The sequence below is a fragment of the Epinephelus lanceolatus genome, chromosome 12 (genome assembly GCF_041903045.1).
Source record: "Epinephelus lanceolatus isolate andai-2023 chromosome 12, ASM4190304v1, whole genome shotgun sequence".
NCBI lineage: Eukaryota > Metazoa > Chordata > Actinopteri > Perciformes > Serranidae > Epinephelus > Epinephelus lanceolatus.
In genome coordinates, this window is record NC_135745.1 from 13,435,559 (window position 1) to 14,002,345 (window position 566,787).

At 40.9% G+C, this 566,787-nt stretch overlaps 11 protein-coding genes and 1 pseudogene across 19 annotated transcripts; 2 read left to right on the forward strand and 10 right to left on the reverse strand.

The window, feature by feature from the left end:
- Window positions 1-1,833: 1,833 nt before the first annotated feature.
- Window positions 1,834-5,694, reverse strand: LOC117272435 (gap junction delta-4 protein-like). Its single transcript, XM_033651361.1, has 2 exons — window positions 5,528-5,694; window positions 1,834-4,404 (listed from the first exon to the last, which is right to left on the reverse strand). The coding sequence occupies exons 1-2, from the start codon at window positions 5,583-5,585 to the stop codon at window positions 3,263-3,265; spliced, it is 1,200 nt and encodes a 399-aa protein (XP_033507252.1). The 5' UTR covers window positions 5,586-5,694; the 3' UTR covers window positions 1,834-3,262.
- A 1,554-nt stretch (window positions 5,695-7,248) lies between these two features.
- Window positions 7,249-37,044, reverse strand: LOC117272516 (cyclin-Y-like). 2 transcript variants are annotated; one of them, XM_033651481.2, is made up of 11 exons: window positions 36,522-36,977; window positions 16,530-16,604; window positions 13,793-13,810; window positions 13,449-13,483; window positions 13,006-13,100; window positions 12,860-12,895; window positions 11,902-11,959; window positions 11,564-11,683; window positions 10,862-11,028; window positions 10,281-10,443; window positions 7,249-8,810 (listed from the first exon to the last, which is right to left on the reverse strand). In XM_033651481.2, the coding sequence occupies exons 1-11, from the start codon at window positions 36,673-36,675 to the stop codon at window positions 8,694-8,696; spliced, it is 1,038 nt and encodes a 345-aa protein (XP_033507372.1). In that variant the 5' UTR covers window positions 36,676-36,977; the 3' UTR covers window positions 7,249-8,693. The 2 variants fall into 2 exon arrangements, with proteins under 2 accessions (XP_033507372.1, XP_033507373.1); XM_033651482.2 differs by lacking the exon at window positions 13,793-13,810 and having other exon boundaries at window positions 36,522-37,044.
- Window positions 37,045-45,544: 8,500 nt separating this feature from the next.
- LOC117271519 (cAMP-responsive element modulator) lies at window positions 45,545-62,793 on the reverse strand. 2 transcript variants are annotated; one of them, XM_033649701.2, is made up of 8 exons: window positions 62,536-62,793; window positions 60,847-60,964; window positions 60,536-60,658; window positions 55,594-55,682; window positions 55,337-55,479; window positions 54,349-54,537; window positions 47,978-48,137; window positions 45,545-47,362 (listed from the first exon to the last, which is right to left on the reverse strand). In XM_033649701.2, exons 2-8 carry the CDS (start codon window positions 60,952-60,954, stop codon window positions 47,218-47,220), a joined length of 957 nt encoding a protein of 318 aa, XP_033505592.2. In that variant the 5' UTR covers window positions 60,955-60,964; window positions 62,536-62,793; the 3' UTR covers window positions 45,545-47,217. The 2 variants fall into 2 exon arrangements, with proteins under 2 accessions (XP_033505592.2, XP_033505593.1); XM_033649702.2 differs by lacking the exons at window positions 54,349-54,537; window positions 55,337-55,479; window positions 55,594-55,682; ... (1 more) ...; window positions 60,847-60,964; window positions 62,536-62,793 and adding an exon at window positions 50,229-50,497.
- LOC144465030 (E3 ubiquitin/ISG15 ligase TRIM25-like) lies at window positions 52,605-53,497 on the forward strand (annotated as a pseudogene).
- A 639-nt stretch (window positions 62,794-63,432) lies between the features above and the next one.
- Window positions 63,433-67,826, reverse strand: LOC144465071 (tripartite motif-containing protein 16-like). Its single transcript, XM_078172978.1, has one exon. The coding sequence runs from the start codon at window positions 67,689-67,691 to the stop codon at window positions 66,018-66,020; it is 1,674 nt and encodes a 557-aa protein (XP_078029104.1). The 5' UTR covers window positions 67,692-67,826; the 3' UTR covers window positions 63,433-66,017.
- A 1,287-nt stretch (window positions 67,827-69,113) lies between these two features.
- On the reverse strand, window positions 69,114-71,375 carry LOC144465070 (tripartite motif-containing protein 16-like). The gene has a single exon (XM_078172977.1). It carries the CDS (start codon window positions 71,298-71,300, stop codon window positions 69,624-69,626), a length of 1,677 nt encoding a protein of 558 aa, XP_078029103.1. The 5' UTR covers window positions 71,301-71,375; the 3' UTR covers window positions 69,114-69,623.
- A 2,257-nt stretch (window positions 71,376-73,632) lies between these two features.
- On the reverse strand, window positions 73,633-75,665 carry LOC117271518 (tripartite motif-containing protein 16-like). Its single transcript, XM_033649700.2, has one exon. The coding sequence runs from the start codon at window positions 75,511-75,513 to the stop codon at window positions 74,317-74,319; it is 1,197 nt and encodes a 398-aa protein (XP_033505591.2). The 5' UTR covers window positions 75,514-75,665; the 3' UTR covers window positions 73,633-74,316.
- Window positions 75,666-90,987: 15,322 nt separating this feature from the next.
- On the reverse strand, window positions 90,988-93,392 carry LOC144465072 (tripartite motif-containing protein 16-like). Its single transcript, XM_078172979.1, has one exon. It carries the CDS (start codon window positions 93,308-93,310, stop codon window positions 91,634-91,636), a length of 1,677 nt encoding a protein of 558 aa, XP_078029105.1. The 5' UTR covers window positions 93,311-93,392; the 3' UTR covers window positions 90,988-91,633.
- A 2,255-nt stretch (window positions 93,393-95,647) lies between these two features.
- Window positions 95,648-98,135, reverse strand: LOC144465073 (tripartite motif-containing protein 16-like). Its single transcript, XM_078172980.1, has one exon. The coding sequence runs from the start codon at window positions 98,001-98,003 to the stop codon at window positions 96,321-96,323; it is 1,683 nt and encodes a 560-aa protein (XP_078029106.1). The 5' UTR covers window positions 98,004-98,135; the 3' UTR covers window positions 95,648-96,320.
- Window positions 98,136-100,364: 2,229 nt separating this feature from the next.
- Window positions 100,365-102,878, reverse strand: LOC144465074 (tripartite motif-containing protein 16-like). The gene has a single exon (XM_078172981.1). It carries the CDS (start codon window positions 102,718-102,720, stop codon window positions 101,044-101,046), a length of 1,677 nt encoding a protein of 558 aa, XP_078029107.1. The 5' UTR covers window positions 102,721-102,878; the 3' UTR covers window positions 100,365-101,043.
- A 1,247-nt stretch (window positions 102,879-104,125) lies between these two features.
- LOC117272299 (E3 ubiquitin/ISG15 ligase TRIM25-like) lies at window positions 104,126-106,392 on the reverse strand. Its single transcript, XM_078172982.1, has one exon. The coding sequence runs from the start codon at window positions 106,313-106,315 to the stop codon at window positions 105,725-105,727; it is 591 nt and encodes a 196-aa protein (XP_078029108.1). The 5' UTR covers window positions 106,316-106,392; the 3' UTR covers window positions 104,126-105,724.
- A 12,897-nt stretch (window positions 106,393-119,289) lies between these two features.
- Window positions 119,290-408,345, forward strand: pard3ab (par-3 family cell polarity regulator alpha, b). 7 transcript variants are annotated; one of them, XM_033651213.2, is made up of 26 exons: window positions 119,290-119,660; window positions 169,023-169,124; window positions 226,666-226,849; window positions 234,413-234,600; window positions 234,821-234,964; window positions 261,689-261,780; window positions 263,903-263,986; window positions 267,309-267,434; window positions 269,784-270,199; window positions 274,045-274,184; window positions 274,712-274,840; window positions 278,659-278,694; window positions 282,423-282,470; window positions 293,853-294,041; window positions 295,362-295,532; window positions 301,273-301,426; window positions 312,479-312,665; window positions 314,366-314,517; window positions 315,514-315,558; window positions 323,497-323,727; window positions 324,776-325,019; window positions 335,536-335,664; window positions 343,847-344,128; window positions 393,649-393,772; window positions 402,005-402,147; window positions 406,739-408,345. In XM_033651213.2, the coding sequence occupies exons 1-26, from the start codon at window positions 119,541-119,543 to the stop codon at window positions 407,133-407,135; spliced, it is 4,257 nt and encodes a 1,418-aa protein (XP_033507104.2). In that variant the 5' UTR covers window positions 119,290-119,540; the 3' UTR covers window positions 407,136-408,345. The 7 variants fall into 7 exon arrangements, with proteins under 7 accessions (XP_033507104.2, XP_033507106.2, XP_033507105.2 ...); XM_033651215.2 differs by lacking the exon at window positions 315,514-315,558; XM_033651214.2 differs by lacking the exon at window positions 278,659-278,694.
- The last annotated feature ends 158,442 nt before the right edge of the window (window positions 408,346-566,787 follow it).

Below are 566,787 nucleotides of genomic sequence, written 5' to 3' on the forward strand. Positions count from 1 at the left end.
AATATGTGTGTCTTTGAGTTATATTTGTGTCTTTTTGGTCAATTTGTATCTTTTTGTTGTCATGTTGTGTCTCTGTAGTTTCTTTGCATCTTTTTGTGGTTATTTTGAGTCTCTAAAGTCATTTCGGGTCTCTTAAAAGGTCAATTTGTGTCTCTTAAAAGGTCAGCTTGTGTGTCTTTGAGATATAGTTTTGTCTTTTTGGTCAATTTGTGTGTTTTTGTAGCTATTCTGTGTCTCTTTGCAGTTCCTTTGCATTTCTTTGTGGTCATTTTGAGTCTCTTACCAGTTGATAGTTTGACTGACATTTTGCAGGTGACACTTTGGGCCCCTGCTCCTGAGCCCTGTAGCCCCGTTCTTTAATTCATCCATGCATGTGATCTCTCTTTATTCAGGCTTTTTTTTTCAAACCTGTGAAACATGCCAATAAAAAAGTCCTACATAATATATATACTGTGTAAACCTGTGTCTTCAAGGGTAGGTGCAAGCAACATGTCCCATACAATCTTATTATAGACCGCACAACAAAGCAGTGCCTTAAACATGACTGACATCATTATTGCACCATGTGTTAAGACAGACATGGGGGCTGAGGTTTTGCCAAGGACACATATCTAGCAAAACTGTTTCTGTGTGTGAGTATTGTGTTGACAAGTTGCAGGAAGGTCAACAACAACAGATATATATTGTCACCTGTTTTGTTTCGATCGGGGTTGACGCATGTGCGGGGTCACTAGGTTTGCTTGTCCAACCCCTTGACCTCCACTAGTGACAGCAGAATCCTCTCTGCGCACCTGACCAGTTGCTGGCCACCCTGCTGGTGTTTCTTTACATCTTAGCTGCCCCAAATACCACAGCAGAAGAAGAATGAGAAGGGTATGTGGCATGTGTAGGGTCATGGCTACACTGGTCTCAGGGGTTGTGTTGTTGCATTTATTATTGTTTAGACCGGACAGGAGTGTCAGTTACTGGCTAAAGTTGTAATTTGTATTCCAGTAATTACAACAATTATTTAAGATGAGAGTTTTTTGGTCCCAGGATGATGTTTTGGACGCTTTTGTAAATAGAAAAAAACCATAAAAGCACACAGCTAACTGTGATCGCAAAGAACTCCCAACAGTGGAGAACTAAAAAAACAGTTTTCTTCCATGGGATAAACAACATAAGGATGCTGAAAAGAACACAGACAGGAAACATTTTAGTCATGAGGCCATTACAATTTTTTGTTATGTTCACATGACCCAAATGGTTCTGATAATACAGATTTTAAGTTTTCCATTATACTAGCCTATGGCTCCTTTTCCTCTTCCTGTTTCCTGTTTTTGAACCTTTGCACCCCAGACAATTTTTAATAACAAAATATCCTGAACACAGCATTTTATCAGCCGTCAGGTCATTGTGACTGTGATCATAAATCACTTTCTGTGTCACATAGGTAATGGTAGGGACTTTGCTAGCATGCTGAGCTAATGTTGAATGATGGCGGCGGGCGGGCTGAAGGTCTTATGTCATCAGAGGCTTTAGTCGGGTCATGGCTGAGTCACTGAGCGAGGTCAGGGGGTCGGGTCAGTGTGTCTGTTGTGGCTGCTAGCACTCAGTCATCCAGACAACAGCTGAGCACTGTAACTGCCTTGTCAAGGTCAGCCTGTATTTCTGTGAGTGACACATTTTCTTGTGCAGAAACAGCTCAGGGTGTTAAGCAAACATGCCTCAGACGTTAGGTTACAAAGTAAAACAGTGTGAATCAGCTACATTTTACTGAATAAGACAAAGCCTTTTTGACCAATTTAGTAATTTTATTATTACCATTTTTTACAAAAAAAAAATTAGCATTTAGGAAACGTGTATGGAGAAACACGTGAAACCAAGCCTCTCAAAACAAATTCAAAGACTGAGACAAGATGGCTGATTTTCAATCTGTTGTTGAACATATGTAAAGCAGCTAGAACTGTCTTTTTGTACAAAGATGAACATTTTGCACATGTCGAGTTACTTTTATATCCTTTGAACCTTTGAGTTTCTGTGATAACTAAACTGAAATATGTTCGGGTTTTTTCAAGGCTGCACTAACTGACTTTGAATGAAGCGGAAAACGCTAAATCTGACTTAAAATCATCTTGGTTGCTATGGCTAAAAGCAAACCGTTGACTATCTGGCTAACAGGGTGCAACATTATCATTCATTAGTTTTCTAGCCACCAGATGAAGGTAAGTCCAATATCCACACTCCTCTCAGGTCTATTTCAGTCTCCATCAAATCCTGAGAAAAATATCTGTCTTCTTAGCTTGCCATTGCCAGATGTTTAGCTTGCTAGCTAATTATCTTGCTTAGCTTGCTAAAAGCATTTAGCTTTCTAGCTTACTACTGACATGTTGCTAATTTCCTGCCATTTGGCGCTGGGCTGGTAGGCTGCAGGTTCAAGAGAGCTTAGATTTCTGAAAATAGCTGGATTGATGAGAATAGAATTTTGTAAAACCAAAACAAGTAGCTCAAAGTTGCTAAAATGCAATTATTATGTGGGGTTGTCACTATTAGCAGCATTTTTTCACATCATACATATCTGTCTCTTTAGCTCTCTTTAGCCAGATATTTAGTTTGCTGTTTAATTATGTTGCTTAGCTTGCTAAAAGCATTTAGCTTTCTAGCTAACTAGTGAGATGTTGCTAATTTTTTGCCATTTGGCACTGGGCTGGTAGGCTACAGATTCAACAGAGCTTACATTTCTGTAAAGAACTGGGTTTATGAGAGGAAAATTGCCAAAACAATGAGCAAAAATGCTTTTTCTCTGTGGGTCACTATTAGCAGTATTTTTTTACATCATACATATCTGTCTCTTTAGCTCGCTAATGCCAGATATTTAGCTTGCTAGCTAATTATGTTGCTTAGCTTGCTAAAAGTGTTTCTAGCTTACTAATGACATGTTGCAACTTTTCTGCCATTTTGGCACTGGGCTGGTAGGCTACAGTGGGTTTCTAAAAACAGCTGGATGTATGAGAATAGAATTTTGTAAAACCAAAACAGTGAGCAAAAAGTTGCTAAAATGCTTCCCTGTGGTGCTGTCACCATTAGCAACACTTTTCACATCATACATAGTTATTTGTGTCAGAAAAAATATCTATTGGTGGAGGGTTTTTTTTCAAATCACCCATCTCTTTCAGTGAATTCATGCTAAAAAATAATAGTTAAATCAAAGTATCTGTGCCCTTTAGAGGTAGATGTTCAGCAGTTCTTGTCCAATTACAGCAATAAACGGACACCCAGTCTATTACACCCATGCCCTCTTGTCTGGAGATTCACTGCTATCAGAGTGTTGGCCTGAGTTTGCCGCAGTTGGAGTGTACTGGTCCAGCTTTTTGACACCCACAGGTGTTGGCATCCTGGGGTTTGGCGGTGGTTCTCGAGGGGATAGTGGAGGTCTCAGGTGGCTGTTGAGGACAAAGTGAGTTGGTACTGGAGTGCTAATGGGAGTGGGCGACTGAGACATCTCCACCTTAGCATCTTTGCTTTCTGGCCTCTTGTCATTAGTGGATTCACCAGTTTTAATCGGGATTCCACCATTCACCTTTGCATGAAGAGGGTCAACATCTGGAACAACAGCAGGAGCATGTTTCTCATCTTTGAGACCATTCTTTGAACTTTCACTCGGACTGAATCTTCTAGTTAAAAGAACATTGCTGTCTTCAGTCGTAGTTGTCGATGTAAACATACTGCTTTGCTCTCCTTTACTCAGCTCCTCCATCAGCATCTCCCTTTTCCTCCTCCATCTCACCATCGCCTTTATGGAGCTCACCAGGTCAACCAGACTTAGCAGAATGGACAATGAGGAAACACCCAGCATGAAGTTGAGCATTAAGGTCTTCTCAGTTGGTCTGGAGATGTAGCACTCAACACCATTTACGCAGGGAGCCTCGTAACAGAGGAAGCTCTTAGGAATGGACAAACCAAAGAGAAAGACCTGGCCTGCACCGAAAACCCCCTCTAGAAGGATCCGTAGAATTACAACCAGGAAGTAAGCACAGTAGAAACGTGGCGCTCCCCATTCACGTGGGAGGTCTTGAAGTGGAGCTTTATGCAAGGACAGTTCTCTTGAGGACCTTGAGTTCTCAAGGTTGAAAGGTGAACCTTCTTGAGTCCTGTCGCAGTAAGAACCTCCAAAATAGGGATATGACAAAACTTTATGCATGACGTAGGTTGCAAACAGCACATGGGGAAGACAGAGAAGAATGAGGTGGAAGAGCCAGAGACGGAAGACGGATACGGGAGCAAATGCATCAAAACACACATTAGAGCAGCCTGGCTGGATGGTGTTGCAGATAAATCTTTCCTGCTCATCACTGAAGAGGGTGAAGCCGGCCAGCAGGAGGACTAGCAGGCGTAGAACCAGCATCAGCATCCACCAGGTTTTGCCTGTAATCAAAAAGAGATGATGAAGTGAAGTCTCAAGTCTTTACACTCAAGTCTCAATTTAAGACTGAGGAGTTTCAAGTCATAATGCGCTCTTCACCACATGTAATGCCACTTAAACAATCATTTAATAATGTATTAAATTTACAAAAAATCATGAATGTTTTTAAAACTTTTTATTTATTTGTTGAAACAAGTTTGTCGAAAGTTGTTGCTCTTTATCTGTAATTTTTGACCCACATGTTTTCCATACTGCAGTTTGTTTCTGTTGACCGCCACATGCCACGCAAACCTTATCTTTGTTATTATTTTTACCAACTGCTGTTCAATAATGCGTTGTTAGTTCTTTTGGTTTTGCTCCTGCAACTTCACTGCATGCTGTCGGATTTGTTCAAAGTGGATCTAGGGGGAATTACGTGTCGACTTGTTAAATATTAATAGCAATGATCTTAGCTGATTTAGGAAATTAATTTATTTTTTGGCAAACTTTAAATAACATACTTTTTAATCATTGGTCTTGGGGGAAGGTATCAAGTATGTATAAGTCAAAAGGTTCAAAGTAAAGTCACAAGTCATGGCATTAAATTCCAAGTCGTGTTGCAAGTGTTTTTTCATTTTGTCAAGTCAAGTCTGAAGTCATCAAATTCATGACTTGAGTCCAAGTCACGTGACTCGAGTCTAAACCTCAGGTGTTAGATAAACTAAAGATGAAGCTGGAGTGACCCCAGTGGGGTAAATGGGGTTGTCGCAACAGATAATTATAAGTTAGGTTGAAGAGAAAAAATCAAATGTGTCAAACATGACAAGCTAATTTGTGAAGAAACTCCAGAAAAAAAAACAATAAATAGATTAAGTACTCTTAGTTGAATAAAACAAGCATGAAAATAAAACCAAGAGCATGACAAAATTACAAAAAAGAAAAACACAAATTCAGACACTGATCAGCCTCGGATTAAGAGAATATTAATATTTTTTTAAAAAAAATTCCTATTTGTTTAAATTGACAGCACTTAACATTTACTCTTTGTTTGGGTTACCAGATGTGCAATTGTCATCCTATAGTAAATACACTGATATAGTAACGCTGCTTTATTCTAACAATGTGAACTACGAAAGAAAAACTTACCCATAAAGGAGACACTGTGGCTGATAGTGATGAAGAGTAGATCTCTTGCTCCCATCATCCTTATTGTTCAGCGGTAACCCAGATCCCATAAGAAAACAAGACGATACTGTCAAGAAATGCTCCTTTACACTAATCCAAACCAGGGAGACGGTTGGGACTTGCTGTCCCCTTCAACACTGCTCCAGAATAACACTGCCGACCCTCACAGCTTGACACTAAATACAGACACCTCAAACATTTTCTTACTGCTGCTCACTGTTGTCTGCGGAGGCCAGGACCTGTGGAGAGAGCTATTCTTACCAGGCTGCCATCAAAGCATTGTTGGGATGTCGAGGCACTGGTCAACCTTACTGGAAACTGACAATCATACGTAGGCAGGCTTGTAATAGACAATTGTAACCTTAAGTCAGACAGCAAAATGGCCTTGGATCAATCTCTGATTCACATTAAGGTAACAATCATGCCACAAGACAAGTAATGATTATTATTTTAGGAGACACTTAAAAGCTAAGGGCAGCTTCATTTTAATATCAGCACTGTGAAACAAAATACTCCCCTTGTCACAAATTTATAAAACCTGCAAATCACACCAGACAAGAGCTTTCATCAAAAACACAAATTAACACATAAATAATTCACAACTGGCTTGTCTCAGTTTTTTTGAACTCTTTACACATTATACAAAGTTAATTTGCAAAATAATTATATTGAAGTGCTTTATTTTTCAGACAAATGAGAGAAAGACAAACATGAAAACCTGATCAGTCATTTGCCAGTAGCAGTTATGGAAATTAAATATACAATGGAAATACAAAAGAATTAATTTGTTAGCAGTTTCAACACATTTAAAAACTTGGCTCAGCAGTCAGGGTTTATCCTAATAAAATGAGTGTCATTGAAAAGTGTACAATAAGCTTCTGATTAAACCAGTGTTGGTGTGTACAGTATATTAGGGTTTGGGGGTTTAAATGGAAATGAAAGTATACTGCAGTGATGACTTCTTAATACTGGGGCATAATGTAGGATACTTTCTGTTAAGGACAGATCAACAGGACACACTGATGTTGTTGGTCACACGTTAGAGAAAGCAAATCACTGGAAGATCAGCTTGAGACAGCTAAAGGTTGTTATTACATGACTGTCTTTCCAACAATAAACCAACTGCTGGAAACAAAAGAAGACTCTTGTAAGACTTGTGATCCCATGAGACAGTTAGACCCACATTTGTTTAGTTTTCTTTGGTCCAGACTATTGTTGAAAAGCTCTGATCCCTTTTGCTCAGCAAGGTGTAAATCTCTAGACTGTGAACTTCTCAGGAACTAACAGTGCAGTTCCACTATACGCAGCCAGAAATTCACTCCCATTCATTGTGTATTGGAAGTGACGAATTATGCCATGGTACCTGCAATGTGGACATGACCATTTGAGAGGACATGACCATTTGAAAAATTCAAACGTGCTCAAATCAAGATGCGGCCACAAGCAACCAGCACCACTGGGTGGACATAAGTTTATGCACATTGGTCACATATAGTGGGGCTGCACCATGTTCCTAGATCTACACTCATGCATTTTTAGTCATTAGGTTTTAAAAAATAGGGAAAGCTGTAAAAATCCCTTAACTCAGAAACAACAATCAGCATCAATCAAACTGATTGACTATGAAGGGGTCAGCTGTCAAATAAAGACACTGGGGTAAAAGCCACTGAGCGTGAGACTTATGAGACTGGAGATTTTTTATTTATTTATTTATTTTCCAATGCACTGTAGATATACTGTTATCTTGCTCTGTAATACTAAATCAATAACAACAAAGCAGTGCTGTGTGGCCTCTTCACACCCTCTACTGACCAGCATCTACTGCAGAGTGTGCTTGTCAGACCAGTATACCCTGTTGGCTGTGATTATTGTGTCGGTTTGAGGTTGAAATTTCAGTTTTACAGTAATAGTGTATTTTGGTGCTGAATAAATTTGTAAGGTGCAAAATAACCCGGCATCTTTCTGCCATCAATAGAAGCCTCAATTCCAGAACATACCACTACAAAATTGGAATTGGGGTGAACTGACCCTTTAAATCAACACAAGGTGAAATGATAGTTTTGTCCAATACTAAAAATATCCATTAGATGTCATCAGCGAGGTGTGCTTACTCTACTCAAACCCTCTTTGGGGCTTCTTAAATTTGGATTGGCTCGTGGAAAAATCAGCCTGACAAAGTCATGTTCAGATAAAACCAAAGTCTGATGAATACTGAATCAGAACCTCTGGAAAACATGCTCATGTTATGTAGTCTGAAAGAAATGTGATAGCAATTGTTTTTATGTCCCCAAAATATAAATGTATCTGTTCCTGCTCCTTCCATCTTCAATTTGTTTGTCACTTGAAGTTTCAACCCTCAGTCTATTCAAATGAGGAGCATCACAATAAATCAAAAGGTAAAACAGACTACCTGAGTATCGAGAGGTGCGCTAGAAATATTGTAAACCTTGAATACAAATATTTCCAAAGGAGAAAACTTCCTAACACTTTTATTATTCTACGACTTGTCAAAGGAAATAAATAACCAGTAGAAATTCCAGTGCTACACTACTGTTGTTGAAATTCTGCAGGTGCTATGGGTTCAGGCAGCTGCAACTGTTCACGTGAGTTCACATAATCATAGTAAAATAAATAATATGCTTCACTGTGGAGTTGCAGGGCCATCTCAAAGGCAGGTTATGTCAAATTGTTCATATTAGGCCAGACACAAAACCAGAATACTGAGTTCCGATACATTAAGACAGGTTCAGGGTGCCGTGTCCTTGGAAGTTTTTGAGGGCGCCTTGTCCAGGACTTTCTTGGTTGGCCCAAAGCTAGATTTTCCCTCACAGATATAACCAGGAACTTCTCTCCTTCATGAACAGAAGAGATGAGGCACTGTGAAGGCATCGACCTCTCTGGCGTTCACCTCAACTCCCAAAACTACAGCTGTGGCTTCACTTTGTTGTCTCCAGTTTAAAGATGTGAAATCCAGAGGCTGATTTCGGGTTTGGATCACTGTTCCACCGACTTCTACATATTGGTACCCAAAGTGAAGTTGGTCTGTTCCCACTCATGTGTTTAGAGTTTTCTCATCCAGCCAGTGTAGCCTGATGCCAGTGTTCAGTATATGGCAGATTAATAGTGGTTAGGAGAGGATTGCAGGAACCCATCTGATCCCACATAGATTGTCTGTGCTGGCTGAGCGCTTTCTCGCAGCTCTCCGAACATCTTTGTACTTGTCATCACAAAGCCTGGAAATAGCCTGAAGAGAGGACATAGAAAGGGTTTTAATGGCAGAACCAAAATTCTACTTTCAATATCCACAGTATTTGTCTGTGTGGCGCAAACGTGTTCTCCCTGTGTCAGTGTGGGTTTTCTCAGGGTACTCCGGCTTCCTCTCACGATCCAAAGACATGCACAATTGGTGACTCTAAATTGGCCGGAGGTGTAAATTTGAGAATGTCTCTATGTGTCAGCCCCGCGATACTCTGGCATCCTGTCCAGGGTGTACCCCGCCTCTCACCCTCTGTCAGCTGGGACTGACTCCAGCACCCCCACAACCCCTAACAGGATAAGCGGTTACTGAAATGAAAGAGTGAATGAATAGTACAGCCACTTTGTGGAATATAAAATGTATATATAACATTAAATGATTCTGTTTGTGTGAACTTTGTAGCCCCTTTTTGACCAATAATGTCAGAAATGAAAGCACCATAGGAAGTAAATTCAAGACTTTTTGTACACATTTCCACCACTTCTGAAGATCTGTAAATATTAGGCAAATTAATCTGCTGAACCATTTAAAAATGCAGATACCCAAAAATGAAAACAGCAACACGGAGGCACCATGTTTTTCGTTGCAGTTTATTGTTACAAACTATAAACTCTATGGCACATGTGTAATGTAGCAATAGATGTTGCAAAGGGATACTGAAAACACTACAAGCACAGAATGCCTGTTTCCAAAGTAGCGACAATCTGCCCAGTGTTCTATGGATTTATTTCTGCTAACCACAGTGCATAAATTAGAAAATAAAGTTAAGAGTTCTGTAGAAGCAAAGAGGCACATGCATTGCTTTCTACTACAGTGTCTTTCTTGATACTACCACTGGGGGTGCTAAAGCAAGAGTTCTTCAAACAGAGTGCATCAGGGACGACGTCTTTTTGTAGGCCGACGCAGTAGCTAGCGTCACCCTGGCTCCCTCGTCAAAAAGTGTAAATGCAATTGGCAAAATTGAAAGACCTAACTTTAGGTGATAACCCACCTACACTGTGAATAGTCACGACTTCATGTCTCCACCATAATGAGGCTGTAAATCCTTGTTCAGCGTGATAGCGTTCTGTAGTCTCATTTAGCTACTTGTTAGCAACCGCCTTTTTAAAGACACCTAAAGGCCCTAAAAGTTTACGAATGGGATATTTACTGACATATTTTATGTCGTAAAAGAAAACATAAAAGTCTCTTCAGCTTGTGTTAACCACAAACCTTATTTCGATAATCCAACCAGAAGCCCATTCACGAAACCCATTGACTTAAAGGCGAGGGAACCAGGTGTGCAAACATGCTAACTCCTTTCCAGGTTTCAGGACTCATTCTTGCACCACTCTATTCTACACATAGCAGCTTTACATATATAGGAAGAAAAATAAAAAGGAAAGAAATGAAAAGCAACATAAAGACATACAGAGACAAGAGACTGAGTGAATGGACGGCTGAATGGAGATGCCTCACCTCTAGTTTTTGAGCCTTGTCTCTGCTGAGTGGCTCCAGGGGGAAGCTGAGGTTGTTGGACTCTGAGAGCGATCGCAGGTCAAAGTAATACTTGGCGTAAACACTGGACGGCACATTGATGTTGAACTGTAGCAGTTCCAGAAACTGGCGCTCCAACTCATTCCTGTTAGAGAGGAATGAGCCGGAGGTTCATTCATGAAATCAATACGTAAAATATACACAGAATACCAATACAAGTCCATGCCTTTTAAGCAGACATTGAATCTGGATCTTGAATCACATTCATGCGGCTGCAGCAGTCTGCTGTTGACCACTCAGCAACAGCTGGGCAGAGTGATTTTCATTTCCTTTACACACTGATTTAACATGTCCAAGAATTAATAGCAGTGAATCCAATCTTTTTAGTATCCTGTCCCTGCTGTGATGAAATCTTGCATGTAAGGCCAAATCTACCAGGAAACAATTCTGAGGGATTCATCTTCATCATCTGAGCTCACCCCAAACCTAATCCTAATTTGAATCTTCATTTTGAACCAAAGTCTTAAACATAAAACCAATCCCATTTCTTGAATGAAACTCACATGTCCTCCACAGTGATATCCTTAAGGATCTGGCAGTAGTCGACGTTCCAGACGGCCTGGTCGTCCCAGACCTTGGAGGCCAACAGGATAGCACCCAGAACGATCCTCTTCCAGTTACCTGGACAGATGTCAATCTCTGCATAGGTCAGGAGCCTCTCCAGGTAGACCTGCACGACAACACAGAAAAAGGAGACAACACCAACTGGGCATGAGGGTAAGGAAGTAGGCAATGATTTATATAGTCAAAAAAATACCAATCATATTGTCAAAAGCGATGGACAACACAACAGTTACACATTTAGAGCGTTCCTAAAATGGTGGATGATCTAATCTGTCTAACTCATTTATGGTCACGCTCAGCTCAGACATCTTGCATTCATCACTGTTTGAGACCCACAGACGACGCGGTATTTTGTGTGCACAGTCTTTTCACCAATTTACACACATCCCTGGCTTGTCTCAATACATCAGGGTGCGCTTTCCCCTGGGGCCTAAACAGAAACTGTGTGTGATTATGAGTGTGTGAGGGCAGAGTTTAACACAGGTCGCACCTTCATGGGAAAACTTTGTTAAGAAACTTGCGAATGCTTTTTCTTGTTTGTTTCCGTGAGATAAGCCACCCAGGATGTACACTTAGGTTGAGTGTTTTATATTATTGTTCACAAATTTAAAAGGAGGATGGTGGAGGTTAAAGAATCTTACCAGTGTGACGATGGCACACTCAGCAGTGAGCTGAGCGGCACTGAACAACGTCCTGACAAACCGGTAGATCTGCTTCTGCTCTGGGTCGTGTTGGTCGTAGTCCAGTGGCACCTCTGATTTCTGGAGGAAGATATGGAAGAAAAGAGGTAAAGAAAGGAGGGGAAGATAAGGGAGGGTTAAGGAAAAGACATACATGAGGATATTTAAAAGCACAATAATTACACTATCACCTTACAAAGAAAAAAATCCATACCTAATACTAACAAGTTAAATGGAGGCAAATTAAATGTTTAAAAAAAGAAGACATTTTTGTGTTATGAGAGCTGATGACGTCGTACTGAAAGAGGATGAAGCTTCTCATCGAATATATCCAGCAGCATCCCTCCTTCTGTGTCCCTGGAGGGAGAAAAAAAATACAAAGGCGAATTAATTATTAGAAATAACATTCTTATCAGCTGAAAGTCTTGCATTAATAATTACATATGATTATAGCTGATAAATGTTTTTAATTGCTGTTGATTTATAGATTACATTAATTTAATTTATATTAATTTAATAATAATAACATTTTTTTGTTTCATAATGATTAAAAAATCATTTTACTTTTTAAAATTCTCTTTAAGAAATTATAGCCTGTAGATTTTTTTTAACATTTATTTATTATTTATTTTATTTTTAATAATGTATTTTGGTTTTTGGTAGTGCAAGCAAGACTACATATCCCATCCTGAGCCATGATGAACACATTTTTATTTTTTTCTTTCTTTTTTTTTTGTCCACATCTATAATTTTGTGCAAACAATCCAAATTTGATATTACAGTTACTAAAGTTTAAAGTTTAAAAACTATACAGAATATTCTTTAGCACGTCAGCAGAGCTGCAACTATTAGTTGATTTATCAATTAGCTGATCGAAAGTAAATTAATCGGCAACTGTTCTGATAATTGATTTATCATTTCAGTCATTTTTCAAGTAAAAATGTCAAATATTTGCTGGTTCGAGCTACTTAAATGTGAGAACTTGCTGCTTTTCACTGTGATTTATGATAGTAAATGAATAGTCTTTGGGTTTTGGACTGTTGGTTGAGCAAAAGAAGCAAGTTGAAGGTGTCACTTTCGGTTCTGGGAAATTGTGAAGAGCATTTTTCACAGTCTTGTGACATACAGACTAAACAATTAATCAAGAAAATAATTAGTCAGTAGTGAAAATGATAGTTGTAGCCCTTTACATAAGTGTCTGCATTTATGTTTTGGGATTTACAGAGAATACTCTTGAAAGTGGCTGAGAGTCCCCACCTGTTTTTTATATGGTAGTAAATCGCCAGTGCTACACTGTAAAGAGGAAAAAAACACAAATTAATATGTTTAAATATGACAGATCTGTAGATAGTTAATAATGAATATTTTGTATATGTGTAGATCATGTTTAATTGTGTTTTTACCATTTGATGGTGTATTTGAGGTTGGGCTGGCTGACTGTGTTGTCGTCTAGGAAGATAGTAGAGCAGGAGCTGTATTTCCGCCTTGACGTTCCATGCTACATACATACACCCACACATACACCCACACACACACCCACCCACACACAAACGCAGTCAGTGAGTGTTATTAGAGTGTACATGTTTTTGTCTGACCCACATAACGCCTGCCAGGGTGTCGTACAAAGGGGTAACAAGAATCGGCAACACGCCACCTATGAATGTTCCAGTTTGCATTTTCAGCTTCCCCTGTGTACAGCATTTAGTTTTTTACAAAATAACCCAGATGGCAGCTGATTTCAACTGGGAAAAAAATCCCTGGTAAATTTAGGTCTAACATACATGTTTTAGATTTGTTGGGAGAAACAGAAACAAATTAATGCCATAGAATAAAAGTAGAAACTTACATTATTGATGAAGAGGCTTTTTCGTTTATCTCGCACTACAGAAAGAAAGATAAGTTCATCAACAAATGTCATTTATTCGGCACTGACAGCAGCAAAAACACAGACAATACAAAACCCAGCAGTTATCAACCAGCAATGTACGCTGTTATCACACAAAGCAAACCAAAGCAAAGAGGTAACACACTTCACTATGCTGATTATAACACAGAACAAAAGCTATAAGTGCTGAGAGGTCACAGTTAAATGTTGAGTTAGAAAGCAGAAAGATTAGAGCTTCAACACACAGAAACAAAAGTGCTGTCACACCACTAGAGGGAGACAAAGTCACACTCGGGACTACTCACCATTCCTGCAGGGCACCTCTGAAAAAAGAGGAACCGAAAACCTTATTCTGTTTGCATCAGCAGACTCTCATTGTCACTGTGACAGCAGCAGGGTGCTTTTCAAATATGCTGTACTTCAGCAACACTTATAGATCTTTGCTAATGTCATACATGTTATACAGCAACATTTGAGGGTGAGGTAAAAAAGTTAGATGCCCGAAATTCTAATTGAAAGAACACAGATAAGTATTGGCAATGTCAGGGAGGGAGGAAGAAAACAAAAACATCATCAACATTTTTCAAAGAGCTTTGTCTCTTTGGGGTCTAACAACTAACCTAAACTGAAATATTCTGAGTAGGGAACATCAGTTCTTGGTTGAAGGCAGCCACAGCCTGAGATGAGGAGTCAAAAGTATAGACTGTATATGAAGATTGACAACATATCTCCACTTCCTCCCACTCTACAAAAATGAAGCCAAAACATCAAAAAATACTGGCACTGCCATGTTGCGCTGATAACGTCATGCCGAGCCAGAGCATGTGCAGTACCAATCGGGAAGTGAAACCATGGTGCTCCAGGGATGGAGAATGCAGAAGTTAGCATCGCACTCGTTCCATGGTCGAGAAACCAGTCTGACTTTTCCATTGAATTTTTTTTGACTGTTGCAGAAAATAAGCTCTGTGACAAATAAACATTTATGATATTTACATTGTTTTGTCACTATTTTGTTGAGCAAGATAATCTTCACAAATGAACACCGCTTTTACGATTTTTAAAACCTAAATTCAATCACCAGAACTAAAAAGCTAACATTTAGGCAATGAACAAACAACACTACGGTCGTATAACTTTACATTCCTACAACAAGGAGGCTGTAAAGCAGTGTTCAGCGTGATGGCATTCTGCAGTCTCATTTAGCCCCTTGTTAGCATCTACTGTACCTTTTTGTTTCTTTAAGGTCATTTTTTTGGCCGTTTTTTGCCTTTAATGGAGGGGACAGAGTGAAGAGTGTGAGGTGGAGAGATAGAGAGAGAGAGAGAGAGAGAGAGAGAGAGAGAGAGAGAGAGAGAGAGAGAGAGAGAGAGAGAGAGAGAGAGAGTGGCGGGACGACATGCAGCAAAGGGTTGCAAGCCAGAGTCGAGCTCGCAACCGCTACAGTGAGGCATCAACTCTACACATGGGGCGCCGGCACTATCCACTAAACTACCCACGCCCCAGCATCTACCTCTTGTAAGACACCATTCATCTGCCCCAACTCAGTGCCATTGGCCCAGACTCACTCGCAAGCACATCGAATGACACACAGCTGTCAATCATGTTGCCAAACCCCTTTTTCATAGCATCGAACAACTTATTAAAAAATAAACTTATCAGAGAAACAAACACTTGAACATACATCAGTGTGATAAGAACTACCTAAAAGGACACAAACCATCTACCATGGGAAAAATTTATTGGACGTGTGCCTTGACTTTTTCAGTTTGGCCCATGTCCTACACGCCAACATGGAGGGGCGAGGTTTATGACCTGTACTGCAGCCAGCCACCAGGGGGCAATCAGGATATTTTGGCTTCACTTTCGCAAGAGGTTGCTGGGCTAAAAAGGGTCCCAAGTCGAACAAGGTGGACAGTGACTTACAGGATAATATTATTATTATATGATATATTTCATTATTACTAACAAATGAAAATACATAAACCAAACCTATATAAACCAACATGAAAACTTTATTTACTCATATTTACCACCACCCCTTTTTCAATAAATTCAGCTCAGAGCGCTTTACATTATGAGAAGGCGTGTGTGCTAAGTATTTTTTAATCACTGTGGAGCTCAATGGCACAGAGACAGATCAGGCTGTTACTACACAGACAATATTTGCTCTTAGGATTCATTTTCTGCTGGTTTTGGTCTCTTTGGGGGATTTGTTGATAAAAATAAAAAGGCTTGAATAACGTCAGCTTTATCCTTTAAAGCCACGAGGAAGAGGGAGGGTGTATCACCGACATGTGATTTTTTTTTCCTCAAAAAAGAGGTCTAAATATTGCAAAAACAAAAACACTAATCACGTCTTTTCATCTGACAGAAAATGGAATGCTCATTCATTTATCCCTCACATGTCAGACATCATTCATGCTTTGGTTTTGTTTTTTGCAGCTACCTAAATATTATCATATGACACAAACTCTCTGAATGAATAAGTCCATAAGCCCATGCGGAAAAAAGGATTTAATATCAAATATGAAACACCACATCTAATATCTGTATGATAGTAAGGATTACATTGATCAGGAAAAAGCATTTATTACATGCAGTCTTCATCTTCTTCACATCACAAAGCTTGTATTGTCTCGCTGTTTGTTCCCCAGGCCTCGAAGAAAAACAATAATCTCATGCTGTGGTGTTTATGGCTCTAAAAAACATGTTAATATTTCCTCTGTCACAGTGTGACCGAACCCCCCACAGGATGCTGACACTTTCAGTCAGATGTCCCCAGGCAACGGCATACATTAGCGAGACATTGGCGAGCCACAAAGAAACTGCTCTGTGATCAAAGGTCCTACATTTACATTATTTCTCCATTAGCCTCATTATGTTGATTATATGTCATGATCATATTAAGTGTGTTCCCTATGATACATGTGAAACTAAGTCAACTGTGTTTAGACAGACTAACTTGATGACACTTCGAATGTAGTTTGGATTAAAAGGACACATTTATAAATCAGTCAGATCTGATGAAACAGAGCTACTCACCATCGTTCTGGGATTTGCTGAGGAATATGGTGCTGGCCCGCGGATGGTCTGATGGATTGTACTCCATATTCAACTCTGTCAAAACACAAAGCATGTTTCATTGTGTGAAAGGACAACAATGATCACAGACACACAACTACAGTCATATACAATGTTCCTTCAATGCATGTAGGCTTATAGCAACATAACTTATGTACTGTATTATATGACAGTAATAGGGCTGCCCCCTAATAGTCGACCAAACATTAATCAATCGGAAAGGTTATTAATCAGCAAGATTTCATTGGTTGCTTAGTCGCAGAAAAGCAAACAAACATGAAACTTTATTAGGAGCTGCACCTTGTCACAATACATCAAAACCTGTATGTCTGGACCATGTGAGAATTTAATTTAAAAGGACAGACACAGGAAGTGGCCATGCTCAGCAGCCAGACAGGAGTCAGGTTAATTTACAGGGCTGGTACCTGTGGTTATTACACAGGCTAGTTAATAACATGTCGGGCAGGAAATCCAAAGTGGCGGATCATTTTGAGAAAGTGAAGGACGAACACAAGGTGATATGTAAACTCTGCAGGCAAACGTTTGCCTATCATTTGACAACTACAAACATGACGTATCATCTGAAACATGTAGGTAGCTACATGCCCATTAGCCACAATCATTACTGCTTTGCCAACAGCGTCATTAACAGGCGGCCCGCTCAGTGTGTGACGTGCACTTGTAGATAAAATATAGGCCTATATTAATGAAGGTTCATTAGTACGATGTTGTATTTCTCTGAAATGTAGCACAGTGTAAACAATGTTACTGATACTATTCTTTCTCAGAACTTGAACTCAAACCATTGTGTTGCCCCGCCCAAAATATATCCTTTAATAATTCAATTAATATCGTAAACGCGCAGGCACCTAGTCTACAAATGGTCCTGAATGATGATGGCCCTTTTTAGATAGAAGTTGTGCAAATTTGCAGGAAAGCCCAATCAGTCTTTTTTCAGCATTGGCAGTATAAAAACAAAATCGAGGAGTGCAACAAAATGCCGCCTATCTAGTTTTGTTTATACGGAATGCGCCTTTTTCAGGGCAATGGGGGGCGTGAGCAAGTAACAAAATGTGTAGCTCAGCGAGTGACATAAACAGTGACGTGGGAGGGAAGCCGCAGCTAGTGAGTCCTCCGGCGATTCTCTTGTAAGTCGGCCCGTTGTTCGCCGTCCTTGTCATCCGACGGCTAATGACCTCTTTGTTTGCGAGGGCAAGGAGGGCGCGCAATTCCTTGTCTCCCCAGTTGCTCATCTTTACAGTGTCTGTCTGTTTGCGTTTCCCTCTTGGTACTAGCTGCTCGCTAATTCCTGCTATCAGCTGTTTATCCACCGCCAGTGGCTCGCACGTGCGGCGTCATCAACAGCTACTCCCACAAGTCTTCACCAGCCCCTCCCATTGTGGAAGGCCGCCTCTGTCTGTTTAAACTAAAAAGGTTCTGCCAATATGACTACCTTACGAGGTGGAAAATTGGGCACCTCGGATCAACTTGCCAATCCGGCTCTGTGTGTCTAAACGCTCTCAGCTTGCCGGCAAAACGGCCAAAATTTCGCAGAAAATCTGGCAGTGTAAAAGGGGCTGATTATTGGTCAACTAGGAAAATTCTTAAGTCAGGGGCAGCCTTAGACAGTAGTGTACAATTTTTACTGCCTCATTATCACAACAGCTGACCATGTTAAGTCTGGAGAGGGTTGATAAGACTGTTGATAAATACATGGACACAATTTTGTCACCTTCAAGATTTCAAAACATAATGGCTGTAAAATTTGGTACAAATAACCAAGGTCCCCATAACATGAATAACATAGGCCTACTTTCATATCAAGACATATTTATTGTCATATACACAGCAATTACAGAGAAGCAATTGCTGGCAATGAAAATCTTGAATCTAAGGATTCTCTAACAATGCTCAAACAATATATGTAAAAATAAAAGACAAGGGTGAGAATCTAAAACCAAAAAGTCCTAATAAAGCCTAGGAATAAAATATTACATATATAAAATTCCCATTAGCCTCAGCTTTGTGTCTAGTGCTAATTAGCAAATGATAGCATGCTATCATGCAAAACTAAGACAGTGAAATTATATTCAGCATGTTAGCCTTATGATTGTGCGCAAGTTAGCATGCTGACCTTAACATTTAGCTCAAAGCAAGGCTGTGCCTCTCACAGAGTTGCTAAGTTGCCTGTAGACTATAGCACTTGGTCTAAAGTGCATGGCGTAAGTCCATTTAGGGTAATCCAGCCACTTTTGCTACTGAAGTGGTGCATACTCTGAGTGCAAAGTAAGGTGCAAAGGGCAAACAGGTTGTATTTAGTCCCTTAATCAATCATAGGTGTGTTTTGGTTGTAACAAGAATTCAACCAATCACAGTGTTATTTCACCCACCCGCAATCCATCTGTGTGTCCGTTTGTGCAACAAGCAGAGTGTATACACATTGATAACCTGCCTACAGAGGCACATCTTACTGTCTGAATAATGTGCCATTTAAATAGCAAAAAAATACTTCACCATTGACTTTAGACCAGGTTTTTGTTGGTCAATGGATTTCAGCTGCCTCAAATAGCAGTGCAACTACAATATGCCTGACCGCACCTCATTTTAAGACCTACACACAGTCATGGGCGCACAGATGGGCACAAATACATTTGCTGCTTTCACAACGTGGGCGCTGGCCATGAAAATGACAACTGCGTCAGTATGAAACTGGGAATGGCAGCTGGGCCACAGTGTTTGCTGCTTTGTGCTGGGTGTCAGATAGGGGGCCCTTAGCTTTGCTTATAAATGACAAAAAAGGAAAGTTGTCTTTGTGTTCATAAGGGTTGTCTGTAAGGACTGTTGTTCCATTTGTGTCCTTTTTGTAGGGTTCTATGCTCATTTTTTGTTCCGCTGCGCTCACAAACACATTCAGGCATGATTCATGTTCCCATCCAAAGCTAATCTGCACTGCATCATGGCCTGAGGGCACGAGCCACGGACGTGTCTGTCTGTGCACATCTTATACAGCACGAGTGGAAACTCAAAACATGAGCCCTCATCATGCATGCTAAAATGCACCTTGTTTCCTTGCAGATAGTTGCTACTTTGATAAGGGAGACAACGGCTGGTATGAACTGAAAAGGCTTTATCACAGCTAGAACTCATATGAAACAAAAAAGTGTTTAAGAAATCAATTTACTCCACTGAGATCTAGCCTTAGTATTCTGCACCCATAGCCTGAGCTTTGCATTTTGAGGACTGAAATCCAGTATGGCTCTCCATCAACATCTTTTGGTGAAATCATCATTAAAAAATGCCCGGCATGCAATCTGCACTGCCAAACGCTCTGACTCCTACGATATGACTTTAACAGGCCCAGATTAAGATCGAGGCTATTTGATTACAATGCAGGCGTTGGGAGAGCGGCGCTGCCGATCATCTGTCTCAGTGACAGCAGCTGCTGTGGGACAACTGACTATGAGACTTTGGGAATTAAAATAATATCACTGCTGTTAGCTGACAGAAGGGGTGCTAACCAACAGGCCTCTCTTTGTGACCAGCAGATCACCCTGCAGGCTGTATTCTGCTGAACCTCATCATGGCTCTGCGTAGCGACAACATGTTTTATGACCTTTAGGGCTCAAAACATTCAATTAAGTCATGATAATATTTCCAAAACTGCTTGGTTTCTAACTCATTAACTACAAAAGATTATAATTTTCAGATTAGAATTATACTTAAAAAAATACTTAAATCAGCTACATTAAAACAGTTAGAATAATCTGCTAGATCTACCTTGTTGTTTATACTTTCGTCACCATTCATGTGGTGTCTTTTCTGACTGAGAAAATTCATGTGAACGCCCTCTCAAGTCGGAACAATTACTCAGAAAAGCTCTGAAAATGCTAGACCAAAGTAAATGTTCAGTTGATGGTAATAAACTTGAAATATTGCGTGTCAGTTTTTTTGCTCACATGTAAGTTGTACTGAATTAGGATGTAACCGTTAGCTGCTGTCCGTAGAGAGACAGCAGCTAACGGTTACAAAGTTATAAAAGTTGCGTATTAGCATTAGTCAGCAAAGTTAGTTAGCATTAGGTAAAGCAAAATTGTTTTAGTTTTAGACCTGCAGCACAAAGTCTGGCACAAAATCATCTTTGTAATATAAAGCTACAAACTGTTTTCAGCATGTTGTATAAATGCTCTGAGCAAGATAAAATACAACAACACTTCTTTGTAGCATCCATGCTGTTCCACATAATGACTTAAAGCTAATGAATGCAACCTAGTCCATAGTCCTGGACCATCCCAGAAGGTCATGAATGAAGTCTTAATTGGTTAGGTCAGTGACGTGTGTGTCAGAAACCAAGGTTATTCAAGAAGGCTGGGATATGCTCTTTGACCTCATGGGAGCCATTGGGTATGATGTTGGATGTGATGTTGGAGGGTTGAAGCCAGGCCTCGAGGAACACCGCTCAGCTTTGCAGCCAGATTTACCCAGTGGCCACTCGTGGTATTGCAGCGAAAAAATACCCTATGGCCCATAAAGCATTTTCCCCACCATTATAGAAGAGACGTCTGTAAAACTGTTGACAGGACACCTCAAACTGCAAACAAGGTCAATTACAACTCTTTCTATTATGAAAGTTTCATCTATGGAGCCGGGCCGGAACATGCAGGCAGGGCCTACAGGACAAAGACTCCTGCACATATTCAGTGGGCCACATATTGTGGAAGTAAACAAGAAACTTTTTTTGGTATTCACACCAGGCAAGCCACTCCATTGGAATGAATAGGCACCATTTTGGGGACCAGTATATGGGGTACTATTGTTATAGCAGATGGCACAAGAAATAAAAACATGGTGTCCACTCAGGTGGTCTTTGGGTGCATTCTTTTTAGCCTCCTTGCGCTCAGCCTGACAGAACTTTCTGGATACACTCAAATAAATGTACAATTAAAATACATATAGGAAGCATTTGTTTTTAGTCTTTAGCAACTTTTTCAACATTTACAGAATTATAATCAGCACCTATATCTTTATTTATCGTACAAAAATATTCCAACCTGAGGCTAACTGCAGATGCCTCAGTGATGCAACTCAATCACCGTCCATGTCCTATGATAGTGCCAGTGATTGAGCTCATCAGGAGGTGCAGACCAGATTTTGCTGCGCATGTGTTGTACCCTAATGGTAAGATGTGATGTGACGCTGTGAATTCTCTTTTTAACCTCCTCATAAGGAACACGGACGTGTTGTTTTGAGGGTGATGAAGTGTTAAGAAGAGAAAAGAAAAAAAAAAAGAAGAGTAAAATGCTGCTTAAGAAAGTTATCCATCAGCTCCCAACTGATTGTTCTTAATAAGAGTGATCCAACCACTGCACATCAAACCCTCCTGTTACACTCATGGATGAGTTGTAGACAAATATAAACGCTGTATATAGAATGTAAATGTGTGTGTACTCTTGTTTAGTATTATAAGAATGTTGTCCTGTAAGACTTCCAGTGAGGCAACTCTGAGGACACCTGAACTAACTGACTGATGCTCATTGTTGGTGAAGGGTTACATCTGTGAATTTCACTCCACTGAAAAATATAATTAAATGACCAATCAGATCGATTTTGATGTGCACTCTCCTTGTGTATACTTGCAAAACTCATTTGAACAAAAGGCCACTTAGCCCCCTGCCAGCAAACCCCCTGCTGGATGGTTGGCCGGCACCTGAACACAGTCAACTCTGTTAACACCACCAGGCTGAATGGACTGAGCTTGGATTAGATTTGTGACAGTTTAGCACCTTATGCAACAGTAATCAGGGGTATCGCTGCGTCCGGCTGATTTCAACACGTTCACATATTAGAGCTTAAACAGAGGCTGAGCTGGTGTTGAGTGTGAGAATATAAACATAGGATTTCAGATTTAACGACACACTGTGAGGAATTCTTACGTGCTGATCAACAGTTTTCTTCTAATGGATGCACAAACACACACTTCCCGTCACTGTGGAATCATTTCTGACAGGTGCCACTGATGTGTCAAATATATGACACAGATGTCAAACAAGAGTCAAGGGCTGCCAGTCACACAGAGCTGACCTAGCGTTCCACTTCAGTCTACAGTGGAAAATGTCTGTGAAGACTGTGTTTTAAGTCTATCTGGAAAATAAGAACCAGGCAGTATTGATCAGAGAACCTGTATAACAATGGCAAGGCTGGACTTTCATATGTTTACTTTCAGTTGTTTTCAACCAGGGTCAATTACCTAGAACATTTTCAGCCATGACACAAAAATATCAAATGTTTTAACAATTAAAAAATAGTATAATGCTCAATTCTCTCAACAGACTTGTCAATATCCTGTCAATATGCAAATCTAGGCCTACATAGTGGAATTCCCAGAGTGCCCAGCAGCTGGTGTCGAGTGTTGAAATGTGATATTCAGCAACTCAAGTAAACTTTAACGAAGAGTCGCGGTCGGCATCTGCACAGTGAAACAAGAGACGCTCGGCTAACCTATCAGCTGGCAAGCCTACCTGTCTGCCTTACTGCTCTTACATAATGAATTAACAACAGGCGCACCCTGCTCTTAACAGCCCAAACCATAATTGCACTATAGTGTTTCTTATATTGTATTTACTAATTTATCTTTGAAACTGTCCTTGAACCTTTTTAATCAGGCAGCACAGGAGGCTGCCGATGGACAAGTGTTGGATTTTGCAGTATGTGGTTTGTATTCTGTGTCTGCTTCTCTCAAGCATCTCGCTGCGTCAGTGTCTCTATCCTTCAATGTGGCAGTCTCAGCAACATGGTGCTGCTATCAGTTACCACGATTTGTTTTGTTTTGACGATACATCAGTCTCATCCATTTTCCCCAATTCTTTGCTTAAGGTCTGGGGCAGCTCACAGGATGTAGACTGTGGGTGTAAGCCTGTCATTGGCCACCTACTTCAGATGGAAACACGCTTCCTACATGTTACCACTGTCAAAATCCCCATTACTACGTGAAACAAGTCTTGCATAGCCAGACCTATTGCCACTCTTTGTTTTAGTGCTGTGCTTGAAACAAAAACAAGAACCTCAGAGACAGCAACCTACTCGCTAAAACGTCTTGTTTTATGTGCTATTTTCTTTTGCAGGGATTTAGCTATTTTAATGCCAGGGTTCACCTCACCACCAAAACAGTTTCCCTCTCAACACTTTTTTGAAAGGGCACCTCACTGTATCCTTGGTTTAGCCCCACCCAAGACGATAATGATTACAAACAAGCCAGGGCATTTTTTTTTTTTTACCTCAGTACGGAATTAAGATCAGCATGACCTTTCTCCAGCGTTGGCAAGGCACAAGATTAGACTGCCTATGTCAGACTACTTTAGGTCTGACCATTGAACATCTTTCAGGGTTTTGATTTTCAGATCATGAAGTTGAAACTGAAAAGAACAAGTCCAATATAATATATTCTTCAAGGGCTCAAAGGGCTTTCAAAGGAATTTCTAAAGATCCCTACAAGTGTGAATCTGTCATCTCAAACTTTAAACAATGCTTTTGCTTTTCTTAACTGAATCTGCCTCTTTTAGCTCATTGTTTTTGTCCCAGCTGCACATCCAATCTATGTAAAACACAAACTATATGGCTCATCTGACAATTCTCGAATAGAAAAACCATTTTCTAAAAACAAGCTCAGACAAGCCGAGGCAAACTGTGCACACCAACCTGGCAGAGAGGCTAAATAAACAGTTAGCTAGTAAAGAAAATGGACCCTCTCACATTTAAAAGCCACGTTTTACTCAGAAAAGCAAAATAGGGCTCAAAGGAGATCAAATGTTGGACTTATATTCATCAGGGTGGACTGAAACACAACCCCACAGGCAACTGTTAGCGAACATATTGGCCATAACTTTTTTTTAAGCACTGTTTCCGCCACTCTTACTATTGGTTTTCTCTACTATAACTTGTGATGAACCTCTATGTTAGCTAGTTAGCCCAGGTAGTCTAGCTTTGTAAGTAAGATGACTATAACAGTCATAACTCAAAAACCAAGTGGCAACATCCTTGGCTGAAAAATTAAGCCAAAAACTGCAGTTCCCTAAATGACCACTTGAGGCTGGCTCTAGAAGCAAGTCAATCCCCATAGACCCCCATGCTGAAATGCCCAACTTAACAGTAGAAATAAACATGTTTACAACCTGGTACAAAACGCAGTTTAGATCTCTGTAGCTGATAACCTCATTCCTGACAACTGTTTGTGGAGTGAATTTTTATACATCTTATTCAGTTACATTTTATTAAGGCTTAAAATTATGCAAAATTAAGGGTGGGCCACTTTGAGTGACAGGCTGTCTGAGAGGCGTCAAAGCAATCTATAAACCAGATCCATCCCTTTCTCATCCACAGCTCCACCCTCTTATCCACATATGGTCACTTCTGGCTCCAAAAATCCAAGATGGTTATGGCCGAAGAAAGTCCATAAACCAATGGGCGATGTCATTATAGCTACACCCATTATTTTATACACTCTTTATCCAAACCTTGTTGCAACAGTGCTGTTTTAATTCAAAGTTCAGTCTTTTTTGTAATGAAATTATTAGATTCCACCCACTAGGATTATTTCCAGCTCAGGAGCAGCTCTGCCTCTGAGAACAGTTTGAGTTACTTCTACAATGTGCTGTGACACGAACGTGATCCAAGTGTTTTTGTTGGAGTCCGTGGTAGCATGAGCCCTAGGTTGCTCCCATGCAGTCAATGAACATGTTCACTGTTCAGTCATGCTTATTAATCTTTGCTGGGTTCATTTTACAGAGACGTGTGGATTACTTTCAAATGTGCTACACATGAATGTGTGTAATGCTCAATGTATGTTGAGGGCACTGATATTTCCCTTAGTTACAGAATGACCAGTTTGAATTTCTAGAGGTCTGGTTAGATGGCAGTGGTTGTAACTGTGCAGGATTCAGGCAATTTATGATCTGAATGTTGGAATGTTAATACATTTAGGTCAAAAGGAGGTGGACTGTTAACCCCTACTGCTAGTGTTGCACATTATCATGTCACCCATCAAACAACAGGAGGATGTTATCCTAACCCCCTTTATAGGCTACTGTTACAACAACACCACACACGTACTGGCCGTAGGCCTTGAATAGTAAAAGGTCCAGCTTAAACAAACAGAACTGACCTGCACACGCATGCACATGGCCCCATATTCCTGCGAGAGAAAGGGAGAGCTCCCTGGGAAAACACGGACATATACATGTCTCCTACTACCATTACTACTTTTGCTATCACCTTTATTAGAGCTTACAGTAATAATACTGCAATACAAAAAATGGGTAAAAATCTGCTTATAAAGATTAATCTTTATTTTAAACGTTATCTAAAGATTCTATTATTTGCATGTAAAATATTTAAGGAACCACAAAGCAGGGATAGAGACTTTTAAAAACTGTTTTACACCAACATTAAATGCCAAAGTGAAAACTGGGATTTTTGCATGTTCACGATTTTTCATTCCTACTTTGTAAAACATGGTAGGATAACATAGAAGGAAATAAAACCAGACATCAGACATGATTAAACATCAGCCAGAAGATGTGAGTAAGGGTGTACTGAACTACTGGGGATTCAACCTGCATTTGACCCTGGCTGGGAGGAGGGTCTTGAGGCCAGGTCAGAGGACTCATGTTCAGCTGTGTCAGCCTGAAAGTGTTTCTGCTTTTGATGGGTTTTATAAACAGAACTGACACTCCTGTAACACATAGTCCTTACTGATGTAAATCACACTGTCTTTTAAGTGTTTTCTGCCTCGACAGCTCAAAGCCAACGCGCCTTTCTGAAGTGATAGTTATTGAGATGAGGTGGTCTGGGTTTTGACTAGGGAGTGAATTAAACTCTCATTTATAGTCAATAAATCAAACAAGGACCCTCTCCTGTGAATATTCTGACCCTGAAAGGAATAATCCATCACCAACAGAGGGGAGAGGAGGGAGTAAGTCTCTCTATTCTGGTTTCTGCTCATCATTTTTTCGCTATATTTCCAGCTTTAACCTTTAATAGAGCTGTTTCCTCTTTACCAACGTGGCAAGCCGAGCCAGTCATCTGCCCGTGGTGAAACACATGGCTGCTGCTGTTAAATCAGTAATGGGACTTGATGTGGCTTCTACAGTGGAAAGAATTGGATGTATTGCGCTACTTCAGCAAAGCTGTTATATTACTTTATTCCCCCTAGGCCAAACTTTGTAATTGCTATCACAGCCTTGAAACCACACTGTTAAAAAACAGCAATGTGATTAGTTTTTTTAAGGTAATTTGAGAAAGCAGGAAACCAAACAAAGAGAAATGAATCTTTGTTTCATCTCTTCACATACCTTATAGCACACCCTGCTTGTTAAAAGGACTAAAGTAGTGTACATTTCTCATGCAGTAACATACAGTTGTGTACTCAGAGTCCTCTTGCTGTGATCTTGATGAAAAGGAAAACCACGCAGGACCTGACATGTTATTTGTTGCACCGGCTCTAAGCAGATGCAGAGCAGCTGATTTTAAAGGATAGAGGTGGGGGTGGTGTACTGTGACGTATGAATTAGACAATGAATGAAAATGTCTTGCACGTGTGTGTTTGCATACATTTTAAGAATGAGAATATGTTCATCTGTCATGACAACATCTGCTTTGTCCTCCTCTCTTCTCTCCTTTGACAGTTTTTCCAAGTTCCACACCTCAGCTCATCACTAAGGTTTTGTGATATTCATCTTTAATCAACTGTAATTCCCCTGCACTCTAACTACAATGCAGGACTAACATCTCCTGCCAATTAAAACCATACGATTCCTCACCTGCTCATCAGGTGAACCTGACCCATCGTCTGATCAGTCACCTGTCTACACACCTGCTCCCTATTAGACACCAGTGCAAGTACATATACTTCCCCAGCCAAAATTCACTCTTTTGCCAGTTTGCTTATAATGCTGCAGCTTTCCAGTCTTTTGCCTGTCCAGTTTTTAAACATCTGCCTGCATTTGTACCTTTAAGGTTGTTTTCAAATTCTGTCTTCTGTCTTACCTGCTGAAACTGCTTGTTAGTAGGGCTGTAGTCAACCAAAGAAAATCTCAGTCGACTAAAGTCGTACATAATCTTCAACTAATCGATTAGTCGTGGGAAAAAAAATCTGCACGTTATTTTTACTCCCTTTGAAAGCCTAAAACATTCTGCGTTATATTACATAACAAATTAAATGATAAACTCCATTCAGCAGCATCAGCTTCAGCACACACAGGTATTGGTTCTAAAATAAAGTTAGACATTTACCAACTCTTAATCCAGTCCAAATTACTAAGTAACTATCACAACACAAGGTTCACCAAACCAAACAGGCTCTGCCCTAAAACACTGTGGAGGCCAGTATCCTTCCACTCCTTCCACTGTACCTAAATATAAGACCATCAGCTGATGCATGATGCCTCACAGAGACAACAGTCATCTTCAGAGACACAGCAGGCTTTGTCAGAGAAAGGCAGATCATATGACTGCTTTGTCTCTCTTTCTCTCCATCTATCTTCCACCTTCTGGGTGCGTAGTCAGTTGTGTTGGTGTCTCTCAATATATAAAGTTTCTTTTCAACTACAGTGCACTGTATGTGTTAACTTGTCAACTTTTAAATTTACATTTCAGAGCTTCCAGCAGTTTTTTTTTAGTTTTACCCTCTATGTTCACTCATAGGATTACAGTGGAAATGTGTAATTATCCTGGACCACTTTGTTTTATAACAGTAATCATGTATATACTGTAGTCAGTGGCGCCCCCAGATTTTTTCCTAGGAGTGGCCAGATGGGGCCACTGAAAATCTTTGTCAATGCCAAAAGCTGTAACTGAATTTCTTGGGTTCTATTAGGGCCCATACACATTATACACATGGCATATCATTAACCACCTGGTCAAGGTGAGGTCGGGCACTGGGCGTCACTCCTGTTCCAACTTTCAAGAGCATAGGCAGGTTGCCAATGAGGTTTCTAAGCGACCATAACCAGCGCCATCATAGCCTAGGTACCAGAAGTCCTGAGTGCAGGGCTGATCTTCTTCCAGGTGTTGTTTTGTAGTATGTGTTAGGCCTAACATGTTGTCTGTGGGGCAGATGTAAAGCTCAGGGTAGCCCTGCACTAAAATGATCTACTGCTTCTCTATATTTACCACATGCTGGTATTTATGGAGAAGGGAAAGATATCTGCCGACTGTGTTTTGGTTCCTTGTCACATGACATGTGGTGCATGGTGCTACGGTCCAAAAGTTGAACTCTTCTTATCTCAGAGCTTGGCTGTCACTCACTGAAAAATAGGCACTGGGGAATGCTTTTGAGAAAACAATAGATTTCAGAGAACAAAAAACGCAGCATGTGTACGGCCCATTATGCTGTATGTATATAGGCTATTTGAGAACTATGTCAATATTAGAGTTAAGATATTGCATCCTGATATACTTTGGTTTCTTATTTTACAGCTAATATTACTATTATCTGATGTGCATTGACTGGTGTAGTTAGCATTTTCAGTTCCACAACAAACCCATTTTAGTGCGCTGTGTATCAATACATGTTAGGCGATTCAGGTTGGGTGTCCAGACAAATATATAGCTTTAATCTGAAGGACTTTGTTAAATATAAGTTACAAAACATTAACAGGAAACAAGCCTCCTTTTAGGGGAGACTTGTGGGTACCCATAGAATCCATTTTCAATCAGATATCTTAAAGTAAGACTTCAACAGACCTTTTCAAAAATGGCAATGCCAGTTGTTTTCGCCAACATTTAGCCTGACTTTGGAACAGTATTTAGCCCCCTTCCCAACAAGCTATGCCAACACGTTTGCTAACAGTGGATGTCTTTGGGTTGTTTAGTTTAACAAGATACCACTACCTTTATACTAGCTTTTAAAAAGCAGGCCACAACCTCTTAAAGACAGTAATATTAGTCTCCAATTATATTTGCCTGTCTGGGCCACTGGAGGGGGCAGCAATTGTATCAGGGGGGCCATGGCCTCCAATGCCCTCCTTGGTGTTTCTTAAGAAGACTTGGAGGGAAAAGGGAGAGGGAAACTGGCATTTTCTGACTTTCTGAACTCCTGTGAATCTATTCAAATGCATTTTGTCTACATCTGTATCACCACACTGCCCAGATATGTGTTGCAGCAGAATTAGTCTAAGGCCATGTTTACACGAAAACGATCCACTGAAAACAGAATCATTTCTCATTTTCGTTTGAAAAAAGTTCCCAGTTTAGACAACAACGTTTTAACAATCGCCTGCACACGGATCCGCAAAAATGACCAAAAACGCTGCAGTATACATGCCAGGCCAGTAGTTGGCGGTGTGGCGCTTACGCTTCCTTCTACAGAGCGGCAATGTATAAACAAACAAAATGGCAACCGCACGAACGTTTGTCTGGACAGACAACGAGGTGCAGTTGCTACAGTAAATCTACACTATGATGGGGAAGCATTGATAAATTCAACAGGGTGAGCAGCACAAGCAGAGCTCAGGAGTCCGCTATTGTTGCTGTGATGGTCGACTTTCTCGCGCATGCCTAGTGACTGGAAGCGTAATGCGCATGTGCGAAAAGTCACCGTTTTCAGAGGAACTGCATATTGCAGGTTTACATGACAACGGAGACTATGCCGTTTCCAAAAAATTGCACTCTGGAGCCCGTTTTCAAAACGCTGCGTTTTCAGGCACCCAAAACACTGCTGTCGTGTAAACGGTTGGCCAAAACGCAACTAAAGTTAACCGTTTTCTGTTGAAATTGTTGTCGTATAAACGAGACCTAATATTTGGTAAAAGAGCTTGTGACCAAAGACACAATCAAGCAAAACAGTGCACATCTCTAAGATCTTCACAAAAGCACTCGGCTTCAGATAGCTACAAAGGATGATGCTGACAAAATCTCCCTCCAAAATAACTGCACCTCTCCATGAAAATATGAGAGCCATGCAAAACAGCAAAAACCTTAATTCTCCCAAACTAAGCTCTTTTCTGAAACTCTATCCAGCGGTTTACCTATGGATATGCTCCAGGGCCCCAGGCCAGTGAAATGATGGTGTTATGTAGTGAACTGATTATCTGTTCTTAAAAACAGAGAGTGCTGGGAGGTCATTTTAGGACTCCAATAGCTCCAGCAGTGACATAATAGCCCACACTGAGAGAGACACAACTGTCTGCTATGAAGGCATGATGAGAAAACATCTGTCAAGGTTCAGTAAGGTGATGTTTTACTTTTTTTTTTACTTTAACCAACTGTTGAGAGTGAGGGTGATATTGCAGTTATCATTTCCCTTCAATAAATAACAAATTCCAGTGCCAACACAAAAACTTAATTTACTCACCAAAGTCATTAAAGGTTTATCTCTCTCTCTTATATCTTATGTAATGCACCTTTTTGATGACATTTCCAGGCAAGGAAATGTCACATTCTGCAATCTTTCCAGGTTTCCCATGACTCCTTGAACTATATAATCCTTTTTATGTGTGACAGCTTGTCCAAACAAGAAATGGTAATTCCCTACTAAGCAGCTTGTAAGACTCTGATCAAACCCGAGGCAGCACTTACACTGCACATCCTCACTCGACCTTTTTGCGTCAGCACACGGTTTTCAAATTCCAGTCATTTTGTCCTGGTTGTTCTCATCCCTGTGGGCAAACTGTGACTTATTTTTGTTCATTAATGTGCATTTTAAGAGCATGACATCACATTATCATAATAAACAAACATGACACACATGTAAGAAATTATAGTTAGAGTTATAAAGTATAATAGTGAGCCAATGGGGATACCGCTGTATTGTGTAAGAGCCAAAAAAAAAATAGATGAGACCTACACAGTTGTACAGGTTGTTTGATACAGAGGCAAAAAAATAAGACACTTTATCTCTTAATAATGGGTTTCTATCTTGTAATTATGACGAGATTAAGATCTTGTCATTATGAGAAAAGTTAAGGTCAATTGTTGTTAACCTATGGCTACATGATAAGCCAGTGGGCAATGATGGTGCTAATCTGCTTTTATATCCTTCTTGATATGAGACACTGGGAAATTTTAAATTTACTTAATGTGGATGACATTAAAATGAGTATTTCAACAATGCACAGGCATTCTCAAATTGCTGGGATTGTTCACGCGTAAAGCCCAGTCTGACCTGCTGGAAGTCACTCTCTTTCTGTAGGAGCAGTTAAACCAATACAGGATGCTCTATGGATTTAATTTATTTATTGATAATGACATCCTGCAATAATCTTGCAATTATAAGATCTCTTCTCATAATTACAAAATCCTGATGTCATAATTATGGAATCTTTTACTTAACTTAATATTTCCTTGTAATTACAAGATGGGAACTGCCCATTGTTTTGACAGCCCATTGGTTCGACATCCCATTGTTCCGACCATATTAAACTCATTGTTCCGAAGTCCGTTCCGAAATCATCATGATGCCCTGTGGTTAAGGTCTGGTTAGGTTTAGGCACAAAAACCACTTGGTTAGGGTCAGGAAAAGATCATGGTGTGGGTTAAAATGAAAAAGAAAGTGACAAACACATAAGCCGTGAGCCTGCTCCGCCTCGAACCAATGGGCTGTTGAACCAATGACATGGACCCTTACAAGATAAGGTGTCTTTTCTTTTCTCTCTTTTCATCTCAATAAAATAACTTTTTAGCCTCTTTTACACTACCTCTTCAAGGTGGGAATTTAATGCTGTTAGGCCGCCTTGCTGTTCTGTATAAAGGGTATAATCGTGGCATGGGCAGACAGAGTTGTCTTGCCTTTAAGCCAGCGTTGAAGGTAGTAACGGTGCGGAAATTATGTCCGTATAAATGGGACAGCCAGCAGGAAGGGATCATGGGCGACATGGGTGTGATGTTTTGATGACGTGTTATGTGTGCAACCCACCGCAAAAGTAGCTGTTAGCAGTTAGCAGCTGACTCAAAGAAGAACAGCGGCCAAAAATGTCTACAAACATACAGGCACAGTAATGAATGCTATTGCCATGGTATGCCATTGTTAATGTTTAGGCTGACACTGTTGTGTTACATGTCATGCCCATCACGCCTCTTCTGATCCCGCAATGACGGCGTGCTGTCTAAAATCACACACTATAGCAGAACAATGCTGCTGCTGTTTGGTTCTGTGTAAAAATGCAAAGGCAGCATGAAGAAGTGACTTTGTAGCGGCCCTATAGAGCGATCACTGCGTAAAAAGGACTTGTGACTCTTAATAATGAAGTGAAAACAACCTACTGCACTGACTACAATCAGGAGATACTTGCAGAAAAGTACTACTCTGTCAAAGTTATTGTGTCAAATTCAGCTCTATGGTCATTTTTTATGGTTGTGGTTGTTGGTATTTTTGAAAGGGAATGCATTTTTAATTAATGATATTTTATTAACTTAGTAATTGATAAATTAACTGTGTTTATGTAGGACCTACTCCTGCCATGCTTTGGCCATGACTAAATAGGTCAAATGTAGAGGACCCATTCCAGGTATGTGTTCAATATCCAATTGTACTGCATCACAGCACACTTCAACTTCAGTGTTACAAACTTTTTAATACACAAAAGCCAGCCCATTCAATTAAAAGCAGATGATGTCATTGAAAGCAATGCGTCACGCTCTAAATTGAGGCGTTAATTCTTGGCAATCACATGTCCCTGGTGGCTTCTCCTATCTGCTCTGACACAGGCTCACAGCTGCCTCTCTGGGCTTTCCTTTGGGGGGTGAAGACTTTTTTTTTTTTCTGATGGCGCAGATCATAATGAAGCCCACTAATCTCCATCATACTGTCTGTGAACTCATAATAGAGCCAACGCATTAGACACGCTCCGGTTTCAATCACCGCACCACCGAGACAGACGGCCTCTCAGCACGAGTGGGTTTTATCCCCGTCAAGAAGTGCTGGTCGACTGCCAATCATCTGTCTTTGAATCTTCTTCATGTCACTTTTTTTACTCTGGTAGGAGAGCATCTGGCTCCACACTCAGACGGTATATGCATCCCATCAAAGTAATGATCCAAAACATTTATTAGATGAAAAGAAATTCCACTTTGTTATGCTATGTTGCCAATGATACAACACCGGCCCTGCCAGAGATACTGGAGCCATAATAACAATATAAACACCCACCATAATGCAAAGCACTCCAGTTAATAGCAATCACAAATGGCATTCAGTGTGTAAGTGGCATACACTTTTCAAATTTACAAGAGGAAATGACATCACTAATCAATAAAAAGCAGGTATTCCACCATGCTGACAGAGCAATTAGAGGGATCCATTCAGTTTGGCAATAGATAGTTAAGACTGGAAGGCTTTCCTACAGCAAAGAGCATCAACTACTATGAATTACTATGAGCTCTAAGAATCTTTATTCATGTGTACTCTGGACTGAAGGACAGCTAGATGGTGGCCAATGTTCACCTCTTCTTTTTCTTATTAAAAAGACTAAAAGCACATCTTTAGAGTTTTGCTCCAAAATGCCATCCAGACCCATGAAAATCTTGTAGTGATTCGACATCTGTTTGGAGGTTTGAAAGTAGGTGTGAACCTTTCTCTCAAGCTTTATCTTTGTCATTTTTTTGTCCCTTTACTTGTGTATATCAAGAGCAACACCATGAATGCCTTCAAGGAGAGGCTGTTCAAGGGTGTTCCCGTCATTCCCATTTGTACAAAGTTCTTAAAGAGATCGGGTAGACAGTGAGATGCAGCCAGCAGGCTTTTCACACAACATTCACCTGCACATATTTGCTACTGGGATGAACTGGACAGAAACACTCTTGCTTTTAGATGTGGTCAGAGAACATGTTGTACGACTTTGTTCATTTCAAGCAGAAAATGCTAAATACCTGCACCAAATATGCTCAGTTTGAATGTGGAAAGGTGCAGCTGACAATGGATTCCAAAAGAAAATTTAATTTTTATTATTAAATCTATTTCAGGAAAAGCAATATCTGCACACTACTTCATGCCACAGAAAGTGTGTGCAAGCATTGCTTTTTACTCACTTACGCTGCTTTGCCCTCATGCTGTCACATAAGACAGGCACTAATATTGGGATTTCATTCTAGGAACAACAGCTGAATAAATAGATCAGAAGATTCACGTTTCTCTTTACCTAAGAAAGGTATTTACAAGTCTGTCCACACTTCAGCTTCATTAATACATCAGCCCCTCTTAAGACTGGGATGTGGCAATCCACTGATTAACAGACCTTTAACAATGGATACTTAGACTACATCCCTGGTGTGATAACATCTGACACCTTAGAGCCATATATATTTGAGGTTACCTTGTGTTAATAGCAGCCTACACCCTCAAGCTGTCAGACCTATGACCCAATGAGTGGATATGTTGATGCAGTTGCTGAATACAGTATGTGTCCAGTAACTGTTGGCCTAATATAGGCAGACTTTCTGATGGCGTATGATGCACAACGATATTTCAAATCATGCTGGCCTGTGAAAGACTCTGCACAATTTCTGCGGGAAAAAGGGGGTCTTATACAGTTTCTGAGAAAATCCATTCATATGTAATGGTTGGCTGCAGGCTGAAAATAAGCAACCCATTTAGTAGACACTTTCCAGTGTGAATGGGTCAATTGTAATGCATATTAGCATGTCTCAATGGAGGGGGCTGTGCTCCATAGTTGCAGTTTCTTTCATGCACAGGCTGAAAACAAAGAACAGCACAAAGGAGTCTGCCCTCATGAACAGGATGTTGTCTGCTGCGCCATATCGCTCTGGAAGGACACACGGAAGTGTAAAATGCACATATGACTCCTCCATGTGCCTGGCTCTACTGGTGACTTATATATTTCTGCCAGTCGTCCAATATTATTGAGAGATGAGGGTGAACAGGGGCAGCAGCTATTTCTCCAGGATATGAGAACGGTGTGGATGTAATAGAGATCTCAGAGGAGGTCAAGAGTCATCATCCAAGATTTAAAAAATGACAGTCTTATTTTGAAGGCTACTGTGGCCCCATTTGGAACCATACTCTCTGTCCCATAGTATATAGTGTCACCAGGATATGCTTTCTTTAATATTCCCATAGTGTTTAACAGGATATTCAATATGGAGTTTAATTTAACTTTTTTTCTGTTGTCATTATTTTATGGTGCAATTTGGACAATTTCCAATATTGTGTTATATTTCATTATTTCATATGGCCACAGCATCAGTCTATATAATGTTTATGTGGTGTTTAGTAGCCTCTCTGTGTGGCTCAATTATGTTACAGTGGCTGTATTTTATGATACTGTTGCAAGGCAGTTTATGTGATATATATACATTTTTAAAAATGGCTATGTTATGACAGGCAACTACGCACCCGTGTCTGCAATAATCATTAGCAAATGTAATCATAATCATAAACAAACTCAACAAAATACTGTTATCATTACTACTAGTAGGTGTGCTGCACTTCTGCGTGTGTAGTGATGTTGCTGCACCCCATCAGGAGACGTTGCCATCTTCAGTCAGTGGGAACAATAAATGTTCAACACTTTTCTGTATTAAAAAGTGGGGAACTTGAATGCAACATGTGAGTGAATGAGTGTTAAAGTGTTAATTATTTATGTTGCTCTGCATGAGTAATTTATGTAGAGGGTAGTGGCGTTCATGTCTGGCATATTTCATATAGCTACTGTATGGCTGTACTTGGTTAGGATAAATAATATAATACGAAATTTTGCTGGGGCATCTGGAGGTGGACCCCAAAGCCCCCAGCAAAACTGCCCCCAAATGTTGACTCCATGGCTACGGCCCTGTGTTGTTGGTTGGTTTTCATTTCCTGTGGTAAAATTATAATAATCTCCATAATACTATTCCTTCTGTAGGCACTGGAGGGTATTCAAAAAACAATCACCATATAACTTATTACTGTGTTTGGTTTCTCATAATCGTCACGTCATGTTGACCTCCTAAACACTGATAATGTTTTACCGTCGACGTTCTCCCTGTCGCTGATGTGCTGCAGGTTGCATCCCGTCTCCTCCCTGCTCAGCTCCGACTCCTGGTGGTACGACTCCAGCCTGGAGTGGGCATTTCTGCGGAGCTTGGGGCTGGCAGACACGCAGCAAGAGGTCGTGCTCCCCATCTTTTCCTCCTTTTACCGACCCTAGAGGTAGGGAGGCTGCGTTAACGATCCTTCCCCGCTGATATTAGGACCGTGAAACGATGGGTCACCAACTCCACCGAGGCGAGCCGGATAGATCACCAGAGCGCGTTGGGTGCATCCGTGTAGCAGCAGCGCCCATGGATCCTGTCAGTCGTCGGCGTCCACGGGAAGGCTGTCACAGAGGATCAATGTGTCACTTGCACCGGTAGAAGCCGATGTATGTAACGGGCCGACATGCCGCTGCTATCCCAGGCATCGTAACGCAGGGCGCATCCTGCTCCAGGCACAGTGGTGTGTGTGTGAGTGTGAGTGTGTGTGTGGATCGGTGTTGTGGCTGGCTGTCAGGGCGATAGACCGACAGGGAGGGCTGCAAACCCCGAGAAAAGGTTCCGGTTCAAGTGGGTGGTTACAAATGACAGAGCAGAGAGATAAGAGGAGGGGGACAGGGCTGATTCATGATGCATTCATGATAAGGCTGGTATACACTGATCTGGTTTTGTCTTTGAATCCCGATATTATTATTATTATTATTATTATTATTATTATTATTTTAGGCAACATAATTTTTTTTTGCTATGACAGTTAAATGAATGATTTATACTTATAGTGCATTTCAATTAAAATGTAGCTAATACAACTTATATTAATCGACAAGCAATGTGTACATGTGTATGTATGTTGATTTTGAGAGTCAAAACAACATGGCTATAGCCTATTAAAGGGTACGTCTGTCCCTATAAGGCCTCTATAACAGATTCAAGATTTGGTTATGATTAGGGTCAGGGTAGTCTTGCCACCAGACAATCAGAGATCTCCGCCTTCTGATAGTCTGGGGACACTCCTTTCTAAAGTGTGTTTAACACACCGCGAAAACGCAACAAAACAACGCCTCTTGCATTTTTGAAAAGGACACGTCTTCTCGGAAATGTGCGCTCCCCCTTTTCTCGTCCGCAAGGAAACAAACACACAGAGAGCTTGAAAATGGATGCTGAGAGATTTAACTCCGTTTTATCAAACGTGTGTTCATCCATGAAGAAAATATTTTTTCCAGCGGATGTCTAAGTTACAACATTATTGAGCTAACTGGAGTAGTTTCATGTCGTATCCGAGAACGGGAGGCTTTTAACAGATGACGTCCTGATGTTAGCTTTGCTGCTGCTGTTAGCTGTCCCTGTCAGCTGCAGCCACTGATGCTTTCTAGACATCGTGATTTCCCAAAACTGAATAAATACCACACATAGCAACACAAAACTGCTTTGCTAGCTCAATCATGTTGTAACTAAGATATCCGCTGGAAAAGATTTTTTTTTTCACGGACCGTTAAATGAGTTATTACCTATTATAGACACTGCTAACAGGGCTAACAGGGCTAACAGCTAACGGTTAGCCCAGCTAAACGTGCATACAGAAATAGTAATGTTTGTTCAATCATTGTGTTTATAGACTTTACAAACATCGGATTAGTCTAAACGGTGATACAGTGATGTGAAAAATGTGATATATAGGCTATATATATAGCTAAAAGCTCTGCTGGTTTTCTAAGTATTTGTAAACAACAAGGCGATTCCCTCTAACGTTATAGTCCGGCCAGATGGATGAGTCATGGCCTTGTAAAAGATTATGTTTGTTTCTTTTAGTTGGCGAGAATGTGTCACCGCAAATGCGACAAACATCCACTAACTTTGACGGCGTTTTCTGCGAGCACGGCTGAGCCATTTTGTACCGCTACACGTGTTTCTAGTCGGACTATGTTTACAAGCACAAGAGTTCAGCGAGCCACCGAAGAACTGCCCTGCAGATTTACTATTGGTTCTGTGATGTAGGGAGTTTTTTAAACTCTGAAATTGTATCCGCCCATCTAAACACAAAACCAGGGAGAAAGTCATCAGTCTTTAGTTAAGCAAAGCGTCTAAAGACTGAGTTGTGAGTCTAGGGTCAGGGGTATATTGATAAGAGGAAGATTGTGGGGGGAAAAAAGTGGGCATGTTCTTTTGTTTTTAAAGTGCCTTAAGAGATACTGTAGTGGTGAAATAAATCTCACTGGTCAACTTTCAGTGGGTGGGCTCAAAGAAGGCATCCAGTTGGCAAAAGTAAAAAAATAAATGTTACAACACCCATGTTTGGTTTTGCTTTATAATGTACAAAGCAAGAAATAATCTGCTTCCAGGCAATATTCAAAACATGTTATGTGACAGGGAGGGGGGATAGAATCTAAAAAATGTTCGTACATCCTTGAAAAGTATGTGTATTTCAGTGTGTGGGGTGGGTTTGTGGAATGGGTTAGATGAGGCGTTAAAGGGAAGCACAACTATAGAGCACTTTAAAAAGATGTACGGACACAGTATATTTAGGAGGTATGCAGACAAAGAGGGACGATGCTGATGGGTTGGTTTATTTATCTATCTGGGCTCGGTTGAGATGGGGTTTGTATAGCCCATTTAATATCTAAGACTGTTGTTTATTTATCTATATTAATGGTTGTAAATAAGTTTGGGACAGTTGTTGACAATTTCCTTTTCAAATTAGACATGAATACTGAGAAAGGGGTAGAATTAAATAGGTGTACACTTCTTCCTACTCCTTCTTGGGCATGTGTTGTTGTTTTTTTTATTTTGTTCAAAATACAAATACATACAAGTTGTGGATTTCACAATATTGAATGTACGATATCCGATTTTGGAGTATTAAGCTTCCCAAGTAGCTCACTTAGGTAGTTGAGTTATGGCGGCCTAAAGATGCCAAATGCAAAAGAGAAAAAAAATGAAGGAAATGATAACCCTTTGGGGTCAGATGGAAAAACGAAGCGCCCACAGGAAGAATCCCAACGTGAGCTGTAGGCCTATTTTAAATAAACCCCCATCAAAATATAGGTTTGCATGGACTTAAATGTGCATGACTTAATTTTTCTGAAGCAGTGGGCCACACTAATCCATTTGAGCTGCAACAAACATTGTGAGAAATGCTTTTTAACTTTTTTTAAGTCATACCAGTGTTTTATATTTTATTTTATTGTATGTTACATAATTTATGCATCTACTCATGAGCCAAAGTAACGAAATCTTGTTTAATATGTGCACCGATGGTGTATTTGTTGAATGACAATAAAGCGAGTCTAAGTCTTAGTCTAAGTCTTTTAAAGCATTTAATACAATTAAAATAGTGACATCTGCTGGTAAATATGTGGTAATGCATTTGTATGGAGACCATGTGATGGCAGAGAGTCAAAATACAGTATAACTGAACTCATGTCTTTCACTAAGTCTTGGTATTTTCTACAGTTAAGGATATATTATAACAACTAAAACCTTTTAAAGGGGAACTAATGTTTTTTTCAACCTGGGCCCTATTTTACAATCTACTTTTGTCTAAATGAGTGATAGGATGTTCAATATTTGACATTTCTCCAGTACGAAGCTTGGGCTGACCTGCCTGCAGCCCGTGAGCATGTGCTATATTAAATAATAGGGCACTGGGACAGCATCAAACAACGTCAAAATACGCCCACTAAAAGTGCATTTTTTTCACACAGATAGGCTCAGATTGTTAGTATAATTATCCGACAACATAACAGAAAGGAGAAATGAATGTCTGTGTTTACCTTTAGCTGGATTCGGACATGTTCCTCTGTCTGTTGCTGCTCCCTCTCTCTCCTCGTCTGCTCTTCAGTTTCTATGAGTTCTATGTCCGTGTACGTCTGTGTACTCCGTGTTCAAATAAATATGGGCGGTCATCAAATTCAAATGGCTCATCCAGATCCAGTTGGTCAAAATCGGGTAAAAATTCGGATATGTTTGTTGTGGCAAGTCAAAACACTCACTCAGAGAGTGAAAGTCTGGCTCTGAAATCTTACGTCTCACGAGATTTGAGTTGTTGCAGGAAGTTACCGCTGGAGTGACCTTACAAACGCGAGGAGTAGTTATGGTTGAATTTTTACCCGATTTTGACCAGGGAGCAGCAACAGACAGAGTTGTTGTTGTTTGTTCAGAGTCTGCAGCTAACCTTATGTAAGTGCTTGGCTTCATCTTGTAGACACATATTAACATACTGGTCAACTTTCAGTGGGTGGGCTCGAGAGAAAGCACTGAGTTTACAAAGCACTATAGCTCCACTAAAAAAAAGGTAGAACTTGTTTGTTTTGTTTCAGGGTTTGTTTGGGGTTTTTTTTTCATTCATTCATAACGAATACATAAGTTTGAGTATTTCACAGTTTTGGATGTCCATGATTATTTAACTTGCCAACTGGCTCACCTAAACAGATGTGTTATGGCGGCCAAATGATACCAAACACAAAAAAATATTTATTTTAGGAAGTAGTAAGAGGTCAAACTTCTAGGGTCAGATGTATAAACAGTTAATTTCTGAGGATGCACACAACCAATACTTCAAAGGAACGAAGGACACATCACCTTTGTGAACAAATATATCAGCACTCTAAAGTGGTAAAAATGTGTATACTTAATCCTGTAATCCAAATGACCACACTCGAAGGTAGGATGCAAAGCCTGTTGCCATAGCCTCCTCCTGGTTGCCTTCCTGTATTCCTTGACTTGTCCATGTCTATGTAGTCTAACACCAATGAATCGTCTAAATAGGGGTCATGGCACACACTTCTGAGCTGCCAAGTGACAGAAGTAGCTGTGTAAGGAATGACAAATTGAGTTTGAGAAAAAAGGTAAGACCACGCCTTGGATGCAGGTTTCAGATACACTTCATTTGAAGCGTAATGAGGCCTTATTCATGCTGGTCACGTGATTTAAGGCAGGTTGAAGTGAGACTAAATACATCATCAAACCAGAAGGTTGGTCAAGGTGAGAGTGGAGTGGTTATATTGTGGATGAAGCACAACTAAAACTGCTTCTACTGAGTTAACATTTTAAGCTGTGAAGTCAATCTGATGTTGTCAGTATGGCACAAACAGTTAATTTAACACAATGCCTTAAAATGATCATATTTTCATGCAGTCAGTATTTTATTCATACAGACCATTCAGTATGAGTTCTTTGGTTTGTATTTTTAAGGCAGCAAGGAAACCTGAAAGATTTAGGTTGGGGGTTTGGTCTGACTATCAACCCAAGGTGGACTGTATGTGACGACCTAAAAATGAGACTCAGCAGTCAACTATCTTTCTCCGGAACTGCATACTGAGCCTTTAAGTCGTAACAACTTGACATTTTACAGTCATTATTTTGTTTATTTAGGAAAAGAATGTGAGCTTTAATGTTGCAGTAGTGTGTGCTGAACAGCAGAGGTCCTCCTTCACTGCCTCTATGAAGCACTGCTCATGTTGTCAAGGTAGTCGGCTTCATCTCACTGCTTGTAGGCGGTTAGGCTTTAGGTGGAAATTTCCACTCCAGCCACTGGACCAAAGGCCATGAAGATGTTTGAGAGGCAACAAAATGAAACATTACAGAGCCTCCCACACTGCAGCTTTGGGCTGCGAAGGGGAAAGATTATAAATGCAGCGACTTAAGAGGCTGGTTAAATATTTATGAAAATAAAATTGTGCCTTTTTTAACAGTAGTAGTTTAACAGTAGTGAAATCCTTATGATGTATTTGGAATTTTCAAGTTAGCTTGAATGAAATAAATGTGAAGTTAAATGATCCCAGTTGACTAATACTTGACTCATACAAGGTGAATAGTCTACAAAATATGCAATCAAGACTTTAAATGTCAGCTGCAACTAATTTATGTCACATTTTTGGGAAAAAAAGCAGAATGTTGAAGAGATAAGACAGAGGCTTCAGCGTTGGGAAGCGGCAAGGTTTTCCCTTCATAAACAGCAGTTTCAAGATTTTCCTCCTTTCAGCAACCTATTCACCACTTTCTGTGTGTGTGTGTGTGTGTGTGTGTGTGCGTGTGTGTGTTAATTGGAGCGACAAAGTTACTGTTTATGCAGTGTGTGTCTGTAGGAGATAAAGCAAGATGCCAAATTCCTGTTTGTTGGGTGAGTTGTCATTGTGAGAGAAAACTCATATTGCAGTATATATCTCCTTATGCAGAGAGGTTTTGTGCGCATGTTAAAGAGAGAAACACATAAATGCGAGGCAAAAAAAACACTTCCACTTTAATAAACAAAACAAAAAAACAGATAGAATTAGCTCCACTTTTATCACCACCAACCCCTTCGAGGTCAATGCTATATCGGCAGGAGTTGCCATGGAAACTATTCATTTTTAGTGCGCATCCCCTTTTAAAAAGTAATTTCATTTTACTGGCTCCTGAAATCTTTGGGGGTTTTTTTTTATCACGTTCAGTGAGATCTGTAGGAAATGAAGACATTTATTACTTAGCAAAGGGGAGCTAACCTTTGGTGCAGACTACCAAAATAAAAAAAAACGTAGTTTAGTCTCTTTTTACATGGACATTGCATAATCTGTGACCTGCAGGGACCAACCACCCCTGATAAAACAAGTTATGGACAAACCACTCCTCCCATTATCTTGAGCTGCAGTGGATTAAAAATTAACTTTAACAAAAAACAAAGTAGCTATGCCTTCACATAGGGGAAGACTAAATTAACTGCTAGCAATTTCTTGCTCATAGTGCTGTCCTTCATCACTGATATTTTGTCTAACAATTAGTAACCCTTTCAAATCACCACAAGGATAGTTTTGGGTGGGGTGGGGGGGTAAAGTTGAGACTGTATCCAGAGAAAAGCTAGAGGCTGTCACTCACACTCAACATAAAACAGCGCATAGGCTTTTTTCCCCTACTATGTCGCAATATTTCACACCTAGAATACAAAGAATACAGGGGCTAATGGAAGTATCATGTGTGCAGTTAAATTACAGTGCTTCCACATAATTCATTTGTGATTACAAAGTGTCTTGAACAGATATTGCACTGCTGCCTCAGGCGACACATGGCTGCATAGCTACATAGAAACAGCTGAAGGTATGCAGTAACAATGTTGTACTTTACCCTTGACGTTAGTTTGTGTGTATCCTATGTATATTGCGGCTGTGGCCTGATTTCAACGTTTTATTTCACAAGAGGTTTGACATAAGAAGTGCTGAATGAGTGACAGAATGAATAAAGTGTCAACAAAGTGAAATGGGGGGTCATATATCTACATGTTGTGTACTATGTTTCTGCACAGACTGTTACACTAATGTTATGACTATGTGTTGGCTGATTTATTCATTTCATTCAAAAGCACATATTATTCCTCTTACCTGTGGTGCTGTTTATCAGTCTAGATTGTTGTGGTGTGAGTTGACCAGTGTTGGGGATATCGACCATATGTCTGCCAATATAATGGAACTAGATGGCACTCGGTTTGTGGTGCTCAAAGTGCCAAAAAATACATTTAAAAAACAGCAACTTGACAACCTTGTCGCCATGCAGAAGGAAGCGTGCATCCACTGCTAGTTCACCTATAGAGCTAACTAACATTACAGCTCAGCCAAAGACTATAGCCCCTTTTACACTGCCAGATTTTCCGCGAATGTTGGGCCAGATTGGCGAGTTGATCCAAGGTGCCCAATTTTCCGCCTCGTAGGGTAGTCATATTGGCAGAACTCTTTTAGTTTATACAGACTGAGGCGGCCTTCCGCAACAGGAGGGGCTGTTGTTGACTTGTGAGAGGAGCTGTTGATGACGCCACACGTGCGACCCACTGGCCGTGGATAAACAGGAAACAGCTGATAGCAGGAATTAACCAGCAGCTAGTAGCAAGAGGGAAACGCAAACCTGACAGACACTGTAAAGATGAGCAAATGTGGAGACAAGGAATTGTGTGCCCTCCTTGTCCTCGCAAACGAAGAGGCCATTAACCGTCAAATGACGGGGACGGTGAACAACGGGCCGGCTTATGAGAGAATTGCCAAAGGACTGACCAGCCGCGGCTTCCCTCCCACGTCACTGTTAACGTCACATGCTGAGCTACACGTTTTGTTACTTGCTCACGCCCCCCATTGCCCCAAAAAAGGCGCATTCTGTATAAACAAAAGTAGGTAGGCAGCATTTTGCCGCACTCCCCGATTTTGTTTTTGTACTGCCAATGCTGAAAAAAGACTGATTGGGCTTTCCTGCAAATTTGCACAACTCCTGTTTAAAAAGGGCTTCTGCCATTGATGTTTACATCTTGCACTGTCACATGTACAAGCCTCTCGTCCATGAGTAGATGCACACTTCCTTCTGAGCAGTGATACGGTTAGCGAGTGTAGTTTTAATAAAGAAAATAGTTCCTACATTAAACTGCTCACAGCAAGGCGTGTAGATTATCTTGAGTAACCGGGTCATGATTTCTGGAAAGAGACATTGCTGTTGAGTTTTTCAATTGTATTTTTTTGCCGCTTTGAGCACCACAAGCCGAGTGCCATCCAGTTCCATTATATTGGAGAGAAGACAGACACCTCTGTGGTCAATATCTCTGACACTTGGCAGCTCACACCAAAACAATCTAGATTGATAGCACTACAGGTAAGAGGAGGAAATGTGTATTTTCGATTTTGGGGTGTTTCTCTGGGAAGGTATAGTGTAAGACAAATATCTACTACAGTGGAAAATATAGCTGTATTGTAATACCAACAGTATAAGTATTAGAGAAGTTTTTATCACTCGAAATCTCTGCCTGAAGCTTTAACACAAGACACCATGCCATCTTATTAAAATAAAATGGTTGATTTATGAAAAATAAATAAATAAATAAAACCTTTTCACACACATTTTTTCCCCTCTTTTGTCATTTTTATAAAAAAAATTATACAAAATATTGAAGTATTTCTTAGTACCAGATGGAGGCATCAGATTTGATTTGTGCACCTTTCCCTGCACCTACATAGAAAGCTGGACTTGAATCCTAAAGAGGGGGAAGTAGGATGAGCAATATGTCACAATCCATGTCACGTTTGAATATTTTATTAGATAAACAAAAATAGTTTGGGTTTTACAATTCAAACAAGGAAGTACACTGAGAAAAGAACACCTTGTAACCACCATTTCATACGGCAAAAAAAAAAAAAAAGATACATGCAGTAAAATTGAACTCAGTTGATATCAAATAAAACGTTTATTACCGTCTTTTGGTAGAACTTCACAGAATGGTCATTCCTCTGTGAATACAAACCATGATGGGTCATTTGGTTGGTACACAACAAGACAACCACAGGATGAATCATGCTGTTGTCACTGAGCTACACAGTAGTTAAATACCTAACTGTGACTTAGAGAGCTTTGGCAGCCGTGAGAGATGGTCTGTTACCTTTCGGTAAAATATATTCAGTGGAACAAACTCAACAACTACATGAACAGAAAGAGGAAAAGCAAGCCGTTTCAAAATCACCAGAAACATTATCACAAGATATATTATCATTAAAATAAAATGTCTTTACATTAAAAAAAAGAAAAAAGAAAAGAGAAAATAAATTGGCATCACCCTTTAAACAGAGCATTTTAGTAACTAGCCATAATCAAATACAGTTTTATACCACAATGGATATCCATCATTCAGAAAACAAAACTGACGCCTGCATGACAGTAAAGCACAACAGTTATTCTTTTTCATTTTAAGATGCTGGTTTACAAAATTTTGGTTCTTCCATATAGAATATATAAATTAATTTATAGCATGTTGACGACTAGATAATAGAATACATTTGCTTTGCTGAGATATAAACCTGTGGAGTGAAATTCTTTCAATAAAGGTAATAGAATATAAATCCTGCTAATATCCACATGGACATTTTGATACTTTCTGTGCTTTGACTTCACCACTCTTAGTGGTGAAAAATAACTTGCCAACCAAGTTCTGATTTAGATAATGCTGCTCTACATTGGCTTTAAATAAATTCAGAAAATCTGCACATAATCTTAAAATGGAAGAGGATTTTCATCTTGAATTCTTCTTTCTTGAGAGACCTTTCTGACCAAATCGAGAACTCCAATTCAAATCTGAAAACAAGTTGATGAACTCCAGAAAATCACCTTAATGACAAAAGGCTTGAAGATACTGTGTTTTCACATGAAGGAATGCATGAAACAGCCAAAAACAGAAGCGTAAATGACGCACATGACATCAGGCATACACGGCTGAGTTGCCTTGTTGCAGCTGGTGGTGGATCTGCGAAGCTTGGCGTGCACCTCGACTGACCTCCGAGAGACTTGCTGGTAACTGGACCTGGCTGAACCCGTCAAGGCTTTTTCGTAATCTCTGTACTTGAGCGGCACATTTTCAGGAAGCACCTGTATTTCCCCTTCCTGTTCCTCTTCTTCAGCTGGCTCTGATGGGCTGGCTTCGCCCGCGCACAAAAGCAAACAGCAAAGCAAAGTGTGTACGACACTTGAGTCTTCACATGCAAAGAGCACAAGATTAGAACAAGAGAAAAAACTGGCAAGCTCAAGCTGTTCGAATTCCTCGGGACACTTCTGAATTCAGCGTAAACCAGGCCTGAGTGAGCAGAGACACAAAGACGGTCAAAGCAGTTTTTGTTCCAGAGTCTTTTCTTTCTTTTTTTTGTTTTGCTGTAGCAGTTTGTAAACGGCACTGTCTTCAGCTCCTGACCACAAACGCCCGCCGCTACTCAGCTTTGTGGCAGTAAATGTCCTTCAGTGCTTTCAGCTCTTCAATCAGGGTCTTGTTTTGGTTTTCCAACACAGCCACGCGGTTTTCCAGACATTTGACGTACTCTTTCTTTTTCCTGCGGCACTCTCGAGCTGCCTCCCTGGAGAGGAAAAGAGGGGGGAAAATCTGTTTGAGTCGCATGATGAAAATGTAATTTAGGCTGCAGACAAAATGCAAGCTATGCACAATCCAAGGGAGCACATGTTTTTATGGCTGTCAAGTTCCTCTTCTATTGTTAAACTGCTTCCACATTAATGCCCATATTTTCCTTGATAACTATTCATTTACCTGCTGCAATATTTCCCTATCAATCATGAACAATCAAGGGGCACGGAATGATTTGCGCACTCATAAAGGCAGCATGCTGCAGCTTTGACCTTTGCACTGCTTTTGACTTGTCACTTTGGCAACAAAAATGTGTGTATATCAACCTCCAGACTGTTGGAGCCCTGGTTGACACTTTTAATTTCAGTGCATGAATCATTTAAATCACAGTTGTAGATGGTAACTTGCTGTTTTATGGAAACTTTTAACCGTATTTAGCAGTAGAACAGCCGTTTTTGAGTCAGGACTATGTGACTGCAGGGTAGAAAATAAAACTCAGACAATTAAGGTGATTAGCAATCTAAATACTCTTGCTTGATAGCATCTTTGTGACTTAATTTTTAAATTCTGTCCAGTTATTTCCTCTCCGTTACCAACTCTTGGCACCTACCTGTTTTTCATCAGTCGGACCTCCCTCTTACGGGTGATCTCTTCGGCGTGCTGTGGCTGGGGATTCTGCATGGTGCCCGGGGATGCAGCCATCACGATGCTCTGAGCCAGGCCCGAGTTGGGTGACCGCAGCTGGTAGGCAGGTATATCTCCTGTGGCAGCTATAGGGGGAAGATGAACAAAAGTGTTAGGACTCCAAAGCCTGTAACTTTATGTTATTTATTATTCTCCTTTATAATAAAAATGTGATCCATGACATGCCTTTTTTCAGATTTTTCCAATTCCATTAACTGTCTACTCAATCACAAAGTGTGTTTCTTCACATTTTCACCTTAAATGGACAGTAAACACGAATGTATTTCACCAGAGGATGTTAGACAGGCACTTCAGCCAAGAGAGCTTATCCGCTTTCCTTCCTGCCTGAAAAGATGAATTTCCTGTGATCTCAACTGTCCTTGTGAGCAGGTATTTGCTCTTAAATGACCTCATTTGCTGGGGGAAAACTGCTCCATTTGTGTCTCTGTCAGATGTTATTTTAATGCAGGTGCACCACACAGAGGTGCAGAGTAAGTTGACAAAAATAGTTGTACTGTATACAGCTTATACAGTTACAGGGCAGCAATTAAGATCTTTGGAAAACACAAGGCAGGGTCTGTGAAATACACTCATCATTAATTATAATAATGTCTCCTTTTACTTGATGCATTACCGAGCAAGAAGCAAAACTCTTGTCAAAATCTTACATGACTTACACCGCAGTTCCTCTAATGACCACTAGATGCTGGCTTAAAAACAAACTAAAACAAACCCAGAGACTTCTATTTTGAATAAAAAGTATTTTTTGTCATATTAAGATCTTAATGTAGCACAGTAGGTGTCAGGAGTACTTGTGTGCGCTAATTAATAATTTCTGCTCTTGAATTATTTCATTTGTGCACACAAATTAGTAATTAATGATCTAGGATTAGTCTCAAGTGGCTGAAACAGTAGAAACTCAAGTCACTGGTTTCTGTGGCTACTCTGATCAGTTAAAGAGGAGCTCCTGAGTGTCAGCAGCAGACTCCCAGCTACTGTTTTGGAAGTGATGTGTTTCCAAATACTGAATTGATTCCATCACATTAACACATTTCCTCCTGAGATTTGCCATATAGGTTTTAATAGGTTCTTTCAGTCGTGCTGGTGAGGTGTCGCTGTGTTTACCCCAACGTGTGCTACTGATAACCGATGTTTTATTGCCTTTGTCATTAAAACTGATAGTGCTTCTGGAGGAAAAAAACAGGCTTCTGGTTGTGGTTTATGTGCTGTATGAGTTGAGTCATCAATTAGATGAGTCAACTGTTAACTGCTCTGCCTGCTGTCTCTCGCCATTTCAGTTTCTCTTCTTCACTTTGTTCCTGAGAAGTTTCTATCTTCCCTCCCCCTTCTCTCATGTCCACACACACAGACACACACACACACTCATTCAAAAAGAGACACAGCAGGTGTAAACACACACACACACACACACACACACACACAGTGTCTCTCTCTTTCTCTGTCATTATGATAACGGAGTGACTCGCGCTGTGCTGACGTCAGTGTGTGCGTCTCACTTGCCCGTTTTGCATTCTCTCTTCCCTGCCTGGCCTCTGTTCCAGGAAACTGGAGTGACGTCAAACAGACAACTATCTTGCCCCCCCGCTTGCCTTTCTGCCTGACAGCCACTGGAGTGGTTCAGAGAGCAGACTTTTTGTGTACGTGTGAGTGAGTGAGTGTATGCGCATGTGTATGTATGCAACAGAGGGATACAGACTGACAGGAACATACCGTAGTTGAGCAAACTAACCCTACGCTGTTTTCGCCTTTTTTTCTTCCTTTCTTTTTTTTTTACAACACAACCCTGACCTGTCATAGTGCTTTTCCTGTGGTGAAATAGGAAGGACAGCTGTCCAATCTGTAGCATGTTTCCTTCTTCAATTTCACAATACATGCAGTAAAAGTGATTTAAAAGTAAGCAAAATTTCATAAATCTTTATCTGTGAAAAAAAAGTTTGGCTGTCATAGTTGGATAAATAAAAGATTTTCTCTTACAGTTAGAAAAATAATCTCCAAATACAGCATATTCTTCTCGCTCTGCTTATTTGCAGGTGTAACCTTGGCAATACTTCCAAATCCTCATTGCTGACAGCATATGCAATACACGCATAAATACCTCAAGAGTCAAAGAAAAGTGACTTTTGCACATATGAAAATATTCATGAAAGAAACTCTACCTGACTCGGTCTCATCCCCAGTTACAGCCATCTCTTGTTTCCAATAATCCAGCACCACGGCAATAAAACACCTCAGCAGAGAAACACTCTTCTACCCTTTTTCCTCCTTGCTTTACAAGCACCTCTCTTTCTCCCTTTTTCCTCTCAGCTCTCTCTGCATCCGAGTGGTCACTCGTCAACTTTGCAGCGCGATTACAATTACAGGCATTGACATCACAATGACATCACTCCTGCCCGCTGAAGTCAGTAAAACACCCTGGATTAGAGTTCCTCCCACCCTCCCCCCTCCCCCCCTGCGGATCAGACGGTGAAGTAGAGAAACACAATGTGAGCCGGGCAGGCTGGCAGGCAGGCAGGGAGGGAGGGAGGGAGAGAGAGAGAGAGAGAGAGAGAAGGAGGGGGAGCTGAAGGGGGGGGGGTGGTAGTGGAGGGGTTGTATTTTTAGCACTAGTGACGCAGCTAGAGAGACGCTCAACAAACAAGAGGATATTGTGTCCCAAGCGGCTGCCGTGCAAACTGTTGAGCACCCTGATTGGAGTTATTTTGTGTGTCCTAAAACACCAGAGGAAGGATGGCAGAGAGAATTAAGATAATTGTGGTTTTACATTATTTGTCTGAAGTGATCACAAAATGTTCACAACTCATATTACTGAATTTTATAGCATAATAGTTATTTAACAAAGCCTATGAAAGATTGTATTTGTTGTTTAAACACTCGGTTGCCTGGTGGGTCTTTGCTGGTGTAAATCCTCTGCCACACAGGAAGTCATGCCTTTTGTGTTTCGGGTAATTGCGATATCCTTTTTTTAATGAGCAGGCAAATAACTGGGTAGTTAACAGGGTGGGTGTGAGCTGCCATGGCTGAAAAAGAAAAAAGGAAAGCTACCTACAGACAGTTAAACATAAGAGCTAATGTGGTGAAAGCCATTGGTGCCTTTGGTTACAATGCAAAACCACCACAGCTGCTCGAAAGACATTGTCAAAAAACATGGATGCCAGGCAGGTCGGTAGTTTTCATCCATTTTGTGACAATCCAAATAAAAGAAAGAAAATAACTTGCATAGTATTAAAAACTGGCTTTGGTAATGAAATCATAAGCCCCTTTTACACTGCCAGATTTTCCGCAAATGTTGGGCCGTTTTGCCGGCAAGCTGCAAGCGTTTAGACACACAGAGCCGGATTGGCGAGTTGATCTGAGGTGCCCAATTTTCCGCCTCGTAGGGTAGTCATATTGGCGGAACCCTTTTAGTTTAAACAGACCGAGGAAGCCTTCCGCAACGGGAGGGGCTGTTGAAGACTTGTGGGAGGAGCTGTTGATGACGCCACACGTGTGAGCCACTGGCCGTGGATAAACAGGAAACAGCTGATAGCAGGAATTAGCGAGCAGCTAGTAGCAAGAGGGAAACACAAACTTGACAGACACTGTAAAGATGAGCAACTGGGGAGACAAGGAATTGCGCGCCCTCCTTGTCCTCATAAATGAAGAGGCCATTAACCGTCAAATGGCAGGAACGGTGAAGAACGGGCTGACTTACAATCGCTGAAGGACTGACCAGCCGCGGCTTCCCTCCCACGTCACTGTTTACGTCACACGCTGAGCTACATGTTTTGTTACTTGCTCACGCCCCCCACTGCCCCGAAAAAGGCACATTCTGTATAAACAAAAGTAGGCAGGCCACATTTTGCCGCACTCCCTGATTTTGTTTTTATACTGCCAATGCTGAAAAAAGACTGATTGGGCTTTCCTGCAAATTTGCATAACTCCTATCTAAAGAGGGCTATAGTGTACATGATTCCATGTACATTTGCACTGACTGTGATTTGACATTTTCCGTGGAAACTCTAGCCCTGTTTACACCTGAGGACACATTGGATGCATTCCCACCTCTACTTAAAGCTGTCCAATTGTGATCCAATCACCCAAAACACATGCTAACACCAGGAGTAAACAGGGCTTCAGACCCGTAAGAGAAAAAAAACAGAGAAAAAAAAACTTGTTGATTTGGCTGCTTTTCCTTTAGCTTGGAAAGTCAAAAGCATAACTCAGTAGTTTTATGTTTCTAGTTAGCTTCTGCGTTAGCATAGTGCAGTATTTGTGACGTAAACTGATGGTGCACATACTGCTTCTTTAAAATTGCTTTTAGTGTAATAAAGCTTTACTGCCTAGTCTTCCTGGTTTCTCAGGTAGACCAACTTCTTTTGTGCTCAGACGTGTCCTTGTTCCCACCCCTTTCTGAGTACTGCCAGTGAAAAAATGGGTGTACACAACAAGGAATGAAAGTGCAAGAGTAGACAAGCCCATTCACAGCTGATCACCGAACACATATGAGAACAGAAGCAGCAGGGTCTCTTCTGTTGAGTGAAGCAATCTTCCAAATGAAAGAGTAAGGAATACATTTGGACCTAGAAATACTTTGCTCTGTGATCTGTCTGGATCTACTGACGGATCCAGTGGCTATTCCTTGTGGACACAGCTACTGTATGAGCTGTATAAAAAACCTTAGGGATGAAGACAATCAGAAACAATCCACAGGTACCCTTAATGTGAGCAGACCTTCACATCGAGGCCTGTACTGTTAAATAAAACATCAGGTTTGCAGGTTTAGTGGAGGAGCTGAAGAAGACTGGACTCCAAGCTTATCACTCCTATGGTGGACCTGAAGATGTGGCTTGAGATGTCTGCACTGGGAAAAAGCAGCAGGCACCCAAGTCCTGTCTGAGTTGTCAGGCTTCTCACTGTGAGCTGTGAGAAGCATCAAGAGAACATTTGCTGTCATCATAACAAGATGAAGAGTGTTTTCTGCCGTACTGATCAGCAGTGTGTCTGTTATCTCTGCTCTGTGAATGAACATGAAGCCACGACACAGTCTCAGCTACAGCAGAAAGGGCTGAGAGACAGAGACAGCCTGAGTTGAGTCAGCAAGATATCCACCAGAGAATCCTGCACAAAAAGAAGGGCATGAGGGTCCTTACAGGAGGTGAAGGATCTCAATGGCTCTGCTGATAAAGCAATAGATGACAGCAAGAGGATCTTCACTGAGCTTATTAGCATGACTGAGAACCAAAGTTATAAGGTGGGGAAGCAGATCAGAACTAAGCAGAAAACTGAAGTTAGCCCAGCCAAAGAGCTTCAGGAGAAACTGTAGCCAGAGATTACTGATCTGAGAAGAAAAGACGCAGAGTTGGAGCAGCTCTCACACACAGAGGATGACACCTATTTTCTACAGAGGAAGCCTTCAGTCACCTGTTTCAATCAATCCACAGACTAGAACAGGCACTGGCTTAGACCATATTCTTTTCATAACACAGTCTGCGGCCGGATGGAAAACATGCAATCTGGCTACTGGTGTTATTTGGTTTTCTTCTTTTTGGTCTCCATACTACCTATATTGTCCTTGAGATGTTGCCCTGTAATCATACAATCAATGGGATAACTTCTGTGGCCACCCATGAGTCCATAACTACCTCACAGTCTCTAAGAATGATGTCATCATCGGCACTCGGATGGTGACAACTCACATGTATGAGTCATTGGTTTGTAAGCTCTGCCTGCATTAACTGCCTGTGACGGTATTACTCAAATGACATCAATTAAATCTCGCTGATTCAATACATATTTTGATAAAAAATGGTGTACGGCATCAAAAGAGTTTAATTCAAGAGTTTATTTCCAAACAAAGATACCTTAGATTTAGAACACCTGTTCTTACAAAGTGATTCTTGCTAGTATAAAAGTCTACTTTGTTAAAGTCCCTAATCTACTGGCACTAATTCAAATCTACAAGTGAATTTCAAAGGTTTTCCAGCCCAGGTGGCAACGTACAGTACTGGCCCCAGAACAGACGGTTCACTATGGCTCTTAACACTCAGGGTTGTGAGTGTGTACCATGTACATTTTCGTTTACACAGTCCCACATGTTCTTCTAGGTCGTAATCCCATGATTTCAGTTGAGGATTATCATATAAAATAGGATTTACACAGATTGACATTTCAGCCTTAATTTATGCTATGTCACTGTTGAGATGAATGTTATTCCCTTGAGTCTCTTCTATGTTCCTTACATGATTCCAAATTTTCTCAACATGTACACAGGAAATTTCCAAATCAGCTGAGCCCTACCTTGGACGAGCACCTGTCCTCCCTGAATGTAGAACTGCTGTGGGGAGTCTCCGGGTGGAGCTGCACACTGCAGGATTGTGGCTCCGGGCTGCGGGGTGGGAGAGCTGGCCACCGTCAGGGTCTGGGCTCCCTGAAGGGTTTCAACTCCGGGACTGGTCAACTGGATGGCTCTCCCCTGAGTGATCGCAACTGTGGGGGGTTAAAGTTCGTCAATAACAAGGCTGCAGTCTAAACGAAGTGAAGTAGCTGTGTTGCCAGGTATCTAGCAAAAGTTGCATTCAAGTTCCTCATAGAAAATGTGAGATGAGTGAAAGTCGGAACCCTTGTAAGTCTTCAATGGAGGTGACACCCTCGTGGTTGAATCTTTAGTTTTTAAAGTTAGTTCAAAGAACTAGAAAACTGCACTTTAAAATGTAACTATCACCATTTCGTTTCAATTCATGCCTTCTATGTTCAGTTCAATGTTCAGTTTGTTCAATAAAAGAATGTTGGAAATCATTTTCTTTAAGTGTTTTAATTCATCAGCCAATTTGTTGTATTGACGCAGTGTATTGAGAACAGCAGAAATGCACTGTACTATCTACTTATCGAAAGTAATATCATTATTGCAATTGTCAACAACCTTATTGCATATCACATATTTTACTCATATTGTGCAGCCCTAAAGGCAGCAGGACATATTTAGTCACAAGGCTTAAAATGTAATTTACAGCAAATGCAGCAACTATGATGCAAAGCTTTTTGAATAAGCTTGGATTTCTGCTTTGAGTTGTTCTCCGTGGCAACAGCAGCGAGGCACCTGGGTACTGTTGTATTTTAAGCCGTTTACCACACTTAACATCATGTGATTTAGTCCAGTTTCATCCACTTTGCGACTCGGTAGAGGACATAAAATATTCGCATGTACACAGTGACACAAGTAGACTGAGAGGGTGGATAAACTACAACCTGACTGGTTCAAATTCAGCGTGTGTGTGTGTGTACTGACTATATTGTCCTGAGCTGGTCTGATAGATGGAGGTCGGCGCTGATGCTGAGGCAGCACTGGAGACTGGCGCCTCCTCTTCTGTCTTCTCCTCATCGATTTTAGGAACTGCCGGCGAATCTGATGAAAGCTCATTGAGAATTTTTCTGCCGTAGAAAAGAGCTCCATGAAGTGATGCCACGCAGACAGTTCGATATTATCTGATTTTACACACTTTATGCTGTTTATCACGCTCATGTTTAATATTAACGTCTTCTCACCGGTAAGACGGGCGCCTGGAGAGGAGCTCCCGTCTCTTCTGGGTGTCTGTGACTGAATCGTCATCCTCCAGCTCTGCTACAGTGGCAATCTGTAGAAAACAATTTGAAAGTGGTGAGTGATCCAAAAATATTGTTTGGGGTTTTTTAATTATGGCAATATCTTTGGTGTTGCCGTCTGTACACAGACTTTTGTGAGTAAACTTGAATGTGTTTGAGTCAACAAACTGTGAAAGAGAAGGATGACGTCAAAAAGGGATTTGAGCAGCATTTTATTATCTCTGCAACCCATCACACGTCTCAGCAGTCTTTAGTGCTCTATGCGCTGTATAATTATCTGTGAATGTCTGAGTTAACACCCTCTTTTCTCCAGGCATGGTTTCATTGCAGCATGAATAAACAGGTTTACATTTTTGACATACCCCGTGTCGGAATAATAACAAACATGAATTTGACCTGGTTATATGTCATCAATCAGTAAGCTTTTATGACTCACACTGGTGCGTTACGGTTGTGTGTTATCAACACAAAGGCTGCTTCGGCCCTATTAGAGGAAAATGTCTGCACCAGACAAAGGACAAGTCTGATTTATGCCAAGTTAAACAGGGGCGTTTCCATGTTCATTTATTGATAATTATGGAAGTGAAAGTTAGGCCTACACTTTTTAGGCTTACACTCGTGAAGCAGAAGTTCCTCAATGTATGAAATGACTTCTTTTGTCATATTTCTGCTGCAGTGCACCCAGCCTTCAGTCTTGAATCTGTCTCCAGATGTTCAGAGAAGCAGATTTAAGCTCTTAATAAACTCAATCCGAACTGTGCTTTAAGAATTACTGACACAGGAGTTTCATTTCTAGGACAATGTAATTATTACATTGAAAGTTAAGCCAGTACCACAATTAGGTCAAACTTGTTATTGATGAAAGTCACTGATATTAAGCACCAAGTACTTTGAAATGAGCTACCAAAACCACTTTGCGGCTGACATCTGCTGTTTCGCTGTGCAGCTCACAGCTTTGATCTCCTTCCTGAACAATTTCCTTGTAAAGATACTTTTCACAAAATAACCAAGTAACCTGCGCTTTGCAAATCAAGCTGCACGCTAGAAAATCTGCTGCAACATCTTATCTGATCAGACACGAGGTGAGCGAGCATTATTTAATTTCCTGTCTACAAAATGTGTCATTCAAGTGCTGAATACCAAAACATCTGTGAGTCTCCACCACATTATTGGGTGAAACAGTCCCGTTGTGACTTTTGGCCGGTGTCACACAGCTGCAGCCTACAGGTCAGTGCAACTGACGTGTCTGCAGTTTGTGGAGCTGTCATGCTGCCCAGACCAAACAAAAACATCTTGTGAATGTGAAGGTTAGAGTGATGAGCTTAAATCTCAGCTCCTACTGCTCACAATCCTATTAACAGATACACTGCATTAGACCTCAGGCACTCCAGAGTACCTCCTACACATGGCACCTAAATCCTCATTCACACAACAACACACTAGCTCTCACATCATCATAACTCCATTTTTGTTTACAACAGAGAGCTTGACATGTCACTTGTTCCTTTGCTTGAAAACTTCATCATTCATCATACAGAATTAAGACTTGACTTGGAGTTGTCTTGTATGGGGACGGTTATCACTAGGATTTTATTGATACTGATCCCGATACTGCCTGTCAATAACCACAGTGCTGTCATTTTAGTGTAAAGCATCAAACTGGATTTACAAAGGCACCTGATGTCTAAGGGATTATTTAGGAACATAAATTAAAAGTGCTTAAAGACGATGCTCACTGTGTCCTGAGCTACTAACTACTGACGTATTAACAATACCTTGTTATTGTTATAACAATAACAAGGTCGAGGCAGACGCATTTTTACTCTGGCAAATCCCATCAGCGTGGGAGTCAGGAGGTTGACACAAGTGAGATGTACAGAATGCTGTAACTGGAAGTGTTCATGAGGTAGTTGGTGTTACCAGCTTTACACAGCCACTTTTATAAATATAATGCATTTGGCTGCATCTTCATTAAATTCAGTAAAGTGAGCCCACACTTTTAAACATTTTGCCCTGTCAGTCATGACTGGAGAGCTCAGAATGTAAACACACAGTTAAACAATGTCAACATAATGGCATGACGTCTGCAATTTCGTCATCGATAGGGGTCATTTTGGGGGTCAGTTTGAAAATGCTGGCTTTGTTGGAATGGATTAGCAATTACATAAATACTGGCAGCAGTTTCTTCAGGAGCTTATCCATATTTCGGTAAAGGCCAAGTCAGGAACTGGCAGTTCTCAATATCCATTCTTGTCTGCATGTCTTGCCTTTAGACTTTTTCTGGCAGAATAAAGACTTGTCTAGGACTTGATTTTAATTACTGACTTGACTGGAAACTCTGACAGATTTGACTTGGAGTTGCCTTGAATGACTTGAGATCAACTCTAACAGACTCCAGACCTGGCTTAGATTTGACGTGAAAGACTTGAGGCTCAGTTTGTCAATGGCTTTAAAAGGTAAACGATGGTCTGTAGATAAGATTGGAGCGGAGGTTAAATTACTTCATGTAAGCCTTTATTTTGGTAGTCCCCTTTCCTTTTTTTATATTATAGGACCTTTATTTTGATGCCTTTTCCTGGTGGAAACAGGATATTGAGGCAGTAAAGTTTGAGTACAAAGGAGGGAAGACCATGCTACTTTGCTCTGCATAATCAAGCTCTTGTTCTTGTATGTTTAAGCCCCAGCTCAAATGGGAATAAGGTACTGTGTCCTGTAATATGTTTCATGATTATGTCCACTGATGTGTTTTAATTGACTCTAAAGTAAGCAAGAATGTTAAAATTAAATGTATCGCTGTCGCAGCAGTCATGCTAAAGTTAGCTTTGGGCTTAAAGCGACACTTACCTTTCTGGAAATTTTTTATTTTTTTAGGTTAAAATGCTATCAATAAGCTGATGGCATGCTAAAATGTAAGTAAATTACACCAGAGATAAAAACTCATAATTATACCATTCTCATGGTTCTAAGAAAACTAAGACCAATCATTGCATTCGGACCGAATGCAATGATTGGCCGAGCGTCCTGTCTGTCTTCCCCACGTGGAGGCCTCCGACTGACGTAACTGTAACATTCCCCCCAGCCTCTAATGTAACATAGGCTATCACGTTATATGACAACACAGCATCCAGCTGCTAATGGCTAACGTTAGCCTACCGTAGCGTAGCCTCTGAAATATTAACGTTATCTTCCTTGTGCGTTTCCACTTACCAGTAACGTTAACGGTACTATATAACGTTAGCACTGTAACTTCATTCTAAAACTCATCAGTCATCACTCACTCCGGTTGAGTTTTAAAACTCCGGGGTTGTGTTTGACTGTCTTTGTTGTAACGTTACACTCGCTCTCCTCTTCCATGCATCTAACGTTACCTTGCCAACGCCTACGTCTATCATAGACATAATGAGGACGTAATGGAGGAGGGGGGAGTAGGCCTTTAGAGCGAGGTGGAGTTGCAGGAGGAGGGGGATGGGACTTCAGAGGGAGGCGGGAGTTGTGGATGTTCAAATTTTTTCTAAGTGCTGTGTAAGAGTAGCTTTAATTGAACACCAGTAATGCCACAGTAACACCTGCTTTTTTGCTTAAAGGTAAAATTGTAATTTTATGCTCATGTATATTTCGAGATTCAAGATTCTTGAGACCTGACCTGGACTTGTCTTCAGTGACTTGAGTCTTAACCTGGAATTGTCTTGAATGACTTGAAAGTTGTTCTGACAAAACTGAAACTTGACTTGGACTTGATTTGAAAGACATGAGATTCGACTCATTTAAACATTCGACTTAAACTGACTTGAGTATCGACTTGGACACCAAAGGACTAGAAAACAGTTCACGCTGATAGGGGAGACTGGGGTAAGTTGAGCATAGGGACAAGTTGAGCCACCCCTTATTGCTAGGAGACCGTAAATAAAATTGAGCATGTGACCAAATATTTAGGAAGAAGGCATCATTTCATGGAGTCTGTGAAGGTAAGAACCACATGGGTTAAGTGGTTAGAGATTTATGTCCAAAAAAGCATTTTTCACTCATTAAAGTGAATTTAGTCTATCATAAGTTTCATGGGGATTGTATTTAGACCTAAATAGATCATTTTTTATTTGTTTTATACATCAATTGTGGTATCTATTAACTACAAAATGAGGTAGTACAGCTACCATGAAAGTGCACCATTTTAGCTGTGGGGGCTAATGAAGTCAATATGGTAGCTATGGGGTAAGTTGAGTAATTTGAACAGGGGTAAGTTGAGCCACCGGCTCACAGAGTTGGTGGCACAGCAAGGAAGTCCCGGCAGTTTGTATTCCCCTGCAACCTGGACAGGTGGAATATTGAGTAAAGGGGCAGGTGGGATATGGATGGAAGGAGGGAGGGGGGTGGATGGAACGAGAGTAAAATGGAAGGAGGAGTTTAGAGAGGATGAAGGAGGACATATAGAGGAAGGATGATGAGAGAATGAGAGTTTTCATTGAGTATGCTCAAATGTGTTAATAAACAAGTTCAAATTATTATAATACCTTAATTTCCACAATTAGCCCTCCTGTTAGCAAGGACACCAACTTAAGCTGTGCCGCGAAACCACTTTTTTTGGACATGCTATATTATCAAAACAGTTATGTTCACACTCATTCTGTTTGTTTGTAGGGATGCACAACATCCTGAAATATATGCACATAGTATATTAGTTAGCAACAAAACTATAATATCTTTGATGTAGTGATCCTGAATATGAAAAGAGGCTCATCTTACCCCGGTCTCCCCTACTGATATTTCTATGCATGCGCCCTGTAGCTGATATTCAGTACTTTACAGACCGACCTGCCATCAGTTTCACAACAGAAGCCAAAGCTTAATATTAGTATGAATCACAGCAGAGACCATCTCATGCTCTTACCTGGACAGTCTGGACCTGTGGTGACTGTATGACAGAGGTCTGGGGGGCCTGGATGACCCCTTGGACCTGACCGTCACACAGCTGGACAACAGTCACACCAGGGGACTCCGTTGCCACCGACACCTGCAGACACAAATCAAGCCAATCATACCGAAATCCACAGAGGAACATTATGTGACATGTAAAAGAAGACATTTTTAGGGATTTCAACATCTAAACACTGGCTAATGTCTATGGATGCCCCTCTCTGTCAGTTTAACTTGTTGAACACTTTAAAAACAAGGTGTGTGTGTGTGTGTTTGTGTGTGTACCTGAGGGGGGGCTGCAGGAGATGGACTGTCTTCACTGTGGTTCTCCTCTCCATCTGTCACTGTGTCGTTTAAAGTGCTGTCCAGCTGAGGCGAGACTGAGGAGTCCATAGTCAGTCACCTAGACAGATAGACAAGCAGATCATTAATAGTAGTGCTGAGGTTGACACAAGCCTTTCTTATATTTTCCAGAACTATTATCAAAGATCACAAACACATGATTGTCTGTTCCTGTGATACCAAACTTGCCTCTCCAGGGACTAATTACACACAGTATATCCCCTTTATTAAACAGGAGCTCACCTCTAACAAGATTTTTTTCTGACCATAGCTACATAATAAATGTTTTTTTTACCTGCTATAAATTTAGATTTATTTTGTTTTCTGAGCTGTTTGTCACCTCGAAGTATAAACACGCAAAATTAATGTCGGGGAATGAACACTCTCCACAAAACTATGTTTTCAGAGTAGCTAAATACAATGAACACACTTCAAATTCAGTACAGGAGACTCCATGGTTTGCTTGTGAGTCAAAATGATCTGTCTGAATATGTCTGTTGATTGTTTATCCAACATGCAGGCACAAAAACTCAACTATCATTTCACCATGTTGATTCTTTATAGTTAAAAAAGGGGCCAAATAGCAACAGAGAGATGACTTAAAGAACTGAATAGGACTTTGAAATTTTTATATACACGTAATATACATTAATTCAGATGCCTGCTTGAACGATGAACAACATAGATGTAAGTTTAAAGGCTGACGATCGCAAAGACTTGACTGATGTCAACAGCCTCCAGTACAATGTAAAATTTCACACCAGGGAGCTTCATGCACAACTACAGGGCCCCTGTTTGATAAAGGAACGTTTCAAGCACTATCTCAAGTTAATGTCGTCAAGTATCTGCAACTCAAAGAGTGACTCATCAGATTAGAAAGTTTTCTTATTGTGCAAATATGAAATCAAATCAAAGACATTTAAATTAAAATAATGCATAATCCAAGAACTGTAGGCAGTGGAAACCCTCAGATCCAAAATTTAAGGAGAATTGTTGCAAACGGGTCAAAGCAGGTTTTCATTTTTTTGTAAATGTAACCCCCAACATGTAAAACAAGTTCCACTTTTTGCTTTATTGGCATATTACAAGTGGTATAAAGCACACTGTGAATTATCAGGTTGAACAAACTCAATTCTGAAAAAAAAAAAAAGTTCTTAAAGGCGAATGTGACTTCCGCTTTTTGCAATTCAAGGTCATTTTTAGCTGTAGTTTGCGGTAACTGCCCTTACGTGTTTCATTTTAAAACTTTATTTTGAAGGATATAACCTTTTATCAACGCAATTAAAATAAGCACAAGCAGACTTTGTAAAAAGAAATTTAAAAAAATGAAGCACTGATTCAATCTTAATATAAAATATTTTATTTTGAAGAGACGTCTCTCGCTCAGTCTTCCGGCATCCATCTTACTCCGCCTGGCTTGACGCAGCTCTGTAAACTTAGACAGAAAGGAACTGCTACAGCGGAGCCGACTGGGAGCATTTTTTTACTCCATGTTGGTCGGCTAATTCGCCATCCTGTTCGCACAGCAAAGTTTTAATGAAAAGTTTAGCACCGCAGACGTGTTTGCACATCGTCCCTCGACTCTGCCCGACCGGCGCTGAGCAAAAATGTGACAGCTTTGCAGTGACTTACCGAAGTTTTACGTAGTCTGACTCGTCACTAATTACAGTATGGGTGGACGGCCTGTGCCTTCGCTCACGTAGTCTCACGTCAGCGCTGATGATGCTGTGCCAAAAATGTCGACCGACGAGTCAGTTTAACGTCGAAGAGTGTCGAGGTGGAGCGAGATGATTGTCTGGTACCTACTTCCGCGTTCGCTTTGCACAGCGTAAACGACAAGTGGCCAAAATCACCTTCTGCGTATTTAAAACGGGATATAAGTAAGATTTTTTTTCCCTATGCACAGCACAAACGATTACAATATATTGTAATTTATTGCTTTAAATACCGTTTCTACTCTTTTCTGGACCAAACCTCGTTGTTTACATAGCCTAAATAAATCTGAAAATTAAAAGAGATTACATGATAAAAAGGTCTCACAAGGTGTCTGTAAAACTAAAGGTAGGACATTTCAAAGCTAATACACAAACAATTTCAATTCACACAACAAAATGTGATTTGAAGTTTGCAGTGACATAAATTAGATGATAGATGAGCAATTTTCATATTCATTTTTGATACTTTTCAGTGTTTGACTGTGACGAGTCACACCGTTTTAGACCAAAGTAATGTCGCCATCTACTGGCTGAAAAAAGCAACAACACTTTTTACTGACGAAGAGCACAAATAAAATGTTATCAGTAAGAAGGAAACAAGTGATAGAAAACTCTGCTCATTTCTCTGTGACAAAGCTGTTTTAGTGAGGAAAGCTGAAAGGACAGAGACTGACTGACAAATGTTCTTCTGCTCTGAACATGAACTCTGTACTTTGTGCTGTTTCAGGAGGAAAACTGTCTCAGTTATACTCTCATATCAGTTTCACATTTCCTCCATCAGCTGAGTTTGATACAAATGACGACAAGAAGAAAGAAATGTTTATGTTTGTTTATTAATCATGTAAACCTTCAGTTTGTTCTCACATCCCATCAGTACAGTCTGGTACATGACTGTTGTTCAATGATTTAATGTACAGATTCACTTCATCCACACGACCACTCTTTATAATACATCATAGCACTTCATTTGGACAACAATAACAACAACAACAACAACAACAACACTTGGTTTGCCAACAAAATAAATGTAAATGTAGTTAAAGATCTGATTACAAATTTACAAAACAACAAAATATCTATGATAAAGTATGTTATGGTGATTTTTATCTGAAGACCCATGCAGTGGAGGAGAAACAACAACATGCATCAAACAAATATTGAACAAACATTTAGAACATAGAGACGTTTACAATTTCACACAGAGAAATATCAGTTGAGGTAAAGAAACATCATCATGAGCAGTGACAGCCTCCATGGTTAAACAGACACAGGAAGGAGCGCCACCTAAAGAAACTCAAACATTTACAGCACAACTAATGAGAAGATGTCAAAGTACCAGCCATAGTGTTTGACTGACAGCTGATCTCTGTGCAGTGAAGACATGAAAAGAAAAATCAGCTCTCAGCAACAATGATGGAGAAAAAAATACATTTCAGATCAAAAACACAGAATTTAATCCACTGTTTCTTAAATGACTTCTGTTTATTTGAGTTTACAGAACTCAGCAGTGTCTCCAGAAAACAAAGAAAGCCGAAGTCCAGTCCTGCTCTGCTGATATTCTTGTATGTGACTGCTACATCAACTCCTCCTCCTCTCCACTCCACCTCCCAGTAACAACGTCCAGTCAGACTCCCTCTACTCAGGACCTGCCAACATTCAGTGAATCTGTCTGGGTGACATGAATAAGATTGTTTTTTACCCATTACTGTTGCTTTCCTGTTCCCCTCAGATAATAATACACAAATAATTTCAATTTACACAACAAAATGCGATTTGAAGTTTGCAGTGACATAAATTAGATGATAGATGAACAATTTTCATATTCATTTTTGATACTTTTCAGTGTTTGACTGTGACACACCGTTTTAGACCAAAGTAATTTCGCCATCTCCTGGCTGAAAAAAGCAACAACACTTTAAAAACAGGTATGTGAGCAACAGGACATTTTTATTTGAAATTGCAGAAACAATATTAAGTGTGTACAGGGAAAAAAAAGTTAAAAACAAATCTCTATCTCGTTGACGATAGCAGCAGTAAGCATTAAAGATTGCAAAGTTAATAACTGACACCAGACCCCTGTAGTAAAAGGTTTAGGTCCACAAGCATAGCCTGTTTATGTGTCATCAACAAAAAGAGAACTTGGTCTTTACTTCTGGAGAATGCTAATCCCTAAACACTACATGGCTGCGGCATTCAATTCAAAGAATGTCTCTGTATGTTACAAACCTATCATTCCTTATTTAAAGAGCAAAACTGGAATTGGTGAGGCAAAGTTTAACCCTGGTTCTGATACAGTTCATGCAGTAGCTGTGTCCACACACAGTCGTCACTACATCCTTCAGTAGATCAGGACCACAATGGAAGTAAGCTTTTAGCATTTACTGTGTTTAGTGTGGGATGTCACATATGTAATGACTGCAGTACAGAGTTATGTGTGTTTTTAATCATCAAAATCAATCAGTCATATCCAGACTGATCAAACATGAGAAGGTATATTTGAATGTTAGATGCATTTCCATACAAATATACTATACAAATATGAGCTCTGTCAGCTCACAGTGTGTGTAATATTACATGTCTATGTAATAATCCTTTTTACTGACTAAGAGCACAAATAAAATGTTATCAGTAAGAAGCAACAAGTGATAGAAAACTCTGCTCATTTCTCTGTGACAAAGCTGTTTTAGTGAGGAAAGCTGAAAGGACAGAGACTGACTGTCTGACTACACTCATATCAGTTTCACATTTCCTCCATCAGCTGAGTTTAATACAAATGAAGACAAGAAGAAGCAAAATACATGACTGTTGTTCAATGATTTAATGTACAGATTCACTTCATCCACACGACCAGTGTTTATAATACATCATAGCACTTCATTTGTACATCGCTTTAGACAACAACAACAACACTTGTTTTGCTGACAAAATTAATGTAAATGTAGCCTCATTAAAGTGCTTATTACAAATTTACAAATTGTAACAAAATATCTATGATAAAAAAAGCTCTGGTGATTTTTATCTGAAGACCCATGCAGTGGAGGAGAAACAACAACATACAAATGCATCAAACAAATATTGAACAAACATTTAGAACATAGAGACATTTACAATTTCACACAGAGAAATATCAGTTGAGGTAAAGAAACATCATCATGAGCAGTGACAGCCTCCATGGTTAAACAGACACAGGAAGGAGCGCCACCTAAAGAAACTCAAACATTTACAGCACAACTAATGAGAAGATGTCAAAGTACCAGCCATAGTGTTTGACTGACAGCTGATCTCTGTGCAGTGAAGACATGAAAAGAAAAATCAGCTCTCAGCAACAATGATGGAGAAAAAAATACATTTCAGATCAAAACACAGAATTTAATCCACTGTTTCTTAAATGACTTCTGTTTATTTGAGTTTACAGAACTCAGCAGTGCTTCCAAAAGGGAAGTAAAGCCCAAGTCCAGCATAGAGAGGCTGAGTGAATGTGGTCTGGACTCTGTGGAGGAGAGTCATGGTTTCAGAGACGCTGTAGAAGGACAGAATACCTGCACTGTGATCCAGGTACACTCCTACTCTGGAGGACTGAGGACCTGAGACAGGAGTGCTGATTTTGTTGTACCAGAACTGATAACAGGTTTTTCTACAAACCAGCACCCAAGATTTGTCTTTGTTTCCAAATATACTCTCAACCCCTGCTCTGCTGATATTCTTGTATGCGACTGCTACATCAACTCCTCCTCCTCTCCACTCCACCTCCCAGTAACAATGTCCAGTCAGACTCTCTCTACTCAGGACCTGCCAACGATCAGTGAATCTGTCTGGGTGACTTGAATAAGATTGTTGTTTGCCCATTAATGTTGCTTTTCTGTTTCCCTCAGATAATAACAGGTATGTGTTTGCTGTGTTTGGATCCAGTGTGATTTCACGTGAATATTTTAAGAATCCAGCTCTGGTCTTGGGCTCTGGTTGTGAATTTGACAGTAAAACATCCACATCAGTCACTGTCTGTGAGATGTTTGTCCATTTCTCTCTCAGAACGTCCTGTAGTTTATCTCTGAGCTCTGACACAGCCGCTGTCACATCCTCAAAGTACCTCAGAGGACGGATATTGATGCTGGATGAGTCTGTAGATTCACTGAGTGGTGACAGTGAGGAGTAGTTGTGTAGAAACTGGGTGTGATCCTCTGTGTGTGAGAGCTTCATCAGCTCAGCGTCTTTCCTCTTCAGCTCAGTGATCTCCTGCTGCAGCTTCTCCTCAAGCTCTTTGACTCCACTCACTTCAGTTTCCTGCTGGGATCTGACCTGCTGCTTCACATCAGAGCGTCTTTTCTCCATCAGATGGATCAGCTCAGTGAAGATCTTCTCACTGTCCTCCACTGCTTTATCAGCAGAGCGATTGATAGCCTCCACCTCCTGTTGAAGCAGCTTCACATCTTTCTCTCTGTCCTGGATTCTCTGCTGGATGTTTTGTCGACTCACCTCCAGCTCTCTCTGCCTCTCAGTCCTCTCTGCTGCAGCTGAGACTGTGTCGTGGCCTTTATGTTCATCCACAGAGCAGAGATAACAGATACACTGCTGATCAGTACGGCAGAACATCTTCATCACCTCATCATGACGAGAGCAGATCTTCTCCTGGAGCTTGTTGGAGGGGTCCACCAGCTTGTGTTTCTTTAACTGAATTACATTATGAAACTGAAGGTGTTGCTGACAGTAAGAGACGACACACACCAGACAGGACTTGAGAGCTTTCAGTTTCCTCCCAGTGCAGACATCACAGGCCACATCTTCAGGTCCAGCATAGCAGTGATCAGCAGGAGCAGCTTGGAGTCCAGTCTTCTTCAGTTCCTCCACTAAAACTGCTAACATGGCGTTTTTCAGCAGGACAGGCCTCGGTGTGAAGGTCTGCCTGCACTGAGGGCAGCTGTGGACTTTCTTCTCGTCCTCTTCATCCCAGAAGCTTTTAATACAGTTCATGCAGTAGCTGTGTCCACAGGGAGTAGCCACCGGATCCTTCAGTAGATCCAGACAGATGGGACAAGAGAAGGTTTCTCTGTCCAGCTGAACTCCTTTCTGCGCCATTTCACCTCTCAGTGACAACGACTGTCTGAGTTTCACTTCCTCAGAACTGAAAGTAGTTTGAGCTCTGATCTAAACAGCATGTGTTTGTGCAGTGAATGGGGCCTGTCAGCTCTCTCACTTCACCACCATGTTGGTTCAAACTGTAGATCTGAAGGGGAGGGAACAAGGAAATACGCAGACAGAGTGGAGCTGGCTGAGTTTGAGAGCAGGAAGAGGAGGGAGGGGTTATCAAGCTTTGCTTCATTCCAGGAGGACGAGCAGTTTATACTGTGTGTTTAACACTAGTTTGCTACAGAGCTCATTTCTCAATTAAAAACACTGGACACTTCAACTTTTAGGAGGTAAACTCTCCTTAGAATCAGATGGTTTGGAGATGACTCCTCAGTTTTCAGAATTAGCTCTTCTGATCTCCAAAAATACAGTTTGATTAAAGTATGTAATGATTACAATATCTGAAATACATTACAAGAAAGATGGAAAATTCATCCTAGTTGATCCTTTTGAAAGACAGCAGCACAGTCCTGACACCAGTGATGACTTTCTCCATCCTGGAAAGGGACGTTAACAGACTGTTGAAGAGACAGAACCTCAGCAGAGCAGTCAGACCAGACTCTGTCCCTCCCTCCACCCTGAAGCACTGAAAATATTATTCACAAATACACTGCTGAAGATTAAACCACTGGATGTTTCTTCTCCAAAGACAGATTCACCCTCCAAACATCTCCGACAGTTTCATTTCATAATAGTTTGAGTCTAAAATGATCCCATGGCTCACAGAATAACAGTAAAGGAAAAACTTCACTGAGCCTTTGGCAGCTTCAAACAACATCAGCAAAGAAACATTTAAATATCTGTAATATCACACTGTGTCAGTTTGTTCACAGGAGTCACACCCTGTAACACTGATGCTGCATTCAGGGCACATGGGAAAGATGGTAGAGAAGTGTTTCCACTTTATGAATGATATTCATATCATCTCTCAGGCTGTAAATACTATTTGGGAATGTTGAGGCTATACATTAACATTTCTCTGACTTCTTGAATTCTAATTAAACATCATAGAAATACTTGTAACCAAATATGAAGAATCAGCTACACATCATGTGTCAGCATTCAACAAAACGTCTTCACAGCCAAACTTGACAAAATGAATTCTGGCTATTTCTCCAGTATTTTAACATATCCTCCTTATTGACAAAGCGCACCAAAAAATGTTGGTCGTAACAAACAAGTGATAGAAAGCTCTGCTCATTTCTCTGTGACAAAGTGGTGCTAATGAGGAATATGAAAAGTTGTTCTCTTCTAAACATGAACACTGTACTTTGTGGCATTTCAGGAGGAAAACTGCCTCAGTTAAACTATCATATCACTTTCACATTCTCTTCATCAGTTTTGCCTGGAATGAAGACAAGAAGAAAATACTTTGGTTATGTTTCTTTATTCATTATGTTCACTTTGTTCTCACATCACATCAGTAAAGTCTGTTAAATCATTCACTTTCATTGATTTCATGTACAGATTCACTTCAGCCGCACAATCAGTGTTTATAACATGTCATCGTACCTTATTTGTATACACTTTGGGCAACAACATTTGGTCTGACAAATAAATGTAAATGTAATTATAGTTCACCTTAAATCTTTTATAAAAACTAAGCAAAATATCTGTGATAAAGGAAGCTGTGGTGTTTTCTCTCTTAAGATCCATGCAGTGGAAGAGAAACAACAACTTACGAGTGCATTGGTACAAATATCCAGCAAACATGGAGAGCACAGAGAAGTATACTTTAAAAAAACATTATTCTTTAGGGCTTTTGCATTAATGATAGAGCAGCTTTAGACTGGCAGGAAAGGGAGGAGAGAGAATGGGGATGACAAAATACGTTTAAGAATGAAAACAGAATTTAATCCACTGTCCCTTAATAACCTCTGTCTAGTTGAGTTTACAGAACTCAGCAGTGCTTCCAAAAGGGAGGTAAAGCCGAAGTCCAGCATAGAGAGGCTGAGTAAATGTGGTCTGGACTCTGTGGAGGAGAGTCATGGTTTCAGAGACGCTGTAGAAGGACAGAATACCTGCACTGTGATCCAGGTACACTCCTACTCTGGAGGACTGAGGACCTGAGACAGGAGTGCTGATTTTGTTGTACCAGAACTGATAACAGGTTTTTCTACAATCCAGCATCCAAGATTTGCCATTGCATCCAAATACCATCTCAGTCCCTGCTCTGCTGATATTCTTGAATGCGACTGCTACATCAACTCTTTTTCCTCTCCACTCCACCTCCCAGTAACAACGTCCAGTCAGACTCTCTCTACTCAGGACCTGCCAACCAAAGGTGAATCTGTCTGGGTGACTTGAATAAGATTGTTGTTTACCCATTGATGTTGCTTTCCTGTTTCCCTCAGATAATAACAGGTATGTGTTTGCTGTGTTTGGATCCAGTGTGATTTCACATGAATATTTTAAGAATCCAGCTCTGGTCTTGGGCTCTGGTTGTGAATTTGACAGTAAAACATCCACATCAGTCACTGTCTGTGAGATGTTTGTCCATTTCTCTCTCAGAACGTCCTGTAGTTTATCTCTGACCTCTGACACAGCTGCTGTCACATCCTCAAAGTACCTCAGAGGACGGATATTGATGCTGGATGAGTCTGTAGATTCACTGAGTGGTGACAGTGAGGAGTAGTTGTGTAGAAACTGGGTGTGATCCTCTGTGTGTGAGAGCTTCATCAGCTCAGCGTCTTTCCTCTTCAGCTCAGTGATCTCCTGCTGCAGCTTCTCCTCAAGCTCTTTGACTCCACTCACTTCAGTTTCCTGCTGGGATCTGACCTGCTGCTTCACATCAGAGCGTCTTTTCTCCATCAGACGGATCAGCTCAGTGAAGATCTTCTCACTGTCCTCCACTGCTTTATCAGCAGAGCGATTGATAGCCTCCACCTCCTGTTGAAGCAGCTTCACATCTTTCTCTCTGTCCTGGATTCTCTGCTGGATGTTTTGTCGACTCACCTCCAGCTCTCTCTGCCTCTCAGTCCTCTCTGCTGCAGCTGAGACTGTGTCGTGGCCTTTATGTTCATCCACAGAGCAGAGATAACAGATACACTGCTGATCAGTACGGCAGAACATCTTCATCACCTCATCATGACGAGAGCAGATCTTCTCCTGGAGCTTGTTGGAGGGGTCCACCAGCTTGTGTTTCTTAAACTGAGCTACATCATAATGAGGCTGAAGGTGCTGCTCACAGTAAGAGACGACACACACCAGACAGGACTTGAGAGCTTTCAGTTTCCTCCCAGTGCAGACATCACAGGCCACATCTTCAGGTCCAGCATAGCAGTGATCAGCAGGAGCAGCTTGGAGTCCAGTCTTCTTCAGTTCCTCCACTAAAACTGCCAACATGGTGTTTTTCAGCAGGACAGGCCTTGGTGTGAAGGTCTGCCTGCACTGAGGGCAGCTGTGGACTTTCTTCTCATCTTCTTCATCCCAGAAGCTTTTGATACAGTTCATGCAGTAGCTGTGTCCACAGGGAGTAGTCACTGGATCCTTCAGTAGATCCAGACAGATGGAACAAGAGAAGGTTTCTCTGTCCAGCTGAACTCCTTTCTGCGCCATTTCACCTCTCAGTGACGACTGTCTGAGTTTCACTTTCTCAGAACTGAAAGTAGTTTGAGCTCTGATCTAAACAGCATGTGTTTGTGCAGTGAATGGGGCCTGTCAGCTCTCTCACTTCACCACCATGTTGGTTCAAACTGTAGATCTGAAGGGGAGGGAACAAGGAAATACGCAGACAGAGTGGAGCTGGCTGAGTTTGAGAGCAGGAAGAGGAAGGAGGGGTTATCAAGCTTTGCTTCATTCCAGGAGGACGAGCAGTTTATACTGTGTGTTTAACACTAGTTTGCTACAGAGCTCATTTCTCAATTAAAAACACTGGACACTTCAACTTTTAGGAGGTAAACTCTCCTTAGAATCAGATGGTTTGGAGATGACTCCTCAGTTTTCAGAATTAGCTCTTCTGATCTCCAAAAATACAGTTTGATTGAAGTATGTAATGATTACAATATCGGAAATACATTACAAGAAAAATTGTAAAGTCATCCTAATCACAGATGTAAAAGCAATGACACTCTCAGATAGTTCTGACTGATATGATAAAGCCTTATCAGTATTTTTGAAGGAAACATGTTAAGTTCAGAAAATACATTTGAGTAAAAACTGTTTCTATTGTTAAATGCATTTAAACAAATAGGTAAATTACATGTTGCAAGTAAAAATTCTGTAGAACCTGAATGCACCACATCATGTGACTCTGCAGTGAAGTTAGTGACATAAATGTTTTGGTGAATATCAAAAAAGGTTCATTATTTATATTATTAGTGGGGGAGACCGGGGGAGATAGTAACACTTCTTATGTCAGCATAACTAAACTTTATTCAAACACAAAACACATTGTGTGTGTGTGTGTGTAGACTTTGGTCTTTGGAAGCAGAAAACACCAGAACACGACTGCCCTCTCCAGGTGAAACCTATCATAGACAGTATTCACAATGCCAGCAAAGCCTCCTGTCATCCTCACAGGAACCTTGTAGTGGCTGAAAGAATGGTGGCAACCAAGGTCAAAACAGACCTGACACAGTCCAAGAGGGCAAAGCCATTGCAGTGGGGCTTCAAGTTGTTTGTACTTGCTGAGTCGAGCAACAGGTACACTGTTGATTTTGCTCTGTACGCAGGAAAAAAAGACTTTCACACTGGCCAAGGACTCTCGTATGACTCTGTCATGTCTCTCTTGAATCGTTCGTACCTGGGTTCTGGAAACTCTTCCTGTGTTTCTTTGACATTGCTGCCACTAATGCATAAATCCTCCACAAAGAACATGCATCACAGAGACAAGAGGAAACAATGACCCACGAGGCCTTCATGGAGGAGCTAACCACACAGCTGTGATGTGGGTCAAATAAGATCCCAGCCAAACAGGCCAGGTGTGATCATGTGCCTGTTCCAGTGGCCCCACTGAGTGCAGACATTACCAAGATGGCGTCTGTCAGAAGCAAGACCTGTCTCCTGTGCAGCATGGACAAATGAAAGAAACATAACACTCCGTGGAAGTGTGAGGAGTGTGATGTTCCCCTTTGTCTGCAACTGACCAGGAACTGTTTTGAGGAATGACACAAAAGACCCTGATGTTGACAAAACATGAATAAAGACATGACAAGGTGTGATCAATAAGTTGATCGCCATCTAGTTGTGTATTTGAATGGACTGGCTGGACCCTCTTGTCATATTTATGTAATCATAGTCTTGGTAGAAGCGCTTTGAATGACCAAAATGACCAGAACAAATATGAACAGAGGACACTGATTCAGATGCTGAATCCATTCATGCTTCTAATACAGTTCATGCAGTAGCTGTGTCCACACACAATTGTCACGAGATCCTTCAGCAGATCAGGACCACAGTGGAAGCAAGCTTTCAGGATTTACTGTGTTTACATCTTCTGTGGTTTGTGACGTCATCACCAAAATCAATAAATCAGATCCACATTGATCAAAATACAGAAGGTGTATTTTAATGTTGGACACACATCCGTAAATAAAGTAAGTTCCTTGAGGCAACTCTGGATCCCACATATGAGCTACATTAGCTCACAGTATGTGCAACATTACATGTCTATGTAATAATCCTTTTTACTGACTGAGAGCACAAATAAAATGTTATCAGTAAGAAGCAACAAGTGTTAGAAAACTCTGCTCATTTCTCTGTGACAAAGCTGTTTTAGTGAGGAAAGCTGAAAGGACAGAGACTGACTGACAAATGTTCTTCTGCTCTGAACATGAACTCTGTACTTTGTGCTGTTTCAGGAGGAAAACTGTCTCAGTTATACTCTCATATCAGTTTCACATTTCCTCCATCACCTGAGTTTGATACAAATGAAGACAAGAAGGAAAAGTAAAATGTTTGTTTGTTTATTAATCATGTAAACCTTCAGTTTGTTCTCACATCCCATCAGTACAGTCTGTTACATGACTGTTGTTCAATGATTTAATGTACAGATTCACTTCATCCACACAACCAGTCTTTATAATACATCATAACACTTCATTTGTACATCGCTTTAGACAACAACAACAACAACAACAACAACAACAACACTTGTTTTGCTGACAAAATGAATGTAAATGTAGCCTCATTAAAGTGCTTATTACAAATTTACAAAACAGCAAAATATCTACGAGAAAGGAAGCTCTGGTGATTTTTATCTGAAGACCCATGCAGTGGAGGAAAAACAACAACATGCATCAAACAAATATTGAACAAACATTTAGAACATAGAGACGTTTACAATTTCACACAGAGAAATATCAGTTGAGGTAAAGAAACATCATCATGAGCAGTGACAGCCTCCATGATTAAACAGACACAGGAAGGAGCGCCACCTAAAGAAACTCAAACATTTACAGCACAACTAATGAGAAGATGTCAAAGTACCAGCCATAGTGTTTGACTGACAGCTGATCTCTGTGCAGTGAAGACATGAAAAGAAAAATCAGCTCTCAGCAACAATGATGGAGAAAAAAATACATTTCAGATCAAAACACAGAATTTAATCCACTGTTTCTTAAATGACTTCTGTTTATTTGAGTTTACAGAACTCAGCAGTGTCTCCAGAAAACCCAGGAAACCAAAATCCAGCATAGAGAGGCTGAGTGAATGTGGTCTGGACTCTGTGGAGGAGAGTCATGGTTTCAGAGACGCTGTAGAAGGACAGAATACCTGCACTGTGATCCAGGTACACTCCTACTCTGGAGGACTGAGGACCTGAGACAGGAGTGCTGATTTTGTTGTACCAGAAGTGATAACAGGTTTTTCTACAAAGCAGCACCCAAGATTTGTCATTGTATCCAAATACATTTTTATCCCCTGCTCTGCTGATATTCTTGTATGCGACTGCTACATCAACTCCTCCTCCTCTCCACTCCACCTCCCAGTAACAACGTCCAGTCAGACTCTCTCTACTCAGGACCTGACAATAATCAGTGAATCTGTCTGGGTGACTTGAATAAGATTGTTTTTTATCCATTATTGTTACTTTCCTGTTCCCCTCAGATAATAACAGGTATGTGTTTGCTGTGTTTGGATCCAGTGTGATTTCACATGAATATTTTAAGAATCCAGCTCTGGTCTTGGGCTCTGGTTGTGAATTTGACAGTAAAACATCCACATCAGTCACTGTCTGTGAGATGTTTGTCCATTTCTCTCTCAGAACGTCCTGTAGTTTATCTCTGACCTCTGACACAGCCGTTGTCACATCCTCAAAGTACCTCAGAGGACGGATATTGATGCTGGATGAGTCTGTAGATTCACTGAGTGGTGACAGTGAGGAGTAGTTGTGTAGAAACTGGGTGTGATCCTCTGTGTGTGAGAGCTTCATCAGCTCAGCGTCTTTCCTCTTCAGCTCAGTGATCTCCTGCTGCAGCTTCTCCTCAAGCTCTTTGACTCCACTCACTTCAGTTTCCTGCTGGGATCTGACCTGCTGCTTCACATCAGAGCGTCTTTTCTCCATCAGACGGATCAGCTCAGTGAAGATCTCCTCACTGTCCTCCACTGCTTTATCAGCAGAGCGATTGATAGCCTCCACCTCCTGTTGAAGCAGCTTCACATCTTTCTCTCTGTCCTGGATTCTCTGCTGAATGTTTTGTCGACTCACCTCCAGCTCTCTCTGCCTCTCAGTCCTCTCTGCTGCAGCTGAGACTGTGTCGTGGCCTTTATGTTCATCCACAGAGCAGAGATAGCAGATACACTGCTGATCAGTACGGCAGAACATCTTCATCACCTCATCATGACGAGAGCAGATCTTCTCCTGGAGCTTGTTGGAGGGGTCCACCAGCTTGTGTTTCTTTAACTGAATTACATTATGAAACTGAAGGTGTTGCTCACAGTAAGAGACGACACACACCAGACAGGACTTGAGAGCTTTCAGTCTTCTCCCAGTGCAGACATCACAGGCCACATCTTCAGGTCCAGCATAGCAGTGATCAGCAGGAGCAGCTTGGAGTCCAGTCTTCTTCAGTTCCTCCACTAAAACTTCAGAATTAGCTCTTCTGATCTCCAAAAATACATTTTGATTAAAGTATGTAATGATTACAATATCGGAAATACATTACAAGAAAGATGGAAAATTCATCCTAGTTGATCCTTTTGAAAGACAGCAGCACAGTCCTGACACCAGTGACGACTTTCTCCATCCTGGAAAGGGACGTTAACAGACTGTTGAAGAGACAGAACCTCAGCAGAGCAGTCAGACCAGACTCTGTCCAAGCACTGAAAATATTATTCACAAATACACTGCTGAAGATTAAACCACTGGATGTTTCTTCTCCAAAGACAGATTCACCCTCCAAACATCTCCGACAGTTTCATTTAATAATAGTTTGAGTCTAAAATGATCCCATGGTTCACAGAATAACAGTAAAGATGGTGGAACATCAGTGTAGCAGAACTTTTTCCTCTTCTCTTCCTCTCTCATTCATTTTGTCACAGCTCATCACATTTATCTTGTGATCCCGTGATCAGTCACAGGCCTGTTTTTCAGCCCATCTGCTTTTAATGCTTAAAGTATATTTTCCTGAGAATACTTATGTACTGTAAGAAGAATTTTGACTTTTAAATCATTGGTACTTTTCTTCAGTGAAGGTCCTGAATACTTCATCCAACACTGGTTATGTGGAGACCATGCAATGGTGGTTTGTGGAGAAGTAAAGAATAACTTGTAGTGAACCTGAACTAAATCCCTGGTCAGCAGGATGAAGGCGCCCTCTTGTGTTTTGAATCAGTATTGACATTTCAGGAATGGAAAAACTTCACTGAGCCTTTGGCAGCTTCAAACAACATAATTCCCATAATTCCAAGCGTCAGCCTCAAATCAACCAATTCAAAGCCAATATTGTCAAAACTACAGCTATTTCAATTCTGAAAACACTGTGTGGCAAGTCAGTAAAAGGGGCTCACACATGGAAATAGGCAGAGAAAAAAAGGTCAACACCCTGAGTGAGACGTCCAGGAGACTGGAGCCCTACAAATACAACTTGATCAGTGTGTTATTTTGTGCTTTAATAAAATTTTGGCTGCTGTTACTAATAAATCTGTTTGATTGCATGTATATTCATTTAGGCATTACTGATACAGACCATGAGATATATATACACTGACAAAACAACAAACTGGTTTTTATATCTGCCTCTCAGCTTGGGGACAGACACCCAACAACTGGTCAACAAATAAACAAATAAATAAAAACACCACATGAAGCCATTTTACACAAGAAGGGCCCTGCTGTCTTTTCAATGCAATTCCTGCACTTCACACACTATAGGCCCCTGACGGGGGAGAGCAGGGCAAGTGCAGAGCCCATCAAAAATGCTCTTGCTGTGCTCATAAGGATGTGGCAGTGTGGTCTGTATAACAATCTTGCAATATGACTTTGTGTGTGTGTGTGTGTGTGTGTGTGTGTGTGTGTGTGTGTGCGTGTGTGTGTGTGTGTGCGTGTGTGTGTGTGTGTAGGCTACATGGGCTCAAAATACACAATGTCAAATCCCTATGTGAAAATATGGCTAAATGTAAAACCATAAATTCTATATTTCTTCATCACATCTTCATGGCAACTTATAAACATGAATTTGAAGATATTAGTCATGCATCCCAGGGTTATGGGATAGAAATTGAAGTTTTTACTAAAATCCAGCTGAATCATGCATTTTCTCCTGCCTCCCCAGCAGAGCAAACACACACCAAATAATAAGCAGTAAAATTAATTGCCTGTATTTTTGTCATAATTTTTTCCATTATTGAGGTTTGCAAGCCATTGTTGCTAAAAATAAATAAATAAATTAATAATAACACTTATAATAATAATAATAATAATAAATGCCAAGTTTGTGTTGATTTGGATGTTGATAGCTTTTAATCAGTCAATCAATTTTATTTATAAAGCCCAATATCACAAATCACAATTTGCCTCACAGGGCTTTACAGCATACAACATCCCTTTGTCCTTTGGACCCTCACAGCGGATAAGGAAAAACTCCCCCTAAAAAACCCTTTAACAGGAGAAAAAAAGGGTAGACACCTCAGGAAGAGCAACTGAGGAGGGATCCCTCTTCCAGGACGGACAGACGTGCAATACATGTCGTACAGAACAGATCAGCATAATAAATGAACAGTAATCTGTATGACACAATGAGACAGAAAGAGAGACACAGACAGAGACAGAGACAGATGCAGGACAGACGGTAATGACAGTATAGCTTACAGCAACATTAATGAAAGTAATAATATTATAGTTATAATTCTGGCTATTGTAGTACAATATGTTGAAAGTATATATTAATATCTGATAGTACAGCCTACATGTGTGACAATAATCCTATGTGTATAATAACAGTACAAGTGTGACTATAAGAGCAGCAGCAGGAGGCATCTGGCAGCAGCAGCAGCCCAACCACACATGTCACACTACCCATGATATGATATGATATGATATGATATGATATGATATGATATGATGCACCACAGTTCCTTGAGAACTGCAATATGAATTTTGCATAAGAATGTCACTTCATAAACTGATCACTTATCAGTCACTTTATTTGGGTTGAAGCTGAGAACTAACTGATTTGATGTGATTTATTTACCTTCTGTAACAACATCAGCACTTAGGTTATACAGCAGATAGGCTTCAATCTGCATTCTGTAAGACAAGAGGAGTGCAGCAGAGACAGAGGGAGAAATGAGTGGCATACACCAGAGGTTACTGAGAGACAGAAAAAATGCCATATGCTGCATACACGTATATACAATCTGCTGATAATAGGCCTACATGCGGCTTGAAGGCGTATTTTCACACTGTGCTATCAGCACTTTGACTTAATGAGTGAAAGTGCAAATGCCCTCTTGTCTGTTTCAACACTCCACACTGTCACGGCCATTGCATCTTGGCTTAGCACATGTTTTTATTGGTGTGAAAAGACTGAATGAGCTGGTCAGGAGGGCCGGCTCGGTCCTGGGCTGTCCCCAGGGAGACCATCCAGAAGGTGGGTGAGAGAGGAGGATGTTGGCCAAGCTGATATCCATCACGGACAACACCTCTCACCCCCTACATGAGACTGTCTGCGCACTGAGCAGCTCATTCAGCAGCAGACTGCTGCACCCACAGCGCAAGACGGAGCGCCACCATTTATCCCAACAGCTATCAGCCTCTTTACCATCAACATCTGACGTAATGTAGCATTGTCATGTCTGCTGCATAACACTGTTTTAAACCATCGCTGCTAAGACCCTGTGCAACATAATAATGAATGCCCTCTTGTCTGTTTCAACACTGTCACGGCCATCGGATCTTACCTTATGACATTTTTTTATTTTCATGTTTTTGTTTTTTCTTGCATTCCCCGACATGTGTCCTGCTCAAGTGCATTTACTCACACAGCGGGCACTTTTTCTACACTTAGACGTTTGACTGTCTTTATTGCCAGCAGCCTAAATGTTCAAAGAGCGCCACCAGTCTATTGACTCCATCATGTGGTTGAAAATGGTACTGCAGCTCATTTCTCTCTGCCACCTTGCGCAGCGTGGATGACATTTGGATTCCATGACAGGAGTGGACACATTAAAAACATAACACAGCCATAAAATAATGTCATGGCTCATGTTTCTAGCAGATACAACAACTCAACAGTGCTAGGGTGGAAGCTGTGGCTAGACAACAGCTGATTGCCCACCTCCAGTCAATTATCCAGACCAGGCTGACTTTTTGCAGTCTCCTCTTATAGACCCCCAACTGACACAATTAGTAGGCCTATTTGTTCTTCTGTTGATGTAGGCTGGAAATGGCAGTGGAACAAAGTCACAGGTGACTTCACCAAGCACAATATTGCATATTTTATTAGGTCATCCCAACTTCAAATCTAGTGTTTTGACTGCATTGGTGGTTTTAGTGCACTATGGTTGGCCCGTTAGCAGCTTGTTTAACAGTTCAGTTTGTTGTTTGCACCAGTAACAAAAAACATGCAAGCCTGATACATTAATGGACAATAAGGTATTGTGGTTTTTAGAATTTATAAAAAAGTTGAACTGTAGACAAACAACAATTTTGGACAATTCTGCAAAACTTTTCTCAGTGGCTTTTTCTTTACTCCTGCTTTCCACAGGATCTGAACATGGCAACTTTAAGGTTAGACAAATCTTGGGCTTTATATCCTCACAACAGGTATAAGTTCTTGCACAACAACATCAGCACTCCTGTCTCAGGTCCTCAGTCCTCCAGAGTAGGAGTGTACCTGGATCACAGTGCAGGTATTCTGTCCTTCTACAGCGTCTCTGAAACCATGACTCTCCTCCACAGAGTCCAGACCACATTCACTCAGCCTCTCTATGCTGGACTTTGGCTTCAACCATATGGTTCTGTAGGAGACACAGCTGAGTTCTGTATACCCAGCAGTTTCTCAGCAGATGTCACCTGTTAATAAACATGGGAAATCTTGCATAATAATAATTTTGTATATTTGGGAGGCCTAGCCCTCCTTTGTTTTTCTGTTGGGTTAGTAATTTAAATTTAACTCTGTGTTTTTTATTATTCCAAATAAAATTTGCAATTATTTTATTCCAGGTATTAAAGCAGGTTTCTGGTAATATGAGAGGTAATGCTTGAAATAAGAAAAGAAGTTGCGGAAGTATCATCATTTTAATTGTTTCCACTCTACTATATATCCCATCTGGTATTAAATTCCACCTATTTAAATCCTGCCTTATCTTTCTTTCCAGAGTGCAGTAGTTGTTTTTATATAGTTCATCCAAGTTTGTACTAATTGAGATACCTAAATATTTTATAATCTCTGTATCCCATTTAAACTTATAATGTTGTTTAAAAGCTTGATTCAACTGTGTTCCAGTACTTAGGGATTCACATTTCTTTTCATTTATTTTATATCCTGATACTATGCTGTATTCTTCAATCTCCTTCAGTAAGTGTTGCATTGCACTTTCAGGCGAGGTTAAATAAATAATTATATCATCTGCATATAGTGCTAATTTATGTATTTCTTTCCCTATCTTCATCCCTTTAATATTTACGTTTTGTCTTATGGCTATTGCCAACACCTCAATATATATGGCAAATAATAGCAGAGAGAGAGGATCTCCTTGTCGAGTGCCTCTTTGAATAGCAAATTTCCTCGACAGGGTACCATTTGATTTAACTATAGACACAGGTTTACTATAACATGCTTGTAACCATTGGCAAAATGTCTCATCTATACCAAAGCTCTTAATTGTTTCAAACACAAAAGGCCAGCTAACTAAATCAAAAGCTTTTTCAGCATCTGATGTCATCAGTAATAGTTCTTCATTCTCTCTTTGTGCATAATCAATTATATTGCATTATACTGCATTGATCGGGAGTGATTATATCTGTAATTGTATCTTTTAGCCTGTTCGCTAATATTGATGATATTATCTTATGGTCTGTGTTGAGTAGTGATATAGGTCTATATAATGCACATTTTGTGGCATCTTTCCTTTCTTTATGTATTAATGTTACTATTGATGATGACCATGTTTGAGCCCACTTTCTTGTATCTAATGCATGCCGGTATGCTCTAATCAGTAGCGGACTTAATTGATCTTTGAAAACTTTGTAGAATTCATTTGTAAAACCGTCGTCACCTGGAGATTTCCCATTTTTCAACCCCTGTATTTGCTCATGTACCTCTTGTGCAGTTATTGGTTTTATTAAATTTTCATTATTTACTCGTGTTACTTTTGGTAGCTCCAGATTTCTTAAATAAGCCTGAATTTGATCGCGATCTGCACTTGCCTTTGCCCTATACAGTTTTTCGTAGTAATTAGCAAATTCTTCTACGATCTGGTCCTTATCAGTTATTATTCTAGCCTGTTCTAGTTTTAAATTTGTAATGTGCGCTTTTGTCATGTGTTTCTTGAGTTTGTAAGCCAGTATTTTTAAGGACTTTGGCCCACCATCATAGCTCTCCTGCTTTGTAAACGTCATTAACTTTATAATCTCAAACATACGTATTTTGTCTAATTGTGTCCGTTTTTCTTTTAATCGTAGCTTATCTTTATTGCTATTTGTTTTACTGTGTCTATTCTCTATTGTTTTTATGTCCTCAATTAGCTGTTTCTCTTGTGCTCTTCTTGTTTTTTTTCTAGTTGAGGAGTATAAAATAATATATCAATGCCGATCAGAGCTGGAGCCGATACACAGAGTCATTTGACCCCGGTGTGAATGCCACTTAAAACCTTTTCTATTACATTAAAAAGCCAGATGTTAGCAAGTGTTGGCTGTTTTCTTGTGCAGTGGGAAAGGGTCATAAGAGATAAATCCTTGTGCATGGCTGACTTTTGCACCATTTTGCACCTTTAAGGGGTGAGAGGGGCCTTTTAACCAATTTATTCAGCCAACATGACATCGTAATTGTGGCCTGAATCAAAGTAAAACAAAGATGGATGAGAGATGCGCGATAAGTGAAGAAGAGTGAGCGCCTGCACAGTTTTAATGATGCTCCTGCACAGTGTTAAGCAGAGAAATAGAAGCCATGTAAAAGTAGCCGTAACTTTGTCCTCCAGTCTTGTCAACACCCATTCTGCCTGAAAGCTAGCAGAGAGCTGCTGTAGTGACTTAGAATGTACTAATGACAGACACAGGATATCATCTTTTTATGTCGAATTATTCAAACTTAAACCTGCATTAACAGATTTATTTGGCTGCTTGAGGGTAAATTGTGAACACAAAATAACTATCTGAGTTTTTATAGCATATAGCAAACAGTTGCTTATTTACACATCCAGCAGTTCCAGTGCAACATGTTCATTAACTCAGGGTCATTTTTGTATCCACCTGATGAATGTAAGTCCAATATTCACTGCTTTTTAGCTCTGTTTTTGGTCTCCACCAACTCCTAAGGGAAATAACTGTCTCTTTACTGGCTAAAAGTCCCACTATGTTCACCAGCTAGTCTCTAAATGTGCTGTTTGCTGCTGAGCAAGCAGTGCACAGTGTGTTTCTACAGCTTGTTCTCTGAAAACTACTCTGGTAGAGTGGTGAGGGTGGACCAGAGCAGTAAAGTTAAAAAAGCTCTGTAAAAACAAGGGAAGCTGTAGGTTCAGCTGATTGTGACAATGTGAGTGGTAGGCCATGCAGTGAACAGTGTTTTCACTTTATCATTTCATACAGTTGTGCTTAGAAAAATGATGATTACAGCTGCTTAAATTTCTTGTCCTCCACCATGGGGTTTTCTTTTTGAATTAAGGATGGAATTTAAAGGTCCCGTGTGTAGGATTTGGGGGCTTCTATGGGCTGAAATGGAATATAATATCTATAACTATGTTTAATTTACTGATCACCTGAAAACGAGAACCATTATGTTTTTGTTACCCTAGAATGAGCTGTTTATGTCTACATACAGAGCAAAGTCTGCCATGTTTCTACAGTAGCCTAGAACAGACAAATTTAAGACTGGCTCTAGACAGGGCCATCTGCGTTTTGTGTCAGCCACATAGACTGTATGGTCAGCCACCATAAGGCTCGTTTCCACTGAAGAAGTTCCTGGTGCTATTTGGGAGGCAGGAACTACTACAGGAACGTCCTCTCGCTTGGCCCTCTCAACCACCGTGTCTCCACTGAGAGAGCGGAGTACGACAAAGGTTGCTGTAAAGTTACGGGCTCTGGATGTGATGTAATCGTTGCGCAACCATTTTGACCGGGGCAGCGTAGGGACGCTGTTAGCTGTTAGCGGTGTCTGTAATAACTCACTAAATGGCCCGTGAAAAAAATATTTTTTCCAGCGGATGTCTTAGTTACAACATGATTGAGCTAACTGGAGTAGTTTCATGTCGTATCCGACAACGGGAGGCTTTTAACAGATGACGTACTGATGTTAGCTTTGCAGCTGTTAGCTGTCCCTGTCAGCTGATGCTTTCTAGACATTGTGATTTCCCAACACTGAATAAATACCACACATATCAACACAAAACTGCTTTGCTAGCTCAATCATGTTGTAACTAAGATATCCGCTGGAAAAAATACTTTTTTCATGGGCCAAGTAGTGAGTTTTTTTTACATGGCGGTGGAAGCTATGAATGAGCTAACCCTCGTCTGCTGAGTTTTAAAAATGCTGGCTATTTTGTTGCTTTCTGTTGACATCACATCCCTCCTTGAGTATATCAAATCAGCACCAACTAATCCCCAAGCCCCAGCCAGGAGTCTTCCGGGGCTGTTCTGAGTACCTACTCCGAGGCAGGGACTTGTTTAGCCCCTGCAAAGAACTCTGTCCTTCAGGGGTGGTTCCTGCGGTGGAGACACGCACCAACGGCCCCGGCCCCGTAAAATTACCCCGAAGTTCCTGCGGTGGAAACGGGCCTATAGTTTTCCTGCATGTTTGACCCCTGGGAGAAGTTTCAGTCCTGCAACCTCACCACTAGATGGCAGTAAATCCTACACACTAGACCCTAAAAGAACCCTGTACAGCTGAAATGATTGAAATTCAATTGCCAAGCATTTTTGAAATTTTGAATTTTTTTTTTTTTAGAAAATGTGCCAAAAATACTCTGTCACTCTGTCAGAATTTTTTGTGTGAACCATTTAGGCTTACATCTGAATGAGATATTATCTGCTACATCCTTGCTATTTTTCTATAGATACATGATTGCAATTATCCATGTGGCAAAGAATGGATGTTGCCTTTGTGCAAAGAACACAGGAGGCAGAACAATGGCATGTCTCTCCTAATGGGGACACAAAGTGGCAGTGGACAACAGCTCTGCAGCTCTGCTGTCTGTTATGTTCATATTTTAGAGAACATAATTTATATTTTTCTCATTATTGATGTATTATTTCACCCTTCCACAACCCATTCGCTATTGGTCCTCACTGTGAGTGGTGTAGTTGCCCTTCTGCTTGACTCTTCTGCAAATATGAGCTACTGTGTGAGAGCTGCAATGATGGTTGTGTAATCCCGGCCTGTTGGCTGGTATATGTGTGGTAGGCTAATCAATGTTGTATCAGTGACATTAGTGGCAAAAAGAAACATGAATCAACTTCTGAGTCGACTGCGCAAACACATGTGGAAATATAGGTGTTGCAGCCGGGCAGTTCTGAGTATTAAATAAAATCCTTGTTTTGTTGTCCATGTTTTACAGAGGACATTCCTAGTTCAATGACAAGTTAAAACCTTTTGTTTATGCTGCATTTGGCTATACTCTCTATAACATTTGTATTGTGCATGGCGTTCTCACTCTACAAACAGGCTAGGTAAGCCCAAAAACATTTCTCCTACACAGGAATATTATCTCTTACATAAACTAAGGTTATTGCTAACACTTCCCACAGTTTTAAATATCACAGTTATATGATGTCCATGGTAGCAGTGAAATAGAGAGCCAATGTTTATTCTGTCTACTAAAGACCTTTGGCTCTGTAGTCAAACTGTAGGGTTAAAAGGAGATGAGAGATGGTTTTGAGATGAGACAGTATGACACACTCAAACTAGGGCTGTAACTAACGATTATTTTCATTGTCGACTTATCTGTGGATTATTTCTTCGATTAGTTGACTAATCATTTTATCGAAAAATGTGTTAAAATGTTGAAAACTGTTGGTCTGTCTTTCCCAAATCCCCAAATTATGTCATCTGATGTCTTGTTTCATACTCACGCCTAAGGGTTTTAGTTCCCCGTCATGGGAGAGTGTGTAAAGCTGCCAATATTTGAACGTATGAAGCTGCAGTAAGAGTATGTTGGGGTAGTTTTATAGTACTTTTCTATGGAAAAATGACTCAAACCGAACAGTTGACTACTAAAATAGTCACTGATTATTTAGATTAGTCATCGATTAGTCAACTAATCGTTGCAGTCCTAACTCAAACAACTTTAACTTTAACTGTTAGGCCCCTTGGTTTCTTGTTTTTTGGGGACAAGGATGATGGTGGACATGATGCAGGCTGGTATATGACATGTCTCCAGTGAGGTGCTCAAAATGTCTATGAACACCAGAGACAGCTGATTAGCACGGTGCTTCAGGGTGGAGGGGGTCTGACTGGGGTTCTGTCCCTTGAAGAGCCTGTTAACGATGAGGAGGATTGTCCCATGGTCATCTCATTGCTGTCCCATTGTCTTTTGTAACAACAGCCATTCAGTTGGCTGTCCAGGTGCAAGTTGTTGGTGGAGTGAGAAGCTTTAGTTGTGCAGTTAGTAATCTATCTGAGAGCCTTTCAGACAGGAGCAGAGGCTGTTGGAGTTTGTGAGTACAGTCGTTAGAGTTTGAATTTAAATATTTGAACACAAAAACAACCCCACTGTTGAATTTCTATCCAACTTCTTCTATCCAACTTCTGTCTATCCAACTTGAGGTACTTTTCATGAGTGTTTTCTTACTCTCATGAAAAAATGTCTACAATATTAACCTCTGACTTGATGTGCTGAAAGGTACATAGAATACATGTTTTCCCTAGTATGTGTGAGAATTTCTCACTTTTAAGCATGTAATGTATGACTACACTACTGACACATTTCAATAGGGTGAGTTCAGGTATATTGGGACATCAGGTCATTTGCTACAGCTTAAGTAAAAGGCAGCTTCCACTTGCCTTGAAAGGGCTATGGCAAAGTTAAGGGTGCTAATACATTGCTTTGGAAGCCTATATCTAAAGTCACATGACATATCTTGCTTGACATCACACAGGGGGAGTGGTCAGCATCAAACAGGAAGCTGACCCCAAAAATCAGGAGGTAAGAAAAATGATGTGCTTTAGTTGGATTTTAATATAAGGCTATAGATTTGTATGACTAATTTACTCTGGGCATGTTAGTTATACTAAGGTGTATGATGTAATGGTGTACTAAAAATAAACAAGCACTGTTTTGTAATGATGCTTACATTTTCTTCATTTGGACATTTTCTTGCATGTTGCAGCAGGTAATTTGGGACAACGTTTCTGGGTTTACATTGAAATGTGTCAGTAGTGTCGTCATACATTACATGCTTAAAAGTGAGAAATTCTCACACATACTAGGGAAAACATGTATTCTATGTACCTTTCAGCACATCAAGTCAGAGGTTAATGTTGCAAACAACTTGTGTAGTGGGGTTGATAAATTGGTCAGACTATGTTATCTCAATGATTTCAAATCAATAACAAGGAAGGACATTTTAGTGCAGTAAAGCAGAAACATATTAAGGCCTATAAATGTAGTGAAAGAATGCTATGAAGTAGGAAACCCAATGTATGCAGGTGTAGCACTCTATGCACCATACCAAAATCACACACATGTATGTGCCATTGATTGAGAATCAAGCTGTTGTTTCTTGGCCTGTTGAATTTATGAAAACATGATTTCATTTTTCATTTTACAAAATATTCATAAAATGTCTTTCAAAAAAACAACCCATCTCTGCTGTTTGTTGAAATAATTAGTATATTTAATGTAACCATATCATGAGATCATACATGACCATAAACATGACATAGGCCTTATTTAAGAAATCCATCAATGTCTTTTTTATGTAATTGCAGCTCAATGCAATATCCAACATTCACAGGCCTGTGTCCCAAATGACCAAACCTACTGTCCCAACTTACCAAACAATTTGCAAAAAAAATAGTTTTGTGTCAACACCTCTATAATAGAGTGCTGTGCTCTCACAGAATATTTTAGTACATCATTTTTCACATCAAGAATAAACACCTAGAGGAATCCAGAATTACCTCATTTGTTGGGTTATATATTTATCTTGAAGAGAAAAATTAGCTCAGAAAATGGATTTACAGAAATTGTCCCACTGGTGAATAATACATTCAATGAAAAACATATACTGGAGTCTTGGTAAGGTGTTTGGCCAACATGAGCCACATCCAAGTTAAGAAGTTTGATTGACATAATTGTATTTCAAATTCAGAAGCAACCATAAAACTTAGCTTTGTCAGACTGGTTTTTATTTTTGTCCGACTGGCGATGCTTCTATCTAACATATTTACTATCACGCTGCCAATACACACAAGTCAATAAACACTCCAAGTGTGTTTAAAGAAATGCTAAGCAAATACATGCAGCTACCAACTCCATCCACTGTTAACCAAATGAGCAGCTGCTTTTTTTTGTGCCCATTTCATCTTGTACAAAACAAGATGAATCCTTGATCTCAGTGGAAGCAATCAGGTCCCAGTTGCTCAGAAGTAATCTGATCAGATTTGGGCTATTGTATTGGATCAAATCCTGAAAATGGGTTGATCAAAAAAAAAAAAAAAAAGGATTCTGAAATCAGCAGACTGGCAGACTGCATACATTGTGATATATAGTCCCTAATAAGTGAAAGCGCACATAATAATGAATGCCCTCTTGTCTGTTTCAACACTGTCACGGCCATCGGATCTTACCTAATGACATTTTTTTTTATTTTCAATTTTTTGTTTTTTCTTGCATCCCCCGACATGTGTCCTGCTCAAGTGGATTTACTCACACAGCGGGCGCTTTTTCTACACTTAGACGCTTGACTGTCTTTATTGCCAGCAGCCTAAGGGGGTGATCACACAGAAATGAGACGCTAGAGACGTGGACGCTTCAAAGACGCTTGAAATGCTGGAAGCGCTTATTCAATGCGCACTAGCTACTGGCGTCTGATGCTCAAAAAGTTGAAAATATTTTAACTTTTCAGCGTCTATGCGCGTCTAAAAAGAAGCGTCTACAAAAACGCCCATCTTGAACGCCGGTCAGACGCGCCGTATCATAGAAAAACAATGGTTTTACTGGCGTCACATTTCTAGCGTTTCATCTCGGCGTGATTACCCCCTTAATGTTCAAAGAGCGCCACCAGTCCGTTGACTCTATCATGTGGTTGAAAATGGTACTGCAGCTCATTTCTCTCTGCCACCTTGCGCAGCGTGGATGACATTTGGATTCCATGACAGGAGTGGACACATTAAAAACATAACAAAGCGGTTGATTAGACCTTATTGATTACATTACATTATAATGCTTGAAGATAATTTGGAATGAAGGGTTTGAATAATCGCATGTGATTATCATCAAATTCTAGGCTAGCAAGAGTAATGCAACAACAACAAATGAATAGTAGATGACACAAACATGTGAGGTCATGTACTCTTCAAATAAGTGAATAAAGCGCTGCATAATGTAACAACATTATTTGATGTGGTTTAAGGCTTCAAGCCACTGAATAGTCAATCAAGTTTATTGAACAGACCCGGGGTCCATAAAAGTACATACAACATTTCAAAACATACAAAGACATAAAAGAAGAAAACAATTCAATGAACAAGGCACTGGTACCAGTACGGCCAAAACTGGGAACCATATCTGACAGTGCTAAACTTGGGGTTAGTCAGCACCTGGATAACACCATTCAATGACCCGTTTAGACGGCATATAAATGTATACATCAGGTTCCTCAGCAGAGCTTCAAAGGTGTGAATTCTGGCCGTGCAGAAGAATTAGCTCCTCTATATGTTTCAACCATCTCTTTTAGAGCATAAATACATAAATCTGTGCTGTGCTTGGGCTTAAAGCCGAATTGGTTGTCTGTAGTAAGAAGAAAAGAATCTAATCTATCTAATAAAGTTTTCTCCAGTACTTTGGATAACACACTGGCTAAAGCAATAGGTCGGTAGTTATCTAAACTCCCCACTTTGCCAGCTTTGTCCTTAATTACAGGAACAAGAGTGACAGCGAGCATGGAGCCTGGCAGTGTGCCATGGGACATAAAGGCTGTGAAGCATATGGCTAGGACAACTGCAACCTTCGGGCCTGCATGTTTAAGGAGCTCAGCAGAGATGTCATCTGAGCCACATGACTTGTTATCAGCTAACTGGGAGATAGCTAGGTAGACCTCATTGGCTGATATTCCATCAGGACCATTAGAGTCAATATTACCCACTTTAAAAGGGTCACTTTTAATGCAGTTAAATAAATCAGAATAATGTTGCCTCCACAACTCAGCAATGTTACCTGCTCCAGAGACTCCACCTATGGTATTAGGTAGAGATGTGTTACTCCTATTAAGAGCTTTCACCTCCTTCCAGAAGCCTGTTACATCATTACCCAGGAGCTTTTCAGCCATAGAGTCTGCTCTCATTACTTGTTCATGTTTGCTGACATAATGAACTGCAATTTAATATTTAGAATTAGTTAACTTTTTATGGTCAAGGACAGGCCCCTCTTTAGGCCTCCCTGCGAGGACCCAGGCCTTATGGGCCTCCTTGGCTACATTGTGATGGGCTGCCACTCTCTTGCCAGCTATTAGCAGGCAAGAGCTTTAGGATAAGATTGTTATCTTCACAGAGCTGCACAATAGTGTTCAGATAGATAGAGGGATGCTCTTATTGCCCAGTGCATTATATATATGTCAAATACCCACCTCAATCAAATCTAGTGTACAACATACAGGTGCAGCTTTATTGGCTCATGAAACAGCCACCTGCATAACGTTAAATAACGTTACCTTCGGGAGCATGGCACTGACTTAATGAGCTCACATCATGCATGATTAGCCAGTAGCTTTCAACCCATTGTGTCACAGCTAAAGCTTCTAACATTAACGTTACTTTGCAAGAACTGGACCTCGGTGACCTCATAGCTGGCTACGGACATGCACAGCACAAACGATTAGAATATATTGTAGTTTATTGCTTTAAATACCATTTCTACTCTGTTTTGGACCAAACCTTGTTGTTTACATAGCCTAAATAAATCTGAAAATTAAAAGAGATTACATCATAAAAAGGTCTCACAAGGTGTCTGTAAAACTAAAGGTAGGACATTTCAAAGCTAATACACAAACAATTTCAATTCACACAACAAAATGTGATTTGAAGTTTGCAGTGACATAAATTAGATGATCGATGAGCAATTTTCATATTCATTTTTGATACTTTTCAGTGTTTGACTGTGACGAGTCACACCGTTTTAGACCAAAGTAATGTCGCCATCTACTGGCTGAAACAAGCAACAACACTTTTTACTGACTGAGAGCACAAATAAAATGTTATCAGTAAGAAGAAAACAAGTGTTAGAAAACTCTGCTCATTTCTCTGTGACAAAGCTGTTTTAGTGAGGAAAGCTGAAAGGACAGAGACTGACTGACAAATGTTCTTCTGCTCTGAACATGAACTCTGTACTTTGTGCTGTTTCAGGAGGAAAACTGTCTCAGTTATACTCTCATATCAGTTTCACATTTCCTCCATCAGCTGAGTTTGATACAAATGAAGACAAGAAGGAAAAATAAAATGTTTATGTTTGTTTATTAATCATGTAAACCTTCAGTTTGTTCTCACATCCCATCAGTACAGTCTGTTACATGACTGTTGTTCAATGATTTAATGTACAGATTCACTTCATCCACACGACCAGTCTTTATAATACATCATAGCACTTCATTTGTACATCGCTTTAGACAACAATAACAACAACAACAACAACAACAACAACAACACCTAGTTGGTGTTGTCCAAAATATCTGTGATAAAAGAAGCTCTGGTGATTTTTATCTGAAGACCCATGCAGTGGAGGAGAAACAACAACATACAAATGCATCAAACAAATATTGAACAAACATTTAGAACATAGAGACGTTTACAATTTCACACAGAGAAATATCAGTTGAAGTAAACAATCATCATCATGAGCAGTGACAGCCTCCATGGTTAAACAGACACAGGAAGGAGCGCCACCTAAAGAAACTCAAACATTTACAGCACAACTAATGAGAAGATGTCAAAGTACCAGCCATAGTGTTTGACTGACAGCTGATCTCTGTGCAGTGAAGACATGAAAAGAAAAATCAGCTCTCAGCAACAATGATGGAGAAAAAAATACATTTCAGATCAAAAACACAGAATTTAATCCACTGTTTCTTAAATGACTTCTGTTTATTTGAGTTTACAGAACTCAGCAGTGCTTCCAACAGGGAAGTAAAACCCAAGTCCAGCATAGAGAGGCTGAGTGAATGTGGTCTGGACTCTGTGGAGGAGAGTCATGGTTTCAGAGACGCTGTAGAAGGACAGAATACCTGCACTGTGATCCAGGAACACTCCTACTCTGGAGGACTGAGGACCTGAGACAGGAGTTTGGTTATTGTTGAACCAGAACTTATAACAGGTTTTTCTACAATCCAGCATCCAAGATTTGTCATTGTATCCAAATTCACTTTCATCCCCTGCTCTGCTGATATTCTTGTATGTGACTGCTACATCAACTCCTCCTCCTCTCCACTCCACCTCCCAGTAACAACGTCCAGTCAGACTCTCTCTACTCAGGACCTGCCAACGATCAGTGAATCTGTCTGGGTGACTAGAATAAGATTGTTGTTTTCCAATTACTGTTGCTTTCCTGTTCCCCTCAGATAATAACAGCTTTGTGTGTGCTGTGTTTGGATCCAGTGTGATTTCACGTGAATATTTTAAGAATCCAGCTCTGGTCTTGGGCTCTGGTTGTGAATTTGACAGTAAAACATCCACATCAGTCACTGTCTGTGAGATGTTTGTCCATTTCTCTCTCAGAACGTCCTGTAGTTTATCTCTGACCTCTGACACAGCCGCTGTCACATCCTCAAAGTACCTCAGAGGACGGATATTGATGCTGGATGATTCTGTAGATTCACTGAGTGGTGACAGTGAGGAGTAGTTGTGTAGAAACTGGGTGTGATCCTCTGTGTGTGAGAGCTTCATCAGCTCAGCGTCTTTCCTCTTCAGCTCAGTGATCTCCTGCTGCAGCTTCTCCTCAAGCTCTCTGACTCCACTCACTTCAGTTTCCTGCTGGGATCTGACCTGCTGCTTCACATCAGAGCGTCTTTTCTCCATCAGACGGATCAGCTCAGTGAAGATCTCCTCACTGTCCTCCACTGCTTTATCAGCAGAGCGATTGATAGCCTCCACCTCCTGTTGAAGCAGCTTCACATCTTTCTCTCTGTCCTGGATTCTCTGCTGAATGTTTTGTCGACTCACCTCCAGCTCTCTCTGCCTCTCAGTCCTCTCTGCTGCAGCTGAGACTGTGTCGTGGCCTTTATGTTCATCCACAGAGCAGAGATAACAGATACACTGCTGATCAGTACGGCAGAACATCTTCATCACCTCATCATGACGAGAGCAGATCTTCTCCTGGAGCTTGTTGGAGGGGTCCACCAGCTTGTGTTTCTTTAACTGAGCTACATCATAATGAGGCTGAAGGTGCTGCTCACAGTAAGAGACGACACACACCAGACAGGACTTGAGAGCTTTCAGTTTCCTCCCAGTGCAGACATCACAGGCCACATCTTCAGGTCCAGCATAGCAGTGATCAGCAGGAGCAGCTTGGAGTCCAGTCTTCTTCAGTTCCTCCACTAAAACTGCCAACATGGTGTTTTTCAGCAGGACAGGCCTCGGTGTGAAGGTCTGCCTGCACTGAGGGCAGCTGTGGACTTTCTTCTTGTCCTCTTCATCCCAGAAGCTTTTAATACAGTTCATGCAGTAGCTGTGTCCACAGGGAGTAGCCACCGGATCCTTCAGTAGATCCAGACAGATGGAACAAGAGAAGGTTTCTCTGTCCAGCTGAACTCCTTTCTGCGCCATTTCACCTCTCAGTGACAACGACTGTCTGAGTTTCACGTTCTCAAAACTCAAAGTAGTTTGAGCTCTGATCTAAACAGCATGTGTTTGTGCAGTGAATGGGGCCTGTCAGCTCTCTCACTTCACCACTATGTTGGTTCAAACTGTAGATCTGAAGAGGAGGGAACAAGGAAATACGCAGACAGAGTGGAGCTGGCTGAGTTTGAGAGCAGGAAGAGGAAGGAGGGGTTATCAAGCTTTGCTTCATTCCAGGAGGACGAGCAGTTTATACTGTGTGTTTAACACTAGTTTGCTACAGAGCTCATTTCTCAATTAAAAACACTGGACACTTCAACTTTTAGGAGGTAAACTCTCCTTAGAATCAGATGGTTTGGAGATGACTCCTCAGTTTTCAGAATTAGCTCTTCTGATCTCCAAAAATACAGTTTGATTGAAGTATGTAATGATTACAATATCGGAAATACATTACAAGAAAAATTGTAAAGTCATCCTAATCACAGATGTAAAAGCAATGACACTCTCAGATAGTTCTGACTGATATGATAAAGCCTTATCAGTATTTTTGAAGGAAACATGTTAAGTTCAGAAAATACATTTGAGTAAAAACTGTTTCTATTGTTAAATGCATTTAAACAAATAGGTAAGTTACATGTTGCAAGTCAAACTTCTGTAGAACCTGAATGCACCACATCATGTGACTCTGCAGTGAAGTTAGTGACATAAATGTTTTGGTGAATATCAAAAAAGGTTCATTATTTATATTATTAGTGGGGGAGACCGGGGGAGATAGTAACACTTCTTATGTCAGCATAACTAAACTTTATTCAAACACAAAACACATTGTGTGTGTGTGTGTGTAGACTTTGGTCTTTGGAAGCAGAAAACACCAGAACACGACTGCCCTCTCCAGGTGAAACCTATCATAGACAGTATTCACAATGCCAGCAAAGCCTCCTGTCATCCTCACAGGAACCTTGTAGTGGCTGAAAGAATGGTGGCAACCAAGGTCAAAACAGACCTGACACAGTCCAAGAGGGCAAAGCCATTGCAGTGGGGCTTCAAGTTGTTTGTACTTGCTGAGTCGTGCAACAGGTACACCGTTGATTTTGCTCTGTACGCAGGAAAAAAAGACTTTCACACTGGCCAAGGACTCTCGTATGACTCTGTCATGTCTCTCTTGAATCGTTCGTACCTGGGTTCTGGAAACTCTTCCTGTGTTTCTTTGACATTGCTGCCACTAATGCATACATCCTCCACAAAGAACATGCATCACAGAGACAAGAGGAAACAATGACCCACGAGGCCTTCATGGAGGAGCTAACCACACAGCTGTGTTGTGGCTCAAATAAGATCCCAGCCAAACAGGCCAGGTGTGATCATGTGCCTGTTCCAGAGGCCCCATTGAGTGCAGACATTACCAAGGTGGCGTCTGTCAGAAGCAAGACCTGTCTCCTGTGCAGCATGGACAAATGAAAGAAACAGAACACTCCATGGAAGTGTGAGGAGTGTGATGTTCCCCTTTGTCTGCAACTGACCAGGAACTGTTTTGAGGAATGACACAAAAGACCCTGATGTTGACAAAACATGAATAAAGACATGACAAGGTGTGATGATTAAGTTGATCGCCATCTAGTTGTGTATTTGAATGGACTGGCTGGACCCTCTTGTCATATTTATGTAATCATAGTCTTGGTAGAAGCGCTTTGAATGGCCAAAATGACCAGAACAAATATGAACAGAGGACACTGATTCAGATGCTGAATCCATTCATGCTTCTAATACAGTTCATGCAGTAGCTGTGTCCACACACAATTGTCACGAGATCCTTCAGCAGATCAGGACCACAGTGGAAGCAAGCTTTCAGGATTTACTGTGTTTACATCCTCTGTGGTTTGTGACGTCATCACCAAAATCAATAAATCAGATCCACACTGATCAAACTACAGAAGGTGTATTTTAATGTTAGATACACATCCGTAAATAAACAAAGTAAGTTCCTTGAGGCAACTCTGGATCCCACATATGAGCTACATTAGCTCACAGTGTGTGTAATATTACATGTCTATGTAATAATCCTTTTTACTGACTGAGAGCACAAATAAAATGTTATCAGTAAGAAGCAACAAGTGTTAGAAAACTCTGCTCATTTCTCTGTGACAAAGCTGTTTTAGTGAGGAAAGCTGAAAGGACAGAGACTGACTGACAAATGTTCTTCTGCTCTGAACATGAACTCTGTACTTTGTGCTGTTTCAGGAGGAAAACTGTCTCAGTTATACTCTCATATCAGTTTCACATTTCCTCCATCACCTGAGTTTGATACAAATGAAGACAAGAAGAAAAAAATGTTTATGTTTGTTTATTAATCATGTAAACCTTCAGTTTGTTCTCACATCCCATCAGTACAGTCTGTTACATGACTGTTGTTCAATGATTTAATGTACAGATTCACTTCATCCACACAACCACTCTTTATAATACATCATAGCACTTCATTTGGACATCGCTTTAGACAACAACAACAACAACAACACTTGTTTTGCTGACAAAATGAATGTAAATGTAGCCTCATTAAAGTGCTTATTACAAATTTACAAAACAGCAAAATATCTACGAGAAAGGAAGCTCTGGTGATTTTTATCTGAAGACCCATGCAGTGGAGGAGAAACAACAGCATGCATCAAACAAATATTGAACAAACATTTAGAACATAGAGACGTTTACAATTTCACACAGAGAAATATCAGTTGAGGAAAAGAAACATCATCATGAGCAGTGACAGCCTCCATGATTAAACAGACACAGGAAGGAGCGCCACCTAAAGAAACTCAAACATTTACAGCACAACTAATGAGAAGATGTCAAAGTACCAGCCATAGTGTTTGACTGACAGCTGATCTCTGTGCAGTGAAGACATGAAAAGAAAAATCAGCTCTCAGCAACAATGATGGAGAAAAAAATACATTTCAGATCAAAAACACAGAATTTAATCCACTGTTTCTTAAATGACTTCTGTTTATTTGAGTTTACAGAACTCAGCAGTGTCTCCAACAGGGAAGTAAAACCTGAGTCCAGCACAGAGAGGCTGAGTGAATGTGGTCTGGACTCTGTGGAGGAGAGTCATGGTTTCAGAGACGCTGTAGAAGGACAGAATACCTGCACTGTGATCCAGGTACACTCCTACTCTGGAGGACTGAGGACCTGAGACAGGAGTGCTGATGTTGTTGTGCAAGAACTGATACTTACTGTTGTCAGGATATAAAGCCCAAGATTTGTCATTGTGTCCAAGTGCACATTTATTATGATTTCCTGCTCTGCTGATATTCTTGTATGTGACTGCTACATCAACTCCTGTCCCTCTCCACTCCACCTCCCAGTAACAACGTCCAGTCAGACTCTCTCTACTCAGGACCTGCCAAAGATCAGTGAATCTGTCTGGGTGACTAGAATAAGATTGTTTTTTACCCATTGATGTTGCTTTCCTGTTCCCCTCAGATAATAACAGCTTTGTGTGTGCTGTGTTTGGATCCAGTGTGATTTCACGTGAATATTTTAAGAATCCAGCTCTGGTCTTGGGCTCTGGTTGTGAATTTGACAGTAAAACATCCACATCAGTCACCGTCTGTGAGATGTTTGTCCATTTCTCTCTCAGAACATCCTGTAGTTTATCTCTGAGCTCTGACACAGCTGCTGTCACATCCTCAAAGTACCTCAGAGGATGGATATTGATGCTGGATGAGTCTGTAGATTCACTGAGTGGTGACAGTGAGGAGTAGTTGTGTAGAAACTGGGTGTGATCCTCTGTGTGTGAGAGCTTCATCAGCTCAGCGTCTTTCCTCTTCAGCTCAGTGATCTCCTGCTGCAGCTTCTCCTCAAGCTCTTTGACTCCACTCACTTCAGTTTCCTGCTGGGATCTGACCTGCTGCTTCACATCAGAGCGTCTTTTCTCCATCAGACGGATCAGCTCAGTGAAGATCTTCTCACTGTCCTCCACTGCTTTATCAGCAGAGCGATTGATAGCCTCCACCTCCTGTTGAAGCAGCTTCACATCTTTCTCTCTGTCCTGGATTCTCTGCTGGATGTTTTGTCGACTCACCTCCAGCTCTCTCTGCCTCTCAGTCCTCTCTGCTGCAGCTGAGACTGTGTCGTGGCCTTTATGTTCATCCACAGAGCAGAGATAACAGATACACTGCTGATCAGTACGGCAGAACATCTTCATCACCTCATCATGACAAGAGCAGATCTTCTCCTGGAGCTTGTTGGAGGGGTCCACCAGCTTGTGTTTCTTTAACTGAGCTACATCATAATGAAGCTGAAGGTGCTGCTCACAGTAAGAGACGACACACACCAGACAGGACTTGAGAGCTTTCAGTTTTCTCCCAGTGCAGACATCACAGGCCACATCTTCAGGTCCAGCATAGCAGTGATCAGCAGGAGCAGCTTGGAGTCCAGTCTTCTTCAGTTCCTCCACTAAAACTGCTAACATGGTGTTTTTCAGCAGGACAGGCCTCGGTGTGAAGGTCTGCCTGCACTGAGGGCAGCTGTGGACTTTCTTCTCGTCCTCTTCATCCCAGAAGCTTTTAATACAGTTCATGCAGTAGCTGTGTCCACAGGGAGTAGCCACCGGATCCTTCAGTAGATCCAGACAGATGGAACAAGAGAAGGTTTCTCTGTCCAGCTGAACTCCTTTCTTCGCCATTTCACCTCTCAGTGACAACGACTGTCTGAGTTTCACTTTCTCAAAACTCAAAGTAGTTTGAGCTCTGATCTAAACAGCATGTGTTTGTGCAGTGAATGGGGCCTGTCAGCTCTCTCACTTCACCACCATGTTGGTTCAAACTGTAGATCTGAAGGGGAGGGAACAAGGAAATACGCAGACAGAGTGGAGCTGGCTGAGTTTGAGAGCAGGAAGAGGAGGGAGGGGTTATCAAGCTTTGCTTCATTCCAGGAGGACGAGCAGTTTATACTGTGTGTTTAACACTAGTTTGCTACAGAGCTCATTTCTCAATTAAAAACACTGGACACTTCAACTTTTAGGAGGTAAACTCTCCTTAGAATCAGATGGTTTGGAGATGACTCCTCAGTTTTCAGAATTAGCTCTTCTGATCTCCAAAAATACAGTTTGATTGAAGTATGTAATGATTACAATATCGGAAATACATTACAAGAAAAATTGTAAAGTCATCCTAATCACAGATGTAAATGCAATGACACTCTCAGATAGTTCTGACTGATATGATAAAGCCTTATCAGTATTTTTGAAGGAAACATGTTAAGTTCAGAAAATACATTTGAGTAAAAACTGTTTTTATTGTTAAATGCATTTAAACAAATAGGTAAGTTACATGTTGCAAGTCAAACTTCTGTAGAACCTGAATGCACCACATCATGTGACTCTGCAGTGAAGTTAGTGACATAAATGTTTTGGTGAATATCAAAAAAGGCTCATTATTTATATTATTAGTGGGGGAGACCGGGGGAGATAGTAACACTTCTTATGTCAGCATAACTAAACTTTATTCAAACACAAAACACATTGTGTGTGTGTGTGTGTGTGTGTGTGTGTGTGTGTATGTGTAGACTTTGGTCTTTGGAAGCAGAAAACACCAGAACACGACTGCCCTCTCCAGGTGAAACCTATCATAGACAGTATTCACAATGCCAGCAAAGCCTCCTGTCATCCTCACAGGAACCTTGTAGTGGCTGAAAGAATGGTGGCAACCAAGGTCAAAACAGACCTGACACAGTCCAAGAGGGCAAAGCCATTGCAGTGGGGCTTCAAGTTGTTTGTACTTGCTGAGTCGAGCAACAGGTACACTGTTGATTTTGCTCTGTACGCAGGAAAAAAAGACTTTCACACTGGCCAAGGACTCTCGTATGACTCTGTCATGTCTCTCTTGAATCGTTCATACCTGGGTTCTGGAAACTCTTCCTGTGTTTCTTTGACATTGCTGCCACCAATGCATACATCCTCCACAAAGAACATGCATCACAGAGACAAGAGGAAACAATGACCCACGAGGCCTTCATGGAGGAGCTAACCACACAGCTGTGTTGTGGCTCAAATAAGATCCCAGCCAAACAGGCCAGGTGTGATCATGTGCCTGTTCCAGAGGCCCCATTGAGTGCAGACATTACCAAGGTGGCGTCTGTCAGAAGCAAGACCTGTCTCCTGTGCAGCATGGACAAATGAAAGAAACAGAACACTCCATGGAAGTGTGAGGAGTGTGATGTTCCCCTTTGTCTGCAACTGACCAGGAACTGTTTTGAGGAATGACACAAAAGACCCTGATGTTGACAAAACATGAATAAAGACATGACAAGGTGTGATCAATAAGTTGATCGCCATCTAGTTGTGTATTTGAATGGATTGGCTGGACCCTCTTGTCATATTTATGTAATCATAGTCTTGGTAGAAGCGCTTTGAATGACCAAAATGACCAGAACAAATACGAACAGAGGACACTGATTCAGATGCTGAATCCATTCATGCTTCTAATACAGTTCATGCAGTAGCTGTGTCCACACACAATTGTCACGAGATCCTTCAGCAGATCAGGACCACAGTGGAAGCAAGCTTTCAGGATTTACTGTGTTTACATCTTCTGTGGTTTGTGACGTCATCACCAAAATCAATCAATCAGATCCACATTGATCAAAATACAGAAGGTGTATTTTAATGTTGGACACACATCCGTAAATAAAGTAAGTTCCTTGAGGCAACTCTGGATCCCACATATGAGCTACATTAGCTCACAGTGTGTGTAATATTACATGTCTATGTAATAATCCTTTTTACTGACTGAGAGCACAAATAAAATGTTATCAGTAAGAAGCAACAAGTGATAGAAAACTCTGCTCATTTCTCTGTGACAAAGCTGTTTTAGTGAGGAAAGCTGAAAGGACAGAGACTGACTGACAAATGTTCTTCTGCTCTGAACATGAACTCTGTACTTTGTGCTGTTTCAGGAGGAAAACTGTCTCAGTTATACTCTCATATCAGTTTCACATTTCCTCCATCACCTGAGTTTGATACAAATGAAGACAAGAAGGAAGAAAAAAATGTTTGTTTGTTTATTAATCATGTAAACCTTCAGTTTGTTCTCACATCCCATCAGTACAGTCTGTTACATGACTGTTGTTCAATGATTTAATGTACAGATTCACTTCCGCCACACGACCAGTCTTTATAATACATCATAGCACTTCATTTGGACATCGCTTTAGACAACAACAACAACAACAACAACAACAACACTTGTTTTGCTGACAAAATGAATGTAAATGTAGCCTCATTAAAGTGCTTATTACAAATTTACAAAACAGCAAAATATCTACGAGAAAGGAAGCTCTGGTGATTTTTATCTGAAGACCCATGCAGTGGAGGAGAAACAACAACATGCATCAAACAAATATTGAACAAACATTTAGAACATAGAGACGTTTGCAATTTCACACAGAGAAATATCAGTTGAGGTAAAGAAACATCATCATGAGCAGTGACAGCCTCCATGGTTAAACAGACACAGGAAGGAGCGCCACCTAAAGAAACTCAAACATTTACAGCACAACTAATGAGAAGATGTCAAAGTACCAGCCATAGTGTTTGACTGACAGCTGATCTCTGTGCAGTGAAGACATGAAAAGAAAAATCAGCTCTCAGCAACAATGATGGAGAAAAAAATACATTTCAGATCAAAACACAGAATTTAATCCACTGTTTCTTAAATGACTTCTGTTTATTTGAGTTTACAGAACTCAGCAGTGCTTCCAACAGGGAAGTAAAGCCCAAGTCCAGCATAGAGAGGCTGAGTGAATGTGGTCTGGACTCTGTGGAGGAGAGTCATGGTTTCAGAGACGCTGTAGAAGGACAGAATACCTGCACTGTGATCCAGGTACACTCCTACTCTGGAGGACTGAGGACCTGAGACAGGAGTGCTGATTTTGTTGTACCAGAAGTGATAACAGGTTTTTCTACAAAGCAGCACCCAAGATTTGTCATTGTATCCAAATACATTTTTATCCCCTGCTCTGCTGATATTCTTGTATGTAACTGCTACATGAACTCCTCCTCCTCTCCACTCCACCTCCCAGTAACAACGTCCAGTCAGACTCTCTCTACTCAGGACCTGACAATAATCAGTGAATCTGTCTGGGTGACTTGAATAAGATTGTTTTTTATCCATTATTGTTACTTTCCTGTTCCCCTCAGATAATAACAGGTATGTGTGTGCTGTGTTTGGATCCAGTGTGATTTCACATGAATATTTTAAGAATCCAGCTCTGGTCTTGGGCTCTGGTTGTGAATTTGACAATAAAACATCCACATCAGTCACTGTCTGTGAGATGTTTGTCCATTTCTCTCTCAGAACGTCCTGTAGTTTATCTCTGAGCTCTGACACAGCCGTTGTCACATCCTCAAAGTACCTCAGAGGACGGATATTGATGCTGGATGAGTCTGTAGATTCACTGAGTGGTGACAGTGAGGAGTAGTTGTGTAGAAACTGGGTGTGATCCTGTGTGTGTGAGAGCTTCATCAGCTCAGCGTCTTTCCTCTTCAGCTCAGTGATCTCCTGCTGCAGCTTCTCCTCAAGCTCTTTGACTCCACTCACTTCAGTTTCCTGCTGGGATCTGACCTGCTGCTTCACATCAGAGCGTCTTTTCTCCATCAGACGGATCAGCTCAGTGAAGATCTCCTCACTGTCCTCCACTGCTTTATCAGCAGAGCGATTGATAGCCTCCACCTCCTGTTGAAGCAGCTTCACATCTTTCTCTCTGTCCTGGATTCTCTGCTGAATGTTTTGTCGACTCACCTCCAGCTCTCTCTGCCTCTCAGTCCTCTCTGCTGCAGCTGAGACTGTGTCGTGGCCTTTATGTTCATCCACAGAGCAGAGATAACAGATACACTGCTGATCAGTACGGCAGAACATCTTCATCACCTCATCATGACGAGAGCAGATCTTCTCCTGGAGCTTGTTGGAGGGGTCCACCAGCTTGTGTTTCTTTAACTGAGCTACATCATAATGAGGCTGAAGGTGCTGCTCACAGTAAGAGACGACACACACCAGACAGGACTTGAGAGCTTTCAGTTTTCTCCCAGTGCAGACATCACAGGCCACATCTTCAGGTCCAGCATAGCAGTGATCAGCAGGAGCAGCTTGGAGTCCAGTCTTCTTCAGTTCCTCCACTAAAACTGCTAACATGGCGTTTTTCAGCAGGACAGGCCTCGGTGTGAAGGTCTGCCTGCACTGAGGGCAGCTGTGGACTTTCTTCTCGTCCTCTTCATCCCAGAAGCTTTTAATACAGTTCATGCAGTAGCTGTGTCCACAGGGAGTAGTCACCGGATCCTTCAGTAGATCCAGACAGATGGGACAAGAGAAGGTTTCTCTGTCCAGCTGAACTCCTTTCTGCGCCATTTCACCTCTCAGTGACAACGACTGTCTGAGTTTCACTTTCTCAGAACTGAAAGTAGTTTGAGCTCTGATCTAAACAACATGTGTTTGTGCAGTGAATGGGGCCTGTCAGCTCTCTCACTTCACCACCTTGTTGGTTCAAACTGTAGATCTGAAGGGGAGGGAACAAGGAAATACACAGACAGAGTGGAGCTGGCTGAGTTTGAGAGCAGGAAGAGGAGGGAGGGGTTATCAAGCTTTGCTTCATTCCAGGAGGACGAGCAGTTTATACTGTGTGTTTAACACTAGTTTGCTACAGAGCTCATTTCTCAATTAAAAACACTGGACACTTCAACTTTTAGGAGGTAAACTCTCCTTAGAATCAGATGGTTTGGAGATGACTCCTCAGTTTTCAGAATTAGCTCTTCTGATCTCCAAAAATACAGTTTGATTAAAGTATGTAATGATTACAATATCTGAAATACATTACAAGAAAGATGGAAAATTCATCCTAGTTGATCCTTTTGAAAGACAGCAGCACAGTCCTGACACCAGTGACGACTTTCTCCATCCTGGAAAGGGACGTTAACAGACTGTTGAAGAGACAGAACCTCAGCAGAGCAGTCAGACCAGACTCTGTCCAAGCACTGAAAATATTATTCACAAATACACTGCTGAAGATTAAACCACTGGATGTTTCTTCTCCAAAGACAGATTCACCCTCCAAACATCTCAGACAGTTTCATTTCATAATAGTTTGAGTCTAAAATGATCCCATGGCTCACAGAATAACAGTAAAGGAAAAACTTCACTGAGCCTTTGGCAGCTTCAAACAACATCAGCAAAGAAACATTTAAATATCTGTAATATCACACTGTGTCAGTTTGTTCACAGGAGTCACACCCTGTAACACTGATGCTGCATTCAGGGCACATGGGAAAGATGGTAGAGAAGTGTTTCCACTTTATGAATGATATTCATATCATCTCTCAGGCTGTAAATACTATTTGGGAATGTTGAGGCTATACATTAACATTTCTCTGACTTCTTGAATTCTAATTAAACATCATGGAAATACTTGTAACCAAATATGAAGAATCAGCTACACATCATGTGTCAGCACTCAACAAAACGTCTTCACAGCCAAACTTGACAAAATGAATTCTGGCTATTTCTCCAGTATTTTAACATATCCTCCTTATTGACAAAGCGCACCAAAAAATGTTGGTCGTAACAAACAAGTGATAGAAAGCTCTGCTCATTTCTCTGTGACAAAGTGGTGCTAATGAGGAATATGAAAAGTTGTTCTCTTCTAAACATGAACACTGTACTTTGTGGCATTTCAGGAGGAAAACTGCCTCAGTTAAACTATCATATCACTTTCACATTCTCTTCATCAGTTTTGCCTGGAATGAAGACAAGAAGAAAATACTTTGGTTATGTTTCTTTATTCATTATGTTCACTTTGTTCTCACATCACATCAGTAAAGTCTGTTAAATCATTCACTTTCATTGATTTCATGTACAGATTCACTTCAGCCGCACAATCAGTGTTTATAACATGTCATCGTACCTTATTTGTATACACTTTGGGCAACAACATTTGGTCTGACAAATAAATGTAAATGTAATTATAGTTCACCTTAAATCTTTTATAAAAACAAAGCAAAATATCAGCGATAAAGTAAGCTGTGGTGTTTTCTCTCTTAAGATCCATGCAGTGGAAGAGAAACAACAACTTACGAGTGCATTGGTACAAATATCCAGCAAACATGGAGAGCACAGAGAAGTATACTTTAAAAAAACATTATTTTTTAGGGCTTTTGCATTAATGATAGAGCAGCTTGAGATTAGCAGGAAAGGGAGGAGAGAGAATGGGGATGACAAAATACGTTTAAGAATGAAAACAGAATTTAATCCACTGTCCCTTAATAACCTCTGTCTAGTTGAGTTTACAGAACTCAGCAGTGTCTCCAGAAGACCAACAAAACCGAAGTCCAACACAGAGAGGCTGAGTGAATGTGGTCTGGACTCTGTGGAGGAGAGTCATGGTTTCAGAGACGCTGTAGAAGGACAGAATACCTGCACTGTGATCCAGGTACACTCCTACTCTGGAGGACTGAGGACCTGAGACAGGAGTGCTGATTTTGTTGTACCAGGACTTATAACGGGTTTTTCTACAATCCAGCATCCAAGATTCGTCATTGCATCCAAATTCACTTTCATCCCCTGCTCTGCTGATATTCTTGTATGCGACTGCTACATCAACTCCTCCTCCTCTCCACTCCACCTCCCAGTAACAACGTCCAGTCAGACTCTCTCTACTCAGGACCTGCCAACGATCAGTGAATCTGTCTGGGTGACTAGAATAAGATTGTTGTTTTCCAATTACTGTTGCTTTCCTGTTCCCCTCAGATAATAACAGCTTTGTGTGTGCTGTGTTTGGATCCAGTGTGATTTCACATGAATATTTTAAGAATCCAGCTCTGGTCTTGGGCTCTGGTTGTGAATTTGACAGTAAAACATCCACATCAGTCACTGTCTGTGAGATGTTTGTCCATTTCTCTCTCAGAACGTCCTGTAGTTTATCTCTGAGCTCTGACACAGCTGCTGTCACATCCTCAAAGTACCTCAGAGGACGGATATTGATGCTGGATGATTCTGTAGATTCACTGAGTGGTGACAGTGAGGAGTAGTTGTGTAGAAACTGGGTGTGATCCTGTGTGTGTGAGAGCTTCATCAGCTCAGCGTCTTTCCTCTTCAGCTCAGTGATCTCCTGCTGCAGCTTCTCCTCAAGCTCTCTGACTCCACTCACTTCAGTTTCCTGCTGGGATCTGACCTGCTGCTTCACATCAGAGCGTCTTTTCTCCATGAGACGGATCAGCTCAGTGAAGATCTTCTCACTGTCCTCCACTGCTTTATCAGCAGAGCGATTGATAGCCTCCACCTCCTGTTGAAGCAGCTTCACATCTTTCTCTCTGTCCTGGATTCTCTGCTGGATGTTTTGTCGACTCACCTCCAGCTCTCTCTACCTCTCAGTCCTCTCTGCTGCAGCTGAGACTGTGTCGTGGCCTTTATGTTCATCCACAGAGCAGAGATAACAGATACACTGCTGATCAGTACGGCAGAACATCTTCATCACCTCATCATGACGAGAGCAGATCTTCTCCTGGAGCTTGTTGGAGGGGTCCACCAGCTTGTGTTTTGTTAATGGAGCTACATCATAATGACGCTGAAGGTGCTGCTCACAGTAAGAGGCCAAACACACCAGACAGGACTTGAGAGCTTTCAGTTTCCTCCCAGTGCAGACATCACAGGCCACATCTTCAGGTCCAGCATAGCAGTGATCAGCAGGAGCAGCTTGGAGTCCAGTCTTCTTCAGTTCCTCCACTAAAACTGCCAACATGGTGTTTTTCAGCAGGACAGGCCTCGGTGTGAAGGTCTGCCTGCACTGAGGGCAGCTGTGGACTTTCTTCTTGTCCTCTTCATCCCAGAAGCTTTTAATACAGTTCATGCAGTAGCTGTGTCCACAGGGAGTAGCCACCGGATCCTTCAGTAGATCCAGACAGATGGAACAAGAGAAGGTTTCTCTGTCCAGCTGAACTCCTTTCTGCGCCATTTCACCTCTCAGTGACAACGACTGTCTGAGTTTCACTTTCTCAAAACTCAAAGTAGTTTGAGTTCTGATCTAAACAACATGTGTTTGTGCAGTGAATGGGACCTGTCAGCTCTCTCACTTCACCACTATGTTGGTTCAAACTGTAGATCTGAAGGGGAGGGAACAAGGAAATACGCAGACAGAGTGGAGCTGGCTGAGTTTGAGAGCAGGAAGAGGAGGGAGGGGTTATCAAGCTTTGCTTCATTCCAGGAGGATGAGCAGTTTATACTGTGTGTTTAACACTAGTTTGCTACAGAGCTCATTTCTCAATTAAAAACACTGGACACTTCAACTTTTAGGAGGTAAACTCTCCTTAGAATCATATAGTATTGTGATGATTCCTCAGTTTTTAGAGTTTGCTCAGTTTGATTAAAGTATGTAATGATTACAGTAATTCAAAAATATTTTTAAAATAATTTATTACTGCTGTAAAATGAATGACCAACGGTTCTGACTCATTGGATACAGTTTTGTCAGTATTTTTGAGGAAAATACATGAAGTCTCGACACCAAATTTTAGTAAAAGTTGTATTTCATTCTGACGCATGTATCTGTAAATATGAAAAGAGGGGTTTCATTGATGTTATTGTGATTTTTGCCAACATATAATAATTGACAATTTCCTATGGATTTCCTATGAAATACTGAGGCAGACTTCAGAATACGAGGATGACTTAGAAACTCTTGAACCTTATTTTTCTCCTCCTTTTCCCTTTAAAGTCAACGACAGATCTTTCACTGCTCCTCAGCTGTTAATACTTCCAGAAACACCCTTAATCTCAAACCTAAACCCAAACCTAAATGTCCACCAATTACAAATGATTGTATGTCGACTTTAAATGAGACTGAACATGTTGCTTTCAGATGTTGAGTCCTTCTGATATTGTGATTAAACTGATTGCAGCATTTCATATGGATACTGTCATGATTATAAAATTATGAAGTATTTCTGTTTTTAAAAAGGTGGACTAACTTTACCTGTGATGGTGCAATAAATCAGTCTCAGTTGTCAGGAACACTAATAGTGGCTCATTTGTTGCCAGTTAAGGATAAATTAGAGAAAGTGTAGAGCGCAGCCGGCTGTTTTGTAGATTGACAGATTACACCCTGGATACAGCGAGTCACAAGATATTTGAATCAAGTCTGGATTCAGTCTTTCCAACCCAGGATCGTCTGGCTGTGAGGTGACAGAGCTAAACACTGGAACAACATGACAAGTTTCATCTGCAAATTAATAAAACCCAACCCAAACTTAATCAAATTAATAATACGTTTTTCTAAGTCTTTCATACCACTCACACACACACACACACACACACACACACACACACAAAAAAACACCCTGCATCTTCATCAGCATAACTGAATTAACTGGTATGTTTAAAGGAACAGTGTGTCCCCATATGAGGACATTACATTTTTGGTTTCCTACACCTTATACTTGTATTCTGCTTAACTTAAGGTGCGGACATACCAAACTGACATCAAAGAACTAGCAGCGACGAAAGGCAACTGTTGCGTCGTTTACGTCGCCTCACGTTGCCCTGTGTCAGTTGCATTTGAACACACTACACGGACTACATCTGATGGCCAAGTGGCACGTACGCTCTGCGCCTGTGTGAGAGAGAGAGAGGTACATCCTGACAACTGAGGGTTTTCCTATCTGTGCAGCCGAGCACCACAGCACCTCCACGGACTATTACATCCAGACGGTCCCGGTGTTTACTCCGCAGGCTCCACTTCACTCAGCTGCCCGATAAACCCGCTTCCCACTTTAACCTGAATAACAAACCAGGGCTCGGTGCTCCGGTTGGATCCAAACGAAGAGCTGGGGCTAGCTCAGAGACTAGCGGAGGCTAACTGGCTGTGCTTCCCTCCGGTCATGCTGTGGCTAACGCTCCGCTAGCCGCTCCAAGCTATCCCCGGCTCTCCGTTAGGATTCTAACAGAGAGCCGGGGCTAGCTGGGAAGCTAGCGGAGGCTTATTGGCTGTGCTTCCCGCTCAGCTAGCCGCTCCCAGCTAACTCCGGTTTGTTATTCAGGTTAAAGTGGGAAGAAGCAGCGGATCTGTCGGGTAGCTGAGTGAAGTGGAGCCTGAGGAGGAAGCACCTGCTAGCCCTGGTTTCACTACAGGCAGATTGACTCGCTACAGGGGCGAGGAAATAAAACCTGAACAGCCAATCAGAGTGATCTCTCTCACCGACAAGCTCTGCCGCCGATTCAACATGCTCAGCCGCTGACGCTAAAGTGCCGACGGTGCGGGACACACTGCAAAAACTAGGCCGACAGACACTCACCGACGGCCCGACTTTGGTCGACGGCCGACTGTCGGCTTGGTGTGTCAGGGCCTTTAAGGCTTTAAGGAGTTAGGGGGATTTAGTGGCATATAGCGGTGAGGATATCAGATTGCAGCCAGCTTAAACTTCTCCCAGTTAGGATTCCTTCACTGTTCATCATTCAGGACCTTAAAACACTGAATAAAGCAGTTTCACTTTAAAAAAAAATCAGTGTTTTTTCTATGCTGTTTGGCATATGGCATATGGGGGGGGGGGGGGGGGGGGGGGGGGGGCAGCCCACTAGCCCACACATGCTCATGTAAGCTCACTTTTTTTCTGATCTAGACGTTAAGGAGGTTTTTACAGGGAGCTGAATTAACCGCAGAGGTCTCTTCTTCTCCAAAACAAACGGACCCGGTAATTTAAATCTGTAAAAACACTGAACAAAGCAGTTTCATGTCACAAATCTGGGCTGGAGAGTCGAAATATGGCGGTACAACATGGCAGTCTCCATAATGAGGACCCGCTCCCTATGTAAACGCCTCATTCGAAGGTAATGAAAACACAATAATTATACACTGAAGAAAACATACTTATCATATTATATTCAATTTATGCCAATATATCCCTCTAAATCCAACACACTGGAACTGTAAAGCTTCCAAATGCACTCATTACATTTACCATACAGTCTAAAAACTATGACTATTTAAGAACCATAGGACCATAGTACAAAGTTATATTCCAAATGTTATTTTCTAATGTCATATTTCCTGTGTATAATTTCATTCTGATACAAAGGTGCGTACAGTACCGTGGGTGTACTGTAGAATCTGTTCTGCACTCACTGAATTTCTTAATTTAGATCTGACTCGGGCTGACCCCAGAGCCACCATCTGTCCTCCTGCATGCCAGAGGAGGTCGCACTGCTCAAACACTGCCCCTGCTGTTATCAAAGAGCACTGCTCTGCACGGCCAAGTCCCTCCCTTAATCTCAACCAGTGTGACGAAAAAGAACCTGATTCAGCAAGACGTGAATGAGGACAATATGCATAGGTTGCATTAATTATTTTGTACAACGGGTAAATGCAGAAAACAGAAAGGCAAAAGGTTCCTTAGAGTTCTTGAATTCTCTTCCTTAAAAAAAGAAAAGAAAAACAATCCAAAAATGTGATGAAGAAAATCTAATACTGTGTAATGTTTCATATTTTCCTGTCATTTGTCCTACAGTATCTCATGCATCAATTGTTCTTTGAAAAATAATTTTCAAATGGAATTCTGACCATATTTCATTCTTATTGCATATTGTCGTGTAGTACCCTTTCTTGTTGTATTCCTATTTCTCATCTTTCCTTTTGTTATGTGGCTGCAATGTTTCAATTTCCCCACAAAACATTTTCACAATCCATTATTTTCCTTCCTCCTCATCCTCCTGCCACCTCCTCCCTCCTCCTTTCGACTCCTTGGCCCATCCTGCGGTCAGAGGATGGAGCCTCCAGATAGTCTAGTACCAGCAGCAGAAGGGGCACCCTCGGGGGGGCACAAAGGCCTGACAGCAGGGAGCCACATGACCTGGGCCAGACAGCTCTTTAGCACAAAATTAGCCTGGGATGAATGCGCAACACAATTACATGCTGTTAATACCATCAAAGAGGTATTTGGGCGTCCGTTGTGGCCTTTGCAGCTTAACTGGCCTAATTTGTAAAATTTCACAGTCCTTTAGGGCAAGTTGAGGTTTAAAATTTCTCAGAGGTCAAGCTGCTAAAACTTTTTTTCCAGACTTATTGTCTACATAAAATCACAAAAGTTATTACTGTTGTTGTAATAATGGGTCCACTTAAGACAATTTTGCACAAATCAGCTGTGAGGAATGATCTGACCTCTGTATTTCTCACAGCATGACTTCCAGGATCGAAAGATCTACATCAAAATGATTGCAGGAAATGTGTCAGACCACGTAGGAGGCTGTTGATAAAGTGTGTAAGGACATAATGAGGGGTTGTAGGCTGGTGTGCCTCAGTGTTCACAAGTTTGTTGTGTCAGGGGTGCCAAGTCTTTGCTCCAATACCACCCACACAACCAAACACATCTGAACTCAACCTCCCTGCTGATCTCTGTTAAATCTGGTTCGCTTGGCATCAGTCTTATTTGTAGTCTTATTTGGTAAAAACTAACAAAGCTAATACATGATGGATATTATTCAGAGAGGGGTAAGAAATTAAATATTGTCTGCTCCTTGAGATGTTATGCCAAAGGAGGTTTGCAAACCTTGGCTAAGAGGTTCACATCACGAAAGGAGTAACAGTCCACTACATGCCACAAGAGGTCACTAATGATTCAAATATGACAGACACAGATGTCCAGTCTGACAGGTGGATATTTATATCTACATGTTAGTTATTTAGCTCAGCCAATTGTTAATTTCTTAACATGCACCTCTCCTCAAATATAGCATTGTCTGCAACTCCCTTTGGAGCTCCTTTTGACTTAGTACTCCTTCCACTGATTTGCTATTTGTCATCTTCTTTATAGTATATGTTTGGCTGTTGTGTGATTCTTAAGGCTTTTCTGTGATTAAAATGGTGACCATTATATTTTACAAAGTGGTTTCCTGAACATTGCTACTAAGCGCAGAGGTGGGCAAATACATTTTGAGGGTCTGTTGCAAACTGTTTTGAGTGGGGACCAGATTAGAAAACATGAAATTACCTTTAAATTCAATCTCCCTCCTAGTCACTTTTTTCATTACCTCGAAATTAGAAATCTGGTTATGCAGGTTCTGACAAATTTTGACACTCTGCCCACACAACATGACTTTTATGACCTAATGACTAGAGGTCCCACATCTAAACATTTGATCTCCCATTTCGTCTGTCTCTTTACTCTGGCAACCCCTTCTCTCCATATTAAAGAGGCTTGGTCTAAGGATACAGGTGAAGCGATTTCAGATGGATTATGGGCAAGAGGGTTACAGAGGATTAAAACATGTTCCATTCAACTAATTCGGTTTAAAGTTATTCATTGCTTGCATTTCTCCAAGGCCAAATTGAATAGAATATATCCATCTTTGTCTGCTACATGTGATAAGTGTAAATCAGGTGTGGGGACCTTAGGTCACCTTTTCTGGTCTGCCCCTGTGTTACAGCAAGCTCTTAAGTTTGGTATAGTCATAGCAAAAAGGCTCCACTCCTTGCTTAACATAATGGCAAAATGACATGGCTTCTTGTCTACATCTTGAAGAAATCCAGTACACTCTGTCCAACTCCCTCATCAAGTTCTCTAAAATTTGGGGACCTTTTATTGAACATATCAAAAGGTTGAGGAGTCAAGCTGACTAACCACATTGGACTACGTCCTTGCATTGGACTTTACACTGTGCTTCAATCTACCCATCTTCATTGGACCTTCACTGACCACTTATTGTCTTTAAACCATGGATGCCATCTCTCTGCCTCAGCTCGTAATTGTACTGTTTTCTCTTTAGTTGGCAGTGTTTTTCTTTTTTTGGGTTTTCTTTATATTGTTAGTGTTACACACTGATAAATAAAATCTATTTTAAAAAAAAGAAAACATGAAAATGCCTAGGGGCCAGCTGCTTCTCGCATCACCAGTCATAAAAGTAAAGAAAAGAAATGAGCCATACAAATGAGGCAAATGCAACTGTTTAATCCCTCAGTGAAAAACATTTGAACTTTCCACCACTCCTGGAAGCGGCTGCCCTCGCTGTTTGCTGTGGCCATGCCTGCTACCAAAGGGAAATGTCTACTGCTAGGTAACTGTTCATTTGCTTGTTTGCCATCTGTTTATGCAAACACATTAGTTCAATTTTCAATTCAATTTTATTTATAAAGCCCCTTATCACAAATCACAATTTGCCTCACAGGGCTTTACAGCATACAACATCCCTCTGTCCTTAGGACCCTTACAGCGGATAAGGAAAAACTCCCCCCAAAAACCCCTTTAACGGGAGAAAAAAACAGTAGAAACCTCAGGAAGAGCAACTGAGGAGGGATCCCTCTTCCAGGACAGACAGACGTGCAATACATGTCGTACAGAACAGATCAGCATAATAAATTAACAGTAATCCGTATGACACAATGAGACAGAGAGAGAGAGAGGAAGAGAGAGAGAGAGAGAGAGAGAGATGCAGGACAGACGGTAATAACAGTAGCTTACAACAACATTCATGAAAGTAATAATATTATTGTTATAGTTCTGGCTACTGTAGTACAATATGTTTAAAGTATACAGTACAGGCCAAAAGTTTGGACACACCTTCTCATTCAATGCGTTTTCTTTATTTTCATGACTATTTACATTGTAGATTCTCACTGAAGGCATCAAAACTATGAATGAACACATGTGGAGTTATGTACTTAACAAAAAAAGGTGAAATAACTGAAAACATGTTTTATATTCTAGTTTCTTCAAAATAGCCACCCTTTGCTCTGATTACTGCTTTGCACACTCTTGGTATTCTCTCCATGAGCTTCAAGAGGTAGTCACCTGAAATGGTTTCCACTTCACAGGTGTGCCTTATCAGGGTTAATTAGTGGAATTTCTTGCTTTATCAATGGGGTTGGGACCATCAGTTGTGTTGTGCAGAAGTCAGGTTAATACACAGCCGACAGCCCTATTGGACAACTGTTAAAATTCATATTATGGCAAGAACCAATCAGCTAACTAAAGAAAAACGAGTGGCCATCATTACTTTAAGAAATGAAGGTCAGTCAGTCCGGAAAATTGCAAAAACTTGAAATGTGTCCCCAAGTGGAGTCGCAAAAACCATCAAGCGCTACAACGAAACTGGCACACATGAGGACCGACCCAGGAAAGGAAGACCAAGAGTCACCTCTGCTTCTGAGGATAAGTTCATCCGAGTCACCAGCCTCAGAAATCGCAAGTTAACAGCAGCTCAGATCAGAGACCAGATGAATGCCACACAGAGTTCTAGCAGCAGACCCATCTCTAGAACAACTATTAAGAGGAGACTGCGCGAATCAGGCCTTCATGGTCAAATAGCTGCTAGGAAACCACTGCTAAGGAGAGGCAACAAGCAGAAGAGATTTGTTTGGGCCAAGAAACACAAGGAATGGACATTAGACCAGTGGAAATCTGTGCTTTGGTCTGATGAGTCCAAATTTGAGATCTTTGGTTCCAACCGCCGTGTCTTTGTGAGACGCAGAAAAGGTGAATGGATGGATTCCACATGCCTGGTTCCCACTGTGAAGCATGGAGGAGGAGGTGTGATGGTGTGGGGGTGTTTTGCTGGTGACACTGTTAGGGATTTATTCAAAATTGAAGGCACACTGAACCAGCATGGCTACCACAGCATCCTGCAGCGACATGCCATCCCATCCGGTTTGCGTTTAGTTGGACGATCATTTATTTTTCAACAGGACAATGACCCCAAACACACCTCCAGGCTGTGTAAGGGCTATTTGACCAAGAAGGAGAGTGATGGAGTGCTGCGGCAGATGACCTGGCCTCCACAGTCACCGGACCTGAACCCAATCGAGATGGTTTGGGGTGAGCTGGACCGCAGAGTGAAGGCAAAGGGGCCAACAAGTGCTAAACACCTCTGGGAACTCCTTCAAGACTGTTGGAAAACCATTTCAGGTGACTACCTCTTGAAGCTCATGGAGAGAATGCCAAGAGTGTGCAAAGCAGTAATCAGAGCAAAGGGTGGCTATTTTGAAGAAAGTAGAATATAAAACATGTTTTCAGTTATTTCACCTTTTTTTGTTAAGTACATAACTCCACATGTGTTCATTCATAGTTTTGATGCCTTCAGTGAGAATCTACAATGTAAATAGTCATGAAAATAAAGAAAACGCATTGAATGAGAAGGTGTGTCCAAACTTTTGGCCTGTACTGTATATTAGTATCTGGCAGTATACATGTGTGACAATAATCATATGTGTATAATAACAGTAGAAGTATGACTAATGACTAATGATGGCAGCAGCAGCAGCAGCAGCAGCAGCAGCAGCAGCAGCAGGAGGCATCTGGCAGGACCACGGCAGCAGTTCTACCCGCATACTTCCTACTTGATGCTTATCTACAAACTGTATGAAAGTTTTGTGATATTGTGAGATGAACAAAACACTACAAAGTGATCTTGCTTGATAAAACAATATTGTGTGGTGGGCCAAGCTGTGAGACATTAGAAACCAGTTTGCTTGCTGTCTATAGGTTAGCCAGCTGGCTAGCTTAGATTGGTTCATGTGATGGCATAATATAAGGCAATATTGCATGATGTGATACAAATGTGACAAGCTGCACATTGTTCAGAAGCATATGTGCACATATTTATTCCCAGGGCATTCCACTGGGTATACCATTTGTCATTAATCATTTCCACAACTTAAAAAAACTCAACTCACCAGAGCCCCCATTAGTTGGCTACAACACTATCACATGACAGGAGACATACGAGGGCATCACTTTATGTCACGTTAGTTTTTTGTTTTTATCAATTCATTTATTTTAATACAACTTAGTCTAACTTTAATAATTATGGCCAACTTGTATTTTATTCCCACAAAGGCAAAAAAAAACAACTTTTTTGTCCTCCAGAGGGGCAGCTCAGCCAAAGAGGGCAAAGGGGCTGGGGCTTGGACAACTTCAGGAAGTACCTGAGCACGTCCCTGATTAAGCATATGAGATAGTACCTTTGGGATAAATAAAGTTCTATAGAGTGCCGAAGTCACACCCCTTCTGGTAGAGCTCATGGGACCTTAGATCAGAAAAAATATGAATGGCAGTGAATGGGGAGAACAATATTATCTTTTTTTCCCGTTTGAGTTGCGACATGAAATCTAAATATGTTGTTAATGAATTTAAAACATACATTTTAAGGTCAAGAAAGTCATACTTTGTGGTAAAACTGTTGCCTACTGTAGCGTAGCCTCTGAAACATAAACGTTATCTTCCTTGTGCGTTTCCACTTACTAGTAAAGTTAACGTTACTATATAACGTTAGCACTGAAACCTTATTCTAAAACTCATCAGTCATCACTGACTCCGGTTGAGTTTTAAAACTCCGGGGTTGCGTTTGACTGTCTTTGTTGTAACGTTACACTCGCTGTCCTCTTCCATGTATCTATCGTTACCTTGCCAACGTCTACGTCTATAATGAGGACATAATGGAGGGAGGTGGAGTTGCAAGAGGAGGGGGATGGGACTTTGGAGGGAGGCGGGAGTTGTGGATGTTCAAATTTTTTCTAAGTGCTGTGTGAAATGCAAGAAAGTTGCTTTAATTGAACTGAACTGAATTGATTAAATTAGATATAACTGGATTAACTGAATTGAATTGAACTGGACTGAACTGAATTGATTGAATTGAATTTAATTGAATTAAACAACTGAACTGATTGAACTGAATTGAATTTAACTGGACCGAATGGTTAATTTTGACATAACTGAATTGGCTGAATTGAATACAATTGAATTAAACAACTGAATTGAACTGAACTGATGGAATAGAATTGAACTGAATTGACTTCAATTCAATATGATGCAAATCACTTGCATCCAATCTGCAACCTGAAAAATAGGCTACACAATCAATACTATCATACTTTAATTGTGTCCAAAGACCCATAATACTGCACTTGGTTGCTCTTGAGGTATGTGCCAACTTCTGTCAAATACTTTACAGCTGGTGAGTCTAAAAGTTTATTCTTGACCTTAAAACAGAAGTTTGACAGAGAATAACAGAGAGAAAAGAACTCAAGGCCCTCTTACAAGCTGCTTCTGGAGCTTTAGCCACAACTCGTGGTCTTTAAAAGTAGGTGGAGTTTGCATGTAACATGCAGTTAAGATGAAGATGGATGCTTTGGAAAAGAGCTTCTGAGGACTTCCCCACCACCACTCAAGTAAAAACAATCCTTGGGCAAGGTAGTTTTGACCTTTGACCTTGCTACTGTACTATTGTTATGTCTATTGTGAAAAAACTGAAGCACATTCTACCACTGGATTGTATGTAGCTTTGGGCCAGACTATCTGCTAAACGTCTAAAATGTAGTCTATTGTAACACCTACAACAGTCCCCTTTACTAAAAATAGCCCCTGTATTATTTTTCATCTCATAAATGTGATTGCACATTTCCCTCGTGTTACCTTATGTGAAAACCACCATGAACAAGTGCTCATATTCTCTCAAGTTGAGGCTGTTTAATGCGTTGTGACAGCTGCTGGGGCTGTGGTTGGTGGCATGTGAGCGCTCCAGCTGTGTTAAGAGTTAAAATAGTCTCACAGCTGCATGCTGGCACTGAATGGTAGAGCGGTCCCATTTAACTGGTGCCCATGTAAACCACACACACACTTTCCACATACTTGAAATTCAGCGGCTCTCCTCTCTTTTCATGTTCTCATTAAACTTTGTGTCGAAGCCCGTCATGGCCTTATGGGCAGTATAACCCACTCTTCAATCAGGAGACAGAGAAAGGATGTCCTGATGCACACTACAAAATGTGTCTGTTTCAAATCATACCTGTAATAAAAAAAGTAATTGGGTGGAGAGGAATATGATAACTGACTTTTGGAAAAGCTGGAGCAAATATGAAATGCGATCTACTGTCTCAGGTGGATGTTTCTTACTGGTCTCTTTGGCACAGACGTGTTCAGCAGTACAAATCCATCCATGTGGTGCATGTGCCGAGGCAGCTGTTCCTAAAAGCTCCCCAGGCGGATTTGGACTGCTTTTCGTTTAGGGGTTTGGTTAGATTTCAGACCTGGGTGGAAAAGTGGACTGAAATAGGGAAGAAGCAGGTGCACAAGAAGACCTGCGGCTTTTAACAAGTGATGATGTATCATTAAGTGCAGTAATAAAGCTATATATATAGTTGCTTAGCAAAGAAAAAAAAAGAAGTGTGCTCTTAATAACTGACGGCTATCACTTATGAAGACCTACATTACTTATAAAGTTGCCTGCCCAATCCTAATTTTAACTTTAAATCTAAACTCAAACCCAAACATTAAACCAGTCCAGTAACAAAAGAGGAAAAGAAACATGTCTTCACTTCACTTTCTATTCTCTTAAAGACACATTAAATGCTGCAGTAGCTGTAATCTGCATAGTTTACATTCAATATATTGATTTTTATACCATTCTAACCACTGCTGTCGTCTGTGTGTGTTGCTTCTCTGCATGCCAAACATTACCCAGCCTTACCACAGCGGGGGGCCAGACTGCAACCGTGGCCTTCCCATGGGCCTTCCCTACTCCTCTGATGCCTTCAGGTACTGCTTGTAAACATAAAAACACAGATAGAAGTCCTAGATTTAATCTTCTGGGGTATTTTAAACTTGCTCAGAACAATGTAAAAGGTAAGCATAGAATAAAATTGATTAGTTGGACAAAACTACTTCATGCTGCAGCTACTAGATGACTTCAGACTGCATATTTGTCATGTAGCCTAATGGATCTGTTAATTAATTAATATCCTAAAGTGGTTGTTAAATTATCCTGGCTTCATTGCATGCAATTAAACTCTTAGCTAAACACTTGCTGCAGCTGCTCCCTCTTTACGGGACAATGTTTTCTATAAACAAAAACCACAAAAGTTGAGACAACAACAGGATTTGGGAGTACACATACACCTACAACTATTAAAAATATACAGATTTCCCTTAATTAAATATAGGCTGATAATAAACTACACTCCCTGCCCCCTAAATGCCACACATCTGTTGATTAAGAACCACACTTTCCTTTATTTCTTAGTATCCCAGCCATTAATCAGAGGCTACCCATGTCATCAGGAGGTTATAAAGTTTTCTCAGGTCTCTCAGTTGACCGGCTCTCCATTTTTGAAGCCTTTTCCAAAATACTTGGGAGAACAATTGATCCAAATCCTCCTACAGCCAGTTTTGGTATTCAAGTGACGATCATCTTTATGTCACCCTTTTAGAGTAGGAGATGACTTATATTACTTAACTGGAAGCAGGCAACACCCCATTCTTTTAATCACTGGGTCAGAGATACGTTAGAATTTTGAAGTGAGAGATGATAAGGTTTGCTCTAGGAGGAGCTAAGGACAGTTTTAACAGTGTATGGCAACCTTTTATCACATGTCCGCATGATCAGCTTTGAGGTTGTTGTACTGTTGGTTCTCAACATCTGCTGTAGAACTTTAAATTGTAGGCGTCGTTGTGCACACATACACACGCTTTGTCTATTACTGTTGTTTCTTTTTGTTAATGGGGGCACACTATTATTTCATACTGGAATTTATCTGACTGTTTGCTCCTAGGGGGTGAAAGGAAAAGAAATAAAATCCTGTATTTATCTATACATGTTTTCTTAAATGTGAAAAGTAATAAATAAGGTGGAGAAAATGGGAACAACATAGAGCAGTGATTGATGGCCAATTATTAGCCTAGGCTACCTTTTGATTTGAAAACTAAACAGTCAAGAAAATTAACGCTCTTTCAATATCATGTATATATATATATATATATATATATATATATATATATATATATATATATATATATATTGATTTGTCCCCGTCATACCAACAAAACATATTTGCTCAAATTTGCAATCACTGACGACTCCTTTGTCAACCGTGCTGGACGTTAAACTCTGGATTCCGACATCCCCAAACGCACCATGTGACCGAGCATTAGCTCAGCAGAGAGGGACAGAGACGGGGATTGGGAGAGAGGGAAGGAGGGAGAGAGAAGCTAAACAGGTGGTCTGAAAACACACAGAAAACAATGTCGTCCGGCGGGGAGAAGCGGAAAGACCTCTAGTCCCCGCTTCTTTAAAGGAATACCGGGGCAGCCGCGGAGCCGAGCAAACAAAAACCCATGCTCCTTTTGTATTTTCACACGGATTTCTCCTCCTCCTCCTCTTCTCAGTTTTACTCCGAATCTGGGCAAGATCTCGGATACTAAACCATGAAAGTCACGGTGTGTTTTGGCAGGACCCGGGTGGTGGTGCCGTGCGGGGATGGAAATATTAAAGTCCACACACTCATCCAGCAGGCTGTCATGAGATACAAGAAGGCTATAGCCAAGGTAAGTGGGCGCCCTACTTTGTTTTCTTGCGGCTTTTGTTTTCCTGGAAACGATGTTGCGACGTCCTGGGGGCTCTGCAGGCGCACTCAATATGGCGCTAAGTTGAAATAGATGCAAAGAAGAGGTAACGGGGCGCCCGTTTCTGCTGTCTTGTGCTCGTGCTGCACAGTTTGTTCAGCTCACGAGCGCACGTAATCTGCACGCGCGTGCTGCTGTTCGCTGTGTGTTGCAGCTTTCAAAGAAAGGCGCACCGCCATTGTGGTTCTTGTGTTTGTAAACCCACAAAACTTCCTCTGGGATTCTAACTGTGGCACTGAACAAAGCAGCCCGTGGTTTGTTGAAGCGTAGAAGCACAAAGTGAGTGTTTCTAACACTTAAACGCGTAAACACACGTTAGTAGAGTTAGTAACCTAGTTGTAAGACCTCAGCTCATGCCTCTGAAAGTTGCCAGCAGAGATTAGCCTACTAGCAAGTTAGCCAGCAGGCTGCAAAAGTAGGACTGCAGTGTGAGGCGTTCAGGCTTCGGTTCAGAGCAATGTAATTATCAGCAGGAAAGTCCCACCAGCTTAGCCTGTTTAATTTGAAAGTGTCCATCACGGAAAACAGCAAAAGCTCCTCTTTGTTCGACTTTTACTTAACTTATTATGCTGGCAGGGAGGGTTAGCTGGAGTTTGCAAGTACAGACAAATGATGAGAGCTGAAGTTAATCAGTGATGCTTCAAATGCATTAAGGAAAAGCAAAAATAAAGGTCTTTTTTTTTGACAAGTTAATGTTGCATTATGGTTTTGGACTGAATGCAGATCTCAAAAGTGAAGAAGCTGCCTGCAGCTGCATGGCTGTCTGAGCAGGCACCAGGCCCTGCAGGATAGGGAGGGAAACTGCAGTGCCAAGCTCCAGCTGACTGGTGGAGGCATGGACCTGACACATAAATCTTGGAGATAAAAGTGAACCCTAAGAAAACGTGTAGCATGGTGTTAGGGTAGCAGCAGGTAACCTTTGAACCGGCTAGGTGCTTTATGTGCAAGGTTTCCTGGCTGGATCAGATAACGTGAGACTGGGGGGTACAGGAGCATTTTTAAACAGTGTTTTAAGTTTTCCTCGATCCTTGAAATTGTGTTTATTCCACTAAAATTCAATGAAGCCCACTCATTTTTTGCCGTCGACATCAATACAACTTTTGCTCAAATTCATTATAAATAGAAGTTTACATAATTTATCTCCATTTAGCATTCAGACTTTTTTTTTAGGGGGAAGTGACAACAGTAAATGTGGGGCGGCAGTAGATTCACTGTTGGTAAATCGAATTTTGCCTATTGCCCAGCCTTTGTTTAAGGTACAAATATGTTAAAGCAGCTGCTCACGTTTCATAAATAATGAACACTTTTCCTGTCTATGTGCTAACTTTAAGGCTGTCTCTTTTTGTTGTAATGATAGTGACCTAGAAGTCATACTGTATCCTCCTCTCCTTTGAATAATTCAGTGTGAGCAGACAGAGGAGCGCAGGAGAATATCTCTGCGTAGCTTAGAGGCAGGTAAAGAGCTGCTCATACCTTGTTAGTGGACCTTGTTGAACTACTCTCTCCACCTTGGTTGTATAAAAAAGGTATCAACTCCTCTTTGACTTCATGTAAATTGAGATTTTGTTTGTCTGATCTTGAAAAGAAAAAATAAGGACTTGTTTGTCCTCCATAGATTTAGTCAGGGTGTGTAGCTTTCTGAGATGAGTCAAGTAATGCGACGTTTTTCTTGGAATAAATGAATTTGACTGTCTGACGGTGACAGTTGTATCACTATATAGCCATATCCAAGTTACCAGTTGAAGTCAGTATTGCATCTGGCTTGAAGCTCAGATAACTGTAGTGTTTGTTTTTGAGGTTATTATCACAATTAAGGAAAGGGCAACTGTACTGCTGTTTAAAGCAGAGGGTGAATTGTGCCTGTGTGCTTGAAATGAGGCCACACATTCAATTCTCATTCTGTCTTCTTCAAGCTTTGATCTAAAATACCCAAAATAATGAATAAAAATCCCGGGGCTCCTCATGAACTTCTCACCCACAACAAAACACACAGCCTAAAAATACAACACCCATGTCATTTTATCACCTTGGATGTGCGTTTATTGCTCGTGTCCCACCCTGCCTACATTTCATCTGACCGAGGTTGGGCATTTTTAGTGTTTCATGTCGCGCAAGTGTCTCAGAAAGTCTTTCAGTCACAGATGTTGTGTTGAAGATCACAGCTTTTTCGGTCAGCCCGCCCTTAATAAGAGGCCCAAATTTGAGTTTGTTTTTCCTGCTTTAGTGTTTGTATGAACCGTCTTCCCCTGTCATTAGAGAGGAATGCTTCCTGCAGAAAAGAAAGAGTCCACTTCTGAGGGCCTTAAGCCTTAACTGTGGAATTAGAAAGATGAGGACACAAGGATGAGCGCATTGACACTGTTTGTACAACACTCACACAGTGATCTTACTGGACTTGAGAGAGAGAGAGAGAGAGAGAGAGAGAGAGAGAGAGAGAGAGAGAGAGAGAGAGAGAGAGAGAGAGAGAGAGAGCAGTTTTTGCCAGCTTCAAAGTCTCTGAACGTCTTGAGAAGTGAAACGGTGTCTGATTATCCTCCACTGCTCTTTTTCCTTCCACAGATCATAGGGTGGATTCTCACCCATTTGACTAAGTGTGGCAAGCATTTAAAATGACACCCTTGACTGGAAAACCGTCTGGTGGTTCAATGCTCCGAACCCACAAGTGACATAAGCATTGGCACGTCAGAAGGACCATGAGATTGGTCTCTCTTTAACTGTTTTTTAAACGCTCAGTAGCCTCCAGGGGGATATCAGGTGTCTGGATTGTTGTGTCCACATTGCACAAGGCAGATTTCCATTACAGCTTCACACTGCTGGAGTTTCCTCCGGAGAAGTCTGGGCTATTGTGCACATATTTGACTGTCGAGGCAGACAGATTTAACATGACATTGACCTGTTGCAGATAATAGGAGCAGGTGTCTATTTTTTGGGGGGAAACAAGCAGTAGAAATATGTCGATTGGTGCGTAATTACTTCAATTTTGAATCCATTAAAGCAGCAGCTTTCATGTATGTGCCACTACTAGGGATATTTTGATTATCAACTTTCAATATTTTCCATTATTTAGTTGTTTAATATTAAAAAAAGGCCAAAAAGTGTATAAAAATTTTCATCACAAGTCCCCAGAGCCGACTATGGAGTCCTCAAATTGCTGTGACCAACAGACAGAAATCCAAACATAGTAAATTTACAGTTTACATAAAACAAAAGAAAGCATTTAAATCTCTCTTTTGAGAAGCTGAAACCAGCAAATCTTTGGTTTTTGGTGTATGAATAAGATAATATAAGGATTAGCGTAATCTTCCAATCATACCAGGTTTCAATGCTACCTTTTGGTATCCACCAATACTGAAATGACCAAAGTTGCAAAATAATGACATGCTCTCAGTTTTCCTCTGTTTAATGGAAGTTTTTACATAGGAAACCAGACAGAAGACAGTTCTACTTTGTTACATAACAAAATGTGGTTATATTCAACGACAGATACGAAGAGAAATGTGCTTAGATCATGTGTCAAACTTGAATTTTCACAGGTTGGATAAGATGTAGCCAATAATCTAAAGATAACCAACCTTAAGGAGGACTGAGCTCAGAAAATCATCATATAGGTTATGAGCAGTGTTGTTTCTGACTGACTCCAATCAGTCTTTAATCTTGCCTTGATGTCATTTCTCTGTGCTGCCATGTGCTCAGGATATTATACAATCAATTGCACATATGACTGTTATTAATTAGTGTGCAGGAGCCTTTGATGGTGGACGGAGCCCGGAGATAAGCAGTCCTTCATGCTGCGAGAGTTAACTGCTTCTGTTACAGTCTCACAGCTTAACATGCTCGCCACCAGAAATGTGCCACATCTTCAAAGGAAAACCTCCCACTCTTAAAGTCGGCCCTATTTTGTTCCAAAGAGCGACATAATTGCATGCATATAAGGGACATGAGACTCAATATGATAATGAGGAAGGATCATAGTGTCATGTGTCCAAGAGTGCGCTAAGTGTCAGGGTCGAAGGGTGTGGAGTGCTCACACTGACAGAGGCATGGTTTAATAAGGCACTGAGTTTGTCTGTCTGAGTTTGCCTTACCTCAAACCTCATGGGTATACTTTTGCAACTGTTTGTCATTGTTGCAGTCTGAAGCTTGTGTCAAGTGTTCACCACAATTGCCAAGGAATGATTCAAGCACCTATTTTGACAAATGTGTGGTAAAGTGAGAACAATGCACAGGTGAACTTTGAGTAGCGCTGAGCGATATGAAGAAAAATGATGATATTTTTTACCATATACCTCGATAGATATTGTGACAATATTGTAGGGTTGATTATTTGCACTTTGGCAAAACAGGCTAGTTAATAGTGTTAATGGTTTGGCCAAGTAGGTAAAGGCAAATAACTTAACAGCTAGAGTAGTCTGATATAGGACTGTCAATGGTTAACCGTAAATCGGTTTGACCAGTTATGCATGTCCGTCTATTGGTTAATTTTGCGACTCTTCAGTTTACTGCACTGCTCAGTATCTAATCTGGTGGGAGCTAATATTAACTAGCCGTGCCTCTCATGCGGAGATTACCATGTGTAACACCGTCCCAACCCAACAGTGTCGCTGTGGATACATTGTGCCCAGGTCGCCCTGATGAGTTAGCCGCCCAGTTTTGAGCAAACCTCCTTTAGCATTGTTAACTAATGTTAGCACCATTGGCAGTGTCAGCACAGCCAGTGGTGCTAACATATTAACAATGCTAGAGGGGTTTTGCAGCTCAAAATGAAGATGCTTACTCACAAAGGCTACCTGAGAGGAGACTGGAGGATGGCCACCATGTTTCAGCTGCAACCCTATCCCACCACCGGGACGGGGTTACCAGCTGTGATCGTAAAATGAGCAGCGCTGCTACTAGCTCCTACGCGACCCAGGTGCTGTGTAGTGCAGAGTGGCCAAGGCTAATGTTGGCTAACTAATAGAGACCTGAGGGTGGGCACTTGGCTCTATGTTCACGCAAGTTAACCCAACTAGCCGGCTGTCCTTCAGCAAAACCAACAGAAAATAAAACTTTTGTGACATTTTATGTAGTGTTGTACTGTAGTGAAGCCATTAAAACCAGGAAAAAACTATGCGTATACGATATCCAAAATCTAAGACGATATCTGTTCTTATATCACATTATCATTATAATAACAGTATATTCCCCAGCCCTACCTTTTGAGCAACAGTTTTTACAGGCTGTAAAGAAATTTAAAAAACAACTGCCCCTTGAGCTTGTACGTGATTCTCTGCTTACACAGTGATGCTTTTCTTATCTCTTGTTTTCTTGCTTACAATGCCTATGTGGCACTAATGATGTTATCATGAGGGGATTTCCCAAGGACTTTTCCTTTCACATGGTTGTTTTATGATGTCATGGAAACAGTAGTTATATTATTTCATGCATTGAGCGTGTTTATACCAGGCATATGTTATTCCAAGTCAGAAATGTTTCTTCTACAGAAGTGTTGTCCAGGTTTAGTGAAATCTCAGTGAAACGAGCTAAAGTCAGAGGTTACTTCTGGACTGATTCCTCGTTTCCATTATGATTGGAGCTAAAGAAACTTCAAATGTGATTGCACCGTTAGCGTAGGTGCAGTAGATCTACCCCATGTCGGGTCGTAAGCTCGAATAATTTTACAGTTCATCTGTTTGATCCTCATGTCACCAGGCTGTACCAGCCAGGGGTTCCTGCTTCCAAAATGGGCACAGTGCAGGATTAAAAGCTTCACTGATGATTCCCGGGCTGCTGACTTTGCCCTTGACCAAACTACTGTGAAAAATGTCCTGAAACATGACCTGGCACAGCATTTCATTTCCTAAAGGAGTCAGTTAAAGATGCACCGTAATGAACTGGAGATAATTAGCCATGTGAGGCTTCCTGTGTGAAATTGTGGAAAAATATCAGGGCACAGAGGCTTCATATATGCTTTAAAAACAGATCCAAAGTGTTCATCCTACCTCTGAAATCCGTGCAAATAACATTTTATCTTAAAAACTGTGACCTCAGGAAGTTAGCCTTTTATAGAATTCCTGACATTACATAAAAGGCGTTGAACACCAGAAAAGATGATTGCAGTCAGCAGCTGCAAAGTATATCATCTTTTTTTCCGTAGGACATGAGACACTTTTTTTTTCCTTTTTGCCATTTGATGATGTTGGCATTATCGTGTTTCCCACAGTGCTTCTTTGCTGTGCTGTGCATTTTTAATGACTGTTTTTTTTGTGGTCACAACTCAATAATGCTGCTTCACTGTGAAGAGATTACGCAAGTGAGCTATCATTCTTACTCGTGTGTCTCATCATGATGTTGATGTGATAATAGAAATATGCCACTTTTGCCATTTGCCAGCAGGCTATCCCAGGAGGAAAGTGAACTTGGACTCGAGTCATTAGCAGAGCTGCTGTTTGGGCGTGTTAATGTACAGAAAGAGATGTGAAGTGGGAGGCTGTAAAATGCTGACTGCAGAGTTCTCAGATGGTGGGAAGACCGGTGCTCTCCTTTTGAAGTTCATTTGCATTTTAGAAGTTGAGCTCATGCTGTTATTCAGAAATGTTCACAGTAGGAGTAAAAATGACATTCCTTAAGGCGGTTTTCATATTAGGTAAGATTGATTTATACAGCGCCCGAGTACAGTTCCCCCCCTCTCCACTCAGGTGCCGTTCAGCTTTTTAAATAATGTTGCTCCATATCTGAGTACACTTGTGTCATCATTTACGTGACATTTTTGTAGAGCTACCGTGTAGAAAAGGGTGCCACAAATGGACACTGCTGCCCCAGGCACCGTCATCAGCGGGGACCGGCAGAGCAGCGAGGTGCAGCTCTGCTCCTAGCCTCTGCTGTCGGGTGCGGAGCTCTTCGCCTTCCACTGGAAGCACCTACTGCACATTGTAGGCAGCAGTAAAGCTGGATCTGGGTCTGTCTGTGGCGGGCTGTGCTGCTGTCTGACATAGAGGCATCAGCGTTTAATTGAGACTCTTTCAAAACCTGATTAAAAACCCCTTGTAGTTGAATAACAGTCCACTTCCGTATTTTGGAATAGTTGGTGTTCACACCTGATGCATTTGTACCACAATAGACATGAACTGTACTGGAGACCCCCTTTTCAAGTGGACTCGATACAGGCCTGGGTCCTGAATGTGAAACCCCCCTAAATTGTCAGTAACGGAAGAAACAAACGATCAAAGCATCAGCACCCTGACGGTAGATTAAAGATTATTTCTGCATTTTGTACGGTCTAATTCTTTGAAACACACAGAACCTGTTAGACTTGACATGAGACTTGCAACCAAAAACATTAAGTCTGAAGTTTTCACTTGGTAAACTTCTGAAACAATAAGAAAATTGTAAGACTTGTAAGTTGCTAATCAAGACTTGACCTGGACTTGCCTTCACTGACTTGAGTTTTGCTTCAAACAAAGCTTAAAACTTGACTTGTCTTGATTGATTATAGACTTACTCAGAGTTTCTCAAAAAAAAATTTGCACATATAATGACACAAAATGCACTGTTAACTGACAAATCTGTTGTGTGAAAATCAGGCTGACCTCAAACTATCCACACAGATGCTTTTGTAAGTGATCCCTCCATTGAATAAGAGCACAAGAGATAAAACTGTAAGAGTTGTCTTTAATATGACATGATGCAAACTGAACTCTTGAGCATGATGGAGGAAGGGGCCTGCCCAACAAAACCATAGTTAATGAGAGTCCATATCATGAGACTTAATGACACAGAGAGCTTAAGTGGTTTACAGAGTGCTATGAAAACAGATTACTTGAACCCTGGCGTGGATCCAGTCAGCTGAGCATTGGCACCCCAACCATGTGTGCCAAAGCTGGTTACATATGGCACTGCATCCCCCAGCAGGCCCCACAGACAAACAAAGTAGGCCAGAGACTGAATGACAGCAGCCTATTTTGGGTGATGGATACTTCAAAAATTATCACCAGCACTTGAAGTTCCCTTGATGAGTGCTTGCATCACAGGGTGGTGTTTTTGAGGTCAAGTCTTCAATCCCCTCCCCTCCCCCCTCAGTCAGCTGTAGACTTTCTTCCATAAACAGAGGAAGCTCCTGAATGTAAACTGGTATGAGGAAAAAGGATCAGGAAGCTTATAAAAAGGTTTCATGACATCTTCCCTGCTCTGCTCTGCTCTGATGTTTTGTCCACCTTCGTTGACCAGGCCTTCCAGCTGGAGGCTGTAGTTTATTTGTGAAAGAGATTCTTAGCGTGTCTCTCCAGATGGGTGTTTGTGGAAAACCAGGGCAGGATGCTGAGAAAGCTAGTGTGTTTTCAGGAGAATACAGTCATTGTAGAAGCCGACCACAAATGTGAGTTCATAATGATTTGACTTCAAGTGGATTTAATGACTTGGGTGTTAAACGTGAGTCTTGTTGAATCAGAGCTATGCAATTTTAAAATAAAGATATACTGTGTTCACTTTTTGTAACCTGCGACGCCATAAAACATCTGGCACGACCATGTTATTGAAGTTATTAGCAATTCGAGTGATTCCTTACAGAACAGTGTTATTACTTGTGTTGAGAACACTGCGTTGTATTCATCTCTGTGCTGGTTTTTTTTTTTCCAAACTCCATTCAGGTCTGCTCAGGTTGAATTTACTCAGGAGTTTTGTGGTTTGAGCCACAGCAACATTTAAATAGTCTCAACTGATAGTTATACTAAGCTGGCCAGGCATAACTGAGTAGTCATCAACTTTCTCCCATAATAAACATGAAGGGTTACAAAGCCCAGACGCTGTCTCCAAGGGCCTGCTCAGAGGAACAATGTTCTTTATAGACTCTTAGTTTGGTCATTTTATGTCAGCAGCACAAGACTGGAAAAGCTTTTAGCTTTGAATTTCCTATTCTAGTGTAAAAAAAAACCCTGAGTTTTTTCTGACTGACACTCTTTCACACTGAACTATATTGTCTGACCTACCAGTTATAGATTATCTGGGAATGCTCAGATCCTTTACTTAATTACAATTTCAACTAGAAAAAGATTACTTTTATAATTACTCTACTGATTATTATTGAGCGGCAGTAGCTCAGTCCATAGGGACTTGGGTTGGGAACCGGAGGGTCGCCTGTTCGAGTCCCCGTCAAGACCAAAATAAAGAGCGTGGACTGGTGGCTGGAGAGGTGCCAGTTCACCTCCTGGGCACTGCCGTGAGGCCCCCCAACCGCTTGGGGCGCTTCACCAAGGGCAGCCCCCTCACTCTGACATCTCTCCACTTTGTGCATGTATAGGTCCTGTTTGTGCATGTGTGTGTCTTTCAGACCTGTGTGTAATTGACAAGCAAGAGTGAAAACATTGAATTGGATTAATAACGTAAATAAACTTAAACTTTATAAGTATGTATGTTGTGTCGCTTATTTTTGGCTGGGAACATCCCAAAACCCAAAGACATTAAATTGACTTTCATATAAGACAAATATATTTTCACACTTTTTTGAAGCTAAAGCCAGTCAATATTTAGTATTTTTGCTTGGAAAAATGATTTTAATCAACAAAATTGTTGCCTGTTAAATTTCCTGTCATTCTACCAGTCTGTTAATCAACTAGTTGTTTCAGCTGTTCTTATTAAATAGCAATACCACAATGTAAGAATGCTCCATTTACCGAAAGACAATATTTCCCTCTCAAATGTAGTAGGGGTAAAGAAACAAAGCATCCGCTGCTACCCCTCCGGTCTCCACTTGTTAGCTAACCTTGACTGCTCTGCCCTGCGCACCACATGAGCCCCTTTTACACTGCCAGATTTTTCGCGAATGTTGGGCCGTTTTGCCGGCAAGCTGCGAGTGTTTAGACACACAGAGCCGGATTTGCGAGTTGATCCAAGGTGCCCAATTTTCTGCTTCGTAGGGTAGTCATATTGGTGGAACCCTTTTAGTTTAAACACACTGAGGCGGCCTTCCGCAATGGGAGGGGCTGTTGATGTCTTGTGGGAGGAGCTGTTGATGACGTCGCACGTGTGAGCCACTGGCGGTGGATAAACGGGAAACAGCTGATAGCAGGAATTAGCCAAACAGCTAGTACTAGTAGCAAGAGGGAAACGCAAACCTGACAGACACTACAGTAAAGATGAGCAACTGGGGAAACAAGGAATTGTGCGCCCTCCTTTTCCTCGCATACGAAGAGGCCATTAACCGTCAGATGACAGGGACGGTGAGGAACGGGCCAACTTACGGGAGAATTGCCGAAGGACTGACCAGCCGTGGCTTCCCTCCCATGTCACTGGTTACGTCACACACTGAGCTACACGTTTTGTTACTTGCTCACGCCCTACATTGCCCTGAAAAAGGCACATTCTGGCGGCATTTTGCTGCACTTCCCGACTTTCCGGTCGCCTGATAACGAAAATGACTCAGTTTTGGGCCACAACCCCCCTTTAGCATTGTAAACTACTATTAGCACCATTAACAGTGTCAGCATGGCTAGTGGTGCTAACATAACTAACAATGCTATAGGAATTTTGAGGCTCAAAATGAAGCCGCTTACTTACTGAGGGTAGCTGGGGGAAGACTAGAGGGTTGCCACCATATTACAGACAGCTTTACCATTGGTTATCATAAAGGAGCGGCATTGCTAGCTAGCTAGCTAGCTGGTGGAGTTGGTTGGTCCAAGGCTAAAGTAAGCTAACCTGTGGAGACCAAAGGGTGGGCAGTGGGCACTATGTTGTCACATGTTAATATGGCTAGCGGGCTGTCCATCAGCAAAGCTAGCAGGAAATAAAGTAAAAGGCAAGACCTTTACAGCACAAAAATGTATAATTTCACCTTCGCTAAATGGACAGTGCTTTGACATGCAGCACTAAAGCTCACAGTGACTGAGTCAATGAACAACAGACCAAAAGGAAAGGCCCCTTGTATTGTAATGTAATTTTGCATTTTTTTTGGTCTTAAAAATCAAGCAGTTGGTTATTGGTCAATGTGTTTTGGGCTGTCGAAAGCAAAATTAACAGAACCTGACATCCCTAGTAAAAATATTAAGTAATGTAAATTGGAAATATTCTCATAAATTGCCAGAATTTTAGAGTTGTACTCAAATGATTTTTGTTTATTACAATTTGTGTCTTAAGTTGGCATCATTCTGTGATCTAGTAACATGGCAACAGCTAGAAAGGAAGTGTTATTGGTCTTAGAAACTCAAGCAATGAGGTGATTGGACAGGTCATAAACAAACCCCTGGATTAGCCAGTCTTATTTGGAAGAGAAAATGAAGGCGAACAGTAGAGATGGCTCTGTGTTCCTCTATGTGATCTAAGGAATCACTTTGATTAATCATAAGTGATAGAAATGTTTGCCAAAACTGGCTATATAAAAAGACACTACTTGAATGTACTTTATGCAGGATATAGGTGCTCAGTCATAAAAGGCTGCAGGTTTTATATTCTGCAATATCCAGTATGTGGCCACAAAATGATCAAACACCCTGCTGAGGAGTCAAATCACTGACCGCCCCATCTGCCCTCCCCCCAGCTGCTTGTTCAGTGTGACTTACTTTGGTCCAGAGTATCAGCTAAATGTAAAATGAATGTGCACTTGTTTTTAGCAGGCAGACTGGCCTTGTTCACAGGCCTGAGTGTCCCTTGTCCACCCAGCAGACAGACAGACACTGACTGAAATGTCAAGGACTCGCTGTGTGTGGAGCGCGGAGCACAGGGAGAGGATTGTCTCTGAGGAATGTCAGGACACTGAACAAACAGCAGCATAGCTCAGATATACTGTATCCCTCAGTGCAGCCTGATACAGCCTGGAGATGTGATTGAGCCTGAAGACCTCATATTCTTACCAAACTCTTGCTCACTTCCTTTTCTGCTTGAGTGGCCTAGATTCTGCATATCTGCTCTTGCTTTGTAGCCTAATTGTTAAGATGCTGGTTTATTATTTTCTTCCTCCTGCCTCTAAAATTCCTGCGAGATTCTCCTTGCCAGGGTCTTAAAATTTCATTTTATTCTCCTCCTCATGACGGAGCCTGTTGTTTCACCCAGCTGTTAATTGCCAGCAGCTAAATGAGAAACCTGGTGGTTTAGTGATGTGAAAAAAGTGCAAAGCTCAGGCCTATAAGCATGTTCTCTGTGGAAACCCAAATGCGTTTCAAAGGGATGGGGGTCCTGCGTTGGCATAGTTCAAATTTTTTGCAACATGGTAATACTCTGAGACAAGTGTGAGGTTTAGCTTGGACACAGAAAACCACATGCTGCTCAGAGGATGAAAAGCCTACATTAGCATAACCCAAATGATTTATGAGTGTAGATTAATGATGTCCCTTGAAATTGAATTCAGTACTTAGGCTGATGAGGCTTTGTCTGCTAAATATAGGACAGGCCAAGCGAGAGCTCTGCCTTTGACAGTTAGATGATTATTGGCCTTTGGGCAGAGCAGAGGCATGGGGGCCATGAACTTCATTCTTCATGTGTGATGCCTCGCCGTGCTGTCTGCTGGGCTCTCGTAGTTGCTCCTGGTGTCGTTCAGGAGGCAAATGGCAGAGTTTAGAGTGATGTAGCTCACCTGATCAGCACAGACACTAGCCCATCACCTTAACTTACAGCCCTTTCTGACTAAATACTCAAATTAGGGGATTTAAAACTGAGGAACTATCCTAAAAATGTCCTGCAGGGTAGGTGCTAAGTGACTGGACGATGACTCAATTATGTTTCAAAGTCAAAAATGACGTCTGTTTTAGCTATCAGATGTGGGAATTGCTGCTTTTTTATTTTATGTCATTGTAAATTGACATAGTTGGTTTGAATATTGACTGGATAAAACAAATTTAAGATGTCACCGGGGACTGTAGGAAATTATGATGGAATTTCTTTCACCCTTTTTATAGATTAAACAGTTAATCCAGTAATTAAAAATGGTCAGATTAAATAAAAAAATATGTAAAAAAAGCCTTGTGAATGTTAGCCAAATTGATTTGTCGGGAGAAATCAATGACAGATTAAAACCTGACAACTTTGAAGTTGACTTTCCAGTCTGAAGTTACTGTATTCTTTGCAGTTGGCATCCACCATTTGTGGTGCTGTCTCTAGTTTGGCAACTGAATTTCTCTATTGAGGGAATAATACAGTACTTCTTCTTCAGCACCTCCACAACGAATCTTACATTGCATTGGTTTCATTGCTCACATGGCTAATTCCACACTCCCCTGGTTCAACAGGTTGAGTTTACATACGTGATTTTGTTTTAATTGTATATATTTTACATGGCCTCTTTCCCTCCACTCCCTGAGCAAGTTTATGACATCTGTGAAATTGAATTTGGATCATTTGGATATGGCTAAACCATGCTTGACATGCGTTAACCGACTTTTTGCAGAAATGTTGGTCATGGTAGCCAACACAGATCCACACAGTGTGTCTGTTATATTAATTTGATAAGTAAACATGGCTCTAGGTTAAGCTCTAGTTTTAACACTGAAATAGTGCAGCCAGTTCAGCATGTTGATATCTGCCCATTTGATTTGAATGACAGAGCGATCTCTCTTAGTTTATGATAGATGAAAGAGAGGCTTTGATTCATGGCCGCCTCCGCGATTCCAAGCCTTCATTCTCTCCTGGGTGTGTTTTTGACATGGCTGGTCTACACTTGTCAGAATGAAGCCTGCACGGTGGTTTAATATTCACCGTTCACATTAAGAGGCTGTGAAATAATCAGAAAATCAAGGATTCACATTACCCAGTGTGTTCCTGTACCTGATAGGGAATTGTAAGAGAATTTTAATTTGTTCATTGTAATTTCAAGGAGAGCATTAGAGCATGTTACAGATTTCTAATCACAGCGCTTTGTAATTTACTGTTAGAATGTTGAATTCCTCTAATGAAATCCCGAAGCAGGGACTCCCAGCTTCTGTTGTCTAGATGTGACTGTAAGTGAGACATACATGCTGCTCAACAGGAAAATCTGCTTTCTGACTGACCAGCTGATGATGCAAGACTCTCAGTCTCCCTCATGTCCGGACTTGGCAACGTGTTTTCTCTTTCCCTGTCAGTGCCAGTTACTTGTGTAGACTTTGGCATGTTGGTGTTTACCTTTGTTCCCACGTCCGTAAATTTCCTCCGCACCCGTAGCACCACCACACAGACATTACGTTGATTGACAGATTCAGACTACAGAGGGCGAATGCTTGAGTGGTGCATCTGCGTGTGTTCTGCTTGACAGACATGTTATGTTAAATAGTGTCGGATTCAGTTTAGACTGTCGTCATATCTGCCTTTCTGTAGCTTGCAGCATCAGTGAAGCTGAACCGACAACAAAACTGCAGTTGTATCTGGGAGAAACTATACACAGTAGAACAAGTTGAGAATTCATTTAAATGTGCTTCTTGTTCTCTGCTGTGTGCAGTGCTTCTTTCCCCCTGCTAGACACGGGCAAAGAAATTCTTGCACAAATGAATAAACATCAGTTCATATTAAATTAGAGTCTGCACATGCTGCTGGCCTTTGATTTTCCATTTTTCTGTGCAGTCCACTTTGCCCACAAAAACCCAAACTAAACTGATAATTTTTTGTTGATTCAAAAGATGATGATTATTATTTTTTTTTTTGGCAAAGTTTTGCTAGCAACCAGGCACAAGAGCACACAAGACCTACACTTTAAAATTGAGTTGCATCACTTCTGGAGATACAGGAATTTAAAATATAAGCTATTTATATTTGTATTAAATTATTGTATTGAAATGGCATCTGATCACAAGGACACACTGAGCAGCAAATGCTAGCCAACCCAGCACAGTGGACTGGACTAGGTGGTACATTCTTGGGGACAAAAATAACATGTTAGAGCTGCATTGGCCTCTTAAAGTGGAGTATCACACACCCATCTGCATCTTGAACTAGTTTCCACTTAACCTAACCAGACTGGCAAAACTGGTAGCAGGAGCCAAAATTGGTTTGGTGTCTGTATGGACAAGAGCTCAAAGTTTCGACATATACATGTAAATGATGGAACATAGATTATTTTTGCTTGAGTGTTTTTCTTGTCTGTCTTTAAGATAGGATATTACATTTAGGGTTTCTTTCAAAACTGTGGTTTCTGAGTTTAAGTGAAGTTGGTTGTCGCTAAAGGAGGACACCTCGGCCCAGACGGGATAGATTTAATAGTGTAGGTCAGCGGAAGCGAGCTTTCCTTTTCCTGTCCCTCATCATTAGTATGCTGGGAGTCAGTGGTAAGGAAGTGCATTGACTGGACCAGCTGGGCTGTCAGAGAGACCAGAATAGTTAGAATAGCTGATAAACTGAACGTTCAGTGTCCAATTTGAATACAGGTAAAAATACCTGACCACCTGATTCAGCTGCAGAGCAGAAGACAGCTTGCTTTATTGCCAACAAAAGGAAGTGAGAGTGCAGGAAAGAACAGTACAGTACAGTAATTCCACGGGGAACTGAGGTTAATGATCACTGAGGTGGTTTACTGAAAGTGAGGTTACGTTACACTTTAGAAAAACCATCTGATTTAATTAGCTGTAAAGTACAATAAACACGCAGGAATTGTTTTGGAGACAGCAGGGCAGAGACATCAGGGAAGCTGCGTACTTGCTGTCTGTGTGCTCATGTAGCTCTGGTTCGCTCAGACACTCGGCACCAGCGGGGGAGTATGAAGATGAAAGAGGCACCCATAACTTGGTGAAACCAGAAATAGTGTCGACCAAAACAAGGGGAAGAACAGCAGTGGTGCTGCGGTGAAAGAACATCTGCGGAAATACCGTATGAAGGTTTAGCAGCCATTTAATTAGAAGTTGGTCCAGCAAAAAAAGGGTAAGAAATAAAAAGAGCCGTAAACATAGACATGTAAAGAAGCAATGAACAAAAACACAAATAAAGGCATGATATTTTAAAGCAGTAGCAACTGTGGGAAGACTTAACTTAGTGCAGCCAAGTAAGCCTGTTCTTAAAGGGTTTAGATATTTGGGGTGTTTTTGGCAAATGTAATGTTTTATCTGTAGAAATCTGCTTAAGTTTCTTTCTGCAGCAAGGATTCTGTATTGCTTGCCTCACAGAATGTCACAGTAAACTGAAGGACATGATAAGAGAACATTAAAACCTTGCATACAAATGGAAATTTTACGATTTGCCCTTGATCTAACATTAGAGATTGGCCTCCTGAAATATTTGTGTTTGCTTATACATGCATCCTCTTCAGTTTTGTCCAGTATGAATAAGTTAAACTAGGAAGAAACCGGCTTTTGTAATAAACAGTGATGGATTCTTAATGTGACTTGAATGCAGCTTATCACAGTGGTGACAGTTGAGGCAGAAAGAGGCGTTCTCTGGATAAAAAGCTTACTGTGTGTGTGAGTGAACTGTGTCAGGTTTGGCCTGGGACTACTGCCTTTTCTGACATGATCAGACAAGATTATGTGTGTGTGTCTGTCTGTGTTCAGCTCCTACGTTTGGCCTCTTGCACACATGAATTAGGACACCAAGCCCAACACGCCTGGCATTTCAAAGAGGAGGCCATTTGTTGGAAACAAGCGCCCCATTTAGACTATCTTGATCCACATATTAAACTCTGCCCAGAATCTCTACCCATCTCTCCAAAGCCTGGACTTGTTCTGTTGCTCTCATGTCACCTAAAGTAAATGCATAAGCATCCGGTACATGTAAGCTAAGACGGCAAGGGCCTTTCCTGTGTCAGTTCTGAGGTTCGTCTTTGAAGGAAGGAACAGATGGCTATTCATACAACCTGCAAACAATGGTGTCCAAGCTAAATGGAATTGGCAGGGTATGTGAAAAACAGGGTGAAAGATAAAGTTTGCCACAGCAGCCCATGGTTTAAATTGTCCATATCGTCATACTGTCAATGTAAATTTCTTTTAACTATGACTTTGAACTACTAACTTTGGGCATGAGTACTTCAGCACTTGATCTGAGTTGTGTACAGTGCATTGCTTCGCTCAGCGCCTCCATGCTGCGCTTAAAATACCCATCCCTAGTGGCAGATCAAGAAAATAACTCAGATGAGTCTATTCTGGAAAAGTCTCATAGGTCATTTTTGAAGGCACTGACAAATTCCCTCTTTCATAGCCAGATTTAAGGGTCATGCTTTGGTTCCATTCCAGCAATGTTACCAGCCATGCTGTGGCCTATGATGGAGAATTTACTCCACTGCAGAGCGTCAATGACCCTGCGTACATCCAGCAGATACCCAGGAAAATTGTAGAAAACTCCAGGAGGACGATGCGACGACCAACCGTGACCTGACAGGTCCACTGCCACGTATCTGCACTCTTTGGGTAGCAGGGGAATGAGGGTGTTGAATGTGCCACAGTTGTCAGCCCATCCGTGCAGGCACAGCACAGGCCGACCGTGATCAGGACCCCAGACTTTCCCTTTGATTTCTCCCCAAGTTAAGTACATAGGGGAAAAATGAATACATTACTTTTTATGTATATTGAACAGACAGTGGTAGAAGTGTCAAAGACAGACAAAATCCTCTTGCTGGGAGCTGAAGTAGCATTTTGCCCACTGGTAACGTTGGAACGTTTCAAACATTTCTACGTTACACTGTACAAACAGTGAACAAACACTTTCCCGGAGTGCAACCAGTCACAAAAGTCTATAAAACCAAAAAGCATTATGCTGTGAAATTGAAAAATACTGTTTGCTTCTCCCTTGTCCTGTTAATTAGCACATCTAAAAGTTTCTGGTGGAAGTCGCGCTTGCGAACTTTGATTCTGAATTATGTGCATCAATCTACACAGCAAGGTTTTTTGTGTGCGGCTGCTTGTACCGGACTGTAACCCCTGTTCTGTGATGGTTCAGCACAAATACACAAACCGTTACAGCCCTAGAAGGGACTGTAAAGAGACATTTTGTTAGAGTCCTTAACCTCATCTCCTTTACTTCGTCTACATTTTGGCCTCACGGATGAAATGGATTTGGTTGTGGAAATGCTGTTGACCTGTGCAGTCCAGAGAGATCCAATCCGATCCACAAACGTTACAAGCTTGTGTCTCTTGATTTACATTTAAAGTGACTGCAACTTCAAAGTCACATGCCCTATTTATTTCTAATTACATGCAGCATGCCCGCTGCGGTAGCCTGGCCTGCTGTGTCACAACTGGAAAGCCTTCAAGGCATTCTCATAGTCGATGCCTGGACATTTCTGGACCTCAAACAAATGGCCAGATTCCTTAGTGACCCACTCATCTAACACACAGATGACTCGCTAAATACTTTTCGTAACAGAGAGGACCATTGAAGTACAGCCAGCAGTTCTGTACTGGTTAACCACTTACCAATCAATGGTGCTATGAAGCTTATGACTTTGTGTTATTGGTTTTGTAGAGAAAACTAGGTGGTTGGTCATGTGCCTAAGCTTCTTGCTATTTATTCATTGCCTTTTAAGTCTTCATCTAATGATTATCAGTGAAGTTTGTTTTGAAAAATTGGTGTGGTCCACTTCTTTTGCCAAGAGGCCATTCCCTCAGTCTTCCTCAGTTTAAAGCTCAGTGAAATCCTGTGTCCAGCAAAGCTTTGTGAAAGCTTGGCATGGAGACAGAGATACTGCAAATACCTCTATCTTCACCATCCAGACTCGATGGATGGAAAAAGCCTCGCTCCTGCCAAAGATTGTGACGGCCTGTGCCTGTGTCCAGCTGGTTCTCTATAAACAGCAACATGAATTATTTTCTGTTTTTTGGTTCGTTTTTTGTTTTGATTCACTCCTACTTCTTATTTTTAGAGAGGATTATTCAGCCATTGGAGAAATACAAAGATAGGCCTCAACTGATTCTGACATGAAAATGAATATGCCATGCAGGGAAGTTATTTTAAAGGCAATGTTAAGAAAGAGAAAATAACAACTCTTCTTATCATATTCAAGACAAACGTACAACAAAGTGCCTTGCAGGGTGGTGTCATCCATGCTTTTGTCTACAAACATAATACATTGAACTTTTTTTTTATTATTTCAAATTTTTTTAGAGACCAGTGACGTTTTGTTTCTTTCAGCCGCTTTGGATACAAAATGTTTTCTGCTATCATGTATATCCATGTCTGTCGTCTCATTGGACCAGACAGTGTCCTGACCCTGTGGTTTATCCTCTTACATCACCAGTGTTGGGACTTGCAGAGGCTAAACGAGTGCACGCACTGTTTGTGTACATGTTTATGCATGTATACCACTTTGCAAGCTTCTAATGCACACAAATCTAAAGTGGATTTTTTTTTTAAATTTCTACATTTTTATTGAGTGGATCGCAAATGTTTAGCCTTTAATCTCTCATGAGATCCTGTACAATTTAAAAAAAAAAAAAAAAAAAAAAAAAAAAAATATATATATATATATATATATATATATATTTAGTTTTCCATATTGTTCCATATTCAGAGAACATGTTTAACTATCCAAGGTTAGATAGACATGGAGGTGTTTTAAACAGAAATGAAAGACTGCTGCGGAGCCTCCAAAACATATTTTTGGCAATGCTATGTACCTCATTAGGGGGAATCCTTAATACATTTTGTAAAACTGTGTGTGCAGAGATACATTCCGGCCATGAGACACTTTTAAACCAAATGCCAGATGGGTCTGACATACTTCCAGGGTTATGACAGTGTGATTTCATCAGATCTTTTAGAGAGCCAAAGGAAACTATCTCATCTCCTCGCTGTAACTAGCACCCCCCCAGTATCTCTTCAGACTCTTGAGGAGGAAACAACTGCAATCTGCATCTCCGTCTCCCAGTGCTCCAACCTCCCTTCAGCCCACATCCATCTCTACATCCCAGCTCTATTACCTCCCCCACCATATTCACAACCCATTTCTTTAATCCTCTCCGTACCTCTCTCTTTCTGTTTTGATCTACATAGCCTGTTTGAGCTTTGAAGAAATCAGTTCCTCCTCTTTTTCTTGCTTTACATGCAAATAGAAATGCACACTATAAGAGAAGGATCTGGCTGCAGAGCTCCAGCTTCAGGCACCACCTCCAGTGCTGGGACCCATCTCCATCACCAGGACCTATTCTCCCCCCTAAAAGCCAAAAGCGTGCTTTGATAACAGCTGAACTGGGAAAGATATCAGCCAATTGCGTTGCTGTATTGATAGGAGAGCTTGTCGGTGTTGTGAAAGTATGTGTGGTGAAAGTGTGTGAAAATGCTGTTTTAAACCCTATTTTGAGAGTGACTATTTTTTTATTTTCGTTTTCTGATAAAAGTTCACTTTTGACACAAAGGTAAACAAAACAGGATTAATATTTTGATATAACTGTAACTTATAAAGTTAGGCCATGTAACGTTGACGTTAAGCAGCAAATTACTTTTACTAACCTCATGAGTTTGCTACCCTAAGTTAGCTATGCGAATATCACTAGCAAAATAATGTTAATGTTAGCTTTCAGTTTATGAAAGTAGATAATCATATCGCCATCATATTGGCAGAAACCGCTCTTATTTTGACTCAATATCTTTACTTTTACTCAAGTATGACTTTTGGGAGTGACTATTTTTATTTTCGTTTTCTGATAAAAGTTCACATTTGACACGAAGGTAAACAAAACAGGGTTAATATTTTGATGTAACTGTAACTTAAAAGTTAGATCATGTAATGTTCACGAAAAGTAGCAAATTACTTTTACTAACCTCTTGAATTTGCCAACCCAAGTTAGCTATGCGAATGTCACTAGCAAAATAACGTTAATGTTAGCTTTCAGTTTATCAAAGTAGATAATCGTATACCGAATACCGAATATCGTTGTTTAGTTTTTCATTAGTTTTTGCAGATGAACCCCCTGCAGATTAGTGTTGTCACAGTACCAAAATTGGATCCCACTGTACGATACCGGTGAAAATATCATGGTTCTGAGTAGTATCACGATACCACAACGAAAATGAGGCAGATGGGCCTTTTGTCATTTATAAAAAGATAAATCACTTTTCTATTATAGGCTACATCAATGATATTTCAATGGAATAAATTACTTATTGACTTATTCATAGGACTTCAAAAACAGCATCAATGAGTGATGAACATGGGGGGGATCAAAATAAAATAAATAAAATAAGAATCAACCAGCCACCCTCCTCCCCTGACAAGTCCCTTCATAAGTAAAGAACAGTCCCTAAAGTGCGGTGAGGTTTGTGGGCCGTGAACGGCTCGTTTCTCATCTGACACATCACATACCTGTGTTTGGCTGGCTCGGCTGTTCAGGTACTTTTGGGCAGTCATGACGGCAAGAAGAGGATATTATTAGAGCCGACTTCCCGTCGCCGGTAAGCTGGTGGCCGCCGTATTTGAAAGGAATACATTACTGTCTGTGTCTGTGACCCCCGTTCAACCCACAATCGGTGGGATTCGCCTTTCGTTTCTGCTGCTGGTTGAAAGCTGTAGGCTGCTGGCACAGCGTGCTGAATGATTTAAGCCTATTTTGCTCGCTCAAAACTATTTTTAGTCGCAAATGCGAGTGCAGTGAGGGACGGATAGCCACACTGCTGACATTTTACTCTGCGCGTCACGGCCACTGTTTGATTGCGTTATCAAAACACGCCGCTATTATTCAGCCTTGCTTTTAACTTATTCCACCGAATACCGAATGTGTGTTTTTTTTTTTTTGCAATATTTGGCCGAATATATTCGGTTACCGAATATTCGGTGCATCCCTACTTGTTATGGTATTGAAAGAGGGATTGAGAAATGTATATTTTAACTGTTATTGTGTGGAGATTCTAAATTTGGTGTTCTGACAACCTCTGTCAGGAACATCATATTTTTTTGTTAAATTTAGCACAGCAATTAAACTGTAAATCTCATTCATGGAGGAGGCTGACAGTATCACTAAATAGTGGCGTTATGCCTTCCTGGAGTTCAGCCACCAGTTTACAATTTAAACAGCGATTCCTTCCAGTGAGGTGTACTACAAAGCTGGCCTTGTAATTAAGCCAGACCGGGTCCCGGCACTGGAGAATTTTGTCTCTGGTATGCTTAACCCACTGTGTTAGTGGTGGTGAATCAATGTGATGATGAAGCCGATGTTAGTTGCGTTTGAGTGTCTTAGGTATGGTATACCTAACCTATGTAATTGATCAATCAGAACAAAGCAAAGGTTATGTGGCATATAACCCTTTCTGCTCTGTAGCCTGTAGTACAGTGGCATCTAAACATATAATACATTTATTTATCAATGATAAGCATGACAAACAATAAGCTAGAAGCCTAAACGTGAAACCAAATCTGATTAGTGAGCTTTTAGCACTTAGACAGTGGCATGGAGATGATGCAATGTGATACAGTGTAGAAAGATACGCTCAGCAGGCTGCTCTATTTATTGATGATTATTGCAATAATAACCAGCGCAATATAATTCAGTGATGCTTCATTGTTATATATTGTTAAGGAAGCACGATAAACATGTGATTTCCACCATGGGTCACATGATTTTCCACTATGGGCCCTGGAAATGGAGATTCTTTCCAGTGCTGGAAGTCTGCAGCAGGACACTATAGCACTATATGAGGCTGCGAATGTCGAAGAAGCAATTGATATGTTGATAAAGTCTCTTGCTGCATGTTATCCTTATTATCTCGTCTCCTTTTTCACTGTTCTGTACAAATGTTCTGTTCTCTGCCATTTCAGTCATTTCCAGTTTTACACACTGAAGTGTTAGCACGTGTCAGTGTTGCTATATGTGTTATTATCTTGTAGAACACAAACTAAGCTTTTCAAAGACTTAATATGTACTTTAAACATTCTCAAGCAAGTAGTGCTGCAGTTTTTGGTTATCACAACAACATTAACTCAGAAATGACTAAGCAGGTCGGAGTATAACATCTTGCTCTGAGGCTGTTTAAGCTCACACTCCAGCTGTTGTGAGGATTGTGACGTCTTGCTTGCAGGATGATCGCTGCTGCCCCACACATGGACATGCACACTTCCCGCCCCTCTTTTAAGTCTTTTCAATAAACTTTGAAAGGGAGTTGTTCAGTCTAGCTGTCAGAGTTCGTTCTGTTTGAAGTGCATCCATAAACATTACGCAACAATGTCTGTAAGACATCAGTGACTGTACTGCACTGTGACTTCTGCCTGCCCGGGCCTGTCTGTCCCATTCTCTGTCTATACAGGCCTCTGCAGTCCCCATAGATGTTAACTCATGGGTACACACACCACACCTTGACTTTGCAGTTTTGCTCAGACCACTGCAATTTTAGAATTGCATTTATGTAGATTTGTGGATTTGTGTGACTGTTCATTAAGTAAGTAGGGATGTCCTGGGATTGTGCCAACTGTTGGGAGTTAGTGACTTGCGGAGACCATTCTGAATCTGATCTGTTACTTACATTTAGGGCTGGGACGATATGCTTATCTCCCGATTAGAGTCTGCTTGACTAGATACTTGGGTGCCAATTCAATATGTATCACAATATTTAAGTACTGTGATTTGATATTACGATTTATGCTGTCTTAGTCTATTTTTTTTAACACAAAACCATGGGAAAAAGATGCAATACACTCTTCTATAGACTGTATATCATGATACATATTTCCAAACCAATGCCCATCTTAATGACTTTCTTTTTGTTTTTTTGTATTTAAAATAGGTAAAATCATATTCCACTGTAGCGCTACATGCACAGCATTGATTTACTCAGCCCCTCGCCCTGTTCTCTCTCTTTATTAGAGCACAAATAAGTCAAGAATTAGCTCATTAGCTAGCTAGTAGCTAGCTATTGTGCACTCTTTCAGCCTCTCCCCACTGGTAGGAGACTATTTGCTGGCAGGAGAGCAAGAAGCTGCTGAGATGTACTCAGTAGCAGCTGTAGCAACTCAATTCAGTTGGCATGAGTTTAACTGACATGATGCAACTCTTGAAATTGACGTGATGTGGGCCACAAGAGAGAAGACTTAAAATGGATGTTGGATTTGTAGAACTACAGAAACACTCTTGATTGTACAGAGCAGCTGTGTTTCAGAGTGGAGGTTCTTGCCTCACAAATAATGTTTGGCAAGAACTGGTGGCTCAGGACATCTCTACTGTACTTACTTTGAGAATGAGATAACATTGTTTTTAATAATCAGAGTATTGACCCTTATAGTCTAATTATTAGAGGGCACTTACTGAGAACATCTTAAAAATTGTGTCTGTTTTATTTTGGGTGCCAGTTGAAGCCTTAAAATGCAACTTTGTTAAATGGACCTCTTCACGCTCTGTTGGTCTCTCATACCGATGAGCTCTGTACCTTGAACCTGCGTCTGCCCTCAGGCCGAGGAAACCAGCAACTGTATACTGTAGCTGACAGCTGTTGAAGAAACAGATGGCAAATATAGCCTGTCGCTGAAAACAGTAACTGTCAAAATAACTTGACGTCAGCAGTTTTTGAGTTGTTTTCCATCTTGTTTTTATAATTTTTTGATATTGCCTTTGACTTCTAACCTTACACCCAAAACTCAGCTGGCATCACCCACCTAAATGTTCAGCAAAATACATATATTCGAGAAGCCAGTGTAAGGCAGACATAGATAACATCAGGATTGTTGTTGATTTGATTCTCATTTGTTGTTACCTTACAAGAGTGATGCTGATGTTTACCATTACACCTGACATAATCAAATGACATCAAAGTTTCTGTTTCCTTTTTAAGATTATTTTTTTGGCTTTAATGGACAGGACAGATTGAAATGGGGTGAGAGAGAGTGGGGGTTGACATGCAGCAAAGGGTCGCAAGCCAGAGTCGAACCTGCGACTGCTGCAGCGAGGCATCGCCTCTGTACTTGGGGCGCTGGCACTATCCACTATGCTATACTGTTCTTTGGTGAGCTGTATGCTTATGAGGTGATGGTTGTATTTAAAAGTAATATATTTTAAAATGTATTTAAACCTACATTTTTTTCATTTCTTCAAGAATAGATTCTTGAGATATAAACTATGGCAGACTGTGCCACTGATATCGGGGAAATTCCCATTTTTTCTTTGCTTTTTTCTATTGCAATCGTCTTTGACTCAGACAAAGAATGATGCTATGAAGTATGGATAACTTTCAGTGTTAACAAGTCTCATTGTAGCTTTTTTAAGGATGTGTTTGAGTGTAAAACTTCTGACTGCTGCTACTATTCTGCAGAACTCGTCTGGCACCCCGTGTATCCCAGTGGAGTTGTGAACTTTTGTTTTGGCAGACCTCCTCCGCCTCACTCTGCTGTTGCAGTTATGTATAATAGGACATATCTCAGCCCACTACAAATAAGCCTCCTTATTTTCTGCCTTTTCCGTTTGCCGAGCTGTAATCTGATACGGCCGAGGCCGCTGGCAGTTATTCCTCTGCGCTGTCGAGCTGTCACATGATGCTGACAGACAGAGCACTGTTTCTGACTGTGTGTCAGTCCATGTTTTACAAAATAATCCCATGCACCGCTGTCTGCCCATTGACCAACTGTTCGTACTACTTCTGTCCCCGCAAATCCTCTTGTACAACATCTCCCAATCCCTCGGATAACATTTGGCTTCATAACTGGATCAGGAGGGGTATGTGCGTAAGTCGTTTTTATTCAGAGACTGGCGACATTTGGGTTTTAGGTGTCACCAGATGCTTTCATAGGAGAAACCACTGATTTTGCTGTGACTCACCTCCTGAAAGCCTTCTTTTCTTTTGGGATGGGAGGAAAATTGGCTAAGGTGTGTGCAGCTTTGTTCACAACATGTTTGGACCTGATGAAATGCAAAATGACAGCAGCTCCGATGGCCTTGAAAAGACTTAAGTTTCATGTGTGAAATACACTGATAAGAAGAAGGGGTGTGACAATACCTCAATCTTGATCAGTACATCAATTCAGTTATCAGAGATCCAATATTATTATTATGAATCACTATTTGTGAGCCTGTGATATGCCACACAATAAACCAATGCTGAGGTTAGCAAAACAAATAGTGCGGTGTGTGAATCCGTTACTATGACGAGTGCAAAGTACACCAGGGCTGAGAGAACCACTTGTTGGTTCCTGGTGCGCAAGTCCGCTACAACAGCACTGGAAACAGCATGTACTAGACCCATTTCCATCGAGCAGTACGGTACAGTTCAGTTTGGTATGCTTTTTTCCGATTCCACTGTGACAAGTTTTGGATGGTACCAATGGAACCGTTCCGTACCGCTGCCATTTTTGGGACCCCTTCTGTTGGGGTACACCTTCTCATATAGTCACCTTGGTGTAAACTTGCAGGTTTACAGAATGTTGCAACGCATTGCAAGTAGGTGCAAGTTTCATTGTGTCTTGTTGCGAATCTTTGGTCCGAGCTGGGCTTAAGTAATTTTTGTCCGACTTAACAAGAAGCTGCGTTTCTCATGATTAGTTTCCCTCTCTTTTCAGTGGTATGCTGATTCAGTAGCTTCCCTGGAAAGTGAAAGTGAAACTTGCGTTTCAGCTGGCATTGCTTTATTACGCTATTTTCAGATGATTCTATGATAAAGCTGATTTTTCCTTTTTTAATAATGTGTACTCCGTTTAATTTGAGTAGGTTATCTGAGTTTTAACTCAGAGAGGACATAATGAACATGTCTGACTGTGTAATGGGGTAACAGATTGGTATGTTCACAGTATGAAGGGGGACATGAACCCCTCAAAGAATGCATCATTACGCACATGGTTTGGGCTCATCTGCTGTGAGTGGTGAGTTTCCCAGCACATGGACAGTTGTTCTGTTACTATCTGCAGCACAGTTTGTGGCTCACATCCAGAGTTGGAAATTAGAACCAGTGGCTGCTAGATTTGCTTTACTCATTAGCCAAAAAAAGTGTGGCTGGTAGATTTTGGAATCCAGTTGCCACAGTGGCATGTGGACAAAAAAGTCAATTTCCAACCCTGAAGAACATGCAACCAGAGACATGATTACATGCAAAAGACTTCTCTAAAATATTTTGCCCCCCTTTTTTTTAACTTAACAGGTACATTGTGAATTTCTAGAACATTTTTGTCCCATCTTCATTTCTGACTTTGCCATTGAGTGGTCCATGCACTGATGATTCTCCAAGATATTCCCGAGCCTGGAGTTGTCTTTTCTAGGGCTGAAGTTTTGGTTGGATTGCAGCTGTTAAGCGACTGTTAAACTAATTGTCATTAAATAATAACCTCATTGACAAGTGTCATGTTAGTTTGAGCTTGCAAAAAAACAAATTTATGAACACGGAGCATGCAGAAGATTGTTATTACACGATCCTTGGAAGTTTGCTAACTGGTACATTACTTGTTACAGTTACTGCTGTACCATCAACAGTAATGGGATCCATGCAAACTGTACTGACTAGTTCTTTGGTTATCCAACTTTTTAATCAGGTATGTCTTCAGTATCACCTATAGACCTAGAAGCTTTCAAGCATGAGTCCCTGGAGGGGGGGCAATCAAAATAACAAATCCATTCATAAAACAGGTCGCTCTGGAACGGAGGAGGTTCTCTAGTTGAACTGGTTCTTTAAAGCAGCTTGATGTTTTGTCTGTAAGACTTCCACCTCTGACAGACAGGATATCCTTCTGTCACATTCTTCCTGAAACCAGATAAGCGTAACCACTAGATTGTCTCCTGATAGCAGTCAATCATTGTGTCGTCGGAAGTGCCTCAAGTGACAATGTTTTGTAACATGAGTAATTTCTGATCACAATCTAATATAATCCAAAAGTCCTGGTGCTTACTTACCCTGGTTGAATTTGCAGGTAGAGTGGGTTGATTGCATTCAAACAGCATGTCACAGCATCAAATGTCAGTAAATTGACATGCAAATCTTTGGCTGACCATCCAGAATTTCTTGTCCTATATTTTAAAGTCTGGGTAAAGTCAAACCAGTGATTTGTGTCTAAACACATTACATATTATACACATTAACATATGTTAGAAAGTAATTGCTGGAAACCTGTAAAAAGACTGGGAAACATATTGTATTGAATTGTGCAGTTTTTTTTTTTTTTTTTGTTTTTTTTTAACCATTTTTGTGTTCAGGATTTTTTGGACAGGCCTAAAATCTTTGCTCTGTGACGCACTGGAGCCATCACTAACATAACCCCTTCCCTATACTATATAAACAATAGCATCAGTGGTTTGCCTGTTGAATTGCAATTCACAACACTTACTGTCCCTACCACAGCCTACAGTTTGTTTGCTAGCTATTAGCTATTAACCATTATTGATACGTATCAAGTGTGTTTGTTTATACCTGTATTAATACACCCATGCAACCTATTATGTGTGTGTTTGAGAAAGAGATAGAGTTACAGAGAGAGGGAAAGATGAGGTAGAAGGTGGACTATTGCATCCAGTGTTTCAGAGATTTATTAATAACTAACTCTGAATGCTGCTTTGTCATTTTTTCACATACGCCGCATTGACTGTCTCAGCTTTTTGCTGAGATAAGTCAACCGAGCCACCATATGTTACAATTTTCAAACCTAACTTTATATATTTTACAAATTTTTTAAACCATTCAAATTTAGTTGGGTGATTAATAACACATTTTTCTGTGGTGTGACCAACTCAGAACACATATCTTGCTTTACCTGGACTTCCTGGACTGGACTCCACCCATCTGGTACTTAAAGGGACATTATGTAACATTTACAGTTGTTTATTGGCAAAAATTGATGTCTGCATTCATAAATATGTCATCATTGGTGTACTATTACCTCCACAAATAATCTGACTTATTCTCATAAAAGGAGAATTTTGGAATTGTTTGTACATTGTGGGGGTAAGTCGTCTGGGGGGTTCCATGACGTTTCGCCATCTTGAGAATACATCCGCCAGCAAGGGAGCCTTTCACAGGCGGAGAGAGCTGCTGAAGGAGAAAGGTAATGCAATCACAGGCCAGCGCAGCTGTCAGCCACTGTTGGCAACGCTGGCCGCTAACATCTGTTAGTGTCAGCGGCGCAGTGATGTGAGGAGAGGGATGAGATGTGTGAGGTTGAGCCACTTGTCAGTTGTCAAAAGACACGACATGATTGGTTTGTTTCGATTTACACTCGCCCCAACAGTCCTACTTTGTACACACAGCCAGCATGTTTTTTAAGTGATAAAATCTCAAAAGGGTGAATGTACCTCAGTGTAAAATCATAGAAGGCTTTGAAACTTGAGTGGAAGTGGAACGTGGCACCGAATCCTCTAATGGGAAGACTAAAGGCCTTTCAGCTGCCGACCCTTTGAGTCTGACGGCTCAGTACATTGTTCATCTGATCTGATTCAGTTGCTGGTAGAGTCTCCCGCACCTGTCTAACACACTTGTTTCTGCTTTACTTACCCTCATCATCTGATATTCTCTTGCTAACACTTGACGATTGATTTCTACCATCTGTCTTTTTGGAAATATGTGTTGTTGTTTTTCGCTGAGTGATGCAGAACTGTTGAGATTTCAAATTTCCCTTTAATTCAGGAATGCCCTCTTTTGCAGGTTGGGCATGTTTGGTTGCCCAAGGGCCAGTAGAACCTGTATTGAAGTATAAAACTGCAACGTCTGAAAATTAGACCCACCACAAAGTTTTCTTGTCTTCTGAATCAGCAGGTTGAGCCACTTTCACCTTGGCAAACTGCTCTGCATGAAGGAATGTAATTTAGATAGGTGTTCAGTGTTTAAGAGTGATCAGAATACTATTTCAGAGGACCTTTACACTGAGCCAAGATTACTTTTCTGGTTATAGTGACATTTATGCTACATGAAAACATAATTTACAACCTGATACAGCTGTCAAAACAGGGCCTGTAAATGCAAACGGAGTACTGCTACAGGAGCTCAACAATCAACTCAGTTTCTCCTGCAGTTCACTCTGTACAGTTTGTTGTTGCTGTGCCAGAGTATCAATAACCAGTGACACTGGCAATCTGATACACGCTGTCTTTGATGTAAGAGAACAGGTTATTGTGTTCCAGCGTGTGTCCCCTTTCAGGTCTCTTTCAAGAGTTGCACACATGTACGCCAAAGAACAGACACAGACAAGTTACATGCATTAACTGTCACATGCACACGCCGTTATCTGTCCACATAGGTCGTTTGCAGCGTTCCTCAATGGGCTAGCTGTTTGTGACAGGAGAGGAGGATCAGAGGAGTGTGTGTAGTTAATGGTACGGATAAGATGTGGAAACACCGCTATGCTCGCAAGAAGAGACTCAAAGTGGAGTCTTGTCAAGTCAGCCAGGGACAGGTATGTTTGCGGACACAGTTGGCATAACATCGTCTTTTACTCTCAGTTTGTGTTTGTTGTGGTGCTCCTGAACTCTCCTTCTGACTGATTACATAGTCCCCACTAGGTGTGTTAAAGTATACTTGTATTGATAATAACATGTGGTATTTAATTATGAAATACTGATATCGTGTTAAAGCCGCTACAAGGAACTTTTAACTGGATATGCAAAAGTCTCTCGTTTCTGCTGATGTCTGTGCGTGACCTACAACAGCAAATGAGACCATCAGTGTGAAGATAAGCTATTTCTATATAATGTATATCCATACCTTTAGGAAACTGTCTCCGGGTCCGCCCCAGGTTGCTTCCAGGACGAAACGATTTACGGCACTCAGACGGCACACGTCATCTTACCTAGCTGCTTACATTTATAGTGACTCTTACAAATAGTCACTATTCCTCCTCCTCGACCCGACGTCCGCGGGGAGTTAAAATAGCAGCAATCATCAGGTAAAAGTTCTGTGAGAGCACTGGACTCACCAACAGTCAGCCACGTCTCAGTCACACAGAGAAAATCCAATCCTCGGGAAGTCAGGAAATCCTTCAGGATAAACGTTTTGTTCGCTAGCGATTTAGCATTTACCAGCCCAATCCTGGCAGGAGCCGGCGGGTCCACAGCGTTAGCTGTCCGGGGAGCCACACACAGAGGCTGCAGGTTGCGCAGATTCACCCCGCGCCAGCGAGGACGAGGAGAGCAGGGGTCGCGGGGCTGGAACACCTCATCCGGGCCGATGACAGGTACCAGCCAGGCATCGACAGGGTCCAGCGAGTGCCAAGAAATAAAGAGGCGAGGCACCGCTCCATACTCAGTCCAAGAAGCCATGGAAGTGCTCGCCAAACAGGCCTTCAGCCTTACCAGCCGACCGCAGCATTTACCCCGGCGGCAGTGGCGCTTACGCCGGAGAGGTGGAGCTGGGGCGCGGCAGAGGTGAGCTGGGATCCCCGATAGGAGCGGGGGCAAAGTTTCCCCCTCTTGTTGTTTCATTCATCCCCAAAACAAACACATGCGCGAGCCAGGTAAGCGTCTTTACGACAATACGCGCTAGAGCTCATGGGAAATGTAGGCTTCATTCCAGTAAAACACTACTGCTTTTGTCCACAGGGTCGCCAAAATCTTTGCATCTTTATCTTTATCTTTGCAGTTGAATGATGAAGACGACTCATTTCTTCATTGAATCAATAGAGTTTCACAAACATGCCTAATTGATACAAGTTTCCTCATGTTACTCTTGTCTGCTCTGTGGGTGACAGCAGTCACAGAGGATCATGTGTCTTTGCTGCCGAGATAACTAATTTCCGATTCACCTGAACCAGTCGCCTCTGACTCAACCTCTGATTTTATCTGCCTTCCTGTCTCTCTTGTTACTGCTTTTGTGGGCTTTCTCTTTGTCTCCATCTCTGTATCTGTGTGCTTTTCTATACCTCCCACTTTTTGTGGTTTTCCTCCACATTGGTAAAGATATCAAGAAAGAATAAAGCTTCATCTTGTCACAGGTGTTTTCTCAGATCAGCCTAGTCTAGTTCTGTCAGTAATCATGTGAGGAAAGACATTCTTTTCTTTTTCTTTCTTTCTCAGCTGTCATGCTTCCGCTCTGTCCTCTCAAAGTCTCTCATCGTGCATGAACATGTATTTCAGCCAAACCTGAAAATACAAGCAGAAGTTAGATTGAATTTTCTGACAGTAATATTGAGGATTAAAAGTGGAGGTATTCCAGGCTTCTTGGCTAATTATTTGTTCAAGCACTTTCTCTACCTTTCAGCTGAAGTTTTTCCAGTGTATTTATTTTATTTTAGGGTACTTATCGCCTTAGGCACATGTGGACTGTTGCCAGATTTAGTGCTCAGCTTTGAAAAGCTGTCTTAAGAGTTTGTGGATCTTTTTTTTTCACCACTTGGACTTGATTTCTGTCCCTCTCATTGATGGATCAAGAGCAGTTGGGCCAGGGGTGAATGTTGGCAAGCTGAAATCTGGCGTAACTGTAGACGCCACTCCAACGTGTGTCTTTAATTTACCTCCACATTTTCTCTGAGACTCTCCCTTTTTAGGAGCCCAAACTCAACAGTAATTTCCTACATTGTAATTTTCTCTGAGGACCAGGAGACTCGGGCCCAAGTAAGTTCAAGTAAGCGTTGGTCATTCTGTATTGTTAAGGCTGGATTTTTTTTAATAGGCTCTCAGTAGCATTTAAAGCCTTTACTGCTATTTCCGGTTCTGACAAGGTGAAAGGAATTTCTTTACACAGACAAGTAAATTATGTCTATGAAATTATGTTCAAAAGCAAAATTTTGTCCTCTTGAATTCCTGTCTGCATTCCAAAAAGTCTGATTCAGTCTCTCTAATGCCCAGTTTCCCGACACTGTGCAGCTTTTTTTCTGACAGCTGGCTTATTTTACACAGAATTTTGCCAAATACCATTAACAACTGCTGTAATTCTTCCGAGTTGAACTCTAGGCGGGCAGGTATTATTACTTTTGACAGAATATTGACCATGACAGGTAGACTGTTTGACAGAATAATTTGTTAGAACCGTTTAACACAGTTGTCTAACAACACGACTGTCTGTTTGAATTGTCGTGATCCAGTAAAACTCACCTGGTGCTCCAGTGACGCCATAACAAGCACCATGTGGTATTTGCAACTGCAGTAACATTGATGCTGTTATGTTTTTAACAGCAGCCGAAGAACACTTAGTGCTCTCTCTGTGGGCTCAATGGAATGAAAGTGACAATTTGCTCTGATAAAAAGGCCTCAATTTATGAACATTACATGATAAGATAGTTGTTAGTCTCTTCAGGAAGTGCTCTAACTAACGGAAGCACCAAATATAGCCCAAATATTTCAACATGTGAACTCCTCTAATCACTGTGTCACCGGCATCGTGACGCACTATGAATACAACCACAGACTGTATTTGGATGGAGTTTCTTTCTGAATTAGTTGCATAAATCTTATCTGAATTTCCACGCTAATGCTGATAGATGAAGAAAGACATTTAGGAATCTCATTGTGATGATGCAACTTCAAGGCAATACTTGAAGCTGCAAACAAAGCCAGCAGCAGTTGTCAGAAAAGCTCATCAAAAGTTTACTGGCAGCCAGACGTTACGCCGCAGGCTGCTTTGTATCACTGGAGGCTTCTCTTGTACTATGCAGGATCCATTTAAGGTAGACCTGACCAATACAGTCTGATAAATTAAAGACCTTAAAAATGACTTGCTAGTCACGAACTCAGTTTTGTACAAGAGAGTGGAATTATGTGAGGAAATGTTTCATATTGTTTTAATGCCTGTGTCACAGTGTGTAACTGCACGCAGTACAGATACACCATGACTCTAAAGGGGGATTATACTTGTGCGGCAGACCCTACGCGGTAGCCTACGCACGTGGCCTATGCCGTTGTGAGCATTTATACTTGTGCGGCGCCGTGTCTGTGTCACTCTGCTGTTACACCTCCAAAACACTAGTTAGCGGTGGAGGTTTCTGTGAAGTGCTGTAAAGTTTAGTTGATCCAAAACACACATTAAACATGGCTTACTAGAGACAATTCAAACACAAGTACACAAATCGGCTTCACTACAACTTGCAGCATTCACAGACAAAACACTTCTTTTTTGCTGAACACATTTTCCCTATAAATGCAACATGCTAATGTTTTTAGCACAAGCCTATGACATTTTACATTGTATAAATTAGCCTAGTGGCTGAAGCAGGGAAAACGGCAACATTTAACAAAGGTAACTTTACAAAATTCGGCTCTATTATAACTCAGAAGGTTTACGGACGACACAGCTATCTTATACTAAAACAAATATAAGATGCTAACGTTATTAGCACAAGCTTATGGCAGTTTACATTGTATAAATTAGCCTAGCAATGAGCGGAGAGTTCCTCCTCTCATATAAAGCCAGGGTGAATCCCAAAGTATAAATCCCTGAAGGATAAATTACACACAAGACTTATAATGCTATTTTTGTGGGGGCTGTATTGTATTCACAATTTATCGTTTCTTATCTGTGAAATTAAAGTAAATAAAAGCTTTGGTTAGGGAAATGGTTTCAGCTTACAAAAACAGACTGGAGGTCTGTGTCGCCGAGATGCGTAGTTACTTTTCTGGGGGGGGGGAGCGTCAGGCTACAGCGTTGGGTACAGCCCAGACTCTACGTCCATACAGAGCCTATGCCGTAGGTACGGCATCGATTCGACGCAGAAGTACAAGTCCCGCATAAGACAATAGGTTTGTTGCTTCACTGTTATTGTAGTTTAGAAAATATACTTTCAACTCTTGGTTGCACTAAAAAGGATTCTTTGTGTATTTTCAGCAGCTTTGTATCATAACAACATTTGCGGTTAATATGTGTAAGTGAACTACGATAAACTTCCCCTCCATCTTACCAGGCCCAGATCTCTCAGCTCAAACTCTGATCAAATTGTAAAACTAGGCCTTGCTGATCAAATACTAACCAAATTTCTGTTACTGTGTTGCCTATTTATCAATGAACATAACATAAACATATTTCAGTGCACTGTTTGGCTGTAATATGAGAATTTGTGAACAGGAAGTGGCCGCTATACTGTTTGCTGTACTATAAAAACAGGGGCTGAAATAACTGAGATCAAAAGGTAAAACTAAACATTGCTGATCAAATATGAACCAAGATTTGGTAACTGAGTTGGCTGTTTATGGCCTCAGATATTTTCAGAAACCGACTTTATCTGACAGTGACACTGTAAATCTGAAATTCTTTTACCAGCCTGCCGCCATATTGTTTCCTGTGTCAAAACAGCCAAGCTTGCAAAAAAAGTTGCTCACCAGCAGGAGCGTTTATTGGTTTGATGCTTCGCTGTGCATGCTGGTGGTTGTAGGGTTTCTACCTTTTGAGCAAAAGCGAACGCCACAGCCCTTTTTCTCTGTTTTCTCTGGTCTCGCAGCACCAATTTCAAAAGTATTTGCGTCTTCTTACGGCATAGACAGCCGGATTTTATGAAAAGACCATCTGTCCAGCAATGAAAACTCCTTCAACTGTTATTGTTTTACAAATCAAATGGCATAATATTTACGTTAACACATCATGGCAGAGATTTTACTCCAAATTAAAGAAAAGAAATAGTTCCTGTGAAAAGATGAAATAATGAAAATGAAGAAAGTATTGGCAGCTGGTAATTGTGTTTTTTGAAAAGTAAAAATGTGATTAGCATGCAGTTACCTCTCAATTCAGTTTAATTACAATATCATGTCATTACATTTTGATTTGATTTTAAATGTTTCCAAAGAGTATGCATACAGATTGAGCTAAATAATAAAAACAGCAATAATTGCACACACCAATTTATAATACAGAAAGAAACAAGTAATTTAACATAGTAAAAGACCAAGCGAGGAGCTCAGAATCTCCCCCAGTCCCCCCTGCTCTTATCTTATCTCTTTCAAACTAGTGTTTTGTGAGAAAACTCCCAGCCTCCCCTCTGATTCCATTGATTTTCTACTCCAGTCAGTTCACATACAACCTGTGGGAAGGTCACCGTGGCAATGCGCTAGAAGACAGTGCGTTCAACTGTTGATCCTAAATGTTTCTACTCTGCTTTCCCCACTAAGCTGCTTAATGCTGTAGCAGAAGCTGAACGCAAATGAATTGATAAAGGTCCCAGTATGTGTTTGTGTCTTTGTATGGCACATGTATAGAATATGGCAAATTACACCTTCCTAACATCACTGCTCATCATTTTGCCAACCCAGCTGTGCTGTTTTAGAAATTTGAATGTGCTTTTTCCATCCACTGGCAGCTGATGGTTTCTGTCCATGTTTCATGACATATAACGTATTATATAGAAAGGTGGTAATGGTTTTTAGTGTGTTAACAAATGTGGTGCAGCTTGCAAAAACACTTGTAAAGCTTTTAAGGACTGATATGTTACAAAAAGATTAAAAGGTTTGATCTCCATCAGCAGCCGGTGTGAGGCTTTAAAAACCCCAAATTACTCTGATGGATTCCAGTTTTCCGTGTGGAACAACAGGGGAGAAGAGAGAGTGTCTGCTTAATGAAATATCCATTAGGATGACTCACTTTGTTTGGAGGCAAAACTGCAGACTCTTAAATCTCTCTCTTTCTCTGTCCTGTGAACCTCATTGTCCTCCTAACTTCCCAGCCCTGCAGACCTCCTCTATCCATCCTCTCCATCCTCTCTTCCTCTCAGTCCACCTTGGGTTTCACTGCACAGGAGGTGGAAGTTAAAGACCTGCTATGTGTTCATTATTCATCATGGTAATCAGGCTGCTTTTGCCCCTTTGCATCACATGTGAGATCCTCGTGTTCTTTTGCATTTTTCACAGGTTGCCTTTTTGTTTGGATTATTCTGCTTTGATGCTGTTAATCAGATGAGTAATTTATATGACGAGGAGCTCTCTGCTCCCACCACTGAATGCAAACTATGGCTCTCTCATGCTGAAGCTGAAGTAAAGACTTTCTTGTTTGTTCTCCTCGAAGCTTAACGTGCTGATTAATGGTACCTGCCGTAGTGTACTTGTAGACAGTGTAATTTTGACTATTTTTAGAGCGTAGTATGTTAAACTGTCAAGCGGTTGCCTGTTATGATCAGATACACGTCTTTCTCTGAATGGCCACATTGTTCTGTGTGAGGCTCGATGCCATTGAGGTGCTTACTTTTGCCAGCGTTTCTCTCTGGTTTCTGTCTCAGTTTTCATTCCCCCCCTCCGTTTCTGTTTTTCTGAGACAACAGCCACAAGACTAGTGGAGTTGAATGGTTGAATGAAAGGACACAAGGGTGAAACATGGATAGACTTAATGATAGAGAGGTAGGGCCTTGAGTATTGCAATAGCTTTAATGGTTTGCAAAACTGCAAACTGGTTTGGACTTCTTAATGTTAAAAACAAAAACAGACTTCTGAGTATTGTTAAAGTGTGTCGTAAGGTGGTGGGTACCACTCTAAACGACCTCCCTCAGCTCTACAAGGCGAGAGTTTTAAGCAAGGCCCGGACAATCCTCGCTGAGCCATCTCACCCCTCTGGCTGTGGAGTTTAAGTTGCTTCCGTCTGGCCGCAGATACAGATTGCCTCGGTGCAGGACAATCAGACTTAAGAACTCTTTTGTTACTGCTGCCATCAACGTCCTCAATGAGTGACCAGTGTTTTCTCTATTATTGTATCTATCTATCATTTCCTCTCTGTAGTTCTTGTTTTTTCTGTCTATTGTGTTTTAGATGTGATTGCTGCTGGCTGTACCACAATTTTCCCCTCGGGGATGATAAAGCTGACCTTGACAGCTAAAGTAAAGAGGGCACGAGTCTGAGTAAGATTATATTTTTAGCTATTGAGCTCTTTACCAGAAACGATTTATGATTGTTAGTGTTATTGTTTGCCAGTGCACTTTAGATGTCATCTGTTCTTTCTACATCGGGTTGTGTTGTTGTGCTAACTGACTAACTAGCATCTTGAATCCAACCCGTCGGTCTCCCAGTTTATCTTTTTGAATGATGAATACAAACTACCGCCTCGCGCTGCTATGGAGAGTTATTTTCTTTCACACAGGCACGTAACGTACCTGCTAGTTGGCCGTTGGCTGTAGTCTTTGCGGTATATTCAAGTGCAACTTTCTGGTTGAGACACAGGCGATGTGAGGTGTCAGCCCTCATTGAAGCTATTTCTTTGATTTCAGTTTGTTGTGTCTGGGCCTTTAGTGTCACAAGAAGATGTCACTACCTGTAAAGTGCAGTGATCTTTAGCGGTCTCTTTGCAGCACGAGACATAACTTTTGAATATGCAAAAGTAGGAAGTCTGACTGAAACGTGAACTCCCTTAAGTTAAATCTGGGAAAAACCCCAAACATTTAACCCTAATACTGTATGACTTGTTATTAAGATCTGTGTTAGTAAATTCAGATTCAGGGAGAGACAGTTACATGGAAAGAGTCAGAGACAAGGACACATGGAGAAAGGAAGAGGAGAACACACAGCAAGGAAGTGCCTGGGCTCTTGGATGCAGTGCAAGACCTTTGGCAGCTTCCCCTCTCCTCTCTGGCTGTGTTTTTGTGGCCTGTCACCTTTATTGAAACCTCTAACCCCTCCCTCCCATCCTAACTGAATATTTATAACTAAGGACCACAGCCTTTGCCCTGCACATATACAGACAGCCCGGCACAGCAGGACTGGGCAGTTGTTAATTCTGCAGAGTAAATGGCAAGCAATGAGTCTGGCAGCAGTCCAAGCCCTTGAATTCCACTTGACACTTACATGGAGAGGAATGTTTGGCGCTCGAATTGGGTAGGACTGACGCTGCTATGCAGTAGATCAGAGTGATGTCAATGCTGACATCGATGACACATATTCATGTTTGCAAGTGTCTGGCTTTGCACCTGAAAGTTTACATTTTGTCTGTAGTCATGTTCTTTTAGAGAGATGCCACATGCACCTTTTAAAGATCAATATATCAATCAAACTAAGAGGTCTTAAAATAATAACAATAATAAAATGAGACAGTTTGCCAACACTGCTGTTAGTGCTGGAGTTTAATTTGATGGGGATCTAATGAGTTTTAATTTGGGAGTCTTGAACTTGTTATTTTCAATCCTCAAATTCTTCTGAAAGTTGTAGTTTTAAGTCGACTGGAAAACTGACAACTCATGAAATTATAATGAGACTATACACAGTGTACACACATGTATAAATATGTACTCACTGAGTGGTTGTTTTTTCTCATCACTACGCCACACTGACACATCTGTCTTTGTACAGAAATGTGTCTGTGGTTGTACATGCATCACCTAGCACTTGAATGGCATTTCCCAATATCTGCCTCTCTTCTCACTGGTGTCATTGATACTTAAATGAAAGGGTCTTTTGTGTCTTACCTCAACCTTGCTGTGACCCCGCAGTGAAGGTCACATGCAGTGGTGTACGCCTGCTGTGGCTGTGTACACATCCGAGCATCACAAGAGATTGAAAGGGGATTTGTCTAGCTTGATAAGCAGAGCAGAGAGATGTTTGTTCGCTAGATAAAGATAGGTTGTAATATTTACAAAGTCAGATATTCTCTGTTTGAAAAAGTATCAGACTGATTTCTCACATGGACGTGAACACATTTTTCAAAAGGTTTTAAGTTATCAGCTCTTTTTGAGACATTCTTTAAGGCCTTACGGAAACAAGTAGTAGTTAACCTTTATTTATCCAGGGAGGGTTCCCTTTAAAAACAAGCTTTTTTCCAGCAGCTTCATATTTTTACAGTCACACCTGAGCTGCCCTGCTACAACAACATCTTCCATTGAGGCTTTTCAAAGAGAGCAGTTGGGCGTTTAGTTTCTTTTCAGATGTCAAGACCAGATTACCTCATCAAATCTTATGTTGACATGAATTCAAACATAGTTTTATTAAAACTTGAATATTATTGTGTAAGATACAATTAAAGTGTTTGTTGCAGCATACTTACATGCCCCACTTCAACTTTCTTGGAGGACTTTTTTTATTACCATAGCAGGCCTCTAAGCTGCAGCCCAGCTTTCCCCGCATTACAAGCATTCTCTTTTTTATTCCACAGTAAAACAAGAAGTTTGTAAGGGTGACATAAACTTCCATTGTAGTTTTTTTTATTGTCTTAATGGTCCTTTTACAGTTCCTCTTTTAAGCATATGTTTTATCTCGCTGTGGAATATATTTTAATGTTTAAGCTCTAAGGTTGTTTTGAGTTTATATCTTATGCTTTTATTAGCAAAGCTAAGGACTCCAGTCACATGAATTGGACTCCAGTCATTAATCTTGGCTTGAGACCCTGCGGGATGCGGGACTTAAAAACCAAGTGAGTGTTACTCGGGACGTACAAGGCAAACACTTTGTTCCACCTCTGGTTCGGCAGCATTAGTTGATGAGAGCAGGAGTGCTGTCGTTGCCATCATTTTTATGGATAAATAAATTGGACGTTAGGATTTGAATTGCAGGTTTAGCTAATGTAACTATAACTGAAGTAAGCATTTCATTTATTCCCTTCTTTTTGCGCTAAGATAATTTTAATTTTGAGAGAAGTAACTTATCACAGCACTTGTTTTGTATGTGCTACTGCAGGTACAACCAAAGGCAGGCCTGGGGGCCAATCATGGCTTGTGGACCAATGTAAAAGGCCCGCGCCTTGTTCAATATACTGTTTGTGGTCCACTACAAAATATTAGTTGATCAAGTAACATCACTTAGCATTTCTTTCCGTTCACCTCCTGATGGCAGATTTTAATAAACAGATGGTAAACAAGTAAATGGTTACCTAACAGCAGACATTTCCTGTTAGGTAGCAGATGTGATCACAGCAAAGTAGGGGTGTAACAAAATATCGATACACTCGAGTATCGCGATTTTATGTTTGGTAATACTATATCGATTCCCAAAATTGGCGATACATTTTTAGTAGTTTGTGGGAGTGGTTCATTTTGTGTTGGATTTAAACCTCTTACTGTTAGATAGCAGTGCTGTTATCTGTCTTCAGCCGTTTGACCCTCCCACCCCAGCGTAATAACGTATTGCTAGCTAGTTACGGGGCTGTGATAAAAACAGTTCCTAATGTTATGATTGCATTAAAAAGTTAACTTCTTTTACTCAAATTTCATGCATATAATGGACTGTTCTCTATGACAGTTTTCCTAGAACTAGATTGAAATGTACCACAATATAAAGTATCACCTTGAGTACAGTATTGCGATGTATTTAATTGTAAACCTGATACGAATCGTATTACCAGATTCTTGACACAGCCCTACAGCAAAGAATTGTAAAGTGAGGGCGGCTGCTCTCGTGAGTGGTGGAAAGTTGATTCTTTTTTGTTGAAAGATGAAACTGTTTACTTTGTCTCATTTGTACAAGATTTTTTCTAATAACCCATATGCTGCTGGAGTTCTCAGGGGCAGAGATCTCAAAACAAAACCAAACTACCTGCACTGTTAGATACCGCTTGTGGTTAAAGGAAAATACAGATACTGTTGTGTGAACTGCAGACACTGACCCCTTAAAGTGACAAAACATCAGCAAGGGATCTTCATGAAATTTACCATTTCACATGAGTGCTACAAGAGGTTTTACACACACACACACACACACACACACTGAGTGACAATAAGCCTACTGTATGTTCTTAATCCATCGTTCATTAGTGTTGCCTGCTGTGAGGATAAAGCATGTGTTGGTACAGATTGTATTAGCTTTAGCGTATTCTTCTTAATCACCACAAGATAAGTGTCACACTGTCTTAATTTTAGCAGCTTCCACCATTTCATTGCCTTGAAGTGACTCCCTCAGTCTCCATCTGGCCTCAGTGTAAAATACAAACCCTTCCTGCTCTAAATCCTAAATCTACAATCACTTAATTATTCTTTCAGATCTTCCCTGTGTTTTCTGCACCATCCATTCTAACCACATTGGGAGGGGGGAGGCTGCGGCAAAATGCATTTTTTAGCGATGCCAAGCACTCAGGAGAGCACAAAACGGTGTCACACTAAACTTGCAAATTAAGTTACACATGGAATGAGTTTTGATCTGCTGTAAACCCGCGTCAATGCAACGCTGCAGGGTTCTACTGAGCCGGATAGATAGGCGAAGGATTCCCAGAGAGAGGCCACTGCAGCGCTTTTGAATATGTAAAAGATTCTTAATGTGTGTCAAGTGCAGGACAGCATTCTGTTAAAGTTTTATAAGGACAAAGAGGGGGAGGAAGAGCGTGAGATGTAAATGGTAGAGTGTGAGAGTGATAGCTGGAGTGCTCTGAAAGAAACCAGGATGTATACTTGGAATATGAATAAGTTCAGTTCAGTTAAAGTTATTTGTATGAAAAAGTTTTTACCTTCATCTGCCTCAGAATTGTTTGTTGAACAAAAATACTGTATGCCCAAAACTTGGACCTCCCCATGCACCTCCCTTTTTTTTTACGGTGCTGTTACAGAGCAGCAAACACCTCAGGACTGTTTGGCTGTCTGTTATGAAGTGCTGGGCTTTCCCCGCAGCCCGTGTCTCAGCTTTGGCCCGCTTCCAGGTTTTTTTGGGCTGATGACGGCCACAGCAGGCGATGCAGTCTTTGATCTCACTTCAGATCTGTCCTTAGTTTCTGAGCAGATCTTCAGATAAAGGCCTGCCAGATTAGTGTCATTGGAATCTCAGTTAGGCCCAGAGGGAGCAGGTGAGAGCGAGAAAGTGGATGTGGAGTTAAGTCAAATGTATAAGTCGTCCATATAAGTGGTGGTACACACAGCAGATCTCTTTGTACGTGTGATTACATCTCTGGCATGCTTTAAACTTGTTTACTATGCAACCCGGTCTCCTGTCATAAGTTTGGCTCTGTGACATTTGCTGCGAGCTATTTTTACCAGATGAACTTGGCTCCGCAGATTGACACAATAACACACACACACAACATTTGACACACTCTTTGATGTGGCCTGCCCTGCCCAGTCCCAACAGACACATACTATAGGAACCTAAGATCAGCAGCCACCACACATAGTAAGCCCACACAGAGTCATACATCAGCACTATCATAACACCACTCAAATCTAAACTTAGGACAGCCTGAGGTCTCCAGTCTGGAATCCTCATGACTTATTGTTGTTTGTGTGCATGGTGTGTAAGACCCCATTCAGATATTTCAGGGCACGTGTTACATACTGCATCTGATTTGGTCTAGTTGAATTGAAGTAATCATAATTTTCATTTTATCCTCTAAATGTGTTGGCGCATTTTTACTTTCAAAAAATGACTGTAATACACTTTATTTTATATAATATGTGAGGGGATGGGTGTGGGGCATCCCTTTGTGATTTGTGTCCCCTCTTTTTTGAGGTTTTTGTGGGTCCATGAATGCAGCATAGGAAGAACTACTCTCCCTTCAGCAGAACTTTGTTGAGTTTGACTTGCAGGGTGGCGTATTGGTCAGTCTATGAATTTGTGTTTGGATCGATCAGAGCTGATCAGATCATATTGATAGATTAGAAAGCAAACTTTTGTTGGCATTACACATGTAAGTCCCAGCACTGGACCTCAAAGTGCACATTTTTCAGGGGAACCCAGTCAGTATTATCCAAAGAAGGTTGAAAAACGACAGACAACACTTAAGAAGAGTGCTGTCATTTTAGGAAATACATGCATTCTATTTTTATATGAATTAATAAACGGTTAAGTTTTGCTTTCACTGTGCTTGGCGTAGTTTGCTCCATCTGTGCCCAGAGTGCAGTGCTCAGAGAGTGTGGTGCTCTGAATAACCATAATGGTAGATACATTCCAACAGCGCTGCAAATGAACGTTTTAGCCCCAAAAATAGAAACTCAATATGTGGCGGTTAATGCCGACATTGTTGCAGGCTGTGTGGGAATCTCTGCTTGATGATATAATGAATACAGAAAAATATTTTCTTATTAATATCAATGTCATGCAGTTGCAACTAAATGAGTGTTATAGTTTTATATGTCAGTATGGACGCAACAGTTTGTCTTCTATTATTCTACTAAAACCAAAGAAAAGTTATATCTCAGGTTTTTACTCAGATTTTTACTCAGATTCAGATTCTGTGTGGAATATAAATAGTACAACAAAATAAAGTCAACCACACCTCTCAAGTAGCCTTCACATTCAAACAGTTGCCAAATACAAAGAAAATCTCTCTCCAATCTCTCCATCACCACCTCCCCCATCATGGAGTCAGGAGCAATTTCCCTGTAAGTTATGCTCCTTGTTGCTGTGCATAATGGTATAGCATCATTCCCTCAACAAGTTGGAATAGTTCCATTACCATTATAAATGGTAAAAATATACCATAGGAGGAGAATTTTGGCTTGAACTGGAAATATTTTTTAATCTTGGGAGCAGTTTTTGCCCCTTTATCATGACCTTTAGGGTCATTCTGAGATTTCTCAGGGCATTTTGCCCTTTACCCTCATTAATTTCTGATACTGGGAGATTGAGAATTAGAGGTAAACATTAACAAATGAAATTATTTAAAGTGTGTGGATCATTATGTGTTGTTTGCCAGTTATTATCAATCGTCCAGCCTCCACTGTTTAATAATGTTCATGTTTTCACATTATTAGCTGACCATCTCTCCTAAAATGAAACTTTTTACAAGGTTTTTATGCAGTTGTTTATTAGATTTTTTACAGCGTCACAGCTGGCGCTCTGTAACTTAGTCCTGCAAATGGTTTGTATCGCCTGTATTCGACATCTCTCCGTCTTCATCACCCGAGTCAGCAGACGAACTGGAGTAAGATGTGGTGACCACTTCTTCACACAGCTGAACAAAATCCCGAATGCTGCTCATGACAGAATCGTCAGTGTCAAACTCGGCCCATCGCTGTGTGATGTGACAGAAGATAATGTGGAGGATTAAGATGATGTGAAGGATGGAAGATGATGTGGAGGGTGAAGATGAAGTGGAGGAGGAAGATGTACTGACGACTTCTTCATACAGCTGGACAAAATCCTGAAGGCTGCTCAGGGCAGAATCGCCGATGTCGCAGCTGGGCCCATCCCTGTGCAATGTGACTGAAGGTGACGTGGAGAGAGACGTTTCCAAAGCACTGTCGAAATAGTCCTGGTTGAGACTCCATTCTGAATCTTCACTGTTGGAGTTAAAGCTCTGCAATATCTCCTCCTCCATGTACTGTTGGAAAACAGTTTTAAAACATCATTGTGGCTCTAGTAACTGGCAGATTTGTATTGGGACATATTATACACTAATTAATTGATTAATTGAAAGACTTCTTGATGGATAAATCTTAAGCTCTCCTACCTGCATATCCATCATTATGTTGTTGCAGTAGATGTGTTCAAAGAACTTTAGACTGTTGTGCAGGTGGACAAGCTCCAGGTAATTCGACTCATCGTCATCATCATTTTCGCTGTCACTGAAGTTCTTCCCAGCCTCATAGTCGCTCTCACTTGACTGGAAGTCTAATGTTAAATCTTCCAGAGACATTTTTGTATCTGTTTTGTGTCCAGCACCCTGTGCATGTGTTAATATGCAAATGTATAGATGTAATCAGAACCAGTGTTGCCACAGTAAATTCAAACTGTTTATTGTGCTTGACAACCATTTGGTGCTTAGATTTAAAAAAAGGCTTGTTGATTAATGGACTGCTGTTGGATGGTCTGCAGAGTTTTTTGGTATCATCTGGGGCACATATGACACAACTGATGTGTTGTAATAGTATTGAAAATATTTTTTTTATTTCCATCTTATCTGCTCTGTTTGGGCAAATTGTTACTTTAAAAAAGAGCACAAACTACACTTTGTTTTTATGTTTTATGGGGAAAAACGTGGTACATTTTTCCTCATTCATAAATAGACATTACAGGGTTTGTTGTGAGAAAATGTCATGTCCTGTGTCATGTTCTTCTGCCGTAAATCAACTTGTTGTCAGGTTTTTGGAAGATGCCTTAGTTCATACAAAACAAAAACCTGAAATGTATTTCGACTAAATAGGATCAGAGGCAGTAAATGTGCCTTCTCTCCCACAACACCTAACAGACAGATGTTGGACTGTGAAAAAGCAGCTGGACACGCTGGCCCTTTTCTTTTACATAGCTAGGGAAGCAAGAAAATGACAGACAAATTTAGAACAGGCTTTTACACACACACAGACACACACACACACACACACGCGCCTTCAGCCACTTGCTTGCATTGCTCTGTCGACTGATGCAGATCTACTGAACGTTGGCTACTTCCTGCATTTCTGTGTCAGATAAGAACTTAACAGCTTAGCTCTGATTTCCAGAAGCTTTGCTCTGAAGGGACCAGCTGTTTTTTAACCTTAAGCTTTAAGTAACATTTTATATGTTGATTATTTGTCTATGGCAATATTCTTCTGCCAAAGAATCTGTAAAAGAATCGGATTATAGTTATAAAGACATGACCTACGGCTGAAGATAGGCATGCTTTGTCCATGTTTGTTTACAGACAATCTGCAAGACTATGTGCCACTTTTATTACATACAAGAGCCTCGTCATCAGTAAATGATGACATGGAATTTTTCACTCCTGTCCCATCCCAGCCCCGAAGGAATGACTCCCGTCCCACCCTGTTCTCATGTTGTGTTTTTACATAACTAACAAAATAGTATTTATTCATTTTAGAACTGCATATTTATATATAAAAACCAAGCAAATTCAATCAGCTATACAGTAATGCCTAGTGCTAAATTAACTCCTGACATAGTTAGGATAACTGCTACATCTGTGTTTCAAATTTGCTCAATGGTAACACATAATGGGAATTACCATCAACTCGCCAACGGAAATTAGCACAGCTACTGCACTGATACTATCCATATAAACAATCAATTTTACTTCACGTTTAACATAAAACATGCTCACACTTAAAGGTATATACTTCCTATGAACTGTGGAAACAAACTTCAGCTGCTAACTGCCGTCACAGTCACAAAATACACGCCCATCTTGCCTAAATCCCACAGGGATCAACCTCTAGTTGTCAGGACAACATAAACATAAAAAAAACCTTCCCCACAAGAGTCCTTGTATCCCAGTATCTAGAAAAACAGAACATATGTAGAACTGTAAACCTCCAGTTTCTTCAAATATAGGGCATTTATTTATGTGGGAAAGAGATCTGTGCGTTTCTGTGTCTGTGTGTAAATTCAGATTTTCTCTCTCAGCTCCATCAGCAGTGATCCTCAGGGTCTCTGTGCCGGGGGTTACACTAAGTGACACAAGCTGTCACAAACCGTGACATCTGTCACAGCAGTCTGACAGTCTGTGTATGTCGCTGACAGGAAACAACATAGAGAAAATACTAATGTGAGTTCTTCTCTCCTCTTTTGCAGTTACATTCTCTCAGCTTTGTGTCTCTTTGGCTCCACTTGTAATTTCAGTGTCAAATCTTTCTGTGTAGGTTTCTAACTTAAAAACAAATCTTTGGGAATCGCAAAGGTACAAGTCTTGTCCACATTTTCTTTTAAAAGGACTTACTTGAGATCAACAGTCAGTCGAAAAGTTTGGGCAGTGCTTTTTTAGGCTACTCCATATTTGCTTCCATAGCATATACCTCTCACACGCTCAAAATACTTTGCCCATATGTAATCTGAACAGTTCTGCCACAATGTTAAATCTTTCATCAACCAGCAATATCATAAGTCATAGAATATTAAAACAGACATTTATGAAAAGAAAGATTTATCACTTAATTCCCTGTTAATAACTCCTCCTTAAAGAAAGCACTGCTGGAAAGATGGTCCTTTGATAAAAGTGGGCTGACTATGCAATAGAAAGGCACAGATACTTTTGAGACTGGTGCAGCATGACCAAAGAAAACAGAGGAAAAGAGCTGTTGCATTCATTTTTGCTCAATAGGTAGAAAACCTATAACTACCCGAATGCACTGTGCCACAGCAGAACAATAAAACCTCCCGCTGGTGGGTGGTGTAATGCGAGCTTGTCCGTTTTGCCACAGGAATTATTGTGGCAAACAAACAAAACCAACAGTTTCAAATAACTTTTAAACAGGAAGCTAAAGTATGCTTCTGGAAACATTTTAGGCAAGAAATAGGCAACGCGGTAACAGAATATTGGTTTATATTTGATTAGCATTACCTAGTTTTACAGTGTTCTCCGTTTTCGAGAGAGAGATGAGCTTCTGTACTCTGTCACCGTGGTGGCAGGCATTCAATACTACCCACGTTTTCATGAGAGAAATTTGGGTGAAAATTGGCAAAGTGTCCCTTTTAATAGCGGATTTCTTTTGCCTTTCTTTCTGCCTACATTCCCCATACTTCTGACTGTCCTCCACCCCTTTTCCTTTTTCTCTCCTCCTTATGCTTTTTCAAATGTCTCCCTTTCTTTCTCCCAGCGTTATTTTGTGAGTCAAACTCAACAGTGTGTTATTAAAAGTGTTATTATCCCCCCCTATAATGTCTGTGGTGCCCTTTGCAGTGAGCTATATGTTTTGCAATGGACTGGAAACTGTACAAGTGGGTAATGAGGCTGTAACCCTCGGGGCTGCTGTGTGTGGGTCGAACCCCAAGCAGTCACGGCTTGTCTCATAACTTTGCCAAATGATGCCTACACACTCTTAGTCCTTACCGTTTTTACAGACATGCACTTGCATTAATGATCACTTTACGCATACTGTCTGCAGTAAAGTGTACAATCAAATTTTATATATTTGTACATGTGCTTTTGCATGTCAAGACACCGAGGTGAATTTTCACAATTATCTAGCATCTGTAATTCCCATTTATGACTGTGCTTACTGTGATGAAAGGAACATTATACCTTTTATTGCCTTATTTTATCATATCTGTCATAATGCTGTGTGTAAAGCACTTTGATCTGCACTTTTGTGCAAATACAAAAAGTTGAGCATGCATCTTTCTCTGCTGTGCTGTGATTCTTGTCCCTCCACACCTCTATCCCCCTCCTTAGATTCTTTAATCTTTCCTCTTGTACTACTCTTGTGTGACCTTTGCGTGTGTTTTTCATGTCAAAGCATTTGACAAGAAATTGGATTCAATTATACAGTAGATATGGCAGAGATTCCCCCCGCGGCCCTGGTGATTGTGAATGTCCTTCTTGAAGAGCCGACAATGACAAAATAAATATCGTGCTTAAATGCCTGTTTGAAGTTTGTACTTATGGGGTTTAAGCTTTTATTTATACCTCACTTCTTAAGGAGTGCTGCCTGTCAAATCATTCTACAACCCTTTAATCAGTCCTCCAGCTATTAGTCTTAGTTTTCACAAACTCCGCATTTACAAATCATTTCATACTGCACGTATGTCTAAAATGTTGGTATCTCTCACATTATAGATTATCTTGAATTCGATTTTCATAGTCATTGAGTTTCTCGCCTCCTTGATGCGCTTTCATCTTTGCATTCATATTAATAATCTTCGCTGAATCCCCAGCTGCTTGGCTGAAATACGTGAATCACTGAAGTTTCACTGTCATAATCATGTTATTGTAATGTACACAATGTCCATTTGGATGTGTGAAGTTCAAATGCATTTAATTGCCACAGCAACTGTGCATGTGTCAGTTAATGTCAGATCATTGTGTTTGATATTCACCTCATTTTTGACTGTAGATGGTTTTAAATGTCTCTTTCTTGTCCCCCTGTTTTCCCAGGATGCCAGTTACTGGCTGCAGGTCCACCGATTGGAGCACGGTGATGGCGGCATCCTCGACCTGGACGATGTACTCTGCGATGTGGCCGACGACAAAGACAGGGTGAGTGATGCTTGGGTTAGGAGATATGAATGAAGGTGAAAACAAAAGCTTTAGTGGTTATTTCCCATCATCCTCTGTTGCTCCAGAGCTTGATCAGGGCTCCTTGGAAATGTTGATGGTATTACAAACATGTGTTCAAAGTCTATTTCTTTCCTTAGCGGCACATTCGGAGAATGTTGTGTTTGCCTGCTAGCACTCCTGAATAGTACATCATGTGAGTGTTTTGCAAAAACATTGCGTAATACTGAGACACATGAGGGACTGATGAAGCAGAGTTTCATTAAACCTTATTTTTTGTTGCTGTCCAAGCTAGAGGAAGTGCTTCCTCATCAGATAAGAATATTTTTGTGTACCAGAGCAGCTCTTATCAGTGTCTTAGCTTTCAATAATAGCACTGTTTACCATCTCTTTGATCAGTGAATGCCTCTTTATGTTTATGTTAGCCTTACATATCTTCTCTGTTCATCTGTGTACAGAAAATAGGTCTAGGACAATGTGCTTCGTTTAAGAAATACTCCTGGAACTAGGAGTTTCATTAAATCAGATTTATCAATGCACTTTTGATTGACATTTTGACACATTGCAGTCTGGGAAATTGGCAAGAAGCCTGTCCTCCTCATACGTCTGGCCCTGGAAAGTTAATTTTCTGTAGATTGTAGACTGCAGATCAGGTAAAACTTACACTGGTCTGACTTCAGGCTTTGAACTTGGCAGTGTCATACGCCTGACAGTCATACTTCCTCACGGCCTGGTTCATCCATTGCCTGTGGTGCTGTATGAGAGGGAAAAGCTCATCCTGACTGACAGCCAGGAGGTCGCAGGGTCACATTCTCAACTGTGGTCAAATATTTAAGTAGATTCCCTCGAAAGACTAAAAGGTGTCGAAGCATGTTTTACATCAAGAAAGCTCCACGAATTGTTAGACTTGTTAGAGTTGTAAATTAGGTTAATGAACAGCTGCTGAGAGGACTGCATTTACAACCAAAGGTGACAGGTAGGATATGGAGGGAAATTTGCTTGCACCCTAAACTTCATTTTTTTCTCCAAATTGTAGTGGCTTCATCCTCTTCATTGTGAGTAATTGTGCATATTTTAGGCTTGTGTGATAGTTTATAAACCAAAGGACTAGTCAAAAAAGTAATTGGTAGATTTATCTACAGTGATCCTTAGCTGCAGCCTTTATGTTAGCAGCAAGACTGACAAGAATAGTAACTTTCATTGTGCTCATTTCCTTATGTAAATCAAAACAAAAAAAAAACCCAGCTATTATGGAAGGAGACACATCCCTGTGGGTCTGGTTCTTTGTGAAACAGTAGGACTGGCATACCATTGTAACCACACTTGTTTTTTATTCAGTAATTATACAGTACCAGCGCTATGGAGTTAATCTGACAGTGTTTTGCCCAAGGATAGAAAATATAATCAGACGATAATTCTTTGTGAGAGCTGGTCCATTAGCAGTGGAATTCTGCTGCCACACAGACATCATGTAACATGTTTTCAGAGTTTGTTTTCTTACATGACGCAAGAGTTTGTGAAATTATACGGACACATTTTGGAACGTCTTTCAAAGCCCTAATATGAAATATAACTCAAGTAGAACTTTAAAGTTAAGTAAGAATTTCTAGTGTATAAAAAATATTTGACCTTCTGCAGCTTGAAGGGTGTTGAGCTTAAAGGAATTTTTTACTACGCTGGTGGCCAGCACTGTCTTGCTACTGTGTCAACCTCATGTTTATAGGCCCCCAGGTGTGAGCGTGTATGTGCACGTGTGTCAATGAGTGCGGGTGGGTGTGTGCCTTCTTGTCAAGCTGTCACCGTGCTATCTCTTCACATCTCTCTCTCTTTCCGTACCCCTTTCTCTTGCGTCCCTGAAGGCGTTTTCCTCTGCAGGGAATGTGTGGATTTCATACATGACAGCCCTGTTGACACAATTCTACATTGCTGCTTTGACACCAAACCCTTTGGGGATTGGTGTATGCTTTGGTTTTCTGCACAGTTCGGATGTCCATAATAATAATAATGATAATAAAAAACACCAAAATAAAAACTATTTAAAAACGTATGTGTGATGCTGAGTGGCAGTGAGTGAAGGACCTCCAACAAAAGGTTTCCGTTGTACACTGCATAAGATAACGGCAGAAGCTACTTGGGTGTCACCCATTGGTTTGTGGACGGTTGTCATGAATGGGGAAATAAGACATAGAGTCCAAAACAGTGTTTCGTACCAGGCTTTAAACAGGGTTATTTGTGCTGTAAAGTCGGACACTTTTACATGGGTGTCAACGTGGATTTACGGGAGCCAGCCTCAAGTGGCCGTTAAGAGAACTGCAGTTTTTGGCACTTCCGTGTTGGCTTAATTTTTCAGCCCTTGAGATTACTGCTTGGTTTCCATCAGCAGCCAGAAGCAGGGCTGTATAACATTTTAATTATTGATTAATCAGCATTTATTTTTTGGTCAATCAGTCATTTTTTAAAAAATAGTAAAAAATTCCCAATGAGCTTGAGATGACATCATTTATGTTACTTATTTTGCCTGCCAACAGTCAAGAACTGTTGAAGAATGTTTGAAATTTTTTCTTACTTTCCCTTTCAAATACAATTTAAGATATAACTCTATTTGAATAACAGTGTTCATTCACAAAACGTTCAATTACCTTGTTAAAAATTCTTAAAATGACATCTACTTATTCTCCCTCAGCTTTCAGATATTCTCCATTTCAGAAATTTAACTTCTGGATACAAGATGTGTTCTACTTTAAAGTAAAGTCCATTCTGTACAGTGTATCTGCACTGTTGCCGCATCACACTTGTGAACATTTCTGTCTCACAAAATATCACATACTTGTGTGTGCCGGTGTGAAACCGAGATGAACATGACAAAAGCCCTCTAGAATCAAAGTCTGCATGTACATCACTCTAGGCAGTGAAGCTCAAACATCCAATTAAAGTACTCAGGGGACCTAAAGTTAAACCGGTGATGAGTTAGATCAGTGGAGATGTCCAATACAGTGTCTAATCTAGTTTCATATTAATTTAATAAGGTGTCCCGGTGTTTTTGGCTTTCCTCAACCAATCAGGCGACCACAAAAATTGGGTCAATATGTGCATGAAACCACTTGGAAATATCCAGGAAATACAAACAGGCATTCAAGTTATTGGAAATGAGCACTACGCGAGACAGAGTGCAGGAATTCTGCAATTTTATCCAAGCAATGCTTCCCCTTGACACACTTATCACACATCGAGGTGTGCAGAGATATTATTTTACTATTTTGACTTATTTCTTTAGGAAATGTCTAATCAAAAAACAACAACGAAAACAAGCATTCTTGGTCAAACGTGTACCTCATTGGTTACGTTTCCTCCAGCTCTCAGAGTGCCATCCTCCACCTGCTGATGATACTCAGGATGCAATCATTTCAACACAGTGGTTTCAAGCAGCGTGATGTTGGCCGCGCATCAATATTGTCTCCCTTTTGCTTTTTGTCGAGCGATTAAAATCTAATCTTCAGCTGATTATCTTGGCACATTGTGAAGATATTGTGGAAATGTACTCTGAGGCAGAATTTGTGGTCATGAGTTGGAATAGAGTGGGTTATGTTATCTGCTTCGTAGCCAGCAGCTGTTCAGGTAATGTACAGCTTTCTGGTGCTCGGCCAAACACAGGTTAGAAGGAATGCAACACAGAGCTGGTGTGTGGTTTCTCCGGTGCTCTATTTATTTTTCTAAAAATAAAAGTATTTAAGTTGGATCTTGGCAGTTTTGGTCCTGACATATTATGCTGATCCCGAGTAAGGGGAGCCGTCAAAAGCCGATTTATCATGGACTTTGTTGCCTCAGTATCCTCTTCCAAAACAGTAAAAAAAATAGCAGTCAGCATTATAAAGTTATGTTTTGCTCTTGCAGAATCACTGTTTCTCTCTTTAACTGCAGGATTCAAAATCCTCAATTGGTTAAACGGCCAGTGATAAGGTCCAACTAACACAAACAGTGTTAGACATACTGCAAAAACTAAACCCAACCCAACAGGGTCTGAGGGCCTGCTGTGGGCTCTGTATCTCAGGACCCTTTGTGCAAACTGACTCCCTTTAAATCCCACTGTGTAACTCAGGACTAAGTGTTTGCAGACTGGTACAGCCAGAAGAGCACACAGTGGAAAGTGGGGCTCTGAGCCACAGTTCATAGCCTCTGCTGGCCCATATCCCTGCTCAGTGTGTTTGTGTGTGTGTGTGTGTGTGTTAGAACTCCACTGTGAGTTCACTGTTTGTATCTGCTGAGAGCACAGCTGTGTGGCTATCTGCGAGTGCGTGCCTGCCACGAGCACACGTGTGCGAAATAAATCCAGCTTCTGTGTGGGGATGTGTATGTCATGGATAAATATTGGTCCAGAAGTGTGTTTGATTCCTGACCTCTCACCTCAGGGAGATACTTATTGATGTTAAGCACAGCTGCTGTTGTGGGGAATGAAACTTAGCCAGACTCTTCTTTTGTCCGGCAATATCATTTGAATTAATGTGATGTTAAAGCACTATTGGGTAGATGGGTGCGTGCATTTGTGTACTGAGGAACAGAAGGAAGGAAAGGTAGACGAATAGGGAGATATAGGAGCAGAATAACACAACTTTTGTATCTGACAGCTGTTTGAACTCTGTCTTGTTGATCTCTCTTTGTCATAGAGATCTGTAACAGCTTGTCCATTTGTGTTTTCAAAATGCTGTGTTGCCATAGTGATTGATACCAATAATCTCAATCCGATGTGTCCATTTTTTGAATTTATAAATTGAGATATTTGGGTAGTATTTAGAGATGCATCGATCCAGCTTTTTCAGTTTCGATACCGATCCCGATGCTGTGGCTTTGAGTATCAGCCGATACCGATCCAATACCATGGTTGACCTAAAAAGCTATACCTTTACATGTAGAACAGAAAAGACTAGAGGCATCAGTCATTGATGACTACACAGTTCTTTTCCTAAGATAAAATGGAACAAGATGAAACAGATAATGCAATGATGAACTATTTATTTTTTAACAAAAATAAACAATTGTGCAACAGCAGTTGAAATAGTGTGAAATACCTCCACACAGCACATTCTCTCCTTCGCTCCATGATGTGTGACGTAGCTCGCGTCGCGATAGATTTAAAGGATTGTCCGATACCCGATCCATCTAATTTGATGATATCCGGGCTGATATTCGATCCAGATATCGGATCGGTGTGTCCCTAGAAGTACTCCTTTCCGATACCTATTTTGATACCTAAACCTACGTACTAGCCAATATGGAGTACCAATCTGATACCATTGTGTTGAATTTTTTTTTTTCTACAGCTGTGTACTGCTAACCCTGTATGGATGTGGAATGATTTCTACCATTATTGTATGGCATTGGTTAGGTTGAACCCTTTGTGAACCATGAACAAACGCATAGAATAAATGCGAGAGAACTTTTTTCCCAGCATAAAGTATTGCCAAATTGCTGACATTTTGCCAACAGCTACCCAGAGTTTACCCTAAAAAAGTTATTAGGCTACGTGGCAACTGTCTTGACAGCAACAGGCTATGTTTTGATGTTATCTATGCAGCTGGTGTGTCTACTGGAAAAGATCTGTTACTGGCAGAGGCGCAGCATTTGGACAAGAACAAAATATGATGGAGAGATCTCGTTGCAGCCTTATGTCCAATAGGAGATAAAAAGGAATAAGAAAGTGGTATTTCATTCAGCATTTTAGGTAGAATCACATTGCCGATACTGGTATCAGTATGTCAGTGTCAATGTATAAAGTAAATCTTATAATGTAGACTTGACACAGCTTAAAGTGGCATTTGCTGTCATGAAATCAATTGTCATCAGAAGTCTCCTGCAATCCTTTAATTTTGCCAAGTGCCCCCATATGCCATCAAAACCAAGGTGTTGAAGCTGGACCAGAAGTGACTGCTAAACATTCTCACTACACAGATACACCTAAGCATGTCTGTGAAGTTGATGATTTTACATCTGTCCATGCATTAACAAGAAATCTCTGTTTTCTTTTAATGTCTTTTGGGGCTGGAAAACTGCTTTTATGTAGATGAAAGTCTAAAACAGACTTATAAGATGCCGTATTTCCTTAATCCACATTAGAGGAGACTTGGCCTGAGAAAAGAGGGAAAGATACAGGCATAAAACACGTATGAGAGAGTGATTGACTCTATCCCACTAAACATGTCCGGTGGTCTCCTGGCAGCTGTGACTCATCTCTGCCATTCCACAGGAGCTTTTTAAAGACTGGAAGGAATGGCTGGCCCATCACACAAGGACACTTTTATTAGCTTACACTGGAATGAAACACACAGGCTGCATGTAGCGTTGCTCTTGGGAGTACATTGTACATTTTTAGTGCTTTTTGAGTGTGTGCGTATATGTGTGTTGGTGTGTGTGTCTGCTGAAGTTAAGTATAAAAGTGTGTGTCAGTTTCTCTGTAAATTCAGTATGTATCATCCATGCCAGGAAAAGTGGCGGCATGCCCTCGGACTTAACCAAATGTTTTTCCAGATGCCATCTTTCCATCCGTTCATCATCCTTCCTTCCACTTCTTCCTTTTTTTCCACCTCTCACATTTAGTTAGCAGTATGAGACTGAGCACCATGACCTTTAGTAACCTCGGTCACCAGTAGGAATTCACCTCCTGGTAGCTGGATCTGTATTAGTACAGTTGATGGTCATAATGCTGAGGCCATGGAAAATGCTTATCTCTGATTGGCTGGCGCCCATTAAAATCATGTTAATGGACACCTTAAACATAGTTTTGGTCAGCGCTTCAACTACGCTTCTATTTCAGTGTGGGGGGTGTATTATACTGCGGGTAACCATAGCAACAGTCACTAAGCTCTGTGCTATATTACTAGTTAACTTGTAGCCAGGGGAAAATTGAGAATTAATTTTCGCTTCTTTATATATTTTTTCAAACTGTTATTGTCATGAGAACTTTCACACCGAAAGCGAATGTTATGCAGCGCGAAAACAACACAGTTTTTGTTCTTGTAGGAACAAGGTGAATTTTTCAGTAGGATTCTGTAGTTTTCCTTTACTTGTGCTTTCGTAGTGTTGTAGTGGCACGACTTTTGGACAATCTGTTATGTCGGTTAAGGGCAGTAACATCTGGAACAACATACCATGTACAATAAGAGAATGCCCTACCTATAGCACCTTTAAGGCCCACCTCAAAAACTGGCTCAAAACAAACCAACACTGTAATCATGGCTAGGCGGACCTCTCGCAGAGCCCGATACATATATGTATGTGCCATGCTCTGTGACTGTCCGCCATGCTTTGCACTGTCTTTGTTGTTGTTATTGTTGTTGTGCAGTGCATGCCTACATATACGTATGTATGCATGCACTGCACTATACTGCACTGTGATGTATTATCTTTGTGTACCTAAATTGTGAATGGGACTTTTCATCTGCTGTTAAGTATCCGATGTCTTGGTCCACTTTAAGCGGCAGGAGTGGGCCACCACATGTGGATCTATTTAACTATCATGCACTTGCACTTTAACAACTGGCACTTTACACCCGGCACTTTATAGAATCCACACTGCACTTTATGTCTATGTATGAATGGGTATTTTAATGTGAACTCCTTGTGTACTGTTATTATTATTACTCCTTCTTTTTTTCTCGTCTACCTCCTATGTGTCTGTCTGTCTATTACCTGCCAAGGGACTACGGATGTAAATTAGCAGGTTTGCTAACTCCGACACATTTACACGTGTACTCACATGCTGATGTTCATTAATGTGTACTGTCCCTTTCAAATAAATAAATAAAAAAAAAAAAAATAAAAAAAATTAAAGTTTATGATCTGAGTATTTCTTCTGACAAGATAAACTGATCAGTAAACCTATGCAACATACAGTGTTGTGTATGTATATGTTTATTTTCATGGATTATAGTAAACAGTGTTTTTATTATCCCTTTAAAAGACCGACCTTTATCCTGTAAATCCAAGGGCAGTGGGACGAAGGTTAGTATAGCTAATCTTTCAAATATGCACACACTTTCCAACTCAGTCTCACACACACACACACACACACACACACACACACGCACGCTCACTCACTACGTTTGCCAGAGCACGCACAAAGATACTCATCAGAATATACACATTCATGCACACATACCCACAGAGGCACTCACATTTCTGTCATCTTCCATCACACACTCTCTTCACTCCAACACACACATATGTACCCTGACATACCCCAGGTGTCCGGTGACAGGCTTGTCCCTACACACCCTCCCACAGCGATGTCACGACCCTCAATCATGGCACCTGGGCTGTGCCATCGCCACATTCCTGTGTGTGTGTGATGTCAGGGTGTGCCACACAGCTGCACCCGCCGCTATTCCATCATTGACAAGTCTGACCTCGGTCAGCGTGCGACATACTGCATTTTTAGCCTTGTGTTTGTACCTTTGTTACAGCTGATCATAGTTGGCTTGTGTGTTTGCAGTTACACTTTGAACAGTTTTAACAAATGATTAATGTTTTCACACATTTTGTAATCAGTGTGAATAAGTAGATTTCATGTCAGAAACTATTTCCCACCTGTTTTAAGATTTTAGCTCCTCTTTTTCAAAATGTGGTGTTGTTTTTCGTCCAGTTAAACTCATTTTAAATTATGTGTGTTGTTGCTGGGCAGAGAAGACTCTTTGTGTTCTTAGCTCAGCATTTCTCATATGAGTTTTCTTGTTTGCGTGTGTTTACTCTTGATCCAGGCAACATCCTGGTTTGAGCTGCATATAGAGGCATCTCGCAGCGTTGGAGACGAGCAGACAGACAGGCAGGAGGGGCCGAGAGGTTAAATAAACCCAGAGGAGTTTCTTAAAGGACTTCTTTGGTCTTCTGTTGCTCGTGTCGCAAAATATCTGCAGACAGGCAGGCTACCAGTCACATATTTGAGTGTGGTGTGTGAGTGTTAGCCTGTGGAATGGAGTGATCTGATCCTTGTGAGCTCCATCAAGTTAAGTGTCTCAGCTGTCATTTACAGTCAGGCCTTGCTTCTGAACAACACGGTAGTATTTTATGAAAGAGCTACTTGCATTGTGGCACTGCGGCTGTACTCACCCATACTTAATACTTTACATGAGCAGTAAATTAAGATTTCATGAGGAAAATTTCATCATTTGGCGGCAGACTTGCTGCAAAATAGTTTGCATCCATCAAACAGTTTCTCCCATTCAAGATGGCAGAGGGCTTGAGTCTCTCCCGGCATGCACAGGGTGTGAGAAGAGTCACATCCCAGACAAACTGCAGAACATCATTGTCCTCTTGAAAGCTGCCCCCTCCCGTTCACTTACAGTGATCAGCCTGTTTCAGCTGACAGCCATAAAAACACTGAGGTGTTTACACGCATCGATCTCATGGCTCTATATTTGGCTCATTTGTTGTGTTTGTAGTTGATATTGATTTTCTGTGTGCGCACACAGACACACAGAGATGCTTTGAAACTGAATTCCAATGAGCTTTGTTCGTGCAGACGATGACTGAAGCTGAATATGAAGATTTTGTCTGATTTGCTTTCGGGAAGAAGGGGGAGTATATTTTTTTTTTGGAGGGTGATGTGAGGTAAATTCAGCAAAATAATGTGTGTGTGCTCTTGACTGTTTTCTGAGTAGTTTATTTATTTTAGTAGTTTATCCATGTTTAAAGGAGCTATGTGTGAGACTCACGGCAGTATTTTGAATTTGAGTGCAGTAACCGTTTTGGCCACATTCTTACATACAGCGCCTTTAATGAATTGATGGCTCTGTATACCTATAGCACCCCCTGGGTTGGGGTTGTTACTCCCTAATAGTGGGATGCGTTTCAAGACAAATACAGCATGGTTCATAATCGCAACCAGAGTGGTATTTACAGGGGTTTTCACCTGGCGAAACACAGCAAACTTTAGAAGGAAACACAGCCATCGCCTTTTTCTGAAGCCATCTAGGGAGACAGATACCATAGATAGTGCTGTTGTGAGTAGGATATTGGCTTGGACCAGTGCCTGAGTGGATCTCCTCCAACAGCAACATGGTTGGGATGAATGAGAGGTCAGCCAAAACATGTTGGTGGTTCAAAAAAAAAAAAAAACAATCTAAAAGAAGCCTCTCACATATTGACACACAGAATTTAGTTTGTTACTGATACTCTCTGTGAATAATAAGTGTCGATTGGATCTGGCACTGCTTTTTCAGTCATGGCAGCTGTCACTGCTCGTACTTTTAACCCTTCAAAGTGCTGTGAACAGAAAATACATCACTTCCTGTCCAGTTTTTTATCAGGAAAAAAAACCCCAAGACATTCCAGCGAACTTAAAGTGAATGCTGCAGAATATAATATAACTGTCTTGCCAGAGTGATTTCCGTTCTTATCTTTCACTGTGACACGCGTGGAGGGATGTCTCTCTTTCACCAAACCACACCCGGGCGGCCCCTCCTCCTGCCCGAGGATCTTCTCGAGCGAGTGTTAGTGATGACCTCATTTATTCCAGGCTAGCCCTCCTCTTCCTTCTCCTCCTCCTCCTCCTCCTCCTCCTCCTCCCCATTCTTCTTCCCTCTCTCCAGCCTCTTAATGAGAACAAGATGACAACTTTATACCAGACTCAGCCGGGGTGACACAGAAAGTTCTCTCTGAGGCAGACATAGGAGGGTCTGAGACTGGCAGACACTAGATATGCTCTGTATAGATGCATGTGTGTATGCACTGTATTTGTGCCGCGTCTCAACTAGGATGGCAACTAAAGATTATTTCAGAATTCAATAGTATATAAAATGTCAGAAAATAGTGAAAAATACACATCACAATAGCCCAAGTTGATGTCTTCAAATATTTTGTCACAACCATAACCCAAAGATATTCAATTTGCAGTTATATAAAACAGAGTAGCGGCAAATCCTCATATCTGGGAGGCTAGAACCAGAAAGTTATGACGTTTTGCTCACAATACAGCACAGTTTTATTGCTCTCTGTGGCAATAATTTGTTTTTGACCACAGATTGGCTGTGTATTGCAACACAGGACAGGACATGTAACATTAGAGACAGCAGCAACATGTAAAACAAACAATAATGACACAGCGTAAGACATGAATGACATCAGATATCTTTTAAAACTTTTTTTTGCTTTAACTGTTCTTGTTCTCTTTAAATATTATGATGAAGTTAATTATTCATTCATATTTGTACACATCATCACCCTGAAGCTGCGCTGTAAATGATATTCCTCAGTGCGCGTTTGTCCGTGTATGACAATGGTATTTGAACATCTATCAACAAGCTCTCAGCTCGTACCTTTTCTGGAGGGCACTTGGCAAACCAAGCTTCAAATGATTTTATGGCTCAACACCATTAAATCAATAACATGAAACAATACGCGTCTTTCAGCAGATTAATTACACCTAATTGCCATCATAAGATTGATCACAACAAAATTACCTCGGCAGTTTTGCCCAAACAGGCCCTCCTCCTCTCATTCTTTGGAAATCATTTAAGCTTGTTGTTTGGGGCAGAAATTGTTTCTAAAATAGCTGCATGTATTTTAACACGTGAAGAAAAAAATCTTTTTTGATCTGATGAGTTGTGTTTCCGCTGCAGCGGCTGGTCGTGTTCAAACAGCCCACCTCTTGTGCTCGGCAAACAGCAGCACCACTCACCCTGCCGACGGTTGCAGGGCCTTATGGGAGCTCCCGGCGGCTCATGGGTGAAAAGGACATGTGGCAGTGTCCCTTGTTGGTGTTGGTTGCTATGACGACGGCACCGCTGCATGAAAAGCTCCAAACACACGGACGCACTGTGTGCATACACAGCCATTTGATGAATATAGATTTTCTTGAAAAAGCAGCATGCATAATGAGGAAAGGCTTGTAATTTTTTTTATAATTTCCAGTGGAGCTTTTTTGAAATTGACTTCAGGACTATAGGGATAAGAGACATAATATTTAAGACAATACATATAATAAATACCCACCCATTTAATATTTTTATAAGAGCCTGGAAGGATAGAAACTAGGTATTTATATAAAGTTCAGAAGCAGTTCATTCCTAGAGGAATTTCAGATGTTACTGTCGGTATTTGTTGGACAATTTGCTTGATTTCACATCCACATAAGGATTAATGTAACACTTTGTCATGTTAGATTATACTTCAAAGTTAAGGTATTTTAAAGCCTATCTTAAAAGAATACTTATGCCACGTTAAAGAAGTTATTGGTCCCCACAGTCATCCCTCCTCTGCACACTGACTGTAAAGTAATACTTTGGCAGAGCTAATAGAGGCTTCGGGTGTCTGAGTTTGCCGAATTAAACAGGCTTTTTCCAAACCTTTGCATCCTCTGTCAGAGGGTAGTAGATGGATGTCACAGTGTACAGCCTGATTTGGATCCGGGTCAGGACTGGACTTTAGGGTGCGTCTAGTAAGAAACTGCTGATAGATCATCTGGGGAATCGGGTGATTTCCTAACAGCCACGGCGAACAATTTGAGCTTCCAGCTTCACTGATAGGTTCCCATAGTGAGCTGTAATCCTGTGCCAACTGATGCTCTCCAGTGTGGTGTGGTCAAACAGTATCAAGAGCTTTTGTTCTACATCATGTTGCCTCAGTCTGCACAGACTACAGACCTGTTGCTGCAGTATGGAACAAAGAAAACACACTGTGCATGATTTAAAGATGGTTACTTTGAACACTGTCTCTATTTTCATTATAATTGATGACTCGTATTTTTACCCGAACCTTTCTGAGAAATTACAGTCACATATCAGATTCTAGGATATATTGAGAGAAAAAATGTTATTAAAGGTGCTTTGTGGCTGATTACTCACACAAACTCAAGGTGAAATGCTGAGACTGCTTGAGTAATTATCACCCACACAAACCCTGAGTCATGATTGCTCAATTGTGTGTGTGTTCATGGGCATATATATGCGTGCACTTAATGCATGTAAAGCACATCTACACTCAGTGTGTTGTGTTTGTGTGTTTTTAGGTTAGGCATTTTTCTTTGTGTGTGTGTTGCGGATCCTCTCGCACAATTGCAGCTCCTCTGTCCAGCCAGTGTTAACCCACTGTGCCCATAAACACACGGGTTAGCAGTGAGGTAACCACCACAGGCTGTCATCTCCTTCTGTGGTAACGGAGTGAGGTGTCTTCCCTTCCCTCCTTCCCTTCCTCCCCCCCGTCTCTGCATCAGTCAGGGCTCAGGGACCGGAGTACCCACAACACCCCTGAGCTCGACAGCACCTTACATGGACAAGGAGAAACGAAGCTATGTGACGTTAACATTTCTTATCTTCAGTTAAACTTAAGTCAGTAAGAACATACTGATAGCACTTTTTAAGGAGTGAGTGATAGGTCCAAACTTTTTAAAAAGTCTATCAAGTATAAATAAATACAAATTCACTCGTAGTGGTGATGATAATGTGGTTGAAAACCCAGACTAAGGTAATAGTTGGAGTCTGAAATTGGTCAGCATATTTAGAATTCAAAATGTGAGAGAAATGTGACATTTTGCCATTTGGAAGAAAACACACTCATCTTTCATATATATTATGGGTGCTGGAATTCCACAAAAATACCTGGGGCATTCACAGCATAGCAACACCTCGTTTTAGCTTGGATTTATTCCAGTATCCTGTACCAATATTAGTGCGGTGCTACCTACCAGCGATGCAAGCTCATTTACCACTGGCACCGGCAGCTTTCAGCGCAGCAGCTAAATATGGGCTGCGCCGAAATAACAGGGACATTTGTACTCGGGGTGTTAAGCTGAAAAGGTTGAGCGTGGCACCAACATTGCCGGGGTGTGGACAGACAACCTAAAATTCACCTGTCAACTCTCCCGTTTTTATCGGAGACTGTTGAGAAGTTCGAGAATAGAATTATAGCTCCTGTTTACACTTTGAGGCCGAGCAGATGCTCATCAGGTTACACACAAGTTCACCAGCATGTGGTTGTGTTTACATCAACTAAAAAGCAGATCTGACTGCTGCTTTGTGTCTTTTGGGGAAAATAGTTCCTCACTAATGTTTTTCTTTTAAATGCTAATAGCTAACACTAAGCTAATGCCTTGTCTTGTGTGTCATCACAGTGCCAAAATGGGTAAAATCACAGCACATATACCAAATGAGCTTCACTCAGTTGTGGGAAAAAACTGGGGTGTGACAATACCCTGCGATTCATAAAAAGTTAAACCACAACTTTTCTCTTTCAATCTGCAGAAAGGACGAGAAAAAAAAGACAAGAGCTGGCAAACAAAGGAGTGATTTCCTCTGAAAACTATTGTTCAAAGGGGAAAATCTTATTCAAGAAGCAACAGCTGTAGCTGAAGCTGGGTTCACTGGATTTGTATTGGCTTTTAGGCTCTCTGTCTTAATTGTGGTGGGAAAAGTGTCAGGAGGAGACAAAGACTGTGTTTGAGGAGTCAACCAGGGTTTGAGAATTAGAACGGCTCACAGCAGATGTAGTGTGTGTGTGTGTGTGTGTGTGTGTGTGTGTATGTGTATGTGTGTGTTTGTGATAATGAGATTAGGATCCCCCCTCCCTCCTCGTGTATCTATTCTGCCCCCCTATCTTTTTTCCATTCATTACTCCCTCCCTTTCCTCCCCTGCGTTGTTGCATCTGTAATTTTTCTTGCACTCCCACTGCATATTGTGCAAAAAAAAAAAAAAAAGTTTTATCTAGAAGTTTTTGTCAGGTCATGAGGTAATTGTGTGAGCTATAATTTTGATTTAGGCCTAAACAGGATAATGATTTTAAACTTCTAATTTCTGGCTTCCTTCATGCCATCTGTAATAGATCTATCTTGTCAGTGTTGAAGGTGAAGAGTACTTTTATGCTTTAGACTTTGAATTACTCCTCATAAAAAGCTGCATGCTGACGACTACAAAGGACCTCTTCTGCCCTCTTGTGGCAGTGTTGCATCAGTGCACTGCGCTTTCATTACTTTAATGGCAGCTTTTCTATCAGGCAAGTGTCCCCTGATATCACTTTCCATTAACTTGAGCAACAAGTAGAGGTTTCCTATTGTCTGAGTCAGTGTGTTTGAGCTGATCATCAGCAGACTCAAGAACCCTGCTGACTGTTTGTCGCCCACTTTGGGTGCTGCTTTAGTGTTATTCAAAGAGCGTGACACAGTTTGACACAGACTTTGAGTTAATTACCGTAGCTGAAACAGACCTGGAGTTATTTCATCAGTGAAATATTTAGTGCTGTTACAGTTTTTGTTTTGGTCAGAAGAGGGTGCTAAGAGTCAGCCAAGCGTCCCCCGAAGTCAATCTTTTCAACATCATCTCTTTTGTTTTTAAAACCAGCCTCTCTGGCAAAGTAACTGCTAACTACAGCCTCTGAGCCACAGAGACAACAGTCTGAGACCGCATGCACCAACACAGACAGTGACACTGCAGCCTGAGCTCCGAGCTGATGTGTCTGACCCAACAGGAGCTGTCGGTTAGTTTATTTTGTCGGTCAGGGTCTGGCGCTGAGGGTTGGAGTGATGACTGGTGGAGGTCATACATGCAGAGGTGCTTATGAGGGCAGCAGCACTGCTGATTCTGCGCCACGACTGACTCCCAATTAAACAGACAAACAAAGGGCCTCACAGAGGAAATGTGACTAAACAGTCTCTGAGCGGTCGGATATGGTTTACTTTTTAATTTTCAATCGAAAAGTTGCCAAATTTATGAAATAATTTTGCTTGTGTCCTCTGTATTTTCAGTTATTTCAGAGATTCTACCATGCACTGATCATCAATACTGAACTTACATTGTTCATAACCAAAGTGCTGCCAGTTTGTAATGTGCTATATTGTTGTTGTTGTTTTTTTTGTTTTACTCACTGATAAAATCCCAGATTTTTCTGTTTGTCTACTCCTATTTTAAAGTTTTTGAAACTGAACTGCACATGTTGATTTGGGCCAAAACCACTTCTTGCGTAAGCAAAAACACTTCCAGGCTGAGTTAAGCACTTCAGCATCTCTCTTCTTCACATCTGAACTTTGATTCTTGGGAGCTGCAATGTCCAAAAACTCTATCGCCTTGCTCACAAGCTTCTCAAGACACTTGTTCGCAAGGTGAGCAGTGAGTGGTTTAAAGGAACAGAGTGTAGGATTAAGTGGCATCCAGCAGTGAGGAGTGCAGATTTCAAGCAGGTGAAACATCTCCTGTGTGCCAAGCGTGAAGTCGTGGTTAGAAATCCTTCAGTGTTTGTTGTTCAGGAGGATTTTACCACGAGCCGAATTATCCACCGAGGTCTCTTCCTCTCCAAACAAATGGACCAGGTGATAAAAACTGCCAGAAACAGAATAAAGCGGTTTCACAAATCAGTGTTTCTCTAATGCAGTTTAGCATGTCTGAGAACGGCTGTTATCCCAGCACCTGCTAATGTGTGCTCACCTGTTTTTTTCTTATAAATTAAGATCCACATTTTTAGGAGGACTTTACTAGGAGCTGAATTATCCACAGAGGTCTCTTTCTCTGCAAAACGAATGGACCCAGTGATTTAAACCACTACAAGACTGAATAAAGCAGTTTCATATAAAAAAAATCAGTGTTTGTCCAACGCTGCTTGTTGTAGAGGGGCTGATAATTATGGTGGCAGATGCAGAAACGCAAATGGCCCTATCCAGAGCCAGTGTTCGGTTTGTCCGTTCTGGGCAACAGTAGAAACAACATGGCAGTGCACCATGGTGGACTCTGTGGACAAGGACCCGCTGACATTGTAGATAGAAACCACTTATTCTAAGGTAATGAAAACACAGAGATTCTTATTTTAAGGTGATTACACATTAAAGAAAACTTGCTTATTCTATTTCTTTTTGCCAGTGAATCCCCTTAAGTCCTACACATTGGACCATTTAACTTTGGTGTTTTTAATTCTAAATTATAGTCTTCACTTACCAAAAAGTTGTTGTTTCCTGCTGCAGTAAAATTTGTTTGTTGATGCAATTTACATAAAGCAAAGTTACACAGAGCTCATCCAAGTAATTTTCACCAATTCCTTTATATTTAAAGTGGAATTCCTGCATGTTTGATATGTTTTATGGTTAATACTCAGATTTTGTCATTCATTCATTCTTTCTCTCATATTCTTTCTCTCTCTCTTCCGCTCTGCATTACTCTCACTCACTCACGCTCACACACACACACACACACACACACACACACACACACACACACTCTGCCAGAGGGGTTCTCACCACAGTGACTCAGCCAGCCCAGCTGTGGTCTGTGGGAACAGGAAGTGGTGTGTGCCTATTTCTGTGTGTGTATGTATGTGTGTGTGTGGGCACATCAGCCTGTCTGTTGTGGCGGATTCACACACCCCCTCTCGTTCTGCCAAAGTGGGTGTTCTTCTGGCTGCATTGTCTCTAAACTAGACATACATAAGAGACGCTGACACAGATCTCAACCGCGCCGGAACTGAACATCGTAGCAGTCTGAATTTAGAGCTGGGCTGGGAAATAAAGCCAAAATTATCGAATTACTGTCATTATGGATCTGTTGCTGTCCTAAATTTCTTGGTACTACAAACATCAAGGAACTGTACAGCTGTACATCAAGGAACAGAATCACATGAAATTTTTTTTTTTTTTTTTTGTATTTTAGAGATAAATGTGTCTGTTTATCAAAAATATTTAAGGTTTCGTGGTCATCTTGTCCAGCTCTTAGAGCTACAGATAAATGACGTTGGTTGCCATGGTAACCATTTCTAGCACCGAGCTCGACTGATTCATCTTGACAAAAACAATTTCCGCTCAAGGTCCACTCACTGCTTGGTCTTTGTAACACTTTTGAAATAGAAACTGGAAATATCCAGATGGGACTTCAGCACGGCCACCGCCAATACCCAAATCTAGGAAGGCTTTGCACAGCAGCCATTACTTTGCATTAAATCTATATTCATACTCCATATTAAGGCCTGTCAGGGAGTCCATGTAGGGCTCATAAGGCACTAACGACAATGTTAAAAACATACTCATACTGTACATCTCAGCAGTAAATCTGCCTCAGTCACTACCTCCTTCTGCCACCAGGGGTCAGTGTGGTTCTAGGTTTGCCAAGGCTGAGTCTGCTGGATGCAGAGGGAGGAGAGCAGGAAGAAGTTTGTCCCTAAAGCGCTGAGGCCTTACATCAGACTCCCCCTGGGTGCTTTTGGCACCCGCTGGGACTGTAGTTACTGTAACCCTGCTTGTAGAAGGTTTTTACAGTGTTTGTTGGGAGGTCAGGAAGGAGTTGATTGTGTGTCTTCCTTTGGGAGAGAGTGCATGTACTTGTACATGACATGTCCAATTACTTTGTGCCCCAGTGTGTGTGTGTGTGTGTGTGTGTGTATGAGTTCAGTGGGAGACATACAAGAAGTGTTAAATAACATATTAAACGGCAGCTCTAATATACATTTTTATTGCTTTGGTTTTAAAAGAGGAAACGCTTGGATATTGAATTCCCAGTAAAGTTCTAACCCATGAATACACAGCATCTCACTGATTCTGAAATCTCCACCTTTGCTCACCTACAGCCATCACTTCCTCCGTTCTCTTGCTCAACGGGTGACTAATGAATTTTAAATCCTACCGCAGGAAGTGGCAAGGATGCAGGCAGGAAGTGAGTGTTGAAGGGAATAAACAGGATGTTGTGATGTGATCGGCGCTGTTTGCATAGTCACTTCCTTCCACCGTCTGTGCTTTGATGGCCTGTGAAGTCGTCACAAATAATTCAGTCAGAAAACAAATTGTTGTCACTCATCTGCAGACACAGATTGTACTTGGTTAGAAAAGCCTTGTGAAGGGTTGGCATTGTTCTTTGCTTTTTAGCTTGATTGCTCACCCAAAATTGCTTTCATTAAGTACAGAAGTATGACAGTATATGTAATATTTATGTATTTTGTAATTAAGTGTGTTTTCAGGTAACACTTGATAATCTCAAATAATATCAAAATGCCAGTTTTCGGCTAATCCAGTGAATAAAATACACGAAAAATCAAGGTAAGGTAGGATTTGCAGCTTTTTCCATCTATGTGATGTAAATCCTTTAAATCCAATATTCCCCTAAAGCAATCCTTCTCACTGATTTATGACATTATCCACTATGGTCTGACACAATTTATGGAACATATATTACAGGGATTTATTATTATGTTTGATAAATGTGTATCATTTCATGGTATATTTTGTCTTCTTGCCAACCCTACTTGCAGTCAGTGAGAGGGAGGATTTAGACCTCAATGCAGCAAACTTTCCTCTGACAAGATAAAAGTAATGAGCCAGAAACACGCTGAGAGCTGCACAGAAAAGCAAGATAGACGTTTATATAACTCTTTGACAAGCGCATGTTGGAGCATAGAAAATATTGTTGCTATAAACTATAAACACACACATATATATAGACAGATGACGAAATATTGTAGTAGACATATACAATACACGCATACAAGGACAGACGTCCTCAAACATCCGGCTTCCACTGGCAGAGCAGCATGAAACAAGGAAGATCCTGCGCTCACAACACATGCATTGACCCCCCGAGAAATCAGAATCCATTCTAATCAACTCCACCACACTGTCGTCTCGCATGTCGGCACCTCATCCTCCTATTGTTACAGCGACGGTAACCCAAACACAAAGTGCACCATTAGTCCAGATGATGTAAGTTATGGTTTCCATATTGTCGGGCTGTCGGTACGGTTTCTGATGTTACATTGCGTCCCTATGGGAGCAGGACCCTGCTGCAGCATTTTGTTTGGTACTCTGCATTGTAGTGCTGAAATGATTAGCCAAACATTTTGATAATCAGTCAACACTTAAGTCAAGCAAAAACAGCATAAAAATGGCTGCTTCTGACTTTTCAAATGTAAGGATTTAGTTTTGTATTGTTAAAAAAAACCCTGATTTCATAGACAAAAAGATTAAGTGATTAATTGAAAAAGAAATGAGACATGAGCAGTTAATGTTAGTTGCAGCGTGCAGTGCTGATGCCCAGCCTTAATTAGGATCTGTTTTGGAGACTTTGTTGTTGGTAATTTAAGTGTTTGGTTAACAACAACAGCCAAAAAATTAGATTGCCTGTGTTTTGGAGATCACTAAGTGATGAAATGTGATGAAATATTTTCTCTCTGAGGGTTATATCAGTGCCCTTTTTACTCAACCCTCACAGTTCAGACAAAGGTGCCGCATGTGACAAATCAAATTTAGTGCAATCGAGTGGATCTCCCGGTGTCTTTTCACATGTTTACCACTGTCAATACGACCACAATAGACTTTTCACACACCAGGGAGAGGAGCCTTCTGACTGATAGGCAGGGTAAACAGATAACAAATCTATGTGCCGCAGGTTGAGGGGCCGCCGGATGTGATGGAGTGCCCTGATATCCTGCCATTCATTCATTCATCCATTCTCAGAGTCAAGCGCGTGGGGATAAAGGCAACTGCCCCTCCGCTCTCAGCACATGTTAAATCCATTACAGCTAATCAACAAGTGCCAAGGTGGTGCTGGCCAGTGTGGAGAAGTGTGTGTGTGTATGTGTGTGTCTTCCTCTTCTTGCGCTCACAGGAACTCTATGTGAGTGTTAAATAAGCAGATTGTTGACTTGCGGCCAACCGCTCAACCCTCTGCTTGTTTTATCAGATCTAAACACAACCTCTGAATCCTCTGAGCAGCAGTTGACCTGAGAGGCAAGACATCCTGTTATCGTCTGATATATGAAGGAGTTAAAGGGTGAGAGGATGTAAAGTGTGTGTTTGACAGTGTATGTGAAAACAGGAGGAGTTTAACTACTCGTGCAGTGTATCAGTTCTGGTCTTTAAAGGAAACACCAGTGGTTTTGCAACTAGCAATCCACCGGGAACAGTAGGAATATACATTCAGATCTGTAAAAAAATAAAGCAGGCATTTAAAGTGATCAGCAGAAATGTGAAGTCTACATGATCTATAGCCAAGGAACTAGAATACACACACTGATTTGATCTTATGAACCAAATGACTGCCATGTCTGCAGAGCAGCAGAGGTTGGCGAGCCTTTGGGCTACAGACGTGGATGAAAGGCACTTGCGTAATTAAATGAAACAATTGTTTACTATTTCCAAAATCTCAAGAGGCTGTGGTTTTTATTTGAGGCCAAAGATTTCCAGATGTCTCTGTGAAAAGATATTCTGCAGAATCATCAGCTAGCAGATCACGTCATGTATCAGAGTGAAACCTTTCGTAATACCTGCGATTACAAACGCAGTGGTTTGATTGTCCTGTAACGGTAAGGCCAAAGCTCAACCCTTACAACATTTTGTAAGTCTGGACACTTTGACACTAAACTCCCTTCCTGCTCAGTCACTGTTAACTTCATCCCCCCAGCACACACATTCACAGACACACACATGGGTTTTAGTTAGCTTCGGTTGCCATAACAGAGACGCTGATGAAGATGATGCAAACAGAGATACAGAAGCACACTCTTAACAAGCTTGGTTGTCATAACAGAGACGCTGATAAGTCTGACTATGAGCATGATGCAAAAAGACACACAGCTCGCACCCGTGGATGACTCCACTGCTGCTCGTCATCTGAGTGCTCCACATGAACGGGGAGAAGCCAAACTCATTATCAAACACACCCTCGTGACCCCCCTCTCTCCTCATAGCGCAGAAACATATGGTAATTTCAGCTTCTAAGGAGAGTAATGTGCATCTTTAACCACTCTGCCTGTACTGCATTTGCATAAAACATAAGAGAGGTGAGTTGATGGAAGATTTTGCCTTTTCGCAGTACTGCGATTTTTGTCACATAACTTGAGCTGTGGCAAATTGGCATCTAGTTCATGGTTTGAGATGGTTGGGGTTACAGCATCAGCATATCAGACTCATGTCCATTTGGAAAAAAGAGTAAGTTCACTGACCCTTTCTTTGATAAATTTAAAAACTGATTAATCACTCATCTAATTTATTACTGATTTCTTTATTTAGCTGGCGTATGCCATATATCTGCTAGTTCCAGTTTTTTTAAACGTGACAATTTCCTGGTTTTCTCAATTATTGTCATTTAAAATGGAGAATGTTGGTGTTTTCGACAGTAGGTCAGATGCATCACGTCTGTCTCTGGGAAATTGTCCTGGGCACTTACTTGCTATTTTCTCTACTTCATACGCTAATTGCCAGAGGTGTGGCCTCGAGACACATGACATGGACTCAAGTCAGACAAGAGCCACACATTTGATGACATTAGACTCAACTTGACAAAATCATAAAAGACTCGTCATAAAAGACGTTAAGAAATTGTCTTGGACTTTAACACCACATGCTTGCGACTTCACGTGGACTCAGGCCTTTTGACTTAAATACTTGATACCTTCCCATGGAGGGCAAAGATTTGAGACTGAGGATGCATTCACACTGGCGCTATTTGGTCCGCTTTAAACAAACCAAACCGCCCCCAAACGAGCAGCTGTTGTAACTGCGTGACGTTGACCAGGCGGTTTGGTCCGCTTTAAAAAGTGCAGTGTGAAAGTGAACCGAACCAAATGAAGGGGTGAAATTTTTCAGTATTCCCCGCCCAATTGAACCAAGTCCCTTGGACTATCCTGGTGTGAATGCACCCTTACTTGTGACCAGTAAAACAATGACTTGGTCCCACCTATGCTAAACGCTGAATTTAAAAAAACTGTCAGATTATGTGAGAATGAAAATAATCATTAGGTGCAAACCTACTCTGAACCTTAGCAACTGTGAAATTCCTTTGAGGCCTCTAGTTTTCCTTACTCTTGCTCATGTAACCTACACCTCTTATGCTTAACAGCTGAGGCAGGCAAATGTGGGCAGAGCCATAAAAAACCCTGACAAATTTACTTTCCATTTAGCTAAAACTCTTGTAGGAGAACAACTTCAATTTCTTACACCAGAAACATTAACATCGGATATGCAGATTGTTGTCTAAGCCACAGTGACGAGAATACCCATATGGGCGTGTATAAAGGAGGAGTTCCTGGAAACATATTTAGATTTGGCTCTACAGTGATCTAAGACCTACATTTTGATGAGAATCTGTGTAATGGGAAAGGCAGTGTCCCCCCACTAACATGTTTTTGCTGCTTAACTCAGCCTCGCTGCAGGCTGCTGCAGTATAGAGTTAGCAGCAGAAATGGCCGCAGTGCCCCCGGGGTTCAGTGTAAATGAGATTTGCTGGGGGGATGATTGGGTCTGAGGCAGGTCTGGAGATGGCCCTTTATGAAATAACCTCTGCAATCTCTGACAGAACAGCAGGGGAGAGAGCAGACACACATCGCACACCCTCACATACACCAAAGCTCACCGATGCTCTTAAATAAAAAAAGGTGTGTGGCTGCACAGTGACGGAAGTAGATCCGACTAGATTTGGCAAGTTAGATGAGATGTGCTTGCACACGTTCATATATATGCACGCACACACACACATTAGCCAAAATGCTTTAACTTCAGCCTCGATTCAACTGAACAGAATTAAATCAAAAACAGAGGACCGATTCAGAGAGTGGCTTCTTTTTGCTTGTCACAGCTAAATCCCAAGAGACATTAAGACATTAGTCCATTAGGGCTTCCCCCTGCTGTTCCAGTGTTTTTTTTATTGTTCTTTACTTGCTTTTATGCTGACTATTTTGGTCCCAAAGGAGATTCAAAGAGGCAGACTTGCGTATGCTAAAGGAATCAAAGACCTCTGTTTCCTTGAAAAACAGTCACTTCCAGTACACAGATCTGTGCGCAAATGTTTCAGTATTGTGTTTTGTAAACTCATTACTTGCTGTGATAATACAGACTTTTTGCATTAGTGCTGAAACAATAATTAGTGAGCTAATCAACGGAAATTAACAAATCATAAACAATCCTGATATAGGGTATAGGGAAACTTCATCACCCCAACCATTTGTATATCAATTTTACGTTTGTCGGGAATGCTTTGTTTTTCATTGTGAATGAATGATCAAAAAACAGAGAAAGTTCTGGTAAATTGTGATGACAAGTCATAACAGCAGCAAAACTGAATCAAATATGTGTATGTTTAAGAATTCTAGCAGAACATGTACACTAAAATCCAAGCAGATAGCCTTCTCTGATGGGGAAGTAAACAGAAAGTTGAGCCTAATTTATGCTCTCAAAAGCCAGACTCCATTGACAAAAACAGTAATTTTACCTCCCTGAACATAGGAGCTGCTAGTCTAACACAAAGTCACACAATAACACAAACAAACTATAGATCAAGACAGAAGTGGACCAACAGCTTTCGCATTTAGTGAGCTTAAATTATTGTTTTTGTCAATGGGGTCTGGCTTTGAAGAGCAGGGATAAGTTTCAGTTTCAAGGGCTGTCTGGAAAGTACGAAGCATATGACTGGATAAATTAGTTTTTGATTATACTGCAGGAATTGTGTGAGTTTGATACAGTTTTGCTGGTGTTAAACTTGGACCCCCAATTTCGTCAATTAATCAAGAATTTTTGTCAGTTTTTGGATTCTTCGTCCACTGATGGCATGCAACAAAAATAAAGTTTTCTTGAAGAATTCAGTGTAACTGGGGTGAGTAATAGACATATAAGCAGCCATTTGGGTGACAGACTATACCTTTTAATTCATCAATAGCCTTTTTTAGATAGGAGTTGTGCAAATTTGCGGGAAAGCCCAATCAGTGTTTTTTCAGCATTGGCAGTATAAAAACAAAATTGGGGAGGGCAGCAAAATGTCACCTACCTGCTTTGGTTGAAACAGAATGTGCCTTTTTTGGGGCAATGGGGGGCATGAGCAAGTAACAAAACCTGTAGCTCAGCGTGTGACGTAAACAGTGACGTGGGAGGGAAGCCGCGGCTAGTCAGTGCTTCGGCGATTCTCTCGTAAGTCGGCCGTTCTTCACCGTTCCTGTTATCTGACAGTTAATGGCCTCTTCATTTGCGAGGACAAGGAGGGCGCAAGAGAGTTCACAAGGGCTCATCTTTACAGGTTTGCGTTTCCCTCTTGCTACTAGCTGCTAATTCCTGCTATCAGCTGTTTCCTGTTTATCCACCGCTAGTGGGTCGCATGCGCGGCGTCATCAACAGCTCCTCCCACAAGTCAACAACAGCCCCTCCTGTTGCGGAAGGCCGCCTTGGTCTGTTTAAACTCAAAGGGTTCCGCCAATATGACTACCCTACGAGGCGGAAAATTGGGCACCTCGGATCAGCTCGCCAATCCGGCTCTGTATGTCTAAACGTTCACAGTTTGCCGGCAAAACGGCCCAACATTCGCGGAAAATCTGGTAGTGTAAAAGGGGCTAATAATGCTAAACATTAGCTGGTTCCAGCAGATCTTAAAAATTACCATTATTTTTGTTGTATTAGGTCTGTTACTTGCTTCATCAATGCCACAAAAAGATGACTAAAGATGACATAGAAAACCAACAGCTTTCCTGCGCTCAAATGAAACACTATAAACCAACATCCCCTCTCCTGTCATAGATCCCTTTGTGTATTTTTACAGTTTTCTTGTTGAAAGTCCACCCTAAGATGGCCATGTTGGACCAGACACACAAATCAATGACCCTTTGAAAAACCTGACAGACCCAGACTTTGGGGACTTGCCTCTTGAAATTGCCATCCTCAAATGTTGTTCTCACACTCGCTGTCAGGATCAGTTAAAGTGAAGTATGGCAAGTTACAAAGCTCCCAAAATTTCCTCAGTTGTTTTTTTTTTAAAAACGTGTTGGTAATTGTGATCTCCAAAGAAAGCATCAAATGTAGCCGGGGGCCTCGTGTTATTTTCTGAGGATAGGTTTTCATGAAACGTGGATGGCCAGGGTCAAACGTTTTCACACACTCCTGTGGATATTAGAGCATTCCTTAGGGAGGTGAAAGACATTCTCCCATACCCGAAAATGTCCCTGCGCTGTCACACAGCAGTTAAAAAAAGAAATTGCTCTGGCTTTAACTACTTTTTCAAAGAGGCAAAATCATCTCGTTGTACAAGCCTCCTTAAATGCGTTTATATCTTCGTCAGCGACATCATTCAACTTTAACAGCATCCATAATAACGGTTATCTGTCAGTGTAAGTGCATTACTGACAGCTAAGCTCAGTGTTGCCGCCAAAAAAGCTCTTTGTCTGTGCTGTCCTCTCGAAGCGTCAGGCTTCACATCCGTTTCCCTTAGACATGGAGTACTACTGACTTGTGTTTTGACACTGATTGATTTCTTTTTTTCTCTTTGACAAGTCAGACGAACACGCTCAGTTTCAGAGCAACTGCTGTGGTTTGTGGGTAAAACAGTGTCCTTTGTTGACATCATATACCTCTCTTGCTCTTCTTTTCTTTAGTTCATGATTTGACCCAAAACTGAGTCTTGATGTCCTCCCCTGCCCCCTTCCTCGTTTCTGTTACATATGCTCATTTGTGTTTCTTCTCTCGTATGTCTTTCTTTCCCATAACCTCCTCCCTCGTTCTCGTTCTGTCCGACTATCCTTGTCTCCCTCCACCCCCCACTCTTTCCTCCTCTCCTCTTCTTGTCACGGTAATTGGCTCAGAAAAATTATGCAGACTTATTTAGCCCTCTCTGAAATCTCTCTTTGCTTGGCTCTACGCAAGATTAATTGCCTAGAGAAGCGGAGCGGCACTTGTTGTCCGTTTGGTTGAATTAACATTAAAACAGACCCGGCATGCAGTCGTCTTTGAACTGAGGCCACTAAGAGGCCTGTCTCACTGTTTGTCTACTTATCTTTCTCTTCCCGTCCATCTCTTTCCGTTGTTTTCTTTCTGTCTATCTATATAACCCTTACTACCTCCTGCGCCTTTGTCCATAATTGGAATTTTGCCTTTGACGCTGTGCAACTGGGAATTGGATGAACTTTGGGCTGACAGGGCTGATCAAGACCAATCTAGACCAAATCTGTCTGGGTTCAACCAAAGAGAAAGCTTTTTATAGGGCGATGAAAATGATGCAATTATTTCATAATGGTTGTAATGGAAGGGGTTTTATGAGTCTTAACTCGGTCATGGGAACTTAGTTTTGGAGGTTTTTCAGAGAGTTAAGATAAGACTGAGGGATATGGAGTAGCAGCTAAGCCCAGATTGAGGGGACGTGACTGGGCTTGTTTGCAAATGAACGCACGTACACATCAGTATGATTACACACCATAATCTCTCTTTATTTGCTCATTTGGTCATTCAAACTCACATGCACACTCCTGCACACATTCACACTGATTCTGCGAGGACCATGTGTTTCAAGTCAGACTGTGCTCTGTTTCCTTGGCCAGACAGGGTGTACCTACTGCTCTGGGGTTTGTGATGACTTGCACAGGCATATCTGCCATGCTTGACTTGTGCGCTGAGCCTGCTAGAATACCAAGCAGATCAACAAACACGTTCCCAGGATATCCAGGCACTGAGAGGAAACTCTGCAAGTCACCAAATGCTTGCAAGTTTATATACGGACTTTTTCTTATCATAAACCTGTTATGTGGAGTTTGCTCAGAACCTGTAAACAACTATTGTAGAGGTAATTCTTTTCTTGCTGTAAGTTTGTGCTGTGTGGCCTCATTCTTAAGGAATTGTCCATCAAAAGTTACAATCCTGTTCTGGTTCTTGTCGGCTACAAGATAGTAGAGCTTATATTTGAAATGATTCAGTCTTTTTGCACAACTTTTATCTGCAGCACCGAGGCTCCGGTACAAGGAGGATAAATACATAATGCACACTTATCTTCCATACTTAAAGGTTTGGGGAAAAGACTCAAATGAAGTCTCAGGGTATTTTCCCCAAATGTAGCATTGTTCAGTTTGAGTGCTTCCCAAACCAAGTAGCCTATTTTACACTTGCAGTGTGCATCATTTATCAAACTGGGACTGCCTGCTCGGGTCATCTGGCTCTGCAGAGATCCAGAACAAATCTTCTAAGATGCTTTGTAATTTATAGAACATCTATGGGAAAGAGATGAACTCCTTACTCACTGAAAATACATAAACATGGAATAAATACAACTAAAAATGCATCTAAAATGGAGATATGCAGGTTCTATAGGTACATTATATGGATAAAGCCATAACATAAGTAGGTTTTCTGGAAAATCTGTCAATTACTGTTAATAAGCAAATCAAGCAAATAGGACTATCTTTTGTTTTTGCCTCTGGTTAATCCAGCTGTTGACAAACCAGAAGTACATCGTCACAGTGATGCCAAAACATTATTGAAGTCCAATATTGCCATACAACACTCCTGCTTATTGACTTGCAATATTGCCTGCAGTTAGGGCTGCAACTAACAGTTATTTTCATTGGCAATTAATCTGTAGATCATTTTCCAGATTAATTGGTTAGTTGGTCTATAAAATGTCAGAAAATGGTCGATCAGTTTTTCCTAAAGCCCAAGATGATGTCCTCAAATGTCTTGTTTTTTTCCATGCCCCAAAATGATTCAGTTTATTGTCATAGAGGAGTAAAGAAATCAGAAAATATTCACACTTTTTTTTCCCGAACGGTAATGGACTTTTTGTCCTGATCAACAAGAATCAAATCGACAGTTTATTTCATAGTTGACAACTTATCAATGACGATTAATTCTTGAAGCTCTACCTACTATGGTCTTATACAACCACAAAACATTGTGATTAAATAAAGCTAGATCAAGTGACTTACACTGTGCAGGGAATTTGTTTTTTGAACATGATATTAATAAAATGGATGAATAGAATCATGAAACAGAATACCCTGGTGTAGAGATAAAACCATCAAAACCAGCCAGGACATTTCTTCTGAGGGATCAGGCAGAAATGTGATTGCTGAGGTGTCAGCTCTAATGGTGATGCTAATGAAAAATAAAGGAGGACGTCTTCAGATACCTCTGTAGTTTACAGAGTGAATTCATAAAGGTGACTCCCACAGTGGCTGCCTTTGTTTACAGCATTTCTCTAGGATGGATGAAAGATAAATGTAGGAGACTTCTGCTGCGGCTCCCATTATTTTGTTTTCTGCAGACATTTTTCTGTCAACCATGCAGCGTCTTTTCAAAAAAGATCACAGTCAGACAAGAAGGGATCACATGCTTCGACTCTAATCCCTTCTCCATCCCTAATGCAACAGAAACGTGTCACTGCAGAGCTGTCACAGACATCCTTTTGTTCACACAGCAAATTAGCCTGTTTGCTTGCTCTTTCCTCACGGCTTCGCCTCCGACAATGGCCATTGTGTAAGGTATCGTTGTCAGATTTCTGCTGTCTGTGCGAGAGTAAAAGTGCTTATTTCAACAACAAGGCCGGCTAAGCCATCCCACTCTCCTATTCCCCTGGCACTTCGTAAAGTATCGATGTCTCTTAGGATAAGCATTGCTTTGCAGAGGGTTGGATAATGTGCTTTATTTTCACTAAATGATAGGGCGTGTATAGGATCTGAGGAGAAGAAAATGCAGAATTAAATGGACCATCTGTTGTTTGGGTGCACTCAAATTATGCATTTCGAGAGGCTGGTTTGTAGCTCTTTGAAACTTTTTTTTTTTACCCTGACATAACTCATGTGAAGGCAAATCAAACACATTCTTGTTACAAATGAGTGATGAAACTGAATTTATCTTATCTAACATACTATAAGATCTTGTATCAGAAGGCCTGAATCCAAAAATTATATCGGAAAACGAAGCCAGTATTAATATGATTGTGTTCCAACAGAAATGAAAAGTTTCATGCTTTCCCTCGCAAAAAAAGAGAGTTTATGACGATGCAAATGACGACAAAGAGGAATGTTTGTCCTGCACTGGTTGTTCTTAGGAAACTGGCAAACAATGCATTTGTTGTTTGGTGGTTTAACATTGTGTAATACATAATTGGGTTTGAAGCTTTGAAGGAAGATTAGTTCACACAGCACTGAGTGAAATATTGGCCAATCCAAGCCAGTCCCTGTGGCTCTCGCTCAGTGGAGTGTTAAAAGTTTCAGGCGATTGTACAGAAATGAACCCCAAGCAGACTTTGGTAGCGGTCTGTCAGATTCTTGTTTAATTAGAGATGCATTTCAATTCCGTTGAAGAACCCTTGAACTCAGCCGAGTGCAAAAGGACGGTTTCAGATGGATCGTAGAGCAAAACTGATACCACTCTCGTGTCCATATGGTGAATATGAATTGAGAGCCAGGAAATGGTTAGCTTAGCTTAGCATAAGGCTAGAAACGGGGGGACTCAGCTCACCTGGCCGTGTCCAAAACTACAAAATCTGCCTACCAGCACCTGAAGGTCACTAAGTAACACTCTTGTTTTTTTATTCTGTCCAGAAACCAAACTGTAAAAATGACAAGTTGTGTGCCGCAGTTAGTTCCTGGATCTTTCCCTGCATTTCCAGTCTTCGTGCTAAGCTAAGCTAACTTGTTATTGTGTAGCCTGTCTGCAGGAAAGCAGGTTATATTCTTTGCTTCATATGGAAGAGGCTGATCTATCCTGCAGCTCTAAAGAAGTTGATGTTAAACTATTGAGTCAATGTAGTCTTTCAACTGTTGACAACTGAACTAACTTTTTTTCTTCTCTCTTTGTCTTCTCTTGGTCTGTTTCCTGTTCCTGTCATCCTTTGAACCTGGCCTCTGCTCTAATCCACGCAGGTAAGTCATTCTCCATTCCTCCGACTAATGTTTCAACTCAGCTGTCAATCTTCTGGAACTTTCCACCAGAGCCCAATGAATCCCACTTCATATGCAGACCAGATTTTCTCTGCATTTTACCAGTCCCTCCAGGATTCAGTCTGCTATAAACTCCTATTAGAATTGAAAGTAAAATGCCTGGAGGGTTCAGATTATAATTCTTAATGCCTTACTCTGTTGTCCGATACTTATGCGGGTTCAGGATACTTAATGCAGATGTAGACGCTTACTTATTGAACAGCACCCAAAATGACTGCCAATTCACGGCTGCACACTGTATTAAAAAGTAATACATTTATGTAGCACGGTAGTAAAAAAAAAGAAAACATGGAGAGCAGTCTGTTTTACAGCAGTCAAAGTTTCTCTTTGGGCTGTCACGTCTTCCTCTGACACACCAACACTCAGAAAAGTGGAGGCATTGGTAAATGGATACACCAAGTGGACAGACAGTCTGACTCTGACCGCTCGCTATACTATAACGTAACCAGAAGTTAACTCAATTTGTTCATGGAGCACATTTGAAAGCAACAAATGTGACCAAAGTGCTTTAAAGAGAGATGAAATGATGTTATAAAAAGGATGGAAGTGAATTATAAAAATACAGAATAAAAAATTGCGGAGACAATTTAAAAAACACAACATCATGGCACAGGAAACAAATCAAGTGTGACCTTTGTGAGTATAAACATAGTTTAAGATATCTTAGCACTCTGCCACTGCTTTCTGAGTTTATGATGGTTTGACTTTTTCAACGTGCCAAAGCAGCTCATTGTGTGACTACAGAAACCCAAGCGAGGTAAATGATATAGAAGCAGATTTTCCGTAGGCGATACTTCTCTTTGCCAGCTGAGAAGAGACAGATCAATGAAGGGAAATGGTATTGGAGCAACATCAGCCACAAAAGCCGGATTGTCTGATCTGACATTAAACAATATTAATGACACTACTTATGTTAATCATCTCATATTGCTAAGCATTTCCAAATTTTTAAACTAACCTGCTCTGTTTAGCTGCATGATGAGGTTTTACAAGGTGTCTTGTGTCAGTCTTGTAAGATTGGAGGTAGCCGGGACAGAACATTGATCTTGTCGGGAGGGAGCCGTGGTGGGAAATGCTCACTGTCCAAAAGCACCTTTGGAGTTTTGACTTGAGTTCATTCAAATTGGCTTTTTCAAGTTTAAGCTTTGTTTTTTTTTTTTTTTGTACTCAAATGGGAAACTTATAAAAAATTATATTCAGCTTTTAAGAACAGATACTTGACGTTTTCATGCCACTAAATCTGATGCTAGGCAAAATACAGAAGTATGTTTGGTTCTGGATGAATGTTCCTTGTGCATCTGCTTTCTGTCTGTTAATTGTTGTGAACTGTCAACAGCTGTTTTTAAGAACTACTTGGGAAAACATCAAAGCTGTGTTGCAGAAACATGAATAATTGTCTATTACAGCTATAGTTTGAACAAGGCATGGGACGAAAGAAAATTTAATGTCCATTTATCCTGGCCAAAATAATTGCGGCTCACAGTATTATCCCGATAATCATCTAAATATGGTCAAAACACTTAAACTGGTACTTGAACATACTGGAATAACTTTGCCAAAGTTGTTAGTTGTTAAGATACCTTGTTTTTTTCAAGGTTTGTGCCTATGCAGAGACTTTTTGCAGAGTCTCTTTGGGTGCTGCTGGACACAGTATTCACGATTATCCCACAATCAACATATTCTGAGAACTTTTTAAATTTTTTTATTACCACGATCTGCAATTAAATCAATATATCTTTGTATCCCTAGTGTGAACATAGCCAAACTTTGTGTTTTTGCTTTTGTACTACCAATTCTACATTCATAGCAGGATTTTGGCTGGTGGACAGAAAAATTGATACATAGACAATCAGACTCCATCACTCCCTCGAACACAGACTGCAGCCGCCAACACTCCTTAGCCTTCCCACCTCCAGTTGGAGTGGTGTCTGACTGGCCTAATCCCAGCCCAGGTCGGCTCAGGAGTCTCCGGGGTGCACGGGGATCTGCCGAAGCTCTCTGTCTTATTGATTTGTGTCATTCTGTCCCAGTGGTGGCTTTGATGTGACAGTTTCATTTGAGCTCTGCTTATGGAGCCTTTAATTAGATTTCAGTGCCGGGGCTCCTCTCCTGGGGACGGAGGTGGTGAAAGGGAAAGAGATTTGATGATGGGTTTGGGGAGGTGAGTGTATGTCTGTGTGTGTGTGTGTGTGTGTGTGCGTGTGTGTGTGTGTGTGTGTGTGTGTGTGTGTGGAGAGAAAGTAGGGAACTTTGGGTACTTTTAACGTAAGAGCTCACTTCTGCGTTGGTGTGTATGTAGGTTAGGACTCATAAATAGCAGAGAGTTGTGTGTGTTTGCGTAGCATGGGTGTTAGAGATAGACTTAGACAGGAAAAACCTCGACGCCTGCTCCACCTTGGCCTGGATTAAAGCCTAAACTTGCAGTTCTAATACCGCCACATCTCAAATCCACCAGCTCTTACCTCTGACTTAGCAGAACCACTTTTAATCGCAAGAGCAATATCTGTGGTAATGAGAAAGTCTCTCTCTGAAGTCACTGCAGCTTGGGTTATTATCTATGCAAACTTCAGGTCCCCAATTATCATCAGTGGTCTTAAAACCAGCTAGAACAGCACAGAAAATGTCAGACGAGCATTTTACCAGAAACAGCTCCCAAATGAAATACAGAGAGAGAGGGTAATAGTTGAAGTGTAAAGGTGTCTGTAGATCATTTTAATGGTTTTAAAAATTTGTGAAGTAAATAAAAATTTTTAAAATGCAGTGTAGTAACCTCTTACTACTCTCAAATTGATCCACAGATGTTTAAATACAGGAACAAGCAACAGCAGCAGTGTTATCTGATGCCATTTTCTACAGCAGTGCAGTTGAAAATCATTTCCATAGCTTCAATTATGGTGACCTGACTAGGATGTTAAATGCTGTTTCTTTTCATCATCTAGAGAAATGCAGCTAAAATGATAGAGTGATTATCGACAACTACTGATAATTGATTTATCGTTTAAGTCATTTTTCAAGCAAAAATAATGACAGATTGCTGAGTATTCTTTGGTTTCAGCAAAATGGCGACCTCTAAGCCTGAAAAATGAAGGCTACATGGAAATGCTGAAATCAGTACTTCCTTGAGTGGCTTCTTGAAGTCAAGAGCAAGTCAATCCCCATAGACCTCCATGTTAGAATGCCCAGTTTGACAGCAGACGGCTGTAAAGGTATGCATAATTTAGGGCATGGCCACCATGAGTGACGGGTGAGCACCGTCTTTTGACAGGTCGTTACCACTGTGACAACGTTGGCTCAGTGCATCGTGCTGACCAAGCTAGCAGCTAGGTTTATGGTTACCTCCACCCTAGTCCAAATTTTGCCACTTCTGGCTCCCAAGTCCAAGATGTTGAAAAATGGGAGTCCACAAACAAATGGGTGACATCATGGTGGCTAAGTCCATTTTTTTTTTATACAGTCCTTGGTTCCAGCTTTTCAAATGAAAGGATTCACTGCCATTTTTAGTCATATATTATTGTAAACCCAATATATTTGGTCTTTGGACTTTTAAGCAAGCAAAACATACATGTCACCACAGGCTTGGGAAAGATGTGATGGACATTTTTTCTCTTTCGGGATGAAACACTGATCTCCTGGGCAAAAGTCCTGTGTTTGTTTTCTATCTAAAAAATATGTAGGTCGCTGGGTAGAAAAACTAAGGATGCATAAGCAGCTCACAAAATCCTTCAAACCCACTGGAACCAATTAGAATAATTCACCCTTTACTGCTTAAAACCAACCCAGTGTGATCGCCACTCTGGAGACATTTGATTGGTCCCTTGTTGACCAGAAGGAATCTTCGCATACTGAATCATATGTATTGTTATGTAATGGGACTCAAAGCTAATTGACGTTATAAAGAATTTGAGAATAATTTAGATAAATTTGCAGTGTAGCTTTAACAACTCAATATGACCACTCTTGCTGGACTTACTAGCCAAACCTCATTAGTTTATCACTGTGTGTGTGTGTGTGTGTGTGTGTGTGTGTGTGTGTGTGTGTGTGTGTGTGGGTGTGGTGTGTGTGTGTGTGTGTGTTTTAGAGTGTGTGGGGTCTCAAACTGGTGTTAATCCCGGCAGAGTTTATCTGCTCCTATTTCAGTCGTAATATTGCCTAATCCAAATAAGGAGCCAGCATAATGAAACCATATGAGATGTAATTACTATCAAATGGAGTCAGGTTTTCTGAAAGCATCAGCAGAACTATAATTTCTCATTAAGCGGCCGTCACTCCTGAGATGCTCCCTTGGCCCTCAATTACAGCAAGGCTTATGAGACCTCCGCCTGGCTGGAGAACGGCTTCGTATGTGGGTCAGTCTCACATCTCAAGGTCTCAAATCCTCAGCCAGACGTATACGCACATACACTCATAGATGCCTCCTAATGACACAGACATGCAGTTTGAAAGTATCCCCGAGTCCTCCATTGCACAAAGTGTTCCTGCAGATTTTACAGGGCGGAGCAGGGCACTAACACGGCTGGTATTAGTGGTTACGTTCCCTCTGGGGCTGCTCTTATACAAACATGGACTTAATATATGGTGGGATACTGCCCGCACAGCTCAGTGATTAGAGTTGTTCTGCAAATATTCTCTAATGAAGTCTTCAGAGGAACAATCATGTTGGTGTGGTTAAAAAAAATCACCCTCCAGTACTTTAAGGCTATGGAACAGCATCTAATGGCAGCACGAGTTGGGTTTTGTGGTGTATTATTATTATTTTGGAAAACTGGGCACATATGGAGAACGTGATGCCAAGTTGGCTTTACTCCGACGCTCCAAATCACCCATCGCTGAGTGAAACCACCTCACAAATATTCTTCAGGGACTGTCAAAACATGTTAAGGGTAAAGTAGCCAGAGTAAAGGCAGGTTTAGAAAAAAATCAGTGAGGTGCAGCTCATCTGCCTCATCATGTATATTTTGGCGGGTTGTCTCATTGAAGGAAACAATTCATTCTGAAGTGCCATTCACCAAAGCACAGCTTTAGAGCTGAAGTTGACCCCAGATTATCCTCCGTTATATTTGAATATGATAATACAGTAATATTGGATATACTCCCAGGAGATTTGTGCAGTTTAACAGAACTGGGGTTCAATCCTCCCTGTACCAGCAAACACACTAAATACGTGCCAAATGTATCGATGCTGTTCTGACTCTGACTTTTGACCTTTTGGGACACAACAACAATAATGATATTGTTTCTTAATAAAAGCCCATCGGATACAGGATTTTAGACCAGTGCTCAAGGCCAGAATTGATATATTGACAGAGCGGAGCAGTGTCAAGCATTTTTCCACACGACGAAGACACGTACCGAGACTGGCTAGTTTACAGCTTGAAGAATAAACCTTTCTATTTTAGACGACAGTAGCAGTAACTGTACGATGACGGTACACTTGATTGAAAATTAATTAACATATAACTCTCAATAAAAACAAATTCAACTAAAAATGTTTCTCTCTTAATTTAAGACAAAAAAATGTAAAAGAAAGTTAATCACAAAAATGCTGCTACTGTCCTTTGAATATATTTGTGATAAGCCAGTATCAGCTGATACGCTGATTGGGCTTTAAGTGTGTTTGAGGCAGAAGTTGTAGCTCCGTAAGTTTCAGGGCTTTAAGGATAAAAATGTCTTTCTGTTGGTTAAAAACAAGACTTCTGCTGGATATAAGTAACAGTGTAGTGTGTAGGGGACTCATTTTAGGCCTTAAACTAGAATTTCCACAGTGAAATACTGGAACGTGTTCAGTTGTTGGACACACTCCGACTTGATCACGAGCAAGCACGGCAGATTTATGGACTTGTTGCATTTTTTGGAGTAGAAGCCTGGTCTTTTAATAGCTATAATGATAAATACAGACAGTACGGTATGTGCTGTATAGTATCTTTATATCTTTGCCTCTCTCTGTCTGTCTCTCATGAAACTTCAGCCTCCTTCCTGCCCACCCCAGCTCCCATCACCCCTTTCTTTCTCCCTCTGTCCCCCCCTCACTTCCCAACCTCTTTATTTCAGCTAATTTATTGCTATAAAAGAGTTGTTTCCTCTGGACTGACGACCGCCTCATTGTGCAACAGAAACTACCCCAATGCTTGAGCCAGCCTGAGCCTTGCCAGCTGTGTCGCAACACACATCGGAGCTCATGCTACGCTAACCCTTCCGACTAGGACCACTTGTCCAAGCCAAAGGAGTGACAGAATAATTCTCTGCAAAGAGAAGGGGAAGCTGTCCAGTTCACCGTGTTCTGAGCTGCTCAGCCAGGCTCTGTGAAGAAACAGCTCAGTGTAAAGCACTGTCGGCTCGCTCTTGAGAGCTCGCTCCCCTCCGCTGTGTCTTTCTCATGGAAGATTGCTCTGGCCTCTTTCGTCCTTTCACCCACTTCCCTGGCTAACCCCATCATCTTCTTTCTCCTTGTCCTTTTATATCAGTTCCTTCCTTTTTTTCCCCTTTTCTCTCTCCTCTCTCTGGCCACCTCCATCTATATTTCCACCCTTTTCTTCCTTCCTCTCATCCACCAACCTCTCTCCTTTCCTTCTCACCTCCGTCTTTCTGTCCATCTTCACTCACCTGCTGCTTTCACCTCCTTCACGCTCTCCTCCCTCCCTTTCACGACCCTCTGCGTTGACATTTCTTTTTAGCACCGTCATCCATCCATTAAATGTGCTGTCTTTTTCCTCTTATGTCACGGAGGTTCGATGAATGACTTGTTTGTTGTCTTGAAACAGACACAGCAGAAAAACAAGACCTGTGGCCTACATTACAGTACAATACAGGGTCATGCAGAGGATATGGTGTTATGTAGGATCATGTTTGGTTAACATTAGTACAGCTTGTGCTGTGTTGTGGGGTTGAGGATGATTTGTGAGGTTGATAGTGAGGAAATAACGGCTTTAAGAATCAAAGTTACATAATAGGAATTAGCTTTGTTGCTCAGGCTGTAGTAAGAAAGCCAAAAAAGGCCATTTAAAGCTTGGGATTTAATCTTAGACCAATTTAACAAAAACTGAAATAAAAACATTTGCATTAGAAAGGCTGAAACTATTATTTGGCAGCTAAAGGGCGAAAAACTACTCATTATATTGCTTCTGGTTATTTTTTGAGATAAAGCAATGTGCGGTTGAGTTTTGTGAAAGCAGGGGCAATGAAAACAAAACATGCTGCAAATGACATCAACCTTCAAATCTACAGTCCAGTATACATTAAAATCCAAAACTTGCTCCTAATTAAAGAGCTTATTTGTTTCTAATTTAAAATTTAAATTTGGTTTAAATGAAATAAATGTAACCAAACAGCTTTTCGAGTACCGACATACAACAGATTAAAGCCTTTCACATTTACATCGTAAACCTCCGAAACCCCCCAGTAATTTAAGTTACAGCTGTTTTGTTTTGTTGAAGTGATTGTTTGGTTTTTGTCGACTTACCTCAGCTTATCATGTGTTCGGCTTCAGAGCTGCAGTTTTTTTCAAAAACCTATTAAGCCCTCATGTTCATACACAGGTTTTCCTACTTAATTAAACATATACATCCACACACACACACACACACACACACACACACGCACACAGTCACATTTACAACGGTAGTGTCGCCTGCTAAGTGTTGATTAGTCCCATGGAAAACAGGTAATTGAAGCTAAACGGCTAAATATAGCCCTTAGTGTGATTAGCTGTGATAGCATGTGATGTATGGTGCTCATTAGTGGTGCTAGCTAACCACCCCCCCTTCACCCCCACACCCCGCTCACCTACACCATTCATTTAAAGGAACACTCTGTTTTTCAACCCTATCTCCACATCTTTAATTGTAGAAGTGATGATCAATACCATTGCTTTCTCTATCAGGGCACCCATGTTAGACTGGTTTACTGTCAGGCCAGTTTGCTCACAGTTTAATTAGTCTAATGTGAGTTACAGTGGTACAAAAATAAAGACTTATATTAAGCTTAGGTAGTTGCCCTTTCGCCTGACTAACTCATTGAACACGGACAATCAGTGACACCCACAGGCAGTTTACAAAAAGAGGAAAATATAGCTTGCTAATGATGTTGCACAGGGAACAATGAGAAGGAATAGATGAGTATTTCTAGTTTATATGTCTCTGTAGATTTCTTCTCAAGTGAGCAGAGCTTAGCAGCTTAAGGCTCTGTGATTTTAGCTTCAAAGGAATCTTAATTTACCCAGAATAACAGTTTAACTGTAAATAAATAACTTAAAGTGTCCACCTTTTATTTGTTGGACGTGAGTCTGCCTTTGTGAAATGACTCTTAGTTTAACCAGAGATATTGGATGAAGCGAGATACCCCACCGTAGGCTTATCCAATGTTAAGGAAACGGTTACTCTTCCTGTCTCCTAAGTGGGCGTGGTTAGCTCTCCCTCCAGTCAGAGCCTGTTCTCCCTCAACACCCCCCTTCCCACCACTGTGTTAAACAGAGGCTCTGTGGATGTCTGTGTATGCGGATCGAGAAGCAGGTGGAATGAAATACATTCTTCCTATTATTGCAGCCTATTGTTGCACAAAGCTTGGGCATTTTTTATTTATTACTAGCGGTAAATAACTGTTTGTAAGCTAACTGTGATTTTACCGCCTGTTTATCAAGATCACAAGATCTCACGAGAACTTGTTTTCTGAGACGGACAGGGCTCAAACAAAGTTAATTTTCTCTTGATCTGTGCGGATGAAAAATGCAGCTTTAGTGTCAGAATGTTGGTAAGATGTGTGGCTTGTGGAAAACGAACCCAATATTTACTTTAGTGACTATAAGACGAAAGAATTGACCATAAATTGTGATCACGTTCATTTTCCTCATTGACGACAATACATTCAGAGCTGCCGCAAGTCTCCTACGGGGGCGTGGCGCTGACGTCACTGAATCAGGAAGTGAGCTGAGTGGGGTATCTCGCTTCATCCAATATCTCTGGTTTAACACTGTCATGGCTAATATTTTAGCATGCTAACATTGGAGTCAGAGCAGTGCTTGCCTGTCAAATATACAGCACATTCAGCTGATACAGTACGTACCATAACAAAAAAGTTGCTGAGTAAACCGCTGTGTTCCAGTTCCTTGTCTTTATGCCAGGAGCATCAGCTTACTTGGCTGCCGAGTTGTCGGTGGAGATTGCTGGTGTGATAGAGACTGAGCTGCAGGTAGCCCAGCCCTGCAGTCTGCTGTACAAAACAGCACTAATGGTTCTTCCTCACGTGGTTTATTCTGCTGGTAAAACAGCAACCAAATGGAGCTTTTCCACTATAACACATACCATAGATCTCAAGATATAGAAACCTTAAATCCTTCACAGGGATGACAAAGACTTTTCTGTTGAGAGAAGATGTTCAGGTTGTATCTTTAACAACTGATTTTGGTCAGAGTTCATTTATTCACCATTCAGTACCAGTTTGATCGTCATATGTCCAGCAGGAACAGACACAGTAGTTAAATGTGTGTCTGCAATGTGATGCTTGCATTAAATGCCACAAAGACTATCCTGTTAGCATACATGCTAAACATGGCTAACATAGCAGCTATTTAGCTGAACTAATATGTGGAGTTTATTGCTAAACTGACCGTTCCTAGTGGCAGCAGTAGTTGTTGTGTTTGCACATTTTAGGGCACATACATTTGCAAGTTAAATTATTGAACATTTGGACCAGCTTGGTTATGGTCTTATAATGTGTACATTGTGTATTGTGCAACCCGATACATAGGGTTGATTGAATAAATTTAATTACTTCATAATAAAGTAGTTTTAAAGTCTCATGTTGATATACATGTACAGGTTCATTACGTGTAGAATTACAATGAAGTTAAGGACATGAGTATATTGATAGCAACAGAAATAACAGGACACAAAAGATTTTAGGACCAAATTACAGCATTAGGTTTGTCAAAAAGTTTGCAAGGCACAATTTGTCTTTTAGTTTGGCTCAGGCTGAAATTGATGGATGTGATTTGTTCAAAATACCCACAGTAACTTGAGTGCGTTTTATTTTTAGTGTTGGCAGCCTCAGTGGGGAATGAACCTGTACCCATGGCAGCGGTAGTACCTTGCTCTACCTATCAAGCCAGAGGACAATCTTCTCTTACAGAGGTTTCAGAAATGGGTTCACAGTGCAATATCAGGTGTTTGGCCATAGGAAATAGTTTCTCTCAGTATGTGTGTGTGTGTGTGTGTGTGTGTGTGTGTGTGTGTGTGCGGCTCTCCAGTGGATTTGTTGCACAGTCTTTTCTGTGCTGTACCCACATCTATCAGCTTTCAGCAACTTGAATTAAACACACTTTTCACTGTGCTGAAAGACTGTCGGCACTCTTCAACTTTGTTTTTTAAAGCTCCAGTATCCAGAATGGTCAGTGTAGCTGTCGAAGCTGAGCGAACAAGCAGATGGGGTTAACTTGAGAACAAGCTTTTCAAATTTAACAATGAAGGGTGATGTGAAAATCAGAAAAGGGGAAATTACAGGTTTAATTTCAACCTCAGCCTGAAACAAAACTCCTCAGGGGGAACCACTAAAGACATACAGTACAGGCCAAAAGTTTGGACACACCTTCTCATTCAATGCGTTTTCTTTATTTTCATGACTATTTACATTGTAGATTCTCACTGAAGGCATCAAAACTATGAATGAACACATGTGGAGTTATGTACTTAACAAAAAAAGGTGAAATAACTGAAAACATGTTTTATATTCTAGTTTCTTCAAAATAGCCACCCTTTGCTCTGATTACTGCTTTGCACACTCTTGGCATTCTCTCCATGAGCTTCAAGAGGTAGTCACCTGAAATGGTTTCCACTTCACAGGTGTGCCTTATCAGGGTTAATTAGTGGAATTTCTTGCTTTATCAATGGGGTTGGGACCATCAGTTGTGTTGTGCAGAAGTCAGGTTAATACACAGCCGACAGCCCTATTGGACAACTGTTAAAATTCATATTATGGCAAGAACCAATCAGCTAACTAAAGAAAAACGAGTGGCCATCATTACTTTAAGAAATGAAGGTCAGTCAGTCCGGAAAATTGCAAAAACTTGAAATGTGTCCCCAAGTGGAGTCGCAAAAACCATCAAGCGCTACAACGAAACTGGCACACATGAGGACCGACCCAGGAAAGGAAGACCAAGAGTCACCTCTGCTTCTGAGGATAAGTTCATCCGAGTCACCAGCCTCAGAAATCGCAAGTTAACAGCAGCTCAGATCAGAGACCAGATGAATGCCACACAGAGTTCTAGCAGCAGACCCATCTCTAGAACAACTGTTAAGAGGAGACTGCGCGAATCAGGCCTTCATGGTCAAATAGCTGCTAGGAAACCACTGCTAAGGAGAGGCAACAAGCAGAAGAGATTTGTTTGGGCCAACAAACACAAGGAATGGACATTAGACCAGTGGAAATCTGTGCTTTGGTCTGATGAGTCCAAATTTGAAATCTTTGGTTCCAACCGCCGTGTCTTTGTGAGATGCAGAAAAGGTGAACGGATGGATTCCACATGCCTGGTTCCCACTGTGAAGCATGGAGGAGGAGGTGTGATGGTGTGGGGGTGTTTTGCTGGTGACACTGTTGGGGATTTATTCAAAATTGAAGGCACACTGAACCAGCATGGCTACCACAGCATCCTGCAGCGACATGCCATCCCATCCGGTTTGCGTTTAGTTGGACGATCATTTATTTTTCAACAGGACAATGACCCCAAACACACCTCCAGGCTGTTTAAGGGCTATTTGACCAAGAAGGAGAGTGATGGAGTGCTGCGGCAGATGACCTGGCCTCCACAGTCACCGGACCTGAACCCAATCGAGATGGTTTGGGGTGAGCTGGACCGCAGAGTGAAGGCAAAGGGGCCAACAAGTGCTAAACACCTCTGGGAACTCCTTCAAGACTGTTGGAAAACCATTTCAGGTGACTACCTCTTGAAGCTCATGGAGAGAATGCCAAGAGTGTGCAAAGCAGTAATCAGAGCAAAGGGTGGCTATTTTGAAGAAACTAGAATATAAAACATGTTTTCAGTTATTTCACCTTTTTTTGTTAAGTACATAACTCCACATGTGTTCATTCATAGTTTTGATGCCTTCAGTGAGAATCTACAATGTAAATAGTCATGAAAATAAAGAAAACGCATTGAATGAGAAGGTGTGTCCAAACTTTTGGCCTGTACTGTATGTTACTGCTTTTATGTTAGGGATAATGTACAAGGAGTGGGTCATTATCCTAAAATAAACCTTAACAGGGTGATGCAGGGTTTATTTTGAATTAATGACTTACTTGCAATACATCATCCTTCTTTTGACATGGCTGTTTTCTAAAGATTTGACAAAAAATATTGATCTGAAAATGATTTTATTGCTTCCGCTAAGCGTCTATGATCAGATCTGTGTCCATGACAATTAGTTATTCATAGCAGACTGTAGAATGCTGAAGTAGACCAATCAAAGTTGAGTATTCAAAATAGCAGTGTAATAAAATGCATTAACACACAGAGGTAGGCTAGCTGTTTGCCCCTGCTTCCACTCTCTATGCTAAACTAAGCTAATTCCTCACTGTCTCTAGCTTTACATGTAGCGCACACGCATTAGAGTGGTATCAATGTTCTCATCGAACTCTTGGCTAGAAAAAGAATAAAGCTGATTTCACACTGCTGCGTGGTAACTCAACGGCTCCAGTCATTTCAGTGAGGGGTAGGTAGCAGAGGGGAAGCGGTTTCCAACACGGCAGTAGCGATATGAAGCATGCGAACAGATTTAGCTCTGCCTAATTATGTTAATTAATCAAACCTATGATGGAAAATATGATCAAATATAAATCCCCATAAAATAATAAAAGAAAGGAGATACGCATGAAAACATAATCGCAAGCACTTTTTGTATCAGGTTAGTCATTTCTGACTTCCTAGCATGGCTGTAAACGCTTTGTCTCGGGCGTGGAGCCAAAGTTCAGAAGAATTCTACCCATAAAAGTTCAGCAGAAAGCGGTGTAACAAGAGCAACATCTTTCAGGGAATAAGAGTCACAACTCAGCACTCTTCTCATTTTGGAGAATGAATCACCTTCAGTGCTTCACTCCCTTACCCCCGCACTCCCCCGCTCTGTCTGATTGCCGTTTTCAGTTTGTCAGTCTGGCCTCGGCTCAGATGGCCCGAGCTTTCCCCCACATGTTTTCTATCGTCTGGATTAAAGTGAAATGGATCGCGGGTCAATATGCCGAGCAGAATTGCTCCACGCTGCTCTGGATTGTCCTCACCTCGATTACAATGTAATCCTAAATCTGTGTTTGCTTTGACATAATTGTTGTGTGTTTTGTGTCAGTTTGTGTTTTGAGGAACAAACTGATTGAATAAACGAGCAGGAAGGCATTTAAGCAGTGGAAGGTTGAGTGTCTGGATGTTTTGATGGTGTGCATGTGGGAAGGTGAGCGCACACCTGGGCAATGTCATGTCTCATTCTGCTTTATTTGCTACGTCTTCTTCTTCTTCTTCTTCTTCTGTGATTGTGTGTCTTTGTCTAAACTCAGTGAAGCCAAGGTCACTGTGTGTTCTGCCTTTGCTTACTCAGTCTCTGTGGGAGTTTGGGGTTGCGCTGCTCGTCTACCAGCCTCAGCTAATCTTAGCCACATCTGTCACACATCCAAACCGCCGCCCCTTTGGCTTCTGCTGCTCGGATGAGCGCTTTTCCATAGAGGCTCTTGGAATTGTTTGGCAAAACACCCATTTGATTATAGAAATGAGTCAAATCCAATTTGAAATTCAGAGAAAGTTTTAAAAAATCTGGGGTCTTGAACTTTCCTCTATTTTTTGCGGCCCTCTTTATATTAGACACCAGTTAAAGTTTTTTCCCCTTTGCATTAAACGTTGGTAAACAAGACAAGTACAGTGCATTGTGCAGTTATACCCACATGCTTGGTTGAATATAAAATTGAATTCATAATAATATACAACTCATATTAAAAATTTGTGATGTTTATGGTGACTAAATGCAGGAAGCCTGTTGCTCTTTTTTACTGTACTAATTATTACAAAATAATCTGCTTTTGTGAGCTCTGTTTCTTTATTTTAGTTGTCAAAATGGTTTTATATGAAATTCTCAGAAACATTAAAAGGTCCAATAAGTCTTAAATTTGTCTTTCTGAAACTTTCAGATACAAGTGTGTGAGTGGATTAGAGTGATATGTGGTGACTGCGAGGGAACAAAGTGACCAAATAACTTCAGAGTGCTGTAGCAAGAACTCACTGCACACACTGTGCTGGATGTTTCTGAATGTAGAAATGGGACGGGATAAGCCTAAATGTGCGAGCTAGTGTGATAGATGTAGAGTGAAGCTTTGGAGGGAAAGTTAACTGGGATGTCAGTTGTGATTTCATTAAAATTTAAAGCTCTGTAAAGAAAGGGTTTTGTAAAAGCAGTGGTACTGTTGCTCCCAGACATTCTTTCCGCAGTCATCCCTCCTAAACATCCAGGAAGTCGACATTCCAGTTCATTGCAGTTCAGAGGTGTTGGAGGTCAGGACTCTGAGCAGGCAGTGTAGTGTCTTCCACACCACAGTGGGAAAATCATTTCTTTATGGGTCTGGCTTTGTGTACCGTGGCATTCAGGGTTTTTCCTGGCTCAAAATGAGGCGGAGTTGGTACCTTTCTGATCATGTTAACAAAGGTGCATGTGTCAGTGCACCTTCAACTGACTCAAGCAAATACTTTATAACAAGCAATGTGTTTTACAAGTTCTAAAAATTATGTAAATGCTAAGTAATTTTGGCGACCCTACACTATATAGGAGAGAAGTTATAGAATATTTTTGTAGTAGCCTATCTCCTTTCGGTGTTGTACTTTATAGACAGTCCCTCTGTACAGCTGTCTGCACATAGCAGCAACGTTGTTAATCCAACTAGGAGGATAGCTGGTTTTGATAAAAATTAGGCTGTAGCTCGTTGTCTGCTTTACTATGGTAGGAAAGAGGTGTTGTTTGTGTTTTAATGTTTTTCTTATGAGTTATTGATCCAGAAAGTTCAAATCTGTCAATGTCTTTCCAGCTTTACCAGACTAAAAGCTGTTTTAACTAATACCAACTGCCATTTGCAGTGCCAGATGGTGATATAAAGCTATCATAAAATCAAACAACAGGGAAAAAGGAGACCAATAATGACTTCATCGACTTTTCTTTTGCGCTCATAGGGCTGGAACCACTATAAACATAAGGCTATTGTATTCCTCTGGTAGTTTTGGCAGTGCCTTTCTGGGTCCACTGTTCTCATTATGATACAGTGCCACCACATCAGCGTAATGTCGTAATTGACCTTTCACTAAGCCCCGCCCCATTGCGATGGTCCAAATAGCTGTCAGAGTAAACATGGAGCTTACTTAGTGAAGGGTCAGTTGCAGTCAGAGATTACAGAAATGCACCAAGTGCAGTGCTTCATAGAAATGTTTTTTCCTGAAGACACCCGTCAGAGTTTTGTCAAGAGCTGGAGGCAGGACGAAATTTGACGGAGGCAGTTGCCTCGTGATTCTCTGTGCAGGCATGAACATGTTGAAACAGGAAAAGGATCTTTTCCAAACTGTTGCAGCAAAACTTGTTTGTCTCACACTATTTTCTCACTGTGTGTTGCAACATTAAGATTCCCCTTACTTGGAACGGAAAGACCTAAATTATAAAACATACGAAACAGCCCCAGATGAATAAAAATGAATTATCTCATTAGATATGTGGCATGGGTGAAGTAGTGCCTCTGCTTCTCTCTACTGAAGGTTAATGTTTTATTTCACAAGTGTACACACTTCTTTGTATTTGCACCAGAGGTCGCCTGTATTTCAAGCTATGGGGCTTGTCTCTGCTACAAAATGCTGGAGGAAACTGTTCCATGTATGTGTGGAAATCTGAGATATGTCATAATGTTGAGCTGCCTCTCCTCACCATATATTTGTGCCTAATTATTATATATATACTACATCAATTAAAATGACTCCTGTTGATAGAGTAGGCGAGATGGAGTCACTGTTATTCTTTCCCAGTGTATTATTGTACAACCTTGCTTGTACAGCCGTCCACCAACTTCTATTTGTGGAAAAATTATGATGGAAACTTTCATGTAACCTCTCAGGTAACAAATCAAACTGAACGTATGAAAGAGGAGAAAACACCTCTCGTCTCCCTCCGTGGCTTTGATGAATCCCTCTGGCTGCCCTCATGTATTTGTTACTCGTTGAGCGGAAACCATGTAACTATAACTCTCGCCACAGCTCTCCAACTTTTCACCTTTTTTTTTTTTGACTTTCAAAGAATGGCTTAATATGCAGCCAATTTCCTTCTTTACATAATGAGCCTGTCAAGAGTCACATTTTTCCAATGTCTCAACTCAAGGTGCAAATCTTTAGGAGATTTCCTGAAAACTAGAGAAATAAATGTCATGGATGAACCAAACTATGGCTCACTTTTCAAATCCCTCAGTTTTTCCATTTTCACTTAAAACCATGTGAGCTGAAGTTCATTTTTCAATACCATAAAATGTAGGAAATCTTGTCTGCATAGGTATTATCATGTTGTTATCTTATGTTTAAGGTTTCCAACCATCCTTTAAAAATTATGATTTTTTTTTAATGGTGGGTATAGTTTTTTCCTCAGATGCTAGACTGAGCTCCTCACATAAACATTGTGGTGTGCCGACCCGAGGGCAACATCGGTCACTGCCTGTCTGCACTCTGTGGTTTTTGGCTTTGGCGGAGTGATTTTGAAGGTTTTGATGGCTGTCGCTTTTGGGGAAAGGCCTGCTTCAACCTCGCACTTTTGTTCACAGTTCCCGAAGCATGTAACCGAGGAAAATGTTCTATGCTGCAGTTTTTTGACCTGAGAGGAGAGTCGGGACAACATGTTTTGGATTACACAGCTGTGTAGGCGAAAGTGAAGTGGTTACTTCCCTCCGTTTGCTGACAGCTTTGCTTTTTTGCCCTCTCATTCCCTGGCACAGACCTTGTTGAGAGGATGCCAGGTCTGGTGGACGAGAATCAGGTCATCTTTGTTCGCAAAGTGTCTCTGTTAACCCTCTTCCTTTTGTTGTTGCTTTTATATGGGCATATGGAAATACATGGTAAAATAACAGGCTCTAAATATCCGTTATCTGAGGTTGTCCACCTGCAGCACATTAATTTGTGGCTAAATAAACAATACCATAATAGTTATTATTGGCAGATCAATCTGAAACTTCAAGTCAAGGCAAATAACTTTAATTTGTACAGCCCAACAGCTCTTAATTCAGCCCAGGCTCTCTAACAAGACCAGGAAATACTTCTCAAATTATAACAGGAGCCATTACTTGGAAAAGGCAATTACAAAAGATTAATAGAAAATGTGTAGTATTAAGCAAAATACAAAAAGCAGTAATTCAGCACTGGGGTTTCCAGTACAAATGAGCCGAATATGGGACTTTCCAAATTTATCCAAGAAGTGGCTCCAATGAACAGTCGAATTAAATACTCCAACTCCAATAGAGTAGTTCCATTAATTAATTAAAACGAGTCCTTACTTAATGCTGTACTCACTGATCCCATTTCTTTCTCTTCTAATTTCTTCTAATGTCTGACCTTTAAATGAAAATAGAAATGAGTAGTCGAAAGAATAATCTGCAACTATCTTGATAATTTATATTAAAGGGGGCTTATTTTGCGTTTCTGATTTATATGTAGTAATGTTCATATTAAAGGAGCAGTGTGTAAGATTTGGTTGAACAAATTCTTATTTATTTGAAGGTTTTGGACTTTTTGTTTACCCAAAATAAACAATTAGATCTACTTTAAGAATATATTTCACCTTTTTTTGCGTTTTATATCCCAAACAATTGATAGATTGAGAAAATAACTGGCAGATTGACAATAAGAATAATTGTTAGTTTCATCCATACTTTTTTTAGGCAGGCTCTATTATATAGTCTATTTGTGCTCCAACTCCACTTATCTTGTCATTTCCACTCTGTATGACGAACAAATTTCCCCTTCTGTTTAAGTAATCTGTCCTGTTCTCTTTCTCACTTATTGATAATACAGTTTAGATTCAATAAATCATATAAAAGAACACAAACACTACACAGCGTGGAGCTTGACACTAGGGAAAATGCAGTCTATTGCTATAATATAATTCTGTGTGAAATTGTAACGACTTGTCATTATTTTATGTGATGAGGGGATAAATCAAGCGGTCCATAGATGGATGTAGCAGCTTGGAAAGATTTATGCTTTGGAGTTGGTCGCCAGAACCAAGGCAACTGTAATTTTTGGACGGCTGCGCTGCATAAGCTCGGGGATTTCTGATGAAATAAGACTGGGCGATCAGTGATGTGGTGCAAGCAGTGACTGTATCTTGCTAAACTGTAGTGACTGTATCTTGCCCCCCCCCCAAACACACCCCCATAAGGATTAATTCCCCTTTGATAGACCTCCGGTTCCCTCTCTCTGGTCCGGGCTGCCAGCGTATTGTTCTAGCCAGAGTTATGATGATGATTTATGAGCTGAAAGTGACTGCTGAAAAGTGGACTGACTCACACTTTCCATTATAATTTACTTTTCAATTATTGTTACTTTTTTTGGCTTGTGTTTATCGCGTGTGTGTGTTTGTGTGTGCAAGAAAGTGAACAAAAGTTGATAAAAAGTGAGTTTTGCAAACACACACACACACACACACACACCTACATCCATGTACAAAAACTTTCACATTTTGCACAGTTTAAATGTGTATACTTGCGGCCGTCCTCCATAACAAGTTTGGGAGTTGAGAATTAGATGTTTTTTAGTTTTAGTGCACAACAGTACATCATAAAGCAATTAGTGAAGGAATTAATTCATTAATCAGTAGAAATAAAATTCAGTTTTGAGCAAGAGCATCTCACATATGACCCTCACAGTTTGTCAAACTCAAAGATCTGCTTTTCTTCACATTTGGGATTTTTGAACTTTTGGTGAAAAGCAAAAGTGCAGGCTTTGTTTCAAAACTGGGAAGGACACGTGAAACGGGCTTTTTTCCCTTTAATGTACAGGATAGAGTGAAATGAGGGAGAGAGAGAGAGAGAGCGGGGGTGACATGCGGCAAATGCGACCGCTGCGGCGAGGCATCGCCATTGTACATGGGGCGCTGGCACTATCCACTGTGCTACCGACACCCCAGTCCTCTGCTACTTTAATTTTTTAAAATGGCATCCACATATTTTAGATATTGAGGGGGATGTGTCCCCTGCATCCCCTCCAGAAAACTATGCCTATGGTTAAAAGGAATACACTGTTGACAGCATCACATGTTATCAGCATATGTCATGTTTTATGTCCCAATCATATAATTAGGAAAATAATTGTTGCAGCCTCGATTGAAATATAAAAGGCTACAGTTAACGCCAAAAAATGAGGTTATACTCATTCTAGAAAGTGTAAACCTTCTGACTTGTATTGACACAATTTCACAGGCCAATCAACACCCATTTCTCGCTGCACAGATCCTCTGTTTTCCTCAGGATACACCAACCCTGCTGATTTGATGTCACCTTTTTTTGTGAGTTTGTGTTTGTGTGTGTGATGATGGGTGGCAGCACTTCTCCCATGGCAGGGTCAGGGCTGTGCTTGTCAACAAACCTCAGCAATTAGCTTTGACTTGGAGCTGTATGATGGCACACAGACAACAATTCACTCAACAAAACACCCAACAGAACAGCATTAGGTCCCGAGGGAGCATCTGTCAGTCCCAGCTGTGCCCTCTGATGTTTACACTCCAGCATGTTCACTTACATTCATGTCTAATCAATGATGGGAAGACATACTTAAGGTGATATTTAGTTTGTTCACTTGTCATTTGTGGGGTTTTTGTGTCTCTTCTTTTCAGCAAGCATTTGTTTTTTATTAAAAATTTGCAATGAGATGTTCTCAGCTGCGCATGGATATTGTGTTTGTACACTATTGTACACAAATGATCTCGTACTGACTGAATTTGTGTAGAAAAGAGTGTAATGCAAATGATTTCAGCGACTGCTTTTGATTTGAAATAACTGGATAATATGAAACGTTTGGAATTCCTGTGGGCAAACGCGCCTTTTCCAGTAGTCAAAGAATGAAAGTCAGTGTTGAGGAAACATAATAATCTGATAATTACAACTATTGGACAGTGGGAGGAGAAAAGCATCAATGGAAATGTACAAATACTGTTAAGAACTTGTCCAAAATAGCATTACTTCTGGGATTTCTGCATCTTGAAAAGTATGTCGGAATAAAAAATGGAGCTGTTTGCATCGACAGCCTCATCATATCCACCATACTGCTGTAATTATGACATACTGTCGATGATTATCACTGATTGTTTCTACCTTTCAATGATAGCACAATGGCTTAAGATTTTGAGGCCCCACCACATTTACAGTGCGCACTGCAGCTGAACTGATTACCATGTAATAAGAACCACATGGGCTGTAAAATCATATGGGGTTTTGGGGGGGGGGGGGGTTCTTCTTCTGTGGTGTCCTCGGGGAGCGGGCTAGGAGGAGGAGGGAGGAGGTTTGCTGACTCAGCTGTTCTGGCTGAACTGAGCCTTAATGAGGGAAGAGTGGAGGACTCTCTGACAGTTACACACAGGAAGTTATATACAGTATAGACGTGTACGCATAAAACACAGTCGCACACAGACACACAACCTGTCTCTCTGCCTTCTCCCAAGAGTCTCCCTTAAAGGGAAATTTCGGTTTATTTCAACCCGTCTCCTATCGTTCTAAATTTATTTCAAGTCACTAGTGACATAAAAATAATAGTTAGCATGTTAGCCGTTAGCCTAGATACAGCCGGGGCGCATAGTAGTGTCAGACCTGTTAAAACGTAATTGAACGGGCATCCCTTCAAGTGCAAAGTTAGTCCACTAAACAAGCTTTTTTTTCCACAAAGACCGCCTCATATCGTTAGGATAAATGTCAGAGAACATATAGAAAATGACATGTAAACGTGTTGTCTTACCTTACCGGTGTGATGCCATGTTTGTTGTTTACCATTTAGCTAAGGCTGCAACCGGTCCCATTCCTTGCAATGGAGGTATTCCTCTTCTGTGGGCATTGGGGTACAGCATTCACAGGTAACGTTACACCACCAATCTCCAGAGCTAAAGCCTTCCAGCAGCCATTCCTCCTCTGTCATCCTCTAACGTTACCTGTTGTGCCTCTCTATCTCTCCTCCTCCGTTCTTCAATTTCACGAAGCTCTTCGTCAGTGTATTCTGGCTCAAATAAAGGATGCCCGTTCAATTACTTTTTAACAGGTCTGACGCTACGGCTGTATCTAGGCTAATGGCTAACATGCTAACTATTATTTCTATGTCACTAGAGACTTGAAACAAATTTAGGACAATAGGAGACAGGTTGAAATAAACCGAAATTTCCCTTTAAAGTCACACACACACATGCACACAATTCTACTCTCATATCTGTTTTACCTCCCCTCGTTCTTCCTATTCCCCTCTTTTTTCTTTATGTTCTTCATCGACACGTTCTCCACATCTCCTTCAACCCCCTACCTTCCCACACACACTCCCTCCACAACCCTCCCTCCTGCCCCTTGACCTTTATTATCCCCATTACTGTGTGTACACATTAGCCCCGGGCTGACGCAAGCTCTAATTTGAAGTAAATGTCTGCACATTTATGTAAAGGGCCTAATGGGAAAAATGAGTCTTGAGGTCTGTGTGCAAGTGTTTGTGTGTGTGTGTGTGTGCGCGTGTGTGTTCCCCTTGAGAGCCTGTTACTCTCACCAGGGAGCCTGTCCAGCGTGCTATAAAACTCCACAGCTCTCAGGCTAAATGTGGCTGAAATGAAGGTTTAATGTGCTGGAAAACTGGTAGTTGGATTTGAATGGTGCTAGTGTGTGTGTGTGCTTTAATGGATTGTGTGGATGTCTCTGTGTGTCTAAATGTAATTGTGTGTGCGCTAATGCTTCTCTTTCAACTTTACCATATTTCTATGTATATATCAGAGCGTGTCTTTTAGTGTGTAAATGTTTACGTAGTGTGTTTTATTGTGATTGTTGCTTTAAGAGTGTGCCTTTTTTTTTTTAAAGTGAGAGTGCGAAAGTTGTTATTCAGTAACATACAACAGGTGGTGTGTGAAAGACTACTGCTGTGCAGTGGTTCCCTCTCTTTTATGCATCAGAAGATACGCAACATGTTAAAAATAGGCACTTCTAATTCTGCTCATTCACCAGAAGAAAATGCTGGCATTGTACATTTCTGCAAACCACGGATATGTTACATTTGTACATTTCAGACTATTATAGCAATGTTCCTAAAGTGACAAATAGCATATGAGCTGACTTTGTCGTCGGGAAGTGGAAGTGATGGTGGATGGCCTGTCACCTGGGTGAAACACCTGCCAAGCTGCAGACCAATGTTCGAGACTGACAAACAACAAGAGCAGTTGTTTTTGTTTAATGGGTTATCTTTGCATTTGTAGCAGGTTTTTTTTCCCCACCGAATGTGGGTGTTTTTAAGTGAAACATGAGTGGGCTTGTTGGGACCCGTCACCATGTTTTCACTGGGGATAGTGCCACTAAAAGCAGCTGTGTTTTTTTTTTGCCAAGACATTGCTGCCTTTCCAGCCAGGATAGTGCCACCAAAACCGGGTGTTTTAAGCCAAAACATTATCTTTTCCTAACCATAACCAAATGTTATTTTTGCCTAAACCTAACCCCACACTATCTACAGTGTTGTTGAAACTTTAAAGGAGCAATAAGCGAAATTCATCATTTCTAGATTGAAGGAATTAAAAAATTGCTATGTGAAGAACTAGAGGTGCAGTTTCATCTGGAGTATAGCATGACCTCACACACCCTCTCTCTGTGTTGATTTCCAGCCCATTGTTTACAAGCCGGTCTGGCTGCACGTTCATGTATGTTCATGTGAAGCCGACTTGGCTAGAGCCATCGCCAGATCCCGGCTAGTGCTAACACTGGGAGCTAACGCTAACGTTCCTACTCTTCTCCGTGAGTGAGAGCGATGTTTTAGCCTAGTGGGCAGCCTGGCGGGCAGCCTGGCGGGCTGCTCAAGCTCCGGACATTAACCCATCCAGGTGTTTCCTCTGCAGCCTCCACTTCACCCAGCTTCACTCAGCTGCCCGATAAACCCGCTGCTTCTTCCCACTTTAAACTGAAGCGATGTTTTAGCCTAGTGGGCAGCCCGCGAGCCAGCTGCCCGCTAGGCTAAAACATCGCTCTCACTCACGGAGAAGAGGAGGAACGTTAGCGTTAGCTCCCGGTGTTAGCGCTAGCCGAGTCGGCTGCCACCGGCTACTGGAGTAACATAACAGCTATGGAGTGCTTCTATCAGCTCCTCTAGTCACTGAGCCTCGCCTCCATCTCAGCAAATATATTACATTTATTACAGGTACCATCATCATTGAAGTAGGCAGGGGAATAGCTAAACACAGCAGAGACCAAGACATCGCTAACTGCTAGACGAGGTGAGTGGAGTGGGGTGGGGGGTGGAGAGCAGAGGTAGAGGGAGGAGTGGCTCATGACACACTTTGTTTTGGTCTACAGGCAGTGCACAACAGCAAACCTAGCGGTGAAACGATTTTGCTTTTTGCCCCTTTAAGTAACATAAAGTTTAAATGTATCTGCTACAAATGTACATATCTGGGGTACAAAATTTATTCTGGCGACTGGGTTGCCGTTCATTAAAGCTCCCTACCAGGTAAATGGGGACATCTCTCTCCATGGCTCAGTTGGCATAACACAGGTTTTTGTGGCTTTGCCAAGATTACTCTAATGACACCAGGGTTATTTTCTCAGGCCTTACAAAGGCTCCTGCCGAGCCATAACTTCCAATTTAACTGCTTTGTTAATTGTTTGTGTAATGACTTCCTCTCTGCATGAATTCATTTTCTTGCAGTGATTTGATTACGTTTTGTCATTGCTTTTTCATTTGTCCAAAGTGTAGCCCAACTTGTTAGTATTAGCTCCTGCCACCATCAAAAATACTATCTCTGTGTATTGACACACATTTAACCAAACATGTTGAGTGAAGTGAGTAAGTCGAAACTTTGCTGTCAGAAGTAGATAGACAGAAGCAAAAAAAAAAATGCATGATCGTTTTTTTATTCTTTCTTCTTATAAATGTGGAGCTGGTTTCAGAAATGTTTCTCGATACTTGACACTTGTTCTCCAAAGATAAAAAAAAAAATATCTAAAAGCAAAATGAAACTGACCTTGACTATTTTTCTCATGTGGTATATCTTTGCTTTGTATTTTCCCAAAGTGAAAATAATGTGTCTATGAGCCTGTTTTTGCTCAGCGTCTTCTTGCCATGAGGTGTTTGGTCAAGTTTTCTTTTAGTTCAGAGTTTTTCTTGGGTCGGGATCATGTAAATAAACCCACATGAACTGCAGTCATATCTTGAAGATGTTTGAGCCATTCAGCGTGTTTATTTTTAACCCCGGTGAGATACTGTGGGTCAGGGGGTAGACCTCCGAGTGGGGACATTATCACGATCATGCCTCTACATCAGATCTCACCACAAGGGACAGTTAGATCACATCCTTTGAAATGGCGAATGTTGGATGGATTTTTCATTTTCTCCTCTGCTAACTGAAGCCAGCTGAACACAGCCGTGGGCCTGGTGGGAGTCAAAGAGGGACGGCATGAATCTCATTTTTAATCTAATAAAGGGACTCAGTAGAGGCTGGAATTAATCACATCTGTGAGGGAGAAGAGCTTTGGTAAGGTAACGATGTGGAGCGAAATTGTGGAGGCATTTTGAATGAAGAGAGGATATGATTGGACGTAATAAGCACCTCAGTGTCATAATGTAAAAAAGAGAGTCTAAATCACCCCCATATCCATTTGGACTGTATGTGCAGTTCTCGTGCATTTGAGCAGAAAAGCACCACCATGTTTTGACAATTCACCAATTCCAATAAATTTATTGTAACTTCTCTTGCTCTATATCCAGGTTCTTATAGTAATGGTTGATGAGGATTTGTTTAAGGGAGTGACACAATTATGACATTTGAGCAAGGGCCAACCCTGATACACCTTTGCCCCTTACACTTAGCCCTTGATCATGTCTAGGGGTAGGGTGTCCCAATTCTTGTTGGGATAGAGGGGTATGGTGAAAGATAAGGGCTACATGGCACTCCAAACAGAGGTTTTTCAGAGGCACACTCCTATATGAGCAGCAAAAAAAACCAATGGATATACTTTCTTAATGAATTAGGATTTAAAAATTAGGATAACTATCATATTATATTAAGCCCTTTTAAATAGTAATTGTGCAGATTTACAGGAAAGCCCAATCAGTCTTCGTTCAGCATTGGCAGTATGAAAACAAAATCTGGGAGTGCGGCAAAATGCCACCTGCCTACTTTTGTTTATACAGAATGCGCCTTTTTCGGGGCAGTAGTGGGTGTGAGCAAGTAACAAAACGTGTAGCTCAGCGTGTGATATAAACATTGCTATCGCTGATTTGTGCACGACAGTCCAGCATTTTGACATATTTCCATGTTGCATTCCCCCTCTTTAATGGCACGTAACTCCTGAAATATAACTTGTGTCCAACAGCGAAGTTGCTGCACTTGTTACCGCTCCTCTGATATCAGTTTAGGCTGGGAGGGTAGGAGCACAGGTTGCTAACATTAGCCTACAGAGCACCACTAAGTGGCCTGGTAATGAAGCTGTGGTCTTTATTTGATGACTTGTTTGATCAGTTACTAGCATGAAACTTACATTTTGAACAAATCGCAAGGTTCATGCTTTTCTGTCTTCATTGGATAAATGGCAAATGTCATTATGATAATACCATTATTGCCATAGTCGAATCTGTATACATAAACAATATTGACAGCTACTGATGATGTGTTAGGGTCTTGAAGGGTTTTCCCATTTCATAGGGGAAGATTTCCACCACAACTCCTTGTAACTCTATTCCAAGGGGCAAAGGGGCACTTGAAAACGAGGGGTAGGGGTAAAAATAAGAAATTCAATTAAACACCCTGACTGGAAGAAATGACCACTCCAATAACTGCAAGAAAATTGCGAGCAGACACTCTGACAAAGTCCTCCCTCTTCCCCATGTCTCTAAGTACTCTAACCAGAGTTAGCATTAGCTCATTTAGAAGATTTGAACAGTTAAACATGAAAGACTTAATGTTCTAGTAGGATTTCAGGGGTTATCTTTCACTGATAATTTTGTTCTCTGTACTTAGCTAGATGTTTTGACTGAATTTGTATTATTGGATTCTCTGTAAAACGAAATCCTGTTTTTACAGGCACAGCTACAGACAAAACCCAATTCATTTACATGTTAAAAAAGATTGTTTTTCCCCATATTACTTAACATATACTTATCGTAACACTTGTCTCGGAGCAAGCAGCTTATGTAACACAGAGTTATCATTTCCACACATGCTGCTTAACCTTTTGGGGTTTTATGTAGTTATTTCTAAGAGATAAAGCAATACAGTTCTCCACAAATCAAAACTTTTCTTCTTCACATCTCTCTCTTTGCTTGCCCATCCTTTTGTTCCTTTCTTTTTTAAATCTCTCCATTATTTGGGGGTATTTATGCTCTTTTACATCATTTGTTGAAGGTTTTTCCTCACTCTTTTCTTACGTGTCCCCGTCTCTCTCTCTTTGTTATTGTAATTTTCTCTCAGAATTCCAGATTATCCCAGTGTATGTTCTCATTGTTTGGGTTTTAAGCTTTTTGTCAAATACAAAGAAAACCTTTTCCATAAATGTAATCTACTTTATTTATTGTTGTCCTTCTTTCACCACTCCTGGTCTTTCTGAGGACATACAGCAGTTAAGCCTGTTGTCTTTTTATTATGCATTCAATGAAATTAAAAGCAACATGTTCATTAAATCCAACATCTCCCATCCTCCCATCTCCAGTTGATAGCAGTGTATGATGAACAGGAGCCCCATCATGGCGGCGATGGCACCAGCGCCAGCTCCACAGGGACCCAGAGCCCTGATCTGTTTGCTGCAGACCTCAGCGCCGGAAGTGGAGCCTCGGCCTTCCAACCCTACCAGGCCGCCAGTGAGATCGAGGTCACACCGTCTGCCCTGCGCACCAGTAAGTCCAAACACTTGAGGGAAAAAAAGAAATCAGAGATGCATGTGACTGGATTAAAGACCTTTGGGTGATTTGTAAATGTATGCATTAACTGAACAGAGAGACCATTATCTAAAGATACAATCAGGAACTACAACATTTACTTAACAAATGATTAATAATTGAGTCCATTCCTCTTATTCGCCTTAAATTACAAATCTGTCATCCTCATTAGCGTCAAATATCAGCAACTGCCGCAGTATACAGCAAACCCAACAAATTACCTTATCACAGCCCGGCGGTACCTTAGCCCTGTCCATAAATTCTGTTAATTGGACAGGAGGGCCTTTTTTTTTTCAGGCACAGATAGCCGTTTGATCCCCGGCCAAAGTGGCTAATTGGTTCTATTCGCTGCCTCCTAAATCAAATGTGACGCTGAGCCCGTCCACCTCTGCAGTTTTGCCGGCCAAGTCGCTTCTTCCACCGTAATTACTGTGAGTTTGGATGCGAAACTGACTCTTGTAGGTGATTTGTCAATTTGGATCAAGCAAAAACCTTTTGCACACAACCATAAGCAGACGCAAACAAACACTCACACTCACACGGACATACATGGAGACAAACACATATTCTAACTCTCTCTTCCTACTCAAATATTTTCCCTTCTGTCCATCTTAATCTATGTATAACTACAAATAAAAAATAAAAGTTGCAACTGAAAATAAAGTTCACTCTTAAGCCTACCTGCAAACCTTAGAATTAAAACTTATTTATATTCATTTTGACTAAAAACATGTATGTGTGTGAGAGCTCAGGAGGTCTTTTAAGTTGAACATTTGTCAGCAGTGTCTTTCCATGCCTTTTAGTTTGCACTAAATTCACATTATTAGAGGTTTTCTCTGATAAACCTACTTTACCAGCAGCAAATTTTCCCACTGCTTTGGACAGGTTTCTTTAATTTCTTCCCTTTTCATATGCTCAGAGGATGCTTGTTATTAATTTTACACGTTGATTGCCACTGGATATATTAAAGATCTCACACAAGTAAAAATGAGTAGTGGTTGAAACCAATGAAAAAGGTACAGTACTGTCTCAGCCAACACTTAAAGGAGCAGTGTGTGAGATTTAGGGGTATTTAGTGGCATCTAGTGGTGAGAATTACAGATTGCAACTTGCTGAAACATCTCCCGGTTAGAAATCCTTCAGTGTTCATTTTTCAGGGGTTTGTATTGGAAGCAGAATTACCCGCCAAGGTTTCCTCATCTTCAAAGCAAACAGAGCTGAATTATTCACAGAGGTCTCCTCCTCTTCAAAAGAATTGGACCAGGTGATTGAAACCAGTTAAAATAGTGAATAAAGCAGTTTCATGTTATAAATCAGTGTTCTTCCAGTGCTGCTTGTTGCAGATGGCTTCTAACTATGCTGGCCAATGAGCAAAAGCGAATGGCCACATGTGTCAGTGTTTGGTTTATTTGCTCTGGGCTACTGTAGAAACGTAGCGGAGAATATGGCAATCTCCATCAGTGGGGTCCCGCTCCATGTGTAGATATAAACTGCTCATTCTAAAGTAACAAAAACACAATGACTGTTATTTTCAGGTGATTATACCCTAAAGAGAACACAGTTATTATATTCCATTACTGCCAATCAGGGTATGAAATTAACAAAATATTTTGGGGGCAATTTTGGCCCCCACGGTCTAAAAAATGGGGGCATTTTCAAAACGTTTGGGGGCCAACAAAAAATTGTAATTATGTTCTAACAATAAGCACATGAAAAGCAAAACCAACAAAGATAGTGTCTTCACTCTTCAGTAGAAACCACTATAAATGAAACAAATAATGGGTTACATAAAGTTGTGGTTGCAAAATATCACTCAGATTTCCTATAATTCAACCAGTTTAAATGTGATGATTTAACCATTAATCTACTGATAGCAGTACAAATGTTTCACCACATTACAGTTACTTGTACTGTTAAAAAGGCCAAATTACTATAAATTCCTTAGATGCAATCCTGGAAGTAAGTTAATTTAAAATTTAACATTCATTCTACCTTAATTTTTCATTAATTTGTCATTGTGTAGACACAGATCACCCAAGAAATGGTTAATTTAAACTTATGGTACAGCAAAGCCCCCTCCCCTTCTCTGTCAGATTACTCTCACGTAATCAGTGCAATCTCGTTGATTATGTCTGGAAAATGAGTTGTAGACGTGACGCTAAATTAATTTAATGAAAATAAAATTATACTTTAATGTCAGATTGTAATACTGTTAAAAATATAAATACATATAGTTGTTTCGAAAACTTGGGGGCAATTTTGGCCCCCGGAACATGGCTTTTGGGGGCATTCTTGGATAAATTGTGGGCCAAATGGCCCGTGGCCCTTGCTAATTTCTGACACTGCTGCCAATACACACCCTTGAATCCTACACACTGAACCTTTAAAAACTGTCAAAAGATGAAATTAAAGTTAATCACAGCATCTTCACTACCTGCTGCTGTTTGATAATTAGCTAATGGAGATTTACTGTCATACCTGCTGCCTCATTTCCTGCCTATACTTCATTCAAGTGAGTTTACCTTCATTTTTTATTTATTTTTATTTTATTTAACCTTTATTTAACCAGGAATAGTCTCACTGAGATTCAAAATCTCTTTTTATTATAAATGTGTCCTTTATTCACTTTAAGCCAAGAGTAGTTTTACTCCTAAGTTGGTTCTAAGAGCATTCTTAAGTGTAATTCTCAAAACTTAAAGAAAAAAGCACCCTGACCTTTATATTTGTGTCCCTCTCCAGACATGCATACACATTGACAGACAGCCCCACTCTCACACACTCCAATGAACAAATTAAAGTTGACAACAAACTATTTTTAATTTGCATTTTTTATTAGCACTAAAAATACCCCACTGGTTGGAGTATGGCTTATCCATTAATGACCTGTGAACTGGCGTTGATTGACACAGCAGCCGTCAAAATCGCCCATTCTGTGTCTGTCTTACACACTCAAACACACACACACACACACAAACACACATGCACAGTGTGAGGGAGGTCACTTCACTCCTAATTGGATTTCTGGGTGAGATGCTGAACGTGAATATGCAGTAAGAAATGGAAATCTTGGGCATAATCACACCTGCCAGTTACGTCCAATTTAACCGTCTCCATAATAAATTCTAACCCTGTTTAATTGACGACGCTGAATTTCATCAGCTGGAATTTATTGGGTTTTAAGAGAAATGTCTGTCATGGAAGAGAAGGAATTTGATTAATTTTTTTTTTTCTTGAGCGCCTAATGAGAATAGCTTTCAATCACTGATTTATGTTGGATGAGATGAGAGGCGCTGGACTCTGTGGGGCTTTGCCAGTTTTCTTGTTCTGCCCACAAACTCAAAAGAGAAGTGATTAAGCTTATTAGACAGAGAGCTCTATTGAAATTCACAAATGGATTAATGTTAGTTTCTTGGCTTTGTTAAACTCAAAACCTCTGCAGACATGGAAATGCGGATGAAAGAACGATGCCACTGTTGTGAACATGTGAGGCTTTGAGATGCCAATTTGAAAAGTTAATTTCCAAAATGCAACAATTATCATTAAAAAGTCATACTTGGAAGTTCATAATGTAGTCGTTAATCTCAGAAATATAGTACAGAAGTCCCTGATACTCCTTTTTAAAGAGTTTCTTTTAATTTGTGCTGTTAATGTTATGTTGCTTTTCATAATTCACATTTGAGGGCTAAAACTCTTCATGTTATTTGGAACGAAGCTGTCAGTGAACTTTAATGCTTTTTTTAATAAAAGAAAAAGTTCCGAGATATTAACTACATTTTAATTCCTCTAGAGAAACCAAAAGAAGCAACACAAATCATCACATTTTGCAATACAGAGAGCATAATGTTTGATTCCTTGATTGACTTATTAAAGTTAATGAGAGACTGTTGCAGTTGGTGTTTAAAATTATTTAAAATTCAGAGGCAGAGGAAATCTGTTAAAGAGAACATAAATGTCAGTATGCCTACTTAGTTAGCTAAATGTTTGAGTGTACTATTCACGCCTTTCTGTATTCCCTTTGCGCATGGAAGAAAGATTTGTTTATTTCATTCATTGTGACAGTCACTGCTGACATGCTTCCTTGGGTCCTTTATGTTGACGTAGCGACATCCAATAGATAGCACAAGAAGGCAAAGTAAAAAGTTTCTGACAGCAACAAACGTGGCGACCCTGGAGGAGGTCTTAATAATGTACCTTTGAACGGAGGCAGTTAAACAGAAGGTGGTGGTGTGTGAAGCCATTTAATACATTGCGACTTATGGATGGAGACCTCTTTTCAATATATTACCGATGAATTAATAAAACCTTTATTGCCCTAAGGGGAATTTGCTTTGTACAAATGAGCATAAAGGAGCATCAAAGACATCATCATCAACAACAACAACAACACACATAAAACATGCATCATAAAAAAACCCATCATAAAATGTCATAACAAAGCATCATTACTGGAAAGTGATAAAAAAAAGAAGTGCCAGTTCCAGACCATGTAACTTGAGCTTGTTGAGCATTTGGATGCTGCGTAGGACAAATGACGTTATGCCTCTTTTAGTCTGCATCCTGGGCCTGCTAGACCTGCGCCCTGAAGAGTGCATATTCAGACTGTAAAGGGTGCAGTAGATCTGATATGATCATTTGAGTTAGATTGATTGTTCACTGGTCTTTCATGTGAGTAATACTGCACATTAGTCCTCCAGTTATCTTGCTACCCAGTTTAACAGCCTCATCCAGTTTGTTCTTGTTTTCTACGGACAAACCCCTTCCCCAGCACTGAATACAAAATATATATATATGTAGTATGAATAAAGGTCTTGTAAAACAGTATCAGTATAGTTCTGTCCATGTAAAAAAAGTTTTCTTAAAAAGTAGAGGCATTGTTGAGCCTTTTCAACCCTAGCATTTGTGTTTGCACTCTACATCAATTTGCTATCAGTAATAGTGCCCAGATACTTGGACTCCTGTACACTTTTTTTTTTTTTTTTAACTTTTTTTTAAATTTATTTATTTACATGAAATTTACAAACAAAGAACATGAGGTCATCATGGGTGTTACAGTTAAAATCACAATATATTTTTCCACATACATCATGGTATAATGTCATATTATTCAAGGTGCATTCACAATCCATTTTTCCCAGCATTTAGTACATTTCTCCAACTCAAGTCTTAAAACAAAAGTAAGTCTCTCCATACAATAAATTTCTATCATGATCCCGTGCCACTGGTCCAACGTTGGAGGATCAACTTGCAACCATTTTCGGGTTATAACTTGCCAAAAGTATCTTCAGTAAGTATTTATTCTTGTGTTGGACTGTTTCAGGTATTTTACCAAGATATAAGGTAACAAAGGAGTAGTCTAACTCCACCCCCATTCTCCTGTACACTTTCAATGGTTATACTGTTCATAATTTCAGGGAACAAATTGATGATAATTTCTTTGGTTTTCTTTGTGTTCAAATTTAGTGACTTATCTGAGCACCAATTATAAAAGTGGTCAGTCTCAGCTCTGTGACTGATTTCTTTGCCAGTTAAGGTCTATCAGCACACTATTACATCATCTGCAAATTTTAGCATTGTACAATCATCCTATTGACTAACAGTCATTGGTTTACCATGTGAACAGTCTCGGGGAGAGGACACAGCCTTTCAAGTTCTTCTGTTACACTGTTTTTAAAATGTCTTCATTGTGTCCTACAGTCTTGTCTGGCTTGAACTTTGCTGCGCTGCCCCCATGATTTTTGGTGATACTGCTGAATTTTGTTTATGTCAATAAGCTTTCAGAATACTCGTGCAAATATGAACGTCATGAGCAGAGTACTAACAGAAGGTGCTGTCCATGTCCATATATTTATCTAACTTTGAGTCTTTTACCCACAATGCCAGACATAATTGAAATAGATTGCGTCAGGGTGGAAGAATTTAAAATAACTGTAGAGAAAGTAGAAAGACACTCTGGGAAACAACTTTCAGAATAGTATTCTAAGGTTTTATTGAACTTTCCACATTTCGGAAAACAAGAAGACTTGTGTAACTCAATCAGAAACAAGCATCTCCCACAAACTGAACTGTCAAAACTGTACACTGTGCTGATCAGTACACAGTTTAAAGTTGAAAGAATCAGCGTATGGTGTTGGATTGCTACCAGGACTCGTCAGTATAGTTTAGCTGAAGAGGGGTCCTGTGTCCTCTTGCCTCCTGGGAGTTGTAGTTTGCGTGGTGTTGAGACAACTTGTCAGGACAGCCTGCACTCTGTCCCCTCCTGAACTCCATCTCCCAGATTGCCGCTGCCTCCCACAGCTCAGAGCTGTTTAGGTCCCACGCTCTGGGTGACCCAACAACGCCAGTCAGCCAAGTGTATGAGTGTACACACACACACACACACACACACACACACATACACACACACACACACATTTTCAAAGAAATATTGTAGCTATTGGCCCAGATATTTCAAAATACAAACACATTCTTATACACAGTTTGTAATGGTTTACACACCCACACACACACACACACACACACACACACACACAATGATAACATACACAAAGCCACTTCAGTTTGCATAAATGCACATACCTCTAAACAAACGTATTAAGTGTTCAAACACACACTGACCCTAAACATCATCTGTTTATCAGAGAGTATATATACATAAACAGGGACACACACACAGATGGACAAGCTTCATCTTGTCATGCACTCAGTCTCACAATACACACAGAATCACACAACTGTTGACGGAGACACACAGTGCTCTCTTTGGACAGATTAAAGTACTTCCTGTATGAACACACGCCACCATCCCAAAACATCTGACCGTGTTTGAGGAGCAGAACATCCTGGAAGAGAACATGGGAACATGACACTTGGCATTGTCATCTGAAGAACACCAGCATTTTAAACATTTTTTCCTTTTTCGTTTACACTCCATCTCTCTTGTGTAGTCCGCTGAGTGCATATCAGCCAATCAGACCTGCCTGTTGGATTTTGGAGATGTCTAAAAGTGGGAGATTTTTAATGTCATAACATCATGTCTTGTGTACAGGCACAGGCTGTGGTGTTTTGTGTGCGCTGCCCTTGTTGGAGTTGTTATTTGGACCTTGGCCCACTTCCCACGCACCGCAACTTTTAAACAGAGTGAAGAGTTTTAATGGAAGGCATCCACTTACAGTGGTGTTTCTCAATAGGCTCTTCCTCATATTGTTGTTCCCACACAGTGTCTGCTGCTCGGTGATACTCTGGCAGTAAAGTAGAAACTAGAGCTGCCTGATTAGACTTTTAGTGACAAATCAGATTATTCCACAATGGGATGATAATGGAATCTCAGTGATTAATTGCCTTTATTGGGCCACAATGTTTGGGGAACACAATTTGTTCCAGCCTGTTTACATCAATCATCTCTAAACATAATATTAAATCTTTGTCTCGAGTCTTATCAAGTACAGCAAGGAGCATGGTTTTCATTACATAAATTGCCAAAAGTATTGCTGTAACACCCTCGCTGTCTTTCCTGTGTCTCAGATATGCCCCTCCACGTCCGACGCAGCAGCGACCCTGCCCTGCTGACCATCAACGGGCCGTTTAGTAGCGGCGAGTCCCGGGTACAAACAGAAGAGCCTCCATCAAGGAAGAACCCAACCCGTTGGTCCACCACCGCCGGCTTCCTGAAAGCTCGCCACTCCCCTGGCACCAACAGCCTCGAGAGGAAGGTAGGTGGCTGGGTGTCAAACACAGAGAAAGCTGTTTGCTAACAAAGCGCTCAATCAAAATGATTAGATTGTGATGAGTGAAATACACTTTCAACAACTGAGGGCTTTTATATATCTGGTTTGGGAAAAAAGCATTTCCTTAATTTTTCAGTCAATGAAACGTGATATATTATACAACAAAAATATTCTTCAAACACCTTTGTTTTTTGTGTCTTCACAGGGCAAAGGTATGGAAACGTACCGCAGTCTGCCGCGGGATGCAGGGACATGGGCCAATCAGAGAGAGTTTCAGAGAGAGACGGCCCGCTCGTCACTCAGCGCCAATCACCCCATGGTGGACCGCTGGCTTGAGAGACAGGAACAGGTAGGACCATGTTCAGTAGCTGTGAAAACATGAGTACACTTAAGGGCAGACACATTAGACAGACCTGTGCTGTGTGGATGATGCTGTCATGTCGTGCCTCGCAGTACCACGAGATGGTTTTTCACCATCACATTTGCCAGAGCGCCAGAGTTCAAGAACTTCCTATGCTGCTGGATAAAACAAGTCTGTAGGGAGATGGGTACAACATATAATAAAACACCTCCCATTAAAAATACTATAGAAAGTAGTATTGATGACATCATTACACACTGCATGTCTCTGTTATATGACTGGACACGCAGTCAACACCTGATACCTTCAGCATTACAGCATCCAGAGATTTACAGCCGGTCTCACCCTCCACAGTCCGTCAGCCCTAAGCTCTGTGAAAGCCCGTCTGAGTGGCCGAGATCCAGCCCAGAGCCCGACCCAGTTCTATCACTCCCCCCTGGCCCTCAGCGTCGAGGTTAAAAAGTGAGGAATTTCCACCATAAATCCACAATGCCACATAAGTCATGGAAGAAGGAATAACATAATGTTGATACAGTAAATAACATAAGCCACATACAGTACATATGGTCCTGTTTAAGTGGATATGTAGGAGGTTGCCAGGGCTCGGGGCTGTGCTCCCACCGGGGTCGTGCACACCAAAGAATGATATGATAACATGTCATGAACCACTTGCATCATTCAGTTTCGGTCTTTGCAAAGGTTGTATTACAAAAATATATGTTTTCACTTGTGTAGTGTTGTTAAATAAAAATGAAGCACTATGTTGTGTGAATGAGCGTGCATACACACTGACAGTCCAGTCCCTATCTTATCTTTTTATGGGCTGTTGGGTTTATTTATCAAACATGTGTATGTGCTGTGGTTAGACATCTGCATTACTCTCTAGGTTGAGTGAAGTGGAGTTTTGTAAGTGAACTGTTGAGATAATAATCTGATGTTGAACGCGTGCAAGCTTAGAGCCCTGATGCCTTTAGACAACAGTTAGTTGTTTGATGCCCTTGGGCTGCATGTGACAGGCCATCATCTGCAGTTTTTGCGGTGTGTTTAGCACCATTAATGCCCTTTTCACAGACTGCTTGTCTGATTCAGCATGCTGATCCATGTTGGTAGCAGTCAGTTAGACTTTTGTCTGACTGATTTCATTTATTTTGTGCCATTTTTCACCTCTTCTGTCCCTCTTTCACAAGCAAAATGCTCTGGACTAAATACACTGGTGCAAAGCAAAGCACAATCTTACAGTGCCAGTTTCAATTTTGCACTCACACATATTTTTAATTTGTATTCAAGCATATGACCATACTGTTTTATTTGATTCACAGTGGTGTGAAAATGGTTCACAAATTTATTTTGTCTCTGCCTGTTTTCTTATGATTCAGATTACACACAAGATATTTTTTCTTATGCAGCCACAGAATGTACATACATGTTGACAACCAGCTGACTTTTCACTGAAGTCTTTAAGTGGTGTTTAAGTGCAGCTATTAATGTAATGCACAAGGTCACTTGTCAGTTGGTTTTCATGGTGCTAATTCTTCAAAGTCACCTGTGAAACTCAGCGCAACCTGACATCCTCTGTCTTTAAAGTACTGTTTTAAACATGCAAAATTACAGTATAGTAGCTTTTGATTTATCATCTCAGGCACTTAGTGACTCTTCTACGTGCCATCTCACTCAAACTTATTTCTATTTTTGTCCTCATGTAAGTTCTTTTGTAAACAGTTTCTTCCATCGAAGGGTTAAATGTACAAAGAGTTCTCACCATCCATCAAGAGTGTAGAGCTGCGCCATTTTCCTCATCTGTCTTACAACAGGTTTTAGTATGAAGGGGGTTAAGTGGTAGAGGTCACTGCAGGATGGTGTAGTTGGTATTAATGACCAGCTGAAGGCCATCTGCCCTCCTCTACACACACATACACACACACACACACACACACCTATACACGCATACACAGACACACGCATGTTTCACACCATCCGCTCGTTCAGCTGACAGCCCTCACTATGACTTGAAGAGCTACATCAATCCTTGTGGCCTTGTGTGTGTCTACTTATTTGATGCTGCCTTTCTCTGTGCAGTGTTTCCCCTAGGATTCTTTTCAAGCATTGGTGCTTGAGTGCTTGACTTTTATTTTGCATTGCCGAAAGATACTTCACATCTGCCGATACAAGAAGGGCTTTAGACACGCATTTGTACACAACTGTAGATGTGGATTTATGTAGATGTGGTGTTATCTTCTGATGCCTCATATGCTGTTGCAGTCACTTCTGCACATTGGGGCAGATGTAACATTCGACATCTACTGTTTGAATTGAAATTGAAAGTATGACACGGATACAAGTTGCCTACATAAAAATTGTGTCCAAAACCTGTTACAATGCAGATGAGAAAGAGCTGGGACACATAAAGATGCCATGCTTTCAAGTGGGCACAATGCAGGACAAAACAAAGTTCAATGTAAACACTGTCTGAAAACAGTGGAGTGTATCGCAACCTCTACAGAAGTGTTCAGTGTGGTGTGTGTGTGTGGCATGTGAGGAGAGAGAGAGACTGTGTGTCTGCACTCAGGACAGGCAGGTGAGCTGGACTTCTGGTTAGTGAATGTTCAGTGTGAGTTTCAGTTTGTCAGAACCGCCACACCAGTGAAGCTATTTTAGCGTTGCAGAGAGAAATTGTCTTGCATGTTTTGCGTCATCTATTCGGCCTTCAAACAATATAGAATTAATATCGGGCATAATGATTGGTGGCCAATCAATCAGAGCAATAGAGAGAGCAAGTTAATTGCGTTTTGGGAGATTTTAGGTGTCCTGCTGCTAAATGCACGTAGGGGAACCACTACTGTGTGATGGTGAGAGACAGATTAATGATTGAGTATCACGTTGTGTATTCTTGCTTCATAAGTGTAAAGGTTTTGTGTGTGTGTGTGTGTGTGTGTGTGCGTGCATATATATGTGTGGCTGCACATAAAATGACCAAGCCAGATACTCTGAATCCAAGTTGCACCATTGTATTTCTTCATTTCTTCTTATCATTGACACACACACATAAACACACACGCTGACTGTAGTTTGAGGTCTCACGGCTGTTGTTGTTGGTCAGCCTTGTGTACAGTATCTCGCTGCTTGCTGTCACACTGTTTTATGTCAGGTTGATTTAAGCCCCACTTAGCTGACTTTGTTCCAGGAAGGATGTTGCAACTCTGCTGTGATGAGAGAAGCTTTGCTTTTGTTCCAGTCTAGATAATCAAATGACAGAACAGCTAAGATACACCAGAAATAAGAAAAATATCTTTTGTTAGAAGCAAAACTCAGTTAGTATCCACTGAAGATTGTTGTTGTTACAATACGTTCTCAGTGCATTTGATTACTCTTGTCGATGTTATTCTGTTGTTGTGATGGTCAAATAACCTGACTTGTCACTATGTTTTATTTTGTTGGACTGGAGTCGATTACACAACTAGTCAAAGGAGACTCTTTGCTCATATTTTGTACAGAAATCCACCAATTCTTACCACACACTGACCACTTAAATCATAAAGCCAGACATATTTCTGTGGTTTAGTGATGACATGTCTGGAGATGAAATCTGATGCTGCAGAGTTACACGGCCCAGCTTTTTTTTCATACTAACTGTTGCAGCATGTAAAATGCAAAACTTTACTTATGTAACACAACTCATTCCACAAGAAGAACAATGTATTTTTTTATGTTTTGCAACATCTGCAGTGACCCAGGGTTGTAAATAAGAAATAAGTGTTGTAACTAGCAATTAATTTTCCCAACAATAGATCTACTGATTCTTTTCTTGTAGTTACTAATTAATCATTTGGTATGTAAGATGTATAAAATGTCAGCAAAAAAAAATAATACTAATAATTGCCAGAGCCCAGGGTGAGGTGTTGGTTTTCTACTTTTGTAAGGAAAAAATATTTGCATTAAGTGCATTTACTATATCTGAATAGTTTAAATATATTTTAATTGATATTCTGTCAATTACCTAATCAAGCGATCGACTTATTGTCTCAGCATGATGAAAAATATATGACTTAGAGTTATCATGTGAGATTTTAAGCTTTAAAATTGTACGGGTTCTGGAGGCAGAAGCAGTAAACACATTCTGGGAACAAAGGTTGCACTTTGAGATACAGTTAAATAAGGTAGCAAATAAAAACAAAGCATCGAGTCTGATCTGCAGTAAATTCTGTTAATAGAGCTAATCTGGGGCATTTCATGCATCTTTAATGGCCATACAGCCTCCGCATACGTTCTAAACCTACAGTTCATTACAGAGCCAAAAAGAATTCTCCTCCAACACAATTAGCCCAGAGAACCATTTTCCAGTAGTATATGAAAGCTTTGTTAAGAGTGCAGAATAGCACGGTATGGGAATGAAAAATAGCAAAGCAAGAATAGAATATGCAGTGATTTAATTAGAATAGAGCGGCACGGAATGATGAATGAACAATTTCCTCAAGTTAGTCTCATCTTATCTTCCTAGAATGAATAACATGGCACAGAAGAGTATGAAATGAAGAGAGGAATTAGAATAGAGCGTCACATAATGAAGTAGGCCTATTTTACTCCTGTGGAGAATTTCGGCTTCTCTCATAACAAAACCTGCAAAACGTGGCATTGCTTCGCACTGAAGTGAGCCAGATTGAATCTCATTGAAATGAATGAAACTATTCTCCGTTCCCAAGTGGGTAATTGTGCGTGCCTGCAGCAGCACCGACGGCTCCCTGACACACAGCGAAAATTGAACTGCGATAGTTTTGAGCTGCGTTCACAAGCCCCTAAACTCCAAGCCCCCCCTTTGGCAACAGGTAGGGGGTCGCCATGGCAACAGTGAGCTGTCAGTCGAGTGTGTATTAATGAGAGCTGTTAGGACGTGCTGAAGCTGCGTAGAAAATAAAGGTCTGCACTGCATGTGTGTGTGTGTGTGTGTGTGTGTTTATGAGTCATGAGGGCATTTATGCATCTGTGTGTGTGTTTGTTTGATTGTGTGTGTTTGTGTGCCCATCCATAAATGTGTCTGTGGCACCCATGAGTGTGTGTGTGTATGCATTTGTGACTTTGGCTGTGTGTGTTTTGTGTGTCAGCTGTGAGCATGTGTCAGAAATGCAGGCAGCCATAGACTTGGTTGCAAATCAACCAATTAAGAAGAAAAGGCACAAGCCGCTGAGCCTCCTTCAGTGTGAGCGTGGACAGCTGAACCTCATGCACAACACACACACACACACACACACACACACACACACACACACACACATGCACAGAGCCTGTACCCTTTCTGGGGTCAGTCTTCACCTCTGAGGGGAGACAGTAGTCTCTGAGGACTTGCATGGCATGAAGTGTGTGTGTTGTATTGAATCTGCTCCATCTAGTCAATATCTCCTGTTTGTTTGTTCTGTTAGTGTAGATACATGCATGTGGATCTGTTATTTTATGTATGTGTGTGTTCTGTCCAGTGAAAACCACCAATTTGATGTTGTTTGAGTATGACCATACACATTTATAGATGAAGAATACTATATTTTTCACATTCTTAGGCTTCAAAAAGCCTTCAAAGACTCCAATTACGTATTAACAATGCTTAAAGCAAGCCTGCTTTCTGTAATCCATGAAAATTTAAAAAGTTAAGATACATGGTTTTCACACAACACCAGTGGGTTTGTGTGTGTGTATATTCACATCACGCCTGCAGGTCTTCCCCTGAGGCCTGACAACACTTCTATTGCTGATACCTGGAGCTGCAGCCAGACACCATTAACACAGAGGACCTGGACTCTCCTCTTACAGCATTACAAACACACACACACACACACACACACACTGTCAAACTCAAACTCAAGCACACACAACAATGTATGTATCCAAACAAAGATGGATTTATGATCTTTGTGTCATTAATAATTGAATTTTTCCAGCATTTTTCCTGCTTCATGAGTGATGCAAAAAATTGAAACCAAACTAAATGTGGAATCTCGAACACAGTAGCATTCTTACAGTTCTGTTGTAGACGGCCTAGTATCTCCTTTAAACAAGAAATATGCAGCAGTTTCATTTATGTTTGTAGATGGACAAACCTTTATGTACTGCCTTTTGCAAAATGTGTATACCACACATCTTAGAGCTGATTGACAAAATTTCTACCTAGGCTGTTATAGTCAAATCAGTTTATTTATGGAGCAGAGATGTTTTTAAGTAATAACATTTAGACGTGATTAAACAAGAATCATAGTTATATTAATAACGTACTCAAATGCAATTGTAAAGACTTTGTGGGATTTAAAAGTGGTGATAGATTTTGAACGCAAGTCTCTAATGCTCAACAGAAAGTGATGCATTTCGAGTTTTAAGCAGCAGCAGTTTGTTGAAAGGGTATAAGAACTGGTTGCTGCTATGAAAAGCTGTAGCTACTGAACCATGACTGAGGAGACAAAAGAGCGCCGTAAATGGAAAGTCAATTTTGTGTCAGCTGAAAAGCCAAAAGTAACAAATGTCACAGCAGTGAACACACAAAGTGATTGACAAGTGAGATTGTTGTAAAATCTACAAGGCCATCCTCGCAACGAAAATGTTTCCCAAAGATCAGATGCTTCCCATGCATGTACCAATACAGTCAATTTTTGAGGGAATTTTTAAGATTTAAAGGTCCTGTGTGTAGGATTAAGAGGCATCTATTGGCAGACATGTTATAAAATATTCATAACTATGTTTTTGTTAGTGTATAATCACCTAAAAATCAGAATTGTTGGGCTTTTGTTACCTTAGAATGAGTCGTTAATGTCTGCAAACGTCAGCCATGTTGTGTCTACAGTACCCAAAATGGGCAAACCAAGCAGTGGCTCTAAATAGGGCCTGTCGTGTTTTTGCTTTGGCCACTGGTGTTCTCCTACATGCTTGGCACATGGGAAAAGTTTCACTTCTGCAACCTGACTAGATGCTACTGAATCATTCACACTGGACCTTTAAGCAGCGTAACCTTTGAAAGACTTAAAATGACTCAGAACTTTATACATTATTTTCCAATTGGAACCTTTAAAGTGCAGATCTGATCAAACTGGGTTGGTGCAGTTCATTATTATAACTTACTGGAGTCCAGGCTTTTCACCTCAGTGACACTGTTAGCATTCAGTATGTACAGTGTGTGTGTATCATAGTGAACGCAGCCTTGGTTTGTGTCAGTGTGTATTTGTGATGCTACTGTGTGTCCTCAGCCATTAGACTGCTGAGGGAGAGTTGAGTTATCTTTCGTGGTGGGATGGAGGCTTCACACAACTCACTGGGGACGTTGTTACACAGACATACTGAAGGCAGGTCAGCACACACACGCGCACACACACACACACACACACACACCTACCTACCTCCATACCTGTGCAGGAGTATTAATGCTGACATATGCATGTGTGCACTGTGAGCGTATTTGTAGGCAACCACTTTGCATGCACACGTTAACACAACAGCCAGTGTGATAAAACATCTATGTATCACATGGAAACAATGATACAAACTTTTTCACACATACAGAGACACACACACTCCTGAACACACCGCAGGATGTCCTTAACACAGAAAGAGAGAGACACACACATTTATTATGCATACCCTGCATTTCAAAGCATGCTTAAACCAAAATGAACAAGCGGGTGTGCACACATACATGCAAAATAAACACATGATTACGCAGTAAGTGTATGCACCAATACAAATCTTCTAGACCATGTAAGTGCACACATGCACACACACACCTTTCTCCAGCGCTTCCTAACTAACAAGCCTCCATGCAGTGTATGTAGTGGAGAGTTGAGTCCCTCAGGTGCACAGAGCAGCTTTAGCAGGATAAATCATGGAAACCTGAGTCGTATACTCATAAATCACCTCAGACTCGGCGTGGAGCGTGTGTTCGTATGTGCATGCATAATGCGCACCCAAACCTGCATGTTTTGTTGAGCGTAAATATGAATAAATGAGTGTGTGAATTGTTTCTTCATTGTGCGCAGGTGTGTACGCATACGTAGCATTTTCTATGTGAGGGTTCAAGATATCTGTGGGTGCATGTGTGTGTGTGTGGGTGCATGTGTGTGTGTTTGGGTGTTAATAAGATGGATGAAACTGAACAGTCCACTTCTTTCAAAGCAGCAGGATCACAGAATATTCTGAACAAATGACCAGTAGGTGCTGCTGTGGAGCTTAGATCAAAGAGAGTAAGGGTGTGTGTGTGTGTGCGTGTGTGTGCTTGTGTGTTTTGTCCTTCTGTTTCTGTACTCTATGTGAGTGTGGTGTGAATGGGTGTACAGATAAATACAGTAGGTGTGTGTTAGTACATGCAGATGTGAGAACAGTTCAGTGTTAATCTGCAGCCACCTTGCTATTATGAGCCTTTAGTCTGACTCCTACTCTCTTTTCCTCCCACTTTTCCGTCTGTAATATGTTTCTGTGAATCTTATTAGTGTATCCCTCGCTTCGTCACCCTTTTTTGTCTTTCTCTTTATTACACAGCTCTCCTTCTCAGGATTATACATGCAAGTAATAGTCACTCTTTACTCCTTGGTCTGTGTCTAACTAACTCTATCTTCTGCTTTCATCGCTCACCTTTGCCCCCTTTTCTCACCTCTCAGTACTGCAAGTCTTGGTATCGTGATAAGAGCTCAGATTATTACTATTATTAAGACATTTAATACATGGCAGAGGAACAAGCATCGAATTAAAACCTTTAAACCACATGTAAATGATTTCAGACTTCCAACATTGCGTTCATTTGAGGTTTTTTGTCTGATGAGTCCAATGTGAATCTTACGTATCAAATATAATTTCCTTGATTTACTTTCCAGTCGCTGTTGATTAGGGCTGGGTATTGTTTGGGTTTTTTACTGATATCAGTGCTGAAATAATACTTTTGAGACATAATTGGTGCCTTAACGCAGTCTGAAGTGATACTTAAAAAGAAGTAAGGCACAAAATAATGGTCAACATCATCAAAGAATGGCTTTATTTTAAATGCAGAGGCAAATTTGAACTTGAAATTAAACAATAAATTTTAATTTCAACTACTACTACTACTTGTCCAACTACAATAATTTAACATTAAATAACAATTACAGTAATACATCCATTAATTCATTTTCCCTAACCGTTTATCCTGGCTGGGTTGGTGGGGGGGGTTGGAGTCCATCCCAGCTGACATTGGGCGAGAGGCGGGGTACACCCTGGACAGGGTGCCAGACTGTCGCAGGGCTGACACTTAAGCCTCTTTTACACTGCCCGATTTACCGCGAATGTTGGGCCGTTTTACCGGCAAGCTGCGAGTGTTTAGACACACAGAGCCGAATTGGCGAGTTGATCCATGGTGCCCAATTTTCCGCCTCGTAGGGTTGTCATATTGGCAGAACCTTTTAGGTATAAACGGAACAAGGCGGCCTTCCGCCACAGGAGGACCTGTTGAAGACTTGTGGGAGGAGCTGTTGATGACGCCGCACGTGCGAGCCACTGGCGGTGGATAAACAGGAAACAGCTGATAGCAGGAATTAGCAAGCAGCTAGTAGCAAGAAGGAAACGCAAACCTGACAGACACTGTAAAGATGAGCAACTGCAGAGACAAGGAATTGCGCGCCCTCCTTGCCCTCGCAAACGAAGAGGCCATTAACCGTCAGATGACAGGAACGGTGAAGAATGGGCCGACTTACGAGAGAATCGCCGAAGGACTGACCAGCCGCGGCTTCCCTCCCATGTCACTGTTTACATCACACACTGAGCTACACGTTTTGTTACTTGCTCACACCTCCCATTGTCCCGAAAAAGGCACATTCTGTATAAACAAAAGTAGGTAGGCGGCATTTTGTTGCACTCCCCGATTTTGTTTTTATACTGCCAATGCTGAACGAAGACTGATTGGGCTTTCCTGCAAATTTGCGCAATTCCTGTTTAAAAAGGGCTATAGAGACAGACAACCATTCACACTCACATTCACACCTATGAGCAAGAGTCACAGATTAACCTACATGTCTTTGGACTGTGGGAGGAAGCCCACGCTGACTCGGGGAGAACATGCAAACTCAGCACCCTGGGGCTCGAACCCCCCACCCTGGATTCGAAGCAAGAGGGTTTCTGTCATGGCAATGACAATAGCTGGTCCCACTTCACAGTCAACCTTAAAGGAGGCTAACTTTGCTCGCTAACTTCAGGGCTAACACCCCTTCCTCTAATCATCAGATGACACCGAAACAGAGAAACTTGTGCTGTATCTCCCTCTTTTTTCCTCGCTACATTCACAAGCTGGCACCAAAATGTGGCACTAGTGAGGCAATGAGGTACTTTTCCATTACATGTCTGACGTATAGAAATTGGCCCCTGGTTGCGGTACCAAATCTTACCATTGATCAAACATATTCACATACTTTCTTAAAACCCTCTTCTCTGCTCCAATCAAATACAAATACTTTCTGATGTTCAGAGTAAATTTAGCATTCAGCCTCTACATCATAAGTTATAAAATGTTTCCCGTCTAACTCGCTGTCTGTCCTTTCCTCTCCATTGTACTCCCCGTCTCTTCTATCGATCCTCCCTTTTCTCTTTGCTCTTCACGTCACCACCTTGCATGGCCTCCTTTGTTTTTATTCCTCTCATTTCTCTCCATCTCTCTCCCTCCTGTTCTCCTGTGCTCCTCATCGCCTTTGATCTTTTGCTTTTAATATGACAGAGAGCTGTGGGAGCCCAGATCCCTTCCAGCTGGGAGGGACAGGGTGAGAGAGCAGGAACAGAGAGATGGAGGGAAGATGAAAGACAGCTCTCCTCCTCTTGAGGCTTTGCAGTTTCCCCCAGAGGGGATATCCACCTCAGGGTGCAACCTGCCGTCAGGACTTTCCAAACGAGCACATGGTTTTCTGTTCATCACCTGCTACCAAGATCTAATTACACCTAAAATAGACCTGATCAGGTTGAACAGATGGTGGGTCTTTCTCAAACTTAATCCACTTCTGGAGGTACAGGCAAGGTTAGAAACACGTACAGTGAGGATTCAAAGATTAGAATCTCAGTTTTGTAAACCCGCTGCACTCTGTGGGTTTGTCATTAGCGCAGAGAGAACGAACAAGAAATGGAGATATTGGCTGGTGAAAAGGAGATGAGAGAGTGTTTTGCGGAGGAGTTTATCAGAGGTCCATAAAACGATCAAAGACAGAGAAGAAGGATGACAACAGCAGGTGTCAGCTGTTATCAGAGGAGAATCAGATGGATCTGGCAGGAGAGGGACAGAGCTGATTATTGAGGCCTGCTGTGCTCTGACAATGAAATCCTGCAAATAGGACGCAGTCAGAGATATCCTTTTATCTGGAGGATCAGAGGTTTGGTTTTCACAACACCTGAACCCCCAACATTTACCCAAAGCACTGGAAATCATGTATCAGTTTGCAGATGGGATATTGTTGAAACATCTGTTACTGTGATATAAAAGAAGTGATTAGTTTTGTGTGATAATTCAATTTTCCGTGTATGTGGATCATAATTATCAAGCCTTTAACTTGCATGGATTCTAAAGCCAGATTTAGCCCAAAAAAGCATTAAAATAGTTTAGATTTATTCCTTTTTAAGTCAGGGTTTTAGTGTCTGATGCTGCTTTAAAACAAAAAATGCGTATAGCTCCCATCGGCAATGTGACAAACTATTATTTGCATCTGTGAATTTATTTAATTTTTTTTATTTGTACAGAAAAAAAAGAGTTAAAAACACATATTAGCACAGGCAAAATCCAATTAGTTATAATTAATTTTACAGAAGTGTCAGCACACTCACCTTAAAGAATTAATCATATTGATTATTTGGTTTGCATTCCTCTGTTTCAAGTAGGGGTGTACCTAATGACATTATTTTAATTCATTTTTCTTGATGTTTTACCAGAAGTTTTACTAGTCTAAAAGTAAGAAAACATTAAAATCAGTCAAAATGTAATCTATAAGGTCAATAAACATTGTGAAAATATATTGCTTATATTATAAGAGTCAATCAAAACTGTTAATTACATTTTTTTAATGACCAAATGGTAATTTAAATGCTGATGAAATGTGTGACACTTTGAGCCGTGCACTATGAACATTATTTATTAAAACAGAGGGCCGACGCGAAGGTTTTATACATCTCTAATTTTAAGCTCCCAGGATTATTAAAAAAAAATGTTTGAGAAATGTACTGCTTAGAAAAGTGGTCTACAAAATAGCTTAAATTAATGATTATTTAAACCAAATTCTCATAAGAAAAAAATGCCTGTAGATAATGATTCACATGCTCAGTTATGGTTCGTGTGAAGCTCCTGAGTCATTGGTTGTGCTGTTAGATGTACAGCTGTGGAGGTGTTCTGCTGAAGGTGCAGCACACACTGCCGCACAACACTGCGACAGGAAGTGGCGAAAAGTCACAGAGGGAGAGGACACAGAGTGAGAGTGAGTTTTTGTGGTTTCTCCCTCGCTTGTTTATGTAGACACACTCTTCTTCTGAGCAGCAGCCATTACAGTTTGAGTCAGCCAGAATAATGGCCTTCAGTCTGACAACCCTATGTCTGTGTGTGTGTGTGTGTGTGTGTGTGTGTGTGTGTGTGTGTGTGTGTGTGTGTGTGTGTGTAAGTTGTCACCATTATCCACAGCTCCCTTCCTCTCAGAGGGGTAGTTTGGTTGGCTTTGCCTGTTATTTTGCTCCATAGCAGAGTCTCATCTCTGTAAACGGTGCATCACGTAACAAGCTGTGTGACCGGCCACAGCACGCCCTGGTCACCTCAGTGTTTGGGACATACAGTGAGTTCACCATGAGGCTTAGACCCTACAGTAGTTCCCAAACTTCCCACACGTTTGAAGCAAGCACACAAATGTAGAAAAGTCTGAAATGTTGAGTATTTATTTATTTATTTGTTTGTTATGCCTCCCACAATTTTTGTGTGTCATGGTTTAGAACATGCTGTTTTTGTCATTGCCTCAGCCCATCAGTGTGGAGGCTAAGGGCGCATTCACACCAGAATAATCCAGGGGACTCGGTTCGATTCGGCTGGGAATGCCGAAAAAATTTCACACCTTCATATGGGTCGGTTCACTTTCACACTGCACTTTTTAAAGTGGACCAAACTGCCTTGACAACGTCACACAGTTACAACAGCTGCTTGTTTGGGGGCGGTATTCCCCAAGACAACCACTGACCAAGAAGAAAAAAAAAACCCCGGCTGACCGACTGGCCAGGACCGAAAATGGAAATCCATCCCCTTCAGCCGCCTTGGTGACCACAAAAAAAATGGAGCAACACCAAATTTATGCAGTCTTGGGGTTTCTGTTTTTACGTTTTTACCTCTGTTTGTCCTGGTTCATGCTGATGGCTTTGGTTTTTTTTCTTTTTCCTACTCAAAATGCACTGCGCTCTGTGTCACTTCCTCTCTATGGTTCACTTCCTCTCTTTGGTTCGCTGGATAGTCCTTTTGCGTTTCCCACTGTCAGTGAACCACACTAGGGTTCACTTGCAAGTGAACCCAGTCCCCCAGTTTTCAAGCAGACCAGGGTTTGCTCGTTTGGTCCCCACCAGAGTTCGAATGAGCGTTCACACCACTCCAAACGAATTGAACTATCTCTGGAAGTGGACCAGGGTTCGTTTAAAGTGGACCAAACAGCACCAGTGTGAATGCGTCCTAACTGAGTACTAGTGTCATCCTGTATTACAATAAATAGGTAGCAGGGCTGTCCCAAACACTATTTGGGCTTCAGAGCTACAGTGTGCTTACAGTCATTTTTTTTTGCAGATTTTGTCATTCTTTAGTATTGTTGTTTATATTATTATTTGTTTAAAACAATCCCAAAGGTTTTGGGTGTCTTAGGCATGTTTGTAATGGCTTTGGTTGAACTTTTTGTGACATAATAGCAGCTTGTTACAAATTTTCTTGTCATGGATAAATTATAAACCCACATAACAGTAGGCCTGGAACAAATATGCGAGTGGTCAAATATTCGGGTAGCTTCAGTAGTTATTTTCATCTCATAGTGAAGAAAAAAAAACCTGGAGTTGAACAGTGTTGGATATGTGATAGCATTTTTTGTTTGGTTGTTGTTGATTCGCTCACTGAACTGCAAAACCGCACCAAGAAACATCCAACATGCCCTCAACAGTCCAGCTTCACTTTGTCGACAGGTGGCTGTGATATTATATATTTCTGCTTACCTTGCTAGAAGTGTATCAACATAGTAAATGTTTTATGATTCTAACAGTGTTACTAAAACCTCCACATCCTCCCCAGCCTCCTCCTCCACTTCCTTCACAAGATGTTTCTCTGAAAACAAACTTTCTTGCAGAAATGTGTGTCGACTGTGCATTCTGCCTCTGTACTGTTTAACAGTTCACTCACTCCCCTAATGATTCACCTGTCATATGTTACATTTTACAACTGCCTGTATGTACATATATTAATTGCATATCTGGGGTTTAGAATGTGTTCTTGACCTTAGAGACAGCAGTAGACAAAACAATCACCGGGTCTTCAGAGAGATAGCAGCTGCTCGAGGTGTTTAGAGAAGATGAACCAGTGGATCTTTGCCTTTTTGCTTCACCTCTAGTTCAAATAATTAATCATCAAGATTGTTGATGCCATGACTCTTAATTTTCTGACGATCAGTTAATTGATTAAGCATTTCAGCTTGATACCTTTGGGAGATTTTGGAGTGACCTGTTAGACAGCGCTCACGATTACCATCATCAACCACCAAATGAGGGAATATCTTTCGGGGACCAGTGTTTATAGCTCCAGTAGAGTCACAGACTGACGACAACAAGCATTGAAGCTGTTCTCGAGGCTCATGGTAGCCCAACATCTTATGTTGTTTTTTTCCGATAGTATGTCACACAACATATACAGGACCAACTCACTGTTTTTGTTTCTATGTGTAAAGGAATTAAACATAGCAGAGTGTGTGTGTGTGCTTGATCTATCCCAGTTGACACATAGTTCCGTCCCCCATATGGGTTACATATGGTTCAAACACACGCACACATTTGTGCAAACTTTCCCCTCCCTCCTCCTTTCCATCCACCTCACTTACTGTACCATGTAACACTCCCTTACTGTATCCTACCCTCCCGCTCACTCACTCACTCACACACATACACACACTCTCCCTCCACCTGTGTCATGTTTGACATTGTCAGGAGAGCCAAGTCAAGCTGATCCTGTCAGTGTGTGTTGGATTCAGGCCTACATCAATGTTCAGCCCAACTCTGGCTGATTACTGTCTAAATAATCCATCCACACCAGTGGAATGCCAGACAGCCTCGGTGGGCCGGGCAAGGACCTCGGCGGGGTAAAAGGAGGATAGTTCAGGTGAAATAAAAGTGTTGGCTTATGTGGAATTCATGCTTTGTTAATGTAATGGAAAACACTGGACAATCTCAAACTTTTTTTGCTTGTTTTTTTTTTTTTTTGTTTTTTTTTTTGGTTAATCTCTGGCAACCAAAAAAAAAAATGTCAGAAGTTCCCTGAATCCCCACAGGTTTCAAGTTGAGAGTTTTCAAAGTGTCATTTGTCATCCTTTGAGCGAGCTTTGTCACGGCTTTCTGTTCCTCTGTGTAATGTGTCTTTGTCTGTCTCACTATCTGCCTCTCTGTCATTCTCTTTGAGTCAGTCTGTCTGTCTGTTTGTCTACCTTTCCTTTTTTCTCTCTCTCTCTCTCTCTCTCTCTCGTGTTTCATTTCTAAGTCCCATCACTCTCTTCATCTCCCCTGCGCTCTCTGGAGAAATAGTTTTGGAAACACTTCTCACTAATCTAAGTATTTTTTTTTACGTGGAAGATATCTATATGAAATATCGAAAGGAATCACCCTGCTCCGCCCTTCTTGGCGTGCCGAATCAAACGCACCCCCTATGAGTCGAAAAACAAGTGGCATTCACACCTTGTGCAATTCTATTTCGAGTGACACTGACTGAGTTCTCAGGGGACATCAACTCCTAAAATGTGAGTTTTGAAATTGCTGGGATTCCTGATGAGCCTCCATTGTCTATTATTTCTGAGAAAATTGCGGTGCATATTTTGCCGCGGTGATACCCCTCCACCAACCCCATCCGCTTTGATTGAATTGGATTGCAGAAATTGCTGTTGAATTAAGTGGATCGCTACAGCAGCGCCGTGGTAATTTAGGAAGTGCTGGAAGTCTCATTTTGTTCACGCTGTTACTGCTACTGCCTCTGGTGGTTCTGTGATGTACACAGACGCAGCGCTGCAGATACACTATGTGTGGAGACAAGCTGAGGGAAAAAAAGCAGAGTTTGTGCACACTGGATTATGGCTTCTAAACTTTATGTGGCTGAGCGTGACAAAGGCCAGGAGTATGTGGACATGTAAACATCAAACCCATATGTGTTAGCTGAGCACATTCTGCTGCTATAATTAACAGCCTCTCCTGTTCTTGGAAGGTTTTACACCAGAGTGTTAGAGTGTGGCTGCAAGAATTTTCTCTCATTTAGTTACAAGAGCGTTAGACATTGAACACGGATGGGGGTGATAAGGTATTGCTTGTAGTTGGTGTTTCAGTTCATCTCAAAGGTGTTAGATGGAGTTAAGGCTCTGTGCAGGCCAGTCACCTTCTGTCACACCAAACTGAAAAAACACATTCATTACCTGGCTTTGTGCATGGAGGCGTTGTCATGTTGAAACAGGTCGTTCCCTAATCTGTTGACACAAAAGTTAAAGGCACAATATATTGTATAGACTATAATTGGTATGCTTTGGTTTGCTACAAAGGAGGCCTGGCACAAACCACGAACAGCAGCCCCAAACCTAAAGAACATAATTGTATGTGGACACGGCTGTCTACATACCTTTGGCCTTCAATGTGTGTGTGTATTTATATAGGATCAAAACTGTTGACATCAAGGCAATGTCAAGCAAAATGATTTAAAGGCACACTATGCAGCATTTTCTTAAAAACAAGTAAAAAAAGATGTATAGACTCATACAAAAGTATTCCCTCTCAATCATCAGTTGTGTGGTTGTGTTTGTCTCAGTTTCTTATTTCCTTCTGATTTTGCATGTTCTGGATGTTTCTGGGCACAGTGCACAGCTGAGGTCAGGACTTTATAATACCCTCCTGAGACCTGCACTTTTGTTTGGTATCCATTTTTAATTTCTCTGAGGTATTTGGGATCAATAGGACCCAATAAGTATAACAAACGAAACATTGTCAATAATAGATGAGTCCCAATGTCCTCAAATGAGACAACAATAAAGTCTCAATATCCTCAAATGAATACTTCGTAATTAATGGCGTCTTAGTTTGTTACTGTTGTAAAATTGGTCAAATCTGTTGCCATATCAAATTACAAACATTATTAATCATAAATAAACACATTTCCACCATTAAATTTGATCAGATTTTGTCCACTTCTGTGTCGGGATCGGCTGCAGACTGACTTGGCAGAGATGGCTGCCATCTTGTTTTTACATGGATTAGTGTAATGCGCTCTTATGACCACTAGATGGCACAAAAAAGTGTCCACGAGCAAGGACAACAGGTTCTTAGTTAAGAAGAATGAAGCATAAGGTCACGTAAACCCAAAATATGATGTCGTCATGTGAGGACATAGGGTCTCAGGAGGACACCGTAGCGACCATGTTTAAGACTGTAAGCAGCAGGCATCTAAGAGGAAGCCACAAAAGGTAGAAGTCTCACACAGTGTGCCTTTTAAATAAACAAAAATACATAAAATGTCAACCAGTCACAAAAAAAACTTACATGGAAAATATTGAAGTGAAATGAGTGTATAATAAACAAAATTTACTAGAACCACTAAATATTAGAATCCTTATTGAGACCTTTGAGAAGCATGAGATGTTGTGTTACATTTAAAGAGATTTAAAGAGACAACTGCATACAGATAATAACTCCTCTCTTAAAGTTGCATATCACACACAAGCACGTTCTTCCTCTTCTCGACAGTGGCCTCCCACAAAACCAAACACACACCGTCCTCCTCTTCATGTGTAACGGCCCGACTGGCAGCCGGGATGATATAAACTCTGATAACGTCCTCTCTGCTCAATGAATCCTCAAGTTATTGACGATGCCGTCGGCCCGTCTGGATCCCATTATCAAAGTGTCTTCAAAGGAGACTAATTGAATTAGCGCAGGGATCTGTAATTGAAAGCTTGCTTTTAATGATGCATTGTGGTCTCGCACTGAGCCGAGCGTCAGCATTAATCAAATGTCTCCCTGTCATGACAGATGGGACCGTGTTGTGCTCTGCAGTATCAACATTATCAGGGGCATCGAGTTTATTTGATCCTGAGGATTGGCAAAGTCGCCTCATCTAATACTTTGAAACCAGTAGACCTAAACTTCACAAAAAGAGGAGCCATTTTTTGCTGTTTATTATGTTCTTTTTTTATGTTTAATCACTGGGGAAAAAAAACTTAATTCAGTAACAGCTCAGCTCAATTAAATGTTAGATACAGATTCCCTTTCACAGCTGGTATCAGCCTGACATACTGAGTCTCTGGCCTCAGTGACTGACCCAGTAAATAAGACATAGAAGGTCATGTGCAGTGATGTCTGATCATTACATCCCCTGACCCAATGAAATGTGACTTTGTCTGTTCAGGCAGGCAGCAATGAACCCTGTGAGTGCCCTCTGTGGGTGTTTAGGTGGAAATCTGAAGATAGGCCGTCTGTGAGATGAGCAGCACACCTGGAGCTCTATCTATCTATGTGTGTGTGTGTGTGTGTGTGTGTGTGTGTGTGTGTGTGTGTGTGCGTGTGTGTGTGTTGTCTCACCGTGCAGGAACTTGATCAGATTTTCTGTTTCCTTTTCCTGAAAGGGGTCACACACCCACTGACCCACATACCATTTGTAGGTTTTCCTTTCTTTCACTGTTTTTTTTTCAATGTCTTGCTCTTTTTTTCTCTCTTTGAAGAGAAGAGTTGAGTTCTTGTCTTTTTGTTTTAATTTTTGTGGTCAATCATCTCTGTGATGTAGTACAGTGACCTGGAAAAAGTGGAACCTTTCAACACCTGTGGTGAACTTCAGAGCTACAGATACTCTACTGCCAGCACTGATTCCTCACGGACATTTCTGTATGAAGATTGTGTGGAATATCAGTTAAACATTCTCTTCCATCTATCTTTGTGTTTGGAACTCAGACCCAGATGGTCTGTAGTGATCTTAAGGTTGGAGGTCAGAGGTCAAGGCTAATTTATAGGCTCTGGTTCAGTGTTTCATCCGGTCGTGGACATATGGAGCTCTGCTGGAGAGGGCACAGATACCAGTTAACAGTGATGGATGTGTGTGTGTGTGTGTGTGTGTGTGTGTGTGTGTGTGGCTTCTCTCTCTCTGTGAATGTTATGTTCAAGTTAAACATGTTCAACATGTGTTGTTTTGTCTTGTGCAATTTTCTGTAAGAAAAGAATGAACGTCTGTTTGTGAATGAACGAACAAGGGTTTTTTTCTTTTTTCATGGTCTGCATGTGACCATATTTATTGCACTGTGGCTAATGCTCGTGCATGACATAAGTGCACTTAAGGCATGGCCAACTGCACTTTTGCTGGTTAAACAGGGCATAATCTGGGCTTAAAGTAAGGTGCAAGGTCAAAAAGGTTGTATTTAGTCCCTTAATTTATCATAGGTATGTTTTGGGCATGAATTCGACCAATCAGGGTGTCACCTCCCATTCCCTTTAAAAGCCAGGTGTGCTTGCACGTGGCTTATTGCTGTTTACATGGTAGATGGTGAGGAGCATGGACATCCAGAGGGAGCTCGGAGTAGAGTCGCTGCACCTTCACGTTGAAAGGGGTCAGTTGAGGTGGTTCGGGCATCTGATTAGGATGCCTCATTGCTGCCTCCCGTTAGAGGTGTTGCGGGAACATCCCATAGGAAGGATGGACCCAGGACACGCTGAAGGGATTACATATCTCATCTGGCCTGGGAGGACCTTGGGGTCCCCCAGGAGGAGCTGGAAAGCATTGCTGGGGAGAGGGACATCTGGGGTGATTTGCTTGGCCTGCTGCCCCCATGACCTGGCCCTGGATAAGTGGATGAAACTGGATGGATGGATTCTGCAGTAATGTCACTGCAGCAAATATTGTGAGATATTTAAGTAGCAAACCTAAAAACTGGAGGTTTAAACATGACAAAGAAACAGAAATAAACTTTTATCTTCTGAAATAATCAATGTTAAGCTGCTCCTTGTGCATAAAGGCGCATAGCGTCTCCCTTAACGAGGGGTCGGACAGTAGCTCTGCAGCTGTGCTCTGCTCTCTATGTTCACATTAAGGAGAATGTAATTAATATTTTCCTCATTAATGATGTCTTATTGCACCCACCCACACTGCATCCGCGTGTCCCTGTGTGTCTAACAAGCAGAGTGTACACACATTGTTAACCTGCTTATGTAGGCTGCTTGCCATAAAAATGAACTGCGTCGGTCTGAAACTAGCAATGACAGTTAGGTTTCGCTGTGCACTGTTTTGAACCAGGTGTAACATAAGGCCCTTAGAGTCAGACAGCACTGAAATGTTCAGCCAAGTATTTGAAAACTACATCTGAAACTATCTTATCAAAGAATAAGTAAACAAGAATGTGACTAAACATTCTCTGACAGTTTTTGGTACTTGTTGTATTCACTGGCCACATTTCAGTTGGTACCCAGAAAGTATTGGGGGTTGATACACATCCTGACATGAACGGCAAATAGCACAAAACATCTGTTATCGGCTGGCCTGGGCCGATGTAAAACCTCCTTCGGTGGAGCTGAAAGCCGTCTTCAGAGTAAACCCAGTGAAGGTAAACCAGCTGTTTATTTAAATAAACCTTTGCTAAACTTGAAAAAGAACGATATTAGTCAGCTGACGATGTGATGTTGATTTGTTTGTGTGAAACTCTACATGATGTGAGTGATTCATCACTTTATGTGGAGACGTTGTTTTTTTTTTTTTTTTTTTGAACTTTGACATGACTTAATTGGCACTGTCAATAGTCAGCTTGATAGGGTGTGCTCTCACCGCTCTGCATCACTTTAATGAGTTCCAATTTAGTGTTTCCCAGTCAATCTGAAAATGGGCAACTTCAGCATTAAACGTAATGTTAAAAATATTTTGTAGTGTAACATTTTGGGGAAGAAATCATTTGTATTTTAACCAATTTGGATTTAAAAATTTGAAAGTTGTCCAAGAAATAGTAGCATCCAGGTGCAGCGCCCCAAATGAGTAAATGTTGTCTATACGGTGGCTTTTTTTTTTTTTGTATGGATTTTAAATATTTATGCAAACTGTCTCATTTGAGATTTATTCACCATCATAAAGTTTGCATTTTGTCTGTTAAGTTTTTTCATCCTCTTATGAAAGCTGAACTCCATTCCTGCAAATGGAGCTCGCTGCTCTCCGTTCCTGCCTGTGTGTCTATGCACACCTCCACATCAGTTTGTATGTGACAGTGTGGTCAAAGTGGCAGGAAAGGGGAGCGGGCAGCACTTCATTAAAGTGCAGCATTACTCCACTCACTCTCTCTCCCGTACATACACACACATACACACCAGGCGCAGACCACTTCATTTAGTCTGAGAGATAGAAAGGACAGGCCCCAATGGATTCTCCTATTAATCTTTAATGAGCCCCCGGGCCTGAAAACTGCCCGCCTGCCTCTCCTTCTCCACATCCAGGAAACAAACAATGACTCGGCTGGAAAACACATCGGCCGCTCGTCCTCCTACCTGCCTGCCTGTCTGCCTGCTAGCCATTAACCCCCCAACTCAGCCCTGAATTATTAATGCGGCTATCTATCTCCCTACTCGCCCGGCCCACTCCCATGAACGGGAATGGGCGACGTCTTGATGGTGTGGTTGGGAAAGTGTGGCGATGCCTTTCTGAGTGTCTCCTTCTGGACTGTGGAGAGGGATGTTGAAGTAAAAGCTGATTGGTCCATCTGTCAATCAAACTCCTCGAGTCAGCGCGAGTTGTTTCAAATGCTGGGAAGACACCAGTGTTATTTTATTTACAGCTGATACCACTTTTTTTTTCTTTTTTTTTTTATGTTCCTCTTTTCCTTTCTTTTTTCGTCTGTGGCGAAACTAGTTTGTAGAAGCGTCGATCATGTAAAAGAAACCAACAATTTAAACAACAGACTATGCTACATTTTAACATGAATAAATCATGCTGTGTGCCATTTGACTCATAGGTACAGGGTAGATGTTCTGTAAACCAACAGGACCATCACATAGGTCATTATCCACCATGAGCAGCCTCCACACTGTTTTTTTTTTAACAATGAAAGACTCCTTTGCAGCACAGAGTAAAGAAGAGCAGATGGACTTAAACCCTGTGTAACAGCAGAAATGTGAAAAATTGAAAAGCCAATTGACCTTCTGACCTTTGTAACAGCATTTTCTGACTATAAGACCCATTTGGTAGCTGCTCTGAAGCTTTCGATCATATCACAGGAAAGTCATCAGCCAATTTGAAAAATGACAGATATTGGTGAGTGGTAGGGAGGTCAGTTTTGTTTATTTTTGCTTTTGATAGGCGGCATCCATTAACAGGTTATCAACGTGATCATTTTTAAGATTTTTTTTTTTTTTTTTTTTTTTAATGCCAGAGGCCTTTCCTTGTCGTCTGGCACTGCCTCAGTGAGCCTTACTGCTGCATTCCAAAGTGCTATCCATTTAGAGGTGGTGAAATTTTAATGTTTAGTGATGTAAATGCCATGCCTTTAATTTACCTTCATTTGGCTTTGCTGTCAGACAGCTAACCAGCCATGTTAACATGAGGAAACATGCCCACTTCCCATCCTCCAGTCTGGTACCTTGGCTGCTCTGCACTGCGCAGCACCCATGTCAGGTGGGAGCTAACGTTAGGAAGCTAGCGGCACCACTCATGTTGCTATTGCATCTATTAACATTGGTAATCACAGTGGTAGAACGCATTGCTGCAGAAACATTGGTTCATGTGGAAGTCGCTGGTTGGTCTGGTGAGTTTTAAAGTGTGTAATTTTAGTAATAGAGGAGAGAATTGCAGGCTAATGTTGCGACATAGCATGCGAGTCTTCCTTGCTTGGTTTGAATGGGATGACATACGTTTTCTGTTTGCACTGACCAAACATAACTTTGTGTAGGCCAACTATGAGCTTTTTGACTGGACAACAGCAAGCAGCAACTAAGCTGCTTTCAAGTCAGTAGTCGTCTTTGTGGCTCCTTTAAATTGACAAGCACGATCGAATGTTCAATGATTCATGTGATGAGCGACTAGAGCGACCAAAGCTGCCACATATATTTTTGATGGTCGTGCTTCTTGGGCGTCCGCGACAGACTTTGCTTCTTTGGAAGCTTCTGGTCTGAACGTACAGTAAGGCAGCCACAGCCTTATACTCTCAATTCTCTGAGTCAGCTTAAACGCTGTGAAACAAAACAAACAAAAAAACACTGCAAAATGTATGTAATGTGCAAGGAAGTTCTGTTTCTGAGTGGCATCTAGGACACGCTCCCTGGCTACCCAAAGGTGTAATTCAACCAGTAGTTCTCCCTGCCATCAACTACATCACCGTCTCATCAAAAGATGGCGCTGGATGCACCAAGAACTACAGATTTTGCAACAGCAAACTCAGCTTTCTCAGTCAATAAAGCACACACAGAGGAATATATTGCTTCAATCGACTACATTTCACATCAACACTGATGGACATCCACATAAAGGTAGCAAATATTCCCTTTAAGTGCTTCTGATCTTAATCAAACTAACCTTATTTAGCCATCATGGCTAAGAAGTCCTAAAAGTGTTCAGAAACATGTAAATCCATGACCACTGGGCAACTCCATCTGCCGATACAAATGACGCAATATGACTGAAAGCTCCACCACAGCTACTACATGAGTTGTAGTGTAGATTGTTCGACCCACACCTCCATTATGTTCATCCGTCTTTGGACAAGAAGCAACAGGGTGTGTGGGAAATCGAGTAAAACCAAACCACTACATTAGATGGAGGCAGTATTTTTTCCACTGGCACATTGGTTTATATTGTTCTAGAATTGATTGGATATATTGACCCATGGCAGCTGCCATCAATTAATTTATAATGCTCAAAATACATTCTGTACCACACACTTTTTATTTATAATTTTGCCTCAGTTTGTTTCTCTAATTTTACTTCCAACTCGATCACTTTCTTCACCTTTCTCCATTATCTTTCCCCCACACACACGCACACTCTTGCATACACTACCATACACACAAACACACACACGCTGTGTCTGTCTGACTGTAGAATAGAATTGTCAGTGTGCAGCCAGATTCCTCAGACATGGTGCATATTGAAATAAAGGGTGTGTGAGATGCCTGCGTGTGCTGTGATGAATGCCGATCTCATTTGCTCTTCCTCAGATAGCGACTCCCCTCCCTCTCCGATGTCCCCCGCCCTCACTTTCTCGTCTCCTGATAAATATTGAATAGTGTTAGATGTGTTTCTGAGGCTCTTTGAATTGTTATTGTCTCTCTGTCTGCTGGACTTTCTCTTTATCTGGCCTCTGTGGGTTTAATGCTCGTGTCTACTTGTATGTGATCATGAATGCAGGGCTTCTCTATATGTTTAACTGAAAGGGGTCCATACAGTAAATAAATCATAGACTTGCACCATATAGTGGAACACATTTTTTGGCAATGTTCTCTTTTTAAGTGCTGTAGATATTAAGTCCTTTATAATACTGTGGAAAATCTTGGAATGTAGCGCTGCTGTCCACTGATCTGAGAAATGTTTTATAAGAAACACACTGTCTTCTTTGTGGTCTTCCACATTTGCTTTTATTTTCAAGTTTATTATCAGTTTCATGTTTTTATTTTGGCATTTGTGGTCTATAGTCCTCTTTTTGGAATGCAGGAATATTTTATTTGTCTGAGTGCTGAATAATGACAGGTGGAGTGGAAGCAGCAGTGCCAATTTGTAGTGAGCACAGCTAATCTTGCATACTACTGGACCGATCAGCCTAATATTTTGCAGGCATAGTTATGACTGAATGCTAGGGCTGCACAAAATGCAAAAAAGTTCATATTGCGATTATTTTGACATTGCGATTGATATTGCGACTCATGATTGTAGTGGAAATTGTAATTTTTGTATTTAATTTGCAGTAAAAAACAATGTAGACATGACAATGATGTCATTTTTGCTAGGGTCTCTACAAAATACGCATGTTCCCTTACATCTTGAATATGATTTGATGGCTGACGCATCTCTTTATCACCACAGTGCCTCATTTATAATGATGTGTTGTGATACATTTGACCTAAATTGCAGCTCCTACAATGTGGTTATTGTACTCTGCTGTATTGCGATAATAACTTGATCAATTGTGTAGCCCCACTGAGCGCTCAGGCATCTGTTTTAGTAGCTGTATTATACCTTCACTGACTGCTGATGCCTTACTCCTCTTTCTCAACAAATTATGTAAAAAAAAAAAAAAAAAAAAAGCAGTGAGTAAAAGGCTTGGCTAAAAACAACAAGCCTTACCGTCTCTTGCATGACACATTTGTCGAAGTTGAAAAACTGACATCCACAGAAAAGTTTGGTCTAATTTTGAACCACAGCATCTGTAGATTAGTTCCATACCCGATATGTTATGATCTGCGAAATAGTTAAGCACAATAAGAGATGAATTAGCTCCTATTTTTGTTGTCTTAGCTGCCATCTTGACTGTAATGGTGCCGGGAGGGACACTTAAGCCAGGCACAGCTGCGTGATGGTCATTGTCTAGAGTGGCCACGATTCAGCAGAGATCTCTACTGAGTGCACTTTTCTTGTTACACTTATGATGCAAATGCCTAATTGCTTTGGGTTAGGCTATAAAGTTGACTTAGATTAGTTGCTTATGGCATTTATGATGGAAACGTGCATTTAGAATTCAAATGCTTTTAATAATAAGTTCATTTTTCTTAATGTTTTATGATTCAAAAGCTGCCTGCTTCTCACATTTGCATCTCTGTCAGTTGACAAAAGGTGTCTTTCTGTTCTGCGCTTTAAGCTGCAGGATACGACTTTCAAACTGAAAGACAGCAGTCAGAAGTCCTTGCACGCTCTTTCTCACACATGTACACACTCATACGCTGCCCTGTAGCTGTACGTCCTCCAGGCACCCAAAGTGTCATGGCAACCGTATGGCAGCCACGGTAACGGCAGGCTCATTTTCATACTGATGAGGCGGCCGGTTGCCGGGGAGGCCTCCGCTGCTGCTGCTGCTGCTCGCTCGTCTCTCCTCTCCGGTGTCGCCCTGAAATTTTAATGACCTTCTTTCTTTGCTTCTCATTTTTCTCCTCTTTGCTCTCAGCACCCTGTCTTGCATGTGAGTGTGTGTTTGTGTTTGTGTGTACATGTCATGAGTCTCAGCCTCAGAATTCAGACACGTACCAAGTGTGAGCAGAACAAAGGCAATGTAATTTTGAAGGGCATGTATTTTTACACCTGTGGAAGACCTCCTCCGACCTGCTCGTCTTGGCTTCGTCAGGTTAGCGGCTCAGTCTACTTTTTAGCTGCTGGAAGATACTCGTTGAAGGTTGGGGTAATCTCTTTAAATGTGAAAGAGGCTACGGCAGGTAGCAAAGGTCATGAATCAAGTTCAGACCACCTTGTGCTGAATGAGCATGTCTCTCACGTCAGATCGATGAAGAACAGGGATGATATTCACTGAAGCCACCTCACTCCTCTTTTGCCTCTGTGCTTTGTTCCAGGAGGACGAGGCCAGGGAAGAAGAAAATGGCAGGATCGAGCCGGTTGGTCGAGCCGACTCCTGCATGGACCACACCCCTGTGAGGTCACTAGAGTAAGTGCTTCAGTCATGGATCAGCTTTCCCAGTTTCTGCCTCTATGTGTCATCACATTCTCGCTGAAACCTAATAACCTACTGACACTGGAGTGACTGGTGATTGCATTGCTGAATATTTAAGCAGTTTCATTCCAAAATGTGATCTCCAATATTTGGGAAAAGTCACACCTCTTGTTTAAAAATGACTCTAATCTGGTATTTCATAATTGCACCCATTGAATGAGCTGCATTTGTGCAAATGTTTTGTGTTACATTTTCAGATGACAGCTTTTTCCAAATGGAAAGAGATTTGGAATGAAACCCATTTTTGTGTTCACCGCACCTGCATAACCCCAGGAGAAAATTCTGTTATCACAACTCCGGCCCCGTTTTGTAGTTTTGGCCATCATTTCAGTAATGATAACATTGGACTCAACAAATGAATCTTGCTATGACGGTGATGTTGCCGCGTTGCCCAGATCTCTGCAATTGGCTTGGAGAGCACAATTATTACCAGGAGGATTGATGGCCAAAACTCTGGAAAATAAAGTTGTCTGAAACCTGATTTTCCCTTCAAAGTTGACCAGGGTAAATCAGCTCTCTCCTCCCTTTCTCGACATAATAAGTACTTTAAAGGCAGTCCAGCAGCTTCTACATTGTAATCCAGGTTTGTTTGTAGAAAAATCTCATTTCAACCCTGCGTCCTGATTTGCATAATTCTCTTTTGTGGGAGCAAAATGATCCTCGTCTCGCCATCAGAGCTCTCCCACGCACCAACCCATTCAGCTCCTGTTATTAACAACTGTGTTTTGTTTTGTTATTTTGCTCCGTTGCATGCTTCCAGTTTAATATGCAGGTATGGTATTGTCATTATTCCTATGATTTCCCAGAGACTCTGGCTTCTCCCGCCTCTTAGTTGTCAACAAGGGGCCCATTTTCCCCGAGCTAATCATAGTGATTGTATCAAAGCTGTGAGCCGATTAGATTTGGCATCTTGTAAAATGTGCCTGTGTTTAGATGTTTTACAGCCAAACAGACTGAACAGGTAAAGAAAGCTGCCTCGGAAAAGCAAATAGCTGTAAATGTGATTTGTGCTTTTAAAAGGTCAAAGGCTGTCATCCACATATTTATCCTCATATAAAGGCAATAAAATGATGTATAGCCCAGGGCAGCGTTGGAATGCATCTGTCTGGGTAGGAGATAAAGTCTGAATTAATTTTTCCCACACTTTCATTATGAAGTCTGTTGCTGTTTTTCAACTACGCACAGAGGTTTGCATATTAACAGTCGTAATGTTGAAGTTTCCAGGATCAGGCACTGACCCTCCCTGCAGACATTTACACCTGAAATGTACAAAACTGGGAGTCAAAGTGTTCACCTGTCACGGGATTATATTTGAGTGTCAAACACATTATGCTGCTATTTTCTGAGGTGGGCTAACGTGGCTATCTGAATCGCTATAACGTGACACGAAGGTTGTTTTGGTGCCAGCAACAAGGTCAAAGTGAGCTGCACTTATCCTTTTTTAACACTTTTGACTTGTGGTTTGTGCATTTCAGCTGCAAAAACTGTACACAGACTAAATTACATCAAGTATGCTCGAAATAGGGTTAGAGTGAGGGACACTTGTGACAAGTAGAAGGACAGTTTTACACTTTTTGGATGTTAATATGTCCTTAAACTTTAGCAACATGTAGGATTGTGTTTTTCCCCCTACCAGCAAATAAAAAAGCAGCATTTTGCAATTCAATTTAGGCACATCTCTAAAATTCTCTCTCTTGTGACACCCTTTGAAGATTGACTAAAGTCTAAATTGTGTGAGGGTTTAAGTGTTCCTTGTTATCCCTTACATGTGTGTGATTTATTTGGATTGCTCTGTTTTATTGTCTTTTTTTTGTCAGTTTCCTTCAACACCTTTTGCTTTCTGTTTTTTTTAATTTATTGACACCCCTCTGTTGTTGTCATCATTTTGTTTCTTCCATCCCCATCTCATTTTCTGTTTTGTTTTCCCCCCACATGGTGTCACCAATCTCCTCTCTTCTCTACTCCCCACCCCCACCCCTCCCACCCCCACCTCTACTCCACCACCTGCACCCATCCACCCTCGTCTTTCCGTCTTCCATCCGTCACCATCTCCCAGAGACATAGTCAAACTGGTGGAGGTGTCAAACGACGGTGGGCCCCTGGGAATCCACGTGGTGCCTTTCAGTGGCAGGGACCGCAGGTAAAAATATCTCGAGCGAAGCCATGGTGCTCTTCAAACAGGCTAGAAGAGAGTAAAGGAGAGGTACAGGCAGACATAGTGTCCACAGGGCCTTTAACACATCTAATCAAAGGCTTTTTCATCGGCACTTTTGTCTGCGCCAAGTTAAACCATGCAGTGTTGATTTGCATTTCCATTACCAGTTAAAACACACCAGGTTGTGCTGAGTTGCGCCTGTGATGGACCATCAGAGTCAGGCCAAGAATCGCCCAACTGCTTCCATGCAGGTTGCGGTGACATCAGAGAGGCTTTGTCATCATTATTCATTACACAAATGAAAAAAACTGTCAAAGACTGATGCGTATTTCATATGCACGCCAGTGATTTAATTCACTGTGCCACTCAAAGGCTAACAGCAGCTACTGGCAAGGCAGAATGCTTTCTTGCATGCTACATGCATGATTTGATATCACGAATCGACACACCTTAAATGTCAATATGACAACTTTGATCATTCTATTTGTTTTTATTGGCTCTCTTGTGTGACAAAGGCCCAGCTGTAGTGATTTACCGGATCTTCAAGCGCTTAAAAATGAATGTGAATTTATACCAGATTATTCAAAGTGTAAGTATCCTATTTCATCGCTTGGAGAAAAAATTGGTGGAGCGCCGTTCCAGTGCGCCTAGGTCAAGCAGCAAGCTCTGTTGTATGGAGATGCAAATCCCTGCTGACATGCCGAGTCAAACTGGGTCAAGCCAAGGCAGCACGTGTGTATGAAAAAGGGCTAAAATGATCATAGTGGTTAAACATGTTTTAATAAAGAACTGAAAAAATATTAAATTATCTCAAAATGAGTGACTTTCGTGTTTAGATTTGTGAGTAGGGTTTTTGTAGAAGTGCACAATACAGAACAGTTATTAAAAAAAGGTTTTGTTCTGAACTGCATGCGTTTATTAGAAACAGTCCCTGTTATCGGTATCTCTATTTGATCTCTACATGTACAGTCTGTGCTTTAAGCAGCCCCAGAGTGGTAGACACAAGACAACTTTTTGAAAAGAAAAAAAAAATTGCCCAGTTACCCCCTGAGCTCAACATTCTTCAAATTTATTGTAGATTATTATAGAACATAATTGTTGAATGTTGAATTTAGTTTCTGGTAAAAGTGGCTTTAGATGTGGTAACTTTGGCTTTTTGAGGCCTGCAAAGAGAGAAGTGTGCCGCCTCACCTGAGACACACAAACACACATGCATACCAGACATTCCTCTTTGATGCCCATGTGAAATCACTTCACCACTTAAACAAACCCACTGCCATCCACACTTGTGCACGCACACACACACACACACACACAGGTTTGCACTGTTGGCATCATGAAGCCATTTGCCAGTTTACAGTGATCAATCATGCTTGTTTAGGGTTTGCAGGTGACCGTCATATTTCTCTGTGGCTCCTGTCACATCAGCTTTACGTGATACAAAGGATACGTTGTGCAGTGCGCAAAACAAACACACACACACACACACACATACCTGAAACACATTCAGAAGCACACATACACAGCTGGAACAAAGCTGTGAAGGAATTAGAGGAATGTCACATCTGGTTTAAATATACCCAGAGAGGCAGCTTTTGGAGGTTGTGGTCTAAGTCATGCAGCCTTTCACAGTTGCAACAAGAATCCAGTTAAAAAGCTCAGTATAATTGAGAGTATAACTTTGTTCAAAGCTGACATTTACGTGGAGGTCCTTCTCATTAATCTAAGACTGTTAAAAGTATAAAACACCAGTGTAGACCAGTTTAAGATAGGTCTAATGCTTAATATCGTTTTTATAGCGCCAAGCTGTTTTGTTCCAGCAGCTCAGAGCCGACTGCAGCCCCACAAACGTCTGAACTTTCTTTATGTATGACTCTGCCCCGAGACTCACAAACACGATCAGCCGATTCCAAACTCACTGTCGCGCTTTGTTGAAAATCAAGATCATATCACTTTTCTCACCGCCCGACTTAATCAACCTAAAAGCACATTTATAATGCACTTTTCTTTTATTGGGGAAATGTCAGGGTAGGCGTTATCCCAAGATTAAGATGCCCAGCTTTCATCAGAGAAATAGCCCCTCCACAGCAAATCGCATTGTGTTCCCACTCAAATTCAATCAGTAGAATTGTCTCTGAACTTTTTCAACTCCTGAACTTTTCTGGCCTCTCTGTAATCACATTTCCATTCATATTGAATTATAAGCCTGAGGCGAGGGCGAGTATTAAACCCTAAAATCAACCCAATTTACCTAGGCGACACTCGCTCATACTACCTCAGAAAAGCCCCGATACACACGGACACAGACTATATACCCAAGAAGACTCGATTAGGTTTGTGCCGTCTTTCCTACCTGCGGTTGATTTTCTTCCTCTCACTCAGATCTATAATCCGCAAAGCGCCCTTTCAGGTGAAGTTAGCCTCTCGCTGCGGCTGTGCAGGGAGGCATAAGCCAGTTTGCCACACCGGATTACAGGACGACAACGGTTGCAGCTCAGCACGGTTGAAGTGCTGCAGTGCGATAGACCAGCCTCTCTCCAATTCGCCTGCTATCACTGTTTAATGATGCTGCTTTCTGTCGCTCTCTGAAAGCACATTGTTTATTCTGTTTTATTATTTTTTTGCTTGAAAAAGGGATGCAGGAGTCCTAGGGGTTAGAAAATTAACACCTGTAAAGCGTCGACCCCGGCAGAGCTGCAGTCGAGTTTTTCAATGTGTTGATTGCCTTTGAATAGATGCCTCCCCCACACAGCCTCCAAAGCACCCTGATGTGATGTGACTGCTTTCTCTCATAAGCCTCACTGGTACACTGATGATGCAAATGACAGGACCGCACAGTACACTCTTTTCAAGTGCCACATGATAAAGCAGAGGCAGCAATTAGGCATAGCTCTATTTTAACAAAAAAAAAAAAGCTTTCATTAGCACAGCATACTCTGATTCTTGGATAGCCACCTGACCATGGGAATGTTTGTATTTATGAGTAGCAATAATACAGAAATCACAGAGGCGTTAATGTCAAAAAGCTTAGAGTGAAAAACACAAAAACCTTGGGTGAGCCATAAGCACAGACAGGTATAGAAGAATTCTCTTTGTATTTAGCGACAAACTCTCAGTATCTCTTTGGCAGGATTTTGGATGTTTGACTGTGTTCAAAGAACGTCACAGTGCTTATAATTCTAGTCCAGTATCTCATGCTATACTGCACTCTTCCACCTCAGCTCTGTCCTGGCGACAGCAAAGCAGCCATGCTGACTCCACAGACATCATCCTGCATCTTTTTGACGTGAACTTTTGAACATTTCAGGACTCTTGGCTTGTTGGTCAAGCGTCTGGAGAAAGGAGGCAAGGCCGAGCAACAGGGCCTCTTCCAGGAGAACGACTGTATCGTCCGTATCAATAACGGAGACCTGCGAAACATCCGCTTTGAACAGTAAGACAGCAGCTCACAGGACCCACTGCTGAGCTCTGGTGGTCCCCGGACTTCCTGTGTGATTGGCTTTTTGGACCTTCGCTTCCTCCCCTCGTCTTACACCCGCAGCCCTAAAGCCTTCTTTTTTGCTGTTATCCTCTCTCCTCATGCCTTTTTGACCCCCCCCCCCCCCCCCCCCGCTCTCCTGCCAGTGCACAGGCTCATCTGCCGCCTGTCACTGTGCTAAGCTAACCTTTCCCTATTTAACTCCTGTAGGTCGTACCCCCAATCGCTGAAGCGGTCCCTGCAATCCTCCCAGCCTTTATTCCCTTGTGTTTCAGTAACAGCTACACTGGACTCCTGTTGTAACACTTCTCTCGCTCCTTCCATTGGAAAGAATGGGAATAAGACTCCTAACATTCACGGTCTCTGCTTTTCAGCTCTGCTCATATGCTTTCATTACCTGCCTAACCAAACCCACCAGCTAACTCCCCTCCCTCTTCTCTATATGCTGCATGCCTTCATGTTAGGTATAAAATCTCACCTGCTGAAAACGCAGTGATACATATAGGTGTTTGATTTGATTCTCACCTGTCAGCATAAATGTATACTAAGTACATGTATGTTTTCAACCTCAGTATACCATGCATATGTGATATACAACTAATATGCAAAGAACCACACACACATGAGCAAATACAGTTGTATTATGATGATGAATTTCTGTCTCATGGGACTTCATGTGCAGAAATTTAAAGGGTCTGTTCACCCAAATCATTTTTTTAAAGGTCCAGTTTGTAGGATTTAGTGGCATCTAGCACTGGGGTTGCAGAAATGAAACTTCTACCATATGCTAAGCCTGAAGGAGAACTACAGTGGCTGACATGAAGAAAGCAAAAACGTGAATAGCCCTGCTTAGAGATAGTAATTGATTTGTCCATTTTGGGCTACTGTAGAACAACATGTTGGACTCTGTGAAAGAGGATACAAATATTAATGGCTTATTCAAAGGTAAGAAAAAAGAAACCATTCATATTTTAGGTGAATATGAACTAAGAAAACATAGTTCTAAATATTATATAGCATTTCTGTCAATATGTGCCCCTAAATCATGCACACTGGACCTTTTAAAAAGAAATATATTAGATCTATTTTTCCACTTACCACTTGCATCTTGCTTTTGTCTAGCCATGCAGGTAGTTTTGGTTTCATTTGTTGGGGGTTTGAGATGTTTATCTCTGAGATATTCATTGCCATTTTAAATGCTCAAGAAACGATGTCCTTGTATTTAAGATAATACAAAGAACGTGCTGTCAATAGTTGCAACAAAGAGACTATTTTTTTTGGTAGAAATGGTTCCCACATTTGTCTCTGCTCTGCTTGAGTGGGGGCATAAATTAGGGTAACCGGTAGACGATTAAACCAAAACTATCACTTTAAGTACTTGTGAGAAATTCTATAATCTGGGTGAACCTACTGGTAAATCTCAGGTTATGGTGTCCCAGACAACCCTGCTGCTGAGCCATAAGTCAAGTAATGAATGGGAATAAGGCCTCCATAGATAGTGTTGTTACAAGATCGACAGTTGTTGTTTAACAGTATTTTTATGAGGGAGCAGATTACATCTTGTCTGCTGCTCACTTCAGCCTGAAATCGTAAAGATGCCGAGACAAGACCATGATCCACAGGGAGGGTTATTAGCAGCTGGGAAAAAAACGGTGCTGGAATTTAACAACAAAATTCTCTGGGGGGGCCACGTTTTAGTTGTCATTCAGGGGCCAGCAGGAGCTGATATTCGGGGGGGGCCCTGGCATTTTTCCGAATGTCCGTGCAGCTGTCACGGGGCGAGGGGAGAGCCATACCGAAGTCTGCTTTATTGAAACAGGTGGTGCTAACAAGGCTCTGCTGTTGCAGGGTGCTGACAGCCAACATAAGTTTCCATTCACACCTACTGTACATGAGCTCACACCGAAAGGGGGTTTAAAAGAGGATTTTCTGCAAACTATCCGACGGATAGAGGTCTCCTTCATCTGGAGCCAAATGAGGGGATTACGTGATGGAGCTGTCGGGGAGGGTTCAGTCTCTTTTTAGAGCCGCTCACGCTGGTAATAAGTATTAATTAACATGTCAGAATGTTCAGGTGGGCGAAGATGGGTTTTATATATATATTTATATAGTATGGGTGTGTGTGTGTGTGAGAGAGAGAGAAACAGCGGGTGGGCTGCTTCACTAGGCAAGTTTAGGCAGACAAGTATGAATGTAAATGATTGTTAACAATGGCTAAAGAATGTCTTAAAGGCTGAAATCATTCAAATAATCAGCTGTCTGTCTCTCTTCATTTATCTCCTCCTCTCACTCTTTCTTTCCTAGGGCCCAGAACATGTTCCGTCAGGCCATGCGCTCTCCTATTATCATGTTCCACGTGGTGCCGTCGTCCATGAAGGCCCACTACGAGCAGCTGTCCCACGCCGAGAGGAACCCGGCGTACAGCTCGGGCCGTTTCAGCCCCGACTCCTTGACCGGCAGCACCGTCTCCGGCGTGGACCACGCCCCGCAGAGAATGTCCCGACACGGTTCCCAAACTCACCCACACTCTCATCCGCATCCTCAATCCCATACTCACCCAGACCAAACTGAAGGCTATCCCCCTCTGACTCACCCGGCGGTGTCTGCAGCCAAGCCGCCGACAGGACACACTCACTCGCCTCAGAGGGGGCTAAACTCAACGCCAACAGGAGGATATACCAAAAAAGTTGGGAGGAGGCTCAACATCCACTTAAAGAAAGGTAAGGTGAAGGAAGGAGGGAGGGAACTACTTCAGTGCCCAGAGAGACGGTGCTCTGTTGGAACGTGTTTCCACTTCTCGTGCTTCAGTAGTGAGATTTGTCGAGTTCTTGCAGGACACAAGACGTTTTGGAGACTAATCAGTGACTAATAATATTGAAAACATAGTGATGCAAGACCCCTGTATTTTTTCCACTTAGCTTTTAGTGCCATGGCAATGCAAGCCCGAGCTGTCAGTAAGCTCTTCAAACCTAGAAACATGTTTGGAAACTTCCATTATCAGAAAAGTTCTCCATTGTTATTGTGGAAAAACATCCCTTCATGATGTATTACATCATTTTGCTTTTCATAGTCTGATTCTTTCCAGAGACTCTGTGAAAATCTCCTCTCATACTATGCAATGCTCTGGCTTTTAAAAATGAGAGGGATGCTGTGTATGTTCCTTGCGTTTCCATTCCAACTGAATAAACAAGCAATTTCCTCATTCCTGGCACATGGAGAACAGGCGTAAGAACCATTTATTGAGAAATGACACAGACATAGAAGCATGCAGAATGTGAACAATGATGTAACAGACTTAAAAACATGCAGACTTTACCATACACAAGAAAGTAGTGAACAGTGGTCCAGTACACTGCGATGTTGGGAATTAAACTTTGGGGACATCTCCTCAGTATAGGCGTTGACTGACAGCTGGCACAGGTGGTGCATACCTCTGCCAACAGGATACCAGGTGTCGGTGCCAGGTCTCAGGGCCAGAGAGCTTGTTGCTAAGCAGCCGCTGGTCCCTGTGTGCTGTCAAATGCTACAGCAAAGAGTCTGACAGGGCTGCACCATATGCCTGTTGAAGTTTTCCCCCAAATCTGTTCCCTCTCTCGGGGCTAGAATCAAGTCAGAACATAAAACATAAAAACGCCCAGCTGGTTGTTGCATATTCCATCCCAGCTGATAGCTATTTCCACTTGTTCCTCTCTCCTAGCCTTTTCTTCTCTCTCACACATCTCTGCTTGGTCACAATACTCAGGAAAAAAAACCCTGCATTCTGCGCATGATATGCCAGAAGATCTGTTATGTTCTCAGTCAAAGATGTTATCTTTTCTCATTCCACCTTTTGTTTGCTGTTGTCGGAGCAGACATTTGCAGGGATTAACAGCGACTCCCAAGAGGCTGTTTGGCTCATCTGCGTTGTTTTGAGTACCGACTTAAGCCCACAGCTTTGAGCGCAGATTAAACTCCCGCATTGTTTATGTGCTCGAATCAGACACCGGTCTCGTCGTAAATCCCGGGGAATATCAAAATCAATCAAAGGATCCCATTCTGCACAGGAAATTGCTTAGGTATGTCTTAATCAAGCTAATGGGAGTTTTAAAGATCCTCCTCCCTGTTTAAAGCCAGGAACACCACAGGCATTTACCGGTGACTATAATACCGCACCTCGTCTGCCTGCGGGAAGTTGATTGGCTCATCAATGAAGGGGATTAGGTAGAGGATGTGAAACAGAATAGCTAAGTGTTCTGCTATTCTTTGCATCAGCTCAGTCAGACAGGCAGTGAGGATTAGGGCCAGTACTCTGATACAGCAAGGATGCTCATTATTGTTCTTATATTTGCTTTGTTGACAGTCTGACACGGTGTCATCTGGAACAGTTTCCTTAAAGAGCTCTCCAAAACACAAACATAAAGTACCTTGATTAGAGCTCGATGTGACCAGGTGCAATGCTCGAGGAGAAGGACGGACTAAAGTGTGGCGATAGTCAGCATGTTGACAGGTAGACTTGCTGGAATGAAACGACACTCTCCATTACCCCAGACAGTGTGATATGTTCTAACCACGGGTTGTTTTTCAGTTTCTGGCTTTAATTAAAAATCAGGCAAAAGTCTCAAAAGTCCTCAGGCTGAACTTACTGGCACCGTGCAGTTGCATGTGCTTATTACATCGTCCGACTTCTTACTTCAAAAGTATTAAGTTGCTTTGCCTCACAATATATTCAACTTTGATTATTCACTATAATTCTACTTGAGCTTTCTGTTGACAGGATGCACAGCTTCGCCTCATTTCCTGTATTTAACTTGCTTAATCATAGGAAATTGTTTGTTTGTCTGTTTGGATTATTGATGGTATGAGATACAGGCCCTTGTTCCTAATGGTTCATAATGATACACTCTTGTGGGGCTGCAGGCAAAACTTGCAAATGTACACAAACAAAATCACATCCGCCCACATAAACACGGATTAATAAGATCATCTAAAGATAATGTTCACGGTAAGTACCAGGTCCCACTCGAAAGTGGAGTGAGAATCATTAGCATGCTCTCTCCAAATAGGCCGTGTTGGAAACTTGGTGAAGTAGGGACTAAGGTTGTTAGAAGTATCAGTACTTTGATACCTTTTTTGATACCACATGCTTAATATTATATGACTTCCATTAATTATACATTCGATAGTATCAAAAGTTGTAATTACTTAAAACATTATATAGTTGTTTGTGCAGTGGCTACCATTGGTGGACACGAGTTACGTTTGTTGGGTGTAAAATAGATACCAAAAGTAAAGCTCCAGGGGCCGTATTCACAAACATTCTGAGAACACTCTCAGAGAGCTCCTAACTTAGCCTAAAAGCTTTTAGTAAGGAGTCCTAGTTTAGGAGTGATCTAGGAAAGTTCTCAGAGCAACTCTGAGCTAGGAAGGGACAGAAACTTATATCTTAGGGAGGAGGTGTGGTTGACATGGTTGCTAGATGTGATGCTTGCTTTTAACAGATGTGATTGGTTGTCACAGACACACCCTTATGTGAGCCTGTAAGGTGTGGACACCCAGTGGAAATGAAATGAACTGCTGACTGTGAAAGTGTTGTCATTGTTAGTGTGATTACTCAGCTGATGGAAGGTTGAGACAGACAAAAGTCATCACTGCTGCACTGTTGCATTTTTCCAGTTTTTCAAATATCTTAGCATTGTGATCATTTATTTCTGGTGTTTTAATGATATTGCATTGGGTGTAAAATGTGTGCATACCCCTAATGAGATCGACCACAAATATTATCCCTGCATGATCTAATCTGTAGCATTTCATTTCCTCACTGTCATTCAGTGTTTGGAGAATATTTCATTTTTTTCTCTGGTTAAGAAACTCTTAAGCCTCTTAAAAGTCCTCCTCCCTGCTCCTAACAGTTTTTCACCTTAGGAGCTCTTTTAAGTTCTAAGATGCTCTGTGAATAACTCTTGTCTTTAGAAGGATGTAGTCTTAACTTTAAGGGAAATTTATAAGAAAACATCACAATTCAAAGAATTTTCTTAGAATTCCATCACTAGGAGCGACTCTTTGTACTAGGAAGCTTTGTGAATACAGCCCCAGAAGTGTTGCTTCCCACTCAGAGTAGAGGAAAGAGGGACATTAAAAAGGTTGAGCAACACAGCGAATAAGGTCGCTTTCTGCATTATGGACTCTCTGTTCTCTCAAAGGTTAGCTCTGTCCAGACTGAGCAATTTGTCAGTGGTGCAAATTCGAGATGTTTAACTTGAGTGAACTCTATGTAAAGGCAAAGGCATTCTTTTGCTGTTGTAAATGCTGGTTTCAGGGTTTCACCCCTAAAATTAGCTGCCAAGTTTGCAAGCACTGATTGGACTGTTTGTCTCTCTACTTTTTCCAACTCAGCTCAACAACTGCTGCTGATTAATTACTGCAAAGTTAACTCATGATGTAATTGATGACCACCAGCTGAACATGAACTTATTCAAAGTAGCTTGAGCTGCCAGGGTGCGGAGGGAAAAAAGGAGGTTCAAGTTGTGCCTGAAGATAAAACCAGACTCCATCTTTAGACCTCCTCTCCTTTCTTGTCATCCCGCAGGTCCTGAGGGACTCGGCTTCAGTATAACGTCTAGGGATGTTCCCATCGGCGGCTCGGCACCCATTTACGTGAAGAACATTCTGCCTCGGGGAGCTGCCATCCAAGATGGCCGCCTTAAGGCAGGAGACAGGTTGCTGGAGGTGAGAAAGTGAAAGTGCAGTGATGCGTGACACAGCAGTTCATATGTGAGAAGGAGTTGATGTACTTATGTAGTGTGATCTATGGTGGTGATTGAAAGTACTTGTACCTTTAAACATCTGCTGGATTTAAAGTGTAACTAATTCATTTCAGGTAACTTTTTATGTGGAAATTGAGCATCCTGGAATTAAATCAAAGAACATGTTTGTGTACTCTATCTCATGCAGCAAGACGGAATAGCTTTGAAGTTATTCCACCTTGCGAAATATTTGCATAAAGGATTACGCCGCAATGCTGAATGTATGGGGTTACTGCACAAAACTCTGAATCCTTTGATCCACAGGTTTATTTTATTTTGAGCTAGTGATGAAACAGCTCCAACACTGATGGAAAAAAAGGAAGAACTGTTGCTTTTCTTGGTTTTAAAACACAAGCAAATATAAGCAATTTGAATATTTCAGCCCAGGCCAACAGATTCATGAATGTAGCCTGTTTAGAGCTAAACCCAGTCTGTGTGTCTCCTGTTCAGGTGAATGGGGTGGACCTGAACGGGCGGACTCAAGAGGAGGTGGTTTCACTGCTCAGGGCCACACCCATGGGCGGGGCTGTGGGGCTGCTGGTTCTACGGCAAGAGGACACTTTCCTCCCCCGAGAAGTGGTACGTTTGTCATTCTCCACCTCCTTCGGAACATTCCTCCAACTCTCCATCCCATCAGCATAATACATTTCCCATCATGGCATATATACAGTCCCCCGTGCATGGATAAGTATAGATTATGAGTGTGCGCTCACGCTTATGTGCGAGAGTGTGTCTATGTGCGCTCCCGTGCTGTCACAAGTGCCGTTAATCCTTACAGTGAGTGCCGTGTTGTCTTCTCATTTCCCAGCTAACACAACACGCTAGCCGAGCATGCAGATTGATTGTCCCGCTCCGTCGCTGCACTCCTCTATTACCAAGCTGTGGCTGGCCTCAGAGGAAACCTGTAGAGCTCAGTCTCTTCTCTTTATCTCCTTCACCCTCTCCTTTCCTCTCGCTTTCACTCCGTCTCTGTCTTTCTTTATCTGTCACCTTCCCCTCCCGCTCCTTTCATTCTCATTCACCACTTCCCTCTCTTCCTCTCGCTTTGTTAGGTTACCTTCTCCGTCTCCGCGTTTCCATCTCTCACACTGTGTTTTGCCTCCAAGCTGACTTGCTAGATTGATGGATGTGGGGATGAACAGACAGACGCAGGGGCAGGTAGTAGGCAGAGAGTGGAAAACACACTTGGCTTGAATATCAATCAGGCGAAATCCTCACACATTATGTTATACAAACAGCAATACAAATCTTTGAGAGTGTTTTTGGATGCTACTGCTGTCACTCAGTGTGGGCAGATGCCACTCACAGCCTGTAACTTCAATAATTCATGCAAACCTTTGCTAATTTAGTTGTTACGTTTCTTACAACTGTTTGCTTCCCTCAAAGTTGTGTTTTTACATGATGCCAGATGTTATACTTAATTATCATTGCAGAAAATCAGGTTTGATTTACCGCACATCTGGAGCTACCTCAAAGTTGTTTGATAAAGAAGTAAGCTCATAATGGCCGAGACAAGAACAACTTGGCAGAACACTGAGGCTTAAGTGTAGGTTTTTTTTCCCCCCAGTGCAACGTGCTTTAAATCACATTGGTGTTTACTTCACAGCGGCGGTCAATGATTCTCTGCTATCTCTCTAGCCCCACTAGCTGGCTTTAACACGCACCTTATCGAGTTGTAACATGAGTTACGGCACCAAACAGCCTTAAATCCCCCCGCTGTTGTCATAAAAATGGTCTCTCCCAGCACCCTCAGCAGTCACCGGGGCCATTAGAGGCACAAGCAGCCATTCGCTTGCAAGTAGTGTCAATCAAATGGCTGATTGGTGACAATTATCACAGCAAGGAATGCAGAGGAGGCTATTGGCTGGCTGTCGCCACGGGCGAAGTTGGATGAGAGGAGCTGCCACTCTGGTCAATACTCATCTTTAGATTAGAGTGGGGCTGTGAGTCCGGCTGACTCTGCGTAGTTGGTAGTTAGATGGTGGGATTTATTTGAACTGTGGTTATCAGCCGTAGAGGGTGAAGAGGGTGATGTGAAAGGGTTGAGATGGGACTCGAGGGAGATGAGGTCTGGTGCACAAAATGAGCAGCTTCCATCTCTATCCAGAGCTGTAAGCTAGGCTCAGCATTTTCTCATGGGTTTTAGAGATAAGGGAGACTTAAGTTAACAAATTTCTAGCAATAACATACATTATATAACAATAAAAACACAAGCTGGGCAGCTAAATTGAGCTTAACAAAACAAGAGAGTCAAGAGTATACAGCACATTTTCCTGGCACATAAGTATGGATCAAAAATGGCAGTTACTAAGCTTTATGTATTAAACCTAATGTAGTGTAATGAAAAACTAAAGTCAACAGCTGTTGTATCAGCTACCACATGCAGCAGGTAGAAAACAAGAGACCTTGAATGCACTTATGTTTTTTATTGTAGCTGGACAACCTATTTTATCACTCTTCTGAAAGTGTATCCATCTTCCAAGTAACATAATGATGAAATTGGTTAGTGAGCTTTCCACATCAATGGCAGTCAAACAAAAGAATTGCTATGTAAATTGGTATGACTATGCTAATATGCCGTTATTAATGCACTGCACATTCATGCACATGAGAAGCAAAATCACATTTAGTGTCATTGAGAGAAAGAGCACGACCCTTCACATTTTTGATTGATGTGAATTTCCAGCAGATTTTTAGATAATATTTACGCACTGTCAGTTTCAGTTAAAGTATAGATTCAGTTTATTTCACCTCTTAAAAAAAGCAGAACATGTTGCAGGAGAATATTGAGAGACCAAACTTAGTGCAAATGTTTCAGGAAATATTGTCCAAAACATCATTCCTCAGCCCAGTCACCAGATGAAAATGTTGGCATTATATATTTATGCAGGCCGCAAATATGTTACTTTTGCCCATTTCATATGTATCATATCAATGTTTCTGAAGTGACGTAGTGTATGAGCTGACTTTGTCATCTGGAGATGGAAGGTGCGGGGGGTCACACAAGCTAGATGGCTGCCAGACCATTGTTTGAGACCAATAAACAACAAAACAAGTTGTGTTTTAGTGAGTCATTGCTGTGTTCCCATCTGTTTTTTATGCCCCAAACGTTGGTGTTTTGTAGCAACCATTCAGTGAAAATAGTGCCATGAGATTTCCTTCTGGGACTGTGCCACCGAAACTTGGTATTTTAAGCCAAGACGCGATCTTTTCCTATTCATGATGATGTGATTTTTGTGCCTAAGCCTACTGCAGAGTCTGCTTGATGCTGCTGTGAAACTGCGCCTACGTAGGGCGACAAACAAGTTTGTTTCGGGTGCGTCGGTACAATGGACAAACGAGAAAGGATGACAGAAGAGATACCCGCACACCAATTCAACTGAGCTGCCACAAAAAGGGTTCACAGGCAGAGATCAGTGCCAGAAAATGTCAGTTTATTCAGAACAACAGTGCACAAAAAGAAAAGTCTTTAAAGTGCAAATGATAATAGAAAGTGATTAAAATCAACAGCAATAGTTTCAGTCCTTGACTATCATCAGTGCATTTTTCTTTTTGTGCACAGGTGCTCTGAATCAGCTGACATTTTTTGGCATTGATCTCAGTGTGTGAACCCTTGTTTAGGCTGTCCATCTCAGCTGAATTGGAGTGCAGGTATTTCCTCTGCCATCCTTTCTTGTCTGCCTAAAACTATCCACTCAATAACTACAGCATTGTTGAAACATAAAGTGCCAACATATCTCCTTCATAGTAATGTACAAATGTAACTAACCATGGTTTGCAGAAATGTTAAATGCCACCATGTTTTCTGGTGATTGGGTTGCCATTGTGCAATTTATTTTATACGTGAATATTGTACAGATCAGAGAGTGCAAATTCTTTTTTCAAAACTCAAAGCTGTGCACAAAGCACTTCCTGTTGCTTGTAAAGCTTATTGCTGTGAGCTCACCTAGGTCACTGTTGTTGGGTGAAAGCAATTTGGATGAGCAGAGAGTTTCTGTTGTCTGGATTATAGCAGCAGGACAGTAAGAGGACACTGGTTAGAGAGTGTAGAGAGTAAACCAAACTGAAACTGCAAAGGTGTGTAAAGGTAGGATGTTATCTTCTCTGACCTCAATGAGATTGTGACATTTTGTCTTTGCGAGCACAAAAGTTGCTTCGGACCCACAGGTTTAAATATTTTAAGTCTGTGCGCACACTACCCAGCAATCACTACCCACCTGCCTGCTGAGATTGATCATTTTCATATCCTGCATCCCCATTTTCTCATCACACTGTTTCCATTTATCCATAAGTTCACCCTTCACAGCTTCTTGTGTGCTCAAGTTTTCACTGTTGCTGTTGGTAAATATGTTTGCTTGATTACCTGTGGTTCTTCTGTCCCCCCCTCCATCCTCTAGAATGCTGAGCCTCAGATGCAAAGCCCCAGAGATTTGGTAAGACTCCACCCCAACACTAGCCTGCGATTAAACCCACTTCCCAAAACCGCCTCCTCCTCCTCCTTAACAGCTCCTACTCTTTATTTAGTCTGAGCCCCCCCTTTGCATGGATGTTATTAATCTCTGCTAGGAGAAACACCGAACGTAATCACCCAGTTGGGATAAAAACAAAAGCTTATGCGTACATTCTGGATCCACCAGTAAACTAGCTGGTTAATCAAAGTGCAAGTCACTAGTCGTGCGTATAAATGTTAGTCAGTAACACTAATTTTAATCTCCATCCAGAGTTGCTCCAACAAATCACAATTTCATGGTTCATCAGTGTGGACTGTTCAGGCTGCGCTGCAGAATAATTCGCTCCATCACTCCCCTCAGAGCTGTATTTGTCAGTGAAGGTGGAAACACATTGGAGTTTGCTTTATTTGTTGGCTGTGGATAAGGTTGTCAGTCTGGCCTTCTTGCAGCAGACTCGCTCTGATATGTGAGGTGAATAACAAACAGTCTGTTTAGTTTGTGTTTTACTTTATTGAGGGGAAAATGCATTCAGAGCTGGCTGTGGCTCTCCCAGTGCCAAAAGTGCACATAAAGTTTGACATCTTAGACACATGACGCCATCTGTGACAGAGGCACTTGACATATATAGGCTAATATATCATACCGTAAATACCCAGGCACTGAATGCAAATAAACATTCCTAATCTTGGGATTGGACCCTTCAGTGGCAGCTGATGTAGTTTCAGTTTGAGAATCTACCTCCTGTGAAGAATGAGCTTTCAGCAGGATGTATGGTGTCTCAAAATGTTCCAGCACCGTCTCTACGGCTGAACGTTACTCGTCACACCGCCCTAAAAGGTTCTCCACCACAGCAGCTGTTAAAAGCTCATCTGTCTTTACTGCTGATATTAAAAGGCTATTCAGATTTCCATAACTCTCCATTTACATAGCGAACTTGAGTTGTAATTTACCAACCGCAGACTTCACGTCTTCACATCTGGCCTTACCTTCAGCTTACATCTGGCCAAGTGCAGGTAATTGGTTGCGTTTTGCGCAGGACGCTAGAAGTGTAATTGGCCGGTTAATTTGATTGGCGGTCGTACCTGCCAGCTGCGTGGATGATCCACATCATCGAGGAACGTTATGGCAGGACGTTGTCGGTTATTGTGACTGCAGCTGGCACATCTCACATATGTACACACGTTCAGACACGATGACGTGTGTCATTCCATCACCCTTAAAGTATAATAATAGGAATGAAAGATGCCCGAGAGTTGCCCATCTGCCACTGCTGCTTTGTGTGAGTGAGAGCTTGCAACACAACGACCTGCTGCAGCATCCAAGCTACACTAGCAGTGAGAGATAACTTGAGTTTTGAATGTTTTAAAGGACTTCATTGCCCAGAAATCAAATCACAACACTTTTATTTATTTTTTTTCATTAATGTAATGGAAATAAAAGGCAGACAGATCAGCTTTCTGATTGGATCGTCTGCTAACTGCTGTTTAGGAGCCCTGTTTGTTTTAAGTTTTATCTCCTTCCGCCAATATTTCCTGGTACTGATTCAGGCCAACCTTCAGTGTCACAACTAAAGTAGAGCTTGACTAAACACTTATACATTTATGCAGAAATACAAGCGCACCTTTATTGAACTAAAAGCAATTGTTTCATTCTCTCACATTTTGGACATTTACCTCCCTAAAAATCAATGCAGCAGCAGGGACGAGAGCCAGATAGACTGAGCAAACCCACCATGGCCACGCCGTCTCCTCTCTCCCCCATTTTGTCTCTCCTCACCTCCCTCCTCTCCTCCCTTTCTACCTCCAAACCTCCAGATGAGCCTCTCTCCTCCTCACCCTTTCCCGGAACATCAACCGCCATAATGGATTCGGTGCCTTTCAGATGTTATCTGTTGTCAGGCGCCTCATTTTAAACATCTCGCCGCCAACAACAACAACAACAGCAGCAGAGGCACGGTGATGGTGCAGAGCTTTATATGCAGGGTGTGCATATAACAGAACAGGGCAGCTTTTAATGGACACGCATCCATTTTCAAGTAATAGATACCTTTCCAGTAGATGAAGAGAAAATTGGATGTTGAAAGTTAGGGCAGCAACTAATGACTATTTTCATTATTATCTCCAAATTATTATAGTTGTTCTTGTTAAATCAATTAGTCTGGAGAACTTCAGAAAATTATGAAAAATGCAAAACATAGCCTGAGGTAGTGATAGTTTCAAATTGGGCCCTTTTTTGATAATACAAACTTTCCAAAGTATTTGATTTATAAACATATAAAGCAGAAAAAGCCACAAATCCTCACATTTAAGGATCTGGAACCAGCAAATGCTCTCCAATTTTGTTTGATAAATAACTCACATGATCATTTAATCAAATTTCTTGTAAGTCAACCATATGATAGTTTCAGCACTACTGCACCATTTAAGTCCAGTGAAACAGAATTGTTTCAAAGCTTAATTTGTGTAGTGTCATTCACTGAATCCTGATAACTTGTACAGTGACAGTGTGCATAGGGACATGAGTAAAAATTAGGGCTCTCCCTGTCTCAGAATGATGCCGAATATTTGACAATTCGTCTCTTTTTTTATATATAAAGTTTGAAAGGGCTTAGCTGAACATTTAGTGTGACAGCCACATTCATGTAAACAAGCTAAATGCGACAACAGCGGATTGGAAATGTGCATCGTCCTTTTTCACGGACACTAGATATCAAACAAAAGCCATAGTCTGAATCATTTTAGATTGCTGTGCGCTGTAAATTCACCACATCAAAGTAGAGGAGAGAAGATGATGTTATCTCTGAGCCTTACGGTGCAGAGTCTCTCCTCCTCGGTAGCGTGACAGTCAAGAATCTGGAGACCAAAACATCCCCAAAAGTAGCCTACACAAAACGACAGCTCAACTTGAAGCTCCAACTTTCGGGGAGCAGCCCTAGTAAAAATAAAACCCCACATAGTGTGTGATGCACACGACGAACAAAACTGCATCCATGCATCATTATGCTGATGGCAGAGTGTATTATCTGTACATGCGTAAAAAAATGTATCCACTGAGGCATCTTACACAAAGAGAGCTGATGTTAAAGAACAAGAGGTTTTAGTCAAGGTGACATGCTGGCCTGTATCTGCTGATTTTGTTACTATCATGGCTTTATTCCATCTATTTTTCATCTCTTTGTGCAGTTAAGAAAGTACAATCAATAACATCGAAAGCCAACAGAATATATTATGTATACAGCTTTTAGACCTGCAGGTTTTGCAGGCTCTCCAGCCAGGGTTTTTGAGGTTGGCATGGCATGACTCATCCTGTGAGAGAGAGCTCTGTCGAGGGTTACACAGCAGACAGAATGCAACCACTGAAGTGGAAAAAGCACTCACTTCTTGAAATCGGTCCAATGACCCAAAATTTACCCACATTTTTACAGTAGTCTTGTATTCAGCTTCAGAATAATAAACATAAAAACTTGTTCATTGCACGTTATTGTTTTTGTACAGCAAAGCTAATCTCTACTTGATTCATTATTTAATTTGCCAGTGCTTTTGTGCATTTGTGTTTCTTTCAACACCTCTGCCATTACATCTACATCATTTACCACCATTGTTAATATCTGGCCACCTCACTCTCCATCACATTCCTGTATTGACTTATTAAGTGGTCTCTATCTAAGGAGCTCTTGTGTCTAACCTGTTGACTTTGACTGCTCCCTTTAGCATCCAAGGCAGCCTGTGACAGCCGGGAAACCCCATTGGCTGATTGAGGTAACTGCTGCATGACATCACCAGCTTGGGTCATTATGCTGTATAGGGAAAAGGCAGTAAAGGCAAATGAGATACTTTGGGTAGCTTCACAGACAGACTGGGAGTCATTTAAGCAATTCATTGCTCTGCCAATGGTCTGTAGCAACAAAACACTTTGTTGGGTTTTCTGCTTCTCCCTCTCTCTCTCTCAGCAGCTCTTAGCCTCTCCTCTCTTGAATTTCCATTGTATCTCTCTTGTCTTTGTCCTTTGTACCTCTCTTTATTTCTCCCTTTCACTTCATTCTTCCTCTCTTCCCCTCGCTTTCTCGCGCACACACACTTACGACACACTTAAAGACGCAAATCCTCTTCTCTGCTCCTGGCTTCTACAATAGAGCACTGATCAAAGGCATCCGTCTTTACATGCCTGCCCTGATAGTTCCATAATGGGCCCATAACGTGAACATTCGGCTCCATTGTTTACGCCATTAGTCACACAGGCTTATGGAAAATTACTGCAATGCTATATTGAAAAGCCATCAGCAATGGCAGCAGTAATGCTGCAGCAACACCGTGCCAAGATGCTATCTATCACACATGCATGTTTCCTCTCCTCTCTGCACACAAAGCTGTTATGAAACGGCAATCTGTTAGCACGTTATAGTGTAATGATGAAGGTTTTCTTGATGACATGATGTAGCATTTAGCATAGCAGAACATGTGTTGGCTGTTCATGACACAGCATTAGTATTAAATTAAAAAAAGAACAGCAGTACTTTAAGTCATAATGCAGTTCTATTACAGGTGTGGTGACACTTTGTAGGATGATACATTAAATACATGACATGTCACAGCAGTTTAGCACATCTTATGACACATCATGGTTATTAACACAACTTCATTTACAGTTTAGTATCACACTGTCAGTGTATGATAATTATTATCTTAAATTATCAAAACGCTTATATTGCATAATAAACCAAAACTGATAGAACAGCACAGTGCTGCGGAAGGTTCTGTTTGTCTAAGGATAATGATATTTGTGTAATAGTGAATTACTATATTTTGTGAAATTATCATATAATAAGCATCATCAGCTGATTGGCAAGAGGGTTTTTATGCCATATTTCATTTTAATGTATATCCGAAGTAGGGCTGGGCAATATGGATATGATTTTGATACTGTTAGATGAGATTGTTGTCTATAGATAGATTTTGGATATTGCTTCCTGGTTTTAAAGGCTGTATTACAGCAAAGTAATGTAATGTTCTGAACTTACCAGACTGTTCTAGTTGTTCTATTATTTGCCTTAAACCACTCAGTCATTGTATCCACATTATTGATTATTTATCAAAAATCTCTTTGTCTAAATATTTTGTGAAAGCACCAGTAGTCAACTCAACAATTTTGTCACAATATCAATATCAAGTATTTAGTCACAAATTTGTGATACTTTATTTTCTCCATATCACCCAGCTCTACACTGAAGCTCAATTCATACGTCAAAGCAGTGGTTCCAAACTGGTCCAGCCACAGGGTCCAGATTTCCCTTTAGTCGTTAGTACAAGGTCCACAAAGTGTAATACATTCAGCATCATACTTAGCTGTCTGTTAGTCACACTACAGCAGGAAACGGCACTTCAAAATGAAAATCATTATTCTTAAAAATAAAAGTAAAAAATAAAGTTATTGTTTTTTTACAATGATAGTTTGCAAGTCACTTGTGGTCCATTCAGAATGGATCTGCGACCCAATTTTGGACTGTGACCCACCAGTTGGGAACCACTGTTTTAAGGGTTAACAGAACAAATAGCGTCGACTGTAGAGGTGTGGTCTTCATTCTTGTCATTCAGGTAATGACAGTGTATTTCCATTGTATGCTCCATTACTGCATTTTAGATGGAAATAGACTTTTTTACTCATGCTTATGTACGAAACGTAATTATAATATACAATATTTAATTATTGTTTGAATAATCCAACAGAATATGAAGTAGTTAGAATTACCTTGTGGATTAGCTACAACATTAAAAACCTGCGTCTCTGTTAATGCATCCGCAATCTTGGAACCTGTTTGCCATCAGTCCAACAACAATGAGCCTCTGGGGGCAACGGACAGTATTTCGGGAGATCCAGTGGAGCCAGCGGATATCCTGGCCAAGACCTTCTCCTCCGTGTGCTGGTCATTAAACAGATACCTGCATGTAAATGCAATATAATACATATAAAGAAAAGCTCAGACAAAGCTTAATTGTCATGAGACAAACGCCAATGGGTTCCGAGATTGCATCTTGGCCAATGTGATCCACCTCTCCACACAGACTGTTTACCTGTTACTCAAACCTGAGTAGTCAATACTACACGGAGTACCAACAGACTACAAACGGAAACCACAACACTTCCGTTACCAAAATCTCCCAAAATCCCATTGCCTACAGATTCTGCAATTATCCGTTCACAGAGATTAACACAGCATTAAAAGTAATCCAGTGATATATCTGAAGTGTAATAATATAATATTCAGAAATAGATCAGACGCATATCAAAACGTTTGTTTTTGATACATTTGTACATATTGCTGTTAATGCTTCTGTACTTTTCTCAAGTAAATATAAAAGACTAACTTGTAATTAAGTGCTCTTACTCAGCAAAGCATCTGAAAACCACAGCTTTGGGTGCATTGTAGTTTTTCACATTACAGGGAATCATTACAAGAGTTACATAACTTTGTTTCATTATTAGCACAACAGGATAGCCGCAGTGATTAATGGCTGCAGCTCTGTGGCAGCAGGCTCGATACTTTTTCTGTGTTGTATAGCGGCCCGTTGGTGACACATACAAGTCAATCAGAGAGGGCCGTTCTACCACAGAACAGGCTCTCCGGCTTAATTAAAGTGATGTTTCAAGCTGCCACCTGGACCATACACACACACTTACACACACACATTACAGCCTCCCATACAGCACACTCACTCCACACCCACAACACTCACAGTATACAGTTACATAAACTAAACTAAGGCCGTTCACACATTCCCAACTCAAAAATGCACAAGCCATATGGCACACTTCACACAAACATACCTCAGATGCACATACATGACTACACATTCACACATAAGTACACTCACACACTAGCGCACACATACGTGGAGTGACGCGGAGCAGCTGCTGGTGTAATTGCTCGGGGTTGGATGAGGTTATAAATGGTTTCTAGTGGGTTGTGGAGCTCTAAAGAGTGAGCCACGTAGTGTTTAACTGTCCGAAAGGGAGAGGGCAGCTGATTAGCTTGGGACGGCAACTGAGAAGTGTGTATGCGTCTGTCAATCGATTCTTCCCGTTCACGCTGTAGTCGTCACATGTCAGTGGTGTGTGTTGGCAGTTGAAGGATGCGTGCAGGCACACACACAGTGTATAAGGATGACATTTGAGTGAGCGCACATGCTGTCTTGTGTGTTTGTGCGGTCGTACTGATACATATCCACCTATAGATGCATACAGACCTGCTCTCTCTCTCTCTCTCTCTCTCTCTCTCTCTCTCTCCCTCTCTCTCTCTCTGTCACTTACTTTCACACACACACACACACACACCTGCCTTCCTCCCTCCATGCTGTGCCACAGGTATTTGATATTCATGGTCTATCAGCATGGAGCTACAGCGAGACGTGTCAGAAAGAGTGAGAGAAGAGAGAGCAGGGGAGGGGAGGACAAGCAAGAGTAAGAGAGAGTGAAAAATCGGAGTTATGAATCGAAGAAAAAAAGGGAACAAAGAGAAGAGAGGAAAGCAGAAAAGTAGAGGTAGAAAGTGGTGGAAAGATGAAGAAGAGGGGACGGAGCTTGGAAAATTTACCTCATTGAAACACCCAGTGCATAAAAACAGCCCCAGACCGAAAGTATGTGGGCAGGTGTGTCCACATACGAGGGAGAGAGGGATGAGGGGGAAGATATACGGCGAGAATGGGAGTGGTAAATGTAGTGATAGAAAGTAAGGGAGGAATAGGGAGAGAGAGTCAGAGTATGAATAAAATAGAGATAGACTGCTACAGTAGGCAGCCAACAATGCTCTCCACGCCCGACTTCCCTCGACCAATTACACCCTTCACTGCCTCCTTCTCACCTCCCTCCCTCGCTCCCCTCCACCCCCCTCTTTTTTTTTTCTTTTTTTTTAAATTCCCCTCAAGCGGTTCTTTCAGATGCCATAAAATCGACAGGTTTGTTTGGCCAAAGTTGAGCTCGCTGCTGCCAACCTGCTAATCGTTCCAGGCACTGCAGTGGAGAGAAGTGTGTGTGTTAGTGTGTGTGTGTGTGAGTGTGAGTGAGTGTGGAGAGGAAGAAGAAGAAAGTGTAAATGAGGAGCATTTCATTTCAGTCAATGCTAAAGATTGACTGGAGAAGAAGGAGAGTGAAGGGTGTGAGGTGTGCATTAGATGTGCAAAGTGGGAGAGGTTCAGTGTTAGAAGGCAAGTGAGAGAAAGGAAGGAAGTAAAAAAGAAAAGAAAAAGGGAAAGCCACAGAAAGCGAGTTGTCCCTCCATTGTGACATTAGAAAGTGTCGCATTTATCTCCATATGTACTCTTCTTCAAGGTTTTGTTTACTTCCTGGATTTTTCCCGCATGGAAATTCTGACCAATCAAGAGCAGCTTTCTCACGCAGGCATTTGATCTGGTCCATTTGCAAATGCTGCTGTGAGAGCACAAACCAACTCTAAGCCATTATGCAGCTGTGTAACAAAATGAGTCCCTGATTCGGACCAAAGCAAGCGAACTTTAGGACTGAAAGCACCCTAAGATACTGTATACATGTTAAAACTGTTCATCCACATTAGTGTTTCTCTGATCGGTTTCAGTCATTCCCATCTACTTATTTTTCTGCCTCTGCCATCAGGCAACTGAACAAGCAGAAAACGATGATTTGACCTTGGCTTGTAGATGCCACCTGTTACCCAGATGAACAGTATTTCCTATGATGCTGTTCAGACGTCTGTCAGATTGTCTTCTTAACATCGCTAAGCAAGCTCAGGTTTTCCAGAAGCTTTGTTTACCTCAACCAAACTAAAGAGTGTGGTTGGTATTTTCAGACTGTTTTGAAAAAGCTCAGTTTTGGGTGGCACCAAAATCAGCCAAAAACAAAGAGATAAAAATAGCGCCTTGAATTTTGCTGGTTAAATATGGACATACTCTTAGAAACAAAGAAAGTGAATAGAAGGAGATGGAGAGACGGTGAAAGCTAAGGAAAGAAAATGAGGGTTAGAGATGGGAGGCAGGACAGAAAAAAAAGAAAATGAGCAGTGGGAGATGATTTTTAAGAAGAAAAAAACGAAAAAGAACGTAGAAAGCAGTATAAAGAGACAGGTTAGAAAAGGTGGGAAGTAGAGAAAGAAAAAGACGGAGAGCGGGAGAGTGAGAGATACAGACGTACAGTGAGAGAGGTGGCGGTGTCTGTCTCCTTTTGTGTTCCACATGGATTCATCCCTTTCTGTCGGCCTTTCATTCAAACTCCCTCGCTCGCTCACTCTGTCATTGTCATGCTCGCACCCTCTCATTCTTTTCACCCTTTTCTTTTCGGCTCCTTGCCTTTTCACCCTCGCTCTATTTGTCTCCGTCCCTCCTCTGGAGCCCATCACTCCCCTCCCTCCCCTCCCTCCCCTCACCTTCATTCAACTCCTTTTACTTTGAACTTTCTTTCCTCCCTTCTCTGCCTCTGTTTTATTTATTTGTACTTGCTCTTTTTGCCTTGTTTCCTTTTTCCTCTCTTCATTATCATTAGTCAGGTCCTTAAAATGTCTTGAATTGGCTGCATTTAAAGGTCGGGCTGGATGTTTTAGGAAAATGTCTCTGGATTTTTCAGAACAATATTGCAACTGTGATTATTCTCTATAAATTCATCTCCAGGCTTGTTTTTGTCTACATGGTATCAAACAAGGTACATTTCTACCCGCAAACTTATTTCTATGTGGAAAAGCTTCAGATATTAGTTGCTTTCTTTTTTTGAATAGCAATCAGTTGGGTAAAAGCCAAAGTACCAGTAAACTTAGCTACTTTTATATTGAAAAATTAATCACATCTTGCTCACATTTAGTAATAGTAGTACAACTATTCAAGTTTGAGTTGGCGAAGTTGCTCACAGTGTAATTATGACAAAACTTTTCTGTAGGTCATGTCTGACCAATTTTATTTCTCTAATAACACAGTTCTCAGCTCTGCCCTTTAACTGCTTGGGCTAAAGTTTTGTTAGCTTCTCGGACTGACAGGCCAATCTGCTTCACAGCCAACTATAATTACCTGACGTCCCTTTTCAGAACTTTTAATGTAATAAGCCTAAAACAGTGATATGAGAACTACTGTTCGCTTTCCATTAACCATCTGTCATGCTTGTAAGCTACCAAGCTAAACGTTAACTTCCTGTCTGAAAAGATGTAACTAGCTAGACCAGGGGAAGGCAATCTGTGGCTCCAGAGCCACATGCGTCTCTTTTGCCCCTCTCCAGTGCCCCCCTGTGGCTTTGACCAAAAAAAAAAAAAAATCATTCATTCATTTTGCGCAACCGCTTATCCTTTCGGAGGTTGCTGAGCCTATCCCAGCTGACATTGGGCAAGAGGCGGGGTACACCCTGGACAGGTCGCCAGACTATCGCAGGGCTAACATGTAGAGACACGCTCACATTCACACCTACATGCAGCTTAGGCCATGTTTACATGAAAACAATCCACTGAAAACAGAATCGTTTCTCATTTTCGTTTTGAAAAATGTTCTGCGTTTAGACGGCAAGGTTTTGATAACAATCGCCGTGCACATGGACCTGTAAAAATGACCAAAAAGCTGCAGTACACATGCCAGGCCAGTAGCTGGCGGTGTGACGCTTACGCTTCCTTCTACAGAGCGGTGATGTATAGACAAACAAAATGGCAACTGCAGGAACGTTTGTCTGGACGGACGACGAGGTGGAGCTGCTACAGTAAATCTACACTATGATGGGGAAGCATTGATAAATTCAACAGGGTGAGCAGCACAAGCAGAGCTCAGCTTGTTGTTGTGATGGTCGACTTTCTCGCGCATGCCTAGTGACTGGAAGCGTAATGCGCATGTGCGAAAAGTCTCTGTTTTCAGAGGAACTGCATATTCCAAGTTTGCATGACAATGGAGACGGTGCCGTTTCCAAAAAATTGCACTCTGGAACCCGTTTTCAAAACATTGCGTTTTCAGGCACCCAGAAAGCTGCTGTCGTGTAACAATGGGCCAAAACGCAACTAAAGTTAACCGTTTTCTGTTGAAATCGTTGTCGTATAAACTGGACCTTAGAGTCACCAATTCACCTATCTAGCATGTCTTTGGATTGTGGGACGAAGCCAGAGTATCCAGAAAGAAAACCCACGCAGACACAAGGAGAACATGCAAACTACACACAGAAGGACTCCCCCGCCCTGGGTTTGAACCAGGCACCCTCGTGCTGTGAGGCGACGATGCTAACCACTGCATCACCTTGCCGTGTAAACCTTAGGATGTTTTTACATTCTCCAACTGTAAAAATGTGTAGCCTGAACACCAAATAAGAAAAATGTTTTAACATTCCAACTAAAAATGTGTGTCATACATCTATGGCCTGGCACCTTTTCCTCTAAATTTTGCCAAACCTAGAAATACCTGGCCTAAAGTCTCCCTAGCTCGGCTAGCTATGGATTCCAAATCCAAAAAAGGAAAAGTCTTGGAGGAAAACAGAGTATTTAATAGGGCGTGGACAGGTTTGTTTGCTTTTATCATCAATGCTGCAAAGATAAAGTACCAAATAATCATACAGAGCCAGCTGCATAGTCGCCACTTTGTGGTAAAACATATTAATGAATGTTCATTTAGACCTGTTAAAAGGCTGTGGTACTTTCATATAAAGCTCAATTATGTTTTGCAGCTCAAGACAGATTCTTTTTTGGTCAAAAACACCACTCTCTTGTCACATTGAAAGGCTAAAAGACTGTCTTACTTTTAAGGCATCAGAATTAGCTGCATTAAGACTATCCATGGCTGAGAGTTAACAGTGTTATTTTGTAGTTTGGCCAACTCACAGAATTAATGCTGCAGCTGCACATGTCACAGTATTTGTATTTTGTTGGCAGCAAAACTGAAAATCACCAACTATACTTTCTGTAAACACTTTGGAAACTTCTCGAGTCGTGTTGATGTGTTTTGCACTGTATGGGATTTAAACATTCTAATCATGAAATGAATCTTTATTAATGGCATTATTCAGCTTGTAATGCCTCATGTATCATTTAATAGCTGTCTTATTTTTAACCTTGAAATGACATCACGTTACTAATCAGTTATATTTTTGAGCGGTAATAATTAATTTCCTGTTTTCCTATTCTGACCATTCACAGTTTAAGAGGATTATGTTGTTAGCTTCTTTTTAATTAATTAGCCTTAGATTCAATTCCAGGCAGAATGAATTGGACTTAAGGTTCCAAAATAATTAAATCCTTGTTGTCTTACGTGTTATTATTCCTTTGCACTTTGCATAAGTTGTGTCTGACATCAAATTGGCTGTTTTTTTTTCCTGTTTTGTTTTTAATTTGATCTTAAATTTATTCCAGGTAGCATTCATTTGTCTTTGGGGAACATGCAGATGCCCTGATAGTGTTCCTCATGCTTGCTTTACTCTATCTTCCTCCTTCCTTCCTTCCTTCCTTCCTTCCTTCTTACTCCATACATCCTTGTTTTGCCTTTCTCCTCCTCTTCTGTCCCCCCTCCCAACCCCTCCTTTCCCGCTCTGCCTCTCCCTCCATCCTTCTTTTCTCCCTCCTCCGTTCAACCCAGAGCAATTCCATCTCTCTCCCAGCAAACAAAGGGAGCTAATGACATGCTGACACCGAGCCCGATGATTGAATTCATTAGGCGTGCACAATAATTGCCAGGCGTGAGCGTGCACGCACCCATCTATTCAGAGGACAGCTGTCAAATAACAAGCAAGAGAGAATAGCTTTTTATTGTTGAGCTGGAAGAGAGAGGGAGAATGAATACAGAGAATGACTGAGAGAAGCACCTGTTGTGGAGGGGAAGAGAGGGAGAGCACTCAGCATGTCAATTAGGCTGCTGTGTTCATGCAGGGTTGCTGGGAAGTTTACTGCCTGTGTGACGCACTTGGTATCACGATCCAGGTGCATGGCGTATCGAATTTGGTCTTCGGGTGGTGTGTGCTTCTGTCTGAATCCTTCTTTGCAAAACTCTTTAAGTTTAAGACCTTTGGAGTGAAGGCACACGTAGGGAAGTGTGTTTAATCTCATAAAGATAAAGATTAGATTAGGTTTTACTTTGCCTTGGGCTGAAATAAGTTTAGGATTTGGGTTTAATCTTAACATCAAACCTATGTTTGTCAGGGTTAAGGTTCGGCATGTAATAGTCAGGATAAAAATAATGGTAAATCTAATGTAAGAAGACAGTTAATCACATCTGTGGTATTTTTAATCCAACTTTAATCCATACATTTTATCATATATTAGAGTTTGTGTTTCATTGAAGCATTATATACAGTGCTGATTCAAAATCAGGCAGCACAATCAGAAAAAAAAACTGGTTCGTGATAGTTTTTATCGTTATTGCTATCATAAAAAGAGATGTACTTATTAGGGATGCATGATAATATTGGCATGTCATCGGTATTGGCTGATATTGGCTTTAAATGAAATACCGGAATCGGCCAACACGCTAATATAATTGGTACATCACTGGTCTTGGCCAATATCAGCTTTGAAATGAACTGTCAGAATCGGCCAACATGCTTTTTCTTAATTTGCACGATGAATAAATATCACATACATTGAAAAGCATTGTATTTCATGGCTCCATCTGCTGGTGGGCCATAACAATAAGAGCATGCATGCGTAATATGATGTTAATTCCACTACAGAAGAGACTTGATGATGACTAAAATTAGGTGGGGGATAAAGTGGATATATCGATATCGGTATCAGTTATCTGTCAAATGAGTTGTTACATATTGGCATACCAGATATAGGCAAAAAATCCAATGTCTTGCATCCCTCGTACTTATCCATACTTGTTTTGCTGTTGAATGAATTCAAATTTATACACAAGATATGGGTGACATTAATCATATTATAGAATAGCAATAATAGCATGTCATCAGCAAAAATGTACTGACAGATGTACAAATATGGAGGGAACTGTTTTCGTAAAGCAAAAAGTTTACATTCTTGGCTAAATTAAACACTTGCATGTGCAGGATGTTGGATACCTGTAGCTGCTTCACAGTAAAAGCTCTCCAACTGCATTTGTTTTGCTTCATGCCTTGCTTTCACTGCACACAGCACATAGAGAAGTGTTAAGTTAGCCAAATATGTTGCCATTATGGTCACTCACTTATGGATTTTTCAGTTGTGCAAATTCACATTGCAACCCTAAACAAATTACTCCAGTAGGAACGCATTCCCTCTGATTGGTGGACTTGAATCAGGGTAGCATTATACTATTCCTGATTGGTGGAGCTAGCTACAATCTCTCAACTGCAGTTGAGGTGTTTGCTGTGTGGGAGACAGGGCTACAGTGTAGCTGCAAGACTTCACGTTTTGATGAAAACTAGCCTCAGGCTACGCATCAGAAACAAACAACACCGACTGTATCTGCTCAAAGCTTCACATATTAATGCTTTACTTTTGATCTCTACAATCCCAATTTTCATCATGCTCCCTCACTTTGACTTGTTTTTTTCAGTACTCATTAACCAAATCTGTGATTCACCAGCACTTAAAACTGCAGCCAACAACACATCACATCCTGATTCTAATTAAAAAAAAATAAAAAAAAACACTCCCAATTTGAAGCTAATACTTTCCTGAAAGTTTTAAACACCCACCTCCATGTTTTAGTATTGATGAACCAGAGCATCGTGCCTTGATTATAGTAGATAAGTCCATGGCTGCTTATACTAAGTACCTGAGCACCAGACACTAATATATCTGATGGAGCTAATGAGCTTGCACTCTGATTTACCTCCCTGCTATATGCCCAGCTGCAATTTATATGCAAGTGCTTTTCATTAACCTCAAATGGCCAAATGAATGTCTTTGTATATTTGGCCATTTGAGTAACACTCAGGGACATGTTGAAAGCATGGCGAGGCTGAAGGGGCTTCAGTGTTATTGCTTTAGGCTATAATAAATGCCTCTGTGTTTTTGTTTTGTATAATTAAATATGCATCATGGTATATGAGCATTTAATTGTATTTAAATGTGAACTGTGTCTTTGTGGAATGCTGTAGATTGTTCTGCTGTTGTTGCTTGCAGGGTTATTAATTATGCTATTAAATGTTATTCTAGGTACAGTAAGTTTGTTCTGTTGTAAAAGTCTACAATCTCAATGTCTCTTTCTCTTTCTTTGTTCCCTTTCTAACAGAAGACAGAGGAGGATGAGTTGGTTCTGACTCCAGACGGGACCAGAGAGTTCCTGACCTTTGAGATCCCCCTCAGTGACTCAGGTTCAGCTGGGTTGGGTGTCAGTGTCAAAGGCAATCGCTCCAAGGAGAACCACGCTGACCTGGGCATCTTCGTCAAATCAATCATTAATGGAGGGGCAGCCTGCAAGGTACGATCCCTCCTGCTGTCATTACTGGAGGGTTTGAGGGTGGGAATCAAAAAGAAAGGTTTAAAAGTGAGGTATTTTTTCTTCTGAGAAACTTTTTGTAGGGTAGTTTAGGTCTTTTGAAGACCTTTTTTATGCTTTAAGTGTTTAAAACTTATATGTAATTTTACAAATACAAGGCGTAATAAAACATTTTAATATCTGCAAAAAAAAAACATAAGGTCTTACTATCAACTTAAGTGGTGTTTCTGTATTTATTTTGCAGCCACAATTAGTGGATTTAAAGGCCGTCCACAAGTACGATAACTATACCATTAGCTATAAATATATCATAGTTTAAAATCATTGTCTCAAGTGTACCACACCACAGCTATAACGACAAAAGAGTAGTGGCAAATAACATCTTTCGGATCACCTCCAGAGCAATTTGACGAACGATAGAAACACTGACAGTCAATCAGAATCCATCCATTTTTACATTGCCTCACAGTTGGAGGGCACAACACAGGCTTTGCGCCAGTGTTGACAAGTAGTTATCGTTCATCAGTGTGGATACTCACATCGTCATCATTATAGTTATAGCTCTTGGTGTGAATGTCTCTTTATTCAGCAGCAGAGTAAAACATTTTGATAGACGACATTCCGCTTAAATCCATTTGACCTGATGTCCCTTCCTTTAAAGTGAACTGCTGCTGCTTGTACCTGCTCTAGATAAATCCAACAGCCTGTCTCTCTGCGAAGGTTATTCTGACCTGTGCACACAGAGACACGCACAGTAACTAAAAAGGTCACGAAAGGCATTAAATATAACTTCCAGATATCTGCAGACAGTCTGTTAGAAAGTGACAGAAGACGAGAGAGATGTCATGCAACACACTGGGTACATCAAACTGAGTCAATGTTAAAAATCTCACCATATGCCCTTGGCAGAGAAAGTGAAATGGCTTTTCTGTTCCTCAGCAACTATGAAGGAAAGCTTCATCTGCGATAAAATCTATTAACACAAAGTGCCCTATTTTCTGTTGCTGTCTGTATTTCAGTACTCTTTCAACTTGATTGTTTTTCATACAAACAAGCTTGTGTTGACAGAACATAATAATGGACTTAAAAGCACACTTCTCTGAGATTAGATCATGGCTGGGAACAGGATACACTCTGTGAGTGAGACTGTTAGTCTGATTAGATAAAGGTTGTTGTTAAGTTGGAGATACGGCTGCTTATTATTCATCACACACATGCCGTTTGGTACTTTGTATGTGTTATTAAAAGTTTGAATACCAAAATCTACAATTACTTTACTTGTGATTTCTTGTCCACCAACAGGACGGGCGGCTTCGGGTGAACGACCAGTTGATTGCTGTCAACGGAGAGTCGCTATTGGGCAAAACCAACCAGGATGCCATGGAGACGCTACGAAAGTCGATGTCAACGGAGGGCAACAAACGTGGAATGATCCAGCTCATAGTGGCCAGACGAGTGGCCAAAAGAAATGAGGTAAGGAACATGGTGAAGGATGAATTGGATTAAGACAGGTGTGTGGCTGTCTGCAACTGTTTTCAGTTGAGTTGGGACAACATTTTGGATATACAGTATGTCTGATAAGAAGAGGTGATGCTGAATATTAGTTAGTTGGAGTCTGCACGATCAAAACAGTACATGGGCTATAACAAATACATGTATACACCTGAAGGCCCTGACACTCCAAGTCGACGGCGTCTGTTGCCCTTGTCGATGTGGTGTATCCCACACCGTTCAGACTGTTTCAGCATATTGAATCAGCGATGGCATAGTCCATCAGTGAAGGAACTCAGTCTGATTGGCAATTCAGCTCAGGGCACTGGAGAAGAGAAACGCAAGTGAGGAAAGTAAACAAACAGCTTAATTCAAGAGGGAGTGAGACCAAAACAAATTTGTTACACAAAGTTAGATTATTTTCTTTAGCCATCAAGCTCTTTAGCAGAATTGTTTCATGATGGTTTGTGTTATTGTTCACTGGTGCACAGTAAATATGCTCTGTTCTTTCAAAATTGGATTGCATTGTTTATGTGCTTGCTGGCTTAATAGTGTCAAGATAGGCTTCCTATTTCCCTTTTTGAATGACGAATACAGACAACCCCTGTTTGCTTGTGTTAGTTATTACCCCTCAAGCAGTCACAAAATATACATGCTGGTTAGCCGTCAGCTGTAGGCTTTGCAGTGTGTTCATGTGTGAGTTAGTGGCTGAGACACAGGCAATGTGAGGCAACACAACAGTTGGCATTCGTCGCCACTAGCTCTCTGAAGTCGGTTTGGTGTGTCTGGGCCTTAATGAAATTATGCTGTTTCATAACCACAGTCATTTTTGTTGTTTATTATGATCACATTTTACTCACAGCATTCATGGCTGAGACCTGGAGGTGGTGCAGCAGCAGCATCATTAAACACATTTTACAAAAACAAAAACAAAAAAAAAAAATCTGACAATTCTGCAACAAAATGTCTGACTGCTCATGTTGGTTGGCCCAGTGGACTCCAGTGTAAAGCTGTGTCAGAATGTTTCCAAAAAGTACAACACTGACAACAAAAAAAAAAAAGAAAGAAAATAAAACCCACTTTGAAATGATTTGTATAGTAGTGGTTAAAACCACCGACCAAAAACATGTTTTTATTTTCAGTGAGGTCAGAATAAAAATATCGTAGCACATGTAAACACAGTGATTCATTCTTTTATTTACCCTGACTGAGCACACATGACCTTTTGCAGCAGCAGCCTGCTTCACACTCGAGTTTCACATGTTCACACCTCAGAGCTGCACATTACAGCTGTAGTACTGTAGTGTTGACTGTTGACCCCTGAGCAGGTCCAGTGGAAAAACTGGAGGGGGCAAACACCCTGCACAAGGACATGTTACATGTTACAACATTTGTTATTGAGAAAAGGGGGGTGGCTTTCATTCACAGTTAGTGCTCAGGTATTTCTTCACCAGCTGATCAGGGATTTGAACCAGAGCTCCAGGATGCAGCCTGGTAAAGAACTTTTCTTTTTCAGGCTGCAAGGCTTGAGAGTTTGATATAGTGGCCGTTATATCCTGCCTTTTTTATTTTAGTATTGCCATTGCAGATGCCGCGTATTTTATTTACTTTAATAACTTTGATCTAATGATAGGGACTTGGGTTGTTTGTGATCCTATTTAAAATTAAATTGGTTTGAATTGTAGTTACTGTGTAAAAAACAAAAATGGAACTCATCTGACACTGCTGTCCTAAATAATGAAGACACTTTAGTGGAAGTGGAGTCATTAGGCACCACTTCAATAAGACCCTTTCTATGATACATGTACAACACAACCCAAAGCAAACCGTTGGGAAATACCCTCATGAGCAGCAATGAATTGTTTCATGAAATAAAAGTAAGTAGTCAGGTCACAGCAGTTCACAAACCCCTCCCACGCACGCTTACCTCCCTTGAGGGAGCTCGAGGGAAAAAAAAAGAAAAAACATGGCTGCAAACTGAGCTACACAACTTTTTTCCTCCCCTCAATGTCATGTTTTTACATTCTCTCTACACCCTGGCCTGTCGCCTGCTTGAAAGCCGAGGCTGAGTCTGTGTGCGCTGCTGCTGTGTGTCTGTATATGAGCGTGCGTGCCCGTGTGCTCGTGTACGCCTCTGGCACTGCCTGGCTTCCCCGCTCTCCTTTTCCAACCTGGTGTGTCAAAGTTTTGATTTCCCTCGGCCCGTCTGGTAATTGAAAGCAGAGGCTAAGCCTGGAGGTGTGTTTTGTGTTTGTGTGTCTGTGCACATCTCTGTGTCTGCACACTGTGTCTGTGCGTGTGTGTGTGTGTGTGTGTGTGTGTGTGTGTGTGTGAGTGTGTAGTTTGTTCTTTTGTACATCCTGCTTATGCATGTATGCATTTATTTTCAAGGATCTTTCTGTATATTCGCTTGCAAACAGATACCCTGTGTGTATGTGTATTGCGGCCATGTCAAGGCAGTGAGACTTAACAGACAGCATGGTGGATGAATAAAACTCGAGCGTTGGGAGTCTCGTCAATCTCTGCTTCATATGCAGAGCCGGAGGCATGTCCTGAGGCTGTCCAAGTGGCTGGCTATTTATAAGAAATAGTGTCCAAGACACTCAGAGAGGAGGAAAACAACAATTCAATACACTCATACTCAAAGAGCCTGCTCAGAGCGGATTTTGAAAGTCCCTATAGTGTCACTATCGAAGGTTAATACCTCATAACCAGCTGTCCATCAAATGTTTGTTCAAAATAAATAATACTAATTACTATGGGATGAAAGCTGTGGCTTATTTTGACATATTGTCATACCCACACTGACATATGGGATCAAATAATCCTGTATTTACTTTCCTCTCCATGTCTCCATCCCTTGACAGATGATCTCAAATCAATCTCAAATGTTTGCCGTTGCATAAATCACAAGCCCTACCGCTCACATTCCCTCCTCAATCCCCATAGAAACACAACGAACCCAGAGCAGCTGACTTCCTCATCACCACTGGCACCCGATGGGATCGAGACCTTCCTGGAGCTCAATTATCAGCCTGAATATGCAATGAGCTGTGGTGTGATTTGTCAATGCGTCCTCGTATGGCAAATCCCCTTGGCTATTACTGAAGCGTTTTCACCTCGGCCCCCTCAGCCGGCCAATTCATTAACTATCTCATTGAAAGTCAAGAGCAGTGGCATGCCAACAGTCACAGCACCATATGGCGACCTTAGAAATTAGTTTGTTTCCGTGGAAGATTTGTTGCATCCGTGTGTAGGTTCAATTGGGTCTGTTAGCAGTGATTCAGGTCGTTTCATTGTCCTGTAAATGTCCTTATATTTTTTAGATTAACTGTTGGTCTGATCATAAATTAGTATTAAACCTTTGATTACCATCATTATTGTGTCGGTTTCCATTGACATTATTGAGAATGCTAGAAACTCTGCTGTTTTCTGTAGTTTTTCCATAGTTTGCTATAGTAACCAGTTGCCCTACTGAGCAAGATTTTATATCCAAGACAATTGATCATCTTCAGTGAGCTGATGAGGCCTTATTCACCCAGCTCAACCCATCCCGGAAGACAGTGGTTCCCACGGGGTTCAGATTTTTCCGTAGTCATTAGTTCAAGGTCCAGTTTAACATATTCAGCGTCATACTTGGTTTGGACATGTTGTCAAGCTAGTTTGCTGTCTCTGTCAAGTAGCTGTCCATTTGTAACTCACTCTATAGCAGTAAATGGCACTTTAAAATAAAAACTGTATGCCAGAAATTTACTGTACTTAAAAGTTATGTGTGGTTTTTTTTTTTTACTAATTTAACATGTTTGTGAGTCACTTGCGATCCATTCAGAATGCACTTTTGGACCGAGACCCACCAGTTGGGAACTACTGCCACTCTGTTTGTCAGAGAACTGTCAACACTATTCTGATTAAACTCCTATTTATTTTTGGGGGCTTAATGCGAAATTCAGAGCACACGGTTCTCAACATGGAGGTGGCTAAGCCGGCAGCTAGCAGCTAATGGGGCCAACTCCCTAAACAGTGCTAAACAATAGCAGCAGTGCGGACAGAGCTAATGGTGTTAACCTGGGGGGAACTGGAGGGTACGCACGTTTCCGCTACAATGCTGTCCCGATATAAGCAGTAACCTGCAGTGCAACGCGGCATCAGGAACACACATATGCACCAACATGCACACAATGTTAGACCAGCTTACTGTAACAAACTACAGCGACACACACAGAGGTAGCTCAACTTCATTCTCTCCTTTGGAAGCCATTACTGGTGGCAAATGACAAATGGCTTGCTGCTACATATTGATGCTCTGAATATCACATACAGAATGTAAAAACACAAAAAGTCTATTACAATCTAAACTTAAAACTACCACAAATAAACTGTAAGCTCCTCCATTTACAATCCCCGAATTCCCAGAATCAGTACTAAGGATGTGCCCTCCTTGGTAAACATGGCTAATCTTCTAAATTATATGTTGTTATTGAATAACATACAAAACAGTATATAGGTTAAAATTGTCCCCACAGCAACCAACCACAACTTTGAAGTGCTGCTTGTGCATTGATGCAGCAAGATCACCAATTTTAGATTTTGCTCAAATTACTTACAGTATATATTTTTGAAGCCTATATGTGTGGTTGTTCAAGAAGTGAAAATATTTCTGGCGTGGAGATTTAAACAAACAGCTTTCTAGTCTGAAACCCACTTTATTACACTTCACACTTGTGCCAGCCTCCTAATGTACCCACATATGTATTCCTCCTTAAACTGGACTTGTTTGTTTACATCAGAATCAATGTGGCGGTGGTTATTACAGCACCTCAACAATTTAGTGAGCTTAAAGGATCGTTGGGCAAAGACCCTCTGCCAAAATCGAATCCCAGCCTAGCCTAGTTATAGTCATTGATCGGGGCAATTTGGCTCCAGTATTGACTCCAGTGTGATAGTGTTATCGCTCGTTATGCAATGCAGGCGATGATGGTTATCTTTATGGCAAGGGCTGTCATCACCTTCAGTAATAAATGCAGAGACCAAAACAAATCAATATAGTCAACTATCCAATGGACAAACAATGAGGGTGAAGACACACACACCTTCTCGGGCAGTGGATGTGCGATTATGGGTGACAAGACCAGCAAATGGTCTATTTGTCCAGCAAACAAGAGAGTGTCATCATGGGTCCTGGGGGAAATGTCAAGATGCTAGCAAGCTAACCATCCCCTGCGGGCAGAGCTAGCTCGCTAACAGCCTGTGGCCTAACAGCCTATTGGAAATCCATGCTCATTTATCATGGTTATCACACTGCTAGCATTAGCGTGGATAGCTGCCCCTGTGTCCATCCAGTACTGTTTAGCAAATGGCTAACATGTTTGTGTATGGATCATGGACACTTTTTACTTTCAACTGTAACGTGAGATGTAGCACCATAATGGTTTTCTTCTCAAGCACAAAGGCATTATTTATTATTTATGAACCATAAGGCATATGCCTGGTCAAAACAACTGTAAGAAAAGTAAGCTTTTGCTAACTGTTGCTGCATCTACAAGACTCCTCACAGAGCCAGGGCAGTATATAAAATCTGCAGTGTTTGATGAGCATAATCTCAGAGAATGAACCATACAGTACACAGCTATAGAATCATTGAACCTTTTCATTTTCTTGAGTATAGACAAACAAAGATGAGTAAATACAATCACATTCTGATATCACCTCCCTCCTCATTCAGGAGATACCAGGGAGCCCGCTGGGGGGCAGTCAGCAAACTATAAACACGTCCCTGGACGACCATGAACGCCGCATCTCCCACTCCTTGTATGGTGGCCTGGAGGGCCTTGATGACAACTTGATGCCACGACAAGGAATGATGCCACGCACAATAGGTAAGATTGACATTTCAATGCTATGTTTTTATGCAAAGACTGGTATTGGTGTTGATTGTTGTGAATATCAGCAAAGATTCTAATCAACTGTAAGAAGAGTGTGGAATAGGGCAACACTTAGAATATAAGTGCAGCATTAATACCTCTTCTCTGTTAGTGAGTGTTTTCTAGTTCCTATGGTCTTACTTGTCAGGTTTTGTCAGCACAGAATATGGGCTAACTTTGTCATCTGGTCTCAGTTCCTGTCAAGACTCAGTGGCTTTTAATGTCTCAGAAAATGTCAGGGAGAGAGAGACAGAGATGGAAAAATGGCCCCTGGACAATTTGTTGCTGCAGAGGCTAGTGATTGATTCTTTTTATGTGGGAGTTTGTTTTTTTGAAAGTGTCTGTACGTGTGTTAGCAGCATGCTTATCAGTCTCTCTGTAGATGACCTATCTGTCATTGCTCAAACTAGCTCTGAGCTGGTTTGGGAGTGAGTGTTTGTGTTTGTTGGACTAAGTGAAGGAGATTAGCAAGCATATTTGTATCCGTGTGTGAGAGCTTTGCACGCATCTGCACAGGGTTGCATGCGTGTAGCACTTGAATGATTGATGGACGGGTGATGAAGTTGCCTAATGTCAAAGAAAGGCTTCTGTGCACCAGATGGTGTAACTGCTCAGCTTGCTTGCGTGAAATACAAGACAGAGCAAAATGACACAACTATCTTTGTCCCTTTTGTCCTCCGCAGTTGTTTTTTTGCTTTGCATTTCTCAATATAACAAATTATCCGTATTATTTACGCCAGAGAAAATACTTTGACCACATCCTCTGCTGAATTATTGCGAGTAAATCGAGAAAAGACCATAAACAAAATACCTTAAATGATAATTAATTAAGCCGAGCAAGAGTTGGCGCACCAACTTTTAATCTGTTTTTTAAATTAGCTCCAACTAACTCTCCCTCATTAATCAATGCAACATAATAAATGTAAAAGTGTGAACTCTGTTTTCCTTTCATGCAAATTGGTTGACACTGACACTGTGTTGTTAGTTCAAACCAAAAAAAAAAAAAATGAGTGTGAGTTATGACTGACAGAGGAAGTGTTAATAGGTGAAGTTCCAGCACGCTGCCACAGTGGCTGCGTTCATCCATGCTTAACAAACAGCGAGGGTTTATAATGAGCGTACAGGGTCGGGAGTGAAAGCACGAGGCAGATATGCAGGAGATACAGCAGCTGACTGCTCAACAGTGGCAAACAAGATCATTGTCACTAAGTCGACCAGACGAGGTGATGCCGGTATTTACAGGTCTAGGGCTTTTATAGCAGCCAGAGTTTATCAAAGTGCTTTATTAAGTCATTAAAGACATAAAAGTAGAGGAACAACATGGTGCTACCAGCTAAACATGCCTATAGATACGAAACCAGAAAGCTGCAGAGATGAAGTGAAGAAATGCAGCGGACAAAACTGGAAGGAAGCAAATATGATAGATCAAATTCAAAGTTGCTGTTGGTATTTGTCCCTCTGCTCCCAATCTTCCCTACAGTAAAATTAAATGTTGTTCAAAATGTGGATCAGTAAATAATCATCAACCTTCACAAGAACACAAAAGGATTATACAAAAGATGGCGGTGCTCACCTTGAATGACCTCACCTCATTGCTGTCATAGTGTTCAGTGACATCCAACCCTCATCCTCTGAGGATTAAAAAGACACTACGTGCCCCCTGACTCATCATATACCAACGCCTGCCACTTTTTGATCCTCTGTCACGTGTGTTTTTGTGTTCACTACAAATTGACAGAGCTGAGCAGGGAAATTAAGATGTGAGGGTGGCTGGAGAGGCCTGTTTGTTCTAATATTTCACCTAACCTCAACAAGACAGGACACCAGATGCAAGAAACCTCCGAGGTTGGCCTGTGGAGGGATGTGCACTATATTATTACTAACTGTCACAGACACATGAGACGTTTTCCTGCTTATTAAACACTTAATCAGCCCAGTGGAGTGTCCCCCCCCCCCCCCCCCCCCCGACCACCTAAGGGAAAATTTAACCCCAATTTGTCATGTAAAATATTTTGGATCTTCTTCCTCCGTGTGGTTTCTGAATCAGGTCAAATCACGTTGGTAATAAAACGTGGTCCATTTTTCCATGCGCTTGGCTTGACCTTGAGATATCAAAGCAGTGTTTTGTTTTGTTTTTTTTTTTTCCCCCCCAGAACGTCACTCTGCGGTTTTGTGTCAAAGTGAGATTGGAGAGGCTGGGGAAGGATTAAAGCTTTATTTGAATCGTTGTTTAATTTACCACTGTGGGCTAAGCACAGGATAAAGGCCAGCAGCCTTCGGGTTTGAGCTGGGCATCTCCCTGTGGTCACCTTTTTATAGGTGTATTTATATTATTAATCGCAGATTTATTCTAAAACAAGCTCTCCCCAGTTGGAGCTTTAGACAACCGACACACACATTACAAGATACTTGCTGGAACGAAGGCAGAACTTTACATTGGATTAGTAAAGAATTTGTGTTTGCCAGATTTTTAAATGAAACTGTATCAAATGTAAGTACTCAATCTAAGTACTAAAGCTCAGTATTGTTTAAAAATTACAATACCAGCATCCTTAAAATGGTAATAGAGAACTTTATTTGATACCATTCTCTGCTTTAATTACAGGCGTTCTCAAACAATTTAGTGGCATCTTGGCTCGCTCTGCTTCACCAAACCAAAGGCTGTATGTGCTGTAGCTGCTGCAGTAGATGGCCAATCACAGGTCCCATTAAATGAAAGAAAACCATATAAATTGTATTTTTTCCCTAGATTTGGGAACAAAAAGAATCAAATGCAGTTATTAAGTTTCAGTAGTACTTGCTGGGTTATTTCGGTCGATACCTTAAAGGTCTAGCATCTGCCAATGAAGTTAAGGCACTGGAGTTCCCAAGTTGTTTGTTAAATTACCATCAAAATACAGTTTTTCCAAACCCACACGCCATCCTCTTGGTATTTTAATTAATTATTTTTCGCAGTATATTTAGTGATGAGTTGAAATCTCAAATGGCCTGCCATTTGGTCATGATCCAATGAGAAACTCCCAACACATATCCCATCCTGTCAAATATCGCTGTTTTGTCAGTGGACCTTCACGTCTCCATATTACATGCTAGGTATCTTCTTGCGTCTGTTGTTGACGTTCCGGAACGTGGTGTCAATTTATGCTTCTTACATGCATTATGTTTTTTCCTTTTCACAGGACATGTACAGTTTCTGCTCGTCAGATACATACAGTCGTTTTCAAAATATCGTTACAATGTCGATAAAACATCTCCTATTTGCGTTTATTTCCTTTTGCAACAAAAGCACAGGGTTAGGTTTAGGCAGTGAAAGCACATGGCAAGGTTTAGAAAAAACATCATAGTTCGGCTCAACATTTATACATTTATTTTTCAATGCGGTGAACACCACAAATACAATTTAATTGTCATTGTACTGATATCTCAAATATCTCAAAACATAGACAATTAAAACCATAACTAGGTCCACAGCCACACTCCACCAGACTTGTTTGGGTGAACCAACCCTTTAAAATACATTTCAGCAGTTGCTGAATGCTTGGTGCCGTGCTTGTATTTATGATGATAGAGCTGCTGAAGGGTCTGTAACTTCTAACTTGTGTGGTCCTGAAATTCCTATAGGAGAATGCAGGAGCTTATTTATTGTTGCAACATGTGGTAATTTTTTTCTCGTCTTAATAAATGTGGTGATTCACAAACAGAAACAGTTTTGTCATGTCGGGTTTAAATACCGTGGAATGGTCTGGAAAAGCAGACGCCCGGCTCTCAGCTGCTGCAGTGCTGCTGCTCGGAAGCCAACAGCAGAAGTCTGTAGATGCACTTGGCAGCTCCCAGATGTGAACGTGTGTGAATACGAAGCAGAGCTCTGCCTGCTCAGCAAACCTCCCTTGAATAAATAAAAGTGTGTGTGTGTGAGTGCTGCAGGGGTCTTTTCGCAGTTGCTTGGAATAAGGCTTTTCTCTCTTCATGAGGGTGCCACAAAAAATAAATCATGCATACTAGGCTTTCTTAGAAGACAACATCTTTCCCATTCAGAACATATCAGTTTGGGTTTTGGCCCATGCACGCTCTTAGATCACTTGCTGGCTTTCTGCACTCTGAAGATGCCCGGGATAAGAGAGTGACTTAATTATTCCTGTAGGCCAATAGCTTTCAAGGCCCAGCACCCCCTGGCAATAACCTCCTTACTAATTATGCAAATAGACCAAGACAAAATGAAAAGAGAGAAAAAAAACTCCTCAGCATGTCTTTCATCCTGGGTTATTCTCACCTCTTGCTATCTTCATTTTCATCTAGAAAGTCTGTTCAGCCCCCTTCTTTCCTCCTGGCCATTTCATGTCCCCCCTTTGCCCTCAAGTATTCAGTGATTTTGCACAAAAAGCGTCTGATAATAGACTCTCACAGAGAATCTCAAATGAAATGCCACCTATTGTTTCACTGCAGCTCAGTCAGAAATTATTACAGCCACTGGGAAAGATAATGTGTGTTTTTTGGTTTGATTCTCAGGTGATGGGTGTGCGCTCCGTCCACATGGCAGTGCTTTTGTTGCCGGCGGATGGCTGCCCTTGGGTGCTGGCACTAAAACAAAGAGGCTTTTTTTTCCCCTCCTTTTACCAGGCTAGTGAGTTGACAGATTCATTGGCTTTCTACTCAGTAGCTGCCAGTTGATTGTACTGCAGTGATTCAAACTGTGACATTGATGGGATTCTCAGTGTCGTGCATTGGACTGCTTAGGGAAATGGGATTAAGTGGTTCTGTGAATGCACGTGTGTGTGGACGCTTTTGTGTGTGTGAAGTGTATGTGTGTGCGTGTGGTCTGAGAGAGAGAGAGAGAGAGAGAGAGAGAAGTGGCCATGCTGTGTTAGAGGACTCACCCGGACTCCCAAATTCTCAGCGAATAACAAACACACACAGCGGGAGGGGGCTGAAGGAGCACACACACACACACACACATAGATGAAGAGAAGCCACTGTAACAGTTCAGTTAGTGCACGAAAGGTCTGACCATGTTAAGGGCATGCACTCACACACTTTGGCAGATGCAGTCCAGCACACTTAATATGTGTGTGATAAATGCTCATTTACAAACACACAGATGCATTCTTAGATCTACCTGATGCACATTAGAGTTGGTGATATATTGATATTATGTTGATATAGTGACATGAAGCTAGATATAATCTTAGATTTTGGATATCCTAATATCATAAATGTTATTATTTTTGGTTTTAAAGGCTGCATAACAGTAATGTGATGTAATTTTCTGAACTCAAAAATATTGTTGTGTAAATATGTTGTGCAAGCGCCAATAGTCAAATCTCCAATATAATCACAATATTGATATCAAGGCATTTGGTCAAAAATGTAGTGATAATTGGTTTCCAATATCAGTTACTTTTTAAAAATAGAACTTTTATCATTTTCCATTGGAGGCACCAACAGTGTCCCTACATGTTATCCTTTGACCCCCCACTGTTTCTCCCCTTGAACAGTGGTACTTACTTAAGAATTTACTTTCTGAAGAACTTTAACAAACTGCTTAGACTCTTGACTTTTCAGCTTTTGTTGTCACTTTCAAGAAGAATGTCCATCAGTAAAAACTACCCAGGTACTGCCCATGGCAGAATTTACACCAGAAACCGTAAGAATACTGTCTAAATATGGTCTCCCTACCTTAACTACTCCGTTTGTTCTACAGTGCAGTTTATCCTGAAAAACTTTCTGTCCAAAGGGTCAGATGATCCACATGGTCTCACACACTTCCGCAAAAAGTCTCAGAACCATTTAAGAAGCCTTCATTGGAAACCCTGAAAGGGTGGACACTTTCAAAAAATAATTGGCCGGTGATTGGATGAACGATTCGTCTATCGTCTATCACCACCTATCACAGGCAATTAGTCCGAGTCAACAGCTAGTTGGGGGAACAGTGAAGACATCTTTTCCATCAAAAAATAACCTGTGTCGTTCTTTACTCTTCTTTCAATGGAGAAATACTCTCTCTCTGTCCTGATGCTGCCCCTTGAAAGAGATTTGTCAGTTGGAGACCCCACTAAAAACCACTACAATAGCTTCCAGTCGGGCAGTCGTTGTGTTTTTATTTAGTTATTTTTTTGCTAGTCAGTGTAGTCAGTGTGCTGTGCAGTGTAGTTCTGGGGATGTTTTGGTCCCCAGATTTTGCTGCGTAAGCTAACTCGTTAGAGTTAGCACTCTTGAGGAGAAACTTTCCATCTTAAGGCTCCGAAATAGCATCACATTCTCTCTTCTGCTTGGAAGTGGTGAATTCACTGCTCACAGTCACTTAATGTGACAGTGGCTGGCTTTTGTTTGATATCTAGTGGTGGCAAAAAACGTTGTTGCACATTTACGATTTCATGTTAGTGCTATTAGCTTGTTTACAACATTACATGAATGCCACTGTCACACTGAAAGTCCTGCTGAACCCTGTTCAAACTTTAAAGCTTTACATGGGGGAAAAAAAAAAAAAGTTGAATATTAGTATTAGATGGCCAAATCTGATTTGAATTCTGAGTGTCTTTGTCACACACACCTGTAGCTGCCAGTAGCTCCTCGCAAGAAACAGCATGTATACGTGTATTTACCTCTTACTTACTATTCAAATGTTAATAATCTTTATAGTCTTACTTACTTGAAAGGTGACAAGATGGATTATTATGAAATCTTGCAATTCCTTCGTGATCTTGTGACATCGCAAGGATCCAGCTGTTGGGCACTGCAACTAACAATCATCAGTTGATTTGTTTTAGGTAGACCGTGCTGAAAGAGGGTGTGTGTAGTAGAATGTTAAATTAATTACATAATCTATGTTTATGTGTACCACAATACAAACATAAATGTGTAAACATACCCTGACACAACAATCAGTGTATCAGGATGCAAGTAACTGATGGATTGAAGCAAACCAAACCAACTGAAATTAACATGTTTTGGAGTTTTTGGAGTGCATTTCTAGTGTACTAGATATCAATGAGATTATTTTACCATTTTAACAACTGCAAGTTTTGTGTTGTCTTCTCAAATTTGAAAAAAAGAACACTCAGAGTTAAACAGTTAAACACAGGGTTAAGAAAGTACAAACTGCATTAGTGGGTTAATGTGAATAGAAGCACACTTTGTAACTTCTTATTATTCAAGGAAAAAGACAAAGAGCAGTGACAGATGACTTTTTAAACCACCTTCACACACACTAACACTCTCACCATCCTGCTCCCCCTTTCTTCCTCCTTTCAGCTCCATTTACATCAGGTCATTCACCCACGCTGGCTGGAAGCAGCAGCACCCAGTAGCACATTGATCCCCTCGGTGCGCGGTTATGAGAAACAAACAGCAGGCCTGGCTCAGACCTCCAGGTCTCCGTCTTTAAAGCCTAACGCTTTCTAAAGACAAACAAACTTCTCCCAGAGCTCAGTGCATAAGGCTTTTATGACGCATTGAAGCTGCCCTTCTTTTGATGCAGAGGAGCCCCCCCGCTCCCAATTTCAAAATACAGATTAAAGACAGAGTCATGCGCTGCATATCAATGGGAGGTTTTAAGCCTTGCTTTTCAGAGGCAGAGAAAGGGGACTGTTTTATTTTTTCGCCTCAGCGCAGGGAAGTTTTTATCTTTATTTGTGAGGGCACAGCTTGAATTAATCATAGTGTTTTGACATAGGAACACCATTGTGCCTGCTGCCAAACTCTACTTGGTATAAGCTGATTAGCCAGGAGCAGTTTCATTCTGCTTTTAAACTTCAAAATATGTTTTGTGGTTTAAAAAGTTACCCTGTATTTTTTATTTTTTTTTATTTTTTGCTTAATTTTGTAAACTCGTTTTCCTCTAGTTGGAGCATTAAACAGTTCCAGCAGTCTCATGCTTAATACAGCAGTTGGCTGTCACGAATATATTCATTCCTGAGGGTGTTGTGCAAAGGGCTGGGTAACTGACCAGCTTTTTCTAAGATTTTACAAGTGTTTTATTTTGTGTAGATGATTTTTTTTTTTTTTTTTTTTGTTATCCTCCAAGGAGCTGAAAAAAAAAGAAGAATCATTTTTGTCAGACCAGAGTCTTATTTTTCCATATATTTATTCTTTCAGTCAATTTTTGTTGCACTTAAAGGTGAAATATTCATCACATGTCCTCTAATCACATTTACGTAGTTCTCACTCAGCATCGAAACAGACTGCTGTGTTAGTGTGACGCTCATAATTTATGCATATGCTGATTCATGTCATGCGTCATCTGACAGTGATGGTGGTCGTTGTGCAGATACTCAGCAGCTGTGCGGTGATTCATCATTGATATCCATATTTATTGTATACATTATACTGAGCAATGAGAAGAAGCAGAGCATGAAAATGTTCCTCTTAGATACTGTTGAAATGTTAACCTTTCTGTAACTGGTTTTGTTGTGTGCACATGACAAAAGGCATGACATTGAGCAGAGCAGAGGTCGAATGGATCTGATTCATGTGGGAAGATTGAAGAGCTTAACAGCATATTAAAAGAATAGTTCAACATTTTAGGAAAATATACTATTAGTTTTCTTGCCGAGAGTGCGATGAAAAGTTTGATATCACTCTCATAACTGTGCATTAAACACAGAGCTGGGATTAGGAGGTGATTAGCATAGCTTAGCATAAAGACTGGAAGCAGAAACAGCAAAACCTTTTCCTAAATTGAAAAAAAAATACACCTCCCAACATCTTTGCAATTTACAGATTAACATGATTTATCTTGTGTGGTTTTATTTGTGCAAAATAAAACAACAGTTTGTGGGTTTTATAGAGTTTTGTGCTTTATGTGTCAGCAAAACAGCAGCCAGAAACATTATCTTGCTGAAGTCTTGCCACCACCATGCCAGGCAACCAGAACATAAAAGGACTGACCATGTGGATTAACTGTTTTTTAAGGAAAAGTTACACAAACTCCCTCTAAAACCACAAATTGAACAATGGAAAGAACCAGGCTAGCTGTTTTCCACTGTCTCCAGTCTTTACGGTAAGCTAAGCTAATTGTTTCCCAGCTCCAGCCCTATATGTACAGACATGGGTGGTCTCTATCCTCTCATCCAACTCTTGCTATATGTAAGTGCATTTTTTCAAAATGTTGAACCACCTTTAAGTATAGGATGGACATAAGATGATTTGGTAACACTTCACTTAAAGGTGTCTACATAAGAGTGACATGACACTTGTCATAAACATTATGTACATGTCATAAACATTTATGACTGCTGTCATTAAGTGTCATCATCGTTTTTTGTAATAACAAGTTGACATTGTTTGGGTTGTCTTGATTATGACAACTTGACATTCACACAAAAAGAGGTGCATTTCTTGTTAATGTCAAGTTGTTATGACAGAGACATCCTCTGGTAATGTCATCCTCGTTAATGTCAAGTTGTCATAATAAGGACATCCCAAACAAATTTAATGTCAACTTGACATGACAAAGACATCACTTTGATGAATGTCAAGTTGTCATAATCAAGACAACCCAAACAGTGTCAACTTGTCATTACAAAACCCAAAGGACACTTAATGACAGCAGTCATAGACGTTTATGACATGTACATAATGTTCATGACAGGTTCATAACCATGTCATGTCATAGTTATGTAGATACCTTCAAGTAAAGTGTTACCGATGATTTTAATCAAGCAAACACATGACAAAGCTTATTTTGCATTAGTTTAAGGCAGCGCTAGACTTTTTCATCGCCGGTCATTTTGACCGACAGGGTCATAAAAATCCAGTCATAATCTATTTTTACCGGTCATTTTAATTTTCATTTTTAAATGATAATAAAGATATTCAAAGACATTTAGTTTTCATTCGTTCATGTTTAATAAATCCAACAAGCAAGTTATAAAGAGTGCATTAATAAGGCCATGAACGAAAAGATGAACAGTCACATCCACACACCGCAGTACTTCAGTTCGGCATCTGGTCTAATTTTCACGCGAGCGCTTCTGCCAATTTTCAAAATAAAATAACAACAGCACGCACTGAGGAATGTGAGGAGAAAATACCGTGTTTATAATTCAAAATAACACAACAGTGCATAACCGAACACATTTTTCAATACCATAATCACTTCATTACAATTTTAATTTTGTGTCACCGAGCCTACAGACATAACTACATGAATAAAATGGTCAGAACAATATGCCCTATTCATTCAGTGTTTATCCAACACACTCAATACATGGACGTGCAATGACAAATTGTCATTAACTTATTACGTTATAAAAAACGTTTAAAATATGGCCTTACCCATGTTTAAAATGACCTGTTGAAGTGAAAAAACGAGTATTGACGGGAACAGACGAGTGGAGTCGATGTTTAACCGGCGTGGAGAGCGCAGGAGAAATGCACTACCTGTGTGGACAGTCAAGCGCCTGCGAGTATACTCGCAGGACTTCTGCGGCACTACCACATCTGGTGTGTCCAGGCCGTTATGTTAACAACGCTATATGAAGCAGATGAATGACTTTTTCTCTGCAGTGTGAAAATGGCAGCCACTTAAACCACTGACTGTGCACTCCGCCGCCAAGTGGGCAGGGGTGGTAGTTGCAACCAGTCAAAATGACCGACGGCCTTCAGATTTTCCGGTCATTGTGTTAAAAAATCGGTCAATGACCGAGAATATCCGGTTAACGCGACCCCTGGTTTAAGGTATTTGTAGACAGACTCATTGTGTTTTGGTCTATTGAATCTACAGAGTATTGATCTTTTCTAGTATGACAGATTTCTCACTGTTGATGATGTTGCATCAGACAGAACTAGACTTGAGAAAGACACACCTTGACTCTCAAGGAGAACTTGACATTAATCGTTTATTATTTATACATATCGATTTGGTCAATCATAAGTCATGTGAACATGGCAGCTTACAGAGTAGGAAGAACGGGAAAACTCTTTGAATATGAAACTTCGTAGAGACAGCTGACAGTCTATGATGAATGAAAAGAGTAGTGGAATTAATAAAAATGATCTTGTCTCCTCCAGGAAACTACCAGCTCTCACCCACCGTCAACATGCCGCAGGACGACACTGTGATCATAGAGGACGACCGGCCGCCCCTCCTCCCGGCTCACCTCTCTGACCAGTCATCGTCCAGCTCCCACGACGATGTGGGCTTCTCCGCTGACATGACACCGCCGTGGGCCAAAGAGCTGCCCCCTCAGAATGAGAGGTGGGCAAAGCTTAGATTTTTCCTACCTCAGAGTCTTTCTTCAACACAATGTAGACTCTTAAGCTAAAGAGTTTCTCTATAGAGTTAGTATTTTAAGGTCAATTTGTCATCACTGTTTGAACAGTAGCACCACATTTGACTCACTTTGCTTTGGTCTTAAACTGTGGACAAGCCTAGAATTACCTGCATAGCAAATACTTTTATTTTATTTCACCTTCTAAAAGCTTGTTATTTGAACAAGGTCAGTGTGTCTCCTTTGTTGTTGGTTGGAGTATATTTGTGCAAGTGTGTTCTTTTCTTGATTGCCCTCTGATTGTAAGCAGAGCTCACTGGGGCAGCTTTTTTCTCCACTGGCCTCTCAGCCTGATGTGAAGGACCCCTGTTCTGACACAATGCTGCTGGGGGCCTGTTGTGTTTTTAAACTTAGAGCTGCAACTGATCATTATAAGATCATCCAATAAATTACGTTTTATTCTTACCCTTTTTATTAAAGTGATAGTCTAGTCCCTAAGATGACCATAGCATGAATCTTTATATAATGACTTCCAAAGACATCCCTCGGTTTCTCATTGTCTCATTTGTTTCTTCTTTCTTCACTTTCCTCCCCTGATTACTCTTTTCATATCTTATTTTGCTCCTCTTTTGTTTAACTCTCTCCCTATGCGTTATCTCTCGGCCTTATCTGTCCCACACTGCCTCGTCTTTTCTCTAATACAATTTTTTGTTTAGCTTTTTCTTCTGTGTCGGTCTCACTTTCATCTTTTTCTTTCACTGCCTCTCATTATTTCTCTGCCACCCATTTACTTTCTTCTGCTTAAAGCTCTGTCTTTCTCTTTTCTTACATTCTCTGAGCATTCTGTCTTTCTCTTTAATTTTCCCCCCCATGCTGTCTTTCTGTTTGTAACTCACTCTCTCATTGCCCCAATCCTTCCTTTTGTAATTATTCCACTTTTTTATCTCTTCTAATTCTTTCCTAGATTCCCGTCCATCTCTTGTTCACCCTCTGTTTCCTTCTGTGAACCCTATGAGTTCAAAACAAGAGAGGTTCTTTGAACTTTTATGAACCTTTTTCACTTAGTCGCCTCATTCAGCCCTGTCTTTGTGCCATGTCGGTGGCTCTTGTTTTTTCTTTGTGCAACACATTCTCACTCCCAACTCGTCAAATACCGACACTTAATCAGTGGCTCCGCACATCCAGCAATTCAGTCTCTTTTTAGAATAAACTTAGAATGTAGGTATAAACTTTGTTTTTAGGTTTACTTCCTAAGGTGTAGGCAACAACAAAATGTGGTAAGGTTTGGGAAAAAGCATCACAGTTTGGCTTAAAATAAGTACGGTGTTACTATCTTTATGTAACGTCACATGAAATACATCACTAGCGTAGAATGTTATACATACGACCACATTAGTTACTTGGAGTGTCAAAAAATGCCACCACCCGTTGCATCTGTGCATTGGTATTTGACGCTGAGGGCCACTGACCAAGCTCAGGTATTGATGAGATGGGACTACGTTGCCTCCTTCTGTACTTCCTCCTATTTATTTTCATTTTAGGTCTCCATATTTTATAAAGAAAATGCTAAAAATTTTAGTTACTATACTAATCACCTGTTCTTGTACTTCCATGTAGTGCTATGAAAGTTTCCCCTGTACTGGAGAAATAAAGTCAGTCTTGTCTTTCTGTCAAACCCTTATCCCAGCTCTGTGAATCCAGATGAAAATAATCCAGACGGCGCTTTCCAAAGGGAAGGCTTTGGACGCCAGAGCATGTCGGAGAAACGCACCAAGCAGTTTGGAGATGCCGCTCAGCTCGAAATCATCAAGACACGCAAGTCCAAGAGCATGGACCTAGGTACAGTTTTCAAAAATGTCCATGTGCCTTCCATAATGTGGGATGTTCATTAGATTCCAGGTGGATATGACTTGCTGTCCAAGAGCAGGGATGGAGGGGGAATGTGAAAACCTTCACTTGCTTTCAGTCACACAATATGAACATATTCATATCATCGGTCGGAGACTAAGATATTATATCCTTAAAGTCATTTTTGTCCTTCCTTAGCCTGCTCGTTTCCCTCACATGTCAATTCTGCAATTTTTAAGATGTGCTACGGTTAAGGTACAGTGCTTCTCTTCAGCCATACACTGTTGGTGCTCAGAACATGGTATGGACCATAACTGCTCACTTGGGGTAAACCCAGGATCACAAAACTTCCAAGCCGAGTGGTAAAATTGCTGTTTTTATCCCTCCAACACATTTAGAATATGAGATTTGATGTGTAATCTCCATTTGGAAAATTAAGCATTCAAGGCTTGTGTACACATTTCTGTAGAGTCATTTGATAAACTAAGAAAAGTCGCATTTCCTGTTAACTTTTGCACATATCCCTGCACGTCCCCATGTTTCAAACATGTTCCTTATATTTTAAATGTATTCCACCCCCTTGCCTCTGTATGGAAACAGACTCTGCATCTCTTGCCAAAGTCAAGAACTTCACTGTGTTGATTCACCTTGAAATGGCTTCGAACAGTCGCTGATTGCTTTGGCTGCAACAGTCTCTCTGCTCGCACTCTCTATAATCATATCTAATCTTCCCGACCAGATTGCCGCTCTGTGCCGTGTTGATATCACAACAAGTCTGATTGCTATCCTCAAACCCTCTTTTCATTTCCCAACTCCCCCCACTCCTCCCCCACCTCCTTGTCTCGCATGGCGTCCGATCCTAATTGAGATGAAGCAGTTTGTGATGTTTGCAGCGCTACCTGGATGTTGCATGTGGAATGTCATGAGCACTAACTGAACCCCAAATGTTTGTATCCCTCTCCTCTTTCCTTCCCCTTCCTTTAACAGTAGCCGACGAGATTAACCTCACCCCTCGTCCCGAGACCAACACAGGTAAGGAACGGTGCATTAAAAGGTAGAACGGAATACTTCCATCGCCACCATCACAATCATTTTTATTCTCAAGGTGCATATCCAAAGCCTGGGACTGAGGGGTATAAGCAATATTTGACTTTTTATGTTGAACTTAAAGCCCCTAGGAGATAGGATTCATTCAGAGTGTTGCTGTTTTATGATGTAATACCACATGATATATTATTATCCGTTCACATGGAGTACATAAAAGCTGGTATTGAAATAATGGAGTCTGTTACCAGAACACGCAAAAGAGGGAAGATATGAAATTATCTGCACTTGAATGGCTCTCATAGCAAATTCTGTAAAATGTACATTTTCACAGTTTATGCAATCAGTGCAACACGAGTCATATCGAACGTACCGCTCTGCTGCTCTGACAAATACTGTTTTCATTCACAGTTTTTCTGTGATCATTTCGACTTTGCTGTTCTTTTAAGCAGCTGTCAATAAATTGCAATGCTTGACAACAGCAGAAGTTCAAAATAAAAAGCATACTAGGAAAGGGGAAGATTATGCATGCCTTATGAGCTGCTGAAAGGTTTTTTAATTTGAAATACATTTGCAGGAAGTGTCAAGTTAAATTGACAGTAACTTAACAGTGATTAAAAAGAACGGCGAAGTAGCAAAACTAGCATTAATGAGTGCAATAAAATGGTTGTTAATATTATTAAGAGAAAATCTGCAGCAGAGTAAAGTGTATAGTAGTAATATGTCATACTGATAGAATTACATCCTGCCTACTAACCCTAAACCTAGAAATACTGATGTAGAATTAAACATTATGCTTGCCAAGACAACTGGAAAACATAGAGAAAGTTGAGTTTGTGTGAATAACAAACAGCTTTGAAAGCAAATGAATATAGTAACAATACATTTTATCAAAATGTTAATGAGCGTGCCTGCAAATTTGGGGAAATTAGAAATAAAAAGCAAAATTTTAACTGTACTCCTTTCCTTTTTTGTACTGGGGGTCTGATTCTGGACCATTCCGACCTCCTGCTGGATCAGCAAACTTTCTGTTGCTGCCGTCTCTCAAGCTGCTCTCCTCTTTGCAAGTGGTCAGTTCAATGTCTGCCCATTTAGCATGTGTTAGCACAACAGCAGCAGCTGTTAAACCATCAGAACAAACTTAATGCGACACCGAAATGGCTCAACTTTACTGTTTAATCCATTAATTACCTCTAGGTAACTGTAGCCTTTTGATGCTAACAGTTAGCCTTGACACTGTTGAGTGCAGCATATTTGACGGCGTTGGCAGTTCAGCCTGCTGAGATGCCAACCAAATGTTTGAAAGTATGGCTATGCTTCAGGCCAGTCCATTCACATTATGGTTATCCAATGAAGTACTCTTTTGGTATTGTTATTACTTTAAGGGTACTGGTGTTGGCACAGGTACTTGGTCAAAAAAACTTAAACCCCTCTGTCCCAGGTCCATCATATCATCTCTGATCTTTCTTTGCAGCCCATTTTTTTCTTCATTTAAGATATAAACAGACTAGTGTTTATTTTTTGATGATACATTATAAACCTTTAGGGAACACTTGTAGCTGCTGAGGTGATCCAGAGTAAGAAAATATGTTTGTGCCGAGAACTATAAATGAACTGCAACCTGTCTCTGTGGCTTTGTAGAATGAATCGATTCATAATGGGTACAGGACGTGACACAAATTGTACAGGAACAACAATGACAGACTTTATATTGCACATATTGATTTACAAATACAAATTCAGTGGATAACTTGCTGTTGTGATTCAGACGGTTTATCCACCGCTCTGCTCTTTATGCATTTGTGTAGTGGTCCCAGTGTTTGGTGTTGTGCTCTTGACAAGACAAATTTGTCAGACTGCAGAGTGAAGACTCGCACTCCTCGCCACAGTTTGAGGTCGCTGCCGAACATGGTTGTGAAAGCAGTCGGGTGACTACAGATTTGATTTTCTCCCTTTTGCCTCAGATGCGGCTGTAGCACTAATTGTTTTGTGTGTGAGTGTGTTGGGAGTGTACACGTGTGTGCGAGGAGAGGGACAGCAGAAAAAGCACTCTGTCCTTGGTTAAGGCAGCGACCTGACAGCGAGTCATCCGTCATTGTCAAGTCTTGTGTATTTTCACTGTCGCCTCGACTGAATAGAAGGCCTGCCTCTGATATCAGCAACTTGGACAAAAGAACGGACCTGGCTGAAGGAAGACGTGTAGAGAGGAAGAAAAAGAGAGATGAGAGGTTTAGAGTGTGAGATGGAAGCTGTCTTGGTAACTTGCAGATATGGCTGTGAACTCTTACTACATAATAGTGTGAGAATGGAGGCACAGAGAAAGTGGCAAGAGGATAGAAAGAGGTTTGGTAGAAAAGCAAAAATGGATACTTTGTTAAGTATTGTAATACTTTCACTGAAACCTTTTAACAGTGTGTGGGCAGAAAGGAAATGAAGAGATTGTTTCCAGCTTTCTGTCATGTTACGATATCATGAGTCGGCAAGGATTAGGTGTATCTGCCAAATGGTGGTAACAGATGAGTCAGCTGTATGATTGCATAATGTGACAACAAGTAGGAAAAGTTAACAAGTCAAAATCGATCAAGTCCCCATACCTAAATGACAAAATATGTAGTTTGTCAGAGCCATGTTAAATTAACCTTATGTCAGTAACAGCAATGATTCTTTGATCTGCTATGTATAAGGTTAAGGCCTGGTTAAGTTTAGGCAACCCAGTCTGTTCAGTTAAGGGTATTGGAAGATCATGGTCATGGTTAAACGAAACATTGACTCTTAGTAGGAGACAAAATTCCATGTCGGTCACACTTTGCATGCATCATAATGTCATGCGGCCTTCACTTTGGCTTTTAGGAGTGGACAGTCAAAATTTGCACAATCACAAAAAATGATGAGTTTGGAAAATCGACCTGTTTAATAATGGTTAAAAGTCTGGCCCTGTTCAAACGATCTAAAGCGCATGGTCTGAAGTGGATGGCACAAGTGCATTAAGAATGTGTCCAACTTCATTTTTGCTAGTTTAACGCCGCATAGTTTGGGTACAGTGTAAGGTGCACGGGGCAAAGGGGTTGTGTTTAGTTCCTTAATTAATCATAGGTGTGTTGTGGGTGTAACATGAACTCCAACAATCAGAGTGTCACCTCCCATTCCCTTTAAAAGCCAGGTGTGCCTGTACCTGTTACATGATATTTACATAGTGGATTTGGCAAATTGGAGAAACTGTGGTTTGTTACAATTTAGAGAACATAATTAATATCTCTCCTCATTAATGATGTATTATTTCACCCACCTGTTACCCATTTGTGCATCCCTTTTTTGTGTAAGCAGGATGTACAGACATTGTATGTAGACACATCTGAATATCTGAATAATGCTTCCTTAATTAGCAGGAAAATAGGAAATACTGCACCATTCTGACCTTAAACCAGGCTTTTGGTCAATGATGCAGTGGCTTTCAGCTGCCTCAAAATATCAATACACCACACCTCATTTAAAGAACTACACTCACGGGCACGTAGAGGAGTCAAAGTACATTTGCTACTTACACAATGTGGGCGCTGGCTTTTAAAATGACAGCTGGGTGACTCACAATTTGGATTAGTTGGCCGAGTTTTCAGTTAAGTCATTTCAGCACCACTGGTGGTGGCTGTTAGGTGCTAACTGACTGACTGAACAGTTATACGGACCAGTAGTGGCACATATTATCTCAATTACAAAACTTTCTTTCCATCTGACGCTTAATAAGAAGCTAGTTTTATCACTGCTGTGGCATTTTTAACTTGTCTCCAATCAAGCCCATGAAAAAATGTGCACATGATGTGAGAGCACTTGTTTCTGTTGATAATCAAGTTTCCTTCACTGCAAATCATTGAATGATCTTTAGTTAAGTTCCATTGTGTTGTCTGAATCAAACTGATCTGATTATTACATTGAAATTCTTAAATCACACACAAACTCATCACACTGGCAGATATTTAGGGTACAGATACTGATTTATAATTGCTTTTCGGGTTTATATTTAATGTGAACATTATGAGAAAAGAAGGTATGTTTGTAGTTTGGAGTTTAGTACCCATTCAGTTTCCCCTAATGTTTTGGCCTAATAGATTTCACCCTGTTTATTTATGCGTGCAAGGTTTATTTTCACTTTGTGGGCCCCTGGTGTCACTTTACCAATATTTAAAAAAAGATCCCTACTCCCCAGTTAGTCTAAATGATCCATGGTCCATTTCCCAAAGCCAAAACACAACCAGCCTGCTGAAACCAAAGACTGTGACAGCTCTGAGAGATGGGATAGAGTAGCCATCGCCTCTCGAGCTGTGATTGGATGAGAGGTTTATTGACACAGGCCGCTGCCACATGTTGGACAAGGACACTTCAACGATGCAAGACAATACAGGACTGTTGGCAATGTCTTTTTTGTTTTTTGATATATCATAAATCCCTGTGAGAAAGTGTCCCATTGGTGATCCCTGTAAAGTTCACATTATGAGTCCATTTAAATTCATTTGGGGACGTGGTAAATATTTCCTGCAGTTAATTATCCGCTATTCCTGAAAAAAGGATTCAGTGATATCGTTTGTGGATTAGTGTTGCTTAGTAGATGGGGAGTGACCCTTAAAATAGCAGCGATGTGAAACACAATACTGACTTCCAGTTAGATATCATCATTACACTGATGAATTGACATTTTTAGTAAAATAAAAGATTGTTACCAAAAGAAAAAGTTTGAAAAACTGGATCCAGAATTGGCACAGCCTGGGCCAACATGTTAATTAAGATAAAAGCCAACAACTGCAAATGTGTTAAGATTTGGAGGACACTATTATTGTGTCAAAATGTTATTTGACTGACAAACAACGTGACTCGTTGTTACATTTTGTGGTAATGTGTCACTCTTGCAGACACAAAACACCCCATTTTGGACAACCAACTTCAGTTACCATCCTTTCTCGTCACATAGTGAACTGTATAGAGATGATAGAGGCAGTGAAATCAAATGATAGGTGATTCCCTCCATGCAGACTGAATCAATAGCCGTTCTGTTGCCAGTTCCAGGTGTGTCTGGTGTCGACACCAATCTGACCCCTCCGTGTTCCAGCTGCAGCACGACTGCTCTGTATTTGTTATTGTAAGCCTGTCACTGCTTAACTTGGTAGGATCGTGTTTATCTGCAGATGAGTAGGGGTGTCACTCTGTCCAAACACACTGACACAGATTACTCTGAACTGACTGACTGGTTGCCAGATTTGAAAATAATCCATTTAGCTGTCTTTTTACATTTCTGTCAGACACTGTATGTGAGCTGTGGTGTTTTATGTCAAAAAAGAAATGGCAAAAATGTACACATGCTTACTTTTTATCATGTGATATGAGACTGGATATCATAAAAGTGTTGTCTTCTCCTGGCTTTAAAGGCTGCATTACACTAAGTGTTGTCATTTTCTGAATTTACCAGGCTATTCCAGCCGTATATTTGCTTTTACCTTCTCACCAATAGTCAACCCCACATACTGGATCAAATATATGGTGATATTTGATTTTCTCCACACAAGCCAGCCCTATTAAAGTAGTTCATTCCAAATGTCCTAACTACACTCTCTGTGGCCACGTGGGCCTGACACAGATCCGTGTTTCACCAAAACCTCATCACCAGGTTATTTGAAAGTCTTTCAAAAAGAAAACAAGTTTTTCATGTATGTGACTAAATGCCATTTGTCAGATCTCCAACACAGTATAAATGATCCTTTTTCTTTTTTTTTTTTTTTTTTTTGGTAAGGCCGCCACTGAAGTGTGACTGTAGTGAATGGCGCCGGGCAAAGCCTTTAAATAAAGTGGGTGTGCAGCGTGAAAAGCCTATCAGCCCGGCTCTCAGTGAGACGTTAAGGGAACAGGACAGGCTGATGAGAATGAATGGGAGGCCGCCAACCCACTCGCTTGTTCACTCTGCATGTATTCAATTTTCCATTTCTATTTTTTCTTCTCCGTCTTTCTTCTTTTTTTCGGTCAGTCTCACTGTAAACAAGAAGCTTGGCAATTTTTTTTTTCGCTTGCTTCCAGACTATTTGGGATTATTCTACAACCCTGGCAGGTCATTTGAATAAATTTCAATATATTTCACCCTAATTGATTGTAAGAGCATTTTACTTTGTCTCAAGAAAGCCAAGTACATTATGCTTAGAGTAATAATTTAAATCACAAAAAAGCAGGCAATACAGTAAACATGATGTGACTGAGTCCCTTTGCCCTCACTGAAGACACTAATCTATGAAAATGGGTCACAAATATATAATTTATCGACACTGTAGCAAAAGTTTGACTTTTCCTGTCTCCTCCTTCCTTCTTCAACTCTCGTTTTGCTTCTCATGTTATTTTGTTCCTCTCTTCCTCTGTCACTCCTTTCTTCCCTATCTCTCTCTTTCATTCACTCTCCTCTGTCGTGGCACCACATGTTAATCTGTCAGGCCATGTGTATTTTGCAGCCCTCTGCTCCAAGTGACACCACCCAGGAGATTAGGACTTTCCTATTTGCCTTCATACCTCCTCACCTTATCTTCTTGCATTTATTTGCCACCGTACACATTCTCAGCCTGTGAAAGGTGCCATATGGGAACAAAAATTATGCCCGCACCACTGTACAAATAGTCTTAGTTTAATTAAACTGTCATGTTTCTCCTATTTTGCTGATGGTTATTTTCATTCAGAGCCACATCTTGTAATGAAATTCGTAGTCAGTCAGGAGGAATGTTACACAAACACACACTAATACACACAATTGATCAGTTTCCTTCTTGCTTAAACAAACAGTATCCAGGTTTAAATATGCTGTTGTTAGAGTTGCTTACTGGTCCTCTGAGGCTATAAGCACGTTAAGGTAGACGAGGCATTTCTCATTTACTCATGAGGAATGGGATGCTCCATCATAGCATTACTTGGAACACTAATAGGCGTGTATGTCATTACTGATACATAGCTGGTTTATGCAATGGTTTTGATGCTCACCGGCTTCTGTGTTGTTGCCATCACACTTACGTCACGTATTATAATAGCATTTTCAGTGGACGGTCACCTCGAGGGTCACGGTGAGGTTGACTGGAGCGAGTCCCAGAATCCACCACAAAAATAAAAATGTACTCAAATGATTCAACGGTGCAGTCTCTGAGGTCAAACTTGGACAGCTCTAGTTGTTGGTCATTTGGAATTGGCAGGAAGTGGCCTGTTTTTGAAATATGTGTCACATTGCTTCGTCAGCTTTTGTGCTTAAACAAAAAAAAAAAAAACTCTCTCATCCTCTCAATTCATCCTCTTAAATCATCCTGTGTAGTCATATTGTAACATAACTCTCATGATAATGTTGCTTCTCTTGCACTGCATCATCCTTTATCCTTGAGAGTGTTTTAGACACAGCCAAGGTCAATGTGTGCATATTGATTGTGACCAGATTGTGTTCTTTATTACCGCACCAAAGAAGTGATTAAGAAGTGTGGAAGGTTGTGTAAAAACAGAATAAAATCAAGATGGATGTGAATCTAGATTTAAGCTTTTTGTAATAGGAATATTAGAATAGATTAGAAAGCTGATGATAAATAAGACCGCATATTGGGATAACCTTTCACTGTAATTAGATGCGTGCAGTGGTACACACTTCCAATACTTTTTACAGCATTGTTGCTGAAGTACCGCTGCACATATTTTTGCTTTATTCCCAAGAGGAATTGCCTGAGAAAAATTAGATTTGCCTCTCTTCTCTGCTGTTAAAGTTAATAAGAATGACCTGATAGTCAGCTGAGAATGGTGTAGAATAGAAATGACTGACTCTGGCCTTTAGATACTACAGGATACGGTACTAAGATAGAATCACCTTTGTAGACTCGATGTGTCAGGTGAAAACTTTATTTTTCCTACAGTACCTCTGTATCCTTCCATCAGGTTCTTCCACAAAAGATGTTGGACCATCGCTAGGCTTGAAGAAGTCCAGCTCCCTCGAGAGCCTCCAGACGGCTGTTGCTGAGGTAACCCTCAACGGGGACCTTCCCTTCCACCGGCCACGCCCCCGCATCATCAGGGGGCGGGGCTGCAACGAGAGCTTCAGAGCAGCCATCGACAAATCCTATGACCGACCAGCTGCGACGGAAGAAGACGATGAGGGCATGGAGACATGTAAGATATCCACCATTTGCATATCGGCCGACAGTTAACAAGACTGTTCTGTTTCTGAAATATCACAGGTTTGAGCCGACAGCAGCCATAATTTCACAGGAGTCCTGTCGATGTCCTTCAACAGGGAACTTCAAACCTCAGTCACTGTATAACCTCTGGAGCATGTCTGAAATGAGAAATTGTACAATGGCACCTCTTTGACATTGCATTATGGGTTACTGAGATGACATTAACACAGCAATGGTGATCAATAACAATGATATTGAAACTGATAATGTGTCAGCCACTAAAACGAATGTAGCTTCGATATTCATGCATGGGAGTGACAGCATTCTGACTAATGCTCAATACGCGGCAGCTGATTTTATCACTGCTTGTGGCAATGGCATATCGCTGACTCAGGGTGTTACCAGCTACTGCATTAGATATCACATGCGTCACACTGTCAATGTGAGGCATCTTGAAGAGGATGAGTTTCAAACACAGATTATCCTCCTCAGGTCTTTGTCATCCTCTTCTTCTCTTTCATTTAAGTCTTACTGTATGTCCCCATAACATTAAATAAAAATGGAAAACGAAGGTATATTTCTTATCAAAAATGAAACCATTTAAACAGTTGAATTCTGTAGTCCTTTATATCAATTTTACAGCCCAGATAATCTGATGTGTCCTGTCTAAAGAGAATCTCATATTTTGCTGGAATAACGTGCCATAGTACCATCAAACTGTAATCCATGAATTGCGTTCCTCCATTTTTATAAGAGTCTGTGTCTAATGGTATTTAATGATCACTATCTCATTGTAGAACAGCTCCTCAGTCACTTGTAATATGTAATTAAATTGCATTAGGCTCCTCTTGGCACTTAGGAGGTATAATTGCACATTTATGAGTCTTATAGATTTTCATTTATTAGGCTTATGGATTTTCATATGTGTAACAGTTCTACTTAAAATTACACTACCTGTTCATTGGTTAAAAAGAACGTGTTCTCCATTTTCCTCCGCGTTTCTTTCTATGTCCCTCTTTTATGTCTTTCCCGCTCTTCAGTGGAGGAGGACACAGAGGAGAGTTCGCGATCGGGGAGAGACTCGGTGTCCACGGTGGCCGACCAGACCCCGCTGTCCGGCTCCGAGAAACCCCTGGTCAATGGCACTAATAGAACCAAAGAGGAGAAGAAGAAAGACAAAGAGAAGGCGGGGAAGGAGAAGAAGAAGCAGCAGGAGGGAGGGAAGGAGAAAGAAAAGGGGAAACCCAAGAAGGGCATGCTGAAAGGACTCGGGGACATGTTCAGGTAAGACTGTAAAATACCTGACCAGCCTGTTACAAAGCGACACACACCCTCATCGAATTGTACCCACATCAGTTTAATTACGTTCTTTAAAGTATTTCTTTATGTCTAATGTCAAAATTTAATTTAAGCATTTGTAATTAACACCAACAGGTAGCAACAGTCACATCCAGCAGACCTGTTAGTGAGTCTCCTTTACGGTGGAAGACCCAGTGTCTTGCTCAAATGCATTTTGGTCGTAGATTTTACTTCATGGTTCAGTTTTACTTTTTCACTCCCTGGCAGACTTTTCTTGATAGTATTTGGACTTAATTACATTATTTTTGTTATTATCGGCCCATGCACAATGTTAGCACAAAACTTACCTAAACTATATAAAAACATACACGCTGAATTAGAGATCAGGCGAGGAGTGGGATGCGATCAATAGCAGTCCATCTAACCAAGACACACTGATCAATACCTACTGCAAACAGCTGATACATCCTCTTTGAGTGACCCCTTAAATTATCAGATTGGTACATCTGTTAACACATGGACAACCAGTAAAATTCTTTAAAAAGACATAACATTTCACCGCACTTTCAGGCAACTTGTACCTGAAAGAGCTTTATGATTTATTGCGTGAGTGAAACAGATGAACAGGACAGGTCTGAGCTGTGGAGCTACAACACTAAAGAGTGTGGGGAAACACTAATAAGACTCCAGGCAACTTGACCTTTGTGGTTTATTTTCCTGTTATTAATTCTGTCTCAAACATTTTACCTGTCAAACAATCCCTTACAGCTAAACTGACAGAAATTCTCTCCTACATACATACACACACACAACCTATTAGTGGATACTCTATACATTTCCTCCCCTTTCTCTATCCCCATTACCTTCGGTGTCTGGGCCATTCGGTCTGTCCTCCCTTCATCTGATTGGTTGGAAGGCCTCAGGGGCTGGCCGGTAATATATCTGTATATCATATTAGCCAAAGTGGCGGTGACAGGGAAGGGAAAACAGTGACTCTTGTCTGAGAGAGGAATGTAATGAGGTCTACAGGGATGGAGAGGAAGAGAAAGAAAGAAAAGATGGAGGAAAGGGAGGTACAGTTTGGTACAATGGGTGGTGAAAGAAAAACAAAATAATATTGTTGGAAGAAGAAACTGAATAACATAGACTGATAGAGACTGGCTTAATACCTTGTAAGGCAAAGAGTGATGCATAGAGTGGGCTGGAGAAGGCTTTCAACCATCAGTTTAAACCAGGGTTATATTTAACCCCTAAAGTTTATTCCTGACTCTGTAAAGAGCAATTTCAAATAATAATCTCAACTTAAGGTTTGCTTACCAGCTTTATTTAGGGTTTTCAGCTCCATCTCACAGTCTTCATTAGCAAATGAAATTATCTCAGTTGTCAGGTGATTATGTCAAATATGTGGCGTGCTCTGTCTAAATCAGTGGGATGTCACAACAACTCATTTCTCAAATTTGAAGTTATGTCATCATCTCAGTTGTTAGTCATGAGGGGTTTTGTTTGATTCTTTAAATAAACATAGTCCTGACTTCCAGAATATCAAACTCTTGTCAACAAATTCAGACAATAAATACAATCTTGAAGCCTGTAAAGGCATGATGACAAGCCAGCAGCGAACACTTGTCAACCGCCCTCCCTTATTTCATTCGTCAGATGGACTGAAGTCTACCAAAATAAACAATATTTTCCCATCTTCCTGCACCATTTTACTGGGTATGTTTGTTTTTGATACCCTGCTGGCTACAAAAAAAGTTTCCCCAGCTTCTCTCTGTTTTTCACTCTGGGACAGCCCCTGGGATACAGCGTGCACTCCCAGTTTACAAGGCCAATGCGCTTTGTCATATATCTTTGCAGCCATGGTAGAACCTGCTGCTACTTGCTATCAACAAGTCAATCACTGACGAATGTAGCCAGTCAGTTACCGTTACAGACGGTGTATGGAATGGGTAGTTTGGCAGCATGTGAGCAGACTTTTTCTTGTGTTCGGTGACAGTCATTATGTAATGTGATGTGTTTTGTTCAGTATGTGGAGTGTAAAAGCAATACTAATACCCTCAGTAAGCTAAAAATGTCCTTTTTCCACCAGTGTATGAAACCCAAAATATGTTTACAGGTCAGTGTAACTGAAAATGAGCAAGTCACATATTGGAAAGGTCAGTGGAAGACAATTGAGTCATCCTCATGACAGCTGAAAGCTACAGACTAAGCCACCAAGTGGACCTTAAGTTTTTATCAAACTGTCATCTTTAATGTCAATTTATAAAACATTCACACACACCCCCAAAAAAAAGAAAAAGAAAAGACATTTTATCTTCTTCTGGTACTTAGTGTGTAACCAATAAAGTCTATGTATATATTTCACCCAAGACACCCTTGGTGTGAATCCCAGGTTGAACCTACAGTTACATCAACAATATGTCTAAACTGAACCTCAAAAAAAGTCAACATTCAGTGTCACTAATAAGTAAAAGTATGCAACCTCTATTTTCATGGCATCATCCTTTGAATACGTACTGTAACACTTTGTTAGATTTTCAGTGTATCTCCAAGATGGAAGTGTACTGTGTAAAGTAGGTAAAAGGGGAGAGCAGTGAATGAGCGTCTACAATAGAGAATGAGGGAGGACAGTAAGAGGGAACTTGTTTGTGAATGAGAGCCATGGGCTCGGCTGTCAGGAGCTCAAATTGAGCTGTTTGGCCCTCAGGGCCTCTGTAGGGTCGAAGCCAACAGAGCTCTGTGTCAAACAGGTGGGATCACTTCAAATGTCACTAGCTTACTTCTAGAGGAGAAGAGACTCATGGAACACTGTCAGGGCCACAAACACACACACACACACACACACACACACACACACACAAAGTAATCAGTGGGAGGCACATGGAAAATTACTGCAAACTCGTATATGCAGCCATCGTTCACCCTCATACACACACTGGAATAATTAGTACGGAACACACACATACATAGAGATATATATTGTACTCCCACAGACATCGGAGGACTCTATGACACGCACAAGCTGCACACACATGTCGAAATATTTTGAAATCCCCAATCCACACACTGCATACGCCTCTCAGTTTGCACACAAATCCACACCCATAGCGTGGTCACTAACAAACGCACACTGTTGTAATCCTCTGTCTTGTCACACACTAAAATTCAATTGTCCTTTTCTCCTCCCAGATGAGAATGCTTGTGTGCGTTGTCAAAACATCAGTGTTATGGCACTGTGATTGGCTCAATGTTGGCCACATCAGATTTGCTCCATTAAAACTCCGTCTGACTGCCTGTTTGATCCACACTCAGTGTTTACTAGCAGAGACAGCTGTGTGCTCCAAAATAATGATGTGAGATATACTTAACCCATCTGTAGGTCTAGTCTGAATCACATACTTAACTTAAAAGAATAATCAACAAAAGTGTTATTTCAGTGTTGAAACGGAACACTGGTGATTCATCTTTGCACATGAAAGCCTTTTCTCTTCTAAACACATGATTTAAGGTAAACAGAGAGACTCGTGTGGTGCTTGGAGGTCAGTTATCTCATAGGAATATTTAATTCGCTTGTCTTACACTTTTTTGTATCACGGCACATTGCACTCATGAAGGGAAAAAAACTAAAAAGCACCACACTTTGAAGCTCAAAACAGAATTAACAGTAGATCCAAAGACACACATCTTTGTAACACCCACATTGTTTGATTGACAGGTGATATGTGGGAGCTACAGTTTAGCAAACACCACAGCAGTGAGCACTTAGCAGCAAATATGTTACTGAAAAGGGAAAAAAAAAGTTGTCATAATTTGCATGTTTCACTTGTGTTGGTGTCAACATGTCATGATGAAACAGAATGCAAATGTGTGTGTGTTGGCCCAAACCACAGAGGGTGGATGTGTTGAGAACAACGTTACCGTTTTTATAGAGCGTATAAAAGTGCGGCTACCAACTGTGATGTGAGCAAGTTAGTTCCCCTGAGTGGCTTTACAGAACGTCAAGAGCTCCAAATGAGTGTCATGTGTTTGAGTGAGTGAGCGAGTGAGTGTGTGAGTGTGCGTGTGTGTGTGTGTGTGTGTGTGTGTGTGTGTGTGTGTGTGAGAGAGAGGAGAGTGAGTGAGTGATGCAGAAGTGTCAGGGAGCTTGTACTTTGATGTGTGTTTGCATGTAGGAGGGGTGGATCAGGAGTGGGAGGAGGCCTGTAGAAGTCAGAAGAGGTGTGTGTGTGTGCGCGCATGTGTGTGTGTGATCAACAGAGCTGCCACTGCCTGACCCTCTCATGTCTCGAAGGCCTCACACTCAGTCCCAATCAAAGCCTCATTACCATCAACCACTGCCAACAGAGCAGCCTGCCAACTCTGTATCCATCTCTCTCTCTTTCTCCCCCTCCCTCTCTTTCTCTCCCTCTCTCTATCACTTGGACTCAGAAGCAACACCCAGTCTGTTAGCTTGGCACCGACAAAGATGGTCGTTGCCCAGAAATTCGAGGGCTACGCTAATTTTGCAGTGGTTTTTGTGTGTGTGTGTGTGTGTTTGTGTGTGTGAGTGTGTTCTCGTCATGAACAAGTGAACAAGCCTGAACACAGAAAAGGCTCACGCTGTGACAAGCTTCATGATGTGTCGCACTAGAAGCACTGCAAGGCCTGGTTTTGTCCGTTCTCGGTTTCCTCACAATTTCACACTTGCATTTTTTTTAAGTAGAGGTTTGTCATGGATGGTGGGACAGTCATGCATCATGCTCCAATCAGGGGAACAGAATCAGACATGACGAGTTCAGATGCTAATAGTCACGGTTAACAGACTGCTGATAATGTTACATTCACCGTAACTTATTGCGTGTAGTTCCAGCTGTGCCTACAAATTAAGACTTGACTGACGGCTTTCATTACATTACATGCTCATTGCATGCTAAAGTGATTACTTTGCTATTCTTAGATCACACTAGTGGAGCAAAAATCTAAAGCTTGACCTGAGGGTGGCGCCAGAGGTAAGCTTATGTTGTTAATTAAAATAAAATACGTGGTATGGCAGCATTTTGGCTCAACTTTCATAAGTCCAGGATGGACTTGGCCATCCTCAAGTATACCTTGGCTTAGCTATTCCTTTGGCTAAATTCACATGTTAGCATAACCTTGGTAGCTAGGGATAGCATAATAGTGTGCTAATGGTAAAGTCTTAACACATTATGAGTTATGTTTAGTATAGAACTTTAAATGGGCCCAAAAAATTCACTTCTTTTTCCACTTTATTAGGTACACCTGTTTTACTGCTCGTTAACATGAATAGCTAATCAGCCAATCATATGGAAGCAACTCAGTGCATTTAAGCATGTAGACATGGTCAAGACAACCTGCTGATCAGAGTGGTTGTTGTTGCCAGACAGGCTGGTCTAAATTTTTCAGAAGCTGATCATCTACTGGGATTTTCACACACAACCATCTCTAGGGTTTACAGAGGATGGTCCAAAAAAAAGAAAATATCCAGTTCTCTGGGTGAAAATGCATTGTTGATGCCAGAGGTCAGAGGAGAATGGCCAGATTGGTTCAAGATGATAGACAGGCAACAGTTACTCAAATAACCACTCGTTACAACCAAGGTCTGCAGAAGACCGTCTCTGAATGAACAACACATCAAACCTTGAAGCAGGTGGGCTACAGCAGCAGAAGACCACACCAGGTGCCACTCCTGTCAGCTAAGAACAAGAAACTGAGGCTACACTTCGCATGGACTCACCAAAATCGGACAACAGAAGTTTGGAAAAATGTTGCCTGGTCTGATGAGTCTTGATTTCTGCTGCAACATTCAGATGGTAGGGTCAGAATTTAGTGTAAACAACATGAAAGCATGGATCCATCCTGCCTTGTATCAACGGTTCAGGCTGGTGTTGGTGGTGTAATGGTCCTGGATATTTTCTTGGCACACTTTGGGCCCCTTAGTACAATGAGTTCACTGTACTCCAATGGCCTCCACAGTCACCAGATCTCAATCCAATAGAGCAACTTTGGGATGTGGCAGAACAGGAGATCTGCATCATGGAAGTGCAGCCGACAAATCCGCAGCAACTCCGTGATCCTATCATGTCAGTACGGACCAAAATCTCTGAGGAGTGTTCCGCAGCGCCTTGTTGAATCTATGCTACATAGAGTTACAGCAGTTCTAAAGGCAAAATGTGGTCCAACCCGGTACTAGCAAGGTGTACCTAATAAAGTGGCCAGTGAGTGTAAGTCACAATACTATAGTATAATGTATATTGGGATTTATCACCTTTTTGCAACTTAAAATTATGTCCCAAAAGAAAAACTTTGTCAACATCTGTTTTATCTATTGAGAGTTTTTAGTCTGTTCATCTCACTTCAACCTGTTTGTGTGTATGTAGTGAACTGAAAAAGTGATTGATTTTATTATTCTAGTAATCTACCAAAGGTTTTTGTATTTATATCATTAAAAAAAATCACTACTTGATGTCTGTGTATGGATACAAGATCGCTGCGCAAATTATCGCAAACTTATATATATATATATATATATATATATATATATATATATATATATATAACTACTACTATATAAAACTACTTCTCCTTCTTCTCTTCCTCTTCTTTTAATAGTCTGTTGTCTGTTCTGCCTCTCGGGCTCTACAGGTTTGGCAGAACAGGTTGCCCCCCTTGGTGCATCTCCCTTTTTGAGCGCGAGTGGCGGTTCGTGCAGGGTGGTGTCACTACCGGGGATACAGAAGCAAACTCTGCCAGTCAAGTTGCTTTGTAGCCCCTCTGTCTTTTGTCCTTGTTTGCTGTACCTCTCTTGCATGCACTCTATCTCTCTCCCCCAGTTTTCTCTCTATCGCCTCCAAATCGCTCTTTCCCTCTTGATTCAGTTCAATACAACTCCTGCCATTTATGCATGAGAACTGCCAGCTTAATTTAAAAACCTGGTAAATTGGCGAGAACCCGACCTGATCAAGCCCGGGGAAATATGGAGAAATTACAGCTTGGGTCGGGTCGGGCCCATTTGGGCTCAGATGGAGAATCAAAGCTTTAGTTTAGTTTATGAAGTTGAGCTGATAATCCTCTAAGCATGCTAATTCACAAATAATAGCATGCTGACATGTTAGTATTTTATGTTTAGATTAATCACAAATCACAGCTAAGGTTGATGGCTACTCATTTTACTAGCTTTCTCAACTAGTATCACTCAATAACATGACATGGCAAATAAATTAGATACTCCTCTCTCAACAGTGACTTAGTAATACTTGGTGTCATGTCTGTCAAATGATGGTTTGAGGTAGCATCAACATTTCTGGATCATTTTTGACATTTTCATAGATGCAGTCATAGTGTGATCATATTTTAGTGACATTAATTCCTTACCTTATCCTAACTTTACTTTCTGATTTACCGGCTGCCCTGTGACATTTCGGCAGCGCTGCACATCCAATATGCCACCCAAAACTGCCCTAAACGCCACCAGACTTGTTTTCACTTTTTGTGCGGTTAAAGGGATTAGCAGTGACACATGGGTGATCTGCTGAATTGAATTAGCTGAATCCTTGACATTTTGAAGTTGTCTTTTCAAACCACAAAAAACCCGTCAAAGCCTCTTTATCGATGGCGTCGGGCTCACAAGATGAGGCGGGCCTCACTGTGCCTGGAATATAAGATTATTAAATGCCCCGGTGTCATGGTTAATACTCTGTCTCCGCTTCAAAGTTTTCCTATTCAGTCATAAATCTTCGTATATCTGTGTTTGTGGGTGTGTGTGTGACAAGGAGAGTAAAGCTGTCTTTTAAAGGGACTGTTAATGAAAGTTAGTGGTGTGGAGAAAGAAAGTGTCAACCGTCTCTTGCCGTGATAGATCACTCCCGCTCTTAGCATTAACGGCGAGCCGTCACTCTGAGCATTTCAGGCGGCCGCAGTTAAATTAATCAGGTAATGGACCTTAGTCTCAGCCCCCTCCATCCTTACTGCGGTTTCTCCTCCTCATTCTCATCCCTCGGTTTTCCTTAGTTTGTCTTTTGGACACTTGGGAGCCGCTTATCACCTCATTGCCACGACATATCGATATTATCTTTGGGTCACCACAGATGCATTTAATGCGGCCACACATTTCAATCAAAGACCATATGCCCTAGCGACTACACATTATGTATTGAATACAGAACCAAGTGACCAGAGTTCTTTGTTGGTTTGTGTGTCTTGGTGTGGATTTTGTGAGAATTGTTTGCCTTTATTTGAGACAGAATCTAACACAGGTCCCCAGCCAGACTTGAATCAGAGGTGTCTTTGACCCTTAGGCCACCAGAAGGCCACTTGGTGGTCTCCTGAAAAAGTTATGTTAAAAACAAAAAGGCTTGTTTTGTTAGTCATTGGATAAACTCCACACAGATTTATCCAGTCTGACAAATCCCCAGCACATGTGATGATGGAAAACCAGATTCAGCAGTAGCTGTCTACTGTTATGTCTGCTTTGCATATTTCTGTGAGATCTCCCAGATGCTGAACCTCTGGGTAGCATCTGTGTGGCGCATGCACTGGATGAGTGTTCACTCTGCTTGGCTCACATCGATGCCAAAGCAACGCAGGATGTGTTCTGCTCATGCTTCGTTTCCGTAGTTTTTTGGGCTTCGGCCCACGAGGCCACCACTGTGCTGCAAGTCAGACAATTTGTACATCAGGAATATTTTCTAACTTGGGTGGCATGAATGAAAAAAGCAACCACACACTCAAATTTGTGCAGAAATCTTAATAAATAAAGTAAGGTTTTGAGTCAGAGACCTTCAAGGCATAAACAAGTGAGTGCAGCAGTGTGAGAGGTCCAAAGGGCATCACTTGATTAGCCTGGATGCAAAACACCTGTGTCAATCTGTTGAGCTTGTGTGGCTAAACATCAAGGGAATTGTAGTCCTGAGTACATGAGATGAATTGCACAACAAGAGAGAGAAGCTTTGTGACTTTATCAACTTTAATTGCATAAAAATGTTGCTTTAGAATTTTTCCCAGACAATAAACACCACAAACAAGGCAGAATATGTTGTCTGGTCATGGAACAAATCAAACAAAGCTGTTAGTCATGGAATGCCCCGGCCAGTGGTAAATGTGCTGCCTTTTTTCATTCTCTTGGTTTCTCACACTGTGTCTTTAATTAAGTGTAATTTTCAGTCTGTCTTTGATTACACATACAAATCATTTCTTTATTCACTTCTTCCTCATTACTCTTTTTTCATTTTCCGATTCTTCCCGTTTCTTTGCTTCTGTCACACTCAGTATTGCGCACTTATTTTAGATTTTATTTCATTTTGCTTTCATCATATGTTTGTCTCACTTTCCCATTCGCTTTATCCTCTCACCTTTCTTCTCATTCAGTGTTGGGTTTTTTTTCTGTTTTGTTTCTCACACACCTACATACTCACACCACCGGGTTAGCTCTGCAGACTCATTGGCTTGTTTTTTTCTTTCTTTTTTTTTCATTGATTTACTTTATTTCTCTTGTTTTCAATTCTCTTTCTTCTGTGTTGCTCTCCATGCACACATTCGAACACCTCACATCTCAGTGTGTCTTTTTCTCTCTCTCTCTCTCTCTCTCTCTCTCTCTCTCTCTCTCTCTTAGTTACTCATTTTGTGGGCAGTTTACACTCTCTCTGTTTAATTCTTAAACACACAGACTCAGCTGTCGGGATTTTCACTTCTTTGGTTTGCGTTTGAACCCGTGACTTTCTCTTTCCCGAACATTCTTTAATCTCACTCTTTTTTCACTTTACTCTGTCTCTTTTTTTCAGTCACATTCTCACACGTGCACACGCACCTCTTGATGTTGTCTTTGTATTCTTCACCGTAGTTTAGTTTTCGCTCTCAATGTTTCATTCATTGAGTTCCTCTTGCACGTGTTCATTTTTTTCTCCCTTGTTCACTGGCTTCTGTCTCTTTCATTAATACACACACACACACACACACACCTCTTTGGTGTCTCTCAGCATGGTCTCTTTAGAAGTTGTAGATATTCTCTGCGGACCAATTTCCCTGTGAATAATCACAGAGGTTCATTGTGGAAGTGAGCACGGTGCCAAAGTCATTTCTTCAACAGGCTGCAGCTTTATACTGAGTCAATCAAGCTGAAATATCTCTGCAATGGCTTCTATTTCGTTAAGCGTCACTCCCTCCCTATGAATATAATTACTGCAAGGGGCCGCGTTGACGCCTTCTTCGTTTACCACTCCCCAACTTTAAACCAACCAAAATGGGTTTGAACTTGTGAGAATTACTTTTCAAATGGGTCATTTGAGGGCTTGATTGAATGTTAAGTCATACCTGTTTTTGTGATCCCAGACACACTGAAATATTTTCGGCCAGATCAGTTGACTCTGAGTTACTGTGAAGGGAATTGATCTGCTCGTGTAACTACACCAGTAACTTGGGAAGAATGATTGACAGCTAAAACAAAGAAATACAAAAATAGAGCTATTATTTTAGTTAATTGCAACTTTGAGCCTTTTTTGTGTTCCAGGTTCGGGAAGCACCGTAAGGATGAGCGGCCGGGGGAGAAGATGGATCGTAAAGGCTCCAGCAAGTGGAGGGCGGAGGAGACGCAGGTTTCAGATGAGGAGACGATGAAGATGAGGATGGAGCAGGAGAGGTAAGGTCTTCATGATGTAGCATCTGCTACTGTAAATGCTTTTAATTTTTCCTTTCCGCTAAGTGCTGCTGAAGTACATGTCCTTTTGTCCCTGGACACATGTGCTTTGCTACTTTGGGATCAAAGAGGGGGGAAATTGTCACAACTTTGCAGCTCTGTAGAAGTGAACCAAGTAATTGTAATAATCATATTCTCAAGGGGATCACTCACTATATTTTTAAGCTAAAAAAACATGTTTTAATTAGCCCTGATCATATTACAAATTGCAAATCCAAATTGAAATCTTCTAGGTCAACTCTCCTCCTTTGTCCCTCAAAAAAAAAAGGTTGTGGACTGAAAAAAGAATTTTAGTTGATGCTTGTGAGTGCTCTAGCACTGCCCCCTGCTTTGATTAACTTATCTATTTTCCCTTAATATCAGTTAATATACACTTTGTCAGCCCCCAACAAGAACAGACTCACTCAGATCACACACAAAGCTGCCAAGATCATCGGCCTCCCCACCCCCAATCTCTCAGACCTTAACAGCAAAGCCACTGCACGCAGAGCTCAGACCATTGCACAGGACCCCAGTCACCCCCTCAACCCACATTTCACACTGCTTGGTGTCCCCTGGAAAAAAATCAAATTCAACAATAGCTTCGTCCCCAAGGCCATCACAGAACTAAACAAAACTCAGAAACGGCAGTGACGTGTAAATGTGTAAATGTGTCTGTGTTATACTGTATGCTATGTGTTGAGAATCCATGTGTGTGTGGCAAATGTACGTATGTTGTATCTGTAGGGTATGTGTATATGTCGGGTTGGCACTCAAGATGTACCGAAGCGTGAAGAAAATTTTCCTAATAGGACAAATAAACTAATCTAATCTAATCTAATCTAAGTATTTCACAGTATTTGTTTTTGTTGAACATGTCATTCCAAAACCATGGTCATTAATCTGCTATAACAGCTTCAACTCTTCTGGGAAGGCTGCCCACAAGATTTTGGATCCAGGTTTGCAGGGATTTGTTCCCATTCAGCCACAGGGGCATTAGTAAGGTCCAACACTGATGCTGGGCGAAAGTGCCAGGCTTTGAGTTGGCATTCTAGGTTATCCCAAAGGTGTTGGATGGGGTTAAGGTCAGGGCTCTGTGCACCACACTCAAACAAAATATGTCTTAATGGACATTTTTTATGCTATAGGGGCATTGTCATGGTTGAACAAAAAAGGGTGTTCCCAAAACTGTTGTCACAATGTCGGAAGGGCACTATTGTATAGAACATCTGTGTATGCTGACGCACAAGAATTCCCTTAACTGCAAATAAAGGTCCTTGCCCAAACCATGAAAGCAAACTCTTACCAAAAGCATACAAATGGACACAGATGTACATATATTGCACTTACCTAGCAGCTCTGTCTGACTGTATATTGTACCACTGATACTTAGCAGCTTGATGAGCCCAATGAAACACTGGTAACAAGTGGTCTTGCAGGTCCTGACCACAGTTCAGGAAGTATTTTCAATCAAGCGTAATAATCAGTTCCCTCTTTTACATGTTAAAAAGACGTGGATGTGTTCCACTTTGTAATTGAACTCATTTTTTCCATCATCAGGATTTTAATGGTTTAATAAATGAAGAATTTGTGTAATGAAAAAAAAAAAAAAGAAAAGAGTAGATGGTTACACATAATTTCTGAGTCTTTTACTGTTATCAGGTGGGCGCCCGAAACCAAACAGCCCCAAGACAGCCAGTCTTTTTCTCTCTGCATCACTCTCTCCCTTTCCACACCAAACTAAATGTCAGACGGGCACCATGCCAGTTTTTTTGGGGCGGCGGTTTATAAATGCCAAGGCCATTACAGCCCTGCCAGCTAATTAATTCCCATGCTCTTGGTGTAGGGGCAGGAGTCATTACTCCCCCCAGTTGCTCGTTATGAAAATTTGGTTTGTAATTCTTTCTTTACGCCTGCAGAGCAGATAGTCCAATAATATGATAATAGCCTAGTCTTTATTTTTAATTGGCATAAGGTTAACGCAAATGCCACGTCAGATGATTTGGTTGTTACGCTGCGTGTCGTTAAAAGTTCAGTATGGTCCTTTTGTATGTTAATCCAATGCGTGGCTTTTCTGTTATTTCTTTTGCTCAAATGTCAAAGTCACATGCATTTATTATCATGATGGAGTTTCAAACACTAAAATCTATTCAGGACTACTTTTGTGGTATTTCTAAAATACAGGTCCAAGGGTGACAGATAGCATGCACCCTTTCATTCAGATTAACACAGATGCCACATCACAGTACATAACCCCTGTGTATTTACTTGTATATTTGTGGATGCTATTCTGAATACTCTTTCTTTTTGAATCCTTAAAAAATGTGAAGCTTTCAAACCTTGAAACATTGCACAATTTTCCAAGACCATGTTTTCTTTCCCTTTTTGTCATAGTGAATGCTGGATATATTATTTACATATGAATCAACCCTTCAGCGCCACAGAATGTAAAAACATTGATTAAATGTAGATATGTCAGTTTTGGTTAGTTGTGTTTTTGAAAGCTTAACACCCATTAACCAGCAACAAACCGGTTAATTTTTCAGATAAAAGCGCATAATGACATGACATACAAGAGATGCTTTCCTTTTAGTTTGGTGCACCATTGGTATAGTTAGCTTTAGCACCACCCTTCAAAGCACTGTTCATGTAGAGGTGGTGAAATTTTAATGTTTTGTCTTAAATGTCTTGCCCTTTTATTTTATTTTCTGTTGTTGGCTTTGCTAGCAGCTGACAGACAGCCGGCTAGCTGTGCTAACACACTGAAACATAGTGCCCACCGCACACCACCGGGACTGAGTGGAAGCTAGCTAGCAGCGCTGCTCATTCGGCAGTTACCGCTGGTATTAACATATGTTAGCACTACTAGCCATACTAACACTGCTGATGGTGCTAGAAGAGCTAACAATGAATTAAGCCATTTACTCAGTGGGGCGACCTTGGGACAGACCAATGGGTGGCACAGTTTTTCAATCTCTGAATAACGGCTTGCTAGCGAAGTGCAGAGCAGCCAAGGCTGGCTAAAAAGTGTAGCATGAGTACTTTATTAGCTTTGTTCTTAATATGGTAAAGTGTAGTGCCAGTTCTACTACTAAACTGAAGAGTAGCAAAATTAACCTACAGACTAACTTGCGTAACTGGTCAAAAACATTCTCAGCATTTCACTTATTAATGGTTAAACACTGACATCCCTAATTGAATGCTCTCTGTAGCTGCTGCATGCTATAGTATGTGATTTAATAATATTTGTAAGTAATACGGCTGCCTCTCATTAAAAGTAGAAGTGGAAGTATACAGAGTATTTCCACTTATTTCTTCAGATTTATCTTCAAGACTCTGAGGGAGTTAAGAAATGGGTGTGCCAGTCTTTTTTTGCATGTATTTGTTCTTGTGTTTGGTAGTGTGTACTGGTTTTGCTGTATATAATGCCCAGGGCAAGAAAGAGCTAAGGGAAATCAGGCAAAATGGTATATGAGGAACAAAAATCAGCCAAATTAAGGTCTGTGCAGAAACTATCTTGGGATTGTCTGACAGAAGTTCAATGCATTAATTATTTTGCTCAGCGTTTGGTGTTTGACTCACTGCAACCAGGCGTAACCCCCTCCCACCTTAAAAAAAAGCACAAGCACGCTTCATGTTTGTATTTAACCACTAGCAGAGATACGCTGGTATTGACGAGGAGATCCCACTGAGGATGTGGAAGACTGTGGTTGCTTCGGTGTTAAACAATGATCCAGTTAGCTGTGTTTCACCGAGCTGCTCTCTCAAGGTTCAGCCGGGAGCTTCGGCACCTCGCTGCAGAACGCTTATTGATTGGCCGCTGCCAGAGGCTATGGTTAATCCAGCTGTGATCGACTAAATGGATGGATTTCCTCACAGGTTTAAGTCTCAGACCCCAGTGGACTCCAACCCCAAGCCAGACAAACAAATCGAGACTGACAGTTCAGACAGCACACTGACTTGCGTGGGGAAATGTATGGTTTTCAGACAAACACATTCCTTGAAATATGAATTTAGATGATTAGTTTTAGACTTCAGGTCAAGACTAATAATGAAAATGATTTTACTCTAGCTAAGAGATCTAAAACACTTTGCTTTCTACAATGCAACATAGCAGACACTACAAGGTGTTCTACCTGGCATGTGTAATTGCATGTAATTGCATGTATTTGATTGGCCAACACAGCAGCCATATATCGCCAAAAATGTCCTTTCCTCTTAACATTGCTTGTGACTGTATCAGTCAGTGTATGCCTTTAGTCAATGTTTTAAGAGTCCTCTGTCCAAAAGGTCAAAGATGAATCTATACAGCAGACAGGTTGCTGTTTATCACGTTATTTGTCCCAGTGAACTTCCCTTAACCTGGACATTTAGTCAGTACGACTACATCTCGCTAAAGATCTTTCTTTAGCAAAAAATCTTGCAGTACTCTCCTTGCCTAACAAGTGCGTCAGAGTTGGCCAAAGCTACTTGTCGCCATATCATAAAACATTTCCAAATATCCAATGTTATCAATCCAAAAGGACTCTCAGCCTCTCAGCAGCCATCTTATCCCGCTGGACCTTCTCCTTTCATGTACTTCCTGCCTTTCACCGTGGTCTATCAGTTGTGTCAGCACTACCGCTAAGAGGAAGGTTTATTACACTGTGGGTACAATAGCACATAATGGACTATTGTTCTGGCTTGATGTGGTAGAAAGGTCACTCGTCAAACACATTTCTTCCACCATAATGTCCCATCCTGCCATTTCTATACCCTTTTATCTGCTGTCCCCCTCTCTCTCTCTCTCTGCCATGCATTCTTTTTGTTCAACCTCTGACTCTTTTCCTACCTCTCCCGTTGCTTTTTTATATCATTTACCCTTCACGCTGAGAGTATTTTCGTCCCTCATCAAGGTTAGCCGTTCGAGAGAAAGCAGGGTTTTCCTTGGGTAAATATTTTGGGACTGAAAGGGCAATGATTAGGCCAAGTGTGGTTTTCCTTCCTGTCCAATTTCAATCAGCGTAATTGTACTTGTGCAATTATACATTTTTAGCAACATTGCTTTTTAAGTGCTTGTCATGTTTACATAGATGGAGGCCAAGATTTTATCTTAAGGGAATGCAGCTGTAGTCATCCTTGGTTCACAGCAGTTAGCCCAGTGGCCACCCAGTTTCACTGTTAAAGAATTATCAGAGACATCCATAGAAACCTCTTCAGGAGCATAAAATACTACTTCACCATACATAAACTGATCTAAATACTATTTTATTCCCCTAAAATATGGTCTACTAAATATGACACATTTAGCTGTTAACTTTTGCGGCAACCAACTTTGTCTGCTTATGTGGGGAGTGAATGAAAAATGTTAATGGCTAACCAGGCTAGTGATAAATAGAAGGGTTTGTGTATTGACATTTTGAAGTAAATGTGACAATGGATGACAACAATGTAAGCCTACAGGATGTTTGTTTGATACTTAAAACATGGAATTTGGCTTAGTATACCTTTATTTCTTTTCTATCTTCTTGGTTCTGAAAATTCTTATTGACTGGGAAGTAATCATAATCGCAGTTCACGCAGTATCACATAAAAAACTCTAGGACTTCTAGTGCAGAAAAGATTTGTAAATCAACTGATAATTTCAGTAGTCCATCAGTGTCATTTGTCAAGCAAAGATTTCGCGACCAGCATCTCAAAAGTGACGTTTTGGTGCTTTTCCCTAAGATAAGATAAGGTTTTAATGATCCCACGTTGAGAATTTTAGAATGCATTATTGTAAATGAAATATCTTTGAGCGCTGGGTTGTTGGTTGAACAATTTGAAGAGGTCAATGAACAATGCAATTAATCGAAAAAATAATCAACAGACTAATGGACAATGGAAATAATCACACTTAAGCTGAGCATATACTGTACAAGTTTTCAGAACTGTTTTGACCCCACAAATGTAGATTGCTGTCTTTGCACTTTGTCCAACGCTTCAGCTTTTAAGAACTGAGATTGTGTCCTCTCACACACCACAACTGGTTCAAAGCTGCATCCTTCCTCACTCAGAAACTGGCCCCATTGACCCGTCCAGTGCCTCGTTATGGGAAGGGGCTGCACGGAGAAGGCCAGGCGCTGGATTGGTATGTCTGGCCTTATCTTATCAGCCGCTGCGCCTGTGTATACAATCAGTAGCTGCTCCCACTTCTGCTGCTGCTGCCGCTGCTTTCTCTGATGGAAAACACTGTTTTTCCTCTGGGTTTAAAGATAGATCCCTCAAGGGCCCTGCTTCCTTCTGCGCTATTAGATAATTGCTGAGTCCACAACTAGTACTGACACAGCTTGCAAGTCCACAAGCTTTCATGTGACATGGGTTAAGTTGTTAAAATAAGTGCACATTTTGCTAAAAAGATTGTTACCCCTTTCCAGGTTCAGTGGGGAGCTGTTAAAGCCATCAAGTTCATTAGGAGCCTCATTTTTAGTCAATTATTTCCACCCATTTATCTCTGTTTTTTTTTTTTTTTTTTAATCCACATTTTGCACCTTCCCTCCAATGGGGAGCCCTCCTTATTAGACTTATTGTTTTATTATGCACAGCATGCAAATTTTCTGGAGGAAGCGTTTCAGATTTTAGCCCGCTGAGTGTTCAGTGAAGTTGCACCCCCTACCTCGTCACTGCGTCTGTCCCATTCTCTTTCCCACTGCCATTAAAAAGGGGCCTGGAGAAAAGAGAGCAGTATGATAATTGGTAGTTGTAAAGCTCTGATAATTGGCAAGGCTGTAATTATGGGGCTGCGCGATAGGTAGTCCCCCTGCTGTAGAAAATGATGTTGCCAGTTATTCACAAGATAATGGACTAAAGAGAGTGTACGTGTGATTTCTGTGTGTTTGAGTTGCTCTGTATGAGACGGAGAGGTGTCAGAGGTTTGTGTGCGTGTTTTAGAGACAGAAAGAGAAAAGCATGGTAGCTATACATTAGCAGCACTCTGTGACTACAAAGTGCTTCCCTTGTATGAGGTGTTGTGGGGGCGAGAAACTGTTATGCATTGTTTATGGTATTATTCAGTGGGGGGGGAGCATAAATAATAGTGTTCTCACTCATACTCTTCTGTAATGGAAAGTTAAAAAGGTACAATAAACAATCACTTGCAGATGTTGCATTGGCTCGTCTGGTGTTTTGTTAATGTGACACCTGAGATTTACAGCTTGTCTCAGCTAAACATTATATACACTACAAGGCTTTGGCAACATAAAGGCTTTACCAGACAAAGTGGAAACCAGGTGGCAGTTTCAATTTCCCTCAAAGCAATTTTTATACATGATTCATACAGAATTTCACTGCCAGTCAAACATTTCTTTCATAGTATTAAATATGTGGTTATGTTCTGCCTGAATCGTGTATCGTATGTGCTTTATGTCACTAATTTATGTGCCATGATTTTGTGAGTTGTCACAAATGTTTCTCTCATAATGTGCATCTAAAAGTAATTTTTGGATGTCGTCCATGCTAGGGGTGTAACGATATATCAATTTGGAGCAATTTATGAATTCAACTATAAGCCATCTAGCCAATACTATGGGTGCAAAGTAAAAACATTGATACATATCATCATCTTTAGACTGGACTGTATTTTGAAATTCCAATAACTCGTCTGTGTCACCATTTCCATCCAAGCGCACCTCCTTCCTAAACATTCTAACAATGCTAGCAGCCTAGCATCAGACCGACAATGGCAAGCAACCACAAAAAAGACAATGAGGATATTTACTGATATCATCTCATATCAATCGCAGGCCCCTGAATTGAATCGTGTCAAAATCATATCATGGCTGATGTTTTGATATCAACAAATATTGTATTGTTGTCCAAAAAATTGTCGTATAATATTGTAATGTGATGAAGCGTGTTCCCCCAGTAAATGCCCAAAAAGAACCAAATAGATTTCCAATTCTCTAAGGCTCACAGTTGAACCTAAGCAGCCAAAGAAACACCATTTTTAAGCTCAATTTAAACTTGAATAGCAAATATTAACCGTGTTATCTACAATCTTGTAATATCAGCAAACTACATAGATTTTTTCCAGAGGGCTCCCAAGCTACAAAGAATGGTACTTTTCTGACCCACCATTGTCTTTTAAACCAGAAAAACTGGTATTAACATGTCTGTTTCAATCTTCAAGGATCCAGGCGAAGACCAGAGAGCTGAGGGAACGCCAGGCTAGGGAACGGGACTATGCCGAAATCCTGGACATAAGCCGCGCATCGGAGAGGGCCTCTGAGGACGAGCACCCGTACGCAGGCATCAACCCTCTGAACAGCTCTGTGGACAGTGGGCACAGCCGGCCCCACAGCCCCCGAGACGATTACCCCCACATCCATCCACACCACCAGCACCAGCACTCCGATTCTCTATACACCCAAGTCAGCAAGGCCCGCAACGACCGGCCTCCGTCTGCAGACAGGTAGGGCTGGATTTATGCTTTTTAATAGTTTTGTTGTTTAAAAAAAAAAAGAGAGAGAGAGAGAGAGAACCAGATTACTGTTTAAGAATCTATATTTGAGTTCTCTTGGAGTCCCAATCTCCCCCAGAGGCCATTTCCACCCAAACCAGGTGACAGGCTGCCATTCATGGTTCAGCAACCTTTTTACCTCCTATTCAAAAGCGCGATCCAGTCATGGTATGTCAGCTAAAGGTCTGTCCGGGCCTGATTCTGCCTCGCATTCCCCATTCTCGTAACTCTGAGGCAGCATTATTGCGCAGAGACGGCAGGCAGGCTATCACACCTGGAGGAGAAAATAATCACAGCAACAGAAGGCAGGCGGTAAATGTCAGCTCGCCAACTGCTAGACACAATGCACCGTTCTCGGGGGGGGGGGGATGTGGGATTACTCAGGGGAGGCAGTGAGTGAATGGGAACCTTTGAATATCCGTCTCTCTTTCTGTCTCTCTTGACCTTTCTACCTCTCTTTCTTTCTGTCTTTCCTTCTCTTGTTGATTTCACCTTGTTTCCACCTTTTCCGCATTTCCCGTTTCCGTGCCTTTCGGTGAAGCATTCTGCCGGAGCTATCAACATTTCAGATCTTCCGTGTTTATAATTGACAGCTCATTTTAAATTGATCACCATGGTCTGGCATGGAGATTTTTATTTTTTTTTCGAGCATCTACTTTGTATTCACATACAGCAGCCGAGTGGCATTATGAAACGTATAACCCGAAGCGAAGTCCACTGCAGTGACAGCCAGCCAAATAATAGCCAGAATGTTCTAAACGCCTGCATCTTGTCAGCAGCAGCAGTTCTCAGCACTGCAGGTCTGTGCTGAGTTGCTTTCTAATCCTCCTCCGATCAATGAACGGAGAGATTCGTAGCCCAAAGATGGATTTGGGGAAACTTGAAGCCAATTGAGGAAAGCCTGCAGCGTAGCAGAAACACAGGCAGTGCAGGCAAGTACATCCACAGCTGAATGAATGGGTTTGTCTTAGTTGTGGTTTTCACGCATCCCCAGATGGACCCAGCAGCCTGTGTGTACTTTAAGAGTGCTGTAGCTCGTATTGATTCATAATTCATTGTGCTGCTGTTGTCACAGTGTGTTTTTTTTAAATCCCTGATGTGGTCCTGTGTGGATGTATGCAGATGCACAACAGAAGATAATATACTTTCATTACAGATATGGAGTCTTATTTAATTAGTTAAGGGAATTCACTCCTGATTTATACTCTAGTAATCATTATATTAAAGTTAATAGCTCACTCATTTACCACATAAGCATTTTTTTCTCCTCGTCAGTACTCTACCATGAGGTGTTTTACAACTCTTTGGGGTCAATAAGTTTTGCAAGAAAGCTGCCCCCCTAAAGCCCACAGCAACAACAGCAAGCTAAGGGATTAGCGCTGAAATGATTTCAGTGGACCGGTTTTGTGATATTTTCATAGTTTAAGTCCTTCACCAAGCAAAAATGTTAAGTCATTTTTCATTGCAGCTTTGCAAATGTGAGGATTTGCAAATTTGTCTTGTGTTGTTATGTAAATTAGGAGGTTTTGAAGCGTTGGTTGGACAAAAAAAACAACTCAAAAATGTAATCTCTGGCTGTGGGGACCGGTGAACTGCCTTGTGACTGTTTACATTTATAGGTAAAATGACTAATCAGTTTGAAAAATAATGAATACATTAGTCAAGAATTAAGTCTCCAGTTGTTACGGCCCTAAAAGGGATAACCATGACCGCACAACTTCAGTAGGTCATTGCACTTCATTGCACTCCAGGCTTTGGCTAACTGTTCCACTGGGCTTCAGAGACATAAGTCGTTATTGCATTTCATTTTGTTACACCACAGAGAGATTAAGCCGATGTAATATTGGTCTTTTAATTAATATCAGCAACAGGTCTCGCTGTTGTTTGACTTTGGTATGCATGTGGGCTTTTAGAGCATGAAATGTGCTTGGACCAGTAATGTTCTACATCTGATTGTGGGCACAGCTGTTATACTTAAAGGGATACTTTGCTGATTTTCAACCAGCTTTGTATCATGACAATGTGGGTAGTATGTGAAAATTAACTGTGGTAAACTTCCCTCTTTCTTACCAGCCCAGAGATCTCTCTGCTTACCTCTCAGCCCAACTCTGTCACATGACGTTAATTTTGCTGACTGTCAGGCTATTGCCTTAAACTACAGATTAACTTTCTCATTCTTTAATGCTTGTCACCATGGACACAGAGTATAGAAGCGAATCTAGAGAGAGTGTTTTCAGAAAACATATTTTAGCCCACTGTTAAAGTGTAATTCGAAATCCTTTGTTACCAGCTGGTCGTTATATTGTTTCCTGTGTCGAAATGAACAAGCTTACATTACCTCACCCACCAGTGGGAGCGTTTATTGGTCCAATGCGGCACAGTGCATGTTAGTTGTAGCTTTTCGAACTCTTGAGCAAAAGCAAATGCCACAGTCCTTTTACTTTGCTTTCTCTGGTCGTGTAGCGCCAATCTCAAAGGTATCTGTGTCTTTCTACCACATAGACAGCCCAGTTTAATGAAAAGAAATACTTCTTCAGGTGTTTCTATTCATACTGTATATGTAGTCCCCATAGGTGCCATGCTGCCCTAGACTTGAAACGCTTGCTCTTTTCAGGAGGCTTTGATTACAGCAGTGTTGGTGCCAGGTATACTCCTTAAAGATATTATGTTGCGTTCCCAGATCCCCAATCGTAAGAAAAATATACCTCCTGAGAAAACCAGGAAGCGTGTTTCCTGTTTCCTGTCTACCCCCTACTGAACAGGAAGTGAATTAGACCCTGCCATGCCAAGCACAGGGAGGGAGAGAGACTCAGCCGACGGCGGGAGTGTTTGTTATTATGGGATTCGAATGGCAGTGCAGACTGATATCAGAGCTTAAGCATTGTGGAGATTTGATCAAAGCAATAACATGTCCATAGAAACTGAGAGTGAAGGAAAATGTTATTTTGTTCCTACACTAGCGCTTTTCTTTTGAAATGACAGGCGTGCCATGATAACTTAAACAGTTTTAGATTTCGTTTGAGTCAGCTTGATACTTAGGATGTTGCTGTGTGTTGGATTTGTGTTTCTTTACTGTTTAGCTAAGGAATTGTGTAACAAGCTGAATCTATGAGGGTTATTGTTTTGGTTTGTTTGACAGAAGCAAACTGATCTTTACTCTTTAATTCGATATTTTATGATTATTTTATTCCCAAATTGTTAATGATATGGCTTTCAAAATGTCACAGTTTGGTATGAGTGTTTGTATAGCCCTTTTGTTGATGCTGCCATGTTGTAATTGTCACAAGATCATGACTCAGAATCACTCTCAATGGGTCAAAGCTATGGCAGAGAGATTTATAAACATCAGTATGCTACATAATAACAATAATTGTTAGCATCTATCTTAACAAGGTTACAAACAAACAAGTATTACAACTGATCTACATTTGGTGATACCTTTGCTTCTCAGAGAATAATACAGTGAATTTTAAGGAAAGCCATCAAATTGGGAATACATGAGAGTAATACAATAAGGGTGCTCTGATTGATCTGCACCCCTTATTGTGATGAATCGGCACCCGTACGCAGGCATCTGATCAATCGTTATCACAGGTATTTATTCTGAGTAGGTTGATTGGTGGTTTCTATAAAGGCCGATCAGTGGAGCCAATTGGAAAACGCAAAATAAACAAGACAGTTTCTGTACATGCCAGCTTGACCGGTCTTTCAGTTCTACCAGGTGTCTGAAAAGATAATAAATTTGGAATGGAATAACTCATGGAGGAATGCTACCAAAGAATTTCAACAACACAAACCCCACCAGACATTTAAAGGTCAGCAATGTCAAGGAGTATGATGAGCTTTCAAAGCTAGTTAGCACTAAGGCCATTTATAGCTACTTAGAAAGAGGGTCCTCGTCCATGGAATATGCCATGCTGCATTGCCATAATTTTATAGTAGCCCAGAATGGACACACCAGACACTGGCTCCAGATTGGGCTTTTGCATCGGCCACTGTAAATATCAGCCCCTTCACAACGAGCCAAGCAGCTTTGGGAAAACACTGATTTGTAACATGAAACTGCTTTATTCAGTTTTTACAAGTTTTAATTACCCGGGGTCTCATTTCTAAACATTGCGTACGCACAAAACAAGACCTGAAAAGAGGCATATGCTACTTCCCACGGGAAAGTTGTGATCTAAAAAAACAGACTTATCGGGAGAAACTTTGACCCAGGGTTACAAACATTTTGGAGATGGGAATTTGGCGAAACAGGTGGTGAGGTCAAAGCCTGATTGTGGAAATTGTCGAATTTTTTTTGGCACACGGCATTTTTGGCTTTTGGCCATATGCATATTTTTAGTACGGATCCTTGGCACTGTTATAAATGAGGCCCCTGGTCCGTTTGTTTTGAAGAAGAGGAGACCTCTGTGGATAATCCGTCTTCCGGTAAAAACCTCCAGAACATTGAACACTGAGGTAATTCTAAAAGGGAGTGCCCACTTGGCACGGGGAGGTTTTTCAGCTGGTTGCAGTTTCCAATCCTCACTGCTAGATGGCAATAAATCCTACACTCTGCCCCTTTAAATATGACACAGCATGACAAGGAAAAAAAAATGTGCCTTTGTTGCTGCTGCTGTGACTCTTAACTGTTACAGCTACTCCTGCTGCTGCTACTCATGATGATGATCATCAACATTGTAATCATGAACTTCCTGAAGCATGCCATCCAAACTTGTGTCGGCCAAAAAGAAATGCATCCCTGGCACTGTCACTTCCTTGCACAACCCATTTAACAACAGGACCAAAATTCTCTTCAGTGTCCAAATGAGAATACCAGAGTCACACCGCCCCTGTGTCAGTTCCTCCTGGGGCTGTAAAATGCACAATTGCTTTTCTTAGTACCGCAATGCTTGGCAGTCTGAGAGGAAACAGGGGGAAAAAAAGACAACACACAGCTGCATAAATATCCATTGGAATTTATTTTTAATTGCCTCTTTTTCCTTCAAACATAGCGCTGTCAGAAATTTCAATTTAACTGCAGAGGTTTAAAAACAAAAACAACTAAAGAGGCTAGAAGGCGCTTCAGAAGCCTTTGGGGAACAGTGTACCGTTTCCTTTGCTTTAAGGAGCATGACCACTATGACTATAGACTCATCCAGTCTGCTGCATCAACCCTAAAACAACATTTAGCTCCTTTCATTTCAAGCCTGCTCTGTAACATTTACTTTCAAGATGAGACGTGCCTCTTAGATGTCTTTTATTTATGTTCAAAGCTACATATTTTAACAAGACAGCAAATTGGAAGTTGTACATGTTTCCACAGAAGCACTTGATGTTTTAGTTGTTGTTCTGTGGTTTTATGCGTAGGTGGTACGGTGTAGTATCAGGTTGGGAAAATTCTTTTTTTGAGTTTTTCTGTTTTGGCTCCCAACCAAATTGCATAACCTTGCTGCGGGGACACTGGTGGTCTTTCTTTCTCCCTTCTCAACCTGCCAAGCAAAATATTGTCCAAAGCTTAGTGATTTTATCTCCCCCAGTGTTTTCCCACCATTACAGCTAAAAAAAAAATCTTTCTCACTGAGGTCCTGGGGTGCACCACTGGCATCTGGTAACATTTGTCGCCATGTCATTTTTCCTATACGCCCTAAGAACTGTAAATTATGAATTCACACAAGATGATATCTTTCCAGCTCAGTAACCAGGTGTGTTTGTTTGGTGTTTACTGCAAATTGATAAGCTGAATTTACTAAAACCATGTTGTAGAAGCAGTCAGCCTGTTATTGAAGAGCTTTATTAGCCCTCAACATTTGCTGTATCACACTCCGTCCCTGTTGTGTGAGTGCAATTGTGCAGAGTGCCAAGTGAATTAGCCGCCATTGTTTTATTCCCCTCCCAACTACAAGGCAGCAGTGGATGCTGGGAAAGCTCTGAGGGATTTGGTGTGATTTGATTCTCTGCGTTTCCCGAGGAGGCAGCGCTCTTATTGAATCGGCTCCATTACATTTCATCTCCACCGGGGGAATAAGGGGCCTCAGAGGGAGCGAACGCGGTCGTGTTGTATCACAAACACACCAGAAACAGCGACGCAGACAAACAAACAGACAGCAGTCGCCTTGCAGCTTTTCACGGGCTGATAAGGTGGTGTGTGTGTGTGTGTGTGTGTGTGTGTGTGTGTTCGCTCGTGTGCATGCATTTGCACTTGTCTTCATGTATGCTGTGTGCACACGTCATTTATTAGTGTGCATCTGTGCTGTTTGTGTTGTTCCTTGCTGTGTTTCGATGCAAGCACATCTCAGTGTTTGTTGGCTTTTTGTTCAGGTGCACATGTGTATTTGCTGCAAATGTAGAGGAGTGGGAGTGACAAGTCAAAGGTCTGTGTGTATGAGCCACAGATAGAGTATGGTGGCAGGTATGCAGCTGCACACAGTGAATACAAAGCGTGTGCCTGGTGTAAGATTCTGTAAGGATTTCTGTCAAAACAGGGCCTGGATTAACTAGCAAGGTGGCCTCGGGGCAAAAATGAGCTACGAGCCCCTGTTGACCTCCTGTTTCTTCCATTTTTCTGTGCATTGGGTATGTATCCTTTTTGCCTGAGTATACTTGGCAGCTTCATTAGAACTTGCCCACAGACCCAGAAACCGACCAGTGCTCATACTGAAATGCTGCCTGCCTGATATTTGCTGTGTGCCACTTTGTGATGATTTGAATAAAACATGCATTTATGTGGGACACTATCAGAAAGCTGCACTAATGAATGTTTTCCACAGTATTTACTAGTCACTATTTATAAGTGACAGGGGTTGTTTGTCATGAGAATTATTAGTTTGTTAGGTGCATAGAACACCTTTGTTCTATGCAGCTTTTTAACCTCGTTTAACTCATTGTTTTTCAATTTTCAGCCTTACAAACTTGCTTCATATCAAACTTGTTTCATGCCAACAGGCAGCTGATTTGTGCAAATAAGCTCTGATCAACTGATGCTGTCTAGCTTCAGACAAAGTAGAAATATGCTGGTGAACAGTGAAGGATTAAGAAGCCAAACATCCAGATAATTCCCTCAGGAGTTAGTGGAGACAAACACTGAGCTAAAAGAATATCAGACTTGCTCTCATAGAATGGCCAAAAACCAGCTCCAACTGAATGTGTATGTTGCTCTGGGTCTGCCACGTGTAAATAGTATTTTTTACCATTCTCGGAACCCATCGGCTGTATTCGGCGTCTGACTTCCGGCAGATGGCGATACAGCCTCTGGGGGCAGACCACCCACCCACCCCCCGATGTTTTTGCATTCCGGTTTGATTTGGCGAATTTCCGTTTCCGACTTCCGTTTATATATAAGTAAATATGCTGAACCATTGCGATGGATTCAGAGTTTGCAGTGACGCCAATTATGTTCTGCCTCGTTAATTCACCGCACGGACCGTTTAACCTGACAACAACTGCAGCCGGCTTAAACGTGATTGGTCAATATCACGCGGACTACAAACAGCCTACAACCGGAAACCAAGGTTCTGCCGCTCTTCTTCCGGAGGCAAGATCTCCAGGGTTTGCCTACAGACTCTACATTCACTGAATGTAGAGTCTGTTTATAGAGACTAATTTTTTACCAACACACAAACAATAACTTCAGCTTTTTCATTGGTGAAAATATATCAGCTGTTTTGTTTTCCACTTGTTCCACATCCCCAAAAAAATCAATTAATGCTGTTTGTTTTCTTTCTTTCTTTCTTTCTTTCTTTCAGTTTCTTTTTGATTACAGTTTATATTGTGCTTTAGTGGTACATACTACCAGACAAATACATAATTAATCAAATTGGTAGTTGGTAATTCAGCCTTTGTGTTAGGTCCAGCACATGAGTAGTTCGACTTTATTTGAACACAGACCCAGACAGCCTGGATTTGCTGAATTTCTCTACACTTAGCAATTAATTCAAACACAACCGTCTTCCATTCAGCGTTGAGTAAACACGCAGCTAATCCAACATTCCTGTCTATTCGGGGGCCTCTGAGACACTCCTGACAAGGAGCCCCAGCTGGGGACCAAACACATACAAACACCAAACTAGAGAGACAAACACAGGAGTACCCGAAACTCACAAACACACATACAGTTTTCAAGTACAAGGACAGAGAGATTCAAAAGCCTGAAAAGCTTCAGAAAGCTCAGACATGATTTTGGTGGATTTACAAATGTATAGAGAAACAGTAGGTGCCACTATTTTACATTGCATGATGGGATCAATAGAAAAGAAGTCTGTCTCACTCAAAATCCTCTGTAATCCACTTACCAACAGGCATCATCTGTGTTGTTTATTTCACTCTTTTTCCCATGTTTCTATAATCCCACACATCTGACCTTAAAGCGTTTCTGAATCTGTTTATCTCCTTTTTTTACATTAAAAGGCATCAGCCTTGTTTGATGATTTAACACATTAATATATCATTTTATTATTCTTGTTTATTCTTGTACAATGGTTAATATTTTGTAGAAGTGGACCAGCTCAGACATTGCCCCACAAGATTTGTCGAATCCACGAAATCAGCCTTCGAATTGTACTCATTTTCAAAATGTTCTGTATCTAATACTGACCTTCCAGCATTAGATTCATTGCAGACAAATTTCCAGTGTCGGCATAAAATCATTTCTGGAGTTGTGCGTGTTCCATTGATCTCACTAGTTTGATGTAAGGTGGTCATAAAACTGAGGCTAAGCTGTTTTAACTTTTGACCAAAACAAACATTTAATAATATTGTGAGATTTTAGTCTTGGCTCATGCAAATACTGATGTTCAGTGATGTGAATATTTTCAACAACCAATAGCTGCGCTCTCTCTAGCAAATAGAGAGCAACAAACCAGGAAGACTGTCAACATGGGGGAGACTCCGGGAGGTGCAAGAATGTTGACAACGTTAGGTTCAGTTGGACTGTAGAAAAGATGGAGAAAAACTGATGGAGTTTTGGAGTGAATAAGAGTCAGTGTTAAATTCGGTGCATATCTCATCCACCAAGCAGCCCTTATTTTAGTGAGAAATCTTAATTTTTGAAAAGGTTTGCTTCTTATTCTCATGGACTCCTCCCACTGAAATAGCAGGCAGATCAACAGAAGCTGGTTGCAAGTTGAGGGGACAAAATCTAAAATGTAAAGTTTGTATTTATGGATTATATTGATGCCAAATTGACAAGAATATTGTGAATGTTGTGTTTCCAAGTGTTTTTGAGGACACGTAAGGAATTGTTAGTGTGTTCTATTTCTCAAAGGGAGTTTAGCGTCACATTTTCCACCACGAGCCGGATGGGAAATAATCTCAAAAGGAATGTAGTTGTAGTCCTGCCAGTGGTGATCTTGCAAGATCCCCGGTCTTTGCAAAATCTTATGGTGTGTGACTAAAAACTCACATCGTCTTTGTGAGGGGGTGTCAGACACCAGTCTTTTCAAACTCTTTTCAAAGTCTTCTATTGTATGGGAGGCATGAGGTGAAAACTAAGATTTGTTTTCATCTTCTGTGTGACTCAAAGTCTGACAAATTCAATACAAGCCAAGAACATAAAGTGAGGTATTCAGCTGGAAAACCGTGTGGAAAAGTGGTTTGCTTGTTCTCTGCTGTCTGCTATTTTCTGCCAGACTAACCTGGAGTTAGAAGAACTCACAGCTGTGACTTTTCCCCTCTTCACAACCGTTAAAGACCTGAGAAAAATCAAGCTCGGTCACATCTTTCTGCGCCTCAGCTGCTCTGCTATCTGGCTCCTAATGTGCGAATAGACCGAAAGACAAGATGTTGGCTTTCACTGCTATGCGGAATATGAATGTGTGTTCTCACCACTCACTGAGCAGAACAGGATGTCTTACTACAGCTTGGGGAACATCTCCGCTTGAGGGTCATCATGACTGCCTGAAATTGTCAGTCTGAATATTGATCAAAAGCCTGGTGAAAAGAACAGGGACAGAATTTTGATCAGCTGCCACCATATTTGGCCTCCAGTTAAATACATCGACATAGCACAGGCGTACTTAAACTTTCACACCTGAGAAAAGTAATTTCATCAGCAGAAGGTAGCTGAAGAGATTCACAAGCTTATTTGCAACACAGATAACTGCCTTCAGGTTTGAATCCCATTTGGAGACATAACACATGGAGAAAAATTAACAAAACAGGAAGTTATAACAAAAATCTAAGATCCATGTCGTAGTTTTTGTTGGCATGGCCAGATTAAAATGTTAGGGGGTCCCGGTGCAAAAATCTACAGTCATCCCCCCTTTGGACACCACACCAAACTTGGTGGAACATTGTGTTTTTACCCCTTATTCTCCGAATACCCAAAAAACTGCACAAAGCAGGACACAAATGGCTCCTTCAGCGTATCTATATTTATTTTTAGACTGTATATATATATGTTCTTATTTTTCACGTTTTGGCCTTAATTTTGCTCTATCCCTACATCAAACATCCAAATGGCTAAAAGTTTTCACCATCAACCAGAAGGAGTGGCTTCAACTTTCACATATGCAGTTCTCTATGTTGTGGTTTCACAGATAGCTGATGTGCAGAATTCAAAGTGCTTAAAATGAACAAGGTGCTTTCTATCACCGCTGCTCACGCCTGCTGTTTTGCCAGCCAGAGATCCATTAAGAATAATTTAAAATGGCTGACACCGTCATTTAATCAACATGTCGTATACAAATGATTATATATGAGTGTGGAGCGTGAGATAGGTTATGTTAAAGTTAGAGTCTGTCAGCCACCATCTGCTCCTATATGGTAGAATCAGTTAGAGTGTATATGAGGAGAGACAGGCCAGTCCTCCTTTACTCCTAATCCCTGGATCAAGGCCAAGAGCTACAGTAGAGAGATATGTTCCGCCCAGGGGAATCCTTTATGGATGTGGGAGAGGACGGCTCACTGGGTTTTTAGGGGTCGTTTGGGTGTTCTCATGTTGGAACGAGAGCAGGCGGGTGAAGACTTTATTTCCACAGTACTCCATATCTCTTTTGGAAAAAACAGTCATCAGTCACTTTATTTAACAGCTCTGTCAATTGTTGTTTTTCCAACCAAGGATATAGGTTGCTTGCAACTTGTTTGTCTCTTCAGCTTTTAGAGGATGATGAGAACCAAAGCAAACTTAATGTGAGTTGGTTTTAAATAGAGCAGCTCAGGCACAAAGCTGAACTCACTGTTTTGACTGTTAGATATTTCCAAATCTTTAAGGGCGAATAATTCCAGTTCAACATATAGTATAGCTCTTCAGGCCTTTACACACCTGGGACATTTTTTTTTTTGTGCATGTGTAAAATTTAAACATTAATATTATTTTCAAGCTGTTGTTTTTGTCGTGAGTACTTTCACACAGTATGTGAATGGAATGCAGCGAAAAAAGCAGCACCATTTTTTTTTTTTTTAACAAGGTTTATTTTTCAGAGCATTCCCACCGCGACTAAAGCCATCAACCAATCATGCTGCATCAATACATCAAAGGATTATAAAACAAAAACAGATTTTACTACTCTTTATATCTTTACAAAGGCAGTACCTACAAGATCTGCTCCTTTGTTCTTACCTTTCACAATCAAAACCCTACACACTACGTAAGTGTTTACCAGAGGGAATTTAAAGTCACCCATAGCATTTTGCTAAAAGGAATCCCGATGAAATAGCTCACAGCAGCTCAGGCTTTACAACAACTTACCTCTGACAGACTGCCAGACACTGCTCTGGGTCAGTAGGATCCCAGTTGTTGCAAATTAGCATCGCTGCCGGTATGAATAGTTTTTGCAGGATGTAAATAATTCAATTTTATTTAAAGCCCAATATCACAAATCACAATTTGCCTCAGTGTGTCATGTCGTGTATACACATCATCTATTATAGTTTTCGTGGGCAACTGTTTAAGATTTTTATGTTGTTTATTTCATCACACCTAGAGTTTGTTAAGGACTTAAGTTGTAATATACAGCTCTTTACAGATGTAGGTGGTTAGAAATATTAGTTTGACCATTCACTTGAAAGTGTATATGATAAAAGTCTACATATTGCACAGAAAGTCTAGAGAAGTCTTTCAATACTTCTTCCTAATAATCCCTTACATATTTTGGATAAGGAAACGTTGAAGAAACCTCAAATAAACACTGTAATAGGATCAATTCAGATCAGTTCTCAAGAATAAACATCACATGTGCAGTCAGTCAAAACAGTCAAGACCAACAAATACTTCGGCAGCCTGGAAATGAATGTATTCAGTTTTTTTATACATGACTCCCTCCATTCGAGGCCACGAGTCGGTGAAGCATGTTATTGGCGTCTTCACTTTGTTGAGCCGAATTAGTTTTCATATTGATACAACAAACTCTGAATAATCCTCGAGCCCCAGAGAAATCAGAGGGGAATTCCACCACAGCAGATCTGTGTTGTCATCAAACTGGGTCACTTGCATTGAGTAAAATCATTCTATTAAACTTTGATGTTTTCTGAGTGATGTCATGCGAGCGATGTTCCCAAATTCAGACTGGGCCTGTCGGAAAATTCCTAAACGCTCACTGCTGGAGAAAAATAACAGAATTCCATTTTTTAAGTGCATTATTGATGTCTTCACATTAATGACAGGGATTACGTCTCATATTTATGCGATGGGTATTCAAGCTGGATACTCCAAACAGTTTAATAGCAGAGGACCTGCTGTGATCACACTAAATACTGCCTCCCTCTGAGTCCTAATCAGAAGCCGAATTAAGTGTTTGATTTGAGCTAAATAAACACGTAGGCCTACTGTAATCCAAGATTATACTGTTGTAAAAATTATTATTGCAGTGATGTTCAGCATTTGAAGTTTTACAGTCGAGTCGATATATATCTGACTTTTTCAGTTCATAAGTTCACACAGTGTTTTATGTGCTACCTTTTAACTTCACTGTCTCCCTTTTAATACCTTACCTTATGACACGTTTAATGGCTCCTTTGCTTTAGAAGAGGTTTGACATTAAGCTCGGAACACTGTTGTGAATACAGCATAGGTATTGTTTTTAATTAAAATGTCAATTTATTGAGAGCAATAGACCACAGGGTTCATAAAGGGCCTCCCACAATCCATTAAGCCTGTTAGAAATGTATTTTATTATTATAGAAAAGTTTAGCAGCCGGTGTTAAATCAAGGTTTTGTCTTAAAAGTCTGTTTGACAATGAAATCTACAAAGCCTAACGTTCCTAAAGAGATGCCTCTGAGTCATGCTCATCGTGACTGCAGTAGTTTTTTGTGATGAAAAGCTGTCTGATGGTTCACAAAACTTTCCTTTTATTTCCAAGAAATTGGTTCAATGGTGGATTTTTTTGAGAATTTGGCAGCAACAGCCACAGAAAAATCTATTATTCTGCCGTTATAATGGAAGATCCAGTAAACAGAAGCACTTTACTTCGCGTCCACCAAAACCAAAATATCTGAATTCCTGATACTGTTATGGAGATTTTTTGTCTTCTCATTTTGGGACTGTAATTTTATCTGATTCCCTTCCATTTGTGAGTAATGTGGCTCAAAAGGCCGCAGACACAGGGGGAAAGCCCCAGGAGACACTGGAAGGTATTAGACTCAACAACAGAAAGCAAGGAGTGATTAGTGAGGAAACTGTAGCACACACACACGCATACACACAAACAGTGGGAGATTAGAGAGAAGAACATGTCAGCAGCCTTCAAATGATGGAATTGGGAATTTATCGTTTGTATGCTTGAGTACAATTTTCTACGGTCATGTTTTTGTGTGTACGTGTGCGATTTTATGTGTTTAATGTGTGTGTGGTCAGGGACAGTCTGAGGGCCATCTCCACCCAGTATTGACCATGTCTGATAGTGTGATGATGTCATCCTCTCCTATTTGGAGCCAGACTGACTGTCCATCTGAAGACCCTCAGTGTGGACTCGTCTTCAAATGTCACACACAGGAAATACAGCGATGCTACACAGCTACTCAATGTATTAAATACAGCAAAGGTAAAGATAAAAACAAACTAAGTAGAAAAATAATAATTGAGAAAATTGTGCTTTAAGACATGAGCTTATAATCTTGGTATAGATGCAGAAAAGGACTTGTCATATCTTGCCTTTAATCTGGAGGAAAAAAATGATAATCACACTGTTTTTGCCAACAGTGATGGTATTAGCATGAGTAATATGTAGGCTTTGTGAAAACAGATTTTGAGATTTTATTTATCTGTGAAAGTTTAAAGTATTAAATAAAAGCACCCCTGGGATGTAATTACAAGCAAAAGTAGTATTGCACACATAAAAAATTTGACACCTACACCACAGTCTGTGCTGCTAAGTATTTTCCTCATCAGTCTTTAGATATCTGGAAAACAGTTTCACATTCAGACTTTTGGTAGTTCTTTATTATTACATCATCCACTCAGTGTGATCATTTTGTTGCAGAGTTTCTCATATTAAATTCTCATATTGATACATCTAAGAATATATATAATTTTTAATAATAAGATTTTTGTTCTTGATTACACATATTTTATTAACACAAGACTAAGTCATGTTTTTACTTTCGCACACTGTTTTCTGATGTTAAATTTTCTACAAACACAAGCAATTAAAGCAAATAAATTACTGTCTAAAACTTACCTTTCTTTATTTATGTAAAGGGCCAGCCGAACTGTCATGTCAAGGAACAAGTTAACAAGCAAATGAATCTGACGGCACGTTCAATTCAGCCCTTGGCGCTGAACATTTTTGAAAGCTGGTGTTACAGATTTAGTTTGGTAACCAAAAAGTATTGAGGTTTGACACCCAGCTCTACTGTTGACGAAGGAAAATATATTTTGTTCATTTACTTTCCACACCCAGCTTCTTCAAGCCAGACCAAACATCCAAACTGTCAACCTTCAAGCCTACTTTTAAAAACTCCTCAGTCACAAAAGAGCTGGAAGCAGCGCAGCCATTAATGTCACAAATGTCTCTGTGGAATCCACTTAAGGTATTTAATATTCATCAGATCAAAGAATTTGCCAACATTCTTAATAGCACTCTGAAAGAGCTTAACTGCAGCTGGACTAACTCTGACAGTATGTTGCACATTAGTGCAGCGGTAATGGTGCAGGGCTCGCGTGACGTACTGTATTCTGCTTTGTCTCCCGCTGGGATTGGGATTCAGTTTGTCACAGTGGGAGTAGGGAGACAGGGCAGGAGGGGGGTGTAAGTGGGGAACTCTTGGCCATTTGAGTTTAAGCACAAGGGCAGCGTGAGAGGCTAAGAGCTCAGTGTGACCCTAAAAGGCTGTTGACCCACATTTGGCGTCATGGATGGCACTTTACATCACTCAGCCTTCCGGCTGGAATCCCTTGTGTACTACATGTATATTTGACTTCCATGTTTTATGCATGTAGCATATGTGCCGTAGTGTCTGTCTATAAGTGCAACAATTTTTATTGTAGTTTTTAGGTTTTTGGATGTGTACGCAAGACTCCAGAGTAACTTTTCCACTGGTAGCACCAGCGCTAACAACTTTTTCTGTTGGTCACACCAGCACATAATGTGGTTGCAACCTTATTTTCTCCGTTAAATTTTTTTTAAAATTAATTGTATCTGATAGCCAAAAAAAATGTATTGAAAAATGCAGGGATTGCTCTGAAGCTGCTGTGCCTCTCGGTCTGTAGTAGCACGAGAGACGCTTTCCTTGTCAGCCTTCTCCCAGAAAGCCCTGTCTGACAGATCTATTTATTTTACTCAAACCATAACTTTTTTTCAAACCTTAATAAGACAACCTTTTCTACTTTCCGTGGCTCCTGTGTGCCAAACGTAAAGCAGCAGATATTACTGAAGTTGTAATAAACATCACAGTCCCAACACTGCACACAAAAGTGGCAAATAATCACCTGGTGCTTCTGCTGGTATTGTTCTGCCATTAGTCTAATAGTTATGGATGTAACTTCCTTGCTATGTGTACGAGAACTGCAAGTAGAGGAAGAAAGAGTGAGTCAGTGCCTGGACGCAGCAAGAGATATGACCAGATGATCATAGTTTATAAAAATGCAGCGTAGTGACATTCATAAACCAGACACAGCCTTTATAATATGCACGTGACAATGCGCATTTAACCTGCGTTAAACTCGTTTCTATGAATCGGCTATCACTCTGGTTGTCACTTTCACTTAGGTCTGCTTCATGCACTCACATGAATGCAACCATGTATGTTTTTTAACTCACACATTCACTAAAAATTGTACTGGTATGAGCTCATCTGTCAATTATTTCTTCGATTAGTCCACTAATCATTTTATCGAAAAATGTGCCACTCTGCCTGACGAAGGTTGTAATGACCAAAACGTAGCTGCCTTGTCCCATTAAATATTTTGCAAGTTTGGCAACAGTATGAGGGAATCTTTTTTCTTTCTTGACCTATCGAAAAATGTGTTAAAATGTTGAAAAATGTCGGTCTGTGTCTCCCAAACCCCAAAATTATGTCATCTAATGTCTTGTTTCGTACTCACGCCAAAGGGCTTCAGTTCACCGTCATGGGAGTGTTTAAAGCTGCCAATATTTGAACATAAGACGCTGCAATAAGAGTATGTTGGGGTACTTTTATAGTACTTTTCTATGAAAAATGACTCAAACCGATTAGTTGACTACTAAAATAGTCACTGATCATTTTAATAGTCGATTAGTCATTGATTAGTCGACTAATCGTTGCAGTCCTAATGTGACCATTTTGTTTGCAGTCAAGAGCTCTGGTATGTTGAGTGTTCTGTAGTGTTAAGTTTAGCATTAGTTTAACATTCAGCTTGTTTATTGAGCAAAACTGGCAAACTTTGTCTCGTTCCAGCTTTCAGGCATTAGGATGCATCATTTGTCTTATCATTATATCAGTCTAAACTGAATGTGTTTGGGGGGTTTCTGGTTGCTTGGACAAATCAAGCCATTTAATGATGTTGCCTTTGGGCTCTGGCGAATTTTGATGGACATTTTTACTATTTCCTGAAATTCTCTGTAGCTTTTTTTGCCCTTATCTGATATCAGATATTATAGACTTAAAGGAAACACTGGGAGGGATGACGGATGATATGCAACAATATTACCCTGATAAAACTGAACGGGGGGAAGTTGTGGTAACGTGATATCCATCTCAGACTGTTTGGCCACCAGAAAGAAAAGTTGTTAACATTTCAAAGACTAAACAACAGTTAGTCAGAAATAATCAAGAGTTTGATCAGTAGGGAAAATAATTGTTAGTTGCAGCCTTATTTTAGTGTATGTGACCTTAATGTACTGTAAGTTCTTTGTGATCAATCTAACATACACCATTATGTTCCCCGTAGAGACAGGTACCCCACACTGTGCATTAATTCATCCTAAACCGGGCCATACTGGGACACATGTCACAAAGGAAAAAGAGGGATTATATATAATCTAATAATTTCTATGTGATTTAAGACTGCAGGACCCCAACTTTGAATAATGGCAACACACACATAAACATATGTACACACTAAGAGGAGAGGTCTGGTACTGATAAAAGAAGATGAGTTGGATGGATAGAGTGCGTTTGATGATGACATGTAGGTCAAACTGGAGAGTAGGTCACTTGTCTCTCTAAGTGTCTGTAAATGTGTGTGTATTTCCTAGCTAGAAAGTCAGTAAAGGTGTGTGTTCTTGTGCCCCTATGTGTGTGTTTTTGTGTGTGCAGACGAAACGTGGCTCTACCTGGAATGTCCCACTTTTCTTTAGGTTTAAATCACAGCACGATGACCCACAGACCCAGAGAGCCTGCTGCTTTTTATTAGTGCAGCCTGTTCCCTGTTAAATCTCTTTCCTCTACCTCTAAACCCACGAATGGCTTTTGTCAGTCAGGCAGTGGCTGGAATCTGCAAACCTGCCGCAGCCTCCGCTGTGGCAGATATATTTATATGGTAGGGGTCAACTTTCAGGTAGCACAGGGATAGATTTCACATTTTCCTTTTCATAAGTCCTTCTGTGGAATGGCCCCTGACAGTGAAGTGTTCTCCTTTTTTTACGACCTAATGACCTTATTATAAATATCAAACACAGACGGAGATGCTCAGCATTGTTCAAGGAGAGTGTAAGTGGGGACTTTGGTTGTAATTGAGGGGAGGCAACAAAAAGACTTGCTTGACGATGCATATGAAACACTTGAGTCATTAGGGATGCAGTGGAAGAGTTTGCCGGGAGTTACAGCTTGTTGCAACATCCTCTGAAATTTTCACGCTCCTGTTCCTCCTCCTGCTGCCCTCCTCATCCTGTATTCTGCCGCTTACAGCCTATGACATTCAGTATTTATGCACTACATGTTCCTGCTCCCCACCGTCAAACATCGTCTCTCTTGTTTCTCTCATTTTCTTACAAAACACCTGGAGCAGCGGGGGGTTGAAAAGGTGACGACAAAGTGAAGATGCTCAAACTTCACAATCTCAGCACCTGGCCTCTGAAGTGACATTATTTATGCAGTAGACGTACATACAAAGACTCCAGAGTCCCTTTACTTACCGCTGCACCGCCGCGTAAGACGCATCACTTCTCAACTTCACGATTATTAGATCAGAGTCTACAGGAAAGGCAGGGGAAATGAGAAAACACACAAAGGCTCACACACACACATGACAGACCACAGGGCAGCGGAGGAAACTTTTTCATCACACCGTCGGGAGCATGGAGTCCGCTTTGAAATAAAGATATTTACGATTGTCTCCCCTTTGGAAAAAAAAAAGCGAGCCTTGCTGGGTTTTGATTAGCTGTGATTGTGCTCTGCGTCTGTCTGCCTCTTCTGCTGCAGCTCATTACCAGAAAACACACACTTATGGCTTCAATCCTCTCTATATTTCTCCCAGCACGTCCGCAACTCTTACATCTCCCCCTTTGCAACAAGACATGTTCTTACACCACATAAAAATTACATCAGGGCCCTCATCTTTAAATAGCCTATGACATTTATTGATGGGTTGAAGTGTGCTTTCTCGTAGCATTTTCGGCCTGGGGCCTATTAAAGCAATTGAATCCTCAGATTTTTGTCTTTGAAGTGTTGTGAGAATCGCCGTGCTGTCCAGACCCTGGTTAATCATTAGTGATAGCAAAGCACTCAATATGAAAAGACCTGCTTTTATTGCAGCAGTAGGCGCAGCATGGGTCGTCTGTTATGCAGTGCATAGATAATATCACCTCTGGTGTGTGTGAGAAAGAGAGAATTGGAGTGCGATTTTTGATGCAGCAGGCGAACCGTGTGGTGTTTGTGTGTTGTGTGTGCCCTTTACTCCCCTGAGGTATTAAACATAGTTCTGGTGATTAGGAATCCTCTTTTGTGTGATGCCATTAGCGCTCCGTGTCGTGTTGCTCCCTCTCATAATGTTGCTCTGGATGTGAACTTCTACAAAGGCTTTTGGCCCATGTTCATTTTCCGATGCTTAGATATGACGTTCGCCTGAAGGCTTTTTCTCTCATGTGATGCACAGCAACAGCTACCGAGCCAAACAGCCGAGCAACAGAGCTCTGTCCTTTAGTGGGAATCACCCACCATGTGAACTGGTGGATTGTTGTGGTTACCCTCAGGGGATGTGAGCTTTTATGCTTTGATGATTGCCCAGCCAGAACAATTTAAAACTGTGAATCGTACAGTCTCAGTCGTAATTTCTCCAACACATCATTTTCATCAAATTGTGTAGCGTGACTGTGACATGGGCTCTGCGGGGATATGTTGTTGCATGTGTGTGTGTACACATAATATAAGAGTGGATCTACTAGCCTATGATGGAAGGGGCTTGACTGTCAGGAGGTTTTTCTCCCGGCTCAGTGATAAAGGGATCAAATCTTCTGTTGTCATCATAAGATGCTTATGATTTAGTGTATGCTAAATGATGCGAAACAGATGTGGTCGGCACATGAACGATAACAATCTGCATAACATGACTGGGCATTTTGTCTGGTTTTGATAACAATAAAGATCATTTCTGTAATATCAAATTAGGATAGTTCACATAAGAAAAGCAATATGACGATAAATACCACAAGACAATTATGTCATCCTTCCAAGATATTTCTCTGTTGTTCCTAACAATAATTTTGAGACATTATTCTTTGTGACAGTATTGGATTTACAGTGTTTGTGCCTCAGTTTGATGAAGTACATTTATGTATTGATTTTTTGTCCTTTAAATTCCATTTATTATCCAAAAATAAGACATTAATAACAACAGAAAAGGGTTTCACTCAGTGGTAAGAAGTCACTTTACTCGAAGATGACAAGACATAATGTTCTGAACCATTTGAACTGCATCAGCACTTTACACCTGCAGGACAGATGGCACCTGTTCAGCAAAGATACAGGTAAACCCATGTATGACCGTATGCTTAAGGACTTCTTATAGTTACATTGATTCACAACGTTTTATACCATTATTGTCTGCAGACTCCTCATCCCTCTTAACCGACCAGTAGGGCAGCAGTTTTTCTAGAAATCTGTTTGGCTAAAACCGGCAAGCCTAACCATCTGTTACAGGCTACATTTTGGCCTTTGTCACGGCTCAAAACTGACATTCATAGGAAAGTCTGGTTTCCATTTGAACCAGATCATCTGCAGATTAACTCTATAACAAATAAGTTAAGATCCAATAAAGTTAGCACAATACAAGATGAATAAGTCTCAGATTTACTTTCATTCGCCATCTTGACTGTAAGGGAGCTGGAGGAACAATTCCACCAGGCTCAGCTCTCCGTGTCCTGCTTGTGACCCCATTTTGTTCTGTTTGCTGCACCACACCAGGAGTGTTTCAGAGGTGGAACATTTTGCCTGCCCGATTTTATAGACTGTCAGATTTTTTTGATTTAGCTGTTTTTCCTTGATGTTTGGTCTTTTTCCATAAGTAAGTAAGCAGACTATCTAGTGAAAGGATTTCTTTTTCTATCTATTTAATTGTGTTTAATGTTGTTGTTTCCTATTTGTTATGATGTAGCCTAGTCTAATTATGAATGACATGAATCAAAGATTTCTGTCAGTGCTTTAGTTAATAAAATACATTCTATTTTCATCATCATATTGTATCTATGTTTTACATACAGTGTCTGTTAGCAGGAAAACTCAATCCGCCCTGTGTAACATGCCATGGCTCCATTCAAAATAAACAAGGCGCATATTCTTTTAGCTTCTGGGCACTTCTGAAACGCAGCGCGTCTGCTGGAATTAGAGGAATTGTTCAAAGTGGCCATGATCAGTTCGAGCAGCAGTTTCAGCTGCCTGGAGGAGATCTCCACCATACTGAGTAAACTTTTTTTAGTTTTTGTTGTCTTTAGTTTTCTATAAGGAGTACAGCACAGTTGATAAAAACATAAATTCACAAGATATTTATGTTGGACATTCAGTTTGTTCTATTTTGTCATATCTTTCAGGGTTTGAAACACCATTTCAATAGCAATTCCAAATCTGCCAGTATATCTTCCACTGGATAAGATTGTGTGTGTGTGAGTGAGCGTGTGTGTGTGTGGGTGGGTGTGTAGGTGTGTGTTCTCCCGAAGCTGCAAATCTGCGTTTTTTTCTGTTTAAGATGCTGACTTGAGAGTTGCAGCTGCATGAGTAAATGTCATTAGATGTGTGTGGTTGTGTGCGAGTGTGTGGTTCCAGGAAACTGAGATCAGGCCTCCCAGGCTCGTCCTTATCCCAGTGCACTCCCCACAGCGCTGAGGCCTCAGGTTTCCCACATGGAGGGCAGAGAATAGAGGGACTCCCTCTAAAGCTGTCAGCAGGACTCAGCCAGCAGGAGCTGCAGCCTGCATCACAACGACTGGTTTTTATTTAGTGCAGGGAGGCAGGGAGGCAGAGATGCCGACAGGGAGTTAGAAAAGAGAGGGAAGAGAGGAGGTTTGGGGTGGTCAAGAGAGGAATGGAGGGAAAGCTCGGAAGGACAAGTGGAAAATAGAGAAAGCATTACCCTCCCCTTCCAAACAAAACCATTTAAATACCAATTAGATATTTTACTATGAGGAAGATTATGAGGAACATTTCTACAACATATATTGATAAAATAAGCCAGAATTCATTTAAATGAATCAGTTTGTCTAAAATAGTAAAAAAAAAAAAAAAAAAAAAAGAGTTTTTAAATTAAGAGATTTCTGATCAAAAGGCCCTGTCGGTCAATGGTGGGCCGTCGGTGACCGTCTGTTGCCCTAGTTGGTGTTGTGTGCCCCGCACTGTTTTCTCTCGCTAGCCTCCATCAGCTTTTTCCATCTGATTCAGCATGTTGAATTGGCATTGTTGACGACGGAGCCCGTTGGTGAATAAAATCACTCTGAATGGCTGCTCAGCTCAGTGTACGAGAAGAAAAACGGAAGTGAGGAAAGTAAACAAACAGCTGAAGACAAGAGGGAGTGAGACCAAAACAGACTTGTTACATTAAATACGATTGCTTTTTCTTAAGCCACTGAGCTTTTTAGCAGGATTGTTTCCTGATGGTTTGTGTTGTTGCTCACTGGCGCACAGTAAATATACTTTCACTGTGATCAAGAGGTTTCAACATTGGATTGTGTTGTCAATGTGCTAACTGGCTAACTAGCGTCAAGACAGGCTTCTGGTTTCCCTTTTTAAATGACAAATGCAGACCAGTGCTGTCTGCTGGTGTGGAGGGTTATTTCCTCTCACTCAGGCGCTGGTAGGCCATCGGCTGTAGTCTTTGTGGTGTGCAACTTTCGGCGATGCAACAGTCCACTTTCATTGGCACTAGTTCTCTGAGGTTGGTTTGCTGTGTACTGGCCAAAAGTAAAAGTTGACAGGAATTAGAATGGAAGAGAACGATCCAAGCAAGAAACACATTTTGTCTTAACTAACTTCTATTTTGAAAGTAGAATTAATCATTCTTGAGTTTTGTGTATTTTTGGAAATGGCCCCCTGGCTTTTCCCCACAAATGCTCAATGAAAAGAACTGAGATGAACATTTTCTTTATATTTAAACAATTTTCTCCCATTTAGCTTGAAGGTTTGCAAACCTTTCAAGGTCTGAAACTCATTTGATTGTTACCACGAGGATTTATGTGCAGAGTAGATATGGTTGTTCTTGTGGTAACAGTTTAGCCAGGAGACACTGCAGACATTTTTTTTTTACCAGACATTCTTAGCGGTGTGCTCAATAGCATTTTAGTGCATCTGCAGTGGATACCCCAACACAAAGGCTGTTATTTTAATTTGGCGGGATTGTGTGCAGAATAAGATGACTGGTTGCCAATGAGATAAATCACAAGTTGTTGTTTTTTTTTTCCTTCTGTTCTGCATTGAACTAGACCCCTGTTGTTTGCACCCCCCCTTTCCCTCTCAGCTTTGATAAGTGTAACTGCATTTGGGATTAAGAGACCCCTTGTTTCAACGACTTCAGTGTAATTATCCCCCACCCTTTTCCACACACACACACACACACTCTCACACATACACAGCTCCAAAAGTTGTTTTCTTTATTTAATTAAATGCAATGATTTAACTGTGGTAGAGAAAGAAAAAAACTCATTAAACTAATTAGGATTGCCACAGAAGACTCTCCAAGCTCTTTTTAGACTCTGTTCTGAGGATTGTATTAAAGTGTGTATCTGCATGTTTAGATCTTTTATTTCAACACTCTGAATTTCAATGGTGATATCTACGATCTATCGCCCTTTTGTGGCAGCGCTGAAATGACTTAGCAGTGCTGTGAATGAGGCCAACAGCTGCTGGGCGGAGATTTGTCGCAGCAATAACTGTCGGAACAAAACCTAATCACTCCTTTTGGCCCTCATTTGCTTATGCAAATCTGCCATTGTGAGGAAGTGTATTAATAGTTCAGCACAAGGGAGGCATGTTTTCGTCATGGAGTTAGTGTCGCAGCTTTGAGACAGGGCATGAGGAAAGTGTGTGAGCTGTGAACTCTGTGCCTCTGTGTTCTTATTCTGCTTCCTGAAAGCATTGCGTTTACAGGTTGTTTAGTCTTGGAATACAGACTGTGATTTGTTGCATATCATGCTGCTCAGCTGCTCTTCCAGTTCTTCATGGTTTCCTCCATGGACTTTAAGTAAGAACAAAAATCCAAAAAGTAGAGTTAAGATTAAGGTATTTAAGTTTGCACTCAACAAACTTGCGTTACAAAGAAAGAAAGAAGGAACTACTGTGCTGGAAGGCACCTCAGCTGTATCTGCAGTTGCTATCTTGTCCATACTGTAACACTCTCTTCTCCAATTTAAAATGATGTATTCCTCAGATATGTTCAGCTATCCTCCCCTCATCAGGTTGCACAGTTGGGTTGTGACTGTTTCATCACATTTGAAAGCAAATTATTTTGGTCCTTTATTAAAGCAACTAAGGTTCATTTAACATTTGTAAGAATCTAAAGTAAAAAAAAACAAAACTGAATTTAAAACTACAGTTGGTAACTTGTGTAAAAGAATAACATCTGGTCATATTTGCTGAAACTGTCACTATATTCATAAAGTTTTATATGAGACAGAAAGTCTGTGACAAACATCATGTCCCTTCTCCTCCCCCTATTGTCTCTAATGGCACTTGCCAGAATCTATTGTGGCTCTCGGAACGGAGGAGTCTCTTACACACCTGTCCATCATGTCAGTCAGTGCTCTTCAACTGTGATCAAACTGTCAAACTATGTAGTGCTGATCTTACACGAGTCAAGATTCTGTTACTGCCTCACCTCAAGTGTCTTCAGAAACATATTTTAGTGCACTGTTAAGCTGTAAATTGAGAATGTTTGTGACCCGGCTGCCATGTTGGAAACAGTTGAGACAAAACACAGCACAGCACAGCGGATGGAGCAAACTCTGAGTTTACAGCCAAACAGTACACCAAAATATGTTTATGAAAACAGCTGAGAAATAGGCAGTAACAGAGTCCAAATTCATATTTGACCAGTGCTGCCTAGTTTGACTGCAGTTCAGGAGCAGTGATTGACAGCTGTGTTAGAGACTCCTCTGCTCTGATTGGTTGTTTTCATTCATATGAGGTTGTGCCATTAGAAGCAATACGAGGGGGCACAAGCCTCTAACTGACTTAAAATACTGCAGATCCTGATTTAAGTTGATGAGCTTAATGAATCTGAACTTGAAACGTTGGCCTCACTGATGTAAAACACAGAGTTGGAGTGTGTTATAACTCACCCAAAGAGAAAGAGAGAAGACCAGAAAGACCGAAACATCATTTCTAGTCTAGTTCATTTAATCATCATTCATTCCTCTTTGTTCTACTGTAAACTTGAATGTAGGTACATTATTTCTCCTGTCGACTTTTAATGACCGCTCAATGACAGGAGGACGCTGATGCCGTCTCTTTGGTGGGTAATTGGGCTCTTAAATCACCTTAAATCACACGCACGGAGGAAACAGTCAAGATTAAAGGATCTCAATTAGCTCTCATTACCTGATATTTTCAAGACGTCAGGCCACCACCTCCCCTCTTTCTCCACATATCCTATTCCATACCCTGTCCACTTCAGGAGTTTTGACAAGAACCAGACATCTGCAAGCGACGGCCCTCGGCCCCGACCGACCACCGGTGTCAAAACTGCCAGCTTGTAGTTCTCGCATGGGGAGGGGGAGGGTAGAGGAGATGGAGGAGAGCTTGTGGGGTTTTTTTTATTTATTTTTTTTTTTTTTTTATTCCAAACAGTCTCCTGTGACATTAAGGGAGGAAGAGAGTGCTAGTTTAGCGGAGGAGAAGGAAGCAGCGATGAAGTGTTGACAGCTTTCTAGCTTGTCAGTGAAGGAGGGAAACTTTTCCAGTCTCTGTGGATGAACCATGTCATTTTTTTCTTCTTAATATATTTTCCTTTTCTCCAAATTTTTCTACATGGGGGTTTCCTTTCTTTCAATCAGTCTCTCCGTTGACTTTGCTAGATGATTAACACAATGGAAAAGTAAAGTTTCTACTATTTAAAACTTTTCTCTTGTGAATTACAGCATAGTTCCCCCCCCTTCAGGCCTCTAAATTGATTCCAATAAACTGCCTGAGAAGGAAAAATCACTCTTAAGTGAACTGCTGACAACCTGTAGACATTTGCAACCTGTGACAAGCCGTCATTGCTTCATTTTGAGGGGTCACGGGGCAAAAAGGGTGGGAACCACTGCTTTATCGGTCATGCTCAATCATTGTTTTCTAGTGCCTCAGTGGAATATGAAAGAGTAGTGGTGTAGTGGACCAGCCAGACCTGTGCGAGACCTATCGATCCTCGTCACCGTCTTCCCCCTCCCCCCTTCAGATAATAGATCGCCAGCACATCCACCGCTGCCCCTCCCACTCTTCCCTTAGGCTGGGCCGGTAGTACAAATAATGACTAATCAATATGCGCTGGAGTCCCCATGAATGTCCTTTTAACACTTGATTTATGTCACGGCAACACAGCACCGCACTCACTCTCTTACTCACTGCACTTACCAGCCAATCAATTGAACCAATCACATCAAGGACCCCCGCATCTGCAGTTAAAGAAGTCCTTATGATTTTTTATTTTATTTTTCATTAGACAGCATAGATCAGCGTGACCTCAGCGACACGCCATGATTGGGTGAGATTATGAAATGGCGCGGCAGTTAGGTCACACATCTGAGGCTATATTGACAGCGTATTCGAAGTGCGTTATGTAGATTTGTATTGATTGGCGATTTTGCCATCCGCTGTTCATCACTCACTGTCGTCGTGCGGCTGTCTGCGAGCGTGTCCTAATGACAGGAGATCACTGCATCAAGAAGGGATTTTCCTCTGCTTTGTCTTGTCTGTCGCTTGGATCATGGGATGTTAAAGGTTTTATCCATATGTGCTCTTTATGCTGAATACATTATAGGAGGAGTGGAGGTCCAGTGTCTTACTCAAGGGCATGTCAGTAGGATGCAAAGAAGGTTGCAACTAATGAATATCTTAATCACAGTTCAACATGACATCTTCAAATCCCTTGTTTTGTCTAGCTAACAGTCCAAAACCCAAAAGTATCCAATTTACAATTGATTAAAACAGAGTAAAGTAGCAAGTTCTCGTATTTGTGAAGCTTCAACAAGTGAATTTTTGGATGTTATTTACAAAAAACAGATGAAAGGAAAACATATCTGCTGGCCTGTATAGTTCTCTCTATACATAAATATGCATGTGTGGATGAGGGTAAATGATCTGTCCCTCGAGGGGCTCTCTAGTGGCAGCGAAGCCCACTCTCAGTGCACTGAGGTTGTGGAGGGCTGCCCTGACCTTCCCCTCCCTGCGGATCTGATTTCCATAGCCGAATTCAGGAAGCAGTGATGACAACCACACGCATGGAAACCATCTCTTTCTCTCTCTCAATTGCCTTTTTCATCACTGTTTGACTCGACAGTTGTGCCGTTTAAGGAAATTGAGTTTCCAGGGTTACATTCTTACAACCTAGATTGCAGGTTTTTGTGATGTTGATGTTTATACTGGCCTTGCACTCATATCTTAAAGGGATACTTTTGATTTTCAACCAGCTTTGTATCATAACAATGTGGGTAGTTTCTGTAAATGAACTGTGGTAAACTCCCTCAATCTTACCAACGCCCGGATCTCCCTGCTCATCTCTCTGCTCAGATTCGCTCTTCCTCAGTCTATACATTGTACCTCCGTATTTTTGTATGCCTGCATCAGACTTAACTCTAATCAAACAGTAAAACTAGACAGTACGGTTAAAATATCAACCAAGATTTTGGTACTGAGTTGCCCATTTTTTGCCTGAAATGTTTTAAGGAACATATTTTGGTGCAGTGTTTGGGTGTAATATGAGAATTAGTGAGCAGGAAGTGGGCACCGTGCTGTTTCCTATATTGCAAAAACGGGCTGGAAAAACGGAATCAAACCATAAAACTAAGCAGCGCTGATTAGGAGGAATAGGAACAGAGATTCTGTTACTGTGTTGCCAGTTTACTTACTGTTAAACTGTTACATGAGATGGTTTGATGCCAGTCGACTGCCATATTGTTTTCAGATGGGCAACTTGCATTACGTCACCCTACAGTGGGAGCGTTTATTGGTCTGGTGCAGCTCAGTTCAGGCTGGTAGTTGTAGGTCTTCTGCTTCTTGAGCAAAAACCAAATGCCACTTTTCTTTTCTTCTGTTGTCTCTGGTCATGTAGAACCAGTTTTAAAAGTATTGTATCTTTCTATTTCTGTCTTCTGTAAGTCATTCTTTTCTTGAATTGTTTTTGACCCTGATAGTCAGCGTTTCATTGTTTAAAAAAGTATGACAGTGAGTTGTTTTGTTAAAGAACTCAAATGTAAAGTTATTCAGAAACTCAAAAACATTTTTTGTCAGCGTCTACCAAATGAAGAAAAGACTGAAAAGCCAAAAGCTAAAATGCTGCAAATGAACTGACAAATGAGCGCCTGCTGTGATTTCCATATTTTGAACCAGAATGTGTTACTGGCATTTCTACCTACTGAGACACATTTTCCTCTCGCTCACTCACATGTCCAATTATAGGTCTTTTACTTACAGCTCGCATTGTATCATTAAGTGACAAGTAATCCTCAACAAAAATGAAGCTTATGCATTTTTAGCAGGTATTTCCGAGCATTAACATTTAATGCCATATGTGTTACATCCAGATTTTGTGTGCTAATCCCTCCAAAAACAGTAGATTTGGCTGTGAATGTCCCACCAACACTAATCCAGAGACATAAATTCTATTATCCCTGTCATGTTCCCTGAGTTATTTTAAGGGGGCATTTGTGGCAGTCTAGCTTTTAAAGAACACATGTTGGAATTAACTAACCCTTGTATCCTGTCAAATTTTGTGGATTTTCACGCTCCGTGGACCTTGACAACCCAGCGATCGCACACTCACTGAAGAAGGTATGACAAGTGGTATTTAAATGTTAATAGATAGTTTACTTTTTAGTGTATTACACGCGGTTCGCTTCCTGCAAACCAGATCTGGATCACACAGTATAATTTGCAAATAATTCCAAGTGGTTTGTTTCTCTTGGTTGGAGTACCTGAAGGATGGAGTGTAGCATGTCGAGACAATGCAGATAATTGAGGGACAAAGTTATCAACTTAAAAGTATATTAAACTGACTTGTACATTCATGATACGTGGAAGCAATTGACGCTCCTTGCCTTGTCCTTTGTGGCAGACTCCATCCATCTGACCCAAAAAGAAAAGGCCAAAACAAACCATGTATTTGCAAACACTGCTGTGATCCTGTGTCGGCGAAGCATTCATGGCCCATACACTTCATGGAAATGACAAATACCAAACAGTATTTGACTGAATTTTCCTATGAAAGTCAATGAACTGCTAATAGTTTTCTTCTAAGGAAGTCCATTGTGCAAAAACAAAAAAAAGTGCTGAAAGTTTTTTTTTTTTTTGTTTTTTTTTTAATTTTGTTCTTTAGGTTTTTTTAGTCTGTTTGTCTGTTTTGTTTTTGTTCTATACTCTCTCTGAAGAAAAGGAAACCTGTGGCAAGGTGCCTTCAAGCAGAGCACTAATAGCTCAGCTGTCAGATACACCCACATGTGAATGCGAGTTACTATGATCATGTTTCAGTGGGTTCTTGAAGGGCCGAATATTTGCTAAGTAAAGTTCTTTCCTGCGTAAGTAAACTTTATTAGAAACTCCACTTTTAGTAAATGGTGTGTGCCGTAGAAAGTTAACTACTTCAGCTTTATTGTTTCTAAAGAGAAATTCTCACACACATATAGGAATACTAAACACATTACACTAATGCAATTTAAATATGTATATGATGTATAAATATTTAAAACAAGCCTGAATTTGCAATAGCTGAGACCATGTCCACATATGCATCCACGTGTTCATGCATTCATGCACACACAACCTCACCAACACTAGTCACTAATCCAGTGATGACTCCCTACGGTACTGGTTCATGACTTATGAATTCATCCCCCACTGGCATAAACACGTTATCAGCTGTCCGAGGGCCCACAACCAGTCTTTCTGCAAAATCTTGCACGTGTGTGAATCCATTCAGAGGTTATGTGCCTTTTCTTTCTAGACCACTTTTACTATTGCCCCCTCCCCTGTTTTATTTTTAGCCACTTTGCATGGACACAAACACACACTTTCACACACACAAACTTGACCTTAAAGCTAAATTGTAGCCTCCAAGGACAAAAAATGTGGAAATCTAAAGGGTTGGAAAGTTTTTGTTGACCGTCCAACACGTAGAGCCCCTAGAGAGCTGCTGGTCATGGCTAAAAATGATATAAATATATAAAACATTTATGCTGTATGGTACCACATAAAATCAAAGCACAAAGTAAACATATGAAATAAATATGCAGTCATTGTTTATTCATTGTTATCTAACATAACAATGAATGGTAGTTCACTTACAACAGACAGTTTCTGTCCTGTCATGTGCAGTAGCAGTACAAATGTCCCTGGGATACAAAGTGAGGGAGGCAGCAGAACAAATATGAGAGGCTGATGGGAGAGAGGGAAATGCAGAATACAATATATTTCAAGTCTAATTTGTGAAACTCTAGCAGATGTGAAAATGTAAGAGACTACTAAATGAATGATAAAGTATCTAATCAATTCAACAGCCCAAGCCTCTACAATACAATGTTAAATATATTGCAAGTGATTGAAGAGCTTTGTTCCATGATGAGATGGCCGCCATCATACACCAGCTCTTACAACATGATTAACAGCACAACAGACAGGGAAGATGGGAATCATGATCTTGAGACGATCAGATCCCTTCGGGCTCCTGACTTGTGTCTCGCCCGGCCACTTGAAATACAGCGCTGCCACAGTGAGGTCGTCGCACCGCACACAAGCGCGCACACATCAGTCTATCACTTCAAACAGCTTGGACACACAACTAATGGCAAAAGGGCCTTTTAAAGTGGCACACTTAAGCCCAGCACATCCCCCCATACCCATAATGCCTTATTTATGGCCCCCTGGCTCGCTATAAAACCAGCCTGTGTCAGCAGCTGGCTGGAGGATCTCCAGGGATTAATTCACTTCATGCCAGAACGTAGCCTGCACCTTCGCCTGCCTTCTCCCTCATTCAATTCCTGCAACGCCGGGGGTTCAGTCTTTTCCACAGCGCCATGACATAGACTATGTCCACACTAAGCTGGCTAAAAATGTTTTTAGTGGTAAGAAAAAGATTTTCAAATTAAGCTGGCATAGTCTGGATCCCTGCCTCCCACCTCCCCATACACCGTCCCTTCACCTCCTCCTCATCATCCTCCATCCACGCCGATCTCTTTGAAGTCTTTTCAGAGGGCCCTCGCTCGACCCTTTTGTGCCTTCGTTCAGTCTTATCGCTTCTCTCCTCCTTACTGTCTGCCCTAATCTATAAATATTTCCCTCCTATCCTTCAGTCCTCCTTTCATCCATCCCTTGACTTGCCACTATCTCCCATAACCTCTCTCCAGCAGCTCCTGCTTAAATGAAAAATGATCAGAATTATATATTCAGAATCAGAAAGACGCCATATCTCCTCAGCGCTTTTCATTCCAGAAAGGCGATGTCCACCATCTGAATAATTCAACACCTACTTTCAGGCCCTTTTCAAACTTTTGAAGCAAAGTGCATCTTGGATGATTCAGTCACAAATAGATTCAAAGTCAAGTGAATCTGCTCAAAACACATTCTGAGCCAGCTGCAACATTTTATGTCGGCCACATGTCCTCATATTATATGTAGGGTAGAATTAAAGCAGATATAGGCAGATTAAGAGGAATTAAAGGAAACACCTGAGTAAATGAGTGCATAACGATTGCAGAGTCTTTGATGGAGCAGGAATCATTTGTTAGAGTTTTCATGATCGCCCATCTCAATACTGAAATTTTTCGAGTGAGGATGGTATCTCCTAGCCTGGGAACCAGACAACGCTGAAAGCTCATGTTTCAAAAAGATTTCCACCTGGTCAGATCCTAGGCAGCCCAATCACTACCATTTATCTAAAAGTGGGCAGGTTTGATAGGATGAATGATGAATGATAGAGTTCCATCCAGCGCAGTGCACCTGGCGCACGTACCTCAGATCAAACTAGGCAGCACTGATCAAAGACAAGTCAAGATTCTGCTACTGCATTACATATTTCCCACCTTAAATGTTTTCAGAAACACATTTTAGTGTACTGTTTAGCTGTAATTTGATCAAGTTTTCTGCCATTTTTTTTCCTAATGGACCGAGCCTCATGTGTCACTTAGTGCTACGTCACGTTTCATTCCTGTGACTGATTGTAAGTCTATCCAGTTGTGTAAGGCTGTATTTTGCTTAGTGCCTTTTGATAACACCTAGATATTCAGAATTAGTCTGACCATGCCAGGCTAGGTAACTCCATCACCATCATCAACGCACTAAGTGAACAAGTATCTTTTGTATCAGTGTCGTTCTTCCCTCTAATAGATTTCCAGAGACTTGGAGAATTCATTCCAAGGAGCATTGAAACTTGTCTTGAGGCTTCTTTAATTTGTAACCCATCTGGCTAGAATGCCTCAGCATTACATACCCTCTCATCTGCTCTAATTCAGGTTTCCCTTGATTTTTTTCCCTTTGTTATTTTGAGCTTCCCAACACCATTGAAATCCAGTTTCCTGTGGTATTGCCATCAGTTTTAATCATTGATATTTTCTGCCTTATCTTAGCAACATCCTGGAATCAAACCCAGAATGTTACATGTCAGTCCGTCTTACTCTCTTTGTCTTCAATGTTTTCTGCCTTAGCATAAGGTTGACGAGAAAATCAGAAATGCATAATGTAAAATGTATTACTCTGAGGCTGTTAGTCTTTACTTGCCAAACAACATACCCTTTTAGAGCTATTAAGTCACTCTGTTTTAAGAATAGACAGATCATATAGGACAATTAAATATGTATGCAAGAGAGCTGTTTGTCAGTTTGTTTTCTCTCTGTGTCACACATCTTATCATGTCTCCACATCCTTTGTTCCCCCTTCCCTCTGCCTCCACCATCACCCTTCCTTCACACTTGGCCTCATCCTTCCTTCTTTCCCTGTCTTTCTTCCTCAGTTCTTTATCTGCCACCCTCAACCTTATCCCTTCCCCTCCATCCTTTCAAAGAGAGCTCCCATCTAGGGATCTTGACAGCGTTCTCTAGACAGCATCCAGCCCCCCAGAGAGATTTGAACCGTGGAGAACCGTGTGACGGGTATCTGCCAAAAACACTGTGACACCCTTTGAGTTTTCCACGGGGGCTCTTTGATGGGCTGCACTCGTGTGCCTTTCATGCTGGTGCATGTGTGTTTCTCTGTTGCGTCAGGTAGAGCAGGGGATTTCTGTGGGTCTTCAAAGAATTTTTCAAACATTTGGCTAAAATTACAATGTATTAAAATGTCTTTTTTTATGTCTTTCCATCATGCAGTGACAGGTGTGTAGAAAAATGCCCCTTTTAGTCCATCTTCTGTTTACTGCACTTTGTAGGACTCAACTTACAATTTATTTCCTGTTGCAGTTCCAAAACTTTTTTTTGCAGCTCAGCTGAAACTTGCCGCTCTGGCTCCTCATTTTAGTAAGTTAGTAAGTTCTGAACCTGTGGTACAAGCATCCTAGCACATCAATCACTGTACAAACTACTCCTATTTTATGAGTTGAAATTTTTCATCACTTGCTTGTTTTGTCCATCTAACAGTCCAAAACCTAATAGTGTTACATTTCTAATAATGTACAACGGTAAAAAATTAGAATATCTTAACATCTAATAAATGAAATAATTAACCAATTGCAATAGTTTAAATAAAAAATATGTAATGTCATCTACACGTACAGGTGTGCAGGGAAAAATAAAAAAGCATCAATTCATATACACAAATATATATAAACACAAGGACACAGCCTCAGTGTAGTCACCCTGTCAACCCTTCAAGCAGACTGTCTGTGTTCACTGTTAGAGTCCAGACACACACACACAAACCCATGTAGACCTCCACACAGCCTCAGCTCAGTCAGCCCTCCGTCAAGGGACGGCTGTAGCCACTGCTACCTAGTTAGGAGATGTTTTGACAGGAGTCTGGGAGCATTGTCTGCCAGGAAGCAGACAGTAGCCTGCGTGGGGAGGGTGGGGGATCCTCCAGTCAGCCGCTCCAGGGGATTCACTGTATCACCTATCCACAATAGAATGCACTGTGGCCTTTTATTGCTCTATCATATGGGCTAGATTTACCAGGCAGTTTGACTTTCATCGGTTAGAGGAGAGAAATGGTGTCTGTGTCGCTGTATTTCCAATGATCATATTCTTAGAAAGGGAGCAGGCCTATATAGGTGTGACCAGAGAAAGGTTGGGCAAAATTAAAGAGTGTCATTGTGAGATGCAACTAAAGATTATTTCTGATTAGAATTATCATTAATAACTAATAGGCCGATTATTTTCTCAATTGCTTTTTCTAGAGAATGTGAAAATGGTTGATATAATTTCCCACGCCTTAATGAGCTCTGTGTTCTTGCTTCTTTTATTCAATCAACAGTCCAAAACCCAAAGATGTGAAGTTTTTAGTCATAAATGACAAAGAAAAGCAATAAATCTTCAAATTTGATAAGCTGGAACCACTAAATGATTGCTGTTTTTGCTTTAAAGATGATTAATTGATTCCCAAAATAGTTGCCACTTAATTTTCTGTTGACCAGTTGGTTGATAAACCGATAAATCCCCTTATCTTTGCAGCTCTAGTAACATTCCTGAAGGCCATGTTTGATTGTGTCATGTTTGTAAAATTGTGTACTTGTGCCTAGCCTGGAAATCCAGACCCAAATCTAGAAAGATTTGGGGTCTGGCCATGAGTAATGAAAATGGCCCAACTCAAGGGGTGGCACCAAGCATGCATTTGAAAATATCACTGCATGCAATTGGATAACACTACGACCAATCAGAACAATACACGGAGTGACGTATACGCTTAGCTACCAGTGGAGCTAACTGGTAGATTAGACTCTTGCCGTATCCGGTCGGCAAAACAGCAAAAACGTCCTTCTTGCAAAGGAAAGACTCGAGCGCCGTCTTCTGTTCCTCTTGTAGAGAAAAAGCCAAGTCTAACTCGTTCATTGTAGCGGCCAAAGCCGTTTCAAACAACTGGTGTTCATCTGTAGCCATCTTGCAGTGTTTACTGACTGATTCCGGACTTCGTCGTCGCAGCGCTGTCGTCATCTGTTTAGCTCGCCTCTGGCCCACCTATATCAGATTCACCGATGTGATTGGAGCAGCTCGGCTCCAACGGCATGGGTGATGAGCATCATTACTGATTGCCGGAGTAACTCGCTGAGCAAATTCAAATTGTGCTCTCGTGAGAACTCTGGATTTCCAGGGTAACTTGTGCCTAGAATTCATTAGACAATCTCTTCTGGGTCCAAATAATACTCTGTATAGCAAATATTTCTAGCTACCTCATGGATATTGTTGTAACTTTGTGTGTATGTCAAGAATAGTGTTGCGACTGATCGTCAGCTTGTGTTATTTTGTAGTCTTTAGGTGTTTGGCTCAAAATCCAGATAGCTTTTTGTGGTTCTGCAGCAGTTAAAGAGTTGAAACAGCAGCAACATTATTGCAGGCATTTGGCATAAAGTCTCCGTGCTCTGCAGTTTACTGAAGCAACCACACTACCCAACCCATGCACACTCACAGAAGACAAATGGTGACAAATCCTGAGCTGTTCCACTTTGCCACCCTTTCTTCAGTTTACTTCCAGAATTAATTTCCCCCCTGACTCACCAAACCCTACTGAATTTCCACCTGTGAACAGTCCCAGTGGTCAGCACAACTGGGAGTTCAGGCTGCATCGAGTTGAAAGCCAGGAAGAGGTGGAGGGGGGAGGGATTGAGTCAAAGGGGGGGAAAGCAAGAAAGAGGAAGCGCCTGTACCCTGCTGATGCTATGGGTGTTTCATGGTTGGGCCCCTTTGAAACGTTTGTCTGGAGGAGAAGCAGGAAAGTCTTTATGTGCATCTGCAGTGCCTGGTGGTGCTCTCAGCTGCAGCTGGTTCTGTGGGATCTGTTGGTGGAGGACAGGGAGGTACCCGGGATTTCCTTTATGATGACTGTGGGACTCTGGAGATTTCTGCGAACAGATGTGAAGTTAAACAGCTCTAGCATCTGTTTCGCCAGGAGAGGTTAACCAGAAGTTAATGTTCGGAGTGTTATTATTTCTACATATATTTCTGAGGAGCTGAGCTGCTGAGGAAGCATAAATAATCTTTGTGGTTGAGCCAAACCACAATATGTGGAGTCCAGTATCGAAAGTTTTCTAATTAAGCGAAAAATAAAAAAGCAAAGACCAGCACTGTTACTATCAGGGAAAGAAAATGCAGCTTAGACATTCTGCCTCTTGCAGGTGAACATACCAGCCTACAGGTGGTTATATAAGCTGATTAACTGGTCTGTTGACCTTCAAGCTCAAAGGTAATCACTGAATGAAAAAGAAAATCACTGTAGCTTTGGTTCCACCTTGCCTCTCAAGCTTCCAAGGCACTGCATTTGAGCTCTGCATATCCTGTGGCTCCTTGGGTCCGCTCAGTGAGCTTTGACTTGGTGAGAATATTTATACATCCACAGCTCGTCCCCAGAGAAGAATGTGTTAACCACATATCTGCATGTGTGAGGGGCGGTAATAATGTTAGAGGACCATTCAGTAACACTCATGCAAATTGTTGTTATTGTCACTTTCATTGTGGTTAATTGTGCTTTGTTTCAGAAATAACTAGACTTACATCATAAATATAAACTGTACTGATACTAAGGCAGCGTTGACAGCTTTTTTGAATAAGAGGGTAAAAAACAGAAGGTGGTTCAACAAAAAAGTTGAACTGACAAGTTGTAAAATCCTGTCTCACAGTATGATAAACCAGTGCGTACTGTTTTGGTGTCTGACAAGCTTTCAGACACATATTCTGTTTCTCAAACACAGACTTACTGGATTGGATATTATGTCTCACCGGGAACCTTTTAACGCAGGGCTGTTTTCGGCCTGAATGCCATTGCATCTCTAACATTTATTGCAGTGTGTTAAAAGCTCAAGGTCTCAGCCACAGAGAAGGTTCTGCTTAGCCTTTTAAAATGATTTAACAAAAAAACGAATCCGAGGCATCTGTGTGTTGTGTTACCATCTTATTTTTAGAGAAGCAGCTTTAGAGCTTCAGGTGTTCACGAAAGAGAAATGTAATTTTGGTGTTTTTCTTTGTATTTCTGCACAAAATCACATTCGTTTCGGTGGTCTGGAAAACATGTCCTTGCCTCTGAAATCTACTGTATAGTGAATATTTCATGAAGCCAGTGTAGAGTCCCAGTTTTTAATGAATGCTTGCTGAACCAGTGCTGCACTTTAGCTCCATTCCCAAGAGGAATTATTTGGAAAAACACATTTTTGGCTGTTTTCAGCTACTGTACATGGGATGATTTGGTAACTGAAATGTTTCAGAGATAAGAATAGACGTAGTAATTTATTCCCTATTTGTCAAAACTAAAACAAACAAATCTTAACAAGTATGCAGTCTGTGTACCAACTTGAAACATAGATGTAAATATCTTCTTAAAAATAGGCGAACTAGACTGCCAAACTTAAAATAGCATAATAAATCTAAATGTTTTCTTCTTGTTTTTTGACAAAAACATGTATAGAATTTAATGTGAGGAGCTCTTATTTGTAAAATGTAATGATATGGATGGTTTAAGTGCACATGAGAATGGACTCATGTTATGATCATGGATTTGCCAAATACCAGCCTCTGTCTGAGCAGTCTCCCTGGCATCTAGGACATGCATTACCATGGCAATCATACATCAGATACTCACTCTTTCTCTCACAAAATTGCCTGCTGTCACAAGATGCCTCTAGTCTCATTTTCCTCCGATGCAGCCCCGAAACAGAGGGAAAAGGGCCCCCTGCCTCCTGATGATAATGGATCCTAATTTGACTTAGATTATGATTTATCAGATGCTACTGATGCTTCCGTCGGCCAGTATTATACAGCTCTCTGAAAATTGGAACCATTACAAGTGAGCCGTCCATCCGTCACCCCCCAGTCGCCATGACAGAGAGAAAGAGAGAGCGCCATTTGAGCTGGACCATGATGCCTTCCCCAGAAATTAGACTGCTCCAATTCGATTTCCTTTTTCTCCCTCAATGTCATTCTCTCTCCCCTCCCCTTCGTTTCTTCCGGCTCTCTTTCCTCCCCAGACCGTGCCACACCAAAATGATCAGCCAGCGTTGGAGATATGCATCGCTCAAACCCTTACCTTTCTCACCAAAACTGGCATTGGAATTCTAATTTAGCCTCGCTCTACTTATTTCCTTCAGCTACAATCGCCTGAGCCGCAGCCCAAATGACTGCTATCTCACTCTTCCTTTCTCTGTCTCGTCCCTCATTTCCTTTTTCTGCCTTTAAAGGGTGATCCATTCTTCTGTCATAGAAGAGATGAATCCTTTCTCTGGTTGCTGTGAATAATGTCGCACTCAGACTGTCCGCTTCCTAATGTACAGATCATTGTGGCAGCGAGCTAATGTAGGCTGCATTGTGTAATTCAGTCTTTGATACATACTAAGATAATTCTGGGTTGTTTTTTTTTTTAGTCTTTCAAACTTCTCGGATTTCATGCATCCAATAGCGTCAAAGTCATTATTTGTCATTACAGTTATTTTTCCCATGTATTCTTCCTATCTCAAATGCTCAGTTCCCTCTGCCCTGCAGCCCTTGTCACTGCGGCATCTACCATTGTCCTTCAGAGTATAGGTCTTCACATTTCCTCTTGGTTCCATCTAATTGAATTCTAGTATGGCCTTTTTCTGTTGCTTTGTGGATCTGTTTGGGTTGACTGCATTTTAAGTAGGGTCTTAGGGTCTTTGGTCTGTTTCAAACCAGATCTGACTCATCTGTTAAAAAAATATATTTAGTGCCAGTATTGAGGGTCTCCTGCTTGGCATGACAGAGGTTTGCATTATACCATCTTGTTCCACCCACCAGTGTGGAGGCACCTTTAGTGGTGGATGGCTCCTTTACCATGCCAATTCTACACCTACCAACACACAGTTTCACCCCAATTGCCTATGATTTTTAAGGTTGCTTAGTGTTCTAAGTGCCTAATTTTAAAGGGGCAATTCACCCTAAAATCATTTTTCTTCTTAGCTGTAGTGCTGTTTATTAATCTAGATTGTTTGGTGTGAGTTGCCAAGTGTTTGAGATTTCGGCTATACAGATGTTTGACTTCTCTTGAATATGATAAAACTAGATGCCACCCAGCTTATAGAGCTTAAAGCACCAAAAACTACATCTGAAAAACTCAACAGCAATGTCTCTTTCAAGGAATGTTCTCAAAATAATCCACTGACCTTGTTGTGAGCACTTTCATGCAGGACCTATTTTCTTTTTACCAAACTAGGTCTGTAGATTATCTTGAGTAACCGGTTCATGATTTCTGAAAAGGGATTTCCTGTTTAGTTTTTCAAATATATTTTTTGGCATTAGCAGAAGCTGAGCTCCACCTAGTTCCATTATACTGGAGAGAAGGCAGACATCTTTACGACGGATATCTTCAACACTCGGCAACTCACACCAAAACAATAGAATAATAAATTGCACTACAAGTTAGACTTGTAGTGCAATGACTTCTTTTTTTTTTTAAAGATCATTTTTTGGGGGGGCTTTTTGCCTTTAATGTACAGGACAGAGTGAAATGGGGTGAGAGAGAGAGCGGGGGTTGACATGCAGCAAATGGTTGCAAGCCGGAGTTGAACCTGCGACCGCTGCAGCAAGGCATCGCCTCTGTACACTTGGGCGCCGGCACTATCCACTACACTACCGACGCCCTTGAGCACTGTCCCTGTAAATTGGAAAAAAAAAAATGTATTTGTCACACCTCTGCAGTTCCTCTATGGTGTTTCTGTCATTTAGTCTTTGAACAACTGGCAAAATTCAGCAACTTAAGGGATGTTTTAGGGAACCTTATGATGTTCAAAGTTCACACTGACATTAAAGTGACCACTTAGGTCCCTTGCATCCTGACAAAAAATGCTGCTAATATTTTAGACTACATTCTTTCTTCAAATGTTAAAACAATGAGAGAATCTTACAGTGAAGCTCTGTGACGTTCTGCCAGCATGAGAAGACAGGAGCCAAAGAAGTTGTGCAAATGTATTTCCAGACTGAACTTTATTCATGAGTATGAAAAAGTCAGGCCTTGTTATCAATGTTTAGTTTAGCTGAGACCTCATAAAAATGTAAAAAAGAAAGTTGGACTCTTTAATGCCTCCCTAATCCACCACTGATAAGACGGCACACTCACCCTGCTGGTTTTAAAACCCTCTCCTCTTCCCCTCGCACTTTCATCTCACACTTTGCGTCCTCAAACTCTGCCAGTAATTTGCACAACCTGTAGGAAAACACAGGCAGGTTGAAACTAGATTTTGCTTCTCTACAGTGTTGTTAAAGCACCACTACAAGTTAATGGGCAAGAAGAGCCTACTTTACAGCCATGTTGACACAGAAAAGAATAATTAGTAGGGTGCAGTGCTGGCTGTGGTAAAGCCATTAACTCAGAAGACCCATATCCAAACCTTGTTGCCTGGTTACAGTTTCCCCAGGTGACTGAATGTGCTGAATCATGGTGATGAGCTGTGAATCACAAAAACTAGTGGCTTGTAAGCATTAGTTATGATTGGTGGGATAATAACTGCATTTTGAAGCTGAGATATATTACAATAAGTGGCTTATCTGACAGCACAGATCTGTCCATTGACTGATTGAATGGTGTGGTGTGATGGATGTCATCTGCTGTTAACCCTCAAGTCAGTGTCAGCGTGAAGGGGAGAGAGCAATGGAGCAAGGTGAGATAGAGACAGAGCAAGTGTGTATGTGTGTATGTGTGTGTGTGTATTCATATCTGTGTGTGAGATGAATAGAGAGAGGGACTGACACGGACGTGAACTGAAAGCTGAAAGAGCAACAAAGAATCTGATGAGTGTGTATGTAGCACATCAACATTTGCGCTGTTTTCTGTATGCTTGAGCCGTCCTGCTTTAGCTGCTCGCCTTTATTATGCTTCCTGACGGAGAGGAGATCATGATCTGTCAGTGATAGATGAGATTAGACACTGTTTTGTCACCGCTACATCAAAGCACAACAACTGTGATGACATCTTAGATCTTGAGCCAGTGTTAACGCGGGTAAGATCAGATATCCGTTTACTTATTTAGCATCTCAATGTAAGGAAGGAGGACAGAACTGCAACTTAGTGGGTGAGACAAGGTAAAGGTTTATAAAGAAAAGGGATGTCTTACATTATATAGAATATTCAAACAAAGAAGGGCAGATAGCTACAGAAGAAAGGTATGATATAGATAGGGTGCCATGTTGCTATTACAAGACAAATTTGACTCTGAGGTAAAAATAAATGTAGCAATAATAGCAATAAAACTCCAGATCACTTACCTTCAAAATAGCCCTCCATTGCTTCTAAATTGGCCTATGTGATCCATGCTGCCAAAGGAAAACATTGGCATCATTGTTAATAGAATCCAATGTTGATTGACCATAGGACCATAGGATGCACATTGCATTGTCCACTGTCAGTCAGACACTTTGTTCTTCCAACCAGGGGTGTCCTAATATTCCGGTATTGACGATATCCACAATATTTAAAGGAGAAAATAGAAATCATGTTATTAAAACACATATGATAATATCGTGTAAATAATCCAGTCTGGACACTGTCAGCATGGAGGTGGGTGAGCCAGTGGCTAGCAGCTAATGATGCTAACTCCATGAGCAGCGGTACGCAATGGCAACTGTGCTGACAGAGCTAACAGTGTTAACCATGGGGAAACCAAAGGGCGTGCACTATACATCCAAGACAGTGCCATCCCAGTGTCAGCGGTAACCGCCATATGAGTGCAGTGCAAAGCGGCGGTAAGGAGCCAGCTAGTGGGATACACACATGCACCCACATGCCCAAACAGCTGGACTGGCTTAGCACAACAAACAGACAATATCATTATCGTGAATTCCTTTAGCCACGATATTTGCAGTGAAAATCTGATATCATGCCATCCCTACGCCCAACCATCCACTCTTACATCTTGTAATGTTGTATTGCAAACCTATGGTAAAGTCAGACTACTTAGAGAACACAGGTATTACTCTCACTGAATGACTGTAAGAGGGCATTTATCAGAAAAGCACCAACAAACTACTATTAGCTCTCAAATGCTGGTTCCATGGCTAACCATGTTACCATAACAACATGTCATGAGTCAGTGCAGTTGCATAGTCAGCTCTGACAAAACATGTTGAGTCACAGTAATGGATTTTTAGGTTGTCTATACAACAGAGAGGAGTGGCACACTGTTGTTTTACATTACATCTGATTCCATAGTACTTTCATCTAAAGGCATCCATGAGATTAAATCCAACACAATCTCTCCTCACTTTAATCCTAATGTGAAGTTCAATCTCAGAATACATTAGAACAAACGTATTGTAAGCATCTGTGAGGCAATGGGATTGGAGCTTCTGCTAAACCACATGTAAAATGCCCCCGCAGATATTACAGTGACATATTCAAATGTGGCTCCACTACACAATCTGATGGGGATTTGAGTAATGAAACTTAAATGGCCCTCATGCTCCCCACCTTCGTTAAAAGTAGGGCAGGATTACAGATATAAGGAACGCAGTCCAATTTATTTGCTTGTAATCGAGCTGGCCAGCATCAATATGCTGATGTGTGCAAGCATGAAATTGTCCCATGAATTAAAAGGAGGCACATCGCTGTGTGCCACACCATTATTGCCTCCAGTGGCGCCATGGCTCGAAATCGAAGACCAGTTACCCATCTTGCTTTAAACGTGCGAGTGTTTATGTGTGCATGCATTAATATCAGTCAAATATTACATTACCATCTCTGACATTTCTGACCAGCAGTGCCCCTGGAAAAATAGAGATGCCCTATAAAACTGAAAACCAATTAAATTCAATCCGTTCCGTCGATGGATTCCAATGTTTACTGTCTGCTTTGCACAAGTGTTGACACCCTGTGGGATTGCTAAGGCTCAGAATGAATGCTACTGTAAGTTGCAGGACGGGATCTGTGTGAGGGTTCATGCGCTGCACGGAATTAATCATTTTCTGCAAAGTGGCTTACTGTTGGATTGAGGAAAACAAATGTATTGTTCCTCTCAAAACAATGTATGTCCCTTAAGGGATAAAATGCATCAAGGCTATTAGGCAGTGTTTCAAAAATACTGATGATTTTATACTTAAACTCCTTAGAGTGTTGAAGAAGGAAGCCAAAATATGGCTGTTTTCAGTAAACCTTAGCAGTCATGAAAAAAAGGCAGGATGTCAAGTTTTATATCCACTGTTGAACAAGCAGAAACTAATTTCCAGTGACTCATCACACATTACCTTGGACCATGACTAATGTCAATTTATAATGTTTATTTAAATCCACCTACATTTCTCTGCAGAGCTGCGCTTGTTTTTAACGCTGCGTAGTGACTGCTCCTCCTATGGCAGCATTTCACCAACTCAACCAAAGTGCCATATTTCTCTCCTGATGAATACACACACACACACACAAATGCACACTCAGCCACTAAGCTTGGCGCTGCATGTCGGCGCCGCGCCAGTGCTGTGCCCTCCGAGAAGAGAGCGGTTTGATCCGAGCCGGGCCGCAAACGTGCAGATGGTGTCTGATTCGGCCTGGGTTACAGAACGTGTTAGCTAGATTCATTAGCCTCTTAACTTCCCTGTCAACACAGGCTCTTACATAGAATGGGAAATTCTGCCTGGCTGTTTATCTTCCTTTGCATACTAACTGATTTGTTTGTGCAGTTTATCAACTCGCAGTCCTGCTTTATTCTTACTTAGTCAATCGACATGACGGGGCAAATGCCTGGGATTTGATAATGAGTTGCTAAGTGTGGAGATATTGTATCGATTGGCATCTAATTGCCATGTTTCTGCAGATCAATTAGGCTCTGTACGTGTTTCAGGGTTAAGCCTGTAATCCAGAGTAAAAGCAAGATCGGGTTAATAAGAGCCTAAATGGCCTCAGACACAACAGACACAGTGGCCTCTTGGCCCCTCTAATCTCTCTCACTGCGTCAACACACACCAGTGAGGCTGTGAGTAGTCAAGCATCTGAGCTAATCCTTCTTTAACCTTTATGTGTTTGAGAAAGATCATTTCAAAATGCTTGTTCTTTTTTTAGCAACTCATTTATACACAGTATGTATCAACTAGCATCTTAGAAATTATGTAGCATCATCAGAGTGAGAGAGATCTGGATATTAAATGCAAACCAGCTGCTTTTAGTGTCCTTTTTTTGGTTTAGTTTTTTTTCTAATTAATATGCAACTGCCTGGCCCACATCAGCTTATTGGACACCAATTATACAGTTTTAATGGTGAAACAACACTTGTCATAGCATAGCTTATTATACAAAATATTACATTTTAAACAGTAAACTTTGTCTCCTCTCTGAAGCTCTGCAAATAAAATCTGCCACAAAAAAAGACACCATTCCTAAAATACAACACAAGCCTTTTGGAAACAGACATCTGCAGCAATGCTAAAACTATTAAACAAATATATATTAGCTATTAAATTGTAATACAGAGAACATTAAAGGTGTAAAATGGACTTCATCTTCAGTTGAACAGAAATTATTAAACAAACTACGCCTTCTCTGTTAGGGGAAGGTTGTTTCTATGGTTAATAGTTGTGTGCTTTAATGCAAATGTACACATACATTTTGGGAATGGGAGGTCTACTGTACTGTGTCCTTTATGAGACAGCATGCTGGCAATTTAGTTTTGCACCATACATCAACAGACCATCTCTCACTGGATGTCATGAATATTACACTGCAGTCTGTTTTGAAATATACACTATCACTTCATTAGCCCAAAGATGTTCATGCAAAATGTTCCAAATAAAGATCTCTCTAGCATTCATCTGTTTCGAACAAGTGGCAGCAACATCCATCCCAGATTAGTGTGTGACTGCTTGTGGAGGCAGGCCGATCTTTGCGGCTTTGCTGCAGCAGATAACAGGGACTCTGCCATACAACAGCTCACAGATGGAGCGTTAGCCGCTAGCTCCGGTTAGCAAGGGCATCAGTCTCCCTCCTAGCTGTCTGTGAGCCTTCGATCAATAGACCTGGATTATCATCTTCAGCATCTCAGTTCATTTTTCACAGCAGAGAAAGGCTCCACCAGCTGCTCTCTCTTTGTCAGAGGATGTAGGGCCTAGTTCCCCCATCTGATAAGATTACAGAAACTAACCGCCACAGCTGCTGCGTTCAGGGGGGACACGTATTCACGACATGCGCCGTTTTCTTACAATGTGTATCGGTACATCAGTAAATGTTTATTTAACAGGCTGGCGAGCTAGTCAGTACAACAGTCACATTCGAGATGGGAATCCCATGACTACCCATGCTTAATTAAATGTTTAATTAAGACGGTGGCTTTTAATTAAAAAAGTTGATTATTATGAAATAAGGATTATTGGCAAATGAAATAGATAGGCTATCTTCAAATACAATCCATGTATTATTAAGAGCGAGGTGTGATTTTTTTTTTTTTTTTGCATAAATCAGCAATTGTTCATAAGATGCCCTTTGATTTAATGATATAATAGACTTTGATAAGATTTAAGAAATGTCTTGGCTGGCCTTGTTAATAGTCTTTCACACAGTGCTGTATGTATGCTGCATGCTTGGGGTGATGCTTTCATCTGAGACTTTGAAGTGTGAACCAACAATGCCGCTCTTGTGTCCTCAAGGTCACCCCACTTGTATCCACTCGCCAAGAGGGCCCTCGTCACAAAACAGACACAAGATCCACTTGAATCTCTCCACCGTTTAGGGCTCGGCACTTTGCGTTGCTGTATGCGCTCAGAAGGGACTTTGTGGGCCAGCTGGTGGCTAGTGGGGTCGGATCCAGCTGTTTCTTTTTTACTGCCCAAAACTATGCAGACACCCTCAGCTTCTAGGTCGTTTCAAGGGCACGTTGATCCCCTAAAAGTCCCCAAATCCTCTAAATGAGTGGAAGGCTCTTAAATTTATGGCCATGTACAGTTGGTGGTTCATCTGAACGATGCTCATATAGGCATGGGAAGAGCAGCCTGTGTGAATGAGGCCATTCATTTATAATCCACGGGATTAGTACTCTGTCCATCAGCTGCCTCTGTCACTTACTGTACATCGCCCTGTAGAAGCCTTCCCCCTGTCTGTTGGCATGTTTTGATTGGGATCCGTGGAAGTAGCGTCAATGTGACAGGGGATTTTGAAGTGACAGCACAGATCTGATAAATCCTGTTAGTTTGGAGTTGGGTCCAATTTGGACCTCTTCCTCTTCCATGCCAAATGAAGCAAGAACTTCCTGGCTGTCTTTAATTGCTCCAATCTCACTCTCAAAGCTTTGTTTCTTTTAAACCTGTGTGTTATGCTATGCGTCTTTTGAACATATTGGGAATTTGTGGTGCTGAGATCGAAGTCTGGCAACAATGAGGATTTCTAAAACCCTACAAAAGCAAACTCCTTTCCAGGTTCAAAGGGTAATTCCTGATCGCATCCCTAGGTCTTGAATTCGTACTTCTGTCTATCAGTCCTACCAGAAATGGTAACATTGTTCTCACAAATTAATGGCAGAGGTCATCACTAAAAACAAGTCCAACAGTGCTGAAAGAACATGCTGCCAGATGATCAAACGTTTTAAGAAAACCCTTCAGATACCCAAAATTTATATGGAAGAGAAAACAAAGGCAAAAACGGGTCAAATTATTGACCAAACTGAACTTCCAAGTATACTTAACATTAACAAACACTTCCTGGTTCAAAGCAAAGACAAGTGACCCAAATTGTGATAATCTGGAATGGTCCTTTGATTGCCTTGATCTTATTCTCCAAGCTTCCCTTTTTTTTTTTTCTTTTTTTTTTTTTTTTTGCAGTCCCTCCCTTTCCCCATGCTCATATGAACATAGTGAAGCAGTGCGGTTCTGAAGTCAAAGCCTGCCCACAATGCAGACATTACATCTTCTCAAAGCTCCCTCTTTCCCGGGCTTAAAACCGAGACAGACAGCTTTTCAGGGGGCACGCCCGACCATGAAAGGCAGGGTGCATCTCAGCGTAAACAGCTTTGCTGGCAGCCCAGTCAGCAAGCCACAGTCCTGTTATTGAGTTCCAGAGACACTCCACTCAACAAAGCCACACAGTGACCTTTCAGCCCCATACAGCAGTGCCAGATATTGAGTGAGCATGTCCAGAGGATGAAGCTCATCTCAGACTAAATCTCAGCCTGCTGTTCCTCCCTGTCTCTGGGGTTTTTTGGCAGTGCAGTTGTATTACAGTGTTGCTCTTTCTTTGATTGATTTACAGTGTTTTGTCAGACTAGACGATTGGAGATCTTTGATCCCTTTTATTTGAGTGTCTCCTCTCTCCAGTCTCTCGGGCAGAATTCTAGTATATAGGACGGGTCTATAGATTGGCCTTAATGATGATATACTTTTGATTACAGGGTTGAGTGGCTCTCTCAGGAGAGAGAATATCTTTTACCTGACAAACACTGGACTTAGATTCAGACTGCTTCTTCACACTCTGATCCATGACAAACTACCAGATTCTCATGATTCTGTTTTGTTTTTCTTCTAGCGTTACACACATCTGTTTACAGGTTAAACACATCAGACATGAGCCTTTCTGTTGAAGCTGGCTTTGGGGCCTTGACCCTTAGCCAGAGGGTCACACATGTAACGCGTATCAGGTCAGCTGTTTTTCTAAAGAGGCCAAGTGGCTGTGTTATATATCATGGAGATTAGCAGGATCACATATGACAGGTTCCTGGTCTTTTACAAGGCTGACTGACTCTGGCTTTTCCATTGTGTGCGTCTGGAGTTAATAGCCGGCAAAGTTGGTGGTGCTGCTGTATTTTGGGTTATAACATTATAGACCACATTATCTGGTAGTTGTGCAGTGGATTAAATGAATCTGGGCTGCAATTGCAGTAATGTTGTGCCTAGATGAAGTCATACTTTGTCTTCATGAAGATTAGTTGATATTTTAATCTTGTTTGAACTGTGCAGTAACTGTTATGACCTGTAGTCAATATGGGTGGGATCTGTTCCAGATTTTTTTTTTTTTCTCCCCCCACATGCACGTCCTGTCTTGTAATATCTGTATTTTTCTGTCTGCATTTAAATCAAATCCCTCATCAAACACAATAAAGATTTCTTATGCTGACCTTAAAGTTTTTCTATGTAAGCAGAGCTTTGGGGCTGGAAAGAGTTTCAGGTTTGACCTTTTGAGTTTTAGAGATAAGAAAGATTCAGGAATTTCCTGGCGGAGTTAGAAAGTTGAAAAGTCGAGCTCAGAGTCACCGTTCCCCCGCTGGTCTTTTATTCACCAACCCTGGCACTTCTGTTCACGCACACTGTTTGACAGGGAAAATGTGTTAATTACTTTCCTCTGTAGGAGGCCGTATATATTTAACACCGACCTGTCTTCTTCTTTATACGTATGTCCTATTTTTCTCTCCATTTGAGAGCTCAGGGTCTGGCTGGAACTTCTCTGTTAGTGAAAAACTTTGCTGATGGTCCCTTAAAGTAACAAAAGAAACCAATACTAAGCTGGGTGTCAGCAATGGAAACATTTAACGTATGATCTTGGTCAAAACCTCCTTTCAAATTCAAGTCAGTTACATGCCCAGATTCAGTTAAGTTTGAAGCATAAAACGGCTCTACATTTTTAAATATAAGACAATAAGCGACAGGAAGAGATTACAAATATACCTGTGTGTCCAGTTGCAAATCCAACAATTACTGATATGACAAGAGATTTCTATTCATCTGCAGGAGCTCTGATTTACTTGAACACCCAAGTTTCATGTGCAGTTTTTATCATTGGAACATCCAAAACTGTTTTGAGACACAGAAAAAACCCAACTGTCGATGTGAATTCTTCATTTATCTTGGGCTTAGTTTAATAGTTCTTTAATCACTAAACATGTTAGACTCTGTGTCATCTAATATAGCTACAGTTGATCAGCAGAGAGTTGTGAGTGACCAGCTACAGTGAGTTTGTTCAGTGTACCATGAGAGTTACACTGAAGGCAGCATTGTTTGATGTAGGCACCGCAGGGATGCAGTAGACAATAGCAGCGCAGTAGTTGAATGATATGAGGCCGGGAGGGCTGCGGGAGAGGTGGGGTGCGTGTTGTGGTACTGCTCACCGTTCACCACTAGTCTTTGTTCATTGTGATGAATAATACATCAGAGGCACATTAGTTTGATTCATATTGCTGTTGGCTCTGCTGTAAGCCCGCTCTTGGCTCTGCCCTTACTTATCACGTTTTATCTGGCTTTAACATATCTGGGTTGTTTTTCCAGTGTCAACAGTGCATTTGATCAATTCATAGACAAAGCACGTTGGACTTTAAAAAACTTCATCCTGCAGGCCATTTCCAACTGCGCTGATGGAACCAGGTCATTTGTTCACAATGGACCTCTCACACTCATCAACCCCCCCCCCCCCCCCCCCCTTTCTCTCTTCCCAGTAACCGGCTAGCCCCTAGCAACCACGACCGGATACAGAGGCTGAGGCAGGAGTTCCAGCAGGCCCAGACCGTCCCTGACGACCCCGACGACCGCAGGAGGACCTACAGCTTCGAGCAGCCCTGGGTGAGTGTCTGAAATGACGGGAGCCTGTAATTCAAATCCTCTGCCACCCGGAGAAGATGGCTAGACTGTAAGACTGTTAATGTCAAGAAACGATCTCTACCAGACCAAGACTGCACATGTAACTTCCAATACTAGTCTGAGGAGAATGCTAACAGTGTTAGCACCAAACAGAACCGGTGGCTAACTGGAGTATGGTGCTAACCATCACTAACCCCACTACCAGCCATGAACAAGACTGATGATATCACCCTGTTCCCACTAGGATTACCATTAACCTTCATGGGCCCTCCTGGCTAATTGTGCTAACGCTAACACCCCTCACCCTCAAATGTTCAACCACCTGCATGCAGGAGTTTGCACACCTCCTGACGCAATCATCACTAACCCCACCCACCTCATCCATCGTCGTTGTTTCTGTCTGTCAGTCATCCACACCGCCTGCCCACCACCTCATGGACATGGGTTTGTCTTCACATTGTTTCTGTGTTCGGGGGTGTCATCTGTAAACCCTCTGTTTTAACTGTGCCTTTTTGCAGTTTCACGGTAGGGTTGTGTATATTTTAACTAGCATTTATCTTATTCAAAGCTTCACTGGCTAAGAAGAGGGATAATTAGTGCATTCTGAAGCAACCAGGAGTAATAATAAGCGAACAAAACCTGAATGCCTTCAAAGTTTTTTGGGGTGATGAAATCGCTTGTCATATTTTTAGTATTTATTTTAGTCCTTCCTGCCTCCTTGCACCGCAGCTCAAGCGTACTTGGTTTTACATTGTTTTGAATAACAAATTATGATTGTATGAATATAGCTATAGTGAATTTTAAATCTTGAAGATACGATTTTACTACATTTTTCTAATAAGTAGCCTCTCTGTGTAATATGTATGATATTATTGTTTTACACACTGGATGAGTCATTTTCACCACATTCCTTGATGTAGCTTGGAACAGCACACATTTTTGTTGATTCCACAACAAACACATTATATCACAATGCATATTGTTGTGGTTGACATATGCTATGGTGATAAGTAGCACAAATGTGTGCTGTCCCAAACTAGGCACTAGTTGTGTTGTAAATGAAGTCCTTTACAAATAATGATATGAATCTTCCTTGTTGGTTGTTTCTCTATACAAGGTCATTTTGCACACACAGTTGTCTTTTTGTATATTTCTGTATGAACTCTTTTTACTGCTGGTGTCTACACTACAGTTTCCCACTGTAGCCTTGGTGTGCAATGGGAGAATTTGGTCCTATGATTTATAATTGAAATGAAATGATAAAGTGAGAGCTCACGAATCAAATCACCTGTGCTCTGGCCTTTTTTTTCCCTAGCTGGTAAATCCAATAAAAATGTATAGTTATGTTTTGCATTCAGCAGCATTAACCAGAGTGGTGCCATTTAATGGGCTCGACAGACTGGCGCACATTCCAGCTGCCATTGTACGGCAAAAGCAGGACAGTGTGGGAAAGAAGAGCGCAGGTCACTTCTTCCTTTGTCTCAAAACAACCGAGTGTGCTCTCAATTAAAAAGCTCAACAATACTGCAGCATTATGTTTGTTTACATCAACTGCAGGGCATTTGTTATTGTCACAAGTCTCATTTTCCCATGAAAGCTCAGTAATAGGTAACCCACACTCTAAAACTTAGGGATTCCCCTAGCTTCCAGAGAGAGCTTTTGAGCATTGTAGGGTTCTTTATCAAATTAATATGTCACATGAAATGGTGGAAATCCCTGAAAATCAGTTTTATCACTGCAAAGAGGAGGCTGAGTGATAAAACTGATTTTCAGGGATTTCCACCATAAACATAAACAATAAACTCATTATTATTTGCTCAAGTTAGAACCATACTTTTTGTTTTTTAACAGAAATTTCTACATTTGTGTTTCTGACTGTGCTTTTCTCACTGGTGATGTCAGTGATGTCATATCCACCTACCAAGTTTTGGATTTTTTTGTTCTGGTTGATCCAAAGCAATTTTTAACCAGTCCGCTTCAGGATTTCGCTGGCTTATTTTGAATGCCTGTTGTCATGGTAACTTCTAAAAAAAAGAAATTTAAAAAAAAATGTGATCCACGTTGTAGTGCAATAAATTTGCAGGGCCAAAGAAAATTGCAAAAACAGCTGTGATGCTGTCTCAGACCGGAGCCTATCATTATGAGCATTTCGTGTTTCCCAAAGAATAATAATTGTGGGAGGCAGCAACATCTGATTGCAGACACTCAGCTGTTCCTTTTAATATACTCAAATATGTGGTAAAATTGCAGTGATTGGCTTAGATTGCAAAGTCATACAGAATTCACAGAGAATCTGCATTAACTGTTGCGATTGCAACATCCTTTAGGGGCTGTTTAACCCAGGACAAACATTTAAAACAAAAAAAAAACTACTCTACTCGTGCTGATAAGATACCTGAGGTTTGGTGCTGATGCAAAATGACACCTCAGTTTGAAGAGTATACATTTGTTTTTACAAAACCAAATTCTTCAAATGTTAAATGGTGTCTAAGTGCAAGCAGCTTCAGAGGAAGTTTTCCAAAATAAAAAAAACACTCCAAAATTGTCAAAATGCTGATTTAAATCAAAAGATGCCTGATCAAAGAAGAAAGTAAACAAGTGTGGAGATCTGAATGGGCAGTTCAGTTCTAATATTTGGCATGTGAAAGTTTTTGATATTCAGTGCTTCAAAAGTTTCTACCAGAAGTATTGAGTTTCCACATATGCTTTAGTATTTACTCCCATAATTTAATGCAATAGATAAATACAAAATATCCCAAACCAAGTTTTCAGCTGCTTTAACTGGAGGATCGAACAGTAATCCACTGTAGTTCCACAACACTTTCAGTCAGAGGAACCCTCAGATGGTCCCTTGAAAGCCATTTTACTTGTCAGAGTGTAGCTCACACTCTAGCTTGCCATGGTAATTGCATGTTATTAGACTCATGCCCTGGCCATACTGGTGGGCCATATGGAAAACAGGAGAATGTGTCTTTGAAATTCAATTACCTTCCCCATGCATATATTACATTTTGTTGCTTCATCTCGGCAATGTGCTGCAAACGTCAAGGAGCCAGTGTCCTTTTTCTTAATTCACCTACAACTGCCCCACTTACAGTCTGTGCCAGGACAGCTCCGCTTATGAAATACTGCTTACATTGATATGCTGCTTTTTATATGGCAGAAAAAATGGTTTTAAGATGCACACAAATGTCAAATAAATCAAGTCTAAGTAGGTTTACGGAGGATGGTATCCATTTTAGTGCTGAAACGATTAGTCAAATAATAGTTTGACTCACAGCTAAGTAATGGACAATCATTTGGATTATCATTTTAAGTCATTTTCAAGGAAACCTGCCAAATATTTCCTGGTTCCAGATTTTCAGATGTGAAAAATTGCTGCTTGTCTCTCTTATATCATTGTAAATGGAATATCTTTGGGTTTTGGGCTGTTGATTGGACAAAACAAGCAAGGTGAAGACATCAACTTGAACCTCTGACAATTGCTATGACCATATTTTTAGTATTTTTGGACATTTTCTAGATTAAACATTAAATCAGCTCACCTGAAAAATAGATAGATTAATTCATATTAAAAACAACAGCCCTAACCTGTTGAGAATTTCTTCTTCTACAGTAGGAATTGATGCAGGACCTTGTTAATGTCATGTCATACCAATGTGACAGATATCTCTGAACAACAGTGTGGAAGCACTAATGATGTTGTGCACCTTCCAGCCTGGCTTGGACACTCAACCTCAGGTTCACCTCTTCATGTCACACCTCCACTGAGGTATAGTTGTTTCCATCCTACAGTTTCCCTCCTTCTGGGCTCGATTGGCCCAATTATCCATTTCCAACACAAGCTGTTTTCTTAACCGTCCCTATTTAGCCACATGACTTTCATCAGTATAATGTGTATTTTTCTGCATTGGGAGCCCACTTCTGCTTTTTCACCATAGTTTTGGGAGCAGGAGAGGATTGTGGGTAGCACAGTCTAATTCCATCAGGATGACTGATGCCTGCTCTCCCGGCAGCACCGCACCAGCTTTATTGCACTCATTTATACCACTATGGGAATGGAGGAGTTCATTCACTTGATGTTGGGGGTTTAGAAAGGGCATAATATTGGCTCTTGTATTTTACTGTAACATTTTAATGCTGCTATTATCTGGATTCCTTTAGGGTATTTTCCCCCTCCCCTCTACAGTCACCGTGTTCTGGCAGATAAGGCGGCATTCCTAGGAATATTCAACACTCCTAAACCGCAAAAGGGATTTTTTGTCATGTGAAAAAAATGGGAGTGTAATTTACCCACGGGCAATTTTCAGTTTAGACATGGAATAAGGGATGTGTGGGAGCTCACCCCTCCCTCTGAGTCGTCTGCCAGCCTGTCGTTATTGTCAGCCGAGCAGCGAGGCAGTGCCAATCAATCCCAGAGATGATTGCCCCGGCTTCATTTGGTTTAAAGGGGAGTGTCTCTTTAGCACTCTTAATCGTTTTATGGCCTTCCCACAAACTGATGTCCACGGTACTCCTGCCAGGATCGCAATACGTTGCACAGCCATAAAAGTAATTAGATTGGCTTTGTGTTATGGCTGATCTGCACACAATTATTGCACCCACACCACTAATGAACATCGCAGGAGCGGAAGGAGTTGTGGTACAAGTGTGGGCTGAACCTTGAGGTGGTGCTCTGCTGCTGAGAGGGATATTAGTGGTGTGTGTGTGTGTGTGTGTGTGTGTGTGTGTGTGTGCGTGCACTGTCTTACATCTATCTTTGTGAGGACCAATTTTAGATCTTGACAGTGAAGACGTTTCGCCCAGTCCTCACCTTTTTTAAAGGGTATTCTCGGGTTAGAGTTAGCTTCAGATTAGACTTTACGTTACGTTTAGGGTTAGGTAAGGGTTAGGCACATAGTTATAGTGTTTGACATTAAGGTAAGGTGGTGAAATAGTTTTAAAAGAAATGCTTATCAAATTGTCTGACAGTGTCAGAAAGCCCCTCATCCTAAACCTGTCCAACTTCCCAATTCGGAGGTAACATCAAACAACTTTTTTAACTGACTTTGAGTACGGCGGTGAGAATGTAGGCATAATTTGAACTTCTCTCCCAAGTTTGCAACGACTTCCACGACTTTCCATGCGTCAAACTGAGTACAACACCATCATTGCATTTAAAGAGAGACTGTATGAAAATGTGTGCCAGTATCCCCATTTGAACTTTGAATTTTGTGAGACAACAAAGATCAATGACATAGAAATCTTAAGGAGAGATCAGGGATAGAATGAGATGCAGTTAGGTGAAGGCAAAAGCCTGTTTTACACTGCCTATATAAAGCAGTAATGCCGTGCTGTTAAGCCACCACAGGGATGTTTAAAAAGCAGCCAGCAGCAGTTAGCAGCTAACTCAAAGAAGTATGGCCTTAAATGAAAATATTCCTCAAACTGTGAAGACAATGAGATCTGGGAGCTCCTTTACATCCGAGCAGAGAATGATATTACCCGCCATATAACAGGGACAGTAACTGATTGTTATTGCCATGTTATGACACTGTTATTGTTTAGAAAGAGCTTAAATGTCACACTCGACGCCAGAACTGTTGTGTTACAAGTCATGCCCGTCATACCTCTTTTGCTTCCAGAACTCTGGCATGCTGTCATTGTTTGGTTCTGTATAAAAAAGCAAAGTCGGCGTGATGAAGGGTCTTTTTTGTGGCTCTTTCATGGGATACAAATTAGTTTGTTTCAGGGACTCTGAACCTTTTAAGCAAGGGAATGCATGATATCAATTTGGGGTCTGCACAATATACAAGTACAAACTTATAGGTGTGGGTATTGGTGTGAAAAAAAGATGCATTAGTATGTTGTAATGAATGGCTGGGCGTTTGTGTATGCAGGTAAATACTCTCATAAAACAATAATAATGATGAATTATAAATGCTTTTTACGACAGTGTTTATGTATGGCTATGTGGGGGGAGGACTGTCACAATGTCAACAGGCCGAGTGTCGTCTCATTCATTAACACCCACTAACATCCACCTTGTCTCATCACTGTGCCCCTGCTATGAGTCTCCAGCATGGCCCCTCCCCCACTTCCCCTCCCCCTGTCTGTCTGTCTGTCTGTGTCTCACCTTCATTTTGACCTGAGAAGAGACGAGCTCAGGGTGTGTCTGCCCGACTAACTGCTGGTAAGTGTCTGTGGTTTGGACTTGGGGGGTGGAGGGAGGGGATGGTGGGAGATTTTTGTGAGGTATCTTGTGTCAGGGTGTGCTGCTAGTTTTATTGGGCTACTGTGTGGAAACTCTGACTCCAGTTGTGGGGATTTTCATGCTTTGAATTTGAACTGAGGGATCATGTGTTCATTTGTTTATCTATAAATCAGATGTTTGGCAGCCCTTTTTCATATATCTGTCTGTCCTGGGGTAAAAAAATCACCCTTTTGCTACAGGTCATTCATACATACCAAGTCCATAATTTTTCAAACATTTATTTTTCAAACAGAAAAAAAATCAGGCTTTACTTAACAGTATGATAATGTTAGATTTCCATTTGTTCAAGCAGAGATAAGCTTTTTATTGAGCCTTTTATTCATACAGCACATAATTTCCCAGTTTGGCTGAATGAATTCCTCCTGATTATGATTAAATCTGAGCTTGATTATACCGTTACTAGAGCAACATGTGAATTGATCTTCACTTTTAGGTCAAAATATTCTATTAGTAAGCATCAGTCTTTGTAAAAGCAAAAAAGTAGTCCATTTTTTAGAGACTAATGCACATATTTTTGGATATTTCAACCCACAGATGCCCACAAGATCCTTCAATTCAAGCACCAACTGCCATAAATGGGAGAATAGCTTTATTTACCATAAAGCCTTTATATTTAATTTGTTTAATCACTTATAAATGGTACTTAAGGTGTGTTTGATGGAGCGTGGCTCATGGTATGTTTCTGTGAATGTAACCTTTCATTGTTTGATCTTAATCAGACATGATTAATTTTATTATATAAAGTGCAGCATAAATGGCTAATGTTTGAAATATGGAGGACCAATTACATGAAATAGACAGATCTGCTTGATTCACATAAAAGTACTTATTTCACAAGTTGGAGTGTCAGCTCCTCTAACATCTCCCATTCATACATCCATCTTGCATTAGTACTGCAGGCAATTCAGCATCATAAATGTTTAACGGAACACAGAAAGTGATAACTATTTCTTTAACTCCGGGGGTGTAAAAATTTCAGCAGTCCCAGAGCCATATCAGCTCTTGTACCAAGCAGCTTGTACTCTAGCTTCTGACTGTTTTGTTCCACTTAAAGTCATGATAAGGCAGTGTTGCAGTTTTAAGGGGTCAGTTCACCCAAATGACATAAAAAAGACCTCTAGTGACACTGTACATGCAGGTAATTTTGGCTGTATTTGACTACATTCAGAGATGTGTGGTTCTGAAACCTCTGTCTCCGCCCCAGTACAGTGGAGGTGAATGGAAGCTGGTTTGAGATTCTCACAGCATTGAAAAATTACATTTAGAATATTCAGTAGTGACATGCCTTTCCAAAGTCATTGTCCAGGTTGCTCTGGATAAGCCACAGACCTCAACAGGCAAGAGGCCGTGTGTCCGAGACTGCAGTTAAAAGCCCAGTTGAAATGCATTTTCTAAAAACACCATATACTTGTCCAAAGAACGCTTCTGTAACCCGAATAATATCAGCATATCCAACATGTCCAAACATAATATGCTGTTTACGTGATCCGTATCAAATTGAGAATATAGTTACACTGGGAATAATACTGGAATATGAATTTGCATGTAAACATAGTCAGTGAGGTTTTTAGATTATTCTTCCAGCCCTCTTAAGAATGTACCAGTATCAGTATTATCAGGTCCAATTGCAACTCAGTGGGAAAGTTTACAAAATATCTTTGACACATGTTATCGTGAAATGTATTTTATCCCTACAGTAAATTGACCCAGGAACAAAAAAAAATTCTCCTCACTTGCCACACATTTTCAATAAAAGAATGTCTTACACACTGAGATCAGTATAATAATAGTTAATCTTGTAAACATCACATCATATTTTATCACCCAGTAGACATTTCCACTGATTTTATTGGACGACATTTGAATTAAGGGTGTCAAATAATAAAAAACAGATAGATGGAACAAGTATGATCACGGCAGGGACATCAGCGTTAACCGAGTTGCCATCTTGCTGTTTTCAGTCAAACACCAGCAGCAACGGTCAGGGCGCGTACAGCCAGCCGGGTCGCCACTCGGTGTCGGTCGAGGTACAGATGCAACGGCAGAGACAGGAAGAGAGGGACTCGTTTGCCCAGGCACAGCGACAGTACAGCTCCCTGCCACGGTAAGAGTGATGAACACATGCGTGTGTGTGGCAAGCTTGATATGATGTTGTGTTTGATGTTGGTTTCTGTCTGTCTAACAGTCAATATGTGCTAAGAGATTCTGTGTGTTGAACACTGTGTGTGTGTTAGTGCATGTTGAATCTTCTCATGTTCCTGCTCTCTGTCGAATACGAGATTTGTCCAGGAGGTTGTGACTGTGTTTGTATCTATTTTAGATCTGTAATTTAATGTAATGTACTGTAATGTATCTCAGAAAGTGAAGTGTGTGTTGGCACGCTTGTGCGGGCCTGTCTGATTATTTCAGATTCGCTGTGAAAGCCATGTTTCAGTGATGACAGCAGATTATATATAGAGCATCTGAGTAAGAAAAGGGGTCATAGCTGGTCAGTTTCAGGCCACAGACACACACACACACACACACACACACACACACACACACACACACACACACACACACACACACACTGAGCCTCAGAATGGACAGATCATGTTACCCTCTCACACAAATCTGACATGATTGCCTTCCTTTCCCTTAATGTAATTCCCTTTGATCTGCATGATATGACTGCCTGTTGTTCCAGGAAGTGCTAGGGTGTGTGTGTGGTGAGGAGTAGTGGATACAGGGAGGGACTTACAGGAGGTGTGGGGACATTTTTTTCTTAATTTAAACAGTGAATATTTTATGGTATTAGTTATACTTGGGCTTAAAGTGTGTTTTTTGTTAGTTTGGGTTTAGTTGTAATAAAATATAAGTTTTACCTTCAGAGCGAACGTTTCATGTGGCTGGGTGGGTCAACAACTCACATGTGACCTCAACAACTCTGTAAGGGTTCACATCCACACAGGGTTTAAATCCTGCGACACTGCAGCAGTCGGTTAGAACTGAAGAAGCCTCTTAGATGAGAGGTGAAACGTCTTCAAGAAACTCAAGTAAGTCCAGTTGCCTACAATATAGCACTTAGGATTTCATGTATATGTTTAATGTCAATAGAAAGATAAAACCTCGTCATCTGTGGCATGGAATTAGTGGAAAAAATGTTACTAGAGCTAGAATTTTGGAATTTCCTATTGCGCAAAAACATTTCATTTCAGCATTTCAAGACTTTTTATACTAGTATTGTATAAAAGATTACATTTTCTTATATTTTAGATCTCATTAATTTAACATAAAATCCGAACCAAAACATCCCACATTTTTTAAACTTTATAAAAAACCCTTTCCTTTGTTTTTCAACCAATTTTGGAAGAACAAGATGCTCTAAAAATCTGTCAAACTCAATGTCTTTCAGAGTTGCCAGGGACTATCACCTTAACTGTTTGCCAATGTGTCACTTGGTTTCATCAAACATGGTTTCCATTCCAAAACAGTTTCTGATATTTTCTTGAGATGATGAAGTATGAGTACAGTATGAGTAATGTCAGGTCAAGTGTATTTATAAAGCCCAAAATCACAAATTTTCCTCAGAGGGCTTCACAGTCTCTACAGCATTTAGCACCCAGTATCCTCAGGGCCCTGACACACCAAGCCAATGGTCAGCTGTCATCAATGTCACCTTAGTTTTTGCAGTGTGTCCAGCACTGTTGGCACTAGTCGGCCGTTGTCACCTGTTTTTTTTTTTTTGCTGATTCACCATGTTGAATTGGCCGTAGGACCCAGTGGAGCCCTTCACTGAATAAAATCCCTCTGGCTTGCAGTTCAGCTCAGTGCAAGAGAAGATAATTGGAAGTGAGGAAAGTAAACAAATGGCTTAAGTCAAAAGGGCCTGAAAGCAAAACAAACTTGTTATATTAGATAAAATTATGTTTTCTTTTCATTAAGCTCTTTAGCAGAAATCGCTCCGAATGGTTTGTGCTATTGTTTGCTAGGGCCCGGTAAATATCTTTTGTTTTTTCAACATCGGGTTGTGTTGTTAATGTACTAGCTGGTTAGCATCTAAAATCTGAAAATCTGTCTATGGAGGGTTAATGCCTCTCATGCAGGTGCAGAATGGACATGCTAGTTGGCCACTGGCTGTAGTCTTGGTGGTGTGTTTAAGTGCAACTTTTGGCGGAGACACAGTCAACATGAGGCAACGCAGCAGTCAGTTCTCATTGATAGCAGTTCTTTGATGTGGGTTTGGCGTGTCTGGATCTTTAGGCCCCCAGTTTGATGTAGTAAGTGATACAATGTTCAAAATCTCAGGCATGTGAGCCCAAAGCTTTTGATTATGAATAAAGAAAACCCTAAAGCAGGGTCCTGATGAACGGGTAGGTATAATACTGTCCATAAGAAAGAGGACCAATTCCCAATAGATTAAAAAATGTTGTTAATGTTATTAAAAGTTATGTTTCCCTAAGCAGTCTGTAATTACTCTCTCAAACTATTAGACACCCTGCAAGGTCAAACCATGCTGACCTATCCCAGTGCACATCATCAGCTTGCACTTGCCGTACGTATACAACATTAAATACATTATCTTCTATTACTTCACCATAGTACTCTAATCCACTGTTATCGACACAAATCCCTTCCTTGATAAATATTGCAGGCAGCTTTCCTGAAAGATTAATGAACTACCGTCTCGCTCCAGCGGTCAGAGGCAACATCCTGTGGCCACTTCACTTTTCCACCAATTCCATTAAGAAACTGCTCTGTTTGGATAAACCCTGCCGTAGTATCTTGAGAACACTAACTATTGTTTGACTTAGAGCATACCATTGTGTGAAATCAGAGGCTGAGACAGAGTAAATATGGCGTTTAGGAGATCACAGTCTTGATGGGATTCGTATGGGCCTGTGTTGTTCATGGATGGCGATATTCTTAACTAAAGCATGACCGAGATGTGAACGGAGACGTGATTAATGGCTGTAGCATTCCTTAAAAAACAGCTTTCATTTTAGATAAAGGTCAGTTCCCTTCTGGGCGAGACCCTTTCCTAAACAAGGAGCTGTGAGTGGAAATAAACCGCTGCCATTTGAAACAATGACGGTGGATGAAGGGCCCTCATATTCATCACCGACGAGCTCCATTGATCTCAGAGCCAAAGTAATGCCATTACAGGCGACCAAAGGCTGGCTGCAACAGCTGCAGTGGCATTTGGTCTCACATGCACGCATGTGTGTCACAACCACATGTCTATCTGCCCCGCACTACAACCCCTCACAAAGTCTCCCTTTTTTCTCTCAATCTCACTCTGTCACCTTTCCCCCTCTCAGTTTTATCATCTGTCATGCTTCACAGTGTGCATGCACAGCATACAGAACAGTATACATCTCTCTGTATTTACCACACATGTACATGCTCCCCCCTTGGCACGGCATCAGACATAGGGAGTGATCTGGTTTGCATTTCTCAGCAGGGGAGGCAGACCAGCTTTGGCCTCTTTGTCAACATATGAAATGAAATCAGATGCCGGGGACGCCTGTCTCTGAAAATTGGAATCACTCAAGCGTGTGCAAGAATAAACCTGGGCTATATTCTCCTATCTCACCGATCGAGAAGCGTATCCATCCCCAATTGCATTCAATCTCTGTTGAATAAAAACAAAGGTCTTTTCTATTCTCATTAAGGATTTTTTTTTCTCCCCTTCCTACTCAAATCCAAACACAGGAATAATACGATTTCTTCACAGCTGGCTGATAAACCTGCTAATTATGCATGGCTCCCAGTCAAAAGCCCATTGATGTTTCTGTGTGTCTTCTTCTTCTCTTCTCTCTCTCTCGCTCTGGTTTTCCCATGCCCTCGAGATAAATGGGTGGAGCTGCAGGGCTTGGGACATTCATGCATATCGTATGGACTCACTCACACACAAAGGCAGGGCTGGCACAAAGAGGCCAGCCATGCAGAAATGAGAGGCGATGTCACACATCTGGATTTTTTTCCTGGTAAAGGGCAGGGCATTCCCTGCGAAACATGACAACTAACCGTTTTTTTAAGACACGTGTCTGGCATCAGACATCCAATTTGATATCAAATCCATAGTGGACAAGATGGTTGCCTCATTTTTCCACCTGCGGAAGGTCTGCTGTTACTGTCTGTCAGATCCAATGGTTGTTTCTGTCTGCCTCGAAATGGGCCTAATGGGCTGGAAGGGGACTTTGACATGGTTAGGTTTCCCTGTGTGTTTTTACCGTGGGCTGGTACTTGCCCAGAGGCAGTTTGTGAGGCTGTAATGGTGCCTCATTTTCATTGAATGTGATGTCTTGGCTACCAGCTGACAGTATAATCGTTTTCCAGCAAACATCCAAACTCTCTCCCAAGAGGTAATGGGTTTTGAACAAACATTTTTGTTGCTGGCGATATTCTTCCCACCAGACCAGGTCACAATATGTTGCTGAGGGGGTTCAAGTTGTGTGTCACGGAGAAATAAAATGTTTGAGTTGAAGAGAGAAAGAATGAGAGAGCGTCTGTTGGCACTTTTGTGATTGTTTTTACCCGGATCACCTGATTTATGCTTTTGTATTAGAAATCCCAGTTCCTCAATGTGACATACCAGTGATAAAAAGACTCACAATTACAAAGTTGAGTCATTTAGGTTTATGCTCAAGACTTATACGAAACCAAAGTCAAAGTAAGGTCTCACGTTTTCCTCTCCCTTCCACTTTCACTAGGCAACCCAGGAAGAACCCCAGCTCCATTTCCCAGGATTCCTGGGATAAGGCGTACCCACCTGGCGAGGGCTTCCAGACAGCAAAGGACAACCCCAGGTACTCCAGCTACCAGGGCTCCAGGAACGGCTACCCAGGCGGTGGTGGGGTCAACGCCCGAGTCCTTCTGGAGGCCCAGGAGCTTTTGAGGCAGGAGCAAAGGCGCAGAGAGCAGGAAGCCAAAGGAAAGTTAATGCAGGAGGGCACTGGTAACAGCAGCTACGAGGGATACCCCACAGCGCACCTGAAGGACCCAGCCTCCCCCAAGGGTCCGTACCGCCATGATGTGCCGCCTTCGCCTTCGCAGTTAGCGAGGCTTAATAGAATTGGGTCCGAAAAAGGAAGACTTTTTTATTCTTGAGAAGTATTGATGGACTTATGATGAAGAGTTGAACAGAGAACTTGTGTGTCAGGAGCTAAGGGGATTACCTTGAAGGAACAGCAAAAGTGGATGCTACAAATCTTGACAAACAGACAACCTAGAGGTCTTATAGCTTAGCGATGATCGTAGAGGTAAACAGATGTGAAGTGTACTCAGTATGTGGGTGTTTGTGTGCAGTCCCTCGCTGTGCTGATGACCTATACCAGTAGTCAGTCACCCTCCTACAGACATGAGACGCTCAGTGCCTTCTCTGCATTCACGAACACGCTGCTTGTTCACAGTCGTCCAGGACTCTGATTCATCGAGATCTGGCACCGTCATGTACTGACAATCAAATGGGCAGACAGGCAAGTGAGTGGGCATTCTTTTGAGCCCACGGGGAGGCGTAAGTTGCTGTGTGGGTTTGTGTGTGGGCATGTGACAAGGTACATGTTTCACAATCAAGCATGTGTGACGTGGTTTTACAGTGTCCCGTGGATGACTCGTCCCATCGGTCACAAATCACCCTCTCTTCGCTGCGCTAAAGTTAACATCCAACCCCTACCGACACTGCCGGCGTTTCTCTGCATTCTGTTTTCTCGACTTCCAGTGTTTTTCCTCAGCAATCGCGCTCTCTCACTTGAGTGCTCCCCAGGGAAAAGAGAAAACAAGGCAAAGTGTATGAAAGAAGCAGGGCACAGTGTGTGTGTTATTAATAAAAAAGCCCCCCTCATAAATGATTCATATCGTGTGTTATCTCCGTGGAGGAGACCCAGGCAGAGAGGGTAGACAGCTCTGATCCTCTGCCTGGCCCCCCTGCACCGCTCTGGGCTTGACTCGCTGGCCCGCCCGCCTGTCTGTCTGGAGCTCTGGCTCCCATCCTCCTCTCGTTCTCGTCGCCTCTCTGTTCTTTACCTTTCTTTCTTCTACCTCAACACCCCCACCTTTATCCTCCGCTTCCCTCCTCGCTCATCTCCCACCTTCCTCTCATCTCACCCCTCCCCTTCCCCTTACTCTTCCTCCCGCTACCCACTACCACCCTCCTCCTCCTCATCCTCCTCCCCGTCTCCCGAGTCAGACTCTGCACTGAATTTTTCATCACAAGCCACCTGCTGCCTGCCGGAGCCAAAGAACGCAGCCACCAGAGGCACCGACAGAGGGCCCGGCTTCTGACATAAAGAGAGGAATAAAAGCGGAAAAAAAAAAAAAAGACAGAATAAAGATGGGTAGAGAGACAATAAGCCTGCCAGTGTGAGATTAGCTGGAGCTTTTCTCCTGTGTGTAACAAAAGGCAAAATTGTTGAGTTAATTGCTTTCAATTGCTGTAATTGCTTTCTGGATTTTTACCTTTTCAAGCATTTAGCTGACACTCTTCTCCAAAAATTACAGAAATCTTTCTTAGAACTGCTTTTTGGTCACATTACAAAGTAGTGCCACAAAGTTCATCTGCACGTTCTCACAAAATAGGCAGTGCAGGAACATTGGTGACATACTCAGGGGGCTACTTAGCCCGCCAGAACAGTGCGAGCAGTGGTCAGCCACAATCATGGTCACTCACAAATTCTCTACAAGTTAGCGGTCTTGTTACCTCAGTCACTAGCAAGACAATAAATAAAGTATTCAAGAGATGTATTTGTATGATCGACTCCTGTGTTATGACCACAGCTCTTTTGTGGAGCATTTGATACTCCAACAAGATAGCTCGTTAGCTTCGATAGTTTCCTCCATTTTGGACTCTGCGGGTTTCCATTCCCTCAAATGTTAGTCCAGTTTAGAAGGTTTGCTATTTAATAACGGCGAAATTTGAGTGCCAAAAGTTGAACTAGATGTGCAAATTTTTACAAATATTGACTTTGCCCCTGTAAGCAAGTCCACTGTATGTGGCAAATCCATTGAAATGAACTGATTAAACCTATGTTTTATATGCTGCCTGTGACTGAGCCTTCAGCAGGACATTGTTTTGATAAGGGATGTTGATTTCTTTTAAATCTAGTTTTCAAACACTGTGAGGACCACAATGAATTTCAGTTTGCCTTGAATGTATTTGGTTGGAGAAAGACATTTGAAAACCTGGACAAATGAAACCAAACCTACCTGTTTTATTGCAATTTGGGTCAACCAACCCTTTAAATGAAGTTTTAATTATGCCTCATGCTATCCCAGTGGCTTGCTATAGGTATATATCAGAAAGAAGACCTTGAGCATTGCCAACAGATGCTTAAAAATCCCTGTCACAGTGCTCCAGCCCTCTGTTATAATTGTTGCAGTAGGTGGCAACAGATCCTCTTAGTCTAAATCTACCCCTCTTTGACACCACTAATGTTTGTGACATGATCGTCTCTGCCTGCAAGCGAACAAATGAGATCGAGCTGAGGTTGAACTTTAAACAAAAGGGAAATACAAAAAAAAAAAAAAGACGGCCATCATCAGGCTGTGGAAAACAAACAGGCGGTGCGTAATTGCCCTTCACTCCTACACACTCCATATGCTGAGTGAAGCTGCATGACATACTTTATCTCCTGTTGGTTAATGAAGACCCTTGCTGGGAAAGACACAGGCTTAGTAGGGGTAATAAATGATGAGCAAGAAAAAGTAAGAAGATGAAGAAGAAGGGACTTTTCAATGGCATTAATCCAGTGTAGAAACCTGTATTTTAACCTGAGGAAAGTTCACAATACTCTGTTTTAAGCTAACTAAAATTCCCCTTCTGCATTATGTTTGTATTTAATGACACAAACGCACTAAATCCATGCTCCAATGGGGGTTGATGACAACTGTTACCAAATAAGATGTAGGTGAGAGTGGTTTTTAGTAAAAAGTGTTTGGTTGTAGCGGCCAGCACTTCCTGCTGTGAACACTTGTGCGTCTCGAAATGCAGACTAGCACATTTAGAAGGATGCGTTTGACCTGTGCTCTAAACGTTGTGCTCTTTGCTGTTCGGCTGTCCAGTTATGGGGTCTGATATCGATAAGTGCCTGATATTATATCATACTATTTTACACAAAGAGGGACACGATGTGATTGGTTTGTCAGTGACACTACAGCACACACACTACAGTGTGTTTTTAAACATTTTTAATATCATATTAAAATGTGTCATTTTTGGGGTACTCCTTCCCGAACCTTTTTTTTTTTATTTTATTTACAAGAGCCAACACTTTACGAGCGGTTATCAGTGTATTTGTATCCTGTTTGACATTGCCTTCAACCATGCTGTACCATGATGTGTTTTAAAGTATAAAGAAATGGAAGCTGATGTGCAATTGTTTTGTTTTTTCCAGAAAACTTTTACATGATATATTAAGAAATGTATACAGCCACTTTTTCCTGTACATATCAAATTTAGAATAAAACGGAAGGCTGTTCCATCCTGTTTACAACCTCGCCTGCCTCTGCCTGTTCTACCTTTTCTTTCCCCGACCCCCGGCTTTGAACCAGGGATCAGACAAGTCTTCAATTAAGCAGGAGGGACTCATTCTGCTGTCAAATGTCAACTCTGTCAGGTCTGGCTGCTGATGTCTTTTTCTGAGACCGACAGAGAAGTTGACGGATACAAGAGAGATAACATAAGATGTGAAACATCATTCCTGTGGGAGACTCGCGCAACAGACGGAATTGAAACCAAGGTTTGGCTTTTCTGCAACAACTGTGTCTCCCTGTGTAGGCAATCTGTCCAACACAGTGAGGTAATCTCCCTAAACGCCATTGTGCTTCCTGTTATTAAGTCAAACCTCATTCCCATTGTCCCTCACAAGGGATCTGTTGAGCTGCTCCCTGCTACTGTTTTTGTTCTGAAGGTCAAAGGTGACGTCCTAGCTAAATACCATTAATGCTACTTAAGCCAACCGGCTGTACGTGTTGGAAGAAGCTGAGATACGAAAACAGAGGGAAAAGAGGTGGAAGCAGAGAAATCCCTTTGCCTCATCCTGTGCTTTTATCCTTCACGACAGTCTGTTCTTTTTATTGACTTCATGGTGTGTGTGTGTGTAAGAGAGAGTGAGAGAGAGAGAGATATAGATAGAGATACAGAGGGAGTTGCACATGCAGAAAATTGTGTCACCGTGCCTTGGTCACATTCAGCCTTCAGAGCATTTCCTTCAAGGTGCACTGAGGAAACCCACATGTACACACACACACACACCGGGGTTTGCATTAGTGAGGATATTTGGCACTCACAAGCGTGCATTTATGAGAACACAGGATGCCGTTTAAGCTGTCTCAGTCCTCTTTACATTGTTATTCAAATGCTGCTGAAATATGGAGCATGCATGGTGCCTGTTGGGTTTACTGCAGTTCAAGTGAGAGGAGGTAGTTTATGTGAATGTGTGCAAAATAACAGGTGCACCTGGGCCTCATCCCTTATTGGCACGTATCTTTATGTCATGTGTTGCACACTACAACATGTCCCATGCTGTTTTTGCCCAAATGACAGTGACATGGTGGGGAAAATGAAGCTCAATGAGGGCCTACACAATGAGCCCTAGAGGATGTATCCTAATGGCTCTGGTGATCCGCTGACTTGTCATCCCGCGCCATTTTTAGGTCAAAACTTTATTTTGTCCAATACATGAGTTAATGACCAAATACCAGAGGTGGGACCAAGTTGTTGTGCAAGTCGCAAGTAAGTCTCAAGTCTTTGCACCCAAGTCCCAAGTCAAGAATGTCAAGTTTCGAGTTAAGTTCCAAGTCCTGAACTTTGAGTTTCAAGTCCAAAATAAGTCATAATGCGCTGTTCACCAAATGTAATGCCATTTTAACAACAGTAATAATATAACAGATTGACAAAAATCATGAATGCTAGTTAGAATTTGTATTTATTTGTTAAAACAGGTTTGTTGAAAAGTAATTTAGCTTTTAAGGTAATGATAGCTAAGCATTAGCTCGCTAACTAGCCTCAACGTTCTGTTCTTTGTTAATGTACACTGTCACCCTTGAGAAATAGATTAAATTAAATTAAAGTTGTGCAACTTCAAATGCTGAATGGAGATGGAGCTTGTTGCGTCTCCGTTTGTAAGTTTTGACCCAACATTTTTCATACTGCAGTTTGTTATTTGTTGGCCACAGTGTGGTTTTTGTAGCAAATTTGTCTTTAGTATCACTTATGAAACTTTAGTTCTTCCTGGTTTTCTACTGCAACTTGATTGGTTCAAGTGGATCTGGGGAATTACCATAAAACTTCTATTAAAAGTCTAGTCCCAATGAAATGCCCTGTCACATTTAGTAGCCTAGTATAGCTACACGTTTTGACAAATAAACACCTGTCTCAATGAGAGCAGCACCTACTGTTCATATTTTTAAAAGCAAACTTAAAAGCAAACTAAAGACCTACCTTTTTAGTCTGGCTTTTAGCTGATTTTTTTTTTTTTTTTTTTTTTAATTTATTTTATTTATTTTTTTGCTTTATTCTTTTAGCCTCTCTTTTAGTTTACTCTTTTAATCTTATGTATTTTACTCCACTTTAGTCTCAGAGTTACTATCCTATGTTTTAACACTTTTTGTTTATTTTCTTTTATTGTTTGGTTTTAAAACAGTTTTACTTTAATCATTTTTTAGCATTTTATGATTTTCCTATATCTTGTCATGGTTTTATCAGTTTAGCTTTAGCTCCTGTGTTTCCCCATTTTCGTTTAAGATAGCGTTTCCTCGGTCCTCTGTGGCTTCCTGCTGAGTCCTGACTTGGTGTCCCTGTGTGTGTGAGAGAGTGTGTTTTTGTGTGTGTATATGTGTGTGTGTGTGTGTGTGTGTGTGTGTGTGTGTGTCTGTGTTAAATGTGGGCTGGGAGGGTGGGTGGGTGGGGTTTTGTATTTTATTTTGTATTTTATTTTGTACCCCCTGATCCTTTCCTGCTTGTGTTCTGTAATGTACAGCACTTTGTGATACATTTTATGTATGAAAAGTACTCTATAAATAAAGTGATTGATTGATTGATTGATTGATTGAATTAGACCCCTGGTCTGGTTATCAAGCAGTTGTTGTTTTTTTTTAATAGAAGTTCTTCGGATATACAAAACCGGGTTGTTGGGTACCTCAAGTTTTGTGTCCATATGTCAATTACCATGTAAGTTATGCACATTCCTTTAGTTCGTCAGGGTCCTCTGACCAAAAGAATCAATTGGGTTTTTAATAAAAATGAATCCAAGTTGTGAGTATTGTTTTATGGGATAAAGTGGTGCTGTGTCCGTATGTAAGATGCCATAACTCACTCAATCTCTGATGTGCTGTCTGTCTGAGCCAGATTGAATGAATAATTCATAACTCATACATTATCTGAAGCTGAATTTTTATACAAGTAAGATTCATAAGTGGTTTTCCATCTTTGATGAGCCACGGTTTTGTGTGAAAGGAATTAAAGGCGTGTCCCAAACATAAGCCTGTTGATTTCAGTGAGCCCCGGCTGTTAATTGAAGTTATACAGTAAGTGCTGACTTGCTGGGAAAAAATAGTGTTTACATTAGTTGATTCAGGAAATCAAGGGAGATGAATTGATTCATGGCACATGTTTAGATAACGTACTTTATAATCTTTTGTCTTTGGGGAAGGTATAAATTATTATAAAGCAAAAAGACTCAAGTCCAAGTGAAGTCACAAGTTATTGGTGTGAAAGTCCAGGTTGAGTTGCAAGTCTTCTTTGATTTTGTCAGTTTGGATCTAAAGTCATTAAATTTCTGACTCGAGTACAAGTCATGTGAATAGAGTCCACACCTCTGCCAAATACCTGCAAAGCTAATGACACTCCCATCAGCCTCTGCTGTAGGCTGCTTTGTGTTAAGCTAAGATGGTGAACATGGTAAATATCATACCTGCTAAACATTAGCATTGTCACTGTGAGCATGTTAGAATTCTGTTGTTTTAGCTTAAAGCACCACTGTGCCTAAATGCAGCCTCACAGAGTCACTATCAGGGCTGTACACTGTTAAGTCTTGTTGTATGAGGTCATGCAATGTAATTAAAGATTTATTACATTGTTTCTATTGTTATCATTGACCAGATTTTTTTCCTTTTCAGTGTAATGATCCATGAAATAATCAGTGTGCACCATGTGTTTGGCGCGATGTCCAGAAGTTCCTTTAATTAAGGAGTTGTTTCGCTTGGCTCCATCTACACAACCACATTTTTTCTATTACCTTGCTGAAAACTGATCTCTCACCTAAAAAAAAAAACCTCCAACAGGTGATTCTCCGCGTGTAACCTTCATCTGGCTCAACTGTCTGCCAAAAGCTGCACACTGGGATCCAAAAACATCCATGAAAGATGGGAATGGCAGCTCTCCAGTGCAAGAATTAACCTCAATTAAATCATATCTTTATTAATAGTAAACATCAGGCTAATGTGTTTCGGCATAAAAGCTTTCATCGCAGCATCATGCTGATGACTGTCGGCCAGGTTTTTGTAATGCCTGTGAAAAATTAGAGTCTACACAAGGGTGGGTGCTGCTGTGCATTCAAAAAAGTCTTGAAAATAACTAAACATAAACAGTAACATCTTTAAGAAGCTTGTGTGTATGGAGTCCAAAGTGTGCCACTTTACCAATGTCAAAATATATTCAATTAATTAAGGCATACAATAAAAGAAGACATTATAAATTGAAAAACTAAATTTGCATTTAAATGATGCTTTAATAATTTGAAGTAAAACTTTGCCAGTTAATACTTTTAATCTCTTATTCTGCCTTTAAGTGATGAAGTAATAATTGAATTTCAATACGTAATTGCAAAACTAATTTTAACTGCTTCTCAATTTGCTTTTCATTTTATTCGCCAATAAAGATTTGATCTCACAATTATTTTTTCTCTGTTTTTTATAGTTTCCGTTAATTTAAAGATATGCCACCTAATAATTAAATTAATTCCAACCCAAAGAGCAGCAGCAGGAGCTCTGCTTGGCCAGCTGTTATGTTGGTGGGACCAAACAAAATGCAATGATCATTTAACTTTATATATTTTGTCTTTTAGTTTGAGGTGTTAATGCACAATCTAAATGCAAATATATTTAATCAATTCACACTTACTTTTTAAATTTATCAGTTAATTTGATTTGAATGACACAAAACAAGTCTGAACTTCGGTGGCACACACAGAAGCTTTATACATTTGTTAAGTTGTTGCTCTTCAAAATTAATCTTTTCCAAACAGCGAACACTCAGGACCTGATCTCACAGCAGCATCTTAACAACTTGCTAACAGCACAGTGACACACACACAACAGGACCAGCAACATCTCGCTTTGGAGGCCAGTAAACTTTACCTTCTGTATTATTTCTCATTCCCCTTTAGCAGCGCTGCAACATTTTAATGCGCTCCACGTCATCCCCGGAGCAATGTCACGGATCATTTCAACTGCAGCCCTTTCTGTCAACAGAGAGCCACAACAAGAGGCTGCTAAACCTTTTATTTTACAGCCACCGCTGCCATCCATGCACCGTGTCGCCATTAACGAAGCCTATTATTTTGTTTAATGTCACGCTCACCTCTCACAGAGGGGTGCGGTTCAGCCGTTGAGCTCACTGGGAGGTCGAATAAGCGCCTGTTCAGAGGTGACACCTGTTTCTGCTCACTTAGTGTTTTTTGTTGTTTTTTTTTTCCTTTGACGTTCATGTCGAGGATGGAGAGCGAACAGATGACATCATCCTTCTGGAATTTGGGGAGGAAGCTGGAGAAGTTGCAAAAGCGGGGGAAGACATGGGACCGTAAATCAAGACGGGAGACAAAGGAAACTAACTGAGGAAGTTCTCCAGATTTAACATCCTTTCCACTTGTCGGGCATCTGGAAAGAACTTCTTTTTACTATGGTATCATGAAAGTGTTGACCTTCTTAAAAACCAAACAGACTCGACAATCTTGTGCATGTTAACATACAGCATCAATATAACATTTGTCCTTGAGTCTTAAGAACCCCTGTAAATCTTAGAAATTCAAGAAAAACAGCCATTTGCAGTGAGAGGGTTCCTGGTTCGAATCTGGTAGGTTGATAGTCTGGCGACCTGTCCAGGGTGTACCCAACCTCTCAGCCAATCTCAACTAGGCTCCAGCCCCCCCACGACCCCTAAGAGGATAAGCGGTTACGAAAAATAAGTGAATGAATGTACTTTTGGCACAGAATGTGAGGAATGTGTTATTGCAGTGAGATTAGATCCTCCTGTCATTGCACCCTGTATCAGTATGTGTCCAAGACAAACATTTAGCGACTTTAGTTCAAGTACGTCTCACTCCTTTGTTCTTACTTTTGTAATTTTGCTTCCCAGAATTACCCTCCTCAGTTTCCTGGCAATGTTAAATTATAAAAAAAAGGGTTAATCTAGCAGTTATTTGGTGTTTTCATTGAGCATGTTTTAGCTGCTTTGCAGTATGAAACTAAACTTCTTTAACTGCTTTGTCTCTCCTGGTGAACATTATGCACCAAAGATGTGTATCTGCAGAGAAAGTAAAGCCAAGCTGATTTCAAACCTTCTATTCTCAGCCCAGTTACCAGATGAAAATGTCTGCATTTTACATTTCTACAAACCACAAATACATTACATTGGTGAATTACATACATATCAACGTTTCTGAAGTGACGCAATTCAGGTTTCATATATATGAGCTGAGTTTGTCACCAGGAGGTGCAGGGGATGTTGGGTGGTGGGTGGTGGATGGTGCAACACCTAAGCAAGAAAGTTGCCACAATCTCAGACCAGACCTGGCTGTTTTTTTTAGCAAGACATTGTTGTCATTTCCTGCTGCAATTGTGCCACCACCATTGGGTATTTTAAGCAAACACTTGAGTTTTCCTAACCATAACCATGTGGTTTTCGTGCCTCAACATAACCACAAATTAACCACAGCATTGTTGAAACATATAGTATGTATATATGTACATTTGTACATATAATGTACAAATGTACATATAATGTACAAATGTAGATATCTGTGGTTTGCAGAAATGTACAATGCCATCATTTATTCTGGCGATTTAGTTGCTATTCTCGGGCACTTCACTGGAGGAGGTATAACTCTTATTTTTTTCTGGACATTCAGGCTGGCACATTTGTCTGCTTAAACTCAGGGACATTTGGGGTAATGGAAGTATAAAGCTAAGGTGAGAGAAAGAAAGATGGACAGGAAAACAAAACAAAAAGTCTTAACAATACAAACAGAACACAGAAGAAAAGTTCAAGTTGTCAGGTTGGCCAAGCTTTTCAAAATAAAAACATAAACCAGCGCTATCCTCTACACAGAAAATCCAATCTAGGCCCAAAAGAAACATTATTTATTGTAATTATACTAATAAACCTCCTGAATCCATCAACACAGACCACCATTAAGCACATTGCATCACCAGCACAGAAAGGTAAAAACAACTTCCAGGAGCCTTCAATCCTACGAGCATTGACTGCAACAGGATTCCGTCCAGCTTCCCTTTGTCAAATGCTCCATGAAATGACTCTAACACGTCCTGCTCTCCTCTGCTTAGTCCCACTTAACCATGAAACCCCCATCCTGGATTTCATGCCTCCTGTAGCCGGACACTGAGCTGTCTGATGCTGGAAGGTTCCCAAGTCGGCCTCCAAGAGGATGAGTGGTTCATGTCTGCGGTATCCCGGAGGAACTCCAATCTGAGAGGAATGACACAAACATGAGTCAGATAAATGTTACGCTTTCAGTTGTAGAAAGGCCACAACCCCCAGACTAGTTAAAGGAGTGGAACTGCATTTAACTGGCACAGAGCTGCCGAGAATTACAACCATTCAGCTCACATGAGGTCAGATCTCCGATCTCTGCTGAGGAAGACAGCATTATTTCCACAGCAGCACACTCTGAAAGTTGCTATCCACAAGTATTTTTTCTCATTTTCTGGTGTGAGCAGGTTTTTGGGGTTTTGCCCGAAGCTAGCAGACTAAATGTTTTCAATGGCAAATGTGCAGGGAAGTTCCTCATAAACTGAAGATAGGTTGTATCAATATTGTTTTGTCAATTATTAATGGAGAGTAGCAAAGCAGCCATGAAACTGTTGCAGATCATTACTTTAAAAAAACACAGCTCATGTGGAAAGTGTGCTGTACACAAGCCAGAGACTGGGTGTTCAATGCATCTTACTTCTGCACATCCAGGTAATGGCGTTGCAATTTCAGCTTAGTGGAATGAATGAGTGTGAAACTTTGGAACAACAGCACCGGTCCTGCACAGAACTGCACAGCTTTTCATTCAAAACAGATATATCATTTTCATATTGTCAGTGTTTCTTGACAGATGCAGTGCTTGCTTTAATCTTTTTCCTACTTTGTTTACTGTTATGCCCCAAACACAAAAGCAAATTCCTTATGAAAACCTACTTCCTACCAACCTCAAAATGGTGTCCACTGCTTTGCTTCAGTTTCCAGGTTGAAAGACATGTTTCTTTGAAATGCTTTGAGGGACATTTTTTCTTGCTTGGTGGGTGTGTTAGAGGTGCTGATGCAATCAGCAACCACATACATATATCTATATATGCATGTAGTAGATATTTCTTATTTTATACCTATATATTGTTTTATATTATTTAGATGTTTCACACTTGCTTTGCAGTGTAAACATGTTTCCTATGCCAATAAAGCCCTTTGAACTGAACTGAATGAAACCCTACCATACTAAAAGAAAGTGCACTTGCGTACACAGCAGGGTGTTCAACACACTTGGTGTGTCTCAAATCACACACTTCCGTTAGTACACTTCTATATAGTATACTATGTGCACTATGTACTCATTGGTGTAGTGCGCAAATTTCGACCGGGTAGTGTTGTCTCAAACCAAACACTTGCGTTGTGCGCTCACCGGAAATGACGACCGCAGCTGTTAGCTAGTTGGCAAACTAGCATTAGCATTCACGGTACCAAATCATTACAGACTGCTAAATTAACCCAATAAACATACTGCTGGCTTATACCCAACAACAGTATAGTGGTGCTTAGTGCAAAAAACACATGTATTTGTACAATGCAGCGACGTTCACGGTCGCACAGTCCTCGGCCGCTATTTCCAGTTTGAAAAGTGGTCCCTCCCCTTCCGCTACGTAGCCAAGATGGCGACCATTGAGGGTGAGAAATGTCCATAGTTCCACACTCAGCTTCTTGACCGTTTTGAGTGCACCATCCTGGTACTCATAGTGCACTGCATTTGTCCATACTTCTCAGTGTGAACGCACTTCTGCGCTCAAAATATTGAAGGTAAGTACAGAAGTACGCGATTTGAGACACAGCAACTGCCATTTTTGTTTAAATAAACATTTTGCCAGGTTTTGTCAGGGTTGAACGCAGCCCTGTTCTCCCAATCATTAGGCTCGTTCGAGATGAACTGCGCCTCGCCTGAAAAGTAGACGAGAGCAGGCGGCCGCAGTGGGGGGCGGTGACAAAAAGCTGCGGTGAAGTCGGACAGTTTCCCGACAGTTTCCAGCAGCCTTCAGTCCGCACAGGAAGTCACAGACACACTGACATCCTGTCTGGAATGATGTCAGTTCATTAAAAAAGTGGTCAGACCCATATATCACTTTTGTTTTCGCTGTCCACTTTTGTATTACGTCAGAGCAAGTCGGGGTGAAGTCGGACACAAAACTAACCGGCATGCATTGTGTGCCGATCGCCGGTGATCGAATCTGCGCAGGACTGGCTCATCTCGAACGAACCTATTCAGTTAAGGCCCCCTGTGATGTCATGCTAAATAAGGTCAAACATGTGCTTCCTGCTGTTCTGAACACAGATGAGGGCCTGCAGTTTGGCCAAACCTGGTTGTGTTTGAGTTGTTTTTAAACCTCAAAAACAAATTATAACTTCGACATCGTTCCTGCTCCTACATATGCAAATGCCTTAAGTTTGCTTTTGTACACAACCCACTCTAATCAGTCAAACTCACCACAGCTGCTGTTCTCTGCAAATGAGAACATTTTTCAAGCCCACAGGAGGTGAGTGTTTCATATTTGAACGTCAGATTTTGGGTGAAGTGTCAATGCAATTTCATGTTTTTTTGGGGGGGAGAACCTTAACCTAATATTAAAGTGTATTTGTCAAAACTAGTGAGATTGTAACTCCTGTAAAGGTTGTCTGCACTCTGATTTGAATGCTCAACAGCTACATGCAGCTCATGTGTAACGCGTGCTGCAGCAGCTCCAGACTTGACGTTTAATGATTCTTAAATACATCTTATATTCCATTTTGTAGATAACGATGTTGTTGGTTCAGGCCTCGCAGAATGGATTGCATTGCAACTTTGCAATTACACCGTCTGAATGATGATCGCCTGGATTTGACTCAATCATTTTAATCACTAAGAACAACAAATGAATGGTTATGTGTTCGAGGCAATGGTGTGGAGAAGTTAAAGCTTCCCAGCACCTTGTAGCAAAGACTACCGTTTCTTAATCTGTACATGTGTAAATTTAAGTTGTATTTGTGTGACTTATTTGGCATTTAAAGGAAAATTGTCTTTACACTTCTATATTGCTTGAGTGCTTTAGGCTCGCTGATATCACTTTGCTGAATGAAGTCGTTTTGTAGTTCTGTTATTTTGTGCTTCTGACTCGTTTCAGTGTCTGCTGCTCTTTTGTGTTCTCACTTTGGGGCTCGTGTGGTTGACTGACAGCTCCATCTCTCACTGCTCAGACAACCTCTTGGTCCGCTGCACTGTTGCTCCTGGAGGTTATACCGAGTCTGACCTCGTGCTGCTCAGCTGCTTTTACCTCTCCTGCTGTTTCCTGCCCTAATTTTCACCATCCAGTAAATGGGCAGAAAAATATGGCAAATAAAGGAAACGACCTCAGGGTCCAGGCCGGAGTTTTATTAGGCAGAGACAAGTATACGTTGTACGGTGGAACCAGATGTTGTGTGATCATAGGGCAGAGGAGATAGGTGAACGAAGGGGAAAGTACCACCACCTGTGGAGGGAGGCGCCGCAGTGGGTGACCATCTGGTTGAGGTGCTGAACGTAATGATCATATGCATATAAGCTTTGTGTGTGTGTGTGTGTGTGAGTGAGAGAGAGAGCGAGAAAGATTTATTGCTTTTTCTGGCTTGTAGATTACATCAAAGAGCTACCACCAGTTAAAGGCTGGTGTTATTCTGTATTTTCTTATTGTCAACAAATGAGTCTCTCAGCACTTTTTGACTTTCCTACCCTGCCTGTGGCTTCAACTCAAAGCCCATTCACTAGCACTATAAATGTAAATCAGCAGGAAAGATTCACAAATAGGCCATGAATATCTAACTTCTATGTAAAGACTCTCTGCCTGTCTTTGTACGTCTGTCTTTAGATTTCTTCGACAAGCTTTCATGTGGTCGATCTCACACTTGGCGGGTGTATTGCTGAAGACCCAAAGAAGTGCAGTATCGAGTGCGAGCTCTTGAGATCTACAGGACAGATTTATTAGTGGAGAGTTAGGTACACACTTAGAAGTGTTTTGAGAGGGAAGCCCTATTAACAGTTATACCACTAAACGGCTACGGACAGCTCACTCTCTACAGTCAGGCCCACAGGAAGTGCGCCAAGCTTTGAAGCCAGTTTTCGTAGTGGAATGATGACTTTGGAATGGTGTCACAACCTCCCCAAACTGATTCATTTTGCTATTAGAATTTGATCCATTCGGGAATATTTGGGAAGTCTGGAAGAGTCGCACAACTGAATCACCTTATCCGCATTCAAGTTGGCGAAGCGCTAAACCAGGAGTTGGGCTGGATGATGGTACAATGGTTGGGATTGTCGCCTCACAGCAAGAGGGCTCCTGGTTCAAACCAGGGTGTGGGAGCCCTTCTGTGCAGAGTTTGCATGGTCCTCCCATGTCAGCATAGGTTGTCTCTGGGTACTCCGGCTTCCTCCCACAGTCCACAAACATGCATGTTAGGTTAATTTGTGACTCTAAATTGTAGGTGTGAATGTCAGTGTACATCGTTGTCTGTCTCTATGTGTCAGCCCTGCGATAGTCTGGCAGCCTGTCCAGGGTGTACCCCACCTCTCGCCCAATGTCAGCTTTGATAGGCTCCAGCACCCCTGCGACCCCCAACAGGATAAGCTGTTACGTAAATGAAACCAGGAGTAGCTGGCTCAGCCAACCGAGGTCTCCAGTGCGTCTGCTCTATAGGCCCAATGGTGCGAAAGTAGTGCCAGCCATCCAGGTAATTTTATATGAAGCAGTTGAACAGTAGCTTCGTTTGGCTTCATTGGTTACATGATTTCTTGCCAGTTTCATTTTAAGTGTAGAAGTGTTGGTATATATATTTCAGTCATTTCATCTTATGTTTTTTTTTTTAATTCCTTGGTAAGTATCTTTTAAGTAGCATAAGAAACAAAGAACAAAACACTATGCCAACAATACAAAACAGTTTCATCCTTCAGAATATTGTAATAAACGACCTAAACAGACCTAACTTTCAGTAAATATACCATATGTGCTGACAGTGTGTGGGAGGATATGTTTGATCAGAGAGAGAGCATGCAAATGTGTTTTAAGGGAAATGACTGAATATATTCAGACATTTCTTTTAATGTCTGTCTGTGCATGTACCGCACGATAGTCCCCGACCACTAAAGTACCTCTGAGTTTGCACAGATCCCATTATTTCCTCTCTTCCTCCCACCTGCTGATTTGAGTTGCTGATAAAAAAGCCACTGCTTGATGATTCATCTCTTTTTCTCCAACCTGCTTCTGTTCATCGTTATTTCCAGTTGAGGGGTGACCAGACAGCGAACGTCTTTATCCTTTTTTAAGTGTTAATGTCAGAAACCGCAGTGCGACAATCACTGTCAGCGAGCCTCTTTGCGCAGGTTCACATTCCCTCTTAGAGCCAGTTCATTCCCCACAACAGACTTGTGGATCAACCCCAAGCAGAGTGTGATTAATTCTGAACCACCGGACAAGGTGTCATCCTCTCTCTTTGTCCCATCAGTCATCTGATGCGAGTGGATGTTAATCACTTCTTACGTCTCCCTTTGACCCAGCAGATGGTCCATTTTTGGTCCACAAGCCACACCGAAACCCAATCAGAACCCGAGCAACTGACTCTGCTTCCTTTTGTGTTATTGACAATGAGATGTGTAGATGTAGTGGAGGGCGGACAGGGAGTGAGTTCTGTGATGGTGCCAGTAGGGATGAAGATTAATGACACCGCCAGGCCTGTGTCTCCTGTTTAATATGCTTATTCATCACTGTCGCTGCACGCCGTCGGCCCCGCACTCAGCAAACACATACACAAAAATGAGATAAACACACATAATTCCACACACACACGTACTTCATAACCAGAATGAGAGATTATGTTTTCGACTTCATATTTGCCACCAACAGTTTATTCAAGTGTGTGCGTGTGTTGGAGAAAACCTGACATGCAAAGTCCCCAACCGTGTGTGCTCATGAAAGTATTTCTTCTCATTGCAGTGATCTGGGTTTATGTAGATTTGCATACAATTCCACAAAACAAGCTTATCATAGGGACTTGTGGAGCATGTGTAAACATATTTTATGTGATGTGAAAGCGCGGTGCACAACCATATGCCTCGCAGAAGAGATGAAAGGAGGCGAGAAATGAAGAGAACGAACCGAATGAGGAAAAAATAAGGGACCTCTGGCCTTCCACTGCTGTGCGAATGAAAGCCATTTTGTCTTCAGCGTGTCTGCTCTCCTCCTTTCCCTCGCGCTGCGTGTGTGTGTGAGAATTGCCCTCTTTCTTTATTGGCTTCCACTTTTCTTGCACAGACATTTCTCTTCCTAATGGAAAATAAAGACTGGAGAGTGGCCAAGATAGGGGCTCTGAATGAAAAACATGGAGTCAGTGACCTGAGGCCAAACCCTGTCCATCTAGGCCCCAAAGCCTGAATCAGCCCAGCTCCTCTCCTCTGCTGCCATTGACGCTGCCATGTGGTTTACAATATAGATGTTAAAAAGATGTTGGGGAAAGGAGTTTGAGAGGGCTTTTCTCAGACTGTCAAGCTAATTTTATATTCTAAATCTAAGACGTATGCAACCCCTACTTCAATATCTGACAGGGATTTTCTATCTTGCCTCTGCATCTTTTCAGTTCTCTGTTGGGGATTGGCTCTTGTCATGTTATCTCTTGGAAAAGTAGCTTTTATCAGTTTACCCAAAGTTTTTGCCACTGTTGAAAGATAGGAGCTGAATAAAATTACTGTGGAGCCACTGAGATTTCAATCAATAAAAGTGCTCACTGTTGTAAAAATGTTGTGCTGCAGAGTTGACAGCATGATCGATTCCGAGTATCCACAGCAAATCCGCAAACTTATCTTGAGTTGAGAGATGATAGCAGAGTGCGGACTTACTTTAAGCTTATTTTATTAAAAGTAATTTGCAAAAGTCTTATTTGCAGTCACGGGGGGCAAAAAGCCTTGAGGTGCAGCTCACCACTGCATGTTTTCTGATAAGATCCCCCTGATTAAAGAAACTTTATCTATATAAATCTTGACCCAATTGGAATATACTCCAAATTCTTCATATTCTCTACCATCCTCCTGAACATCTTGGTCCATCCAGCCTCTAGTGTTTTAGCCGACTGCCCTTCAAACATGTCTAGCTCGCCCACCACAACCATCATTGTCCAGATTTGGCCACTGGTCACGGCATGTAATGGCTGAGAGGGTTATCCTGTGCTTAGCCCACACATCCAGCTTATCTTGGATTGCAGGGACTGAATGAAACAAAAGGCTGAATAAGGGATTTGGCGCTAGCAAGACTGCGGCTAACAATTCTCCCACTAGCATAGAAGCTTTTCCGGATAGCTTTTTCAATCACATACTGTAGGCTATGCTAAAGCCATGGCAGAGTTGTCCTTATGTGGCTCCACAGATGGAAATTGTCCCAAACACTGCAGTCCAGTTTGTAGCTTCAAGCTAAACTGTCAGGCTTGAGCCTTTTCCCTCCACTGGTGTTAGAAGGCTTAAAATGTATGCATAAGAGCAAAACGTTTGGAAAAATATGCCTATTTACTGTCAGAAAAAAAAGCTTGCTGTCTTACAGGAATACTTCAACTCCCAAATGACCTTGTGTTGTGTTGAGTTAAGGAGGAAAACTCTATTTTGCTCACATGCCTCAGTGGTTACTGAAGAATCCAAAAACAAAATTCTTCATGAATTGAAGTAAGGGGATTGTGTTTCACAACAGCAAAACTGTATCAAAACATCTGTTTGCGAACTCTCACAGCTTGTGCAATATAATCCAAGTTTCATTTATCCAGTTGTATGCTCAGTACTTCTAAAGCGTATGCATTTTTGCTAAAACAAATGCCTTGGGACTTTATGTAGAAGTGTTTTAAATAGTAACGTTTGAATGAAAATGCATGTGTTGGGAAGTACTGAGCATATGGCTGGATAAAGAGAGACTTGGATGTATTGACATAGGCTTGCTGTTGTTAGATGCTGTCGCCATATGACTTCAATTCATCAAGAATATATATATATATTTGGATTCTTCGTTCACCCCAGGCATACCAGAGAGGTTTTCTTCACAAACTCAGTGTAACACGGGGTGAGTAATTAATGCAAATGATCATTTTGGGGGGGTGAAGTATGCCTTTAAGTGAAAATGCATATAAAAAAGTCTTTGTTATAGGGAAAAGAACAAAATAAAATATGTCAAATATGTACCAGATTTTATGTTAAAAAAATATTTTAAAAAAAATTACAAATAAGAAAACTGAATATTTGAAAATAATTTCAACTGAAGGTCCACTTGTTACATTTTTTAAGAATTTACAACTTTTAAAAAAAGAATGAATGAATAAATAAACACATAAATACAAAAATATATAAATAAATACATAAAAAAAATTAAAAGAAACACACAAAATGATATTGAAACTTATATTTTGTTTTCTTAAATTTAAAATCTAATTAAAAATGAATAAAACGTATAATAAATATAATAACAATCAAATGCCCTCCAGCTTTACTCTGACTTTGGATTATGTGTATCTTGTGTCATGGTATGTTATAGCCTATCAAACATGGTGGCTCCAGCCAGCTGTCAGACAAAGGTGGGAACAAAGAGCCACTGCAGATTAGACAAACCATTCCTAGTGTGGATTTTAATGGGTGTTAATGATGTTTGTGTGTGGGCTGTTGTGCATGGCGATTAGATTTACGAAGCAGGAATGGTAAAGAAAATCTGCATCAGTTAGGAGTGCACACTCTGCGCTGTTGGCCTGTAACCAATCTGTGTTTTACATATTTTAGGGAGGAGACACATAATGTGAATTGCATTTTGTATAATTGCATTGAATTACACTCTTTTACATGTAACGCAAACCTCTTATCACACTCATCTCATAAAGACTCTAATTATCATTTAAGGTTAAATTGCAGACGTGCTGCCCCCATTTGCATGTATGTAAATCCTATGGATTTTTTTTTCTTTTTAAGAGGGTGGTAATAGATTTTTTTTCTTCATTTAACCCCATGTTAACTGTAACAAATAGGTGTTCAGTCTCTCCCCTCGACCTGCTGTCTGTGCCGTCAGCAGAAACAATTAGGCTTCCTGTGGTCAGACATGATAGTAAAATGGCTAATTACATTGTCTTCTTCTGCCAGCATTCAGCTGAGCCAATTGTTGGACAACAAAATTAGCCATCCACGTCACCAAAGCTGTCTTGGGGAAATGATTTTGTGGGGATGCTATATAGTGTGTGTATTTGGGACCACAAGTCAGCTGTAAAGCTTCATGTTGGAGCTCTCTCATGCTGAATTTATGACAAACTCACAATTGCCAAGAAGGGAATTCCACACAGTAGATTGTGGGAAAGATGTATTTTAAATACAGACTGCGCTGTGGTGCTCCTCTTTAAACTTTTTTTTTCTCTCATGTCTGGCCTAATAAACAAAGCTGCCAAGTACACAACATCCTGCAGATTCTTGTGTATTTTCCTTGTATGCAACAAGCATACATTTGGATATGATTTTTTTTTTTCAGCTTCACTCAAACTCCAGTTCTGAATTAACCAGAACAAATCTTTGCAAATAACCACATGTTGCTGATATACTGAGGCAAAACATGAGAACTGCTGGCTGAATATGACAATTGCTTTAATTGCATTTTGGATTAATTTAGATTGACATGATGAAACCACAGTAGGAGCAGGTTGGTATGTAAGTATGCCATCAAAATATAAAAAACGTCATAGTATAGTATGTCGTCAAAATATAAAAAAGGTCATAGTATAGTATGTCATCAAAATATAAAAAACGTCATAGTATAGTATGTCGTCAAAATATAAAAAAGGTCATAGCATAGTATGTCATCAAAATATAAAAAAGTCATAGTATAGTATGTCATCAAAATATGAAAAACGTCAAAGTATAGTATGTCATCAAAATATAAAAAAAGTCATAGTATAGTATGTCGTCAAAATTTAAAAAAAGTCATACTATAGTATGTCATCAAAATATAAAAAACGTCATAGTATAGTATGTCATCAAAATATAAAAAATGTCATAGTAAAGTATGTCATCAAAATATAAAAAAGGTCATAGTATAGTATGTCATCAAAATATAAAAAACGTCATAGTAAAGTATGTCATCAAAATATAAAAAATGTCATAGTATAGTATGTCATCAAAATATAAAAAACATCATAGTAATGTATGTCATCAAAATATAAAAAAGTCATAGTATAGTATGTCATCAAAATATAAAAAACGTCATAGTAAAGTATGTCATCAAAATATAAAAAATGTCATAGTATAGTATGTCATCAAAATATAAAAAATGTCATAGTATAGTATGTCATCAAAATATAAAAAAGGTCATAGTATAGTATGTCATCAAAATATAAAAAACATCATAGTAAAGTATGTCATCAAAATATAAAAAAGGTCATAGTATAGTATGTCATCAAAATATAAAAAACATCATAGTAAAGTATGTCATCAAAATATAAAAAAGGTCATAGTGTAGTATGTCATCAAAATATAAAAAACATCATAGTAGTATGTCATCAAAATATAAAAAAAGTCATAGTATAGTATGTCGTCAAAATATAAAAAAGTCATAGTATAGTATGTCATCAAAATATAAAAAACGTCATGGTAAAGTATGTCATCAAAATATAAAAAAGGTCATAGTATAGTATGTCATCAAAATATAAAAAAAGTCATAGTATAGTATGTCGTCAAAATATAAAAAAGTCATAGTATAGTATGTCATCAAAATATAAAAAACGTCATGGTAAAGTATGTCATCAAAATATAAAAAAGGTCATAGTATAGTATGTCGTCAAAATATAAAAAAGTCATAGTATAGTATGTCATCAAAATACAACAAAAGTCATAAGTACAGTATGTCATCAAAATATAAAAAACATCATAGTAGTATGTCATCAAAATATAAAAAAGGTCATAGTATAGTATGTCATCAAAATACAACAAAAGTCATAAGTACAGTATGTCATCAAAATATAAAAAAGGTCATAGTGTAGTATGTCATCAAAATATAAAAAACATCATAGTAGTATGTCATCAAAATATAAAAAAAGTCATAGTATAGTATGTCGTCAAAATATAAAAAAGTCATAGTATAGTATGTCATCAAAATATAAAAAACGTCATGGTAAAGTATGTCATCAAAATATAAAAAAGGTCATAGTATAGTATGTCATCAAAATATAAAAAAAGTCATAGTATAGTATGTCGTCAAAATATAAAAAAGTCATAGTATAGTATGTCATCAAAATACAACAAAAGTCATAAGTACAGTATGTCATCAAAATATAAAAAACATCATAGTAGTATGTCATCAAAATATAAAAAAGGTCATAGTATAGTATGTCATCAAAATATAAAAAAAGTCATAGTATAGTATGTCGTCAAAATATAAAAAGGTCATAGTATAGTATGTCATCAAAATACAACAAAAGTCATAAGTACAGTATGTCATCAAAATATAAAAAACATCATAGTAGTATGTCATCAAAATATAAAAAAGGTCATAGTATAGTATGTCATCAAAATACAACAAAAGTCATAAGTACAGTATGTCATCAAAATATAAAAAACATCATAGTAGTATGTCATCAAAATATAAAAAAGGTCATAGTATAGTATGTCATCAAAATATAAAAAACATCATAGTAGTATGTCATCAAAATATAAAAAGGTCATAGTATGTCACAAAGGCAACACAGAACATTCCGTGTGCTGATGATGTCATTCTGTTCCGCTTTAATGTTTAGAATTCCACGATTCCATTCATATTTTTTAAATTTTAGTGTTCTTTATTGACATGACATTCACTATTGACATGATAAACAAATAAATAAATAAATAAATTCATTATTTATTATAAATGAATACATGAATAATTAAATAATTAAATATATGATGCTTTACCAGGGCATGCACTGTTTTTTCCCTGCTACACTGTGATGATGTGATTGTGCTACTGACTCAAACTGTATTGACTCATGGAGGTGATGACCTGAAGATGGTTTGCCATCCAGGGGATGCGCCACATTGAAGAAACAATTTCTTAACTGGCCACAACTTTCCACCCCTCTGCTAGATTTTTTTTTTCAAATGTTTTTAGATTTATTTTATTTCTAAGGACATCTCACATTAATCAACATTTCTGTAAATGTGCCAGTGTCAGCCAGCTGGCAAATTTTCAACTGCAGTCCTTTGGCAAGATGTTTTGAAACCAATAAAAGGATAAAAAAAAATCACAGGACAATTCACTGGACAAAGACAGCATAGAGACATGCAGATAGAATTAATTATAGCTGTGTGTGTGTCTTATAAAGGGCAACTCAGGCCTATGTTCTAAACTTATAAGAGCCGTGACGTGCAATGTACTTTCTGCAACCAACACGAAGCTATTGTTAAAGCAGGTGAAGTTAGCAGACAGTTAGCTAAAAGCTTTAACACAGGTTCCGATGACTGACGGTATAATGCTATGTGAGCGAGGGCAAGGCTCAGCAGGTTCCGTAATGCGTTGGCCTGTGGTTAATGTGAGTGCATGCTGTTGCTGTGTTGCTTGTGGTGTGAACTCAGCATAAGTCTAGAAAAGTCCAAGTTAAAACCAGGTAAAGTTTGGTTGAAAGGTGAAATTTTTAGATTTCTAGATTACACGTAACCATTGTATCATTGAACTGACTGTATGTTTACATGCAAGTCAGACATGTATCTCACTGAAACATAGTTATTTAAGGATAAACACACCAAATTGACTGTGAAAATCAATCACAGTTAACATACCAAGTATCTGGTTTAACTTTAACCTAATGTACCTGCCACAGTGTAATGTGTATGGAATTGGGAAAATTTGGATTCATCATCTCCTCTGAAAAAGTGATTTATTATTCTTCAGATGGTTTTACTGGGCTTCCCATAAACTTCAAGGCCCTAGGTTCACTGGATAGTTTATTTAAGCTTGTCAAATTTCAGATGAACCATCACCTCGGCGATGTAAAGCAGGAGGGCTAGATTTCCTACAGTATAGAATAAGACATCTGGCTCAAAAAGTGAGAATGACACGACGTCAGCCTGGGCTTTAGAGAGATTCAAATCATTTGTGCCACACCATATATTGCCAGACTTTGTTTTTGCTCTATACCCTCATTATACAAGCTCAGAATTGACTTAGTCTGACTGGGCGGAAGTTCGCTGGATAGATCAGCCTCTCATTGGGCAGAACGAGCCATCCGCTGATGTCCCACCTTACCACCTCCGGTTGTCATAGTCAACAAACGTCTTTACTAACTTTTGCGGTGTTTGATCTTGCGGGGATGTAGCCATTTTTCTGCCATGGTTCGCGTCCTGTAGGCGATATTTTTGTGGGCGTGTTACACCAAAACCTGTTTCCCCCGGCAATATTTTTGCAAGCGCACCATTGCTGTGGCACTGCCAAGAACGATTGTGATTGGTTGAAAGAAATAAAAAAAGCCAGGGCGTTTTTTTCTCCAATCTTAAAGTGAGAGTCAGCGCAGCCAGACCTTTGTTTTCTTGAGAAAGGTCTGGTGAGCGAGACTAGAATTGACTCAAACCTGAAATGGATGAGCAAATTCTGCATAGTTAAGAAATGTAGTCTATGAAATTGAAATTGACTTAGATGATATGACTATACTGTGTAGATTTCTACATAAACCAAGTTTTAACATACATGTCTAGATACATTTGGATCTGGATATCCCCAATTCAGTGTTTATTAATGGGAGCTCCCTTTTCCCTAGGTGTCTTTGAAGATGAGAGCCTCTGTTAAATGTCTTACATTGATTGATACGGTAGTGGTAAAGACAGTGTACGCTTGATCCAATCTGATGGGCTGTTCCAGCTCGAAACTACACTGATTGTGACTCTGTGTTTTCCTCTGACCTTTCTGAAAGCTGTATCTAATGACACAGAGCTCATATCCTGCTGCGAATGCTTCTCCCTCAACCAGGGAATGTTTTGCAGTCTTTGACATTTAACCTTTGCTTACATCTGCTCTGTTCCATCACCTGCCAAATCTGCTGATATCATTGATTTTTGTGTCACACGCAAGCTGGGTATTTTGCGCTCCTGGTCACTTAGATGTCCCTCTCAAAAGATCTCATTTAGCACTTTCTCCTGACATGTAAAGTGGCTCCTGAACTCTGTGCCTTTTCTGCTCTTCTCTTTTCTGTCCAAACCTTGCTGAGTGTGCTGGTATGATTATCTCTAAAGGTAAAGTGAAAAAGATACAGTTGTGTTTGCTGTGTCAGCCGATAAAGCAAGCTGCTCAAAACAAACTTGGGGTGTTCAGAGTGCCACATTTCCCTATACAGTAGGATAAAATACAAATATTTGAAATCTTATATACAGTTTATGGAGTATGTCTGTATGTGTGTGGTGAAATATCTATATAAATATATATATAGCCTTCTTCTGATTTGTAAGTAAAACTTCTTCACTAAACTTTCATTGAACTGAATTTGACACAGAGCACATTTTTCAGGTAGCTATGGAAGAGTGAGAAAGGGTCCATTTCAAGTTCACCTGAAATTACACAAGTTATCCTTTGCAATGTAAATCTTTATCAAATGGATTTTCCATTATATTACTGAAAGGGGAAAAAAAGCCTTGGATGGATAAAAACGCTCTTTTAGCCTCCCAGCCACTGTAAGGTCAGGCCAGTGTGTTGATCATCAGCTTAGCTGGCTGAGGCACCAACACATTATGACTAACTTGCTAACTTATAAGTCCAGGACAGAAGACATTTGTTAGCAGAGGTATAGAGGAATGACATCATTAAGCATCTAACATGACTGAAAACATCTGCTGATACACTTTTAAGCTATTCAGTGTGTTAAAGCTGACTAACTAATAAGCTGTCTAGTGTGCATGTACGTTAGATGTATGGATGATGTTATATGTACCAGATTTGGGGTGTGCACAGGGAATGCTATGTGACCAGATTCCCTATGCACACCTTAAAGGTCCAGTATATTTAATTAAGTGGTGAGGTTGCAGAACTGAAAGTTATTTATATCTCACTTATCAGTTGCTCTCTAAAATTCAGTCCCGACTAAATTTTGAAGTTTTGAACACTGCTCGGACAAAGACGGACAGTATTTTGTGTTGGCACCTTATTGTATCATACTGGCAACGGGCCAAAGATTGTCAGTTCCACCTGAGTGTTATGTTTCCATTACTGCCAATTTTTGCCAATCAGAGCTGGAGCTGATAAATACCTGTGACTATTGCAGTCATTTGTCTTGGGAATACATGCCCATTGTAAGCTTTCCTATTAAATACAAAGGCTGGATGTTAGCAGGTGTCTGTGAGTTCAATGTCCAGTTGGAAAGTGTCTTTAGCTAGCTAGCAACAGCATGCTACATATGTCTTCATTTCCCCAAAATACCTTGGTTACAGCCCTCTGGCTACAGTTCATTCACTTTGAGGAAACTGGTATGTCTAGCCCTTTTTACACAGAGATCACACTAAAGGGCCACACAGTCTCTTCTTTACACCACCTTTGCAGTTTTATACAGAACAAAACAACAACGTCATCATGTCACTACAGTGTGTGTGATTTTAGATAGCATATCAGCATCCCGGAAGCAAAAAAAAAGGTGTGATCAGCATGACAAGTAACACAACAGTGTTGGTGTCTAATATGACATATAATACATCTGCAGTATTTTATAAACATCAACAATGGCATAACAGAGCAATAGCAATCATTTAACGTCTTTGTTTTATGGCAGCTGATCTCCTCCTCTGCTCGGAAGGTAAGGAGCTCCTGGACATTATTATTTTTCCAGTATTTCCGGCCGCTGTTCTTTTTCTTTGAGTTAGCAGCTAACTTCTACTATCTAGCTTTTAGAAGCTCCCAATGGTGTGTCATTAAAAGCGTCATAGTATACTATGTCATCAAAATATAAAAAACGTCAAAGTATAGTATGTTATCAAAATATAAAAAATGTCATAGTATAGTATGTCATCAAAATATAAAAAAAGGTCATAGTATAGTATGTCATCAAAGTATAAAAAAGGTCATAGTATAGTATGTCATCAAAATATAAAAAAAGGTCATAGTATAGTATGTCATCAAAATATAAAAAACGTCAAAGTATAGTATGTCATCAAAATATAAAAAATGTCATAGTATAGTATGTCATCAAAATATAAAAAAGGTCATAGTATAGTATGTCATCAAAATATAAAAAAGGTCATGGTATAGTATGTCATCAAAATATAAAAAAAGGTCATAGTATAGTATGTCATTAAAGTATAAAAAAGGTCATAGTATAGTATGTCATCAAAATATAAAAAAGGTCATAGTATAGTATGTCATTAAAGTATAAAAAAGGTCATAGTATAGTATGTCATCAAAATATAAAAAAGGTCACAGTATAGTATGTCATCAAAAAAAAGTCATAGTATAGTATGTCATCAAAATGTAAAAAAAGTCATAGTATAGTATGTCGTCAAAATATAAAAAGGTCATACTATAGTATGTCATCAAAATATAAAAAAGGTCATAGTATAATATGTCATCAAAATATAAAAAACGTCATAGTATAGTATGTCATCAGAATATAAAAAAAGTCATTGTATAGTATGTCGTCAAAATATAAAAAAGGTCATAGTATAGTATGTCGTCAAAAAAAGTCATAGTATAGTATGTCATCAAAATATAAAAAAAGTCATAGTATAGTATGTCGTCAAAATATAAAAAATGTCATAGTATAGTATGTCATCAAAATATAAAAAAAAATCATAGTATAGTATGTCATCAAAAAAAGTCATAGTATAGTATGTCATCAAAATATAAAAAAAGGTCATAGTATAGTATGTCATTAAAGTATAAAAAAGGTCATAGTATAGTATGTCATCAAAATATAAAAAAGGTCATAGTATAGTATGTCGTCAAAATATAAAAAGGTCATAGTATAATATGTCATCAAAATATCATAAAAAGGTCATAGTATAGTATGTCATCAGAACATCAACACACAACATTCTGTGTGCTGATGATGTCATTCTGTTTCGCACACATACATACACACACACACACACACACACACAGTGCAGTATAGTATGTCATCAAAATATCATTAAAAGCGTCATAGTATAGTATGTCATCAAAATATAAAAAACTTCATAGTATAGTATGTCATCAAAATGTCATTGAAAAACTTCATAGTATAGTACTAGTGCAGTGGCCATAGTAAGCATATATTTTGGTAAGGAGGCATCAGATTAGATACAGATTGAGGTGTATATGTTTAAGTAGTTGTTGTTTATGAAATTGTGGTATTGTCTTGTGTTTGGCTTTTAGCAATGACACTGTAAGGAGTTGAACCCCATTTCACTAATGTGAAAGTACCACTACCAGTGTCTTTTTGCTTTTTCCTCCTCTGCTGGTGAGAAGAGAGAACGTCATGCCATGCGAAATTCTGCAAGAGGGCGACAGGAGGGGACAGACAGACAGACAGACAGACAGACAGACAGACACACATACACATACACATACACATACACATACACATACACAGACACATACACATACACATACAATTATCGAGGGGCCCCTCCCCCCATAAACAGACATTCTACTTATGGGGGGGGGGGGGGGGGGGGGGGGGGCTGGGGGGTCAACGGGTGTTATCTCAAATCCACTTCTCTTCCATGCCCCTCCCCCCATAAGTAGACATTATTTCAGCAGACATTCTGACTTCTCACAAGTGAAAATGTCTTGTAGCAAAGGGTCTACTTATGGGGGGGGGGGGGGGTCAACGGGTGTTATCTCAAATCCACTTCTCTTCCATGCCCCTCCCCCCATAAGTAGACATTATTTCAGCAGACATTCTGACTTCTCACAAGTGAAAATGTCTTGTAGCAAAGGGTCTACTTATGGGGGGGGGGGGGGTCAACGGGTGTTATCTCAAATCCACTTCTCTTCCATGCCCCTCCCCCCATAAGTAGACATTATTTCAGCAGACATTCTGACTTCTCACAAGTGAAAATGTCTTGTAGCAAAGGGTCTACTTATGGGGCGGGGGGGTTATTTGTGGTAATGGTGGTTCAGTTTTGGGGCCTTTTGTTTTTCTTCAACTTCTCAGGTGTTTTTTTTTTTGGTTGTTTTTTTTTTTTGAACCTTCAGGCACCTGTTGGTTTGGCTCGTCCACTCATCTGGCCCTTTTCCTTGGGGGACAACAATCGTGTTCTCTCTCATCGTTGAGGGACAGGTTGTTGAACTGGCATGTCAGCTCCTCCATCTGTGTCTGGAAAGAAGTCTGATCGGCCAGGGCATTTTGTTGGAAGATTTTGTTTTCTTTCTTCCTTTTCTGCCCCTTGGTTTTGTTGACCTGGACAGCCATGTCATTTGCATTGAGAGTCTGGGGGTCAGCATTTTGTTTGACCTTCTCTAACTCTCTTTTGGTCTTCTTTTCCCTGTTCATGTGTTTCTTTTTCAGGGATATCTGCTTAGCCAGTTGTTGTTTGGTGTCCTCTAACTCCTGGCTCAGTTGGTTTTTCTCATCGAAAAACGCCTGTCTCTCTTTAGCCAACAGGTTGCGAAGTTCTTGGACCTGATTGCGAAGTTGATGGCACTCCATTAATGCGGCACCCAGGGGTCGAACTCTGGGCCGCTGTCTGACGGTCCTCCTGTTTCTTCTCAAGACTCCGTCGCGCTGCATCTTGCAGAGATTTCTTCTCACAGCTGTCACTCGTTGAAAAGTCTAAGTGTCCTCACAGAGATTTCACCGACACAAGGCTTATGCTAAGGGGTCCTACTTACAAACTCTGTTTCTCTTGCGCTGTGATGTCACAAAGGCAACACAGAACATTCCATGTGCTGATGATGTCATTCTGTTCCGCTTTAATGTTTAGAATTCCACGATTCCATTCATATTTTTTAAATTTTAGTGTTCTTTATTGACATGACATTCACTATTGACATGATAAACAAATAAATAAATAAATAAATTCATTATTTATTATAAATGAATAAATGAATAATTAAATAATTAAATATATGATGCTTTACCAGGGCATGCACTGTTTTTTCCCTGCTACACTGTGATGATGTGATTGTGCTACTGACTCAAACTGTATTGACTCATGGAGGTGATGACCTGAAGATGGTTTGCCATCCAGGGGATGCACCACATTGAAGAAACAATTTCTTAACTGGCCACAACTTTCCACCCCTCTGCTAGATTTTTTTTTTCAAATGTTTTTAGATTTATTTTATTTCTAAGGACATCTCACATTAATCAACATTTCTGTAAATGTGCCAGTGTCAGCCAGCTGGCAAATTTTCAACTGCAGTCCTTTGGCAAGATGTTTTGAAACCAATAAAAGGATAAAAAAAAATCACAGGACAATTCACTGGACAAAGACAGCATAGAGACATGCAGATAGAATTAATTATAGCTGTGTGTGTGTCTTATAAAGGGCAACTCAGGCCTATGTTCTAAACTTATAAGAGCCGTGACGTGCAATGTACTTTCTGCAACCAACACGAAGCTATTGTTAAAGCAGGTGAAGTTAGCAGACAGTTAGCTAAAAGCTTTAACACAGGTTCCGATGACTGACGGTATAATGCTATGTGAGCGAGGGCAAGGCTCAGCAGGTTCCGTAATGCGTTGGCCTGTGGTTAATGTGAGTGCATGCTGTTGCTGTGTTGCTTGTGGTGTGAACTCAGCATAAGTCTAGAAAAGTCCAAGTTAAAACCAGGTAAAGTTTGGTTGAAAGGTGAAATTTTTAGATTTCTAGATTACACGTAACCATTGTATCATTGAACTGACTGTATGTTTACATGCAAGTCAGACATGTATCTCACTGAAACATAGTTATTTAAGGGTAATTCAGTTTTTTACATTCCTATCCGTAAAACCAACACACCAAATTGACTGTGAAAATCAATCACAGTTAACATACCAAGTATCTGGTTTAACTTTAACCTAATGTACCTGCCACAGTGTAATGTGTATGGAATTGGGAAAATTTGGATTCATCATCTCCTCTGAAAAAGTGATTTATTATTCTTCAGATGGTTTTACTGGGCTTCCCATAAACTTCAAGGCCCTAGGTTCACTGGATAGTTTATTTAAGCTTGTCAAATTTCAGATGAACCATCACCTCGGCGATGTAAAGCAGGAGGGCTAGATTTCCTACAGTATAGAATAAGACATCTGGCTCAAAGAGTGAGAATGACATGACGTCAGCCTGGGCTTTAGAGAGATTCAAATTATTTGTGCCACACCATATATTGCCAGACTTTGTTTTTGCTCTATACCCTCATTATACAAGCTCAGAATTGACTTAGTCTGACTGGGCGGAAGTTCGCTGGATAGATCAGCCTCTCATTGGGCGGAACGAGCCATCCGCTGATGTCCCACCTTACCACCTCCGGTTGTCATAGTTGACAAACGCCCTTTACTAACTTTTGCGGTGTTTGATCTTGCGGGGATGTAGCCATTTTTCTGCCATGGTTCGCGTCCTGTAGGCGATATTTTTGTGGGCGTGTTACACCAAAACCTGTTTCCCCCGGCAATATTTTTGCAAGCGCACCATTGCTGTGGCACTGCCAAGAACGATTGTGATTGGTTGAAAGAAATAAAAAAAGCCAGGGCGTTTTTTTCTCCAATCTTAAAGTGAGAGTCGGCGCAGCCAGACCTTTCTTTTCTTGAGAAAGGTCTGGTGAGCGAGACTAGAATTGACTCAAACCTGAAATGGATGAGCAAATTCTGCATAGTTAAGAAATGTAGTCTATGAAAGTGAAAGTGACTTAGATGATATGACTATACTGTCTAGATGGCGTGTCAAACACATAACAAGTCATCAAAACTTCAAACCAATCCTGTCCATGGTTCCGTCCTGCCGGCTGTCCCTTATACGCAGATGTCCATTCGGAGCTGTTACTACCTCCACTGCTGGCTTAAAGGCGAGACAACTTTGTCCCCCATTCTGTGATTGTGCTTTTTATAAGGAACGGCGAGGCTGAATAATGTCGAGAAATTTCCCCCTTGAACAGGAAGTGTAAAGAGGGCTTGTGACAGCTCCAGATTATGTAGTCCATTTGACAATGGACCGTCTCTTTCTCCCTGACAGATACTCCTATCCCATTGGCATTACACTGTTGGGGCCTCACTGTTATGACACACCCACTTCTCAACAATTAAGTCCAGTTCCTCCCAACATCATATCCCGCCTGCCTATCCTGTTTCACTTACAAATACGTTGCAACACTGAAGCTAGATGCTCTCAAAATGCCATTTCATCTGCTTTGACCCAGCAGTGGGTTGACAGGTCTACAGTCTGCCCAGAGTAGTGATATATTTGTCTGGGACAAAACTGACATTTAAATCTAATATTTTTCACAGACTGCACAATCTAAGCCCTGACTTGCCGTAGGCTAGTGAAAAAGAGGAGCAGACCACAGTTGGAGAAAATGGTGAATTGGTTTTTGCCACAGCCAAACAGGCAGATGGTAGACGTAAGTTATATTATGAAGCATCTTTCATTTTGACTGCCTTAAAGGTTTGCATTAGGAACACTACGTGACCTAATCAAAGCAAAGCAAGGTCGGCCACTGATGCAACTACATTGTTACTGCTTTATGCAAAAACATTTAAAATTCAATGAATGGATAATATGTAAATACAGAGGATCAGCAACATTGAATAAATGACCCTTGTTTCTTTTGGTTACCTTTGTTTTTTTTTTTGGAGCACATGAAAGTCCTATGTTTGCGCAAACAGTTAAAGCACTTCATGTCTTTCAAGCATAATGTTAGGCATGATGCATTTCTGTGAACGTATGCCCTGATGAACCTTGATAAACTCAGACTGAAAGCTAATGAAATGTACATTTCTGTCTACAGTCTTTATTGTGCTACAGGCATCATGTCTCCTGTAGAAACTCATGTTCACTTCTGTTCACATCCTTTTTATTCCACTTTCGCTATCATGTTTTGAAGCGAGGCTGTTTGACATGCATTAGATGGTTCTGTCCATTTACACTCTATCAAAATAAAAGCCCAGGCCCAGCTATCCACGAATGCTGCTGTTATGAATATAATATAGATAGATCTGTCTCCTTCACTTGCTATGAATTGAAGCAATTTTCTGATCCTGTCATGCCAAAGGCTTGCAGCATACAGAAGTGTTTTTTTTCCTGTCTAGAAAAAGTTTACTACAATTTCTTGCCACAAAGTTTAAATAGACATATATGGAGATATAAGAGGGGAAAAACACAAAGAAGGAGGGGATATCTGTTTCCTGCATACAGATTTGTACTAAATATAAATGGGTTTACATAATGATATGACCCACAACTGCAGGGGAAAGGCAAACAACATAATGAAGATGTAAATTGGTAAAATAATTAATACTGGTGATGACTGGGGCTTTACTTTCAATAAACATCATGCAGACAAACCTGGAGCAAAACAGAGAGCACTAAAGGGACAAGAAGTTCAGTCAGGAACACTTTAGTCAAAGAAAACTTAATTTCAATTTACAGTATAATATTTGGCAGTATGGCTCCATTCTGGGGCCTCTCGGACTTTCCTCTGGCCTACGCAGTAAGCCTCTTTCACATGCCTACGTGGAGAGCCTAAGTCGGAGAGAGCACACCTCTCAGCCCTTCCACACGCCTGCATGGGAAGCCATTAGGCAGGGAGAGCACACCTGTCTGCCCTTCCACTTGCACACAAGGAAAGCCTGAGGCAGAGAGGCAAACCTCCCTGCCCCTCCATGTGCCTACATGGAAAGCCTAAAGCAGGGAGAGCAGCAGCAAAGACAAAGACCTATCTGACGACTCCTCTTACTACCTAGTTTGACTTTTGATCAATGTCGCAGCATTCAGAGATGTCAGTGCTTAACTTGGTGGGTACTATTTTATCATTACCATGAGGAATGATGGCCAAAACTTAGAAAGTAAGACCCCAAGTTGTAATAAACCAGTCTTGCCAGGTAAGTAATCATCTAGATAACTGAATTATTTATCTACTCTTTCTGTTCTCTACATTATAGTTATGAATTATTATAGTTCTACAGTGTGTAAACAGTCACAAATAAGTCTTTCACCATTATCACAGCACTAGCCCCCGTGAGATTACAGATGGCCCCGGTGGATCCATCACCGCAGTGTTCTCAATCTTCCTGCCCCTGTGTCGAGCCTTCTCTTATTTCTATTAAATGCTTCGATGGGAGTTACAAGCCACTCAATCATTTCCTTCCCCTTTGATCGAAGCTAGTGGAGGAGGAAAAAAGAGCTCTTATTGTGCCGGGACTATGGGGTGAAGAGGCTGGACCCTTGGGGGTCAGCTGCTAGCTCACACAGATATTACATCATGTTTATCTAGGAGGGGGTACAGGCACGTTCCCGGCCATATGTGCCAGTGTCCTGCAGGACGACTTTGATCTTGACTACCTACTGCCCTGCTGCTTCCCCAGGGTCAGATACAAGTGAAGGCCATAACTTCTCACAGATTAAAGCTGCTAAACCCCCTTCACCAGGGGCCAGAGATGCTATTGGCTGCCCTTTGACCTTTGACCTGTCCCATGAGGGCTGAAAAGAAAAAAATAAAACCCCTGTTAACCATAGCTGTGGAGGGACAAGCAGCTGCATGGCTTTGAAGCAAAGGGTGATATGAAAGTATCAAGTCAGCGTGAGACCAGTTTCTGTTTTTATCCCTCTCTTTCCGACCATTCCTCGCTGTCAAGGTGATGTTGCCGGGCAACAGCCAAAAGGAAATAGGATTCGGCATGGCAAGGTCAAGACTGAATGCCTCACATCTTTCTTCCTCTCTCACACACACACACACACACACACACACACACAACTCTGGCAGCGAACCTTGAGCTAGATGCTGCAAATCCCCTGAAATCCTCCTTGACTTTTTATTTTCATTTGATTCCGAGCCTCCTGACTCTTTGCCCTGCCTTTATCCGTCTCAGACATTGCATTTCTCCAGCCACTTGTAATAAAGCTGGGGGATGGGAGAAGGTAGCCTTCTTGATGTGCCAGGAGACCATCTAGCTTTCACCTTGCGGAGGTGTGGAGGGATTGCTGTGCTGACCTTGAGTGGACATGGGTCACATAGACGATCACGCTTTCGTTTGGTAATTACTCAGTCAAGCTTTGATAGTGGTGTTTGTTAAAAGCTAAGGTGCAAAGATAGTTTATGGGGGTCACCGAGAAGGAGCCTGGTGAGTATGTGTCTGGTATTTGGTTATGAATTTGCTTGTGGATGTTGGTGGAGTCATTTGAATACACTGTCAGTTAAATTCATTGTGCATATGCTGTGATTGGCGTACATCTCGTACATGCATGCATGCATACCATCACCATGGTACATTTTTATAAAATCTGATCCTTGCATTCACACAGAACATAACGCCACACTACCACCAGTGTTTCTGTCAGCCCAAAACTCAAGCTGTGTAATACATCTTCCCTCTATAGCTGATCACATCAGTTTAAGGAGTCGTATTCTCCCTGTTACACTTTGCTTAATATCCTATCAATAATTTAAGCTGAATGATTCAATAGTTTTGAACCAGGACCTTAAAAAAATGCATCAAGTATCCTAGCTTGTAAAATAAAGCTGTTATTTCAGTGTGTCATATACATAATCAACATTTAGGTAAATATAAGTACTGGATTGAGTTAAGATAGCTAATATTAAAGGACTTGGATTGGGGCTAAAAAACTTGATCAGGACGTCAACGCACTTGGAATCCTGCAATGTATGCATTCTGCAGTTTTTCTACCATCTTTATTACGGTTACATTTTGTGTCTCATGTACATTTTCATATTTATACTTTTTGTCATAAACTCAACATGCTGTAAACTAGAGGTCTTCATAGGTCTGTCAGGTTCCTGGGATCGGAGACCCAACCCAGGACCTGTAAGGGTTGTCTGGGTCCGGGTCGGGACCCATCCTTAACAAGGTCCTGAGTCTGTTCATCATTATGTGCAACACCCGAGTGGACCTGAAAGAAACCGTGATCAGCACCTATTCCAACAGAAAAGCATAAGCACTGTGTTTAACTTGAGTGATGATTAGGCTGACTTGGGATCAGATTACATGAGAGAAAGTGAAGTGAACTGCCAGCCAGTTGGAGGCCGAGCTGAGGAAGGATGGATGGTGAGCGCAACAAAATGAACAATAAAAGAAAATCAAATAAAATGGACAGTGAAACAGTATTAAACATTATATACAGTAAGACAGGAAGGAGTAGTATGTTGTATCTGAAATGATAATTGTTTTAAGCAGTAGAGCCGCATTTTTAGCAACAGTTTTGATTATCAAGTTTGTAGGCTTCATAGAATAGAACTGTCGCTCTCTTCCTGGACTTGCACCAGGTTGGGTCTGTAATTTTTTGGGACAAAAATGGGTCGTGTATATACATATATATATTTAAAAATTATCAGGTCAAACTTTATCTATGAACTCATTTCCCAGATCTATTAGGGTTCAGATCCATCCTCTTGGACGTGTGAAGACCTCTGTTGCAAACATAATATACGTCTTGTCGCTGGAGTGACCAATGTGCAGGAGGAGTCATTGGCAGCAGATGTTCAGGTGTCATGACCTCCTCTTCCACATCAGGTTTTGCTGACTCATGAACATCCCTGATCTTAGCGCCCTGCAAGTTGAAAAGCAACAGTCTGTACCTGTCTTCACTTACAGCTAAATACTGTATACAAGATGGGACAAAGATACTTGAAACAACACCTACCACCCACTTTACTTTATATACAGTATATATATATATATATATATATATATATATATATAAAGTATATAAAGTATATAAAATTAAATACCAAACCTTTGCAAACATAGCAACAGCTAGTTTCAGTGTCTGTGCTTACAACTGCTCTTTCCTTTTAGTAGATCCAAACATTGCAAGCAACCAAATTTTGTTCGTTCAACAACCAATGTCTTGGTTTGTGGTGTCAGCTTTGATGTTGCTGCAAAACAGCACCTGTTATCTTTTGATGTCACACCCGAAAGCGATCCACAGAAATGTAAAATTCATTCCAGATGGGCGTGAGCTGTGAGCAGCTAGTCCTTTTCTTACAAATAAACTAACCATTTCCATTTCATTCTTTAATCAGCCACAGTAAGTTGCTGCGTGTGAGCAGATAGGGAGTTCAATTTTGCGCAAAGAAAGATCAAAAAGATGCAAGGCTGTTGATGAGGAACAAGCCTGTGACATTTCAGCCTTCACAAGCCAGCTCTTTCAACTTGATGCTGTTGTGATTTTTTTCCCGACGCAGGTATTTAATTTTTCTGGCAGGTATGCAGGGAGAGGAGCGGAGCAGGGGGGGGGAGCAGGGAGGCCTCATGGGCATCAGGCGGGAGGGTAAACAAGCTTCAAAGCCCCAGCAGAAGCCTCAGACTTGACCTGGGGTGAAGCACGACTCATTAGTTACACGCCAGGCAGCATCTGGAGTAATCACACCAAACACCATGGACTACATCACTCTGAACTCCACACACGAAAGTGACATGCTAACAGGGCGTAACGTTTAGGGATAATGTGCTTTTTAAATGGGTAAAAAAACACCTCCATAAAACCATCTATTTGCTGAAGAGGTAATCCATGAAAACAGAATTATTTGATTGAAACTTTTAAATTCAGAAACTTTTCTCATGTTTATATCCTCCTAGTCTCTCAGTTCTCAGCAGTGTGAATCAAATGGTGCAACAAAATACATCAATTTCTCTGTATTTTTTCCTCTCGGCTAGATTTCACTTTATTGAACGAGGTTACATGGAATTTCTTTGCTGATACATGCAACTAAAAGCAGTTCTACTGCAAGATGACAACACAGCATTTCTCCAAATTCATTTTTCATATTTTAAATAAGATTTTTGTCGGGGGGTGATATGATACATTTCAGCTTTATTGAGGACGTTCGCTTCCCGGGAACAACCTCCATACCACATAGATCAGATAAACCTGGTTGTACAGTATACCCGCGGCACTTGCACAGAAATCCATCAGCGCATTCTCTAATCTTCAGAGGAAATCATTGATTTATTACAGGCGGAGAATACTGTCCTTGTCAAAGCGCACTAACCCGTCCTGCTATCACTTTGATCATGTAATGACAAAATACAGTGATGAAAACCTCAAAAGGTGTTGTCGCGTGTCCGCCTCCTGCCAGAGACCTCATGGCTGAGACCATCATTCCATCCGACAGCTTCTCTGGTTGTCCGATGATGGATAACCAGGTGGCAGATGTTTCAGGAAGTAGCCCATTGATAACAGTCCCAGAGGAGCCCCCCTGATTGGAGTTCATCATCCCCTCCCCCTGTCCCACCAGCCCATCCATCACTGGCTGAAATTGGAAGCTGCTCTTGAGTATCAGTGACCAAGTGTTGATGGAATAGGTGCTGATGAGATGCACTGATTTGAGTGCTGCGCGGTATCCTAAGAAGGCACACGAATGCACACAGTTTAGATTTGGGGTGTTTAGCTGATACTCTGAGTCAAAGCAGCCCCTCGGATACTCCAACACAGTGTCATCATGTGCGTAAAGCTGGATTTGGCAGCCAGATGCATCATGCGGTGCCTCTTCACGTGTGCCGGATGTGCCGCACATTAAAAAGGCAAGTCAAGCTGCTGACTCAAGTGACTGCTTTTCTGGAGTTGCAATCAGTGCAGACATTTAGGAATGGAGACAGTGGAGTGTCCTGATGTGGTGCACTGTGTGTCACCACTACCAGTGTGTGGAGGAGCATAGAAAACAATAGAGATGGTTGTTTGATGGATTGCTCCAGTGTCCAGACTGTTGTGGTGAAGTGGGATTAACCCTAAGGCAAAACTCTAAATTTAACAATCATGTGCAGTATGTCCCAACCCTCACCTGGGACATGGTCATGAGTTTGAATAATGGCTGAAAAAATGAGATCGCAGATGCAAGTTGCCAAACTGATGTTCCTTTACAAGGTAGCTGGGCTCAACAGAATGTCCAGGGGCTTTGAGTAGAGCTGCTGTTCCTACACGTTAAAGGGACTCAGTTGAGGTGTTTTGGACATCTGATTAAGATGCGTCACTTGGGAAGATTTCCCGCTACGTTCAGTGTTCAGACTTTTGATTTGATACATCAGGTGTTGTTGGACCAAACAGTTCTGGCGACTCCTGAGAGTAACTACCAATAGGGGAGTTCCTCCGAGAACCAAATGCCTTCAAGGGCTTTTTTTCTGTTTGCATTCGAACTGCCAGTCGCAATGCTAATGTGAGCGTGAGTGTGAGTGTGAGGAGTAGAAATTGTGTTGTGTTTCCCTCATCGGAGCTTTGCTCAGTAAAGCCTGGACTTCACTGTCGGTCTATGTTTCTGTGTTTTATTTCATTTTTCATGAGTTCATTGCCACATGCGTTTGACCAGTCACCACATACTTACATCACTTGAGGTTCCTCTTATGCTGGCAGATCATTCCTAGTTCTTGCGGTGGGATCACAATAAAAAATTAGGATTTCATCTAGACATAAACAGTGAAGTTACAGTGAGATGAGATACATTTCTCATTTTAAGCCTAATATTTTAATTTCGCAGATAAAATGATATGGCCCAAGTATCTCCCAAATGACCCTCTTTTTCACCTCAGTGTATCTGTGGTTATCAAAGCGGCCCTTTGGTTAGGTCAAGAGCCCCACTTATAGCGAGTCTAGGGCAAATATAAAACCTGATCATAATGCTGCGGTGGCTGTGGTCTCTTATAAATTTGCTCCTTCCCCTTGAGATAGTTTTATGACACCACTGCACTGAATTACCAGTGGACAGTGGTTACCAATGGCTTGAAACCCTTTTTAGCCTTGCAATACCTCCACTCATCACAGATTGCATATGTCTCTAAACTGTCATCAACCAAAGAGTGATCCTCCCTTTTACAGTAAAGTTTAGAGTAAAGTTCCATTTTTTATAGTGTCTAGAATTGACCACTAAGATTTATCTTGGGACCCCTTGGGAGGATCCAGACAAACCACTTGTCGAACACAAAAAAACACGCAACAAATTCTTTGTAAAGCCGATAATGTTTTTGTCTGAGAGGTGCTGATTTAACTATGAGGTAATTTTTGAAGCCCTACGTAGTGGCAGTGGTGCATTTTTCACATCCATTTCTATGAATGGGCTGCTGTTATTGTACGACTGTAACGACTAAAATGTGACCTTTCTGGCATTATATACAAAAACAGCCCACACTGAAGTGCTTATTGTCGAAAATGTCATGAAAATAAGGAACAAAAACTGAGACAGTCCAGGATTAGCAGTGTCTTGCCAGGTAGATAATGTTGCCTTTCTATGCAGACAAAGAGATCTGCCCTTGGTGTGCTGCTGTTGTTCGTATTTTCAGCCCCAGTGTTACTCTTCCGAGCCTGTCGGCGGGGTGCAAAAAGCATTCAGCTTTGAAGGATTTGAGAAACAGTGCAATCGTCCTGAATTTAAATGGGTTCAGGGCCCAGCGTACAGATGGCTGCGTACACAGCCAGATACGGCGTTCAATAGTTCAGAACCCGCTCTTTTCTCTCTCTAATCGCACCCTCTCTTTTTCTCATTGCTGTCTTTTGCAGCCTCTTTATCACTCTGCTTCTTTACGCACCTTGTGCATGTACACTCTTAAACACACATCCAGAAGCACACACTGTTTTACTCTTTTTCATTCTCTCGCTGTCTCTCTCACCCTCACCCAGCGTCGCCTCTCTTTCTCCGTCTAACATCCCCCGTTTTTCCTCTCCCCCTCTTCCTGTTTCCCAGTACTGAGGAACGAGATAAAGAAATCGTTTTTCTTTCACCGCCAATCAGGTCAGCACAATTACACAAACTAGCAAACACGCTCCTCTCTTTGTGTCTCTCTAACATGCCCCATCTTTTCCTCCCCTCCTCCTTTTCCAAGTTTCCACACTCTGAGAAATGAGATAAAGAAATCACTTTTCGAGGTAGGTGCAATGGCACAAACTAGCAAGCATACACCTCGAACTCTGACTCTGTCCACCATTTTCCCTGTCTGTCACCCTCAGCCTTTCGTTTGTTCTTCTTTCTCAAACACACACACATTCCTGCATACATTACCTCAAACGATTATTTTCTTTGTTTGTCGTTGTGGCACGAACTCAAACTGTAGAGATGAAGCAGTCCAGACTTCCATGTTTGACCTAACAAAGTCTGACACAATGAGCCGCAGCTGCAGCGCAACAGAGTGATAGATTAACACCAAAGTACCAGATTAAAACAAAGGGGGACCAGTAAAGGTTTCCAGACATCTAAGATCTCATCTGATGTAACAGGCCACCCAGGGAACCAGATGCTGGGAATATGAAATGTGCTCAGAGAGGGCATTTCCAAAATTGCACTGCACATTTTTCAAGGCCAGCGTCATGCATGCTGGTGTTACTTTGTGTCACCTTGATGTCTTCAGAACTTGCATGAATCTGGCACTCAAGGGTAGCACTGGCTTCACTCATGTAACTTGCAGCTGTAATAAAGAACCAGAGATTTGAATCAGTTCTCCAAAATGGATAAATTTGCTGCAGTATCTTTTGACTCTCTGTTATGATCGTTGATTTTCATCACTTTAGTTACAGTAAAACAACACCCATGCAAAGCAATAATCTCATACTTTATTAGCCTTTCCTGCAGCAGCATTCATGATGGCCCATGCATTTGTTTGTTTCTTGCCTGGCATGAAGGGGTAGACATTTAATCCAAACAAGTTAATTAGCGGGGAGATAGCATCGGCACAAACGAGGCTAATGAAATAAACACTGTCCTAAAAGAAGAGATTAGCAATTAAGCTATTGGAGCGCAGAGTCATTTATGTTCCTTTGTGCTGTCTTTTAATGTGGCACGGTAATGAATACTGCTCCTGCCTTTATATCTGTGTGTGTACGTGTGTGTGTGAAGCAGGAATGTGTGCTGTTGGGTAATAATAACCCACTCTCGCCTATTTGTTTACCAGCCTTTGTTTACTGAAGGACAGTATGGCTGTCTTCTGTTTAACAGCTACAATACTGACACTCGGTGTACAAACTATCGTACACTTCCTGTATATGAGATGATGTGTTTATATTGGGCAGGGAGAGTTATAGATGGTCTTATTGAGTTTGTTGTGCCACTCAGTACACTGTTGTGAAATGTGGCTGATTTAAATAAATGGTAGTTTGAGAGGTGGTATGTGTCTGTGTTTATTTGACTGATTGAAGGCAGAAATGTTGTGTGTGTGTGTGTGTGTGTGTGTGTGTGTACATACATTTGTGTCTGCACACAAATATGTCATATGTGTGTTTGAAATTCCTCTAAGTGTTCTGTATATACAAACCTCTTTTGCGAAACTGAGACAAAGTTCAAGTGTTCTTCATCCTCCATGTGTCTTGCATCTGCCTGTGTGTACAGTATATTACATTCATGCACACACACAGGAAACGCACACTGCTCTTGACTGTGTGTGTGTGTGTGTGTGTGTGTGTGTGTGTGTGTGTGTGATCCATCTGGTCTGGTCTAGTTTTCTCATCGAGCGGCTGATGAATGGAGAGCAGAGGGCTTTACAGCAACCAGGACACATGGCAACTCCCCCTCGACTTTATCAGCCACAACACTGTTCATTCCATGCATCTATCTCTCTGTCCAGCAGCGGCCAGGGAAGCCATTAACCCGCAGGCCCTCTGGGTTCCTGAACGCCACTGACCAGAGAGAGTGAGAGTGAGATTATTTGTGTACTTTTTCTGGAATTTTGAAAGAACAATCTCTGCATCTGTAACCGTATCTCTTGCAAAATGAAATATGTTGGTCTTTGCCAAATACATTTTTGAGGGAATACAAATCGGATTATGTTCAAGTTGATACCAAAGACTGGTGCTTACATCCTGGTAATATATTAAAAGGTCCCTTAACAAAAGTCATGTTTACATTCTGAGTTACTAACCAAAAAGCATTGTGTGTATCTTTGAGGTCCAGTTAAAATCCTGTATTGTTCACATGCATGTTTACTTGCTACCAGTCTTCTTTTTCCCTGACTTTGCTGGCCTATTAGTCTGAGTAGGTGGAAGTTCGCTGCAAAGATCAGCCTCTCATTGGGCGGAACGAGCCACCCGCTGAAGTCCCGCCCTACCACCTCCAGTTGCAGTTTTCAACAAGTCCTTTACTAACTTTTGCGTTGTTTGATCTTGCGGGGATGTAGCATTTTTCTGCCATGGTTCGCATCCTGTAGGTGATATTTTTGTGGGCGTGTTACACCAAAACCTGTTTCCCCCCCGGCAATGTTTTTGCAAGCGCACCATTGCTGTGGCACTGCCAAGAACGATTGTGATTGGTTGAAAGAAGTACAAGCAGCCAGGGCGTTTTTTTCTCTAATCTTAAAGTGAGAGTCGGCCCAGCCAGACCTTTCTTTTCTTGAGAAAGGTCTGGTGAGCGAGACTACTGGCCTATTGCAACATATCTTAGCATGGCGCCACCTGTTGATCAGCAGAATAATGTGAAACCATTGGCAGGAATGTGTATCAAGCTACCTGTTTGCTCGTGGGTGTCCATGTGATGGTCAAAAACTCCAGGGAACTGTGGCTCAAAGGTAGAGTGGGTCATCCTCCAATAGGAAGATCAGCGGTTCGCCCCAGTGCCTCCAGTCCACATGTCAGTATATCCTTGGTCAAGACACTGAACCCCAAATTGCTCCCAATGGCACCACAAAAAGGTCCACAGGCTGAGATCAATACAAAAATTGTTAATTTATTTAAGACACCCGTGCACAAAAAAGAAAAGTGCTCAAAGTGCAGAAAATAATGAAAAGTGAATAAAAAACAGCAGCAAATGACTGAGCTTGCATATTGCCTTCTTGATGAAAGCAGGCTTTTTGTGTAGCCTTTGAGAGTGGCCATTTGGTTTAAATACTTTTGCCAGGCATTATCTGACGATAGGTTGTACAAACTAGTTTGAAATATATGGAGACGTCTAAGCTAATTAAACATTAAAGGTGAGCAATACATAACTGATTTGGTTTAGATACTGTAAAAGCCAACATGTTAAGTACTTCAAGTCGGTGTTGATGAGTGCTTTGTGTTGCGTTAACATCCCCATGAAAATATTAATCACACTTCAGCTGCCAGGAGTAGAAATGTAAGAAGAATCAAACAAAATATACTGAAGAATGTTTTGCATGAATATGAGTATAAATACTTTGCATTAACAGGTATGTTCAGTATGTTATTTATTTAGAAAAAAAAATGTAATTCAGCCTAGCATAATGTTTCCCAAAAACATATCTGCTGATGCAAATAAGTTGTGCATCGACATATTTTTAAGAAAACAGGGTTGGCATCCTATGGGTTAACAGAATTTTGCATTCATGCTGTGTGCAGGTGTGTGTGTGTATGCTTTGCACTGGCTGTGTCTGTGCGCTTATCTTTCAGTGACTTATTTTAGAATATTTTTACCTGTGAGTGAATGCATGTCGGAATTCATGCCTTGTATTAGTGTGCTTCCACATAAATTTAGGATTTGAGGTATTGTCTGTATCATATGCGTATATTTGTAGCAACACATTCTCACTCCAACCTCGTCACATATCAACATTTGGTCATGGACTTTCCACATCCACATACAATGTGCAAGGTACCCTGGGTGTGTTGGTTGGTGACGTTCTGGGACACCGTGTCAAGTTCTGCCTGTTACATGCATTGTCTTCTTTCAAGATACACTTCTGTTTCCACAAGAAATTTAACGTTTACGATGCACTACATTGGTACAACACCGCAAATTGATGTTTTTTTCCTTCAACAACAAGCACACATGGTTGGGTTTAGGCAACAAAAACACATGGTTAGGTTTAGGAAAAAGAACAGGGTTTGGCCTTAGAATCTTATGGGATGCAAACACCACTGTCATGGGTGAAGGTTGGTGTTTGTTGGAGCTAAACATCCAGATTTTTACCTATCATCCATAAAAAGATTTCTCTGTATGCATTTCTGCAGATTGACAACACTGTTTGTGTATTTCATCATGAAAATATGGCTTCATGTTGCGTGTGTGCATGCATGTGCACATATATGAGTCAGTGTTTCTGCGTCCACACACTCAAGCTGTTTATGTGTGTGTATTCAGGTGTATGTGATCATAAGAGACAGTTTTCCCGGCAGAAGTCATCTCTCATGTCCCCCTCCTAAACAATAGCCTATTGTGGCACACATGCAGACTGACAGATTCAATATAGCCCCCGCAATAGAAAGCAGATTAAGTCACTGCATCATTGCTTACGGCTCCTTTTAGATGCCATTAATTGCCTTCATCATTGGCAGCCATTCTTTAGCTTGAAGTAAAGAGGTTTAAGAAAAATGAGAGCTTTAGCGAAAATGGATATCACCATTTCAGAAGCAGAGGCTGAACTCATTTACTGTCAGTCTATAAGGAACTTATATTGTTTGGGGTTATTATTTTATCATTGTGGTAAAAACAAAGTGATAAAGTAGCACATTGTGAAATGTATGACTTTATAATATAAAGTGATAGGACTTGGAAAGCAAGCACAGAGGAAAGAGAATACATAAGTGCAGGTGAGGCAAAAGTTACAACACTTATCAAACTTTCAAAACAAACACATCAAGATGGCAGCCAGAGATGGTGAGGTTTTATTGTGACACATTATAAATGTTAAACTTGCTTCTTGTCTTTAGCTTTAAGGCAAACTCCCTCCATAAAACCCTCTTTATTTATATTCCCTGATGGATGAAATGCATACTGCTCTGTCTTCATAACAGAAAAAAAGCAGCTCTGGGGAGAGATTGAAATACCCTCTGCTCACAACTTCTCTTGAGTCACTTGACTGACTCAGTGCTGTGACAGTTTTTGGCTGTTGGTCCCTTTGTGATATCATTGCTCTGGGATTCAGTGTCATTCCTGGCGAGCTTCGTCAACTGTATTCCAGAACACAAGGGCATAAAGGGGCCATCATCCTGCCTGACTTTGACTCATAGCATGCCAGAGTTCATCCAGTGCCATGAACATTGAGTGTTTATAAGAGGAGACTGTGTTAAGGACGTAATGTGTGAGATATTAACAGAATTTTATCTGAAAACATTAAAAAATAAATTATCAACAGAAATGAAGTAACAGTGTCTATGTATTGTGTTGCAGAGATATACACTAAAATGAGCATGCTAACCAGCTAGCCTCACCCCTTCCCATCTTGTCATTCATTCGTTCATTCATTCATTAGCCCTTTTTACACTGCCAGATTTTCCGCAAATGTTGGGCCGTTTTGCCGGCAAGCTGCGAACGTTTAGACACACAGAGCCAGATTGGCGAGTTGATCCGAGGTGCCCAATTTTCTGCCTCGTAGGGTAGACATATAGGCGGAACCCTTTTGGTTTAAACAGACCAAGGTGGCCTTCAGCAACAGGAGGGGCTGTTGAAGACTTGTGGGAGGAGCTGTTGATGACGCCGCACGTGCTACAAACTGGCGGTGGATAAACAGGAAACAGCTGATAGCAGAAATTAGCAAGCAGCTAGTAGCAAGAGGGAAACACAAACCTGACAGACACTGTAAAGATGAGCAACTGGGAAGACAAGGAATTGCATGCCCTCCTTGTGCTCGCAAACGAAAAGGCCATTAACCGTCAAATGACGGGGACGGTGAAGAATGGGCCGACTTATGAGAGAATTGCTGAAGGACTGACTAGCCGCGGCTTCCTTCCCACGTCACTGTTTACGTCACACGCTGAGCTACGTGTTTTGTTACTTGCTCACGCCCCCCATTGCCCCAAAAAGGCGCATTCTGTATAAACAAAAGTAGGTAGGCGGCATTTTGCCGCACTTCTTGATTTTGTTTTTATACTGCCAATGCTGAAAAAGGACTGATTGGGCTTTCCTGCAAATTTGCACAACTCCTATCTAAAAAGGGCTAATTATTCATTCGTTTTCCATAACCACTTTGCTGGTAGAGGCTTGTGAGAGGGCTGGAGCCTATCTCAGTGAACACTGGGCGCGAGGCAGGGTACAACCTAAACAGTTTGCCAGACTATCACAGGGCCTGTCTTGTAATACTATTTATAATTGTTAGAGGTGATTGTGTGTCACTGTACTGTTGTTTTGAGATACCTTCAACCTTTTATTGTTCAGCGATCTTTTTACGTCCTGGACTTCCTCTTCCGTAGTTGACGATCAGACAATCCGAGGTCCCAAATCCAAGATACTGGTAGACCAGCAGGTCCCATGTGCAGCGAGGTACAATGGCTGTTTTTGTCAATGGAGTCTGGCTTTGAAGAGACCATAGACAAGCTTTACTTTCTGTTAGAGCTTAGATCGGGCCTAAAAAATCCAGCCCAATCCCACCCAAGCCTGTGCATGTTCTGTCCAAGCCTGTCCCGTCCCGTCCCTTTAACTGTAATTACGAACCTGAGCCCGGTTTAAACCCAACAAGGATACGAACATGGACAGTGAAGGCTGACTCTCGTCTCTCTTTCCATGGGGAAGAGAATCTAAACTCTACTTTCTGTTCAGTTTCCCATCCCAAGGGCTGTCTGTTTGGGAATTACTGAGCATATGACTGGATAAATGAGACTTGGATTATACTGCATGACTTGTCAAACCCAGACCCCTGTGACTTAAATTCATCAAGAATTTTCCCAGTTTTTGGATTCTTCGTTCACCAGAGGTATGCAAGAGAAACGAAGCTTTCTTCACCAATTCAGCGTAACAAGGGGTGAGTTATTGAAATACAAATGGTCATTTGGGGAGTGAAGTAAGCTCTGATCTCTAGATTGAGACATAAATACTGGTATGTCTGTCTCTCTTTGTATCTGGTGAACATTGCAGGACTCACAGTGGTTTTTATACATAGTTCCTCAGTTTGGTCGTTCGTTACCTGACCTCAGTCCAACTGATTGTCATTAATTCAACTGACACATAACCAAAACTACACTTATTAAACCAGACAGCACAGTGACTTGTCTGATTAGGAGAAATGGCCCAGTTTGTCTGTAACCAGTGCAGTGAACAATATGCTAGATCCAAGGCACTGACCCGGGTGGTCATTGCTCAAGCAGCTCCAGTATAGGCTTACAGGTGTAGAGCTGGACTGTAGCAGAATGGCTGCATGTTTCTTTCTTATTTTCTATAGAGTTCTATATATTAGTAGTAGATGATATGTATTGAAAAAGCATAATCTTGCAAACACTCAGTTATAATCTATTTAAACAGCTGAAAGTTGGCACCATTATTAAAAGAATGTGTCACTGTCATGTTGCTTAGACTGCACTGTACAGTTTCTTGTATTGCTGCCTCTGTCAGTCTAGTAGCACATATCCACTGTGTATACCAAGCTCACACTCAGCCATTTCCAAGCTGAGGAGCAGGATGATTGCACCAGATGAATATTTTTCAGCAAACTTTTTCTCCAAAGAGTAAATTGGAAGACTTGGGCAACAGGCTGAGCTGCACTTTTATGATTAATGGCACTACTTTGCGAAGCACTCCATGGAGCAAATAACCACAATGGGAAAGATGAGGGCTCAAAATACTGTGGACTGCACTGCAGGAGCCCAAGAACTGCAACACCTCTAAGTGTAAAACTGGGTGGAAGGGGTTGGACGTAGAAGAAAAATATCCCCATATCATTATATTCTTCATTGCAGAGATGGAGGGACAGATTCATGTAACATCCCGAAGCCATTGGCTGTGAGCTGAAAGGGAACTCAGGAATTTGAACTCTGGAGTGCCAAGAAGCTCCTTTTCCCTCCACTGGCATCCAGCAAGCTCATTTTTATTCCATTCCTCCGTCTACATTTAATGTGCTTGGCATAGGTTTGTTTTGTTCCAAGGCTTCAACCAAATTCAGTTTACAGAAGGCCACATGAGCGCCTACAAAGTTCATTCAAATTTAACAGATGGAATTCAATCATGGCGCTATGGTTTTTATATAAAGACACCCGTCTTATCAGGTCAAATTCCAAAGCTGGGGAAACAGCAGTGAACACTGCATCCAGGGAATTCTGGACTCACTAATGATGTGTGAACTCTGTGAAAACAGAGTTCACTAATGTGCAAGATGAACAACAACAGCTTCACGATCTCTTTAAAAGGAAACTTGGACCCTATTTTCCCATGTTTTTGTGTCTAAATGGTCAATGGACCATCAATTTACATCCAGTAAAAGTGTTTGGTTTTGCCACTGACACGCTCAGATCTGTTTGTTAAAGTGTGTAACCATGTCTCTTTCAAGAGGAAATCTCAATCAGAAATCTCATGGGCTCTCCCGTCATGATATCAAAAATCTTTTAGATAACACTACGCTATGCTCTTCTCTCTTCTCTTCTCCCGGCACTTCTCTCTCCAAAGATGTTTTCCTGCAACAAGTCCCCCCTTGCAGGATTTCAGAACCAGACTTCTCCTTTAGCGACACTTGGTCACAATAACAAACAGACCAATGAAAAGTAAAGAAAAATATGTCATTTCTGTAATGTTGTCGGATACCTCTAATAACAATCTGACCCTGTGAGTGGCAAAAACAAGCACTTATAATGGATGTAAATTGATGGTGCAGTATTTCCCCGTAGGGATAACACCACTCCAAGCTACAGCCCACTGTCTCAATACTGGACCAAAATTAAAAACTGTTGTCTCTGTTAGTCACTTAGACATAAAAACATGGAAAAATAGGGTCCAGGTTGAAAAATACCAAAGTTCCCTTGAAGTTTGTCCTTGTTTAGCAACCCTAGCCTTGGAACCAGATGAATCTGTAAACTCTGTGATATTTTCTCTGGCGGATGCCTCTGGTCCCCTTCCATTCAGACAGGGGGGTGAGACTTCACACCTTGTGCAAAATACATGATGACACCATTTTTGGCTCGTGCACCCTTAGGTTTTGGACACTTCAGAGAGCATAAACCTAACTTAGTAAAGATGAGTGCTGTTGAGGCCTCTTTCAAAATCAACTGAGATTACCTTTTTTAAGATTAAGTTTTTGGCTTTTTGCCTCTATTGGATGGGATAGGTTAAGTGTGAAGGGCGGAGAAAGAGGGGATGACATGCAGCAAAGAGCTCGAATTAAGCCCGTGGCCGCTGTGGCCTTTATACATGGGATGCCCACTCTACCCTCTGAACCACTGGGTGCTCTCCGAGATGCCTTATGTGGAACTCTTTGTTCGGTTCTGGTTCTGGAAGTTCTGGCCAGTGCTATCACATGTTTCATTGCTCTGACTGGTTTTAGGTCTATTTAACTGCGTCCAGAGGCATTTGGGTCTGTGGCTGTTGATAACACCCCTTGGAAATCGAAAATGGACTGAGAAGTCTAACTCAGTTCATCTTTTCAATGTCTACCTTGATAGTTCTTGTATTATAATAGAAGGCATAGTTCAACATTTTGAAACTTAGTTCTTTCTATCAGAGAATTAGATGAGAAGATTGATACCACTGATATATCTGCCAGTTAAATATGAAGCTACAACTAACAGGCTTTAAGAATCAGCCACTAACATTTAATTAAGCATCTACTAAGTCATTAGGTCAGTTTTATTGGCTTTAATTTTCATTTATGGCTTTTTGTTAGTTGTTTTCATGTCCTCTCCTATCTTTGTTTTTGTTCATTATTTCCTCTGATTTGTTCTCCATCTCGTCCTTACATGCAGTGCATCATGCAGGCTGTACACAGTCAGTCAGTATTAAGATTAATTTGATAGTAATCTGGATCAGACTCCTTTGCTGGTAGTGCAAAAAATCCATTTGGCAATAACAGTAAGGATTTTGGAAGTCATGCTGCTGAGATTCTTCTGTTGATAGCAGAGCCAAGATACCTCTGTGAAACTCAGTCCAGGTTGTCTCCTCTGCAGAAAATCATCATCTTTTCCCCTCCAGATGGAATAGAGCAAGAGATATCGAGGGACTTAAAACCTGTCATCTCCCTTACTTCTCAAACATGCCTGTTGAATTACAAAGAGGGCATTTTTGGCTGCGCACAAACCGAAGCGCGGTTCAGAATGATGTTGAGTAAAGTGAAAACCAGCGGGCAGCCCTTCCCTTCTTCTATTTCATCCATATTAAACGAAATGGGAGCAGAGAAACCACTGCGTAAGAGGTGGATGGATATTCTTTCCACCTGCAGCGCAGAACATGTCGACCGTTGAAAATAACTATTTACAAAAAGCCATTTGGTTTCAGCCTCAGACTCTGTAGTCTATTTGATGAGACGCTGACCCCCCCGGTGACATGAGAACATCATTTTATGTTGCTTCTCTCATTTCGGTCTCTTTACTGCAGAACACACAGTCTGGGGTCTGATGGAATCTGTAATGCACTGTGTGTATTTTTCCGTGAATATATGTGTGTATTTTTTCCAGTTCGTGCTCTTTTTAAAATGGAAGCCCTTAATAGGCCTTCACATTCAATTAATTTAGCCATTCGTAACTATGTTATTGAGGTATTTTTCAGTGATATTCTTAATTTACACCATAAGTACTCCTTAATTTCTATGTTAATAGGATACCAATTTTTCAATTAATATACAAATGTGGGAGGATTATAATAAATGGTTTTTATCCCTTAAAATGTACCAAATAGCATGAAAGCCATCCCTGATTTTTTTTTAATCTTAAATTAAGGCCCTTGAACCTTAAGATATAAATTAAGGGAAGCCTTTCATGTTATTTGGTCAATTTTAAGGAACATTTACCCCTTTAAAAAGTCCTTAAACCATGTAGATAATGTATCATAAAAATGCCAATATATTACACATCTTATTGAATATTTTGAAATGGAATATGTAAATGTTTAACCCTTAAAATCTGGGTTATTAAATTTGAGATATTTATAAGGGGTTTGTTTTTATACCCTTTTTAATTTAGGGGTAAATAGATCCACTGAGGGTTTTTTTCAGGCACTGTTTTTTATGTATTTATTTACACAAACATGTCAGTCAGTGTGTGTGTGTGTGTGTGTGTGTGTGTGTGTGTGCGTGTGTGTGCGTGCGCGTGCATGCTCAGTAACAGTACGAATGATAAAAAAGGATGTCACTAAAACACTCTGAAGTAGCTCCATCTCCAGTGTGGCAGCCTGTGCTCTATAATATAAAAGCCTGGTGATTTCATGCACCTTGATTAAATTTAGTTGCAGATCACATATTGTGAGCAAACGTGTGTTACCTTGGCAACTGTTGATCACACTTCATCCCCTTATTATTCACATAGAAAGGCTGGCATGTGTTAAAGGCATATTATCTACAATATTCTGGGTTCCTGTGAGAATTTCTACAATATTACCGAGATCATTGTTTATTCCAGACAAATGGATGCAAAGGCTTTTGGTGAGTATTCAGTATGGCTGTCTGTTGTCTTGAATCTGTATGATTATTTCCCTTGTAATACTGGCTTCACACACACTTTTGTCATTTTGTTTTGGAAAATGATGTCATTTATCTCTACTGAGGATGAGGTATCAAAGTGGAAAGTAGAGCTTTGGATGAGAGTATAATGCTTGTCAGAATCTACATATCACTGAAATTGTTGTTTTCATCAGCTCCAAGTCCCTGTTGAACAGTGGAAAGTACATCCACTGTGAATGCTACAATAGTTTTTCCATTTTTGCCCTACTATTATTTAACAAATTGTTACAATAATTAACTCATTTCTCAGAGAGCTCATAACTGCCGATCACATACTTGGCATTTGATTTGCATTTTAGTCTTTGAGTCAGGAAAGTAAGAAAACTGATGCATTCTATATATATATTATGCAAACATTTCCTTTATCAAATCAGTTTTATTCAGCTGCACCTCTCTCAAATGTCTTAGTTCAGCCTTCAATTTTAGTCTCATTTTTTGTGTGAAATGTATTCGTTATAATCATTGAAATTGTTGATATTTAGCTTTAGACCCCAAGGAGCCTCTGTGATGCCAAGGTCAGACTGTAAAACTCATCAGTCTTTCAGGATGGCCTCTATGTCAGATCAGATCAATGGTTCAAGGGGCAACCTGACAGAAAGAGTTTGGGAACCACTGGGTTAGATGATTGTGGTCCTCCCTGACTTTACTGAAAGACATATCAGACTACACATTGAAACATGGCCAGTATAAAGGTTGCAGTCTTTCACGATGATCAGTCAGGAGATTTCAGAGACCGAGACTTCTGGGATCAGGAATCCAGGAACTATGACTGCATTCACATTACAAGGCTCAATGCTCAATTCTGCTTATTTCCCCAGATGCAATCTTTCTGCCTAGACTACACAATCATGTTTGAAGTGACTCATATCTGACACCATCTGAAATGTCTTACATGCATCCAATAATGTCACACACACAGTAGAAAGGTCTGATGAAATTGTGCATAATAAATAGCCATGTGTCTCTGTTTGAGAAAGTGCGTAGCATATTTTTGGAGAGATGGCCCTTCAGAGCAATGGGCGTTTATTTTTGGGATAACAGGCTGTCGTAAAAATGGGCTTTGTCCACTCGCTCTATCAGCAGCTATTGCTGGTAGTTCTGCAGAAAGAGACATGTGGGTGCAGCCCTAGAGGAGTCAGGAGTGGGGAGGCTGCGATGTGGAGGGTTTTCAGGGAGGAACAGTTCCTCCAAACCTTAGGATGTCAAGGGCTACATTCCAATATCTCTGTTGGCACCCCACGACAACACTGTCACGGCATGTAGGCAAGCTGTCCCCTACAGAAAGCGTCTGGCAGTCGGGCTATATTTGCTGGCGACTGGGGTAGCCTCCTGCTACAGTGGCACAGCTTCTACGGCAGAGTTCTGTAATTTTAGCAGACCTCTCTGACACTGTAGGATGAGTGATCTGCTCCTGTGCAGTGAAGTATGACGTGGTAAAGCCATGGGTGTATGAGAAAAAACATGTGAATGTTGACTGTCTCACGTGGCCAGTTATCGGATCGGCTGTATCAGTTTTAGGAACACATATGAAAATGGCCCAAATCTGACTGTGAAAATCTGATTTTGTTTCACATAAGAGGGAGAAAAAAAGGATTGTAGCCACATTTGCTTGTAATGTGAACGTAGCATATGTGTTCCTTGAGCACTTCAAAGACATTGTCTAATAAGGCAAGAAAAAATAACCCGCTACTGTAGTTTTTTGGTTGGGTTCTGGACACAGAATCTGTTGTCTTTCATTATTACACAATATTCAGGACAAAATGACAAAGTGTCATGCCTGAAACCCATTTGTGTGGCACTGGGCCATATTTGTGCTGACACTGTTTAATTTGATGCCGGCTTTGCAGACTCCTGAGTATTGTTGGATATCAGTTTAGGCACTGCTCCTTCAGCGTGTGTTGTCTTTACTTTACAGCGTGTTTCTGCTTTATGAGATGAGAAAGTAACTGAGGATCAAAAGTCTGTTAATTGACGCTCTTCTTCCTGATCTCAGCATATGGAGTGCTGATGCACTGCTTAATGTTGATTCCCAGGCGAGAGATGCCTAGTGAATCACACACAAACACACACACACAAGCTAATGAACATGTCCAGTGATAGATTACAGAGAGGAAAGTCTCCAGAGACAGATCAAGAGAGACTTTCTTAAATAGAACACAAGGAACACATGCATGTGCACGCATGCATACTGGTTTGATCACCTTTTGTTCCTGGACACATACACACACACACACACGTATGCGCACGACATATGCACACAAACACTCTCACACACGCCAGATATCATCAAGCTATCTCATCTAGGACAAGTGTGCTGCGCTTTGTTCTGCCTGGTGTTTGTTCCCAAAGAGAGCCGAGGTAAATTCGGGACTAAAGCGATGTGTGTTCACGCATTAGCATAAAAGACGGAAGCAGCACCGGGGATAAAGCAGACAGGAGACAGATACAGTCTTTCTGGTGTTTAAATGAGGTATCTGATGGTTCAGCACGGGAAACGGCACTGCCAAATCAAAGCATGTGTGTGCATTTTAAGCAACAAGTGAGAGTGTGTGTGTGTGTGTGCGTGTGTGTGTGTGTGTGTGTGTGTGCAAGAGAGGAAGATGTTTACCAGAGAGGAAGATGTTTACAGGAAATCTTGGTCTGTCTATGAAGCTCAGTGTGCTGTGTGATTTCTGCTCCTCTGTTTTTTGATCAGAAACATTTGAAGCTGCTCAACCTTTCATGCTCGACCTCTGCAGCATGGTTGGATCTTCTGACGGAACACATGGGATCGGAGCAGGGCCCCCTCTGCTTCTATAAACAAGCTTTGCTATTGTTTAGTGAGAAAGGTGTCGCCATCCAAAGTTGCAGAGCAACGCTGACTCAGAAAGACAAGCTGTTTGCTTTCATTTTTCTAACTTCCCACACAAAGCCAATGACTTTTCTTACTTGATTCCTTATGGCAAGACAGCAAGCCGAAACATTAGCCAAGTGACAAATACAATTCCCTCCTGAACCTCCTCTGTAAGGGGTGGCTGTGTGGAGCCGCGTGACATCTCCCTGAGCCGATTTCGGCCAATAAATGTACATCTGGGGAGGGCAACAGACAGTTAACAAGTAGTGATCGGGGGCTGTGGTCAGTCGGCCATGGTGGTGCTTTTCAGCTGGGCCAGGTGGGCATTTGGTCAGGGAGAGTGGCTTCTAAGCAATGTGTTCACACAGGCATTGCATAACCTGAGACTGCAGTATTTTAATGCAGGGCACAGAACTGGACACCCTGCAGAGTGTTAGATATTAAGACAGAATCGGTTACTAAATCTTATTTTTTGAAATGCCTTTTTTTATTTTTACAAGACTCTCCTTCTAAGAAAATGATGGCATCTGTTGTTTCAGGGGTGGTGCGGCACGGGTAACTTTTGAAGACTGATATAATATTTTACTTAGAGGATTTATGAATACATATGTGTTTTTTGTCTCAAAACTTGTTCTTTAAATGAGCCAAACGATACTGGTCACTGTCCACTCCCATGGCAGTGGTGTGATGCAGTCTGACCATGCGTTTTTCAATATGTGCATGATCATGATGCATGGAGATGTGTGGCAGTGTGTGGTGTCAGACTAACAGTGTTCTATAATGTTTCTCAGTACTCCCACATCAGTAAAATAAGCCCATGTCTGTTTCAGTGCATTGTATGCTCCCTACCTCTTCCATGTGCCTTAACATTATGCCCTCCCCCTTTTTAAGATGTGTTCCGTGGTCCATGCTATGTTACAATTCAAGCTGTCCACACTGGTTTGGTTGTAATGGGAGAGTAAAAAACTAAAGGTGTGATATGATATCTAAACCTGGTCTAATTTCCAACAGGTCAAATACTGACACTGGGTCAGTGGCGCTTGGCGTCAGATTCAGACGCACAGAGGCTGAGAGACTTATTGGCCACTTCGGACTTTCACCTGGGAGATCGCTGTTTGTGTCCCTTGTGAAACTAAAAGTTATTTTAATAACAATGCAGTGCGAGTAGTGGCGCTTGGGCAGTGACTTCTGGCATCAGACACAGACGAAAAAAGCTGTCCTCTCATGCTGTCGGCATGATACGTGTCTGGTCTGCGTTATTGTTTAACATCAGGGGGATACGTGGCCAAACAACAATGTAAGTTAAGGGGACAAAACATCCAAGTAGGGTGGGCAGGAGAGATGGTGAATGGCAGGGGCAAAAATCCCATTTCATTGTTGGGGGGGACAATAAACAGTAAAATTTTAGAGAATAATTCCGGGGGGGGGGACAAGGAAAAAAAGTTGTAGCCTGTCTTTTATACAGCATCTTTTACCGCAATTTGACGCTTTAATCTTTTCTCTATCTCTCCAACAGGCAGGCATAGGACCTTTCTTAGCACTGGCTGAGTCCACCTGCACATGTCCAGATTTAAAACAAAATGATTGAAATCAAATTAACATGTACACAACGACAATAATCAGGTGCGCCATGCTGTCCAAGGTGCTGAGTGTGTCTGGAGCAGAGCAGGTCTCTGTCTCCCCGTACGCAGTAGTGTGAATATTTATGCTATTAAGTAAACGGAGAAAACATGTCTCTCATTGTTTAATAGCAGCAAAACAATAAGGCTTCATTCATCAAAGACCGAAACTGGATCTCTCTCCTTCTCTCCCTCTTTTTCATCTGGCTCAGGTGTGTGGAATGGATCCTTCTCTCTGGCTGGCTGCAGGAGCAAACCGTTTTGTTTGTTTTTTTCGTTTTTTTAACCGGCAGTGAGATAAACATTTCCTGCAATTAAACTGGTGAACTGGTTTATAAACAGTGTGCTGTGAGATCTGCCACTGCGTTCCTCAAAACTGTGCGTAATAATCGCGCGTAATGACCGCTCCTCGTCAGTTAAACTGCACGTCTGTCATGTTTGTCTCACTGACAGGTGGAGAGCCTACAGATATTAACTACGAGCCGCTCCGTCACTGACTGCTCTTGTCCTGTCCTCTCCCTCTTCTTTCTCTCCTGTCCTCTCTGACTATCACTAAACTCTGGCTTTTGAACAATGCAGGAGAAATGTTGCAGACAGTTTATATTATCAGCCTGGGCCTGGGGCTTGTTGTAACAGTAAATGGGATGTGTTGTAACTTGTAAGTTAAACTGTATCTGCGAGTGTACATCTTACCCCGCGTGATGTGGGCAGCTGGGTCCAGCCACATGCTGCAACTGCTGCCAAGTACTAAGGGCTGCTAGCCCCGCCCGTTGGAAAGAGTGTGGGATATACCACTACTAGGAATGGGAGGGGGGGACTAAATCTTTTAAGATTTAAATAGCACATTTTTGCGCGATTATAATGAGCACCGCTTACTTTGTGCTTTCAATAAATACTACTGCATTGTTCAAAAATTATTAATTGTGTCTCAAATGATTCTAGGGGGGTACAGCTTTACTGAAGGGGGAGTCATGTCCCCCCTGTCCCCCCCGGGATTTCCGCCCCTGGTGAATGGGTTCCAACAACCACCGACTTTCACCTTGGAGGACGATGTTTGCTTCCAGTGAAGCCAAACCCTGTATTGTTATTTTAACCTAACCACATGCTTTTGTTGCCTAAACCTAAACCTAAACCTAAACCGTGTGTGTGTGTGTTCTCTAAACATAACCACATGCATTTGCTGTTAAAGGGAAGAAAAAGTCCATTTGTAGTGTTGTACTAATGTAGTGGCTTTATTTTGAAACAGACTGTATGCAAACTGTACATTTCCTGTGAAAATGGAAGTGTATTTTGAAAACACACAATGCATATAACAGGCTGAAGTTGACATGGCATCCCAGAACGTCAACAACAAACACCCAGGGTACCTTGCATGTCATATGTCAACGTGAAAAGTCTATGTATGTATGTAACGATATCGGAGTGAGACTGTGTTGGATGTTACATTATGTTAGTAACAGTAACTTTTTTTTTTTTTTTTTTTCTAGTCTTCTAAGTGTATTTTGAAAACTTCGTGACTTGACATGGTGTCCCTAAATGTCTCAAACTGATGCAGGAGGGGTACGTTAAGCGTCATTATTTTATATGTAGAGCCACTGACCAACTCATTTGTATTTGACCAGTTTGGAGTGACAGTGTGTTGACAGAGCTGAGCTTCGGCAGGGTGTGATTTGGATGTGAGGAGGAGCAGCAGAGCCCCAGCTGGCTCGCTTCCAATTAAACCCCTGATTAGAATATCAATTATATCCGCTCGTAAAGTGGATAAAGGTTTCAACTTTTGAACCTGAATTATTAAGATTTTGTATGATTGCCCTGAAAGCAAACGTATCTGTATGATCAGTATGTTGTAAGCTCCACACACCTCTACGTGAACATGATTTTTAGATGCAGGTTTGCACTTGACACATCTTTTGACACACTGTTGTGAAGTCAATAGATGGTGATTTATTGACTCGTGTCCAGCAGGTTGGAATGCGTGTACATTAGCCTTTGTGGGTTGTTCCTGTCTTCTTTCCCATAATGCCCTGCTGTGCAATCAATAAGACCGCAGACACATGACATTTGATGTTTTTACAGTGAGTATTTGTGTGTGTTTGTGTGTGTGTATGTGCCACTACAATCTAGATCAGCGCTGTTCCATTATTCTTTTAAATGGGTTGCTTCATATTTGGAGTAGACATTTACCATCCAACACCTCGGCACGGCTCGGCAGTTTATGCAAATGTGTTGTAACTTAAAAGCAGTGAGTTCAATGAGCAGCTGTTGTTTCAAGGTCAGAGAGCGCTCAGGCTTAATTTACACAGCAATAGAAAATACCATTTTTTTTAACAGGCGCATTCTGCAGAGTGGGTACATCTGCCTCTGCTTACATGATGTAATGATTTGTTATGTGAGTTTCATTGTCTGATATAGAGGAGCGGGAATCGTCTGACAGCTCAACATAAGCTTCAGATGTAGTCTGCGCCTGCAAATGTTTGTTTTTATTAGAAATATTCCTAAACACAGCGTGGATCTGCGTAACTATTTGACATAAATCTTTGACATAAATCTTTTTTTTCCCTTAACACCACCAATGAGATGAACCCAACTGGGTGACATGGAGTTAATGGATGGCTTCAGGCTGCGTGGAGCCTCTTCCTGGTCGTGACTAATCCTAATGACTAATCCGGTTGTAAACGATAGACCCGTCACTCTTTTCTTTACAATGTGCCTCACACGGCCTATTTCTGTACAGTAACATTCACACGGCTGCTTGGTGGAGATATCAAGAGTTTATTTTCTAACTGTTGAGAATAGAAACAAGTTGTACTAAGAAAAAAGCATTACATAAATTTGTGTTGCTACAGATGTCATTTATAGCTAAATGTATTTTACTGCTGTAGGCAGTGAGGTTGTTTGTTTGACATATAATGCCAGCAGTGTTTGGAAGGTTACTTCTGATATGTAAGTAACAGATTGCTAGTTACCCTGTTAAAATATAAAGTTATGTAACTATTTAAACAATTTCATCAAGGTAATACAGCTTATTACATTTGATTACTGTTTAATAACTTTCCACACAAATGTTGGCTGAAAGACCTCCCTGTGTTTTTCCCACTTCAAGAGATGAAATAACACATTTTCTCTGCCCATCCACTGCATCACAGAACTCCATATATGCGCCCCAGTGGCACAGCACAGAATACCTGCCATTCTTTGTGAGGGGATGAACACTGGGAGCAATAAAGCCTACCACTGTGTGAAAGTGGGGAGGAAGGTTATGCACTGCTTCAGTCCAGTGAGGAGCAGAGTAGGGAAAGGGCAGCGCTACATGCTGACAGGCAGGAGAAAGAGCGCACAATCAAGTCATGTGATATCAGTCACATGCTGTGTTCCTTTTAAGCGGCAATGTCCGAGGATGGAAAATGAAGCCAATTCAGACGTGCCAAAATCATGTGCAATTCTCAGAATGGCCACTTGAGGCTGGCTCCAAAACAGGGTCAATCTCCATGCACCCCTATGTTAAAATGCCTGACTTTACAGCATAAGTAACATGTTTACAGCCTGATGCAAAAATGATTTTGGTCTCCATAGCTACTGTTAACATTCATGACAACTGAACAAGTGGGGAATTTTTATATAACTCACTCGTTTACATTTTATTAAGGTCCAAAGTTTTGCATTTGACTGACAGACTATCTGCAGGGCCAATCCAAAACAATGCACAAAATTTGAGCACATAATGCCACATGAAAGGAGCCTGCCTGAATGCAGACACAGCTCCTTGTAAGCCATGCTACTCTTGATAATGTTGCACTCAAATTTGTCTCAATGGCTTTGCTGACCCACGACATATGCCAAAAGAAGGCATACCTAGATGGTGAAAAGATGCAAAGCAACAGAATCAATGTTTTATTCTGCATATCTTACTATATAATGACAAAAACTCTGTCTGTGTGTGTCTGTGTGTGTGTCTCTGTTCCACATTTTTCTCCTCACTGACTTGGTCAATCCATGTGAAATTTGGCACAGTGGTAGAGGGTGAAGCAATATTACATCAATTGGCCAAAGGGGGCGCTATAGCAACCGATTGAAATTGCAAACTTTGAATGGGCATATCTCATGCCCCGTATGTCGTAGAGACATGAAACTTTGCACAGAGATGCCTCTCCTCATGAGGAACAAATTTGTCCAAGAACCCATAACTTCTGGTTATATAGATTTTCCGCCATTTTGAATTTTTTGAAAAGCACTTAAAATCGATCTCTTCCTAGGAAGTTTGACCGATCTGCATGAAACTCTGTGAACATAATCTAGGGACCAATATCTAAAGTTCCCTCTTGGCAAAAGTTGGAAAACTTACTATAACTGAGCTTCTATAAGGCAATGAATATTGCGGAGGGCGTGGCTCATCACATAAAGGTGTAAAACATCTCAAGGGTTTCACTGATCATCGCACAACTTTGTAGGCGTATGACCACACATAATCTGAGGGGACCCCTCCATTATTGACCCCATCAAACAAAATGGGGGCGCTAGAGAGCTAATTTCTTATCTAGGCCTAACCGCCATATCGATTTTTACTAAACTTGGTAGATATGTAGAACAGGACGCCTCAAAGTGACTGGAGAAATTTAACTCTAATTGGCAGCTGGGTGGCGCTATGACAACAGATCAACAGATGCAACTGATCGCTGTGGCTCCCCCTGTGACCCAATGTTGTTGGTTTTCTCTCATTTTTGGTATGACTAAGTCATGGTATGGTATGCTGTACTCAATGGGTATGGACTAGTAAACTTTTAAGAGAAAAAAAAACACATAACCCCTTTATAATCACCATGTTTTGTCAGTAATTGTAATGGATTGCAATTACATTTATTTTGTAATTTGTAATTACATGTAGCGAGTTACTCCCCAACACTGAATGTCAGTAATGGGGGTTTGTCTAAGTGCAGTTTCAGTCCTCTTCACTTATAGCCCTTTGCTTCCAGCTCTCCGCTCCTCCCATTTTCATGTTCAAGTTCAAAGTGTCATTCAGTTCAATTCACAGTACTTTGATTTGCCAGATCCACTTTGCAGGAAACATAATGGCTGCTTGGATTATGTTCAAAGGCTTTTTTTTTCATACAAGGAAGTGTGACATCTTCATACCACACAGATGTGGAGGAGGCTGGAGTCGATCATTAGGTAAACAAAGCACAGGGTGATTTTTACATCCTGCATCCCACATGTTGATATACGATAGTTAGACATTTTGGGAAATATGCTTATTTGAGAGAGTTAGAGGAGGAAATTCACACCACTGTCATGTCTGTCCAGTAAAGATATGGCTACAGCTAGCAGCTGGTTAGCTTAGCTTAGCATAAGGACAGTAAACAGGGGGAAATGGCTGGCTTGGTTCTGTCCAAAGCTAACAAAATCACTAATTAATCACTAAAGCTCATGTGTTTAATTCATCCAATGTGTAGAAATTACATCTTTTTACAGAGGGTTATATGCTGGACTTTCTTGGCTGGGCAGTGGGACCAGTGACATCCTTGAGCCTTCTAAGTGTGGAGTTGCCAGGCAACCAGCTATTGCTAATGCAAATTAGTAGTATATGAAGATAACATTGAGGAGAGTTGTAGCATGGCGATAAATGGCACTCCTCTGCATAATACAAATCTATGGCCAAAGATCATCAAGCTCACTAAAGCGTTCTCTTCTTCACCACTACAACTGTCTCACAGCCTCTGGGGCCTTTTTAAGCCTTTATGACAGATGTTTGTTCCCCAACTGATTCAGTAGAGTAATGAATTTAATAACTTGGCCCCCCTCCTTGGCTGACTGCTGGCTCAAACCCCTGGAAACCCCACGTTAATGAAGGTTTATGTGACGCGCTAAATGCCATAAGCTTGGTCTGTTCCCATTATGGGGGCTTTCACAGCCAGTTAGCGGCTACTCCGTCAAGCTTAGATATGAGAAAACTGTTCATCGGACACAGTGAAAAAAGGGGTTTTGCAGTGTTTATCAGTGTTGCCAGGTGAAAGTGAAGGATGATGAAAGACAGGAAGTCATTTTTATTTCGGAAAAAAGGGAGTATATAGACTCTTTTAAGGGTCTGAGGCTATTATTGAATCAAAGACAAACAAATGTTTCCGTGTGCCACCAAATCCATCAGAGAAAGGTGTCATATTGTAATAATAGCATCTTCTGAATGTATCTGATGTCATCACAGTATTGTTCAGATCTTTTTTAGATCACATTCATATCACTTCCGGTTGTGTTCTTTCTCTCATATCACTGCCAGTATTCTAGTGAAAAGCAATTTCATGGCAGGTTGGTGAGGCTCCATTGTGTCTGAAGATGAATGTTGTGTTTGTACGTGACTTTGGCGAGTAGGCAGATCCTCTCGGTAGAAATACATCGCTGTCCACCCCGAGTATATGAGAGAAACAGAGACGATTAGTGCTGTAGAGGCTTGACGTCCACTCATGGCCCATTTCGATCCTTCTCACTAGATTGCATTTCTGCTATTTCAGCTTGTTCCTCTCCACTGAAGTGGTACGACATGCAACAACAAACTGTTCATCTTTTTGGAGAAAAATAGCAGAATTTCATACAAAATATGCTTTTTTTTAAAGGAAGGGGAGGGCAGAACTCAACTTTGGGATGAGATGCTAATCGACCAGACCGTACATAAAATGTTTCCCTTTGGGCTCTTACATATGCACGAGGACCTCAAAAGGGACATTATGTTTAGCCATTAAGTTCTGAATGAGAAAGTGTTGACCCTCTCATCATGAGTGAGTAGATTTCAGGGACTTGTTGCCTTTTTTGTTCATTACAAGTCAGACTTTGTAAATGTTGCATCACCCTGGTGCCTGGAGGGAAAGTATTTAGAAATGCGTCTAAATTATGGAGAGCATAACTGATATTTCAGGTTAAAACAAATTTCTTTCAATTAGACTCTGTGTGATGTGAATCTTAGCAGAGGCACAACAGCAAACAAAGCTGATGAAATAACATAAACAGATGAATTGAGGCATGCTCTCAGGGTCAAATATTTCAGCTTGTCTGAAAAATTTTTGCTTTGTGTGACTCTACTTTCCAGAGTCCTACTTTTGAAGTTACATGCCAACCCTGTCTCATAGAAGCAACATTGGTATGTTACAAAACTGCTTTCCCAATTATGTTGTTGTGGCAACATAATTGTTGCCTGGCTTATGTTCAGAGATGTTTCTTTGGATAATGAAACACTACATTCATGTACTGTGCAGGCTTCAGAGGGAAGATGGCAGGTGAACTGTCTTAGGTTTAGGCAGCAGAAGCACTTTAACTAAGGTTAAGGAAAGATCGTGAATTCAGATAAATGTTAATAAAAAAGGTCATAAGAAATAATGTTGTGGTCATTATGAGTGAATAATGTATTGTAATATTGCCTGTTTTGGCAGAAAACAACTAAAATACATTGTCCGTGAACATTTTAATGATATGTTCAGTATAGACATTTCTGCGACTTGCCAAGTACGTTAATTAGCAGCATTTCCTCATTAGGTTAATAGGGAAAGTAGTTTGCTCAGCATTATTTTTCCCCTTAAAACCTATTTGCTATTTCAAATTAGATGTATACAAATATACTTTCCAAGGGACAGGACTGCACATACAGACAATGTAAGGGGGATTTTTTCCCCTTGTTCAGTCTAAACAAACTACTAAACTCTGAAGTACCCAAAAACATAATCATTTCTCTTTTTTTTAATAGTTATGTTTTATTTTGCTCTTTAATTCTTGTGGAGATTTGAAAGTTTCCAGTGATGTCAAATATGTCCAGCTGAATTCTGGGGGAGTTTTTGTGAAACATAATGATGAACAAAATAGATGCATAATTCATTAGAGGTTTGACTGGTGATGACTTTGACGGTCTGGTGAATAAGCATTAGACAAATTGATTTGTGGGGACTGTTTCTTTTGTAGAGAGTAGTTCTGATGAAAACTTTTAACTAAAATCTGTGGATTGTCCACACATGTTTCTTGGAAAGATGTGCCACTGCTTTTTCATTCATTCATTCTTCCTTTCTTTCTTTGTTCCCCTATTCATTCATTCGGTATAAAACAGGAGGTGCATGATTGCCTCCAATAATTGAAAATGTAAGTAACAAAATGTCCCAGTTTTGACCTTTGAAGCACCGGGGTGATGGAGCAGCCACATCCAGCTGCCCCACCCTGTCGACCCTCTTTTTCCATGCACTAACTGCAAGGAGGTACAGGCACACACACTATTACCTCTGGAATGGCAGTGGAATTGAATTAGCCCAGGGTGGCTTAAGCATGTGGGCTTGTGTGAACCTGTTAGCGGGGTGCGAGTGCATCATCTTTCACAATCAGCCGGCTGTGTGATGTACCCGGGAAAATGAGGCTGCTGTGGCTCTGCAGATGGAGCGGCGCCTCGCCGGTGAAAATGTATTCGCTGTTTTATTTTTTTTTTTTTTGTGGTGAGAGACAGCAGAGACTGAAGGACAAAGGGGGGACGATGAAAGAGGAAGACGGAAGCTGGTATGACTTGATCTGTGTGTCAGTATTAAAAACCGCAGTAGTAATTGTAGTTATTAGCAATCACATTTTTTTGGATATCAGAACATGTCATATTTTCTTAAAATGATTCTTCGTAATGTGCCTTATACTGTCAACTTCCTTCATGTGTATGTGAGCTGTGACTGCAGGAAGTAATAAAGCAGTTGAACATTGTGTTGCCAGTAGCAACCGCTAATAGCAGTTGTAGTTTTGCTGTTAAGTCTAACTAATCTCGCCATTACACTGTCTGACGCTTGCATATAAAGTAAACTAAAAGGCGCACGGGAGGCAAGAGACAAAATCAGTCCCAGTCCAGTCTAATTTGGTGGAATAATGTGAGACAAAAACATTATTTGCTTTCTGTCTAAAAACGTCTTGAGGATTTGTTGATAATACAACATTTTAAGTACATTTTAGTTCAGTCATTTTTAAGAATTTTGCTTATGTGGACTTGACTGTATGTCCATGCTTACATGATAATTCCTGTCTTATAGGTACTTCCAAAAGGGACTTTTCTCTCTGGCATGAGGGACAATGTTACTAATTGACCAACCCATTACCAGAATAAATGTTGGCATTGAACGTTTCTGCAAACAATGGATACATTACATTTGTACGTTATTATATAGTGATGTGTTGCAACTTAACATTTAAACAGCACCGTGGTTAGTGTGTGGCAAATTCAACTTATGTTTAGGAAAATATGTTTTGGCAACCTTGGTTGGAAACGCAGATAACACTCGCTTTTGGTGGCTAAAAAGCTGCTGAAAACTCAGTGATGACTTGCTAAAAACCAGCCAGTATCATTGTTTGGTTTGTCCTTCAACTGGTCTGAATGCAGGGAAAATCACAATACTGACATAAAAAGGTTTTTTGTTTAATGGAAAACCTTAAACCTTCTCTTATTAAATCATTAATGAATTCAAATGTATGGATTTACAAAACAATACTGCGCGAATACTTTTGAACTACATTTCAGAGTGCTAATTCTTGTTTACCTCTGCTTACCTCAAAGAAATATTTTGAATGCAGCTCTTTTACTTATATTTTATGATATGACTGCTAAGTAAAGGAAGTAAGAGTTTCTTCCTAGGAATAAGTCTTAAGTGAGTCAACAGTGATAAATGTGTTGTATCAGCTGCAGTCTTGCATGCATGCTAGTTGAGGTCCCCTCTGCTTCCTGTCTGTGTGATTTCATTGACTTGCGTGCCTCCTTTGAAAGCACTTCAAGGAAGGAAGCGTAGTATTCATTGGCCCAATGAGACTATGTGGTTGTTTTCTGGGCTTTTACCTCCATTTTATATAGACTATTGTGTCTGACGTTTTTTACAAACGGCCTTGAAAAGCCATTCATCCGACATGTATCTCTGTGTGTTTTCTTTACTAAAATTACCACAGAGTTTCAAGGCAGTTTTTTTTACAGAGGAAGCGCTCATGCGGCTTGGTGACAATGTTATCACATGGCAATCCAGGAAATGTCACCCTTAGGTTTGAGCAGTAAACAGTTCTGCGACTGTTCTATCTCACTGTTCCCATACCACCATGTCTACACCAGACTTTGGTGGTGAAGTTGTTGCTGATAAATCTCTGAGTTTGCTTTAATCAGCGAGGGGTGCCAAGTAGGAGTGGTTTGACAGATTTTCTGATCATGCATAGATTCTTTTTTTTGTCAGAAGAAAGTAACAGATTGGCAGGCAGACTGCCTGAAATCTGTGGTATGATGAAACATTAGGGTCACTGTTGGGGATTTATTTTCCCTGAGATTTTGAGAATAAAGTTTTATTAAAAATAAAAGTAATGATATGAAAATGAAGTTGCAATTGTATGAATAAAAAGTAACAGTATTATGAGACTGGTTATATTTCAAGGACAAAACGTCTTATATTATGAATAAATTAGAACGATTGGATCACATATGCATATTTTAGCAACTTTTTTCTCTTAAAATTACAACCTTATTTTCAAAACCTCTAATTTTCAGTCACAGTGGCCCCAATACTCAGTTGTAATCTGAATTCTACTGTAGTGTAACAAAGTGGCAGCCTGCTGGGCTGGAAAATAAAGCCAATACAGGTGTGCCAAAAACTGCAGTTCTTTGACTGGCCACTTGAGGCTGGCTCCAGAAGCCATTCAATCCCCATGTTAAAATGCCCGACTTAACAGCAGAAATAGAAACAGAAACAGGTTTACAGCCTTGTACAAAAAAATAATGGTTTTAGTCTCTATAGCTAATTTCCCCCTCCATGACAACTGTACCCATTTACATTTAATGTCGAACTCGAGGCTTCAAAATGGGAGTCAAGAAAACAGTGGGTGATATCATGGTAGCTACATCCATCATTTTTACAGTCAATGAGTGTATCATGCAAAATCTACACATCTACTATTTTTTGTCAGGCTAAAACACACTGTATTATAAAAAGTGTGTATTATCCGAACCGGTCCAACACATAATTTAATATGTGAGAAAGAATATCCACCTTTTTTAGTTTCACTTATATTCAGAGATGTATTGTACAAGATTCTCAGCTAATTACCTCTCTCTTTCCTAAAATATAAATCTTAGTTGAGCAGCCAAATGCCATGTACTGATGACAGATTAATATCAAACTTTCAGCACTATACAGACTGTGTTTATTGAACTTCATTTATAGGCTTTCAGCAAAGTCAATGAGGACCTCCTCAGCCTGCGTTAGGTCCTCATCGACTTTCCATGCCGCTGCATGTAAACAAAGCAGAACTGTGTTTTAGACTGTGGAAAACTCCATGCATCGTTGCCCCATCAACCCAACAGGAGCTGCTCTGGAGAGCAATCAGTGCTGACTAAACCCGTCATATTGATGGATCTATCAGCCACTGGCTGAGGTCCCAGAAGCCCCTGGCTTTGTGGTTGGGCCATATTGTCAGCTCAGTTTGAGTTCCAACACCAGGAATCCTAATCCTTCGCTAGCGCCGAACCACCTACTGACAACTTTAATTACTACCTCAAGACTCCAAAAGAAAGGTTTCCAAGGCTCTTTCATACCAGGGTCAGCAAGGTCAATGGAATTACATTTTACTGTTGAGTTAGAAATATTTTGATTAAGCAGGGGTTAATACTGGTGAAAATTGACACTTTATTTGAGTTGAGTCCAAGTCAATAATTACATTCTCATACTTCAACAACCATAACCTCAGCACTGTTAACCACTACCTTTATCCCTAAATATTCACTCTGTTTTGACAGGAAAAATAAGACAGAATATGTAACCTTGGAATCAAAATTTGTGATGCACGTGCTTTTTATTTTATTGCATTTTGTAGACTAAAAGATTAATCTATTGATATCTAGTGGCTATGTTGTTGATTTATTACAAAAGTAATTGATAGTTTCAGCCCTACCATATACCTCCTTGGTAATTACAGTCTATGGCAAGCAAACAGGTGCTATTTAGCACAACACTTAAAGGAAGACATCACCCACAAAATAGCCATTTGTATATCAATTAGTCACCCTGCGCTACATTGAATTCACAAAGAAAACAGTTTTTCTGGCATGCCTCCAGAGTGAACGAAAAATCCAAAAATTGAGAAAATTCTTGATGATTTGGAATTGGGGGTTGCATTTAACAACAGCAAAACTATATCAAATCATCACTCTCAATGCATAACAGCATAAACAGCCTCACGCATGAAGAGTAGCGTGCTTGGGCAAGTGCATGTGTTTGAACTTTGCTCAGTAGAATGCACAAGCACAGTTTAAATGCTAAACTACTTTAAAATAGTAACGTTTTTGCAAAAGTGCTGCACGAGTTGTGTAAGAGTTGTCAACAGATGTTTTGATATAGTTTTGCTGTTAAACGCAGACCCCCTTTACTCCAATTCATCAAGTATTTTCTTCGTTTTTGGATTCTTCGTTCACTGTAGAGGCATGTGAGAAAAACAAACTTTTCTTCAAAAATTCAAAGTAACACATGGTGAGTAACTTCAATATAAATAATCATTTTGTGGATGAAGTATTCCTTTAAATGAAAAATGAAGGATAAACCAAGGCATTCTTCTTGAAGCAAAATATAGAGGATTTGTTTTTTTAATGTCTGTAGTTCACTGTTGGGTTTTAAATACAGAACAAATTGAAAAGAAACAGAGAAGCAAAAAAAGATGTGACAATGCAGTAGTGTTTTGAATCTTACGTTGCATTCAGTTCTGGGCAATAAGATAAATTATTTTTTTAAACTTGCACAATGAAAGCCCAACATGTACTGAGTTGTCACTTCCTGTTTTAGCTTGAGCACAAACTGTGCTTCAATTAAAGAGAATGGCTTGCTCGTCTTTGTTGCAGCCCCACTTAGGCTGATAAAGCTGACAGGTGGACTTTTACCCGTACTTAGTGCCACTGCGGCAGAAATTATGACATTATAGTCCCATTAATTTGAGAAAACTGTCAAACAAACAAGAACTGTTTCTCTGACAGTTATTGTTTATTGAACAAGAACTGTCAAACTGGTTCCAACAAACCTCGTCTGGTTTAGTTTCCTCCTGTCAACAGGTAAACTTCAGTTATAATTCTGTATCTGAAAAGCTTCAGCAGTCAGGCTGAGGTCTCAGAGCTTGTTGTAATCTTCATTCAGGAAACACTTCTCCATCTGATATCCCCAGACACCACCAGCTCATCTTACTTCTGCTACAACTGTTGTAGCATATATAAATTATCTGCCTTCCTTTTTTTGCCACTTGTTTAAATAAACATTTTTCCTTCACCATCAAGTGCCAAATAGTTTTGTCCAGCAGACCTTGATAAGGGATGACTGCAGGTCTTTGATCTCAAAGTCCAGACTGTTTCCTGCCCCAAGAAGGCAAACACAGGAAGTGTTGGATTTGGGGCTGTTATTCTGTGGTAACAATGAAGGCAGAGTAAATCAGTGCTTAGTGACAGCAGCTCCTAAAAGGCCCATGGGAAACTTCCAAATCTGTAAAAAGGAAACAATGAAGTGCATGTAAATATAAACACTTAAATTAAGGATGCAAAATTACCAAAGTAATAGATCAAATTAAACATTTTACCACTCAAGGAAGCACATGTAATAAGCAAGCACATCCCCTAATGGAACAATGGTGTGTAACACATTAGAGCTGGTATTTGTGATTATGTGGAAGACAATAAAATAATAAATACTTGCTAATATACATACATCTTGTAGTGAATATTTGTTTAACACCTGAATACTCTTGGCTCTGCTGAAGAGAAATGTTGATTGACTTATCATGGCTAGTCTGATCACACCTTTTATTAGCTGACAGAACCCATAAAGTCCATCTGGAACTGAGTCAGTGCATTACAACAAACACATTTCACAACACATTTGAAAGCATCAAAATTAAGTAAAAGATACTTAACTAGCTGGAGCATTTTCCAAGTTTTGCAACAAATGCTTTCATGAAACTCCACCATCTTTTCATTTTGACCGTTTGCCTCACAGAAGGTGACAATGAGCCTGGTTATCATTATTATTATTAGCATATAATGGAATCAGCTTTGAATGCTTAAGGAATTTTTAAATCCCTGTTTAATATGGCAAGTATTCTAACAGCTGCCACTCCATGCCCACTCATTAACAGCTCAGCCGATGTCACTGTATAATCTGGAAGCACACCTGCTGTATGTTATGTGTACAGTATATTGATTTAACATCTGTTTCCTTCCCCCGACAATGGCTTTGAATTCAAACTGACAGCTTGAGTACTGAACATGGCTCCCTTATTGTTTGAAGCGTCTCTTCTTTTTTTCTTTTTCCTTTTTCAATTTTTAATAAAATAGTAGATTCCTGTTTGTCCTTTTACACTCTGGTGTCATTCGTATATGATGGTGGCACAGTCGTGCAGTGGTTAGCATTGTCGCCTCAGAGCAAGACTGTTCCAGGGTTCGAACCCTGGAGTGGGGGCTTGCATGTTCTCCCTGTGTCAGCGTGGGTTTTCTCTGGGTACTCCAGCTTCCTCCCACAGTCCAAAGACATGCAGGTTAGGTTCACTGGTGAATCTAAATTGTCCGTAGGTGTGAATCTGTGTGAATGGTTGTCTGTTTCTATGTGTCAGCCCTGCGATAGTCTGGCGACCTGTCCAGGGTGTACCCTGCCTCTTACCCAATGTCAGCTGGGATAGGCTCCAGCACCCCTACAGCCCATAACAGGATAAGCTGTTATGTAAAAATGAATGAATGAATGAATGTCATTCATATACATATACCTGATTCCTCAACACGTGACACAGACCTTGTTGACCCAGGCTAAGTCCGAGCTGGTATGACCCTTGCGTTTGTGGTTTCACTCATTCTGAGGTAGGCTCGCAGCATTATGAACCTCATTGGTGGTGGTGCTTGGGTCCTCTACCAGAGGCCTGGGAGTTTGAGGGTTCGGCCCAGTATCTTAGCTGTTCTGAGGACTGTACTCTTCTGGACAGAGACCTCAGATGTTGTACCTGGAATCTGCTGGAGCCACTCTCCCAGTATGGGGGTCTAATTACCACTGGCACCACTGTTACCTTTACTCCCCACATCTTAGAGATAACACGCACCTTGCACACAAATAAAAAAAAATAAAACATATACGCAGTACATTGGTTTGCAGTCTTTATCCAGTTTAATGGCCCTATGCATATTATCATCAAATAGATTACTGGAAATTTTGTAAACTGGACACTGAACACCAGTTTGACAGGCATTACTGTATCATGTTGTAAACCATAGCCAGAGAATTGCTCTTGTTGGCATATTGAGATTGATTTTAGCTCAGTATATAGTATGTGTGTGTGCTTGAACCAACCCCTTGGATACTTCTGTATTGATATATTAATCTATAATGATGAATAAGAATGCAACAAACTCAAAAATACATTATTGTTTTGTATTCATTTTGTATACATTGTGATAAGTTTAAGTTCAGTGACCCGTGACAGAGTCAAACCCTTAACCCTGCCAGTGTGGGTGTCAGGCTGCATCCATTTAGCTCCGTAACACTAGAGGGATGACCTCCACTGTCGACATAACCTTTTCACATTTTTTTTATTTTTTTTTTATTTTTATAAATACGGACTGTTCAGTTGACAGATTATTAAAATGGTGAGGGCAAGCGCATGCAAACAGGCCCTTGGTCTCAGGGTCACACACCAGTCGTGTACATGAAGTGTCTCTGCACAATGTGTAGATTATATACATAATGTATACAGGGAGTGTGTGGATTTTGTGTAGTGACGAAAGATCCATTTCACTGGTCTGATTAAAGTCAGTGAACATGCAGGGTTGTGTTTAAACCAATCTTTTCCTACCATAAAGCATTCTGTACAGGATTTACACAAAAGTGTCAGAAGAACCACCATGAATCTTTAATTAAAGGTCTTACATTCACAGGGTCTCATATGATTTGATTCCTTAGCACAGGACTTTGCACTGATGTGACCACGCAAACAGAGAAAGTGAGGACTTCAGTTTGTACATGAGCCATTTTAAATCTAAGATTACGATCAAAGCTCTTAAAGACAGAAGGGTGCATTCAAAAAAACCTCACTAACCACATGCAAGCAACTCTTCTGCTTTCCTTGTGACTCAAATGGGTAAAAAGAGTAAAGAGAGGTCTTGTTTGTGAGAGCCCCATCATGACACACACACACACACACACACACACACACACACACACACACACAACGCTGCCCAACTCCCATGGCTGCGTGAGCCGAGGCTGACAGGCAACTAATGACTCTCGACGAGGGTTCCTTGCAAACAGCCTCATGAATTAGTCATCACCTTCCCTTGACCTGTGCATTGATACAATCTCAGGCAGCCTCAGCAGCCTCTCGAGGACCACGGAGGTTATGTAAGTTTAGAGATAGCGGACCAATGTGGAGACATTTTGCAGTCAAGAGCTGCAGAATGGTGATTGATGGTGGCAATCTTTCGTTAATGTGCGGGTTGTGTTGCTGTGTAAATATATTTGATGCACTGGAATTAAGTAACACACTGCAGAGCTTGTATTTGCTGGATTTGTCACTGAACTTCATTCACACTGCCTGCATGTGCCACAAGTTATTTGCCACTAACACACACCAGCTCCACCATGAAAACATGGTTTATATGCAGGGGTCCAGATAAATGTTGAGGTATTGAATTTATTAGCATGTTACCCCTAAATTATTGCAAGATTAAATAGTTTTGAGGAAGTGTAAAGGAAGAATTAGGTATGTACTCTATGTAGGATGGAATAAAATGATCATTTAAAATCTGCATTTTTGCTTTTGCAGGATAGCATACCTGGCCTTCATTACTAAATGCCTGCAATGCTGAATACAAATCTTTACAAAGTTTTACAATTTGCTTTAATTCGATGCCATCAATCTTACACGTATAGCATTTATTCATTTTTTGGCGTGTTGTGTTCATGAATAGATTTACTTCATCACTTGCCTTATAAATATAAGAGGTCTTCCACATATTTAAACTCAATTACTGAAACAATATGCCATGCTAATGGAAAAATACTCACTAATTCATTACCCGCATGTGTTTTATGATGCCTGCAATAATGACTGCACATTATAATGTTACCAAAGGCCCTTAATGAACAGAATCTATTGTAAAGGGGTCCGCAGAGCACAACATGAAGTGTAATTACTATGTCCTACAATGAAAAATGATGCTCATGAAAACAAAATGGCAAACTGGGTCAGGTTTTTTTTTTTGCCCAACAAAGCACAATATGATTTCAGATCAATGAAGTTATTTCCCCAGTGCTTTTAAAATAATAATCATGATGCGACATGATACAAAATACAAAAGCCTGCATTGCTGATGACTATAACACACTAGTGCTTAGAGCATACAGTGAAATAATGGCTTTCACATTTGCTGACGGTGGAAAGAAGTGGCATCTACAAAAATGAAAGAAAGCCAAGCCATAGCTCCATGAACCTGCATATCCATTAATACTGATGTAAATTAAATGTGTATGTGTAATGTGAAAAGTGTCCATCATAGCGCCAAGATCAGAAGAACTGTTACTCAGCTCTGCAACTGTAAGAAGCATTAACATTCATCAGGTGGACAAAAATAAGGCTCCAAAATAAAGCAAATGTTGATAAGGTGATATGTCAGTGCTATGTTTCTGTTGTCTCATTTTGGATACCTTTTGCCCCTAGCAGCCAAAAATGTATTATTGTACCTTTTAGTTTTTGCTAATGTAACCTTAGTTACTGTACACACTGTACATTTTGAAGTTATAATTACTCAAGCTAACCATGCTAACTTATGTTGTTAGCCTATGTGTATGTTAGTAGGAATAATTCCACATTGTTATGTTGGACTTAGATTTATGCTGGACTGACCCTAACCCTAAACTTATTAGGTCCAGTGCAACTTTGTGTATCCTAGGACAGCGAAGGCATGACCTGCCCTACTCTCCCTCTGACTGGCTGGTACTTGTTGCCTTCATTGGTTGGATTGTTTAGGTTTAGGTAAGAGGAGTGGTACTGGTTAGGGTTAGGGTAAGAATCTCAGGGTAAGCCAATCAGAGGCAGAGTAAGGCAGAGTAGAGCGGATCATGCCTTCGCTATCCTAAGAAAAGTAAATTTGCGTACGATTCAGAAGTTATTTCATATATTTCAGTTACATTTATACATTCAACTATTTACATATTTATGTTTACACAGTTCATTATTTAAATATTTAATGTTTATTTACTTTCGTCAGTGGTGTTAAAACAGTTACAATTATCTGCCAAATCTGCCTCTGTGATTTTCTACACATTTATCTCAATTTAAAGGGGAACTAATGTTTTTTTCAACCTGGGCCCTATTTTCCGATCTACTTTTGTCTAAATGAGTGATAGGATGTTCAGTATTTGACATTTCTCCAGTACGAAGCTTGGGCTGACCTGCCTGCAGCCCGTGAGCACGTGCTATATTAAATGATAGGGCACTGGGACAGCGTCAAACAACGTCAAAATACGCCCACTAAAAGTGCATTTTTTTCACACAGATAGGCTCAGATTGTTAGTATAATTATCCGACAACATAACAGAAAGGAGAAATGAATGTCTGTGTTTACCTTTAGCTGGATTCGGACATGTTCCTCTGTCTGTTGCTGCTCCCTCTCTCTCCTCGTCCGCTCTTCAGCTTCTATGAGTTCTGCGTCTGTGTACGTCCATGTACTCTGTGTTCAAATAAATACGGGTGGTCATCAAATTCAAATGGCTCATCCAGATCCAGTTGGTCAAAAAAACATTAGTTCCCCTTTAAGTCCTCCTAGCTTTTGATTGGTTAGTTCAGTGACATACTAGTCTGGAACAAGGAAGTGTTGCTGTTGTGAAGCTGTTGAAGTGTGGGGAACTTAAATCCATGGTGGAGAACAATAAAGTGCTGCTTAAGAAAATGTTCTGTCTCCAGCCTGCTGTTTCTTCTCAGTAAGACTGATCCAACCACCACATACTGAAACCTCATGTTACACCTACGGTAAATATTTCAAATTCCGTTTATTTTATTTATATATTTACGTGTGTGACATTTAAGTTGTAATTTCATATCCTCTTTACCAAAGAGTAATTCTGCAGTTTATTTGCAAAGGGAAAGGTGTGGGTGTAACAGACTCAGAGTAACAGTCAGTCTGCTTTGAACCCAGGGTTTGATTAAAGAAGATTATTCAAAGAGAATTTGTAGCTGCCTTATAACCCACAGACTAGAAGGGCTAAAGAAGCCAACCCAATAGGCAGAAATTTTTTTCACATTGTACGTTTTTGCAAACCACAGATTTGTTACATTTGTATTATTTTGTTATTGATATGTTGAAACTTCACGTTTCTCAAAAATACTTATGTGAAGGTGTGGATAGGTGGGAAACACTGTGATGTGTTGGTGAAAAACACCTGGGTTCAATGCTACAAACACTGGTGGAGACATCACAAAGTTCACCAAAAAACAGTGGGTACTGTTGTTTTTCTGCAACTGGAGTGACGAACCAAGAAAGTAGGGTTACACAAGCACTACTTGATAAATACGTAATGTCAGATAAGTCTAGCACTAAAACTTCACCAGAGCAGTGAGTCCTTTCATTAGACATGTCACAAGAAAACAAAAGTGAGCGTTACACAAATTACCACTTATCACTAAGACAAGTTAAATGTTTTCTCTAGTCTTGTCTCTCTCAGTTTCATGTATACATGAACATAAGATATAGATTTGTCGGTCTGAAAACTTGAAGAGATGATGGTGGATCTGTCACACTATGCACAAGCCATGTTACAATTTCATATCAAAGAGGGAAATCATGTTTTGACTGCAAAGTGGGTACAATGGTGACACATTTATCACAGATTGTGAGATACCCAACTGAGCATTCGTGCAATCGTCGTATTCTCACATTCAGAAAGGGTCATATGGGACATACTGTAGGACCGCTGAGGCTTGAGAAAGCATCACGACCCGCTGTGCCTGCGAAGTCACATAAGAGTCACAATCTGTGCCGCTTCTGCTTCGCGAGGCGATGGTAGGCTTGGACAGATGGGAGGGAGAGCGGTGTCATCTGGACACGCCGTGGCAAGAAGGGCGTCAGGGCAACCTTTATGTAATTGGATAGATGGTCTCTGCGGATTAGTTGGTGAGTTGACACTGAAACCTGTAGCTGTGGGCCAATGATATTAAGCTCTGCATTAAAGTACCAGACAGAGAGTTTGGGTGTTAACCTAATCTTTCACCTGCTCCAATGAAGTCTACACACACAGTCATGTATGAATACACACACTTCAGACTAGATACATGTGTACACTTGTTTTAATGCTGGACACTCAGCATTCAAAATTCAGAGTGATTTTATCAATGTCCAAACTTACCTTTTTGCTCAACTGAACTAGTTTTACAGGCCCAAATATTAAATATACATTCACAGATGGCTCACCAAATGGAGCCTCAGCATCTATTAACATTTCTTTTTCTTAATAATATACTAACACAAGGTGTCAACCAAAAGTGATCAGAAATCAGTTGACATTCTGAAAGCACTATTCATTATGCAGCCAAGGTTTTGTTATGTTTTTGTCTGAATGACTTTCATACCATATACCTTGTTTTATTACACACCGAAGACACATTTTACCAGCAGTTGTTAGGTGCAGCAGGTTTCATATTCACTTGCATTACAGCTAAATATTAACTTTTCTCTTTTTCTGATGTCAGTCACAGAGCCCCAGAATACCCTGAAAAACTAAAGGGATAGCCACTTAAATCACAATGTGCCATCACAATAGGTTTACATAGACATGTGTAGGCTACCTTCTCAGATTTTTTTCGCTTGTGCACCTTGTTTTCACCTTTTTTCTGCGTGATACTTACTCATACTGACATTTGTGTTCAAGGGGGATGTCTTTTGTTAATACGCTGTCCGTTTCAGCTGATCTGAGGTCTGCCTTTGCTGCAAATGCTAGTGAGATGTATTGTTAGGTTGAGCTGTAGGCTCTTGGTAGGCAAACATATTACTTCCTTCTCATCTGGCTGGCTGGTAGTGGGCGGGGCTTATCAATTAACTCAGTGGTCCAGGTGTGATAATAAGCATCTTCAGAGAGAGTGAGGAGGGACTGCACTACCGAGAGACCTGGGGACAGCACCTGGGTTTTCGCTCTGTGAACCTGACTGCCGACTACCTGCGGTTTTGTGTTTTGTTATTTGTTTTGACCAACATTTTTATAAAAATTTGAACAATATCTGTCTGCCACGATATGGGCTGGGCTGGCCGCTCGTGGGGAGCCTCGTCCGAGCTCGCCGCTGTTGCTGTTTAGAAGCCCCACGCACAACCCCACCGCCAGCCAGCCATGTTTCCTCTCTGCACACTCTATGTTAGAGAATGAAGTTGCCTAGACACGACCTGAGTCAAACTATCAGTCATTCTCGTAACAGTATCAATGATGATATTGTGAGTGACCAAGGTTTTCTAATAGAGTGATGCAGGAATAAGTCCTAAAACCCAGAAATGAGTTAGCATTTTAGCATTTTGAAGTCGGTGTGTTTTTTGGATGGGTTTTTGGCAAGGTCTGTGGTTTACACAAGCTTAATAGACTTTCATGTGTTGTTCTACCACATACAATTAAAATTCTAAAGCCTTTACTTGTCTTAAAAAAGACGATTGCTAACAAGTGGCTAAATGAGACTACAGAACGTCATCGAGCCGAACACAGCTTTACAGGCTTGTTGTGGTGATGAAGTTGAAATGATGCGACCACGGTGTAGTTTGGTTATAGCCTAATGTTAGCTTTTTACCTCTCGCGATTGCATTTATGCTTTGAAATCATCAAAGTGGTGCTAACCTGTGAAAATTACCTTGCTCAGCAAAACATCTAACGCCAAGGCCACACTGCCTGCGAAGCGCAGCGCACCGAAATTCTCGCGCGAGCCGGAGCACCTCCGTTCACATCAAGCGTGCATTTCTCTGCGCCTGTCGACAAGCGATTCTGCTCCCAGCTGTTGTTTTTCCATCATGGGTAACTGCCCGGCTTGACACATTTGCTCGTGGTTCGCGCAGAAAATAGACCAGATGCTGAAATGATCGCTGCGGGGCCGGCGGCGGAGCTGCGCGGTGCGGGCGGTGTGGTTGACACAATCGGTTAACAAGGGGCGCCGAAAGGAAACTGGCTTCACTTCTCGGCGCTTCGAGGCTATTCGCAGCGCTTCCGCGGGCGGTGTGGCCCTGGCGTAAGTCACAAACGTTTGTTGCCACAGAGCTTATTTTCTGCAAAAATCCACAATCCAGTGAAAAAATCCTGTTGGCTTTTTGTCAAAGGTACTAGAATGACATTTACTTCCGGGTTGGCCTACAAGAAAGTCATCTTTTCAGTGCTCTGTTACTGTCTTAAAGATTTACATACCTGATGAGCTAAATTATCCACCAGAGACAAATTTTTAGCAGTAGTTGTTGCTTGGCTGGTTTTCATTTTGGACCCTGGATTGCATCCATATTAATTTCAGACTTGACAACCTACATTTTTCATTTCCAATTACACTGTGACCAAACATGAACTTTCACTTTTACTTAAGCTTTTTTTAAAAAGCTTCTTCTTCTGCCCCTCTTCTGTCTCTTTGTCTAATTTCAGATAAAGACGGTTAAGGATGGGAAAAGAGGGGCCCCCATAAGATGTGGTTTAACCAGATTGAATGGATGACTGGGGAAAATGGGGGTTGAAGAGACTGAGAGATGGAAGGAGGAATAGACAGACAGACAGAGAGAGGGAGACGGCTGGATGAGGGTTATGGCACTGCATTATGCATCGCAGATCATCAGCCCGGGTGGCTTGTTTTATGGGTTGGTGTCAGGGGTGCCACTCCTGCTTCACACTCTGTTGCGATGGGCCTGTTGCCATGGCAGCAGCAAAGCAACTCATTAGCAAATATTACTCTTGGCCCATAAAAGAGAGCGGGGTGCTGACTTTGACGGACAGCAGACATCAATAATAGGTTTAATATTGACAGAGAAGGGGGCACTAACGTGAAGTAGTAATGAGAAGATGGTATGGGACATGCGCATATGAAGTGATTTGAATTCATTTTGGAAGATCCAGCCACTTTACATTTATAGGGTCTCTTGTGGGAGAAAATATTTGATATCCAGATCCAAAATTAGTATGTGGGTGCGCATTGATTTATTTCTTCATCTAATTTAAAGCACAAGGCTGGCTGTATTTTTTATTGTCACAAATCTCATGATAAGACCAAAATCAACGATGTTTTAAGTCTGGAGTATGCTTGAAAGCACTGTGCTTTTTAACAAGCGTCACACAAACAGAGATTAATGGTGCAATTGTTCGGAACTATTTTCAGCTGTGGATTAACTCATATTTGATGCGCTAGTAAAAATTTCCAGTAGCAGAACAGTTTATGTATGAGTCAAAATAAATAACAGTGTGTGTTCATGTTAATAAAGGAACATGCCATCCATAGCAACATTGTGGCTCAGTGAGTGCAAGTTTTCAGACAACAATGGAGCTCTACGGCACAGACGAATAAGATATATCAGGCATTAAAATACAAATTTTAAGCTTGTGTGACCAACCAGAAGGTAAGTTGATTGGGCACTGATATTAATTTTCCTTTTGTCCACACAATATATTGCATGAATTTGAGTTTTAAATGGAACTAGTACACTTTTTCTTAGTTTTTATTATATGCTTCAAATAATGAGGTAAACATATGTAAAAGTAACCCATGTAGGCAAAAACCTCAGGCTTCAGACTGTTATGGATACTCTGTATTCAACTGTTTTTCTGCTTTGGAGATACATCTGATGTTGGCTCTGGTCAGATTTCTTTATATGGTCATCTGCTACAGGCACACTTCTGCCAGCTTTTAAATAATATAGCCTATGCTGCTACATGTAGTCACATGCTAACATCAGGAAAAGGTAATCTTGTATGCCAATGTTGCTAATTTCTCATCGATTTTGGATTCAATTCCTACCGGAACATGTTAGGTTGTGTTGAGAAGTCTTTAATGGTGATTTTATGCAATGTCACAGCCATTCCCCCCGGCAGTAAGAACACTGCTACATAAAGCTACATGCTAATGTCAGGAAAACATGTAATCTTGGTCACCAGTGTTGCTAAATTTTGGATTGTAAGTCTTCTCAAACATGTCCCGTTATGGAGATTTTGGTTTAGAAGCTTTTGTTGGTGGTTTTTCATGGTACAGTCATTCCCCCTGCTGCAATGACTGCAGAGCCACTGAGATACATACAATCCGGAGATGGTGACCAATCAGAGCAGACTGGAATTTTTCGGGAGGGGATCCTTAAGAGAGAGCCGCTATAACGAAGTGTCTCGGATAGAGGGTGTATACAGGTGTTAGAAAAATTAGGTGTATTTTGAACATTAAAGTATTTAAATATATTCTCGCGCAAACCCAAAATACAAGAACCTGAAATTGAGAAGCACAATTTAACGTTAAACTCATTGTGATATAAATTATGAAGTATACATGCTATGATTCTATGTAATCTACATTGTACTTTAGTATTTTGTGTGTTGGTGGAGATTGACAACAGCCTTTCACTGTTTTTGACCCAAATACATTTTCCAGGAAGGAAGATAAATAAAAATACCAATTTCCTAAATTCTTGAAACAGATTTCAAATATCAAGAGGCCTCTGATGTCAACGAACACACACTGTAACCTTCAAAACTTTCACTTAAAGGACGCAAAAACACCAAAATTGCAGCTTTCTTCTTCCCCTACAGACGTGATTGACAATGTGCACGGCCCTCCACTTCTCTGTAGCAGTGCAGCGTGGGAAACAGCAGAGGATCTTCAATAACAGGTGATCACGGCTGAGCAAACAACATCAAACCATAACACCTGAGCGCCAGAACATCCAGAACGGCCGTCCCTTCAGTCTCACAATCACACTTCAGTACGTACAGCTCGGAAAGAGCCTCTCCCTGGGTGTGTGATCCCTCTAATGGAAAATGGTGTATAATCGAGAAGGGAGCTGGTGAGCTAATGAAAAGGGTAGCGAGGTGACATTTTCAGAGTGACGTCTGAAGTAGGATGACATTTACAGAGAAGAAGCCCCAAAGACAGTCTTTTAGAAAGGGCCTCTGTATATTATATAGGAGCAGCACAGGACGACGTGGAATGTGAGCCTGATTTCAACATGACTCAGGCTTGCTGGCATAGCTATCAATTTTGTCTCCAGGTAGGTAGTATCATTTGGCTGGGTAGTGTTGCACAGATGGAGGATGTTTTTTTTATGTTTGCTGTTAAATGTGAAAGATTCTCCCTCAGAAAAATCATACGTTATATTTAAGAAAAAAACTGACATTCATTGCACAGTATCTAGTCAGTATTTTTCAAGAGTGAATTTAGAAACACCCACTGTTTTACCTACCTTTAAGGCCTGCCATCAGTTAATGATTCAGACAGCTGTATGTCATTTTGTGTCCAGGTATGCAAAGGAGATGGCCTTCTGTAATAGTAGCCAGTGCATCAGCTCGAACAGACCAAATGAATCCAGGTGAGGCTGCGACCATCAAATAATTTTCTCTGTGAAATCTAAACGAATCATAAAAGGATTGGAGATGAATATGCAGTGTGTTCTCACTTCCATCTCATCAAATATTCACATTTAGTGCCCTCTCAGCTTCTGCTACCAACACAGCAGGGCAACTTTTAGCATCTGTATAAGATGCACCCTGCAGCATCATTATTAAATGCTCCCAGCAACCGAGGGTGGGTAGGAGGGTAACAAATACAGGACTTTCAGCAGGGAAACTGCTGTTTGTGTCCGCTGTGAAACTGAAAGTAAAAGTGTTTTCAGCTTTATCAGTTACGTAGTGACATATTCCACATTATGCTATAAAAGACATACTTATTTTAACCCACACATGATCTTTTTTCTAATCCTGGCCAAACTTTCGTAGCCTAAACGTCCCTGAGTGTCCAAAAATGACACTAGAGGGGTACCCAGAACATCATAGTTTGACACATAGGGCCACCGACCAAGCTATTATATTTGATGAGTTGTGCGTGAGATCATGTTGGAATATGGAACGTATTTTGTACTTTTATTTATTTTTTTTTTCCCACAGTTTTCAAGCACTGAAGGTTATTGATGTTACCCAATGCACAACAACAAATGACCTTCAAAGCATCTGTTTCAGGTAAGGTAATGAAAACCAGTAAACTTCTGCTTATGGGTTTTACTATGACAGCAATAATTTTTTGGACATGTGATGGACAAGTTTCACAACCCTTCACTCCTGTCATACACTAGCTTATCATTAGATAATAATTAGTTTGTTATTAATAACTGTGGGAACTTATAAGAAACGAATGAGTAACTAATTATTATTAAGAGATCATTTCTTGAGTAACTCCTAAGCAAATGCCATATAGTAGCTAGTAATTAGCTAGGGAACTGATGAGAAGCAACTGGGAACCACTAGTTAATCATCGGGTCTGAAGTAACGCTAAATCAAATGTCATAGAGTCGCTAATTATTAGTTAATGAGTTAATTAACAATGACTGAGAAAACTTTTACTTAATTACTTAATAAACAAATAGTCCCAAATATAGCCACTAACAGTTCCTCACTCATCATCACTTCCCTGAGTTCTCATCAACTGACTAATTATTAACTAATGATGACCTACTGTATTATATTTGATTAGGAGTCACTCAAGTACAGACCACCAAATAATTAGTTCCTCATTTGTTCCTCATTACTTCTCATAGTCATTAAAAATAAACCACTCCAGCTTCCTCCCACAGTCCAAAGACATGCAGGTTAGGTTAATACATGACTCTAAATTGCCCATAGGTGTGAATGTGAGCGTGAATGGTTGTCTGTCTCTATGTGTCAGCCCTGTGATAGTCTGGCAACCTGTCCAGGGTTTACTCTGCCTCTCGCCTAATGTCAGCTGGGATAGGCTTCTAGTTTTTTGTGCACCTTACTGTAAAGGGTTACCCTGCCTTTTATTGACCATTGTGTTAAATGATTATATGGTTAAATTTGGTGGAAAAGGCTCACATGAACAGGGGGTTGGGGTGGTGGAGGACAGATACAGCAGCAAATTGTGCATTGCAATGAGCATTTCAAGCACAGCAACAATAGGAAGGGTCATGTCATATGTGGCAGCTTTGTACACCTACACAAATATAATTAGATGTTCCCAATTAGCTGGTAGCCAGGCAGCTGAATGAGCCAGTGATTATGAAACATTAATGAAACACCTGAAGCCAATCAGCTTATGCAAGCATAGGTGAAAGCCATGCTCCATTTGTGGACCAATCTTGAATCATCTAAAGGTACTGTATGTTTCTCCCAGATTTCTATAAAATGCCTCAACATTGTGGAATCGCTTCTGTTTCTTCTGCTGTAGACAAAACATTCACGTCATACTGCCACTCATTGGCATGACATACAAGAATGACTAATACTTGATTAATTGAATACATTTTTGGAAAATGTGTTGATTACCTTTTTTTTTAAATCCAATTTTAATGGAATAGTCAAAGTTTGTTCTTGAAATATATTTCTTTGTATATCTGCATGAAGAGTCTACAATGGAATTGTACAGTTTTTCAATAGACACTGAAACTATGACCTTATAAGTGAAAGGTATTGAAACACACATACAACCACACCTTTCACATATAAAGGTCATACACTTTTATCGTCTCCCTCATGAGTGTCCTTTACTCCGAAACCTTTATCCAGCACGTTTCCTGTCAGAAGTTTGACATTTCTTCTACATCAAAAACTGAATGTATTCATAGTGATCTAACTTCTTTACTTTTCCAACTTATAAGGTCACACCAAGAGCACCACGTATTGTAAAAACTTTGTGAAACAGAGGCATTAAACGTCCAACAACCTCCGATCTGGCATGACATTTTACTGAAACACATCATCAAATGTGACTAAATTGCATGAAATCTTCGCAGAAGAGCACGAGCCATTTTCTCACAGAGGACATGTCCACAGGGGAAGGAATCGGGTCATTTGAGAGACACAGATCAAGGACGGGAACATTTCCCTGTCACATGGGGGACTTAATCAGGACAGCTTTTTGAGACTGTGATCCATCTCTAGAGAATAGAGGATAGCAGGGTTTGAATCTTTGATGTCCCTGCCAATGGACCAGCCGTGTGTTTTCCTTAGTGATAAATGAACTAATATGCATGTACTGACACTGGCCTGAGCAGGATATGCGACAGATGTTTTTTTAATTCTTTATTTGCTTTAGTCGGATGATTGGGGGTGCGGGCCAAGAACATGGAAATTGGCTGATAAAACGTGGAGGAGCATTTCTTACAGGGTGAAGGGGTTGTAATCACTTTAACTTGAGCAGACAAATTGAATTTTCAACAGTGAGGCATGCTCCTGAAATTCATGGCAACTGTCTCTGAAACACTGAAGTCTAAATCACCATATTTAGTATTTACAGGTAATATATGAACTTTTAATAATGGTTTCGAATACAATATAGGGTAATATAGATGAAAGCAGACGTAAGTGACAACAACTATAACTCCTGTGGGCAGATGTGATACCTGGAGTGTCAACAAATTATGAATGAAAACATAGTAAAAAAAAAAACAGTTGTATTAAAATACAATTTGTCTTCATAGGAGAAGTTATAATTGCTGTCAAATACTGTATAATAACAAACACTTAAAAATGCTACCATACACTAGGAGACTTAAAAGGTCTGTCTGACACCCTCTCACATCTAAGGACAAACTGAGCTGTTAGTCACAGACTACAAGATTTAAGCCTGGTGAAACCATCCTAATCTCGCGAGCTCATATTCTATTTCGCTCCGCAGATCAGTCTGGCCATGCAACCATAAAGGCGCATTCTGGCATCGGTTAAAGCTTACCGGGCCAATCACAACTGTTTATTACTTTGGGGCAGGCACATCATCAGAATAGGAGGGACAAGGAGCGGAGTGAATGCATTTTGTAAACAACCAACATGTCTACTGATTTTGAAACGGCTATGGTAAATGTGTTGAACGAACTGGAATGTACATTTTCTTTAAAAGCAGAACTGCACTGAAAGCTTTTATTGAAAAGCTTTTATTGATGTGTTTGCCGTCCTTCCTACGGGGTTTGGTAAAAGTTTAATTTACCAACTGGCTCCATTGACAGGCAGCACGGTGGTGTGGTGGTTAGCACTGTCGCCTCACAGCAAGAGGGTTCCTGGTTCGATGAGCCATGTTCTCCTTGTGTCAGCATGGGTTTTCTCCGGGTACTCCGGCTCCAAAGACATGCAGATTGGGGATAGGTTAATTGGTGATCTTGATAATTGTCCGTAGGTGTGAATGTGAGTGTGAATGGTTGCCTGTCTCTATGTGTCAGCCCTGTGATAGTCTGGTGACCTGTCCAGGGTGTACCCCGCCTCCCGCCCAATGTCAGCTGGGATAGGCTCCAGCCCCCCTGCAACCCTCAAGAGGATGAAGTGGTTAGGAAAATGGATGATGGATGGATGGGCTCTGTTGATCGGGAAAAAGATGGGACTCAGTGAAAACCCAGTGGCTATTGTTGTTTCGCCGCTAGTTGCTCTCTCAGAGAAGCGAGCAAGCTGGGAATCACAGCCATGCAACTTGGAGTCCACAGCGAGGAGGAAATCCGCAAATACTAGAACACTGTTTGTGAGAACACCTTTTACTAACATATTTTTTTGGCAAAGACAGCAACACTCTTTGCAAGACATCATCACAGCTCATCCCCGCTGCAGCTTGCTGGTCTGTTTACAGTGGCGTTGTGCTAGCCTACGTCACACATTTCGTTTACTCTGATTCTTTCTGTCTTTCCAATTGCGTGAAGGGGCACTTTGAGTGACAGCTGTTGATACCGCCCCTCAGGAATAGAGGAAATGTACACTCCGTGTCCAGACCCATTCGCGTTTTGCGAATTGGGTCTGGCAACGCCAGGCTAACAAGATTCACCAAAGACTGAGAATCTTGCAGGGTCACTATTTGCAAGACTACAACTGGTGGAAAATATTACGCCAAACTCCCTTTAAAAAATATATTAATAAATTATATGAATTACATATTATTATTACTTAAGTGTCCACAAAAAAACATAATCCTAAAAACCCAAGATAAAAGACATCATATGTCAACAGTGTCAATTCGTCATCAATATTAATTACAAAGATAAACTGAATTTGCCTACAAACTTCACAGTTTGGATTTTGTCGCCTCAACTCCTCACCACCCACAGTTTGTTAGCTTCACTTTTTTAGTGGGAAAAGACCGAGGTGAACTTATTAAATAAAATAAGATTTCTCACTAAAGTAAGTGCTGCTTGTTGGATGACAAACACGCCAAATTAAACACTGACTCTTGTCCACTCTACAGCTCCACCAGTTTTATCCTTGTCCACAGTACAAGAGAAACATGACTTTCACATTCTTGTATACTTGTTTACTGTCTACCCTATTTACTGGTTCCTGTTTGGTGCTGGAGAGATCAGCTATTGATTGCTGACGATGTTCAAGTCATCAAATTTAACCATTTACATGAGCCAAGATAATATTAACCATTCTCAATTTTGTTAGAACATCTAACCGAGGTCGAAGTAAGACAGCTCAGACTGAGTTTAATCGCCACCATAGACCGAATGATCGAGAACATGGTAGCACGCACTACCCAGGGTAAAACTTTCATGAATTTACTCTGACAATGGAATTTTTTTTAAATGGACATGCTTCCCTTTTTATCAAATCACAAATCTGACTGTGTCATTCTTGGATGGCCTAAGCTATGTGCAAGTCAGTAAAGGCCCTATTCCAGTCCAGAGCATGGTGGTTATGCACCTGAAACTATTGGGTAATTGCCAAAAAAACAAGCAAGACAAAAGTAGTACTCATGTTATGAGCGTCACAAATCAGGCGACGACTTCAGTGATCCAAAAAATAAAGATATTTTGCTGTTTGTGTAACTGGATCTGTGGAAATCTCTGGAGCCACATTCTCTCCGTCACTTTAATGCGAAACAAAGAAATATGGCTAATTTCTAATTGCTAATAAGAACCCGTAGAGACTCGGAGTGCACACACTTGAGAGTAGTAGCTAAAGATTACACATCCATCTTGAAGAGATGGACTTATTAACACATTTTCAACATTTGGTAGAAATCTTGAATGCATCCTTTGTGAGCCATCATGGTTTGAGCAATCACATACAAATGTGTTTACAGCCTCTTTGTTGCATTTAAACCTTTTTGATATTGGATAGCTATCTTATCCACCCAATATACACAAGGCGGCAAAGTGTAAATGGATATTAATGTCGTAGTAATGGTTCCCAACATGTTAGAAACTGGGAGAGTAGAGGCAAAATACTTTAAATGTCAAGCTTTGGTTTCTCTAGACAAAGTGCTTGGATGCTGCTGTTCAGGAGACCGTGTTTATTATCTGTGTGTGTGTGTGTGTGTGTGTGTGTGTGTGTGTGTGTGTGTGTGTCCACGCTTTCACCAGGTGAGTCTACAGGGTCTCAATTAGAGACAAAAGGATGCTATTTTCCCCTATTGCAGCTCCTCTTTGTTATTCAGTCTGAGAAAACAGGTGGATTTTAAACATAAAATATTCCACAGTTAATTAAAGATATCACAGTTTGTGTAGTGTGTGTTTTTTCTTTCTTTCTGGCAATCAGAATTTGTACAGCCGAGGTTTCTCTTGACCCAACAAAAGACAAAGACCCAAACATTTAAAAGCACTCCTTTGTACACAGTCAATGTTTCATCCATCTCGAGTCTTTTCTCATGCAGTCAATGCACTGTCATGTGTCTTCCCATCAATAATTTGACAATAGGCTCATGCTATTGCTTCTGCAGAAACTGACAACATGACATTTACTTGAACGATGACACTTAATGGTTTATGTCTCCCTGTGCTATTTTGATGGATGAGACACATGCTGGCGTCTCCAGCTCTGCGGTTATAGCATCTCTACATCTTATTGTCTCATAAGTCATCAAGCTTTTGAAGGACTTGCTCTGATGTTCCTGTGACTCTGCTGTATTTATGCTACCTTTTAACAACATTAATAAACAGTCAGATCAAAACCTTTCTATAAAAAACCCTCTCAATCCTTGATTGAGCTTTCTTTCCTCTGTATCTCGATTTGTCTATCTGTCTCTGTCTGGCACATGCAAACATGAAAGCTGACATGAATGCACACCCACATATTCATACAGCTTTCATGGGCACATACATGCACACATAGCTGTGCTCTTTCACTCCATCCCTGTATTTATCTTTTTCATTATATTTGACACTGTATTTCCCTCTTACTTCCATCTTTTTGTTCACCCTCCCACACCCTTTGTGTCTGTCTTTTACACTCTCCTTCACCGTGTCACTCTTTCTTTCACTGCCACTCACTCGCTGTCTTTCAGTGAAACCATTTCAAGGTCCTTTGGTCTTTGATCACCAGTAGCTGTCATGTCAGATGCACCGAGGTAGAGAGGAGAGGATCTTGTTTACTGCAGACCAAAAGATAAAGGTATATGGACACGTACACATGAATTTATGTGCACGCACACACACAGTTACTTACGTCGACATGCATGCTCTTGACATACAGAGGCATTTGCAGAGACACATACATGTATATTGCCAAAATGCACAGCATGTTTTTGACAATATGTACATAAGTATGCACACACTACATATCACTAACCTGTGTGGCACTGTGGACATGCTCATAAACATGCCCCCACACAGACACGTAATTCTGTCCAAATAATTTTATGCAGCTAACATAATTTTAAAAGTATACTATGCAGGAATTGTCTGTGACTGTTTGTAAACAGTACTGCCAGCGAAAGTGAAAGCCAACCTCAGATTTAGTCTCATTTTGGAACAAACCTTGTCTGCTTGGCGTTTCGCCTCGCTATATTTGACGTTTTGTTTTTTGGCACTGTTTTGGCAATTTTTGTAGCTGCCTCTTGGATGCGTGCTCCTTATGGTCTGGCACCTGGTTGGCCTGTATTGGCCTGAACAATCTGTCGTTGCTCCAATACACCAGAAGTTAATGTTATTTTATTTGCAGTTTTGGAAAACTTAAAAGCAACTTGGCTTAGTTACTTTGGAACTACTTTGTAGCAAAGAAATAGAGAAAATGGTAAAAACTATTCAGTGAGGTGTATGGATTAAACTAAATAAAAAAAGGAAGAGGGGTCCGTTGAGGTGGTACGGGCATCTGATCAGGATGCCTCCTGGGTGCCTCCTATTAGAGGTGTTCCGGGCACGTGCCACTAGTAGGAGGCCCCCGGGGCAGACAGATATGCGGATGAAAATGGATATTTCTGGAAAGACATGTGACGTGTTGAGTTAAAAGCTCTGTATGCAACACTCAGAGCATCAATATAGCAGCAAAATACTATTTACTATGTAAAAATATGGTGAAGAAATGGATTTCTGAGCAGGCTGCCTCTGTGTGTTGTAATCCAAGCTTCTCTGGGGTTTGTTGTAGTAAGCTGGTTCGGCTGTGCGTGCATGCTAGTGAATGCTAGCTCATCTGTGTTGCTTTGCACTGTACTTACATGGCAGTTACCCCTGATATTGGGACAGGATCGTTGCGAAAGCGTAGTGCCCATCTTCCAGTTACCTCCTGGCTAACACCTTTAGCTTTTTCAGCGCTGTTAGCTGTTAGCTGCTGGCTCAGCCACCTCCATGTTGAGAACCACATAGAAAAACTTATACGCTCTGAAATTTGCAAAGAGCTTCTTTAAATATCTACATAGCTAGCTATGTGCCCCTTTTCCACCACAGGAACTTTTATCAATTACCCAGAATTTTGAAAAACCTCTGTGCATTTCCACCGAAATTACCCGGGTAAAAAACTTTCCCTTAACCCCAAACTTTCCCTGAAAAAAGTATCTAGTTGGGGGGTAGGACTTTTCAGATCACCCGGAATTCTTGAGGGGTGGGGCTGTTTGCCGAAGAACACTGATCGGTGGAACTCACACTTGCAGTGTTCCGCACTTCCTGGTACGGGCAGCCACTGCAAACTTTATTTAATTTCTACAAGCTCCACTTCGCTTCTCTTTTGATTAAGGATGGGTACCGAAACCTGGTACTAAATTAGCCCTGGAGCTAAATTATTAGTATTAGTATTGATAGACGCTAACGGTATCGGTTCTTTTGTGCCGGCGCTGATCTCCTCTACACATACACACACCGATGTGACACGCTAACCAGTAAACAGCTGAGCGGCCGCGGTGGAAACGAAGTGAAGATAACTCGAAAATGACTCGAGTTGACGGCAGCTACACTCGTTACTATAAGTGACATTAACCCTTAGGGAGTAAGAAGCAAGCATGAACATGTAGACAGTGATATTCAATATGCTCCATCCAGTCTCTCATCCACCGACACTAATGTCATGTCTTACACAAGGACAGCGCGCTAGTTCGGCTGATAGTGAATTGTTAGTAATAAGCTGAAATGACAGCTGTCTGTATGTAGACTGATTTAGTTTGACACTTATCTTAAAATACTTTTAAACAAACAGCCCCAACTCTTTACCAGCACATAACCAGCCAAGCTGGCAGAGCCAAATACAGGACACAAGCCGAATCATCTACGTCATCACACTAATTTAAATAAATTTTCCGGAACTTTGAGGTGCGGTGGAAGCGCAAACCACACAGATTACCAGGAATTCTTTTACCCAGGTAAACAAATTCCTGGTAATAAAAGATCCTAGAAATGTTGGTGGAAAAGGGGCTATAGATTCATTTAAAGGGAAATTTCGGTTTATTTCAACCTGTCTCCTATTGTCCTAAATTTGTTTCAAGTGACTAGTGACATAGAAATAATAGTTAGCATGTTAGCCGTTAGCCTAGATACAGCCGGGGCGCATAGTAGCGTCAGACCTGTTAAAACGTAAGTGAACGGGCAACCTTCAAGTGCAAAGTTAGTCCACTAAACAAGCTTTTTCTCCACAAAGACCGCCTCATATTGTTAGGATAAATGTCAGAGAACATATAGAAAACGACATGTAAACGTGTTGTCTTACCTTACCGGTGTGCTGCCATGTTTGTTTACCATCTAGCTCTGCTTTCCAAAGCGCGGCTGAAATATCGCAAGTACAAGCAGCGATCTCATAGCGTGCCTGAACAAGCAGCAACAGCTGGAAGGCAGAACCGGACAGTCGCCTGAAAAGTTCATTCATTTATTTTATGAAAGATTTATAGAATAATGGCTGACTTTTTGCCAGACTTTGACTTTGTGGAGGAGGAATTTGATTTTGCAGAGTTTGATGGCTGCCCTTATTTATTTGAACCAGAATACACTGACGAAGAGCTTCGTGAAATTGAAGAACGGAGGAGGAGAGAGAGAGAGAGAGAGAGGCGCAACAGGTAGAGGACGAGAGAGGAGGAATGGCTGCTGCAACGCTGCGTAGCTCTGGAGATTGGTGGTGTACCTGTGAATGCTGTGCCCCAATGCCCACAGAAGAGGAATGCCTCTGTTGCAAGGAATGGGACTGGTTGCAGCCTTATTTTCAAGGTCTGGATGTGACCGAGGACAAGACACCTCCACCTGGAGTAGTATCCAGCTGGGCTTTATCTAGAGCTGGTGAGATATATTTCGGCCGCGCTTTGGAAAGCAGAGCTACATTGTAAAAAACTTGGCAGCACACCGGTAAGGTAAGACAACACATTTACATGTCGTTTTCTATATGTTCTCTTGACACATATCCTAACGATATGAGGCGGTCTTTGTGGAAAAAATGCTTGTTTAGTGGACTAACTTTGCACTTGAAGGGATGCCCGTTCTCTTACATTTTAACAGGTCTGACGCTACTATGCGCCCCGGCTGTATCTAGGCTAACGGCTAACATGCTAACTACAGGTTGAAATAAACCAAAATTTCCCTTTAAAGTAGTCACATTAAAAGCATGGGCAAGGTCCTCACAGATATATAAGTTGTTATACTGTACTTGAATAGAGATGACATATTCTTTGTTCAATGTGAAAATGCCATTGTTGGAGCAGAGATGTCTCTCGGTACACAGTGGACATTGTATAGAGTTAGGCTGAATGAACTAAATGAAACAACCTATCAACCTACTTCCAAATAGGAATTTCTCTTTCTTGCTGAAGTAGTTTCTTGCCATTTGCACCAGAGTTTTATAACACAACATTTTAGACAAGTTGGAAATATCACTCTGGCCTCAATAAAGTGAAGTACTTTAGCATGAAGTACATTTTGTGCTACAAAAATGGCATTAAGTGTCATCAAAGTGCACTGTGTCCCAAGTGTTGCAAATTAATTTATGATAATGATATGGTAATTATATTATAATCACTACCAGTTCATTTTCTTCATTTTGTAGCAAGAAATTCATTACATGGCACGGGAAGTGATACTTGGCGCCCCAAGGTGCATTTTGTGCACATAATGCATTCTGTGCCATGAAATATACATTTTGTGTTAGGGAAATTTTGTGCATGAAATGCAGTGTGAGACATTTGGTGCTCCATATTAAAGCAATGTGACTCAATCTGAGGAAGGCGGCGAGGAGATAGTTACTTTATAGATAAGAGATGAGGAGCAGAGTAAGTGCTTTATTTGGTTACACTATCCTTCACTTGAGTTCAGCGCTCATCATCAGCATGTCTTCAGACAAAGAGACACTGTGTGTTGCTTTCAAGGTTTTTTTCCTGACAAGCTTAATGTTCTTATTTCGTGGCAATTTGTTGCTCCTGTTATTTCTTCAGCCCAGTTCTTTATCATATTGGTTCTAGTTAGACTTGGGTCTTTCCCCAGCCAGAGGGGTCCTTACATTAAGAGTGTAAACAACTAACCATCCATGCATTATTGTGCTGTTGCACTTTTAACCATCTATTTTTGTGTTGTGTCCCATGATCAGCGTTAGACCTTTAAGTGACTTTGCCCCACATATGAACCATTTTCTTACATATATAGGCATATTGCTCTGTCCATTCAGCTTCCTCCACGGTCACTATGTGCTGTAAATTTACATGGTGATCACTTTATCCTGTGTTTAGCTCCTCACTCAGTACTTCACAACTGCCTTTCTGACAGGCTTGGTGGATGGGGTACCTGAAAAGCCACACTTCAGTAAAAGTACAGATATCTTACCAAAAAACTACTTTGGTAGAAGTTAAAGTCACCTTTTAGAATATTACCTGAGTAAAAGTCTTACAGTATTAACATGTTATAGTGCTTTTTGGAAGTGGAAGTAGGACATCTGTAGAAGCTAATGTAACAACTGCTGGTAATATAATTTTAAAACATTACTTTCTTGCTCAAACAACCGGTAATTAGTCAAATAAAAATGTTTGCAGATTTTAAAAAGCATTTATAAAACCTTAACCTTACAAGTTCACACTAAGACCCCATTTACACTTGGTTTTAAAATGCTTCCTGTTGCATCCCAGACAAGGAGTACGTTATCAATGCAAAATGTTACTGTTGTTTTGGTGGCAGCATGGCAATGCTCTATAACGTGATCATTTTACGACAAGTTGGATGAAGTGTCGTATGACTGTCAATAGTTTTGTCCTATGAAAGGAGACATGTTGAATTCTGCTGACAGCAATATCTCCAGCTATACCGACACAGCCGCTAATAGTGACATAATAACTGTCAGCAGGGCCCTTTGACCTTCTAGTGTAAGTAACGTAATTAGTAAAGAAATCTGAACGCTCAGCTGGAGACACATGATAGACACAGGTGTGAATAGCGATACATCTCGCCTGTCCACTTGTGTTCAGATCACCAAAATGCATCTTAAATCCAACTGTAAACAGGGTCTAACTCACTTGACCCTTTGCCACAACTATTTGGAGTCGTGCAAGGATCCCCGACTGGCCTCCTACCACCAACAGTCCCAGCTGCCTAGGTAACAATGCCTAGAGAAGCTGGAGGCCCTGCTGTTGGCCCCCATTGACACAACTACAGTTTTAGCTGTACAAAACCTGTGTTTGATGGTGTGTCTATCCTTGCTGTTACATGCATAGTTGAAATGATTATCCAAAATGTAGTCATTAAACACATGGGGCTCTAGTTTCCTGGTGCGGCGCAGGGTGGCGCAGGGTTGCGAACCCCGCGCAGAGCTAGTTTCGAGCAGCGCAACCCAAGGCGCGCTCAGTTTGGTAGTTTGGCAGACCGAGGTGCGCTGAGATGGGTGTGGTGGCGCAGCAGGGGGAGGTGTCGACAGATCCAGCTTGGTGCAGTGACAGTTTCGTGCCAAAAGGCTTCACTGAAGGTGCGCTAAAAGCTCGCCAACTGAAACCACGTCTGCTGTCAGCGCAGGGGGAGCGCAGCAGGTGTAAGCTGAAGTTTGGTAGGAAGTTTGCGCACACGTCACCAAAACCTAACGGGCAGGTTTCCAGAATATCAGGCACATTAACGATGCAATAAATAGCCACAAAAACACTATTCAATGCAACTATCTGCAATCAGCACATAAATGTATCTCTATATCGACTGTCCCATCACATCTGATGTCAGATCAAAGGGGATTGGCACTGTTTGGCACCGTTGGGCATGCGTAATAGAAACCCAACCTGATTTGATTAACACAGCTGCAAACTAATGAGTTCACATCCCTCTCAGCCAACCACAAACAGCCACAGCATCAGATAGGGAGTATATATTCAGCATCTGCCATCTTAGAAAAGTCAAAAGAAAAGAAACAGAGTGAGACTGCGAGACAGAAAGAGAGCGCGCGCACGCGCACGCGCACGCGCACGCGCACGCGCACAAGAGAAACACAACATTGATTTACAATTGTGGTGACCTCCTCCCAGGCTACCTTTGCATCATCAGCCCGTGGAGGTCTGCTCACAGTTCCGTATATTCGGACACTGCGAGCTTGGACCAAAACATCAGTTTCCTCCTGGGAGAAGTTTGGCCGTCTGACGCTGCTGCTCTCTTCTGCCATGGCGAATTGAATAAACTCTCATTACGCCTTCGCGCAGCGCATTTAAGGGTGAGGAGAGGGGCTCATTTGATTGGTGTGATGTGTGTAAAACCCACTCCACGCCTTCTCTCCTCCCTCTTTCCGACTTGCGCAGGTAGAAGGGACGGAGGTGGGAAAGAGGAGTAGCTGCGGCAGCGCACACGGTGTGCCGAACTTGCAAAATCCGCCTGGCCACACCCAGTTGGCGAAGCGCAGGTGCGCTGCGCCTCCACCTCGCCCGGTCTGCGAAACTAGAGCCCTTGAAATTCATTTAATGAATTTGTTTCGCCACAATATAACTATGAAAAACACCCCAGAAATCACAATGTAAAAAGCATTACAAAATGGCATGAATGATTATCTGCAGTTCCCACAGTATGTGCAGGCATTACATCATCTGTTTCTACATCTCCCCAAAACCTGTTGCTTTCCACATACGAGGTTGTCTTTTTGACTTCAAGAAGCTAAACACGCTGAAACTTTTATTAGCCTTTCACTCATTTATATGCAAACTCTGTGCCATGAAGTAGTCTCACATGATATAAAGTAATCTACCATGCAACCAGTGGGTAGATCATGATAAATACAGTGTATGGCTGCCAAAATTAATCATGTTTATAATAACTGTCCATGTACAGGCCCCCATTCTGCCCAAAATGTCTAATCAAGTTTGTCGTAGGCGGCAAAATAACATTTGCATTCACACATCCTCAATAAAGCCTATAAAGAAAACATTAATTCACTTGCCTCTGTGGCTTCTTCAAACAAGCCCTTTTAAAACCAGAGCAATAACTCAGTAATTCAGAATCTGTTCCTCTCCAAATTCACTCTGATGAATTCTTAATATCCTCTTCTGTTTATCTCAACACTTGATGTGCGTTATGTGTGGCAGACAATTTTGGCTTGGAGGTAAATTTCTAGGCACATTGTGCTACAGAAGATACACTGTCAGTAAGGATCACCGTATTTTATGGTGAAGGTTCCCCCCTGGGATGTCATTACTTTAAACCCTCCTGCAATACATCAATTTCTAATTAACATTTGCATACTAGATCATAGGGGGGTGCCTGAGGGGGGGGGTTGTCAAGGCCTTGCACGCATACATTTATGCTAATTAATTTAAATAAAATGAGCCTGGAGCTTAAGATGGGGCGGAGCAATGGAATGCTTCAACACCCAATGGGAGGGGCAGGCTGGATGCTCGAGTGCTGTCAGCGACACCCGGTGCATCCAAAAACACCATCGCTCTGGAGACCTGAACCAACTAGTGGATGGAGTGTGTAGGATATGTTCCTGTGTTGGAGTATGTTTATTTGTGTGAACGTTTGTCCTGACACAAAGCTATTTAACATTTAACCAAACAAATTTTAGATATCCATAATAGCATTTCTCCATGTCAAAACTGTATTCTCACTTGTCAAAATAGTAATTGAAGATATCCATAGTACATTCTTACTCAAAATGATGTTTTAAGGTATCTACAGCTTTGCTCCTACTAGTCAAGACTAAATTTAAGATATCTTTAAAATCCTTAAAACATATAAGTGGCTATTAACATTTAGTAGCTGGACTGGATATACATTACAGATACATGTAATTCAACTCTTCCTAGTCAAAATGAACATTTCAGATATCACAATGACATTTTTCCTATCCACATTTGTCAGTTCAGGTATCCATAACATAATTCTTCTGAGGAAAAAGGATTGGACTTTCAATTTCAGATATCCACAATGTATTTTAGATACCCCGAAAGAACATTTGCAATAGCCTGAGAATGGTTACTGGGAAAAAGTCCCATTTCAAATATCTACAGTCCAGTTGCAACTGGTCATAATTCTAATTTCAGATATGAAAAACCATTCCAGATATCCATAATTTAACCAGTAACCAAAATACACTCTGAGTAGTAAAAATGTCATTACAGATATCCACATTTGGCATTATGACAATTAAAAATGCACCTGAGATATCTACAAATTGAGCATAGCGTTAGTCCGGGCAGGACACAATGTCAAGCTCAGCTCAGCTCATCCCAGCTGATATAAAACAGCCCAATCAGCTGATAGATCACATGATTCCTTTCTATGTAACTAATTGGCAAATTTCATTCAGGGCGCCCTATTTAAACTGCTCTGGCCTGCCTACTGTTGCTGCTTCCTCTGCAAGCCGCTTTGCAACCCGCCTCAACCCCAGCTCCTCCTTTTCATGTTGTGTCTGACTTATCAATGTCATTTCTGTTTGTCATTGATGCTGCTCTGTTCTGTTCCCGGGGGTCTTTGCTGCTGCTCTCCCTGCCTTAGGCTTTCCATGTAGGCACATGGAAGGGCAGAGAGGTGTGCTCTCTGCCTTAGGCTTTCCTCATTTGCACGTGGAAGGGCAGAGAGGTGTGCTCTCTCAGCCTTATACTTTCCACGTAGGCACATGAAAGAGGCTTTTTGCATAGGCCTAGGAAAGGCAGAGAGGCCCAAGAACAGAGCCATACTGCCAAATATAATACTGCAAATAATAATAAAGTAAATAAAGTTTTCTTTGACTAAAGTGGTCTTGCCTGAATTAGAATTATGACTAGAAACAATGAAAAAGTTCTTTTTGACCCATAATAATTGAATTACAGATATCCGCAATATATATCCAGCCTAGCTATTAAATGCTAAAACCGCTTGCCATACTTTAGCCAGATCAGGAATATTCTTGCAGTCACAGCACAGTTGCAGCAGTAGCACCATTAATATGACCTACATATGGCCAAGATGCGACCAGGTGAATTTTGGCTTGTTTGGGCCGGTTATGGCTTGTAAGAAACAAACTGGTTTCAGTGTGAGTTGTGCTCAAATTGCAGCATTTTGTATGCAGGAGAAATGATGAACCGGCTGCTGGCAACAAGGGTGACTGCCCACCCCTGCTGGTTAAACCTGTGTTCAGAGTGTCTGTCTCGTCTACCTATACAGTTATACAGTGTCACTGGCAGTAAGCAGGTGCAGGCAAGATATATCTGAGATTTCTGCCTTCACCCCAATAAAACAGAGCAATGGAGCAATCTGATTTTTATTAAAAGGACACTATCAGCTCAATATATCGATGTACCTTAGAGTAAGTGTATGTGTGTGCTCATGTCTGAACATGTGTGTGTTCGATGGTATGTGTTTGTTTGTGCCCTGGAGATGTCTGATATAGTGGGAGTGAGGATTTGTATCCATACTTGCCAGCCTATTGTTTTGAGATGTTCTCTCAACTTATCTCACAGCTGAAAATTTTGCTAATTTTAATGAATTCTTAGCTGCAGTGGAAAAAAAGTGTCATCTGAGATACTGTACAGGGTATGACATACAGAAAGTTAAACAAACTGCTGCCCCCTGGGGCCAATCACCATAATTTAGACGATGCCAGAGCGGAGCATTTATGCATCATTCCACAAATTGTCATTAAAATCCAGTCAACAGCATTCAGCTGATAAACAGACAGGCTGAGGCTGATCCATAATCCTTCCCTTCAGTTTCATCTTGGGAACAATTGTCCACCAGTGCAGCAAGATAATTTAACTGATATTATCTTGAAATAAACTTGGAGGATTGGATGTATAGCATCAGTATCTTACTGCTTATACAATCTGCTGCGTACAGTCAGTAAATGTTATGTGTAAGGCAATGTGTGTGTGTGTGTGTGTGTGTGCTTGCATATGTGTGCGAGATGATGCTCTGAGGAGACAACAAGACAAGTAAGGTGTCACAACTTTGCTCCAGGCCAAAGTTCTGCTGAAACAGACATGCAGCATTTTCCTCAAGTGTTGTTGTAAATTCAGAGTTCAGAGCAGAGCAGCTGATAAATTTCTACTTTGTATGCAGATTTGCTAATGCAAGCAATTTTAAGTCTAGAATTCCACTCAAGGCAAACAAATTCTGATGCTGATTGGCTTATGAAGTAAGGATTTAGAAAAACAACCCAAACTCCTCCTCAGTGATAACAGCAGTATAAACTAGGGGTGTGAACCACCAAGTTATTTTTGCAACAGTGTAAATCAGCCTCCGTACCACACACAACAATCAGGTGTTTTCAGCGATAACGCTCCCTGCCTAGCACCAAATTAGGTGAATAACTGGTGAACATAGTGGAGCATATAGCAGCTTAAAGGTGCCCTGGGGAGTTTTCTTACAAACAAAATTATTTACATTCAGTGTTACACACCAAAATGCATTGTGCAATGTGTGTTCTTGAGATCTAACAAATGTGTTGAATGCCTTTCCTTCCTCGTAACACATTTGCAAAGCCAACTTACTCACAGTCTTCTTCTTCCCTGTCTTTTCTGGCACTTTGCTGCAAAGCTTGGCATGTTACCATCATCTATAGATCAGTGGAGTAGAATGAAACTATTGACAGGAATGTGTATTGTGTCACCCATGTGTGTGCACACATTCATTTGCCTTTTTGTGTATGAGATAAAAAAAAGGAGACCCAGTTACAGAAAAACAGCTTTGTAGTGCGCTAGAGGTCTTAGGGCCCTGTCACACCAAGCTGACGGTCGGTCGTTGGTCAATGTCTGGCTGTCGGTGAGCATCTGTCACCCTAATTTTTACAGTACCCCCTCCCACCCCCCACTGTTGGCACTAGTTGATCTTTGTCAGCTGTTTTCTGGAATCGGCATTGTTGAGTGAAATCGCCCTGATAGGGATTTCAGCTCAGTGCATGAAAAGAGATATGGAAGTTAGATAAAAATGCAACTAAAGTCAAGAGGGCGTGACATTGAAACAAACTTGTTATATTGCCTGTGGATATTCTCATTCATCCAGGTCATAGTTATCTCAAGGCAACTGAATCGAACGCAACTGGACTTGGTCCAGTCCAAGTCCAAGTCCAGTCCAAGTCCAGTTGCGTTCGATTCAATTGCCTTGAGATAACTTGTTATATTAGGTAAGATTATTTTTTAGCTGTTAAGCTCTTCAGCAGAAACCCTAATCCGTAATGGTTTATATTATTGTTTGCCAGCGCACGGTAAATATTGTTTGTTCTTTCAACACCAGCTTGTGTTGTTAATGTGCTAGTTGGCTAACTAGCATCTTGAATCCATTCTCTAGGTCTTCCACTTTCTCCTTGTGAATGATGAATACAGACTACTGCCCCCTTCTGGAATTGAGAGTTATTTACTCTCACGCAGATGCAGAACGTTAGTGCTAGTGGGCCATTGGTTGCAGTCTTTGCAATGTGTTCAGCTGCGGCATTTTGGCCTTGACACAAACGATGTGAAGCGATGCAACAGTCGGCCTTCGTAGCCACCAGTTCTTTGATGTTGGTTTGGTGTGTGTGGGCCTTTGAACTCCACAGGTGACCTTTAAGAGCCTTAAAGATGTTTTTCTCAGAAGTCGGTAGAGACCAAAACAGAGCAACAAAACAGAGTGGATGTTGAATTAGAGCTGGGCAGTTTATTGATATTATATCGGTATCGTGATATGAGATGCGATATCATCTTCAATTTTGGATATTGTAATACTGTAAGTGTTGCCTTTTCCTTGTTTTAAAGGCTACATTAGGGCCTGTGTCCACATAGCATTTTTTCTCAGTGGTGGCATCTTTTTTTGATTGTTTCTAGGTCGCATGCAGCTGTCCACTTCTTTAGCTAGACTAGTGTCTACTGTCACAGCAAAGATTGAAAAGCTCATTTTTTGGCAGCAGATCGGCTGGCTGACACTAGATGTTGCTGGTGAGTGTTACACTTTTATCACCGTTCACATTGTAAGCTTGATGTTAACTGTGTATTCAACCTTTTGTTGATGTAGCATTACATTAGCTATGTAGCTAATGTTAGTGACAAGATATTGTAGTCATAGAAATATACCAATGTGGAGCACATCATCAAAAAAGTGCTGGGAGCAAGCACACACCAGCACCCTGCCACCACTTTTAAGCTTTAGAAAATGCTATGTGGACACATGCCCTTACAGTAACATGATGTAATCTTCTGAACATACCAGATTGTTTTAGCTGTTATATATTTGCCTTTTACCACTTAGTCTTATATCCATCTTACTGATGATTGTTTATCAGAAATTGTATTTTTAAAAACAACAATAATCAACAATTTTGTCGCAATGGCAATATCAATCTCGAGGTATTCAGTCAAAAATATTGTGATATTTGATTTCCTTTGTATGCGTTTTGTTGAAACTATAGTACATGCATCAGAAACACAACTCCAAATTAATTGTAATTTTGCGCCATGTCTGCTAGATGTGTAAATAATTCTGTTTTCACTGCCCCCTAAATTGGCAAAAAAATCAATAGAAGCTACTATACATCGGAGCACAATCCCAACCCTAATAAACATCAACTTTGCTGATACCCATAAATTTGATTTGTATTGCTCTCACCTTGACAAACTCGGCAAACAAAAAATCCAGAGTTTGAATAATATTATAATACTATGCTGAACATTTTGGATACGAATGCGTCCAAAAACTGACAGAGACCAGTCATATTGTTAATGTTTTCTGGCAACAACATCTATGTGATTAAGGAAAAAAAATTTGAGTTCTGCTACACATCAGCCATACTTAGTGCCCTGAGTGTCACTGAACTCAGGCTGCTGCATGCTATCAATCATTTTAACAAGGCAACCATATCAAGGGTCAAGATATTAACATCATTATTTGGCCATGATTGTCAGCTCACTATGTTTAAGGTCACATAAGATGGCCATAATAAATTCACAAGAATGATCTGGGTGATGTTTGATACAGAGATATATCAGTATCCTGTTGTTCCACAGTACTGAAACATGTGGTTCAAGGACAACAGGACCTTTTCCATAATAATGTTCCTAAAAATGATTCACCCCCTTGTAGTATGATGAATCTACTCTCCCTTTGGGATGAAATTACATGTTGTGTGTCAAGCTGAGGCAGAGTAATACGCTCTGATTATCAAGCAATGCACCGAATCTTCGACTATCTCCAAGGAATGCTAATCACTCTTCTATTGGATTTTTCCGTGACGCCTGCCATTAATCCTCACCATGGTCTCGTGTGATGAAATTGCAGCACTCTTTTGAACGTAATTAACTCCCATGATCGCTTTTGAACCTCACTGCATTGAGTGCTCTGATCGAGAGAAATTACACCAGGCTATTGCGAGTATTTAATGGACCCACGAGTGTCAATTAATGTAGAGAAGCTTTTCATCGCGCTTTCTTTTCATGTCCACTAGCCCAGGTTTTATTAAAAAGCTCTTATCCCGAGCCTGTGCTTTTGAAATGAACAGCCTTCTAAGGCATTACAATAAGCCATGTCCTGTTGTGATTAGCCTGAGGGTGCTAGACCTCCATCACTGTGACTTTAGACCCAACTCCACCTCTGGTTTGAATTCGCTGCTTCAGGCAAAGATTTGGGAGATGAAAAGCAGTACAACACTTTTATCAACTTAGCCCACCTCTGATATTCTGGCCTTGAACAAAGATGTATGTGAAGAAAAACTGGACCACATTTCCCAAATATCTTTGGGTGCTAAAGTGATTATAAGTCAATATTTTAGACTGTATCTGACTTTAACACTAACATCTGCCTTTGTGCTTCAGTATTATTTTGCATTCCTAACTCATAGTGTTTGTAGAGGTACGTTAGATCTGACCTGGGGTTAAAGGAGCAATAAGCAAAATTCATCATTTCTAGATTGAAGGAATTAAAAAATTGCTATGTGAAGAACTATAGGTGCAGTTTCATCTGGAGTATAGCATGACCTCACACACCCTCTCTCTGTGTTGATCTCCAGCCCATTGTTTACAAGCCGGTCCGGCTGCGCGTTCATGTACGTTCATGTGAGCAATGGCAGCAGCGTGTATTTTCAAAATGACATGGCAGAGAGTGGAACGAAACGTTCAGGATCTGACATTATGTCTAAAGAAACAACGGTTGTTGGCGAAGAAGTTGTCGGATAAAGAAAGGGACAGAACTCGGATTAACATTGGCCTTGCATTTCCAAGGTGGAGAGCACTGCAAGAGCTAAAGGGGCTACAATCTGACTCGGAGCTAACGTTAGCTCTTCTTCTCCTGCACAGGTACAACATAAAGTCAAATGTCTGTTTTAATTAGTGTTACAGTAACGTTAGGCACATGTCGCTATGTCGATTCAATTAAATTTAATGTTACAATCATAGCATGGGTTAATGTCCGGAGTTTGAGTTATTAGCGGCTCGGTCCCAGCAATGGGTCAGGCGTTACGGTTGTGTTAGGTGAGTAGCCCGGCAGCCTAACATTTGCAATTAGCATTGTAAAATGTAGCCCGGCGGGCAGCCTGGCAGGCTGTGTTTAGCTATTTCCCTGCCTACTCCAATGATGATGGTACCTGTAATAAATGCAATATATTTGCTGAAATGGAGGCGAGGCTCAGTGACTAGAAGAGCTGGTAGAAGCACTCCATAGCTGCAAGCTACTCCAGTAGCCATAGTAGCTCTAGTGCTAACTCTGGGAGCTAACGCTAACATTCTTCTCTTCTCTGTGAGCCGGGAGCCCGTGAACCTGTCTCACGGAGAAGATTTGGAACGTTAGCATGGCAGCCGACTAGTGCTAACGCTAACGTCCCTACACTTCTCGGCTCCGGCGAGCTCTGTGAGCCGAGAAGCAGGCTCCCGGAACGTTAGCATGGCAGCCGACTAGTGCTAACGCTAATGCCCCCGCGCTTCTCGACTCCGGCGAGCTCTGTGAGCCAAGAAGCCATAGACATGTATACATAGAAGCCGCATCGACTGCCTGAGCGCGTCCTCGCCGGCCGCCATCTTGGATGGGTCTCGCTTCGCCTCCACAGTGCATTTACTTCTATTGAGGAAGGAGCTGTATGCACAAGTAAAATAGAATAACTCGCTGAATTTTCAACTGATTTTCACGCGGTTTAGTTTGTTACAAATGGCACACATATAGTTATGATACAGGATGCTTTCGTACATTAAAAATGCGGGATTTCATGCTTTAATACTTTCTGCAGATAGCAACAGCATGTTATTTAGGTCACAACACAGTTATTTTATTCACCTCAACCCCAGAGTGGGATGGATATATATATATTTATATATATCTATATATATCTATATATATATATATATATATATATATATACAGTACAGGCCAAAAGTTTGGACACACCTTCTCATTCAATGCGTTTTCTTTATTTTCATGACTATTTACATTGTAGATTCTCACTGAAGGCATCAAAACTATGAATGAACACATGTGGAGTTATGTACTTAACAAAAAAAGGTGAAATAACTGAAAACATGTTTTATATTCTAGTTTCTTCAAAATAGCCACCCTTTGCTCTGATTGCTGCTTTGCACACTCTTGGCATTCTCTCCATGAGCTTCAAGAGGTAGTCACCTGAAATGGTTTCCACTTCACAGGTGTGCCTTATCAGGGTTAATTAGTGGAATTTCTTGCTTTATCAATGGGGTTGGGACCATCAGTTGTGTTGTGCAGAAGTCAGGTTAATACACAGCCGACAGCCCTATTGGACAACTGTTAAAATTCATATTATGGCAAGAACCAATCAGCTAACTAAAGAAAAACGAGTGGCCATCATTACTTTAAGAAATGAAGGTCAGTCAGTCCGAAAAATTGCAAAAACTTTAAATGTGTCCCCAAGTGGAGTCGCAAAAACCATCAAGCGCTACAACGAAACTGGCACACATGAGGACCGACCCAGGAAAGGAAGACCAAGAGTCACCTCTGCTTCTGAGGAGAAGTTCATCCGAGTCACCAGCCTCAGAAATCGCAAGTTAACAGCAGCTCAGATCAGAGACCAGATGAATGCCACACAGAGTTCTAGCAGCAGACCCATCTCTAGAACAACTGTTAAGAGGAGACTGCGCGAATCAGGCCTTCATGGTCAAATAGCTGCTAGGAAACCACTGCTAAGGAGAGGCAACAAGCAGAAGAGATTTGTTTGGGCCAAGAAACACAAGGAGTGGACATTAGACCAGTGGAAATCTGTGCTTTGGTCTGATGAGTCCAAATTTGAGATCTTTGGTTCTAACCGCCGTGTCTTTGTGAGATGCAGAAAAGGTGAACGGATGGATTCCACATGCCTGGTTCCCACTGTGAAGCATGGAGGAGGTGTGATGGTGTGGGGGTGTTTTGCTGGTGACACTGTTGGGGATTTATTCAAAATTGAAGGCACACTGAACCAGCATGGCTACCACAGCATCCTGCAGCGACATGCCATCCCATCCGGTTTGCGTTTAGTTGGACGATCATTTATTTTTCAACAGGACAATGACCCCAAACACACCTCCAGGCTGTTTAAGGGCTATTTGACCAAGAAGGAGAGTGATGGAGTGCTGCGGCAGATGACCTGGCCTCCACAGTCACCGGACCTGAACCCAATCGAGATGGTTTGGGGTGAGCTGGACCGCAGAGTGAAGGCAAAGGGGCCAACAAGTGCTAAATACCTCTGGGAACTCCTTCAAGACTGTTGGAAAACCATTTCAGGTGACTACCTCTTGAAGCTCATGGAGAGAATGCCAAGAGTGTGCAAAGCAGTAATCAGAGCAAAGGGTGGCTATTTTGAAGAAACTAGAGTATAAAACATGTTTTCAGTTATTTCACCTTTTTTTGTTAAGTACATAACTCCACATGTGTTCATTCATAGTTTTGATGCCTTCAGTGAGAATCTACAATGTAAATAGTCATGAAAATAAAGAAAACGCATTGAATGAGAAGGTGTGTCCAAACTTTTGGCCTGTACTGTATATATATAGCCTATAGGCTATAGATAGATATAGATATACACACACATATATATATACACTGTATAAACACAATATACACAATACAAAACATAGTATAGCATATTAATAAATTCATTAATATATTTGAATAAAGAAAAAGCTCTATTGTTGATTGAGTTTATTTCTCACACACACCCACTCTCTTTTATACCCACAGCCATCAGACTTAATAATTCTTTGTTAAATAGATGATCTTACAGACTTCTTTGAAATTTTCTTTTCGGGGATTAGTAAAGTTATTCTTATTACACTGACTGCTGTGATCCCTCAAAAGTAGTAAAAAACATTTTCAGTATTTACATAAACACTGAAATTAATTTTGGTATTGGTATTATAACTATGAAAATGGGACTGTGGTCAAGATAATTTGAAAAAAGATACAGAAGGATGAGCAGCAGGGGATATTTGCAGCACAGCTGGTGGAAAAGTGAATATGTGCACAAAGGTGTGCTAGGCAAGGCAAGGCAAGGCAAGTTTATTTGTATAGCACAATTCAACACAAGGTAATACAAAGTGCTTTACAGAGACATTAAAAGCAACAAGACACAATTTAAAACAATAAAAACAGTCGATTGAAAAGGGAAATAGAAATTGAGAATGATAGTGATAATAATAAAATACAGTAACATAAAATAAAAACAGGCTCAATACATTGAACCGTCAGGATAAGAAAAGAAGTAAAATAATAAAAGGCATAAATCAGCAGTGTGTAGTTAAAAAGTACGGGCAGCAGAATACAGCAGGTAAGTATTTAATCTAAGAGTACGCTTCAGTAAACAATAGTGTTTTTAGCCCTGATTTAAAGGAGCTGACAGTTTGAGCAAACCTCAGATCTACATATTATGCTATACATAATATAGCTATACTGTGTTTTGTATTGTGTATATGGTGTTTATACAGTATGTTTATACAGTATATAAATACTGCATATATATATATATATATATACATATATATATATATATATCCCACTCTGGGGTTGAGGTGAATAAAAGAACTGTGTTGTGATCTAAATAACATGCTGTTGCTATCTGCAGAAAGTATTAAAGCATGAAATCCCGCATTTTTAATGTACGAAAGCATCCTGTATCATAACTACATGTGTGCCGTTTGTAACAAACCAAACCGCGTGAAAATCAGTTGAAAATTCAGCGAGTTATTCTATTTTACTTGTGCATACAGCTCCTTCCTCAATAGAAGTGAATGCACTGTGGAGGCGAAGCGAGACCCATCCAAGATGGCGGCCGGCGAGGACGTCGGCTCCAATAGGCAGCGGCAGTCAATGCGGCGTCTATGTATATATGTCTATGCGAGAAGCAGGCTCCCGGAATGTCAGCATGGCAGCCAACTAAAGCTAACACTAACATACCCACGCTTCTCAGCTCCAGTTCACTGAGCCTGGCGGAGAAGCGTAGGGATGTTAGCACTAGTCGGCTGCCATGCTAACGTTCCAACTCTTCTCCGTGAGACTGTGAGCCTGCTCCTGGTTCAGTTGGAGTTGGAGCGTTAGCGTGGCAGCCTAGTAGTGCTAACGCTAACAGGAAAGCAGGGAAATAGCTAAACACAGCAGAGACTGAGAGTGAGTGAAAGACATCGCTAACTTCTAAACTAAGCGAAACTAAGTTGGCTGTTTAGGTTTTATTTCCTCGCCCCTGTGGCGAGTGAATCTGCCTGCAGTGAAAGCGGGGGCTAACCGGTGCTTCCTCCTCATGCTCCACTTCACTCAGCTGCTAACACAGCCAGTTAGCCTCTCCGTTTGGATCCAACCGGAGCACCGAGCCCTGGTTTGTTATTCAGGTTAATGTGGGAAGAAGCAGCGGGTTTATCGGGCAGCTGAGTGAAGCTGAGTGAAGTGGAGCCTGTGGAAGAAACACGGGGACCGTCTGGATGTGATAGTCCGTGGAGGTGCTGCGGTACTCAGAGGTAGAGGGAGGAGTGGCTCATGACACACTTTGTTTTGCTCTACAGGCAGTGCACAACAGCAAACCTAGCGGTGAAACGATTTCGCTTATTGCTCCTTTAAGTCACTGACCGTGAACTCCAAAGTTCTCTGCAACTTCCCTTGAATCTTGCTCCAAATGTTCTCACCCGACACTTCGACTCATTTTGAGACATCCCCTTTTCAAAGTGGTACCAAGTAGTGGTAAAACAATTTGACTATGGAAAGAGACTCCATTTGTGACCTCTGGACATCATAAGTCAAAAGTAGAGTTGAGATAACAGCTGACAACAGCTGCTTGGATGGTCATATTTTTATTCCTCCACATCGGTGACAGCCATGGACAAAGGCATTATCTTTTCAAACTGTCCATCCCATTCTCATGAATGCGATATCTCAAGAATGCATTTGGGGAATTTCTTCAAATTTGGCACAAACATCAACTTGGACTCAATAATGAACAGATTTAAGTTTGGTGGTCAAAGGTCACCATGACCTCACTAAACATGTTTTGGGCCATGCAAGGTTTGGGGCAGGGAAGGTTTCTGATTGGATAGGGGGCGGGGCGGATGTTACGTGTTTATGTTTACTGGAAGAAAACACTGTAGTCCTCGCCTGGATAACAAGATGCTTGACGACGCCGTTCTTAGTGCCTTTTTCGGGCTTGTTTTGCTTATATTCTTGAAGCAGCAGTACGACAACAACCTTGTTCTGCTAATGCTTCGTCTGTTGAGGAGGAGAAGAGAGGTAGAAGGTCGAAGAAGGGAGACAGAAGACCGTGCTTTGGCGAATGGGAACCGGTGAGTGCAACGAGTCCGACTGCTCTATCTCAGCCCGTTGCTATGCGCGCTATATACGTCATCGCGCCAGATGGGCAAGGAAACGAGCATGCGCAGAAAGACCGGAATGAACTTAAAGAGGAATGCCCCTTACATCGGATTGAATTTTCAATCGCATTAGCCATTTTCATTCCAAATTAGGTGTTTACAAGATCACTTTTAATAGGAATGAACTTCCATTCTGAATGAAAAGGGAATTAAACTGTCCATGTAAACATACTCATTATAATGTTCTGCAAAAACACTTATTCAGCGTCATAACTTGAGAACAAAAGGGGAGACATTTGGTTGGATAATATATTGGTGATACTAATCTTGGGTGCCCACCTCGAAACTGAGCTGATTGTGTGGATCTTCTGCGCTGCAGGGTTGAAGATGTGTGTGAAGCATCCATGTGTTAGCTTTTGTAGCTTCTTAGCAGAGACATCTATATTTGAAACATTGTTAGCTGTCATTCCTACATATGAGTCTGGACAGACATGGATGTAACCTGTAACTCCAACTTGAGAGGTTTGTGGAGGAATACAGTAGCCAGGCAGTAATTTAGTTTTCTTCTTGTTGTGTTGTTAAACAACTGGTCACACATTGTTTAATATCCTAATTTCAGCCTCTGCTATGTTCTCTTCCTGTGCTATTCATACATTGCAATGGGTAGCACTCATTGCCCAGTGTGAAGGTGAGAATCTGCTCGGAGGAAGAGAAAGAAGGAACGACTTCTAAGAATGGAGATTCTGATCTTAACAACTAGGCCCAATAAACTCCTCCTACCAAAGCAACAAAATAGGTCTTGAAAATTAAAGTTCATTCTTGACCTTGGGAACAGTGTGTGGCATGTGTAACAAAATAACCATAACTCAAAAGTCAGTCTACAAACTTTTTTTTAAAACATTTATTTTTGACGACCCGCAGTTGAAAGCTCGGAAAAGGCTGGTATGTGAACCTTTTGATTTAAGATTAGTTTCTCACACTACAAAGTATGTTGTTTGTCACAGCATTACAGGAAACCTATGTTGACTGTTGGTATGGAAAGGGAAGTCACATCACTTTGTACACCCATACATTCACCTCAGCTTCCACTCTATAAGTTTTTTGCTGGGCTACAAGAATGTCCCATGACTTCCTGCTTTGGTACTGCATGTTAACATGGAGCGCTGTAAGCTGTTGGTTAAAAACAGTCAATGGTCTTATTTTTCCAGTCAGTCTTGGATCGACACACTGTTATTGTTGAAGTAACACAGAAATGGGTTGAGGATAAAGGAAGAAATGGGACACAGCAAATTATGTTGACCCACTACCGTCCACTAATTAACTGTGCCCATTTCAAAAGTTTGATTTTGATGTAGATGTTTGATTGAATGGCTGTTATCAGTGGTTATTAGTCTCATAAATGTGGGTTAGAAGGGGCCGGCTACACCTACTCATAGGTTCAGAATGCTGCTATTAGCATATTAAAAAGTTAGAGTTTTGTTAGGTTTAGACACCAAATAAAATGAAAAAATGATACAAAATAAAGATGAAAGATAAGGGTTTGGGTTTTTCAGTATGTTTGTTACATGATGTGATGTAACATAACTTTGGTACATCTGTTAAAATAAGCCAGCGTTGATTTTTGGTTTCACTCAGAACACAAGCAGCAGTCTCCTGGGTGAAGGTCCCATGCATGTTTGACCCATCTACCAAACCTTCCACCTCCGTACGTGGACTTTGTCACTCTTTATACTATGTCTCATGACTCCTTTGCTTCGGTCATAATTACTATGGCCACCAGAAGTCATCATTTATGCTCCCAATAACATCTGATAACTGCCAATTAAAGGTCTAGTGTGTAGGATTTGTGCGAAGTGTGTAGGAGAACTTTGATGGCTGATGTGAAAACACAAATGGCCCTGTCTAGAGCCAGTGTTTTGTTTTGTCCATTCAAGGCTACTGTAGAACAATTATGCTCAATCTATAGATACAAACAGCTCATTCTTAGATAGGGAAAATACAATGATTATCAATTTCAGGTGATTATGAGCTGATGAAAAAATAGGTATGAATATTACATATCATTCCTGCTGATAGAGGCTCCTAAATCTACACACTGACCTTTAATAGGCCAACAATGGCCTTATAAACTAGTAGGTGTAGCAGACCCCTTCTAATCCTATGTATCTGATTATGCTCATTCAATCGAGTGATAACATTTAAAGGGGTCGGAAGGACAGTCAGCTGAACTGAACCCTATAGACAAGCCGTTTCACGTCTGCAAATGCACAGTCAAGCTCATGTATTGCGTCTGTTTTTATTTATGGCTCCAGTGATTAGCACTGACATCACAGCATCTGGCTGAACAATTGTTCCCACTATACCCAGGGGACCTTGAGATTATGTCTCCTCCCCCCATGAGCACTGCAGCATGTAGCTCTCTAATTCAGTGTCTCCAGAGGGAAGCAAGGTGCTGGAAACGCAGCATGGCAACAGATTAAGCTAAATGACAGGTTGGTGGATACTGAGATTTGGCAGGAATATTTATTTTTTCTTGGTTCATATAAGAAAATTTTTATTAAGAAATTATTTTTTGGTGTCAGTCTTTACATAGCCAGGGGCTGATTTGAACCTTTCAGTGGATTTGATTTGGTTTGTCTCAGCTCTGGAGTGCTTCTTCCACTCACATCTGGGACATTAATGGAGATAACCACACTGCTGGTCACCATGCAGTTCTCAGCATTTAGGGGTTAAAGTGTAAATTAAGGTTGTGTTCAAAAGCTGCTCGAAGGCACCTGTCAATTAAGGAGACGGTGTCACTGCTTCGCTTTTCCAGCCCAGATTTCTCTTGCCAGATACCTGCAGCCCTGTGGTTGCAAATCCTTTTTGTTACCTCAAGACTAATAAAACTCCACTGACTATAGCCACAGTGGTTATAAGCTGCACACACTAAAAACAAGATGAACAAGATACCAGCTGTGGTGTAAGATGGATGTCCTCCATAATATCTGGCACTACATTTTGAGGGATTCAGTAAATAGGAAATTTGTGACCATTGTTTAATGAAGTGGAATTTAAATTGTCATATTTACAACCATATTCTTCTTTTGTTTGTCCCTAATTAGCTACACTGAAAATGTTGTAGTATCAGTGTCCAGTCAGATGCCCTAAATGATCTTTTAATACCAATCAAAGATGTATTTCAACATTGTTGTCATCATGCAGCCCAGTTGCCAGAGGAAAATGCTGCATTGTTCTTTTCTGCAAACCACAAATATGTTACATTTGCATGTTTCATATGTATCATATCAACGTTCATAAATTGACACAGTATGTGAGCTGACTTTGTCATCAGGAGCTGGAGGACCACTGTTCAAGCCCAACAAACAACAACACCGCTTGTGTTTTAGCAAGTCATTGCTGTGTTTTTATTGGCTCTCTAGGGTCTAAACGTGGTGTGTGGTAGTGACCCGGTTGTCTTTTTTCAGCTGGAATAGTGCCATGAAAAGAGGTTGTTGTTTGTACCAAGATATTGTGTGCCACTACCCCGGCAGGGAACACAGCAAAGTGGTTGTTTTTTACCAAGATGTTGCAGCCTTTCATTTTGTCAGGATTGTGCCCCCAAAAGTGGATTCTTTAAACCAAAACATGATCTTTTCCAAATCATAACCAAGTTATGGTTAGTTTGTGCCTAAACTTAAATTAATAATGGCCATGCCTACATCACATCTTATCTATGGGTGTGGTTTCAAGGAAATGCACAGCTGGTTGTGGACAACTGCCACAGGTACAAGCCTAAAAACTATATGAATTGGAAGTGCTTTCGCAGGGGGTGAATTAAAGAGTAACTGTGTAGTTCTCTGGATAAAAGTGCCATATATATGCTACCATCTAACCAGACAGTCTGTTTTTGAAATTTGTGACGCAGTTAATAAGTCTGATATTATGAGCAAAGTTTTTCATGGAGCAATTTGGATTAATAGGCATTTGCTTTTGGAGCTTCTGATACGGCCTGATGCGTTCTAGGTTTTTGATGTGGTGGGGGTGGGGTTGAGGGGGGTGTCAGAGGAACAGGACTGGCAAGCGTTTAACAGATAATTGTTAAATATTCACCAAATCAGTCTTCCAGAGTTTGCCCAGCCTCTAATCAAAAAGCGTGGTGGGCATCTTTAGTAATTGATGCATAGCTAATGACTTGGTGATTAATAGCCTGGCACTCGACTCGCATAAATGTGGCTGATCGAAAGATGAGAAAGAAAGGGGGAGTGGATTGAAAACAAAGACCCCGCAATGTTCTGTGACGCGTTCAAGGCCACGGAACATTGTCGAGCCGTCGCTCGTATAAAAGCCATCTAATTAGAGAAGAAAAGCTCAGTGCTGGGTGTGTTAATAAGTGATGGGTGTTAATTAGGTTTGTCCAGGCATATGGAGATTTGCTCTCTGGATTAGCATGGCTGTGAATGACGACAAAGGGAGAAGGGATAGTTTATTTAGTTTGCTGGCTCTTATTGGCTACAAGGGTGCTATGATGACAGTGCAGCTGGTCTCTGGTTGGCGGATGAATAAGACTCAGTGAAAGGTCTTTTGGGATTTGTAAAGGTCACAGTTTTGTTCCTCTTGACAGTGGGGTGACTGTATCTGACCAGTTTCACCTTCCACTCAACAAGTGCCAGCCAAGAGAAGAAAAGACACTAATTACTGACATCCTGTTCGCACTAATACCCTTCTCATTCAAATGAGGGTCAACGCTTTCCTCATCTGCATGCAAGCTACACAAAAGCAGCTATTAAATACCAAGAAATTTCCCCGGCCAGGTCACGAGAGCTGATAGATGAAATCTGCGGCTGCATCTAAGGGTCCCCCCGATGTGAGGAACAGCAGTACATGATGCCATTATCCCATGCTGTGTGCCGAGCAAAGACAGATGGTCCTGGGGGACCGGCGAAGCATTGCCACTAGCCTCCCTCCTCTCCCCAAAGAGACTATTGGTGGATCCAGCACTGTACTGGGCTAATATTAGCCACAGATAAGAACACCTGCAGAGCGAGGACATTTGGCATCAACCGGAGATATAGGGAAACCTTCAGTACAGCTATATATAGCCTGGAGAAACGAGAGGAAGAAGGCCTGCATGCTGTGATGTTCTCTGTCACTTGCTTTCCTACCTTGGAAAATGTGTCTCTGAGAATAAATGGATTCCCCTGCTTCATTTCACTCTAACCTACTCAGGTTATGATTTAACCCTATTGTAGAGGATATATGAATTGCACAGTTTTTGGAATTACCAATATATATTAATAGTATGATTTGAGAGAACGTCCTTCACAGAAGACCAGGGCGTACATCCCTGTGTATCCACCCCCAAGCTGTCCGGAGCAGCAGAATGCATCTGAAACAAGGCACAGACATGCATGCTATTCATCAAACAGGTACACCAGAGTGGAGGCACAGTTTAGCTGTCATCTGAAGCACACCTAGCCTGTAATCAGTGAAGTGCTCCTCTCTCCTTCATGCATATTCATTTAAGGCAGGATCAAGCAAATGATGAGAGGAGATATAAAAAGGTGTGTTTTACTAACGCTGTGGTCGTCAATCTGAGGAGCAGCTGCACATTTTTACCTTTGTTCAAAAGAAAGGTCATGGTGAGGAAAAGAGAAATTATCTAGTTGTATTTTGTTGGAATGACAGAAGACACAGGGTGCATCATAACAAATGTGAAGAAGAGCAGCACATAATAATAGCAATGATAATAATAATAGAAGAAAATAATACATGTGGCCATTTAACATGGAGGGAACTGACATTTGAGTCTTTGTAGAATTTATCTAGAAATTTTCTTTGATGTTTGTTGTAAGATATAATAAAAACATAAATAGCTAATTGTATGATAAATAATAACCATGACCAGTCTCTTCCCATCAGTCAAGTCATATCGGCTAAATTGCAAGTCTCTTGTGTTTTTGCGAGTGCCGTCCCACTCCAGAGTCGTCAAAATCCAACGCTTGGGCAGTGACTTTGCAGCATCAGAAACCAACGCAAAAAGGCATCCTTTAATGTCGGCAATATATGCATCCAGTTGCTGTTATAGTTTACAAGGGAAACGCGACAGGACAAAGGCGAAAGTTAACATGGCGAAAGTCTGAGTGGGGCGGGTGGGAGCGGTGGTGGATGGGCCCAGCAAACAAAGCTAAAACCAAACCTTGTTCTTACTTCCTAAACCAAACTACTTCTGCCTAAACCCAACCAGGTGTTTGTTGTTGAAGGAAAAAAAAAGTCAATTCATGGTGTTGTACCGACGTACAGTAATGCGTTTATTTTGAAAGAAATTCTATGTAAACATTGAATTTCCTGTGAAAACGGAAGTGTATCTTGAAAGAATAGAACTCGACACTATGTCCCAGAACATCAACAACCAGCGCACCCAGGGTAAGGTCGGAGTGAGAATGTGTTGGTTTTTGCTTGTATTTACACACACTGTACTCCTCATTAAAGGCAATAAATGCATGAAAATATAAACAAAATGGCTGTCGCTCTGTTTTGGGGTCAAGTGGCCAGAGGACGGACAACACTCATAGGATGTTGAGCAGATTAACATTTTATGCCATCCAAGACACTCAAATAGTAAAGCTTACAGCCACTAGAAACTTCTGACAGCTTTACTACTGAAGCATCTTGGGAGATGTAACATTTTAATTTGCTGCACATCAGTATGACATTGCCCTTTATAAGCACTTGATACAAAATGGATCCACACAGTGGATTAAGATGCTGGGGTCAGCAGCAAGAGTCTTACAGTATGTATCACATCATTGCTTTGTGACTTATTTTTCAGAGTTAACATGAACTCTACTTTGAACTGACTGACTCATGTGAAAGAACAGAATCAACAGATTATACAATTATCCCAATATAGTTTTCTATTAAAAGTGTGTTAAGCTGTTAATCATCAAAGCTGTTTGTCTGATAATTGCACAGTACAGGGTAAATCACAAGTACATGCCTGTACAGGCCTCCTGTTCATAGTTCCATATAGCTCAGTGGGTGAAAATAGCATGTTGGGTCTGTGACTCATCGAGACTTATGCTAAATATGTTCTCAATGTGCTTTGGATCAAACATTCACCAAACAGTATATTATGGTGTAGATATCTGTTGTATATTTAAGGGTTTTCAACAAAGTAATTTAGTGTATTTTTGATAAACATATTACTATTCTTTGAATATACATTTGAAACGGAATGAAACTTGGATCCATAAACTTATCCATACACTGAAAATACTGATCAATAAAATATTCAATCAATCTGGTAAATTTCACACAATGTTTAAAATGTACAGTACTTAAGAATGATAAAAAACTGTTTGAAAAAAATCCCATGCCATCAAGTGCAAATGCTTCATATATCACTCAGAAAAAGGAGCCTACAAAAGGGAGAACATTTCCACTTGTCAGCTGTAATCAGCGGTTTGTGATGATATCAAATGCTTCACCCACATGCAATTATGATACTTGATATTTCCTTCATCTTGTTTTCTCTTCCAGCCTCTGTAGTGCCTGTCAATCTTTGATTTTTTTTTTTTTCCTCGAGTGTGTGATTTATGTGTGGGTGTGTGCTTTCTTACACGTTATCACCACACCTGAGGGTACGCATATGTGTGTTGAGAGCATGTTTACCCTTGTCATCAACATGATTTAGGAAGTGTGTGAGTGAGTGATGGGTGAAGATTAAGACTTAAGGAAATAAATTAATGTTACATCTATGTGGAGGTTTTGGTGAGAGATAAGGTTATGTAATGTAGGCAGAATAAAGGTCAAGTTAAATTTTCACTTAAGGGTCGATGTCTATGAAGAACTGCTTGAAGTCCAGTGTGTAATGCACTACAAACTATATATTGTAGTCCTCACAAGATCCTGACCTGGACACATGTTAGCTGTAATTCTGTTTTACATAATGGTGGACGCATGTCATTTTTGAAAAGCTACTTTATCACCAACAAGGTGTGCATATTCAGAAAAGAGAAAATAAACCTATTTTCTGTCTTTTCAAAACAAATAAAAGATCATTGAAATAAGTTACAACAAACTCACATTTTAAAAGAGCACTCCACTGAAACTTATGTTCTGAGTATCAAACATTTATAAGATTTATAGTTCCAATGGCAATAAATAACAACAACAAAATAAAAAAAGATTTCCGCAGATGTTCCCAGATTTACCAAACTATCACCAAAATATGGCTTTATAAAGTTCATTTTTATGTTAGCTGTTTTTGTTTGCCACACTATGTATCACTTGTAAGCTACATTTAGCCTATCTTACGGTACATTTGACATATGGCGAAAAATATCTGGAAGGAGCTGAAGCTACAAACCTATCAGAACAAACTTTTAAACACGAGGGTGTTGAGTTATGAGACAGGAAACAGCTCCCACTTGTAGCTTCCCCTAAAATAGAGTGGTGTGGGAATGAAACCTAATACCTAAAAATATGTCAGCATTTTAGCCCTCCTGGGTCCCTCATCTTGAAGTCAATGGGTTCATTTTAATGGGTTTTTGGTTAGATGCCCGAAATAAGGTCTGAGGTGAACACAAGGTGAGGTGACACTTTCACGTTTTTTTTCTACGACATAAAATATATGAAATATCCCACTCGTGAATTTCAAATCATTTGTGGGTCTTTTAAAAGACAGTTGCTAACAAGTAGCACTAAACACTGCTTTACCGCCTCATTGTGGTGGCAATGGTGAAGTCATACAACGGTGATATAGTTTGTTTATAGCCTAATGTTAGCCTTTTACCTCTGGAGACCGCATTCACAGTTAAATAATGATAAAAGTGGTGTTCATTTGTAAAGATTATGTTGTGCAACAAAACGTTTTTAGCTGCAAAGCTTATTTTCTGCAATAATACAAAATCGTGACGTTTTGACGAAGGAACCAGGGCGATGCTAACTTCTGTGTAAACCTACAGAAAAACGTCATCCCTACATCACTCTATACTTTGGCTAATACCGTGGCTCGCTGAAGTTAGCTGGCAACCTAAAATTGACGTTTACTGGCTTAATGTCAGATTAATGTTTGCTATTGAACTTTAGTTAGAAAAGTTCATCATGGCTCATAGCTGACCTCAGCTGTATGTAAACAGTGATGGGAGGGTTACTCATTAATAAACTTATTCCACTACAGATTACTAAATATTGCCTTATGATATAATTTGTAAAATATTCCATTAGATTACTCAAATAAGTTTTTGTAGTACTTCAAAATCATCTTGCTATGCTATGTTCCCTGGGTTTTACATTTCCATGCCAAAAACACAAGGAATTGTGTGTCTCATATAAAGTCAGTGTCCACACTGAATCCATTAAATATCCACTTCTGTTACATCATGTGTTAAACCATGTAGGCTACCTATCAGCTGTGGAATTGACTGATGTAATGATTTAAAAGATAGGCAAGTACTACTTTTTACATAGAAAACAGGTTTTACATTGTGATATTTACTGGTGATAACATACAGTCTAGCCAACGGCAAGTATGTTGATATTAGCGATGGTCATTAGCCAGAAGTTTTCTTTCCCTTCAGCCAGCTGCTACCTTATTGAGGTTTTTGCAGTTGAATCACAAGGTGCTGTGTAGATGACTCCTCATTTCAACTTCTTAAATCAGCCATTGAGCAACAGGAATAAACAGAAACAGGGCATCAGACAGAAGTTCAGCTCAAAAAATGTAAGTGCACTTGTGCATGTTGGCTAGCTGCTAGCACAGTTGATAGCTGCTAAACATTGCAAATATTTACATCCTGAGACAAGGAGGTGTGAATTTCACGTAGGCACTTGATAGAGTTCATTAAGGGGAATTAATCAAGTATATGAAATTACTGGAAGTGTCATGTCTCTGTCTCCACATGAAATAATACCTGTATGAGAAACTGAATATAGTCACTGATGGTGCTCATAGAACACCAGGCTTGTGTGCTTTTGCATTGTTCTTGTGGGCATCATGTCCGATCATCTCCCCGCTTGGCTACATTTAGCTCCGGTCTGTATGTAGTCTAGTCTGCTGGCCTTGTCTTAACCACACACTCCTACACACATGCACACGCACACACACCGTCTGCTCACCGGCTGCTATCATCTGCTGGCGTGAGCACACACCAGCTCGTGCCCTCCGGGGGGTTGGAGGGTTGTGGGTGGGAGGGCAGGTTTTCTGGCAGGCCCTCCGCTCTTCACCCTGTACTCTGGGCTGTCTGTCTCAAACTCCCCTCCTGTCAACTCAAGGACTCCTCTATCAAGTGTCTGTCACTATCACTCTCTGTCTGTCTCTGCAGATCGCTAACAGATGTCCAAGTCAGAGACGGTGAGTGACATGCCATCGCGGTGAGGGTGGGTGGGATTATGCAGCGTGTAACAGGATTACAAGTGAAATGCTAGCTGCTGTGTGCTGCTGTTGGTGTGCAAAACACTGTGGCCTACTCGGATTACCAGTAGTGTTGAAAGCATGTCACTGCTTTAAAGTAAAATCTACACTGACAACCTCTGAGAAATGACCGTGCTTTTCAAGTTCAGCTAAAAGGTTTGCAAAGGGAATCACAAACCATATTTTTCGCCCCCATACAGGAAGGTTTTAACCTGAAAGATTTACTGAAATTTGAAATAAAAATACTCTTTACCCCTGGTGCTATGGGGCTATTTCATTTCTGAAGCCTTGCCCTGATTCAGTAATACTGTACCACTATCCTAAATGGATGTTACAAACAGAATCTATCAGTGAAATCATTAGCAGTATAGCAGCCATCCTCCCAATGAGTCCTGAGATCCATCTATACTGTTGGAACATTTTTGTTTTAAGTTAAAGTCCAATCTTAATTTCCTCTGGAGCTTTTTTTCTGTCGATCCTGACTTCCCATCATAGGGAATTGCAGGTTGGTTTTACTGGGACTAGAAAATGGTTCAGATAACAGGAAAACATAGTTGGCATGCCAAGCACAGTCTGTAGATGTGTCAGTACTGTTAACAACATAACAGTGTTGTCCATTCTGAGCAGATACACTCTCATACCAAACAGCTTCTAAGCTGAATCCACTTCTTAGTCACAAAAACAAGTGTAGCCTCTGGTGAAGCTTTTGCATGATTATGCTGGTACTGACTTTGATCGCTCAGGACACTGGGCATGAGCATGTCTTTTTCCTCCCTCTCATTATTTCACCACCATCTCTTCCAAGTTAACCCAGCTGACCACCAGTGTCATTGGACGTTGATATATGGTTGAATTGAAGTTGTCATGTTGGGTGACCAAAATTCAATGTTAGGATGACATCTAATGCCAAGTTCAATTTGATGTAGAGTACTGATGACAAATGAAGCTCTGGCAAAAGTTCAGTCAGGAAGACGATACTTTTCATGCTCAGGCTGTACGTTATCTTTCTCACACTGCCATTCACTCCTTACATGCATGCTCACTCTCTCTCTAGGTGTCATTGTCTGGGTAGGTCAATTGAGTCATCAGCTGTTTTCAGTTGATTCACAATCAACCAATAGCACAGCAACACACCTTCTCTGTCAGCCTATCATCTCACTGCTCCTTAAATATGTTTCTTTTCCTCTGGTAGTTCTTTCTTGCCAACACATTCTCACTCTGACTTCGTCCCATATTGACTTTCCACATCCACATATGACGTGCAAGGTACCCTGGGTACGTTGGTTGGTGACCTTCTGGGACACCGTGTCAAGTTCTGCCTGTTACATGCATTGTCTTCTTTCAAGATACACTTATATTTTATCAGGAAATTTAACAATTCTATGCAGTCTCTTTCAAAATAAAGGCACTTCGTTGGTACAACACCGCAAATATACCTTTTTTTTTCCCTTCAGTAACAAACACACATGGTTGGGTTTAGGCAACATAAGCATGTGGTTAGGTTTAGGCAAAAAGGACAGGGTTTGGCCTTAGAATCTTACGGGATGTGAACACCGCTCTCTCAGGTGAATTTTGGTGTTTGTTGGACCCCTCCCAACCACCCCATCGGACTCTGCCACCTTAACTTTCGTCCCCCTGTCCTGCCGCGTTTCCCCTGAGGCCGCCGGGCGCTGTTAAACTATAATCACAACTGGACTCATATCATGCTGATGTGAAAGGCCTCCTTTTTTTTGTTGGTTTCTGACACTGCAAGTCACTGCCCAAGCACCAGATTTCGACGACTTCAACGAACGGGCTCTTCTTGCTGCAGTCGTGTGCGCCCTCCACCTCCCTATCACCAACTAGTCTTTATAGATTCATTAGCCTCATCTGCCTCAGCAGTCAGGGGTCTCAGAGTCAGCAGCCACCACCACCAGTGTCTGGTCCCACTCAGATGTCCCTTGATCACAAAATATCTCCTCCTTGTGTCCAAGCGCCAAAGATTTCAGTCGAATCTTTTATCAGCACAAATCATCTGATAATCTGTATACTCATATTTGTTGTTAAATATTATTTTTACTTCATTGTTCTGTCTCTCCTGATTGACATGATGTTAATATTTTGTTGGTTTAAGTTGTAAACCAAAACCCACTTCTTCTAAACATCTCTTGCCACCGTCATCTTGACGTAGAATAATAGCCTAGAACAATGAGAACAAAAACGTCTGCAACATTAACGTCCACATAACGTAAAATCCAAATATAACTAGATATGAAAAATATTGTCATCCCGATTTTCATTCCAACCAAATTTTTTTTACATCTATCCAACGCAAGAGTCCAACATCTTTGTGATATCACATTGACATCTGGTGCCAGTTAAGAAGTGGAACTACAATAATTTGATTACAAACAAAAACAAAAATAGAATGTGTTAATCAGATTTTGATCCTTTTTTAAGTTGTGAAATTATGTGTTGAGTAAAGAATACAAATCTACCCCGACAAAATGCTACATGTGAATCTACCATCCTTTTAAGTTTTATTCTTTTGGACAAAATAGCATGAACATTTTTGTGCATTTGGAACTGAAGCAAAAGACTTTTGTTAAGGGAAGATTAGTCATACTCCTCAGTGGTTCTTACTTTTTGTCTCTTAAATAGAAAAAGTTGGAGTGTGGAATAGACTGACCCAACCTCTGGAAAGATTAAAATACATCACTTAGTAGAGGTAATAACTGTTGTTTTCCCTGTGGGGAAGTGAAGATGCTGCAAATATGTGCATGAGACAAACTACAAAGAGAACATTTGAAGCAGTCCCAAAAGAATCAGTGAAGAAGTGGCTCTTTTTTTGTGTATATTTGCTCTTGTGGGAAACGGAAATGCACATACAGCTTCTGTGAAATGTTAAAAACAAGCGACAAATGTGACAGCTGGAATATTCTCCACACAAATGGTTTATTCTAAAAGCGACTGTGAGATATAAACTCAAAGTCACATTTGCATTTATATAGTGCAGAGTCCTGCGTTATGAATCATTGCACTCCGGAACAAAAGTCTCTAGATAATAGCTAAGATGTAAAAACTAAATGTTATGTCATTGTTATCTCTCGTGTAGACGCTTTTCTCTTCCTCGTTTTGACATTCATGCTTTTTTATTATTATGTTGATAATCCTCGTGAAACCTATAATTATGTGTTGAATGGATCTTCACCCCACCAGGGAAATCAATTAAATCTCAAAGGCTTTTTGTTTAATTTATGAGATGGGATTTTAATTCCACTGGCTAATGAAAACTAATGAAAACTTCCATTCAGATTTCAGTCATAGATCAGCATATCAATAGCACTGATGCAAGGCATTTTAATACATTAACCAGCTTAATTTGCAGCACGTGTCTCAGTGTTTATGCATCAGGGATCCTTATCAAATATCACTATCCAGCTTGTCAACACTTACTGTTTGCACCATCAATTACATTTCAGGCCTTTGGTTCAAGCTAGCCAGAAAAACTTGCTGGGAATCTGTGAGAAGGCATATTTGGATCTTTCTGGGCTGTTGATGGACATGTTTGTGGTTACAGAGTTTGAACTTTAAGCTCACAGGGTTGCCCTCTAACCACTAAACCAACCTTCAAAGGAGTGTATTTCAAAGCAGCTGATGATCTTCAACAGCAAGTGTAATTTATGGGTCAGTGTAGCCAAGTCACGGTATATTAATTCTGAGACTTGATGCAGCGCATTGCCAATGACTGGGGCAAGCTGAATGAAATGTTGAATGGACTCCCCTTGCTCATTGCAGGTGGAAGTGAATTCTAATCCGACCGTGGTGCTGCCTGGCTTACTAATAAACCACTCGGAGTGCAGGATGGAGACCGCGAACATCCCTGCCTGCTACCCTGAGCAGTGAATAAAGACCAGGATCAAGGCCAATGTCTGAAACCAGACTCAGAGGTTCCGACCTTGAGGTTGCAAAGTCTCCAAGTGCGCTCGCCGAGAATAATAATGATAACTGCTATGTGTGTGCAGGCCTCGCTGCAGTGAGCTCCGCCACCGCTACTGTTACTATTACTTTTAGTGCTACATAATTGGTCTCATCCACTTAAAAGTTGGCATCTTCTTAGTACTGTGCTCTGTTTATTTGGAGTACTACAGGTGCTAGGATTCTGAAAACCTTTTCAGTCTTCTCAGAAATGTCCATGTGGATCATTTACACATACTGTAACTTTAAAGAAATTGACTTTGGGGGGCACTTTCTTTTTTACTTGATTGGATTTTTTCGTCTGTATCATTTTTCAGTCCACACAGTCCACAAGGTAATTGGAAATTGGAATGTATCTTTTGCATATCCTACTATACAAACAGCACACACATGCAATTATGGGATAGTGCAGGGTCAGCCATGGTGGTAGTTTGGGGGTTTGGTGCCTTACTCAAGGAGGCCAGAAGGCAAACTGGCACCTCTCCAGCTGCAAAGCCACACTTGGTCCGTACGGGGGACTTGAACTGGCAAACCTCTGATTACCGAGCCAAGTCCCCACGGACTGAGCTACTGCCGCCCCTCTATAGGGAACAATTTAGAGCTGACATTGAATGGGGCAAGAGAGATAAAGGGGAAGACGTGCAACAAATATCCCTGACTGAACACAAAACAGGGATGTAGCGATTACATGGGCAGCATCTTAAACCTCCGCACCACTACGATGGCCCAGGAAACCGATTTCCTGGTAAGTAATTTGAGCTTTGAAGTGCAGAAAATATCAGTTGTCGTGGATTTATGTAAGCAAAAGGAGGTGCTCAAATAAAAGGGGCGGATTTAGGAACTGGAGTCAGACACAATATGTTCAAGAAACCCCCAATTTCTATAACTTCTGAACCAGACAATTCTACAAGCACACCTAATTAATGCAGCAATTGACTAGGAGGGTAGAGTCAAGAAAGTAAACAAAGTTTTAACTTCTCTGTCAACAACCAAGTGCTACACTATGTTTGCCTTTGCAGAAAGACTATTCAAAAGTGTGTACAAGTATCCTTATTTGAACGATTGTTGCAACACTTTTGTCTTCAGAAGCAAAAACATGTTTTAAGTACTAGTTTGTTTTGAGAGAGATGTTACGCGAGCAGTTACGTCAGTCGGAGGCCTCCGCATGGGGAAGACAGACAGGACACTCGGCCAATCATTGCATGCGGTCCGAATGCAATGATTGGTCTGAGTTTTCTTAGAACCTATGAGAATGGTATAATTATGAGTTTTTATCTCTGGTGGAATTCACTTACATTGTAGTGTGCCATCAGCTTATTAACAGCATTTTAACCTAAACAAAGAAAAGCGTAGAATTTCCAGAAAGGTAAGTGTCGCTTTAAGTAAAGGTAATAATACCACATAGTACAAATATACCAAGTAAAAGTCCTAATTCATCTCACATATTTATCTCACATTGTTTCACATTATTATTACTGTGTAAAAATACTCAAGTAATAACTCACAAAGTACTTGCGTAAATGTAATTTTCCACCTTTGAATTTTAGACCATATAAATAAACTTTATCATCCAAGCTAACGTGCAAAATATACCAGTCTGACTGCTGAAACTTACTGTCGGGTCCAGATTGTCTTTATATTTCACCACATCGTGACTCAGCTGTCAGTCTGCTGTCAGAAAGCATTGTTTTTATTGCAGAGTGCTTTGTAAATCATGAAAATCGTCTATAAGAACACAGAAAGTAGGTGTATAGCATTTACTCTAATTAAACTGTCTTGATGATTAAAAGATTACATGTTTATGCCTACCTGAAGCACACTACCAAGCCAAAAAGGAGAATCACAAAAATGTGGAAAACATTTTTTTTTATTGCCACATATGAAAAGCTTGTAAGCAGAAATGTTTCACACTTTTACTCCACATTTCCACATGCCACTAGTGTGAAACAGCATTGAGGAAAGAGATTCCACTGTGCTACGCATGCATCTATGAAGCCTGGTTGCACACAGTGTTGTCTGTATTTTAGCATAAAGCAAATGCCTCCAGCTTTTTCCATGTAAAATTGCTGTCAATACATGTTCAAAACATGTTTTCTTCATGATCGGTGTTCATAATGCCCAGATGTGCTGGATGCTTTCAATACAGAATCAACATGTGTTATATACTGTATGTACATACATTCTTCTGAACCATCAAGTTTAGAGCAAAAATACATCCCCATATTATATTTGATAGTCATATCTCATAAGGAATGTGTGTATTTTTGTAATACCTGTGACATTTGCTTGGCATTTGAATCCAACTCCACATCGTTGTCATGCAGGACGTTCAGGAATCAGATTAGCCATTTATATTGGATTTAAATCTCAGGATCAGAATTTCCCTCTTAAAACACCCTCGAGCTGAATTCCCGTTGACATTTACGTGTAGTGATTGCTATTTCAGATAGGCGATAGACACCTCGCACGTTATTTAGATGTCATTTGGATAACGGATTGCGTTTCAACTTCCACGAAGATTACTGTTGAAATTTCCCCCTCGCCTTTTCTAGATGGAGTCGAGAAAATGCAAGCCTCGGCGAAGTTGCCTGGCAGACTGACATGTCCATTATATGTAATGCTGTGACTGTGGGGAGTCGGTTGCAAATGAGAAACTGCATGTGTGAGAGTAGATCATGTTTGTGTGTATTCTTGTGTGATTAACATCAGATTAGATCAGTGTAAGTGTGTGTGTGTGTGTGTGTGTGTGTGTGTGCATGTGTTTCTGTGTTTTTGCTGATTTTTTTGTGTTCTTGCATGTCTTTATCTGTGTTTATATGCATGTGTCATAACAAATCATCGGAAACATGTTTGAGCTTATTCTGTGTTCACACGTCCATCACTGTCTCGCAAATAGAAGCTTCTCTTCTCTGAATGACAGAAAGCAAACCGCCTCTCTTGTTTACTAAATTATGTTCTCGTGCAGTCAGTCATTTATTACTGGAATGGCCAAACTTGTTGCCTAGATATTGCGTTTGTATATTTTTAACTTGTTTTTTGCCAATTACATTTTGAAAGGAAATGGCAGGGATGGATGGTGGACACACAAATCAAGATTTTGACGAGGTGGGGGTTAGGTTCAGGCAACAAAAGCCCTTTGGAGATCATAGTTTTGGTTAAATATTAAACAAAGAAAACACCTCCTGTCCTGTGGTCAGTGGTGACTTTTTCTGCATTATCCAGGACCACAATCTTTACCTTATCTTTCTTTGAGTGCCTAAACATAAACATAGGTAGAAGGACCCTCAGAGAGTGCAGACCTTCACCAAGGCCAATAGTCCAGTCTTCTATGATATGCAAATCTGCAAGTGAAACCCTTATATGTGTCTAGATGTATTTACAAAACTATTAGAATTCTGTGAAATGAGCGCTCCATAACGACTGCTTTCTGTATGAAGTTCGAGCAATTCCTTATGTAGTCTACCTTGAGAACATGCGAGTGTGGATTGTAATATGGAGTCATCTTATTTCTACAATCATTTGTGTTTTGTTATAGCTAAATTTGACTATTTACTGTATTTTAAGATGTATGGCATTTATTCTGCCAAGGCCAAATGGTTCCTTGCCATTTTTCCCATGGCCCAAACTTCCAAAACCCTGGGTGAACTTTAGGTTACTTGGCAACCTGGGCTCACTCCAAAGTTGCCATCATTTAATGACTGCACGATAAGCACTGGCAGCTGTTATATTTTAACGGCACCCAGCAATATTGCAATATCAACGCACACCAACTTTCACCTAGGAGTGCGGTGTTTGTGTCCCATAAGGTTTTAATGCAAAACCCTGTTTTTTTTCCTAAACCCAACCACAAAAACATCAATTCACAGTGCTGTACCTATGTAGTGCATTTATTTTGAAAGAGACTATATGTAAATGAAAGATTTCCTGTGAAAGGAAATGTCAGGACTTGACACACGTCCCAGAACGTCAACAACCAACTCACCCAGGATACCTCGCACGTCGTATCTGGACATGGAAAGTCCATGACTGAACGTCTATATGTGACGAGGTGGGAGTCAGAATGTGTTGTACTTGGTAGAGTGTGCGCCCCATGTGGGCTAAGTCCTCTGCAGCAGCCTGGGTTCAATTCTGATCTATGGCCCCTTGCTGCGTGTCACTGCCTCTCTCTCTCCCACCTTTCCTGTCCTATCAGTACAGACAAAACACTGAAAAAAAAGTTCCAAGCTCCCATTACGTCCCATTGGAACGAAAGGCCATTTTTCTGACAGCCCGTTAATCCCATTGCTCTGACGTCCTGTTTCCCGGAAAATACACACTCCTTGCATGTAGTTTCTATGTCCAGCAGCATTTGAGCCACCAGTCCCAGGTGTTTTTCCCGACCCATCCCTGCTTTTCCAGCGACTTTTTTGCCATCAAAGGGGGGTGCTTTAAGCCAAAACATGATCATTTCCCCACCATACCAAGTGGTTTTTGTGCCTAAACCTAACCAAACCTTCACCACAGCATTGTTGACAAATGTAATGTAGTTTAGTAGTTTAAAATAGTAGTTTACAGAGACATAGAGTGCAAACATTTTTTCTGGCAGTTGGGTTGTCTAGCTGCATACTGCACTGTATTTTTTGAGAAACAGGATTTCAGAGCCATGGGCGTTTGTCTTTTGGCTAACATGCTTTCTGAGAAATGGCCTTTTGGTTCAATGGAAATTTTTTCACAATAACAATGCTTTGGCAGTCCCTGCTCAAATTCCCTATCTCACAATGTAAAAGAAACTGCAAAGTAATTTGTGTATCTGCCCCATGTCTTCTTCTTCCTTGGCCCATGCAACACTCTTCCACCAAGTTTCTTTCCATAATCCTGCTGACAAACAGACAAACAAACCCACTCTCCTTGAATGTTACTGTGCTTGAATTGCGACAGATTTCTCATTACATTGAAAATAAAAGTTGCTCACAAAAAGTGTATGCATTTGGACATTAGTAGTATATGAATGTAGGTTCTAGTAGACAGGGTAGGAATAGCCAGTGGCAAAGAAAACAATCAAGAATACAGTGGGTTTAAATGAAGAACTGATACCCTGGTAACAATACAGTTTGGTCTCTTCATAGCAACCTTTATAGCCAGGCACAGTTTTGTCTCAAGTGGTGTCAGAACTGCTCTTAGAAGTGGTAATCCTCAGTGTTAACACCATAGATGTTTGAGCTCTGGACATTTAAGACTGTGAGCAAGTCACCTTCTCTCATCTCAACCTTTACATTCCTGTACCGTCTTCTCAAGTGTCAAAGTAAATCAGAGCGGCTGCAAAACTCCAGCTTTGATCTCTAACCATCATAAATACACAGGTATTTGTCAAAGTCATGTTGTTAGAGAAACCTGTTTGGAGAGTTTGACATTTTGCAAGGGCAACAAGGTGCCACGAGCATACAGTTTTACATATACATCACAAACATCAGGTTTTCCTGTGAAAATCAGTATTTTAACAGTATTTCCTGGATCCAAGCGATGATGGACGAGTACCCAGAGGATCAACCCAATAAATTAGCGGAACAGCAGCCTAATCATGTTAGCGATACCCGCAGACATCTGGTAAACACTTCAGCTGGAACCATGCAAATGAACTCTGGCATAATGGACGGCCAATTATGATTTTGACTGATGGGGCGAGCGGAGGGGGGTTTGGTGCATTTGTGAGAGAGACGTGTGTGTCTAAATTTGTATAAAAACAATATGCTACGTGTTAGACGTGTGTGCTGTGTTTGTAGGGACTGTGTATTTATGTATGCTCATGTATACAGAGTTACTGAACATGCTGCTCTGTGTGCTTGTGCATGTGGACATACGATGTGTCTGTGTGTTCATATCTGTGTGCGTGCATGTCACATTTATATTCATATATGTATTTTTGCTGCATTTTCTGGGCATAGGATGTCTAATTTGTGTTTTTATATTACCTTCAATCATGCATGTGTGTGTTTATGCAAAGGCACACGTATATGTACATATAGTGTGTTTACACATATTTAGTTAAAAATGTGCAGAGAGGACTTTGTGTGTGTCTTTTGTGTGTTCACATGTGCACTCCCCTGCGGACCCACTCATCTGTGTGTGACAACGTGACAAATTTACATTACAAAGCTCACCTGTTGACGTGCAGGGGTGCGAAATAGATAACTATCGATATTGCCATGGTAACTGTTGCCCCGCTGTTCCCGGCGACCCACAATGTAGAGAATGTGTGTGTGTGAGGGGGGAGTGCTGTTTCTTGTCGGGGGTTGGATGTTCTTTTCCAGAGGTATAGCTGGCGACACAGCGGGTAGGTGACAGGGATTACAGCCTCAGCCAGTGGTAAATAATACTGCCATGCTGCTAGTCCCTGTGCAGAAAAACCTCTATATTTCTGAGTGGTTGCCTAGGCAACTAGGTGCAGAGAGTGGCCCTAATTTTGTGTTGGACTCCCTGAGACAGATGAGCTGTTCAGTGTGTTGAGGAGGGCTATTCATGTATGTTTGTATTAGGAAAGGAAATATACAGTGAGAGATACAGACTACTTTGCAGTCTGTGGTGGATCTATCTCACACTGCTGCTAAATACATACACATACATGAAATATGTATAACATCTTATCTCAAATAACTCTCTTTTTGTGTGCAATCCTCCACAAGGAGGTCAGAGGTCAGTGGGCTGACTTCAGCAAGATGGAAGTTTGCCAATTACACTAATAGTCAGTTACTCGACTCCCTGCAGTCTGCTCCTGCTTTCTTATTGACTGAGGCTTCACTCGCAGTTTAAATCATTTGTCCAAAATCCCGAAGCATTTGGTATCAAAGCTACAAAATCCTGTTTACATGTGAATGTATTAAAAATTAATCAACCCTAATTCTCCAACATAGATCGTTAAACTGAAACTGTAAATGTGCCTGCAACATAGACGCAAATGCAAAATGAGTGGACAGTTATAGACAAAGAATTGTCTTCTCAGTTGTTGTATTCTGGAGTCTTGCGTCCTATCAAAATCGTGTTGAGCAAGGCACCAAACTCCTGGTATCAGCTAATGCCAAAAGGGCAGATTAACACACCTGTCACATCACAGAACATCATGTCACCTGCCAGATGTGTCATACAGACAGAAAAGGCGAGGTAAGACGTGCCAAATAGTGTAGCAAATGTGATAAAAATGTTTCTTGTGCATGCAGCTGTCTACCTACTATGTTATATATCAAGATACAGCCAGTGTTTGATTTTATGTAGAAAACAACATGCACGGATGCTTTGACGCATGTCATACACCACCTGTGTTTTGCCCTTAAAAGATCTCAACAGCTAACATCATGAAAGCGTAACAAGAATACAGCAATTTTATGTCCCATTTGTCTCACTAATGAGCTGTACAAGGTTGCGAAATGAATCAATGACTATGTTCACATACACAACAATATCACAATATGATCAGGTTTTTCTAATGAGCTGGCACATGAAAACAGCACACGCAGGTTCCAGAAACCTGGGTAGGCTCTTTTCCTGAGAACACATGTAGTGTTGCTCTTGTCTTCCATTACTAGAAATCAGATATAGAAGCCAAATCCAGCAGACATAAATGTAGAGGAGTCCAGGTAGCAAGAAACAAAGCTAGGTTCAGTACAGGGCTGGTAGATGGGGTCACTGAAAATCTTGGGGTGGCACACCAAAACCAAAGGCCAAGACTAAATTTCAGGAACTCTGTTATTATGTCATAGAATGCTAGTTGAATATGAGAATTAAGGGGTATCATACTGATGTCCTTTGGTTTCTTATTTTACAGTTAGTGTTACTAGTTATCTGATGTGCAACTAGACTACTTATGAAGTTAACAAATAGTTCTGTTTCGGTGTGTCGTAGGCAATTCATTGTTCTTTATATGCACTGGTTGTCCTTTTCCTGAAAAAGACAAATATACAGCTTTAATTTGAAGGAGTACAATGATTGTCAGGAGCAAAACATCTACTTGAAGCAACTAAAGTTTAAAAACTCCACATAGCGACATCCAATTATTTTCTCCTGGAGGTGCCAATTGGGGTATACCCTTCAAACCCCTGACCACCCCTTGGTAGTGTTATTCAGTTGCTGGATATCCAGAACTCAAAGGTCCGATCCACACTTAAATGTTTTCATTTTGAAACACAACTATTGCTACATTAAGCCTAGCGTCCACACGACCCACATTTTGGAACCCCTAAAATGGAGACTTCTGAAACTACTGCTGACCTTGTTTCAGCTTGAAAACTCTGGAGTTGCCTTTTAGTCTCGACTGGCAGAAATGGAGACTTTTGAAAACAACGACACAGACACCCTCATTGGCTTCCCAATTGGGTCTTATCACATTGTTTCAAGCCAAACATTATAGCAAGGTCTACATAGAGTTTGTGATTTCATTCTCCGGCGATGGATAATGCTCCCAGCACAACTCTATGTCTCTATGTCACCGGATTTTCTATTTATGACTCCATATCTGTTTTCTACCACCTTGACCTTCTTATACTCAAGTGTTACTTTCAGGAACACTTCCACTATGTTGTTGGTCCAAGAAAAGAAATCGATGGTGCTTTTTGCCATCTCCATAGTGTTTTCTGTAATGAAAAAAACAACTGCAGACAATCTGCTCCCTGTTTACATCGGCACACATATGCCCAGTGTGCATGAATGGTTGTGTGATATGCATTTCAGCCATATGAGTATGGACAGAGGTTGTTTCTGAAACATTGCTAAAACAGTTGTGTGTACGGCGACACATCAAGATACATCTGCACTCAGGCAATCAGAACATGGATGCGAATATCCAGGTTTCTTTATCTGCCATGTCAACATCATATCCCAGATACGGTAAGACTCAGAATTGAATTCCAAATCTGATAAGACTCAGAGATGGGATATGGGTGTGAGAATGTACTGAGTGATTCTACCTCCTCTAGATTATCCTCTCTTTTAGAAAAACAGCTTTACCTTCATCACATTTCTGTCCAAAAAGGTAAATAAGACTAACTGAAAGATGCCAACCTAATTTAATTTTAAAGAGTCAATATGTTGCCTAGGAGACAGTAATGCACTGCCCAGTGTCTCATCTCCCACACTCAATAATTCATTTGCTTTATACTCATTAACAAACGACCTTGGAAACTCTGAGTGGTGATAGTGGCTCATTATTTGACTTTCCAAAATGTTAAACTGGTTGATGTTCAGCACAGAGTGAAGCCATTTCATCCCATTTTGTTGGTAGACTCTTCATCGCTCTCACTCTGTCTATATATATATATATATATATATATATATATATATATATATATGGTCATTGAACACATAGCCAAGTTCTGTTGATGACAGTGTGACAACAACAACAACAAACAAGTTCAGTAACATTAATAATATCTTTCACTTTCTGTCTCTCTTCCCCTCCTTCTCACTGGCTCAATATCTTTCTGTCTCTCGTTGAGCATCTTTCTCTCGGCCTCTCTCTGTCATGTGGTGGACAATAAATCAATACTGTATCATTGAAGGAGACATCTGTGGGAAAGTGAGGAAATAGGAGACCTCAGGGTTGAGAGAGGAGAGAGGCCGGGCTGTTGGATCATCAAATGAAGTCTGTCCCTCTGCCTTTCTCCCACTGGGTTACTGTGAATGTGTGTGTGTGTGTGTGTGTGTGTGTGTGTGTGTGGTGTCGTGTGTGTGTGTGTGTGTGTGTGTGTGTGTCATGGTGAGCTATAAACTGTCTCAATAAGAGATGAGATAAAAATTTTACTGCTGTGTGTGTATGTGTTTTTCAGTGTGTGTGTGCGTGTGTGACTCTCTGTGTAACGATGTGAGCCAAAACTGTCAAACTGAGAGATGACTTAAAAATTTTACTGCACTATGTGTGTGTGAGTGTGTGCGTTTGGGAGACAGAGAGAAGAAAAATGGCATGATTAAATGAAAAAATCATACTTTCATACAAGAATGCATGCACACATGACTTTGTGTCCGTCCATCTAATGTCTCAGTCTCTGTTATTTTGTCTCTTTGATGGAAGGTGAGCTTCATCCATAATGTATCATGGAGGCGAGTGCATATAAAACATTACCAGACCCCATCAAATTCCAGACAGTAAACTGTCTGGCATCGGTCCCACTAGCACCGCCCAAGGCAGCTTGACACACACGTACACACACACACACACAGACACATGCATGTGAACACACTCACATGGGACTAAACCAAAGCACTTGTATTCAAATATTGATCCACAGGCTTCTGTTTCCAATTCAGCCACACTTATGAAATTCACTTACAAATGTACTTCAAAGAGAGACAGTGGCCCAAGGTGACGGTCTGCAGCAAGAAAATATGTGTTGCTTTACAGAAAATATGTGCGTGTCCTTGTTTTTTTCAAGGGTTCTTTCAATAGATTTTACTTTGTAATGAGAATCACCACCCGTGTGTTGTTGCTGTTGGTCCATTTTTGTGTTGACATCTGCAGTTATATAGTCTTTGTGTTGGCAGAGAATTGTATAGTAGTGTAACTTTTTTCACAGTGACATTGTCTGTTTCAGTACATCTGCACGAAATAATGGAATTCATGACAATCATAAATAAGTGATAGTCCAATCATAGCTTAGCAGCCATAAGTGAGGTCGACAGGTCAGCTGAGCTGTGTGTGGCTCTTCAAACCGACATAAGTTATGCTTTTGACTGATGGGCTCTTTAAACCTACATAAAATCTACTTCTGCACAGGACCACATACTACTTACCTTTAAACTGCAACCCTTGAACAAGAAAAGGATGATTTTTCCAAAAATCTGATTGCAACCAGCTGAAACTTCTCCTGGTTAGAATTGCTTCAGTGTTCATTGTTCATGAGTTTTTTACTGACAGCCCTATTATCTGTAGCGGTCTCTTTCTTTCTTACCTGCTTCCTATGCAGATATAGAAAGCAGGTCATGTTTTTTGTTACCTTGGTTCATTCCAAGGTAACAGCTGGTTGGTAACAGCAGCCTGATTGGAGGATAACAGATCTATCATGCAGTACTTGGCATCTGGAGCCAGTCCAGTGACTTTCACTTATCCCCAGGATGTCCAGGTGGTATCTTTGCACCTCACTGAGGACTTGTGCTGTCTTGGTGGTCTCATACATGGGTCAGACATTCCGACATTTTGGCCCTAGTAGACCCTCTTTCGCACTCCTGATTTCCCTTCGGCTTTCATCAGAAGTGGTTATCCTGCCACTGTTTTGTGGGCTAGGGTCTACTAAGTCCCTTATGTCAATAGTTTTGCTCATTGTAGTTTCTGTAACAGTGTATTTTTTGATGGGGTGGTATTGTTAGCGCCATGGCCAGTCCCCAAGCCTGGAGGGCCAGTGTGCTGACTTTTGTCTGGCTCCTCTCCTGAGACCAATCTGGTATGGTTGATCCTACCAGGGGCCACAGACCCCCCACCCCCAGCATAGCTCTCAGGGTCTTAGAAGCTCACAAGTCTCTCCATGACAGGGTAGCAGCACAGGGCAGCACATTCTCACTCCAACCTCGTCATATATTGATGTTTTGGTCATGGACTCCACGTCCACATATGATGTGCAAGGTACCCTGGGTACGTTGGTTGTCTGTCTTGTTAATGTTCTGGGGCACTGTGTCAAGTTCTCTTCTTTCATCACACCCTTCCATTTTCACAGGAAATTCATCGTTTACATACAGTCTCTTTCCAAATAAACACACTAAGTTAGCACAACAATGCGAATCAACATTTTTTTTCCTTCAACAACAACAGCAAACAGACATGATTGGGTTTAGGCAACAAAAACACGTGGTTAGGTTTAGGCAACAAAAGCATGTGGTTAGGTTCAGGAAAAAGAACAGGGTTTGGCTTTAGAACCTTACGGGACGCAAACACGATCTCTCAGGTGAAAGTCGGTGTTTGTTGACACCGCCGGGCGCTGTTATACTATAACAGCAAGTGGATGCGTATCATGCTGCCACTAAAGGATGCCTTTTTTCATTAATTTCTGACACCGAAAGTCATTGCCCAAGCACCGTATTTCGACGACTTTGGAGTGAGACCATGCTCCACAGGAAGAAGAAGAGAAAACATACTTATTATAAGTGTCTCATACCTGAAGACACCCTGTATCTAAAGTATCTAAAGAGTTTGGAGGGTTGTGTCCTTTTTAAAATCAACAGAAAACACACACACATAGATACTCCTTACCTACAACAGATTATTTATTTAATCAATATTGCCAGGCAACCAACGCACAATGAACAAGGACAACCAACATTTAAGCAGCAACAAGAATTAATAACTACTGCAATAGTCATAAAAGATATTAGATAATAAAGCTTTAATATCTCCAAAGGGAATAATAGAATCTTGCTTGAGAGCAGTTTGCAGTTCATTCCATTTAAAAGATGCATGAACGCAGTCCTGCCAAGATTAGTACATAAATAAGGAGTAGTCGTTCAGTAATTATTGGATCGTGTACCATAATTGCAAGATTTAAATGAGAGAGAGATGTGAGGTACTTTGTAAACGTTGGCACTAGATGAATATCATGAGATTTACGTGTATATCCCTTCTTGGATATAGGGAATACATTACTTGGCAAGATGTATTAGCTTGTACACAGACTCAACACTCGTATTTCAGGGTAATGTCTCTTTAAAAAACACTGACAGATGAGTAAGATCTCATTATAAGTTTAGAGAAAGACTGTTGTCATGGGTGAAACGCCAACATTAAAGGACATGTTACAAGACCATCCACCGTACCCACCTACACAGCCTTACTTTTAGCTTTAAAGGGCTCATTATTTCCACAACTGCTGTTAGAAATTGGCATTAAACATTAATTGTGAAATGCAGATTCATCCAATAAAAACGCAAGTCCTATAAGGGGACCGAGCTGACATAGTAACACATGCTAAGACTGTGGGTATTTGCACGCTTTGAGCAGGGTTAATGTGTACATGTGTTCTGCTTATTTTCTCGCCCACACACAAGCTGACCTGTTTAGGATGTATGATGCATTGATGTATGGATTTATTTGTGTTTGCAAGCGCCCACATTTCCTAAACTCCCCAGCTGAACTGAATGAACGGCTGCTTTCATTCATTTGTGTGTGTGTTGGTTGTGATTATAATTTGCCCCAACTATTGATTGGCCTGTAAACAATCGTCTGGTCTGACCAAATAATCAATGTGATGGAGTGACAGTGTCTCTGCTGACAGACCAGCTACTTTGTCAGTGAGTCATTCTCTACCTCAGATTCCACAGATAACACCGCAGTATATTAGTTGTCTCATTGTTTTCCCCTTAGCAGGCTTTATACAGGTGGATGGATATGTTTGTAGTGATGAGGACAATTTAGGTCGTGTTGAAGAGGTTAAAAATCCTAAAACTATGGTAGTGGTGGCATAGCCTGATTCTGAGATAATGTAGTTATTGCTGTTTAGATAGCTTTTCAACTATTCTTGGAAAAGGTGCAAGTGGATAAGAAGTCAATTGTTCTACCTGCTTTTTTTAGTCACACTTCAGGTATGGTTTCAGGGATGGTAAGTTATTCTGCCCACCACTTTGATCCAGACTAAAATATCTCAACAGCTATGGGATGCATTGCCATTAAATTTTGTACAGATATTTGGGGTTCCTTGAGGATGAATCCTTCTGACTTTGGCGATCCCATGACCTTTCTTCTTGTGCCACCATAATTCTAATTTGTGTGTGTGTGTGTGTGTGTGTGTGTGTGTGTGTGTCTGTTCTTTTACATGTACATGTGACATAGTAAGGACCAAAATGCATATTTTAACAACAGAGTAAGGACATTTTGGGAAGTGAGGACATTTTGGCCAGTCCTCACTTCTTCAAAGGCCTGTTTTAGGGTTGGTTTAGACTTGGTTTTACAGTTCAGGTTACAATTAGGTTTAGGTTAGGATTAGGGCAAGGGTTGGGGTTAGGCATTTAGTTGTGACAGTTATGGTTAGGGGCTAGAGAATGCATTATGTCAGTGAGGGTCCTCACAAAGACAGAAGTACAAGAATGTGTGTGTGAAATATCTCAACAATTATTTGATGGGTTGAAATTAAATTAGGTGACATTCATGTTTGCTTCAGGGTGAACTGCAATAACTTTGGTTGTCCCTAACTTTTTATCTAATGACAACATCAGGTCTGTTTAGTTCTAAGATGAAAATGTTACCTTGCTAACACACTATTTACACTAGCTAGTTTGAGTGCATAGTTGCCTTCACAAATTTCACACACTTTGCAAGTAAGTATGTAGTCTACACAGAGTACTACATGGAAGTTTTACTGACATTAATGTAAACAAAATAAGGACTAAAAATGATGCAGCTTATTTTGGATTCCCTTATTCTTGTGCATAAATGGTTCAGCTATTTTTTAACATATATGATTATCTGAGTTTTTGTACACTGGCAATAAACTGATGCAGCAGTCCTTTTGAAATAAAATGTTAAGATACTCTCTCATCACATATCTTATGAAAACACTGAGATGGGCTTAACAGTGTGTCCTTTTGTTACAACTTTCTGGCTAAAACTAAAGTCTTTCTTAAAGATGTCTGGATCTGATGTCTGAGATAGTTTCCTAGACTTGTTTGTGCTTTCTAGGAACCCCACCCCCCCCCCTCCCCACCCCCCTTCCCCGCTTCCCACAGATTATTTTCAGACCAAAGTGTTCAGTGACTGATAGTCTCTATGTCCACCCCCATCACCCTCACCTCTGTTTCCCATATATCCACATGTGGCACCTCTCTACACTGCAAAACATGTCAGCAGGCCATTTATTGTTGAGCCATGAAATCCTGTTTTAATTAGAAAATTTCAAAATGGGGAAATTGCGTAAGATTCCAGTGCAAATCTTGACCTCATACCTAATCAAAATACCAAATGTTGAAACAGGCTGCGCTGGTGGAATGATCCATATTGTCTCAGTTTAGTTGTTTCTTATTCAAATCACCATGTTTCCAGGATTGGCTTTAATCAAATGGAAAGGTTCAAATGGCCTTGTGGAGTGATCTGTTGTGTTTATAGTAAATCTACTGGAGAAATCTGCATTTCCACACATTGGGGACACATTTTTTTAAAAGATAACCATATAAATGATAGCAGATTAAACGACTTGTTGAGATGGATTTTTTTTTCTGCAGTGTAGTGGCTAGCTGAATCCAAAGCCTGTCTCAGGGAGGAGAACAAATCGGCTCCTTCATGGCCCAGTGAACCATCGACTCGGTAACCAGCAGAGTCCTTCAGATAGAAAAGATGCATGGTGCTTTAAACCATTGCAGGCCTCTGCTCTCTCTATCCCCTGCCTCCTTCCTTTCCATCCCTCATGCTCGGGCTTGAAACCGCTGCTCCATAACACGGGGCATCACACGTAGAATAAAAATGAGGTGAGGCGGCTGGAAAATTGAACATGTTGTCAGGCTGCAATCGCTGTTTTCAGTGATTTAGGAACTGTAGGCCGCACTCGATTAGGGTCATTCATTTTGGATAATGTAAATACAGTGATAGTGGGGTTGGTCATGTGAAGAAGGGGAATGTTTGCTGAGGTTATTGGTAATGGGAGTGTTTCGGTGTGGTTTTTTTTTTTAAATGGTGGTCAATGGGTTTTTCCATATATAGACTGGCAGGATTATTACAGAGTAGCATTTTGAAATATAACCATATACAAGAAGAAAAAGGAGCTCATGTCTGCTGCTTTTGTTTTATGATTCCAGCCAAGTTGTGCTGTAGTGCATGCATTTCCATCCTAGATGGTATTAGTAGGAATTGAACCTGTAACCTCAGCAGTGTTTTTGCCTTGCTTTCCTAAGCCATAAAGTACATTATACAAGCAATCACAGCTATTACCTCTGAAATGTTTTGGAAGCAGCACAAGGCAGATATATAGTATAATGTATTGGTTTTCAACCTAATGAAGGCACATTGATCTAGATTTCCACTCAGGCTTTACCAAATAAAAGTCTAGTGACTACACATGTAATAGAAATATCATACTTTTCTTCAGTGGTGTGTTTTTTTCTCTCCTGCCTTGCCACAAATGAAAACAAATATCAGCAGATTATCTTAATACAATGGCTGGAATGTGAGCGGCTTACACGCAATCTTTTATCTCTGTTTTTGTGTTGTTGCTTTGGTTTAACAGGAGAAAACAAATGAGCGTTCAAAAGCCTGTTCCAAGAATCAAGTATCACACAAAGAAGGCTGCGTATTCACATAGAGCCTGTGTGTGTTCTTTACAGATGTGAAAAATTTACTTAATTTCCCAAATATTTCCAAATCTCTCTAATGCCTCTAAATTATATTTTTACTTTCCTTTTATCAGGTCCCTCTTTTAATTAAAGTTTATATTGTTCTTGCAAAAATCCTGTTCTCTGGGAATAAATGTAATCCAGTTTTCCAGTCCATTTCTGATTTAAGCCTCTTGACCATGCCCAATTCAGAAATCTCAAAAAAAGAAAGAATTCACCAGTCACAGTCTTTCCCACTCTTTTAAGACACCTTATCAGTTCCTATAAATTAAATGGAAAAGACCAAATGAGTTGTCTTGAGTGTGTGGCAACTGGATAAATGTATTTTTTACATTATGATGACATTTTTTAAAAATGATCTTACTCTCATCATCTTGCTGGGTGGACTAAAGTTAATACGATTTTATCCTGTTTAGTTTAACTCTGTGGTGCAGTGGTTAGCATTGTTGCCTCACAACAAGAGGGTTCTGGTTCGAACCTGGGGTGGGGGACCCCTTCTTCGGCTTCCTTCCACAGTCCAAAGACATGCAGGTTAACTGGTGACTCTAAATTGCCCATAGGTGTGACTGTGAGTGTGAATGGTTGTTTGTCTCTACATGTCACCCCTGCGATAGTCTGGTGACCTGTCCAGGGAGTACCCTGCCTCTCGCCCAGTGTCAGCTGGGATAGGCTCCAGCCCCCCATAACCCCTGACATGATAAGCAGTTACAGAAAAATGAATGAATGAATGATTTAACTTTGTGTTTTACACCAGTTTTTATAGAAAGAAATCTGACTTTTTTACAGATATTGCTTGGCTGATAAATCATGATAAAAGATTTAATTAAATGAAACTTTGTTATTATACTTGTGTACAATGAACAATCCTGTCATTTCAATATAGTTAAAATAATTAAATAATGTTAAAACTGTAAAAGCTTTGTACATAACCATTTAAGAGGTAGAATAATTGAACAGTGACAGTGCAGTCGCCAGAAGAAAATGTTGGCATTGTTTCTGTTTGTAGGTTTTACATGCATCATTTCAATGTTTTTAAAGTGATCAAGACATCAGTGGCTTCTCTGGTGAGGACTATGCCCCCCAAACCAGGTATTTTAGGCCCAAACAAGTTATTTTCCTAATTCTGATTAAGTGATTTTTGTGCCTAAACTTAACACAATAACCACAGTGTTGTTGAAACATTAAGTTTCAGTGTGTCCGCTAAATAAACAAATGTAAAATATCAGTGGTTTGCAGAGACATACAATACCAACATTTTTTCTGGTGATTAGGTTAAAAGTACAAACAAAATAATTACAGCTGAAAAAAACTGATGTGGGTGTAAATTTTTGCAGCGTGTGGTGATCTAAAGTACAGGAAACTTGAACAGTTTAACTCCTCAGACTTTAAATGGTACCTCATACACAAGCACCTCATACTGTGTGTGCTGTTGTGTTCTCGTAGTTTCCTCCCATGTAAATGTCAAACATTAAAGGAAAGTAAATAACAACTGCATAACAGGAGAAAACATTCTGCTGGAATGTCTCATAAAACAACAGCCGGTGGTCACGATTCACTCTCCCTCATTAATTAACTGCTCAGGTTGTTAGAAGTCAACCAGGCATCCTCACCGCTCTGGGCCGACCTTTGACCCCTAATAGCCGCTATGCTGTAATTGTCATGTTGGCATCTCAGGCTGGTTGGAGCATGTTTGAAGAGCCGCGATAATTTCTTATCTAACACACAAACTCACACAAACAGACCTTTCTCTCAAACTTTCTCTCCAAACATTGTACGCAAGCTTAAACACACACACACACACACACACACACACAGTTTCATTGTTACACATCTTCGCAGTCACTTATCTTAGTCACTGTCTAATTACAAACACACACACATACCCATCCCCAAATGAGTAACAGCTCCCTGACCACTGCTTCAGGTCACTGATCACACTCTCTGTGACCTTTAAGCCATGATACTTTCACCTTCCTCTTGCTTTCATTTGCAACAATAGCTCTAATTTCATCTATTGTATTTCCCTTTTAGTTCTCTTTTTCTATAGTTTTAAATTCTGGTTGATGACTTCAATATCTGCCCAGCGAAGTTTCTGCCGTTGATTTAAAATATACAGTACTGAAATTTAATTGGAGCGACTAGTCATAGTCATCCATGTGCAATTAGTTAGGACCAAAATATTTTCATGAAATCACTTTAAAACTATTACAAGCTGCTTTGATTCTAATTTGTAGCACATTGTAACAATTCAGTATAAAATTTGCTTCGTTCTAAGCAGGGAAAATGAATCATACTAACAAAAGTGAACAATGGCAGTGAAGCTGTTCATCCTTTACAACAGCAGCTCAGATGAGAGAATCTGAGGCTGGAAATTACCCAAAATAATGCAGTTAGTTTTGGTTAGCTTTTGGTTATTTTTGTTTATGCAGTCCTCTTGTGTGTGATGTTGATATTTATTCTGTTAAAACAGAAAAAACCCCAGAAAACAACCCACACTGACACAAGGAGAACTCCGCACAGAGGGACTCCCTCACTCCGGCTCCGGCTTCCTCCCACAGTCCAAAGACATGCTGGTTAGCTTAATTGGTGATTATAAATTGCTCATAGGTGTGAATGTGAGCATGATTGGTTGTCTGTCTCTATGTGTCAGCCCTGTGATAGTCGAGCAACTGGTCCAGGGTGTACCCTGCTTCTCGCCTAATGACAGCTGGGATAGACTCCAGCCCCCCCACAACCCCTAACAGGATAAGCGGTTAGGGACAATGAATAAAATGATTTAAAAAACATAGTTAATGTGCTTCGTCAGTTCTGTGTGGGTGTGTTTTGATCAGAGTTGACTGACAGTGCTGGAAAACTGGCAAACAACCCTACAAGCTTTGTTTCATTTTGAGTCAAACATTGCTTAACTCTTCTTCTGTTCTTCCTGTGAAAGAGAAACTCCTGGAAATAGTTCACACGGCAGAGCTGTAACTTTAGACTTGTCCTCTTTATCTGCTGTTTTTGTGTAGCTTCTGTGTTGATTCACAGTTTTGGAAATTGTTTCATACTCATAGCTTTATTAGCTTCAGGTCAGAAAATCGTATTGTAGAATAATGAATTTGAAGGTTCTTTTAACCTTCAGATGTAATCCAATACAACACCACAAACTGCCACTCCTCCCTCCTCACACACACAAATGCAGGACAGTGTTTCTGTCTCTTGACAAGCAGCTCTTCGTATCACTTGACAAAGTATCAGGGTTCCTAGAAGTGTCAGATTTTGGGACTTGCACTTAAGCCTTCCCTCGTAGCCGCTCAGTGCCAAGCAAGGGCTTAGGCTAAATCGATGATGACTGTGCCAAGAGAGAGAATGAGAGGGGAAATTTCAAACAGCTGCCCCTAAAAATAAGAGAGGCAAACATCATTCTGTGGAGGAATGACTCAGGAACGCAAGCAGTGTTATTTTCACTTGAAAAACCTGATCTGGATACTGTACTGTAAGAGGATCAAAATCTCAGCCGAGCAGTATTTAAGAGGCAATTACACATCCCAGTATTTAAAAAAAATAGTTCCAAAACAAGATATCTATCATAAAAAGAAAAAGTTGGAATCATTTTTAACACAATTGTATGGATGGAGGTACTGTATAATACCTGGATTGCATATCCGAAACCAATTCCTTAAACTGTTATGAATACACTAAGGGCAATTACTGTTAAGTGATAATTAAAGATAAATTAATTTCAGATTTAAGGTGAAATTAAAACTGCAGGCAGTTAAAATGTGAAAGAAAAGGATTACATTATAATACAACAAACATACAGGAAATGAGGTGGATGAAATTACCCATTTTACCTCCTTTAAATAAATAGTAAATTTTTCCTGTAGTTATTTGTTAAGAACTTTGCAGTGAACCTGGTTTGCCGAAACTGTTGCATAATGCGTTTGGCTCGACTCGATCTGATAAATACTGACTCACTGTAATATTGCTGTTGTTGGATGGAAACATTTTACATGTGGCACGGTGCGCCTACTGAGTAATGCAGCCCAAATCCTACTGACAGGCAGAAAAGGTATGACTTTCAGCTGTCTGTGACTCAGATATGACTCAGCATCTAATGTCATGGCTCTTTAGATAAGGGACAAGTTGATGGAAATCAGATTTTTGCAGCAGCCTTGAAAAATCTCTGATTTGTTCTGCGATGGGAAATTTTGATGATAAATCCTGAACTTGTTCTGAACTTGTCTGAGTTTTGTCACAGCGAGGAGAGTTTAAGTTTCAGAGTTTGTGTGGTGTTTGCTCCTTGAAAGAACGGATTTTCAATTTTCAGCTGAGCCACCAGGTCAAGGACATGTACAAATCGTGATAAGCCGCTCTCGACACGCTGCATTTAAGATACAAACTGCTGTGGTAACTAGTAGCTGACAATATTCTTTACTTCCTCTTGCTTTCATCCTCATCATGTGTAGTACTAGTCATACAATACACTATGCAGGAATTTCCTTAAAACAAAGTCTACAGACTCATACAGCAGTAATCCCTCTCAGTCATCACTTACGACCCACTCTCAGTATGTGGTGGTGTATTTTTCTTCAGAGACTCTGCCCTCTGCCTGGATTTTCTTATTTTCTGTGCTCAGGACATTTATGGGCGTGTATCCCCACAGTGCTCAGGTGAGGCTGGGGCTTTATAAACAGGTAGCAACCAGGTGCCAGACCGTAAGCAGCAGGCATCCAAGAAACAAACATGTCAGGTAAACATGTTTTCAAACAGTAACCAACAGTCCTTTATGGTATATCTTTATTAAAAGACAGTTGTTTGCCCTAAATTTGCAACTCTGAAAGTTAATTATATTATTAGGGTCTGGGCAGCTAAGCTGCCAGGACACTATTGCAATCCTAGGTATTCTTCTTCTTTCTTCTTCCGAGGAAATCATACTTCCCATGGGTGAAAACTCACCAAACTTTGCACAAAAGTCCAGTCTCATGCCAGATATCCTCAGCTGTAAACTCAAGCCAGTAGTCCTGATGGTGGCGCTACAGCAAGCGTCTAAAGTTCAAAACTTTGAAAATTTATAACAAATCAACCATACGTACTACAACTTCACAACTTTCATCAAACTGTAGCCCCAATACTGAAGAAACATTTGTACATTTAAATCTATTAAAAATTATGAAGTTCATCACTCTGTTTTTTTCAAAAACTGTAAAACTTCTTAAACCTATCTCCTCCCACAATTTTTGCTCAATTGACACCAAACTTGCTACAGAGCATCTTCAGACTGTCCTACAAAAACTACGTTTCTCAGATTTTTGATTGATCAAAAATTGAGCCTACAGTGCATCAAAATGTTTGACTTTAAATGGTATTGTAAACATATACATGCAAATTCTTGCTAAATAAATCTTCAATTTTCATTAAAAAAAAAGACAAAATTCTAGTCTCATGGTAGATGATGTGTGGCAAATTTCAGAATTTTATCTCAAACACTGAATTTTTGACAGCATTTTGAATTTTGCACTAATGTGAACAATTGGAGTCAATGTAAAAATGGCAATTTTAAACATCAGTTTTTCACTTATGGAGCAAATCAATCATTGTTAAAATAAATTAACAACATCTCCATGCTGTCTAGATGCAATATGTGAATTGTCACTGACTAACTAGCTCAGTGAGATAGAAATTGATTCTTAGTCTCAGAGGTTGTGAGTTCAAGCCTCAGCTGAAGCAAAAGGCAGATTGTGTTGCTAAATTCCTAAATGTCTTCCAATTCTTCTACTTGTTGCTCAGAATTGCCTAAAAATGCCCGGACCCGACCCATCGCTGTGCAGCAGCTATAATTATGTTTTTTCTTTTTGAGCTCATGAATTATAATATTCTCTACTTATTAGTTTGGTTTCAGAAATAAACCTTTAAAGGTCCAGTGTGCAGGATCTTAGGGGACATATTGGCAGAAATGGAATATAAGTATATATTATTTAGTGTATAATCACCTGAAAATAAGAATTGTTGTGTTTTCATTACATTATAATGAGCCATTTATAACTACATAGGGAACGGGTCCTAGTTTATGGAGCTCACCATGTTTCTACAGTAGCCCAGTGGGGACAAACCAAACACTGGCTCCAGACAGGGCCATTAGTGTTTTTGTGTTTTCCTGTTTTCACATTTTCTTGTCGACCACCGTAGTTAGAAGCCCATCGGCGACGAGCAGTGTCAGTGTTACACTGATTTGTAACATAAAACTGCTTTATTCCGAGTTTGTACCAGTTTCAATCACTGGGTCTGTTTGTTTTGGAGGAGAAGAGACCTCTGGAGGTAATCCAGTACCTGGTAAAAAAAAAAAAAAAAACCCCTGAATGTCTGGATCTTAAGTTATCAGAGAAAAAGACATACATTAATAGGTGCTGGGCTAGCAGTCCATCTCTGACAAGCCGAACTGCGTCAGAGAAACACCAATCTGTAACACGAAACTGCTTTATTCAGTGTTTTTAAAGGTTTAAATCATTGTTTCCATTTTTTTAGGAAAGCAGGAGAAGTCTGCAGATAATTTGGTTTATGGTAAAAACCTCTGGAACACCTGCATCAGAATGTGAGCACACATCAAGTTAGCAATGAAAATAGGATAAGTACACAATAGCATGTGTCCAGTGAGCTGCCTGTCTCCAAGACGTTAAACAGCATCAGAGATACAATGATTTGTAACATGATGAAACTGCTTTATTTAGTGTTTTTACTGGTTTAAATCACCTGGTCTGTTTGTTCTGGAGAGGAAACAACCTTTTGTAAAAACCTCCTGAAAATAAACATTGAAGGAATCCTAGCTGGGAGATGTTTTAGCTGGTATTAATCTGCAATTCACTGCTCGACGCCACTAAACTTCCATAAATCTTACACACCTCACCTTCAATTTCAGTTGCCCTGGGACAACGTTTCCATTACATAACTAAAACAACATATAATGAAGAACTCATCATCATCATCATCATCATCATCATTTTATACTGTCAACCATGATACTGTGCCATTAAAAAAAAAATGGTGTAAGAGGTATTGAAATATCGTGGCTTAAGTAATATTTGTACACAAGCAGTCATTGATTTGAAAGAAATGTGTCCTTGGCTAGTAAATTTTCTGTGGAATTCCACAGGGCTTGAGTTGAGGTCCCCCACTTTTTCATTTTTTAGTAAGTTATCTTTACTTGACTTCCCAAGCATTATTATTGTCTTTCCAGATGGTGCATTTTTAGAAGTACAATGTATATTTGGTACTATAACATTGTTTTGTCAAGTATCTCCTACAGGAATTTGAATTATATTTCCTCAATGAATAAACTTATTCTTTTCAAATGATTACTTTTGCTTGTTGTTAGTTTTCTATAAAGTTTACACTGACAAAAATAATAAAGTTCCCAGGTAGTAACAGTACATACTGTGGGCTATATTAAGTGTTTCTGTTCTACTGTGTTAAAATGGCCATTTAATCAATTGTAGTTGCCTTAGAGCTGAAAAAAATCCAACATGGCTGCCAGGAGATGTGTAATCTCACAGATAAGGCACGTACTGAGCACTCTCATGGTTCTTCGTGTTCAAGTTCAAAAACATGTAGTGTTTCATACGTACATAGTGTGCGGATGAGTGATCAGTGATCTATGCCAAGGAAATATTTGTCCAATAAATCTTCTACTTTTGGAGGATTTCGCTTCTACAGTAAGTGTATGACAGAAACAGCCCCCCTGTGTATTTGGCAACTTGTGGTTTCACAAGAGTACTCATGATCTAGCTTATTGTTATTTCCAGCAATAAAAAAGAGCCATTGGCCAAGACCATGATGTAGTGTCTGAGATGAGCTATGGTTTACCCACAATTTATTTACCACTACAGCTGGACTATGGTTACGACGTCCTTTTACAAATCGCCTCCTTGGTAATGACAGTAATTATCACAATCTGAGTCCTCAAACAAGGCGTTTTTTGGCCAGCATCGTCCATTTCACTCCTCAATCCGGAGCCTCATCATTAGGTCCTTTGGGAGGTGTAACTGGCAAGGCCACTGCCAGACTCTGTAAGTGTGTGTGTGTGTGTGTGTGTGTGTGTGTGTGTGTGTGTGTAAGAGAGGGAGAGAAAGAGAGGGAGAAAGAGAACACAAAAGCTTGGTCAAGGTCCCACAGCGTGAACCAGAGAAGGCCGTCTGGAACAATGCCAAACGGTGAGATCTTATCGGCGATGCCATGACCTCGTGTTGTGTTGAAATATCCTTTCAGAATGTGTGTATTTTTGTGTGTGTATCTGTGGATGTGTCTATGTGTGTGTGAGTGTGTGTGTTGAATAACGGGGTGTTGATGAATGTGGTTTAGAGCTAAGACTGTTTCATTTTGGTGGATTATTATTGGGGAGCTCTGAGCAGAGTAGGGCTGAAGGTGTTTGTGACTGTGATATGCATCTGTACCTGTGCACACTTATAAATGTTTAAGTAAACTAGTATGCATTCACACATGCATGTATACATGTCATTCCACGTGTGTATCTCTTTATATTCACACCGGTCATTTGTTTCTATTGTTTGTGTGCGCTCTTACCATAGACTGTAAGAATAATGGACAGAGCTACTGTGATGTCACCCATTGGTTTTGTGGACTCCCATGTTGAAGCCACGAGTTTGGCATTTCAATGGTTGCCATCTTGGTTTTATGTTTGTGTGTGTGTAAATGTTGGTACATATACATATATATATGTAACAGAAAACAGAAATGCCCTATGTATATATATATATATATGTATACATATACACATAGGGCATTTCTGTTTTCTGTTTCTGTTATGTATATATATATATACTATATACACACACATAGGGCATTTCTGTTTTTGTTGAGAATATTATCTTTATTATTAGCGATAACGTTAGCATATCATTTACTAATTGTAACAACTCCTTGTCATGGTATTTCAATTATGCCTCTTGTGATTGGATCGCAGTGACTGTGCAAACTGACGGCAGATGCACACATTCATACACACAGATGGCTCTGCCCAACACAGTCTAACAGAAATGCATGACATGGACACGACCTCTTAACAACACATTATGTGGTGATGGGCATAAAATGTGTTAGAATTATGCTTGCAACATGAAAACAATTCCAATGCAAAGTCTACCACAAACAGTTGCAGTTTTATTGTGAAAAGGTTGCAGTTTGGTTAGGTTTACGAAAAGATAGTGGTTTCGGTAAAAATAACAACGTACAAGACGTAATTGATGTAAACTTATGTAGTTGCGTTGTTATTTAAAGTACTTATGTAAAGTAATTTGCGGAGTTACGCAAAGTCCGTAAAGTCACGTAACTACTTTAACTTTTGGTTTTACACAGGACACAAACAGCAGTCTCCTGCTCAAAAGTCCATGTTAGTTTGACCCTTCCACCATCACTCCCACCCAACCTTTACAGCTTGTTTCACTCTTTATACTTACTTTGTGTATCCACCACGACAAAGGTCTTCATTGACTTAGCATTAGCATTGTTTCTGTGTTGCCAGCACATCATTTTAACACGTTTCATGGCCACCACCAAGTAATGGGTTGTTCAGACTTCGTGTCCAACCGGTCTGATCTGCCATGTCTGTGTGCAATGCAGGGTGCATCACATAACTGCACCCGTATGTAGTAACAACTGTAACAACAAGGTATGATCAATCATGTAGTAGCGACGCATAAACACATTAAAATATCCTTACGCGAGGTAAAAAGTGTGCATTTGTATGTATTTATGTTACAATATTACTATGAATAAACTGTAGACAGAGGTACATCAGTGGCGCTATGCTTCATGTTACAAATTACAACCATAAAGAGACGGAGGTCATAAAGAGTATGAATGGGTTAAAAAGAATGAGCTGTATGAACGGGTGCAGCACACAGCACGCATATATGATAAAAAGACAGACGAAACAAAACGGAAATAACAGCACTGAATTGAGGGACTGCTTTATATATGCGTACCCTTTAATAAATGCGTGCATTTGTGAATGTAGCATGTAAAGAATGTATATGTTTCAGTACATGTGCATGTGTAAGTGCATAATAACAGGATACATATAAACACAATACTCTGTAGCTTTGAGGCCCAGTGTTAGCCAGCATGTAGCTGCTGTTGCTCTCAGCCCACCACAGCAGGCTAATGGATCACTGTCAGTGTCTCCTGTAATTACTGAGATATGACTGTGTCATTATAGAAATACCACCCCTCCTCCATCATTCCATAGCCATTAGACACGTGTGTGTGCATGTGTGTGCGTGTGTGTGGGTGCTTCTGCTTGAGCACATACATAGACATTAAACTAAGCGTGTTCATGTGTAACGGCACATGTTTTTGCCAGGCATTACAATGTAAAGGTAGTTATCATTCTTAATAGATTCTTTTTTTTTTTTGGAGCTGCACATTAGGCTGTGGAAATATGTTGGGTATGTATAGAGAGCAGAAGACACACCCCTTGTCATGCTAACATCTGTTCCACTGGCTTCTTTAACTCAACAGGTTTTATCAAAGGGGTTGTTTTATCAGTCCTTCTGGAAAGTAAAACCATTTGGGGAATTTTATGTCCATGAAATAGGATGTTTATGCTTATACTTTGTACTGTATGTGTTGAGAAAGCTACATTGAAACTGCAGCTGCAACTGCTTTTTTTTTTTTTTTTTTTACTGTAGGTGAAAATAATGTAGTAGCACGAAAAATTGTCAAGTTAATGGAATTAAACATTCTCACTCCAACCTTGTCTCATATCAAAGTTTGGTCATGGACGTTCTACATCCACATACAACGTGCAAGGTACCCTGGGTGCATTGGTTGCTGACATTATGGGACGCCATCTCAAGTTCTGCCTGCTACATGCATTGTCATCTTTCAAAATATACTTCCGTTTTCAGAGGAAATGTACTGTTTGCATACAGTCTCATGGGGTTTGGCTTATACTCTTACGGGATGCGAACACCGCTCTCCACGGTGAAGGTCGGTGTTTTTTGGACCCATCCACCACCCATTCCAACTGCTCCCCTCGGACTTTGGCTGCCTTAACTTTCATTGTTGTCCCGCTACGCCCGCTAAGTCAAACTATAACATTAACCTGCCACATATCATGCCCACATTTAAGAACCTTTTTTTTTGTTTTTGTCGGTGTCTGATGCTTCAAGTCACTGCCGAAGCGCCGGATTTCGACTGCTTCAGAGTGAGACTGGATTGAATGGAATCATAAGGCCTAGGTGATTTTGAAAATAGCTTTGCTCTCCTTAAGGGAATGCTTCACCAACAAAATGATCATTGTGTATCAGTTACTCATCCCATGTTACGATAAATTTCTGGAGAAATTTTGTTTTTCTCGCATGCCCCAGGTGAGGCAGAGTTCAAACACACCTGCTTGCCCAGACTCGCTGTTCATCCATGTTTAAAATAGCATGGTTTCAGAGAGAATGCATATGTTTAGGAAGTACTGAGCATACAACTGGATAAATGACACTTGGATTATACAGCCCGTGTTGTGTCTGAGTAACAGGTGTTTTGATGTAGTTGTGGTGTTGTGAAACGCAGCCCCCCTTTATTCAAAGTCATCAAGAATTTTCTCCATTATTTGACCCTTTGTTTATCATGGATGTATCCAAGAAAATCAAAGTTTTCTTCCCAAATTCAGCACAACACGAGGTGAATATCTGATATATAATTAATTGTTTTGGGGATGAAGTGTTCCTTTAAGTTAGAGGGGAATGTAGTTTCTGTCAACTTGTAGCATCAGTCGTCAATTGTGTAAACTATGCCACATGATTTGATCACCTCCTTATTTTAAAAAGGACAGACTCATAATAGCTTTGTTAGCATTCCATAAATATATATGAAAGTGTACTAATGGCTAAGTGGATACTAATAAAATAAATGTACAATCCCTAAATCCCTATATATAAATGTAACCTGATTAAAGGCAATCAAGGAAAAAACAAATAGCAACTGGTTCTTCAAGTGTTTCCCCCACTGTGAATTTTATTAGTATGATATCCCCAGTGCTGCTTGATATGGAAACAGGGTTGTCTCCTGAATAACTTGACAACTGCAGGTTTATCTTATGGCCATTAGTTTAATTATTTTAGCTTGATTTCTGAGAATTTAATTATTTCCCCCATAATGACTTTAAGGCAGACAGTTCTAAATACTATGACACCCATGACTGATATCAATAAAATCCTATTAATTCCCATCCCTACCCATGATCCTCAGTCAAGAGAAGAACTTGTCACAGGTGTCGGTTACACCTTACCGGTGTGCCGCCATGTTTGTTTACCATTTAGCTCTGCTTTCCAAAGCGCAGCTGAAATATCGCGAGAACAAGCAGCGATCTCATAGCGTGCGAGAAGAAGCAGCAACAGCTGGAAGGCAGAACCGGACAGTAGCCTGAAAAGTTCATTCATTTATTTTATGAAAGATTTATAGAATAATGGCTGACTTTTTGCCAGACTTCGACTTTGTGGAGGAGGAATTTGATTTTGCAGAGTTTGATGGCCGCCCTTATTTATTTGAGCCAGAATACACTGAGGAAGAGCTTCATGAAATTGAACAACGGAGGAGGAGTGAGAGAGAGAGAGGTGCAACAGGTAGAGGACGAGAGAGGAGGAATGGCTGCTGCAAGGCTGCGTAGCTCTGGAGATTGGTGGTGTACCTGTGGATGCTGTGCCCCAGTGCCCACAGAAGAGGAATACCTCTGTTGCAAGGAATGGGACTGGTTGCAGCCTTATTTTCAAGGTCTGGATGTGACCGAGGACAAGACATCTCCACCTGGAGTAGTATCCAGCTGGGCTTTATCTAGAGCTTGCGAGATTTCAGGCATGGTATGCGATTGCTGCTTGTTCTCGCGATATTTCGGCCACGCTTTGGAAAGCAGAGCTAGATGGTAAACAAACATGGCAGCACACCGGTAAGGTAAGACAACACGTTTACATGTCATTTTCTATATGTTCTCTGACATTTATCCTAACGATATGAGGTGGTCTTTGTGGAAAAAAAAGCTTGTTTAGTGGACTAACTTTGCACTTGAAGGTATGCCCGTTTACGTTTTAACAGGTCTGACGCTAATATGCGCCCCGGCTGTATCTAGGCTAACGGCTAACATGCTAACTATTATTTTTATGTCACTAGTCACTTGAAACAAATTTAGGACAATAGGAGACAGGTTGAAATAAACCAAAATTTCCTTTTAATCTTTAGCTTTTACTTAAAGGTATACTATGGAGAATTATGGGTAGTTCTGTGGGGTTAGCCATAGTGTCTCTGGGTAGAGGCTCTGCAAAAACATACACTGCCACACACGTCTAGTTGATTGGGAGGGATTACTTTTGTGTGAGTCTACATATACATTGCTTTTTAGGTAAAACCTGCATAGTATATCTTTATGTTAGCAGCAGACATTAATTGGATTTTAGGGATTAATAGCAAATTGATTTGGCATCACAGTTTGACTTCTCTCCTTGCTTTTTCATACAGACAAGCTTTTGTTTTGGAGTGTTTGTCAAAGAACGAGATATTTTCTAACACAGTTTCTCACCTTTTGTGCCGATGACTCAGCCAGGGGAGCTTTTTTATTCATCCAAGCTTTGGAGATACTCCAGCTGACCTCATATTGTCTATGAGGAACTAAACAGGACTTTTGCTTCTGGACCCCTTGACATGATTAACAGATGATTAAAGATCAAAATAAAGGAAAACAGATGCAGTTTAAAAAAAAAATCTCTGTTTCAAGTAAACACCAGTTAACAGGTTTGGATATAACGAGGATATACAAAAATATCCTTTGATTAGCATTCATTCCCATTGCCATGAAAACATATGGCTGCAGATTTAAAAGCCCACTCAACACATACCTCCACACTCTCTATATCTCACTCCCCGTTCTTTCACACTCACTCACATGCTCAAATTCACCTCAACGCAAACACACTCCCTATAATTAATGAACATGGACGAGCATTAGAGTGATTTATTGGGCTGTTATTGGCCTTTTATTAAATCCTGATTAATGGCTCTGAGTACTTGGAAGTACTTTGCATAAAAATGGAAAAATATCAAGCTGAATATTTGAACAAAATATCAGCAATCAGCAGCATCAATACAAAAAGAAAGTGTTGTCATCAGTCTTCAAAAGCCCTGATCTGTTATTCATAACACAAACACACACCAAGTTCTGTTCTCGCTTTGGAGTTTGCGTCACTAACATGTACTTTGCCTCTGATGCTATTTCAGTCATGCTTGGCAGTGTTATAAGCGCGTTGTGCTGCCAAAGATCTTTTATTGTCTCCACTCCGACACATACCAGTGCAGAAAGACCAAATCTGGAATCTCAATGAGGATCATGTTCGAACTCTGACTGGAAACTTTGAAGTCTGTTGTGATCTTTGGATTCTAATACAAACTGTTTCTGAGAAGTGAGCCGCATGTCTCCTCGCTCTCTGCCAGCCCCACTCAGCTGCTCATTTGCTGATCTCTTACAGTACTCTGTCTTTATGTCTCTCAGTCACTCCCTCTGCTTGCTCTCACTCTTCTCACTCATTCACATCATCATCATCATCATCATCATCATCCTCTCTGTTTACACTCATATTTTCACACACATTGTATTTGTCTTTCTTTCAAGTATGACAGAGCATTTTCTTCATCTGATTATGTTGGAGTAGATGAAGTTCAAATCTATAACTGCAGGAACTATATTAGGAGCATTTTCAGTGTGTTACAACATCTGACAGTTTACAGCTATTTGCCAGTCCTTGATTTAGCACAGCCAAACATATAGTAGTTGATAGAAATACTCACAAAGGAGTCAACAGATTAGTAACTCCATGTATTGTAGGAGTCTCAGTAGCTTCTTGTTGATGTCTGTCTGAAATTCCAGTGGTGTTAACTTTTATGGACCAGCTGCTGGCCTGTCAGTTAGCAACTGTGCCTGTTGCTGCTGTTTTCACTGATTCCTCCATCATTTCACATCTCTTCATAATTCATAATGCTTTTGTAAACATTTTGCTAGCTTGTTGAAATGTCAATCCAATCACCAAAAACAATGTTGGCATTGTACGGTCCTGCAAATCATGGATACATTACATTTTTACGTTTTAATGTAGCAGATACACTGAGATGTTACGCTTCTTTGTATGTCAACAACACTGTTGTGAACATATGGTATGGTTAAGGCACAAAAATCACTTGGTTATGATTAGGAAGAGAATGGGTTTTGGCCAAGAATGCCCACTTTCTGTGGCACTATCCCCAGTGGAAATACACCAATGGGTGGCTAAAAAACACCCATGTTTGGTGCCTAAAACATTACTGGAAAAGACAGACCAAAAACGAAAACACATTTGGCACCTAGAGAGCCAATGTGGCACTAAAATGCAATCGATTTTATGGTGTTGGTCTTGAACAGTGGTATGCAGTGGTCCGCAGCTGTGTCACACCATCCATCTCCCGATGACAAAGTCACCTCATATACTATGTCACTTCAGAAAGGTTGATATGATATGTATGAAACATATGCAGTTTGCAGGAATGTACATTGCCAACACTTTGTTCTCGTGACTGACGTGTGAAATGTCATTCTACTGTGGCTGTGTCCCTGAGCACGAAGGTTGTGTCATTGATTCGGATCATACAAACTGTTCTCTGGACTTCTTCATTGCTTAGACGAACTTTAAGATGGTTTATGCTCAAAAAGAAGTTCTGTTCAGACATTTTGAAAGCACCAAAAAGCACTCTTTTTTTTTTACACCATTGGTTTCCAATATGGCTATCAAGGCACCCTTGGTCCCTTAAGGATGAACCAAGGGTGCCTAAGCTTTGTCTATTTCCATTTATTTAGTCTAACTATGTTTCATCATAAAAATGAGGTAACACTTACTTACTTACTTTGGATACCTTTTTATGTAACATGTTCCAACACAAATGAGCAATAAACACTGGAATCAGCACCTTAAAACCCTGGTAAATATGTAGTTATACCATAACGAAGATGGGTCACATGACTGCTCTTAAGTGTTGGTTGTCATAAGCCCTTTTTAAACGGGAATTGTGCAAATTTGCAGGAAAGCCCAATCTGTCTTCTTTCAGCATTGGTAGTATAAAAGCAAAATCGGGGAGTGCGGCAAAATGCCGCCAACCTACTTTTGTTTATACAGAATGCGCCATTTCCGGGGCAATGGGGGGTGTGAGCAAGTAACAAAACGTGTAGCTCAGTGTGTGACGTAAACAGTGACATGGGAGGGAAGCAGCAGCTAGTCAGTCCTTCGGCGATGCTCTTGTAAGTCGGCCCGTCCTTCACAGTCCCCGTCATCTGACGATTAATGGCCTTTTCGTTTGCGAGGACAAGGAGGGCGCGCAATTCCTTATCTCCACATTTGCTCATCTTTACAGTGTCTGTCAGGTTTGTGTTTCCCTCTTGCTACTAGCTGCTTGCTAATTCCTGCTATCAGCTGTTTGCTGTTTATCCACCGCTAGTGGCTGGCACGTGTCACGTCATCAACAGCTCCTCCCACAAGTCTTCAACAGCCCCTCCTGTTGTGGAAGGCCACCTCTGTCTTTTTAAACTAAAAGGGTTCCGCCAATATGACTACCCTACGAGGCGCAAAATTAGGCACCTCGGATCAACTCGCCAATCCAGCTCTGTGTGTCTAAATGCTCGCAACATTCGCAGAAAATCTGGCAGTGTAAAAGGGGCTATAGTGACACAAACACTTTGCAGCACATTTTTCAAGTGTGATTTGAAAGATTTGGCACTGTAAAGTAAAGTCACTCACTGCTAAAACTGAATCTAAACACCCAAATGAATTAATTCTTATGATCATTATGAGTGGGCTACATAAGTCTTTGATTTTGGGCATAAATGTCATAGAAAATAGTCTTTGTGCTTTATTTATGCTTTGTTTACTCAGTGTTTATAAATTGTTGCATGTCACAAGTACCACAGATGCACACTCTGCTCCCCTCTGCTGTCCCTGTGCTATGAAACTATGGTATATCCCACCAAACATCAGCTTTTCACGAGTTAATAAAACCACCCATTAGAGTGTTTAAATGGTTTATTTTAAAGAGTAAGTATTTTCTCAGCCCATCAAGGAACACTTAAACCGTCAGTTTATCTCCAAAATTAAAAATCACCAAATTTGGAGATGTGTGGCTTTCATTGGATAGCAAAACTGCATATTTCTGCCAAGATGTTTTAGTTTAATCAACCTGTATTTGGCCTAATTTGAAATACAATTTACCACTATTGTTATTCTCTCGTTTAAATCTCCTCCTGAGACAGCAGCCTTAATCTGAACAACTGCTGAAGTGATTATAAACTGCAGACAGCAGATCCTCAGTGAGGATGTGAACGCCGACATTCAGGGAGACTGAACAGCTCCTGTTTGTGTTTAAGAACACAACAACAGTTTTCTTAAAGCCTGCGGTTATAATGAATGACACTGCATTAATGCAGTGCGGTGAGTTTTTAGCAGCTCTTAAAAGCGTCTGATAATCACATTTTTATCTTTATTTAGCCAGGAAAGGTGTGCTGAACAAGCGAGCTCTATTAATAACATACAGTGACTCCTGGGAGATACGGTGCAGTGCTCTGCTGTTTACAGGATTTTAGAAACACTGAGATGATGAGTCTAACCTCCACCTGTGTGTCCTCGCCTGCCTAAGAAAGTCAAGTTTGTAAAAAACAAAACAAAACAAAAAACACATTTTATTTTGAAGAACAGTGAATTTTTGGCACAGAGCTTTTATGTTGAAGTGCTGTTTCCTGCTATAGAGTGAGTGATTAATGGACAGCTACTTGACAGAGACAGCAAACTAGCTCGACAGCATGGCCAAACACAAGTATGACACTTAACATATTAAACTGTGTGTACCTTGAACTACATATAATGACTAGAGATCTGGACCCTGTGGCTGGACCAGTTGGGAACCACTGATCTAAATGTTGTTTTAAAGTCTAAAGCTAAACTTCTGCTACACTCGAGGTCGCCTACTACCTTGAAAAGGGATGGCAACTGCGGAATCAATACTTCAATACTCAGCTATTCATTTGATGTTGACTACTGTAGAAAAATATTAATGGAAAATTCTGTCAATACAAAAGTGGGTTGCTGCTGCATCACTGTGCCAAAACAACCCCGACATATTTAGCTGCCCGTGTCACATGGCTGTGGAAACCTTAATGACATCAGAACCTAGAGCACATCAGACATGTGAGAGAATGGCAGAAAGGAAGGGTGGCATGATGTGGAGCCACTTTTCACCTGTATGAAAATACATGATGCTCGATTTGTGACAATACTGTGGCACACAGCAGCGACACAAGTAAACTCTTCAAACATTTGAAAAAAATTAACGCACCCTGAAAGTTATAAGGAGGCTGAACAAAAACAAGATGATGCCCATAATAAATTTGTATAAATTTGATATTATTGTCGGTATGTGTCATGTGATCTTCCTTTAAGCATGTTGAGCTTTTTTCTAAAAATGTCTGTTATCTTACATATCACATACCCATTTAGGAAATGATCGGTAATGGTAACTTTAAAACTGCAATAAAAAGTATTAGTATCACATCAAATTTTACACCTTATACCTTACAGTGGTTCCCAACTGGTGGACCATGGTCCAAAAGTGGGTTGCACGTCCACTTTAAATGGACGGCAAGTGACTTGCAAACACGTTAAGTTTGTAAAAAGCACACTTTATTTTGAAGCACAGTGAATTTCGGACACAGAGCTTTTATTTTACAGTGTCGTTTCCTGCTGTAGAGTGCGCAAATAATGAACAGCTACTTGATAGAGACAGCAAAGTAGCTCTACGACATCGCCAAAAACAAGTATGACACTTCATATATTTAACTGTGTAGACCTTGAAGGAATGACGAAGGAGAAATCTGGACCCTGTGGCTGGACCAGTTGGGAACAACTGAATTAAGCTGGTGCGGCTTCTGTATTGATGTGGGTGCCCATCATGGTGAAGAGGCAGCTGAGCCGGAAGGCGAAGCTTTCGATTTAGTGGTCCATCTACGTCCCAGCCCTCACCTATGGTCATGATCTCTGGTAGTGACTGAAAGAATGAGATTGCGGATACAAGTGGCCGAAATGAGTTTCCTCCGTGGGGTGGCTGAGCTCAGGCTTAGGTGGTTTGGGCATCTGACTAGAATGCCTCCTGGGCGCCTCCCACTGGAGGTGTCCCGGGCATGTCCCACTGGTAGGAGGCCCCGGGGTAGACCCAGAACACGCTGGAGGGATTACATATCTCGTCTGGCCTGGGAACACCTTGTGTTACTCCAGGAGGGGCTGGAAAGCGTTGCTGGGGAGAAGGGCGTTTGGGGTGCTTTGCTCAGCCTGCTGCCCTGCGACCTGGCCCTGGATAAGTGGATGAAAATGGATGGATGGATGAATTCAAAAAACTTTGGTATCACCCATCTGTAGTCCTGAACCAGACTGTCTTGGCTCCTCCAAGCTTCTGAACAGCGGCAGATCTTTCTATACGGGCCCCCTAGGGTGCCATCCAGAGGGGGCATTGGGGTTGGTGGAAAAAAAATTTGAACATCTAGAGTGAAGTGTGTATGTGGAGTGTATTGTGTATTGTTTGATAGTTGTTATCATTGCTTGCTGGCAACATTTCTTTCCTTTTGTGTGTGTGTGTGTGTGTGTGTGTGTGTGTTGGAAGGTGTGCTAATGCTGCATATCTTCAGTTTACAGTGTAAAGGCAACACAGTACCTAATCAATGGAATAAAACTTGATAAATGCATAAACAGTTCTTTATTGTGTTAAAGGTGATTTTTCTTCTTGTGCGGTCAGCAGTTACCTCTCTGGCCATGTTCAGCATTTCTCAGTATGTAATATCATCCCATCATGTGAATCTAAATAAAACCTAATGCTCTGCTATCATACTTCATCAGCATGGCAGAGAGGCCTATTGATTCTTTAGGTAAAAATGAATAAGGGGACGAAATCCATTGTGGGTCATTTAAAACATATCAGATGATGTGTCAGATTTAAGGACACTTTATATATATTTTGGGCTGATCACTATAGACACAGTGCAAGTGGAGTGAGTATTTAAGTGGAGGAAAACCTGAACTATACACAGCAGAAACTGCTGTATTTTGTAGTTGTAGGCTAGTGTATTGACACAGTGGTAATTTATTTTCCTTCTTTTGACTCCTTATGTTTTTTCTTTCCAATAACTTCTGGCCCAGGCACTAAAGATGAAAGTTATCTTAAGCTAACTCATGCAATATACAGTAGTTCAT

What these genes read in the sequence shown, in the direction of transcription:
- LOC117272435 (XM_033651361.1), bottom strand. Translation starts at nt 5,585, where the DNA reads ATGATGGGAGCAAGAGATCTACTCTTCATCACTATCAGCCACAGTGTC. An exon ending in CCACAGTGTCTCCTTTATGG is followed by an intron (nt 4,405 to 5,527) that starts GTAAGTTTTTCT and finishes TTTTGATTACAG; the next exon opens with GCAAAACCTGGTGGATGCTG.
- LOC117272516 (XM_033651481.2), bottom strand. Translation starts at nt 36,675, where the DNA reads ATGGGGAGCACGACCTCTTGCTGCGTGTCTGCCAGCCCCAAGCTCCGC. An exon ending in CGACAGGGAGAACGTCGACG is followed by an intron (nt 16,605 to 36,521) that starts GTAAAACATTAT and finishes GTGTTTTGACAG; the next exon opens with AGTTGAATATGGAGTACAAT. An exon ending in AAAGCCTCTTCATCAATAAT is followed by an intron (nt 13,101 to 13,448) that starts GTAAGTTTCTAC and finishes GTATGTATGTAG; the next exon opens with CATGGAACGTCAAGGCGGAA.
- LOC117271519 (XM_033649701.2), bottom strand. Translation starts at nt 60,954, where the DNA reads ATGGACTCCTCAGTCTCGCCTCAGCTGGACAGCACTTTAAACGACACA. An exon ending in GACCAGCTCAGGACAATATA is followed by an intron (nt 54,538 to 55,336) that starts GTCAGTACACAC and finishes AACCCCCCACAG; the next exon opens with TTGCGATCACTCAGGGGAGA. An exon ending in AGGACAGGTGCTCGTCCAAG is followed by an intron (nt 48,138 to 54,348) that starts GTAGGGCTCAGC and finishes TTCCCCCTATAG; the next exon opens with CTGCCACAGGAGATATACCT.
- LOC144465071 (XM_078172978.1), bottom strand. Translation starts at nt 67,691, where the DNA reads ATGGCGCAGAAAGGAGTTCAGCTGGACAGAGAAACCTTCTCTTGTCCC.
- LOC144465070 (XM_078172977.1), bottom strand. Translation starts at nt 71,300, where the DNA reads ATGGCGCAGAAAGGAGTTCAGCTGGACAGAGAAACCTTCTCTTGTTCC.
- LOC117271518 (XM_033649700.2), bottom strand. Translation starts at nt 75,513, where the DNA reads ATGAAGATGTTCTGCCGTACTGATCAGCAGTGTATCTGCTATCTCTGC.
- LOC144465072 (XM_078172979.1), bottom strand. Translation starts at nt 93,310, where the DNA reads ATGGCGCAGAAAGGAGTTCAGCTGGACAGAGAAACCTTCTCTTGTTCC.
- LOC144465073 (XM_078172980.1), bottom strand. Translation starts at nt 98,003, where the DNA reads ATGGCGAAGAAAGGAGTTCAGCTGGACAGAGAAACCTTCTCTTGTTCC.
- LOC144465074 (XM_078172981.1), bottom strand. Translation starts at nt 102,720, where the DNA reads ATGGCGCAGAAAGGAGTTCAGCTGGACAGAGAAACCTTCTCTTGTCCC.
- LOC117272299 (XM_078172982.1), bottom strand. Translation starts at nt 106,315, where the DNA reads ATGGCGCAGAAAGGAGTTCAGCTGGACAGAGAAACCTTCTCTTGTTCC.
- pard3ab (XM_033651213.2), top strand. Translation starts at nt 119,541, where the DNA reads ATGAAAGTCACGGTGTGTTTTGGCAGGACCCGGGTGGTGGTGCCGTGC. An exon ending in ACCGTCTGCCCTGCGCACCA is followed by an intron (nt 226,850 to 234,412) that starts GTAAGTCCAAAC and finishes CCTGTGTCTCAG; the next exon opens with ATATGCCCCTCCACGTCCGA. An exon ending in CCAACAGCCTCGAGAGGAAG is followed by an intron (nt 234,601 to 234,820) that starts GTAGGTGGCTGG and finishes GTGTCTTCACAG; the next exon opens with GGCAAAGGTATGGAAACGTA.